The sequence below is a fragment of the Rattus rattus genome, chromosome 9, assembly GCF_011064425.1.
Source record: "Rattus rattus isolate New Zealand chromosome 9, Rrattus_CSIRO_v1, whole genome shotgun sequence".
Lineage (NCBI taxonomy): Eukaryota > Metazoa > Chordata > Mammalia > Rodentia > Muridae > Rattus > Rattus rattus.
This window is the reverse complement of record NC_046162.1, coordinates 57,460,228-58,036,943: the sequence shown is the minus strand read 5'-3', so window position 1 is coordinate 58,036,943 and position 576,716 is coordinate 57,460,228. Positions and strand designations below refer to the sequence as shown.

Genomic DNA, 576,716 nt, shown 5'->3' with positions numbered 1-576,716 from the left:
GAAAAACACTTTTAAATCTAAGGGCACAAAGTCTGTTTCTCTCCCACTTCCCTGAAGCTTCAACTTGCCCCCCACCTGTGTTAGGCTTCTGGCTACGGCCATCATTTCTAGCCCTAGGTTGGTTTTCTGCTCTAAGGACATTCATATCTACACCCCACCCCTATTGAGTACAGGTTTCAGAGGGCTCAGGGATGGTAAGATATCCTGAAAGTTAGAGCTGCCTATAATATAAATAAATATATTTTTTTTTTCTTTTAAGGAAAGGTTAAGAGGCCAAGGCAGGCAAGTTGTCAGGACTGGAGGCTCGCCCGCTCTACAGCCTCTCAGCTCCCACCCCGTCCCACTCTCTCCACAGAGAGCTCTCCACTTTCCTTTTTCTTCTGTTCTTCTCTTGACTTAACGTGAAAACAGGGTATATTTGAACAAACTGACTGTCCTAGGCAGGTGCTGCAGCTGGGCCTGTGTACCTTGCTCCAGTTCCTGATGGGACATTCTTGCACTTGGAGTTTACATTTTAATGGATATTAAAAAAAAAAAAAAAAAAACAACTGTGAGAGATGCCTGGGCCTGCAGACGTCCAGCTTCGCTCAAAGAGTGTGTGTTCTAGTGAACATTTTCATATATATTTATTGGTTATAGCCTGTTAAAATATTTTCTTTTTTTTTTGTATTATTTATCCCCCCCCTGCATTATGTATTTATATGAGGGACAGAAAAAGGAAAAAAATTGTACTTTTTTAGTATTTACTTGTGTTTCCTGTCATGTAAAACCAGCGATTTTAGTTTTTATTGTATTTCTAGACGAGAGCTGTAGATTTATGTTAAACTCGTACTTATGAGCAATTGTAATTAGTTCTAAAAGGCATGAACTCGGCTCCTAAATGTCACTGTATAGTCCTGAATTGGTAGAGATAAGAAGTTAATTCTCTCTTGGAACTTTCTTTGTTCTTCCGTAGTTATTTTTTTTTCCCTTAGTTAAAAGAGTTGTCTGTCAAAACAATCCTTGAATAAACTTTCTGTTATCAATTTTATCTTGTCCTGGTGGTCCAATTCAGGTTGCAGAAAAAAGGCTCTAATGGCCAAATGTCCCCTAGAACCAGGCCATTGGTGACACTTCCCAGCCTCTTTGCCCGTTGCTCAGGCCCCTGTCTCCCCTCGCCAGCTCTTCCTCCTGGTTTCAACTCAGTTTTTGACTTTCATAGCAGTCAAGCCCATTCTGCCAAGTTCTTCAGCTAAGGTTGAGGTAACCAGCTTGGAGGGGTGGGGGAGGGGAAGGAATCTTAGGCTAAGCCTGTTCGGTCTCTTTGCCTGTCTGTTTTTCTTAGTCATTGGCCCCCTTTGTCCCTGTGACCACCACCTCCATGCACCCCTCTGCTCACATCAAGCCAACCAAAAAATCTAGCTTATTACTGCTCCTTCCAGGCAACCTAAACTTCACCTTCTCTTCCGGAGCCACAAGGAGGCTGTCACGTGACTCGAAGCCCAACCACCATTGGGTCTAAAATGAAAACAAAGGAAAATGATTAATCTGGGGGAAAAAAACAATAACAAACCGAGGCCTAGACTTCTCAGGTCAAGCCTTTAAAACTAAAGTGAAATTCAATCATTAAATGAAGCCCAGGGCAGAGGAAGAGGAGGGCGGGTTAGATTTCTCCTGCCAGGGAAGAGAAGGGAGTGAGGGGGAAGCTGTAGAAACCAAGCATAAATAAAATGGTCCCCGGGCTAACGTGAGGCTCTGTTTCCACGATCCTTGGGAAAACTTCATTTCTTAGTCCTGGTTCCATAAAAGTTTTATCACATTGGAGCGAGGATGGAGAGGGTCTGTCAAAGATGAAATGTCACCACCGCATCCCAGTATCCGATAAGAGCGAGGAGACAGGGAGGCTGAAATATGGAGCTAATTCTCATTGAAAGAGAAGCGGTGGCTGCCTGCTGAAGAGTTACATAATTCTAATTGTAAGCGATGAACCCGCATGGCTTAATTAGGAGCAATATATTTGGTGGTAGTGGTGATATGGGGCTGGGGTGGGGTGTGGGGGATAAGAATCGTTCCAGGCCCCTCAGCCTTAGTGCGAGGGCTGATTTTCATTTTTATGTTGTATCCTGGCAGTCCAAGGTTAGTAATTACGGTCTTTATGCAACAATAAATAACAATAAAAAAACAACCTGAATAATACGCCCCTCCCCACCAAGTAGGATTTTTTTTTTTTTAAACTGGACTTGGCTCATCCAGGCAGCAGGCAATTTAGCATTGGGTCAGGCTATAAATTAAAGGCAGGGGAGTGTGCAAAGTTTGATTGGGATCAAATAACGCTCAAGGGTCTGTCTTTCCTTTTCTCTTCCTCTTCCCTGAATGATAGAACTACACAGAGGGTCATGTTTGGCTGTGAGGGAAGGGTGTATTGCTTGTCTATCTAGCTGGAGAAGAATCGAATAAGAGAGAATTTAGCTAGATATAAGAAAGGGGGTGCTGTGGCTTAAAGCTAGGGCTCTAAACAGAAATAGGACCTACCCTTCTGTTTCCAGATCCCAGGTTCTCATCTAAAGCCGTTAAAAGCGTGGATAAAAGTCTGTGCTGTAAGGCAGCAGACAGGGCAGGACGGATGTCTCTGGGAGGGAGGGTTCACTCGCCCCCTCCTTTAACACCCAAGTTTTCTACTGTTCACTAATCTAGCTGTAAAATCTGTCATCAAGGGTTAGAGAGCTGTATTTCCTACAGGACAGTCTGGGCTCTGGTTGCCTTTGAAGAGCCCTGGATCCTGCAGCCAGCTGGAGTGTCTGTTACAAAACTTGCGAAGGTGCCCAGGGTTGCCGCCAGGGAGAAGGCCCTCTCCCAGGCCTCACTCTACAGGATTCCCCTTCCAGACAGCTACTATTTGGACTCTCCTCTGCTAACCGCCACCCAGGAAAATATATGTATATATTTTTTTGTTTTGTTTTAGTTGAGGTCCACACCGCCCTCTCTGGCCCACTGGCCTAGTTAAGAGCAGTTTCCCAAGAGCCTGCCTCTTTCGGTCCTTGAAGCCAACATCTCCAGGTCCTCCACCCTCCCCCGCTTCCCGGCAAACTTCTCTGCTTTCTTTTCTTTTCTTTCTTTCTTTAAATACTCACCACCACCCACGCGGACGTTACACTGACAGAAAGTTTCTAGTTCCAGCTCTCCATTTCCCTGCTAAGCAGCCTTCTCCTCTAGGCTGGGCGACAGAGAGCGAAGATGGGGGAGGGGAGGACAGAGCCGTGGGAGTTCTCCGGGGCAAACTTTCCACCCAAGTTAGCGCCTTCCCTCTGTCCCCATTTCCCATCTGTTTCCTAGATCTCCCAGAATCACCTTTCTCTGTTGGCTCCCTCCTCCCTCAGGCCTTTTTAAGGGATGTGGAATTTAGGCTGTTCCCTCTGCTTTCCCGAAGAGCCAAATTCTTTGATGCAATCGGAGGGAGCTGTCAGGGGGCTAAGATTGATCGCCTCATGTCCTCTTGGTCCCTCTGACCCACTTATTTAAAAATCTTCCCCCAGGTCGACTTTTCATTTTCAGCTTTGAGGCCTAGTTTCCCACCGAATTTCTTGTGGCTCTGAGTTTTGCTTATTTGTTTTGTTTTTTGCCTCCTTCCTCTAGTAAATTACAATATTCTAAAGTCGAGCCTATGATAGAACACATTCAGTTTTCTTTCTCTTTGGGGGCCAAAACCAGAATATAATCTCAGTGGTGGCTATTATTTCCATCCCCACCCCAATATTTAGGAAATTTTTTTCTTACCGGGGGATTTAAAAAGTAACCCAAGGGCAAATGTAGAGGGAAAGTCCCTTTGTCCAGAGGGAGATTGTGAATTGACTTTAGCTTGAAAGTTAAGTGGATAGTTACCTTGGTGCCCCAGGGGATATAACTAGATACACCTTGAGGACTGTGACCACCTCTGTCAACTTAGACCTTTTTAGGCCCTCCGATTGTCAGGGTTGGGGTGTCACAATGTGAGTTTGGATGACCCCAACAGGAAGGAGGCAAGTGGACAGTAAGAATCAGTCCGTAAAGACTGAGCAGAGAATAGAACCCAGGGCACATAGCTGGGGAGGTAGGTCCATGCCCCAAAGTGCTCCTGGCATCGACCTCCCTGCTGTGCGCCAGCTGGTCCAGTTCTTAAGTGTGAACTGCCGATTTCAGAGGGGGGGGTGGGATGCTGCTGCTGGTTACTGCTGTCCTTCATGCGTTTCCTTTCTGATTTTCACCTTAATACTGGCCTTTCCCCAAGGTGTGGACACCTCTTTCTACTCCCACTTCTTCCCAAGTGAGCTTTTTGTTCTGTGTGTGTGTGTGTGTGTGTGTGTGTGTGTGTGTGTGTGTGTGTGTGTGTGTGGCGGTGGAGGTAAGAGGCTACTGGCGGCCACATAAAGAAAGCATATTAACCTACTCCATTTCTCCCTTAAATTTGATTGCTTCCCATCACCACACAGTCTCTGAAGGGAAGGAAAAGGTTCTTCTGGCTTTTCTGGGAAAAGAGAGCCATTGGGGAGAGTGTGGGTACTGAATGGGGGTAGAGGAGGAAGCCGTATGGTACCCAGGTCGTGGTCCTCTGGAGTTTTTGAATCAATTAAAGCAAATAATGCCTGTGTATTCCACCAGGCCCAGACGAGCGATTGGCGGAGACCGGTCCCGTGACCACGAATTCCCTGCAATTTCGTCGGAGTCCTGGGTTTAATAGAGAGAGTCCCCATACGCTTTTATTTATCAACAATATACAATTATACAGGCCTAAATTTAAAAAAAGAGAGAGAGAGCAAATCCCCCTTCCCCGCGAAATCGCTCCATTGCATAAACCTGGGGGGGGCGGGAGAGGGGGTCCCTCTGATCCTCCCTCCTGACGCCCCCCCCAGCAGGCCCCCTCCCCCACCATTGAAAGCCATGAATTTTGAATTTGAGAGGGAGATTGGGTTTATAAACAGCCAGCCATCGCTCGCCGAGTGTCTGACTTCCTTCCCCGCTGTCTTGGAGACATTTCAAACTTCATCAATCAAGGAGTCGACATTAATTCCTCCTCCTCCTCCTCCTCTGGAGCAAACCTTCCCCAGCCTCCAGCTCGGCGCCTCCACCCTTCAGAGACCAGGGAGCCAAAAGCCAGCCGGAGATGGGCCTGCTCTGCGGCCACCGCCGCCACTCCCCGTCGCCCCCCCAGCCCCCGAGTTCCCCTGGATGAAAGAGAAGAAATCCGCCAAGAAACCCAGCCAATCCGCCGCAGCCCCTTCTCCAGCCGCCTCCTCGGTTCGGGCCTCCGGGGTCGGATCACCATCAGGTGGGTTAGCGTGGTAGGGGCGGGGTGAGGGCAGTTGGAAGAGAAGGGGAGAATGTGAGGTGATGGGGAACCTGGTGGGGTTCCCAAGGTCGACGGATATGGGGTTAGGGAAGCAGAGTATCCTGCTGGGGTTCAGGCCTAGCCACTGCTAGCACCCTCCCCCCCACCAGAAGATTTTGGAAGCTGGTTAAGGGCGGGGAGGGTGCTTTTTCCTTATGTACTTAGAAGAAACCGATTCGATTGAGGTGTTTCCCTATTTTCTGTGTAGAGGAATGAAGTGTGCCTGGAATTGAATCTGGATCCTGGAAAAAATGCGAGCCTTCTAGCTCTCCTAAACCTAGGGGAGAAGAGGGAATTCAAAACCTAGGAAGGAAAGGGTTGAAGAACAATCTGTGATCCCTCTCCCCAGGTTGAGTTGGAAAGTTCCGAATTGAGGGGTCCATTGGGAGGACTGGGGGAGGGGGCTTTGAGGTTCTGGGAGCTAAAAGAAATTGCTCCCCGCCCCCTACGTGGCCCGTGGGCGGCTCTGAAGGCACCGACTTGACCCGGGCCCGGGTCTGCCTACGAGGAAGAGCGCTAAAAAAAAAAAACAAAAAAACCCAAAGACACAGAGGAAAGCCCTGTGGGGGTGGGGTAGGACTGAGTAGGACTGCTGATAGTCTTTTTAGCCGATGGAGTGCTCCTGGTCTCAGCTAAACCCAGGCTGCGTTGAGACCTCTCTGCTAACACAGGGGTGCTTTCCCCGCAGATGGTCCCGGACTGCCGGAGAGCGGCGGCGGCGGCTCCCGCAGACTGCGCACGGCCTATACCAACACGCAACTGCTGGAGCTGGAGAAGGAGTTCCACTTCAACAAGTACCTGTGCCGGCCGCGGCGGGTTGAGATCGCCGCCTTGCTGGACCTCACCGAAAGGCAGGTCAAAGTCTGGTTCCAGAACCGACGCATGAAACACAAGCGACAGACTCAGCATCGAGAGCCGCCCGATGGAGAGCCAGGCGGGCTGAGCGCCCAGGACGACGCGGGAGAGCCAGCCGAGGAGCCCACGGTCAGCCCCGGCGACGTGGCGTCACATCGGCTGAGGGAAGCCTGCTTTCTCCCAGCCGAGGCCGCGCAGGGACCCCGGGGCGCACCGCCGCCGCTGCCTCCTGCCACTGCCCTGGAGAGTGTGGGTGCGTCGAGCCCCGGCTGCACAATGCTCAGAGCCGGAGGCCTGCAGAGCGAGCCCCTGCCCGAAGACGCCTGCCCCGAGCGGCAGGATTCGCCTTTCCTGCCGGACCTCAACTTCTTCGCTGCAGACTCCTGTCTCCCGATGTCCGGAGGCCTTTCGCCCAGCCTGCAGGGCTCGCTGGACAGCCCCGTGCCCTTTTCTGAGGAAGAGCTGGACTTCTTCACCAGCACGCTCTGTGCCATCGACTTGCAGTTTCCCTAACTGTTTTCTATCTTTGGTCTTTTCCATCTGGTCCTCCTTGGCTGTTGGGGGCAAAAATCGAGCCTTCTCCACTCCTAGTCACATTTATGTGTTTTGTTAAAATCCAGGTATTAACGAATTAGTGTTTAATTCAGTCCTTTTCAATTTTTAAAACCACACAAAAAATTCCACTTGGTAAAACTCCTTCCAACGAAATCTCAGGAATAATTAAACTCTAGTGGGAGAGGGTTTTCTTACAAAGAAATAGAGGGACCTATTTTCCTCTTTTTTTTTAAGTTTTAGATTGTAGATTATTTATTAAAATTGTTTAATAATAGGAAAGGGGAAAGTATTTATTGTACATTATTTTCATAGAGTAAATAAATGTCTTTATAATACGAAAAACGAGTGTTTGTGTTGGGATCCAGCTCTTTTTGCCAAGTCTCTACGGCCAATCTTTGCTGTTCCAGGCCCCGCTTGAGGTTGGTTTGGCTCTGGCTCAGGAGACCCAAGCGAAGGCATGGTCCCATCTCCCAGACTGGCAAAGTCCGGGTGGTACAAAAGGGGCCCTGCTTGGTGGCTATTTCTCTGTCCACGACACCAGAGAGAGTTGTGAGTTTATGGAAGCTTGGTCATCCCCTCATCTGCCTCCAGTCCTGCTCTGATGTTCCTTGGGTCCCTGCTTGGAAATAAGTGTGGGATGGGTGGAAAAAACAAAAACAAAAACAAAACCACAGCGTTCTGGGGGAGAGAAGCGGGTCCAAGAAAATGTCTCAGAGGCCAGCTTTGAGCCCTGGCGCCTGCGCAGAGGGTTAAAGGAATTGAAGGAGGAATTCTCCAGTTTGCTTGCCTGCCGGCTTCAGGTGCAGAAGCCAGGCGACAATTCTGCAAGCTTGGGCCAAGGCCTGCGCCTTGCGCCCGGTGCTGCTGGGGGACTTCAGGTCGTTGAGGACTGAAGTGGGGCTTAGGAATTTCGTAGGGATGAAGGGAGGCCCGGGCATGGTAAGAAGCAAATGGCTTATAGGAGTAGCATGGCGAGCCGCAGGAGAGCGGGGAAACAGGGACGATGCTCAAAATGGCGCTGGGCCGGACGACTTGGAGCACTGGGCAAGCAACTGTGGCCGCCATGACAGCGGCTCCGGGACGTTCGCTCGGGTCCCGCTCCCGGCCCACCCCAACTCCCACTTACCCGAAGAAAAGGCAGTCTGGGAGCCTCCTACCAATTGTGGATTTTTTTTTATTTGACTTTTAAAAAAGGAGAGAGGGAGAGAGAGAGAGAGAGAGAGAGAGAGAAGAGAGACACAAGAGGAGAGTCCCTGTGTTGTGGGAGGGGAAGGCGGGCTTTTGGGTCCTGGGACCACTTCACCCAGTGTGACTTTTTGCTCTGGGTTTTGAAACCGCGCCAGAGCGCTTTCCAAATGCAAGCCCACCTGTCTTGACCAACAGCTTCATTTTCCATCTCAACACTTCTCCCCTCTTCTTGTCCCCCACAGCCCCCTTCCCAGCTCTGTAAACTCAGTAAAGGCGAGGCAGGGAACCTCTTCCCCATCTGCCTCTTGGTTTGTTCTCCGGGAACCAGGAGATTTAAGAGACCCTGGAAAGCCATCCATCCTTCTCAGGTTTATCTAATATTTCTCGGGCTCAGAAACAGATACCTACCTCCCGGCAGATGTTGCCTTTCTTTTTAAAAAAAGGCAGTTTATTTCCTAGGCCTCCCAGACTTTTCCCTCGGACTAGCTAAAGCCAACATAGGTGGTGACTTGGAGCTCTAGGCAAACCCACTGTATTTCTTTTTCCACGGGTCCCTCGGTGTGGGGAGTATACACGTTGTTCAGCTGGCATTTAATCCCTTAAACTGTCTTAATATAGAATTCACCTCATGCATTAAATAATCTTATGTCATGTTAAATTGCACTTATTTCTCTCATAAATAAATTAATATAGAACAATTAGATGTGTTATTATAATAATATCGTGTACCTTATTAGTTTATTTTCCTCTCATAAAATATATAGGTATGAAATAAATTCAATATATTAAAGTAATAATACACAGCTTATTGGCTCGTGTGTTTATTCCCCTCATAAATAAGTGAGTATATAATATATTAAAACCACACTATACATCTCATTGGGCTGTGTGTTTATTTCGCCGTAAAATATGTCCACAGGCAGTGTTTAACATCTTAAACATCACAGCACATCAGCCATCTCTGCACTAGCAAAATGAAAGAGACTTATCAGCCGGGGCTTTGATTTCTGTGGATAGCCAAACTAGATCATTTAGTCCAACTAAAAATGTTCTCGCAGATATACTAGGTTGCTACAAAGATCAAGAATACCGGAGAGATCTAACTAATTATCCACCTTCCAGCTGCTACTGCTTCTTCTTCTTCTTCTTCTTCTTCTTCTTCTTCTTCTTCTTCTTCTTCTTCTTCTTCTTCTTCTTCTTCTTCTTCTTCTTCTTCTTCTTCTTCCCTTCCTCCTCCTCCTTCTCCTCCTCCTCCTCCTCCTCCTCCTCCTCCTCCTCCTCCTCCTCCTCTTCTTCAGAACATCCTTTATCAATGCCAAAAGGCAGGGGCTGCAGAGGAGCTCCAGTCAGGGTTCCTGGTCTGTTCTACCCAGGGATCCCAGCGGTGTCATTTCTGTAGGTGCTGGGCTGCTCCGTGCCTCAGTAGTACCAGCATTACCTGAGCTAGTTAGAAATGCAGAATCTTAGGCCCCACTGCAGACCTACAGAACCTAAATCTGCAATTTAGCAGATTTCTAAATGATTTATAGGGTACATTAAAGTTTGAGAAGGACTGCTAGATTACATTGCTACCTTGCTTTCTGCTTTCCTCCACACTTAAGAATTTTTGAGAGTTGGGCTTGGCGGTATAGACCCATGATCCTAGCACTCAGAAGGTCAGAGGACTCCATAGTCTAGGCTGTCTCAAAAAAGAAAAAAGTTGGGCATGGTAGCACAGACCTGGAAACCCAGAGCTCAGAAGGCTGAGGCTAAGGGACAGCTGTGAGTTGGAGGTGAGACTGACTTACATAGACTTACATACATGGGCTTCTAGGCCAACATGGTCTACAGAATGAGAGTCTATCTCAGAAAACAAAAACAAAACAGGAAAAAAAACCTAAAAAGCAGGGGTGGGGTGGGGGTGGGGGTGAGATGGGGGTGGGGTGGGGCCTGGAAAGTTTAGTTGATTCAGCAGATGAGAGCTGCTGCCCCTGCAGAGGACCTGAGTTCAGTTCCAACACCCACACAGAAGCTCACAGCGATTTGTATTTCTAGTTCCAAAGGATCTGATCCTCCATTTCTGACCCCCCACAGGCATCGGGCACACATGTGGTACACAGACACACACTCAGGCATGCACACGACAATAAAGTCAGTAAATCTAAAACAAAACAAAAAGAAAAAGGAAAGAAAGACAAATTGTTGATCCATTTTATTTAGCTACTACTTTCCGATTACTCCACCCTCAGCTGTTCAGAGGACATAGATGCTTCACTACTGCTTGAGGCTATAGCAGACTTGCTTTTCCCTGTTAAAATGAAGGGGTGCAGCAAAAAGTTCACTCTAACTGCTTAGAATCACGTATTTCCTGTTCGATAGGGGAAAGTCACTTCCAATCCAAGAAATCAGGGCATCCATTTTAATGATCCAGGTGATTATTAAAGCAGAGTTGAAATTCCATTCCCAAGAAACACACAGCCCTCCTGTCTCTGCCCTTCTTCAAATTCACAAACTCCCCATCTTTGTTGATACCCCCAGAAGAGTATAAGATACTCTCCGACACTTTTCCAGAAGGAAGAGATACCCATCTTTGATTTCCTCTCAACTTCAAAATCAGGGGATCCCTGTCAATACGGAATTCTTCTCACTTAGCTCTGTTTCCTCCTTTAATCTCCAGGGCCATTCTGTCTGCTTTACCCCCAAGGTTTTGCAGATTACAGAGAAACAGGGAGAGCGAGAGTGGTTCCTAGGTAGGACAGTTGACCCCTCCAGCGGTGGCAGGCCTATTCCATCCTGACTGGGACAGGATTCCTCTTGGGTCAGAACCAACTGTGTGTAGCCTGTGGCCCAGACAGGTTATAAATTGGCTGTGGTTGGAGCAGGAAAGCCCAAGAGCTGCTGGTCAGTCTGCTATGCTCTTTGGTGACTCCTTGCAAGAAGAATGGCTCATTAATACTACAGTGAAAGCAAGAGACTATTAAACTGAGGAATTACTTGCAATCACGATAACCCAGAGTGATTTAACAAAAAAAAAAAAAAAAAAGTTAACTTAAGCCTGGGCAAGTCCCTTCCCCTTTCTGGATCTCAGTTTCTCTCTGTGAAATAAATGGAAGAGCTAAATGTTTCTACATTGGTTTATGGTAATCGGGTATGTATTAGTCTTCTCAGGTGCGGTTGTGAAATTTATTAAGGCTGGGGTCACATGCTCTAAAGTGACCCTGGATGTTTGACAGTGGCCTATCTTCTTCTTCTTCTTCTTCTTCTTCTTCTTCTTCTTCTTCTTCTTCTTCTTCTTCTTCTTCTTCTTCTTCTTCTTTTTTCTTTTTTTTCGGAGCTGGGGACCGAACCCATGGCCTTGCGCTTGCTAGGCAAGTGCTCTACCGCTGAGCTAAATCCCCAACCCCTACTTACATCTTTTTAACCAGCATGTCACTGGATACAGTGTTATGTACCAGGAGTCACATACTCCTTAAGTGTAAGTATTCTGAGAAGTCCTAACCAAGGGTTTCGGTGGCATCCACCCTTCACCATCTTTCTCAATATTTGACTGTGTTTGCTATTGTTTAGAGAGTCTAGACCGTTTCATTTGAAAAGAGCCACTGACATTCTTCTTTGACATATGGGATGGTAGACTTTTATCAGGTTTTTGGGTATCAGGACATAAGGCACACATTGAGTTTCCTAAACAGTCCTTGCTGAATCCCAATGTCCGCCATTCTTCCAGGCCTCTGACAAGTATCATGGGTCCTACTGCACAGCTTCCTAAAAGGTGCTGTCAATCAAATGCATGTTCCTGATTTGCTGAGGATGGCGTCTAGGGCCCCTACTTCATATTTTCTGTCTTCTGTGGCCACTGCAGTCCAGATTCCCCATTGGCCTCCCACTGGCCATGCCTGGCTCTTCATTCTCCTTGGTGAGGCTGGGATTCCAGTACTCTTCCCTCAGAGCATAGATTGACTAGGGAAAGAGTCAGTTCTATTGCAACCTACAGCTCCCATCACTACCATAGAGAAATCAATTTGGACAGTCATTCATCAGTTCTAAGTTTAGCTTGACCAAGCTGTAAATGTATCATCATCATCATCATCATCATCATCATCACCACCACCACTATCATCACCATCACTATCATCATCACCACCACCATCATCATCATCATCACCACCACCACCATCATCACCATCACTATCATCATCACCACCACCATCATCATCACCACCACCACCACCATCATCATCATTTTTGTGTGTGTGTGTGTGTGTGTGTGTGTGTGTGTGTGTGTGTGTGTAGACAGACATTATCTCTTGTGGGAGGTCAGAGTGAATTTTGTTGTTCTGGGGATTGAACTCGGGTCCTCAGGCTTTCAAGGAATGGGATTTTATCCACTGAGCTATTTCACCACCCCTTCATCAGTTTTAAAAGAATATTTATCTTTAGTGTGTACTCGTGCACGCAGGAGCCTGCAGGGATCAGAAGAGGTGGTTTTGCATCCCCTGAGACTGGACTTACAGATGGTTGGAAGCTGTCATGTGGACATTGGGAACTGACCCTAGTCCTTTGCAAGAACAAGTGCTCTTAACTGCCAAGCCATATCTCCATCTTCAATCATTTAAAACATATTTATGGGCCAGAGAGATGGCTCAGTGGTTAAGAGCACCGATGCTCTTCCAGAGGTCCTGAGTTCAATTCCCAGCAACCACATGGTGGCTCACGACCATCTGTAATGGGATCCGATGCCCTCTACTGGTGTGTCTGAAGACAGATACTGTGTACTCAGATACATAAAATAAAAAAAATAAATCTTAAAAAAATCTATCTATTATCCATTTATTATTTTAAGTGTGTAATGTGCACGGAGCAAATATGGTGGTCAAAAGGCAACTCATTAGTGTCAGACATTGGGCTTATATGGTCAGACTTAGCAGCAAGCACTTTACTCACTGAGCTACCTTGACAGTCCCCTGATCAAGTTTTGAAAAGCTTTCCAAAGTATATGTTTTGATCAAAAATATTACATCTCCCTGGGTGTGGCGCATGCTCTTACTTCTATCACTTGGGAGGCAGAAGCAGGCAGGTCTCTGAGCTGGAGGCCAGCCTGTTCCAAGACAGCCATGGCTACACAGGGACCTTCTCTCCCCCAAGTCAACTAAACCTATTTGTTTGTTTATAATATTTATTTTGAGACAAGGTCTCACTATATAGCCCTGGCTGTCCTGAAACTCACTAGGTAGACCAGGCTGGCCTTGACCTCAGAGATCTACCTGCCTCTGCATTTCAAGTGCTGAGATTAAAGGTGCGCACCACCATGCCTGGCCATTTCCTTAGTTTATTTTATCATGTTATTTGCACGTACGTTTTGCCTGCGTTCATGTCTGTGCACCATGTATGTGCCTAGTGCCCTCCAGAGGCCAGAAGAGGGCCTTGGATCCCCTGGAACAGAAGTTACAGATGGCTGTGAGCTGGTGCACAGGTGCTGGGAATTGAACCCAGGTTCTCTGGACGAACAGTCAGTGCTTGAACCCAAGGATCCGTCCTTCCAGCCACCATTTTCTTTTGTTATTAATATCAGCGTTCAAGTACTGTGATTTGAACCCGGTGTCGCGTGCACACCAGGCAAATGCTCTACAACTATGCTACAGTCTCAGCTGTGAATTAGCCTAATCAAGTAGAAAATTATTTTAATTCTTCTCCCCAAGTTAAGGTCTTCTTTCAGAACTGTCTCAATTGCTATTTGACCATCCCCCCCCCCCCCGGCCAAGTCGTTCACTCCAGATACAAGTTCAGCCTATATCCTCCCGAATTATCTCTACCCCTTAATTCTAATACAAATACCATTAAGAAAGAAACCACACCCTCTCTAGAATACTTCCATTAAATGTTTGAAAACTTGAGTATTTCTTTTCTGGGACTGGAAATATGGCTCAGGGGTTAAGAGCACTGGCAGCTCTTCCAAAGGACCTGGGTTCAAGTCCCAAGCACCCACACAGCAGCTCACGTGTCTGCAATTCCAGTTCCATCCTCACACAGACAGACATAGAGGCAGAACACTAATATAAATTTAAGGGGTTGGGGATTTAGCTCAGTGGTAGAGCGCTTGCCTAGCAAGCGCAAGGCCCTGGGTTCGGTCCCCAGCTCCGGAAAAAAAGAAAAAAATATATAAATTAAAAAAAAAAAAAGAATTTCTTTTCTAATACACAAACTCAAACCTTTCTGCTGCAATTTTTCATTTGAGTTCCTTATTAAGTGCTAGGTTTTAATTTTTCAAACAAAACCTAAAATAATACAAAGTGAAAATTGCTTTAGCTTAGAAGAAAACTGTCTGCCTAAATAGGCCCGACCCCCTCCGTTTTCAATGAAATTTGCATATGATACAATGCATATTATGTAATGTGTGGTGATATGTTACATAAAAGAACGTACACTATTCTCCTATCTCCTATTTCCATATTTTAATATGCTAGTCATATTAAAAAGCAGAAGACTGAACCGCACTATTTCAGAGTGTGCGTGTAATGTTATTATCTTACATCTCCGGAATTCTCTGTGGTTGATATTTTCTTGTTTGCTTTAATCCTACCAATACTGCAGCCGAGAAAGCCATATTAAACCCATTCTTCTTCTTTGAGGCTGAAACTTAGAGAAGTCAAGGAACTTGTCCTGAGCCCTAATATTAAAAAATGGCGGAACAAGGACTTGAACCCCAGTAATCCAGACGCAAAGTCTAGGACTCACGTCAGTGTAGCATTGTAATACCCATTGCCTGACGTCTCAACCTGATTCATGGTACTCGAATTAGCTCACACGCCGAGGAGTGACAGTCCATACTGCATCCCTTCACTCGCAGTGGGAAGATGCTTCTTCCCACAGCAGGAAAAAATGACAACCCCCACATAGTCTTCTTATTCCGAAGTGCCAGGCTTGGATGTTGACTTTTTTCCTCCCAACATTTAGGCTGGGGTGAACACACAGATATGCTTGAGGTCTCACGGTAGGATTCTTACACTGATTTTGCTAACTCCATTTCCTTCCCAGCCTAAGAAGCTCCTTCAACAAAAAGGACCAAAGTCCAAGATGTATACTTTAAATATATTCTTCAAGTGACACTGGCTCCCTTGTCTATGTTCCTTAGCTTTAGGGCCAGAGCCCTCAAAGAATTTTAGGACAGTCGTTATTAGGACTCACCAGTAAGGCTAGGGAGGTGAAGACTGGAAGATCAGGAGTTCAAGGCCTTCCTCAGCTACATAGGAAGCTCAAGGCCAACCTGGGCTACAGAAGAACCTGTCTTAAAACAACAGCCAAAAAGGATAATTTCGGATCTGCACACACCTGTATCCTATCTATGTCTAAGCACATCCCAAAGAGTAGGGAAGCAACTTTGTTTCGTTTTGGATTTTAGATCCACTTAGACCCTCAGAGGAATTTCAGTAGACCAGTTAGAAAAATTTAATCCCAGCATTCAGGAGGTAGAGGTGGAGGATATTTTATTTTGCTAGGCCAGCCTGATCTACAGAGTGAGTTCTAGGACAGCTAGGGCTACACAGAGAATCCTTGTCTTGAAAACAACCAACTAAACAAAACCCACAAAAAACAAAAACAAACCCTAGGAACAGGCTCAAACCCAAACAAGCCAACAAAAACAAATAAAAGAAATAAAAGAAAGGAAGGAAGAAAGAAAACTCTGTGTTCCACAGTACTTACTCTAGCCAGTGAAGCTATGAAGGAGAACTGGGAACCAGGGAGATTGAACTGCTAGGTTTCCAATCTTTTCTGTGGGAACTTCAAGAGCCAGCAGGAATTTTGCAAAGCTGTTTTTGTTTTGTTTTGTTTTGTTTTGTTTTCTGTTTCTTTGTTTGAGAGAAGCTCTTACTATGTTGTGGCCTTGGCTGGCTAAGAACTTACTGTGGCTGGCTTTGAACTCACAAAGATCCATCTGCCTCTGCCTTCCAAGTGCTGGGAGTAAAGACCTGCACCACCATGCTTGAAAAGTTTTAGCTTGCATGTTAACTAGAAAGAAGAATGCCAAGGCTGAACTAGACAGCATCTCAAACACATCTAGAGAACTGAGGTCTAGCCTGAGCCTCATCCCAGGCATCAAACAAACACAGCCATTGACTGTGACTTGAAGGACCTTTGTCCCAGCCTTTCTTCCTTTTTTCTTTCTGTCATTAATAACTGACATGGTATTGAGCTCCACTATTAGGAGGGGAAATGTACTTCTCCAACTCCCAGACAGACACATGCAGTTTATTAAACATTTTTGGAGTTGACTTCTTCCTTTACCCCAAATTGGTTCCTGATTCCGTTAAGGGATTGGCTGAGAAACTTCTCCCTGGGATGGGGGGACAAGGCCTAGCTCAGACTGAGGAAACAATGACCAGTCCCTAGACTCAAGGGTCTCATCCTTGGTGGAGAACATTTGAAACCAAGAGGAAATGCTTGGGAGAAACTGCAGTGTTTCCTACTCCCCGCCCCTGAGTATGAATGAAGCAGAAGAAACCTGCCTCCTCCCATCTCACCATCAAGTCTGAAGCTTCAGTTCTCTGCAGGCCACCCTTCCCATCTCCTTCTCCTTTCCTTTGTCTGCGTGCATCCCTTTGGCAAGTGCACATTCTCTACTTTCTACCCTCTCTTTGCACCTCTTGAGGAAGAAGTTGCTGGCTGCTTGGCTCTAAACCAGAGCAGATGAGGGGTGAAACCTGAAGGGGATGAGGCAGCAGCCCAGCAATTGCTTTGAGCTCTTTCTGCCAGAGGGCTGAGCAAGGCTCAGGGCTGCTGGAGAAAAGGAAGGCAGTGCCTCTGATGGTGCAGAGGGGAAAGAGGAGGAGCAGCTAGAGAGCCAGACAAGGATGGGGGTGGGGAGGTGGGGGAGGGGAGCCAGCAAGGTGAAGACACACAGAGATGGAGACAACTTTGGGGCTCTTGAAGGGAGTGGAATGCATGCCTGGCTTTTTCAGGATAAGGAAACCTGAGAGGTTTCAAGGGTTACCCCAGACCTGTCCCACCTGGTTTGGCTTCCTCCCCAGAGCGTCACTGTTTACTGAGATTCCTCCCTGAACTCTTGCCCTCCTGGACTTGCCCTAGCTCAGGCCCCAGGCCTGTGGCCCGGCAGACACCCTGACAAGTTACAAATGAGAGTGGGTGTTGGATTCTTGTCCTCAGAGTCTGGAGGAGGAGACATCAATGAGCCCTACCCAAGAGCTTCTCTTCTAACTCCAAACTGCCTGCTGCATTTCAGAGAGTGACCAAGGCTCTTCCTGTGTCCCCTCCCCTAACCTTATCCCAAGAGCAAGAAGGTAAAGTTCACCTCTAAGCCTTAGTTTAGAAGCTCTGCACCAATTCTCCCATTCTCTGAGCAAACTAAACTTCCTTTACCTAGTCTAGAACACTAGAAAATTCGGAAATGGACAATTCAGATCGTCTTCAAGACTTAACTGGCATTGGAGTTATGTATTTGAGTCTTGGAATTAAAAAAAAACTTTTAGGGAGACTAAAGATAACGGAGGGGTTTAGGGAGGAGGAAACCTGAGAAATGCAGAGTCTTTACTAGTTTTGAACACTTTTGAGAAGAGGATTAAAATTCCCTTCCTTCTCACCCCTCTGTAAATATCACCTGGTTCTGCTCATTGCTGCTCTCCGGAGAGAGACAGGGAGTTATTTAAGTCTGAGTGAGTGAGCCAGTTACAGCTATGGATGGCTAGAGAAAGGATAAATACATCTAGAGAGATGAGTTGATGGATAGGTAGGGAGTGAATATAAATATGGAGCGAGATGGACGAACGGAGAGATGAATTGAGACAGAGGGGATATAAAGGGAGGCTGAGGGAGAGAAATGGCTGTGCGAATGAGGGGAGAGCATTTATGCAGAGAGATGGAGAGAACAGGGCGTCCCTCATCTTCCCTCCACATTCCCTTTTCCCTCTCACGTTCCTTGAAATGCTGTTTTCCCCTCCTCTTGATTTGTAATGAATTCTTCTGGATTTGAGACCCTGACTCACACCCTGAGGTGTTTTTACAGCCCTTCTCCCTTCCTAGTCATCCTTTTGTCCCAAGATAACATACCTCACCAGGCTGTCCTAGCGCATCATCCCAAGACAAACTGGGAGAAAGAGACATGGAATGGGGGTTCTGGGCAAAGTAGGGAGTCTGGCTCTCCAAGCACTAGCCTTACAGCCTTGGGGTGGGGGTAGGCTTCTTTGAGGGGAGAAGAGAGTGAGGGGCAGCTGGGTTGAATTTGGCCAAATCTAATAATCCAGGAACCTATTGAAGGCCTTGGGGGTTGGGAGGGGAGTAAAGTCTTGAATATTCTTCCAACTTCTCCCCCCCCCACCTCTCCCTCTGGTCCCTTCTTTCCAAAAAGTCTTTGAAGAAAGATGTTTTTGACGCGTCCATGTCGCTCTCAGATGGATGGGCTCAGAGTGATTGAAGTGTCTTTGTCATGCTAATGCTTGGGGGGTGATGGATGGGCGCTGGAGCTGCCAAACTCTGGCCCGCTTAGCCCATTGGCCTGGGAGAGATCACATGTGCCCCCACCCCCCACTGCCTAGTCCCTTCCTAGGGGATCGCTAGCCGGGACAAGCAGGCCCGGGCCATGGACTCAAGCTTCAGCGCTGTGACATACTGCCGAAAGGTTGTAGGGCAAGAGGGTGTCTCCCCCAAACGGCCCGACCCTCCTTCGGCCTCTAATGGACTATAATAGAATGAATTCCTTTTTAGAGTACCCACTTTGCAATCGGGGACCCAGCGCCTACAGCGCCCCAACCTCTTTTCCCCCCAGCTCAGCTCCGGCCGTTGACAGCTACGCAGGGGAGAGCCGCTATGGTGGAGGGCTGCCCAGCTCAGCGCTCCAACAAAACTCGGGGTATCCTGTCCAGCAGCCGCCTTCATCCCTGGGGGTGTCCTTTCCCAGCCCCGCTCCCTCGGGGTACGCCCCAGCCGCCTGCAACCCCAGCTATGGGCCTTCTCAGTATTATTCTATGGGTCAGTCGGAAGGAGACGGAGGCTATTTTCATCCGTCGAGCTACGGAGCCCAGCTAGGGGGTTTGCCCGACAGCTATGGAGCGGGTGGAGTCGGCTCAGGGCCATATCCTCCACCGCAACCCCCTTACGGAACTGAGCAGACCGCAAACTTTGCATCAGCCTACGATCTCCTCTCTGAGGACAAGGAATCATCTTGCTCGTCAGAACCCAGCTCTCTCACTGCCCGGACCTTCGACTGGATGAAGGTCAAGAGAAACCCACCTAAGACAGGTAGGGCTCAGAGGAGTGACTTCCTCTCCTTGCCTCAGGCATACATACACAGAGGGGCCTGAGCCCGGGCTTCATTCATTCTTTCAGCTGCTTTTATTGGTAGGTAAGTACTTTCTGGGCTCAGGTCAGCAGAGATTTCGAGGCTACTTCCTTCCTAAGGAGGTCTCCGTAGTCTTGTGTGCGCGCCCACTTTGGAGCCAGTATTTCATGTTTCTGGTCTGAAGGTGAGTATGGGCGGGAGGATGATGGTTCTAGATCTCCTAGATGATGGAGGGTGTGAGAGAGAGATGCTACATAGGGTATTGCCGCATTGGGTAGAATGATGAATGAGGGTCCAGAGTGGACTGGGAGGAGTGGAGGGGAGGGAGAAAGAGGTGAGAGAACTGACGTGGCTTTTCTCCCTGCCCCGCCCCTAGCAAAGGTGTCCGAGCTGGGACTGGGCACTCCCGGCGGTCTCCGTACAAACTTCACCACACGCCAGCTGACGGAGCTGGAGAAGGAATTCCATTTCAACAAATACCTGAGCCGCGCCCGGAGGGTGGAGATCGCCGCTACCCTGGAGCTCAATGAAACACAGGTGAAGATCTGGTTCCAGAACCGGCGCATGAAGCAGAAGAAACGCGAGCGAGAGGGGGGCAGGGTGCCTGCAGGCCCTCCAGGTTGCCCCAAGGAAGCGGCTGGAGAGGCCTCCGACCAGTCTGCGTGCACCTCCCCAGAAGCCTCGCCCAGTTCCATCACCTCTTGAATTGAACTTCCTAAGTAACCCGGCTTCACACACTGGACCCAGTCCTCTCCTAGACTCTCCCAAACTTCACAGCCCTGGTGACCCTCCTCAAGGCCGAGGAACAAGTTTAGGAAACTGGGCAGAAGTGGGGAAATCTATTTTTTTCCCCTTCAGATCTAGAAGTGGAGGGGTGATTGATGGCTGGGGCGATCCTACAGGTCTTGGGACCTGGGGAGCACTCAAACCATCAGAGGTCGAAGGAAGGCCTTTTGGCTTTGATCTGGAGATTGCCTCAACACATCAGAGTAGGAGTCAGCCCGACCTTTTCTGGCTTCTCCTTTCCCGTCCAATTCGAGTTCAGTGCCTTTGAGCTTGGAGAGTTCTTCTTTAGCTTCTTACCCCAACTCTTCTTCCTAGGCCCGGGATAGAGAGAGCCCTTGGGATTTCCAGTGGAGGATGTGTTAGTGTGTAAACACATCGCCACCAACCCTTAACTGTAATCCTTAATCCAGCCAACACACCGCAGACCTTACAATAGCACCGACTGCCTTGTGACATACCAAAAAAAAAAAAAAAAAAAAAAAAAAAAACCCAAAAAAGCACCCCCCCCCCTAGTCCCAAGTAATCCCACAAGCCCTTTCCAGACATATTCCTATTGCACTAATGTGGCCCTCAGTGGCTGGCTCAGGAGATCCACCTTCCCACCCGCATCACTAAATCACCAAAGGGTTTTGGAACTTGGCACCACAGAGATTTCCGGAGCATCATCCTAAGGACTGCCTCCAGCAAGCCTCAACCACAAGGGGCGAGTACCCCTCCCCTCTCCCTATTTATTACCTCCGGAAAAGCGCCCCCCCCCGCCCCATTCTCCTTTCCATAAAACCACCCTACTCCTGGGGCTGTCTGGGGAGGTCCAGGAATGGCGACAGAATTCCCAGCAGCTTCGGACATTTCTCTGAACCTTGGAGACAGCAGAGAGGCCACTTGAGTTTCTGGAAACCCAAGCTCCAAGCAAGCCAGGTTCTCTTTGTATCTGTGACTACCTCATTGCAATAAAGTCTGTTCCCTCCCCCTTTTCTTTCTTCGTTTGCTTCTCAGTCTTGGGGTGGAGGAAGAGCTATGAACTCTACTTGGCCATTGACTGAGTTGGAAAGGCATTGCCAAGTCCCAGCCAAGGTAGAAGAGGATCCCCAGATCCCTAGTAATCCACTGGTCTTTTCAGAGAACTCAGAAACACATGATAGAAAATGGGGGAACCAGATGGTTCTGAGATGATCTTGAGGAAAGGGGTGGAAGAAAGGGAAAACAGATATCTGTTTGATGTCTGTGAAGGGAATTATGGGGGGAATGGCAGAGGGGACTCTACCTGCTTCCTTTCCCTCTATCTCGCCCCAGTTCCCCCCAGAAACTAAAGAGATCAGGCTTGGGACTGTGGGGTGTCGGTACCCCCATTCTTGCTCAGAGAGTCAGAAGATGGATCATTGGCACACATTAAACCCCAACTCCAGCCCTTCCATACAGAAATACTGGATTGAGTCAACTGCAATCCGCCAGCAGGTGATTTGGCTGGGGCTGAAGATACTGGGGGCATAGGGAGGAGTGGCCTTCGAAGAGATGTGTGGGGGATGTGGTGAGGAGGTGCCGGGAGGTGGATGGGGGAGGTGCTGGTGCTTTGGTGGACAGTGAGGGTGGACAGAGGCAGCGGAGGTACGCCAGGATCCTGAGCTGACCTTTTTACCTCTAAGCGCCTCTGGGTTTTCCAAACAAGCCTGTGGTGTGCCCAGGGGGCAACTATTGTCTCCCTGTTAGTACCACTAGCAAACCTTTAGTCCACAGAGGCAGGGGGCCCAGCCTCTGGAAGCTCCTCAGGGGTGGCAAACGGCCCACACTCCAGGATCCAGAGTACCATCGAAATGACATGGGACTCCAGGCTCTGGGCCTGGTCTATTGATTCTGGTGACTCAGAAATCCCCTAAGCGCCAGGGCCAGGACCATACTCCTGGGGTGCAGTGATGAGGAAGACAGGTCTTATCTGAACCTAGCTCCCCCCACTTTGTTTACTTTGTGACCTCTGAAAGGAAGCCAGGAAGTCCGAAAAGGGCTGAAACTCTTGTAAGCATTGCTAAGCATTTTTTTCCTCGTGAAATTGGTGCCATTAGGGGAGAGGCAACGTTATCAATAATTGCACAACTCAGCTGGAGAGGAAGAGAAGCATTCAAGAGGAAGGCCAGCTTTCCCAGAGGTTGCTTTCTTGCCCTGTCTTAAAAGGAAAAAAAAATCTATTAACTGCTTTTCTCCATTTAATTGAAATTGCCATCAAGCTTGGCTTCCCCAACGGGGTCACCTTGACAGGAGAGGACAGAGCAAGTATCTTTGAAACAAATTTCCCCTGGTTGAAGCCATTTAATACCAACTAGTCAAAGCCTCTGGCTTGGGGTATTTATGGAGCCTCCAACTGTTAGCCCCTATGGACAAGTGAGCAGAAAGAGGAAGGGACAGTGGTTAGGGCAAGGCTGCAGAGGATGGTGGAACTGAGTCTCTGACTTGATATGACAGGCCCCAGGGGAAGAGTGATTGAAGGGCCCTCCCAGTAAAAGCAGAAGCTGGAGCCTTTGGTTTTTGGTCATAGCAGGAGCCTCCAGGGAAGAGGTGTGGTGTATGTGTGTGTGTGTGTGTGTGTGTGTGTGTGTGTGTGTGTGTGTGATCAATTCTTCATTAACAAGAGACAGGCTCGAAATACTCCACAGTGGTCAAGAGCCTTCCATCTCCTTAGATACCCAGACTCCATTGCACTCTCCTATTTGAATCCCACTTCCAGCCCAAGGCCCTGGACTGGGTTTAGAAGGAGACTGTGTTTATTTGGAGAAAACAAAATAAAACAAAACAAACCATCATGGTGTAGTCTCCTCTCATAAATATCACTGCCTGGTAACCAGGCAAGCAAAAAGATGCTCCATTTGACTCAAATCCAAAATGGATGGCCAAGGCTTCAGTCATGGACTCCTCCACACCTCTCAGGCACCTTCCCCCTTCCCCGCCCCCACATGGGCACCATGTACCTCCACAACTTCACATACCAGAATAAAAATAAAAGTACCCAGTTTTCTAAGTGAATCCCCCCCCTCTAATCTTCTATCTAATTCGTGGGAGGGAGAATTCTTAGGGCTGCTTGAAAGTGTGTCACTGCTTCTAAGGAGCTCAACCCTCTGATCTCCAGCTACTGGGCTACGCCATCTCTGTTCTCAGCCCAAGTGTGAACGTCTCCTCTTTTTAGATGCCCCTTTCCTCAACATTTGCTCTCTCTATGTGAGGCCCTTTGATCTCCTGGGCAAGGGAGAAAGATTTTGAAAACCTTCAACCCGTTTTTGTAACTTGTAACCCCAGGATTCCTTTGCTGTGGACATTCCTTGTGGCCACACCCTTGGGTGTTTGTCCAGAGTCAGGACAGAGCAGAGGGAGTAGATAGAGAAGTTAAAAGATGATGAAGGTCAGGATGGTCTGGAAAGGAGGACCGAGGCATTGGGAAAATATCCGGGTTACTGACTGGGGAGTCAAACCCTGCTTCTTGCTAATATGTGGTCTTGGGCAATGGGTCTGTTTCTTGTATCCAGTCTCCTTGTCTACAAAGTGGGGCTAAGGTCAGCTCTAGCCTCATAGGACTGATGTAGAGAATAAACTAGTTAACGTGTAAAATGTCTCATAAATGTGTTAGAACAGCTATTATTGGGGCTGGAGAGATGGCTCAGCAGTTAGGAGCACTGACTGTTCTTCCAGAGGTCCTGAGTTCAAATCCCAGTAACCCCACGGTGGCTCACAACCACCGTAATGGGATCTGGTGTGCCTGAAGACAGCTACGTACTCATATACATAAAATAAATACATAATTTTAAAAAGAACAGCCATTATTAATAAAGGGTTATGTTTACTTCCCTTTCCATGGCCCTGGTACTGCAGGGAGTATCCTGAATCCGTTATCACCCCCCCGCTCAGTCTTATGTGATCCCTGGCAGGTGTACAGGGCCAACCACAGGTAGAAGAGGCATTGGTGGTTGAGAGCACCTGAAGTTATCTGACTGAGACTGCTCCTCCTCCTTTCCTTCCTTTTCCTTATTCCATCCTGACTACCCATCAAGGAGGTCCCCTCAGCTTCCCTCCCCACCCCCACTTGCATTAGGAGAAGATGGACAGGAAGTCTTTAACAGTCTGCCGTTTTTGTTCTGAAGACAGACGCTTTAAATTCTTGATTAGAGTGATGGAGAGAAAACATCCTGAGCTGTAACCTAGTTTTCGGTGTGGTCCGAATTCTACTGGCTGGGTGAGCTTGTGCCGGTCAGTTTCCGTGGGCTTCTAAGACCTTTATGTGGACACAGAAAGACATTTTCTATTATTCTCCTACATGGAGTTATTTATGGTCTTGGCATAACAGAAGCAGGCATCCTCTAGCCTTCACCCCTTCTACTGTACGAGCAGAGCCACTTGGCGCTCAAGCCGGGCTATAAAATAATCATGAATGAAAGGATACCGAGGAGTCCCACAGAACACTGCTCCACAGTGGAGGTAGCAGCGGAGGAGAGATGCTCTTGACAGTACAGCTTCATCGCATAACCCTGGGAGCGCATTCTCACTACAGGCCCTCAGTCTGGGCCTCCCTGTAGTTATATCAATTTTCCCCTGGCATCTTTTTTTTTTTTGGTTCTTTTTTTTCCGGAGCTGGGGACCGAACCCAGGGCCTTGCGCTTCCTAGGCAAGCGCTCTACCACTGAGCTAAATCCCAACCCCTTCCCCTGGCATCTTAATTCTGCCTCCAAGGCATTGGTTATCTAACCGATATGTCTGGGACACAACAGGAAATGGAGAATCTTTAATTCTTAGAACACCAGAAAGGGTCAAACAGCTACAAACTCCAGCTTAAAGGCTGACCCCCTCCCCCGAGGCCTTCATTCACTGTCATTGTCTTGGTTCAGATCTGAGAAGAAGGAATTTCAGAGGAGCTCAGGAGACCTGCATTTACTTTACAGAGGGCCTCATCTGTCACTTTGGAAAAGTCACCAAATTTCTCTGGGCCAACTTTTCTAGTATTTAATTATTTATTCCTTTGCCCCTTAACCAATTGTAGACAAGATAGATGTAAGAAGGATCCTGTTGAATCTAGTCTATTGGCTTAGTTAGAGCTGATTAAAATCACTTTCTGTTCTTCCTCCCTTAAGCACTCAAGATGGCTTGCCTGGGTCTGGATTGTTGAATGCCCTGCCCTACAGCCTTTTCTGCCTGGAGGGGAGTTGAGGAGGGAGGCAGCCCAGCTCATGCTTTCCGGCGCCCTCTGCTCCTGAGAGGCCAGACGCTCCCTTCAGTTTACTCTGGCTTGACAGCTCCATTTCAACCCCCACCTTGGAGATGAGGCAGCTCAATATTTACTCAGCCAGGAGAGCTCCTCAGAAGACTGGCCTCTCCAGTCAGCCCTGGCAGGCTTGCCTCGGTTGCCCCCACCCCCTTTCCTTCCTGGTTCATAGAGAGTTCAGCTCTGAAATGGCTTGCAGCCCCCAACTCCCCAGTCCTAGAGAACTGTCTGTCCAGGGGATTGCTAAAGCCAGAAGGGCAGGAGGGGCAGGTAGGGGGCAGGAAGGGCTGTGGTCTTGGGGTCATGCCCTGGTCTCTCGCTGGAGCAGCAGCGTGGGTTCCCTGGAGAACAGGATGTACTAAGAACACGACAGTCTTTGGGAAGAAAGAGCACATGGACTGCCTGGCTGGGTTGAGGAGATGATCTGGAACTTCAAAGGACTGTGTCTTTTGTTGTTGCTATTATAAACCATGCCATCCAGTAGAGAAACTTAGTAAACGGTGACAGCCCAGACTCTTCCAAATACACACACTCAAAAGTGCTAATACAAAGAAAGAAATGACCTGTATCTCGTAGCACACATGAAAACTTAGTTCTTATCGCTTCGTATTCTAGGATATGAGATCCTAAAAAGACAAATATTTCCATGTAGTTTTGGCATGATTAATTGTACACAGGCTCTGACACACATATATAGGCCAGACAAATTCCCAACTGAGCCTCATTGCCAGCCCTTGGTTTCTCTGAGGTCTTGCTCTGTGGTTCAGGCTAGCTAGCAGCTCGAAACCTGGGTGCTAGGACTGCAGGTGATGTGCCAGAGTCGGGGGTTTTGTCTGTTTTACTCATTGTTCAAGTTCTGGTCCTCAGAACAAGACCCGTGACATGAGCTCAGTAAACGTCTGTTTACTATAAACAAATACCAAAGCAAAATCTTTCCCTCTAGCAGATAGACATCCCCAAATGGTTCTTGAAATAATGCTGCCTTTAGATGTCTGGCTGGTATGCTAGCAGTGCCAGCATCAATGTTGCAACAGGAAGCTAATGAGAGTAGGGTCCGATGTGGAAATGCACTTGAGAGCTCTTCCATTCATTCCCACCTTACTGTTTAGGATTTCCTTGGCTTTAGCAAGTGTCAACCCAAGAAGAGATCCAACTTTGGAAATGGAAAGGTTCTGGATGTTTCCACTGATAAAAAAAAAAAAAATGGATAGAAAGGCTGCCCAGTAAGGAGACCCGAGAAAGATGCACCTGCCCCAGGCGAGCCCTCCACTTCTTTTCCATATCCCAACATCCCAGAGACTAGAGCTTTCATTTTCTCTTTTCTAAAAATTCCGTGGGTTTTCCTTTCCCGTACCAGTGCCATTAAAGAGACTCATTTGTTGGATAACAGATAGGAGCTGGTTCCTAGAAGCATTAAGCTATTAAACTCAATGCATAATGGATTTCAAGGGAAAAGAGAGCCGGCTCTAGGTCTGGTGTGAGAGGCCCGGTTTCCATGGCTGGGAACTTCTGGGAACTGCTGGTTTCCTCTTGCTTCTTCCTGCTGTGGATTTACACACAAGGATCGTGATGCCACAGAAATGGATTCCAGGCTGACGTCGGAAAAAAGGGGAAACGCATGAAGAAACCCCGCTCCAGGTCAAGGGTTCCCTAGGGCAAACGGAGCGAGCTTTGAGAAGTCAGGGATGGGTTGAATGATACTGTGAAGAGTTCTCTGATTCCCATTTTGAAACCAGCCTGATACTTCTGCCAGGAACCGTCGGTTTTTGAGATGAGGAACCTGAAGAGGCAGGGTGCTTTGGGGACAGAAAGCTTTCCAGGGCTATGCTCCTGGAAACATGGGCTGACAGAGGTCTAGGACCTAGGTATAGTCCTTGCTGGCCCGTTCAACCCTCCACCGTTTTTGGTATTATTATTTATTCTTAGTCTTTGTCATAACCAATATTGCGATCTCCACACGGCACTTGGCAGCAGAGATCCTCTCCAGTTTCGGAAGGTGACTAGAAAGGGTCAGAGGAAACCAGAAGGCAATGGGGGGTGGGTGGGAGGGGTTGGGGTAAGGAGTGGGGGGTAGGGAGGTGGGGTAGTAAAAGCCAGGATCTAACACAGGGTCTCTATTCAGAACATTTAAATTCAGGGATTTGGGTGCTTTGGAAGTGGAGAAAAGCTGAAGTGACTTTGAAAGGGATTTGTGTCTGTAGGATCCCACCTGCTGAGGGGGACACTTCAAAACTAATTGTAAACCCATTGAACTCCACACCTTGACACATTGCCTCTGGCAGGTCAGCCTTCCTCACCGGTCAGTGGTTACCTATCTGAAAACAAACTGACCTTGTACACAGCTTTGCAGATATGCCTTCCACAACATCAAAGAAAGCAGATTAGAAGACTAGTATCACGCCTGTTGATTGTTCTCTCCCACCCTTGGTAGAGTATTTTGATTATGTGATCTAAAAGGAAACTTCAGACAAGTCTAAGTGGAAAACAATAGTTGTAGGCATAGTAGTGAGATTTTGTTTAAAGAGAGTCCCTTAACCTAATCTATTTTTGTAATGTTCTCACAGGGGAAGTGAGAAGGAATAGAATTAAGGTACCTTCCCTTGGGGATTGGAGAGATGATTGAGCGGTTTAGAGCATTGGGTATTCTTCTAGAGGACCAGGGTTCAATTCCCAGGACTCACATGGTAGCTTAAAACTGTTCTAGGGGGTCTGACACCTACACAGGACACACACGTAGGCAAAACCCCAATGCTCAAAAAAAAAAAAAAAAATAGAGAAAAATTTAAAAAAAAGATACCTTCACCCGAAAAAAAGAAAAGAAAAGAAAAAAAAAAAGATACCTTCCCTTGGTCATCTCTGTGTGATTCAATACTTGGGAGAAAAGCAAAAATGAAGAGAAAGGAACCATTTGTCTGCATATTCTCCCAGAACATAAACACTCTAGCTTGCTGCCATTCCCTTGATTTTGACTGGGGCATTTTTGGACCTACTGTTCAGTAATACCTAAGGCACTCCTGCTTGAGTAGGAAAAAAAGCAAAAACAAAAACGAAAACCCAGTTTGACTTTGTCTCTTGAATTTGACCATAAAGAACAAAATAGAAAAAAAAGAAAAGAAAAAAATAGAGAGTTCCCACATTTAGTAGTGTCTAATCCTAACTCTAACTTTGAGGTTCTCGATATCCTAACCTATGTCAAAGACTCTAAGGACTCCAGGGCTCGAGGGACTGCTCGGTTGTTAAAAGAGTGCCGTTGCCCTTGCAGAGGACTTGGGCTCAGTTTTCAGCACCCACATGGCAGCTCACAACCATCTAATTCCAATTCCAGGGAATCCAGCATGGTGGTCTGGCTTTGTAGGCAGCTGGCAGTCCTGTGGTAGAGATACATAGAGGTAAAGCACCCATATTCATAAAATAAAAACAAACCTGTAAAAAAAAAGTGTAAGGATTTCTAATGTGGAATTGGGACTACAACTCAGCAGAGAGCTTGTCTTGTGAGGCTTTGGATTTCATCCCCAGCACCATATACACAAGGAATAGCACCTACCTGGAATCCTAGCCACTCTGGAGGTAGAGGAAGGAAGATCACAAGTTCAAGGCCAGCCTGGTCTAGTAAGAGCTAGGACAGCCAGATCTTTACAGTGAGACTGTCTCCGAAGCAGAGGGGGTGGGGAGTTGAATGTGCATTAAATAAATCTTCTAAACTCAGTCTTAGAGTTCTTCGCAAAATCTCTCTTTTATAAAAGCTCCATTTTGGGTTGGGGATTTAGCTCAGTGGTATAGCGCTTGCCTAGCAAGCGCGAGGCCCTGAGTTCGGTCCCCAGCTCTGAAAAATAGAAAAAGAAAAAAAAAATAAAAGCTCCATTTTATTCAAGAAATAATTTTTAGTTTTTTTTAAATATTTATTTTAGTTATGGGAGACCAGAAAAAAAAATCAGAGCAAATCTCTTTATAGCTCTTATTAATTCTTCTGTTTCTCAAGCCCTCTTAAATGCAAGTCTCTGGATCAAAGCAGGGTCCCCCATTTGGATTTTAGTTAAGGAGGGCAAGCCTCCTGTCCTTTGCATAGGGTGTACCAAATTCCTCTCTTAGGAAACAAGAGAGTACCTGCTTCTCTCTTTTTAATTCCCTTCCCAGGTCTTTAGATTCAATTCTCAGTATTATTTTTGATGACAAGTAAATGTTTACCTAGTCACTGAGAAATAGCTCAGATTCTTGTCACAGGTCCCAAGGAACTCTCAGGTCAACTGAGGCAGGATTCCGGACTCAGGTGATCTTCCTACGCTCACCAAGGATCTAGACTCAGTTCCTCTGGAGTCTCTTCCCTTTTCCCATTCCATCCCAGAGTGGTGAGTGGTTTGTTGGGGCACGGAGTCCTCTCCCAGATCTGAGGCTGTGTTGCTGGGAGTGGAGACAGGGGTCAGAAAAGCTCACAGGTCCCAAGACTCTGAATATCAGGTTGTTTTTTGTTTTTTTTCTCCTACAATAGATGTACCTGTTGAGAAAGGATATTTCCCTGTACACACACACACACACACACACACACACACACACACACACACCCCACTTCTAGAGGCACATACACACCGTTTTATAAGCACTTGTCCCACATTACTGCCCTCCCCCCATCTCCAAGCTTCCTCGAGGAGTCTGCTTTTTTTACAAAAATGTAAACAGAAGAGTGGCAAATTACTTCAAAATCTGCTCCCAATAATAGAGAAAAGGTTTTGTTGTTGTTGTTTTGTTTTAATGCTCTTTGGCAGGCACGGAGAAAAACTTACCTAGAGAAAAAGATACCGAGCCCAGATTGTCCTTGCCTTTGGGAATCTCCTTTCAGGTCCCAACAAGATCTGTGTTTCTGTTTTTGAACTTGTTTGAAACTTGCTATCTGGTTGAGAAGACATGATCTGTAGCCACCTCCTGACTGCTAGTATTTTGAAAGAATGTCATAACATCTGGCTTCTGCTTTTGGCAAAAAAGTATCTTGTTGATTACCTAGGAGAGAATGGAGAGAGGAGAGGGAGAAAAGGAAAGGGGAGGGGACGAACAGGAGGGGAGGGGAAGGGAGGGGGGAAGGAAAGGGGAGGGGGAGGAGGAGGGGGAGGGGGAGGGGGAGGGAGGGAGGGAGGGGAGAGGAGAGGAGAGAGAGAGAGAGAGAGAGAGAGAGAGAGAGAGAGAGAGAGATATTATGAATAGTTCTTTGTGTTGTGTGGGTGTTTGCCTTCTGGGGGCTTGTACTTGGCCTAACTTCTTCAGGGCTTTCTGGAGCTGATGAAGTAATTTGTACCTCTTTCCCCACAAGCTACTCTTCCAATATTTGAAGACATTTCTCCTGTTGGTCTCCAGAGCTTTCTTTAAATTCTTAAAAATTTTAATTTATCATTTTATATATGAGTATTTTTGCCTGTATGTGTCTCTAGTCACCACATGCATGCTTAATGTCCACAGGGGCCAGAGGAGGGCGTGGCTTCCTAGAACTGAAGTTACAGAGAGTTGTGACCTGCTATGTGGGTGCTGAGAGTCAAGAGTAGAACCCGTGTGCTCTTGATGAGCAGCTAGTGCTCTTAACCATTGAGCCACCTCTCTACTCCTACCCCCAAAGTTTTTCTTTTCCTCTCTTTCTCTCTCTCTCCCTTCCTCCCCCTTCCTTCCTTCCTCTCTTTCTTTCTCCTTTCTTTCTGTTTTTTGTTTTTGTTTTGAGTCAGGGTCTCTTTATGTCCTGTGAACTTACTACATATAGCAGGCTGGCCTGGAACTTAGTGATCCACCTGCCTCAGTCTCCTGAGTGCTGGAACTAAAGGTATGTGCCCTCAGGCCAGCTTCCAGAGCTTTCTGTCTCAAGAGTAATATACATTTCTTCTACCTCCATTTATTCATCCTGAGACCTAACTTCCAGATCCTTCTCCATCCTGCCCTCTCTTCCTTAGTTAATATTTCCCACTCAGTGAAGCATCTGGAAGCAGACGTAAAATATGAAGTGTGAGAAACAAATTGGAAAGTAGAGTGGGAAGATATATATATATGTATATATGTGTGTATGTGTATATATGTGAATGTACAATATATATGTGTGTGTATGTTTATATTTATGTGTGTTATATGTGTGTATGTATATATGTGTGTGTATGTGTGTGTGTATATATGTGTCTGTATATATATATATGTGTGTGTGTATATATATATGTGTGTGTGTGTGTGTGTGTGTGTGTGTGTGTGTGTGTGTGTGTGTGTGTATCCTTTGATCTGGGCATTGTATTTCTCTTGACAGAGGCAGGATAGCCTAGGCAGGGAAGGGCTAAGGGGCAGGCTGGTGATGAGAAATGGGAGGAGTTCTCCTGCAAATCATGTCCATCCACTTGACCTCTAGGGCTACCTCAGCGACTGATACTGTCCTTAATCCATACAAATCCCCGAGCTCAGGATGGGAGCTGCCAGGTCAGCAGTTGTTTTTCACGGGGAACAAAATATCTGCTGAGCAGTTTGTGTAAACCGTGAGAGGGAAAGATGGGCAGGTGCTAAGGAACAACGAAGCAGAGAGCTGAGAAGAATCTTCCTTGTTATCCGGGGGTGAGTGAGGGGTGGGATAGCAGCACAGGTGACCCAGCTGGGGCAGCCCTTCAGTTCCACTCTCCTTCATCACTGATGGCCAGGTAATTCTACTTCTCCCCTGACACTTTGCCCTGACCTCCCTCTTTGGTGATAGCTGTTATCATTTGTGTTATCATTGTTGATGCTATTGACATTTATGGAGCACTTTGCTGTTAGCTCTTAGTCCTCGTCACACGTCTGGGAGGTTAGTGTGGCCATTATTCTCGCTCTATACATGAAAAGCCCGAGGCACAGAGAAAATGAGTAGCGCGCCCAAGATCACATATCTGAAAAGCAACATATCATTTTCTCTGTCTGCCTCTGGTCCTCAAGTGTTTACATAAATTCACACGGAATACACAATGCGTTCAGGATGGCAGTTTCTCTTCCCACTTCCTACTCTGGACTACACCCACAGCCATCAGACCACCATGTGTCTCAGGGTCTCAGGTCACTCTTTTTCCTTTCTAAGTAGACTTCCCAAATAGCCAAGAGCTGCAATCTCGCCCAGGGACTAGCCCTCTCTAGATTACACATAGAGACTGAGAATTTCTTCAAATTGAATCCAAGTCACATATTTGGTGATTCATAGATTTTGTGAAACCATTGTTCGATCATAGTTTGGGGTTGATGGTCAGGGGAGGTTTGCTGTAGAGATCTTGTTATTGGAATGGTCTTCTTCTCCACATTAGGAAGGTTGTAGACACTTTGAATATGACTGATCTTGAAGCTGAAGGTCTCATATTTGTATATTTTATTTTTAGTGAGCCAAAGAAAATGGTAAGAAGTTTAAAGTGTATCTGTGGCTCAGGGATAGAGTAGTTGCCCAAAATGGGAGATATGATCTTGGTTTGATCCACAGACAGAGATAGAGACAGAGACACAGAGAAACAGAGAGAGACAGAGACACAGAGAGACACACAGAGAGAACAAAAAAGTAGGAAGTCTCCTAAAATTATCAAAATTATTTTTTGCTTGTATTTTTTTCCTTCTTTTTTGAGCAGGATCTTATGTGGCCTAGGCTGGCTTCGAACTCTCTATGTAACCAAAGATTACCTTGAATTCCTGACCTCCCTGCTTCTACCTCCCAAGTGCTAGCATTGCAGATGCCACCACCCCTGGCTTAATGTGGTATGAGGGATCAAAATTAGGGCCTGTGGCACAGAAGGCAAGGAAGCAGTCTATCTACCCAACTACAGTCCAAGCCTGCTTTAATTTATTTTCCTGACTACTTAAAATTCACGAAACCTGCCCACTTTATCCTTTAATGAGCACATACTGTCCCAACTTCTCTTTCCAAATTCTCCCTGTGGGCAAGGGGATGATGTGATGTCCCTGGTAGGGGCAAGCATGAAACAGGCATGGATAAGAAGTAGAGGTTTTCGGGCTGGAGAGATGGCTCAGTGGTTAAGAGCATTGACTGCTCTTCCAGAGGTCCTGAGTTCAATTCCCAGCAACCACATGGTGGCTCACAACCATCTGTAATGGGATCTGATGCCTGCCTGCTCAAATATATAAAATAAATAAATCTAAAAAAAAAAAAAAAAAAAAAAAAAAAAAAAAAGTAGAGGTTTTCACTCCCAGGCTGGATCCCAGAGCACTGACCAGTTGCCTGCTCTCTAATGATTCGAAAGGGACACACACACACACACACACACACACACACACAGACAGAGACAGAGAGAGACAGAGACAGAGAGAGACAGAGAGACAGAGAGACAGAATCAGAGAGAGACACACAGAGAGGACAATCTCTCTGTGTCTCAACCTTCTTTTATCTCTTTACCCCTTCCTCCCACTGCTGGAGATCCATGTGATGGTAGATATTCAAGCCTGAGCTTCGAAGGCTTTGGGGTGTAAGCAGATCAAACCCCCAAATCTTTAACTTCCCCCTGTGATCTGCAGAGCCAAGCACCAGGCAGATGGAGGGCAGAAACCCAGGGACCACAGCGACTTCCATCTGATAACTTAGCACAGGTCCTGGGGCCAAGAAGAGTGGCCCTGACAGCAAAATTAACATGTGGGGGAATCTGGGGGAGATCCAAAGGGAGAGGAGAGATTCATAGCCAGATAAGAGCAGTAGATCACTTGGGTCTGGCATCTGTTCTCCTGCTTTATGCAAATGTTGCTTTAGCCCCAAAGAAGCCACATTCTGGGCCCAGCTTGCTGTTTATTTAAAAATACGCCAACCTTGCAATCCGTCTAGAAAGCTCTGAAGGGGCTCTTGATAAGGGCATCACAGCAGAGCCCAGCAGCCAGGCAGTAAATCCTGAATATGCAGAAACATTAAAAAAAAGAAAAGATCAGATGTTGTAAAGAATTTTGCTGTCTGTAGATAAGGAGATGACCACAGGGAACGCCTGGGTAGGTCCCTCAGAGAGAGTCTATTTATTTTCTCTTTGTGGTTTACCTTTTGCTCTCCAGATGAGCTAGGCACACGCTCAAGAGGGGGAAAGCAAGGGTAAGCTCTGGTTTTAAGCCCACCCCGTTCATAGCAACAAGGCCTCTCTGCACCCCTTTCTCTGAATGAGCAATGTGACAAGCTCCTTTCTTATCGTTTCAGCGTTTTGGAAACAGACGGCACAGAGGCTTGGTGCGTGCCGGGGTAAAAGGCTGTCACACGGGGTACACACCTGAATGAGAGAGACATATTCGAGAAAGAGCAGATGACATTTCCAACATCACTAGAGATTCCAGCCGTCAGCTGAGCCTCTATCAGGGCTTTTGCCGGCTCCAGTAAGAAGTGTCAAACAGATTAGATAGTTTATAGGAAGGCAAGAGCCGGGCGTCTTACCAAACTTTTTTTTTTTTCATACATTGGAGCCTGCCTGGAGACAGGGTGGAATGATAGGTCTTGATAAGTTTCACAAGCTAAGGGACTCCAAGACCTCCACAGTTCACTTACTTTGCCAATAGTCACTTGGCCCCCTGACCAAAGAGAGTATCAATTTGTTTAGAGAATCACGGGGAAAAAAATCATTAAACGGCACCGAGAATGTTAAAGGGGTGGGGTGGGATTTAAAGCGAGTTCCCTTAAGGCCAAGTTTAAGCTTTGTAAGTCTCCTCTGCTCTCGAGCTTCCCCCTCCTGTCTCCAGCCCTGCCTGTAGGCTATAGAAACACCACTGGCTACTTGGAAGGAAGAAGCCCAGCGAGGCAGGCAAGCCGAGGGGATATTGTTGTATCTGGGACTCTATGCACTTTGGGTTATGGGCCTTCCCCCACGTCTAAGAGTCTATGTGGCTGCTTTACATACATCTGTGCATACATCTCTCTCACTGAACAATGCACCTAGCAGCCTCAGACCCCACCTGCACTAGGCTGCACAGATACTCCTTCCTCTCTTAATGGTGGGATAACTTTCCCTTCCCTTCGGCAATTCTTAAATCTACGTTTTGTTCAGTCAGCTACCCCTTATATCCAAGAATGAGATCCAGAAAAGTGGATCCAGTTTGATTAGTTTTGGGTGCAAACTATGTCCTCAGTTACAGATAGTGTCGCACTACCATGTAGGTGGGGTGCTGGGAATTGAACCTGGGTCCTCTGGAAGAGCAGCCAGTGCTCTTGGCTGCTCCAACTCCCATTTGCCACTTTGTGCCGATGTATAACTGGGCATGCATAAATTGAAGTCAGATGCATTATGGGAAAGAGTATCCTCAGTAGAAAAACGTGTTGGTGACTTAATTTGTCAATCAAAACAGGGAACCACCCAAATTATACCCTTAGCAACCAGCCCCTCCTTCCTCTAGACCTCAGAAAAAGAGACCACAGGCAGCAATTAACCTGGGGGGCCCTTGAGTATTTTCATGCACGTGAGCACAAGAGCTGTCTACGTCTAATACACTTTTGAGAAATGTCATAACAGCCAAGCCTTTTAAAGGTATGTAACAGGGAAGGTTGGATGGATTTAAAGTGGTCAAGAAATCTGAAAACTGGCTGGTCATGGTGGCACAAGCCTTCAGTCTCAGCACTTGTGAGGAAGAGGAGGCAGGCAGATCTTTGTGAGTTCAAGGCCAGCCTGGTCTACAGAGTGACTTCCAGGACAGCTGGACTGTGTAGAGAGACCCTCTTTCAACTCCCAGCCCAACTTTCAAAAAGAAATCCGAAAACTAAAACTGGGAAGAGAGCAATGTGTCTGCAAGTTCGCTTAAAAATGTAAGGGTACCTGGAAGGACAAACAAACAAACAAACAAACCAACCCTATAAATACTTAGTGCTTTCAGGAGGTCAGCAGCTTAATGATGAAGATACTGGATTTTAGACAGATTCTGAAAATAGGAAGAAGAGAAGGCTGTGTTCGTTTATCTCTACCTTCCTCCCCATCCAACTCCTTCTCTCTCCACCTTGGCTCCTCCCTCTCTCTTCCCCTTAGGGGTCCTGGTTTCTTGAGTTTTCTTGCAATCCACTGGGTTCACTTGCCCTGGATGCTTGCCCTTCTGAAATCCAGCATTCTATCTTCGACCTTTAATAAGCCGTTCCTCTTGCCTGAACGATTTTCTATCCAGTCCATGTCTAGAAAAACTTCTATTTTATCTTCTGAGTTGCAGTTCCGATGTTCCTTCCGTGAGAAGCTTTCCCCGCCATCCCCAGAGCAAACACAGGCCCCTTTCCTCCCACAATGGCACACATCCCGTCGCTTTTTATCAAGTATTTATCCACCTATTTATTTTTGTATCTTTAATACCTAGGAAGATATATATCCTGTAAATATTTATGAAGTTATTGAAAAGATAAATGAATGAATAGGAGAGGAAAGCTTGGGCCAATCCAACACTTGGTGAAGATAGTGCTATATTAATAGCTGACAGATGCAGCAAATCTATTCAAGTTTTGGTTTTCTCACCTTCCTCGTATAAAATAAAGATCTCCAAGATTTAAATAACAGTGCTAAGTATATTAAGGGAGACATTTGTCTCAATAACGTTAATCTATAGCACTGTGTCCACATATTTTAACAGCGTTTTAGAGCATGCTGAAGGACCGTAAAGATCATCTGGCCCAGTCTCTTGTTCATGACTCAGACAGTGTTTCCATCCAGTGGTTGGCCAGCCTCTGATTATAACCTACCTATCACTGGAGACAGGAGTCCCAGGACTTCTGAGACAGCCAACTTTCTCTGACTGGTCTTCCTTACTTAAAGCTAAATTTATTTTACTGAAACATTTAACCTTTGCTCCCGGTGCTGCCCAGCTATGATAAAGTGTTCATGATGGCTTCCCTCGCTCCAGTCTTTGCCCCTCCAAGTGAAATATCCATATCCTCATATACCCACATATACCCAGAGTATATGCTCATCATAGACTCTGGCTATGAGGGTCACCCAGGACTCTGAGCATTATCCTCTGGGAACAGCCAGAATAGAATCCAAGAGTCATTATGTTTTTTTTCCCCCTTATTTTTCTAATCCTACCAGCTACTTGTTGAACACTTACTGTACACTAACCTTTTATTTCCTTGTGTCAGAGTCACGTGTATCCCTGGCTGGCCTCGAACTCACTATATAGCTCGAACTTCTGATCTTCCAACCTTTCCCTCCAGAGTGCTAGGATTATAGGTGTGTGTGTGTGTGTGTGTGTGTGTGTGTGTGTGTGTGTGTTTCTAGGTCCCGGGTAAGCACTCTATCAATTGAACTCTACAGAGGCTTTTGCTTCAAGTACATATTTTGTTGAGACAGGGTTTCCCTGTGTAGCCTTGGCTGTCCTGGAATCCACTCTGTAGACCAGGCTAGCCTCCAATTCAGAGATCCTCCTGCCTCTGCCTCCTTGAGTGCTGGGATCAAAGGCATGTGTCATCATTCCTTGGACTTGTTTTAAGTTTTTTATATAGATATATTTTATCATTTGTTTTTTTTATAATGCTCTGAAACAAAGTATAGTTTTCAATTCTACATCTATATTTCCATTGCTAACATAGCCTATAGTTACTTTTCAGTATTTTGTTGACTTTTTTGCAACTGTATCCAGAGCCCAGAGTTGACCAACATTAGTATCTTTTTGCCTAGTGTTAGTATCTTTTTTTGTTTGTTTGTTTGTTTTTTAAAGCAGGAGATGGTTTATACTCAGGTCCAACCTGGGTAGTGTAAATCATATAATGATTTGAAAATTTTATTATGACACTTTTTTTTTCTGGAAAGGAAAACATTTATTTTAGTGTTTAAACATCATTCCCCGCACTTTTGAAAATGACCATCCCCATTCTGCCCCCTCTCCCAAACTTTCCCAGTGAGACAGATTCTGACCAAGGGAAGGATGGTTGTTATTATGACACTTTAAAAATACTGTGGAAACATTCAAAGCACATCACAATAAATGTGATGTTCACAATGAACACAATTGCCCAAATCCAGCTGTTGCTTTTCCCAGTTCGGCTTCCTGTGGCAATTTTAATCTTTATTTCTCCATCCGGGCTTTTCAAAATAAAAGTACTCCTCTTTTTTCTTTTAAAAGAAACCCACTTTTTCATTGAAGTTTTTAAACATTGAAGTTGTGCCTGAATGTATGGCTATATTTCATGTGTGTGCTTGGTGTCTGTGGAGCCCAGAGGAGGACTTTAGATCCCTGCACTGATGGCTGTCAATCACCATGTGAGTACTGGGGACTAAGCCCAAGTTCTCTGCAAGGGCAGCAAGTGCTCTGACCCATTAGGCCATCTCCACAGCCTCAGTTTTCCATAGAAGCACACACACACCTGCAATCCTAGCACTCTGGAGGGAAAGATCGGAAGATCAGAAGTTCAAGACCGTCTTCTGCTACACAGTGAGTCCATGCCAGCCTGATACACATGGCTCTGACACAGGAAATAAAAAGTTAGAGTGCAGTAATATTTCACCAAGTGGCTGGCATCATTAGAAGAAACCCCCGCGTTCATTTGGATAACTCTTGTGTATCCTCTGAGACCCAGGTCAGTTGTTGTTTTCCTGGGCTCCCTCTGAGTTAGGAGCCCTTGCCCTGTACTTCTAAAGTTTAGGCAGGAGCTGGAGAGATGGCTCAGTGGTTAAGAGACTGACTGCTCTTTCAGAGGTCCTGAGTTCAAATCCAAGCACCCACATGGGGGCTCACAACCATCTGTAATGGAATCTGATGCCCTCTTCTGGTGTGTCTGAAGACAGCTACAGTGTACTTATATATAATAAATAAAAACTTAAAAAAAATAAAGTTTAGGCACACATTTATGTAGCCATGACTTTTATTCCACAGTGTGCTGACTGTTGGGGGGAGGTGTAGGGGTGAGCACAGCTGCCTTCCAAAGTGGTCTGATGACCATATGCCAGACCATCTTGTTAGTCCTTATGATCCTAGTGCTTGGTATAGTGTTCATCTTATAGATGCCTATTGAATTATCAGATGTTATATGTAGCTACACAGTCTTCTTTTTAAAGATTTATTTATTTAATGTATATGAGAACACTGTAGCTGTCTTCAGACATACCAGAAGAGGGCATCGGGTCCCATTACAGATGGTTGTGAGTCATCATGTGGTTGCTGGGAACTGAACTCAGGACCTGTGGAAGAGCAGTCAGTGCTCTTAACCGCTGAACCACCTCTCCAGTCCTATAATCTTCAAATAATGCAGACATGCATTATTTCATTCAACCATTCAAGAATAGAACAGAGGACGGAGGATGTACTTCAGTTGGTGAACTGGTCGCCTACCGTGCATGAGAACATGGGTGTGATCCCCTAGTATAACGATTTCTTTCTAATGCTAAGACCCTGTAATACAGTTCCTCAGGCTGTGGTAACCCCCAACCATAAAATCACTTCATTGCTATTTCATACCTGTAATTTTGCTGCTGCTATGAGTTGTAATGTAATCTGATATGTAGGATATCTGATATGTGACTCTCAAAAGGATCAAGACCTGTGGGTTGGGAACTGCTGCCCTGGTATCTCATAAAACCAGATCTAAGAGTTCATATCTGTGATACCAACACTCAGATGGTAGCAGGAGGATCAGAAGTTCAAGGTCGTCCTCAGCTGTATAGAGTTGGAGGCCGTCTGGGATACATAAATTGCTGAGTCAGAGAAATAAATAAATAAAGGAAGCAGGTAAGGTTAGCTGAATGTGGCGTTACCTGCTTGTAATCCCAGTACTCTGGGTAAGATGGGGAGTTTTGGAGTTCAAGGTTTCTTTGGCTACATAGCAAGTTCTATGGCAGCCTGGGATACTTGAAAGTCTATCATAAAACAAAAAAATAGAAAAACAGAAAATACATAGGTGTGTGTACACACACACATTTTATATATATATACACACACATACATATGCATATACATACTTATGCACACATATATACACACATATATACATATAAACTACACACACATTTATAAAAATCTCTATACTATGGAGAAAAAAAAGTAAATTCCAGGAGATGAAATGACTTCCCAAGGTTACTCAGTAACTGTTGAAGTTAGGAATTTAATTCAGGGACTTTCACATCTAGTTTCTTGCTCTCTCTCAGTATAGGCTAATGTTGAAGTAGCCAGAGGCTACTGTTGCCTGGAGGAAACATATTTAGAGTAGCCAGCACTGTTTTCAAAGAGCCGAAGGAAGGTTACAGGTGGTTCTCAGAAAGGGCTTCCATTCATTCTGTCTGGCTTCTATGAGAGAAACTAGGAAGTTAATGGCTAAGTAGTTTTCAACAGCTGAAAGCTGTCCTAAATTGAATTGGGCTTGTGAACGAGTTCCTTATTACTGGAGGAGTTAAGACATAAGCGGACGATGCCAGCAATACAACAGGGAGATTTTTGGGCAAAGTCATGGCTTCAATTAGTTCCTCCATGATCCATGTGTTAAGGGTTGGCCTCAAAAGGTATTAATAGGAGAAAGGTGAATGTAGAGGGTGGGGACTAGTGGCGATATTCCAGCTACTTTGAAAGGAATTATGGGATTACTTTCTGTAGAGTACTTCTGTCACAAGCTTGAACTGAATCCCCCAAGGCAGTAAGCCAGAATAAGACTGTATTTGTCAGTGAAGCATCACAGGCTCTCAGGGCAATAGTAGTAGCTCACGTCTGGAAGCTCAGTGGTGGAGAGGCAGACCCATAACAATAAGATCATAAATAAGACAATAGAAATAGGGGTTGGGGATTTAGCTCAGCGGTAGAGCGCTTGCCTACTGAGTTCAGTCCCCAGCTCCAAAAAAAAAAAAGACAATAGAAATAAGCCCTACTGGGTGCTCTCACTTTTAATCCCAGCACTCAGAAGGCAGAGGCAGGCAGATCTCTGTGAGTCTGAGACCAGCCTGGTCTACAGAGTGAGTTCTAAGATAGTCAGGAAACCCCTAAAAAAAAAAAAAAAAAAAAAGCCAACCCCCCCTAAACAAAAAACAATCCCTACCCCTCTAAAACAAAACAAAAAAAATCTTGAAAGAAAGGTAATTCTCTCAGAAATTTTTATTTACTTGTTTATTTTGTATCGGTGGTAACTTAGACCAGATGATCCTGAGATGATTCTAAGGTTCCTTTTGTTGGTTAAATAGGTAGGTATTTGGTTTCTTTGTTGTTGTTGTTGTTGTTGTTGTTGTTGTTTGTTTACTTGCTTTTTCCAGTGCTGGGGAATCAAACCCAGGGCCTTGCACAAACCCTCTACCACTGAGATACACTTCCGTTTTTCTAAGAGTGAGTTCTTCGGAATCTTCTACCTCAGCCTGTGAGCCCTTGCACACTTCACAAAACCTCCATACACCATAGACGGGCATCATCACTTCCTTGTAGAGAAGTGGGTAGTACTTACTCTTAGAAGCAGCTAAAAGGAAATAATCGGAAAGTATAAGACCCAAAGACTAGAGTCTGCCAGAAACCATGTTCCTTCCAAAGATACTTAGAAGTGCCACGCTAAGAAAGCCCTCATTTGAACTGGAAACAGAAAGTCAAGATTCCCCAACACTCACAGTATCCTCAAAGGGAGTAAGGAACATTCTCACGCCCGGGAGGCCGGCCAGGCAGTGGAACCTCCATCCTCAGGCTGCTTTCTCCTGGAAGCGCTTTGGAAACCAGGCCTTGGATTGTTTCTGGGCAAAAGGAAAAGCCTAGGATTCTGAAGTGTCAGAGTGGAAACCCAATTCTTAGGACATAACTGTCAGCTGTCCTCTGTACTCTGACACCATGAAGTCAAAGGCGTCCAGGAGATCTGGATCCCCGACTGCCGAGAGCAGCCCCGAGCCCCTGAGAAGAAGGGATATTAAGGGACACTGATGCGTGCACAGTGAGGATTTAATAATCCTGACGCACATTGTGTCAGCCCTCCCGTGAACCTTGACCTCGTTTTCAAGTCCCTAGCCTTCATGTTCATTAAAAAATTGGATCACCTGACCTGAGCCCTAGAGCAGCTGACAGGGCCTCGGTCCTTTCATTTCTGCTCCCATCCTGATGCGCTCTAAGGGATACAAAGCAGCCGGGGCCCAGGGGAGAGCAAATCACAGCCTGGAGAAATCCATCTGCGACGGGGACCTCTGCATGGAGCTGCGACATGGGGAAAGGACAGATGGAAATGGGAAGTTTTGTCCTGCTGAGCAAGAAAATATTGTTTTCGCGGGCCGCCAGGAGGCAGAGGTTGGGGTAAGGATGCAATTCGGAGAGATGAGGAAGACAAAGCAACTCTCCTGCTGCCGCCCAAAATAACGCGGAGGTCAACCTGTGGAGCGCGAATTGCCCTGTGCTCCCCTCTCTCAGCGTTGGAGTCTGTGTCTAATATGTACCTCCAAATGCTTTTTGAAAGGGTGACATGGCTTGTGTTCACAACAGATTCTTTTTCAAAATGCAATTTTGAGGTCTTGCCTACCGACTCTGTGACTCTCCGTTTCTTAATGGAGACAGAGGCCTGGAGACTCCCGACATGGTATGACATTTTCTGGACCTTGACACTGAACAAAGATGTGTGTGATGAGAGGGGACTTTTCTGGGTCTAACAGGGTGTAGAGATTGAGGGCCCAGGGATTGCTCACTTACAGGATAAATCATTCTCTGGCCCAATCGCCTTTGCTGACCGCACTGGCAAAGGGACCAGCCTAAGACTGGAAAAAAACAAAACAGTTGGTTTTTGCATTCCTTAGCATTTAGCAACTACAAATCATGTCCTTGAGCACACGCCGGGCACCGCACACGCTGAGAGATGGGGCCTACACTGGTGTTTACACAGAACTTCCTGTTTGAGTGCCTAACACTGACATCTCACTTCCTCCACAGCCTGTGGCCTACCTGTAATTAGTCTTATCATGATCATCTTCATTCTAGAGATGGAGAAACTGAGAATCTAAAGAGTTAAGTAGCCAGGTACAGTAGCCAGGGTCTCACTGCCTAGTTCTGTCTGGTCTGCACTAGCAATGTAGACCAGGCTGGCCTTGAACTCACAGAGATCTGCCCACCTCTGCCTACTGAGTGCTGGGATTAAAAGTGTGTACCACGCAGCCGGGTTTACTTTATGCTCTTTTCATGTATACGTATATACATATGTGTGTGTCTATGTGAGTATATACACTGCACATGTAGGTGTCCATGGAGGTCAAGGAAAGCGTGTTGGAACCATGGAAGCTGGGGTTACAGGTGTTCATGAGCCATCCTATGTGGGTGGGAACTGACTTCATACATACTCTTTTTTTTTTTTTAAAGACTTATTTAATGTATATGGATACACTGTAGCTGTCTTCAGACACACCAGAAGAGGGCATCAGACTTTATTTCAGATGGTTGTGAGCCACCATGTGGTTGCTGGGAATTGCACGCAGGACCTCAGGAAGAGCAGTCAGTGCGCTTAACTGCTGATCCATCTCTCCAGCCTCTCATTTATTCTTTTATTCATGCATTAATTTATAACATTTTAAAAGATATAGTGAAATTAAAAAATTTTGTGTGTGTGTGTGTGTGTGCATGCACCTGAGTATGTGCACGTGAACCACATGTGTGCAGAAACTCTTGAAGGTTAGAAGGTTCCCTTGACCTTGAGTAACAGACAGTTTTCAGTCATTGTGTGAATGCTGGAAACTGAGCCTGGGTCCTCGGCAAGAGCAGCAGTGTTCTTAACTGAGCCATCTCTCTAGTCCTTACTTTGAAAATTTCTAACATAAAAGGTTTTAAAAATCCAACCTATGTCCTGAGCTGAAATTCTAACTCTTTAAAAGTTTTTTTTTTTAAATAATCAAATTTTATTACGTTTTAATTATTTGGTGTGTTTGTGTGCTGTCTTAGTCAGGGTTTGTATTCCTGCACACAACATTATGACCAAGAAGCAAGTTGGGGAGGAAAGGGCTTATTCAGCTTACACTTCCCCATTGCTGTTCATCACCAAAGGAAGTCAGGACAGGAACTCACACAAGGCAGGAACCTGGAGGCAGGAGCTGATGCAGAGGCCATGGAGGGGTGCTGCTTACTGGCTTGCTCAGCTGGCTTTCTTATAGAACCTAGGACCACCAGCTCAGGAATGGCACCACCCATCATGGACTGGGCCCTTCCACCTTGATCACTAATTGAGAAGATGCCTTACAGCTGGGTCTCATGGAGGCATTTCCTCAAGGGAGGCTCCTTTCTCTGTGACAACTCCAGCTTGTGTCAAGTTGACACACAGAACCAGCCAGTACAATTCACGCCTTGTCAACTTGACACACAAACACATCACTATTAAGCCTCAGCCCTTACTTTCTTATTCATCCCCAACATCTAAATAACTTTAACAGTCCCACAGTCTTTACAAATTCTGACATATTAAAATTTCGATCTCTTTTTAAATATTCAATCTTTTTAGAAATTCCAAGTCTTTTTACAATTCAAAGTCTCTCAACTGTGGACTCCACTAAAATACGTTCTTACTTTAAGAGGGGAAAAACATATCAGGGCACCGTCACAATCAAAAGCAAAATCAAATTCTACTGTCCAATATCTGGGATCCACTTACGCGCTTCTGGGCTCCTCCACGGGCCTGGGGTCTTTCTCCAGCTCTGCCCTTTGTAGTGCACACCTCATCTTCTCGGCTCCAGCTGCCTGTACTCCACTGCTGCTGCTGCTCATCTCGTGGTACTGGCGTCTCCAAAACTGCTGTCTTCTGCTGCAACCGGACTGCATTTTCACTAAGAGCCTCGCATAAGCTCTTTCCATGGTGCTAAGCCTCAACTTCCCTGTATGACCCCATCAGTCCTGGGCCTTCAACCACCACTAAGGCTGCACCTTCACCAATGGCCTTTCCTGGCCTCTCACAGTGCCAAGCATCATCTGCTTCTCCTTCATGCTTCAAAGCCAGCATCACCTGGGCGACTCAACACATCACCAAATCTGGCCGCCAACCTGAGGTACAACCGTGTCTGCCTCGGGACACACCTTCTCTGTGCTCTCAGGAAACACTTCCCAGAAGATTCCACCTTAGCGATGATGGTCTCTTCTTAGTCATTGCTAATTTTTATTTTTTATTTTTTTTTAGCTCCAGCTGACCAGCATCAATTGTCCCGGTAATGCAAAGGGTTTGCTTTAGTAGTTCTGGTATCTTGTTAATCACAGCTGATCCTTCAGCCCCAGCTAACCAAAACCACAAGCAAAACAGCAAGGGCCCTGATAAGAGTCTTTAATCTTCCCTCTGGAATGTCACAAGCCAGGCCTCTGCCTTCTGCACTGTTCTCAACATTATCTTCCAAGCTCCTACAGAACATCCCACACAGCTCTTAACACCCCATGGCTCTTCTAGCTCAGAGTTCCACAGTCCTCACAAAAACATGGCCAGTCTGTCACAGGAATACCAGACTCTGGTACCAATTTGTCTTTGTCAGGATTTGTATTCCTGCACAAAACATCACGACCAAGAAACAAGTTGGGGAGGAAAGGGTTTTATTCAGCTTACACTCCCACATTGCTGTTCATCACCAAAGGAAGTCAGGACTGGAACTCACACAGGGCAGGAACCTGGAGACAGGAGCTGATACAGAGGCCATGGCTGGTGAGGTGCTGTCACTGGCTTGTTTCCCCCGACTTGCTCAGCTTGTTTTCTTATAGAACCCGGGACTACCAGCCCAGGGAAGGCACCACCCATAATGGGCCCTTCCACCTTGATCACTAATTGAGAAGATGCCTTACAGCTGGGTCTCATGGAGGTGTTTCCTCAAGGGAGGCTCCTTTCTCTGTGATAACTCCAGCTTGTGTCAAGCTGACACACAAAACCAGCCGGTACATATGCATTCATACATACGGAGTTGGTACTCAACTTTCATCCTGTGGGTCCTAGGGATCGAACTCAGGTGGTCAGGCTTGGCAGTGGGCACCTTTGTCTCCTGAACTATTTTGTCAGCTTTGAAAGCTTTCTTACATAAAGCTTGTGTTCAAAGTTTGGTATTGGGAATTGAACCAGCCAAATAAGTGCTCTACCCACTGAGACACACCCCAAACCGGTCTCCAAGCCTTATCGTTTTATTTATATAGTTATTCGTTTATTATTTTATTTTATATGTGCATATTTTGCCTGCATTTCTTTCTCTTTTTCTTTCTTTTTTTTTTTTTTAAGAATTATTTATTTCAGGTATAGGAAACATTGTAGCTGTCTTTAGACACACCAGAAGAGGGGCATAGCATAGAATCCCATTACAGATGGTTGTGAGCCACCATGTGGTCGCTGGGAATTGAACTCAGGACCTCTGGAAGAGCAGCCAGTGCTATTAACCGCTGAGCCATCTCTCCAGCCCTCTTTCTTTCTTTTTAAAAGATTTATTTTATGTATGTGAGTACACTGTCACTGTCTTCAGACACAACAGAAGAAGGCACTGGATCCCATTACAGATGTTTGTGAGCCACCATGTGGTTGCTGGGAATTGAACTCAGGACCTCTGGAAGAGCAGTCAGGGCTCTTAACTGCTGAGCCATCTCTCCAGCCTCCCCTCCAACCCCCTGCATGCATTTCTATGCACCATGTGCAGGGCTTGGTGCCAGTGGAAGTCTAAAAAGAGCATCAGATCCCCTATAAGTGGAGTTGAAGTTGATTATGAACCATGATGTGGGTGCTGGGAATTGAACCCAGTTCCTCTGCAGGAGCCACAAGTGCTCTTAACCACTTAGCTGTCTCTCCAGCCCTCCAAGCTTTATCTTCATGGTCAAGATCTGATTACTCTCCTTCTCATTAAGAACTATTCTTACTTTATATGCACGAGTGTTTGGCCTGTGCATGTGCACGCAGCGCCCTTGGAGGTCAGGAAAGGGCATTGGATCCCCTGGGATAGAGGTACAGAGGGTTGCAAGTCACCATGTGGGTGCTGGGACTGAACCTGCAGCCAGTGCTCTCAGCCACGGAGCCATCTCACTAGCTCTCGTAACTCATTACTCTAGTGGCCCTGCTCACTGAGTGTTTACAGTGTCAAGGACTCTAACAAGTGCCATTGTCACACATCTGATCATGCAATCCTTAGAAAGGACAAGATAAAAAGGGAACTCCGACATTCTAGTGTCACGCCCTTAGTAAATACCAGAGCTGAGGCTTGAACTCAAGGCCCAGGAGCTCCCGTAAGTCTCTGCTGCCTTCCAACATTTGTCCATCTCTCGGAGGCAATACTGCTTTGCAATGGACGTGCATTCTCTTATCTCCGGAAGAACTTGGAACTAGAGACGCCATTCTCAACCTTGCTGGAAAGCTAAAGATTTATAAACAGAAAAGCTCTTTCCCGCTGCCAGGCCGGACTGCCTCCACCTCCCTGAGGGGATTCGAGCACTTAGCTTTGTTTTGTGACTTCAGGTTGATGAAATTGGCATCTCTCTTCCATCCGAGCACAGGGGTCATGGTTATTTTTCTTGCAAGAGAAACCTCTGTTGAAGAAAAGGGTCGTGCGTAGAGAGCAGGTGCAGAATCAGGAGGGAAGAATCTCCTTGGAGAGGGAGTTAGACTCCAATCCTCTTCATGGATTTACATCGAGGTCCTGTCTTGGCCCCTAACTGGGCAAGGATGTGCCTACCTCACCTCCAGCCCTGTCTGGTTTTAGCCAAGTCCAGGCCTCTCTAGGGTCAGTTTTCTCAAGCCGGTGGGAAGAGCCCGGGGCTGTTATCTGCTGTGGAATCAAATATTTAGCTGGCGAACTTTTCAGAGTGCTTCAGAGACACAGGGAACTGTTTAGATATCAGATTCTCTCCTGCCAGGTCCAGCGAGCCCCCTGTTGACAAACGGCTGCGTTTCCTCAAGCATCTTTCCCTGGCAGCAAGCTATCTCTCCAGTACCCTTTAACTCTCTGTCCAGCTGAGAGGCCCCAGGCCTGCAGGAGCTGTTCCTCTAATCCCCATCTCACCCTCTAGCTGCTGCAGTGGGCGGTGGAAGGTTGTTTACAGAAGATGAAGGCTCGTTGCCTCGCACCTGGTTTCTGTCTGGCCCGCGCTGATGGGGATGAAGGATACTTCATTTATCTCAGCCTCTCTTCTCAGGCAGCTCCTGCTGTCGTGGCAAGCTTGGGCCAGTGTTTCAGTCCCTGATAAGCAGCTTTCTGAGGAACTGGGGAGAGCCACTTACAGGCTTCACATACCTTTCTCCCGACCTTTCTTGGAGCTGCCCACCCCCCATCTCAGTTGCCAGGGGCAACAGGGCTGGGTGGAGCTGGGGCAGAGGGACTGTGAGGGTTGACAAAAGAGGCCAAGTGGGCCCTGGATTCCAGGTATTTGGCCGGCTAGGCTTTCTGCTCTTTCTCTGTTTACAGAGTTTTGGAAGTAGTGACCGAAATAACCCATCTGCCCCCTTTTTCCTCCAAGGAACTAAGAGAGAAAGGACATTTTCAGGGCTGAGGACATTAGAGCTAATCTCATTTTATAATGAAGGGAACAGACAGCGAAGGGACAGTCCTTCTGGGCTAGACATAGGCCTCTGAAAGGGTGGAGTCCCTCCCCTAAAAGCCCGGAGAAAGAAGTGATCGGAGCTAACTTTTACGAGGTGCTTAGCATGGACCCAAGCCCCGTGCTGAGCACTTGATCTTACTTAATCCCAAGAGGTAAATACTCTCATTACATCCATTTAACATACAAGGAAGCGGAGGCTTAGAGAGATTAGGTAAACAGCTAATAACAAGGAGAGGGGAGATTTAAACACAGATAGCTTGGCTCCAGAATCCCAAGTCCACAGCAGCCTGCAGTTGCAGACAGGCCACAGGCGACACAGTCCGAGGGTGCCCACCAGCGTGTTGCTCAGACAGCGTGGGTGGTGTCAAATTGTCTCTGGGTTGTCACTTGCGCTGACCCCCACATCAGGTCCTGTGGTTTGGAGAGATCCGGGATCCGGGTTCAGGCACTTTCTCCTCTTCGGTCCTCAAGGGGCCAACAAATACGTAGTTAGTGTAAGGGATCATTGCCTTCTGAGTAGGGCTTCCTAAACCAGCTGCTTCTGAAAGTTCTTAATGACCGAGTTAGCATCCTCACTGGAGAGAGCCGGCAAACTCCCAAACAGTGCTGCACCACCCCGGGGACAGCCTCACCTTTCCCAGGTCTTTGCCCCTGTACCCTTTGAGCCTGGCTGTCTCCTGGCCAAATCCTCAATCCTCTCTGCCGTGACTCTACTTGCTATTCTGGGTGCACGCACTGGTGTCTGGTTTCTCTGTTACGGAGAAAGAGGATTACAGGCTCTCAGATACCAGCGAGAAAGTTCTTAGGAATATTGGTGTTTCTAGTTTCTCTTGGTGATAATCTTGACTCTTGAGCATGGAGGTACTGGGAAAGGGAAGCAGATATTGTAGAGCAAGCAGGATTTCCCCATCCCCCTGCCCCCGACAAACCAAAGACGCTGAACTTGGAATTCCCTGGGCCCTAGCAGATTTGGAGGGTTTTAAAGAGCCACACTTCCATTAAAGCAACCATTTCCTTGACCTGGGTAAATGCATTTACTGTCTTTTACCTCCCTTGGGAAATGCAATGGCCACTTGGAAGCAAATTTCAATAGCAGGACATGTCAATGGTGCTCTTTGGTACAGGAGAAGTCGGTCATCTCAGTTTTTTGGATTTATGGCATATAGTTGAGGCTGAGTGTGTAGCTTAGTGGTAGAGCGCTTGCTTTTCATTTTTAGCTTATGCTGTAGGATGTTTTAGCACTTGTTGTAGGATGGTTCTCAAGAGCTGGGCTACAGAGTGCAATGGTATCACATGATACACCTTGGCTCTCAGCCGTGCCTGCTGGGGATCTAAGGACTGAGCCTTGCTAGCTCAGGAAGGGCTAGTCTAGGACTCAGAATGTTTGTGTTTTGTTCTCGAGTTTTCTCCCAAGCTCTTGGGGAATATTAAGGAAGAGGCTTTGGACTGGGTATAGTTGCACGTGCTTGTAGGAGACATAGGCTCAGGAGTGCAAGGTCAGCTTCTGCTTCAGATGGGTTTGAGGCCAGCCTGGCTGCTTCATGAGATCCTAGCTTTAAAACCAAGCAACCAACACCAGCTTTGCATTCTGGGCTTCTTCTTATGAACCATGGAAGTTTATCCCATAGCGCATCCTGAGACTGTGCCATGGACAAAGGCAATTTAATACAAGTGCCTTGGCTTCCATTAAAGCCAAGAGCAGTCTCTGTCCTCCACCTCCTTTACTGGAGCAGTCAAATGGCTGTGGGGAAGACTCACTGTACCCAAGGACACAGGGCCTCGAGCTTCTTTCCAGCAATCGCAGCTCTTATCTGACCCCTTGAGGACAGGCAGTTAGAGACCAGAGGAGATTGAAGAGGAGGAAGGGAGGGGACTCATGGTTTCAGAACCTTCCAACCTGACGCCACCGGGACTGGGCTGGTGACAGGCCCTGACTCAGTGCTCAGAGCAGCTGGCTCTGTGGACAAGAAGCAGATAAACCGCACCAGGCCTCTTAATGAAGCCAGCGCCAGCCTCAGATAAACTGTCGCCACTCATTCGTCCCGGCCCTTCCTCCTTTAGGCCAGACTCCCCTCTGTTTCAACGGGTTTGGAATAGAGCTGGAGTCCCCAGCCCAGCTGCTTTCCAGAGACATTTTGGAGGGAAATAGGCTCTAAGACTCTGGTTATAACCTTGTTTGCTTTTCTTCAATTCTTTTTTATTTATTTATTTATTTATTTTTGTATATATGATGAGTACATTGTAGCTGTCTTCAGACACACCATAAGAGGACCTTGATCCCATTACAGATGACTGTGAGCTACCATGTGGTTGCTGGGGATTGAACTCAGGACCTCTGGAAGAGCAGTCAATGCTCTTAACCACTGAGCCATCTCTCCAGCCCCCTTTTCTTTAATTCTTGTTAAACGTAACCCTATAGGTTAAGAGAAGGCAGAAACTAACAAGTGTTTTTAAATGCAGGTAAAAAACCACAGGGATAATGTCAACCTAAAAACAGGGTCTTTCTTGCTTTTGTTTTTTTTTTGAAACAGGGCTTCACTATATGGCCTTGGTTGGCCCGGAATTTGCAGTGCAAACCAGGCTGGTCTCGAACTCAGAGATCCACCTGCTTCTACCTTCGAGTGCTGGGATGCAAGGCGTGTGTGCCACCAGGCCTGCTGCTTTCTTGCTTTTATTATAATTGTGACATTTTCTATATAACTCAGCAAGTGCCTCAGTTGTACCCCATTTCGTCCCTTGGAAGCTTAGGCCTGCAGGGGCTAAGAACAGGATCGCCTCGCTGTAACTGGACTGAGCAGAGTGAAGCTCATTTCTTTCAGACAACATGGGACTAGGAAAGCCCCGAGTCACACAAATATTAACTAGTTGATACTCTTGAGGGTGTGAGTAAGCAGGCCCCTTTTATTAGGGAAGTAGAGAAATGTTTCCTGCAGGCACCTGGAAGAACAGGGAAGCTGTTTGTCGTCATGTGTGACGTCAGTATCCAGAGAAGGGATGAAATGTTCTCAGAGGTATCTTTGTACAATTTGGATGAAGTCCAGTTTAGCCTCATCTGGTCCAGTCTTGGGATTTCGTGGGTGAACATTGTGGTGCTTGCCTTTAATCCCAGAACTCTTGACCATTGAATTATCTCTTTGCCCGTATCAGAAATTCATGGCTTCTAATATGGATTCTGGAGATCTGAAATTTACCCCTATGTCCATTTAGCCATCTCCTCCAGCCCCCTTTTATTTCACCTTTTGACCAAACTTCTGAGTTCGGATGGATTAATAACTTCTAATGATTTCACCAGAGTGTGGTGTGACCAGGCCATAGAGGTCCTAGTTCTCATCAATTAGTAGGGCTCTGAGGGGATTCTGAATGCATTTTCAATATTTACATAGTCTGCACTGTATATTAGTCCATCTTTTCTTTCTTTTTTCCTCCTCTTTTCTTTTCTTTCTTTTTTCCTTCTCTTTTCTTTTCTTTCTTTCTTTTCTTTCTTTTTTTTTCTTTTGGAGACAAGGTCTGTCTACATAGCTCTGGCTATCCTGAAACTCGCTCTGTAGACCAGGTTGGCCTTGAACTCATAGAGATCCACCTGCCTCTACCTCCCAAGTGCTAAGATTAAGGGGTGTGCCATCATAGGCATCTATTCCACCCATCCTATCTGACTAACAAGTGGTTTGTACTCTTCTACTCAAAGCACAATCCCTGGCCTGTCCTCAGAAGCATTGGCAGGGAGCATGTTAGATATGCAGAATCTCAGGCCCACCCAGATGTACTGACTGGGAATCTCCAGGGTGCGCTCTCTCTCTCTCTCTCTTTCTCTCTCTCTCTCTCTCTCTCTCTCTCTCTCTCTCTCAGTCACACACACACACACACACACACACACACACACACACACACAGAGAGAGAGAGAGAGAGAGACAGAGACAGAGAGACAGAGACAGGGAGAGACAGAGACAGAGAGATTGAGAGAGACAGAGACAGAGAGACAGAGACAGAGAGACAGAGACAGAGAGACAGAGACAGAGAGATTGAGAGAGACAGAGACAGAGAGACAGAGACAGAGAGATTGAGAGAGACAGAGACAGAGAGACAGAGACAGAGAGATTGAGAGAGACAGAGACAGAGACAGAGAGATTGAGAGAGTGAGTACTGGCCCACACTACAGTATCTCATGCCAGGCAGAGCGAGTGTTATTTTCATGCCATGTTAATGGAAGCTGAGACTCAGCGGTCAGATGCTCGTCCATTTGTTCCCTTCTAAGTGGAGGAATTGAACCAAGCCTTTAGACCTGAGATCCCAAGCTCTGTGGACTCTACTCTGATTCAGAAGGCAAGATAAGCAGCCACGCCAAAGAGTTCTCCTGAGAGAGGATCCCTTTATGTTTCTGCCTCTTTCTCATGGTGGGCCATATGGGATGCTCTTTGAAAAGGGTTTGGCTTGGCCTTCAGTCCTTTTGTCCCCTGCTAACTAACAGCATCTCTAACCATGGCCAACCAGTTCACAGGCACAGGCTGCAGGCAGTAATTGCTGGAACCCGTCGCCGGGCCTGGCATTCAGCAGACGCCTTAACAAATATTTGTTGAGCCAAATAGAATCACCTGGCATTCACTCAAGCTCTTCGCTGTTGTTTTCCAAGGGCAGGCTGGTAAAGAGGCATGATGGGTTAGGAAACTTGAAGTACAGGGCCTCACGGGAAGAGTAGTGATACCTTCTTCCCGACCCCAGATTTTCAGAGTAGATTCTAGTGTCTGCGTCTCTCTGTTCTCTGCACAGGCCTCAGCCAGGAGCTGCAGAATTCTGCACGGAGACGGTGAGCATGGCGTGTACAAGCTCACACTGGAAAACAGGCTTTGCTACACGTTCTCTGGCCGGAAGCACACAGACTGTGGGAAAAGTCGAGAACGTTGCCTGAGCCCAGTCTGAAGGCAGAGGTCAGCGGGGAGAGGTTGCTTGATGACAGTCACTTGGGTTCGTCTGTAAATGCTGTTCAGAGTCTGAGGGCCGCCCACCCCCACCCCGAGGTTGTTGACAATGGAAAACCCCCCGAAGTGAACCAGACAGGGATTTTAGAACATCTTAAAGGAACACATGAGCGCTGAACAGGAAACGCCTTGGTTTCTTTGCTCGCTTCCCCGAGAGAGCAGAAATGAAGGAAAGCTCCGTGAGGTGGGTTGAATTATTATGCTGCACGAAGTTTTCTGAAGATCTGGGCTATGAAGATGGATCCCATTAGTAAATGTGACAGCTATTCCATGCCTCCCTGCATTTTAGCACCGCACACCGGAGCGCAAATGAAAGGAGTACACTACCTTTTAGAAGGAAACTATCAATCCTTACGCTCTCCAAACAGCTACAGATTTTTTTTTTTCCTCCCCTTCCCTACCTGGGTAGGGCCGTGTAGCCTGATCCCACGGATTCACATCCAGCCTTTGTGTCTGGAGAAATCTGGAGCCCTCGGGCAGAATCCTGTCATTTCTGTCATCTCTGCGTACGTCAGCTCCCAGGCCTCAGAGTGAGTCCCACATGCAGCAAGACGCGACGAGGCCTTTGATCATAGGGAGAGTGGAGAGACTTGGTTCATCCTCGTCCAACTTCCTTAGAAGCCACACGGTGACTCACGGTGTCTGTTTTCCCACTGATCTTGGGGGGCGGGGCTCAGCAAACAGGAAATGGGTGGAAATGAAGCCTCCATCTGTGGTCACTCTGTTCAGCTCGTTTCAGAACAAGAATGGTTTCCCTACCGGAATGGTAGGTACAGCCTTGGGATGTTCTAAGAGCAAGAGCAGAAGGAAAAACGGTGCCAGTGGGCACTCACGTATAATTTTGGCATCAAGGGGTTGTTTTCCAGAAGGTACACACCTATTCCTACTTCCTTCCATTTAGACGGTTTGCCTCGTAGCATTGTTGGGATTACACTTTTCCCCAGCTCTTCTGTTCGCTAGTGCGTTTCTTGGTCCAACATGGATAGATCACTGCACTGGGAGGGTGCTCCAGCCACCTCCTCCGTGACAGTCCAGTGTGCCCTTCGCAGATTCTGTCCCTGAACGCCCCGCACTTTAGTGCGTTTACCTGTTCCGTTTTCATGTGTCTCTCTTTAAAAGACGGTAGACACCCCCAGGGGAAGATTCTTAACCAGAATTCACTCTCGTCTTAAGCATCTAACTAGCGTGTATAGCACATTCCACCCACACTGACAAAATGGGACGGTCAGAAGGAACGAGAAGACAAAGACAAGTCAATCAGAGAGATCCAGGTCCTGCAAACCAAAAACAAACCAAAAGCCAAGCTCCGCCTCCCAGCCCCAGAAGAGCCATATTCTCCAGCATTGCCCGAGTCTGCAATAGAAGGCTAAAATGATGCTGGCTTTGGAGGTTTGACCTTGTCGGTATTGACGTCGCTACCTCTCACTGTCACCACGATGCTGTTAATAATGTCACAAAGGAATTTGTCAGGGCCGAGGACAGCCGATGACACGCTGTCGTTTTGAGTATGACATCACTCACTTCTCAATGATAGAGCATCACTTAGGAGCGAGGGCAACGATACATTTTCTACACTCCATTTGTGAAACCACTAACGCCCTGCTCGATGCTTGAATTTTACACACCTTTTCTTTTCCTGTATGTGTGCCGCGTGCATTTGCGTGTCTATATGGGTAAGCGTGTGGGTATGTTTCTGTATATATGTATGTGTGGGTGCACCTGCACTTGTACTTGTGTGTGTAGGTCAGAGGTCAATATTGGACATCCTCAGCTGTTGCTCTCCACCATTTTTTGAGACTGGGTCTCTCACTTAATTTGGAGGTCATCAACTTGACTAGTCGTCTGGGCAGTAGACTCGGGAGACATCCACCTGTCTCCATCCCCCAGGGCTGGGGTTACAGATGCTGTTTTCTGTGTCTGGCTTCTGTGTGGGTGCTGAGGTTCTGAACTCAGGTCCTCAGGCTTGCCCTGCAGGCACTTTGCTCACTAAGCTCTCTGCCCAGCCCGTGCAAGCATTAAAGACAAACTGCTTGGTCGGGGTGTATTTGACAAACAAAAGGCTTTAAGTGCGGGGGGTTGGGGATTTAGCTCAGTGGTAGAGCGCTTGCCTAGCAAACGCAAGGTCCTGGGTTCGGTCCCCAGCTCCGAAAAAAAGAAAAAAGAAAAAAAAAAAAAGCTTTAGGTGTTTAAGGTACATGGCTCGATGAGTTGAAGTGAGGTATTCACCTGTGAGATCATAGGTTCAATCAACGCCACAAACACAGCCACATCTCCGAAACACTATACGCCTTCTAGGGCACAACTTAGATTGGCAGTGGTGAAACTATCCTAGAAGGTAGGCTGCCTTCTCTTCTGTATCCTAGACCACAGAATGCCTTTAGGTATCCCCCAGATGGGTGCGGACTCACAATCCCTTTCCTTCGTTTCCCCACTGTTGGGATTACAAACCTGGGTCGCCGGGCCTGGCATGTCCCCCTTGTTGAAGATGAGAAACCAAAGACCAGAGACAGAACAAGCACACATGCCCACTGTAAGGGGAGCTAAGATTTGAATGCAACTTTCCTAATTCACAGTCAAAGACCTAGAAACCATACCGTGGCCCCTGAGGTCTATTCTGCACCCTTTAGCCACAGCTCCGCCTCCCAGGAAACAGTCTGCCTGGAAAGGTGCCTGATCCAGAGTTCGCTGTTCTGCCGGGGTGGTGCCTCTGCAGTCTGTCTGTTTTGCAAGCTTCAAGCCTAAGACTCGCTGCCAGTCTAAGTCATTGCCCTCCCTGCGAAGTGGACAGAGCTATTCCAGGCCTAGGTAGGAGAGATGGGTTGCCCTCTGGTTCTTTGCTCTTTCAGATGGACAAGGAGTTCCAAACTCCCTCTGAGAAGCGCCATCACAGAGTGTGCTTTCCAATGGGAAAAGACGTGGGTTCTTCCATCCCAGCCCCAGGAGACACGCAGACAGGCATAGGAGGGGAAAGGACGGTTCCTTGTACTATAAATATTTCTCCAGCGTCTCCCGTAAATCTCCAGCCGTGTCAGCGAGGCAGTGGGAAAGAGTTAGAGCCGATTAGAGACCATATTCTCCCAGAGGAGGGCAGGCCTGCCCATCAACCCATGCCCACTGGGCCTTGGGACCACCTCGGGAGGAAGCTATTCCTGACAGCTTTCTAGGCAGCTGCTGGGCACTGAGTCCTGGGCGCCGAGAGCTTAGAGAAGGACAGACACTAAGTTCCCCTTTGCCCCCTGCCCTTTGTGGCGCGGGCTCCTGGGTCGTCCAGGCTGTGCCCTCTTCTGAGGTGAATGGGGGGACCGGCAGGGCACAGAGGGAGAACTGAGACGTGACACAAGCAAACTGCCCGGGCCGGTGGGTGATTTATGAAGTGCTGAAAAGCATCTTCGAAGCTGTCATTTATCTTACAGCTCTCAGCCTAAATAAACACAGAATCCGCCTAATTATAGTTACAGTAGAAACACAACACCGAACCACCTCGTCGTCACTGCCAGCTCCTCTCCTGCGCAGCTCCGCCCCTGGTGCGAGCCCCACATCAGCCCACAGCTGCACCCTAGCGGCTGCCGCTGCTGCGCGCCAAAAGCTCCAGGTTCCCAGCCACTGGCTTGGCTCTGATTCTTGCCAGACTCTTCCTTGATTCCATGCTATGTGGCTACAGCAGGGTGGAGAAACTCTAAGCCTGGATTCTCTTTCCCTGTCCTAGGAGTTTTCTTGGGTTGTGGGACTCTGCCCGGCACAGGGTCTTCTGCAAGAACAAATAAACTCTTTCTTTGTGGTTGATCTGGAAAGACATTCCGGGTGTCACTTAGGTTAGAGAAAAGACACTCTTTCATTGCTTGGTGACTTTGTGTTCTCCCTATAAGGGAAGAAGTCTCCTCCAGCTTTATGGTCGGTCCCCCTTTCGCTAGTCCTGTTCCTGGATTTGAACTTGGAATCACCCTCCTCCCCTCGTTTGTGCATATTGGAGGCCTCTTTCCTGGAGACTCACTTCTATGCTGGACTTCAAAGCAGCGAGGTAAATGCTTAAAAACAAAACAACAACAACAAAACAAAACAAACGAAACCTAGGACATTGATGGTCTAGGGCGGTCCTGAATGAAATGTTTATTTAGACAAATGCTCCAATTCAGTCCTTGTCCTGGAGAGATGGGACCATAGGGCCAGGACTGTGTGTGTGGTGCAGTGAAAGAACCCACTAGTTTTTTTTTTTTTTTTTTTTTTTTTTGTTTTTTTTTTCGGAGCTGGGGACCGAACCCAGGGCCTTGCGCTTCCTAGGTAAGCGCTCTACCGCTGAGCTAAATCCCCAGCCCCTCCCACTAGTTTTTAATACCCAGAAAAACAAAACAAAACAAAACAGTCCTTCAAACTCTGCAAAAACCGCTTCCCCAAAAAAACGAGGGTTTTAGAGCCCAAGGCAGTGCATTGGACAGCTCATGACGTCATCCTCAGAGTGTTGGCTTACACATGTGGGCATATACATTACCCAGGGCGGATAACTCGCTCCTAATTTACTGCTGTCCTTTTCTCTGCGTGGAGGATCTTGTTCCTGTCGACAAATTTGCGGATCTAGTAACAAAGTAACAGAAGGATTCATAGGGCAGGTGTAATCTGAGCTGACCCCTGGGGAACGTGGGCTGTAGAGGAGGGTATAAATAATTATTGCCACCCACAAGTTGAGCGAGAATGCAGGGAAGGCCTTGAGAGAGAGAAAGCAGGCCCAAGAGAGGAAGCACAACTCCTTACTGAGAGCCCAGGCTGGGAACTCTCATAATTCGGAGCATGGAAACCCTCTATGGTTAAGCCACACCCCGACACCCATTTTAAATCCCTGTTTTGGTTCCTCTCAAAGGAACCAAATGTCCCCAAGGAAACTACAGCAGAGAATACAGTGGCCCCATCCGACTGTCCAGGGGCTTGGACATCTTGACATGAGTTTTGACTTGACATCAGCAGCCTTCCTCTTAGTCTGTGAGTCTTTCTCCTCTTGAAAGAGCAGAATTTCCCTTCCTCAAAATCCATCCCATTCTCTTAATCCTACTCAAAGAATGGCTGGGCTTTCCCTGGGTTCTCAGAGGAGTGTAAGAAAGGAGAGATCCATTTTTTTACTAGTTCCGCTACTGCTTATCCATTAAAGTAAGATAAAAATACCTGTTCCCTGCCCAGTTCCCAGAACACCAATTCAAATGAATGAGGATGTAAAAGCTCACGGTAAGAAAATCTCTCCCCAGGTAGTTCCAGACGAAAGAACAGCTCTTTAGCACTTCCAGTGAGTGAGACAATGAGGGCTCTCCTTAGAGCTGGCTGGAGTAATCTCTACATTTTTTAAGATTTCCTTTTAAATAAAAAGGAGGCCTCACTGCTCAGTATGGTTGAGTGACTTTCCTGAAGACACACGGTAAATCACTCTCAAAGATTTGATTCTTTATCTAATCACAAGTAAGTTCTAAGACTATCTGGTTTGCCTTATTAACCCTTGGGAGACTAAAGACAGAACAAAAGCACACTTAAAAATAGCGTATCTAGGGCTGGGGAGATGGCACAGTGGGTAAGGCACTTCTCACGCAAGTGCAAGGACATGAGTTCAAATCCCCAGAGTCCAAGTAGAGTATGGTAGCTTGGGAGTTTGTAATCCTAGTGCTTCTGTAGGGAGTCGAGAAGGGTAGGAGGATCAAATACCTGTGAGTTATTATAGTCACAGGGAAACAAACAAACAAACAAAAAAAGAGGCCCTGTCTCAAGCAAGGAAGGTGAGGACTGATGCTTGAGGCTCTCTCTCCTCTGGCTTCCACTAGAAGAGGTGAAGGAAGACAGGTAGGAGGAGGAAGAAAAGATAAACCTACAAGCCAATAAGAAGCTTTTTTTTTCTTTTCTTTTTTTAGGAGCTGGGGACCAAACCCAGGGCCTTGCGCTTGCTAGGCAAGCGCTCTACCACTGAGCTAAATCCCCAACCCCCAATAAGAAGCTTTTTAAATAGATGTTTTAATAGGAAAGGAAGGGGCTGGAGAGGTTAAGAGCACTGGCTGTTCTTCCATAGGCTCTGGGTTCAATACCCAATACCCACATGGCAACTCACAACCATGGGTCACTGTAGTTCCTGGGGATCCAACACCTTCACACCAACATCTTCCATGAAGGCAAAACACCAATAAACAAACTATTTAAACAACAAAGAGAGGGGAGGGAAACTCGCTGTTCTATTTCCGTGGTTCTGTGGGTCTTTCTGTCTTTCCTGTTTTTCTCTCTCCAATTTTCTCCCAGCCTCGAATCTTCTTTGTCTTTCTGCTTCATAGGCATCCAGTCAGCAGCTTTATCCCCAGGAGGCTTTGCCTTTTCTGTTTGGTTTTCTGCCAGTCTTTTCCTGATGGTCTCAGGGTCTCCCTGGCTCCCACTTCCTCAGTTGACCGTGTGTAGAGATTGATAGCTTATCAGTCCACAACAAGGAGACATCGAGATAGCAGGCTCGGAAGCCAGCAACCCCAGAGCATCTTGGGAAATAGCCTGTCCCAAAGAAGAGCCTCTCCCCATTTCACTGCCCCCACCCCCCCAGGAAATGGTCACCCATAGACCTTATGGCTTCTTCCTGATCCTACAGTAAGAGGACACTGGGTTAGACCATGTGCTCCTGTCTTTTGTATGTTCAGTGCCAAGTGGTTCAAGCCTTGGCTTGATCTTTATTGTGCTGTGCAACATTAGAGAAGTCACCTGGTCTCTGGGATTCTTTTCCTTAGCCAGGTAGGATCCATCCAGAGTGAACCTTTTATGTACTTGACCTCAAGTTCAGAGTACTGGTGTATCCTGTCTGAAGAGTGGGAACTAATTGCTCTTTCCAGTAATTTCTCACAAGGCATGACCTCATGCTTCCTTCTTTATCACCCCAAGGATCAGACAGGAAGATTTTCTTCAAGGCAAGAGTTCACTCATGTGGAACCTTCCTTGTTTCCATTCAGAGAGACCCAGACTGTGCACGCTTGTTACTCAACAACTTAGGACCGATGACTACTCACCCTCTCAATGAGCAGAATCTCTTCTATTTCCACACGGCAATAAAAGCGAGGAATTCCTTCTCAAGCTTTAGCCTCAGCCAGTGACTCTCAGCTTCCTTTGCCTTCACCTACCCTGAGAGCAGGGAACCTTTGGTGTTGCCTAGAGACATTTCAATGGTCACAACTGGAATGCCATAGATAACTAGTGGGTTGAAGCCAGGAGTGTTGCTAAAAACCTTCTATAGACACGTTAGGATACACTGAATGGCCTTGGTATCAAAGACTTATCTGACAGGGAACATCACCAACGCCATCTTTGAGAAACTTCGATTTAACAAATGTCATCAAGAAAGGCCTTTGATAAAGTGTTGAGGGCTCATAGAATATGAGGGTGTATGGGCTTCTTCTTGCCTTGCAAGTTCCCGAATGTTAGGGAAAGTGTTAGGAGAGATCTTACCAAATACAAGAGCTAGGCTTTACCCCATGCTGAGGATTTGGGGTACAAAGAGAGTCATACAGAAATGAGATACATTAGGTGTGTGTATGGGAGTGCGTGCCCTGTAATCTCAGCACCTGGGCTTAAGGCCATCCTCAGCTACACAGTGAGCTTGAGTCCAACCTGGGCTACACGAGGCCCTATCTCAAAATACATACCAGGCATAGTGGCACAAACCTTTAATTTCAGCATTCAGGAGGCAGAGGCAGGCAGATCTCTGAGCTTGAGTGCAGACTGGTCTACAAAGTAAGTTCCAGGATAGCCGGGGCTACACGGAGAAACCCTGTCTCAAAAGCAAACAAACAAAATAGTTAGGATAACAGAGAAATAATATAGTAAATCAATGTTTAGACATTCAGTGTGCATTTTAAATTAATTTAAAAATTTAAGCGTATGGGCGGTTTGCCTGCCTTTGTTTACCACTTGGGTGTACTCCCCAGAGACGTCAGAAGAGGGCGCTGAACCACCTGGAAGAGGAGTTGTGAGCCACAACGTGGGTGCTGAGAATGAAGCCTTGGCTCTTTGGAAGGGCAGCCAGTGCTCTTAACCACTGAACCATCTCTCGGGTCTCCAGAGGAGGAAAACTTGATGCATGCTGCAACATGGATCAAACTCGGTCCAAGTGGTTATGAGTTAGCGTGCAGGTCCTGGGAACTGAACTCAGGTCCTTTGCAAGAGCGATAAGGGCTTTTAATTACTGAGCCATCACTCCAACTCGACTAATCCAAAACTTAACTGTTTACTCCACCTGAAGTGGATGAAGTCTCTCCATGCTGCCTTCTCTCACCCACTCTGCCCATTCTGTCCATTCTGGCCACTCTGCCACTGCGCCCTGAGATCTCACATATTTTGAAGTCAGGAAAGTCCCAGGCAAAGCTTGTAGTCCAGGGCTTGGACTTCCCTTCTCTGTAGCTGGCCCAGGAACCAGTCAGATGTCAGAGTCCCAGTTGCTGCTGTTAACTTAGTGAAAGAGACGCTCCCTCCTCTGGGCTGCGTGTGGTTCCTTCATCTGCAATGCAGCAGGTTTGTCCTACATGGCTTCTAAGACTTCCTCTTCTGTCCTGACCCTGCAAATTTTTGAACTCTTTAGCCTCTTAATTCCTCTGCCTCTTTATGGTCTCATGCGGTTTAGTAAAACCTGCCGCAGGCAGGCATTCATTTGCTTTTCCACTTGGACCAAAATGGAAGGTAACAAGTCTTTAATTTAAGAATGTCTTTCATTTTAGCGAGCGAAGAAGCTTGTTAAATGGTCACAGCGGATCTTGGGGGAGGGAGAGGTTGTCTGCCCCAGCTTCTGATGCAAATGCACAATGCCCACCTTTTATGTGTGGCTCAAGAATGAACCTACGGGGCTGGAGAGATGGCTCAGTGGTTAAGAACACTGACCGCTCTTTCAGAGGTCCTGAGTTCAATTCCCAGCAACCACATGGTGGCTCACAACCATCTGTAACAGATTCTGGCGTATCTCAAGACAGCTACAATGTACTCGTATACATTAAATAAATTTTTTTTAAAAAAAAGAATGAACCTACCACGTAGGAAATCTCCTCTCTTTTCAAGGACTTTGCATAGTTGGTCGGTAGAAATGCTAGCTGCCTGGCTGGCCTTAGAGAAATAAGTTTCATCTTGGATACAGATGAGGTCATCAAGATTCCTGGTCTGAGCTGGAGTCTGGAATTTGGCAGGAAGGCTCCAAGGGCAGCTGTTTGTGGTTTTGGTTTTCTCCCTCTTGAAGAAACTCTGAGCAGATGATCATCTGTTCAGTACCACGTGTTTCCTTGTGAGGGAGAGGCACAGCCTAGCTCGGCTTGAGTGGAGTGGGTAGGGATTTGGCAGGGAGAGTGGGGGCGATGCCTTTCAGGAGATGGAAGAATCCAGTCTGTCTAAGATCACTTCCTCCACCCTGCCTTTTTGTCTTTGAGAAGCCTCAACTCTTCACTCATATTTATTCTTGGGTTTTAAAAAAATTTCGTTGGAAGATTTCGCAAAACTACTGTTTTGCGACCGAGGGAATATTTTACTGTGAAGGAGCTTTTTATATGGGTTCCACACAACTGGGACCTTCAACATCGACATCATTCTTTAAGCAGCTGGGGGTTGGGGTACAGTTGACTGGGGCTGATGACAGCTGTGAGAGACTTCTGCCACATTCCTGGCAAGGCAGCTCTAGAATCTGGGGCAGGACAGGATATGGTGGGGCAAGGGCCACTTCCAACGCATAAGGGAAGGCCGCAGGACAATACAGGCATCTTTGCCTGGGGGAACTCAGAGAGCCTTGCCAGTCAGTACCGCATTGAACTGGAGGCACCAAGAGTTGGGAGTCAGAGGCTGTTTGTGTTTTCCAGAGGCGTCTGTGTCCACTGGGAGGAAATCGGTGCTCCTCCGTGCCAGAGAACAAACTAAAGGCAAGGGAAAGTAAGGGCACAACAGGGAGATCCAGGATGCTTCAGATATACAGAAGGAGCGAAGAATTAGAAAAAGATACGTACACAGAGGTTTTGATAGGGGAAGACAGTAATTCTGGAGTGTCAAAGGTGAGGGGGGACATCGAGTCCTGGCCCAGCCTTCTCAACTTCCGGCTGGATAGATCAAGAGCTTTGACTTTCTAAAGTCAGCACCAAAAGTGAAGCTAAAGCCTTGTTTTTATTTTATGTTGTTTGAGTGTTTTGAATTGGCTGCTCTTCCAGAGAAGATGGGTGTGGTTCCCAACGCCCACATGGTGGCTCCTAGCCTTCTGTAACTCCAGCTCCAGGGATCTAGCGCCCTCTTCTGGCCTCTGTAGCATCAGGCATGAAATTGATGCACATACACACAGGTAGGCAAACACCCAGACATGTAAAATAATAAGCAAATAAACAAATCTTCGAAGAGCGTGCTACTGAGCACTTGGCAGGTGGATGGACGCCACTCATTCCACACTGTTACTGACTCGGTTTCCTCTTAGCAACTGCGCATGCGCCTGCTGCCTTCAGACCGGAAAAGGTGGAGAGTCCTTGGCTCTCCATACTCCGTGGGAGATATGAAGGAGTCCTTGCCTGTAGGAACCAAGCACTTCTCTATTCTTTGTCCAGTATTTTCTGAGGGAGGCTGAGAACCACTGGACTGAAGTAAGAATTAAGGTTAATGTTAGAATTTACATTCAGGGTGGACTAGGGCCAGGACTGGCTCGGGTTTAGGCTAGGTTTAACATTGGTACTTTCCTTCGGTTTAGGCAATTGTTCTGCTGAGATGAATGCACTGCACAAATCCTCCACAATGGCTTCCAGGCCTAAGTGGGAACCATGGGATTAGGAGGCAGCCAGACCTCTGTGTGACTCAAGCCGTTTCTTTTAAGTACCAAGACTCCCCTGGGGAGCTTCCAGCCGAGCCTGTAAGGATTTTGTTGCTGTCTTATCTTGTTATTGCTGTTAAAAACAGGGTCTTATGCATCGCTAGCTGGCCCCAAACTTACCACCGTGTGGCTGAGGAGGGCATCATTCTCTTGCCTCCACCTCCCAAGTGCTGGAATGACACATACGCCTGGCTGTGGAGTGACTCTTAGATGCCCTTCAAGTCTTAGAAGGGTAGGGGTGTAAGAATTCGGATTTGTTCCTTATGTCTTCTATGAGACCTAAACTTTGGTGAAAACCAGCTGCCTTAGGAAACCAGTGCATGCTGGGAACTCTCCTAGGAAATCAATCAGGTATAAGGAAGCACACCTGGAAGGTGTCCCTCAGACAGTGGTAAGATGACTTTGGCCACAGGGGGATGCTGGCGCTGGTTCCAGGACCTCACACCCCTCCCCTCGCCCTTCCTCTCACTGTTCTGTATGTGTGCAACTGCAGACACATCCTCTCCTTGCCTTAGTTTTCCCATCTGCAGGTCATAGAAAAGAAGAAAGACCCCTACCGGAAGCCCTCTATGCACCCTCAGTTCAGTTCTCTCCACTCACTCGTTTGCTGAGTGTTCATGAAGGAAGACGCTGGGCCAACTCGAAATATTTATATTATTCTTTGATTCCAGAGGGAAGGCTGGCATAGAGCGGCATCACTGGCACTGCACCCATCTGCCCACGTCAGAGGACACAGGAGGGATGGCAGTGTCAAAGGCAGATGCAACTGAGAGGGAGCCATGCTTCACCAGCTTGTCACTGTGTCATTAGGGTGCTCCTGTGGGAACGGAGAGCAGAGGCAGGAGGCAGGAGACGTGGGAGGGAGAGCGGGAGGAGGAGGGAGGAAGGGAGAGAAATGGAAGAGACGAAGGGGTTCGTGCCAGTGCCGCATCCATCCCTGTCATGAGGAGAGCTCTATCAAACCAAGGCCAGGCCTATAAATCAGGCCATAATTAGTTGCAAAGAGAAAGCTTTAACATCCTCATCAAATTGATTAATACATCTTGCAGCCCAGGACAGGCTAGCTCTGCCTCGAAAGCTCGCCCAGCCAGGTGGGAATGGAGTTGGGAAAGGGGTCAGTCCTAACTGGGGAGGCACAGAGCCAGCTGAGATGTGTCCCTCTGCTTATCCACGGGAAGGATGCTCTGACAAGAGGCAGGTGGGGCAGGCTCTTAGACCAGGATCTGGAGTCTGGAGAATCAAATGGCTGTATTGGCTTTCCCAGAATTAGCCCAAATATGATTGGCAAGTTATTTTCCTCATCTGTGTCTCAGTTTCCCTATCTGTAAAAGGGGCACATTCACTGAAAATTAAAAAGACACTTAGGGGTCCTATTATAATATCTATGGGCATAGGGGACACATTTGTCAGGGTGGGGAGTCATGGCCAAGACTCTATACAGATTCAGCACGTCTCTCTTGCCCCCCATCAAGGCAACACAGAACGCTTGGCTCTGTAAACAGCACAGAGCTTGAACTTCTAGGATGGGTTTAGATCTCACCATAGTTTAATGAGCTGTATGACTTTGTTCATAATCCCCCGCCTCTCTGAGACTTGGCTTCTCTAATAAGGAACGTTTTCAACATCCAGTCAGGTAATAGGTATGAACGGTCCTTTACAAATCTAAGGCATTGTTGAAATACAAAGCGTGTTCTAGGCCATTGCACAAACACCTGCTGCTGACTGCCTCTGAACCAGCTTCTTGGCAAAAACAAACAAAATATGCTCGTCTAAGGGTGGGCCCCATTGTTTGAAGGATCCTTCGTCCTCTACAGATTGGGCCTGGCTGCTTCCTGTTTTATTCATTTCCTACGTGTGTGAGTGTTTTCCTGCGTGTGGCTCTGTGTCCCATAGTATCTGTGTGGTGTTGACAGAGGCCAGAAAGGGTATGAGATCCCCTGGAACTGGAACCACAGACGACTGGGAGCTGCTGTGTAGGTTCTGGGAACTGAATCAGAGTCCTCTGCAAGAGCAGCCAGTGTTTGTAAACTGCTGAGCCGTCTCTCCAGGCCCAGCCCTTCTTAACTACTTAGTATAAACGAACGTTTTTTTCTAGGGGGTGATGTTGGGTTACGTGTAGTAGTGAATTTAATGGGATGCATGTAATGACATTGTCCAAGACTCCACTCTTGCTTTCTTCTGGAACGATTGGAGAGTTTTCTTTACTACTGGAGGGGGGCAGGGATAGGAGAAAGTTCTTTGTAGCGGAAACTTTGTAAGTGGAAGTGTATCCTAGGATTTTTACAGGCATGCGTGCACGCCCCCGTTCCCTAATACTGACTCAGAGGCTTTATTATTGTTATGAACGCTTATGACCTTAAGCTAGACTTGCTCCCCAACTAGCTCTTAACCCCCTTATCCTGTTTACACTATGTCTGCCACAAGGCTAGTTACCTCTCCTTAGCTTCATATATCCGACTTCCTTCTAGTCCAGGTGGCAAGTCCTCCCTGCTGACTCTCCCAGAGTTCCTATCTACCCAGGACTCCCACCTCTGCTCTCCTCCCCTGCTGAAGGCCGTCCAGCTCTTTATTGGCAGGGGATGCTTCTCCACAGTGCATAAGACATTATCCCTCGTAAAAATGATGGGACCCTTAAGGAATAAGAATGTTTTGTCCATGGTTTTTATTTTGCTCGAGACCCAGAACATGATCTGTCATCTAGCACTTGCAGGCAAAGGCCTCCCTCGTGACGATGGTGGAAAAGCAAGACGAGGGGCCCTTGGATGACAGTAGAGGGGAGAGGCCTCTGCCTCCCTGGAATGCAGATTGTTTGGTGAGAGAAAGTGAGCTATTAAGCCACTGAGTGTTAGGATATCTTTACTAGAAGGGTTGACTTATTCAATGACGTAGAGTTGGTGATTAAAAAAGGCCATTTCAGTAGAAGCGTAAGCACCAGGGTGAGGTGAGAGAGAGAGGCCCTCAGATGGAAAGACAAAGCAGAGGCCAGAGCGTGAGTGTGTGAGCCTCTCAGAGAAGACTCAACAGAAAGGGGGATGTGTCAAGACTCCTCAATCGAGAGCCACTTAGAGGAGCTTAATCTATCGTTCCAACTGATTATTTATTTGCAGTGAGTGTCCTTCAAGAGGCCAGAAGGTTTTGACTCATGTGTCCCTCTCTAGGCCAGCCACAGCCCGTGACAAATGTTTAAGATGTTCTCTAGTTTTGAATGCTTATTTTAGTTTACTTTAATGTGTCTTGAGATCAGATTTCACCCCGGAGCCCATGTCGGCCTGTAACTCATACTTATCCATACCAACCTCTAACTTGTGGCAATCCTCCTGCCTCAGCCTCCGAAGTGCTAAGATGACAGACATGAGACATTATATCTGGTGACACTATTCAGAAACAAAACAAAACAAAAGATGTTAACAGGTCCAAGTATTTATCTTGGACTCGAAGGCTGGGTCTGCATTGAACTTAGAATCACTGTCTCAGTAATTTTCTGAGGAAATTCCCCATCTATACGCAGACGTGTCTCCTCCAGAGCATACGATTCATTCTCTTTTGCCTGTACCCTCACGGCAAAAATGATGTACAAAGCCTTGTTCTAGTCCTAAAGAAAGTAAAGGGGAAGAAGAATGAACTAGAATGAAAAATGAATCGGTCTGGAGAAATGGACTGGCACAAGTCCCCAAATGACTTGTCTTGAGTCCCAGGAAGAGGAGACATTGGTAAGGCGTGGATTCTGCTTCCCTGGGCTTCTGGTTCCCAGGAAAACTGACCCACTGTGGGTGACCCATTAGCTTCCTCGTCAGTTCTTGATCTTTCTTCAGAAGTTTCATAGAGTCCACTGCCTTTAAGAAGCCCCTGCCAGTCAGCCTCTACCTGGAATGCAGTCCTGGGAAGACTCAGAGTTGCTCTTCAAAATGTTTAGCCCAGCAGATGGTTTGGAATGTGAGCAGCTGAAATGCTTTCTTTGAAAAGCCAAGAGCTAAGGGAGTCTGGCAGCCAAGGGATGAGGTGGGGGTGGGGTGGGGTAGGGTAGGGGGAGGACTGACAACGATGACCATGAAGCATCTACATTCTGCCAAGTAGCCGTAGGTGGGGAGCCAGAGTGGAGAGGGGAGGTGGCCTTATTTTGTTTTATCACTGGCCCGGATCTTGGACCAGAGCTGGGAGGAAAGCATCAGTTGTAGACGCCCCCACCTCATCTCACAGCTCACCAAATATTACGGCCTCGCCCATAAAAACCGGAGTCCTAAGCTGCCAGGAGTGTTAAACTCAAGGAGCTGTGACCAGAAACAAGCGGGTTCCCGGGAGGTATCTGGGAGGCTGCAACAGGGCCAGCGGCTCCCACTAGACCCTCCTGGCTCTGAGGTGGTGGCTGAGACGGAGCAGCACTCCTGCCTCTGTCCTCGTGCTCTCCCCAGCAAGAGCGCTTAGAGGAGTCCTGCAACTCCTTACCGGGAGCCGGGCTGCCTCTGAGCTGGAAATAAATGCCTTCAAGCCACATAAATCAATGGAAATTAGTAGGAGTCAAAGTAAAGACCCATCCTTCACCACTCGGATGTTTGAGCCAAGGTTCTTCTTGGTGATTTAGAGCTGTATAATTGAGTGATCCGATCTCGCTCGCCTTCCCCCCCTCCCCCACCCCCTCTCTTTTCCAGACAAAATTCTCTCCTGTGAGGCAGGTTCCCACTGGCCTTTAGCTCCTCTGGCTGGAGCAGGTGTGCTCACCTGTCAGCTTGGCACCCTGATGGATCTCTGTGCTCTCTTGGTTGGCCTCCTCCTTGCCTGCCCCTTAATGAATAGTCCGCCCCAGGCTAGGTATGAGTCATGAGCAGGAGATATCATTCTTCATTGCCGCACTCTCCTGTCCTTGCAGAAGTGGCAAGGCACGGCTGCTCGGGCCCCACCCAAATGTCAGATCATCTTGGAATGCAGGCTGAAGTGAACCTTTGACCTCTGAACGCTGAACTCTGGAGAAGATAGATAATGGCATGAAGATTTCCCAGCTCCACAACCTCTGCCAGACTGACAACGCAGTCTACCCGTTGAGTGATGTGCGAGGCAGGACCCAGAGAAATTAGGAGCTTGTGTTCACATCAAAGCACACTCAACATACATGCTTCCTGGACAGCCAGGGCTACACAGTGAAACTCTGTCTCAAAAAAACCAACCAACCAACCAACCAACCAACCAATCAAAGAAAACACACACTCACACACACACACATGCACACACATGCGCGCGCATGCACAACTCGTGGGTTATGGTGGCTTATGGCTCTAATGCCAGCATTAGGGAGGCAGAGGCAGGCAGACCTCTGTGAGTTTGAGGCCAGCCTGCTGCTCTACAGAGTGAGTTTCAAGCCAGGGCTACATAGTGGGACTGTCCATAACAAACGAAACCAAACAAACAAACAAACTCAAGTGCTGGGGGCACAACTCAGCAGTAGAATGCTCACCTTGTGTACTCATGATAGCTTTATGTTCATTCGTCATGAGCTAGAGTTATTTGAAAGGGGGAAACCTCAACTGAGAGAACGCCTCCATAAGATCTGGCTGCAGGACATTTTTAAATGAGGGAGGGCCCAGCCCATTGTGGATGGCGCCATCCTTGGGCTGGTGGTCCTGTGTTCTATAAGAAAGCAGGGTTAAACAATGAGGCCAGGATGGGCAAGCCGGTAACCAGCATTCCTCCATGGCCTCTGCATCAGCTCCCGCCTATACATTCCCTCCCTGTTTGAGTTCTTGTCCTGATTTCCTTTGATGATGAACAGTAATATGTGTAAGCCAAATCTTTTCCTCTCCAAGTGGCTTTGGTCATAGAATTTCATCACAGCAGAGTAACCCTAACTAGTAAATCTAAGAGTAAACCTGACTGAGATACCTTGTTGGGTTTGATTCCAAGCAAAACACAAGCACATGCACACACACATGCACACACACACACCTCTACACAGATACGAGACCCAGAGGGACAACATGGAATAGGGACATTAGAGTAAAATTTAGGGTTAGAGAGACACAGTTTCAAATGCATCTTTGTCACTTACCATTTATATAAACTTGGATAAATTTCTTCAGCTCTTCGAGCCTTGGTTTCTACTTTAATATTATTTGAAATTAAGACAACGATTGCTATATTCTCAAAGAGGTCTAGAGAAGGTTAAAGGATGTAATTGGTGTTTTCTGGCATGTAGTTTCTAGAATGCAGTTTGTGCTTACAACATGGCACCTTCCTGCTTCTCCAGTCTTGTTCGTGTATAATAGGCCCTACCATGGGTCTCCCAATCTCTAGCATCTAGCTCAGCCTGCTAAAGGCTCTGAGTGACTGATAGGCAGAGAGAATGGGCTTATAGAAGAGGAGGAGGAAGAGGAGAAGAAGAGGAGGGGGAGGAGGAGGAGGAAAAGAAAAAGAACAACAAGAAAAAGAAGAGGAGGAGGAAAAAGAGAAGGAAGAAGTAAAAAGGAGAGGAGAGGAAGAAGAAGAGAAAGAAGATGACTAGAGCACACCTACTCTGAAGGAGGGAGAGACACAACTATGTGGTAAAGTGCTACCAAGTCCAAGCCCAGCCTTAGCCACTTACAGGTTCTGATTCTGGGAAACTCCTTGGGCCTTGTTACCCTTCAACACACCATGGTTTTAATTATAATTCTTGCCACAGGGTGGCTCTGAGATTCAAAGGAACTAATGGATGAGAACCCCGTTAGCAAACCACCGTATATGCATGAGGAAGTAGTAACTGTGGGTGGAGTTCCTCTTAGGAAGGGAATTCTGCTTAGAAAACTGGGTGGCTATGTGCTTACCATAAGAACAATGTCACTAACACTTTAGAGCCGGTGGGGGGGGGGATTGCTTGGCATGAGAGAGGAGGAGGAAGAGGGAGGGGAGAGGGAGAAGGGAGGCGGGAGAGAAGAGACAGGAAAGAGGAGGTGACAAAATAGAGGAGCCAGGAGTAAGGCCAGTGAATCCCTCTGCTGTTGGATGACCTGTGGGGATTTTAAGAATGTTGTCCACTATGCCCATGAAAACTGAGGGGTTTTGTTTGTTTGTTTGTTTGTTTATAATAATACAAATTTCTTGCTTCCATACCCTTACACCCTTATAACATCTTTGGGCCTATCCCATGCTCGGGCCTATGTCATTCTTGAGTATGCCACTTCAGATATTTTTGGAGAGCACTGCCCTTGTAATTTGGTGATTGGCAAATATTCTTTCATTTATTCTCTTCATAACTTTCCACAGTTGAAGTGGTGAATTAGAAAGCTTAGATACTAGGCTTAAGGTTTCATAAGTATCTGGTGTAGGAGGGAGTTCAGTCAGGTCTAGCTCTAGACTCCATATTGTGTCACCACATCTGGGCCTTCATTTTTGAGACTTGAAGGATCTCAAACCTTCCTGGCCTCTGGTTTTCTCTCTTTAAGAAGTGTCTGATTGCTTCTCTCTTTGATTTTGATAGATGAATGGAAGTAGTCATTGTACTGGCTGGTTTTGTGTGTCAACTTGACAAAAGCTGGAGTTATCACAGGGAAAGGAGCCTCCCTTGAGGAAATGCCTCCATGAGATCCAGCTGTAAGGCATTTTCTCAATTAGTGATCAAGGGGGGAGGGCCCAGCCCATGATGGGTGGTGCCGTCCCTGGGCTGGTGGTCCTGGGTTCTATAAGAGAGCAAGCTGAGCAAACCAGGGGAGCAAGCCAGTGAGTAGCATCCCTCCATGGCCTCTGCATCAGCTCCTGACTCCCAAGTTCCTGCCCAGCGCAAGTTTCTGTCTACATCTTGATCTGAAGGCAGGCAGAAGACTGTCTTCCCCAGGCAGCCAGGGGAAGGCGCTCTTCTGCACTGGGCAGACCCTGAGCATAGAACCTCAAAGCCCACCTACACAGTGACACACTTCCAACAAGGCCGCACCTCCTAAAAGTGCCACTTCCCATGGGCCAAGCATAGTCATTACACCACAGGGTTTGCCCCATTTGCTGCACAGCCTGGTTTGAGTTTAATCTCTGGAGCCCACCTGGTGCATAGAGAGAATCACCTCATGTAGAAGTGAGCGTGTGTGCATTTCCTACAACCGGCCAACTCTGGGGTTTGGAGATGGCAGAATGCTTGCTGCACACGTATGAGGACCGAATTCAATCTCCAGCACCCACATAAAAATGTGAGGTGTGGGGCTGACAAGATGGTTCAGTGGTTAAACTGAGTCTTCTCCTGTCCTCTAATCTCTCTCTCCTCTTTCTTTTTTTTTAAAAAATTCATAATTCATTTTTAAAATTCATATTACATCCCAATCACAGCCCCCTCCTTCCTCTCCTCCCAGTTCCACCCCTACAAATCTCTCCCCCTATTGCCCTTTCCCTCTCTCCTCAGAGAAGAGGACCCCCCCCACCCCCGGGTACCACCCTATCCCAGGACATTCAATCCCAGTGGGACCAAGCACCTCCTCTCCCACTGGGGCCCAACCAGGCAGTCCAGGTAGGGGAAGGGGCTGCAATGGCAGGCAACAGAGTCAGAGACAGCCTTCGCTTCAATCTTTAGGGGGCCCACGTGAAGACCAAGCTGCATATCTGCTACAAATATGGGGGGGGGAGCTTAGGTCCAGCCCCTGTGTGTTCTTAGGTTGGTGATTAAGTCTTTGTGAGCCTCATGGTCCCAAGTTAGTTGACTCTGCAGGTTTTCCTGTGGTATCCTTGACCCTTCTGGCTTGCTTAATCCTGCTCCCCCCATCTTTCTTCCTTTCTCTCTCTTAAAGATTTATTTCATTATTTTATGTGTGTGAGTGTTTTGCCTACATGTATGTATATGTGCACCACATGCAGGCCTGGTGCCCGACGTCAGAAGAAGACATCAGATCCTCTGACAGACTCCCTGGGGCTAGAGTTACAGATGGTTGTGAGCCACAGTGTGGGTGCTGGGAATTGAACTCATGTCCTCAAGAGGAACAAATGTTCTTACTCTCCGGGCTACTCTGTAGTATTCATTTTAAAATACAATTTACTTAGTTTTAACTTTCACAATTTTAGGTTTTTTAAAAAAAAAACAACTGTTTTTGAAAAACTCTGGTACATTTAACATTTCATACCCAGGAGTTAAAATGTGACAGTTGCCAGCTACCCTTAGCGACCCACAGTTGCCCAGGCAGACAGACAGGCTGCAGCCTAGAAGCCGAGGCTGCTGGAGAAGGTGCCAAATGTCTCTTTGATATATATATTTTTTGCTATTCCAGAAACAAGAATTGCACAAGATACAGCACAGCGAACTGAAAATGATTATTTATTTCAGTCTCAAAGATTCCTAAACTGGAAATGCCCACAGAGGCCGGTTCCCTAACCAGAATCAAAAGCTGTGGCTGGTTTTCAGGACATGACATTAGTCAGGAGCATGTTGGGAAATGGGTGGCAGACTTGAACAGAGTCTGAGAAGAGGTTTCTATTATTATTATTATTTTTTGAGACAGGGTTTTACTGCGCGACCCCTGACTGGCCTGCGACTGGCTTTGTAAATGAAACTGGTCTTGACCTCCCAGAAGTCCATCTGTGCCCCATCCCCCTCCACCTCTCGAGAGCTGGGACTAAAGGCATGCACCACCATGCCTGACTGAGAAAAGTTTAATAAAGTCATATTTACAAAACTACAGGCAGGGATCAGAGAAGTCCCTAGAGAAGGAGGAACCAGCCAGAGTGGGAACCACTGTCATTCCAGGCCTGAAGGAAGCAGAAGGCCCCAGGGAACAGGGCTGCCCCCCAAGAGCTGTGGCCTTTAGTTACAGAACCCAGACTTCGTCAGCCTGAGGCTTAGCACAGCATGATGATGCCACCTAAAAGATCTGAGGCTGGGGTCCCTGTGGCCTAGTGCCTGCCAGGGTCCTTCTTCACGTTATAAACGTACTCTCCATCTCTTCCCCAGAAACTTCAGGTAAAGTCATTCTCTGTTTTTAGAGACAGGGTCTCACTGCAGCTGGCTTAGAACTCACTCTGTAGACCAGGCTGGACTTGAGTTTACAGAGGTCCGCCTGCCTTTGCCTCCCAATGTTGAGATTGAAGGCATTCATCACCACGCTTGGCTACTCCCTTCCGATCTTTGGAGACCGATCTTGGGATCGCCTGGCCTGGAACTTGCTGTGTAATGAACCTTCTGAGGAAATACACAAGGCAGTGAGTTCGTCCATTTATTTAATCTTAAGAGTGGATTGATTGGTGTAGAAGGACAGAGAGGGGCTCTGGAAGGACAGAGATATTATCCAGCCCATTGTGAGTAGTAACTTCCTTCGCAGCATCAAAGGTAACTTTTGCACTTGTGAGATGTCTGGGAGAATAAAGGTACCACGCCTGACCTTGGATGGTAGGAGAGAACCAATTCTTGCAAGTTGCCATCTGACGTCCACGTTCATTTGTTGTGGCATGTATGCAAGCTACATTTTAATAAAGGTAATTTCCTCTTCCCTCTTTCCTGTCCGTCTGTCCTTCCTTACCCAAACATTTCTTTTCCTCCTTCCCTCTGCCCTCCCCTCTCTCTGTCCCTCCTTTCCTCCCTCTCTTTTTTTCTTTCTCTTTTTCTTTTTATCTCTCTTTGTGTTTCACTATTTTGTGTAGTTTAACTCCTAGGCTTCAGCAAAGCTCCTGTCTCTGACTTCCAAGCTCTGGGATTACAAGCACAGCAAGCACCATGTCTAGTTACAATGTAACTTCTGATTGAGCAAATCTACTCTCTGGGCGGAGGCCTCGGAACCAGGTAAATAGAGCCCCTTGGCTAAGAACTACGGTCTGGGTAACACGGTCCTACCCGGAACTGACTATTCCAAGCTCCAGGAGAAGCAGGGTTATAAGCAAAAGCAAAAGTCCTGGTCTTTGCCTTTCACTTCCTGATTCCTATTCTTTTCCTGTTACCAAAATGCATTTCCTGTGCAACCCAACCGCAACAAGCCGGAATTCAGTCCTCTGACGCCCCCTCCCCTATCTCAAAGCCAAGGTGAGCTTGTGGAAGATCTGCACTTGGAGCCAGGTCTCTCCAGCAGCAGAAATCCTTATGGAATATTCCTAACCCCTAGCCTCGTCTGCATTTGTCTCGCCCTGGTTTCCTTATTCTCATTTCTAAGTCCAGGATGCTGGAGGAAACCAATTCTCTCCCAAAAGAAAAATGTTGCCAGCTAAGCCATAGGATGCCCCTGAGCTCTGGCTACAACTGAAGCTCCCTCCCCATTGCTAACACCTCTTGCCAATCGTTTGGAAGGCATGTCTGGGAACAGCTCACCGCTCTAAGACACATCACATAAGAAATGCGTATATAGAAGTGATGGTCACAAGGATAAAGGTCACTTCTAGACAGACAGAAGCTAGACAGGCCCCATTCTGGTTAGTAGGAGCCCTCACTCAGCTTGTGCCAGGAAACAGGTTAACTTAAGCCTTTACTCCTCATAGACTAGACTGAGACGCTAGAGACGTGGGAAGGAAACCTGAGGCAGAAGGGAAGCAGCTGTGGTCTTTCCCCCTGGCTCCTTGGTCCATTGCCGGACATGATAAGAAAATCCGACCCTAGGAACATCCCCACTAATTCTGCACCTGACCCTGGTGTGAACCAGTGAGTAGCTGTGTGTGCGATGTTTGTGCATTGGGGAGCGAATGCTCACAGGAAGATGAATCAAGAAGGCTTATATCGTTCCTTTTCTAGGACCAAAAGAATCCGAGAGATGAGTTCTGAAATACTAGCCACTAGGCCTTCAGAGGCTTCTCTCAGTGCCTTGGAACCTCAGTGCCTGTGTTCACTACTCATAGAATGGGGAGTTTCTTGTGCACGTTTAGGAAGCAGGGGCAGGGTTAGCTGAGAATCCCCTGGTGGTGGTTTGCACAAAACAGGCCTCTAAAGTCCAAGAGGTCCCTTTAAAAGACAAATGTTCCATGGTCAGGGGACAGTCCCTCCTCCTTTTCCTGAGAGAAAGCTGAAGCTACCTGAGTCTCTGGATTCCTAGTTGATAAGGTCCCATCCCATAGCACTCACAGTGCCTCAATGGGCACTTTACAGCTTTTGAAGGACTCTTCAAATACATAATCACACTTAATTTTTTACAACAGATCTGTGAGATACAACGAGGCAGGTGTATTACCCCTTTACAAAGAAGAAACAAAGTTGAGGGGCTGGAGAGATGGTTCAGTGGTTAAGAGCACTGGCTGCTCTTCCAGAGGACCTGGGTTCAATTACCAGCAACCACATGGCAGCTTACAACTGTCTTAACTCCAGTTCCAGGGGATACAACATTCTCATACAGACATACATGCAGGCAAAAGACCAACGCACATAAAAAATAAAAAGGAATCATTTAAAAAACAAAGAAGTTGAATGGAGTTAAATAACTTGCCTTACCTCAGAAGAGTCTTGGGCAAAGCAGACAGGACTGGAGTTCAGGTCCCTGACACAGTGCTATTTTCTGTGTCTGCCTTCCTCTTCAGATATTTGTAGCAGCTAATTTTTCTGTCTGTATCTATGTGACATTATTATTATTATTATTATTATTATTATTATTATTATTTTCTGATTTTTGTCTCCATAAGATCTAGAGAGATGACTCAGTAGTTAAGAGCTCTGGCTGCAGGCTGGAGAGATGGCTCAGTGGTTAAGAGCACTGACTGCTCTTCCTGAGGTCCTGAGTTCAATTCCCAGCAACCACATGGTGGTTCACAACCATCTGTAATGGGATCCGATGCCCTCTTCTGGTGTGTAAAGACGGCTACAGTGTACTCACATGAATAAAATAAATTAAAAAAAAAAAAAAGCTCTAGTTGCGCTTACAAAGGACCGTGGTTCAAATCTTAGCACCCACAGAATGGCTCACAACCATCTGTTACTCTAGTTTCAGGGGGTTCTGATGTCTTCTTCTGGCCTCCCAGGGTAACAGGCATGCACACGGCACACATGTATACACACAGGCAAAATTCACATGTGAATTATATATATATATATATATATATATATATATATATATATATATATCCCCTGATGGACATATATCCACAGAACACAGACTTGGTCTCTTTTATTTACGATTATTACGATTATTACCTCAACTACTTTAACAATGCCTGACACATGCTTTGTGCTTAATAAATTAAGCTGAATGAGCGAATGAAGGAATCAGAACTCGTGCTACCGGGAGGTGGGGCTCGAACTTGGGTTTCTTGACATCTCCCGAAATAGTTACACAACAGGGTGGTAAATGTAAGTGGGAAGGGAAGAAAAAGACCTAACATCCGCTGACTGCGAAGATTCAGGAAGCCACCACCTGCAAGGTAATACGTTCCAAGGAAAAGGGCCTCTAACGCTGCTCCCAGAACTCTCAGGACTGGCTCTATCCTTAGGCCTTCTTGTTACCTTCGACTGCCCCTCAGCCTCAGGGTGAAGACATTTGCCCAGAAGTCCAGCCTGTGTCACTTTGATTTAGGATGAAGGCCCTCCAGAGTCTCAGAACAATGCCTGTATCTCCTTGTGTTCCTCCTGCCACCAGAAATCATTAAATGGTTTGTCTGTCTTGGCAGCCTCCACCCAACGGTTCCCCATGTGTGTGTTGCTTTCTTCAATTTTCCCCTCTACAAAATCTGGTCATGTTTAATAACAATAAATCAGAGAGGAGATTGCAGCCTGGAAGAAAAGTCTGGGGCAGCCAGTGTTTCCACATCTGGGGCCCATTCGGGTCGAAGTGATGACAATGTCTAATAAATGTTAATGGAGAGCCTCCTCAGATTCATGCAGTCCAGCCGTAATTTACCCTGTCTCCATGCCAGATGACCTTTTGAACATCCAGAACACACCCATCATAGCACCAGCCACAGACCTGGATTACTTCCTGCATACGAAGTGGAAGCAAACAGGCTATGGCATTACATATGCATTTCTCCATTTCCCCTGCCCTGAGTTTTTTCTTCAAAGCCTTGCAAAGCCTTCGGGGGGCCCCTTCTCCCACACCCAAGTGGTTAGAGGCGAGGAGTCGGGGTGAGGGATGCTACTCTGTGCTTCTGAGGAGGTCTCCCTTGCATCAATCCTAAAAGAGACAGCTGGGTATCCAAACCGTCTCCTCTCTTGGCTCCCAAGAGCCTCTGTGGACCCCCCTTGCCCTTGGCCGGTCCCCAGCCACACCACCCACACCCGCCTTCTAACTCAGCAGTCCGAAAGGCTGGCTCTGGGCTTTGGTTTTTCCTTGCGTACAGATGTTGTCTCCATCCGCGTACAGTCGTCTTGCGGTCTGCAGGTTCTCACCTTCGCTTCCCTCTAAAGATGCTGACCCAAGTTAATAACTGGTGCTGGACACTTGAGTTAGATTCTCATCAGCATTGAACGGTCTACTTGTCTGCATTAACACCATTGCCCCTCTTGAACAGGACTGGCCTCTGTTCTAACGTCCATATCTTGTGTCTTCATCCCCGTCCTCCTCTATTCTACGTTCCTCCTCCTCTGCACTGAGGAGCAAACCCCAGGCCTTGTGAGGGCCAGGCAAGTGCTCTGTCACCGAGCTACACCCTCAGTCTTAAAGTATATACATCGAGGCAGGCCCTCACTGTTTAACTTGGCTGGATTGGAACTCCCTGTGTAGACCAGGTTGGCCCTGGACTCAGGAAGATCCGTCTGCCTTTGTGTCTCAATGCTAGGATTAAAGGCACAGGCCACCACTGCCACTAGATTTCCTGCTCTTTCAATACAGAAGCACGAATCTCAGAACTGCCTTGACCCGCCCCTATCACCCCCTTCCCTTCCCATCAAGAGGTATGATTATTGATTTTTTTTCTTTTTTTCTTTTTCTTTTTTTCGGAGCTGGGGACCGAACCCAGGGCCTTGCGCTTGCTAGGCAAGTGCTCTACCGCTGAGCTAAATCCCCAACCCCGATTATTGATTTTCTATCAATCTACTTTTACCTCCCTTCACCACCCTACAGTTGAGGCCCTTTCCCCGTCAGTTTGAATTTGCCTTCCAGCTGGGCTCTCTCTGTTAACCCAACCTTGATCACAGCAATCATATACACCATCCTGAGATGCTGCCTCACCCCAATCTCCAACCTTACCTGCCGTATACCCAAGGCTGGCCTGCACGATGATACACACATTGTCTTAGTTGTTTTTCTACTGCTCTGAAGAGTCAGCAGGACAAAGCATTTACTTGGGGGCTTGCTTATAGTTTCAGAGGGCGAGTCCGTGACCATCATGGCTAGGAGCATGGCAGCAGTCTGGCAGGCACAAGAGCAGCAGCTGAGAGCTCACATTGGATTGGAAAGTTGGAGGGAGAGAGGAGGAGACTGGGTCTGGTGTGGAATTTTGAAGCCTCAAAGCCCACCCTCAATGACACACATCCTTCAACAAGGCCACACTTCCTTATCCTTCCCAAAATACTTCCACCAGCTAGGGACCAAGTATTCCAATATGTGATCTTATAGTGGCTATTCTCATTCAAACCACCATATATATAAATAAGTATGTATACTTTGTTTTTTTAAAAATGATTTATTTCATGTATATGAGTACATTGTAGCTGTCTTCAAACACACCAGAAGAGAGCATCAGATCCCCATTACAGATGGTTGTGAGCCACCATGTGGTTGCTGGGAATTGAACTCAGGACCTCTGGAAGAACAGTCAGTGCTCTTAGCCACTGAGCCATCGTTTCCAGCCCCATATACATACTTTTGTTTTATGTATATGGGTATTTTGCCTGTATGTACATCTGTGTACCATATGTCTGTCTGGTGCCCTCAAAGGCCAGAAGAAGGTATCAGGAAACTTAGAATTGGAGTTATGAATGGTTGTGAGCTGCCATGTAGATGCTGGGAATTGAACTTGAGTCCTCTAGAAGAGCAGCAAGTACTCTTAATTAGTGATCCATCTAACGGGCCCCTGCTGTTTTGATACAGGATCTTACATACGTAGTCCAAGCTGAACTGGAACTTGCTATGTAATTGGAGAGGGCCTGGCCCTGAGATACTGTTTTGCTTCTGTTTTTTATCTTAGGGTTTTCAGTGCTGCAATGAAACACTGTGACCAAAAAGCAAGTTGGGGAGGAAAGGGTTTATTTGGCTTACGAGTCAGAACAGGAACTCAAACAGGCCAGTATCCTAGAGGCAGGAGCTGATGCAGAGGCTGTGGAGGGTGCTGCCTACCGGCTTGCTCCCCCTGGCTTGCTCAGCCTGCTTTCTTATAGAATCCAAGACCAACAGCCCAGGAATAGAACCATCCACCATGGGCTGGGGCCTCCCCACTTGATCACTAACTGAGAAAATGCCTTACAGCTGAGTCTCATGGCAGTATTTCCTCAATTGAGACTCCATCCTCTCTGATGACTCTGGCTTGTGTCAAGTTGATACAAACCAGCCAGTACATTTTTATTCGTTTGTCTTAAGACAGGGTCTTCCTGTGTATTCCTGGCTAGCCTGGAACTTACTAAGTTCACCAGGCTGGCCTTGAACTCACAGAGATCTGCTGAGACGCTGGCTTCGTCATGTCCCTCCCTTGGACAGAAGTCTTGAACGGCCTCTCACTGACATTCTTATCCAGTGTTTTTCTCCTAATTAGGTATCACTTCTGTGAATTGTAATGAGTGCTGCACATGTGTGCCCACCCAAATCCAGACATTGAAATGCTCGCCCCTAGGGTGACAGTGTTAGAAGGCAGAGCCTTTGCGAGGTGATTTGGTTTTGAGGACAGCCTTTCTGAATGCTTTCAGTGCCCTTAGGAAAGAGGCTCCAGGAAGCTAAGGCATCCTTTCCACCGTGTGAGCATGCAGTTAGGAGGTAGGAGCATGCCATCTAGGAGGAAGCAAACCTTCCTCAGACACTGACTTTTCAGGCACTTGGTCTTGAACATTTCTGCTTATCAGTCACCAAATCAGCAGTGTGCAGTTGCAGATGGCGAATGGACTTCTGAGATCCAGTGAGCTGAGATCACCCAGGGCGCAGGCTGGATGTGCATAGTGTCAAGCCCATCCCCTCACCTGGGTTACTGATATACTCATCACTCACTTCTTTAGCATTAGCTGTGAGCAAAACAATGACCCAGAGATGAGTGACAGTTGTCCCACTGGAAACATTTTCCTAGTGGGCAAGACGGATGGACAGACAGACAGACCAACAGACAGACAAAACGTTTTCTGTGACTTTGAGGCCTGGTCTACGAATCAAGTTCCAGGACAGCCAGGGTTACACAGAGAAGCCCTGTCTTTGAGCTACCCCACAGAGAGAGAGAGAGAGAGGGAGAAAGAGAGAGAGAGAGAGAGAGAGAGAGAGAGAGAGAGAGAGAGAGAGAGTATAAGAGCAGAAAACGAGAAACAATGGAACTCTATAGTACTGGAATCAGGTTTTCAACTCTAATCTTATCTCTTACTAGTTCTCTCTTTTCTTTAAACTTTAATAAACAACGTGTATGCATGTGTGGTGAGGCCGGCTGGTGTCAGATCCCCTGGAGGTGGAGTTACAGGTGATCGTGAGCCATCTGGTGTGGGTGCTGGGAACCAAAACTGCCATCTCCATGGCCCCAAGGGCTTGCTGCTTTTCCAGTTGTATCGGAACCCACATTTTAACAGTTCCAAAGGGACCTATTAGCACTAATGACACTTTGTAAACAAACGGTTCTCTGAGAGCACCTCTATTCTATTGCTTCAAATAGATATCAAACAAATCTGGGATATTTCTTGACCATTTCCTTTTTAAAAGGACATTTGAGACAGATTTAACACAGTGTGGCCTCTAATTCCCTATGCAGCAGCAGATAACCTTGGACTTCATATCCTGTCTCTACCTCCACGTGCAGTATGCACCGCTGTACCAGGCTTTATGTGTTGCTGGGAATCGAACCCAGGGTTTTGTGTGTGCCAAGCAAGCATTGTACCAATTGAGTTATAGCCTCCACGACTCTCAGATGTTTAGAATTAAGCATCCTATCTAGTGACCCTTCCCATTTAGATCACAGATCCAATAATGTAGGTTAGGTGTTCGTCACCTTCAGTGCAAGAAGACTGAGTGACGCGCATCCGGAACTCTCAGAGGCTTACGACATAGCTCTTGCTCGCACATTTGTGGACTGGTTGCAGTAGAATTCTTGGCACATTGTGGATCTTCTCTGTGACTACTCCATGTAGTCTCTCATTCTGGGACTCAGGATGAAAAGGCAGGGGCAGGCCCTTCTTGCAGCAAAGAGTAGAATGGCAAAATGCCAAGCCAAGCCAAGCCTTCAGAGTTGAAAACCTCTCTGCTCACATTTCATTGGTTGGAGGAAGTCACATGACCGGGCCCCTCGTCAGTGGCGCGCTGACAAATTTACTTCTCCCATGGAGGGACATAGTATCGAATGAATGCTTGCGGAACAACCCGTTGCAGCACAGAGAGCTTATGGAGTTTCCTTCACAAGCGGCCTTTACACATAGAAGAGGTTGTTATCTATCTGGGTTCCTCTGGGTACCATATCACCTGAAGGAGGACCAGAAGACATGACTTCTTAAAGATCCCTGTTTTGGTACAAGGGCCATGTAATTTGTGTTTGATATCTGCTTGCCACCGAAGTCCCTTTTTCCTTTTCCACCAGAGCTGTGCCAGGGGGGTGATTTCCTAGCTAGGGCTTAATATCAGAGTCTCTGTGCGATTGTATACAAGTGACAGTCACACAGCCAACGTAAATACGGAAGAGGCTCGGATACCATCCGGGAACGGTATTCCTGTCATCGGAACAGCTTTGTCCGCCACCGCAGTGCAGTTAACTCCGGAATGAAATTGAAAAGCTAACTGACGGTCAGAGGGGACCTGGAAGAGTCTCATTTGTAACAGAGGCAGGCAGGGCACAGCGAAACGTGAGACAACGAACAGGTTTTGCCACGGGCTAGATAAATGTGAATGCCCTTAGATTTGAATGCAGTCAGATGGAGAAATGCCAGGTCCACGGGTGAATTCACGCCTCAGTTGTTTGGATTCTAAGATTTCATGAACGACAACCTCTCTCTCTCTCTCTCTCTCTCTCTCTCTCTCTCTCTCTCTCTCTCTCTCTCTCTCTCTCTCACACACACACACACACCCGAAGTAATAACTTCCCCATCTGTCTACTCCAGGGTATTCCCACTACTCCCACCCCATACCCCACAAGTATCTTCCTTCAAGAACTCTTTAGGCCGATATCATTTAAAGTGGAGTCCCCAGACCAGGGTGGCTGGTCTCAGGTGATAGAAACTATTGAGAAATACATAGCTTCCTCTCCACCCTTGCTGAACCCAGATAGCAGATGATGAGATGAGAAGCAATTGTCCCTGGGTAACTTTGTATCAGTCCTTCAGCGGACCCATTATGCACATACACTACAGTTGGAGAACGTTGCAATTCTGACTCAGTGGACCACGGGGCAGAGCCTGTGACCTGTATCTCAGAAGGCGTTAGGAACCCAGTCACATACGCAGGCAAAATGGTGGTCCCCAGTTCGAAACCTAACAGTGCTGTTCGAGTTAGGATTGATGTCTTAGAGGAGGGCAAGTCATTGAGGGTGGGATTCAGTGACCGTGGGACCTCAGTCAACGGCCACTAGGTTTTGTGTTTTGTTTTTCAAGCATATTTTGGTCAGGGAGTGGGCCTGATGACCATGAACTCACAAGGTCTCAGCAGGAAGATTAAAGGGAGGGCAAGAAGTGGAGTGAAAAGCAGGGTGGGAGTAGACCTGGGTTCTAATGCTAGTTCTTGCTCTGTCAGGAAGACTGTGTTAAGACGCAGTCCCTTGTTTCTCTGTCACGTATAAATTTAAGATGACAGTTATGCAATCTCTTGACATGCTGGCCCCTTTTAAAATTAAATAACATTATACTTTCTTTAGCAGCGATTTTCTCTCCAAGTGAGTAAGGGAGTCTTAGCAACATGGGGACCCTAAACTGCGTAACTGAGGGCCCATGAGCTGAGTACTCATGGTCCCTTGTGAACTATGGGTGGAATTAGTTCTAATTCTTCCCGGCCATGACACACCTCTCAGGCTGTTGCGCTGAGGATTCCAGATCTGAATCAGGTCTCGAGGGCTCAAAATCTTTGCTTCTCACTTGCTAATTGTTTAAAATTTGACTTTGGGCAAGTTATTCTCCTGAAGCTGTAATTTTTTATTTACTAAAAAGAAAATGACAATAAAACCTGTCTGATAAGGTTACTGGGGACTTTAAAAGATTCAGTATATGTCAAGTGCCTATGACAGCGTCTGGCGCTCTGGATCAATTTCCCGGCTGGTACCTGGAGGAGGCTCAACCTCAGATACTGTACCAGAGGACAGATGGCAAATCTCCCTCTCTCCTGTAGGTGGCGCCTCTCTGTGTTGAGCTGACTACCTGCAAGTCTCAGCAAATCGAGAAGTTTCATTACATCTCTTGCTCTGTGTAAGATTGCTACAGCCAGACTCCTAGAGTCTTCCGAAGCTTGTGCCCAGGATAGCCGGTCTTTGGGACACCGACTTCCTAAAATGACGTGACATCCCATCCCTGCTTCCAAGTACGTGCCACCCAGGAGGACTGGCCCTGGGAGGGTTCCCCAACCAGCCCTTGAGGTAGGGAGTTTCCTTTCTGCTAGGTTAAAATGACAAATTGGTACATGAGCGGTTAATGAAAGATGCTGGAAACGTCCGTGGAGATCAGAAAAATCGCCTCTCCGAGCTGACAGCCAGGCCATCTGCATTCCCGCGTTTCTATTAATTCCTTAACAATAAACGACAGGAGCGCCTAGAGGGTTAACAACTTAATTTAATCTCTGAGATTCCTTCCTGGAGCACTGAGAATTAGAAAGGCATTTTACTAAACGTTATCCACACACCTGATTTTTCCCCACTTGACGTGCTGGATGTGTCTTTTGGACCGCTCCTCCTCGTCTGCACTCAGAGACTCAGAATACTTCCCACGAGTCCCCTTTGGACTCACTGAACCCCGAGACTAGACTCCTAGTTTCTCCGGGCTTCTTACTTGCAGTTCCTCTAAATGTTGGTTTAGGTTATTTCCCTGGGGCCTTTCTTTCTTTTTTTTTTTTTTTTTTTTTTCCCTGGAGCTGGGGACCAACCCAGGGCCTTGCGCCTAGGCAAGCACTCTACCACTGAGCTAAATCCCCAAGTGTGGGCCTTTCTCTATAGGGAGGTGAGTAGCATTTCCCAAACCAGAACAACAAGAATTTTTAACTTTTTTTTTAGTGTGTGTGTGTGTGTGTGTGTGTTTGCGCGTGTGTGCATGTGGGCGTGCATGACATGGCATCCATGTGGGGGCCACATCCTCATGGGCCCAGTTCTCGGCTTCTACCTTTACATGGGTTCTGGGGATGGGACTCAGGTCACTAGTTTTCTATCAGATGAGGTATGTGGCCATCAAATCAGGTTTTGGGTCCCTAGCCAAGCATGAAATACTATTTGGAGACATTATTTCTAATGCCAATCCTTTCCTCTGAAGAAGAGCAAGGCTTGCAAATGTTTAGGAACTTGTAAGATTGTCTGTCTGTCCAGCTAATGTCAAAGCCTCAAATAGAATTCAGGCCTCCTCACGCCTGCACAAACACTTGTTCCACAGTAGGGTCGGCAGACAAGTTTGTCTTCCGCCTTGTATCTTTCATGATATAACTTCATTAGAGGCTGGCGGGTAGGGGCTGCCTAGGTTGCTCCCTGGCTTAGTAGGAAAGGTCTCAGGGACCATGCATGCTTTCCAGGCCTAGGGAAAGAGCAAAGGTATTTGCTGTCCTTGCATTTTTCTGTGGGGTTTCTTTTGGGTTAGGCATTTAAAGACTCTATTAAAATGGAAATGTTATCTTGGAGGAGTAATGCATTAAGCCATTATCTGTCATTAACACCTTGGCAAGAACGCATTTAACATTAGTCTGCTTGTTACCGGCAGCTCCCTTAGGGAATGGGAACTCTGGCCTGGATAGAGGCCTAGGAAAGGGTCTCGCCCTGGAAAAGTGCAACATTTGTAGAGAAGGAGCAAAAGGGGTCGGGTATTTCTGTCTTTGCACTTTATAGAGCATTCTAGAATCAGTCACTGTAATCTGCCCCTAACAGATGTATACTCGTAATCTGGCTTCTTGTATAAATTGTTGTTTTATTTTTTTTATTCATTTATTTCATTTTTATTTTATGTATTATTTATTCATTTATTCATTTTTTTAAAAAAATACATCAAAGTTCTGAGAGGCACAAGAGAATCCTTCAAGCCTCAACAAACATTACATATAAAGTAAGGTGTCTAGGTTCTATTTTGATTTATTAATTCAAAACTAGTACAAGACCAAGCTCTCTCTTTTTTCTTTTGTTTTGTTTTTATTTTTTTGAGCTGTCAGTTTTGTTGCTTTGCCATTGCCATATTTGATGGATTTTTTTTTTGTCTCAATTTTTTTCCTGAATTATTTTATGGACAGTCTTCCTCTGTAGCCTGGGCTGACCTGGAAACTCATGATCTTTTCTGCCTCAGCTCCCAAGAGAAGGAGTCACAGGTATGTAGTACCACATCAAATTAAAGTCACGTCTCTTCTTTTGTTGTTTTTGAAACAGGGTTTCTTTGTGCAACCTCAGCTGTCCTAGAACTCAATCTGTACACCAGGCTGGCCTTGAACTCACAGAGATCTTCCCGCCTCTGCTTCCTGAGTACTGGGATTGAAGGCTTGCGCCATCTCCTTCCCACCCCCCACCCCCCACCCCCACCCCCCACCACCCCACCCCACCCCTCGGCTTGAAATCACTTCTTATGCAATTTCGTTCGTAGAGATAGAAGAAGAAATAGTAACCTCAAGCTTACTCATCCTTTGACTAGAAGGGCCACCCAGTTTATCTCGTAACTCCTCGGTGGCTGGAACGGAGTCACGTGACCACTTTTAGTTGCAATCGAGCCTCGTATTTTCAGTCTCTGCAAGAGATGTATCTGACAGGCAGTAAGCGCATCTGATAAGACCCATCTGCTCCTTTACACACTGCTTCCTTCCTCTGCTAGAGTCGTTTCCTTTATATCTGTGGTTCGAGCTCCTGAGACCACATCCTCCCATCGGGGCAGGAAATATAGATGAAGATCAGGGCCATTGAGATGTGTTAACTTGGACTGTGACCATAAATGTCTTTCCAAACAGCAGTCTGTTTGCCTGGGCTCTAATTTCTCCCACCTCATCTCGTCAACTAACCTCCAGGTGTATCAGCCGCCATCATAGCCCTGACTGAACAAGAATGGACTGACCATCCATTCGGCAGCATCCGTCTTCACCTCCCACGTCTCCAGACTGCAGGTGTTTGCTTGGGCTTGTCATCTACAGAGTGCTCTGGTGACCCAGCGTCCCTCTGCTGCCGGGAGAGTGGAGGCTGGGAAGCTGGAGTCCAGCCAGAGAGCTGAATACTGGGGGAAAACCCAACCCTCTTGGCATTGAGGGTCTGCTACACAAAGAAACCGTTAGTTCAATTAATTGCACCAGGATTAGTTCCTGGCAAATTTGGCCTCAGCAAAAATAGCCTTTGGCTAATGGGTTAATTAATACTCTTAATACATAAAGAGTTCCTATAGCTCCAGAAGAAATGTGGAGAGAGCATAAGTCCTTGCAAAAAGGAAATGGAGAAGACATAACACAAATAAAAATTAAAATATATAGGGTTCGGGATTTAGCTCAGTGGTAAAGTGCTTGCCTAGCAAGCCCAAGGCCCTGGGTTCGGTCCCCAGTTCTGAAAAAAAGAAAAGAAAAGAAATTAAAATATATGAAGACAGATATATAAAAGATAGAGGCATCTTTTAAAAGCTCATTCTTACCAAAACCAAGTATTAATTAAAACAATATACTGATTCTGTCAAGTTGGTAAGATTACAGGAGATTCTGAAAAATAATGTCTAATGAATTTGAGAAGATTGATTAGTACTTGGTAGCCTTCTTGCTCTTATAGTTTATGTTAGGCTTGTTTTGCCTGTGTGTATGTCTGTGCCCATACATAACCTGTAACCTGTGTGCCTGGTGTCCATAGAGACGATAAGAGGGGGTGAGAACCCCTGGAACTAGACTTACAGATGGTTGTGAGCCACCCTGTGGGTGCTGGGAATTGAATGCAAGTTCTCTGGAGGAGCCGCCAGTGCTGCCCTGATGCCGTTGATTCTTTTTGGCTTTTCAAGAGAGCGTTTCTCTGTGTAGCCCTGACCCTCCTGGAACTGAGTAGACCAAGCTGGCCTTGAACTCAGAGATCCCTCTTCCTCTGCCTGCTGAGAGCTGGGATCAAAGGCATGTGGCAGCCATCACTTCTAACCTAGGAGACATCTCTCCAGCCCTCACCATCTCGACATATCTTCGATGATTTTTCAATATTGCAGGGGTTGAGCTGTAAAATTCTATATTCCCCGGCTTCCATGTAGCCAGGATTTTAACCTTGAGATTTGACAACACTGATGCTGTCCAGAAGCCATAGCCTCGGCCTTTATATTCTGAGCTCTGTGGCCAACAGTGGGCTCCACAAGAACTCCCAGGCTGATTTGGAGTCGTTGGAAGCAAGGGTCATGCCTATCAGCCTAAGGAGATGAAACTTTATTTCATCTCTAGTTTTGGCTTCATGGCTTTGAGCAACAGTCGCCTGGGGCTCTGAGCCTCAGCGTCCTCATCCGATAAAATGATTCCTCTGATGAATTCTTTTATCTCTAACAGATTAGATCCATGCTAAGCAAACACATCACTGACTCCTCTTTAGGGGAGCCTGTCACCAGGGAACTCCAAATTCTTGAGGCAGACCGAAGTTCATCTCTTTGACTGGACCATGGTGGAGACCACACACTCAGGGTAGGTGTTCTTGCTGCTGCTGCTGCTGCTGCTGCTGCTGCTGCTGCTGCTTTGCTTTTGTGTTAGGGATGGAGCCCAAGGCCCTGTACGTGATAAGCATTCTACCATGGAGCGGTAGAGCATCATTCTTGGCCCTTGGTGTTAGTATCTAAATGCTTTGCAATTTAAACTCTAGGATTCTAATATATGCCAGTGGGTGACATTGCTTAAAAAGTCCTCAGATAGAAGCCTTTAAATTTCCCCTGCCCGCCGTTTCCCAACTCCCACGTACTTCCGATGCCCACCTAATATGTTCGCTATTAAAAATACGGCCCTATTAGGCCAAGAAACTGTTTCTCGTTCAAGAGAAAAGCTATTGTTAAAAGAATCACATCATTGTATTAACCCTGGCTGACCTCATTATTACGCACAAGGTTAGCTTCCTAGAGATGATCAGTGTGGAGAAAGAGCAGATCTGGAGAAGAAAGGCCGCTTAGGACTGACAGGATTTGACTGGAAAAGAGTGGCCAAGAAGGATAAGACTAGCTGAGGTGCACCCACTGGTAAACTGGAAGCAGCATTCATTCATTCATTCATTCATTCATTCATTCATTCATTCAGTCCAGTCAGTCAGTCAGTCAGTCAGTCAATCAGTCAAGCAAGCAACAAGCATTTATCAAGCCTATGTAGTTCAATCTTTTACCTCAATGACCAAACTGGCAGCTTCTCCCTAGTACTGCAGGAATCATGTAAATCTTTTTTTTTTTTTTTTTTTTTTGGTTCTTTTTTTTCGGAGCTGGGGACCGAACCCAGGGCCTTGCGCTTCCTAGGTAAGCGCTCTACCACTGAGCTAAATCCCCAGCCCCGTAAATCTTTTTTTAATGATGGCCCTGGCCTTCCTCATGCTCCCATTCAAGTCTTTTGTGATTTTGGCCATGGCCCATGCTCAGAATATTCAGAGCAGGAAACCTGAGCACGTCACACAGCAGCTTCTAAGATTCCTTAGCCACATCACCAAATGACGGTGTGTTTTGAAGGAGAATAGGCTTTTGTGATGTTCATTCCCCGTGTGTGCGCGGCATGGAATGCAGGGTATAAAAACTTACTTCTCAGACCCATGGGATGCTGCAGATGGGACCGGCTTTGCTGTCACAGCCTTATTGCTATAAAGTCTTTGATGTCTGAGGTTTCTCCCACAAATGGGAACAGAGACACCCTGACTAAATCAGGGATGGGGACACGGGCCACTCACCCTATTGTCCCCTTGTCCTATCCCTGAAGTAGTTCTGAGCCCCCCTTAGGAATGCCAACTCTTCTAGGAACATAAATAAATTTGAGTACTGCTGATCCCATATCTTTTTGTAAAACTCGGCACTTCATATGCCAATTGATTTAGCTGTCTTAGTTTTCTTTTTTAAATCATAGGTTTCTTGAGGGCAGGAACTTTTTTGGTTAAATAAAAAAAATTTATTTTATTTTTTTTTTAGTGAACTTTCTCTTCCTATGAGTGTTCAAGGCCTTGTTAAAATCCTCCTGTTATTGCCAGAAATGATCAGGGACTTTAATTATATATAAACATCCTTTATTGAATCTTTGAAAACTGACTTCACAGAACTGCGGAATCCTCAGCTTGAAGGGGCCTTGGAGAACATGTGCTTCAACACTCTAATTTTCTGGAACTGGAAGCCAGGGCCCAGATAAGTGATTAGGTTGATGTCATGTACTAAGTTAATGGTGGCACTGGGACAATACTGCTGGAACCCGCTTCCCGGTTTAGGGCTGTTATAACTTCAAGCGAGAGGCTACACTTACGCTGCTAGAATATTATGGATTTATATTTCTGAGAACACACTCGACTACCCATAAATCTCTTTGTCTCGCTCCCATCATTAGATGAGAATTGTTATCAGAATACAGGACCTCTATTTTATTAGCTGTAGCTTTTTAACTTATAAAATTAAAAGGTACTGGCATGAAGAGGTGTCCACCATACATTAAATGAAATACAATCATTTTTCACGTAAAGCTTTGGGTAATTTCCTGTGGGTTAGTGGGGCATATTTTTCTATGGTCACTCTTAACTTGATTATCTCATGGTCAGTGGAGTCCTTCATGATGTGATAACCACGTGTCATTCATAAGAGCGATGCTAACAGTTCACCTCAGAGCTTGAAGAGTTTAAAGTGTACGTTTTCCCCGTCCTCTAAAAATACAGTGTACTATCACACAATATATATACACCACCACCCGTCTACTCAGTCCTTTATTGACAGGATTAAAGATGTCTCCAACTTCTCGAAAACCGCAGTGACGTTCCCCACACACTCTCCCCTCTGAATCCCTGTGCTCACTTCTGTGAGATGAGTTCCTAAAAGTGCAATTTCTGGGTCAAATTTTGAGCTAATCTGTAACATTCTTCTTCAATTTTTTTTTCCTGCTGCTAGGACTAAAATAAATAAACTCTAACATCTGTATATAGTATATTGTACTAAGGTTTTTATATGAATGAGGTTATTTAAACTTAAACAATGATTTATTTTTATTATAAGTGCATGGATGTTTTACCGTGTGTGTGTGTGTGTGTGTGTGTGTGTGTGTGTGCGTGTGCGTGTGTGCGTGCACGCTCACATTTATTTGTGTGATGCTCTTCCTGGAAGCTGGAAGAGAAAGTTGGATCTTCTGGGACTGGAGTTACAGCCAGTTGTGAGCCACTATGTGGGAACTGGAGTTACAACCAGTTGTGAGTTGTGAGCCACTATGTGGGTGCTGGGAACTGAACTTGGGTCCTCTACTAGAGCTGCAAGTGCTCTTAACCATAGAACCATCTCTCTAACTCCCTTTAAAACAAACGAACAACCTTTTAAGCTATTAGATGAGTTCTTCGGTGGGCAAGTTGGGATTTAGATAAGTTAATGTGTTTGTTCAAGTCCTATGGCTAGGGAAGGTGGAGAGAGTTTTCTCCTTCATTCCAGTTAAGAGTCCCAGGTAAAGGGGTTGGAGAAATGGTTCATAGGTTAAAAGCACTTGCTTCTCAGCAGAGGATCCAGGTTTGATTTCACCACTCACAACCTTAAACTCCAGCTCCAGAGATCCAAGGCCCTGTACTGGCCTGCGTGGTACCATGAATATGCCTGTGTGTGGTGTGCATAAACTCCTGCAGCTTCATATATATCCTTGAAGATATAGATATATACATATCTATATGTATATGTACATGCGCACATGTATACATACATATGTACACACACACACACACATATATGTGTGTGTGTGTGTGTGTGTGTGTGTGTCTTTTGAGACAGGGTTTCTCTGTGTAGCACTAGCTGTCCTGGAATTCATCTATAGACCAGGCTGATCTTGAACTCATAGATCCTCTTGCCCCTGCCTCCCGAGTACTAGGATCAAAGGTGTGCATCGCCATGGCCTGGCTTTTTTTTTTTTTTTTTTTTTAGAAATCTAGACGTTTTTTAAAGTCCCCAGTTAAAACACAGAAGTAAACTTCTTAGGAAAGGCTGAGATCAAAACTACGGGTACTCTAGGCTAGACCGTGGCTGAGCAAAACCATCGGGGCCTTGCCCTGATGTTTGCTGGAAAGAGCATCTGCTTTCTATCTGGAGCCAGTTGGATGCCCACAGGTCCTTCTTTCTCTCGCGGCTTCCAAGGGAAAACAGGTGTCCCATATTTTGAGATGGGATACCTTTGTTAAGAAAGAGGTGGACAGGACCCAGTTCATATCCATGATACAGATGTGGGCCTTTCAGAGCAGTTAAACCAGGTTGAAGAGTCGAAGCAGAAGGCACTCTTTGCTCCTGGAGACAGAGATGCTGTCCTGGTGTGCGTTCAGTTCTGCCCTCAGGAGCCATTTCCGGTACGGAATGTGTTGGGGGAGTGGCCGGTGATAAGCAATATTTTCCTGGAGCATAATCCTTCTCCCTTTCCTCATACCAAAGCCCTGTCCCTGCACATGTGTTTAAACTTTTTGAAATAATCACCAGTGCTTTAGCAAACACCACGTCTTATTTGCTATGAGTATGGAGGGACCCGAGGACCGGAAGTTAAAGAATGCACACTTCTCTGCAGAAAGTCATGGGGGACTTGGGATCCGGCTTCATCCTTTGCTACCCAACCCTTCCCAATGGTAGGCTCCTGGGAGCTGGTGTGTGCAGGCGTAGGGTTAACAAACGCCTGGCGTGTCACACTATTGCCATGGGCTGGTGGCTCCAAAGGGCCCCCTGAAAGCTTTGGGACCTGGGTTATGTTTGGTTTCAGTCTTGTGAGACCTCATTTCTAGACCTCGTATTATGTTAGTGGGACCCAGAGAGATTTATTTTCGTGACCTTTCCGGATGTGGAATCCGAGCCAGGGGGAGGGCGAAAATCAGCTCCGAAGCGGTTAATTTTACTAGCTCCTAAATTGATAAGCGGCGGGACGTCAGTCTGAAATGAACTCGCCTTGTTCGACGGGGTTCTAAGACAGCGGAACTCAATCAGCAGCGGGCCGCACGGTTCAAGGCTGCAATTCATCCCGCCGTGCCTCTGAAAAATGGGAGGTGACAGTTCATTTTGCCAGTGACAGTCTGTCGGTCTCGCTCGCTGCTTCTCCTGTCGATTGCCTGGCTGAGGTGAAGCTCAGCTTCGAGACACCCTCGTTTGGTATTCCACTCAGCTGAGCAGGACAGTCCCGGGACCCAAGGTGTGCAAATCTTTCCGCCGCACAGCTCATCTCCCTGCCTTCTCCGAAGCTCTGAACCGCTCATGCCTGATCGTGGGTCCCAGGAGCCACCTTCCCACTTCCTGTACTTTGTTTGTCCCTCTAACTTCCACTTCCGGCGAGCTAGGCCGCCCTCTCTGGGACTCATTTCCAACAGAGGTTTGTGGACGAGGAGAAAGAAAGGCATAGGGGCAGAGATGACTGTGTAGATGGCGGTCCTAGGTTGGAGCCCAGAGCCTTGAGCACGCCCAGCAAGCCTTCAACCTCAAGCCCTACAGCTTCAGGGTTTGAGAACAGCCCTCAAGATACAAGAGCAGAGGGAGATAGCAGGGAGGAATGACACAATGTTTATACTTAATCCCCAGCTGCCCCAATTACTTTCTATTTTTTTAAAAACAACACACTTGGAATTATGCATGTGTTTTTATTAAAGTTCTTTACTTTAATCAATTTGAACAGGAGTGCCCTCATTGTTAGGAAGTATTTCTAAAGTTTTCAGGGGAAAAAAAGGAGCCGCCTGTAATTTATTCTTGAAAGGTCCAGGAAAATATATAGGACAGAAAATGATAAATAGGCCAGAAGTTAATGATTGATGGATCTAAGTTAGTGATCTATAAGAGGCTTATGTATTATAGAAACCTTTCTGTAAGTTTGAAATTATTTAAAAAATTAAAAAAAATATGAACAGATTGACCTTGCCTGATTCATGAGGCAGCGTCTCAATAAACACTTTTAAAATTGCTTATTTCTATGACTGGAGAGGTGGTTCAGCAGTTAGGAGCACTGGTTGCTTTTCCAGAGGGCCTGAGTTCTAGTCCTAGCATCCATCTGGATGATGTTATCTTCTGGAATTTGTAAGCACCAGACATGTGAGTGGTGAACAGACTTACATGCAGGTAAAACACCCATACACATAAAATAAAATAAAATAAAATAAAATAATTTTTATTTTTTAACTCTCTCTCTCTCTCTCTCAATTTTCCGTCTACCTCATTCACGAGGCAGGGTCTCAATCAAACCCAGAGCTTCAGATATGGCTAGTCTCTTTAGTCACCTTGCTCTGGGGATCCCCTGTCTCTATTGTCCCAGGCTAGAATCACAGACATGTTGCCATGCCCACTTGGTATTTATGTGGGTTCTGGGTATTCCAACTCCTCAGTCCAATAAGCATTTATTAGACACCCCTATGTATATTGGGGATAAAATGATAACTAATAGGGGGCTGGAGAGATGGCTCAGAGGTTAAGAGCACTGGTTGCTTTTCCAGAGGTCCTGAGTTCAATTCCCAGCAACCACATGGTGGCTCACAACCATCTGTAATGGGATCCAATGCCCTCTTCTGGTGTGTGTGAAGACAGCTACAGTGTGCTCACATACATAAAATAAATAATTCTTTAAAAGATGATAGCCGATACAGGGATGATCTTACAGCTGGGGAAGACAAGTGATAGGCAGATGTGCAGTTACAGATGGGCTCTGAGTTTGATTGACAGGCGCTAACCACAGTGTGAACACACGGGAGGGATAAAGCTCAGTTCTGGCAGTCAAGGCTTGCTGTCACAGGAAATGATGTTTTAAGTTGTGACTCGAAGAGAGTGAGTGGTGGTCAGCTAAGTGAAGGGCAGGGGGAAAGGGTTGCAGATGGAGGGGACATTCCGTGAAAAACAAGAGTGGGATGCAACTTGTTTGAGAAAATAAGACCTTTGTTACTTGAAAGGACACAGAGACCTGGGCATGGGTCACACACCTTTAATCCCAGCTCTGAGGAGCCCGAGGCGGGAAGATCTCTGTCCATCTAAGGCCAGTCATATCAAGCTCCCGACCAATCAGCGATAAACAGTGAGGTCCTGTCAAAGAAGGAAAGAAGAGAAAAGAAAAGACAGAGTCAGGGACCAGGAAGAGGGAGGGACTAGGGAGGCAAGTAGCTCTAGTGTCATGGTAGAGGTGGTGATGGTGGTGGGGACGGTGGGGGCCATGATGGCTGTAGCTTAGATTTTTTAAAACCTATTTTGATGGTGGTGATGGTGATGGTGATGGTGGTGGTGATGGTGATGGTGGTGGTGGTGATGGTGATGGTGGTGGTGATTCTAATGGTGGTGGTGGTGATTGTGATGGTGGTGGTGATGGTGATGGTGGTGATGGTGGTGGTGGTGGTGATGGTGGTGATGGTGGTGGTAATGGTGGTGGTGATGGTGGTTATGGTGGTGGTGGTGGTGAGGTGATGGTGATGGTGATGGTGGTGGTGATGGTGATGGTGGTGGTGGTGATGGTGATGGTGGTGATGTAGTGGTAATGGTGATGGTGGTAATGGTGATGGTAATGGTGGTAGTGATGGTGGTGGTGATGGTGGTGGTAATGGTAGAAGTGTGTTTACCATGTTGAGGATTTAGGGAAGTAGATAAAGCTGTTGGTAGATGAGGGACATTAAATAGGTTTTTAATTATTATTTTAATATGTGTACAGGTAGTGCAGGTATGCATGTGTGCACATGTGACATATGCACGCGAGTGTAGATGTCTGCAGAGGCCAGAGGTGTTGAGTTACAGAAGTTTGTGAGCAACCTGATATGGAGGCTGGGAATTGAACTCGGGTCCTCTGGAAGAGCAGTCAGTGCTCTTACCTCCTGAGCCATCTCTATATTAGCCATTCTACTTAGAAAGAGAGCCTTGGGTGCAGGGTGCAAGAAGGGTTTGTAAGTATACTAGCTACTTTTTATGTCGCTGTGCCCAAATACATGACCAGAACCAAACATGACCAAAAAACAAACAAGCAAAACCTCCAAAGACGAATCAGGGTTTATTGGCTCACAGTTCACCATGGCGGCAAAGTCATGGCGGTATGGTCTGTGGTTCCAACCAGGGCACAGAGAAGGGGGAGTGAATGCCAGTGCTCGGCTGGAGTTCTCCAATTTTCCCTTTCCACTTGTTATCCCCTCTGGGACCCTAGCCCACGGGATGGTGTTGTCTACACTCATGCTGGGTCTTAAATATCTCTAGGAACACCTTTAAGGATATTTAATATTCTAGCACGAATGCCTCTTAATCTAATCAAACTGACAATCAAGTTAATGATTACAATGGGACGTAAGATGAGAAGGGTGTGAGGCAAGAGATGGTGGTGGCTTGGACCAGGATGGTGACACTGGTGCTGGGTGGTAACAGAGAGTTTGGAAATTCCTTAGCAAGTAGCACTGGATGAAGGAGAAAGAGGAATGGCGAACAGCCCAGGTTTTCCAGATTGGGCTGTTGGGTTACCCGTGACACTGACTTTGGGAAGCTATAAGAAGAAGAAAGGCATGGTCAAGAACGAGGTTAAATTTTATTTCCGTGGAATCTGGGTCCTCCCATACACCCCGACATTGTTGTAAACAGTATAACACTGTATGTGGCAGAATTCCATAAACATTAACGCCAAGCCTCGACTGCAGAGGTTCTCAACCTGTGGGTCTTGACCCCTTCAGGGTTCGCACATCAGATATCCTGTACAACAGATTTACATTCCAATTCCTAACAGCAGCACAACTACAGTTATTAAGTAGCAACAAAATCGTTTTATGGCTGGGGGGTCACCACAGCACGAAGAGTTGCATTAAAGGGTCGCAGCATCAGGAAGGCTGAGCAGCACAGCTCTACTGATCGGAGTAAAATCACAGGTGCAAGAATGGGATCTGCAGAGGGGCCAGACTCAGTGGCAAAATGAGAGTGGAAGGCAGCGTGTGGCTCTTCCTAGGTCCTCCTAACCCTGCCACTTTGCAGTGGAATCTCTCCATCAGGTAAACAGGACCACACCTCAGTGGCGGTATGGCAAGAAGAGACTCTATAAAACTGGGCTGAGAACCAACAGGCTCCAAATGGGTCAGCAGAGGCAGGAGAATCTGTGCAGTAGCCCTGGAAACCTCAGAAAGACACGAGGAAGGACTAAGATAATTGCCCTTGGCAGATGAGGGCTTTCGACCCGGTGGACTTAAGTAAATTGTTAAGTGATCTTGCCTGAGAGACAAGGGAGACCACATTAAAACTTTTATTAGCACAAAGAAAAGCTGCCCAGGAAGCCCAGGACTTGGCCAGGAATTGTGTATGGTTAGCCAAAGATGGGGCGATTGCAGAGGACAATGAGCAGAAGAGCTGCTAGGTAAAACCAGACGGGAGGCTGTGAGAGATGGCTCGGTCAGGGTCAGTGAAGCTCTCGCCTTGCTAGCATGAGTTCTCGAGTTTGATATCCAGCATGTTTGCAAAAAAGCCAGGTGTGGTGGTGTGCCTGTGGGTCCATCTTTGGGGAGAATCGGGAAAATCCCTAGCCCTTGGTGGCAACAAATTTTGTCAAATTGTGAGCTATATGTTCCATGCAAGACCCTGTCTTAAAAAATAAGAGAGAGTAATTGAGGAAGATGCTTGCTGTGAACCTCTGACCTCCATATCTCTCTCTCTCTCTCTCTCTCTCTCTCTCTCTCTCTCTCTCTCTCTCTCTCACACACACACACACACACACACACACACATGCTTTGCTTCCTTACCAATCCTTTTTGTTTCCCATCTTTCCTTGGTGCCCAGTTCTTCGATGAATTTTAACGTTCATCTGGGCCTGAATTCTCCTGGGTAATACTCAGTGTCTTATCAAAATGTACCTGCCTGTGTCCTATATCAGTTCCCCAGGACAGTGACTAATCTGATAAACTGACAGGTACTAATGGGGTAAGGACTGTGAATACTCTGACACGTTGGACCTCCAGGTAATTCATGTCTTATTTATTTATGAATTCTTACCTTCTGACACGGTTTCTGGCACACGCCGAGTATTCGGTTAATGTCTGCTGAACTGAAATAGATGGCGTATTCTCCTTTTCACTCAGACTTTGGGAGACAATACCTTACTCAGAGTTAAGGCTTGTAGACTGGATGGGCCTTGGTCTGCACCCAATGGATCCCCAATGGAAAGAAACTCCATTTAGTGCTAAACATCTCTGAGCATTCAGTTAAAACGGAAGCTCTTAATTAGGTAAATATTCCTGTCTTTAAAGAGAGTTTGTGCAGGTCATGTGACCCACTACAGCCAGAATACGTTTGCCAGCAGCAAACCACTGAACTGAGAAGTATTGTTGACATGGGGTGGAACAACAATGTCAAGGACCCAGGACTAAGCCACTACCCAAAGACTATCAGAGCCACCTCAGGAGTGGCTAGTAAGAGCACCAGTGGAAAAGCCCTGTCCCTAAGACTGAACCCCCCTAGGTGAGGCTCAGAAGGAGGGGAGGTTTAACAATCAAAATCAATCAAGTTAATAAAGAAAAACGGAAAAAAATAAAAAATAAAATACTACATTCTTTAGCAATAAGAAACAAAAATAAAATTGTCTGGTTTCAAAATCAGAAGACGTTTTGGAAGTAAGTAAGTATTGTTGCAGTGCATGTCAAGGCTGCCAATGATCACCAAGGCTTTACAGTTTGTAAGCTTGCGTTCAATACGGAGATGAGAACTTGCAGCAACTACCAGGTTGAACTTTTAAAAAAAAATACGTTTATTGGCAGGGTGTTGTTGTTGCACGATTTAATCCCAACACTTGGGAGACAGAGGCAGGTGGATCTCTTGAGTTCGAGGCCAGCCTGCTCTATAGAGTAAGTTCCAGGACAGCCAAGGCTACAAAGAGAAAGGTGTTGGTGTTGGAGAGTTGGCTCAATGGTCATGAACACTAACTTCTCTTGTAGAAGATCTGGGTTCAGTTCCTGGCCCCCACATGGTGGCTCATAATTCCCTAAAACTCAGGTTCTAGGGAATCAGCTCCAACTTTCTTATGTGCCAGACATACACACGGTGCACACATGTGCATGCAGGCAAAATATTCGTGCATATAAAAATACATCGACACATATTAATTTTGTTTTCTACGGATGGGTGTTTTGCCTGCACGTGCTTCCTGCACGCATGTCTGCACCGCCTGCAGGCAGTGCCTGGACGGGCCAGAAGAAGATGGCGTATCTTCTGGAATTGGAGCTACAGACACTTGTGAACCATCTGAGATGGGTGTTGGGAACTGAATCCCAGGCCTCCGGAAGAACATCCAGTGCCCTAAACCCCAGAGCCATCTCTCCAGCCCCCAGGTTGTACACTTTTTGAGAGGACTGGGTTGTCTGTACATGTTTGTGTCCTGGTGTTCTGAACATAATATTGGTTCGATAAATGCTGGAAGAATGAGGAAGGGAGAGAGGGAGGGAAGAAGGGGGGAGGGAGGGAAGAAGGGGGGAAGGAGGAAGGAAGGGACGGGGGATGCTACACTAGTATTTTTGGTTCTCTTTCTGACTACAGAAACACTCTGGACCCTTTCGGAATTTGGCTAATAAAAATTCCAAGGAACAGAAATGTTTTGTTCTGTTCTGTTTTCCTTTTCTTGCAAGAGACTGATGAGCCCACCGAGGACTAAACCTATATGTAACCTTGACTGCAAATGGCAGAATTGGCCTTCCTCGGGCTGTTCTATTAGCTAGAGTGTTAACATCTTGGGTTGACATGAATAAAACATAGCTGGCTGCCTCTTCCTCCTTTTAAAAACACTAGAAAGAGCTTCGCTGCTTCTAGTCTGGAGTCTGCACTAGCCCCTGGGACTTGGACACACTCGTGCTTGCCGTGATGTTCAGTCGGAGCAAGGAGAGCATGCACTGTTTACAAGACACACATTACTCCGTGTATAATTAAACACTTAAAGGTCTGGGATCTTTCCACTTGTGGAGATTCTGGAATCCTGGCACGTTACAGCTCGTTTCTTCATTTGCGGTTTAGGAATTGGGTCCTTTACTACTAAAGACAACCAAATAGCCTGTCTTGGATGGTTTGATTACTCAGCAAGCAGGAGATGCACTGCCAGGCTAGGTGTTCCTACAAACACCATTATTTTTGACTTCATGATTCCATGCCAGACATCAATCAATAAGAATTCTGAACAATTAGGCTCGCCTCCCCTCTCTGGCCCACAAGAAAGAGGATGTACGGGCATACAGGTGGCACAGCAGCAGTCGAATGGAAGCTCACAGCGTTGTCGCTGTTTTCTTTCCGAGAACTTTCTTTTCCTTTGTCAGTCGGCAGCCACAGGAAGCGGTAAAGCTATTATCTACAGGGTCAGCCAAATCACCGGTTCCCGATGCTCATGTTCAGTCCTCACTTCTGAATCTTCCCCACTTCCCTTCTACTTCAGTTTGAGGTTCACGGGCACACAGGGGGTAACTTAGCACTTAGCTGAGCTGGTCCCTGATGCCCTGCAGCACCTCCATTGGTTTGCAACAATCTAAGCGTGACATTTCTCTAGTCTGGACCTCGGGTTTTCTCTTCTGGGGCTTCTCAAATTCCTTCCAGATCTGAAACTATGAGTTTCTGTAAAGGAGTCTGATAGTGCCAACTGGGAAGGAAAACATGTCCTCTAACCCTATGGATCTCTTCCTAGCTCATACTGCTGTGCATGTGTGCATGCATGTGTGTGGGTGCATGTATGTGTAGTGTATGTGTGTGAATGTATGTGTAGTGTAAGTGTGTGCATGTATGTGTAGTGTGCATGTATGTGTGGTGCATGGGTGTGCATGTGTGCATGTATATGTACTCCATGTGCAGTATGTGTAGTGTATGTGTGTGCATGTATGTGTAGTGTGCATGTATGTGTAGTGCATGTGTGTGCATGTGTGCATGTATGTGCACTCTATGCACATTATGTGTAGTGTATGCATGTGCATGTATGTGTAGTATATGTTTGTGTGCATGTATGTGCAATGTATATGTGTCAGTGCATGTGTGCATGTGTGCATGCATGTGTGTATGTGTGTGTTTCTCAGAGTACTTCAGTGAAAGACTGAGAGAAGCGGGTTGGCTGTCACTGAGTTCTGCCAGCATCTCACATGATGTGGAAATGGAATCGGGATGCCAACCTTCAACTGGAGGGAAACTCTTTGCTGAGCCCACATGGGGTTTAGGGTAAGAGGTTGTAGAATTCTCCTTAGACGCTGCTTAGACCTTGGTATCTCATTAGTTTAGTGGAAAACTCCTGTTACCTATTTTGGACAGCACAAAGTCTTATCTTGGTCTTGTTTGCAAGGAGAGGGGTGAGGAAGGCTCACTGAAGTCCCTTAGCTCCACCCCTGTGCTCCCTGATTGACAGTACTGGCACCAGTAATATCGAAAGTTCACTTCTGGGTCCAGGGCTCCAGCAGGGGTAGCAGAAGTCTCTTGCTAAGCATGGTTGGGTACTGTCTTCTCCTGGGACTGCTGAGGTCGTCCACCTTCCCTGCCTCAGGGCATCTTCTCCCTTACACTGAAGAAGTTGAAAGCTGAAGGTTTCAGCCTCACCGAGGTGTCAGAGGAAGACTGAAAATCTTGGCCCATCTTTTGAGTCCTTGGTCTGGCTTTTGTATTGTGATCGCTTCTCATTTAAGAGACAGCCCCACCTCCTGAGGGTGAGTAGGAATGCCAGGTGTTGCTATGACTGCTGTTCCAATCCTGAACAACATTTTATATCCTGTAGCCTGCTCAGGCAGTGTAGAAATCAGCTCTGGGGCAGGGGGATTGCCATATGCAGAACGGCCGTGGTGAGGACAGCAGGTTGTCTGTCAACGTATAAAACCTACGTCTGGCCTGGACCACAGAGATTCCACTGGAGGAGAAATTAAACCTGTCTCACACACCAATCCCAGTGCTCTGATTACATTTACAGAGGTCGTGGCCTGCATTCTGTCACCATGGAAACCTCTCAGGCTGCCATGGTGTTGTCTCTGTGTGTGTGGTTGATATTTAAAGGCGAAGTCCGGGCATTTGCTCTCCTCCATCAGCCTGTGTGAGATGAGATGAAGAAACACGTCTCTGAGAGGCAGGTCCGCAGTGGAGACCAGTTCGTAGGGAGGAGGGAAGATCGGGGAGTGGGTGTAGATGCCGGATGAGCAGGCTAGGGCTGCAACCAGGAAGGACTCTAATTTTGTAGGAATGTAAACGTCTTTTCCCAAGCACGTGGACCCTCATGTTGAGCAGAGCCCCGTTCTCTCCGATTCCCTTTCTAATTTGCGAGCTCACGTCAGAGGAACCAGATGGAGCTGGGGAAGCTCCATTTGCCTGAATGCCCTTGGTGGTTTTCGCTTTGCACATCTGGTGGCAGCGTGAATTGTACTGATAACAATACCACTGATGAAGGATTCCCCAGTTCTTCCAAAGACCCCACAGCACTGTCCTGGAAAACGCTACCAGGGGAGTGACTTATCAGAGGTCCCAGGTGCTGGAAGAGTAAATAACACCTGATTCAACAGAGGGAGAGAAGAACGCAAGTGCTGACTGGGCTCGTGACCATCAATTTTTTCCCCTTTAGTCTGAAGACAATTATTTCCACACCATTGAATGGAGTGTAGATAACACAGACACCTTAATAGGCCGGGAGCGGAGGCTGTTTAGAGGAGATTTTAAGCACCGTGAGCATAAATGAACGTGAATATTTTGCAATATGCATCTTACCCCTTGTCATTAAGTGGATGGTCTCCATGATGGGACGCCATAGTCTTTGATTGGAATATTGAGTTTGGGAAAAGGAAACTCTGCATCAATAGACTCGCGATGCGGAATATCACGCGTTACTCAATAAGACATGTCATTGTGTTGATAGCCTGTAGGCTAAAAAGTACAGCAGCCTCTCCAAACAGCCTGAAGACCTTTTCTTCAGGGGTTTACAGTGGCTCCCTGAGGCTTTTCAAAGGCATCGGGGTAGAAACTGTTACCTTGAAATTACAGCTTTAGCAAATGAAGTGGGACTGCTTCTAATCCCCCAAACTATAAGGACCTTTCCTTGTTCTCTTTAAAATTTTCCCTCTGTATTTTCATCCATCTCAGTTTCCTCTTTTCATAAGCCTTGTACTTAAACCATTGCACACCCCTGCCATGCCCCTCCCCTTCTCCCATTCCATACTCTTTGTAGATCTTAGCCCTGCCAGCAGCCCTACACTCATGGGAGATAATCTGCCTTCCGACTGGTTCTCTATAGAGTGTATTTGTGGTGGAAGCACGGTTTCTGCCACAGTGAGGGAAAAGGGAAGCTAATATCACATGCCTTCCGAATCAGGGGCTTCTCTTGGGAGGGTACCACCTGTGTTCCAAAATAGATGGGGGCAGAGAGGGAGTCTCTGGAGGTGGGCAGGAAAATATCATCACTCTGGTTCATTAGGACCAGACACTAAGAAAGCCACATTTGCAGCATCTCCTTAAAAGCAAGTTTATGTCATAAGGAGAAAAACTCTCATCTCTGGGGACTGGCATCATCCACATATCTTGTGGAATCCTCAGATATTCTTTAGTGGGGAATTAAAGTCAAGGGAGAGACTATGGATGGTTTGGCTAACACTGAGGAAGCAACTTCCATGATATAGGCATAAACTAACTCTCTCTCTCTCTCTCTCTCTCTCTCTCTCTCTCTCTCTGTCTCTCTCTCTCTCTGTGTCTGTGTGTGTGTGTGTGTCTGTGTGTGTGTGTCTGTGTGTGTATGTCTCTGTGTGTGTGTCTGCGTGTGTGTGTGTGTGTGTGTGTTTGTGTGTACATGCATATGCCTACTGAACCTTTATAACAACTTTGAGACACTGTCTTTATTGTCATGAAGCACAGGGAAAAAAATAGCAATTTCTTCAAGAGCCAGATTTGAGGACAAGGCCATCTGTAATAGAGACAGTTTATTTACTTTTGTTTTTTGAGACAAGATCTCACTATGTAGTCCTGACTGGCCTAAAACTTGTTATGTAACCCAGGCTGGCCTTGAACTCACAGAGAACCACCTGTCTGTGCTTCTTTTTTTTTTTTTTTTTGAATTCTTTTTTTGGAACCACCTGTCTAGGCAAGCACTCTACCACTGGAGCCAAATCCCCAACCCCTGTCTGTGCTTGAGCCCTGAGATGGAAGGTGTGTGTCACCACACCCCAAAGGACAGATTCTTAAGGAAGGAAAATCACTCCTGCGAATAGCAGTGGGCTGGACTGCTGAGAGAAAGCCCCAACGGCTGAAGGAGGAAGATCTGGGACAGGAAAGGAGAAGGCAGAGCTGGGAGGGCTGCAAGCCAGAAGGGAGCCTTTTTATTTTGCTTTAACAGATAGAAAGATGGAGGAGAAGAGAAAATGCTGAGACTGGAGATGTGGATGTGGGAGAGGGTGGTGTCAGGAACTCCCGTGGAGGAGTGAGAGGAGGAGAGGCAGGTGTTTCTTTAGAAGGAAAGATGCAGTAGGAGAAACCTGATGTCACACACTATTGTGTGTAATGTCATCCTGAACCAGGCTCAGTAGGGCAAAGGGAATCTGCCTGGTGTGCTTGTGCTGAGATCCTCTACCTCGGCTGTTTCCTCTCTGCTTCTCATTACATTTGCAGATATGGAGACCCTGGTCAGAAAACCCCAGTTGTTCCAGAGCGCCAGAAATTCTTACCGGGTTCTAAATAACCACTTTCTCACACGTTGGATTTCATTTTCCAGATCCTGAATTCTATGACCTGAGGTAAACTGAAGAAGAAGAAAGGGAACGAATTTAGGAAATAATTTAAAAAAAAATCTGGAGGGAGGGGAGGTTGAGACAGTGTTTCTTTGTACAGCCCTGGCTATACTGGGAATTCGCTTTGTAGACCAGGCTGGACTTGACCTCACAAAAGATCCACCTGTCTCTGCTTCCTGAGTGCTGGGTTTAAGGTGTGCACTACAACCACATGGCTAAAAATCTTTTAAAATAACAAATGAAATGAAGAGGGGGGAGGGAGGGAGGGAGGGAGGGAGGAGAGAGAGAGAGAGAGAGAGAGAGAGAGAGAGAGAGAGAGAGAGAGAGAGCGAGCTTCAGGAATACCGCTATTTCTCTGTTCTTTCCAGTGCTTTAATTGTTTAACCCACAGAGAAACGATTGCCTCTTTTTATCTCATTTTCCAAAGAAATATCCTGCAAATATCCACCCCACAACTATGGCCTTGGCTCAATCTGCCTGTCATGTGGATCAAGCGCTTAGACTGCACAGCTCCTCAGGAGCAAAAGCCTCATCTGGCAGAGGCTGTCACATTCTGAGTCCCTCCAAACCCCTCTTCAGCTTCCCAGGAGAGCCAATCAAAGATAGAAAGTGTCAGAGTCAGCAACTTCTTTGAACCCCTAGTCCTGTGCTGGGCTCATGGGTGCCCCGGTGAGGGGGGGGATGTCTACTGTGGTCCTGGGGCTGGGGAAAGGAGAGTTCAAGAGAGGAGAGTGAAGCAGTGAAAAGAAAGACAAAGAATAAAAGGTTACTATTTAAATGGACACATAGTCTGCACATTCCAGAACTATCCCAGGTTGTAACTATTTCTCTTAGTATCGTTCTGATCCATCACCAGATACCAGTACCAGGATCCTAATGCCAGAATAGCTTCTGAATGGGGGCCCCTGGCTAAAGCACCGAGTCTGATGCTCATCTTGACTTTGATCCCCTTAAAGATTCTTTTATCTCTCTCTCTCTCTCTCTCTCTCTCTCTCTCTCTCTCTCTCTCTCTCTTTGTGTGTGTGTGTGTGTGTGTGTGTGTGTGTGTGTGTGTGTGTGTGTGTGTGTACTTAGTATACATATAGGTAGAGGTCAGAGCCAAAGGCCAACCTTGGCTGTCATTCCTCTTTGAGACAGAATGTCTCACTAAGACCTGGGGTTCAGTGATAGGCCAGTCTTGATATCCATCAAGCCTTAGGACTTGCTTGCCCCACCTCCCCGGCTCTGGGAATTACAAGTACATCCCATTATGCTCACCCAGCTTCTTGGGTGAGTACTAGAGATCTAACTCAAGTCCTCACACATATGCTGGAGGCACTCGATAGGCTAAGCAATCACTCTTTTCTTCCTTTATTTCTTTTGAGATCCTTTCTCACAGTATAGGCCTGGTTGGCCTGGTACTAACCGTGCAGACTTTGTTGGCCTTGAGCTTCTGACAATCCTCTTGCTTTAGCTTTCTGACTGTTGGGATTACGGCGTGTACCACCACATTCAGGTCTCCTGAATTTTAATCGTCCCTCATATATTCTTTGCCTGGACCTCAATGAGAACCTGTTACGGGAATCTTTTCTGATATGTTGTGTTGCCTACGTGCCATCCTTGCTGTTTCAAATAGCAGAGAATTTATGGGTGTGACCTGGAAAGGGACATTATTGAAGGTGCACGTTTTTGGGGGTTCGCTAATTCGCTATAGCAAGGCTCCTGGCAGGTGGTGGAAGCCCTGTGCGCTAAGGCCCCAGATATGATGGAAGTGATGTGCTATGCCGGCGTCTTTGCCTTCCCTCTGCCTTCGAGGTAGCATGATGCGTGTTGGTTTCTGGGGCCTTGAAACAGGCGAACGGTGAGCCCAGGTTTTGGCACCGACTTTGCACATCATCTCTCCCTTCCACATCCCTTAATGAAGTGTGCAACTCTTGTCCTCATTAAGCCCCAGCATTGTCAATAAAAGAGTCAATAAACCTGGTTGATGCGGCTGGGATGGAAAGGTTGAGATGTGGCTTCGGCACATCCACAGGGCAGGCGTCAGCTCTGCCGTGTGTCATGACCCAGTGTTTGGGGATCGATAACAGGCTGAGGATAAAGCCTCAGATGCCGCCCTGCAGTCTCCTCCCCAGACCCGCCAAGCCCAGCGTGGGGCAGTGCCAGCCGGCTCCGGCTTTGCTTGTGATTGTTACCGACACCATGACGTTTTAGGTGCCAGATGTTCTTGTTTCTCCCTGATTGAGCCCTTTGGACGCCCCATGGATGAATACTAAGCGCCCACCTGGCAAGAGGATGTCCAGACAGCATCTCCAAGTAGCCCAGAGGCCAACACGGCTTCCACTCTCTGCATCTTCTGTCTGCTAACAGCATGTGAGGAGTCTCAGTGGACAGGGCATGCGTATTCTGCCTGCTGTGTGGCTGGACTCCATTTCTGACTGTTGGGCTCTCTCTAGATACCCTTATCTTATCTAATTACAAGGAATTTTAGATTAATTTCACGGCCTCTGTTCCCTAGGACCTCTTATCTGCGGGGGCCTTGTATTTTTTTTTTCCACCTTGTCATTCTTTTGTTGTTTGCCTTTAAGGGGTGATGGCTAGAAGGGGAAGATGTTGGGATTGGGGTGGGGGAGGGGAGGAGGGGGAAGGCAGACAGATCTGGACGCTGCCTGTGTGTGGAGACAGCTGGCTGCTTTCTTCCATGACAGCCACATGGTAGGTACCCAGCCACACAGAACAGGACCTGGGCAGGGACTCGCTGGCAACCTCTCTAGATCTCTTTGATATTTCCGACAGAGCAGTAAAGGACTCTTGACTATCACCATTTTTTTTTTTTTTTTTTTTTGCTTTGCCTCTCTCCACCTCCTGCAAGACTCCTCCATGTCGTTTCCATGGCTACCCCCAATCAGATTTGGCTTCCTGCGAAATTGGATTTCAAAGGAGGACAGGGCTTCAAAGGAATTTGTCCATTTAACAGAATGTCATTAGGAGTGAGGCTGACTGCTGAACCGGGGTCCTCGGATGATTAAGGAGGGGCAGCACTCATGTGTGGAGGCAGGCTTCTGTCTGCAATGAGGAACCTTGATGCAACATGACAATAGCGTATTGGAAACTGCCAGTCACCAGCACACATCACCTGACTTACACCTCCCTCTACCTCCGTCTCTCCCATCCCAGGCATCCACAGGGGAAGAAATGCAAGAAATGTGTCTACCCAGTGCAGTTTCGCTTCTCCCTAGGTGGCAGGAAGCCTGGGGTTCTGCCCTTTGTCAAACAACTCCTGAGCACCTACCCTATGTGACCATGCTGACCTTAAATACGAGGGTGGGGCACTCTGGGCTCTCCTCAGATCCTAGAAACCTTCTGCCTTTTACTGAAGAAAGAGGGAGGGGCTGTCCTTTTTTCCCCCATTGCTGGAAGAGAAATGGAGGAAGTTTTGTGCACTATAGAGGGAAGCCTATACCCTCTCCTTTGGAAGAACGGTTTTATGTTTACAAAAAGAAGAGAGTGTCAGACCCACATGGCCTCCATGTTTAAACATGCATGCACCCCAAGTGATTCTCAAGCAGCTTCGGTTTTATCAGGGGGACAGCAAGGTAGGGAAAAATGTCCCCGGAGGCAGCCTACACCCATCCAGAGCCTGGAAGAGGCAGCCCAAGCCCATCCCTATAGATTCACCCAGTAAGGAACAAGCAGCACCATGGAGTCGGATTCCCTGGCGACCCCTGACAGGTTCTATCCCTTTGGATCAACTTGTTGCAATTTATAGGTGGATCATGAGGTCCTGAAACCAAGACCACTCCTTCTCGGGTGTCAGGATATGATAAACGCCACTGAAGCCCTTAAAAGGGAGGGCCCCTAACCTTGAGGCCACAGCTTCATGGGTTGTGTGCACGCACCTATTCCAGGAGATCCATCCGTCTGCCTTGGGCCCTTCTGAACGGCCTCTTCTCTTAGCTCTGCCTTCTTCTACATAATAAACAGATCGTTTGCCTCCCTCCTGTCATGTGCTCCGCGTCCTTCCTACCTATCCTTAGAATAGAATCCAGGAGAGAGAGAGAGAGAGAGAGAGAGAGAGAGAGAGAGAGAGAGAGAGAGAGAGAGAGAGAGAGAGAGAGAGGTAGTTGGTAGAGGTGAAGAGATGCAGAGGCCACATAATTATAGATCATTTTCCACCTACGAAGCCTTCCCACCCTTTTAAAACCCGGTCTGGTATTTAGCTCCCCTTTAAGTACCTGCGCACCCACGGGTGCTCCCATCCTTCCCTTGCGTTCATGCTCTTTCTTATTTCATCCATGCCGCTGCTCTCCGTTCTTCACGGCCCCGTTGACAAGCGGTTGACAAAAATAACAAAGGGTTCCATGTACCACAGCCCAAGTTCGTGGTGTGGTAGCGTCTTTCACTTACTACAACCCAAACTTGGGCACTGACTGGCTGTACTTTGAGGGGGAAAGGGCACAGCCCTGTGATCTTGTCGAGCACTTTCTTCCTTCCTGTGCTCCGAGAAAGAGCTGTTTCCCACCTTCTCACAGCCTTTCACCTCCAGAGGGAAGGACATTCCCTCCGTGTCTCTCTCTGTGTATTGCATCTGATGCTGAGTCTCTCAAATGTTGAGAATCTGTATTGTCGCTGGGACTCCAGATTTTAATTTTTAACCAGCATGGCTTTCCCTGACGGTGAGCTGGATAGGACCAAGTCCTTTCTTGAATTCTGCCTCTGCCCCCCAGTTTAGGAACAACCATGGCCTTTTAAACCTACCGCCCCAAGGTCAAATTGCTCAGGGCTTAGATGTTCCGCCAAGATTTAGCCACCAAAGCTCTTTGGAGTCTAGCAATCTTTTGGTGCGGGGCTCAAAGGGCCACGCCTTTGACCTTGCATGCCACCTCGGTGCCATCAGTGCACCTGCGACCCGGTCCGGCTCCCGCCGCCCGCTGCGCGCGCCGCTTCCTGAGCGCGCGGCCGGCGGCTCCGCCCTACGCTGGGCCCCCAGGCGCAGCCGAGGTACAGGTGCCCGGGGTGCAGCTCGCCTCCTTCTGCCCGCCGCCGTCAAAACAGGCCTCGTGTCCCTTGTCCCTCCTTCTGCTGTGGCCACCCTCTCGCCGTGCCAAATGCAGGCCATCGCCCTCCCGGAGGAGATCTGTTGGCTCCTGGAAGGTAACTCCTGGCTCAGTGCCAGACCTCTGTCCTGACCCTCCCCTCTGGGAGGGCCTTTCAGTGCTGGGCTGAAGGCAAGAAAGGAGACACCAAGGCATCAGCCCTACAGCCCTATAATCTAAGTTCCAGGCTCCCAGAGTCCTCAATCCTCCTCTTGTCCCCAAAGCCAGCCTCTTTGCCATTGTCCCACCTCAGGGTCCCCACTACTCCCTTGAGTTACACATTTTCCGTCCCTTCTAGGCATCTATATCACTTCTAGGTTTCTGGGGTCTTGCAGGCCAGTTCATGGCCTCCCCTGACACCTTGCTTGGTCTTGAACCTGTCTCCTGGGAAATCCCTGAGGTCTGTAGCAGGTTAGTTCTCACTCTCCCCAGTCCTGACTCCTCACCTCGCGGAAGACCCACGCTTTTCTGGGTAGGTGTCTCCTAGGCACACAGTAGGGATCTGTGGAGATATATGGGTCTTTGGGCCAAACCTGGTGGTTAGGGGACTTCTTGTAAGTGTGGTAAGCCAAGGAGTCCTTTACTAGTCTGAAGACTGGTGGTGGTGGGGGGGAGCGGCTGTCATCTATCCTAGGGAAGCCTCAGAGTATGATGTTCCTAACCTTCCTGAAGTGTCTTGTTGTGATAGCTTCACCTTCAAAACAGTCCTTTAGAGTTAAAGTCACACTTTGCAACACTTAGCATACATTCCTGATACTCCAAAGAACTTTCCTGATGGACAGTATCTTGTGCTTGGCTCACAAGGTGAAAATTCATTTTACTCCTATGACTGACCTTCCTGGAAGGACAGAGGTCTGGAATCTGCAGTTGCATAGGGGTCTCAAGAGGAAACTGCTCAGAATTAAGCCTTTTGGCATCCAGGCGACATATCTGACACATAGTTAACAGATGGCCTGCCTTGGGCAGGTCATGATTTTGGCAAGCTGTATTCTTTCCAGTTTCTCTCCATTTAATTGGTTTTATATCTCCATTACCTTGTTATCTTGGTATAAATGCCTTCTAATCAAGGATTTGGCCAGTGCATTTGGATTCTGTCTGTGGCACTGTTTCTATTCTGGATTGCTTCTCTGTAAGAGCTGGAAGCTAGGTGTTTCTTTTGAGGCAATGTTTCAAAAAATGTATTCTTAGAAAAGCGTTTTGTTTACTTACTTTTGGAGTGTGTGGGTGTGGGTGTGCATGGCCACAGCGGGTTTGTGGAGTTCAGATGGCAGCTGTTGAGAATTGGGGCTCACCTTCCATCCTCCAGTGATGGGCATCGAACTCAGGTCTTCAGGCTTGGTGGTAAGCACCTTTACCCACCACTGTCCTCCCTTGTGCTTAGTTAGATGTCCTACCACTGAGCTACATTCTCTAAATTACCTAAAGTCCACTCAGTGTGTAAACCAAGGAACTGTAGAAATAACAAGTTATTTGGAAGATAGAAGAAGTCACCAGACAGCTAAAGAGATTTAACCAGCGCTGGTTTGGTAGTAGATACATAAAGGAAGGTCGTGGTTTTCTTTGGTTTTAGGGAAGGAACTGCAGCCACAAGTTGTATTTAAAGCCGGCGTCTCTCTGTTGGTGTCAGTCATTTTATGAGAAGAAACCCATTTTACAAGCTTATTAAATGATACCTCAGTTTGGTGCACAGCGTCGATAGAAAACCCCTCTTATTTTTGGAGACTCGCGTGCGACACGATCCCTCCCCTCCTTCGATGTTTTTGACATGCAGTTCCTTATTGTTCAAAACTGACACTTTGGTAAACAACTCATTTTTGCACCTGCCACCTTCCCTTAGCTCAGATTATTTTCTTGTTAGCCGACTGTTTTTAATTGAAGTCTTCAGATCTCCTTCTAAAGCAGAACCTTTGTTTGCTGACAGGCAGAGCCGGCTATGAATGGAGATTAATTGCATGTCACATATTTCTGTATCAAACTTGCTGTGTCTTAACAATCTCTGATAGTGCTCCGGTCTTCAGAAGATATGGGGGAGTCTGAGGTTACATTGTGAGGAGCGTCGCTGGCTAATGATTTCTTTAAAGTCACCCCTCCCCTTTAAGTTTGTAATTGTGCTCTTGGATCTGAAGTGGGGGAGATGTGAAGTGGGATATAACCAACGATTCTATTGAAGAGTGGTTTAAAAGTATGTTCTCGAAAGATTTGTGTGATGAGAGCAACCTATTGGTTATAGGTTTTTATTTTTAATGGAATGTGGTCTCTAGTGTAAACCAGCAAAATGATTCACTGTTACAAATTTTGAGTATTAGGAATCCAAAATGGCCGTCGGTTTGTTGTCTGTGGTTCACTGTTAAGAATTAGGAAATACATAGGTCCTTGATCTCTGTGTAGTCGCTCGGTGGGAGGGAGTCACAGGATGTGAGAGCTGTGACTGTTGCTACCGCACAGCATGGGGCTGGAGTTTCCACAATGAATTACTGCTTTCATAAACCAAGTCATAAGCATTTGCACAGTGATTTAATGCTGGCCATCACAGCCATAACTTAAACATTTATCTATTTGTAACAATAGAAGCATAAAATGACAGGGACATTTTTTGATATAGTGTTTGTGCTTTAAAAAAATAAAATATGCACAATACTGTGCCAGGTTCATACCGAGATTTTTGCAATAATGAGGGTCTGGAATTAATCTTAAGTATAAAAATTTCAACATTTGAAGATGTCTCATTTGACATGGAAGTCCCACTTCTAGGAACATGTTATAGAAATTAAAGACCAGGAATATATGTTTATATAAGTTTATCCCAGATGTCCATGAGGTGGGAAAAGCGGGTGATGGTCAATTGGATCATGGGATATCCATCTTAGTTTACATAAAGAACGCAGGAGATCTGTGTGTCTGTCTGACATCTGTCTATCTTGGCTTACAAAGTGTCCATGGCATGTTTTTAGGCCGAAAGAGGCAAAATACACAATAGTACATATAATGGCCCATTTCTATTTCAAAACGAAAGGCCAAAATAAAAAAGTGCCACCCACCATATAGGTTTGTGTAAGCCTCATAAGTGCCCCACACTCTCAACAGTGTCCTTTTAAGGACAGAGAGACGTGTAGGGGTTCGTGATTTTTATTACATTTATCTTCAATTGGTTAAATTGTGCAAAGGTCATGTATTACTTCTTGAGTCAAGAAAGAATAGTCAGATAGGTTTAAAAAACAAAACAAAACAGACGAATGGAAGCCCAGACGTTAAAGGGCCATTAACTTCAGGTGTGATGGTTTTTCCTGTTTAGCCGTGGGAAGTTGTGTAGAAGCTTACATTAAAACAGAACAAACCAAAACACTGTCTCTGTTGTTATTTTGGCAAAGGGTAAGGTGAGGAGAAGCTTCTAGCATCCCAGGAAGCAGCCTCTTCCATCGGCTCCGTGAACTCCCGCGCAGGGACAGAAAGTGGTCCCATATCAGTGAATAAGGCACGGTGTAGATAAGGAACGGAGGGCATCCTCCGCTTTACTGAAAGAACAGGAAATATTCAGGTCTGTTTTTAGGTAGTCAGGCTTCAGATGTAGACGTTTTCTTTTTGTGCCTTTGTTGATTGATAACGATGCTGAAAACAAGAACAATGGGCTGGCGGCTTGTAATCTCTGTTGCACGGACACAGTCTCCTCTTCCTGGTCCTTCTAGCGCCACCCTCCCTTGTGTGGGTCTCTGTCTCTAACTCTTTTTAAGTTAAGAACCAAAGAGGAAAGTGTGAAGGGGGTGCAGCAGATAGATAGGAAACCTGCTGACTTCACCCTGATAGCTGAGAGATCCAGCTGCCTACCCAGGGCCGCCTTGGGGCTTGGAAGATGGACTGAAGCTCAAACGTCACTGCCTGGCTCCCTAGCACCCGCCCTCATACCCTCCTAATGGTTGCTTACATTTAACTTTTAGCAGCTGCCCTTGGTGGTGGTGCACACCTTTGATCCTAGCACTCGAGAGGCAGGGGCAGGCGGCTCTCGTGTGAGCTCAAGGCCAGCCTGAGTTCCAGGACAGCCAGGGCTACATAGAGAAACCTGTCTCAAACAAAACAAAAAACGACAACCAAACCCTTCAGCCATTTCCTTCTAGGTAGTTCTCCAGACCTTAGATAGTTCTCCAAAGTGGTAGACCTAGATGAAAGGATAAAACTTCTTTCTGTTTCTCTAGACAGCAAAGATTCTTTTAAACCCTCTAACTTGTAAATATCTTTGATCAATTCTTTTAAAACAGGAATTGAGAACAACCCTCCCCCATTTCTTCAATTACTGGTCTTGGAACGACCACTTAAATTCTTCTAAATTCAGTGTTGTTTGGTGACCGTCTGCTGTTTAAAGCCATTTCTGACTGGGATAGTCTGGGTTGCCTTGTGACTGCCACGTCTGATTAATTCGCTTATATGAAGCTGGGGACTGAGCCCACGGCCTCATGCATGCTCGTCTAAGATCTCTCTCTGAGCCAGACTCCAGTCTGCTTTGCACTTGATGTTTTGCCATTTATAACCTTCTTGGTGAAGCTGAGACCTTTTGCTATTCTGTTGGTTGGATCTGTGGCTTTGGTGTTTCTGGAACATTAGATAATTGAGTATTTTGGAGCCATGTGTAAAAGCAGGTATAAGAGTCATCTTTGGGATGGAGATGTGGCTCACTGGTATAGCGTGTAGACCTTGGTTCGATTCCCAGTACTCTGTGTGTGTGTGTGTGTGTGTGTGTGTGTGTGTACAGGGAGAGACAGAGAGACCGAGAGAGACAGCAATAGTATATAGCTGGGGTGAAAGGGTTTTTTTTCTGTCCACCATGTGGATGGGTTCCAGTGACTGAACTTACATCCTGAGCCCTGGTCACAAGCACCTTTGCGCCATCTCGACAGTCCAGAGCAGCTGTCTTGATAAACAAATTCCTAGGCTCTGAGGCACGGCTTTGTGGTGTGCATTTGGCTGCTCTGCCTTTTTTGTTTAACGTTTGATGCTGGTGGTCTTGCTGACGGGTGGGTTACTGCTCTCCTGAATCTCGAGTGGTAAAATGTGAGTTTTAATGTTATTTTTTTTTCTGACAATAAAAGTGGTAACTTGATGCTCCAGGAATGGAGGATGCCGGGGTTTGAGGTGGGGGTGGGTGAGTGGGGGAGCATCTTCTCAGAGGCAAAGGGGAGGAGGTATGGGGTCTTTACTCTGGGAGGGGGGACTGGGAAGGGAGGCAACATTTGAGTAAATAAATAAAATAATTTAATAAAAAAATAAAGATTGAAAACAGTGATAATTTTTGTAATTGAAACCAGAAATCAGAGTATGTCACCCATTGTCAACAACTGTTAAATTTCCATGTATTTCTTTTGCTAGAGATATAACATTTCTATACGCAAATATCGAGGTGAACATTAGGAAATAGTCTTATTTTATTGCGACCCTGGCAGGCCTTGGACTCACTACGTACAGGAGGCTGGCCTCCCGCTCACAGAGATCTACCTGCTTTTGTCTCTGTCTCCCCGGTGCTGGGACTAAAGGCGGCGTGAACCTCACCTGGCTCCATGATCTGTTGATTTAAAATTAACCCTAGGAGCAAGGTGGCAGTTCTGCCTCATTTCCTCTTAAGTCTTCAATGATAGTTCTTTCTCTGTTCTTCGTTTGTCGTTGGTGTTTGTTTTGGTTTTGTTTTCCCGAGAGACAGGGTTTCTTTGTATATACTATCTGTCCAGGAACTTGCTCTGTAGACTAGGCTGGCCTTGAACTCACAGAGGTCCCCCAGCCTTTGCCTTTCGAGTGCTGGGATCAAAGGCGTGGGCAGCCACTATGCGCCGCACTAACGTTTTTTTAAAGCTAAAGTGACCGTGCTTAGTGTATGCTGTGTACTTACCACTCAGAACACAGAACAACACAGCCTTAGAGGTAGATGACACCCACCAAGGACAGGAGCCCAAGAGAAAAGAGTGGATAGGAAAGGTCAGGGATTATGGAGGAGAGGAAAGCAAACCAAAAAGGTAGGAAGTGGCTTCCAGGGCCCCACCCCAGCCATGGCTGATGGGGCTGAACACAGGTAGGGATTTATGTGTATTGTGAGTGAGCACCCGTGTAGCCTTCCCACCTTGTCATACCTAGCAAACCACACCAGCCAAATCAAAGCAGTGTCCACCAGGACACGCTGGAAATACTGGATTCCAGGCTACTGGAACTCTATACATTTAAGTAAAATCTCATTACTGTCCCTTTAAGTCACACATTACTGATCCATAAAAGAACCAGACTGGTAGTGGTGTAGCTTCTGCAAGTCTCATGATGGCCTTTGGTAGAGACAGAAGCCTCCATTGCTGTTTCCTTGTTACAGGTGAGTGGGGAGTCACGAGACCACTGGGAGTTTGGCAATCACCTTAAATACCCCAGTGTATCCAATCTCTAAAATCTTAGTGTTTCATTTCCCCACCCCTCCATTGGCAGTCTTCATGAACACTTTGTCTTGTCTATTTATGGACCAATTAGATGAAAGTACCATAATTGGGAAAAATGACTTGACAGTTCTCTGGGTCGCCCTGGCTGTCCTGGAACTCGCTCTGTAGACCAGGCTGATCTTGAACTCAGAGATCCAGCTGCCTCTGCTTCCTGGAGTATTGGACTTAATGGCATGTGCCACCACCACCCTGTAGCATTCATTTTGTTAAGAGCTTGTTATAAAACTTAATCTAAGGGGCCTTGGGGAGGTGGCCCAGCAGTTAAGAGCACAAACTGCTCTTCCTAGAGGTCCTGAGTTCAATTCCCAGCAACCACATTGTGCCTCACAACCATCTGTAAAGGGATCTGATGCCCTTTTCTGCTGTGTCTGAAGACAGCGACAGTGTACTCCTAGCGTAAAGTAAATAATAAGTTAAGTAAAACAATATTAAACATTTGACTTGACAACTAATTATCTCTTTCTTTATTGAGGGAAGGTCTCACTACATAGCCTTGGCTAGCTGAGAAGTTGCTATGTAGACCAGGCTGGCCAAGTTACAGAGATCCACCTGCCCCTGACTCCTCTGTCATTGTTCAGCACACACTGACCTTTTGTTAAGAAGTAAAACTTGACAATAAGGCTAAGGTCCCATCTCTCAGCCTTGTTTTTACTTCCAGAAAATCGCCTGTGCACAATGGAGACGCTGTCAAGAGTACAGAGGTTGTAGTTAGTGTGACCTGAGGGTTTCTGCCTGATGACCCTAAAGGCATGGAGCGTTTATGTTTTTAATTCTCCTTCTGGTTCCTTTAGGATAAAACAATGAAAATACACGCGCGTGCGCACACACACACACACACCACACTCCAAATGGTAAGGAGGGAGACTCAGCTGATTAATTCATGTATAAAGTTAAAGACTGGGCTGATGAGAGGACTCAGTGGGTAAAAGTGCTTGCTGCCCAAGCCTGACGACCTGAGTTTCATGCCCAGAACTGATGGTGGTTGAAGGAAAGAACCAGCTCCTGAAAGATATCCTGTGGGTCTCTCTCTCTCTCTCTCTCTCTCTCTCTCTCTCTCTCTCTCTCTCTCACACACACACACACACACACACACACACACACACACTGCATGCACACCCTCCTCCCAATACCACAAACAACAATAGACAAATAAAGCTGAAAGGTCAAATGTTCCTCCATGTTGTGTAAATCGCATGTAATGAATTATCTCTGAGTTAATTTTGTAGTGTTTATAATAATGACATTAATGAAGACATGAGGCAGATGATGCTCTTAGGCCCTGCTTCGGCACAGTGACTTTGGGAAATTATTTGGAATTTAATGCAGTCCTTCCCAATAGCCAGTAATTCCACTCCTGGAAATTTACCCATGAAAAATGAGTATTTAGCCCCATAGCAGGATCATCCTGTCTTAGTCACTGGTCTACTGCTGTGAAGAGACACCATGACCAAGGCAACTCTTACAAGAGAAATCATTTAACCGGGGGATTGCTTACAGTTCCAGAGGTTTGGACCATAACCGACATGGCAGGAAACATGGAGTCATGCAGGCAGGGGCTGGAACAGTAGCTGAGAGCTACATCCTGATCTGTAGGCAGAAGGGGCTGGGAAGGGAGGGATGGAGGGAGAGGGAAAGAGAGAGAGAGAGAAAGAGAGAGAGAGAGAGAGAGAGAGAGAGAGAGAGAGAGAGAGCAAGCGCATGTGCACACATGCCTGGACTCCATGATGTGGGCTTAGAAAACTCAAAGCCCAGCCCCATTGACAGACTTCCTCCAGCAGAGCCACACCTCCTAACTCTTCTAATCCTTTCAAATAGTGCCACTGCCTGGTGACGAAGCATTCAAACACACGATCCTACGGAAGTCACTTTCATTCAAGCCACCACAGGTCCAGAGCTCATCATCTGGAAGTAAGAGAACGGATGCTGAGCAGTGGATTCAAACGATGGGATACTACGTAGCACAAAGTGCTAAGTCTACACACAAGTGTAAATAAATCTCAAAACACTCTGTTGAGGAGAGTCACATGAGAGTTTGAAGTTTTAGAATCTATTAGGACAGAAGTCAGAATGAGGATTGGCTTTGAGGAGGGGCACTGATTGTTAGGGAAGATTCTAGGTGGGTAGAAGCTTTTTCTAGGCTGATCTGGGTGGTGGCCGCACAGGTGTATCTATGTGAAAAATCAGTGCACTTACACTGGTGTGTTACACAAGTGCCTTGGCAAGTCCTGGCAATAAGGGGGAGGCCCTTTGTCTGACGTCAGCACTGGGGTAAGCACCACCACCACCACCACCACCACAATCAGTGTATCTCATGTGTATAAATTATAAATCAAAACTACTGGAAAGAAAGGAGGAAAAATACAAGGATAGAACAGTGGGAGAAATGGAAGGAGGAAAGATGAATTTATAATAATGAAGAAACATGTACACCAAAAAGTCATCAGAAAAAAAGATTTTGATAGAAGCATGATTCTAAGTTTATTAAAATTCAGTTAGGAGGCTGGGGAGATGGCTCAGTGGCCCACTTGCCATGTAAGGCTGGCGATCAACTGGATTTGATCCTAGCGACTCATATTAAAAAAAAAAAAAAGCCTGATGCAGCTGTTCACATCTGTAACTCCAGCCCTCCTACAGTGAGACAGGGGGCAGAGATAGGAGAATCGCCCGGAACCTCAGGGATAGCTGGCAGTTAATACAGAGCATGGTAGAAACAAGAGAGGCCCTTCCTCAACAAGGTAAAAGGTTGAATTACGGGCCTGGGGATGGAGCTCAGTGTTAGAACAAGGGTCTGGCAAATAAAACCACCAGAAAAAAAGAACAAAAAAATTAAGTAACAAAATAGTTGCATATATTTCTAAAGTGTTGTGTGTGTGTGTGTGTGTGTCTGTCTGTCTGTCTGTCGTATATGTATGTAAGTGTAAGTACTCACAGAGGCCAGAAGAGTGGGCTAGATCCCATGGAACTGAGTCCTAGGCAGTTGGGAGCCATCTGACGTGGGCGCTGAGAACTGAACTTGGATCCTCTGTAAGAGCAGCTGGAACTCTTAACTGCTGAGCCATCTCTCGAGTTGCAGTCAAATATTTTCTCTGGCTATTTAGGCCTCCCATCATGCTTCCCACGCTTGAGTTATAACGTGCAGTATAGTTCAAGTAATCATAAATCTACTAGAGAGTATGTATGATTTAACGCCGTATTTTCCCATTAACAGACTAATACTAGAATGCCAACAGTGTTAGCAGGAACATCCTGGATGAGCACGTTACAGGCGTGCGGTGTGCACACCACATGGATGTACCTGCAGAGGCAGAAGGAAGATGTTGTGTGTCCTGCGTCAATTTCAATCTAAATCCTTTGAGGTTGAGAGTCTCTCACTGAACATGGAGATGGGCTGGAGGCAGGAAGCTCCAGTAATCCACTCGTTCTCCTCTTCCTTGTCGTACTGCTGGTGTCACAGATGTGCATGGCCATGCCAGACTTCACTTCACGTTCTTTCTTTTTTTCCTATCATTGCTGGGATTTGAACTCATAACCCCATGCTTGTGCAGTAAGCACTCTTACCCACTGAGCCATCTCTCTGCTCCCTGAGATGAGAATTTATATGTTTCTTTTTTTTATTTTATTTTATTTTATTGTTTTTTAACTTGAGTATTAATTTATATGTTTCATAAATTACTCTATCAAAGTCATTGGTCTTCAGAAAGACTTGCTGTTTGGATGCTAAGGCTGTCCTGTCCCTGAGCTCAGTCTGTCCCGTCTCCCATAGAGGAGTTGAACAGTGAGGTTAGACAGTGGGACTGAAAGACTCCAGCTCCCAACAGCCGTCTGTTATAATCATCTAGCCAATTGTGCAGCACCGACAAACCAGAAAAGCAAGCAATGAGCTCGGAAACACAAGGGAAATAAATATGAACAAATGTTGCAGAAATTATAAGACTTCTGTAGGGTGTAATGGCTTATAACATGACAAAAATTAGATCTATGACGGCCGCGTCAGTACGTTAAGATCCTCAGATGACGGTGAGATTAAAACGTATCTTATCTTTTCCTATACTTAAAATGATTAAAAACTGCTTAAGTACTATACTTAATGAAATTAGTTAAAAATATCATCTTAATAGCTAGCTCTAGAATCTCTCTTAGGAAATGAGCTGTCATTGTTGGGGAAATAACATCATCATTATTCCTATTAATATTATTACCACCATCATCATCATCGTTATTAGAGACAGTGTCTCACTATGTAGACCAGGCTGGCCTCGAACTCACGGTGGTCCCTGCCTGAATGCTGGGATTAAAGGTGTGAGCCTCTACCCCACCCTGGCACCCCTCCTGTTGGAAAAACACTTCTGTTGCACGTGGGGCGTTGTTGAGGGCTGAAACAACCAAATGATCAGACAGTAACTACCAGCAAGGAGAAAGGTCTTTTGATTTTTGTCCTGTATAAAGGGAGAAACTGTAAGAAGGCTTGGAACTAAATCAAATGGAGGACTAGGGGGTGTGTACACTCTGCTGACGGGGTGCAGGGTGCTTAGGAATGAGGAAACCCTTTGAATGGCTGCTATGTAAATCCCCCTCACTTCCCCCATACCGCCAGTATCTCCAGTCAGTGATGTCTTCTTCTATCACAGGCAATAGTGGGAATAGTGTTTTGGGGAAACTGAGGAAGAAGATAGGCCCAAACCAGGATTTCTTAACCTCAGAAATTACTGACAGTTTGAGCTGGAAAACTTCCCCGTTGGGGTTGTCATGTGTATTCCAGAAATCCAGCAGCCTTCTTCCCTTCTACTCAAATAGATGCCAGTAGTGGTCTCCCCAGTGGTGTCAACCAAAAGTCCCCAGCTGTTCTAAGCCTTGATAAGCAGGGCAGAGAGGGTGTAGAAGCACGGAACCTGTAAGGTGCGAGAACCCGGCTCCTTAAGAATGACCCGGAGCCTGAGGAGAGCTGTGGGCTTCCCCTGGAGGATGGTCTCACTCCCCCAGGAGGAGTTCAGAGGTCTGCTTAGTTCCAATGTCTAAACTGTTTTCAGAACGAAGTTCAAATAACCCAAATACACCCTGCCCTGTCCTGCCCCGCCCCGCCCTGTCCCGCCCCGCCCCGCCCCGCCCCCAGCCTCCTCGCCTCGTGAAAATCTGCAGATCTGTCTTTGCTTGTCTTGCTGGCCCATTCTTGCTTTTCAAGGGGGGAGACTTGTGAGGGCTCCTTTAAGGTCCTTTAGAGGCCATCTGTCCTTTTGGAGTCCATTGAATTCCATGAGAACTTTGCAGGGACGGGGAGAAGTTGGCCCCACCTTTTTATCGTCACCTAGGTCATGAATATTTTACACCTCTATAGCTTCCCAAACAGTTTTCCTACTCTCATATCTCAGTTGAAACTTTGCTTTGTAGAATCTTTGAGGTGGCATTTACAAAATCCCCTATTCTGTTCTTGTATGACTTAAGCTTGTATGAGGAGATGGGCTCTGCTAACCTCGCTATAGATTTGTTTCATGCACGTATTTATATATGCCTAAAATAGTATCTTCTAATCAATTCTAAGTTTTAAAAAATGAAGCTAGTTTTGTTCGTTACGTATTTTCTATACGGTAGGAAAGATGGAGAGCTCAGATTACTATTATTATTTAATATCATTAAAGTTTTAATTATCAGGTTTTTATATGATGTTTAATACATTCGACATATTGTTTTAATCCATTTCCAGAAATCCACTGTTTAATCTTCACGTGCTTTTATGAGACTGGCATTATTAATGTCATCCCAAGTGGATGGATGAGGAAACGGAGATCTAAGCTCAAATAGGCAGTAAGAAAATGGCTGTCAAAACTGGATTGTGGACAAAATGGACACAGGGTACAGCACATTACACACGGGGCCCACGAGAAAATACTAAAATTAAGAAAGGCATACTCGCAGCGTTAGAGGCTATGCCTCCTTCTGAACTAGCGCAAATGCTGAGAAATGTTCTCCCCGAAGTTACGGATTGCATACACGAGGCAGAGCATCACGGATCAGTGAGTGATGGGAACCACATGGAAACCGGATATAAAACTGGACTGAGCATATCGGGGGCCAATACATATCAGACATGCACCCCAGCATCACACGATGAACCATGTAGAGCATGGTCAACCTCCCAGGGACCACTGTGGACAACGGAAGGAAAAGGACTATCTCTCCCTCCGAGCCATCAACGGCCAATAGCTCCTCAGCCGGGGGGTGGAGCCCTGTGAGCACCTCCTCCATGCAGGGTGGGGTTTGATCGGCTTGATCTGCAGGCGGCCATAACTGCTGTAGTTTGTGGTACATCGCTGTTTCGTAGTTCTTCTCTCCAACCTTGGGCTATTAAAACCTTTCTGCTAAACCTTGAAATCTTCTTCCTCCTGCCCGTCTCTGGAGTGTTAGGATTAGAGATGCGTGTCACCACACTCAATTTACAGTGCTGGGGACCAAACCCAGTGCTTCACCGGGTTAGGCAAGCCCTCTACCAACTGAGCCACGCCCCCCGCCTACAGAAATCTTCAGTTTCATTTCTTTTGAGGTAGGACCTCCTATAGACCAGACTGGTCCCGCTATATAGTTGAGGCTTACCTGGGACTCCTCATCCTCCGGTCTCTACCCCCCAAGTTCTAGGCACCACCACTGCCAGCTTGATTTATTTTATTTTAACTTAAATCTAAATAGCCACATGTAGTTAGTGGCCACTGCATTAGACGGCACAGTTTAAATGTCTGAGACAAAATAAATAAATAAAGCGTTCAAGGGGGGGAGGAACCCATGATACAAAAAGTAAAGAATTAGCAAGGGAGGCAGGGAAATATTACTATAGCTAGGATTTTGAAACCATATAAATGCACAGATGTCAAAATCTTGAAGTATAACATACATAATGAAACACTGATAATTCTCTTGGTCTGATATCTCCACACTGACAGAAAGATACCCACTCACCAGTGTTGCTAAAAGGAGGGACAGGACCCCATTCCTCTTTTGAGTCATAAGGGAGAAGCCGTGAGCAGACTGCGGGTGAAGTGCGTGAGTCCTGAGCCCCTGGGAGGCAGGCTGAACCACAGTTCCTAATTGTCTTAGGCTGTCTGCGCTGCTCTAATGGAATGCCACAAGCAGGGTAATTTATGAGCAGCAAATGTTTATTTTCCATAGTTTTACAGACTAGGATGTTGGAGACCAAGACACTGGCAGATTTAATGTCTGGTGAGGGTCTACTTGGTGTTTTAAAGTGGACACTTTCTGTGTCCTTACAGGGTAGACCGGACAAGTCAGTACCCTGGGGCCTCTCTTTTTTATAAAGATTCTATCAGGATCTCCATCCAGAGGTCCCACCTTTTAATAGTACCGTATTGCTGACTCTTGTTTCAGTGGGTGGATGTGGGGGAGACATGGCCATTTGGATTATAGTGGAGACCTAAGCAAATGGTCACAGTCAACAGCAAGTGAAAAGCCGGAAGCAGAAATACAGCACACAAACACTGTCCTCACAGTGTGCCCTGGCTAATAAAGTAGGTAAGGGGAATAGAGACCAAAAGACCTGGAGGTGTGGTGATTAGTGGAAGAGCCTGGGGGATGGGGAAAGGGCAGAGACAGGGGCGAGAGCGTTGAATGATGGGTAAAAATCAGCCGAGGGTTGTTGAAGTAAAACACAGATTAACTTAGTACAACCAGAGAAGTTGGGCATTTCTGTGGTCATGCCCAGCCAGGATAGCCATTTACACTTAAATGGTTTGTGCAGATACTCTGGGGACTTCTTCACCCAAAAGAAGCCTGGACCACTAGCCAGTATTCAAGCCCATAGAATTAGTTAGATTAATGAATTAAAATTAACATTTTTAACCTATGTTGATCCTTTCACCCACAGACCAAAACAAATAAACAACAACAACAACAAACCCTCAAATATTTTCTTGGGTATAATGCCAGTTACAGGCAGACATTTATCCATTATTCTTAGAAATGCAAGTTCTGCTTTAGTAGTTCAAATACTTTCCCACAACATCCCCTCTAGGAACACTTTTATTGGTATGTGGTTGGTGGAATTGTTTTCAACAGCGCTGGGTCATTCATCTTGCCTCCAAATAAAAGGTTGATGGAAGCAAACTTCCGAGTTCTAGAGACATACATCAACAGAAAGCATTTGCAACTGTTAGCCACACTGACTAGAGGACTATTTCCCCCCCAGTGAGGCGGGAGCGTTCCAGAGAAATCAGAAAGAAGCCGCATTTATCTTTCAGTCATTAGAAAAAAAAATGTGACCCTTAAGATGGCATTTTCCAAATAAACAAAATGGTAACCTTGCAAAGGGACAAGGTCAGGGAGTTTGAGAAACCATCAGAGGCTCTCACGGGCCATGAACCAGGAGGTCCTGGCCAGGCGGCCTCTCTGCTGTAGTGGTATTTGCAGGACACCATGACCCTATTGAGTTTCCAGTGCTGTACATGCCTTCTTGTCCCTTAATCTATTTTTTTTCCTTGCTCTGACTTCCTTGTACAGATGTCTGGAACCTAAGGGCATTTTTGTTTTCCAGCAGGTGTGAATTTAACTGACAACACACACCTTTATGAAAGCTGTGCTTACTTTTTAAAATGCAAGATTTAAAGTTATCATGTGTTACTTTTAGTATGAAATACTATGTATTTATAAGTGTGCCTTCTAGATAAACATTGTGTCCCCATCCCATCCCGTCCCATCACCTCCCCTCCTTTGGCTTTCCAAGTTTAAATCTTCTCATTCTCTGTAACTCACCTGGGCTCCAGAGAGTTTTGTGAATGGTAGCTTGTATCATAATTCTATTTGTGTATCCGAGTATCTAGCTTTTTCTAGATCCATCTTGCTCATTGGATACACGAGGAAGACTAGGTACATTTGGGCGCAGTGTTTATGGCAGGTGACTGGCATCTTTTCCGTGTGATGGACCACATGAGGCTTGCATGGTATTTATTGCTCACTCCCTAGCTGAGGGTAACTGTGGGCAAACACCCTCATCCTCCTTTTTGACACTGAATTTTCCTACTACAGGGACCCCAAGGCATCCTGATTCGATAAAACATGATGTCTTCAGAGAAAGAGGATTTGTGTTTTTGAGTGCCAAGTATCATATCCAGCCAAGACGGTTAAAAAATACTAATTATACAAATTACGTTTCCCCCTCCCCTCAGCCTCTTAGTTCCAGATAATAATTAGAGACTACTTATTATTCATAAACACTTAGGCCATAAGCTTTGGCTCATTCTCTGACTAGCTCTTAACTTATTTAACCATTTAAACTATTCTATGGCTACCACTTGGTTAGCTACCTCTCATTAATCCCAGCCCGCTTTTTCCTTTGAGTCTCCTCAGCGTTCCCCTGAGTTCATCTGCTTGCTGGTTTTTGTCAGTCTCCCTGTGGCTTGTCTTTTAGGTCCGTCCCCTGTCTCACCTTTCTCGGCTCTGCCTGTGTCTCTTTTCTAATCTTTATTTCCCAGAATCCTCCCTCTTCCTGCCAGTGTCCCACCTCCTATTTCCTGCCTCAGCTCATTGGCCCTTAGCTTTTTTATTGACAGGTGATGTTTATAAGAGAGTCTACACAGGATCTTGCGTACATACCGCACAAGCCTTCTGACCCTGAGTTACATTCCTCCCAAAGAACTCTGATTAGCAAACGGATTGTCTACTTAATGGAAAAACCTACCAACAGGATGGAGACCAGAAAGAGGCGAGGCACTACAGAGTGGCTTGAAATCTCTTTCCCCGTCTGGTGTCTACAAGAAGGCTTGCTAAGGCTCCTTTGGGTTCTCCCCATTAGAAGTTCCACTTGCTCAGCTGAAGAGCGAAAAGTAGGCCTGCTAATTCCTTTCCTCGATGTCTTCATCGAGTTTTGGTATCAGGATTTTGCAGGATCTTTCACAACATCAAGTACACAAACCCAAATGTAGTCTGTCCTTCTGACTTCATGCTTGCTGGACCCTATACTTTATCTGGAAAGCGTGGGTGTGTACCTGTAGAGTGGATCTAAACATCCAGTGAGAGAAAGGGAAGAGGTTGTCTTTGTGTCTTTTGATTCGTCTGAATAGATGCTGACCATCTATTTCTTTTTACGTAAAGAAATAAGCGCTTGATTTCTCAAGTACCGGGGGACAGGCCTTTCAAATAATTTATGTGAAGGAAAATTACAACAGGACATGGCTTAGGAATCAACTCGCCCACAGCGACCTCAGTGGGACATAATTATAATCCGCTGGTATGTTTCAGCATGTGGAAGATGTGGGCATTTTACTTAGAAGAATTTAGTAAAGATATTTGTTGATTATATCTTAATGAAGCTGGGTTGGGGAAGAATTTACTAGGGAAACTCAGTGTGTGTGTGTGTGTGTGTGTGTGTGTGTGTGTGTGTGTGTGTGTATTCAAATGGGCATGTATGTGTGTAAACACTTAGCACATCACATAAGATTTCTATATCATCATCATCATCATCACCGCCACCACCATCATCATCATCATCACATTGCTGGGGATTGAACCCAGGCCAAAGCATGGTAAGTAACTGTCCTACCACTGACTACATCCCCAGCCCCTTTTATATTTTTATTTTGAGACAGGGCATCACTGCATCATGAAGGCTGGCCTTCTACTTCCTATCCTCTTGCCTCAACTTCCCCAGTAACTGGGATCACAGGCCTATGCCACCAGATCCAAAGATGAGATCGCCTTTGCAGCCCACTTCCTGCCCATGGGAGTCTTTCCCTGTGAGGGGCTGACTCTGTGAAAGCCGGCAAGGTTCTCCACCTGTGAATAAAGCAAGGGTGAGGAGCGAAGAGGAACATGTACCCAAACCATGAGCGCCTAGGGTTTCATGCTGATTTTCATTTTACAGTTTTTCTTCTGACTCTGAAACACATAGCTTAGGAACACATCTAGACATGTAAGTAATATGAAGGAGACTGAGGGAAATTGCTATTTTACCCCTGGTGATGACCCCTGCTAATGTTTCAATGCTTATCTCAATGCCTGACTGACATGTGGGAAGCACGCTAAAAATGAGTGAATTGAACCCAATATTTTAATTTAATTTTTTTTTTTTTGGTTCTTTTTTTCGGAGCTGGGGACCGAACCCAGGGCCTTGTGCTTCCTAAGCAAGCGCTCTACCACTGAGCTAAATCCCCAACCCCTTAATTTAATTTTTAAAGTTAATTAAAAATTTAAATGTGTGTGTGTGTGTGTGTGTGTGTGTGTGTGTGTGTGTGTGTGTGTGTGTGTGTAGAAAACTTGCTGGAGTTGATTCTCTCCTTCCACCATAAGGGACCTAGGAACCTTTTTTCAACCTGTCTTGCTAGCACTAGTTTGGTTTGTTTGTTTTTGTTTTTGTTTTTTAACCATTCAGACTTAAAACATTCAGATTATGTGGTTCACTGCTTTTACTAATTGAATTTCTGTAGAAATTTTAGGTTTATGTAAGTATTGAGCAGCCGAGTCCCCCCAACCCTTTCCTCCAGTTCCCTGTAATTAGGACGTCCTACACCAGTCCCGTACAGTGTTACTTAGCGTTCTCTGGAGGGGCAGAGCCAATACAATGGATCTATTTCTATTAAAGGGGGACTTATTAGGATGGTTTACTCCCTATGGTCTGCTTAGTCCAACAACAGACTTTGCCTACCGAAGGGCTGAGAATCCAGTCGTTGTTCGGTTCATGAAGCGGGATAGCTCAGCTGGTCAAGAAGTAGGTTCTAGTACAGCAAAGGACTCCTTCAGCTGCTGGATCCGTGAACTTACCAGTGGGCGTGAAGGTGAGAAGGCAAAACCCAAAAGCTTCCTTCTTCCATGTCCCTTTACGTGGGTCTCCACAGAAGGTGTGGCTCAGATAGGGTGGGTCTTTTAAGCTCAAATGATCCTAATTTAGTGTAGGTCTGCCCACTGCAAACTATGAGATCAAGATGATCCCTCGGGAATGTCTAACTGCTTGCATTTCAGTTGATTCCAGATGTGGTCAAGTTGCAAACCAAGCTTAGCCAACACTGGTGCTTTGCATCACAGTGCCGTCCAAAATCCACGGTTCGTTCAGCTCCCAGAGTTTTCCTTAATGCCCTTTTCTGTCTCAGGATTCCATCCAGGATACTGTCAGGTCTTCTTGGGCTCCGCTCAGCTGTGGCCATCTCCCACACTCCCCTTTGTTTTTGATAAATGTATTCCTTTTGAGGAGTGCTAGTCAGGTATACAGCAGAATGACCCTTTGTTAGAATGTGTCCGAATGTGTCTAGTGTTCCTCTCCTGATTAGACTGGGGTTACAGGTTTGAGGGAGGGCCATCACAGAAGTATCATTTTCACCACCTTGCATCAAGGGTCCACACTGTCAGTGTGATTTATGATAGTTGATGTTGAACCATGAACACCTGGCTGGTGTCAAGTTTCCCACTATGGACTCGCTCTGTTTCCCTTTCCAAGCTGCAGCCTTCGGGGGGAAGAAAGTGGCTGCGTGCAGCCCACACCCTAGGATCGCCAGGTTATGTTTCCTTTATTTGGGGGTAGAATATCTACCCCCATGCTTTTGAATTCTACACTAGAGAGCTGTCTCTTGTTTCCCACCTGTTAGCTTGTTTGATTACTTATATTATTTACAGCCTTAAGATGTTTATACTTTGGTTTATCATTCAAGATTATTTTGTTGTTTGGAAAAAAGCATTTTTTTTTTGAGACGGGATCTTACCTTGTATCCCTGACTGGCTTGAATTCTATTTCTATCATACATGTGAGCATGTACTCATATATGCAATGTACACACACATACACACACAGATAGAAAGAGGGGGGGGAGAGGGAGAGAGAGAGAGAGAGAGAATGAGAACTATAATAATGAAACCCGAAACCAAAATGTTGGTAGCAAGCTGTGGGTGGATGCTCATTTAACTGATTCCTCGTTTCAAAAGCTGCTTACGTCAGCACCTTTCCTTCCTTCTTTCCCTTCCTTCTTTTCTCTTTCCTCCTTCTTTTCTCCCTCCCACCCTCCCTTCCTTTCTCTCCATCCATCTGTAGAACGGTTGGGTTATGTTGACAGTCTATTTTTGAGATCTCCCAGCCTAAGTGATGTTCGTTGAATATGCATACTAGAGTCATCTGATAAGAAGGAACCTCAATTGAGAACTTGCCTCCATAAGATTCTGCTACATAGTGATTGGTGGGGAAGAGCCCAGCCCACTGTGGGTGAGGCTGTCCCTGGGCTGGTGGTCCTGGGATCTATAAGAAATTAGGCTAAGCAATCCATGAGGAGCAAGCTAGTAAGCAGCATCCCTCCGTGACCTCTGCCTCAGCCCCTGCCTTCTGGTTCCTGCCCTGTTTGAGTTCCTGTCCTAATTTCCTTCAATGACGAGCAGTGATATGGAAGATAAGGCAAAGAAATCCTTTCTTGTCAAATTGCTTTTGGTCATGGTGTTTCATCACAGCAGTAGTGGCCCTGACTAAGTCATAGACATTAAGGATGAAGTCTCTGTGCTGTAGAGCCCTGTTGGTTTTGACAACTGCGTATGTCATGTATGCCGCTCGACAGGGTCAGGCACTAAAGCAGCGATGCCTTCACCTTGTCTGCCTCACCCACTCCTGTGAACCTTTGACAACCATGGATTTATTTTAAATTATTTATTTGTGTGTGTGTGTGTGCGTGTGTGTGTGTGTAGGCACATATATGGAGGCCGGAGGACAACTTTTGGGAGTCAGTTCGATTGCAAGACTTGGTGGCAGGTTCTTGCTGGACTCCATCCATTCTTTGTTTCTTTCTTTTTTTTAAAAAGATGTTTTCTTCTTTTTTATATTTTCTTTAGATTTATTTATTTACTATGTATACAGTGTTCTGCCTGGATGTATGCCAGCACACCAGAAGAGGGCATCAGATCTCATTATAGATGGTTGTGAGACACCATGTGGTTACTGGGATTTGAACTCACAACCTCTGGAAGAGCAGTCAGTGCTCTTAACCTCTGAGTCATCTCTCCAGCCCCATTCATTTCTTTTCAATACCAAATAGGATGCCATTGTATAGCTGTGTCATTATATGTTGATCCGAATTAAGGGACATCTTGGTTGCTTCCAGTCTTTGGCAGTTATGAATAAAATTTCTAAAGACATTTCACATATATTAATGTGTGTGTGTGTGTGTGTGTGTGTGTGTGTGTGTGTGTGTGTGTGTGTGTTGGGTCTGGGGGTGGAGGAAGAAAAGCCAGGCTTACTATATTTTTCTATTATTCTCCACCTTTTTTTTTTTGAGACAGGATATTTCACTGAACTTGGAGTTCCTGAATTGGCTAGACTAGCTCGGCAGCAAACTCCCAGGATTCACCCGTCTCTGCCCCTTACTCTATGGGGTTACAGGCTGCAGTGTTGTGCCTAGATTTTTCTTGGGTGCTGGACACCAGGTCCTCATGTTTGAACCGTAAGCCCTGAGCCATCTCTCCAGCTTCTATTCTAAGATTACATATTGACTTAATGGGGCTGAGGTTATGGCTTCACAGTAGCGCACTCAGGTTCCTTGGTTCCTCACCGCACCAAAGGGAGGGAAAAGGTGGTGGGATGGGCTGTTTTGTAAAGGTCAGTTGGCATCAAGTGCTTAGAAGCTCAGTTACTGGACTCTTACTGTTTTGTGAGCGTCATGTCTCCCAGTGACGTGGCCCTTTGGTTGATTTGAAATAGCCTTCTATCGCTGGTATTTCCCATCTGGAGGTTTGCTTTGCCTGACGTTAGCACAGCAGTTCTGTTCTCCTTACGCTTTCTGCTTGTATCCTCTAGGGTTCCTCCTCTTCTATAGTCAGCCTTTCTGTGCTTTTATGTTCACGCGCATTTCTTGTAGACAGCATCTAATCACGTCTAGGGTTTTTTATGTTCTATATTTTTATCCATCCTTTGAGGAATCTCATAATCCACGCAATATATTTTGATCAGATTCAGTTCCCGCTTCCAGCCTCTCTCTGATCCCCACTACCTTCCAATTCAATGTCACATCCTCTTAACCCACAGAGTCCATTCATGCTAACCATACACTCATAGGTGTGGGGCCATCCACTGGATCCTACCAGGAGCCACACCCCCAAAGAAAATGGACTCTTCCTTCCCCAGGAACCAGGGGTGGTTGTTGGTCTGCCCCTCCCCATCCAGGCTGGAATATTGGCAGGCTTGGTCTTGGGCAGCTGTTGTGAGCTCCTGAGGACAAAGGCCCTGTCATGGTCATGTTCAGAAGACACTGTTTCACCCCATGGCTCTTGCAGTCTTTCTCTCCTCTTTTCTACAATGTTTCCTGAGCGTTGAGGGGAGGGTGGTGTGATACCAACGTCCATTTTCCTTCTGGGCAGTCCAGAGACATCCGTTCTCTGAGCTTTGACCGGTTGTGAGTCTCTGCATTAACTGATGTCTGTATTTTTTAAAAAAAGCTTCTCTGATGAGGTCTGAGGGCTGCAGTCATCTCTGGGTGTAGAGATACATTTACAAGGATGTGTGTATTTAGTAAAATTAGAGTGGGCTCACCCTTGGGCCTGTGATGTTCCTTAGCCATGGGTTTTTTGGCTCTATTTTTATACCAGGCATGAGTTTCCTTCTAGGACGCAGGCCTTACATCCAATTAAGATGTGGTTGAGGGGGCTGGCAAGATGGCTCAGTGGTTTAGAGCACCAACTGCTCTTCCAGAGGTCCTGAATTCAAATCCCAGCACCCACATGGTGGCTCACAACCATCTGTAATGGGATCTGATGCTGTCCTCTGGTGTGTCTGAAGACAGCTACAGTGTATATATATAATAAATAAATAAATCTTTAAAAACGTGTTAACATATCAAGATAATACATTAAAAAAAAAAAGACGTGGTTGATTGCTCCAAACTCCGGGATCAAAGTGTGTGATGTCTTTGGCAGTAGGGTCTTACCATCAAGTTCTGGGGAGTAACCATGAGCTGTAGCAACAGGCTGCATAGTTTTGAAAGTCTTCGGGACGCCCTCAAGCCCCACCCCATCATCACCCAACTGCTTGATGGGAGATAATCCACACTTGGCACTGGACTTTTTATCTCATAACCTATTACTTCTGGAAGGCACATCACCCCCGCCATGTAGGATAACACCATATTCCCTCTTCATCCCTCCCTCTCTTACCCCCACCTTGCGCATGCGTGCGTACGTATTTTAAAGGAAGCTTTAAAAAAATTGGTTTTCATAGGGCTTTCCACCAAGCATCCTGAGTATTAGTTTTCTCTCTCTGCTTTTACATTGGATTCAGTAGCTCCTTTTCTCTATAACTATTGTATCCGATGGACTTAGATATTTTGTTGTTTTCCAGTTACAATATTTTTTTTTAGTCACGCTTGCCTGTAAAGTCTTGATCAAACGCTTTCTAGCATTCGTTTGACTTTCTTTTAAATGAATTTATTTTGGAAACTGGGACCCCTGACCTGGCTTCCGATGGTAGCTCCTGTGGAGTCTACCTTGTGGTTTAACATCCCGGTCCTTTCAGAGTGGTTTAAGGTCCCAGTCCTTTTAACGTTGGCTAGCTAACAGGGTTCCAATTACTGCTGCCTCTGTGCTACTGTGATACTATGTTTCCGAGACACATTTTTGCTTGTGCCTCTATAATAAACTGTGCAGTGCACTGTCGTAACCTGTGCACGAAACTGCCCATTGTCTTCTGTGAAAATTAAGCATGACAATGTTTCGAACGGACCCATATTTTCAGCACCGCGGCACCCCTGGAGGGCTGCTTGTCTCTGGGGTCACTCATCTTCAGTGAGGCGAGCTCCCACTGGGTTTCCTTTCATGCAGTTTCCCTGGCAAAACAGTTTTCAGTTTTCATTGATCTCAAAATTGTCTTTATTCTGCCTTCGTCTTTTGATGGCCGCTGTCACTGGATATAGCATTTGAAGTTGACCAGGCTTTCTCCCCCTCCCTTTCAGGACTTTAAGGTGTCATTCCAGTGCCTTCTTACCGCCATTATTTCTGATAAAAATTCAAGCCTCATTCTTAGCATTGCTCTATTCTACGTGATGGGTCATTTTCTCTGGCTGCTTTGAAAATTTTCTCTTTATCTTTGCTTTTCAGCAGTTTGACTGTAATGTGCCTAGATTTTCTTTTTTTTGTACTGTCCCATTCTGAGGTTTGAACCCAGGGTCTTATGTATGCTAAACACACTTTCTTCCACTGAGCCATACACCGGCCTGGAAATTTACTTTTTTTTTTTTGTTACTAACTGTCTTCTTGAAATTTTAAAATTTATTTGTAGTGCTCATTTTTGAAAATAGCCTTTTAAAGGGGGTAAATGCAAATAAAAAATCAGAAGTACTGGAAACCAACTTTATAAAGTTTCTCAGTATAGAGTTGGAGAGACAGTTCAGTGTTTAAGAACATAAACTGCTCTCACAAAGGACTGAGTTCCAGCAACGGCCTTGGGTGGCTCACAGCCACCTGTGCCTCCAGCCATGGCACACATGTGCCCTTGTATACATGCACCCATGCACACGATTCAAAATAATTTAAAAATATTGTTTCTTATATATAATTATTTTTCTTTCTGTGTAACAAGTTCTGGCTGTCCTGGACTCACTTTGTAGATCAGGCTGGCCTCGAACTCACAGAGATCTGCTTGCTTCTGCCTCCCAAGTGTTAGGATTAAAGGCATGTGTCACCACACCCAGCCAATGAAACTATTTTAAAATATTTCTTTGTCTCTTAAAATTCTTCTTTCTTATCCAATCTCCCACCCCCTCTCTTTGCAACAAGGTCTCCTAGTGTCCAGGAGTTTGCCAGGTAGGCTAGCCCTGAGATAGTAGTAGTGAGTAGTGAGTAGTGGGTAGTGAGTCCCGGAGATCGTTTTGGTTTTACATCCCCAGCACTGGGCCTACAAGGACAGGCCATCGCATTCAGCTCTTTTACATTGACTCTGGGGCTCAAACTCAGCTCTTTGTGTTTGTGTGACAAACATTTTACCAACTGAACTATCTCCCACGCCTTGCAAACTTATTCTTAAAAAATTATTTTAAGTTGTATTTTAAATAGAATTTCCTTAACTTTATTTTTGAATTTGTCTTGGCTGATACAGTTGAAGTGGCTCAGGGATAGAATACTTGCTCCGCATGTGCAAGATTCCACGTATAGAAAACAACTTCTGTATCCAAAAATCAATGTCAAAATACAGTTGATTGGGCTGGAGAGATGGCTCAGCGGTTAAGAGCACCGACTGCTCTTCCAGAGGTCCTGAGTTCAATTCCCAGCAACCACATGGTGGCTCACGACCACCTGGAATGAGATCTGATACCCTCTTCTGGTGTATCTGAAGACAGCTACAGTGTACTTATATATAATAAATGAATAAATCTTAAAAAAAATACAGTTGATTTTCGGACACTGGCTCTATACCTTATAAATGCGTTGGCCTCGTGTTGATGCTAATGGGTTTTAAGTGAACCTTAGAGTTTTCTGCATCTAAGATCACACCAGATGCAAGTAGAGATAGTTTTACTTTATTCTTCCTGATCTGGATGTTTAAACTTTATTTTCTTGTCTAATTGCTTGGGTTAGTATCGCTAAGTCAATTCTATCAGTGGTGACAGCCCCATTGTTGCTCTCGGTCCCTAGAACAGATAGAGAAGCATCCAGTCTTTCACAATTAAGCATGAGGTTATCTGTGGGATTTTAGAGATCATTTTATTTGTCGTGTTGGGTCCCAGACTTACTTGGAAGTCTATGTGGGTGAACTACGCCTCCAGCCCCTTGTAGCTCGGTTTACGTCAGAGCCGTTTCTCAGGCTGAGGGAAACTTTCATTCTTTTCCTAGTCATATTGAGTGTTTTTATCACAAGGCACTGCTGGATTTTGTCAAATGCTTCTCCCATAGCTCTTGAGATGATTGTGTGGTTTCTTTTTTTTTTCCTTTTTTTTTTTTTTGCCCTTCTATTAACATGATGTACGGCATTAATGGCACGTCAATGCTGCTTGCTTTTCTTCCTGTTAATTTGACTTCCCATTTTCATGTTCCTTAGCATTCAGAGCCCCCTGGAGGAGCCCATTAGATGATGTCTACAGTCGATGTGATGCAGGGCTTAGATGCTGATGGTGATTCTTTATGAAAATTTCAATCTCCTGGGCTTTGTATCTCCTCCGAAGTCCTGGTGATGGTTACCTAGCCCTGACTTGTTTAGTATTAATGAATAGCACGAGGGTAAAGCAAACGTTTTGGGGTTCTTACATAGCCCAGCTGTGTAAGTGCTTTACATTATTCTGGTGGGCCATGTGGTGCCGTTTCACATTATGAATATGTTTTTTTTGGGGGGGGCGGAGACTTTTAACTGTCATTTACATGCTTTTTAGGGAAGATAAACATATTATGAAGAATGAAGTATGCAGCTCATATTTCTGATGCTTGTGATTGCTGTCAATGAATTTTCATCTTCGAAAATCTGTACACCTCCAAATTACTTCGTTCACCATAACGAGATTTGTTCCGTAGTCCGTGCTTCTATCACGGTCAGATTTTATAGTGCACATTCGAATTAATTGCAGCCCCCCTCTCAGATGCATTTCTCTTTTCCGTGAGGCCCCCTCACTTGGCTGCCATGCCATTTTCATCGCTGATGTGTCCGATAATTAATGCTCCTCCTCCGAACGCCTGCCCTTTCTCGTTTTCTGATTTTGCAGTTGAGCTCTATTTTTTTTATTTCGGCAGCAATTACCAGGACTTCTCTTCTACTCTTCTTGGTCCGTGACCTTCTGTGACTTATTTATAACATTTCCATGTTTGTGAAATTGACAATCTGTCCTCTGCCCCTCAGCGACCATTGAGGATGTAAGCGAGGCTTTAAAAACGGCTTCGGAAACAGTTATCTCTTGTGGATAATGTATGCACCAGCCGTCTAAATTCATCGCAAGGCCTCGGACTGTTAGGACTTGTCATTCACAGAGACACGTGAAGTCTTGGTGATTCTCTATTCTGGCGAGCTACGCCTAATAGACCGTTATTAAGTATATGATTCATTTAGTCCATTAATGTTCACTTGTTCAGCCACAGACCTTTACAGGAGAAACAATATTCATTTCCTAATCTTTCAGATTCCCTTCTCTCCTCCGTTGATCACCTTTTCTTTTCCTCTAGATGCTGAAGACTTTCTGGCGGAAGGCTTGCAGAACGAGAACCTTAGTCCTGGGGCACAGGATCAGAGGGACCACATTCTCCGGGGTTTCCAGCAAATCAAATCCAGGTTCGTATCAGCCAGCTTCACTGTGCTTTTTCAGTTAAAAAAAAAAAAACAAAAACAAAACCCTCTACCAGAGTATAAGTTCATGACAGCAGCTTGCACTGGCCACAGGTTTTCATAATTGGCAGAAATTTATGGATTGATTTAGCGGTGGGTAAGGCTACTGGAGGGTACCAACGTGACCACCTTTTAGTAATTATCTTAAAACAACCAGGCCGATTTGGGTTTTGGGTGTTAGCCTTTATCGAACACGTTTGTGACTAACAGTGGCAGAAGCACAATGGTGAGACAGAGACGTTTATGCCTGTTCAGGTAACATGGTTTCAACGCTGACTTTACTTTCGTATCCCCTTCTGCAATGGATAGGTTACAATCAGGCCTGGGTGGTCGATTGATTCCTTGACAGTACCAGCATGCGTTGGCCCCACACTGGGTAGGAACATTGTGCTCGTTAAGTTTCTAAAATAAGGAGCTCAGACCTCCTTGGTACAGTTTAGAATCTGAGCAGCTGATAGCTACTGGGAGGCTACACGTCCTTAGGGGAAGAAGAAATCGCATTCCCTCTACAATCCGTTTCCTGATGGACTTTTCATAAGGGTGTCAACGGAGCAAGCGAGCGAGGAGCGAGCGTAAGGCACAGTCCTGCGCTCCTCTGTCCTTTGCCACCTGGGTGCTGCTCTGAATCAGCATTTGATTGGAGCAGTCTTAGAGGGAGTCTCCAGGCACAGGGCTGGATCTAATTTGCATGGCCAATCTTAGCTTTTACTTTCAAAACTGGCAGAAAGTTCTCAGACACAGGGAGTTCTCTCCTTTAGAAGGGCACAGCCAGAACCTACTCCCTGCAGGAACGTGAGAGACCCTCACGAGGTGCCCTGCTGGATCTTAATCGACCTTTCCTGCTGGTTAATTAAGCATCACTTTTACTCAGCGACTGGGGACTGTGTAATTATCAGCCTGGGTTGCCCTGAATAATTGAAACAAGCAGAATGCTGAAGATGGGCACTTTCTTCTACCTCTTTTTTTCTTTTTAAAAGTGGGAATATCTAATTTTTGGTAGGCTGTGAAGTGTTGAAATCACACTCATGAATAGTGTTACCTTGTTAATAGATTAAGTTTAGACTTAGTTATGCACAGGGAGGCTTGGCTAATGAATGGCCCATAGATTTTCTTTATTTTCATGAGTTGGCTTTTGTATTACCATAAGGATCATCAAAGGGCTGGAGAGATGGCTCAGGGGTTAAGAGCACTGACTGCTCTTCCAGGAGTCCTGAGTTCAAATCCCAGCAACCACATGGTGGCTCACAACCATCTATAATGGGATCCGATGCCCTCTTCTGGTGTGTCTGAAGACAGCGACAGTGTACTTATATATGATAAATAAATACATCTTTTAGAAAAATCATAAAAAAGTGAAATTTCAAATTCTATTTCAGAGAAAGAGGGAAGCCCTGAATATGACAGGGAGTATAGTTGTTCTGTTGATGTAAAATATGTGATGTGGGAAGCAAATGTGATTTTGTCGATCTGTATAGACAAATATGCATATATTTTCATATTTCTATCACAGCATTAGGGCTTAGAGATCTAAGTTCCAACATTAAGTGGGCAGATTACTTCTTTTTTATGTGTATTTTATGTGTATGTGTATTTTGCCTGCATGTATGTTTCTGCACCACATGCTTGCCTGGTGTTTACAGCAGTCAGAAAAAGTCGTTGGGTCCCCTGGAACTGGAGTTACAGACAGCCATGAGCTGTTATGTGAATGCTGGGAACCAAACCAGGGTCTTCTGGAAGGACAGCCAGTGCTCTCAGCCTTCTCTCCAGGCCCCTCGCATATCTCCTCAATCGTCTTTTGAAACACACACACACACACACACACACACACACACACACACACACACACACATACACACACACACACAGCCTCACCCCCATGCAATAAAGAAGGCTTCCAAAGAAGATTCCATGTGGTTCGTGGGTTAGACATTTGACAATAACCAGTGGGCACTTTAGAGAGCATCACTGATGAGGGCTTTCTGTTCATCGATTTGATGCTAGAAAGATGATGCTTTATTCAGGATTTCATAATTATCCGATGGCTGAGGAAGTGAGGACCCAGAGGCTATGTACCACACAAGAAAAGGGAGAAAGGAGGCTTTCTTCTAAGCAGATCTTGGGGGTCGCCTTCCACCCACCTCTTCAATCACAGTGTTGCTACTGAAATCCTTGTTCCCCTCAATCTTCGTCAGCCATCTTGCCTCTATTATCCCGTTTGTGCCTGGCCAATATTAGGTACCTCTATGTGTTGATACCAAGTGGTTTCAAGGTACTGAAAATTTGCAAACGTGCCAGCATTTACTGGTATGGCGTGACGGTTGGATCTACTCCCCCACCCCAAGATAAGATGTGAAGAACAATTCAGAAATCATCAAATTTGAGAGTTCGTTCTACGTGAGGAGTTTTGGAGCAATGGAAGAATTACTGGGGGCCATTTCAAATGTTTCATCTTTAGCCACAGTAAAGCAGTAACGCTTTCGAGATCTGGCAAATTGGGGTGTGTCTGCGTATTACACGTATTCACACATATTCCCACTCTGTAGCTGGTTTCGTGGCTTACGTTCCTTGATTCTTTCGTCATGTTGCACCACTGGGGAACAAGAAGGGTGAAGGGAAATAAAAATGGCCCTGCCTGAGCCTTGGTAAACCCCAAGGCCTTGGTCCGAGGCTTTAATGGCTGGCTCAGATTCAGTGGTATATGCCATGGTTGCGGAATTGTTTGAATTGGAGCGTCTGATTCTATCACTACTGGTGGGGTGTGCCGTTTGCCCCCTTCCTGTTGTCCATGATTGCTGACCACTGAAAGTGATGGTTGTGTTGACTCTGCAGTGTCCCTGATAGACTCATCACTATATCACTGTCAATATCATAGGCTCCCCGCCTCCCGGCCATCCTCATAAATATATCAGTATCAATATCACAGCTGTAGGCTCATTTCTCAGACTTACAAACAACGCTGGAATAAGACTCCTCTATCTGCATTAATACTTGAAAGTGTGCAGAGGAAGGATCGCATTCCTTACATAGGGAAAAACGAGTACCAATGGCAGTGTCTGTGATTCCTGGGAGGTAAAGCTCCGCTGTGGTGTATGATGCCCTGAGCTACGCCTTTCGCGGTTGTCTGTCAAACAGCCTCCTCTTCCCTTCAAGACTAAAAGCTTCCACATTCCGAGTCCAGGTTCTTACTGAGCTCTAGCCGTGTGCTTGGGACGGAAGCCAGCCGAGGCTCTTCCTTCTGGTGGTGGTCGTTGCAGGATTAGCTCCAGATGTGAGACACGGGGATGAAACAGACATGAACCACGTTCAGAAACTCGATGACGTACTACGCATTTGGAGAAACAGTAGGGCATTTCTTCTGCGTTTGATCCAGCGGAGACCATATGCCAGCAATAATACACCGAGAGTGAAGGCAGGGATTAAAGAAACAGATTTTTATCATTGAGAAAGAGATAAATCCTCTCGATGGCCCTTTTTGGGACTCCTCACTTACACGCTCACTGTTGGGAGTGAAGGCCAGAGCCAATGGACACAGACAGGGTATATTGTTTCCTTCTGTGAAACTTAATAATTCCAAAGGGGTTCCAACAGGAGACAAGTGGATTTATAAGATGTTTAAATGGAAGAAAAATAAATAAATAACTTCGTGTAACAGGTTTATGGCCCAAATTCTGCAAAACCCAGGACATTTAAAACACAGACAGGAAACACATCTGTTAACAGGTTTCATTGTGGGTGGCGAGCCCTGTACTCTGCATGAAGCGGGATACACTATTCTCAAAAATCTTGTAAAAAGAATTTTGATTTTCTTCAGGAATTTTAGTGGGTTTTTTTTGTTTGTTTTATTTTTGTTTTTGGGTTTTTTTTCTTTTGCTTAATATGAATGTAGTTTGAAAATCAGATTAAATCTGACAATATCTATGATTCTGACGTCTTTGTGTCATAAAAAGAATCACATGTTATTCTGGTAAAACTCTTGAAAGCGAGCACGGGTTTAAAGCAGTACACCATGAATATCATTACCATTGACTGCATAGTTTTAATATACTTAAGTATTTGTTGCTGAGCCTATAAACTCCCCAAACAAAACACATTTAAATGAAGGGTTTTTTGTTTCTAATCTAGGAAACTAATGTTTAATGTGCTATTTGGACAATTGTGCATTCTCGAGTTTAAAGATGTGCTTACATCTATCTTCCTTCTCTTTAATTCTGGGGTGTGTGTGTGTGTGTGTGTGTGTGTGTGTGTGTGTGTGTGTGTGTGTGTGTGTTTTACCTGTGTGTATATCTATGTACCACTATGTACAGAGGTCAAAAGAGGGCATCAGATCCCCTGGAACTGGAGTTACAAAGGGTTGTGAGTTGCCACGTGGGTGCTGGAAATCGATCCTGGATCCTCTGGAAGAGTAGCCAGTGCTCTTAGCCCCTGAGCCATTTCTCTGGTCCCTGATTCTGTTGTTTATCATGGGGTCTGCGTGCCAATGAAGAAAGACATGAGCACCAGATGCTCGTATGATCTGTTTAAGTTTAACTAGCTCTGAAAGGCTCAGTCCCTCCCTCCCTCCCTCCCTCCCTCTCCCTCCCTCCCTCTCCCTCCCCTCCCTCCCTCCCTCTCCCTCTCAGAAAAACAAAACCAAAAAGCATAAACAAAAACAGAGGAAAACCCCAACCAAAACAAACATACCTACCTCTAGATACAAAAGAGAATCTCTCCCCTTTTCATTCCTACTCTTCTATTTAGAAGGGAAGGGGGTAAGGGAGAAGCGACCTGGTGAGGTGGCTCAGTGGGTAAAAGTGCTTTGCCCCAAGTCTGACAACTTACGTTCGGTCCCTAGGAACCCACATGATGGAAGGAGAGGGCTGACTCTCAAATGTTGTCGCAAGGCCCGTACGTGCGTGGCCCATGACAAACGCTCACACGAAGTAAAGATATATGTAAATAACTAATTCTAAAACCAACAGAAAGAAAGGAAGGAAGACTGAAGGAGGGCTGAGGTCGTAACTTAGTGACGGTGGTGCACTGGCCTAGCTCTCATGAGGCCCTGGATTCTATCACAAACACCACGGTTAGACACACAAAACGAAAAACCTACAGGGACGTCGGGCTCTCTCTCAACTGATTGGTTGGCTGTGCGATGCAGTGCGAGATTTTGGGGGACTTTGCTTCTGTGCGCTGAGGGCTTCCTGCTGCTCTCACAGGAGGAAGGGAGATGCTGCAAGGGAGACGCAGTCAGCTCCGCCTTTCACTGGTTTCTTGGCTTAAATTGGAGGAGGTTTATCTGATGACCTATGTTCTTGTATGGAGAGCTTCTGTCCTTTCAGAGCAACTGTGATGGGCACCGTTCTCATTTTAATTTTATACTAATGTTTATCTTATTCATTCCTTCATTTGGGGGAGGCATTTGAGGCCAGCTCCAGGACTAAATCACCCCATTTCCATTTCTTTTCTCTTACATGAGGCTGCTGGAATGGGATCAGTGAGTAGATTTCCCCTTTGGGCTTTTCATAAGATAAATATTTTATGTGAGTAATTCAGAGATGTAATAATATTTTCATATTTGTCATGCTAAGTAACAAGATTTGAATAGTTTAGATGGTGAAATTTGTTTCTTTTTTAATTATCTCATTTATTTGTGTGTGTGTGTGTGTATGTGTGTGTGTGTGTGTGTGTGTGTGTGTGTGTGTGTGTGTGTGTGTGTGTGTACATGTGGAGGTCAGAGGACAGTCTGTGGAGTAGGTTCTTCCTACCATGTGTCTCCCAGGGATCAATCTCAAATGATCAGACTTGTTTTGTTTTGCATTTCAAGACAGGGTTTCTCTGTGTAGCCCTGGCTGTCCTGGAGCTCACTTTGTGGACCAGGCTGTCCTCAAACTCACAGAGATCCGCCTGCTTCTTCTGCCTTCCGAGTGCTGGGATTAAAGGTGTTTGTCACCACCACCTGGCCAGACTTGTTTTCTTTGTTTCTTTCTTTAAAAAAAAAATGCCGTCCGTCTGTCTGTCTGTCTGTCTGTCTGTCTATCTCTATCTATCTATCTATCTATCTATCTATCTATCTATCTATCTATCTACCTATCCACCCACCCACCTACCTATCTTAAGGTTGGAACCTTTGCATGTTATTTGTGGTCATAGGGCCACGCTAATCATATTTCAGTTTTACTATATGTGCTACTGAGCAGGTCCATAATGCTGTTGTTTTTATCATTATTTAGCAGCGGGGTCATATGTAGCCCAGGCTGACCCTAAAGTTGCTATATACTTGAGGATAACTTTGAACTTCTGATCCTTCTTCGTCTACCTCCCAAGTGCTAGGTTTTCAGGCAGAAGCCACAATGCCTGGCTTCATGCAGTGCTAGGATTTCCTGCATGAGCAGCTGAACCACACTCTCACCCAGATCCAAGGCTTTCTTTTCAAACGTTCAATTGGAAAGACAGAAAAATGTTTTCCTAGACAGTATTTTTATAGGTCATAAAGAGTCCTTTGCAGCTCTGAATAAAACCCTGTAGTAAAACTGTTCTTATAATCTTTTAATTTTATGTCTTTAAGATCTTAGGTTGAAGTTCAGGGAAATACACTTTTAGTTTTTCCCAGCACTGAGCTCCTTAAATAGGAAAATGTGTTCTATCAAGAATTAAGGGGGTTGGGGATTTAGCTCAGTGGTAGAGCGCTTGCCTAGCGGGCACAAGGCCCTGGGTTTGGTCCCCAGCTCTGAAAAAAAAAATAAAGTAGGGGAAGAGGTAGGGGAAGGACTGAAGGAACTGAAGGGGTTTACAACCCCATAGGAAGAACAATATCCACTAACTTGACCTCCTAAAGCTCCCAGGGACTAAACCACCAACCAGCAAGTACACATGGAGCGACCCATGGCTCCAGCTGCATATGTAGCAGAGGCTGGCCTTGTTGGGCATCAATGGGAAGGGAGGCCCTTGGTCCTGTGGAGGCTTGATACCCCAACATAAGGGGACGATAGAGTGGTGAGGTAGGAGTGGGTGGGTGGGGGAGCACCTTCTTAGAGGCAAAGGAAAGGGGAGATGGGATGAGGGGGTTACAGAGGGGAAACTGGGAAGGGAAACAACATTTGAACTGTAAATAAATAAAATAACATGAAAGTAATACAAGGACTTGTGAAGAGACAGGGGTTCAGTGGGAAGGAGAGGATAATGGTGGTAGTGAGGAGGAGATATGATCAGAGTAAATACATGTATAAAATCATGAAATGAAGAAAAGATAAGAAGGTTCTGGGTGAGTGGAGCATGCCTACAACCCAAGTCCTAGGGAGGCAGAGGCAGACAGATAGCCACAGTTGGAGGCCAGCGTTGGCCCCATAGTGATTCCCTGATCACCTAGGATTCGGCCATGTATGCCTCGTAGTCTCAGCTCCTCTCAGGAAGCTGAGGCAGGAGGATAACTTGAGCACAGGTGTTCGAGGCCTACTTGGTCAACATCATGAAACCTCGTCTCAAAAAGAGAAAGATGGAGGAGAGGGAGAGGAAGAAGTAGGAGGGAGGGGTGGAATCTTGCTCGCGCCCATCAGTGGCTTAAGCCATTAGACTCTCTTCGGAAGCCGAATGCCACCTTTTAGCTAATGACTCAGGTCCCTGCGATTTGCTTCCGTCCTCGTACCATCCCAGTCTTCATTGTCACCCAGGGGACAGCCCTGTTATCTCTTTCGTGTGGATCGGTCTTTGTCTCGGAAAACCCTCAGCGTCAAATGTTTAATGCACGAGGCTTTCCTATTGTCTGTATGTGGAGATGGGCGATCCGTACATTGTGTGAAAAGATCATTTGTATGAAGGTGCCGTCTTCACTGCAGAACCGTTTGCTTTGCCTGTGATTTAAGTCTCATTAGGTCCCCAGCTAGTCTTTTGTCCCAGAGCTATGTTGTGTTTCTTTTCTGCTTATCAAAGGCCAGTGGGGTATGTCTGTCTCTCTCTCTCTCTCTCTCTCTCTCTCTCTCTCTCTCCTGTTCTCTCTCTCTGTTCTTGTGGGTTTCCAGGAACCTTGTGGCTCAGAGCCTTCCTGGTTGTGGTTTTCTGTAATTTGCACGCTTCCCTTATTTCTGGTACAGACCCACCCTGGAACTGCTTTCTGTGTTGCAGTGAAATTGGAGCCGTGGTCAGGGAAGCACAAGAGCTCAGGGTCAACTGACAGGAGCCAGGCTCTTTGTTCTGATAGAAATAACCTTGGCGGAATCTCTCGAAGGTTCGGATGATGATCTTAGCTTCCTTTCTAGATTGCCTGTTGGAATCTACACACACACACACACACACACACACACACACACACACACACACACACACACACACACACGTGTTTCGAAAATGCAAGGATTATTATTGGAAAAATAAAATGTTGATTGTGTTCAAAAAACAATGCAAGCATTGCTAGCCAAACCTGGAAACCTCGATTTGATTTCTTGTATGTCATCAAGATTTCCCCCCCCCCAGTTTGAAAAATGATTCAGGAAACTTCATTTCTTGGGATTTCATTTGGTCTCATGATTCTATTTAAAATGAGTTGAGCCCAACATGGGGTTTTATCCGTGCACCATGCGAATCATTTCTTCTTTGTGGATCTGTTCTCCCACTGCGAAGCCTCATCTCGTCTCCTGAAGTGCAGCCCTAGCACGGTTGATAATGAACCCTGGTCCTTATCATGCTCAGCAAAGGGCTCAGAGAAGACTGGAAAAATCAATCCCACAGGAACCTCTGCATGCCCATATCCATATTTAACCCCCGTGCATTTAAAATGGAAATGAGCTATCTCGGGGCTTCAGTTCTTTGATTTACACAAGATGTCACCACCTCCTTGGCAACAGGGATGTTTTACAGACCAACCGCTGACCTATTTGGGAAGATCTCATGTCGTTTCTTCGTATTTCTTTCAAAATGCTCGGCACTGTCCTGAGATAGCTTTGATTTTCCAGGCTTCAAAGGGTGCCCCTTCCAGAGCCAAACTTCTGAAGAGGAAAAGAAATACCAGTTTTGGAGAACAGACAATAAAGGAACAGCTACCCCTGTCTGCAGTTGGTTCAGTCAGGCGATTAATAGGGAGTTTACAAGGCAGTGGTAGTAGGGTCTTGCAAAGCAAGGACACTCCAATATGATGCTAGTGTTACATGCTGTGGAGTCTGTACATGGAGTGGCCCAGTCAGCCCAGCTTCTACTAGTTTTGCTGGGAACACACTGTGGCCAGTGCAGGATGAATAATTACACTTTTAGCTCAAGTTCCCCCTTGACTTTCTGAGCCTTGTGAAGGTTTTTACTATAATTTACCAAAAAAAAAAAATACCCCAAATCCATTTGTGCTCACATGCCCTCCAATTAGCTATTTCTCTAATTAACTAAGTGACTCATTTGTGAATCCTGCCCTCAGCACAAGGCCCGTTTTCTATCTTGTGAATTGGGACTTATTGTATCTACCGAGCGCTTTGGTTGATGAGAAAACAGATGCCCAAGACATTACTCAAAGTAGCAGAATTAATAAAAGATTAAGATGCAGAATTCAGGATGTCTAATTGGTTAATTTATTCAGCGAAATCATTAAAAATGAAATGGCATCTTTCAAAAGATTATTGGTTCAAGAGAATTATTGACAATTGCTGAAGTCTAGCTAATTATAGTCATATGAAGTGTTTGTGGAGGGAACTGTACTACTACGGTGCTTATGCCAATGTAACATGGGCGGATGGATGGATACTATGTAACCAAGCAAAGATAACCAGCTATGAATCATGACTTTAGGTTCTGACTAGATACAGGACTTCTTTCAACTTTCATGCATATTTGAAAGGTTTTTTTTTAACATAATATTATAAAAATATACTGTTGGCTTGCCTTGGCAATTTAGAAGCCATTGGCTTTGCCCACTGTGGTCTTGGAAAATCCCAGACTTCCCTAATTTGAAATGTAATCACACATATTTGAGGTTTTTAAGAGTGATGGTTTTCTAGGAGGAACCTTATTATTTTTGGTTGATCTGGAGCTCAGGGGTAATCTTCTATCTCGTTATTACTGAGATAAGTAACAGGAAGGAGCTAACTCCTCAACTTCTTTAAAACTTCTAGGCCACGAATTATTGAGAGCTGAAATTCAATTCAAACATTCTGCCCAGGAGATCTCGAAATTTTGATTTTTTTTTAAAGGAAAGGCAATTTCTGACTTTTCTCATAAATTTGATAAAAGGAAAGCTAATATGAGATTGGTAGTCCAGTAGGAAATAGAAGTCAATTTTACATTTTTTAAATCATTTTATAGTATTAAAAATGACAGAGGTCAGAAACAAAGCCCTTATTCTTTTATTGAACTAGAATTGAAAGTGGCAGAAAATCATTTTGGCCCCAAGTGCAGTAAATGTTATCACTAAAACATGTTCGGGGGATATTAGGACAGTCTCTCAAGCACCAGAGACGAGGGTTCACAAAACAAAAACCGACTCTTTTTCTGTCCTTATCTTGAAGTTATTAGATGTACAGGAGATGAAAGTATCCTGTTTCTAAGAGGACAGGGGATGGAGTCTGCATTGAGAGCCCATAATGTCTCCATTCGAGAGAAGCAGAATGGAGCAAATGGGCATCTCAGCAGCCGCAGCGGGCGTCTCTGCAGGGAGTTCTCCGGCATGAGGGCTCCTGAGCCACACCCAGGGCCGTGGGGTCCAGGACCAGAGAATCACCGTGTTGTGAGATACTGGTGAAAGTGCGAGGAATGGAAGTGATACTGTTCATCGAAAGAACGTTTGGGGGAGCTGGAGAGATGGCTCAGTAACTAAGAGCACTGGCTGCTCCTACAGATGACCTGGGTTCGATTCCCAGTACCACACAGTTCACACCAGCCTTTCACTCCAGTTCCAGGAGATCTGACACCCTCTTCTGGCATAGATGCACACGTAAGCAAAATACCCACACACATAAAATTAAATAGAAATATTTAAAAAAAAAAGAGTCAGAAGATTCTATTTAACAAGGAGATTAAACAGGGGCTGCCAGCAGTTACTTTGTCCTGAGAACCTGGTAGGAGCGAGATCTGAGAAGTCCATCTGGGAAAAACCAATCATTTTGTCGAGTGCGGTGTGATTATGCTTCCGGATTTTGTGTAAATGAAGCAGGTTGGCAGGCATATGTTTGCTGATCCAAAATATGATTAAAATTCAGAATAAGTGTGACTCTTGTGAAATTAAGTTTTCAGGTTCCAGCCAGTGTTCTGTTCGGCCATATGGTACAGCCAGGATTAATTGCTGTTCCCAGTCTCTTATTCTCTTACTGAATACTTAGGTGCCCCGTGTGAAACCCTAGCGAGCCCACAGATGCACTTAATCACACGAGATAGCTGTCTGACAAGTTTGGGAAGTGTGTGTAGCTAACAGTTGCTAAGAAGAAACTTCTACTGCATTCTTGTTTCCCTTCTGCACCATGAACTCCCACTCTCTGCTCTTACACATACGCACACACGCACGCACGCACACATACTTAAAGTTAGGAAACAGATAGGTAGATAGAAAGTTTAGAGAGAGATGGGTGAAAGTGTGTGAGAACAGTGTCACTAGAAGAGAGGAAGCAAGGAGTAGCCTTTGCTCTTGGCTCATTTTAGCTCTTTGCTTCTCCCGGAACCCTGGCAATGCAGAGTCTCAGGCTCCTGGCCAGCAGAGCCACTGAGAGTCAGAATCTCATTTAATGACTTTTATTCTAATTAAGTCTATGATGAAAAAGCTGTAAGATTCTCGTCTGTATCTTCGAGTCCCATGGGAACATACACACCAGCCACTCCCTTCTCCGTGACGGTCGCTGGCTCGATACCTCTGGCTGCCTCCCCTGTTCAGCTTTGTCCCACCTTGTCTCCGCCACCTCTTCTGTTTTCTTGGTGGCTGTCTGACGAGTTCTCCACTGCGCCCTCTAGAACCCATGCCCTTTCTAACTGGTCTCCGCTGGATCCCCAGCCTCTTTTCTCCATCCATGTCTGGGTAATATGCAGCTCTCCTGCACGACAGGTCTCTGCTCTTTGGAGCTGTGTCCTGGAGGCTTTGTAATACTTTGCCCCCTGTCACATTTAGCATCCAGAGTCCATCCTCACAAGGTCTGAGAACTTAAGTGACTTTTTTTGTTTGTTTGTTTTCGTGTTTGTTTTTTGTCTTTTTTCTTTCTTCTTTTGTATTTTCTAGACAGGGTTTCTCCGGGTAGCCTTGACTATCTTGGAAATCTCTCTGTAGGACCAGGCTGGCCTTGAACTCAGATATCTGCCTGCCTCTGCCTCCCGAGTTCTGGAGAGTAAAACTGTGCACAGCTGACTCTGTCGACAACCCCTCCCCCCACCCCGAGTTATTTGTTTGGTTTGGTTTTTTGAGACAGAGTCTTAGTGCATAGCTCTGGCTGACTTGCAACTCGCTGTGTAGACCAGGCCAGCCATAAACCAACAGAGATGACTACTTCTGCTCCCCAGGTACTGAGATCAACAGCATGCACCATGATGCCCGGCCTTGGACTGAAGTATTAGCCTGCTGTGTTGTGGTTACTCAGCTCCTGCCACTGCCCTTCCCTCCCTTTTGCGCAAGGTGGGGCAGTTTATGCTCCTCTACTTATCTCTCTGAACCTCACACAAATGTGCTCAACTCCGCCCTCAGGTTAAAAACCTCAGGTTAAAAAGCCACCCCCTCCTTAGCCACTGTCTTATCTCCTGTCCTGAGTGGGTAGACATCTTGGACTCTAGACCCTTCCCTTCTGGTTTCCTCTTCTCTGGTCCATCCTCAGTTGGTTATCGTCCTTGAACATCTTCTGCTCCAATGAAGTTACTTTCCCTATGCTCCAGTTACTCCAGTTGCCACATCCGGATGATACTGCCAGTGTTTGTCTTCTTTGGTCTTTCAAGTATCTTACAGCTTGGACTACTTCCCCTTTCTCAGAAGCCTAAGACCCTCGTCCCCCTGTGGAGTCTCCCTTCCCCTCATGGTATCTATGCTCTTCCTTTGGGCTCTTGCTTAAGCTCGTTTTCCCACTCCTCCCTCCTCAGATTCTCTTTTTTTCCCCAGGGTTGTTTCTTCCCTGGATGCCCAGTTGTAGAACAGTTCAGTCGCAGGCAGCATAGGCGTGTTTCATGGAACCTCAGACTTCCCAATGCTGTGAGAGACGAAGCTGGTTCCCTCTCCACAGCCAGCCTCCATTCTTCCAACCAAGGGATGAGGCGTGATGTCAGCCATTTTGCTTTGGTTGTCCTAGGGTTTCTAGGCAACATAGGTTGGGCGATGGAATGTAAGGTAAAGACTCCTGCTAGTCTGCCTCAGGAAAGGCCTACACATGAGAGATAAACCACGTGGACACCTAGCATCGATCTGCAGATACTGGGCAGGCAGGAAGAGCTGGCCCAGCATGTGCTCTAGAACCAGCCTCTAGACATTCTATTTTGTGGGAAATATGAACCTCTATTTACACTTCTAAACATTTGTCAGTTGGGTTTTCTGTACCTGTTGCTGGAAGATTCCTAACTTTGGAGTGTCCAAGACTGACCTGGTTGTAATCCAATTACCTATGAGTCTTCTCTGTTGTCCCTGTGTTAGACTTTTAGAGCCCTGTGACTCACTCCTTAATACACACACCCCCCTCTCTCCCTTTCTCTCCCCCTCTCTCTCTCCCTCTCTCTCTCTCCCTCTCTCTCTCCCTCTCGGTCCCTTACCCAAAACGCCTCCCGACTTTCACCCTCAATATTTGTATCCCTTCTGTTACTGGCAAACCATTAACCTTCACAAGATGGACTCAAGTATTAGATATAGTCTAATCTCTCTCTCCCTCCCTCCTTTCCTCTCTTCCTTTCTTCCTTCCTTGCTCTCTTTCTGAGACAGGATCCCACTCTGCAGATGAGGCTGGTCTCCAGTTCATAGATACCCACCTCCTTCTGTCTCTAGAGTATTGGGATTAAAATGTGCACCACTGTGAGGTCACCATAACCTTCTGTCGCTCTCTTCCTCCACTCAGTAGAGTCTTAGTTTATTCCCATTTGTTTTGTTCCTCTGTTTTGTTAAAAGAGCTAACGTTTCCACAGTGGTGCCATAAGAGAGTCACTGATACTGACTAATGGCACGTAAGTGAGAAAATAGGTTGAAAAATATGTTATATCTCACAGTGAAAAATCTCTTAAACAAACAAACAACAAATAAAGAGACCAGAATGTCCATGAGAGTGATTTCTGACCAGTAGAGTTTAATGGTTTTTTTGTTTGTTTGTTTGTTTGTTTGTATTCTCTGACTCTCTAAAGTAAATATTTATTTAATAACGAGATAGCAATGTTAAAGTCCTTCGCATTTTTATAAAGGGCAGAGAGGGAAGCCCTGGAAGGACTTCGATTCCCAGGTGGGATGAGGGCTTGTCCCGAGGCGGAAGGAGCTGGGTAAAAGGAACATGGAGCCTTAGCTCTGCAGCTTGGCCCGGTCACTCTGTGTAAACAAGCAGTCTGTATCTGGAGGTGTTTCATGCTATGCTTCAAAACACAGCCACAAGAAGGAAATTAACTTTGAGTCATGTGAAATGCCGTCCTTTGAATAGTCTGTGATGATCGTTCTAAAATGTGTTGGGGATCTTTTTTTTTTTTTTTTAAAGTAAAGGAAGTTCACTGTCAAGGGCTGGCATGAAATGAGGTATCACTGACAGAGCAACTTCCGCTTTTGAGCTGTTATCCCTTTGAGCTAACCCAGGATGAATTCTTCATTAGAAGGGGATTAGCAGCACTCTCCCAGCCTATTTAGCAAGGCATTTGTATTTGTCCAACCACTTTCCCGAGCGCTGGTGTTTGAGTAAACCGTTCACTTCCTTCTTCTCAAAACATCAGTCACCGTGATTGATTTTTATGTTGGTCATAAAGAGAAATGGAATCAACTAAAAGCAGGCCGAAGATTACAGGGTGGAAGTGGTTAATTTACTTAACAATATGTATTGGTTGTTTGTTTACGTTGGGCCTGATGCCGGGTGATCAAGACGGTGTCTCATGAAACATCCTTGCTTTCCAAGCAGCTCTTGGGCCAGCAAGTGACCAGAGTCATGACAGATGCTCCTGTTTGCAGATGCCTCTCTTACAAGGCCCTTATGTTCGGTCTGAATTTATTTCGTGTGTGGAGTTTTGTCACCTAGAGAGTCATTGATGTTTTACATCCTCTTTTTTTTTTGGAGCTGGGGACTGAACCCAGGGCCTTGCACTTGCTAGGCAAGCGCTACACCGTTGAGCTAAATCCCCAACCCTACATCCTCTTTTAAAGTGCGCACGCATTCATCGAGAAAGTTCAGAAATTTTGTGTTGTTCAGTTCTCCAGCTCTGTCCAACGATTTCCTCCTAACTTTATTATTATTATTATTATTATTTTATTTTTCCCTGAAATGAGCAAATCCTGTAGCCATCACAGTACTGAGAATAAGTGACTGATGGCTGCCTACCCCAGCAGGGGACATCCACATCACCACTTTCAAGACTTAGGAATGTGGAAGAAGAGGGAGGAGTGGGAAGAATGTGGAAGCTGGAAGGTGGGGGTGGGGTGGGCATTGTTTTAGTCGGTGTCTACTGCCGTGATGAGACAACACGACCACAGCAACCCTTATCAAGGACGGCATTTAACCAGAGTTTGCTTAAAGTTTAAAGCTGGGAATATGGCTGTATGCAGGCAGAAATAGTACTAGAGAAGTAGATGAGAGTTCTACATCCATATCTGCAGGGAGCAGGAAGAGAAAGTTACTGAGGCCTGGATGGAGCTTATGAAATCCCAAAGCTCACCTCCCAGTGACATACCTCCTCCAACAAGGCCACACCTCCTCTAGTGAGACCACGCCCACTCAAGCAAGGCCACACCTACTGCAATGAGAGGCCATAATTCCTCCAACAAGGCCACACCTCCTCCAACAAGGCCACACCTCCTTCAGCAAGGCCACACCTAATCCCTCTCAAATAGTACCGCTCCCTGATAACCAAGCATTTAAATATATGACCAAGCCTATGGGAGCCATTCTTTTTCAAACCACAGCACAGGCATGACATGATCATTATATACGTGGACTCGTAGTAACTGTGGTTGCCTGCACGGGTCCTGTACATGACTGGGTCCGTCATCAGTCATCATTCAGCCACGGATGGGAGGGACTTGTGGGGAACTTTTGGCAGTGGACGGTTGCTGTATGAGGGGGTCAGCGTCTTTGGTGATGTCGCCACTGGTGAGTTGTTTATTCTTCGTACTGCAGTGGTTGTCTCCTTATGCATCCCTTCCCATGGGGCCGAATTTAAACCCCGTGGGTCGCAAAACAAAAAAGATGTAATAGTGGGGAGGGGACTTGTTTGGGTCAGATATTGGTAGGGACTGGAGGGGAAGAAGGGGATGAACATGACCAGAATTTATTGTATACATGTATGAAATTATCAATCAATCAATCAGTCAATTAATTAATTAAAAAGAGGCCTAGAAAGAAACATGGCCTGGAGCCTGGGAAATGAAATACTTGAAGACTGAAGAGGCAGGTTTGTGACATTTCTCCATATTTTACGCCTTATATTTCATTTAAAAAATATATATATATATATATTTATTTATTTATTATGTATACCAGATATCATTATAGATGGTTGTAAGCCACTTTGTGGTTGCTGGGACTTGAACTCAGGACCTCTGGAAGAGCAGTCAGTGCTCTTAACTACTGAACGATCTCTCCAGTCCCTTATATTTCATTTTTTACAAAAAAATTTTTAAAATGTACTTTTCATTGTGTGTATTTGTGTGCACCTCTGTGTGGGTGAGTGCAGGTACCCACAGAGGCCAGAGATGTCGTCTGTGAGCTGCCTCACATGGGTGCTGGGATTCAAACTCAGGTCCTGTACAAGAGGAGTCAGTGCTCTCAATCTCTGAGCCATCTCTCTATTTCATTTTTTACTATGCTACAAGGAATGTTCCCAAATCCTAGAAGAATGAAGAAAAGAGAAAACTCAGTGGCCTTAAGTGTGTTGAATCACACTTCAGAGCAGCATGCAGTGGGCATTAGGTGTACGGAGGCTCAGAACAACACCACGGGATCCACGTCCTCAGAAAGAGTGAATACGGCGGGGGCTGTCCCTGTCTGCAGAGGAAGAGCAAACTCACAGCTCGCACTAATGCACCAGGCCTGGGTCTACTGTCCACCAATTAACTTCTTTATTTAGCCCTTCCAGCAGGCGTGCGTGGTGGACACTTTTAGACTCTCCATTTAGCAGATGAGAAAACTGAACTTCAGAGAAGCAACTCCTGGGGTCAGGGCTGCCCAGCATGAGATTCTGCAGTTGGGCATTTAATTCTGGTTGTGTCCAGCCTTTATGAGACTCAGTTACCTCATAAAAAAGCGTAATGAACTGGCGCTATTCAATCGCTCCTGAAAAGTACAGGTTACCAAATCTTATATATCACTTGTGTGCAGTGTCAACATTAAAATGACTAATACCAGTTTATTCATTTATAGGCCCAGCAAAAGTTTGCTGAGCATATTACTACGGAGAGAGTGTTTTTGTGCCGAACACAAAACAGGCCTTTTGGGGCAAGAGAAACTCAACTCTGTAAGACTCTAACTTGATATGCACCTATGCTATGCACACAAGGTGTCTAGCACAACCCAGCAGTAGATCCTCAACAAATAATTCCAAGAAACCCGGTTGGAAAGACAAAAACGCACGTGAAAGTAACTAAAATTCAGGGTGCACTGAAGCAAAGAGTTTAGAAAGGGAACAGACAGGAAGTTCTGGAACGGCTCAGAGAAGGAGCTGGCTTCCTGTCAGAGGGCTGGAGAAAGCTGGTAGCAGTGAGCTGGCGTCCCAGGCTGGCCGTGGTGAAAGGCATTGGTTTTTTTTTTTTTTTGGAGAGATGCATTGCACACGGAAGTAACGCATGCCGAGACACAGAGGACGTAGAGTCTGTCTTGGAATCAGAGCATCACTGGAAATGTGGCTGAGAAGACAGATGAACCCACTCATGGAGAGTTTGTGTGGACCTGAGGGATAAAGCGGGGCAGGGGGAGGGGCGTGCTGAGGAAGGACGCTTTGTAAAGCTTTGGTCAGTGTTTGGGAATTGAGGGCCCTGGGAGGCAGGAGATGGAAAGAGAAGAAAGCCAAAGGATTTCTGAGTTTCTGTGTCCAGAAATTGAGGGAAATCTCCTTTGCTACTCTCTTTGTCGCTTTCCTGCTTTAATGGGGTGTGTAAAACACAGTTTATGTCACACACAGCATTTTATATGTAACGCACAGCAGCGTCTGGTGACCTCTGTGTCTTTAGGCAGAAACAGTCTAATGGCCGACGCCGTGCCTCAGCTTTTGATTGGCTGGTAGGCTGCAGACTGTTGCCTATGCTTTTGCTGTGTTGCCGAAATTGGCTAGATTTTTTAATCTGGCCCTGACAACTTACTACCGTCCACTCTTTTGTTTCATGAGGCAAAGTCCAAGCACCTAGAAACGAACCTTTGGAATATATTGCTTATTTGTGAACTGGGATGACCTGTTTAAAATTTACTTAGCAGCCAGGCAATGGTAGAGCATGCTTGTAATCCCAGTATAGGGAGGCAGAGGGAGGTGGGTCTCTTGAGGCCAGTCTGGTCTACAGAGAGAGTTCCAGGACCACCAGGGCTGACTCAGTCTTTAAAAAAAAACCCAAAAAGTAAATAAATAAAAATAATGATGACGATAAAATTTTCTTAGCAGGCAATAATTGACGTGTGTGTGTGTGTGTGTGTGTGTGTGTGTGTGTGTGTGTGTGTGTGTGTTGCTTGCCACAGCACATGTTTGTAGGTTAGAGGCTAACCAGAGGAGACTTAGCTGAATCTAACTTGGGTAGACTCTCATCTTGTACCATATTTTTGAAGAGTCTCTCCTTGTTTGCCACAGTACATACCAGGCTGGCTGGTCCACAAGATTCTGGGGATCCCTCTGTCTCCACTTCCCATCTCACTGTAGGACGGACCACAGGTGTGCACTACTGCATGTGCTGGGATCACAGGTGTGCACTACTGCATGTGCTGGGATCATAAGTGTGCACTACTGCATGTGCTGGGATCATAGGTGTGCACTATTGCATGTGCTGGGATCACAGATGTGCACTACTGTGTTTGGCTTCCTGTGGGTTCCAGAGACCCAAACTCTGATCCTCATGTTTCCACAGCAAGCACTTTACTCACTGAATCATCCCCCCAGTTCTCAGCTGAATCTTAGCAATGAAAGGGAAGGAATGAAGAGAGGCTTTATCTCAAGCAGTGGCTGGCTAGGATGGTGAGAAAGGCCTCTCCATGTGACTGGGGATAATTGTTAGGGCCTGGGGCAGCATTCCAACCTTTTGGGGTAAGGAATTGAGGGTGTGTTTATACACTGACCTTTGTGTTCACGGTGTTATGGCAGTGTCTCAGGACACTTCTGATAGCAGATCACCTCTTCAAGGCAGGGCAGATCAGGAAGGTCTGAGATTGACCGGTTGGTTGTGGTTGACCACCAGGGGCCTCTGGCCTGGATTGATACAGCCACAAACCCAGTCATGCTCATTGGTCAAAGTCTGTACCACTCTTTATGACTCAGAGAATTGAGACTTGACGCTCTAGCTCCTATTGCAAAGGAATCAATAGGAAAGAATGAGGAGGTAGTGTAGTCTAAGTAAGGAAAGCAGCGAGGGACAAACGAGGGTGAAGACAAACCTGTAAGTAGGCTGAGGCAAATGGAGAAAAACTATGAGAAATCACTTTAAAATGATTTCGGAAGAGGGGTTGGGGATTTAGCTCAGTGGTAGAGCACTTGCCTAGCAAGGGCAAGGCCTTGGGTTCAGTCCCCAGCTCCGGAAAAAAAAAAAAAAGAAAAGAAAATGATTTCAGAAAGGTTGTCTGTCCATTTCTGTTCTTGTCCCCCTTCCCCACCTCCAAAAGAATCGTGTACAGAAGAATAGGGGTTTAATGAAAGTTTTAGCAAGGCTTTGGTGACTGATAAAAGCCTGCTTCTACAGTCTCCTTTTGTCTGTCTGTTCAGATTTTTGTGAACTAGAAGGGAGGGAAATGCTATTACGTCTTTAATTAGAAGTCTGGTGTTATTTTTCACTTAATCTGTGTCTGTAGTTTTAGCATTTGTATTAAATCATTTTCTTCATGAAGGCTTTTAGTGAGGAAACAAATCGATTGTATTTGTATATTGGATACTTGGCACTCTGATGTGTATTCCGTCGTGTCTTTTGAAGCATACTTTGGCTGGTCATCTTGTGGTTAGTCTTTGAAGCCAGACTTTGGAAACAACAAAATCCTTTTTGTTTGGATTGAGGTATCTATCTATCTATCTATCTATCTATCTATCTATCCATCCATCCATCCATCCATCCATCCATCTGTTGTGATTAACAAAAAGCAGGGGACCGGTTCCCATGCATATGCTCTGAGCTTCTCTCCTGGTCTCCTTCTGTCCTAGGTGGTTGCTTTCTCGATAATTCCAGCTCTGTCGGGCCACAGGAACTAGCGCTAATTTATCTCAGCAGCTCCACGCTGGCCCCTCTGGTACTCTCTAACCTAGGCGGTTCGGGAGCCATTCCAGCGTGCACCTTGCCATGTTACTTTACTTTCACTCACAGTTCTCTTGGCCAATTGTTACCACGCCAGGCTCACACATCCCACCCAATTCCGTGGTGGGCTTGGTGCATCCCACCATCGCACCTTCTCTTGAACTCAATTCAGTCACCACATGAAAGAACACACCACACAATGACCTCTGGTCCAATGGATAACATATAATTTGCCCATCTAGACAGCATAAAATCCTGCACACAGCCATCCCTTAAAAATATTCATAACAATCTGTATCTATGTGCAGAGAACATCTGCCGCCATTCTCCCAGCTCCTTCTCCTCTTTCTAAAACTTTTCTCCTGCTCATCCTTCCTTCTTGTCCAATGACAGGCCTCCTTCTATCCTGTGCCTGCCTTCCTGCATAAAGACATTAACCTACATCCTACATCTATCTATCTATCTATCTATCTATCTATCTATCTATCTATTTATCTACCTATCTATCTAATTTATGAGACAGAGTCTTAGAATAGGGTCCAAGCTGGTCTTGAACTTGTAACCCTCTGACCTAAACTTCCCAGTGCTAGGACTCCTTTATACCTAGCCACCTGATAAAGATTTAATTTAGCAAAGCTGTCTTTTCATTTTAGCTTCCTCCTCCTGTCCCTCCCCTTCCCGCATCTCTCGCCTTGGTGTGTAACTTAAGGAAAAATGAAGGCACCCCCACATTTGTCTTATTTGGAATAAATCTATGCAGTAGCCTAGTCTGTGGCATGGTGCGGGGTGCCTGCCTCTCTGCCTCTCTCTCTCTGAGCTGTACTGTACAGCTTCTCGGAGCTCCGAGAGCTCTCACTGTTTCTGATTTAGCAGGCGTTTATTGAACACAAGCGCTTTGCTACTCCCTCTCTCAGCTCAAGGACATAGTCGGTGAGGTTATAATGCAGCGGGAGAGCACACAGGTGCGCTGTGGGAGCGGCTGACCCAGGAGACTGAGCTGAATCTTAAAGCACCAGCTAGCATTTGCAGGGGAAGCAAAAGCATCAAGGAAAAGTCATGACGGTAGCAACACGTGATAGCAGGAACAGGAGTGCAGGACTTTGTTCTCTGAGAGCTGGGATGAGGCACTGAAGGATCTGAAGCAAGAGCCTTTAGGTCATTAGAGTAGCAACCGTGCTCATGACGTGAACAGCTGACGTTGATTAAAGCCTTCCAGGTGCCGGGTCTGACGATCAGTTCTTTATGAGGAGCGCCTCTGGTAATTCTCAAGAATTATATGAAACAGGAGTGATTTTTATTTCTTAAAGATAAGGAAACGGAGTCTGTATCTCAGGCCTCACCCTTAAAAGCTAGAGCTGGGATTTCAGGCTAGACCTTCTGTGAAGCCTTGGCACGTGACTGTTGGTTGCTATGTTACCCGGTCCATCAGCACTGGAGATACAGCATCAGAGGGAGCAAGATGATGGCAGATGGACCAGTTAGCATCCAACTGGACTTCCTGGTGCATTCGGAGGATGGATAGATTCGGTGTCTGCAGAGGTGGGCTAAAAGGGTAATAAGGAAGTAGGCTTGGGGGTCGATGGGACAGACAAACCAATAGACAAAGAGGGAGAAGGGATTTTTAGTTCTAGTTGGGTGGACAGTGATACGGAACATCGAGATAGAGGGCAGGGCAGCGGGAGAGATTTGGAGACTTCTAGAACAAAGGGCGGTTATTCTTCACGGACAAGGCTAGCCTCACAGTCTCTCCTGCTTCTGAATGTTCTAACTAACATCAAACGTTAGCAAGAATGGACAGTCTCCGGCCATTGGTTCCTTTCCCAGGTGGCCTGAACGATGTGGCTCTCCAGTCTTCTTGTCCATCTCGTCCTTTTATCTCTCAAGCCGATAGAAGCCCTAACCTTGATAGATTTCAGCTTCCCAACCTCTCTGCTCCTGTACTTAGGCAGCTAATTGGGGCCAGAGAAAAAATGACGCAATCCAGTTGCCACCACGGTAAATCCTCCAACCACAGATGAGCACTTAAGGACGCAGGCGATTCCTCACAGGCCCCAGGTCAGCAATGGCTTCCGTTTCCCTCAGTGACCACCACCAGCCCCTTCCAGCCTCATCGTGGCACCCCTCACCAAAGGAAACGGGCTTTGTGTTGGAGCTCACCCAGTATCCTGCCCCGCCCCCGCTCCTCGAACATACCTGCTAAGCTGGTCTCTGCCATCTGCTCTACTGACAGGCCTGGTTTCTCTCTCTAGCCTGGGCCTGGCCTCTCTGTGACCTGCCTTTCCCTATCCTGTCAGGCTGCTGCTTTTTGTCTGATCTCAAACCTTCCCTCAGCATTCTTTATCTGCAAAATGACAGGTTCTGGCATTATCCAGGCCTGGGCTCTTCTGGGTCCCTGGTTTTTGTTTTTTTGTTTTTATCATTTTGGCGTTCTGGATCTGTCACACAACTGGCACATAGTTTGACTCTTAGACACAGTGGTGTGTGTGTGTGTGTGTGTGTGTGTGTGTGTGTGTGTGTGTGTCCCTCACAAAATTCCTGGCACATAGAAGACATTTATTAACCGCATGGTTATGGAAAGAATGAACTCAGCGTTCATAACCTAAGACAGAGTGAGAGCCACATGTGGATTGCCTAGAGGAGTCGCAAAAACTTGAAGTTGGAATTTTTTTGTGTGTAATGGTTGCCGTCAGGCAAATAGTAACAGGGCCCTGTTCAAACAAGAAAAATGCTAGGAAGCATTGTTTCCTAGCATGCTAGGAAGAAGTGTTTGCACCTAAAGACTTGAAGCCATTTTCATAGAAAAGGTTTCATTTGCAAACAAACAGCCCATTTTTAAACCTGGCTCCCGGTTCTGCACAAGATGAGGTAAGGTGGCTACAGAGTGTGGAGTTGTAAATTCCTGAGGTGGGGGGCACTGTGGATGGCTTGGTGGTTAAAAGCATACACTGCTCTTCCAGAGGTCCACAGCTGGATTCCAAGCACCCACATCAGGTGGCTCACAGACACCTCTACCTCCTACTCTAGGGGGAGCCACCTCTTTTGGCCTCCATGATGAGCAGGGGAGCTCCCTAAGCAGGGAAGTCAGTAAGTCCACTCCTGTAGTGCAGGACAGCTCCTGCTTACATCACTTCCCCATCTGTGAAGTGAGGGCTAAGTTAAATGGTCTTGAAGGTCCTCACACCTGTAAAATCCAGTGAGTTTGGGGCTGGCATCTCAAGGTCCTACAAGGTTTATTTTTCACAGCAAGGTGTCCAGGCAGTTGGCAGAAATAAAGTCTCCAACCGGCGACGATGACAAAACTCACAGAGATAAAGTTTAAAATGTGACAGTCAGCTGGAGCATGGCATGTGTACCCACCCCTTGTTGTTCTAGTACCCAGGCTTGGAACCAGGGAGGCATCTTAGACTTTTCTCTGCCATCCGCCTGTAGTCTGTCTTTAATCAATCTCCTGCCTTTTTACTCTTTCTCAACTAGCTTCATACCTGCTCCAAGCTCCTCAGCTTGCAAAGCACATTGAACATCCCTGACAGAAATCACCTTAACAGACAGCATCTCACCCTGAAGGACAAGCAAACAACAGTTACTGCTTTTAGTGATTCTGTTTTCTCTTTAAGGAGAAGGGAAAAAAATAAATTCTGGCCTGATGTTGTCTTTAATTTTGCCACATTGTATCCAGTTAGCATTAGGGGGTAAGGGGGGGGTTCTTTTGTTACTTCAGTGAGTTAAATTTCTCTTACATGCATGATGTCTCTTATGTGCATGGAGGATGGGGATTGTGAGGGCAAATGAATGAGGTTTCCTTGTAAGGAATTAGTCCCAGACAGAACTCAGGTTGTCATGTCTGTCCAGCAAGTGCCTTTACCCACTAAGCCATCTTGCCAAACCCACACACCTCCCCCTCAGTAGTATTTGATTGACCTGCCAGTGACTGCATGTAGCAAAAGTTTACAGGTGACTAGTGGGAAACAGAGTGTTATTTAACTTCTTTTTTATTTTCTAGGAATGGTATTAAAATTGGTAGGTTCAGAGGGAGCCATATTGTCAGTATCTGATAATATCACTTGTTTGTTTATTAAGTGGGAGTTTAAATGTGACCATGGTCTTTTGTAAATAGGAGACCATTATGTTGTTGTCTGGGGTGTGGAGTGGAAATTTATGGTTGTGTCATGTGATGTAGACTCACGTGGTGTCTTGCTAAGGCAAGACTGATGGGAAGACATGTGATATTTGGAGAGAGTATAAATAGGACTCAACAGACAGTGATGGGGCCCTTGCTTGGCTAACTCTGCAACGCTTTGTTTGTCTGGAGTCTTTGCTGATCTTTGATTAGTTGAGAAAGGCACGGCAGAGAACGTCCCCTGGCATCCTGGCTGGTCCTGGTTGTTTTTGATGACTTAGATTCCAGAGGAAGCCTGGAGGTTTCTGCTGGATTGTGCCTCTGCTGCTGATTAGTGTTTGGTATCCTGACAGTAATGAACTGGACCGCTGGTATCCTGACAACAGAGACTGGAGTCCACCCCTGCCCCCCAACCAAACTACTTCTAAACAGGTCCACATCTCCTTGTTTACTATCTTTTCTCTCCTACCTTTAAATGTTGGTCAAAGTGGGGGGGGGGATCAAAGCATTTAAAAAACTTATTAAAAATAGTTTTTTTAAAAGAACTAAGCCTCTAGGGGTGAATTTCTAATACTTATACATATAGACTCAGAAGTAAATAAATATTACTCTTCACAAAAGAACACAGGACCTTCTTACAACAGGTCTTTCTGTTGGTTGAATTAGATGCATGATGTCTATTGTTACCACATTACTTGCTATTCAATATTCCAAGTTGTCATCTCTCCATATCTTTTGGGTAAGATTCAGATTTCCTTACAGGTAGGGACAAACTCTTGCACTTTCACTGTCACTGAAGAAACTAGGGCAGACAGCACATGATCTCCCCACCACAGGCCTTGCTTTGGCTGTTTGTCTAAGGCTGGTATCCAGATCCCAGGCCTCTGATGGCTCCGTCAGGTAATTCCACTGGCTCCCGGATGTCAGTGGCCACATCACCCTCTGCCACTTGCTCGCTCTGCAGTGGTTGAGGGACACTGGCAGTATAAAGAGAACTCAAAGCTCAAAGGGCGCTTTTCCAAGTGAGGTTAAGGAAACACCTTGGATGTTCGGACTTAAGCGCTGTTCAGCAAAACTCTTTCCTTGGGCATGAACCTAGTCTTTACCACATGGCTCATTGTTCAAGATCAATTGCAAGGGGCTTTGTTAGTCTTATCAACTCGCCATTGACGCACTGCCCAACTAGACGTCAGTTTGGATCCTAAGAGTCCATCCCTAATACCAGAACAATACTTCAGCTAGCATTAGTCTTTGTGGTCTGTGTCGATACGGGCATCAGGCAGAAGAGACGCTTACGTGAAGCACGAGAGCAACTCTGGACAACGCGTTTCTCAAAGAGCCTACACATTCAGAAAGGCCTGGTGCTTCCTCACAAGAATGAAACTCAAATATGAGCATCATGAAGTCATTAATAAAGATTCGAGCAGGCAGATGACTTATCAAGGCGGGGAAGGCACGATAGGCCTTACATCAAGTCATAGGTAAAATAACATTTTTTAATGCTTCGGTTGCAAAAGACTAATCATCTAGATGTTTTAAATTTGTGGCATCCCATATGTTGACCTTTCTGGATTGCTAGTTTTATAATGCCAGTATAGTCCTGTTTGCGTCTAACACAATGCAGCTCATCATTTGAAAAATTTATTTGATATTTTTATGTGTGTGTGTGTGTGTGTGTGTGTGTGTGTGTAGGCAGGTACATGCCACTGACAACTTTCTGGAGTTAATTCTTGTCTTCTGCCTTGCTTTTGTGACAGGGCCTCTTGTTTCTCTAGCTGGGCTGCATATCCAAGCCTAGGCTGCTTGAGAACATCCTGAATTCTCCTGCCTCCACCTCCTCCCATCTCACTGTAGGCACGCCAGGTTACAGACACGCGTGTCCACATCCAGTGGCTTCCAGGCTTGCACAGCAAAGGCTTTCCATGCCAACCCACTCCTTTGCCACTTTAGCATTTTGATGGCTGCAGGGAGATGCGGGAGTCTCTGATACAGCTGAGGTCTCCGGAGTTTGCTCCAAGGCGAGAGAGAACCTATTCTATTTTTCATCAGTGTTAGGGAGTTTATGAGTCCCCTGAAGACCAACTGCGGACTCTGAATACCGGCGATCTAACCATCCTGTAACATTAACATATCCCTCCAACCCCTCTCCCTGACCCCTACCCCCTTACAGAGCAGTTGTAACTTCCCCCTAAACTCTGGATTTGCTTTTACATCGTAACTTCTAAAAAAGCAGCAGATGCGAAATTCCAGCGCTTAGGCTCCAGAACACTTAGCACTGGATACAAATCTCGCTTCTGTCACTTAAAGGCTCAGACATCTCAGTCACATGTTTGGCTTCCTGAGTCTTGTTTGCATCTGTAACACGGAGATAACAGATGCTGGGGAGGAAGCTCAGTGGGCACCAGTGCTTGCTCTACAGACCGGCAGACCTGGGCTTGGCTGCCTGCATCCCAAGAGCTAGATGCTGTAATGCCAGAACTCCTACAGGAAGATGGGGCACAGAGACAGGAATTGCTTGGAAGCTTGAGGGCCACCTAGTCTGGAGTCTGCATCAGAGTGGAAAAAAAAGAGACCTGCTTTCAATCAAAGGGGGAAGGTAAGAGCTGGCTCCCAAGACTTCTGCTGACCTCCCCATCCATGTCTGAGGACACATATCATTGAGGAGGGAAACAGGGGAGGGAGAGATAGCTTTAAAATGAGAAGTTAATAGTATACTGACTTCTCAAGGTTACTCTAAAGATTAAATAAAATATGTGAAGTGTACGCCTAGCATAATGTTTAGCCTACGTTAAGTACTGAGTCTGTACGCTATTTTATTATAATTAGAAAATGGAATTATTTTTCCTTCTGAGGTAGTTTCAACAATATTAGGGCACTTAGAGTTGTTTGTCTCCCTCTTGCAACAGGATCTGGCTAATTACCCGGTCAAGAGATGAAAGCTCGCGGTAGTTTTTCTCCATAACCACGTTTATTGCTTGGCTGTGTGGTCAAGAATCTGACCGCTTCTCCTCGACCCAAACTAATGGTTCTGAGTCAATTGCTTCATTTTCAGCAGAGATCGAGTAATGCATCCTGTGAATTAAGGTGGCAATTTAGAAGAACGTATTTACAGTTTCTTATTAAAATGTTTGTTTAGAAGTGAATTGCCTTGCTGGGTACACACCTGTAATCCCACACAGGCAAGAGGATTCCATAGGTTCAAGATTAGCCAAGCCTGAGGAATATAGTGAATTGTAGGTCAGCCTGGGCTGTACACACACACACACACACACACACACAGAGAGAGAGAGAGAGGCAGAGACAGAGACAGAGACAGAGACAGAGACAGAGACACAGAGAGAGACAGATAGGCAAAGACAGACAGACAGACAGACATACACAGAGAGAGACAGACAGACGCATAGACACACAGACATACACATACACACAGAGGCAGGTGACAGAAGAAGGAGTCTGGGTCTGTGCACCATTTGCATATCTGATACCAGCAGTGGCCAAAGGAGGGTGTTGACTCCCTGGGACTGGAGTTACAGATGGTTGTGAGTTACCATGTGGATGCTAGGAATTGATCCTGGGTCTTTTGGAAGAGCAACCTACGCTCTTCACTGTCGAGCCATCTCTCCGGCCCCAAACCATGCATGTAATTCAATTTTTTTTGCATGCAAAATGAAAAGATTATTCTGCAGGCCAGCCGAATGTGAAGACAGGGTTGCTCGTCCTGAATGTGAAAATGATCACCATCAGTGTGGGACAGCGTTGTCTTTCTGCTCACGCTGTTTGCGCCCTTTTTTTTTTCCTCCAGTTCCAAATTCCATTTGCATGGACCTGCTGAGGCTGAGTGTGGATATTGCGGAAGAGTGATGGCTTCCCTTTCCTATAGAAGCTGAAGGTTCAGAGAGAAGATTAAAGAAGTGTTTGTTATCTCTCTGCACAGGCCTGATAGGAAATTCTCAGAGGGTTTTGGGCTAGACATAAACTCCGCGTGCGCGTGCATTTATGTGCTGTTCCTCCTGTCCCCTCCTTTATATCTTGGTTTAAAACATTTAGCTCCAGATTGGCTGTACTCTCCGGCTTAAAGGGAATTGTTTCCAGAGCAGAGTGTAAGAACTGGAAGACGATGTCAGCTGGGTTTAACTAAATGCTTCCCGGAGAGCGCAGAACTCTCCGGACTGCAATGCAGACCAACTACAGGATATGTGTAACAAGACAAGATGAAGACCTTAACCGTGTCCAGCAGATGATAGGCTGGGGCCCTTTCTTGAGGGTTGACAGTGCTGGTATTTTATAGTTTCCTTTTAGAAGTGCTCCCTGGGCCTGGGGTACAGTTCAGCTGGTAGAGTGTCTGCCGAGCATGAACGAAGGCCCTAGGTTTGCGCAGCATAGGACTTGGTATGGTAGTACACACCAGCAATTCTATCACCCTGGAAACAGAGGCAGGGGGATAGATCAGTAGTTCAAGGTCATCTTCAGCTACCTAGGGAGTTTGAGGCTACCCTGGGTCAGACTCAAAAGCAAAACAAAATAAAAAAACAAAATGTCCTCTGTGGGAAGTACATGTGTTTTTGCTGGGTTTGCTCCTGTTTTTTAAAGCAAAACCTTCTTACTGTATGAATAATATTTGGAGAAGGAAGAGAGGAAGAAAAGACAGGCCAGCAAAGAAAAGAAGCAATGTTCACTCCCACCAAGTTCAACACATGTGTTTCACTAAATGTTTTTTAAAGTAATAATACTGCATACATTTAAAGTATACAGGCTGATGGTTTGATACGAACATATGGTTGGTGACGTCAGTTAGCACGCCCACCGCCTCCCACCCACGGGTACTTTTTTCTATCATGAGACGGCGTCAGACCTATGCTCTTGGCAACTTACAGTTCTATAATAGAGTTTTGTTAAGCTGAGTCCCCACTGCGCGTTAATTAGACCCTTGTAACCTATGCACCTTTTTTTGGGGGGGGGGTTGGTTTTGTAGTTACTCTTGTTTAAGATTTTAAATTATTGTTTTATTAGTGTACAGACATGAGTATTTTGTTGCCTCATGGGCAGGTCTAATGGCTGTGAGGTCAGAAGAGGGCATTGGATTCCCTGGGATGGAAATTACAGACAGTCGTGAGCTGCCACGTGGGTGCTGGGAATTGAATCAGAGTCCTCTGGAAGAGCAGCCAGGGCTCTTACCTGCTGAGACATCTCAACCCTTGTTGTTGTTGTTGTTGTTAAGACAGGGTCTTGCTATGTAGCTGAACTGACCTCAAACTTAGGATCCTTCTTGGTCCCCTGGAATTGGTGTCATAGGTCTATGTAAATATATGTAACAATACCTTGCCAAACTCACACTTTTTTTTTTTTTTTTTTTTGGTTTTTTTTTTTCTGAGCTGGGGACCGAACCCAGGGCCTTGCGGTTCCTAGGCAAAACTCACACATTTTTAATCACTGGAAGTTTGACAAAGATGTTTAATTACGGTATTGTCAAAGATAAAGTTGCTATTTAATGTCACCTATGTAAGGCGGCTTCCTCATTAGTTCCTGTTAAGTGGGCTGTTTCTCAGCAAAGGACTTTCTTACAGTAATTACCATGGGAGACACAGATTCCCAAGTCTCTGTCTTCTCGACTAACAGGAGAAACCAGGAAACCTGGACATGCGAGAGGAGGGAACTGAAAACAGATGGTGGAGTGGGGATAATGGGAGAAGGAGGCATCAAAAAAGGCTGAGCTCCCTAATAACATGTTGTAATTATTTAACAATTTACTGGGAGTCAACCTTTTAAACAAAACACTGTTGCTTTGTTTCCCCCAACCTCTCTGATTTGTAAGAGTAATATTTATTAGCAAAGGCCCTGCTATTGTTGTCAGTAACATTTTGGAAAGAGGTGTGTGTGTGTGTGTGTGTGTGTGTGTATGTGTGTGTGTGTGTGTGTAAGTGTATGAGTAGGTGTGTGTAGGTATATAAGAATGTGTGAGAGTGTGTGTGTGTGTGTGTGTGTTTACACCATTCTTTTTCATTTTATTTTATGTGGGTGGCTGTTTTGCCTGCACGTTTGTCTGTGTGTGTTTAACAACATGTTTCGTTGTTATTGTTTTGTTTTGTTTTTTAATGTGTATGGGTGTTTTGTCTGCGTGTCTGTCCGTCTGTCTATGTTTGAAGAGCACACCTGATCCTGACAGAGGTCAGAATGAGACCCATTTCAACTTGGAGTTGAATATAGATGCTTCCGAGCCACCATGTGGGTGCTGTAAACCCGGGGTCCTATGGAAGATTGGTCAGCGCTGTTACCTGCGCAGCCGTCACCGGCCCCCTCATTTCTTTTAGTGCTTCATTAGGTGAGCAGTGGGAAGAACCAGGCGCTAGAGCAATGCTTCCCGAGAGCAGCCGAAGCCAGAGAGGTGCTCGCCTGCCTGACGGTTTGCTCGGTTGGTTGTGGCTCTGATGTGTGTCTGGAATGTCCCCCACAGTCTCACGTGTCCTAGCACTGGGGAGGTCACAGACCTTTTCAGAGGTCTGCTGGTGGAAGTAAGGTGCTGGGGGGCCAATCCTTGGATGATGGCAGCCCTGGCCATTTATCCTGAGCTCTCTGCGACCTTGGAGACGCCATCCTCCTTTGTGCTCGCGCGTGCTGCTTGGTTCAGTCGTCCTTCACCAGGGTGGTCTGTATTCCCTCACATTGTAAGCCAAAAGCAACGTTTCCTTCCTTTAATGGCTTCTTGTTATATGTTCGGTCACGGTGCTGAGAAAAGTATGTAAGCCAACTGTTTCACAGGAAGGCCAGACATTTGTGCAGTTGTCAGCCGCACTGTGCTAGGCAGAGACTCACCCACCTGACAGTTACACCCAGCTGAACTAAATGTCTGCCAGTCCTAGTGTGAGTGTGCCTTACACTAGAGGACACCCTTCCCTCACAGATGCCGAGGCCTCCTGCCCCCCACCTCTGCCTTCCCACCCACCCCCACCTTCTACCACCCCACCTTCCTTCGTCCTCTCTCTAACCCGTCATTCCATTTTCCCTTTCACCTGATGATCAGATCAGACTGGGTCTGGGAAAAGCAAACACGAGCTTTCTGCTTGGGTTTGCCCTCTCTAATAATGTCCCTCAAAGTAGCCTCCCCTCCCCCCCCCCCCCGCTGATCTCTCGATGCTTCCGTTTTCAGGAGTGGTGGAGAAGTTGTCTAGCTCTGAGGCTGATCTTCCTAATGTAGCCAAACCTAACTTTAGTCGTGCTGATCCTGGAAGACATCATTGCCACCCAAGTATGGCCTTTCCCTGAACCTTCTGTGGTTACGGATGCTGTCGATTTGATTAAGAATTCGATTAAAAACGTTCCCTTTTCCTCCTAGAAAGGCTCAGATGCAGATTCCCAAGAGGCCGAGATGAGAGTAGAAAAATACCCATCCTACTTCGTGGCATGGAAGTCTCTATGTCTGTTCTAAGAGTTAAGGCATAGTTACTCTGAGCTGATGGAGTAGGCCGGGAAAGGGGAAGACGGGAGAGGAGCAAGCGTTTGAACGCTGCACTCTAACAGGAAGAAACGGGACAGGAGACGGAGAGGTTGAAGGGTTGAGGGGAGGGTGTGCTTCACTTCACAGACTGATGGGAAGGGCCAAGCTGAGAGGAAGGGCGGCCATCCCCTAGAGGAAAATCAATACGGAATAAGCCTCCTGTGAAGGCAGTAAATACGCTTTTGTGGGCAACCATCATAAGTGACACTGTTTCTGTTGGAGGAAAAATGTCCGTCAGGTGCCACAGAAGTGATTTACAAGTGTTCCTTTCCATCATGGCTGTTCACTACTTAAGACCTCAAGGGTTATCGGTTCGGCCAACCATTTCACATGAGAGGGTAGCAGAAAGTACTGTGGATTGTGTGGGCCTGTTCCATTTCTTGGCTCCTCGGCTACCAATGTGAGACGACTTTGATTTTACCTTCCAGGCCTCACCCGTATGCTCTAGGAGTGAACGCAGCTGAGGATGTGTCCTTGGTCCTGGGGTTTGGGTCGTTGTAACTACAGGAGTACTGCCGGGGTTTGCTGCCTACGCCGGTGGTGTTTATGGTGCTGTGAGCCACAGGACAGGGGTCTCAGTAAAGAACAATCTTGCTCAAACTGTGGGCTACCATGAGCCTCCCTCCCAGGGTCATCCCCAGTTTTTGTTTTGTTTTCATGTATTTTTAACGTTTACTGGCGTTTTGCCTGCATCTATAGCTACATGAAGGTGTCAGAAGCCCTGAAACTGGAGTTACGGACATGTGTGAGCTGGGAATTGAACCCTGGTCCTCTGGAAGAGCAGCCCGTGCTTTTAACCACTGAGCCATCCCTCCAGCCCCCATCCTCAATTTTGAAAAGACCCTTGGCTTGGTTGTTGCAGTACACTGATGTGGCTTTTAAGCCTTTACTAATCTTGGAAACATCAAGGGCAACTTGCTTCCCTTAAAACAAAGGCGAGCCGGGGTTGCTGGCAGACGGTTTAGCAAGCTTTTTTTGGATTCGTTCTACAGACCTGGTATATTAAGCAGATTTGAGATGTTGCAGTTTGACTGATCTCTGCTCTTCCCCTCTTGTATTTTAGGTACTGTTGGGATTTTCAGCCCCAAGGTGAGTACTCCTTCGCCATAAGTCGTTTTATATTAGGGATGTGTCCACGATTTATTTCACTGTGTCTCGTAAGTCTCTCCACAGAGCATGACTAGCCTTTTCTGAGCAAAGTCAGTGGAGTGTTTAATTAACCTTCACCCCACTGGGCCCCCCTGCCCTGCTCTTTCAGCAACCAGAGGCGCCTTGCTTGGCTGCTGGATTATTTTACAGGAGCAGAGCGATAGTATGCCTTTATTCCTTGAGTTGTGCTAGATACCAACAGGATCCTGCAACATTCAAATAGAGCAGTGGCCAAGTCCATAATAAAACCCTTGGGTGGGTTCCAACTCGGCTAATCCTTCATTTGCCCCAGAAATAAATTCTAGGGCGTTCTCTCCTCCGTCACCGTGCCCTTCCACACAGGCTGCCTGGCAGCAGAGAAATGTCAGAACTGAAGCCATGTTGGAATTCCCACTAGAACAGCGCTCTCACATTTTAATACGAGGCTCCCAGCCGCCTCGAAGCTTCTAATTGCTTCCCGACCATTGTTTTCCTGCCTTTCCGTGATGAACCCAGCATCTGGCGCGATTCTAAGAAGCACGCCAGACAGCTGTGTGCGAAATTAAAAATAAAGGATGAGATTAGGACACATTTGTAAAAGGTTCAAAGTTGGGATGTTTTTGAAACTTTGAATACTCGGAGCGGGTGAGCGCAGCTCTGCTCGCTGTCCTCCTCGCTGTGAGGGTTCAGGATGGCGGCTGTGGCAGCCAGTGTCCTGAGGTTTCCTTCTCTCAGGTTAGGAGACACAGAGATTTTCACATCTTCAGAGAGTGCAGAGTTTTTCATCACACTTATGGAATGAACACATTATGAATTGTCTGACTCCACAACCTTTAAACCCCAGAACATTTCCAGGACCACTTACTGTCTTACCAGCTCCGTGTAAACTAGGGGCTCTCTCTCTCTCTCTCTCTCTCTCTCTCTGGTCTCTCTGTCTCTCTGTCTCTGTCTCTGTCTCTGTGTGTGTGTGTGTGTGTGTGTGTGTGTGTGTGTGTGTGTGTGTGTGTGTAAGCTTTGGGTGTCTTCCTTAACTGATCTCTGTTTTTTTTTAACCGAGGCAGGGTCTCCTATTGAATGCACTCCATAGGCCAGGTTGGCCTCAAAACTTACAGAACTTTCTCTGCCTCCCAAGTTCTGGAACTAAAGATGTGTGCCACCATACCCAACAAAAGCCAGATTTAATAAATATAAAGATCATGTTTTAAAAGTTTTTTAAAAGATTTATTTTATATATCTGAGTACACTGTAGCTGTCTTCAGACACACCAGAAGGGAGGCATCAGATCCCATTACAGATGGTTGTGAGCCACCATGTGGGTGCTGGGAATTGAACTCAGGATCTCTGGAAGAGCAGTCGGTGCTCTTAACCGCTGAGCCATCTCTCCAGTCCAGGTTTTGTTTTGTTTTGTTTTTTGTTTTTGTTTTTTTAAATTCGTGTTAGTTAAAGGCAGTCTCCCGTGTAATCAGACTGCACTGAGACCCTAGATGGAGCTACTGTAGGGAATGATGTGTCCTTGTAGTGCATCAGTCAGTTTGGTAGAATGTGAAACACATTCAGAGACCCTCCCTCTACTTCAGGGTTTAACAAGTGTTCGACAAAACCCACAGTGGGCAGGGCATGGTGGCAAAGTGTTGGAAATGGACAGAACAGTGAGGGCAGAAGTAATTTCCTAAGGAGAAGCATGGTATAGAAATGAGAGAAGAAAACAATTTTGGAGCTCGGCATAGGAGAGGCTCAAGGGCTAAACACAGGGCACATCTCCCCCGAGTCTTAGGAGAGGGCTACTTCAGTCACATCTGACGCACAAGGACAATGGCGGGGATGCTGTTTGATTAGTTCTTAACTGGTGTGATGGGTGGGAATAATAACCTGTCTATTCACAGTACTACCTGGGCAGGATGAAAAGAACAGGGGAATGCAAGAGGCTGGCAGACATCTCGTTTGTTTGTCTTTGAGCCTGGCTGTGTAGACCACTGTGTAGACCAGGCTAGCCTCAGACTCAGAGATCTGCCTGTTTCCGCCTCCCAAGTGCTAAGGTCAAAGGCGTGTGTGTGACCATGACCAACACTTAGGAAAACTTAGAAAGCCCTAGAAGACTGGGTAATATTGGGATGATTCCAGTGTGAGAAAAAACAGATGTGATGATCTCATTCTTTACATTGTCTAAAAGAATTGTCAGTAAAACTTCTTAAGAAATCACTTGAATAAAAGTCTTACTCTGTAGTCAGGCTGGATCTGAAGTAAATGCGTAGCCCAGGGTGGCCTGAAACTTGCCATTTTTCTGCCTCAGCATCCTCAGGGCTGAGATTACGGGTGTGCACTGCTGTGGTCAGCCTGTTTATAATAATGACACTAAAATGTCCCATATATTTTTACCCTCCCCTTGTTGGCCCACTGTCATCTTCCTCAGGGACTAATCTGTGGGTGACAAACTCCTCAGGAGCCACTGCACACATGTCTTCTCACCCCGGATAGGGAGACCATGACAGACGAAAGTACCAGTACCACCAAAGTCTCACTTGGTGACCAATGGTTTTTATTGGGGTCACTTATAGGAATGTGGGTATGGAGCAGAAATGACTCATAGACAGCTGCTTCACCAAAACCCACCCTAGCGGGGGGGGGGGGCAGAAGGGGGCAGCTCACAAAGCTAGGAGCCTGGAGCACACTGCACAGCCTGCAGGCAGCTCAGCAGGTGGGAGAGTGTCCTTTCCAGGTGTTTCAGTTGGTCTAAACCACTTCCGGGCAGCATGCCTGGGATGAATCATCTTTGCACCCTGGTTTGTCTGAGAGTCTTGTTTGCAAGCTTGGCTGGTTTCCTCTGGGAGGGAGAGGCCTAGTGAATTTGATCGGTTTCAGGGAGTTCCTGAAACTATTCTGAGTTACTTTATGGAGCTTCCCTGAAGGTAGCATGTTTCGTTCTCAGAGGAAGTTGGTTTTTTGCATAAGATCATCTAAGAAGAAAATAGAACCTAAGAATTTAATGTAGAGGAAACATAAATGGAACAGTTCCTTTTTGTACTTTAAAAAAAATCTATTCATTTAATCCATTCATTCTTCTATCTAATCCATCTATCTATCTCCCACACACGTGCGCGCGCGCGCACACACACACACACACACACACACACACACACACACACACACACACACACACCGTGGTGGAGGTCACCCTGTAGGAATTGGTTCTCTCCTTACACCATGTAGGTTTGGTGGTTTGAACTCAGGTCATCAGGCTTGGCAGCGAGTTTCTTACCTGCTGAGGCATCTCAACCACCTAGAAAACTTCTCTTGATGAGGTTAAATATAACTCAGGGACATGAAACGTTTTAGTACTTCAGATAATCGCAATAATATGAGTCTAGCTTACTTTGAACACTACTCGTCTCCCTCCTGCCACTCTGTGTCTCCCTCCTCTTCCTCTCCCTCTTCTTTTCCCTCCTCCTCTTCCTCTTCTCACTACCCCTCCTCCTGTCTCTGTTCTTCTCCTCCCCTCCCTCCTCCTCCTTTCCCTTCTTGTTCTTCCTTTCACCATCGTTGTCACTGTTGTATGTGTGATGCTGCAGATTGAGTCCAGGGCCTTGTACATGTCACAGAGAACTACACACCCAGCCAAAATAAAGGAATAAACAAAAAATCAGCAGCAACAACAAAAAGCATTTTATAAATTTCCTCTAGTTACAAAGTAGAGCCGTGAGGAGTTTACCCGGGAACTGTTCACATGGTAGCCATCTGAATCTAAAAGATGACATTGATTGGCTGTCTTAAGTAACAATCTGCTTTGACCTTCAAACTCGATGATCATGGTCAAACTCGATGGTCATCTTCAGTCGTGGCACAACCCAATTTCCTTCATTTTGTTTTGCTCTCTCTTTTTATAAGGAGTTCATTATTGACAGTTTTAATGCAATAAATCAAATTTTCATGTAGAAGGTATACTGTATATAATTCAAAATTTATTGTCACAAAAATATTTTTCAAACATTAGCTGAATTTTCCTATCAGGGACCTAGAGTCTAAAACAAATGTCACAATACTTAAATAAAAAATTCGGGCAAATTTGTGACTATTTATTATAGTCACATTTAATGTATTTGCTATTTATTTGTTTTCTTTGTTTCTTTTTCTGTTCAAAGTCTAGGGTGGCCTTGAACCCACTATGCAATGCAGTACAACCTTGAGTTCATGATCCTCCTGCCTCCACCTCCCAAATACTAGGATTCTGGCATATGCCACCATGCCTGTCTCCAAAACTTATAATTTCATGCCATCATCACTCATTGCTATTTTGGCCGTTTGTAGAAATGGGCTGCGAAGTTTCTTCCCAGCTTGACCGTTCATTGGTGAGTCATAGCAGTGCTGAGATCCCCGAGAAAATTACCTAGTTATTTTGTATTTAAAGATTCATTTTACTTTTTGACTTACACGTGCATGTATGCATGCACACATACATGTGAGCGCCCGTGGAGGCCAGAGAGCGTGTCAGACATCCTGGAGCTGGAATCATAGGCAGCTATGAGTCGTCCAACTTGGTTGCTGGAATTGAACTCAGGTCCTCAGAAAGAAGCAGCAAGGGCCCTTTATCCCTGGACATCCATCTCTCCTGCCCCTCTAGGACATTTTTACACCAACCTAAGTCTACTTAGTAAAAATTTAAAAAAAAATGGCATGTCGAAATGCCAAGTCTCTATGTCGAAGTCGTTGATTCCTAAGAATATCGTTGACAAAACAAATAAATCGAAATGAAAAAAGAAAATACTATTATAAAGCCACATGGAAAAGACCAGAACCAAAGCAACACTAACAAGACTGAAGCCACAGCGACTGTAGAAGAAGAAGGTTTAAGTGGCTTGTCCATCAGTGTGTGAGTTTTACCTTCATCCAGGTCAGACAAACTGAAACTGAGAGTGATATCTGTGAGAGAATTGGGGATTTGAACATGAATTATTTTAATATTATTTCAAAACTGCTTTTACAGGCTTAGCGGTTTAGAGCATCAGCTGCTCTTATCCCAGAGGTTTGAGATTTGATTCTGAGAACCCAAATAACAGCTCATAACTACAACTCCAGTCCAGGGGAAACTACACCCTCTCCTGGCCTCCACTTGCACTGGGCCATACACATATGCACATGGTACACGGGCACACATGCAGGCAAAAATACCCATACATAACCAATAAAATAAAGTAGCATTTTCAAACTAATCTAATTTTTAAAAAAATATTTATTTATTCATTATTATGTGTGTGAATTGGGGCATGTGTATGCCAAAGCACATGTGGAGGTCAGAGAACAACTCTCTCTCTATAGGTCTACTTTTATATAGGTCCGTGTGTGTGTGTGTGTGTGTGTGTGTGTGTGTGTGTGTGTGTGTGTGTGTGTGTTCACACGTCAAACTCAAATCACCAGATTCGCCCAGCAAGCACCTTTACCCACTGAGCTGTCTTGCCAGCCCCTTCTTTGTCTGTGTCTGCTCAAATTTATAATCTTTAGGCTGAGGATGTACAGTGCTTGCCTAGTACTGGGTTTGGTCCCCAGAACTGCCGACAGGAATTGTGTTCAGGTTTATTAAAAAGTAAAGCTTATTTTATTTCTACCAGGAGGCCCAGTAGATTATGGCATACGCCCATGTAACTAGATGCAGAAACACACAAGCAACGAGCCGTCCTCTATATTTTATTTCAAGTTGAGGCTTTAAGTGGGAAGAACATGGGTTCGAAGCAGATTTGAATTGGAATCGCAGGTCTTCAGAAAAGCTCTGTGAGACTTGGCAAGGCCCTTTAACCTCGAGACGCATCCGACTGGTCTTCCAGTCTCACCATTATGGGCTTCACTGTCATTATGAGTTCTAATAACACAATAACCCAAGAGCAGTGCCTGCCACGAAGTAGCGAGCAGGGCTTTAAAGAGACAACAAGGATTATTATATATATATTGAAGTAAAGCCGGGCATGAAGATTAATAATAAAGATTAATAATAAATGCTTCTTCTCTTTCCATAAAACTCACCCACCCCAGCTGAGCCCTACCCTGGGACCCTGTAAGCACACGGTTGCCTCTGTGAGGTTTACGTCCTAGGGCGAGAGAACACAGTTCTTGCTGCTAAGCCTAGCGTGTTCAGCTGACGGGCTTATTGCTCATATGACATCTGAAAGCATGTTGAATGAGACCACGATGTAGCTTCTTACCCCGACGGCCACGTGATTTCAAACGTGTAGTTCTGATAACTACAAGAAGCAGAGCGGAAAACAGCGAGGAAACGCCATCTTTACATGGAGGGGTTGGGGGGTAGGATTACCTTTGAAGTCTTAGAGAAGTGTTGTTGAATTAATGGAGTGCACAGTGACTCTTCTAAGTTCTATTTATGAAAATACTCTTTGCCTTCATGCCAAGGGGCTTTAAGCACGGTCTTAAGGAGGATTTACACAAAGAAACGCAGTCCAAATTTATGATGTGTTTGCAAATGTAAGAAAAAGTCCGCATTTACAGTATTTGTAATTTATTGGCGAGTGTCTTTCTACCGCTCTCCCCGGAATGCTGGCGTTCTATAAACACGGGCACTGGGTCCAGACGTGGACTGTCCTAACCCAGGCTCCTTTTTTTTAAAAGGGGACTCTTCTAGAATGTTTTCCGTGTCTCTCAGGGGATTAATGAGGGAATACGCTCAGGACTAATGCCCCTGCCTTTGGCTTTGACCCAACCTTTTAGCATCAACAGGCTTGACAGGAGACTTTATGCTTTGACTTCTTTCGGGCGCTCCCCCGCCTTTCCTTATTAGCTGCATTTTTAACACATTAATCTGTAGGGAGCGGATACACACACAAGCTGGCTTTGAAGTTAGGACCTGACTTTGATACCTTTTCAAATATTTTCCTTTCTTTGGCCTCTACTGTTCAGGTTTCCGAGTGGAATCATTCCCTTTGAAATTAGTAGACTAATTGTTTGGCGATTGACTCACTATCCAAGAGAACCAGATTTTTCTAAAACAGTGAAGATATTTGTCTGTACGTGGACAGAGAAACCAAATGTGTGCCTGGTGCCCAGAGAGGACAGAAGAGGATATTAGATCCCCTTATGTAACTAAGTCACAGACTGTAATGAGCCACCATGTGGGTGCTGAGAATTGAACCTGGGTCCTCTGGGAGAGCATCATGTGCTCATAACTGCTGAGCCATCGCTCCAGTCCCATCCTTTTCCTTTTTTTTTTTTTTTTTTTTTTTTTTTTTTTTCCTTTTGAGTTCGATACTTTCCAAGATTTTTATGTTCCTTCTAAATGTGGATTGTGGGGTATAAAATATTGAGACAAAAAAAATCCCCCCAAAACAACCAAACAAAAACGTAGCTTGACACTGGAAAGATGGCTTGGCTGTTAAGAGCACTTTTTGCCCTTGCAGAGGACCCAGGTTTGGTTTCCAATAAGCCCATCAGGAGGCTCACAACTAGGGTGGCTGAAGTGTCACTAACAGAGGAAAAGGACATTTATGTTATGGGCAAGGAGATTTATATGATGCATAAAATCAAACTTCCAGTTACTGCTGACTCTACTGAGGTCAAGAGGGGAAAAACCAATCTTGTGAACCCTCTTTGCCTTTGTCAGCTGATCTGAATGTAATACACACTTGCCAGCCTGGAAAGGTTACTGATCGTAATTCATCTCTAAAAAGATGTTTTCTGGCCAGATGTAGTGTTACACACCTGCAGTCCCGATGCTTGGGAGGCTGAGGCAGGAGATCAAATGTTCTAAGCCAGATGGGGCTATATGATGGGATTGTGTCTCTGTCCGTCCATCCATCTATCTATCCATCTATCCATCCATCCATCTGTTCATCCACCCATCCATCCATCTGTCTGTCCATCCATCCATTTATCCAGCCGCCCATCCATCTGTTCATCCATCCATCCACCCACCCATCCGTCCATCCGTCTGTCCGTCCATCCATCCATTTATCCACCCACCCATCCATCTGTTCATCCATCCATCCATCCATCCATCCATCCATCCATCCATCCATCCATCCGTCCGTCCAAAAATACCTTCCTATACTTAGAAGTTTTAAATTCCATAGCTGTCTGTCTGTCTGTCTATCTATCGTGTGTGTGTGTGTGTGTGTGTGTGTGTGTGTGTGTGTGTGTATTCATGGAGAGGTTAAAGGATAACTTGTGGGAATCTGTTCTTTCCTTCCTTGTGGATCCCAAGAAATCAAATTCAAACTATCAGGCTTGGTGGCAAATGTCTTTGCCTGGTCTATTAAAATATATTTAATTATTTTTTAGTATAGAAGATATGTGGAGTTTACAAGATAAAATGGAATACAGTCATGGAGTAAGAATGGGCAACAGCCAGAGAGAGACAATTGTTCAACCCAACCCTTTTAGTTAAGCTTTACATTATTATTAATATATTTTTCCACATCAGGCCTCCCTTTCCTTCCCTGTCTCCAAGCCAGCAGTTTTCAATCTGTGGATCGTGACCCCCTTCTGAATGAACAACACTTTCACAAGGGTCATCTAAGACCATTGGAAACACAGATATTTCCATTCCTAAGAGTAGCAATATTACAGTTACAAAGTAGCAACGAAACCAGTTTATGGTTGGCGTCACCACAACACGAGGAACTGTATTAAAGGGTCACAGCATTAGGAAAGTTGAGAATCAGTGCTCCAGACCCTCCCATACACCCTCCCCCCTTGCTCTTTTTCAAGCTCATGGTGTCCTTTTTCATCAGTTGTTACATGCATACATGTATATCCATATGTATCCCTGAACATAACCATCTCAGTCTGTACAATGTTACTCATGTGTATGTTTCAGGGCTGACCATTTGGTGCTGATAACCAACTGGTGTACTCCTCCCTGGAGAGGACCATTTCTCCTGGTCTCAGCATTCCTTAGTCCCCTGCAGTTCTTCGTGTAGGGTTGAGGCCTTATATTATTTTTTAAAGTCTCTCGAGTAGATGGGCTCCTGTGGGGTACTTTCCTAGCTATATGATTGACAGCCCATTTGGATTAACTCTTAAGGGATGGGGATATCTTTTCCTTTACCACAAAGCCTCTGGCTCTGGGATAACCTCTGACCCTTAAGATTTACATAGTTGTGCTAATGGTGCTTCAGTAAAAAGGATAAGGGAACGTTCTCTATGGAACTTCTGGTTCTGGAGACTTAACACTGAGGTGACAATGCTGTCTGTGAGAGGACTGGCTTGTTAAGGACTGACTGCACATGTATGCTGTTGTACACATGAGCAGGAATCTCTGATCTAGGCGGTGGCATGGGAGGTGGGATCGGGTCGGTTTTCCCTTACAGCCTTGATGGTAACCGGAGGTCTGCGTTAGTCACACAGGTAACTCACCTCTCTACGGTGTGCCAAAGGCTGCTTCTCATTTCCAGGCTCCTGACTCTTACCCCACACTCCAGCCCTCACTGTACAGCATTTCATCTTTATTGCTTGGGCTTAGATCCAGCAGTAGCTTAAGGAAAATAGTATCTCATTTTTTTTAAAAAAGTGATTAACTAATTTATTATTTATGTACATGTATATGAGCCCGTATCAATTTATACGCCTATGCAGGAGCCCGCGGGAGCCAGAAGGGGATGTATGACTGGAGTTACGGGAAGTTGTAAGCCACCATGTGGGTGCTGGGAACCAACACAGGAACAACAAGTGCCATCTCTCTAACCCATCTCAGTCTTCTCAAGCAAAAGACACTGGAATCGAACTAGCCAGATAGTTCCAAGAAATGTCTTAAGCCTTGGAGCCAGGATTACAAAAAACATCGCTAACAAAATGTGGGCTGCTATGTCTTTAATGAGTTTCCCACGAGGATGTTTAAAGCATGGCAGTTTCCAGGAAGAGAAATGCCAGATTCCAAGCTCCTCTTAGGTATGGGCCATCTGAGCTTGTCTTCTGTGTTGCAGGGTCAAAACGCCCACAATTCAACATAATGTACGGAAAAATGCTTCAAAAATTCAGCATAGTGACCGGGCTAAGCCCGAACTAGTCATATTACAGTTTGTGAGCGTGAAATCCTGGCACAAAATGATATTTTAAAAGCCATCCCAACAATGAAGAACAATGCATTTGAGTTGTGAGTGAGGCTACTTCCTTCCTGACCACACGTGGCTTTGCCAGTTCCTGTCTCCGTGTGGAGAGGAACTGCTTCTGTCACCACGAGTAACAATGATTTTTATTTCAATTGCCATCATGAACTCGAGTTGTTGGCTGTCATTCAGTATCCTTCGCCTTTGATCGATGACCATGATTTATAAAGCACGGAGCCTGGAGCCGGTGGGTTAGGGTGGGAGCTTTAGAATCAGATAGGGTGGGGTCACTTCCGGTCACTGCTGAACTTGGGAGGTTTGTCAAGTTGATCTTTGGGATAATGACACGTCCCAAGGTTCTACATGAAGAGCCTAGACCAGAGCCTGTATAAAGTTCAGAACGCAGCAAATTGTTCCATTTACTATTGGAGCTGACTGTCTCCTGCAAATCAAAACATTGAAATGAAGTTTAATAGCTTACAGTAGGAATGAAGGACAGAGAATAGAATGGTCCAAAGAAAGCAACCTCAAACCAGGGATTTTGGGTTACATCGGTTGCCTAGCGGCGGAATGATCAATGCATTTGTCTTACAGCACGTTTATCTGTTTGCCGCCAAATGCAGGTTTGCACAGGTTTTTAAAACTTCTGTCAAGATCTCATTAGTAGTGAAAATATTCCCACTCAGCAGGTTCCATTCTGGTACCCGCGAGAACAACAGTGGCCTGTGGGATGTGTTAGCGTAAAGCCGGAACAGCCGATGACAGCCTGGAGTTTGCTTCATGAAGTGTGTGGTGTCACATACACCTGTTGTGTCTGTTGCTGCCAGCCCTCCAGTTTGTTAACGTCCAAGAGCTGTGCCCTTATCCAAAACCTAAGCAGGGTTAAAGATGTCAGCATTTTCCAGAAGTGACAGGGGCAGGAGCAGAAGAGTTCGTACTGTGTGTGTCTGTCTGTCTCTGTCTCTGTCTCTGTCTCTGTCTCTGTCTCTATCTCTGTGTGTGCTTTTCCATCTGTGTCTGTGTGTCTGTCTTTGTCAACTCTCTGTTTCTATCTGTCTGTCTCTCTATTATGTCTGTCTCCAGTTCTTTCTTTCCCTTTTTAAAGGAGCTGCTTTGATGCTGCGCGCTGCAGCTCACCCTACTGGCTAAAACGAGAAACTGCACCACAAAGGACCATTTTCTTAAAAAGCGGGGGAGGGGTTACTTCGGAAGGGCCATCGTCATAGCTACTGACTTCCTTGGGGTTTTCTGCTGACCGGTTTGGTTCATTTGAGAGCGTTATTAATCTGCTCTGTCCTTCGGATTGCTGGATTCACAGGTGTTTTGTAATGATCGTTCCACGAGTGTCAATTTGCTTCCGTGTCTTATTATTTACCCCACTCTAACAACGCTCTTCCTAGCGTGGCGGTGTAATTGGACAGCAGTATTCCGAAGATAGAGAACTAGCACTCAGAGCTTAAGCTCAGGCTCCTTGTGTGTGGAAGACCCAGTTGAAACAACTTTTAAAAAGAATAATAAATGGAAGATTTCCACAGCTGGACGGCTCTCATTCATTCTGCAGATCTAACGACATTTGATGCTATTACACTCACCGCCAGGGCCTTGGAGGCGAGGGGTGAGGGTGGCGAAGAATAGTTATACATCGAGTTATGGATAGGCAGAGGAGGAGGGAGAAGATGGGCAAGAAGTCAGACTGTAGAGAACAGAGAAGGATCAGAGACCTTCACTGTACGCGGATTGATCGCAAGAACCAACCACGCAAGTCCAAACTGATATTTAGGAGTCGGCGAAGCCTCACAGATGTTCTGTGGGAAGCACCATACATTTTCTAATGCGTGACTTTGTGCAAAATGGTATGTAACTTATATGGCAAGCATTGACAGAGAACCCCTCTGCCCCTGGCGTTGGAGTCACAGGTGTGCGCGGTAATCACATGCGGGTAACAAGGTACACACCTGGTCACATCTGTATCCCGCACGTTTCGTCAGACCCAGAGGCTTGGGTGAATGGATACAATAAGGAAGGATGTGCTACCATTTTGATGGCACTACCAGAGTTCAGCTTTGGGAACTGCATTAGTGTCAAATTGGTCTGTGAAGAGCTGGCCATATTAATGCTACCAAGCATGAACGCTAACTGGATTTGGATCAGGAAACTTTATTTATAGCGTTTTAGTGAGGATTTATTAGTTTAAAGAGGGAGCCACATGCCTCGTGGGTTCTTAAATATCAAATGGAGCAGGAAGTCCTCGTTCTCTTTTAATGCCGGTAGCAGTAACAGCAAAAAACAACAACAACAAAAAAAACCCACTAAAAATTACAATTTCATACTAGTTTCTATTTCTGTATATTATCCAAAGACATGCAAAAAAAAAAAAAAAAGTCATAGCCAAGCCCAGGACATTTTTTTTTTTTTCCGGAGCTGAGGACTGAACCCAGGGCCTTGAGCTTGCTAGGCAAGCGCTCTACCACTGAGCTAAATCCCCAACCCCACCCAGGACATTTTTAACCATGTGACACATAGTCGCTTACAGGTGACAAACAGACTTTACGACAGCACACTCACAATTAATTGGAAGAGAGACAAACGGCAGAGACTTCTACTGACACGAGAAAAACTAACGCGCCTTTATATGTTGAGCAGAAAATGTGTCTTTATGTTTTGTGTTATTTGTTCTTGCACTTCATTGCGTTTTCTAAACTTCAACCTGGTTTGTTTGTTTGTTTGCTTGTTTTTTGTCTCTTTTTCATCTCTTCGGTAAAATTGTCACCATTCTCTGCCTGTGTCCCCAGACAGCACCTGCAAGCTCAGAACCAGACTGGGTTGTCAAAAGAGTTACAAGGGGAGCATCATGATTCATTTTTCCCCCGATTCTATTTGGAATTGAATTAGTAGACAAAAGTTTTTAGCGGCTTAATTCACTTCTCCATAAAGTTTATGGAGCAGCAACAGCTGGTTGAATCCAAAGCAGCAAAAGCCAATGTCTAGTGGCCAAGCTATTGTTTCTGAATTAAGGGGGGGGGCTCATTAGCCTGTAATGAAAACACAGAATAAAAACAAACACAGAAACCCCGATGAAACCTTGCACCTGACACGAGGCTGTTTTATCTTTCTGCTCCAACCTCAGAAATCCCCCACTTACCACTCTTCGAAGCATGAATAAAATCGAGCCTGACTCTCAGAAAAGAACAACAGAGAAACCCCCCTCACGATGGGCCCCTCAGCACAGGTGCCCAGTGGAGAACCTGTCACTGAGCATACCAAGGATCAGATGGAGCGCCCAATTCTTATGACACTTAGAATCGAGGAACAAATTACCAGCTAATGGCAGGTGAACCCCTGGATAGAGTTCCTCTAGATCTTGTTTAGAAATACAAAAGAAAAAAAAAAGCTGAAGGTGGCGGAGGTGATTAATGGAGATATAGTGTGTTAGAATATATATCTGTAGAGAAATATATTGATTCCGAGGGAGTCGCAGCAGGAAGTGTGTCTCCAGTGGCAGAGGGGCTTGCCTGTGAGAAAGCCACTCTTAAGCAGATGGAGTTCAAAGCCCTAATTGTTCAGCTGCTGAGTGGAAATGTCTGTCACTGTAGCTTGTGATCATTTATGTCTGATCCCACTGGATCCTAGTTGGAACGGGGACTGCGAGAGCTGCCGACAAGTTCAGAGAACCCGAGTGCCTACGCTTTAAGGAAAAACTATGCCTTTTTAACTTAAGCCACTCCAAAATGACCACAGTAATCGTCAGTTCTCTAAAACTTTTCACCCATGCATCTCAACCAGTTGCAATCATTTTAATTACACTGGAGCGTCTATTTGACGAAGTGCAATAGGCTCGGTCGCAAGGGAGGTGGGCCACTGGGTACAAGAGTGAAAACACTTGGGACATCATTGTGGAGAACTAATCGAGTTTTAGTCTAAGGCATAGTTCTCAATGCTTTTCTCACTGGCAGCTGTGCTGATGCAGGCTCTGTGGGAAGTGTTGGGTTTAATCCTTCCTTGCTGCCTGTGTAGACAGGGGCACAGGCTGGCTCTGAACACAGTGGAGTTGCTTAAAGGCCACCTGTGCAACTCTTCCGAAACCACTGTGATCACACGGCAGTGACTGTGCGTTTGAAGTGAGTAAACCAAGTGGCAACTCCTGGCGGGTGTCGAGGGTGAGAGTTTTAGAGAAGGCGGCTGTGAATCCGATCTGTGTGCTGGACTGGATCTTGGAACCCAAAGGAAGGCGGCAACGAAAAATTCCACCAAGTACAAAGGTCGAATGTACCCATATTTGATGGTTTGGTGGGTAGATTTCACTCATGGGAGGAGCTGGTACGGAGGAAAACTGGATGAAGGCTGTATACAAGCTACGTCGTATCTCCACAACACTTTTATAAAACTTATTTCAGGGGGCTGGAGAGAAGGCTCAGCGGTTAAGAGCACCAACTGCTCTTCCAGAGGTCCTGAGTTCAAATCCCAGCAACCACATGGTGGCTCACAACCATCTGTATTGGAATCTGATGGCCTCTCCTCCTGTCTGAAAACAACAATGTACTCACATACATAAGATAAATAAATAAATCTTTAAAAAAAAAAAACCAAACTTATTTTAAAGATGGACACGGGGCCTTTAGTCCCAGCACTCAGGAAGCAAGGGTAGGAGAATCTTTGGGAACTGGAGGCCAGCCTGGTCTACCCAGGCAAGTTCCAGGATAGCCAGGGCTACACAGAAAAACCCTGTCTCAAGAACAAAGCAAAGCAAAACAAAAAACAAAACAAAAAAAAAAACAAAAAAAAAAACCAACCAAAAAAAAAAAAAAAAACAAAAACAAAACAAAACCCAAATACACAAAAAGAAAATCACCAGAAAACAATTTATTTTTAAAATTAAAAAAAAAAAAGCAAACAAGTTTTACAAATACAAAACCAAACCTAAAACTGCCCCCTTGATCGTCCCAACGCTTTAGAGGTCAGACTGGAGAGGAATGGGTTCTTCCTCTTGGCGGTTCCATCAGGGATTCAAAGCAAGCAGAGAACTGGATCTAGAACGATGGTTGAGCAAAAGCTGGTCAGCGTATCCTAAAAAAAAATGTTAAATTTTGCTTGCAGCATATACTGTTTTGAGAAAGGTTTTTCGATTGGCTTCCGAAATGAAAACTTTTATGGCTGCAGCTTGACTTACAGGTCTCCAGACAGGAAACTCATTTACATCCTTGTTGATAATGTGATTTCAGCAGCCCTGCCACGAAGTAAAATTTGAGTGTTTTAACCCTCTGTCCAGTATTGGAGGTTTTTATTGGGTAGCAGCCGCGCGCGGGGATGCTTCCCTGCTCAAAACTTGAGAAGCATTTTGTCTGGCTTTAGCTAGTCACCGCTGTGTCAGGTAAAAGAACTCTTCCCCCTCTGATGCACTCGGCAGTTTATTTTAAAGTCCTACGCATGCAGATGTTCCGGCCAGTCGAGGGCATCTGCCTACCGCTGAGCATTCGAAGACGAGTCTGGTTTGTGGAAAGAGAAGGCCGCAGTCAGTTTTTTTAAAAATCATTTTTTATCTCCTCCCTAGCCTTGTCGTTTAATTGTAGGAAATAAACCTTTAAAGCCGGGCAATCCAGATTCTTCGCAGGTTGTTTAGTTTCAATGCTCCCTGGTTGGAATCCTGGGCCAAAAACCACTACAGTGTTTACTGAGATTAGCATCGGAGATTTCCTTTGGAAATTAGTATCGGAGAGAATATTAAATTCAGTTGAAAAATCCCGTTTTCATGTTTGTGAAATGAACCAAGCAGCTGTTGGTGTCTTCTCACCAGCAGGCCTGTACCTCTGTTTGGGGGATTTTTTTTTTTAAGGAAAACAATCTGCAATGCTTTCATTTTCTTCTGGTTTCTGAGCGAGCAGACATCCTCTGCCTGAACCTTTTAAAGTATCGTAATAGCATTGGCCACTTCTACGAAATACAATTCAACAAAGGCCGAAAAAAAACACCCAAAAGAGATTAGCGATGTTTTAATTGCATAATTCAGTATTGTGTATACATTACCTTTTATCAAAGTCATTTTTGCAGAACAAATATTACCTTCCCCCGGCTTTCGGAGTCCCTGAGAGAGCTTTCTTTCAGGCTGTAAACCAGAATTACAAGAGCGAACTTTATTAAGGTTGCAAAACAAGTAGTGATTTAAGTAGGAACAGAATCCAGCCTGGGTTCTCCGTTTACGGCTCTGGTTTTTCGGGGTGGGAGGGAGTATTGACCTTGCTACATTGTATTAGGTAGAGAAGATTAGCCCCCCCCCCCCCGGTGTCCTTCCTTCCATTTCATTTAGAAATGGAAGGAGAAAGAGGCCTTAGGGGTAAAGGTTGTAATTCACGGAGATGTGGAATTTATGAAAACAAATTTATACAGCAAGGCTTTCATTTTAAATGTGACAGAGAAATTACTCTTGTGTGGCGAAAGGTCTTCCCACTCGGAGCTACCAGTTGCTTAGTGCTAGAGGGAGGTGGTGGTGTAGAAGATTTCGTTCACACTTAAGTTGGTTCTTCAAGTTGTTTCTCTGCCTCTTCTAGTGGGACTGGGCATGGCCATCACGTAAGGGACGGTGCCATCTTGGCGAGCGCCGGGAAGACACCTGTAAACGTGCTTGTCAAGATGTCCAGTGGATGACCCAATTTTCCTTCTCAACCCTCAGGAGACGACCTTGGCCAAGACGGCTCTGATGAAAATCTGAGTGGGACACACGGCCCAGCCCTCGCATCAGAGGCATCCTTTTGGTCAGATTATCAGGAGGAGGGTGAGTGTCATCTCTCTGGCTGTGACGGCCTTTCCTGTGGCCCTCTCTGCCTCTTGTCATGTTGTTCCCAGCAATGGCTTTTTCCGTGTCGGCGATCACTGGTTTGCAAAGAGCAGCTACTGGCTTCATCGTGGTGCTCAGCCCCTTGGGTAATTCAATGTTCCCACAAGTTAACGTATTTAGAGAAACACTGGTTCCATGGGGGAGACCTCATTATTGATCTTCGTCTGAAACAGCAGCTCATAAAGCATGAGGACATTTTAAGACCACAGGGCCCAGTTACTCCAGCCTTTCAGATCCTTTGGCTTCACTGAGATGCATGGGCATTGGGTTCCATGCTTACGAAAATTGGGTTATTAGCGTATTGTGAGGTATCTGAGACCTTTAGGCCTGTTTACTACATTATCTCACCTATGCTCACACACCTCGGACTGCAACTGGTTTTATTCAAGAGAAAGGCAAACGAACTCAATGCAGATCTCCCCATGACATTATTTGAATTCTTGTACATTGGAGGACTTAAAGAATTTCTTTGTGATAACCTTTTTTTAAAAAAAAAAAATGTAACAGTAGGCAACGTGTAATGCAAAAAGATCCCTGAATTTCAGATCTATTAGGATAGAGATTACGGGCTGGTGGCTGCCAGCTTCTGGTGCAGGCTTAGATTTCCCAGGGGCGGGAGGTTGCTGGGCTCTCCTGGCATCCGGCCACAGGAGCAGGAGGTTTGAGCATCTCTGTGTGCACAGTGTTCTTATCAAACTCTCTCATGCCTTTCCAGTGGGAGGAAAGGCTGAAGATGTTCCTGAACCAAATAGTAAATTGGAAACTTATTATCCTCAGGGGCTGGGAATAAAGTTGGTAAATTGTTCCTTGTTTCTCTTTATGGATTCGTACTCTTCTGTTCCTTTTTTTTTTTTTTCCTTCTAAATTCCAAGAAGGCACGGTCCCTCTTTTTCTCTCTCTTTACCTGTTTGTTACTTGCTCTTTCTTTCAGCCGGTTCGGACGAGTCTTATATTTCTCTTTCGTTAAATTGATGACTTCCACCTCGGAGTAATGGACCGAGTTGCCCAGGAGTATTTTGCCTTGCTCAAGCTTCTCCCGGTAGTAGCGTGAGGCGGTGCCCACACGTTCAAAGCTGAAAGGGTCCACTCTGCTTGCGGGCGTCGTACTAGAAACACTGGGCTGGAAGCTTAATAATTACCTTGGTAGCTGACTAATAATTGTAGAAAATTAACAGTGCAAAACGTGAAGAAACTAACCTTTCATTTGGTTTTGATTAATCTAATGCTTGACAGAATCAGAACAATGGTGTCTCGTTAATTCATAGGTCACCTGCTTGGTATTTCCAGCTTTCCAAAATACAGCTGAGAATACAAGAAGTAAGCCAGCAAGACCTCGGGGCAGAAATAGATGTCGATGAATTCCGAGTTGATGCTTGGCTTTCTTATTCTTAGGAGTGGCTCTGAGGCCCTCACTGGGGGAAACCCTTTCTTTCCTTTCCTTAGGAATTTGTATTGCAGTGTTTCGGTTTCTCGGGCCACAGTAAAGCTTCAGATTAGAAGAAGGGATGCTGTGAGCTGGGTGTGGTGGCGCACGCCCGTAGGGAGGGTCTTGAGTTCCAGGCCAACCTGGGCTATAGCAAGACCCTGCTTGAGGAAAAAAATGAGGAAGAGGAAGTAAAGGAGGAAGAGGAGAAGGGGAGGAAGGGAGAAGAAGGGGAGAAGGGGAGGAAGAAGAGGAAGAAGAGGAAGAGTCTGGGAACGGCATCAGCTAGAACTTGACCCCGAAGGTAAGAATCAGAAGCTAATGTAAACCATGAAAACCAGAACCCGGAAGCTGGGCTGTAGCTCAGTGTAGAATACTTGCCTCACAAACACAAGGCCTGTTTTGATCCCTAAGACAGCAAAATAGCAACACACGAACAAACAAAACAAAAACATGCAAAAGAGAGTTCCTAAAATAAATAGAACAAAGACACAAAAAGGTAAGATCCTTAAGTAAAATTGGTACAGACATTCGTAAAACTAAACCATAGCAACCTGGGACTTACTCGTGTCCTAGAAAGACTCCTCGAATCCCCCTACCCAACCCCAGCCCCATCCTAGAGAGAGACTGCTCATATCACACCCCACCCCGTGGCCTAGAGAGACATTGCTCACATCCTTGTAGATGAATCAAAATGCTGAGAGCTGGCGTGTACTGAACACTTTCTGTCCTGAGAACACTTTGTGTCCTGAGCACCTCTGCTACACTGCTTAACCCTCACCACGGCCATGAGAGGTAGATGTAAGCCTTACATTCACCCTACAGATGAAACCCTGAGTCCTGGCAGAGGTAACTTACCCCATCCCACCACCGCGGCCGTGATTTGAACCTGTTGTGTTGGTTCTAGTTCAGTTGCTAACCGCGATACTCTTGTAACTCCTGCCCCACCTGGCTTATCCCTAAAGACGGATCCGCCTTGCAGATATTTTGGCTCAGATTATGTGAGCAGTGCACTTAATGCTTAAAAAATCATAAGCAACCGGGGGAGGAGGGGACGGCTCACTTGGTAAAGTCTACGCTGTGCAAGCATTAGGACCTGACTTTAGATGCCCAGCATCTACATCAGGGTGCAGCCCACACCTGTAACTCCAGTGGTCAGAGGCAGGGGAGAGGGGAAACCAGGAAGATCCCTGGGGTACTCTCTGGCCATCCTGTCTTTCTAAATCAGTGGGCTCCAGGTTCACTGAGAGACCCTGGCTCGAAGAATAAGGCGCAGAAGCAACTGAGAAAAACACTTGACTTCCGCATGAATTCGCATCCGGTGATGCAAGCAAGTGTTCAACTGAGTGTACGTGTGCTCACACACACATACACACGAACACATGCACAAGCACACGCCCTATATAAACACAACTATTTTTTTGTTAAAACTAGTCGAATTTTAAAAGTTTGTGTCGGTGGGCCTGGGATTACAGTAGATAGAAGAGCACTGCTTAGCTCGTGTGTATGAGACCACGCTTTGCATCCAGAGCACTGGAAATCAAGATCATGCTAAAAGAAGTACACCTACATGCGGAACATTCCAAGGTGTTCCGAAAGAGAGGCTGAGAGGGCTCAGCAGTGAAGAGTGCTTGCTGCTCTTCCTGAGGACCCAAGTTTAGTCCTCAGCACCCATGTTGGGTGGCTAAACCACTGCCTGTAATTCCAGCTCCAGAATAAAATTAAATGCTAAGTAAGAGTTTCCCAAAAGAGAGGTTAATTATATTAGCAATATTATGTTCTTCCAAGAGTTTTTGGTCCTTCATGGCTGTGCATGAAAGGTAAAGCCATCCCCCAAGTGACATAGTTAACGGCAGAGATAGGGACAGATGCGTGAGTCTGTGTTAGAAACTTTACTGTAGCCTCACACCATGTTTGCATTCGTGCCAACCACTGAATGTAGAACAGAACAAGAGCTCTTGATGGGTAACAATCAAGATGGATGCCGCCCTCCTCTGCGAGTGAAAGATAGGTACAGTTCCTGTGAAATTGGGGGGTGGGGGGCTATAGAGAGGGTGGAAGTTGGGGTAAACGTTTAGCTTCTGCTTCATTAACGTTCAACGTTACAGAGATGCTAACGCATTGCGCCGTGTATCTAACAAGACCTACTTAGACATTCCAAGGCGCCACGGGAAGGATAAGCAATGTAACGGCCGACCAGGCTCCAGTCCTCGTGTCTCACCGCCTCACTGGGAGACACATGGTCACTAAATAGACAAACAGACGCAAAGGCAGTGCCCCCGTTGACTGGCCAGACAGCACCAGCCATACTTTAGGAAGGAAATAGGTTTGACTTGCTCTGAAGTGACATTCATTTTAAGCTTCTGGAATTTTATCTGTACCAGAAGCCATCAAAATGTTTAGCTTTGTTTTCTTCCACCCCTCGAGTCAGGACAGCATTCTTAACTTAGAATTATTAAAGGGCACGTAGCCTGACTGGCTGCCCACAGCTGTACTGATAAGCAGGAACCATGACGCATGGCGTGTTTGGTTCATGCCTTTGTGGAGACTACAGAGTCCTGGGAGAGCATGGGAGTTTACCCAGGTGCATAGAGAGAGAGAGAGAGAGAGAGAGAGAGAGAGAGAGAGAGAGAGAGAGAGAGAGAGAGACAGAGAGAGAGAGAGAGAGAGAGAGAGAGAGAGAGACAGAGAGAGACAGAGAGAGAGAGAGACAGACAGAGACAGAGAGAGAGAGACAGACAGAGACAGAGAGACAAACAGACAGGGACGGAGATAGACAGAGAAAGGGGAAAGGGAGGGAGGGAGGGAGAAAGGAGGGAGGGAGGAATGAAGGAAGGAAGGGAAAGGAGATAGAGACCCCAAAGTTATAGACTAAACCAAGCATAGAGTTGAGAGTGCTTTGCTACCTGATTACAATTCTGCTTTCCTGTGTGAATGCCCAGAACCCCGGCAGGCTGCATCCTGTGGCGAGACACTCACAGAGCGCAGCTCTGCCACTGGAATGAGGACTTGCTAACAGGGACTGACGTTTAGATTTCTGAACTAAAAGCATAGCTTCTTCCATTGGGAAGGGAAGAAACATTGCATACAGCATCTAAGCAAAACGGGAAGAAGGCAACAGTGGGTACGGTAACGGAACACAAAGCAATCACCCGAGAGCCCCGGATCTCATTTATTTTAGTGTCTAAAATGCAGTGGATTCGAATGCATCAATAAACCGTCCTCATTAGGATAAGGGAGAAATGCCTTCGACACTCTTTCAAGGATGGGTGAGGGAAACACTTAGGCTATCAACAGGGCACAGTGACTCCTTCTGGAAGAAAGAAAAAATTAAATTGTTTTAACAGAAATGTAAAACCCTGCAATAGTGAGTTCTTTACGCCATATGATTGTATTCTAATTAAAGGAAGAGGTTGGACAGATTTATCTATAAAGAACTGAGGATGTATTTAGTTTATTAGGTCAGAGAAAGTTCTTAATGTCTTTGCTGAGTGAGATCCAGGTTGGAAATGGAAGCTCTGCAACATTGTTGCAGACCAGTGAGAACCACAAAGACTTACTGATGATATCACTACGTGCTTGATCTGTAAGAAACTGCAAAGTTGGAGTTGGGGATTTAGCTCAGTGGTAGAGCGCTTGCCTAGCAAGCTCAAGGCCCTGGGTTCAGTTCAGTCCTCAGCTCCGGAAAAAACATAAAACAAAAAACAAAAAACAAAGAAACTGCAAAGTTGTTCAAGTAGCAATGGTGGGAGCTTTCAACCCCATGTTTTGTTTGAAAAGTACATTTGAGGGTTGGGTATTTAGCTCAGTGGTAGAGCGCTTGCCTAGGAAGCGCAAGGCCCTGGGTTTGGTCCCCAGCTCCGAAAAAAAGAACCAAAAAAAAAGAAAAAACCAAAACAAAAGAAAAGCACATTTGGAAGTATAAAGAATGTTCTGGAATTGGATTTATCAGTGTTGCTCTCGGCATTTCTTAGTTTTAAATTCCCCCGCTTTCATCTCCGATCCGAATGCAAGTCACGGCAGGATTTATGGCTGTGAACAACAGGCCCAGGGATTCAGAGACTTTGCCAGGTTCTGTTCTCAGCCTTAGAAGTAAAAAGAGATGTAAACAACAATGAACTCAGTTTTGTTGGTTATTGTGGGTATCATCATCATCATCACCACCACCACCATCATCATCACCATCACCACCACCACCACTACCATCACCACCATCATCATCCCACAGTGCTGGGCATCAAACCTCAGATTTTTGGCCAGAATTCTACCATGGAGTTAGCTTTCTAGCACTTTTTGTTTTTCAATTATGAAAGAAGACATCAGAACTGAATGTATTTCAAATTATTTTGGTATTGTGAAGCGAAAATAAAGGTTTAGAACTGGGTATGATGGCACTCATCTGTAATCACAGTGTCCAGGAGAGAGAGGCAGGGGATCAGAAGTTAACCACGTAGGGGCTTTGAGGACAGCCTGGGCTACATGAGGTCTTGCTTTAAAAACAGATGGTGACCTTTGCCCACCCACCATGTGGATGTATTGCTGCAAAGAAGAAAAGTGAAGTTTTAACGTATTGTATGTAGGTGAGAGTCAAGTTTGTGCCACGGTTTGCTGTGCAGAAGAGAGTCTTGGGAGGTGGTAAGGATTCTTCAGCTCGGTTAGTTCTTAAGCCAGCTCAGAGGGAGAAGCAGGGAGGACCGTTACCTTCATTTTACAGGTAAAGAAGTGAGGTTTAGAGAAGACCAGGGATTTGGCCGTGGACGACAGACACATTGAGATCACGTAGGGGTTGGGATCATGTGGCTACCTGTCCTTTGGGTTTTCCCATCTATTCTCCTAACTGCTTTATCCCGTTCATGTAATGTTAACTCATGAATGGAAATACCCAGGGCTCAAATGTAACCCGTGACTACTGCTTTACGAGCACGCCACAGAATTCAGCATGTAGTGCCACATTACAGTTCATAGTTCCATTCTGTATTTTGTAATTTCCTTTATAAAATTAGCTTTTAAATGTATACGTTCATTTAGAAGCATCTGTGATACTTTCGTCATATATTTTAAATATATATTTTATTTTAATCCCATATATAATGAGGATTATATATATCCCACATATATGGAATGTATATGTATATGTATATATAAACATATATATGTGATATATATGTATGTATGTGTGTGTATGTATGTGTGTATGTATGTATGTATGTATGTATGTATGTATGTATGTATGTGTGTGTGTTTGGGAGGGGGACTGGTGTGTGCTATGAGTGCAGTTGCCCACGGAGGGCAGAAGAGGGCGTTGGATCCTCTGCAGCCTGAGTCCCTGGCAGTTGTGAGGTACCAGACAGGGATGCTGGAAACTGAACACAGGTCCCCAGTGAGATCGGTTCATCTCTCAACCACCGAGCCACCTCTCCGGACACTTTGTTCTGGTTTTTATTTTAACTGTTCTGTTGTGGGTTCTAGGATTTTTTTTAAAAAAAACCCCTCTGTCTCTGATTGAATTCTCATTTTCTTTCCTTCTGGTCTTGAGATCACAGCCTGTATTGTTTTGATCCGACTTTCTGCGAACCGCAGCGGGGTTTGCTCCTCAGGTCTTGGTTAAACATACTCTTCCCAGGTTTTCCTGTACAAACCATATTCTTGGCTCTTCTGTGGCCTCAGTTTTCTTTTATCTGCCGAGCAGGTTGTGCTAAGATCTCTCATCCCAGCTGTAGGCCATTCCATTGTCTGTTTTGTTTTACATCCTCAAAGTTACAGTTCTATAAAGAACTCTAATCGTCAGAGCCAATTTCCTCCTAACGAGCTCTGAAATCCAACCTTCCAAACGTCTACCCTCCTGTCTCCGTGTACGAACTCCCACTTGCTAAGCCAAGTCTGCCATCTTGGTCGGCAAGAGCCGCACCTGCCCCCCGAGGCTCTGTACTCAGGGTGTGTGAAGAATGCCCTCCCCACGAGCCGCTCTCACGTCTCCACAGTTGTGAGTATTTAAGGACCCGTTTTCGTGTGGAAACGATACGGGCTCACTGAGTAAACATCAAGCACTCTATAAGGTTTACTGAGGTATGCGGATTAATGATGCAGGGATTCGAGTCAAATGACCTCATCGATCAGGATAAATCTTAGCTTAAGTCTCTCCGTAACTCGGGAGGAGCATGTGCGTAGAGATACTTTACTTGAAATGTTAGAAGCCAATCACAGAGTCTGTCACTGCTTCCCCAGTGCCAATAACACTCAATCCCTCAGCACGCACAGCTCCTTGGTAGACAGAAAGGAATAATAGGCGGAGAGAGTGAACTGTTCCCTTTCTCTTGTGTGTGTGTGTGTGTGTGTGTGTGTGTGTGTGTGTGTGTGTGTGTGTGTGTGTGTGTGAATTAGTCAACTGTGTGAACATATTTAGAGTTTTTAGGTGGTTTTTTTGTTGTTGTTCTATAATATGAAGATAGGGAGAGGGCTCAACATAGGCTCTCCCCTACATGTCTGTAAATAAATCCACACGCGTGCATACCTACGCGCAAACATTTGTCACACTTTCGTCTTATTCTCCAGACAACTGCGTTCATCTTGATTGTTAGCTAGAAGATGTCTTTCTTTTGAGGCTCTTGCTGGGGGGGGGGCGGCACATAAAAGTCATTTACATCACTGTGATCTGGGGACCCAAGAACGCACTCTCTAGTAAAGTCCACCCCCGTCTGATGGCCATGGTGGATTTCTGAACACGTCTCTTAGTGGCTTCAGGTGAATCCCGATTTCAGATCACTGAGAGACATTAAGGACCCAGTGTTGAGTTAACTGTGATAAGGGTAAGTGAGCTGTCATTCAGGATCGTAGTGGCCTTCCTCATGAAGACAAATGCCTTATTGGATCTAAGGCATCACGTCGTTTGTGTAGTCTGGTATAAATCACAGATGAAGATGACAAACGGGGCTTCAAATCTGACAGTAATTTATATAACGTGAACAAATGATTACCACGGATTATACATGTTTCGTGAAGAATTAAAAAACAATAACAATTATCTGTCTATGAACAACCCATTTTTCATTCTTTACCCTGGCATGTCTGGCGACGGGCGCATGTTTAAACTCTAACCTTCTTCAGTACCCTTTAAACACTCTCACGCATGTCGGTTCTGGGCTGTCCTCCACGGTGCTGCTTTTACTGGAACACAAAACACATGGGAAGCTTGCTAACGTAACCCAAGCTTCTACACGAAATGATGGTAGTTTAGATTCTGAAGATGCTCGGCAATCACCTGGCGAAGTGTTATCTCACCAAAGAGGAGACCTAGGGAGTGAAGGTCCTCAGAGTCCTAAGGAGTGAAGGTCCTCAGTCCCATTGCAAGTGACAGGGTCAGTGTCACACTGCAGTGACGCCTGTGGGGAGAGCCTGTTGGTGTTCACCCATGTAGATTCCCCCTCACCTGTGGAACTTCCTCCTCTGTGTACAATCCCAGCATGCTTTGCAGGGTGATACTCGAAAACTCTTACAAACCTAGTCCTGGCTCTTAAGTTATTTTTCTGAAGTTTCAGTGAAATTCTTCAGACATGCACATCTTCCATGTAGATGTTCACAACCTTTTCTCAAAATGACTCGGGCTGGTCTATTTTACAAGCATCCCCAAATGTCCCAACCTATGCTATCACATCTGTAGGTAAAGTACAACGAGTTCCTGAATTGATTCGGCATTGGACCGTGAGTTATCTTTTGAGGCCCTCGGTTCACTTCGTAGATTTTAATATACTACCGATGAAGGGTTTGTTATCGAATACCTCTATCACCAAGCACCCTTATTCAGACACGGGCTTAGCACACGGGCTCTAAAAGGGAAGTAAGATGCGAGTCCTTGGAGGGAGCCAGTCACCTCGCCAAAGAGAGGAGCTTTGAATTTCCCTACCACGCAGCATGCCTCACGGTCAAGTGTTGCCGATGCGGGTCAGACTCCACAGGGAGCACCAGTCGTTTGGCCCCGCAGTGTTTTGGGAGACATTGAAAGGAATATTTGACTTCTGGCCAAAGTGGTTTTGGAAGTCTTTTCCAGAAAGGTCAAACATTTATTGGGCTTTTCCTCCAATTAACGGGAGAACAGTCACAACGTTCTTAAGTGCGAGGGGCCGATTTTCCAAGAGTGGCTTGGCAGAAGAGACTGTTTACATAATGCCTGGAGTAATTTTTGTTTCTCTCCAAATTCTAAACTCATCAACAAGTAACAAGTTTAATAGCGATCACTTCCTCGTACAGTAACTGTTAAGGACGCCGGTGTGGTCACTTGGGTGGTGGCGGACTCACAGGGTTTTGGCTGCTACTGCGTGGTGCTGTGCTTGCGGGCGTCGACACCAGTCAGAAGCAGGGAGCGCTTACGTCTCTACAGGCCGCTGACTGCAAGTCCCATTCACCGCCTAATTGTCTTGTTCAGAGTCTATGAACGCAATGTGGCTCAACGTGGCGTTTGCTTTGCAGAGACGGTCTCGCCACCCCAGGGTTGGTTATTGCGCCCATGGCAACCATGTTTAGAATTCGAAAGCCCTCGGTACCACCTTAACGACTAGACCGTCCTTCCTCAAGCTCCACATTGGCCGTCTTTACTTCCAAGTCTAATATTCACATACATTTAGAAAAATTTAGTTTAAGCACAAATGACTCCCTCAGGCCATACATACACACATGCACGCACACACACACACACTCACACACACACACAAACACATACACACACATATGTCTCTTCATACTTTGGCAGTCTTTACTTCTCTGTTAGCCATAAATTCTTTTGACCTAAAGTTCAATTAGTAAAAACAGAAATTCTTCGGGTTGGGCATATAGCTCAGGGACAGAGCTTTTGCCTAGAGTGTACAAGGCCCTGAGTTTGCTCTCTATGACAGTGGGGGAGAATGAGAAAGAGACAGACAGACACAGAAGAGAGACACAGACAGGCAGATACACACACAGAGATGGAGAGACAGACAGAGATGGAGAGACACAGACAGACAGACAGACAGACAGACAGACAGGTTGACTAGTACTGAAGCTCTGCTTAGACCAGGATATTATGGTGGACTGAGCAAAGATGGTTGGATTCCCAAACTCTGGTCCCTATCTGCCCTCACCTGCCTTTCAGATTCGATATCCGCCCCCCCCTTTTACTGTTGTACCCTAAGGGTCTTGAGGCCAGACACTAGCAAGAAAGAAAGATTAGGCAGAATAGGACCTCTGGCTTGTAAAATATTGGGGTTTTCAGGGGTAAATTGTTTATTCAGGGGACATTTTCACTTATAGAAGCCTTTATACAATTTGCAGGAGGTTTTTAAAAAAATAAACTGTTAGCCCATAACTTACAGGGCACAGCGTATTTTCATAGAATGGCCTGGAATGTAGGCGCAATTTTATCCTTATGTCATTTCACAACGGAGCCTTGGATTTTATTCTACCAGCACAGGGTTAACTGCTGTCCTGAGCTCGCCCCCCTGCAGACAGTCACTGTCATCCCAGAAAGACATTCTCAAACACCCAGCAGCAGAGTGAGACCTAGAGACTGTCAGAGCTCAGGGTGGGAAGTGTCTGGGTCATCTAACATAGCCCATCTAATGAATTCACATCATTCTTGCTAATATCTCACTTAATTAACAATCAAATATAGCGATTACAGTTTGGGCCCTTCCTTCCCAGGACATCCTTCCCGCCCAACTATTATTAGTAATTTATCCTTCATGTCTTACCTAAACTTTCCCTTCCTTGGTTTCAGGCCATTGCTCTTTTCCATACCATCTTCCGAGACTGAATAATTCCCCTAATTCATTTATAGTGTTACCTTTAGAAGGTATTAAAGACGGCGAACATTTATCCCCAGAGTCTTCCCTTTTCCAAACTGCATAAATTTCAGTTCTAGTAGTCCTTACCTTCCTCTGCCCTGTCATACCCTCCAGTCACTCTGTATTTATCACATGCCTTGATATTTTCCATTCCGAGGGGATCACCTCACCGAGAGAGCTGCCTTTCGGAGAGGGGAGGGCTGAAGAATAAAATCTTACATTAAGCCCTAGAAGCCCGAGCGTCGTTTTGATGTTGGCGCTGGCGATCATCTGGAGAGCACACTCGTGCAGCGTGTGCTGTGGCATATGCTGGGATATATGTATACTTTAATGCCTTAATGTATTATGGCCTGTTGTAATTGAATGTCTATAAAGTAGCAGTTAAAGGATTTTATAGACCTTGGAAAGGATCGGAATTCTCTAGCGCCCTCTTGTGGCGAAAACACAACAGCGCTCTGCGCATTCTTGGATTTTTGTTTTGCGGGATTTTAGTGCAGGGGGGGTGACTATGATTTTTTTTTTTAAGTTTTCAACACTGAACATGAGACATGAATTAGATAATTAAAGATTTCACGCACGTGCATGCATATTAATATTTAAAATATTTCTTTCTGGAGAAATTATTTTCTCGTGAATGCTTTGAACCTCAAAGGTAAGTACTTCCTTAGAGCCGTCATTTCCATGTTTTCTATTACATAAGTTATGGGGAGACATACAGAACCAACTATAATTATAAGAATTTTATATTCTTCAGTGATACATGAGGGAAGGCTTGGATACGACTTTTTGGTATTTTTTTTTTCCCATGCCAATTTTAAAGGGAAGCGGCTAGCATTCCTAATGTATACCATTTAATTCTATCTACATTTCTCTCTCGTATAAAGTTTATCATTTCGAGGTTATGATTGTCATATGCTTTTCTCAACCCACACATTTCAAACGTTTATAAATCCTTAGTAAACCGCAGACAGCTCAAGGGCAGGTATATATTTCTATGAGCAACATAAAATTCTATTTGTTTCAGAAAACACCACCGCAAGTCGCCATACCTTGGATTGCTCGAGCTCTAGAGAAAGCACCAGTGACAACTTGCTAGATTAAAAGCGAATGCTGTCTTTGGGTTCCTTCGCTCTGTGGCACTTGATAAAGCCCTTTCTGGGGACTTGCAGAAACTTGAGAAGTGGCGAAGTCAAGTTCCCTTTGTGCTCAGTCCACTTTGTGATGAACCCCTGTCACGTGGGATCCCACGTGACAGCTCTGGAGGACACACTTGGTCATATCAAGTACTGGCCTGCTCTCCAGGAGAGAATATTGACTCGTCCACAAGGGAGCGGACAGAGAAGGATGGCTCAGGCATAGCAGGGTGGAGGGGGTTGGTCACGGGCAATATGAGGGGGAACATTTTGACTAATTTTTCTTTTTCATCCCCCACCAAGAGACGATAATTATTTTTCAAAGCATAGAAATCAATTCTCCTTTATTAACTAATGAGCTTCTCCTTTGAGATACATGGACACAAATCTAACTTTGATTACTTGGATTTTTGTGCCCTTTTGGTTTGGGTTTTGGACTGGTATTTCCTTTGAGCACAGGAAAATAAAACCGAACAAGCCTATCAAAGAGTCACTAATAGACAAACATTTGTGACTGTTCATAGTAATAATCTCATTTTCATACTTGGAAAAACACGAATTTGATATTACATTTTGAGGTTTATCAATAATCGGTCAGTTGGCCTTCTTTACCCTGGCTCTGTGATCAATGTCAAGTGTCCTGGTTCCTCCTGGGGCCTGGTTGTTTTTCTTGTAAAGGCAGCATTTCCTGTGAGACATTTGAATTGTAGCTTTATACAGTTTTGTATAAACCTTGAATAGTCCTACCTGAGCAGAGAGGCAAACAGCAGCCTCTCTTTACACCTGTGGCATTTGCTCTGTGTTCATATTGACCCATTTGGTCACCCAGAATGGTCACTGCTCTTACGTATTTCCTGGCTTCTGGTCACATATAGGTATTTCCGCAATGCTTTCTGAAGTAGAGCCTGTCCTTTCTTCCAGAAAAGAGTCTTTCTAGAGTACTTATTTTCTTAAGCAGAATTTATTAAGCACTTTAAGGGTTTACCTTGTTTCATTTAGCATTAAAATCAGGAAGAGCAGAGCTGCGATGATCCGTTTCTTGGAGAATCGTAAGGAGTAACAGTGTATCACAGAAACTGTTGGCAAATGGTTGCCTCACACAGCTATGAGGAGGTGTCCGGGTGGATCGAGGTGTGGTGGCCAAAACTGACAGAGATTGTCCTAGGGGACTATCCGAGCTCTTGCTATGCATCTTACTCTAAATAATCGTTGTGTGCTCTAACATAGCACTGAAACAAAGCTAGGCAGCCGGTCTGTCTCACCCATCTTCTCAGTCTCTCTGTTTGGGCAGATGCCCTCCACCTATAAACCCAGAGATCTTTCTGAGTGAGGAACAGTGGGAAAACTCCAGAAGCTTCTTGTGTAGACTCGTTCGTGCCTCTTCCAAAATAATAGATTTATTTAGATTTGATGGTATTCTGTCTTAAGTGTTTCCCCCTTAATTTGAATCCATTAAAATTCTCTTACTTGTTTGAGGATGAGGTACATTAAGGACCCTGCACAGGGGGTGGGGGGGAATCTCTTCCTAGAGCGTTTGCATTTGCTTCTTGAATAAAAATTCAAGTTGCAGTGTAATTTCTGAACTGTAAACATATTGATTCGTTCACATGTATTTTATTAAGCAGTAAGAGACATGCATCTAGCTACATAGCGTCTTCTGAAACATCTTCTAAACATTTCCGTTGTGAAGAGCTAGCTTGGTCTAACCTGTCTCGTTTTTGGAAGAGAAAAGTATATGCAAGACTAATGACTTCGCCTCTCAGATTCAAAAGAATTTACAGCAGATGGGGGGACGTGGACATTAACTCCAGTTCAGTTAGAACTCGGCTGCCCCCACTAGACAGGTCTGGTCAATCTAAATGGGTACCAACTTGTGAGGACGCATCACCTAGGAACACTCAGGGGGCTTCAATTTATATTCACACTGTCTGTCCTCGGCCATTTTTTTCTGCTTCCTGTATTCTGACTTCCTTCCTTAAATTCTTACACTTCGCCTTTGCTTTTAAGAAATTAAATCAGAAACACAGCCAGACCTGTACCAGTGGTGACTTAGTCATTCCTGGTATCTGGGTGTGGAATAGTGACCTGCTCTATAGTTCAGTGGTGATGGCTCCGGTGGGAGATCCTGCACACCGCCGTGACCCCCGAGGCTAGCCCGGGCAACAACCCAGAGAAAAAGTTACACAACTTTAACTTTACTTTTCCCGTGTAGACTAGGCAAGAAATTGACTTCTGTCTGACTTAGAATGTTCTCCAGCCTTTCGCCCAAGCTATGCCTCATAATAATTCTTAACATCTCATGTTTTTCAGTCTCAGTGATCTAAGAGTATGCCAGGCATGGTTTTCAATATATGGCAAAATCATAAAATTAAGAAAAGATCCTGTGAAAATTTTGCACACTCTGCTAAATGAATTATTGAAATTCCAATAAAGATTTTTTTTAACCTAAAATGCTGCCTGGGTTTTATTTTCCCCTCAGTCCTTTCAGCTCTCATAAACGTCTCCACGAAGGCTATATCTGTAGAGTTAGAAAAGGATGCATCCTGGACTATTTACCCGATCAGTAAGATTTTTAAAATGTGGCATCTTGATGTGAGCTATTGACCGAGGTAGGCTGGCAGTTTTACTGGCCAGGAAGATGCAGCCAGTCTGCCGTAAATCCATGCGGTAAAAAATCCCTGAGAAATTTTTGATTAAGAAACTTTTACTATCCTTTTAAAATGAAATATACTGGTCATTTTTTTCAATGATAAAGGCAGGTATTTCGTGTTATTGTCTGCATCTGAGCTGCTGGGATCTATTTTAATAAGTTTGTTAGGCAAGAGTTCCTAGACTTCTGAGATGCCAGCTTGAACAATCAAAGTTGAACAAGTCCAGGGAGCATGTAAAGAAGTATAATAAAAGCCAACCTGGTCAGCAGAAGTAAGAATAAAATCTTACCTCTGAAGGCACACACACACACACACACACACACACACACACACACACACACACATACACACACACTGTTATTAGCCTTTTACAAATGTTATCAGTGAGTAAAGCTGTAGTAATATAAAAAATGTTAAAATTAAAGAGATGTGTTTTAAGTGAGAAGCCATGTTTGACATGTACTTTAAAACAGTGGTAAAGCTAAAAACAGGATATGGCATTTAACTACGTTTACATTTCATTTACACAATTACATTTCTACCTGAGGGTCAGTTACAAAGGTGACTTGTTTAGGACATCATGTAAGTGACGTGCTTATCATAATTGGATTTGAAAAGATGAAGTTAGGAATACTGTTTGATCTAGAAGTCCTCGATTAGAGTCTATGATTGGGGGACTGGGGTTTGCTCAGTAGTACATGTTCAATGTGCTCCAGGTCCTGGGTTCAAACCCAGTCCCCGAAACAAGAAGTTGGTCACTGATGAGGAGAGTCTGCAGAGAGTGATAACCGCTCTGTCAAGCCACATGCTCAGTGTACGTAGTTATGTCCACCAGGAACATTTTATTAAGAAGCACTATTAAGAAGCAGCCCATGAACGCCCATTCTTCTCAAACATTTGCACAAACGCCATATTTAATATTCCTAGAAAATTTCAAGTCTTATATATAATTATATATAATTAAAATTATAATATAAAGTTTATATTAAACTTTTTGACTTAATGAGGTCAGAGGGCATAGGTTCAAAACAGACTCACGTCTCAAACTGATTTCCAGTTCCTCTCGAGAAAGTTCTGTGTCTATATACTCTACCAAGTTAAATGCCATTTTTTAAAAAAGAAATCCACCTAACAGTAACAAAACCTGCTTCTTTTAACTTCCTGGGTCCTGCTTTCTTCTCGAGGATTTCAGGAGAAGCAGCAGAAACAGCCAGCATCATTCCTCACCCAGATAATGCCTTCTCCTCAGTTAATAGCTCCTTGTTCATCAAGGAAATGAATGTGTGCAGAGGTGACATGTTCCTCACCCACCGCTCTTTGTTCTAGGCTCCCCCAGACAGATCACGTCAGCCTCAGCTCTGACAAATATCCCCCCAAACTTTAACACTATGTTAAGTTGAGTTATGAGGTTTTAAGGATACACTTCTGGGCTGAAAGTTGATTGTCTCCGAGAGAGAAGAGAATTGTGCTCAGTGATAACGGAGTCCTTGCTACAGGATCATCCTGAGTATTGAACTCACTGTTGCCTTTATTCGTTTCTCTCTCTCTCTCTCTCTCTCTCTCTCTCTCTCTCTCTCTCTCTCACTCTTTCTCTTTCTGGATGTTTTGGTTTGTTTTCCTGGGGAATTACTGGCTACTAAATTGGGTGACTCACCTCTCTACCCCTTCCCCCAAGATCTCTCAGAAAGACCTACCCAGTCCTAGCAGTGGACGAATCGAGACAGCTCAATCCAGTAGTGCAATCTCGTGAAGTGTGCCCAGCTGGGGTGTGCCTACAACTAGCGCAAGGGGAGCTCCCCTCTTACTTGTATGAATGTAGATATGGACGTAGAAAAGGGTCCAAGCTACAGGGTGTTTCTCCTCTCCTTTCCCAGCCTTCTAACACTCCATACACATATTTAATTACTGGTGGTGGGTTTTACATGCTCATGGTGTGTGTGTGTGTGTGTGTGTGTGTGTGTGTGTGTGTGTGTGTGTGTGTGTGTGTGTACAGATGTGTATGCATACACCAATGTGTGCCTCTCTCTCTCTCTCTCTCTCTCTCTCTCTCTCTCTCTCTCTCTCTCTCTCAAGTTGTGATTTTTGAATTATGCTCTGACGGTGGAAATTTCCAACTTGCTGTCCTGGCAAAATTTTAAGCTGCGGTCTTTGTTGGGGACAGTGATGGTGACAGTTTTTTATGCCAATCTCTGCAGATGCATTCTGGTATATGACTCCATAAATGCCTTCATAGTAGTAAAAACTACCGCGGAATGGTAAATTAAAGCCTGCCTGATGAATTGTGAGCACTCCATTTTTCCCTCCGCATCATATAAATTTAAGAGAACTATTATAAATGGAACCGATAATACCGCAGAGAAAAACTTTAGTTTGGTGCATCCCAGAGACAGTCTACAGCCCTACTTAGGAAGAAATGTTTAAACAAATGCATTGAAACCCACTACAAAAGATTTATTAACCCAACCCTTCACTATCAGTCAGAGCAGCCACTTAGCACGCAGCTTTCCTGCATGCGTGGTGCTCTGGAAGGTGAATTAGGAGTGCCCACTGTCTGTAATGTATTTATTGGATGCCCACGTGTGCAGCACACGGTGACTTTACAGACATGACGTGTAAGCACCACTATGTACAATGTAGGCGTGTGAAGCCATAGTACTAATGGGGAAGTGAGAGCTTGACTTGTCCAAGGCGTTCAGCTAAGAATGCAGGAGAGGCAGAATATTCGACCTGCCTCTTTAGTTCTGAAGTCTATATTATTCCAGTGCACCACCCTGCCTTACAGAAAGGGGATTACAGTTCTTGGTTTCCCCTCCAGACACTGTGCGTTCTGCTAAGAGGAACACAGATATCCGGGTGCACCTTGAGAAAGCAGTAGCCTGTTAGTGGGGTGGCCATTAATGAAGCATTTGCCCATTGCAGACACTGTACTGGGTGCTGAGGCTCCCCGCCCACCCATACCCCAGCCCCTGTCTCCTTCTGGTCTGATATAGCCCAGGGTTCATGTCACACCTCCTGTGTAGTCAAGGGTGAACTTGAACTTCAGCTCCTCCTACATCCAGCTCCAGATGTCGGAATTGCGGGCTCGCACCGCCCACTGCTAACTGATGCAGTGCTGGGAATCGAATCCACAGCCTCCCACACACCAGGCAAGCACTTGACCGGCCGAGCTGAGACAATTCCTTTTCTCCACTTTTTAAGTCCTGTATTCAAAATGGCCTCTCATCTCAAAGCTTGTTCTTCTTTCACCATAGTACATTGTCTCTCCACATTGCAGAGAGAGGGGAAGGGCGCTCTAGATCCGTGCTGTGTGGTAGAACCTTCTGAGGAGATGGAAGGGTCCCGCACTATTTGAGGTGTCTTTGGCGAGCAGCCATCCCGGGGTAAAGCTGTCGAGCTTATGGCTGGCGAGGCAGATGAACAACAAAGCCATCCAATTGATCTTAAACTTTAAATATATTTTTTAAAAGCTCCAAGTAGATAGCGGCCTCACCCTGGAGAGCGTAACCTTAGGGAGATGACTGTTATTTGAGTAGCAAGTACAAGAGGACTTTTGACCGTCTCTCTATTTCAGGAGCTGCCCGAGAACGGGACAACATGAAAGCTCAGTGGACAAGGGTGTGAGGGAAGAAAGTCCGAGCCATCGGCTTTGATTGAGGAGTCAGGGGCGCGGGCTAGGTAAGCAGGCAGGAGGGCCCTCAAGTAAATTTATGGGAGGAACCCAGAGCAAACAGGATGTGGGGCAGAGGGATGTGACCTGGCAAAGGGCTTTGAGGAATAGCATTAGAGTCCATAATTAATGGATTTGCACAGATTCAAAGGTAAATAAAAATCAGCATCTTTCTGATTCACCCTCTGTAAATCACGACTCGACGTTTTGACAGGTAGCTTTGGCGTAAGTTGTCTAAACGGCACCGTGATGTGTGTGGCGCGTCCTATTCAAGAGCTCACAGAGTGAGAGGTTTAGGGTTGTACTTTCCCAGAATAGGCGTGTCGACTATTCCCCTGGAAATGCTCCGTGAGTCTCACAGTTCATCTCCTTGCTTCCAGGCAGTGCCATGTCTAATCTTTCTCCAGAGATAGATTCTCCAACACATTAAAATATTTTTTCATTACAGAAGTATTTAAGCCTCTGCTAATGAGGACCGCTGTCACTAATTCATACACTTTATAGCACTTCACAGTTTAAAAGTCTTGTTCGAAGGCATCACCCCATTTAACCCGCACCACCATCTCACGAGAGGACTGGCATCTTCGTTTCACGGGTGAGATCGCCAAGCCCGAGCCCCATCTGCGTACACATCCTCCATGCAGAAAGGCCTGGAACCTAGACCAGGGGCAGATGGTCACAGGGTCTGCCATCTTGATTATGTGCTCAGCATGGCGGCTGGCTTTTGGTTCCGATGTCACTGGGGACGTTCACAGCGAATTTTGCTACCTTTGTGGGTGTGCACCCATTCTCCAGATTGGGAAGCCAAGGCCAAAAACTTATCAAGCTTCTAAGTTCAACTACTGAGTTGAAAGAAAGACAGAATGGGTTGACCCTCCTGGAGGATGCATTTAGTGAAAGGCAGACAGAGCAGCGATTCTCGGCAAACACCCAGATCCCCACACAGACAGGCTGCATGAAAAGGGAAGACATGGAGGACAAGTGTCAAGTTGATGAGATTTTTTTTTCTTCACAATATGTCCATTATTGGCCAAGCGAGAGAGAGAGAGAGAGAGAGAGAGAGAGAGAGAGAGAGAGAGAGAGAGAGAGAGAGAACAAAATTAAGGTACAGATGTATGGAAACCCCATCTAAATTGTGATTTGTTTTCTGTTCTGTCCTTTGTTTTTTTGGGGGGGGGTTTGAAATGTGTGCCTTTCTATACTGGAAAAAATATTTTCTATTTCGTAGTATTCAGTGATTGCTTTGGGGAAAAAAAAAAAACCTAAACATTAAGAAAGAGCGGTATTTGCTCTCTGGTTCCTAAACCCAGCATCTCTTCTAAACGACCACAGACTGTTTGCCCATTCAGGTTTCTTTTTGTTTTGTTTTGAAACAGAGTCTCAAGTACTTTAAACTTTATGTAGCAAAGGCCAGCCTTGGAGTTCTGAGCCCCTTTCCTCCACCTCCCAAGAGCTAAGACTGTAGACATAGGCTACCACACCATGTTCATATGGTGCTGGGGACTGAACACAGCAGGGCTTCATGTACACTAGCTGGGCCAGCACCCCCCAGCTGAGCCACACCCTATCCCCTCTCAGATGAGCCACACCCAACCCCCCCAGCCGAGCCATACCCAACCCCACAGCTGAGCCACACCCAACTCCCCCCCCAGCCGAGCCACACCCAACCCCACAGCTGAGAGCCACACCTGGGCCCCCCTCAGCTGAGTCTTTCTCATTAGATCTGAGCAGTCTATAAAGCTTGGCAGTGCTCAGATTTCCAGTGCTGTGGTCACTGAAAAAAATGATCTAGAAAAAAATAGCAGAGGCAAATGTTTCTGATGACCTGCTCGGAATGCTAATCTATAGTCAACGTTAAAATGAAGACACACACTTAAAGATCTTTAAGATTTACACACGGGCTGGACTGGTAGAGCACCCCTTTACTGCCAGCTCTCAGGAGGCAGAGGCAGGCGGATCTCTATGGGTCCGAAGCCATGCTGGTCTCTAGGTTATCCAGTGCTGCATGTTGAGATTCTGTCTTGCATCGAAAGCGAGCACCTGAACTGGAAATGAGAGTGGTAGAGTGTTTTAATTCTGCCTAGATAAGCCACTTAAACACTGAAGTGAAGCAAAGAGAACTAAGTTGGGGGGGGGGTGTCAGAACAGCAGGGGTGCTCGGTCTGCAAAGCCAGGGGACACATTTCCAGCCCGGCAGACCTTCTGTTCCTAGTTCATTTCTGAAGCTCTGGAAGGTGGGAGAGCGGGGGCCGTTTGACCCATAGAGCCTCCATAGGCAAGGTAGTTTCTTTTTGTATGTATGATCTCTAGTCCCTTAGTTTTGAATGAACTAACTCTTCAGAGTTTCCAGGCTAATAAGGAACAGGAAGATTTTGACATATACTTTAATTAGTTTGGCACGGACTAAAACAAACAAAGGTATCTCCCTTTGTTATCAGAGGAGCTCTAGCAGGGAAGAAAGATGTAGGAGAAAGGCTGCGCCTCACCAAGCTGTTTATAATAAAGGTTACAGTATTGGCAACCTCGGGAAGGTGGCAAGTGGTACACTGTTAATAGGATATAACCATGTGCAAGTTCCTATGTCCCGTCCTTGCTGATAACACAGAGTGCTATGGTGTTTTTATGCAACAATGATGCACACCGCATGTGTTTGAGTATATTAATGAATGATTTCTTTTGCAAAATGAAAGCTACTTCCAGCAGTGACTTTCTGGGTTATAAAAGGCAAAGCTTCCCCCTTCCTCTTTCCCTCCCTCTCTCCCTACCTCTCCCCCTCCCCCTTCCCAAGGACTCTGAAATAGAAAGGTCAAAGTTGAGAAAGATATGACTTGTATCATTTTAGCCTTCTTAACTATTACTAACAAATGCCTCTCTCAGGTTAGAGATGAGCCTTGATTTACAGTGATAGAATCGTGTTCCAATAGAACTATTACCAACTGAAAAAAAAAAATCACACATTAAGAATCTGTTTACTATCCCGAGTGTAGCAAACACAGCATGATATGGAGCACTGTTGAGTGCGGGGTGCGGGTATGGACGCGGGTCAGCCTTTGTGATCAGTGTGGCAGACTGAGGGTTGCAGCTTGCTGGAGGTGGCTCAGTGGGCAAGCATGAGGATCTGAGATTGGATCCCCAGCCCCCACATAAAACCTGCTGGGCAGTGTCTCTGTAACTCAGCTGGGGCATGGGACAAAGTTAGGTGAATAGCAGGGCTCACCATTCAGCCAATCCCCCTGCATCAGTGAGAGACCCTGAATCCAAGTAAGGCAGAGATTAATAGAGGAAGAAAAATGATAGGAGGGGCAAGCCATGGGCCAGCATACCTATGCACATGCATTTACACATGTGTGTAAACTATACAAAGTGCGCGCGGGCACACACAAACGTTTTAAAAAGCAAAAAAGAAAACAGTTTAAAAGTTATACTATATGAGTTTAACCCAGAGGAAACAAATAAAAATTTTAAATTCTGAATGTGGGAACTGGAGCAATGGCTGCTCTTCCAGGGGACCTGGGTTCAATTCCCATCATCCACGTGGTGGATCACAACTGTCTGTTAACTGCAGTCTCAAAGCATATGGTGCCCTCTTCTGGTCACTGACGGTACTGCAGGCACACGGTACACAGACAAATGCAGGCAAAATACTCATATACATAATATTTTTGGAATGTGCATAATTTTTATATTGATAAAGACAGAGAATTGTAAATTGAGCCATCACATATAATGGTTCTTATGTATACTTGAATAGTCCTGGATACTTCTTATTTTTGTTTAATACCACGGGTTGTGTATAGGTTATATTAAGAATTCAAGTCCAGGCTGGAGCAATGTCACAGACGTTGAGAGCGTTCCTTGCCCTTGCAGAGGACCTGGATTTGATTCCCACCACACAGTCAGGCATCTCACAACAGCCTGTATTTCCAGCTTGAGGTGAATCTAGTGCCCTCTTCTGAACTCTCACGGGCTCTTGCACTCACACGTCCACCGACCCCCAACCCCAAATACACACAGTTAAAATAAAATCTTTTTTAAATATTGAAATTTAAAGTCAAGTCATTTTCTTTGGAAACAGTTTGGAAGTGTCCAACACTGGCCTGTGCGGGTTATCTGGCAAACATTAGTCAGTGCCTAAAACGTATCCCGGCACAGGCACGCCGGAGCAATGGCAGCGCTAAGACATGATCCTTGCCTCTGAGAAGCATGCGGGACAGTTGGGAAGACAGCATGTAAGTTGGCTACTGAGTCATAGCTTTCAAAGTGAGCTGAATAAATGCTGCTGTGAGTGCGTGGTGAGCAACTGTGCTGGAGGGGGACCCGAGAACCTGAGGATGCTCTGATTTACTTCTTAAAGGAGAGGTGGATGGAGACCTGCTGGTGGGCCCGGGTTGCATCGTGCTCAGCGTTAGGCAGAAAGCACATGAAGTGTCTTATATCGCTTTCCCAGGCAGAAACGGGAGACAATGTAGCAAGATCACAAATGCGAATGTCCTTTAGACTTCATAAGTTGCTTCTTCGTGAAGTGTTTTGAGATGTGTGTGTGTGTGTGTGTGTGTGTGTGTGTGTGTGTGCATGCATGTGTGTGTGCACGCCTACCTGTAGGTGCACACAGAGGCCGGAAGTCCTAGGAACCTGACTTTGGTCTGCCGGAACAGCAGGTTCTTTGGAAACAGCTGCCGAGCCATCTCCCCAGAGCCAGGACATATGAGAGTGACTGTGCCCGACGATTTGAAGGGTGTGCACTTCAAGCATGCTTACGAAACAACCAAAACAAACAATAAAATGGCAGAAGGAAAATCAGCTAAGGCACTGCCACACAGGGAAACATTTAAAACCACTACGAGTGCTGTTTAGAAGAATGGCCCTTTAAATTTACAGAAGGGAGGGGGGGAGGGAGAGGGTGTGAGGGAGGGAGAGGGTGTGAGAGTTTGTGTAGCGTGTTACTGTGTAGTCTGGAACTCATAATCCTCCTGCCTCCACCTCCAGCGCTAGGATTTCAGGCATATGCCGTCACCCTCTTCCTGTTCCCTCTATTGGGTATAAATAGGTTATCAGAGAACACACATGGTGAACAACGCGTTTTGAAATATACATCTCTGTGTGCATACAAAGAATGCGTATTGCCAAAATATTTTGGCGTATTCTCGTTTCACGTATGGGTATCCCACGTTTGTATTATCTTGTGATTCAGAAACTGAAAGCTGTGTCTTCCGGGGTTCCCGAAAATGTGCACATCTTCGGAATCAGAAGTTTGGGTTCCAGGGATCTGTTCTAAGGAAATAAGCTAATAAGGCTCCCAGAGCATCAGGTGACCGGCTGAGCCGAACTGCTTAATTACGTGCGATTGGTTTAATGAATTACAGTGCGGCCTCGTGATGGAATACCCTGCAGCCATTAAAAACCAGGTTGTCAGTGGAGGAACCATTACTGTCATCGGAGAACGTTTGTGATCTATGAAAGGCGGGTTGCAGAACAGCACAGAGCAGGACGGCCACGATGTTCATGGGCTGGGGTTTTCAGACTGTGTTCTGGGCGGGGCTTCATGGGTTCTAGGATTATGGAGGGGTTTTTTTTGTTTGTTTGTTTGTTTTTGGTTTTTTTTGTTTTTTTTTAGTGCTTTTCTGCATTTTCTAAGTTTGATGTTTTCAGTGTATTGATTTAAAAAAAAAAAAAAACAAGAAGCCACATTGGTCATAGGACAGGGTGACTCCAGGCCTTTCTTTAATCCCAGAATGCAAGGAGATAGGATCGGCAGATCCTGTGTGTTTAAAGCCACCCCGGACTACCAAGCAGGCTCAGGGCCAGGCAGGAATATACAGGGAGACCCTGTCTTTTCTTTCTTTCTTTTTTTTTTTTTTCCTCCGGGGCTGGGGACCGAACCCAGGACCTTGTGCTTCCTAGGCAAGCGCTCTACCACTGAGCCAAATCCCCAACCCCTTTGGTTTGTTTTTTTTTTTTTTTTTTTTTTTTTTCCGGTAGACTTAACAAACAAGCAAACAGCAAAATGCAGAGGGGGGCGTCATGGGTAGCTTTCTGTTTTAGATGAGTGTGCCACAAGTCGAGGCAGGAAGTCTCGACTGCCGTCTGCACGGGAGGGCCCACATGGCCTGAGGACCCATAAGAGCAGACGACAGGCTCAGGGCGTGCTTAGCAAAGATCAAGATAATACACCAGCTTGCTAGACAGGCTTCCCGGTCCTGTCTGTGAATCAGAGAGGGAGGTGAGAATTTGCCCCTGGTCAGGGTTGCCCACAGATTTCTCCTTTGTTATCTGTCTTTCGGGTGGGCCCTTATGTCTGCCCCTGTAGTTGTTTGTTTGCTTGTCGTTCTGAAGATTGGTCCCAGGGCTTTGAGCTCTACCCCTGAGCTCCACTCCCAGACATTATGAGGTCTTTCTCCAAGGTAACGATGAGGTCTGATTCAACTTCATGTTCCCCCTCTTTGAGCCACCAGCATCGTCCTCTGGCCTCCACATACACACATGCACAACACACATGTACCCACATACTCATGTGCACTCACACACGTGCACACAGGATATAAAAATGAATAAGTGAATGAATGAATGAATGAATGAAGTCAATGATTTGGTGATTTCTATGATAAAGCCTTGAATTCTTTGCCTTATTAGTCCCAAGCCATTAAACTAATGTCTTCAAGGATCACTTTCTAATCACCTAAGAGGAAAACTAATCTCTTTCTCCCTCAGTTTAGTGTCCAGAAGCCACTAAGTATAATGTGGATTCTGTGAATAAAATATTTCACATGCGTTTTCAGCACTGAAAAATATGTTAACTCTGCTGGTTTACCCGTCATTTCTCCAAGTCTCTTGATGCTGTTTCCTGAGATACTCTTGCAGTTTACCCCAGTTAACTTGGTTTATTTTTTTCTTATTTCTGGCTTTGTTTTTTCATCACCTGAAAACTTTACTTTTCCACTGTCCCTCTTCTCCACTGTCCTGACAGGCTCTGCCAAGGGTTTCCCAGCATCCCAGCATACCAGCATCCCAGCATACCAGCATACCAGCCACCCAGCATCCCAGCATCCCAGCATCCCAGCATCCCAGCCACCCAGCCACCCAGCATCCCAGCATCCCAGCATCCCAGCATCCCAGCATCCCAGCATCCCAGCATCCCAGCATCCCAGCCACCCAGCATCCTAGCATCCCAGCATCCCAGCATCCCAGCATCCCAGCATCCTAGCATCCCAGCATCCCAGCATCCCAGCATCCCAGCATCCCAGCATCCCAGCCACCCAGCATCCCAGCATCCCAGCATCCCAGCATCCCAGCATCCCCATCCCAGCATCCCAGCATCCCAGCATCCCAGCATCCCAGCATCCCAGCATCCCAGCATCCCAGCATCCCAGCATCTGTTCTCCCATGTTTCTCACATACTGAGCCCTGATTCTGTGTAGAGCTTAAAACAGTTTCTTCTGAGACAAACTTACACAAAGGTGGCCACAAAGTCCAGGTCTGGGCTTCCAAGTGTCAGGTGACATCACCAGAGAAATCATACTTCAAAAAATAAGAAAGCTACAGAGAAGCTCAAAAGGCTTCCTTGGGTGGAGTGTGGCTTGCATGTGACTGGACTGTGAGCAACAGGTGGGAGCAGTAGACGGCGCTGTGACAGGTGGGGATGGGTTGTGACGACTGACCTTTACTGTGTAGATGGTAGGCGACTGGATTCCTTTGTTTTTGGTCATTGATTGGCATGTTCAGGTCTACGATTTGGGTTGAAGATGGGCCTAGAAACTATCATGAGAGCTATTGCCATGGTATCCGTGAACAATGGTAGGGCCTCCTCTTAGAGAGAGAAAGAGAGAGAGAGAGAGAGAGAGAGAGAGAGAGAGAGAGAGAGAGAGAGAGAGAGAGAGAGAGAGAGAGTGTTTCACCAGAGGATAAGCTAGATGCTGACAACCGTCTTGGCTCACTATTCCTAAAGATCCTTTAAAGTGGGGCATCTCCGTCCTCAGCGAGTTACATATTTATATTTAGGAGCCTAAACCATCAACCCAGATGGTGTCTTGAGGGACCATCCTCGGCCTTTCAGGGGACAGAAAACCGACCCATGAAGAGCTGTTTCTGTGCTCCATCTGGATTATTAATGACCTAAGTGCCTGGCTTTTTCTCCTCCACATTCTGCCGTGGTTGGCCGGATGACCTCATAGCATCATGAGGAAAGACGAGCAAACCAAGAACTTCTGGAACTTCATAAGCCAAGGTCTCACCCTGTGGACGTCGGCCTCGGTGCAGGTGGCTGTGCCTGAGACCCACCGATCCACAAGGAAGAGAAAGAGGTGGACGGCTTCTACAATCACTGTCCTCCCTCCCTCCCTGGCCGGAATGATAACAGCTAATGAGAGTTTTGACATCTCTGTGAATTTCACTCATTATCCCCCCTTTACCTGCTGTTATTACTGATAACAAGAAATGGGTTGTTTTTTTTTCCAACGAAGGCTTCCGTTATTTTCAATCCGCGTGTCTCCTTTACCTTTGTAAGATTTTTAAGAGAGCCTTAGTATATTTCTAGACTGCAGCAATTATAATAATTCTGAAGAGTTACACAATTCAGGCCAGATAACCAAACATTCTCGGTTTGCTGAACAATTAGGCGTTTACTGGGTTATACGTTTCCATGGCAACCTTGTTTCTAGCATAGTAAACACGTTGACTTCCGAGAGGGCTCCCTTGTTTACAAAATACCAGTTTAATTTAAAGATAATATTATTGATTTATTGTAGCTTCCAGAATTGACTTAGAGGCTTCCTAAAGTACACAAAGAACCAATAAGTTCATTTATTTACACTTTGGGGTTTTCTGGTGACATGCTCTTGAATTATTTCCTGGTTATTTGTGGTTCGCGAGAGACTGTTTCTTGCTGTAATAGACACCACTGATAGGAAGTGTGTGCTCTTTTCCTTTTGGCTTTATTATTGCTCCTGGGTTGTCGTGTGTCTCCTCAGTAGAATACCCCGGCTGTTTTGTGCCTCCGTGTTGGTTTTTTTTTCTGTCTGTTGATTACTAGAATAACCACCGTCATTTGGATCCTAAGACACTGTTGAGAGCTGTGGAGTTCCTAACAGTGAGACAGCCTTTGGGTCGTTGGAAGTGAACCCTGAAAGGGCACTGCGGGACCCTAGCCATGAGGTGAGACTTCCTGTTCTACCTCACACTCCTGCTATGGCAGACTCACAGCAATGGAAGGCAGCTGACCTTGGATTGAACCCCCTAACACTGTGAGCCTAGGTTCTCTCCCTCTCAGAGGGCAAGTGTACCCCTGTATGAATGAGCATTCGTGGCGTGAGTACAGCCATGAGAAGGATGCTGGTGCTTCAAACTCATGGGACTGGCAAACTCATGGTCCGAACCTGGATGCTGACTGAATGTTGGCCAGTAGCTAAAATTAGAATGTGTAAAACATACTGACTACAGCCCCCTTCACCCCAATCCAGGGTCATAGCCCCCACATTGGTAACCCAACACCTTATTCATGTTGTATACAATAGACCTAGAGAGGATCCAGGTTGCTGGTTTGTCCTCCTATGAGTAAACTCCCACCCAGATCCAATTTTAAGTGACTCATGTCTTTTTTTTTTTAATTTTTAAAGATTCATCTATTTCATTATTTTATGCACATGAGCATTTTGTCTGCATGCATGTATGGTGTACCATGTATGTGCCCACAGAGGCAAGAAGAGGGCTTTGGGTGCCTGGGACTGGAATTACAGACAGTTGTGAGCCAGTGTGTGGGTGCTGGGAATTGAACCCTGGTCCTCTGCCAGAGCCAGCAAATGCTCTTTCCAGTGAAGCAAGTCTCCAGCCATGCCTGTCACTCTCAGATAGGTTTCCAGGACCCAGTCACACAGGATGTGACACCTCTCCCCCTTCTGACTTGTATGTAACAGCCTCACCCTCCAAAGTTAGCCTAGAATTCACTATGGAGTCCAGGCTGGTTTCTAACCTAGAGCGATCCTTCTACTTCAGCTTCCCAAATCCTGGAAGTGAGGCGTGAGCTGCTGTGCCTCACTGACCTTTTCTCTTTATAACCAGATTGTCTCCTTCATTTGTTATAGCATCGGAAGCCAACTGAGCACAAGAACCATGGGGTTATTGGTTCATCTCGCAGGCGATTTCCGTAGAAAGGATATTTTAGCTTTCTTACCACACCATCCAGATGTTCATTAAAAGTGCAGAATCATCCCAGAATCAGTATTTGTAATTTTAATGTTGTTATCCCAATGAAGCCAGGGGAGAGCATTTGATTTCCAGCACCCACATGCTGTCTCACACACACTGTCCACAGTACACCGGGAGAGACGGTTGGCTTCTGCAAGCTCCTCATCATGTGCCGGGTAGGGAAGAGGCTGCCCTATTCTTTCAGACTAGACTAGGTGTGATTCTCAAGCAGTCTGCTCCAGGGGAGTGGGAAGCACTTATCGGATAAGGGGACATCTCCCTCTGCGGGTAAGAGGACCTTGAAATTTGTGGCTGAGGTACTTCTGCCCTAGACATATGTCCCCCAGGAACCAAAATGTGCTGAGGTACGGCTCTGACAAGCTGCCTTCGTCACTTTGGTCTGTTTCTTTTATTTTGCTCTCTCTGAGAACCATCAAGAGCAGGCCCCCACTATGAATACTTACTCCTTCATTCAAACGTTAAAGGTTTGGGTTTTGGGGGGCCAGTGAGATGGCTAGGTGACTGAAGGTGCTTGCCACCAAACCTGACAGCCTAAGTTCAGGCTCCGGGGTTCACACAATGTAGGGAGAGGACTAACTCTCACAAGTTGTCCTCTGAGCTCGGGGCGTTTGTGCGCTGTGGTGCCCCACCCCCCAAATAAATAAACAAATGAATAAATAAATAAATGTAATTTTAAAACTTTAAAAAGTAAATATTTTTGAATTTTTTCCACCTTAAAATGTCATTGACATTAAATTCAGAGCGCTCATTACTTTATCTCGAAACTAATAGTTTAAACCTTAATTTCAGGGCTGAGGATGTAGCTCGGTGGTAGAACTCTTGGCTTGCTGTGTGAGGCCCTAATGCTGCCAGTAAGAAATTAAGTTTAAAAATTTAAATCTTGGGGCTGGGGATTTAGCTCAGTGGTAGAGCGCTTACCTAGGAAGCGCAAGGCCCTGGGTTCGGTCCCCAACTCCGAAAAAAAGAACCAAAAAAAAAAAAAATTTAAATCTTAATATTTAAAGAAGTAAGGATTTTTGTAAGAGCAGTCGCCAGGGCAAATCCAGCCCTTTGTGCTATACCTTCAGGAACAGGATACGAGCAGTGGTGACAGCAAATTGTGTAAGTGGTTTAGTGTGTCAGAAAAGCCAACTGAATGAAGATAGCAGCTTGATGTCATTTTAACCTCTTCAGTGGGCCACCCAGCATGAAATCAGCCTCGGCTTTGGGTAGAAGAGAATTGCCATCTGAGGTTAAACAGAAGCGATGCGCTTGATACAGTGTTGCCCCATTAGGTGTGTTATTGGGTTTGAGTTGGAGAGAGTGTAGATCTTCTCTCGGAAACATCTGTTCACTGTCAGGGCAGCTTGGCAGAAGGGATGGACCAGTGGTCTGTTTCAACATGGCTGCTCCCATATAAGAAATACAGAACCACGCGGGTCCTGCCCCTCTGGAAATACAGTGTTGTATTTAAAATCTAGAACCACTGTCTTTGATGCTTATCTTACGTTTCCTGTTGCCATGGCCTCTTTTATAGCATTATGCTTTCTAAGCGCTCTTTCTCTTCTCTCTCTCTCTCTCTCTCTCTCTCTCTCTCTCTCTCTCTCTCTAGCTCTGTCTCTGTGTCTCTGTATCTGCCTCTCTCTGTGTCTCTGAGTCTCTGTGTCTGTCTGTCTCTGTGTCTCTCTGTCTGTCTGTCTTTCTTTCTGTGTATATTGCTCGAGATCACACTTGGATTTTGAGTACCCTGGCTAAGTGTTCTGCCACTGAACTGTTCTATTTTATTGACGCTCGTATTTGAAGTTATTTCCCCCCAGACCTGTTGGCTGCTGCACACCACCCCACCTGAATCCACTTCGCTCTCAAATCACTTCACTTTCTACCTGTATACCACTCTTGTTGCTTTCCTGGTTTCTTTTTTTTTTTTTTTTTTTTTTGGTTCTTTTTTTTTTTTTTTTTGGTTTTTTTTTTCCGGAGCTGGGGATCAGAACAGGGCTTTGTGCTTCCTAGGCAAGCGCTCTACCACTGAGCTAAATCCCCAACCCCTGGTTTTCTTTTCTTAACTTCTAAGATACTTTCTAAGTGAATGTCTCATGAGAGTTTAATTTTTATTCTGTCATTAGATTTTAATATCTAACAAAACACCTAAGAATCCTGAAAAAAAAAACTAGATTCCTTTTTAAATTTTGGAGATTTTGTTTCTTCTTGTCTATGCATGTGGGTGTTCGGCCTGCCTGTGTAGCACTCTGAGTAGTGCCCACAGAAGCCAGGAGAGGGCGTCAGATCCACGGGATTTGAGTTAAAGATGGTTGTGAGTCACCTGTGGGTGCTGTCAATCATCCCTGCCCTGTGGCTAGATTCTTACATGAGTTATTCAGAGATCTGAAGTTCTTGAATTCATTTCCTTCTGTTGACGGACACAGATTTTCAGATGCAGAAATACTAAAGGGGTTGTCCATTATCCCTTTTTCAAGTTTTAATTTTTGGTGTGTGAAAATTATTCATATCTATCTACACACACACGAATTTCTTTTAAAAAGATTTTAAAATGGACATTTTATATGATCAGTATAGTAGTCTGAGTATAGAATTATGCTGAATCAAACTTTGCACACTTTTATTTTCCCATCTCTAAAATTGCTCACGTTGCATATTGATTTCTTAATCAAGTTCATACTATATATGTATATATACATATATGTATACTTTATATATGTATATATTTATATCTGTGTCTATTAATATAATATATTAATAGAATATAATAAATATGAAACAATATATAAATATATAAAATATGCATATATATAAATTATTATGTAGACACTGTGTTTGTTCCACTTCTTTGGGAGAACCGACTTCTGAAGAAGGGACGGGGGTTAGTGTAACGTGTTTAGTCTCTTTTGTGTTCATGCCTTTATCATCCCAACATTGAGACAGTTTCTCTCTCTATGGTCACATGAGGAATTGGCCATTTCTCATAACTTTGTTTCCAGGGGGAGTCCTTTTTCTTCATTCAGCCTTGTCAACCGATGACTGCCCATGAGCATCCGTCTGAGTGTAGAATCAGGGCTCATCAGTCAGTGTGGCTCCGAGGGGCTAGCATCCTGCATGAGTAGGCCAGCCCTAGTTTGTCATGGCCAGGATGTCCTGTCAGCTGTGCCTGTGGTCCAGGGCTGGGGCACCTGCTGCATGCTGGATACAGTGGAGGAGAAGAGAAAAGATCAGAGTAGAATTTCTCCCATAAAGGCTAGTAAGGGAGATATGCAAATGAGCATGATCGGAAAGAAACAATGACAGGCTGTGAGGGAGATGTTGGAAGTATTAGGAAAGTTGAGAGAAATAGAGAAAGCTGCACTCTAGCTGTCTCTGGTGGATAGTGCCTCTCGGAGTGGAGCTCTCATCATGGGTGTCCACTCAAGGTTCATCTTCCAGAGAACAAGTAGACTGTGGTCACTTTAAATAGTCTCCGTTCCTCATGTATCATTGGAGGTCCTAACAATGTCCCAGACCTGAGATTTAGCTGTTAAAAGTGCAAAGGTGAAAACCGACCAAACACTCGATTCAGAGAGCTGAAATTAGCATGGAGTTTCGTGGCTGAGGTTAAATAAGTGAAACAAGGTGTCGGGAAGTAAGGTTGAAGAAATAAAGGGACTAAACCATCGAGCATCTTTTTTAAGCCATTGTAGGGTTTTTCTGATTTGTTTTGAATACTGTAGGAAGCAACTATAGTGGGCGACTGGCATGCTGCATTTTATGTTTCTAAAAGATTTCTCTAATTGTTATTGTTATTGATTTATAGAACTCACCTTTATGGAAGGTTAGGGGTAACAGAGGGGAATCAGACACCCAAGTGAAGCATCCTGGGTGATCCAGGACACATGACAATATGTATGTAGAACCTATGGGTGTGGGAGAACAGTACAGGTCACTATAATAATAATGGATTGTTAGTAGTATGCACACAACAGATATATAATCATATACATGATTTGTCAATTTGTAAATCATACATATGATATGTCAGTTTCTATATGCATGTGTGAGAGACTCTAATGAAGAATTTGTAATTGAAGTGACCCTTCTTTAAGAGTTTGAGAATGATCGTGCTCTGTAGGAAGTGATAGTGGCTGTTGGCTGGCTTTTCTTTGGAAATTATAATAATTATTTTTGTGCTTTTATTTCTTTTCTTATCACTAGGTAGCAGTGGCTTTTCTTGACATAAAAATGAGTGTGCACAGGCAAGCACACGTGCACATTTGCATATAATTTCAGAGGTCCTCAGATACCATATTGGGAATCTCTACTGTGGAAGATTATTTCACAGTTCCAGCCCCGGGGATATATGGGTTTATTTTTTGGGTTTTGCTGTTGTTGTTGTTTATTTTTAACTGAATACATTATAGGGTTTCTATACGTTTGTATCCATGCCAAAATCATTATATGAATACATATTTCCAATTGACACCCCAGTCCCGAAATCTAGGATTGCAAGGGAGAAAAGTTTCTTTCAGTTAAATTTGCTCTCCCTCGATTTGTCACTAAACTATCTCGAGGCTCAGAATAAATGATGTCAAGGGCTGAATCTCTCTCAGAGATTGGACACTCTACCCCATTTCTCCACGTCCCACTATATTAATATATGTGGAGAAAAGTCCTTATGGTAACCAAACAAGAATGAGAAGCATCGTTTCAAAGTCAATGATGTACTTTTAACAGGGACACCCCCCCCACCCTGGGCCATCTGGCTGTGGGTCTCCATCCTCCCTTCCTTCTTGATCGCATCTCAGGCCCTTAGGAGCAGAGACCTTGCATTCTCAAGCCTTCTTCAGAAGTCCCTAAGTTGGTTCTGTACTTTCCCAAGTGAAAGAACAGAACCGGTTTGGATGCCTTCCTTTAGAACTCCAGCTAATGGTCCTGGATCACGGGGCTCGATCCTGCTTATTTTGGGATGCCTAGGCGTAAGATGTCTTCACAGGATGAATAGCCACAGATGATGTCACAGTCTTCCACCCTTCTTAAACGCTTACCTCAGCACACACGGATAAATTCCTACCTTAGCAAGTTCAGCCATACACCTCTTTCCCCCTTTTACATTTGCTTGGGACCTCGGATTAAAAGTCCATTCAAAATTATCTGGCAAAAATAGAACTCAGCAGAGTGGTGATCAGATGAAAAATTACTTTTTTTAAAAAAAAAAATGTCTAATTTTTGAATAGGAGAAACGGTTCCAACAAGAACAGGTAATTTGATGTCACACATGTGTCACCCTTAGCCTATAAGAGACTTAATATTTGGAGAGGCAGCAGTGGTCTTAGGCAGAAATGACGAAAAGAAAATCAGCTCATTTCATCTGGGAGAGAACATGGAGTGTGTATTTTGAGGGAACTTAAAGAAGTCTGAAGAGTCTCTTCTCAAACGTTTTTGTGATTCATCTAACTTTTTTCAGTAGCTTAAGGCAAGATAATGGAAGCCCATTGTGATTTTTTTTTCTTCTTTTAAAAAAAAATTAACTCCAAGTAGAAACCCAAACCCCTTTTAAAGATCGGTTAAAGTGGTTATCGGCTCGGAGATTGTGCTTAAGTCACGCATTTTATTTTGAAGAATGTGTTCTCTGACTTAAGCTTTCTTAGTAAAGTTTTGGCTGGGGCTGTTATAATAAACTCAGGAAGCCGCCACTGCCCCAGCCGCTTTGCACAAATGCCCATCTGAAGAAAGAGACTCCCCTGTAGTCAAATTTGATTATACTGACTGTGGGCGCTGCCCGGGACCACTTCATCCTGGAAAGTTGGTAAAGTATTAGGGGAAAATTCTGAACTGTAGAAGATTGATCCTAAAACTCATCTCAGCGCCCTGAGGGAACTTTCTGGCCTCCTGTCTTTAATCACCTCAGATTTATTCCCAGAAAAGACAAGGGTGGAACAACTTTCTAATGCGAAGTCAGTCTTTAGGGTTTTGCTGCTGCTGCTGCTGTCGCTGCTGCTGTCCCTGTCGCTGTTGTTGTTGTTGTTGTTGTCATTGTTGTTTAAAAATGGCACTTTGAACGTGTCGTGCACAATGCATTGGAAGGTCTGTTGCCTAGCAACCTAGGGGGCATTGTTGAAGTTGAAGGGGAAAGACAGAACATGTTTTATGATAATTAGAATAAAAATTGAATATCAGAACTTCACGGGTCAGCTTCTGCTCACGCAGTTAGCTCTCACCTTGCAAAGGAAGGGATGTATCAGATAATTAGGTCAAATCAATGATTATATATCTTTAACTCAAGTGGAAGGGGCTGTAATTGTGATGAAATTTGTCTGAAGGGGAACGCATGGGGAATCTTGTCAAAGGTCACGAGTTCAAAGGGGAAACTAAGTTCAAGGTTCGGTTCCTGTTCACACACCCTCACCAGCAGTGCATAACAAGAGGCTAAAAGACCGAAATTTCTATAAACAAGTTAACTCATCTTCTGGAAGCGGAGTCTGTCTGCCTCAGTCACACCCCTTTAGTGACAGGGAATTAAAGCAGCTGTGCCTCCTCCTCACTGGGACATTTTCCCCTGTGTGGCCCTGTTCCTGTGTGTCAGTGTCTGATGCTTTGTTACTGGTCACATACAAGGCGTCCTGCCACACGGGATGCAAAGACACAGCCAGGACATCACAGGGCCACACGTCCTACTGCAGTGCCCTGACCTGGTTACAAGAGATGATCAGAAGCAAGCTGGAGTCAGAGGGAGACAGTTAGGAAAGCTACCTGAATATTTCTCTCTCTCTCTCTCTCTCTCTCTCTCTCTCTCTCTCTCTCTCTCTCTCTCTCTCTCTCAGTTTCCCCTTAAACTTGACAAAGTGGAACCAAAATTCACCCTTGTCTTGGACATTCTTGTGAAACAAAGGCTCCATTCTCCCTTTTAATGCTGTAGAACTTCCATAAAGGTTGGCTGTAAACTCTTGTGTGGGATTAAAAAAAAAGAAAGTCAGACAGACAGACAGAGGAAGAAAGAAAGAAATAAAGGAAGGAAGGAAGAATGAAGGAAAGAAAAAAGAAAGAAAGAAGATCTGCCCCCCTTCTTCTCTTTACCCTGGTGTAATTTTTAAAGGGGAAACAGTAAGAATGGTGGTACAGCATCCAGAGTGAAGGAGTCCTGGCGGAGGTGACAAGGCCCTTTAAACATGCTGGAGTTCCAAGAGTCATCTCAATACATTACATTCTGAAAACAGTCGTAGGAAGTATTCTGTGGGAGAAATACGTACTAGACAGAGTGCACAGTTGCTTTAAGGGAACCAAAAAGTTCTTGCAGCTGCTCAACCATTTCACTCCAGCACGTTTCAAACTGCAGTTCATGCAACGACGTTATTACTGGGCGCAAACCAAGGAGTGCAACTAGCAACAAAAGATGTTTTTCCACTCCACACTGGGGCTCGTGTGTGTGGACAGGTGACAACCCACGCCCCCAAGGACCCACCCGACCAAGCTGGGATAATGGCCCAGATACTGCTTTAATGTTAAGCGTGATTCATGAAGCACAATGTAGAGATATTTCAAATATAAACACGAACAATCAAACCCCGGTTGCTTCTGTCTTCCTCTGAAAGATTTTCAAAGAAATAAACTCCTGCTATAAAGCAGGACAAGAAGGCATTTGATGAAAGTCTGCCCATATTTTTGCTCATGAATTTCCTTGTATTTATCACGTCCACTGCTTGGATGGGCTTATTATCCTGGGGTTTCTTCACGAACAGCTCTGTCTTTCTGTCAGACTCTATGCGTTTTCTGTCTGTAAACTCTAAGGTACTTGCTGAATTTTAAAGAGAAAGGAGAAAGAAGACAAGGAAGGGGGAAGAAAACATCCTCTCTGATTCAGACTGTGATTGGTAAACTACTTTGGAATAAACATGAGGAGAGGAGACAGGTGCCTCCCGTAACTGAATGGGTTGGGAGGGAGGGCTAAGGGCCGGGGCAGTTCACACTTTGGTTAAACTCTTACAACTGAAAATTCCACCCCGGTAAAATCCAGAAGTTCAAGGAACAACATCGCCGTGATATTAACGACCTCCGGAGGGCATCTAGAGTTCAGAGTTCACCCTCTATTTACAACATACTCTGCGGCTGTCCCACCTCCTACGCCTCGCTTTAAAGGGGGGTGATTATTTAGGACATCGTGACAGTCAGCCCGGCTGATTTTTATACAGAAACAGAGACACTGGGAAATATAACAGTCGAGTATTAGGAGTGGATAAAACGGGGTGGTGGTGGTGGGGGGACCCAATCTTAGGAGAAGATATCCCCGAACAGTTCAAAGTTCACTCTTTGTTCACACAGAATGAAAAGTCTCCGGCTATCAGGTATTTAAACCCAAATCAGCAGTTCCATATCCGTAACCTGAGCCGGGTGTTCCTCCACCTAATGGCCACGCCGCTGTCATTTGCGGCGAGTCGGGTGACAATCGATTTGTACTCCGAGACGGGAACAGATGGGCTTTCATTGTGAGACTCCGCCTGTATGCAAATGTGAACGGAGTTTCACCCGATCCAGGGGTCTGACCTGACCGTGCACATGCATTTACTCAACGTGGCTCAGCCTGGGGGGGGCGGCGAAGGGGGAATAAAAAATGGCAATCGGATAGTACCAGCGGCAGGTCAAGTTTACCATCCGTCTTTCAGCGGGACCGAGATGGCAACACAGTTATTTAGTTTCAGTGTTGATGTGCGTTGCAATAAACTCCATCATTTCACCTGTTTATGAACCCGGCCTCGTATGAGATCTCTGTGAATTCAAACAAAGCTGGCGATCAACCCTCTTGTTTCCAGCAGAATTGGGGGTAGGGGGGTGGGTCGTGGACTTTAAAGATAAATAAAAATAAATAAATAAATAAATAAATAAATAAAGCAAGCATCCTTGTATTTCCCCACCCCCACCCCACCCCGTCTTCACGTGCATAAATCAATATTCCTCTCCTTCTGGCTCCTTTTATCCCTTACGCTGACTTTATTAATTTCTTATTTGGAGGAAACAAAATACATTCTCTTCCCCACCCCACCCCCAAAACGCTCTTCATTTCAAATGAAGAAATATGATTATTAATGTCAGAATAAACAGCCGGCATTTTAGATGTCAATTAACTGGGTTTTTTTTTCATGTACACAGCAATGTAGGTCTCTAATAAATCTTACAATTAAATGTGCAGCCCTTCATTAGAGTGGAAATATGAACAGCTGTAATCATACACGTTCTATGGACAGAGAGAAATCTGGTTCCGTTCGTAATTCTTCACGTCGGGAAAGAATGAGAGACTTGGAGCCATGATTACCTTCATAACTGTGGGCTTTTTAAACTTCCCATGTACAGGATAACAAGCCAGTGTCTCTGACTTGGGGGGTCTAACAGCAGTGATTTGCCTCTATTTTCTTCTCTCATGAAAGTAAATTTCTCTTGGGAAACATATAAGCCTTTGGCTAGAAAACCCATAGGACAAATACCCCCGAAGTGAGCCAAATAACGGATTGCTGCCCGCTTTGGCACAGCTGTTCATGGACGGGTTCTGTTAACTGATGCCTAGGACTGGCGTTAGTCATAGGGAGGGCGGGGGGAGTTGCTAGGACTATAAAGAAAGTTGAGACATTCCGCAAAAACTCCTTCTGGCAACAACAGCAAAACACAAAACAAAACACAGCTTCTAGCCACCCAGGAGCTTTGCCAGAATAGAAAGGGAGTCTTCTGAAGTTATGTGGGCACAAGTACAGGCAAAACCAAGATGAGAGTCCTTCAAAAGCAAGGTGCTAAGCTGTCTCTCCATACAGATGCCTCTCCACTTACTCTGACTTCACTGGGGCAGCATACAGAAGCGGTTCTCGAGAGTTAGGCTTGAAATAATTCCAAGGAGAAATGGTCAGGACCTGGGCTAGCATTCGTCTGCCAGGCACTCAGAGTAGCTGACAGGGATAATAAGGAGTGAGGAGTTGTATGACGAACATTAAAAACTGTCCTACTGTGCTCCGTGGCTATTGAACATTGATTCAATTACCTTGCATGGTCTCTGAATATGTATTTCAAAATCGATGGGAGGCTCTAAAATACCATGTATGTAGACATACATGTATATATACACGTACCAACACACATGTATTTATATCTCTGTCACCTAGATCTTTCCTTATACAAACAAAGGTTTATGTGAATGCAAGATTTCGTGCCCACATAAACCTTAGCTAGTGGTTGAATTATGAGAGGACAGTTTAAGTTAAGGAGATCATGTATACCTTTTGAAAATTTACTGCAGAATTGTCAAGGCAGTGCCTAACAGGGTATTCAAAATGTTTATTTACATTACAAGCAAGGAACTCCTATGCTTAAAGTTTAACACGAATCTTAACAAGTCATGTTCTGGCATGAGGAAGATTCCAGAGACTTAAAAAAAAAAAACAAAACGGGAAATGAAAATGTTTGCAATATAAATACTGTAGCCGAATTGTTGAAAACATTATATATAGCTATTTACTGAGAAGGTGCATTTTTCTAAGCTATTATCTGAAACAAACTTCAGATGTGGAAATCAGTTTCTTTTGTAAGTAATGCATTGAAAGAGAAGCCATGAATTGAGAGAAAATGCTTACATTTTATTTTATTTATTTTATTTTTTTTATTTTTTTGAGGAAGAAAAATCCCAGACACCATCAGTCAGTCTCTTGACGGCTTTCAGGCATCTAGAAAATGCTGCACTTCCTGTCCTTATGAAATCCACTAACGCTCTTTTAGCTTGAACAACTGTGACTCAAAAGTACTGGTAAACAAGAAGGGGCTGAGCTCGAGTCAGTATTCAACTGCTCATCTGGCTCTCGTGTGTCAAGAACTCTTGCAAGTGCTTTCTGTGTATTAACTCAGTCCGTCTAGGCGTAGATGAGCAGGCCCCATTTTTATCTCCGTCTTACAGATGGGGAAAATGTAGCTTTCCTCAAACGATGGCTCCCCTTGAGATCGGAGGATGGTACGTGTGAGAATTAGGGCCTCCTTTCTGGAAAGACCTTCTACATAATTAGATGAATGGTTCGTCGCTCCGTGCCCATTTTGGCTGTGGAAAGAGATGACGGTGTCTGTAAAAGCCCTATCTATGTACGAGCTGGGCAACCTGTCTGGGAGGCCAGAAGGAGGGAGCATGGCAGCTGAAGGAAGAAAGCAAAGGGTGGTTTGTGTTTGTGTATTTAGAGGTAGCTTTTGAAGTTTGTGTATTTAGAGGTAGCTGCGCTTGGCCCATGGTGCAATGCGGGACCCCTAGGACCGTGCCACAAATCGCCCCATGAAGAGGGTTATCAGAAGCAGAGTAACAGGGCGCATTCGTTTTAAATTTGACCTTGTTCCAGCTTACCGCCCTATTCCTAGTCAACAAAATGAGGTCCCTCTGGAGCACTTCGTTATTTTCCTTATTTATGCTAATGCTAGCTCGGCTGTACCTTTGGAAAGATGGCTGAAGAGAAATTAAGCAGAACTTCAGGGCCTTCTTCCTCCTCCTCTTTTTAAATAACCTTTCGGAACCATAAGTTAGTGTGCTAAAGACTGGCTTGCGAGCCATTGGGTTCAAAATGAAAAGCGCGGTACCAACAGCTCATAATTAGCTTCCTCACCCTGTCTGCCTGAAGCGCTCAGCAGAGGTGAGCGTTTGGACCCTGTCGGTCTGAGAGAAGGGGTGGGGGGAGCCACCTTGTGGCTGGAAGACGACCCAGCAGCCTCTCTGACCCTTGCTGTCTCTCAGTGGGGAGGGGAGGGGGATGAGAGTAGCAGCCAGTGATAAATCAGAAATATCAATCACTGAATATCTGCGGAAAGTGGTAAGAGTTATAAATAGAATCTATAACTACGATAACACAGCGGCTGTAGTTGTAAATATACATTATCCTCTTTAATATGACACCGGGTAGATTGAGAACCGAGAAATTATTAAGACCCCACCAAAAAAAAAAAAAAAATTGGAAGAAAGAATGAAAACATTTAAGTTAAAATTATGTTCATTTTGTAATTCAATAAAGAATTCCCAGAGACATATTTTTAAATTTAATGTCGTTTTCTATAGCACAGAAAAAGCCCCACAGACATCTGTTTGCATACATTGTGTGTCAGGCAACATCAGATTTGAATGGAATTTATCTAAATTTTATATGCATGGCTTGATGTAAATTGAAATAAATTGTACAGCATACTCTGCGTGGACATATTGGTTTTTCCATCGCGGCCTGAACTTTTGACCCCAGGGCCTGGGCCGGTCACACGTTGACCTGTCTGAACTCTGCTGGTAGATCCAAGTGTGGAAGGCCGGCCCTGCAACCATGGCAACTGTAAAGTAGGGTCCACGACTCCACTCTCCTTTTCTCTCTCTTTTCTCCACACTCCAAACAAAACAAAACAAATTAGTATATTCTCGCGCAGTCAGTGAGCGTAATCTCAGAGTACTTCTGCCAAGATGGGTTTTGCCCCGAACCTAAGCTCTGAGCATAGCTTTCTTAGCTGGCTTGTCAGATGTTAATGAAAGTTGGGAATGAAAGTCTTTATAAAAGTTAATGGAAAAGACCCCTTCCTGGGACACATTCATGTGCTTGTCTCCCATTAAAATAAAATATACTTCGTGGGCTCATATGTTAGGCTACAGTGTTTCTATAGGTATTGCCATGCATACAGATGAAAATTATACTTGCGTGGGGTTTTGACATGATCCTTCCTAGGTAGGTTTATTTATTTTTTTAACGATGATTTATTTATTTCCCTTTTATGTGCATTGGTGTTTGGCCTGCATGTATGTCCATGGGAGGACCTCGAATGGAACTGGATTACAGACAGTTGTGAGTTGCCATGTGGGTGCTGGGAATTGAACTCGGGTCCTCTGGAGGAAGAGCCATTGCTCTTAACCACTGGGCCATCTCTCCCGCCCTCCTAGGTAGATTTAAATTTAAAAAAAAAAATGATTGGGTGAGTTCTCACTCATATCCCACGTCACACTGGACATTCTGCGGTACCATAAGCTAATCTGTCTGAAACAGTAAGCATGGGGCTTGCCTTCCGATTAGGCGATGTAGACGCTAGTTTGATTAGGACGTATGGATGCCTCTGATTTGCTTGACTTTTGTTAGCTTATATTAACTGCACGAAGCACTGGGTTGAATTATGATATTCCCATACTAGCTTGTGCTACAGTTTGATCATCCCTTCCCCTCCCGTTTCCCATTTGATAACTGTCTCTTGCCCTCCCCTCCCTTCCACATCTCCAGATGTCCCCCTTCCCTTTACGTTCATGCCCCTTCCTCACCCCTAAATCCCACGTTCCTAGAACTTACCATGTCTCAATCATGGTGGCCGTCCACAGGTATTACTTGTCCATTTCCACGGGCTCTATCTGTGGCTGTTCATTTATTTGTGCAAGAAACATTTGTTAAAGGTTTACCAGGGAGGCTCCAACTCCATAAATTGAGGTAGCCACAACAGAAAGACATGCGACTGGTCTTAAGGAGACACAATTTTTACAAGATAGGACCCTTGGTGGAAAAGGAGGGGGCTATTAGGCAGCCGCGACAAATGTGTGAGAGACTGACATTGTATACAAGCTGACCAAGAAACATGACTTCGAGGGGTATCTGATTGGCCTTGAGTTTAATGAGAAGGACCTCTTACGAACAGAGCCTTGGGAAAGGCGGCCAGTGCACAGGCAATGCAGATTTAAGAGGTTTCAAAGAATAAACAAAACCGTGGACGGTACTGGTAACGTGTAAGGGTTAAATGTGTCGGGGGTGACAGGATAGATGGGGATATGGCGTGGCAGGGACTGCCGAGACTTTCAAGTGATCGTGGGACAATCTGATCTTTCTAGGGTTGAGTGTTGTCTTTTTAAAAGGGAAGGATGAAGAAAATCTTAATTTGTACAAGTTTGAGGTAGAAACCTGAAACTCCAGTATTCCACAAATTGCCTTTGGGCAGCTCCAGCCAGCTGTTTTGACAGAGCCCAGGGGAATGAGGTTCCTATTTAGAGTGGCCATAAAGCTGTTTAAAAACAGCAACAGCGGGCTGGAGAGATGGATCAGCGGTTAAGAGCACTGGCTGCTCTTCCAGAGATCCTGAGTTCAATTCCCAGCAACCACATGGTGGCTCACAACCATCTGTAATGGGATCTGATGCCCTCTTCTGGTGTGTCTGAAGACAGCTACAGTATACTCATGTAAATAAAAATTAAAAAACAAACAAACAAAAAAAAAGACAGCAACAGGTATCTTCAAGAAGGGTTTCCTTTGTCAGGAGATATTGAAGAGATTTTTTTAAAAAAAAAAAAACAGCACAACGTGGGCAAGGCAAACCAGGAAATGTTCAGAGTCTCCTCGATCAAGCCTATGGCATTATCTCTAGACTGGGGTCTCTGTGTGTACAATAATAGGAAGACCTAACTTGTACTAGACTCTTACCCTCTATAGAACGTGTCCTTTTGAGAGAAACGTGGAGTGTGGGATGCACGGGTTGAGACAGGGTCTCACTATGCAGCCCATGATTGTCTTTGAACTCAGAAGCTTCCCTCAGGAACCCAGAAAAGGCCAGGGTCACAGATACGTGTCATGTAAAGCCCTGCTCCCAGACACTAATGTTCTGTGTGCTTTTTAAAATTCTCACAACACCCTCATTGTTTCCCCTAGAACTCTGAAACCGAGACATAACCTTCCTGAGGGTCGCAGTCAGGGTTCAGCAACATTTAAACAAAGAACCATGTAGTGAGTCTATTTTAGGTTCTGGGGCTCAAAGAGGTCCCCCAAACTGGCAACTTTACAGTGAGGCCACAGCAGTGCAGAAGTGACCCTAGACACCATATAATGAAGGAATATAGCCATGTTTCCCTAGAACTTGAGTAGTCACAGAAATATGAATCCTGTTCCACTTTAACGTGTCATGAGATAGCACCCCCCAACACAGCTGAAAATACAAAAGATACTCTAAGTCTGTCATATCTACAAAAAATGGGGTAGGTCATAATTTGTCAACTTTCGCATAACACTATGGTGCTTCTCAGTGGACAAAGTAAGAATTGAGCTGGATGGTTTCAGAGTCCTGCACTTGGGAGGAGGAGGCAGGAGGATTCAGAGTTCAAGGCCAGCCTTAGCTACCTGAGGTCCTACCTCAAAAAATAAACTAGTGAGGTGTCTGTCTGTCTAGCTCCAGAAGTAGCCATATTGGAGTCAGAATTGTTCAGGTGGTGGTGGAGGGGATCGAAAGCTTCTTGGGAAAACTTAATTCCATCAGTGTCTCCAGAAGGGACATTTACACTCTCCTGGAAGATGAAGAGCCACCATGTTTAATTGGAGTGTTCAGGAAGATCTGATACCTCCTTTAATGTGGGCACTTTGCAATGGCGGCCATCCCTGTTGGGTTCTAATCCTGATATCCAGCCTTCAAATGGACTTGAGCTCCATTCTAGAAATGGAGATGTCTGTCTTCTGCCCAGTTTTGCACTATCAAGAACAATTTCTGCATTGACTTCCAAGGATGAAGATAAGAACTTCTCACCACTCTCCGAAGCCTTTGCTCTTTTCTTCTTGCGTTTCTGTTGCGTGGTGTGTGTGTGTGTGTGTGTGTGTGTGTGTGTGTGTGTGTAAGTGTGCGTGCATGGATGCACGTGTGTACCCATGCATGTGGAGGTCAGGGGCTGATATAGGGTGTCTTCCTTGACTGCTGTCCACCTAATATATTGGGTTGTCTCTCTTGAATCCCTTGTTGGCATTGCAAGAACTTAACCCACTGAACCATCTCATAACCCACAACGCTGAGGGTCTCTACCCTTCACTTATCTAGATTTTCTCCAGATGCTGTGGTAACTTGCAGAGAGACCCTCTGTAGAATGTCTTCATGCCTTTCCAATGCTAGGACTAGGAACCACACAGGTTTTGGACAGCGTTTCTTTTTCTGTATTTAAAAAGTGTATTTTCCCCAAACGTGCACATACAAACATGCACGTTTAAACCAGCGCATAAAATAAGTGTCCCTCGGGGGTCCCTATGCTTGGCTCTTAACTGCTTTGGGTGCATGGTTCTTGGATGAGACAACAGACCTGGCAAATCGACTTCCCCTTTAAACTCACATGAGACAGCTAAGTGTAACTTTAGAACTCCCCCTCGCCTCCCCTTCAGCTTTAAAACTCACAGCCATTGCAGGCTTTATCTCTGTTTCCCTGGTGTCTGCTGAAGTGATTAAAAAAAACAAGATACAAAAACTGTCACACCGTGTGATGTTCCTCTGTGTGATCCCCGGTTATATAACCTTGCCGTTCACATTCCAAAATGGTCCACCGAACATGCCTCACGGCTTCCTGAATGCTGCAAGTCTGATTTCTGGCTCTTGTGGGGCAGCCTCCCGCGTGGTCTAGGTACGAAACGTTCAGAAGAGTGAGTTCTCAGAAAAAATCATTAGAGTCAGATTTTGGAAGGTGCTTTTCCTCCCAAGCCTGCGTATTTCACAGACATCTCCTTACCCCCCAGCCAAGAAACTAAGATTAGCACCAAGCTTTTCATATAAGACGGTTCTAGAGCTGTAAAATTGGAGGCTCTTGGAAGAAAGTGGCCATTTCAATACCGGTCTCCTTTTGTGTAGACGCCAGTGGCTTACAGTATTTCCTCAGCAGCTCTGACCATAAAGCTGTGGCGAGACCTGATGAACAGCCTGCCCCGAGAGTAAAACGCCCATCTTTTTGTGTTTCTGAAACTCCAGGGCATTATTTGACCAATTAGATAGCTGTTTAGTTAAAAGATGATTTGTAAATTTGTGGGAGCAGTTGGAGTAAGGTGTGACCTAACCAAGAGTCTTTAAGGGAAAAGAAGTTTGTTTTTATCCACGGGGACAGAACTCAGGGCCCTCCCTGTGTGTGCTAGGCAAGCATTCTACTACTGAACTACATCCCCAGCCATGCAATGTATTCATGTGGATGAACATTTGTCTACATGCATATCTGTGCATCACATGTGTGTCCGGTGTGCCCACATGTGTGTGTGTGCACTCATGCACAGGTGTGTACGAGTATGTGGAGACCAGGGGTTGATGTTAGACATCTTTGAAAGCTTTGCACCGTACTCTTTGGTTCAGGATTCTCACTAAATATGGGGCTCATTGATTTGACTAGAGTGTCTGGCCAGAAAGGCTCAGCTTTTTACAACGGGTGCTGGGACTTGAACTCACATTCTTACACTGCATGGCAAACACTTTTAATGACCAAACCATCTCCTCCGCTCTGGCTCACTCTTGAAAAGAAAGAAGAAAAAAAAAAGACAAACTTCCTGTGATTTAATTTCCTCAAACCACTACCGCCCTTATGTTGAAACTGTTTGCCGTGGGATCCCCTCTAGACGGTAGCTCCTTGAGTGTTCAGCACGTGCCAGTCACCAGATGTGTGCTCCCACGGTGTTCATTAACCCGCGCTGTTGAAGCAAATAGTGAGAGAGAATGGGTTTTAGTTGAGTAATAGAATACAGAAACTCAGGGATTCCCTGAATATCGGGAGTGGTAAGGCTCATTCGAAAAGTCACGCCGTCTGAAAAGTCTTAAGTTACCAGTGTTGCTGGCTCTCTTGACCAGCAGCATCGTGGAGAGAACGGACAGGATACCCTCAGAGTGCGCATACGTGAAAGAGGTTGCATCGAGCCATGGCTGCTCCTCACTAAGAACCGCCGTGAAGCTGTGAGGAATGGCAGAAGGGACCTCCGCCTCCTGTTAGTGGAATATAATATAAGCAATATATATAATATAACCATAGCAATATAAGACACCCAAGGGCAACATAGCAGTAAAAAAGTGTCCCCCCATCCCATTGATTATTGTAAGCATTTAGAGTTGAAGTAAGGATATACGCTCTTCTATCCTCCATAGAAAGAATCAGATGTATTAAAGCCGTCATGTCGATTTATTGCTAGTGACTGGCCCGATTCCTGGATAGCATTTGGTATATATCATATCTTTGCTACCTGTAGAACTTCCTGGGAAAATACACAAGAAAGATAGATAGCATTGGGGGCAATGCAAGATGTCACGGTGTGTTTCTGTTCTGTTCACCGGGAAGCAGCTGTGTATCCGGGATTCTGCTGTTTTGAGCTGTCAATCTCTCCGTTGATCACTGTCCTGCCCCCACATCAGCTCTTTCCTGTTGGTGTCCTGTCATTTTAGCACAAACTTAGATCACATCATCATCATCATCATCATCATCCTGTCATTTTAGCACAAACTTAGAATACATCATCATCATCATCATTTAAAAAATAGTCTTGTCATTTGCAACTAAGGATGAAATATTTCCTGAGTTTATACATTCACTAGAAGAAACTACGTGGACCAGTGTGTGTGGGACCCTTCCTTCACTGGAAGAAGACCAGGAGTCATGAGGACCATAAGGAAAGTTGTAGAAATCTAAACTTAGAGGCCGGAAAGATAGCTCAGTGGTTAAGAGCACAGGCTGATCTTCCAGAGGACCCAGGTTTGATTCCCAGCACCCACATAGTGGCTCACAACCATCTGTAATTCCAGTTCTAGGGGCTCCTCCTTGGGCATTGGGCACTCATGTGGTGTAGACATTCATACAGGTAAATATATATATATATGTGGGTGTGTGTATATATATATGGGTGTATATATATGTATATGTATGTGTATGTATATATGTATATGTGTGTATATGTATATGTGTATATATATATATATATATATATATATATATATATATGAATCCAGCGTCAATTGAAATTCTCAAGAGTCTCTTCTGTGTACAAGGCATAAGGCTAGGTTTCTGAAGGAGGTCAGTAAGGGTTCATCCCTACACTGTACTTACAAGGTCCTGGGTGTGGGGCTGGTGGGGTGATGGGGGTAGAAGGGAAACAAGACAAGAAAGCCTTTTCTAGTAATTTTGGGAGCACATCAGTAGATTAGGAAAGGCCCAGGACTTCGTACAGAGTGAAGAACTAGAAACTGGGTATTCGAAAGCCCCCAAAATAGTTGGTTAATAAAAAGAAGGCCCCCAGGAAGCAAACAGGATCACAGTCCACGAGACTGCAGCGGTGAAACTCACGAGTGTGTGCACGTGATATACACTAATTAAAAAATGACTTTAAAAGAAAGGGAATGGGGCTGGGGATTTAGTCAGTGGTAGACCGCTTTGCCTAGCATAAACGAAGGCCCTGGGTTCGGGTCCCCAGCTCCAAAAAAAAAAAAAAAAAAAAAAAGAAAAAAAAAAAAAGAAAGGAACAGAAAGATGTTTTTGGTTTTGTTTCAGGAAAGAGTAGATCTGAGCTGTTTAAAGAGAAAAGATGGGGACTGAGGATGTAGCTCAGTTGATAGAGTGCTTTCCTGGCAGGCACAAAACCTTGCTTGATCCCCCAGAACCTCTTGAGTTGAATATAGTGCTGTGTGTCTGCAATTCCCGCATACAGGAGGTAGAGACAAGAAGTTCAGAAGTTCGAAGTCATCATCAGCTCCACAAGAAGATGGAGGCTAGCTTTAGAAACGGAAAGTGACCTTGTCTCATAATAAGGAGGAGGAGGAAGAAGAATGAGAACAGATGAGAGTGGAAGAAGGAGGAGGAGGAGAAGAAAAAGAAAGGAAAAAGGAGAAAGAAGAGGAGAAAAAGGAAGAGGAAGGGTTGAATGGGGTGGGGGGTAGAAATGAGTCATTCAGGGCCACTCAGGAATCAGTCCTGGAAAACAGGCAAGTCATTGACCCTTTAGGAAAAAGCAGCTAAATTTCAGGAGAAAGAAATGGTGCGAGGATACTTTAGCCAAAAGAAAGGGGAACACCAAATCCCAGGAGCAGAGAGCATGGAGTAGGACTGGTCCAAGGCTTAGGAAGAAGGTAAGCTTGGGGCAGCCCTAAAGAAATAAAACAGGGTTAGGACTTAACACTAAGCACCACTGATTAGGCAAAAAGGACTTAACACTAAGCACCACTGGAAACTCTCCCAATCTGTTCCTTCAACATCAAACATTAAATGGAGCACTCATGGAGGAAGAAAATGCTAGAAGACTCTGACCCATTCATTTTTGGCCCCGGCGCTCCTCTCTCTATCTCTCTCTCTCTCTCATCACATCTTTGCTCTGATGGAAGGTATAGCTTCCAGCCATGGACAAGCACCCACAGTTGCACGCTAAGCATCCCGAATCTTCGATTACTCTCCCTATTGACATCAAGTTCTGTCCTGAAGAGATAAGACAGTCACAGTCAGGGTAGACGTTTCTGCCTTCAATTGTTACTCACAGTTTACAAGTCAGCTTTCTCTTTCTCTTTCTCTTTCTCTTTCTCTTTCTCTTTCTCTTTCTCTTTCTCTTTCTCTTTCTCTTTCTCTTTCTCTTTCTTTCCACAATCCCCACAATTTCCCAGGGCCTCTCAGCCTCCTGACCCCGAGCCCTCACTCAACCATTCGGACCGTCTTAATCTTTGCCTCGAAGGTTTAGAGTAGCAGGTGCCTCTTGCTCTCTCACACTGTCAAATGCCAGTCCCTCTCCTCATCCACCTTCCCTGCATTGCACCCTGCTCTGTGGGTAGATCCTTAGACAATGCCCAGCTTGGACTGGCTCTATGCACTGCTCAGTGGTTAAGAGCACAGGCCATTCTTCCAGAGGACGAAGGTTTAATTCCAGGATCCTAACAATCTGTACCTCCGGCCCCAAGGGATCCAACACCCCTTCCAGGCCTCAGTGGTCACTGCACATACATGGTACCTAGACACGTATGAAGACAAAACATCCACAAACACGTTTTGAAAGAAGATGGTGGCAGGCCTGGGAAGGTGTTGGAGGCTAAAGTCGGAGCCTCTGGAATACATGGGGGACAACAGTATACAACTATCCTCTCAAAAGCTACAGTTTCAGGAGCTCGGGCTTATGGGTGTGAGGGTGTCCGTTTGTTTATCAGATTAGAAACCATGATCTGCTTACGTTTCGAATCTACCTTTTAAGTTACCTTATGTAGGTTTGAAACGCCTACCCTCCCTGGAGTCTTTGTCTTTACCCAAACCCAGCCCTGTGCCTTCTACCTCAGTGCCTTTTCCAGTCTCTCCGCCCACATACTCAAGCTTCAAAGCGCCACTCAAACTCCATCTTCTCTAAAGACTTCCTCAGCACCTGGCTGGCCCCATCCCACTCCCCTTCTCTCATAGCTGCTACCACCATTTGGCTTGTGTTATAGTACAGTGTATTCTGTTCTCCAATGGATTAGGACCTCCCAGCGGACAAGAATCAGGTCTTAATTTCACACACACACACACACACACACACACACACACACACACACACACACACACACACACACACACCAACACACCTCACAGGTTACAGTATATATTACATTTCCAAAAAATGTTTGTCAGATTCATCCAAAACCATGGTTGCGTGGTCTGGATTTCTAAATATTTATCCGTCACAGCCTGAAGAACCTTCGAAGCACCTTTAGTCACTAGCGCCCTCTTCTTCACAGTGGGTGTTAATGTGCTGCAGAGTGGCAGCCTCTCTCTCTTCCTCCTTCTGTGATACCGGAAGCTTCTCCCTCCCTTGGATGCCAGAAGGACTGAGGGGCGGAAAGCACTGTACCAGAGAGACCCAAGATGAATGCTTACTTCCCTCGATACTGTAGCCTATGAGAACAAAGGCAAGTGCTGGACCGTCCACTGGCACTGCAGAGACAAACGGAAGAGGCTGGCGCTCTAGGAGAGGGAGGGAGGCACCAGCAAGGGCGTGCACTGTGGTGTAGACTGCAAGCCAGGGCAGAGAAGGTGGCAGTGGAACCAAATCCACACTAAGATGTCGACCGCTGAGATATAGTTTCTGCAGAAATGTCAACAGTCTGGGATCTCCCGCGTGACGCGAAGAGCATCCCAGGGAGCCTTATGAATTAAAAATACAACAGCTTTGATGCCTTCCCTATCCAAAATCCTGCTTCTGATGGCTAAAATGTCCCTCCCCTGTCACATCACTCATTGATAAACACTTTATCAGATTCACCATTTTTGGGGAGTATTGCAAGGCCCACAATTTGCACCATTCGTCTCCTAGCATGTGCCCCAGCCCTCCTACCTACTTCCCTTCCCCCACTAACATGGAAGGCGAATTCGATTAGACCCAAGAGAAAGAGTCATTGCATTGGAAACTAGAAGAAAATGCCTCATCCCAGAGTGATTAAGCTTCTCACCATATAGGAGGTTTGGTTTTTTTTAAAAGAAAAAAAAAAAAAAACTCCTTCGCAAAGAAAACAGGATTCTGTGGAATAAATGAACACAGGATTTGCTGAATCACCGTGTAGCACCATGATGCTAATCCCCCAATTAGCTCCTCAGAAGTATAAAATTATGATTAAAATCACCAGGAGCCTTCATGTTTTATGATTTGACTCTTCTTATTTCATAGAATGAAAATAATATAAATATAAAAGTCTTCCTTCATAGCATAAATAAAAGTAGAATATCAAAATCTGAAACGGATCCTAGCTCTCCTTCTTGGGCTCCTGAGGGTAAATATAATAACCTACTCTCCTGGAATCATCCTGTGCCTGTCTGGAGTGTGGTGACCACTTCCGTTGTCCAGGCACAAGTGGCCCTGGTGAAGCCTGGGCTAGCCATGCTACCCAGACTCCTTTGCACGGTGCTCTGACTGGTTGCTTTCTGGTGGTGATTCTGACTTCTCCAGATGGTAAATGTGACAGAACTCCTCGAGCATCAGGTGACCAGTAACTAAGGACCACACGGAGGCTGGTCATGCCCAGTATGTGTTTAAAGTGGGCAGTGTCAAGAGAAACTTTAAAGGTGACAGCTGGGGACATCTTGAAGAATCTAGGGTATAGTGCATGAAGTGCCCTGAATTTGCTGCCCCAGCTTCTCCACTGAGAAAATGAAATTCTGGCTTATAAGCAGTGATTTCCAGGAAGGGGGTATAGCCAGCCTGCTGCAGGTGCCCGCTCCAGGGTGGAGCGCAGCAGGCAGAAGGGCTCTGGTGTAGAGAAGGAGGCCTGAAGGCCCTGAACTAAGACATCTGCATCCTTGAGACTTTCACCAGCTGTATTAGCCAGGTTACTTCATCTCTATCTGAGCTTAGGAGATAGGATTGGTAATTTCTAAAACTTTACCCTGCTCTCCCTTAATTAAACTTCCCTTTGCATTAGGGTTTTACCTCTCCAGACCCAAACTTTTCCTGTTTGCTCTTTAATAATGAAATGAATACTGACCGTGCTCTTTTTATTTATTTATTTTTTTGCAAGTGTATGTCTGTGTGGAGTGTGTGCACGCTTGTATTCATGTTCCCAGGTGGGTGGACATTCACGTTTTCGCTTTGTGCTAAACACACCACACACACACACACACACACACACACACACACACACACCACACACCACACACACCACACACACACACACACAACGCAACGCACACACGCACAACACACACGCGCACACACAACACACACACAACACACATGCACACACACAACACACAACACACACACACACACACACACACACACCACACACACACACACACACACACACACACACACACACACCCCACACACACACCACACACACACACACACCACACACACACACACCACACACACACACACCCCACACACACACACACACACACACACACACACACCACACACACACACACACCCCACACACACACACACACACACACACACACACCCCACACACACACACCACACACACACACACACACACACACACACACACACACACCCCACACACACCACACACACACAACACCCCACACACACACACACACACACACACACACAACACACACACACACACACACACACACACACACACACACACACAACACACACACACAGGTGGAGGTCCAATTGCTCCTCCTTCTTTTTATTTTTATTTATTTATTTTTATTTATTCCTTTTTATTGGGGCAGGACCTTTCACTGGATCTACAGCTCACTGACTCCCCTGAGCTAGCTAGCCCAGTAACTTGCTTTGGGAAGCTCCTGTCTCTGTCTCTTAAGTCCTGCTATTAGAGGCAACCACTGTGGCTGCCTAACATTTGTGTGGGTCACGGTGACGCTGACTCCAGTCTTGAATCAAGTGCTTTATCCTCTGGGCTCTCTCCCCAGCCTGCGACTGAACTTTTACGTCTCACTTGCAGATAGCCACCAGCACAGACACAGGTTTTTTGGGTTTGTTTGTTGCTTATTTGTTTGTTTGTTTGCTTGTTTGCTTGACTTGGGTTTCTCCTAGAAGTAGGACATTTTTTGTATATGGTTTTGATCATCGATGAAGCCCTAATTTTCATTGGCTGCTGCTGAAACCCTAATTTTCATTGGCTACCATCCTAAATGGGGCATAGGCCAGTGCAGTCAAGAGAGGCAGTTAAATGTCTAGTGAGGTGTCGGGAGTTTTGTGTTCCCTGTCTTGCCATTTGATCTTGCCCCATTTCTAACTAGAAACGATCATGTCTGTAACTAAGAGATAATTTATAGTGTTCTTTGAAATATGCCAGTAGAAGGCATGACATAAATAAATCGCAGTGTTAACTGCTCCATATTTTTAGCCCATCTCTTATGAAATCTCTTGAACATATGACAGATTTATTTACTTATATAAACTCAGTTTGTTTCTCTTAGCAAAATTTGTGTCATGATGAATACTTTAAGATAACTGTACATTTAACCAAGGATTAGAGATACTGATTTATACACTTATAAGACTTACAGACTTACAGAAGGAAGAATAACAAAACCACCGTCTAGCTGGGCCTGGCCACACAGGACTACAGTGACAGATGCTCAGGAAGGAGGCTGGGCCGGAAGGATTGCAAGTCCAAGGCCTGCCTGGGTGGCACAGACTACAGAGGGAGTTCAAGGTTAGCTTAGGCAACTTGGTGAGGCCCTGCAACCCTGCCTCAAAATGGAAAATACATAAGGGCTGAGAATGTGGCTTAATGGTAGGGCGCTGGCCTGCGAGGCTCAAGGTACAGGGTTCAATTCTCAATGCTGGAAACAAACAAACAAAACATGATACTGTGCTGGAGACATGGAGTCGGGTAAGTTTTAAAATTCTTAAGTGACTTTTTTTAGTCAGTCAATAGCAGAGCAGGTGTGTGTGTGTGTGTGTGTGTGTGTGTGTGTGTGTGTGTGTGTGCATATTTGTGTCTGTGTGTGCGTGTATGTCTGTATATGTGTGTATGTCTGTGTGCACATGTGTGTGTGTACACATATGTGTACGCCTGTGTGTGCATGTTTGTGTTGTGTGTGTGTGTGTGTGTGTGTGTGTGTGTGTGTGTAATGTAGGGATGTTTAAAGGTGAAGCTAAATAAATTGGGGGATTAATCAGCTCTCATAGACTTGGTGAAAGTCCTAGGGTCAATCCAGCTAGGTTACAGAACGGTTCCACCAGCAGACTTCGAAAAGGAAACGGCTTGAGTTACTTCAAGCCACTATGACCTTTTGTTTTTTTCTTAATTAAAGTTAACACAAGGCTAATGGTTACCTGCATTCTGAATGTTTTATAATAATATTTTATATTTTTCTCCAAAATATAACCAGGGAGCTACTGCTTTTTCTCAAAACTGGAAGGAAGCGAACACCAACCGACCCTGTCACTGTTGCATGCACGCGCGTGTAGGTGTCCCCAGATGCCCATCTAACTCCTTCCTCACAGCAGGGCTTGGACAGCAGCTCACTCCCTGATGGAGTAGCCCAAACGTCACTGAGCAGGGAATTCTTGTTAGACCAGAATATCGTGAACTTAACCTACGTCCGTGTATACTCACTGGCAGCATACGCGGTATTTTAAAAATCTCAACGTACTAAAATTGGGTAAAGATTTCTTTCTGTGCTTTTACGCTGGTTTGGGTGTTACTTGGTTTAGAACTTGGAAAGTATTCCTTTTCCAAACAACAACGTTGCTTCGTTTTCCTTTCTGTTTTCAGCTGCTTGCAACCCCTTTTTGAATACCGAGAAACAATGCAATTAATTTTCTCCAGCGCAATCATGCATAGATTTAATAAGCATCTGAGGGTAGGATCCATCTGTAAAAGACGCGCTGCGTGCTAAATTACTTCTCTTCTGTGCTTGGGTTTTTTTTTCTTTCTTTCCAAACCTTAATTAATTGAAGAAAAAAATGTTTATTAAAGTGGGAACGGGCTGGGTTCTGGCTCTCCGTCTCTGGTTCAAAAGTTCATGCAATTCCCCGAAGGCTCGTCTGAATGCCTGTGTCTCCCTCTCTCTGTCTTGCACTCTCCATTTCTGTGGCGGTGATGCTTGCCTGTTAAAGGTGCTATTGTGTTCCCCGGCTCTATTTTAATAATCGTAACTCCAGTGGATTTCTTCTGGATGTCTAGATGTGTCTATGGTATGTAGTAGATAAATAGTATAGACAGACACACAGACATGTCATTCACCCATATTTTTCCTATTGCTCTGAATTAAAAGAAAAGAACGGGCTTTCTTCCTGTGGCGTATTTAAATAGGATGTAGAGGGAGAAGGGGAAGTTTAATTCCACAGGTGGATCTGGGATAGGACAGTAAGCTAAGCCTTTATGCATACGTTTGAACTCAAAAGGAAAAAGTATGAACCCCAGCCAACTGGAGAACTATTTATCCGTAGACTAGGAAGTGACTCACTCTGAGGCAGACATTTCCTGCCTGCAGCAAACTTTCTACGACCAGAGTGGAAGACGACGATTTTCTCGTAGATGAAAACTCTGGTCAGGCATTCACCGAGGCTACCGTTCTCTTCCTACCACGTTTTCCCAGACTTTTGCTTCTTCCCTTTTTGCTATTTTCAACAAATTTTAGGTCCTTGTTAAAAGTGAAAAGGAGAGCGGAGACGTGATTTTCATTCAAATCATTTAATTCCCCCCCCGCCCCCAGAAGTAGGATTTGCCCCCCCCCAGTAGGATTTGTTTTCTTGTTTTACACAAAGTTTCACTGTCACTGTCCCTTCCGGAAGGTAGTCTGCAATGCTCTTGTCTGGGTTCCTGTTTTTCTCTCTGCCCAGCTTTTTCTGGCAAAATACAGTGAGCACAGGAGAGCCTCGGAGGGTATTCCCCAACTCTGTTTCGACATCTGTGGAATGCCTACCAAGATCCTAAAATCACGGTGGGGTCTGCTAGCCATTTTAATCTTTAAAAATATACATTGAAGTTGGCAGGGAGGTTTAAAAAAAAAAAAAGAGCAGTACAGAAATCCACTTTAGTTTGGAATAGGCACAGCCGTAATCACAGTGGAACTTTCCGTCAGGTACTCATAGCATCTCATACCCATGAGTGACACAGGAGCAAGCCATGGACACCACAGCATGAGCCTTCCACAAATTTCCTCTCAGAGGGAAGGGCTATAGCTACCGCGAGTTAGCATGTGCACCTTTGGGGTGCATTTGAAAGCCTGTGTATCAGATCTTACAGAGATGGGGTGCCGAAATACGGTCAGCAAGTTAAGAATTCTAACAGACGAAGTGGGAACTTGTAGCCCCAGGAAGACTTGGGAGGGTGTGGCCATGACTCTCTAAAAAGATGTTTGGGACTTCTGTGAAAATCCTGCCCTCAGCAGATGCTGCTCTCACAAATCGCATGCATGTAAACAACGTACCTTTGAAGGGAGGGTGTATGGGCCCTTTCTCCTACAATGCTTATGTCTCTGTTGTCGTAGATTGGCGTCCTTTGTGAGCTATTCAGTGACATTTCAGAACCATTTTGCTCTGCAGAAAACCCGCAGCTGTGTTTCTTTCGCTTTGACACCGTAGCACTTGCGCTCGAAATTGCTAGTTAGAAAAAAAAAATTGTTGAGGCCGGTGGCTGTAATCAGCGTGGTTGCTGTCTGTTTCCTCAGACTAATAGCAGAGCGATCTGAGTCTCAGAGTTCAAACAGAGGTTATCTTTCCCAGGTAGCATCTCGTCCAACGAGAATTTGATTTTTTTTCTATAGGACTTTACTCCATTAGATTAATGAAATTTCAATGAGAGCCTGGCGCCCCCTGAAGCTTTGTTAAGAAAACAAATGGTGATCCTGTAGGTGTGACAGCTCGCTCAGAGACTTACGAGAAGGTGAACACATCCCCACAATCCAGGCAGCCCGGAACATTGATCTCTATTTAAAGCACCAATCGGATTTTTGTTAATTATAAATGATTGATCTGCAGTTCCCCCCACCTCCTCTTCTGTGTGCGCTTTCCCCCCTCCCCCACTTCTAACTTCTTTGCATGCTGAGTACAGAGCTTTTCGTTAAAGACACAATCATAAAGAGAAGATTACAGCAGGGCCGGCAGTGACGCCCGTTGTGAATGTCACCATCTGAGCGTTCCCCGCTCGCTTGAGAGGTGGAAGGGAGCCCTCTTGTAGAGTCCAGACTGCCTCTGTGCTCCCAGTTTAGTCGGCTCGTTCTTAAAATAAAGGATTCGCTCTGATGGAAAGAAAGCCTTCAAATCTTCAGGCTACTGTCATGTAGACCCTCATTGTTAAAATCTGTCTTACAAGCCAAACCCCCGTTTAACTCTTGAGCCAGAGATCAGGCCAGGTAAATATCACCGTGTGATGTGTGGGGACAGGTCACCCCGTGTGGGACAGACAACAGGATAAGCAAAGGGAACCTCTCTCACCCCTACGTCTTCATCTGTAGACATTTAGATGATTAATCCCCCTTTTATCATCTTTGTAGAATAGTTACTTAGTAATGTTTACAAGTAATCTTGTACTAAAATAATACTGGCAAGCACGTATATTATTCTTTTTAATGAAAGTTTATTTATTGGGCTGGAGAGATGGCACAGTGCTTAAGAGCACTGACTGCTCTTCCAGAGGTCCTGAGTTCAAATCCCAGCAACCACATGGCAGCGATGTATGTGAAAAAAGAGCACTTATATACAAAATATATTTTTTTTAAAAAATGTTTATTTATTTAGTGTGTGTGGATGGGTGGGTGTGGGTGCGTGTGTGCTCGTGACACATACACATGCTACAGTGTGTAGTTAGAGGACAACTGTGGGTTCCAAGGGGTGGCACTCAGGTCATCGGACTTGGTGGGATGCACCACTAGGCTATCATGCCAGCCCAGGTGCCTTATCATTGGCCGTTGTTTACCACCTATAGTTCTGAAAGAACCCAGCTGGAAAAATGACCCCAGCTTCTTTGTAGACCTAATACCTGAGCATTAAAAGTATCCGGGTATTGAACACAAAAGCACACAGGCTCTCCTCGGCAGTTTATAAACATAAAACACAAATTGAGGATCATTGGCATGGCTTATGGCAAACTATTGGTAAAATCAGAACTTGAGATGAACAAGCCTTAGTGTGACTCTGGACTTCATTGACTTAACACTTATGACGCAAATGTTGACTCTGTGTGTGTGTGTGTGTGTGTGTGTGTGTGTGTGTGTGTGTGAGAGAGAGAGAGAGAGAGAGAGAGAGAGAGAGAGAGAGAGAGAGAGAGAGAGAGACAGAGAGAGACAGAGAGCAAGCCTGTCTTTCTCAAGTTTGAGCCTGTAAGTTTTAGGACATGGCTTTTCAAGTTAGAATAACAATCTTATCCCAGCATTCCTTTATTTTCAAATTGTCTAAATCAGACACAACAGGCACAGAAGAATTTTCTAGAACAGTACTGTGGAAGTGGTTTAGACTTCAAGGCAAAGTTCTATCAAATTCTTGAGACTAGGAGAATTGTAACCTCCTTGGATTGTCCCCAACATTTGTGTCTCTCTTTTGTGAATTATTATCCCAGTAAGCCATGTGATACACACTCAGGGCATTAAGCACAATTCCCCATCAAGGGCTGCAGTAACAAACAGGTGAGGGCCAAAGTGTGGCAGAAACTTCCTAGGAAGATATCACTGCCTCTTCCCGAACATGTCCGTCATCCGAGTATCAATCATTGCTCCTGACTCTACCCCAGGAAGACTAGGTTTGAAGTGAAATTTTTGTGAGGTAGTATTTATTCTCAGAACTTTATTCTCAAATCTGTTTCAGTTTTTTATCCTCAGAATTTTTAAGTATTTTCTCATTATTGCTTATTTTAATCTCAATTTAAAAAAGAAACAAGCAAAAACTGTTAAAGTGAATTTATAAAGATTCGTAATATTGACTTTAAAAGTCCCATCCCAGATTAGTCATGTGACTGTGACTTAAAAAAAAAAAAGACAGGCAGATACTAGAACGTCAGAATGACTGCTCATGTCAGTGACTAAACAGGTGACCAGTGACAACGTACAGGCCTGGGTTATCGTGGGAAACCACAAAGAACAGATCTTAAAATACTTTAATTTTATTCCTGGAGGGATTTTGTTTTGTTTTGAATAGGCTAACTAATGATTTTCATTAGAGTATTCGTAATTTATGTTATCTAAGTAAGGTTCTAAGGTTAAATAATTTAAAGACATAAACCCTTATCTGATACAAGAACGCTAATGAAGTGTATTAGATACTCGCCCTATTGCCGTGTGAAATGGATCTCCAAAGCTAACAACAGCTTTCTGTGGGAACACAAATCTCTATATAAATATCCAAATGCAGCAAGATGTTGCAAATTTTTAAAGATATGCCATAAAAATAGATTAGCGTTGGTAGGCAGTCCTGTTCGGCGGAATTACAAAGGGATATCATGGGATTGCCAATGACATTCACATAAATAAAAAATCAATTCTTAATGATGAGGCAGGCTTGTTTTAGCACATTACCCAGGTTAAATGGGAGCACACAAAGACATCAACTCCTATAAGACCAGAGGAATCATTGTATATTAATATGATTTAGGGAGCTACACACCTCGATGGAATAATTGTTATTATATCTATAGAGCCAGATGGTACTTGGTGTAAACAGCCATTGAGCACCTCCAACACAGTGCAGCAGGTGATCTCTGAGATGCTCCTGCATCCCGCTCACCCATCTTATCATCCGTATCTACGGGAGCGTTCGCAAAGCGCCTTGGGTACCAGTCCACAAATTCTTCAGAAGGGTCCTATTGTTCAACAGGAATGCAGAATATAGACCTTGCTTAGCAGGAGAATAGATGAGACCTCTACCTGAAGTGTGTGTGTGTGTGTGTGTGTGTGTGTGTGTGTGTGTGTTGTTATGGTGTATGTCTGTGTGCCTGTATATGTGTACGTATGCATGTACATGTGTGTGTATATGTATTATGTACATATGGATGGATGTATATAGGTATGCATTTTAACAAGGACAAGACCAGAGAGACTCATTCGTTTGCCAGCACCAGTTGCAAACAAGGATGCTTTCAGAAAAATTATTGAAAACTCCACTAACGGCCTCCAAATGAAGCCAAAAGGTATATTTAAAAAAAAATTGCGCTTCCAAACTTACAAGAATCTGAGTCCTGAACGAAATTGCCTTTTATTTCTTGTAAAATGTCCAGATTTTGCTTTGTGTATTTAAAATTGACTCTTAATAATACTAATTACCCATTGCCTGCATTTATTTAACAGATACTATTTAAAATCTACTCTGTCTTAGGCACTGGGGCGACATGGTGAGAAAATCCTGCGCCCTGAGGTTTACAGTTCCCAAGGGGACAATAAGCTATGCTGCACAATAGGATGCGATATATAAAATATTTGAAAAATGAAATAGAGAAGACAGGATATGCTAATATTCAGATTATGCTAATAAGAAGGCTTGTAATTTGCCTTCTCCCCAAATCCTGAAAGACACAAAACAGTTCACTTGGGAAGAACGGATGCAAACCAAAATAACTCTCTCCGGTCTGGTTCTTGTTAAAATACATACTCACACCCATAGGTGTGTATGTACCCAACATGTGTAGACATACATGCATACTATATACATACTACATTTATACAATAACATACTATATACAGACAGACAGACATACACAACCCACACTGTGAGGGACTGTCTTCACTGGTAGTGTGAGATTTTTGGCGACCCCTCCGATGACACGCCCATTCCTCAGACGCGTAGCCGAGGACCACCAGAATGAATATTCAGAGTAAGCTTGGGTGTCCTCGGCTTAAATTGAATTTAGTAATATCACATAGCTTTTTTTTTAAAAAACATAATTTGGTTTATTTCCTCTGATAATAGCATCAAAAAATGTCATCTTTAATTCCGAGTCGCTTTTAAAACTCTCCCTGCCCTGCCTTAAAGTCTATAATTCTTAGTCACATCAAGGACACAAAACGGGCAGTGAAAGACATTTGGTGAATTTAGAATGCCAATCCTAGGAAGACGATCCGGGTGAAGTGCACAAGGCTTCTCCAAAAATTCACGACCACATCCTTCATCCTCTCTCATCCCTAATAACGAAGTCCGTCCTAATGCTGGAAGCGTGTCCTCCTCCCAGGGTTCTGTGCCCAGCCAGACTCCCACATTTCCAGGTCAAGCCCAGCTCTTCCCCAGGCCTGCTTTCCCCTAGGACTACAGCTACTCCCTCAGGGAGACACAGCACGTGCCGCGAGAAACTGGTCTAGTTTAGGTGAGAAGTAAAATCCAGTGTGCAATATGGATTCACTCGAGTTTACTTTTAATTAAGTATTAATAAAAATATACGTGCTTTTTTGCTGTGCAGATTAAAATACCAGAAGCATGTATTCCAGAGTGTGCATAGCTCTAGGCTAAAACGTGCTGTAAGGGTCCAATTTATTCTCGTCTTTATATTTTGCTTTCTTCTGTAATCTAGTTGCATTCTTTTGGTGATCAAGAAGAACTCTGAGAATTATTTAGTTTTTAAACTAACAGGGGCCTAAAAATTGATTTTTTTTTTTAACTCAGCACAAAGTGTCCCAGCTAATAAGCAAGTGCAACTTCGTTTCGCCAATAACAGAGAGCCATGGGACTCAGCAGGGACCAGGCCAAAGTGACCTCGTGAAATTACCACTCTTGCCTGTTTCTCTTCATCATATGTAGGAAGTGGGGTCAATTTTTGATTCATTTATCCCCTCTTTTATTTCTAGAGCATGGAGTTTCTTCTTAAAAAGGAAAAAAAAAATCAAACAAGGGCATTTTATGTACCACTGTGCCAGCTATGCCAGATTTCAGAAGGAAACATGTCTCCTATGTCAGGCCGTAAACACGGCGACATTCGTAAAGATGGGTGCTTGTGGATATGCAGGGAAAGAGGAGGCCTGGAAACTCTTCTTCAAGCAGTCAACAATAGTTAGCCTATCAGGCTACTCCAGGGGATGAACATTCCTACCGTTTTAATTTTGAATATAGATTGTCTCGTGCTGATGGGAAGTATTGTTAATTTTAATAAAATTAACTTTATATTGTTATTTCGCCGCTTTATAATAATTTTACATGGTGCCCCGGGGAGGCCTCCCTTCCCCGTTGTCAGGTGTTACGTTCGCCGCTTCTCTGGCCTAGCAGCGTTCAGCTTCCCGTCTCCTGCCAACCGCCTGGAGCCAGCCCGCTCACGCTCTATTACAAACACCTCCGCTCCCCGACGCTCAACCAGTTTATATGCTTTTATATGTATATATCATTTTTGTATTTTCTCAAAATTATTGTTTCCTGCTCTTTCCCAGAATTCCTGCTGCTTGCCTTTAGGTAGACGCTGTAGCTGGCTGAGACACCTGGCAGTCTACCTCAAGCATTAAAACGCCTAAATTTATTTTCGGGTTCATAAGCAGCCTGTATTTTTACGCAGTTTCCGTTGGGTTTTTTTATTTATTTTTTTTTTTTTGGTGAGTTATAGCTTGATAACCCTATGAAAATATAACTTTTTTATGGAGAGTTAGTGCTGTTTAAAAATAAGTGGAAATTGCTGGTGACTGTCGCAGCTCACTGAATGTCACGCTGAGAGGAGCGGAATGCCACCACTGGATGCGACCCTTTGTCTGATCTCTCTCAGGCATTCATAGAAATCTGGTAGATTAACAGATAACTGTAAGAGGATTGGGTACTTGTCAAATTAAACACCACTCTTACTAAATACACGGTAACGAAGGACAGACTGAGTTCTTCCGAGTCTGTCCCCGCTTTTACTATACTTACTGCTTTGAATGGTCCAGTCACCTGCTTCTGTTGGTTGCCACGGCTGGCCTGGGGCTCCTCCGGTAGCCCAGTTCCTGTGGAACCTGCTGGAATCCTTCCTCCTTTGCTTCCCAAGTTCTGGGATTAGAGGTGTTCTCCACCCCCTCGTCTGGCCTGGTAACGTGCCGTGCTGCTGTTTAAGGTATAGGAACGTGCTGGACTAGTCTGGTTAACTGAATTGTAAACAAGTCAGCGTACACATTTAAAAATATTTCCTTTTCCGTGGGAGTTTGTAGATGGAGAGCTGTAAGCAAGCCGGTTTCCTAAGAGATTGTGTGTAAGCAGTTGACGTTTGATCGATAGGTGAGTGAAACCTATAACCGGAAGAGTAGTTAACTAGCCAATAACAAATAGGCTAGTTAGTCTAAATCTTCTTTAGTTTATACTCATAAAGTAGCTACGTTTCGTGAAGTGTCTATGTTTGTGCCTATGTGGATATATTTTTAAAGAAACTGCACCCCCATTTTTTTTCTTTCTTACCCCCTTTTTGGCGGGAGCTTTGTCTTGCTTCTCATCACCCTGTTCCACGTCATTTGACTTTGTGGCCCCTCCTTTATGCCTTCAGGTTTAATACTTTGTGTACAGCCTTTGGTTAGCAACTCAAAACAGTAAGGGACCATCTGGGGATGCTGCTGACCGGTCAGTGACAATGTGGTGACAAGTGGTAAAGAGTCATCCCCACGTTCTAGCTGGGACACTGGAACGTCTCGCTCACTGACTTGGTTGAAATGATTTAAGTTCTTTAGATGGACCGAGGGACAGCGGCTCAAAGCCTGGAATCCCCACATGGGAGAGGCCAACACAGGAGAACAGAAATCACAGGCCAGCCTGGGCTAAGCAGAACTTCAAACATGTGAAAGAAGGCATCACTTTCAGAAGAATTCCTGCTAGGGAGGGGAGAGGAGGAGGAGGAGGAGGGGAGGGGGGGGAGGGGAGGAGGGGGGGGAGGGGGGAGGGGGAGGGAGGAAGGAGGGGGAGGAGAGGAGGAGGAGGAGGAGAGAGAGAGAGAGAGAGAGAGAATGAATATGAATATGTGTGTGCTGCAGGGATGTTGTCCGTGGCTCCCTGACTTACCCAGTCACACACGTGACTTATATAGACACACCCAGTTCCTTGGAGGTTGGGATGAACTCATAGACCAAAGTTTCGCTTTTCTAGCCCAAATACGTAGGCCTCTTACCCATGCCGTTTCGAGAGCTCTATCAAGACTATCGAGTGGCAGTCTCATGAAGAAGTTTCTTGTAACAACTTAAGCAGGCTGTAGGGAAGACGTGGGGGAAGTGATTTGTGGAAGCTCCCTTAGGCCAGAATTAGAGGAAAAGAACCCACCATGTGCAGAATAATTTAATGGCTATTAACACGTTTCTGACTTTGTAGAGGAAAATTTGTTTGGAAAGACTTTATGAAAGTCCCTGAATGTGGGCAATTTGTTTTTTTTTTTTTTTTTTTTTTTTTTTTTTTTTCGGAGCTGGGGACCCGAAAGGGCCTTCTTTGTTAGCAAAGCGCTCTACCACTGAGCTAAATCCCCAACCCCGAATGTGGGCAATTTGAATGGTGTTTATAAATATTTTACCTGCCTTGGATAGATGATTAGATTTGTCCAATAACAATTCCAGAGTAGCTAATGCAGCCATATGAATATGAATATTTAGGGAGCACTTTTTCTTTATATAGTAAATATGCAATTAGTAATGTTTCTTTACTAGAGGTGTTCTTAATGGCATGTTGGCTTATAAAGAAAATTTAAAGTTAAGTTCCAGGAATGACATAATGAAATCTCCTGGGAATTTGTGGCTTAGGTATAATTATAAAACTGAAAATTTTATGTTTATAATTTATGCTTGCATAATGCCTTTCATCGGTAGCTATGGTAGTGCCCTCCAGGTTTCTCATTTCTTACAAGCCTGCTCCTCTACCATGCATGGCCTAACCAAAATCTCACACTCAGAAGCAACCTCTATTTTAGGTCAGAAAACAAAGACCCCGTACATGGCAAAGAAAGTGTTCTGTCACTTGTTTTCTTTCCCAACTCTTCGCTTACGCATTTCCTCCTTTCCCCAGACATCGAAGGAATTCCTCCGCCTGTTTTGAGGATTTTGTCCATGGAATACTGGGTTTTGAACTCTCACAGGAGAGGAAATTGCATCTCAGAGGTCAAGTAACTTTGGCAAAGTAGGCAGGTAATTTGTGTCTATCTTCAAAAGGAGATACTGAGAGACCAAAGAACAGACTAAGAAAAGCTATTTGGAATTCCTGGTCCCCTTTCGTTGCAATATTGCTCATTTCCACAAATGCTTTTTAAGAATGCAGTATTTGTTTGGGACTAAAAGGTCAGAAAGGACTCATGGGAAATGGCTTCCTTTTTGTCCACCTACACCCAGCATGCACAGAAAGAGGAGTTTACTCTGTGTGAGGAAGAGGAGGAGGAGGTGCGAACTCATCTTAGGGCTCTCCAGGCTGACAACCTCGGAAATAGCTCAGATACTTGGCTAAACTTCCTTCCTCGTCTGTAATACAGTCCTGACTGTAGAGCAAACACCCCAAATGAATATTTAGAGGTGCCTATGATTTGGAAAGCTTCGAGAATCTTTCCAAACCATAAAAAAAAAAATGGCCTTCTCTATGTGACAGAAGAGGCCTCGGACTCCCTGTGAAAGAACTCTCCAAATAATTGCCAAGTGGGCTAATCCCTACCTCCATGTCTTCTAATATGACTTCCATAAATCTCTGAGAATTTCTGTGTCACTGGAAACTACTGATCTGCTAAGCTGACTGGAGTGTAAGTAGGATTGTAGGAGAATTTTGTTGCATGGAAAACTAACCCTTAATGCTTTCTGTCTTATCTCTCCTGTCTGCCCCCAAATCCTTTGGCAGCCAGTACAAGCCAGATTCTTCCAGACTTGGCTGGAGTCCAGGGTTCCCTAGGATTTCCAACTCCTCAGGAGTGTTAACATCTCGGTAGTTGTCACTGAAAGTTATCTCATGTAAGAGGGGACTGACAGAGCACCTGTATCGCTTTCCAAGAAAGCAGTGAGTCCCTGAATACCAGGGAGTCTCCCCACAAATCGTGTTGGCTCTGCTGCTCAGAGTTATCTCTAAGCATGATGACAGAGTACTTCGGAACATAAGAGCACCCTGTGGACTCATAGCAGGGCTTCCCTCTCAAATCACCACCTTCAGAACTGGTAATACCCACAATAGACCCGGTGGACCTCCAAGTGCACTGGAAGGATGGCCATTTAAACAGTCCATGCCCGGATGGCAGAGACGTTCTCCTCCATGATCTGTGGGCCCCCCTTGAGAGTGTGTTTCAGTGCGTCTCAGATTCACCACGAAGTTTTAAGGCCTTTGCTATAGAATGCCTTAAAAGATATAGGTCCCCACAAATCATCTCTTATCTTCACCAGTGCTATTTATGGCCTACTTGTCAAGAACATTATCATAAAAGGATTAATCCTCATTAAAATAAAAATAATCACAAGTTCTTGCCAGAGTGGCTTTTTGTCAGCCGATCAGTAGGTCCCACAAGAAGAGTCTGTGGGGGCTGGAGAGATGGCTCAGCAGTCAAGAGTGGCACTTAGTGCTCTTGCGGAGAAGCCAGGATGGGTTACACAGCACTCCAGAGAAGCCAGGATGGGTTACCAGCACCCACCAGGATGGGTTACCAGCACCCACATTTGGGCAGCTCACAACTGCCTGAAACTCCAGTTCCAAGGGATCCGACCTTTTCTGGCCTCTGCGGGCACCAGCACATGCCTGGTGCATGTGCCCTCAGGTGCACACACATACAAATTAAGTAGACAAATGCATCTTTAGAAATAAAGTGAAGAGATGTTGTTAGGTTGTTTAGCAAGAAGGACCAAGAGTCCTGGGAGGACAGGGAGTAGTGTGGGGGGGAGAAGAGTCGGTTTCCGAGTGAGCTGCGTTAAGGCGGGGCCAAAGTTTTGCAAGTTACTAAGCTTGCATTTGGTATTCAGAATCCATCTCTAAAGGCGATAATAAGGTTCCTGTGAACGAAGAGGCCCCCTGTAGACTCAGCCTCAAGATCCCGAGCCAAGGAATGGCATCAAAGTAGGCTAAGCAGTCGTGATATTCGAAGACCAGCAGGCAAGTGCCTGGGCCATTCCTCAAGAAGGGAGGACCACAGGTGGGGAGGAGAGTCGCATCCCGAGGAAGGAGATTCTTCTGCTACCCTGGGGGAACGAGCTACATCCAAGGTATCCAGAGAGAAGGGCCCATTCCACAGACAGAGAGCACATCGTCTCTCTTCTTTTGTCCACCCTAAGGGAGGCATAGGGAAGCAACAACTGGCGCCCGGCCCCTAACACATCTGTGGAGGAATCACACCACCGTGAGAACGTCTCAGTCCCAACCCATCCCTGGATTGTAGATTAGAGTGCAGTATAGACCGTCGGCCAAGTCAGTAACTATTTCGTCTCCTTTGGATGGGTCTCATGGGTCAACCTGATGTATCTATCCGTAGATGACAGAGACTTCTATGAAACTCTAAGTGGAGCTTAAAGGGGTTAAAATATTTGGTCACAAACCGAGAGGAAATCGAGGTCTGATTTGGATGCGAGCCGTCTGATGCTAGAGTTTGTTGCAGCTTCCATCGCCCTGTAGGGCTGCCTTAATCAGAGGCACCTGTTACCTAGAATTAAGCATATGCTCTCTTAGGAAACCTGAAGTTGCCCGGCACCGTCCTCCCCGCACCCCACATCTTTTCTCTGTATTCTCTCTCTCTCTCCTCTGGGTTTCAAGACTCTCTTCTCTGTTCCCACCATTGCTCATTCTTGTTTGCAGGCTTCGCAGGCTACCTGAGATCTGGTTGCTCAGATTTTCCTTGTGGAGCGGCTCCAGAAGAACCCCTTGCTGCAAGTTTTGTCCCTTGTCATAGCTCGTGTGTTTATTGAGGGTCCAAACTGGAGTAGGACACCAGCCGACCCTGACTGCTCTTAAGGACTTTCACGGGCTAGTTTAGAAATCTGTGGGACACTCAAAATCCACGTCCATATGGCCCTGCAAACCAGGACAAATGTGTTATTTTTAGGTTTTCTCCCTGACCTTCCCACCATTGGCACCTTTAAAGCCGTACATGCTTCTGCAACTTTAAATTCTGGAACAACTTTTTCTCGTAGACATTGTTCTCCGTGTTCTTTATCACTATGATGCCAGCATAAATGTGGAAGATAAACTAGAATTTTCCAAGTCATCAGTCCATAAGCTAATATCTAGTGATATTTAGGTGGGTTTTTTTTTTTTCTGTCCAAATGTAAAGTCTCACCCATCAGTAGGTGATTTCCTATTATTTCTTATGAGAAATGTGTTGTTTCAATAGTAATGACTTCTGCTAGGTTAACATCCTAGAGAAGTTGTGGGTATCATGCTACTAGTTAGTACATGGAGCACCAGATAGCAGTCACGGCGCTACGGTTTTATTTTCTAAGCTCTCCCTTTAAAAATACCAAAATCTGAGGGTTTACTAGGAGGTGAATTCCTTCCCTCATTGTTTGGGAATACAAAGGCCTTCCTCTAAGGACCATTTTTAAAACATGCCACCTCCACCTCACAACGCATAGCATGTGGTGTATAGCCAGGCAGGCTACATAGAGAGGGCCACCGGCTCCGGACACAGTGTGAAAGACCAAAGGGTTGCAGTCACAATGGCAGAGGACTCTGTGGTTCCTGGCTGGGAACCAGGGGGCTGGAGGCTTTGAAACTTGGGCTCTTGGTCAAATAGTCTACGCCTGGTCACAGATCCTGGCTCGGGTGTTTAGAGAAAGTTTTATTTACAATAGCCCCAAACTGAATGCAGCCTAAGTACTTCCCAACTGGTGAGTGGATAAGCAAATTGTAGCACGGCCATTATAATGTAATGAAATGCTCTTCAACAATAAAGATGGCTAAATGCAGCAAAGCGGGTGGGTCGTAAAGGTTTTATGTTCATTGAAAAAAGCCAGACATAAACGGCGAGAGTCTATGCGACTTCATCTCTGACATCCTTAACGAGTCAAAACTAGAGAGCAAAGACTGATCAGTGGTCTCCAAAAATCAGCGATAGGGAGTGAACTGACCAAGAAAGCACAAAAGAACATGGAGGGCTGGCGGGGCTGTTGTACGGGTTAATCCGGTAATAACACTCTAGGTATGTGTCTGTGCTACGTGCACTCCTGGTACACTTCATTCTCCTGTGTAGTAAGAGCCGTTCTTGATGTAACTTATACATTAATATAAAAAAAAAATCAAGGGGTTGGGGATTTAGCAAGTGCAAGGCCCTGGGTTCGGTCCTCAGCTCTGGAAAAAAAAATCAAAACATAGTAAGTGCATTTCCAGAGCTGTTTTTCATGTGTCCGCCTTCTGTAGGTGAGGTGATCAACGCCCAGGTAAGACACATGGCTTTGTAAAACCAAGGGATGTGATGGCTTAGCCACACACCATGTCGGTCTCTATTAAGGCTGTGTTCTACCGATAAGCCATGTGTCATAGGGCCCAGGAGGGGAAGAAGAGCAAAGGGAATCTAGGGTGACGTTCGAAGACAAACTTCGAAGGAACTGTATACGTGGGAAAGAGTTCGGCAAAGCAGGAGCTGGCTCTGACAGAAAGGGAAGAGGGACCGGAGAACGCCGTCGCTGGCATCGGTGGGAAAGAAAGGGTCGAGTGACAGAGATGTCAACTACCTGTTTAGGTCCTGCAAGCCTCAAATGAACATGTTTACCCGTTTGCAGCACCCAAGTGGCTTCCGTTTCTCGGCAATGGAATAGCTCACACAATTAAGCTTTTAGGAAAAAAATCTTTTTTTTTTTTTTTTTGCCATTAAAAAAAAATCTGACAAATGTTCCACATGTATCATCTGGACACAGGTCACATTACCCAGATAATGAACTCTTTCATGTAAAATTTCCAGTAGATTTTAACATGCAAAGTCCTCCTCATATGTTATCCAGCATTGATCCGATTGGAGCTGTTAGTGTCTAGTGGATCAATGATCAGCAAACTAAAAAGTCACTTAGCGACTATGACACCCATGGCAGCGTTAGAATCTATTGTGTCAGGAATCCTTGTTTTATTAACTCTGTAATTACCTGTTCAGCTGAACCGGTGAATTTTATTACACATTTTCTTTCACCTGAACAAGACCTTTGCACTTCTCCCCATGCCCCGAGGATCCTCCATTTATTTTTTATTTTTTTATTTTTTTTTCTGCTCCACGTCTGTCTCTGGTGCCCTGTGGCTTAGCCGCCATCTGTTTAGGCAGGGCTGTGTGCAGGAAGGAGGGATTTAAGAATCCCACGGCCTTGCTTTAGAAACTAGTGAGTGGCAGCCCACTCCAGCACAGTGGCCTTAGTTTCAGGCTACATACACTTCATCTTCAGGAAGGTGAGGGAGAAGAAAGCCAGGAGTGTGACTGTCATGTTGGTGCACTCCCTAAACAAAAGCTTATATTGCACAGGCTGAGTTAAGAGCATGTTGAGATCTCTCCAATGCTGTGTCAACATGTCTAAAACTTTGGGGGTTCCCCCCCCCTTAAAATTGAACATTTTAGCCAGGTGGTAATGGCGTACACCTTTAATCCCAATGCTCTGGAGGCAGAGGCAAACAGAGCTCTGTGAATTTGAGGCCAGCCTGGTCTACAGAGTAAATTCCAGGACAGCCAGGGCTATGGAGAGAAACCCTGAACATTTTTTCCTTCCTTCCTTCCAACGTTCTCCTTTGACTTCCCCTCTCACCTGAGACCCAACACACGGTCACTCACCAAATCCTGTCAGTTCCTCTGTTAAATGCCTCCGTGGTGCGCTCGCCCCCGCATATCCTTTCTAGCCCAAGCCCAAGCCACTACCATTTCCTGTCTGCACGACTCAAGCCACATTGAGACACTCTTGACCAATACACTCTTGGCTGTTTTAAGATTTTTCAGTTTTTTTGAATCTCTGTGTATATGTCTATGAACACGTGCGTACCATGTGTACACATGCACCACACGTGTACAGCGCCCACAGAGGCCAGAAGGCATCAGATCCCCTAGAGCTGGAGTTGCCGACAGTTGGGAGCTGCCTCATGTGGGTGCTGGGAATTGAACCCGGGTCCCCTGGAAGAGCAGCCAATGCTCTTAACTGCTGAGTCATCTCTCCAGCCCCCTCTTAGCTCGGCAGGCTTGATGTCACTTTTGTCACCACTGCTCATGTCAATCTCCTTGTTTTCCTGTAATCATATACAGTTATAGATTTTAGCACAGCGTTCATCCGATCATTCGCCCGACATGAGACCATGCAAGCGAACAGGATCTGTGTCCTCTCGTGATGAGCTTAGTGTCTGTCGGGCCAGGGAGAGTGAAGGGGGAGTAGAAGCGGGAGGAAATGATTCTGAGAAGTGTAACAAGGGAGCAGAGAAGAGCAGCGATTGTTTTTTTTACTTGGTCTTTGAGAGAAAGCTCTGCGGTGGTGGTGATGTGTATTTCAGATCCGCAAAGACAAGGCATGGGGGAGAGATCTTAATTTTCATTTTCCATGCTAGAAGGTATTTTAGGAGTATAAAACAAAGCCAAAAGAAATCATCATCCTTCTTCAGAGTGTGTAGAGGGACGTAATAGCTCCCCAATTAGTTGAGACCACTTACGTAGTAGCCAGTGGCTACTAATAATCCGTCATACAATAGCCGAGCTGATGTAACAGACACACTTTTCTTACAGAATTTAGTTCTATTACCTTGACTAAAGTTCCCCACATTTTGAGAAGCTTGCCTAGTAAGATCCCTGCCTTAGTAACATTTCTATTGCCACGGATAAATACCATGACCAGGGCAATTTATTTTTTTAAAAAAAAAAAAAAGCATTCAACTTGGGGCTCAGAGTTCTGGGGGGCTATAGTTCACGTCCACCCTGGTGGGGAGCATGGTGTGAGGGTCCGTCTAGTTCAAGCCGTTCTGCCCAGGTTTTATAAACTAGCAAAGGCCCACACGAGATATGAACTTAAGCCTATTTTTTTCCAGATAGAACGTGAATGTTTAGCCTCCACTGACGGTCTACTTGAGAAATTCAACTAAATAAAAGTTTTTTTAAAAGCCTAGTCTCCTCGTTATGCTGTACTTTTCCAAAGGTTTGGAAAAATCCAGGTGGAAAAAAAATCTGATAGGTTTTGAGAAGTATAATTATGCAAATTCCCACCTAAAGTGGAATTATTAAAAGACAACGTTGTTTCCTTTTGTGCCCATAATGCTTCCCTCGAGATGGTTTACAGAAATATTGTCATCATAAAGAAAGTGTTCCCGGGAGCTGGGAAGACAGCTTGGTGGTTAAGAGCACTTGTTGCCGCTCTACAGAGGACCCAGGTTCAGTTCCCGGCAACCATATGGTGGCTCACAACCATCCGTAACTCCCATTTGAGGTGAGCTGAGGCCTTCTTTTCTTCTTCGCCAGGGATGCACATGATAGACAGACAGACAGACAGACAGGCAGGCAGACAGAACACTCATACACATAAAATATGATAAGTTTTACGAAAAATAAACTGGTCCCTAACCACCGCTATGATTCCCAGTGTTAGCAATGACAATCCGTGCCTACAGTCTGACACAGACCTCAGCACGCTGACTGTGTAAGGTACCTCCGTGTGTGGCGTTTTCATCCCCGTGTCTAAGGCGCGGAGAGAAGCATGGAACAGATACAATCTGTGCTTCTGAAAGAGACATTCGTCAATTAAGCTGAGTCGAATTGCTTGTAAGACCTTTGGCAGTAAGGATGATCCCACGGTAGTAAAGAGCCATGGGAACGCACCTCCCCCCTTCCTTCAGCTAAAGAATGAGAAAGTTAGCTGACCCCCGTGTAGCGCTCACCTAGAACTCCACAGACCGTTTCACTGGAAATGATTAGGGAAGCGCGATGTGTGGACGAGAGAAATTAAACTGAGAAATGTAAACCTGGAGTTAGGAGACCTCATCACTGCAGCTGCGGCTCCTCTCCTGCTCCCTAATTCCCTTTTAAAATGTGCTTACTGGCGTGAGCTCCAGAGATATGAAGATGAATAGGACTCGGCCCCTGTCTTCAAGGAACTAATAATCCGGGGGGGAAACAGATGCGGACAACTCAGCCTGATCATTGAGATCCATGGTGCTCTTAGCAAAGTGCTAAGCGGAAGAAAGAGTTAATGATGAATTCTGCTCAAGGCATCAGGGAAGACTTCATGGAGGAGGTGATGCCTAACTGGTTGTTGAAGTAAGGTTTAACCAAGAAAAAGAGAGCCTAAAAGAAAGGGTAGAGGAAAACAAAGGCAGGCTTATAAACCACATGGCATGGGGTTAGAGCAATGGCTCTGTGGTTAAGAGCACTTTCTGCTTTTCCAAAAGACCCTAGTTCAGTTCACAGCACCCACATCAGACGGCTCAAAATTACCTGTCACTCCAGCTCCCGGGGATCAGACACCCTTTTTTCTGGCCTCTGTGAGCACACATGTACACATAAACAAAAACAAAAAATAAAACTTTAAAACATACTTGACCTGTCAGACACTAGAGAGAGAGAGAGAATATAGTAGTTAGGGTCGTTGTCAAGAATATGTCTCTTCCTCCTGTCTTCAACCACTCCTGTGCCACCGCTATACTTTAGGTCTTATTGTGTAAGACAGTGGAACCAATCACACCATTGCTTGGTTGTGGTGGGCGTGTCTCTTTATGTGGTCCTCTGCAGTCGGCCCCTCTAAGTTCTTATCCAGTCTTGATCCCCTTGGTGGTATTGCTGTGGCATTGGCTGGAAACAGATGCTAGTGCCTCAGGTCCTTTTCTACCACCAGAGACTTCTTCGACCATCCTCAGTTTCTACAGGCCAACCATATGATCTGAGCTTAGCCAAACGGATATTCTCTCTTTGAAGACTGAACCTAGGCCAAACTTTACAAAGATTTGAAGACATTTATTGGTCATCCATGGGGCTAGTGGGAAGACTTGTTGGTTTTACTCTGAGATTTGTATGTGCGTGTCTTACTTTCCCTTCGCCCTTGAAGATCCTCTGAGTCCAACCTTGAGTCGCTTTCTGACTTGCAGCTAGAATGCTGTCCCAGACATGTCCAAAACCAAACGCGTCATCAAGTTCAAGGAGTTTGACAAGTCCAAATCTCAAATGAAATGCTTTTCAGAGATGGTGACTCCTTGTCTTAAAGTTGAGGATTAAGTAAGTCCCAGGAGATAAATCACCCGGGAAGACAAAAGAGGAAAGAAATAGGAAAGGACCAGAGATAGCGTCCTGGAGGATGCCGAGATCTGAAGAATCAGAAGAGAAAAACATATTTCCCTAAAGAGTATCAGAGTGCTAGGAGGAGAACCAAAGGAGGAAATAATCTTGAGAAGAGGCTCAGTCATATCAAATACCACAGACAGGTCAGCGAGAGCAAGGACTAAGTCATTGACCTCTCGGCCATTGAGATTGACAGCGAGTTGATGATTGGCTTACGTCGGGAGCATTAATTAGGACTAGCCTTGTAGCTGGGAGCTGGACTCCTATGGTTAAGGAAATAATGGGAGGTGACAAGCAGAGTTAGGGATATGGATTGTTTTAATTGGGAGTCTGGAGACGGGAAAGGCAGAAATATGGTCATCAGGGATTTGGGGTGAGAAGAAAGCTTTTTCACTCGTGACTAGAGGAAGCCTAAGCATTACCCAGCAGAAGGATTGGTGGAGAATGAAAGGCTGAAAACAAAAAGGAGGAGGAGGGAGAGACAAGCAGGAGAAGGAAGTGGTGAAGATTTTAACACAGTCTCATGGTTGACCTTGGAAAGGAGTAGAGAATGACCTTGGAAGGGAGTAGAGCATTTTCCTCTTTGGAAATAAGACTGAAAAGAAGTAGAAGATGAAGCAGATTGAAATCACCTGAGCTCTCCGTAAAGCTAGCCATCCCTCAAGCCTTCACTGCATGTAGTGAATCAAAACACTTAGCGTCCTCAGTGTTCACTGTTAGCACGCCAACCATTCTGGAAACCGGCGGCATTTATGTCTACTAAAACCCATGACTTAGAAATAGAAATAAGAGAAAAGAAGAGATGAGTTGAAATTCACAGGGGGTAAAAGTTGACAGAGCTCCTTTGGGATACAAGCAATGGAATCCAATAAAGACAGAGGGCCCCCGAGGGCTGCTGCAGACCTGGCTGGGGGGTTGGCTCGATGGGTAAAGTAGGTGCCACGCAAGCGTGAGGACCTGAGTTCTGATTTCTCTAGGACCCAACATGGTAGTGTTTACGTGTGTGTTGTGGGGAGACAGTTCAACTGGTATCGGTTTTGCTTTTTATCCACAAGGGCAGAGGCCATGTTGCTGTCTGTGTTGCGTTGACCCAAACGTAGAAATCAAGTGTTTGACCTCTGAGGCTGGCACAGCAAGGTGAATGCACTTCTAATGTGCATATTTATTTGTAATAACTTATTTCCCAAATTATACAGGGATATTGAGAGAAGGAGTTTTTACACGCGTCCTAGGCATCTGAAGAAACTTGGTTCTGAGTCCAGCGTTTCTTTTCGTGTGGCGCTCTCTCCTTTTGACATCTCAACTCCTTCCCTCTCTTCCCAGCCTGTGGACCACTCTAAACTCACATTAACTTTAAAAGCATTTCTAAAACTCACTTGTACAGAACTTGAATGGAGCCTTAACCGCTCTGGTGAAAAGTTGGAAACAGGCTAAGGGCCCATTGGTGGGAGATGTGCTCAACACTTACTGTGTGTCCAAACCACACACAGCTTATCACAAATCGGGGGAAAGCCATCTACATCTCCGGGTTAAAACAAAACCAAGACTCCAGCTTTTAGGAGACCTCCCCTAACACACGAATACAAGTCATGAGCCTGGGATAGCAGCACCTGGGAGGTTGAAGCAGGAGGATTGAAAGTTCAGTATCATTCTAGGCTTCAGGGTTGAAAGGGCGACACCAACCTGGGCTACATAACAAGTTCAAGGCAGTCTAGCAAGACCCTGATCTGAGGTGCTGATAATGTACCTCAGTTTACAGAGTGCTCTCCTAACATGCTTGAGGCCCTGGGTTCCAGCCCCAGCACCACAGAGACAGAGGTCAGTGTTCATGCTTGTTATCCCAACACTTGAAAATGAAGGCAGGAGAATCAGGAGTTCAAGGTCACGCTCAGCTATATGGCCATGTTTCGGTCAGCCTGAGCGACTTTTGACACTGTCTGGAAGAAAATTGTTTATTTTTATTTCGTTTGGCTAAAAGTAGGTTCATATATGTGATCACACACACACTTAGCCAAAAGAAATAAGAGACACAAATATTAAGCCTCTAGGAATGTTTTTATTTTTTATTTATTTATTTATTTATTTATTTTGTTCTTTTTTTCGGAGCTGGGGACCGAACCCAGGGCCTTGCGCTTCCTAGGCAAGCGCTCTACCACTGAGCTAAATCCCCAACCCCGGAATGTTTTTATTTATGTGCCCGAAGTGTTTGAAACTTTACCGTGTGCTGTTTTCATTTTAGGACTCAGAAAATATAATCAAGATTTTTAAAAAAAAATAATAATAAATTGTTTAATAATAGGAAGCATTCCAAATGGCCAGATTACTAACCTTCCTTCTGCATCAGATAAAAACTCGCTTCGTCTTCTCAATGGTGAAGATGCTCTCGGCTAGAAGTGAGGGGGAGCCAAGCTGACTCAATTAATTTGTGTCCTTTGTGACTGATTGGTACTTCCATGATCCTGCAAAACATAATTCCTCATCTCCTCAGAAGCGAATCTCTGAATGATGGCATTCAAGACTGGAAAAAAATGACAGAGCAAAACCATGTGGACAGTGTATGCCGGTGTCGTTCTGGACAAGAGTATGACCCTGTCACAGAGTAGCCCTGCAGCGGATACAGGTCCCTCTGTGTCGCTCAACAAATCTCTTACTACTTCTCTAGTGCTGTTAGGATCGAGCTCTCACGGCACACAGAAGTTACCATTTCACTTTAATGATATTTGTTTGTTTGTATGATTATATCTACCTTCAAATATCCTTTTCTCCAGAGATTTCTTAGGCATTCGGTTTAGTTCCAGTTTTGCAATGGCTTCCACATACTTAAATACAAGTTAGATTTACTTCGGTGCCTAGAGTGAGATGAGGATCAAAGTTGATTTTATTCTGAACCGCCACCTCTCTCGGGATTCCTTTAGTGACTTCCCTACACACACACACACACACACACACACACACACACACACACACACACACACACACGCGCGCGCGCGCGCGCTTGAGACTCTTTGTTCATTATATATGATTTTACTACAGAAGATCCATTCGTTTATGCTTTCGTGTAAACCCAAGTGTCTTGGGCCAGGATTACAAGGTCCTGGAACTCTACAGTGCTTCAGAAGTTTGTGTCAGCGACCACATTTCTCTCTCCAGAATTTCAAAATCCCATGCTTCTCTCTTAATTTTTTTTTCTTTGCAAATTGTAGAATTGATTTACGGAGTGCCTTAAAATTTTATATTGTGGTTTCAGTTTGCGTAGTAGTATTAAACACAACGATTAAGTTTATATCTCTCCATTTTGCCGCAACAATTTCTCTGTTTCCCTCTAAGTATTTTCATGGAGGTGATGAGCTGCTCAATGGTGGCAATAAAACACTCGATATGTGTGATGACTGCGTGAGGCAGCAGCCGCAAGTCAGAGACTGCTTTCGGGTGTTAGGAAATCACGCTGTTCCAGCCTTATCTAGCAACATACGTGGAATACGACGAGTTTTCTGTTGTCCTAAGCTTCTGCCCACTTTTGATTTCAGCCCCGTTCTTCTGAGCACTGCGTGCTATTGGTTAAATGATCAGGATGGATAGGCTTGGCATCTCCTTAGCCTTTTATAATTGGCTGCTTCTATTAGATGGGAGAGCTCATCCGATTTTCCTTTCTTGAAACTCCAAGGAACAGTGTCTGTCTTTGGGGGGATTTTAAGGTATCTGTTTTAATAAATATCTCAAACTTTAAAGTGGATTGTTGTGCTGGCTACCTGTATGATCTCAGGGAAGTTATTGGTATGCTCTGACTCCTAGCCTTTCCTATCTGTAAAACAGATATAATAGATAAAGTAAGTCACCTATTGGAAGGCTCTCCGTACTCACTAAGGAAATGGCATTCCGTCCCTCGTTCCCTCCCCTCCATTCATCTCCTGGCTTCTCTGTTGCTGGTTCTCTGAGCACTTTCTTCCCTAATTTCTTTTCCTAAGGGGGCTCCTAAATTTCTCCCCTGGCTTGGCTAAGTCTTAAGTAGACCAACTGGCAAAAAAATGAAGACATAGAAGAGATTCCATATGCGATCTAGTATTAAATTAATTGGCATTAAATTAATCACAAATCATTTTAATAGTGTCAAGTGAACTAAGCCAAAATGCCCCGTCCTTCCTTTAGGAAAATAAATGGGGTTTGGAACATTATCATTTCCTAAGTTATTAATGATTAATATAGGACAATAATTTGGGTGCTGACCTCAAAGACTTATGTATAGCGTGTCCATTAGTACCAGGTGGTGATCCTGAGTTTAAACGCTGATCATGTCACCTGAGAGCCAAAATCATTTGATTAAACAGGCATGTTCAACATTAAAGTGTGTGTGTTTAATTAAAATTGATTTTGGAACACTTCTCCAGCTATGGCTCCTTCTGCTCAACGTTATCTTTTTATTGTGAAAATGAAATAAAAATGGAGACGTCGTTTAGGTTTTATCGTCCACGGTGGGAAGTGCCTAGTTTTGATTTTTCTTTCTAAGGCCTAATAAGCAATATGACCACTGTGCGTCTTAATTTCATTTGGTCCCAGGGGAGGCTCGCCAGGAATCAAATCCCAATCTGGAAATTCATCGAAAGACTCTACAGACTGTGGAAGCATCCAAGGCCATCAGCTCAGGGAGGAGATCGGGGAACAGATCTGGGGAAAATCATTCTCTCATCTGCTCCACGGTCCATTTTTTTTTTGTTTTGTTTTGTTTTGTTTTTTGTTGTTGTTGTTTTTCAGTGACAAAATGGTTCTAGGTGCTAACTCTGTCACCTGCTCTTAAGAGCAACAAAATCATATGTGGCGTTTGTCTCTTCACAGAAGGTTCTGTGCATATTGGAATATTTTCACTTCATTCAGCCAAGAACTCTTTCTAGTAATCAGGTAGACACATCATTTTTTGTTTAAGGAAGGAAGGAAGATGGGAGGGAGGGAAGGAAGGGAAAGAAAGAAAGAAAGAGAGAGAGAGAGAGAGAGAGAGAGAGAGAGAGAGAGAGAGAGAGAGAGAGAATAGAATCTAGAAATTAATTTCCAGCCACAGACATGGTTTTGTGGGTTGGTGTTTTGTTTTGTTTTGTTTTGTTTTGTTTTGTTTTGTTTTGTTTTTTTGCTGCTTCAGTCCAATATTTACTGAGGGACACAGGATAATTAGTTACAGGGAACGATCACCGATCTGTTCTGACAGGTAAAGACTACCTTTACACACAAACACAAACCCTCTTGCCCGATTCAAATGTTCTCAGCCTTGAAATTCTAAATAGAAATAGGAATTGTGACAAAGTTGCTTCTCCCTCACAGTAATAAGCACAGACTCCCGCAGCTTATAAAAACTAATATTTTGTGTAAATACTTTGGGTGACTAACCTAGGTTGGTTTTCTCCTCTTCTCCTCTTCTCTTTCTCTCCTCTCTTTCCACCTCCTTCTCTTCCTTCCTTCCTCCTTCTTCTCCTCCTTCTCTTCTTCCTTCTCCTTCTCTTTTCCTTTTCTCCTTCTCTTCCTCCTCTTCTTCCCCCTCCTCTCCCTCCTCCTCTTCCTCCTCCTCCTCCTCCTTCCTGTTCTACCTAAAATACTGTCCAGCTCACCTTAGGGGTTACTATTCATGTGATGATATCAGACAAACCAAGTGTGAACAAGGAAGCGGAAACCCTGGTCAGGAAAAGACACGGGAATATGTCAGTGCAGGAACCAAACGTCCAGGTCCTAGTTTTCCATAAAGAGAAAAAATGGCTAAATGACCAAAAATAGGAGTTTGGTTTTGTTTTTATTTTAATGGAAACTCTCAGACAATCTCACAGAGAATGTGCAGTTGGAAAGAGTCTAATTTAAAAAAAGGAGTTTTGAACAGCTAGTGCAATGTCCCACTGGCCTCAAAGTTTGCCCTTGGGCAGGTGCAACTTCCTGTGTGCTTTTCTCTCTAGTTGAAGAGAAGAATAAAATGCTACACCGTGGGGCCTTCAGGCATACCTCTAGCCAACCTGGTGCCCGAGTAACCCACACTGTTGATGACAGCTACACCAGAAGAAAATAAAACGTGGGAGCCGTGTGTCGGGAATCATTTGACGTTCCGTGCTCTTCCTGAATGCACAGTTGCCGCATACCACTGTTTTGCGACTCTTACTAATAAAAGACCCCCTGTTTGCTAGACATAAAACTTGATGTTAGAGTCTTTGGGGCTTCTGTGTGAACTCACTTTCCAAATTAAAGCAAGCCACAGGTACTTTTTATCAGATTGGGATCCATTAAATCCCACTACAGGCAAATGTCGTGTGTGTGTGTGTGTGTGTGTGTGTGTGTGTGTGTGTGTGTTCATGTTTGTGAATATTGTTTGGAATACCTGGAGAGAAGAGCCACTTTTCACATCACTCACCAGAGCTGCCCCCCCACCCTCTCCTCCCAGTAGAGCCATGTTTTTTAGCAAGATTCCGATGGGAGACCTGCTTGTGAGAGTGGCATTTGCGATTCACACTCCAGGTCCCCATGCCAGCTTCAGAAAGCCAAGCAGATGTTTCCTCGATCCCTGCAGCACAGCTCTTCACCTATCCCAGGAGGAAAATCAGAAGAGGCTGGGACAAATGCAATTCCGTCAGTCACAGCCGCAGGAAAATGGAGAGTGTGTGTGTGTGTGTGTGTGTGTGTGTGTGTGTGTCTCTGTGTGTGTGTCTGTGTGTGTGTCTGTGTGTGTGTGTGTGTGTGTCTGTGTCTGTGTGTGTGTGTCTGTGTGTGTGTGTCTGTGTGTGTGTGTGTGTGTGTCTGTGTGTGTCTGTGTGTGTGTGTGTGTGTCTGTGTGTGTGTGTGTGTGTGTGTGTGTGTGTGTGTGTGTCTGTGTCTGTGTGTGTGTCTGTGTCTGTGTGTGTGTCTGTGTGTCCATGTGTCTGTGTGTGTGTCTGTGTGTATGTCTGTGTGTGTTGTCTGTGTGTGTCTGTGTGTGTGTGTGTGTGTGTCTGTGTGTGTCTGTGTGTCTGTGTCTATGTGTGTGTCTGTGTCTGTGTGTCTGTGTCTCTGTGTGTGTCTGTGTGTGCGTCTGTGTGTGTCTGTCTGTGTGTGTCTGTGCCTGTGTGTCTGTGTCTATGTGTGTGTCTGTGTCTCTGTGTGTGTCTGTGTCTCTGTGTGTGTCTGTGTGTGTGTCTGTGTGTGTGTGTGTGTCTGTGTGTGTGTGTGTGTGTCTGTGTGTGTGTCTGTGTCTGTGTGTGTGTGTGTGTGTGTGTGTTGTAGATTGGATTAAATGTGACTTTGAACTGGGCTTTATTTAAAGGTAGAATGATTGATTCATCGACAGGAAATTTTACCCTCCACCTAGAGCTTCTTTTCTTGCCCCTGCTTTTTTTTCTCAGCCTTGCCAGGCCGACTTTGGTGTCTCTGGAGGACAAGTCCCTGTGCTCTTTCAGTTTTGTTTCAGATCAATAGGTTGTTTGAGAGCGAGCTTAGCCCCTGGGTTGTTTGTCCAAGAACAATAAAATCTGAAGTTATTCCTTTAGCCACACACCCGAGCACATGCATACAAAAAGGAAGAAGGCAAATAAAATGTATTTGGCATTTCCTATGCCACAGTAACAGGATCAGGAAATTCTACTCACTAAGCGGGTTACAAAAACCTGGGTAACGCCTAGTACAAAACAATTTTGCATGGAGCCTGAGCTAACATTTGGTAAGACATTCTGCTGTAAGTTTTTTTCTTTTTCCTTTTCTTTCTTTCCTTCTTTCTTTCTTTCTTTCTCTTTTTCTTTCTTTTTGCATTGCTCAGTTTTAAGCAAGAAATTAAATGCTCCAGAAAATAAAAAAATATAAGCAATTTAAAGCAATTTCTGTTGCGTTTGGACATATATGAAATGCAACCTTGACTAATTGTGGTCTAGAGTCCAATTCTTAAGATGCATTTATTTTTTTAGTGAGTCTCTTTGCTTACACTGAAACCCTTCAGCCCCAGGCCCTAGGCTGGGGACGGCTACTGCTGACTGAGAAGACTCCCTGTGGGTGCAGGTCTCTGTCTCCCTTTCGGATACTCATTTGCTGCCCTTCGCTCGCTCTGTGCAAACGCAGAGTAGTGTCTGTGTTTCTCAAAAAGAATGCGTGTTAAAAAGAACTAATGGTCCCAGTGTCCATCAGGCTGGGCAGAGATGGAGGTCATCTGGCGGTCAAAACCAAATAATTTCAGCCTGCGCCTAAAGCCCCTGAAGCTGTTGACTCGGTGGAGCGAGTTCACCCGCCTCTTGTTGCTTCTGTATCCCCCGAAACCTGGGAGTTTTAATTTTGGCGACGAGAACGGACATATTTTCTCCCTGGCAACGGTGTGTGCACAGTGCTGGCCATTCAGCATTTGCTCAGGTTAGCTCAGCTGAAGTACACAACGGCACTCCTGGATCCAGGCCAGCCCCAAATAGACAAAAGGCTGCATTCTGCCTCCAGACTCTCCCAAAATATTGGAAGAGGCTGACTATCTATGCACGTTTGAGACGCATTGTTAGGCAGAAAATGTTTAACTTCTGCTCTTTTAAAGAGACCCCGTGTTCTTCTACAGGTACAGATTTTAAGTGACTTCCGGGTTTCCACATTCATACGGAACAGATGGGAATGGAAGTGGCTCCAGAGTGCTGACAGCTCCATTAAAAATCCTTTAAAATCCATACTCCATAAATTGGAACCACGCTTTGGATGTAGTCACAGCCCTTTCAGTACGCCCTGCGCCCTGCTTGTGAATAGCGCCACCTGCTGGCTGTTGGTGAAAGCTCGTTGCTGATGAACCAGTCTAAAAGTCAGTATTAGATACAATTTAAATGTTTTAAGTCAGTAGATCTCTGGAGACTTAACGGGTTTTTTTAAAAAAAAATCACTTAGCTTCATTATTTTAGAACATCTTTACTACGATTAATTTACAAAATTGTTTTTGTAGACACTAAAAGGAAAGCACAGGGAATATTGCCTAGGTTCTAAAGTATTCCTAAAATTGTACCAAACCTTGATTATCTTTTAGTTTTAACTTCTCATGCCCCTCTGGCAGGTTTCAAAGTCATGTCAGAAGTATCTAGATCTTCCAGTCTGGGTTTTATTTCTTCTGTTTCTTTTCTAGTGACTTTCTTAAAAAGTGCCTATGTGTCCTGAAATATCTAAACATGGGGAAAGGAAGAGGGCAGGAAGGCAGAGAGAGCCACCGCTGAATGGTGAAGTGTCAGCTTTAAGGATTACGTCTGTGATTGAGGGATTTACCACTCTTATTTTGGCATTGACTCATAAAACATATGTTCACAGAGTCTGTTTTATGGGCTTTTTAACAGGGTAAGAAATTTTAAGTGTTCAAAGAAAAGGAAAAAGCAAACCTTCCTGCTGCTAGATTGTAATATACATGGTTTCTTTAAATTGTTTCAGGCTTTGCCCTTCACACAAAAAATATACTATAATACTTTATAATAAAATAAACTAAAAACATAATGCCACCATTGTACACAGGGAATGTTAGACTTTCATGAATTAAAGTAATCCAAAATTGGGTTTCTAGGCCTGCAAAAATGTGCTTTTACTCTGAAGTTGTGTCGTTTGAGTTTTCTGTTATTCTTAAAACTCTAATCTGGTCCTATTTTAATGTGTGTCTTTAACCAGGCCCTTTTAACTCTTAGAAATGTGCTGGTTTGGTTAACTCTTAGAAACAGTGACTGGGGCTGTCCAGCGGGCACATAGGTCTCTCTGGCCCACCGGGATGAAAGGCTACACACCTCCACTCCTCTCCCTGTCTTCTCCATACAGAGTCACACCCCTGTTTTCTTGAGATGTCTCTAGCACCAGCAATCAGAAGCCTCAGGCCTTTGACAACAAGAAAGGAGCCCATGCTGACTCCTGGTTGGAGAGTCGTGGCCTGGGTGCTGAGGTTTGCACACTCTCTGGAGAAGAATAAAATTGAGCTTTTCTGAAGAGAAAAATAATGGCCCCCGGAGATTTTTCTCTACCTGGGGAGGTCCTGTGGAACTTCTCCAGTATTTTTTCGTTGCGTGTATATGGTAACGTGGCACACATCTGTAATCCCAGCATTCTATCTATCCTCTAGGGCAAGATGAACAACTGTGAGTTTCGTAGCCAGACTCAGTCTCCGAAACAAAACAAACAAGAAAGAGAAGGGAATAAGGAAGGAAACTTTCCCTTTAATTTAGATGTCTGGGCTCTGGGCAACTCCCATTTTGGAGCTTTATCTCCCCAGCCTGTGTTGCCCTATCACTTCTACTCCGCCTGACTCAGGGCACAAGTCAGCTGCGCACTTTAAAGGTCACTAGGACGATGACTAAGTTTCCTGTAGGCTCCGCCCTTCACCGGTAAACACAGCCTCTTCCGGGCTCCTCGGCTGTGGAACGCCCCCTACTGCCTCCAGGATGCTAATTCCTTGATGTACTCCCACCTGCAAGCCCAGTACCAAGGGGGTACAGCGGAACCACATTTCTTCTTACAAGGCACGTCTGGGTTACTACTCTCTTGGTCAGCAAAACAGAATCCCCACTGTCTGCAGCATTGAATTGTCACACATTGAGAGATGATTTTTTTTTTCGACTAATTCAGTTCCTTGCTCGAAGCATTCTCTCATTGGAGGATGTAGCATCCAAAATTGTCAAGTATGACAGCTGTCTTCCTGAATCTCCCAGACTCCAGGCTCATCTTCCAGATCCAAACACAGCTACTCTAATTCTATAATAATAATAGTTATAGTTATTATTATTATTATTATTATTATTATTATTATTATTATTACTTAGAATTTTAAAGTACATAAAAAAGGGGGTCTATTATTCCACACAGGGGCTTTGAAAGTCAATTTGGTCCTAGTAGCTGTCTTCTGGATTGAATCTTAAGAGAGGACTAGAAGAACATTCTAGACAAGAGAAAACAGCAACAGTAAGAATGTAGCGTTTCTTTTTACCAGGCTTCCTGCAGCCCTTGACTACTGTTGCCTTTGCTGTTGACTGCATGATTAACCAATCACGAAAGGGAGAAAGGCTACTTAGAGAAAAGCCTCATGGGGAATGCTTTGTTTGGCCTGCTCACCTTCCTTTCTTTGCCCGTGGCAGTTTGATATGTGCACTATAGCATGGCGTCCCTTCTTTTCCCCCTCCAAAGATCCTTCTTGTTTCTTCCCCTCCATACACACCGGCTCTCTCACACACCTCCAGAGTTTACTCCTGAGCACTTCGCCCTTTCTCCTAAGATGTCCACAAGTCGAATCAATCAGACTGAACCAGTAAGACAAGGTAATGACGTTGCCTGTCTTCACAGGTGAACTTGGAAACGGAATAAAAACCAACTGCTAACTCATTAACCTTGAGAGGCACATTGGGTGGTTTTGTTCTAATGTTTCCAGTGTTTGTTTAGAGTTGAACACACTTTAAATATGTCTCCGTGGTTTAATAGCCGCCTGAACACAATTTTTGATGGCCTCAATTGATTTCCTTTCATTAAAGACCAAATCTTAATGAATGCATTTGCCTTCCTCTCCAATTTACATTCAAACAGGAAATGTCCTAATGGCTTTGTAAAATAACCCGCTAACTTACTAGTTTTAAATTGAAGTGTTCTATGCTGTTGGTCTTACAGTTTCTCATTCACAACAAATACTTAAATCTTACTTTTAGCTTTCTGGAAAACAGTCAGTCTACTAACCTTTCTCTTTTCTTTTTTTTTTTTCTTTTTTTTTTTCTCTCCTTCTAATTTTGTCAACCATGCAGCGTGCGCTTTCCACTCTGGATGACTTCATTAAGAGATTGGTGGATTTGAGTCCCTAAAGACAAATATTTTAGTAGTTCTTAATGGTGATTCGCTATGGAAGGTTACATTTCCAGACATTATTTATTTTAGTATGCATGTAACTTGTTTTTAAGGAGGGCTTTCTTCCCCCCTGCCCCCCTTCCTTTTGCGTTTCCAACTGAGAAAAATCATCCAGAAATGTCTCCACTGCCACCTACTTGCGGTTTGGAAACTTACACGCGTCTGACTTTGCAAATAAACCCAATTTTTCCCCCCTGCCTTGAAAAGCAAGAGGACTGTGGAGAATACTGTAGGTGGCATTGTGGATTCTTCTCTTGTTTATGAAGGCATGGGTTTTGTGAGATTGCTGGAAAAACACCCATCTTATAGGATCTTTTCCTAACACTGGTGGAAACGGCTTTTTCTGTAAACTCGGTATGTCTTCCTCTGTGATAATCGTGTGGCTACGAATTATGCAGAGAACAGTCTAAGTGAGCGACCCATTCCTAAATGCCTCGCTCATATTTATATTAGGACCACGGTGCTGTAGTCATAACCCTTAATAACTTCTTATAGCGCATACTATATAATGCACCCGTGATTACGCCGTGCAAAGCTGTTACCCAGCACCTCGTGAGAGGCAGACATTTTAAAAAACAATGTATGTTCCTATTTAATCCAGGGAGATGAGTTATCAGACACTGTGTGTACTTGTAATTTCATAAATAATAATAAGGTGTGTGGAAATGGCTCTTTAATGCCCAGTGTTATTATGTAGAAAACGTGAACTGTTCTAATATAATAACAGATATGAGAATTTGGAGTTATTCTTTTCCTTCTCGTCATCACAGTGGCCACTCTTTGCCTAATGGTTTCGTTTTATTACGAATCCTCCGGCTGGAAGCTTAAAGGTTTGACATTGTTATGTGCCTTTTAATATGGGTTATTCTCCACTTTATTCAACCTACTAAAAGTATATTGCCCTGTCTCCGCGTATTTAACTGGAAATCCTAGCTTGATTCATCTGTGCGGCTCACTCTGCAGTATCTCCCATTTTAAAAAATTATGGGCAGCTAAGCATCTGCCTAAAATTTTAATTATCCCCCAAGCCTCATCTACCTCATCCTTCTCAATCTTCAAACAACAAGACGGAACTAGCCTCCATTTTTACAAATATTTCCGAAAGGGTTAGATAATCGTGGGGAATGTGGGAAACCATCAGGGTCACATTGTACGAGTGAGTACTTAGGAAAATACACATGATCAGCGATGAGTTATTCTTCATTCTTTCTCCTGAAAGGCAGAGCCAGGATCTGAAAAGAGCAGACTAGCCCTTTTCTAAAACCTCTCAATACTATCTAACTTCCCATCTACACAGTTCGTCCCTACGTGACATTTTAAAAGCAGCTGTAATTCCATGACTGTTTATGGTCAGTGGCTAGAGCAGAGGTGTCCGTGAGAAGGAAAACAATCCTTTGCCGTGTGTCCAGTAGCTGGCACACGGGCAGTGATATGTTCACACTCCTCTACGATCCTTAATGCCATCTGATTTCATTTGTATTCCACGTGCCCTTTTAAAGATATATATATATCTTATTAAATATATATATTAAATCTCATCTAGAGAAACTGCAAGTCATTCATTGCTGGCCCCCGTAATGTATATAAATCTTATCAGTGAGCAGCGCGTTACAAACTCCAGTGCCATTTACACTCCTTTGTTGCACAGTCATGCTTTAAGGGCGGCTTCCAGACGTGAAAATAAACTACGCTTGTTGAATCCACTTCATTCTGAAGTGGCTGGAATATCATTTGTCTTATACGGGCCATCCCCTCACAGGACGCAGAAGCCAGGTGAGTTCGCGTCGGGCTCGTAGACATCTGCGGACCAGGACAATACATAGCTTTATGTCCTATGCCTGCTCTGACAGATTTGATGGACGAGCCGAGCAGGATGTGTGGACGGCGATTTCCAATTGTTACTCAGGTGAACAAAGATCTTTGAAATGTTAGCACCGGAAGCGTGGTCGTGGGACAGCCCTGTTGGGAACCCTGATGATTTACTGTGTAAGAGCACCCCTTGAAGCAGCCAAGAACCCTGACAATAAAGCACTAGTGTGTACATTGACAGGGCTGTTTGCTGGCACGTGGTACAAGAAGGGGGGGGCAGAAGGTGACTGTGCTCTGCGAACTCCAATATGAGTCCCCTTCCTCATCCTTGTGTGTCATAGGCAGGGAGCGTATGAGCAACCTCAGAGGCCCCAACCATCAGCTCCTTTCTCTGTTTCTCAAGAAGGGGGGAAGCTACCCATGCACGACAGCTATTTTTTTTTAAAGGGCCATAATAAGTTATAGTTATAGGTCCTGGTAAGTTTTTTTTCCCATAGCGTTATTACCATTATTATCTTCTACGGCAGTAAAAATTGATCGTTGTTATGAGCAGTAGGAGAAACCCTCAGACACAGGCAGCGGGACTAAGCTTCCCATCTGCATAGCAGAAGGGAGGAAGGGAGAGGGAGAGAGAGGAAGGGGAAGAAGAGAGATGGAGGAAGGACAAAGAGGAGAGTGTGTTCGTTTTTTCCTTCCTAATGAGTCCCTAGCAAAATTCCTGAGCGTCCATGGACATACATCAAATATACCCTTCATAATAAAACTGTGCATAAGCTCTAAGTCGGAACTCTATAACCACCTGTCACCGGCCTGGACCATCTCTGACCCTGTCTGGATTGCTGTTCTAACTGTTACTCGGCAGATACCTCCATGTGTAAGATCTGTGTTTGAGAGCGAGTGCCTAAATGCCTTTTGGGTAGATATTTGGAAATGCAGGTAACTAGAAAAAAGAGAAACATTTTTGAGCCCCAGAATATGTCAACATAGATCACAGCAACTGGCTAACATAGGGTGCAGTAAGAGAAACCCCATGGCTTCAGGATGTCTATTCTAAGTGCATAGAGGTTCCCGGAGATGAATAGAGTCTGGGACTGAGCAAGCGTTTGAGAGAGTGGATACCTTAATCTACTTGGATGGTGTTAAAAAGTTTTTAAAGGTTTTTTTAAGGATAGAGAATTGTGAATCAGGAATCTGTAAGTTTCCCCAGTTTTGAACAAATGACAGTATTTTCCAGTCCATTGGTAATGTGACTTGCCTTCACATTTTGTAAGATCGCTATTTTCAGACACAATATTTTTAATTGACAAAATGCTAACATTTTTTTGTTGTTTTAGTTGTTTTTCAAGACAGGATTTCTCCATGTAACAGTCCTGGCTGTCTTGGAACTTGATTTGCAGGCCAGACTGACCTAAACACATAGAGGTCCTCCTGCCTATGCCTGGGGTTAATGGTGTTTGCCACCACGCCCAGCTCCTTATAGTGTGGGTTAATAACTTGAGATTACAAAAATAATGCCCTGTGGCTTTCCATATCTTCACTAGATATCAATTCTTCATTACCATCTCTCCACTTAGCTGAGTGGACTCATTAACACCCCAAAGCCTCTGACTTTACGGAGTATTTTGTGTCTTTCAAAATCACAAGAGCATTCAACAGTGTTTGGACAGAGTGACTGTGGTCCTGGCTCCATTCCGTCTTGAGATGTGGCCACTTTTCTCTCCATATTGAGACATATTTTACAGTCATGAATAATGTACGCCCACTTACCGTTTCTAGAAATATCTTTATTTATAAATCAGCCCTTTCCTTCCCCACCACCCATTGCCAAAGGAACCCTCAGAAGCTCGGTCCCCACGTTTAACCCCTTCCGTCATAGCATAGGCCTCTTTACCTTTACTTTCCTCAGCATCGATAAACACATCAGCCCTGAGCTGCTAGGAGTTGAAAGGTCCCCGTGGAGTACAGGGGAGTCCTCCACATGAAGCTTTGAGTACAGGCCTTGTAAGGAAGGCTGGGCTGCCCATGGAGGGTTCATGTTCTTTGCTGTCAGTGCAGACGTATGATGATGTGAGGTCACAGCCCAGAAGGAACACACACTGATAGAGAACCCTGAAAATATGTGTACATTTGATATTAAAAATCATCTTTTGGGCATGTGTTTCCATACTCCATTTCTATTGATCTATTTTCAACTATGAAGGTCAATTATATTGGAGTTTTTATTATTTTTATAATATTTGAGCACTTATGTAGTTTTTACAGAATTGGTTGACTTAAATACTCCTTTTTACTCTCTGTATCTCCTTCTTCTAGTTCTGTACATACATACATACATACATACATACACACATATATACATACACACACATACAAACATACATACACACATACACATATACATACACATACAGACATATACACATATACACACATATAGACACACACATATAGACACAGATACACACATGCATGCATACATATATACATATATACACACACATATATACAAACATACATATACACATATATATGATACATGCACACATAATTACATACACAGACATACAGACATATACAGATATTTACACATAGATACACATATACATACACAGACATACACAGACACATACATGTGTACATACATATATACATATATGCACATACATACAAACATACATGCACACATATATACATAATACATGCACACATAATTACATACACAGACATACAGACATATACAGATATTCACATGCATATACACATATACATATAAATGCAGACATACATGCATGAGTATATACATGTGCATACATACATATATACACACATATGTACATACATAAACACATACACATATGCACATACTCTCATAAGCTAAAGGATACATACTTCTACAGAGAGCATCACAGAAAGGGGAACATATGCATGGGATAACAAGCGAGGACGAAAGTCTGGTTGTTTTACAAACTTATTTATATCAATTTTAAGAATCCATCTTTGCGGGAGCTCTGCCCCTCTGCTCTGTTGCCTGCTGAGCTGAACAGGAAAGAGAAAGCAGAAGTAGCCAGGCACTGGTGATTTAGTAAATATTGCAGTGTCAGTTTTATTTCATTTATACAATTTATTTCATTGAGAAATATTGGGTAAAATAGATTTCCAAAACAAACGTTATGACTTATATTCTCCTGGGGTGGGCGGACTGCATTTCTCATGAGCTGAGGCTGCAGATCTCCTCCAAAGAAAAATGATGGGGGTTGACGCTACAAATCTGGGTGCATCTTGGGGTGTAGATTTGAGGTGGAGAGACCACAATGTTTGACTGATGAGGAACAGGTGTATAACAAAAACTATAAAGTCTACAGTCCAGATTTTACTCTAAGGAACATTTTAACATTTAAATTTTTAATTAGAAAACTAGTCTTTTTGCTAGATTACATGATCCTCCACTTTAAGGAAATAATGTTGAATTTAATAATTATGCGATGTTTTAAAGGAAAATCAAGTTTTTTAATGTATTCTTTTTCTATTAGACCATGTTCATCTTAATATGCCATATAGTTGCCTTTATAGATATATTTGATGAGTATCACTACATAAAACAAAGAATCCATTTGTGTAGCAAAAATAATTTTTAAAAAGTTGCCTGTACATAGCAGAGCAAAGTGGGAGCCCCAGGGAAAGTGGTGCAGGGCGCGTTTAATGAGTGCAAACGGATAGCTGCCGCCTGTGCTGTTAGACATAATTCTGATTTAACATCCAGTCATTTTGTCTGGCTTTAATTATAATTATATTCTGTTAATTAAAAACAAGCTCATGAAGAGGCTTCAGACTTCTTGTCATGTCTTCACCAAGGATGAAGCATTTCCACCGCCTCCCACCAGCTAGCTCCCTTGGACCTTCTGTGATGACGTCTGGCGTTTAGGAGGGGGACCAGCCTGTACGTGGGAGGAGCTTCTGATTCCTTTCCATGAGTACAGAGATTTCCAGGAAAAAAAAGAAGAAACCTCAATAGCTTACCCAAAGGAGGAGGAAAACAAACCCCAAGGCTTTAAGAAAGTTCGGGTATTTTGGACCATATTGAACATTTTCAGGCCATTGATCATGACGAAGTTTAGACTCTTGGCACCTAGAACCTACAGAAGTTAATAGTATTTCTGGGTGACAGAAGTAGAGGGGAATCCTTGTTGCTTTAAGAAGGATCAATACCGCATTTTTGTAACTTAGGACTGGCATCTAGTGGGTCTACGGCGATCCAAAATAATGAAACAGTGTTGCGAGCACACATACCACCAGGAAGCTCGCTGATAGAAAGAATGAAACAGTGTTGCGAGCACACATATCATCAGGAAGCTACCATACTGTCCAACTCGTGAAATAGCACGATTTTGATGTACTAAGGTATGGATATAAATAACCCTTGTGCTCATCTTTGGATAAGTGTATATAAGTACTTGGGGTTTGTGCCCCAGGGTCTATGCAGGTAAGATGCTTACACCGTGGATCGAGAGACTGGTTACTCACAAGTATTTATCTTTGCTTTCTGTGGAAGCCAAGAATTAGAGATTTAAATCAATATGTTCAATAGTGGCCTGGGGCAATTAATCATACCCAGCTTTTGTATAATCTATGCTACGTTGGGGGCTCAGACGTGACGTCAGTCTACACATTATGTATTTAGGAACTGAGGGGGGAAAGGAAAAGAAAACATTTCCAAAAAAAGAACTTCCTCTTACCAAAAGTTTTCCTAGTGTTATTTTTATAGCTGAGTGAGAGAGAATTTACAGGGAGCTGAAATCATTGGAGCTAATTAGTTGAATGGCCCTATTATTTATCCAGGGACACACAGTACAATAATTGCTATTGCAGGTTTGAAACATCTCAGGGATATTAATTCCAGAGCTCTCATGTCATCTCAGTACAGTAAAACTTCCTAATGGCACCCTGAAGGTGCATAATCTCATTTTAAAACTACTTTTTCTTCTTTTTTTCTGAAGGAACTGGCAGAATCTCCTTCCATAAAAGCTGGAAAAGGGGAAGAACTCATAATATTTCCCTCATAAGAAAGCAGTTATATTTTCTTATTATTTTTTTTTTACTGTATGACCTTTCCTACCCTCTGACGAGGGGTTTGCTGTGACAGTTTATCAAAAGTTTATCTGAACTCTGCCCCTTTACCTCCCTTTGGTGACAGCTAAAGCGTGTCTTGATTTCTCCAAGGGACATGGCAAAGGTGTAGGACAATGTTGGCTCTGGTCCCTTCCGTGGCTGTGTACGAGAGGACTCATTAGAGAACACAGCAGGTCCAGGTGAGGAGGGGAGAGATGAGGCTGTCAGCCATGCCTAGAAGAAGTCTCCTGTAGCCATCCTGACCCACACCTAATTTGGATCCCCTGGAAGAAAACAACCATTATATGATCTCTATAAAATCACACCAAGAAATGCCTCTTGCCTAGTTGTAGAGGGAAACGAAGCCGTTGCTTGTAAAACGGCTAGCACTGTCTTGAGTCAGGAGTAGTGTGAGATGTCTGACAAGCATCCCGCCCTCCTCTCTGCGAAACCATCCCAAGTTTTGCTTGTCTTCCTTGGCTATTTCATTATCAGTCCTGCTATGGCTTGGAAACCCAAGTCTGACTCTCTCAAAAATGAGTCCATGCAACATTTTAAGAGTTGTTTGCATAGGTGTCCCATTGAAAGCCAGAGGAGTCTTGTGGGATCATTTCACCCATGCCTCAGCCTCAGACATCTTTCTTTCTGTCCTGCCTTTGCAAATCTCCAGAGAAAGGTCCAGAGCCTCCCCTATGCTGAAAGCTAGGATATAGTTCATAATCTGAAACTTACTGTGCCTGTTACCATTCTCTCTGCCTGAGAAGCAACTGGAAGACCCGTGGTAGGGCTGGACCAAGAACCAGGATGATGCTACTCATTCTGTGGGTGCTAAAACCTTAGCAAGCTGGGACTGGTGGCACATCAGAGGCAGGTGGATGTCTGAGAGTTCGAGGCCAAGCCTGGTCTCCACAGTGAGTTACAGGGCAGCCAAGGCTATGTAGAGAGACCCTGTCTCAAAAACAAGCAAACAAAATAAAAATATAAATAAATAAAAATACTCTTAAGCAGCAGTTTGTGTCTGGTTTACAAGAGGTACAAGCAAATACAATTAATTCCAGCTATAGATACTGTCAAAATGGGGTATCGGCTCCAGCAATAAAGCTACTAAGATCTTCAGGGAAGCTGATATAATTAAGAAACTGTGTCTTAAACACAGCAGATAGATCAAAGTTCCTCTCTCATACCGGCTTGGTTATAGCCATCTTGGCCTGCGCGTACACACACACACACACACACACACACACACACACACACACACACTTGTGCTATCTCAGACCTTTGGCCATCTTTGTCCTGGTACTCCTTGAATTTCAGCTCCCCGTAAATTCTCCCTTATGTTCACTGTAGCATCTTGAATGGCAAGTGCGATTCACTGACGTCTTGACTAGAGCAAGATACTAAGTGAGATCCTGGTGCCGTTCTACTTTGCATTCCAGATAAGGATGGGGAGACTTTCCCAGAAGTCACTGGCTGCCTCTTTACAGGTACCCACAAACATTAAGAAAAGTAACGACTAGTTCACGACTTACAGGAAACCCAGGGCAGAAAGGTAGAAACCAGAAAAATCCTTTGGGTCTGTTATGGGGCCTCTCTTTCTCGCTGAAAACAAGACCATCTCTTTAGCTGACTTTTGGTCTTAAAACCACTGTGGAAAAACATAGGATTAAAATCAGAGATCCTGCCTCCTTGATCCACAACAACTAAACAGTTCAGTTCTCCAGGTCATGTTATACTCTCTCTCTCTCTCTCTCTCTCTCTCTCTCTCTCTCTCTCTCTCTCTCTCATATATTATTTACTCAAGAGTCCATACCAACCCTTTGGGGGCTGTTAGAATCTATTTTATAGTGTGTTGGTCACTGACCTGATAAGTCATAATCGTTCAGAAAGCATCATGAGTTTTATCAGGTAAGGGCAGCTGCTGGGCAGGCACTGGAAATCCGGGACCTTCAAATCTGTGCAATGACTGTTCTCTGGAAGAAATGCTCAGTGAGTGTGTTATACACGCACCGGCACACCGCCCCCTCATAAGCAGAATCTACCTCTGGACACTGGAGATTTCAAATTACCGAATGTTCATCAACTGGCAAAAAGAAAAAAAAATACAATGTTGCCCAATCCTGTGCACATTTGCCCTTCAGACTCCCTGAGCTGCTCCCTAGCTCGAGTTCTGTTTGTAAGGAAGGGGAATTGTTTTCGTTGTGTTTTGTGCATGTGGTGGTGAGGGTGGGGGTCAGGCAGTGCAATAAAATCTATAATATCTAATGTCCTCTAGAAAAGCCGAGCACCCGGAGAAGTTCATGTTTTAATCAATTTTATGGTTGGAATGCTTTTGAAAGCCATTATTTTGGAAAACCAAGAAAAATCCCAACCTAATGTGTTAAATCACTAAGACGTCTATGTCTCTTGCCCCAAGACAGACTTTTCAAAGTCATTAGAGATAAATAAAAACAATTCATTTCCAGGTGGTCCTCCTCTATATTAAAGCTTCCCTCCCTCTCCTCCTCCTCTTCATCTTCCTCCTCCTCCTCCCCATCCTCCCCTCCCTCCTCCTCTTCATCTTCCTCCTCCTCCTCCCCATCCTCCCCTCCCTCCTCCTCTTCCTTTTTTTTTGTTTTTGGTTAATCCAGCTCTATTTTTTTTTTTTTTTTTGGTTCTTTTTTTCGGAGCTGGGGACCCGAACCCAGGGCCTTGCGCTTCCTAGGTAAGCGCTCTACCACTGAGCTAAATCCCCAGCCCAATCCAGCTCTATTTAATTCTATTTTTTCCCCCTCATTCCTTTCAAGTTATAAACTTCTTACAACAAGGCTTTGCATAACAATGCTGGCAGACCCTTAACCATAGCCGTGCGAATGACGCTACTTTGCTTTAATTTGGCTTGATTTAAGTGAGACAAACGCAGACGGGAAGAGGGCATGCATTTGGAGGTGATTCCGTACTCGGTTTTAACCAACAGTCTTTATAAGCGTTCATTAAGAAACTCCACCAGGCATGTTTCCTGCTGCAGAATCGACTTTAACGGAAGAAATAAAGCTGCTAAGATTCCGTTTCCACTTTGTTTCTCGTAAAGACAGTCAGCATCCAACATAAACAACAATTTACACCCAGCATTTATTCTGGAAATTACAGTATCGTGCCGTTAACGCACACAGATAAATAATGTTTTATGGGATGCCGTGGAGCCCTTTCAGGGTAGCGGATGCTTAACCGAATTAAAGGATTTTCAGAACTCAGAGCTCTCATTCTAAGCAGGTTTAAACAGTTAATATTACGAAACACGAGCACAGAGGAGCTGGCCCAAATATATTTTTAATGCACACTTATTTTATTTCCTTGGCTTCCCATTTTGGTTTTATTGCCATTTGGCACCTTCCGTAGATACTAAGTCAACTTGTCTCCCAAACCCTCTCCCTGGGGACTTTGCCTGCTTTATGATGACATTCCTTAATCCACTTTTTAATCCCCTCTATGTCTGCAGGTGTGGAACTATCAGAAATGAAACTATAATTCCTGCTAGATGGGTTCTATCACAGAGCTGATTATAAAAAAAAATAAAGAATGATGATTTTAAATAAACAAGGCCTCAGGACGTTCGGTTCGACTGGTTCGCTTTAGGGAAAGGAGAGAGAGTTGGATAATATTCAAGCTGGCGTTTGACCTTTCAGTTGGGGAGAGGGATACATTTAAAAAGGAAGGAGGGGAAGATGATTCTCCCAAATGATCAGAGAGTATAACAGGTTAGGCTCCTGTTAATATAAAACACAAAATGCAGTCAGTAAAAGCAGACACAAACACGGAGGGGGAAAGAGGAGAGAAGCTAGGAGTCATTGTGCCGTGGAGAAGGGACGCTGCCCGGATATGCAGGTGCAGATCATGGGCTACAGCAAGTGGGCTTCCGAAGCGGATAGACGCCCGCTCGCCCCTGGATCTGTAACCAACCTGTGTCTTTACTCAGTAGTTTTCAAACTTACAATTTTTAAATACAACCTCAGGAAAGAAGGATGAAACTGTAGCCCCGTGTTTTCGGTGTGTTTTCTAACGAGGCGGGGTTTCCAATGCCATCACCAGATGGTTTAGCTGTGCTTAAGGTTAAGTTGGCATTTCTGTTCTAAATCACTTTTTTAGGCTTTTGAAACTTGACCTTTTAAATTCTAATGGGACCGACGCTAAGAGAGCCTGGACCAACTGAATGTGATTAAACATACATAAAGCCATTAAAAACTTGCCATGGGGGCCAGCCCAGTAGTCTAATTGAACTATTCTGCTTTGACAAGCGACTGTCTCCTGGAGGACCTTAGCGCATTTATATTCTCCGGGTTCAGTTTTACTGTCTAGGCCTGGGAAACGTTGCGGCTTGTTTCAGCTCTGTGATTTTCTTTTAACTCCTCTGCTGAACCCTTCTCTTTGTTGGAAATTTATCTTCAGCTCAGACCACCACTCCCAGAGCCGTCCCTTCCAGTGCCAACGTCAGGAAGTTCCTTCCCTCTAAGAGCGTGTGTTACCTGCAGCACTGTTGCCGGATTGATCGTGCGATGGGAGTTTTTTTTTTATTTTGCTGTCTGATTTTTTCGCGTGGGTGTTTTGCCTACCTGTATGGCCTGGCACCCAGGAGGCTAAAAGAGGGCATCCCTGGATCCTCTAAAACTGTAGTTACTAATGGTTATGAGCCACCATCTGGGTGCTTGAGGCTGAACCTTGATCCTCCACAAGAGCAGCCAGCGCTCTTAACTGCCTAGCATCTCTCTGGTCCCTCATTCGCGGTTTTGTATTATTATTGTATTGCTGTAATCACAAAGGCCTCGTGAGGCCAAGGATTATATCTTAAGCTTATTTCCTGTAGGGTGCTTTGGTTATTGTTGTTTCCTTCTCTACATTTACGTATTTATTGTGTGTGTGTGTGTGTGTGTGTGTGTGTGTGTGTGTGTGTGTGTACAGGATCATGTACAGCAATTACAGGGATCAATTCTCTTTTTCCACTATTTGGGTTCCAGAGATCAAACTCAGTTTGTCCAGCTTGGTAGCAAGCACCTTCCCCACGAAGTCATAAAGTCCTTAATGCACACTCCTTACAGAGAACGCACTCATTAATTACTTGATGAAGAAGGAGTACCACAATTACTTTTGGGTGTCAAGTTCTATGTAGCCCTGGTTATCCTGTAGCTCACACTGTAGATCGGGCTGTCCTCGAACTCACAGAGAGCCACCTGACTCTGCCTCCCAAGTGCTGGGATTAAAGGTGGGATTAAAGCCACCGTGCCCAGCTACAACTTTTAAAGTAAGAGGTCTGCTTGTTCCTGCTAGGCCACCATTCCTGTAAGAATAAATGGATAAAGATGGGCAGGGTGACCCATACCTGTCATCCCAACACTGGAGAGGCTGAGAGAGGAGAGCTGGGACTTCCAGGCTAGCTTCTGCTTCATAGAGTTCAGGGATAGGGTAAGGTACACAGCAAGATGCTATCTCAAAATGATGATGATGATGATGGTGGTGGTGGTGGTGGTGATGGTGGTGGTGATGGTGGTGGTGGTGATGGTGGTGGTGGTGGAGGTGGTGGTGGTGGTGGTGGTGGTGGTGGTGGTGGTGGTGGTGGTGGTGGTGGTGGTGGTGGTGGTGGTGGTGGAGGTGGTGGTGGTGGTGGTGGTGGTGGTGGTGGTGGAGGAGGTGGTGGTGGTAGTGGTGGAGGTGGTGGTTGGTGTGTAGTTTAGTTGACTGAGTGCTTGCTTATCATACACAATGCCTTTGGTTCAATCATCACCTCCACATAAACCATTACGGTGCTGCCTTCCTGTAATCTCGGGATTTAGGAGATGAAGGCAGGAGAATCAGGTTAAGGCCATCCTTAGCTAGACAATGAACTTGAGGCTGTTTAGGCTATAGGGGATCCTGTCTCAACAGAGAATATTAACACTACCGATAATAAATGGATTAAATGTTCATTGGCCCTCTTTGTTATGACTTCTTTGCCTTTTTTATTTTGTTATTGTTTTGTTTTGGATTTTTTTCCCCTTGATTGTTTGTATACCAAGCTGGCCTTGAACTCACAGAAATCCCCCTGCCTCTGCCTTCCAGATGCTAAGATTTAAGGCATGTGCCACAACACTCAGATTCTTTGACTTAATAGAAATGATACTTTTGATCATTTGGGTAACTTCTTATTGAATGGCCACTGTGAAGGAACAGGATACCTGAGGCCCCTGTCCTCATGGAATTTCGTGCCCTATAGGAAAGCTGACAATAAGGAATTAAGCCAGTAAATGACAATTATAGATCGTGATTAGCAGGAGAAAGCATTGTAACAGGTTTCTATCACTGGGGAAATTCATGAAGAGAGATTGTGGAAACAAAGTAGAACTATGCTGTAAAATCAGAGGACGGCTGCCATGTCCCGTGAGCACACTTCGTTCCTGAGTTTGTTGGGAAGGAAAGGAGATGACAGCACCTTCTGAAAAAGTAAAAACGACTCATATGGTACTGCTGGGTCTGTCTGTAGTCGGAAGAGCACGTGGGTAATGGTATTTGGGCAACTGTGAACCAATTACTAATCCTTTCACAGGGGAAAGAAAGAGGCGTCCCCTAAATGATGGGGCAAAGGAAATGAATGAATGGCTGAGGGGCCACACGTCAGAAACACTGGGCTTCACTGCAAAGTGAACAAGCAGCCTCAGCAAGTAGGGGGAGCGATAGAAAGCGGGATGAGGCGAAACACCTCTCGGACACAACATAGCTCGTGATTGGCTCGGGCTGTGGAACCTCAGAATCTTGAATGCCCATAAAGACACAACAGAAGACTTGTCCTCAGAATTGGCAATTTTCCACCACTTCCTTAGCCTCTGTACCTCTATTTTAACCACTTGCTGTGGCTAGAGAGTTCATACTTGTGTGGCGCTTAGTTAGTGGATCTCTAGTTGTGGTGTATACGGTTGTCCTTCCCAAGACAGTGAAGTTAATTGGAAGGCACTGTTTTAATCAGTGAAATACGCAGGCTGAGTGCCCAGAAACCTTTGTAAAGAAGGGGAGGTTGTGGGAGTGTACCGTACCTTCTCCAGGCTGTTCTAGAGGGCCATTTATTGATGGTTCAATTCAGATAGCTGGAAGACCTTTGAGCTGTGGGAAGTATGAGTTCACTGGGTGGGAAAGGTTAATGTCCTCATTGTTCACATTTGTGACTTAATTCAGCAAATATTTACCAAATGTTTCCTGGTTACAGGCTCTGCTCTAAGCACTCTGTCAAGTGTACGAGCTATAGTAGGAGAGACGCTAAGGTGAGTCTAAAGGACTCATACGGGAGGCTGTGTGCTAGGCTGTGGGTATCATCACAGCTCCGGGGAGGCCAGCCAGTGCAGATCAGGTGATGAGGAAGTTCAGAAGGCTGTGCGATTCAGTCAGTGGTTTTTACCCTGTTAGAGACTCACGCTGTAATCTGTGACAGCCTGGTGCTTTAGTGCAAATAGCCTTACCTCTGCAGGCCTAAGTAAAAGAAAAAAAGGGAGAAAGTACGTGTGTGTGTGTGTGTGTGTGTGTGTGTGTGTGTGTGTGTGCGCGTGCGTGTGCACCTGTGTATGCTTGTATATGCTTGTGTGTGCCTGTGCATGTGGGTGTGTGCACATGCTTGTGTGTGTGTGTGTGTATGCACATGTGTGTGTGTGTCTGTGTCTCTGTGTGTGTGTGTGTATGTGTGTGTGTGCACACATGTATGTATTGGCCTCCAGAGGTTGACATCGAGTACCTTACTCTCCTTTTTTGTGACAAGATTCCTCACTGAAGCTGGAGCCCACCAACTAAACCAGCTATCCCTACACCACCCAGGCTAGGATTACAGATGTGCGCTGCTGTGTCTAAATTTGTGCATGGGTGCCGGGGATCCAAACTCAGGTCCTCACGTTTGGGCAGAGCACTTTGCGAACTGAGCCATCTCCTGAACCAAGACCATTTGATCTTGAAGGTTCTTCCAGATCCTGAGCTGGAGAGATGGCTCAGTGGTTAAGAGCACTGACTCCTCTCCCAGAGGACCTGGGTTTGATTCCCAGAATCTCCACTGTGGCTCCTAACTGTCTGTAAATCCAGTTCCAGGGGCTCCCAACACACTCTTCTGGTCTCCCTGGGCCCTAAGCTCACATATGATACACTGACATGCACACAGACAAACACTCATACACACAAAATTATTTTACTTAAAAAAACAAAAACTAACAAAAAACAGCCAGGTTCCTTTAGCCCAGAAGCCCATGGTCCATAAAGATACTCCACAACGAAGCCTTGAAGGGTAAGATGGAGTAAAAAAGGTGTGCTAGGGGCTAGGGTATCCTTCCTACTGGCAGACAGAGGGGCTACAGCTAGGAACGGGGAGTTCCAGAGCAAAGGGGCTACATCTACAAAGTGACAGCATGGAGACATGCAAGGTGTGTGTGTCAGGGAACGCCAACCAGCTTGCAAGGGTGACTCTTGGAGGAGGAGGAGGAGGAGGGGAGGAGAGGAGGAGGAGGTGGAGGAGGAGGAGGAGGAGGAAGAGGAGGAAGAGAAGTGGGGGGGGGGGGAGGAAGCAGTGACGGAACTGAGAAGGAAAGCCACCCTAACTTTGCAGAATGCCAGTCTGAGGTCTGATGTTCAGCATAATTGGATCTCAAGAATATAATCAATGGCTTTGGCTTTCAGTAGCATTCAGATGACTTACTTGCCTAAGCCTTCTTCTAAGATGTACACAGCCCTGAGAGTGACCCAGACTTAGTGAGCTACGTGAGAAACAGGCTGTGACAGTAGCCATGTGGATAGGTGGGGACACGGAAGCACAGAGAGGTAACTGTCCCGAAGTCACGTGACTGGAAAATGTCAATCAGGGCTGGCAGTCAAACCTGTTGGTTATAATTACCATAGTAAACTTGGTTTTTAAAAATGATAGAGTAAAGTTGATAGTGTCTTTATTTTTTTTCTCTTTAAAGTCGCAAAGTATAGAACAGTGTTAAGAGAAATAAGCTAGACTCAGAAAGCCAAATATCAGATTTTTTGAGACAGGATTTCTCTGTGAAGTCCTGGCTGTCCTGAAACTCACTCTGTAGAGCAGATTGTCCTGGAACTCAGAGAGGTCCTCCTGCCTCTGCCTCCGAAGTGCTGTGATTAAAGCCACGTGCCATCACCACCACCCTGCAAATCTTTCTTATATTTATTGAGAACATGAAGAAGGGCCTATGCATGTTCTACAGAGTGTGGAGGTCAGAGGGCAGCCTGCAGGAGTTGGTTCTCTCCTTCCACTGTGTGAGTTCCAGACGTAGAACTTGGACCACTGGGTGGCAGAAGCCTTCACCTGCTGAGCCATCTCACCTGCCTGAGATTCTCTTAAAAGACGTGAAAGAAAAGGGAAGTCTTCGAGAAGACGGAGGGAGCCAACGTAGGCAGGGATCAGAGTAATGGGGTGACTATGATTAAATATAGACATGTACGGAGCGATCATAATACAACTCCTCATGTAATTAATATATGTGCCAACTAAAAGCTTTTTAAGTCTTTACAGTGACTGAAAGATTAAATAAACTAAAATAGCGCCCATCAATAACTGTCAAAACGTAACCAAGGCACTTTAATCCTGTCTGACCAAGAAACTTGTTTATAATCTGTAACGGCCTGCTGCTATCACTACTGTTTGAGAAGTCTTTGGAGTTTGGGGTCGGGACAGAGAAGGAAATAACACACTCGCATGGAAATGGCCTTACAGGACCCTGTGTGATAACAAAGTAAAACAAGTAAAAAGTAAAATTAAGTAATAACCGGCTCATGAGAATGCATTCATAGAGCCAGGCATAGCAAAACAAAGATACCTGTAATCTTAGCTCTCAGGCCACAGAGGCAGGAGAATCTTAAGTGAGGGGGCAGCCTAGGCTACATAGCAAGACCCTACCTCCATAAAATTATATTTATAAAAGCCCTGCTTTTAGAAAATCATTTAAAGCTGGGGCTTTAGCCCAGTGATAGAGTGTCTGCCTAGCAAGTACAAGGTCTGAAAAAAAATTACAAATGTTTTCAATACAAGCACTGGAAAAAATTAAAATAAAGATGCCAGTCATAACACTGTGTGCTTGTAGTTCTAGCACTTGCTTTGGAAATGGAAACAGGAGGGTCCTCGTGTAGTTGAGGTCAGTCTGGGCTACATAGTAAGTTCTGGTCTAGCCTGGTCTATGGACCACATGACAAGAGCCTACCTCAAAATTAATGGAACAAGAGCCGGTGAGATGGCCCAGTGGGTAAAGGTGCCCGCCCAGCAACCTGATTTTGATCCTGGAAACTCATGTGGGAGGAGAGAACAGCCGCCCCATAAGTAAATGAATACTAGGTACATGTGAAAATAGAATTAAAACTTAAAAATCAGAGTGTAGGTTAGGCTTTATGAAACACTAAAATTATTTTTGGAAAATGGTAAATACCTCTGAAATTCAAGAAGGACAGTTACTGTAGCTAACTGGGGGCTGCCTTCGCGGATTGTATCCTGTGAGGCTCTCAGAGGTGCCAATCATCCGTCCGGCAGGTGCTTTCACAAGAACAAAACTCTCTCCTAGAAGGAGTTGTCAGAAGGTCACACCTCCTTAGTGCCCAAATTCAGGAAGTGAAGGCTACACTCTTATTCCAGAACTGTGCTCTCATTCTTCCTATATGTGCTAAGGGTGCGGGATCCAGGGCCAAAGACAAGTGAGGGAACCCACGTACCCTTAGGGAAGCTCTAGAGCAGCGGTTCTCAACCTTCCTGCCGCTGTGACCCTTTAATACAGCGCCTCATGTTGTGGTGCCCCCCCGGCATAAAATTATTTTCATTGCTACTTCATAACTCTAGTTTTTCTGTTATGAATCATAGTGTAAACATCTGATATTCAGGATATCTAATGTGTGGCACACACACCCCCCAAGGGGTCACAACCCACAGGTTGAGAACCACCGCCCTAGAAGAAAGCACCAAAGCCCATAATGCTCTTCAGCTCTTTTACGGTGTTGGCACGTGTAATCTTAAACAAACGCCCTGACCCATGTTCCCTGGGGTCACATCTTCCTCTAAGTGCATCTTCCTGGCTGTGGCTAAGCCTTTGGGGTTCCCGAAGCTTCCTTCGGTACATACAACAGCAGCTTCCCTTCCTCCCATCCTCTTCTGCTGGCCGAAGCGAATGCTTGACAGGAAGTACACTTGCCCGGCCAGCGGAGTGAGAGGTATTTATGACCTGACAGGAAGCTGCAGCTCTGTGATGAAGCGGACTGGTGGCTGTTAGCAGGAGAAGGAAGTGTTTATGACCCATCTGCTGGTTTCAATAGGATAGACTGCCTTTATGGCGTCAGCCTCCCCCGTGACTTCCTTCCATTTGAGCAGTGATAGCTTATTTCAAGACGTTCCCACCCAACATGCGCTGCTGTCCCCTTTGTTTAGGGGGCGATGAGGAAGGAAAGACTTTGTTTCTGGAATGTGGGGATGGGGCAGCTTTTATGGTCGTGACTGGGGGCTGGAGAAAGGCTTGGTTGGAGCCGATTGTGTAGATCCAGGAAAACAGCCCGCATCCTGCTGCCACCTAACTGCTAACTACCAGGAGAGCACAGCCGCATTAATTCTGGCCGCTGTGGGTGGTTAGGCTAAGCATTACCTAACCCTGTTTTAGCTAGAGTGAGGCTGGCTCAACTTCTTGCCCAGTGGGGAGAAAAAAATAACTTCCACTTAGTTAATTCCTTGCTTCTTGCCTTTCATTTAGCTTTTACTCTTTCCTGCCTCTCAACTTTTTTCCTTCTACAGAAGGAGACCCTGAAAGCCAACAGAGGCTCAGATCAAAACTCTTGTACGTGTAACATAAGCAAAACTGTCCCATTCCTTATAGCACTCTGGGTTAGGAGTGTCTAGAGATGGCAGTTCATTTGTGAAAGTGACAAAAATTTAGGCGTTGTCTTACAACCCAACGCACCACGCCCACTCACTGCTGAAACCTGTCTTTTCTGGATATTAACGATTCTTCCATTTTACTGAAGAATGAGTCTCTTTCTTCGGTTGTATTTGTGCTTTCCCCTAGGCCCATTAGTACGGATGAAATTTTACATTAAATTGCTCAAATAATCAGCACAGTACACGTAAATCAGTCTTTAAATCCAGTGGCACTATTTGAGTGGATATCTTATAAATCTGTTCAGTGTGATCTCCCCTCCCCCTGCTGCAAAACCAGGTTTTCTTTCCTTTTAAAGATCCCATGTCTAAAACATGTTTGCTAAATTTCATTTCCTCCCCACCCCTCTCCCTTTTCTCTCTCTCTCTCTCTCTCTCCTCTCTCTCTCTCTCTCTCTCTCTCTCACACACACACACACACACACACAGAGAGAGAGAGAGAGAGAGAGAGAGAGAGAGAGAGAATGAGAGTTCATGAGTTTGTTTAGTTTATAGAATAGAAGGAGAAACTTTTGTTTGAGGCCAAATCACCCACACTGAGCTCATGTGTGTCCTTCAGACCCTATCTTCAGTCAGACAGTGGTGGCGCTCGCCTTTAATCCCAGCACTCGGGAGACAGAGGCAGGTGGATCTCTGTGTGTTTGAGGCCAGCCTGACCTGTGAAGTGAGCTTGTAAGGTCCTATCTTCCCTTTCCCCAGGGGTAGGGGGAAGTTGAAAGGTGAGAACAAGGTGACCCGGGCATCTCCAGAGAATTCCACAGGAATATTTTTAAATGGGAAACACTGCAGTTGAGTCGTATGAGTGAGTTACGCTTCTGTAACTGATTACCTAAGGACTGGGAGGTTATAGCGTACGACCAGCTGCACTTTTTGTACTGCTCAGGCAGAGGCAATTCTCAAAGTAGGACTCTCTGGTGGTCGTGTCCCCTTGAGGCTTAGCACTGACACTGCACTAAGAGCCTCGTGAGAACACAAATACCGGAATGCAAGAGCTGAGCCTCGATTTTCCCCACAGAGGTTTCTCTAATGCATATGCTAAGCTTGTTTCCCAAGCCTGTAGTGTTCAGTAGACCAGGGAGTCAGGTCCCATGTTTATCCAGTAAGTTCCCTGAGAATAGAGTGTGAGCCGATCCCACCTGCACCTTCCCGGGACTTTCTTTTGGGGCTACAAGTTATCAAGTGGTGTTTCTATTAACAAGGGCTCAGACCACAACATCAAATGATTCAAGCCATGTCACCTCCTGTCTCCAGAGCTAAGCCAGCTCCTAACCCTTCCTTACAGTGGTTAACTCCACGGAGCAGCTTTCTATCAGCAATAATAGCTTCAAGGTGGGATATAAAAAATGAAGAGTGTTTAAATTGTTAATAGGTTTCATGTTCTTGTCACTGTTGAAGGTTTGTTCCCTTTTATAAACTCATAGTTTTTGGTTGACATTGCTTTTATGCGAGCCATCAGCCGGTTGGTGATGGTGTTGCTATGTTAGACCATTACTGCCGGATTGTATTTGCAGTAAAGTAGGAGAATGGAGGCCGTAAATCTGCAACCGGAGATTTAGGGCCCTGCTACTCTGCAGTTTAGGCCCATGTGCTGGGGAGTCCATTCTCCTCCGGCAGAATTATACCCCCGCTAACATGCCTTCCCAGGCACCGATCACCTCGTTCATTCCCTGGGCTACCAAGGCACTTAATACAGCTAATTCAGTTAAAGAAGCCGGAGGGGTGAGGCAGATGAGCCACTCACTGAAAGCCAGATGCCAAGCAGGTTACTGATGCCTGGTTTGTTCCTTCCCCCCTGTGTGAAACTTCAAGGAGAAGCGGAGAGTATAAAACACAGAGGGGGAAAAAATAGCAGCAAAATGCTTCCAGGGCGTCTGGCACAGTTCTCTGCCAAGCAGGAAACGCTGGCTTCCCCCAACCCACTGACCCCTGTGGTCCTCAGGCCATTATCAGGAATATTCAGGAAGCACATTCTTTCAGAGTTCAGGATGTGTCGAGAGCCTCGAAGCCTTGACATTTTTGCAAAATGACTATCAGTGCGTGGAAGGCAATGGAGTCTGTTCTTTGGGGACAAGCAACTAAAGGTGAAGGAGAGAGAGAGAGAGAGAGAGAGAGAGAGAGAGAGAGAGAGAGAGAGAGAAACAACCTCTCCGTTTTTCGTTTTGTTTTCCTAGCCAATTGGTTTCGAAATAGAACCCACTGGAAAGCATCTCTTATTGCTGCGTTCAGAAATACCTCGGGAAGATGTCAATACTGACTGTATTTTAAACTGCTCCACTAATCACATGCTACTCCTGCTACCGGGTATCAGGCTGTGAAAAGAATTCTGGGCCTTTCCTCAGTAGGCCAGAGTCCTAAGTGCAATTTTAGATTTGTTTTGTTGTGCCTTGTGGGGCCTTCCCCAGAGAGGAGGGATGTTAAATATAGGCTCATCTGCGTCATCCGTCGGAGGCATCTGGGGCTGCTTTGGGTGTCAGCTGCGGTACAAATGTGCAAGATTTAACCACCCAACTATTGAGCCAGCCTTGGCCTATTAAGACTTCAGATGATCTGTTCATGAGCTGTCAGCCCAAATTGAGCTTGAAGCCTGCTGGAAAAGATCTAATTTTCATAATTATCCCGGGTCCTTCACACCCTCCTTCCCTTCAACACCACCCACCACCACACACGCACACAGAGGGGGTAAACTCGAATGTACAGACGCAGGCACAGAAGAGCTCTGTCCCTAAGGATTCATCAGGCCCATTGCCCGAAAATGCACCGAGTTCATCCAGGGGTCAGGCCAGGCTTTGACTTCCTGTCTGAGGAGCCCCATGTGTGGTGTTCCAGCATGGCTAGAGGCTAGCGATGACTAAGAAAGCTCTTCATATGCCTGCCTCCCACCAAGAAACGGGGTCCCTTATGATCCTAGACCCAGAGTGATTGGGGCACAGCAAACACGGTTTTAATATATAAAGTGGAACTAATGCCAGTAGAAACCGTACTTTACTGTCCTGTGACCTTGCGTTTATAAAAATAAAAATTAAAAAAAAAAAAAAGAGGACAGAGCCATTGTCTTTGAGGATGAAGAATTTTCAAGGCAACCTGATTTCGTCTCACAGTACTCTGGGGACTTTGGTCATTTAGTACTGGCTTAAGGCTATCTTTGAGCTCTACCTGACCCTGGTCTCCAAAGGAAACCATCCTCCTCTGTAGCTAGCTAAGTACCTGGAACCTGAAATGCAGGCCTGTGCAGAACGAGGGAGCTTTAGGATTTAACCCTTTGCGGGGTGGGAGGCCAGATAAACAGTACACGATGCACACGATGCAAGGATAAAGTCACACTGTGTCCTTCCGGCAATGCCATTCGGCCACACCACACAATAACCCACTTGGTTTCCGTGCATATACTGTCGATGCACCAAGGTTTTGAGATGACGGAGACTTGGGTTTCTAATCCAAACACCAGCTGACCGTATTTCTACAATGGCGGTCGATCATCTTCGCCCTCAAAGGACATTTCCTGCGACTCAGAGCTCTGCAGTTAGAATAAAGGGATTTACTTCCTGTCTCCACTGCTCTCTGCTTGCTTGCTTGCTTTCTTCTTCTTCTTCTTCTTTTTTTTTTTAATCCTGAGTCAAGACTGACTGAGTACATTACTCAAACCCTGGCTTCTCCCTGAAGTCTGTTGTTTACAGAGAGACATCCAGGTCCCAGGGGCTCACTCCCATAAAACCTTATTATCATATATTTCAAGGCATAAACTTCAGTTGTCAGCACAGGAGGATGGCTTCCAAAGCTCTGGCTGCCCTTTCCTTCTGTTTCTCTCTGGTTTCCTCCTCTTCTAGCTTCACCTTCCCCCCCCCTCTCCCCCCCCCATCTCGGGCAACATTCCGCTCCAAGCCGGCTCTCTTCTTATTCCACTAATTAGACAAGAAGTCCAGAGAGGCCATTATTAGATTCTAAGAATCTTCATCAGAGCCTGTTATGTCCTCAAACACAGCACAAACATTTTACTAACGGAGCCCACGGACACGTCAGCCGGTTCGGCCTTGGTCTTCACCATCCAGCCTTCCTTTTGTGCCGTGGGGTTACCAGCGAGAGCTCCTCGACAGCATATGCGTCTTTGTATTCATTCCCACCCCCATCCTAATTGCTGTTGGTGGGAGCAAAGGAGGGGGCAAGCGAGAAGCTTGATTTTCCTTGGTGGGGTATGTGACTATGTGTAAATGTCATACGTATTAATGTTACCAGTGAGCAGGATTCATGGGTGCCTGTTTTTTTTTTTCTTGTTTTGGGTCCAGAGCCAAGGATTATTTGTATGGACCGACGGTCTCCCTCCCACCCCACTTTTTTTTTCCAATGGAAGAATAATCTTGCATTATAATATAGTAACTGCAAAAGAAAGCCCTTTTCTATTTCATTCTTTTCTTTCTTAATTCACTGTCTAGTAGGTTTCTGATTGACTCACAGACCAATTAAAGTAAAATTTAATGGAAGAATAGATTAACTCCCCGAGGTGTCCCTCTCATCCATCACACTCTTATAGCAGGAGCTGTGAGGAAGCTCATAACTTCATGCTGTGAGTGTGATAATAAAGAGGGCACGGAGAGGATTCCGATTTACTGCCGGGCTGATGTTCGCCAGGACAGAATTTACTGCCCAATCCCCTTCCCCTTTTTATTCAGGAGGAGGTCAGTAGATCTGCCCTCGGCCTGGGTCTGAGATACCAAAGGGCAGATTGTCAGGTCAGGATTCTTCTCTTTAATTGGGGTGGGGGGTGGAGAGAGGAGATGGGGGGAGGGGACCTCATTGTCCAGGGTTGGATATTGTGTTCAATTCGCGTCTGTCTTCAGGTAACCGTGCTCATATTTTTTTAAAGGGTCCGTTTGATTTGTTCCCATTCAGTAGCAAAGAAATCCAGTAGTGAAGCCAGCCACGTCTGGTTCTGAGTCACTGAATCATTATCTTTTGTCTACAGCTTTTCTGGGTAACTAAAGATTTTCCTCTTCGTAGTCAGCGTTAATTCCTCTTGAACGTCTTTCAGTGGAAGATCTCACAGCACTTCGTGAGATCGTTCTAGGTCTTCTGAGAGCCCCAAAATGACCTCCTGGCCTTTGTAACACTTGCTGGCTAACTGTTTCTCTGACTCTTCTTCACAACAAGATGTGGCACTATGTAGAACCAGCGGACGGTGAGAAACCATGGTAGCTTTTGTATATTTAAATTGTTTCTTCCTGTAGCAAAACCTATTTTTTTTAGGCCTGACGTATTTCAACCTAGGTCAAGTTTTATAGTTATTTTGGATAATATTTTTTTTTAATTTGGGAAGATAGAATCTGTATTTTAAAATCATGTTCATCTGGCTGACCTTGAACTCAAAGTAAGTTGGTACCAAGCTCGTTCCGTTGGTTATTCTCATCGTCATGACAAAGTACCCCACAGAGCAGCAGCTTAATGGAGTTAACTGGATCACAGTTGCAAGGAGCCCCAGTCCATCGAGGTGGGGAAAGCATGGGAGAGGGACTGTATAACACTGGGAGGGTTTGACAGAACTCCTCACCTGTGAGTCAGGAAGCAGAGACCAAAGGCTAGGACCAGATATAGGTAGCCTTCAAGGACAGCTCCTAGTGACCCACCTCTGTCCGTGAGGAGCCATATTGCAAAGATTCTACAGTCTCCCCAAAACACCCCTGCCAACTGGGATCAAGCACACGACTTGTAGGGATATCTCCTACTCAATTCATAACCACTCCTGCCCCCTCCCTCATCATACCACTCAGCTTCCTGAGGAAAATCCTAAGAATAAGCCTAGCCTTCAAAGGCATGGGTCTGTGAACAACACTGGAGTCCTCCTCCCGCACATCCAAACTCAACGAGTTTACCTGTCATACACCTCTTGAGACTCTTGGCCCCAGTTCAGACTTCTTTCCCTGTCTTTGGTGGACTCTGGTGAGCACCCTCTAATGATCACCCCATGGTCATCCTCATCTTCCTACCCGCCACCCCCTCCATGCTCAGAATAGAATTAAACATATAAAGGTCGAACTTTATGATGTCATTGCTAGCGTATCTTATATAGTACACATTATATATTGAATATTGCATATTATATGTCATCTATTATATATTGTATTTTATCATAATTATATATTTATTTTATGTTTTATTTTGTATTTGTTACATATTACAAATTATTACATGTTACATGTTACATGTTTCATATGTGTGTGCCTATGCCCGTCTATTGTTTACGGCATAGCTCTAAATGCTGCAGCAGAGCATACATGTGACATGTCCTAGGGTGGTGATTATCTCTAAGTCTGGGGATCTACCAGATGACTGCCAGCCTTCAGCTTCGATAAGAACATTTTTAAGTCACTCTTACCCATCAACACTGTTTTGTTTTGTTTTTTTAAAGATTTATTTATTTATGTATAAGTACATTATAGCTGTCTTCAGACACACCAGAAGAGGGCATCAGATCTCATTACAGATGGTTGTGAGCCACCATGTGGTTGCTGGGATTCGAACTCAGGACCTCTGGAAGAGCAGTCAATGCTCTTAACCGCTGAGCCATCTCTCCAGCCCCCATCAACACTGTTTTTAAGAGAACTATTATAATGTCAGGAAAGAGGAAGAATATGAGTTCAGAATAGAGTACTTTGTAAAGTGTAACCATGCAACTTCCTGGAAAAGTTCTCCGTGTGATCCTGATATTTCTCATTTTCCTGCAGACCCGAGAAACCTTATCATGTTCTCTTATTTTATTTGAGAACAAGGAGCAATTAAGGCACAGCGAATATTTTTTTTTTAAGTAGGGTGTCACTAACTGGCCTGGAATTCACGATCCTCTTGCCTTGGTTTACAAATGCTTTTTCAATATATACGGTGAAGCGACTGCTGGCAAGTGGCTGGTCTTTGGAGTCATAAAAAACAGAATTTCAAGACAACCTTCAGATTTAAGAGGCAGGTCCTGGGCAGACTGCTAACCTCCACTAAAGGTGTGCTCTTACCTGTGAATAGAGACAAGAGTTAACCCTCTCCATGTCAACGGTTATCAGAGAGAACGCAGGTAAAGGAGCCGTCCAGTGGCTACCTTACAGTAAGCTATTATGGCTTCCCGGCCTCATTAGAATGGCTCACCTCCAAGTACCCTGGGGTTACAGATCTACAAAATGACTAATCAGGGGTGGAACGTACTCTCTCATGACTTCATAGACGCCTTCTGGCACCTTCCTACTCCTTCTTCAAAATCAACTCAGACATCACAGTCTCTATGGCATCTGCCCCATCCCCGTCCTGCAGACATTCTTCCACGGTCCCTCGGTGTCTATAGATTGCCAGACTCACCCCGGGCGCTCTGGATTTCTTCATTTAATTTCATGAAGTGATTAAACAACAATCTTATAGAGAGGTGTATATTAGGAGATGGATCCCTGTTTATTCATTAATGCAGTTAATACTTATTGAGAATGCGCCGTGGTGCAGAAGCCTCTGCATGGTGTATATTTTCAATAACAGTAACAGACATTGGGGAGGTGAGTAGCTACTCTCTTCTGTGCTATGAGAGACTCTGGTAGACACCTTAACGCAATGATAACCGAGATGACAATTTGTACCATAACCGTTTGTCAGTACCGTGCCTCATTCCTCTCTAGGCTGAGCACTTTTAAAAAATATATTTTTATATGTGCATGTATGTATGTATGTATGTATGTATGTATGTGCTCACCATGTGCATGCGAGTGTCTACAGAAGACAGAGGCCATTGGATCTCCTGGAATGGGAGTTACTGGTTGGTGGTTGTGACCCACCTAATGTGTGTGGTGGGAGCGAAAGCCAGGTCTTTTGCAAGAGCATAAGTACCTCTTAACCACTGAGCCATCTCTCTAGCCCATGGGCTGAGCTCTTCGAGGGCAGTTATCTTATTTATTTTCGTGTCTCGCGTACCTAAAAGTTTGAAGGTGTTCGGTGCGTGTTTGATAATCAAGAATGAAATAATGCTAGCAAATGAAAGAATATCCACAAGCAGCCTCGCTTTTAAACAGCCTTACTGATGTGCTGGAGAGATGGCCTGGAGGGTGAGGCACTTGCCGCTAACGAGGAGCAGAGTTTGAATCCTAGAACCCGCATTGAGCAGCTCAGAAATATCTATACCCCAGCTCCGAGGAGCCCATGCTCTGACCTGGCCTCCACAGACGCTCACACACCTGCATTTATGCTCACACATGCTTGCATAAGTAAATATTTTAAAGGAGTGTTGTTAGATCTACACGTGAGCATGCAGCTGTCCCTCGACTCTGAATGATGCCTTCATCCTGTGTCTGTGGAGCTGCCGCTCATTGTGCCCGCAGATGGATACAAAAGCCTGGGATGGATTCTCCCCTAAATCAAAAGGTCAACCTAAGCCATTTCTCAACAACTCAAGTGTGGTCCTTTGGGTGTCCATGTTGAAGGAAAGACATCTTCTAGTACTTGGGAGTATTCGGCTCTAGCTTCATGAGGAGTAAAGGAAAGGCAAGAGCTGTGGTGGCCGTCCCAGGAGACCTGCCTTCAGGTGATGTCACTCTGAAAGGACAACCACATCCCACACTGCAGAGTCTCAGTGTCCCAAGGTGGAGCTGGGAGGTGGACACCAACAGCCCCTGCTATTCCCAGACCTGCCGCATCCCCACAAGCTGCGTTTCATCTCTGACTGCGCTTGCCCACTTTAAAACATCCTGCTGAACAGCATCTTGAGTAATCTGTTGTCGGTTTGTCACGGTTAGTGTGATAACTGTGCAAGCTGAGAGGACTGCAGCCTAGAGCTTGGCGAGAGGTGTCCCTGCCCTGTGGGCTGCTCCCACGTGGGGTTTGTGAGCAGCACTGAGGGACTCCCGGGGGGAATGAAAGCTAACTTTAGAGAACGCTCAGACTTCATAGCTAGATGACAAGCTGAGACCATTTGTTACTTTATGGACCTCCAACTGCCATAATGCTCAGGAACGCATGACGCAGGGTTCCCTGAGTGCAGACGTCTTTGCTCCTTCTCCCTTTCTTTGCAAATCAGTGCCACCTCCCTGTCTTCCTCTTCTTTCGCTCTAAGGTGTCAATAATACTGGCGCTCTCCTGCACTTTCGTAGCTTGTCGCCCATGCTGTGTCTCCTATTCTTAGGGAACTCCTATTCATCCACCAAAACCCAGAAAGCCTTTGTCTCCTTTGCGAAGCCTTCATATGAAATTCGAGGAAAGCCTCACTCTTTCTTAAGCTGCTGTAGACGATGTATATCAAGAACAGTTCGAAACTTTAGAGAATCCTACCTTGATCAACCTTTCTAAATCTTTAAATAATTTTTAAAAGTTGTTTCTTTTTATGTATGTGTATGAATGTGTTTCTTGCATGCACGTATGTGTTCACCATGTGCATGTCTGGTGCCTGTGAAAGCCAGGCATCGTGTCTCCTGATACCGGAGTTGCAGGTGGTCGTGAGCCACTCAGTGTGGGTGCTGAGAATGGATTCCAGGTCCTCTGCAAGAGCAGGTGCCTCCAACCACTGAGCCATCTCTCCAGGGCCCCTTTAAACTTTTTTTTATTATTGCATTTATAATTTACTTCTATATGTATGTGGAGGGAGGCAAGTAAGCACCGTAGAGTCCATGCAAAGTCCAGAAGACAACTTCTGTAATCAGCTCTCTTATTCTGCCATGTGGGTCCCTGAGAGAACTCAGGTCATCAGGCTTGGCAGCAAGCACCCTTACCTGGTGAGCCACCATGCCACCACCCCTTCTTGAATCGTCATAAAGCAGTTCTAAGTAGATACAATCTCCCTCTAGTCAAGCATAAAACCAAACCAGAAGCCATTCAGATATTGCTCCCAATGCTTTATGGCAGACCATTAGAACATCCGGGGTTTAAATCGGGCCATGTCATTTCTGAACGGATACTCCCTGCTGTCTCGTGGCGCCAAGAGTCTCCCTTTATCGGTTTGTGTGAATGCAAACTTGTGCGAGCACACCCCTCGCTCCTCGATCACCAGTCGATTGTAGTATCCATTTAGCATCCCCACACACACAAGGAAATGGGGCCTTTTGAAAGTAAAATAAAGCTTTTTACCTATCTTAATGCTCCCAGGGCTCTCGGAACGTTGCATGCCACGTGACAGATGCTGAACCAATGCGTTTAGGATTGAACCGGATAAAATTTAAACCTAGATGAACTGAACACGGTCATCTTCAAAGGGCTGGAGAGCTGGCTTACGAGCACCAGCTGCTCCTCCAGAGGACCCAGGTTGGATTCCCGGCACCCACATGAGGGCTCACCATCATCTCTAACTCCAGTTCCAGGGGATCCGATACCCTCTTCCAGCCTCTTCCAGCACCAGGCACAAATATGGCGCCCGAACATACACGCAAGCAAACTACCCATAAGCATTAAAAAATAAATTTAAATAAAATATTCCTTGAATCTTAGGATCTCATGGTGCTGATGATATATGTTGGGCTTTGGATGACATTTCCTTTACTTTTTTTGTTTGTTTTTTAATTTTGTTTATTTTAATGTATGTGAGTATACCATCTCTCTTCAGACAAATGAAGAAGAAGAAGAAGGCATTGGATCCCATTACAGATGGTTGTGAGCCACCATGTGGTTGCTAGAATTTGAACTCAGGACCTCTGGAAGAGCAGTCAGTGCCCTTAACCACTGAGCCACCTCTCCAGCCCCAACATTTCCCTTACGTTAAGTGTCATGTGGTCCCACTCATCTGCATAGCCGTCCATTATCAAGATCTGTACCAATATCACCCAAAACCACTACCCCCTTCTCATGTACGTGTCACAGTCGCCAGCATCGTATGTTCTCGGGGACGACTTTCTCTAGTTCGTGTGGTGATCAATGCATGTGTTCAGTCTTTCAGGAATAATTAAAATAGTCTGTGGCTCTAATTAAAGTGGTATGGCTATATTTAAAGAAACCTATATATAAGAACAAGCTGAGTGCTGACACCGAGCTAATTGTGTTACCGTTAGTGGAGACAGCGGCGTGGTACCCACTGCCTTTCTAAATCCTCCTATCTGAATGTAGACAGTTAAATAACCAGCATTTGGGGCTCGTAAGAGGAATGGAACTAAAGCATAAATAAATAAAGCTGCCGGGGACGTGCAGAAAATTATCTGGATGCATTTGAATAAGAAGGCATGTTGTCATTGAATTGCCGGCTCTGGGTATGCTGCTTTTAAACACCTTCCACGGCCCAAAACCAATCTAAGAAATGACTTGGAACTCTGTCCTAGAAGGGAGGGTGAGCCAGACGGAAGGTCGGGCTCATACCTGGAAGTCTCTTCTGCCTGTTTTATACAGTTTGTAAAGACTACTTCATAGCATCACAGTCAGCTGTTCACATCACCAGCCGTTCTTACTTGACCTAGACATCTGGGAGTGCCCTCTTCCTTCTCACCCAAGCATCCAAACTTTTGCCGAACTAGGAAGAGCTGGTTCAGCGATGCCAAGCTTTCTGGTGCGGCCACCTTTCCGCTTATTTTCAACAGGAAGAGATAGCACTGTTTTCTCTTTTTAAAAAAAAAAGAAAGAAAGAAAAGAAAAAAATCAATCTCTTAAGACAGGATATCTCGTAACCCAGGCTGACTGTGGACTCGTTATGTAGCCAGGGATAGCTTGGAACTCCTGATCCTCCTGCCTCCGCCATGCAAATGCTGAGGTCATAGACGTGAAGCCCCGCACCCATTACCTTTCACTCTTGGTTTCCCTGTGATTTATTCATTTTATGTGTGTGTCTTATCTACGCATATATGTGTGTACCACACGTGTGACCGGTGCCCATGGAGATCAGAAGAGGGCACTGGGTCCCCTTGGACTGGAGTTAAGGATGGTGATGAGCCTTGTGTAGGTCTGAGCCACTGTGTGCGCTGGGAATCGAACCTGCATTCCCCTCAGGAGCAACAAATGCTCTTGAACACCGAACCGCCTCTCCAGCTCCCATTCTGTCTGAATAACAGCCTTCTTTATCTTCATCTCAGTTGAACGACCATCTTACATCGCAAAGCTGCTCCAGTTAATTCCCTGCAGCTGAGATGGGGTTCCTTTCACACGGGCTTCCCAGAACTTGTAATGTCCCCAGACTGAGGCATCGATCAGCCTCAGTTGCAGCCAAGTTCTCCCTAGAGGCTGAGTACATTTCTGCAAAACTTTCTCGGGATACACCAGACAAACCAAGAGTCTGTGGTCCCATGGTCAGGAATGGCAGAGTTGCATCCCTTAGACACCGTTCAGACAGTGACCTACACAAGAACACAGCAGTGGCTGTGGCTATCCACTGGGAATTTTACCTCCAATCATCTGTGAGCCTCAGAAAAGCAAGACCCAGAAATGGATCGATTTGGACGTGGAAACCATTGGTTGGGTGTTGTAGGCTGAAGTTCTGGAGTTCGTCATTATGCTGCAGAATCCTGAATGATGTTCTTAGAGCTCCCTCCACAGGCAGTGGCCCCATGGGAGACCTACTAACAGTCTTTTGTCAGGCACTATCAGCAGTATTGAGCCAACCTGAGCACCCGATTATTAATCCTTTTCTCCGGGTGACATGACAGCAATCGATGTCTGAACAAGCTATTGAAACTGTAGCGATCAAGTAGACTCCAGCTAATCCGATGGGAGACTCACTCAGAGCCTATGGGAAAAGCAGAGAGGCACCTTTCTAACTCCACGCTGTACCTATTTTCCATGCACTTTATGTAACCATATTCTGGGTAAAGGTTGACATTTACCCAGTCCTGTAAAATACACAGTGGAGCCCTTACCAATGACTCAAATCCATTCAGAGCACTTCCATGGCCATCTGCTGCCTCGGTAAATATAGAAGCTTTTTCATCATCGTGTAAACATGATGCAGTTCTTCTGGACCTACACTCAAAGATCTGAATTTTTAAGTGTGCACAGGACTGACCAGCAAAGGTAGCTTTCAAACTACATTCCGAAGAGTTTTAGGGCATTCTGAGAGAGTCTTAAGGGGACTGTAGGGTAGATAGGATAAACAGGTGCAAATGGGGAGACTAGAGCCCATTCTATTTTGTTTGTATTTACTCTCTCTCTCTCTCTCTCTCTCTCTCTCTCTCTCTGTGTGTGTGTGTGTGTGTGTGTGTGTGTGCGTGCGTGTGTGTGTGTGTGTGCAAGCACATGCATACATAGGCCTACGGAGGCCAGAAGAGGCATCCTACTCTGTGGAGCTGAAGCCACAGGCCATTGAGAGCCTTTGATCTAGGGACCTCTGAAAGAGCAGGTGCCGCTCTTAACTCTCTCCTCGCTGCTGGTTCTCCCTCCAGCTCATTCCTTCTTCCTTAGCAAGTCCGTCACGTTTGGCAGCTCAGCTTAGATGGCTGACTTAATGTCTCTGACTGTAAAATCTGTATCCGTGTTACTGGGTTCTGCGTGCCCGTTAAAATCCCTGAGAAAATCAACTTAGAGGAAGAAGTGAACTATTGTAGTTCATTGTCTCAGAACTCGGTCCTGACGTCAGGCTCTGTGACAAGTGCCTTCACCAGCAGAGAGGTATCACCGGCTCTCACCGTGGTTCTAACTATCCCCACACTGCTCAAAAGCTCAAGTCCAACGTCTCTTCTGACTCTCAGACTAAACTCTTGACTGTGAGCTTCTATAAGATAGAAGGGGTTTTTTTTAAAGTTATATTCTTTCCAGAAACAAAAGGGGATATGGGTCATAAGGATTGAGATTAGAGCACATAGGTTCAAACCCAGCAGGGCAAACATTGAATCCTGTGGCTCTATGTCCGGCATCCAGGGTATATGGTGGCACGATGTGAGCTCCAAAGGGCTTCTGCAGCCCACACCTATGGCCTTGTCAGCTGTGGCCCACATGGTCTCTCTCCTGAACTCTCTGTGGCTTTTCCCCAATTGATGTCCCTGCAGCAAAGTAAGACACCTCCAGCCCCCAGCCACTCCATGGGACTGGAGAATCAGAAACAGCATTAATGCTTTCTTGCCTATGCAGACTCTTTGCATAGCTGCTTTCCTCCAATGGGGCTAGCTGTCAGTTAGCGTTACTTTCTATGCCTAAGTTTTCCTGTTCTTCATTTAGGCCTCTCTCTGCAGCGTGCGTGTCTCTCACTATTTGTCTGTATGCAACTGCTATGACAACATCCTCCACCATATTATTTCTTTCTGAAATAATAGCCCAGTGACTGGACTAAGAAACAGTTCATATGAACGTGCTTCTCCAGCAAGGCTGTAATACAATATTTAAATGGGTCTGTGAATCTCCAGTACAACCCAGGAGTTCATTTTGAGATTTGGTAGACCAGATGGTCCTCTAGAGACGTGGTGAAGGTTGCCAGGTGAGGCAAAAGCAGCTGACCTGAAAACTACTACATACATGAACTTGAAAACAAGGAGACCCAAACCCCGCCTACTTCTCTACCCTTAACCTCCTGTATCACAGTTGCCTCCTGTGCCATGAGGATTACATGGAATAACATATATAAGACACCTTGTTAATCATGTCTTTTTAAATTTGCATTGTTATTTAATTATGTATATGTGTATGGGGGGGGTGTGTGTAGAGGGTGTTAGGTTCCTTGGAGCTGTACTAACAGGAAGCTGTAAGCCACTTGGTGTCAGTGCTGGGAACTGAACCATGGTCCTTTAGAAGAGCAGCAAGCCCTTAACCTCTTAGCCATCTCTAACCCCTCTAGTGTCTTTTTGTATGCAAGTACACTTCTAGTTTATATTTTATTTAACCTCTATTCTATTCTATTTTGGTGTATTTGTCTAATAAAACCTTTCCGGACTTTAATCATGAAGTAAGTTCAAGAAACAATCCCTTTGATTGTGCACACAGTATCATTGGTTTTCAGTTGGTCCATATAGGAGCTATCTTTGCTAGAGATGAACTTTCTTCCTCTCCTCATTCAAAGACTCTTAAGCAGTGGTTCTCAACCTGTGGGTCACAACCCCCATGGGGGTTCCACATCAGATACTGCAAATCAGATAGTTACATTACAATTCACAACAGTGGCAAATTTACAGTTACAAAGTAGCAACAGGAAAATTTGATGGTTGGGGGTCACCACAACACAAGGACCTAAGGGTATTAAGGGTCCAATTGTTAGGAAGGTTGAAAACCGCTGCTCCAAAAGAATCTACAAAAATAGACCTTGAAGCTGAGAACAAAGCCCAAAGCTCTGTGGGCCCAAGGAGACGTCCTGGAAGGCATTGGTGTAGCCAGCAAGTTCTAAGAAACAGGTTGCAACAAGAAAATTGACTGGTTTATTATTTTTAATTTAATGAATCTGGTTCCTGTAAAAATTGCAGGGTGGCTATTCCAGGAAGTACTCATCGTTTTTAGCTCTAGAGCAGACAGCCCAGTCAGTAGTGGCCATGGCTGGGCAAAGATGTCTGACCTGCACCCCACCCCGAAGGGGCACCGTTAGAAAGTGAGCATTTTTCAGCTCAGGATCTGGGCCTGGATGGTCTACCCTCTCCACGGGGAGATGATCATCAATGAGGTGAATTTTAGGGCTGGGTTGGTCACTTGTGCACTTTGCACTGGAACCTGGAACAAACCCAAGAGCTATTTCTCAGAGCACCCTGTCCAAGCCCACGACGGGAATGGTCTCTGGTCATTAACACTTGGTCCAGCCAGCCTAGAGGTGAAAGAGTTGCTGATTCGTTTCATTGCTCTGAAAAGCAGTGTTTAGGTTGGAATGTCTTGCTGGTGTTTACTGGGGAGGGTGACATTGGCGATCAGCAATCAGACAAGACACATAACCCAAGATAAAGAGAGTGGGATTGTCTCAAGTTGGATCTCTGAGCAAGTATTATAAATGCTTTGTGATGACAAAGCTAATTCTTCTAAACAGCTGGCACTCATCACTCTCTGCTTCATGTAATAAAAAAAAGTAAGTGTTCATACAAAAACGTCAGAACCTTAAGCTGAAAAGGAATGCTACCTCCTATTTTCTGGGTGCTTCTGATGGGCCTGGCTCTATACCAACTGTAAGGCATGAAGAAAATATCATCCACATCTTCTCTCAGTGACACTCACACAAGAACATGGCTGGAATGCACTGGTCCCTCCGTAGCACAGCAATGCTTGGGAGATGTAAAAGCCCCCCCTTTGATCAGACACAGGTATTCAGCTGTATTCCCTTGCCTGCCTGGAATAGGTTCCTCTATTAGAAACACACACATACTTACAAACACACATATACATACTCTCACACACACATTCACACACACAAACATTCTCACACATACATACACTCATACACACTCACACATACACTCACACATACACACTATTAGATACACACTCATACACACACATACACTCACACACACATTCACACACACAAACATTTTCACACATACATACACTCACACACTCACACATACACTCACACACTCACAAACACACTACTCATACTCACACTCACATACACTCACACTCACACATACTATTAGGTACACATACATACACTTACACACACATACACTCTCACACACACTCACACACACTACAGGTACACACACTCATACACACACATACACTCACACACTCTCACACACAGTCACATATTCACATACACATATACTCTCACACATATACACTCACACACTCACACACACACTGTCACATATTCACACACACACATACACTCTCACACACACTCACGCATACTATTAGGTACATACACCCACACATACACTCACAAACACACTCACTCATACATACTATTAGGTACACACTCTCATACATACACTCATACTCTCTCACACTCCATACACTCACATTAGGTTTCTCTCTCTCTCTCTCTCTCTCTCTCACACACACACACACACACACACACACACACACACACACACCCCCTGCCTCTCCCTTACCCCAAATCCATGGTGTCCTGTTCTTCCTCTGTTCTCTAAAATACCTGAAATCTGACCTTAAGCCTCATCTACAAGGCTTAACTGTGAGCTAAGTCACAAGGCATCCCATCTCTCTGCCTAGTTTCCTCATCTGTAAGATAAGAGACTACCTACCTCACAGGCTTGTTGTGAGACTTAGCTGCGTTGATACATGCAAAGCCCTGGCGTGTAAGTGGAGTGTAATTGATGTCTGTCAGGCTATTTTCTCAGTTATAACACAATACATAGTTCAATGCTTAAATTATGCTGACCTTTGCATGGTCCATGTTGGGCACCGTTTAGGAACCCTGAAGGCAGTGTCTGCACCTCCTCTAAAAGCAGGAACCAGCCTGTAGAAGAATCTAGGATTAGCTCTGGCCAGATGTCAGAAAACATTTAGGGCTATTCAAATGTCAGTACTCTCCATGGGAGGCTTATTAGCAACAAGAACGTGCCACGTTGGTCCTTGAGCTCGGCACAGTGCGTACACAGTAAGAGAGAGAAACACATTAGAAGTTTCTATAGTAAATTTAAAAGTCTCTCCCTCTCTCTCTCTCTCTCTCTCTCTCTCTCTCTCTCTCTCTCTCTCTCTCTCTCTCATACACACACACCTCACACACACCCCTTAGGTAATGCTGTTTCCTTCCATCATAACAGTCTTGAATAACATCAATGTCTTCCTATGCATAAGCCAGCAATTTAATTGCAGGTATTAAATATAGGTCATAATGTCTCAGCTACTCACTAATGACAGGCTATGCACAGGAACATGCTCTAAAATGCATGGAGGGATTTATAGCCCCAATAATTATCTTTGTTTAACCAACATTAATGTAGTGCTCCTGTGTGTCAGGCATACTTTTTTTTGGTTTTGAGGTAAGGTCTTATTGTGTAGCCCAGGCTAGCATATTAGAGGCTATGTAACCCATAGCAGCCTTAAGCTCTCAGTAGTCCTCCTGCCTCAGCTTCTCTAGTGCTGGCATTACAAGCACAAGGCACCATGCCGGGTATCGAGGGCAGTTCCAAACACTATTCCAAAGCAAACCATTTTATCCTGATAACAACCTTGTAAGATAAAGGCTACCATTTTGTCCATCCTCCAGAGGACACAAAAGAGACAGAAGTTGTGTGTCGTGCTCAAGCCTCCTAGCTGGTAGGTAGTGGCACCTAGATCCACGGTGGGCACGCTGGCTCAAGGGCCACTTCCACTGTACCAACCACTGGATTTCCTTCCTTCAGACCCCATGATTAGCATATAAGTAAGATGGTGGTGCACTCTTGTTTTTATTCAAATTTTCTTTCTCTTTTCCCTGTGGCATGTGAGTGGTGCACACAGGCAGGTGTGTGTTTAACATACATGTGCAGAGAGCAGAGCAGACCTCAGGTGTCTCCCTCTACTGTTCTCTGCCTTATTAAGACAAGGTCTCTCACTGAATCAGAGATTCATCCTTTAAGCAAGACAGTGAGCTCTTGGGGTCTACCTGTCTCCATCCCACCAATGCTAGGTTTGAGGCAGCAGGGTTTTGCTTACTGATTGGTCTCACCATGTAGTCCAGGCTAGCCCTGAATTATAATCTTCCCGTCTCCGCCTCCCAAGCGCTGGGATTACAGGTGTATGTCACCACACCGAGCTAAAACTTTGTGCATCCATCTCCAATCTGTAAATACCCTACATGCCAGTACTCTGCGTTGTATAGTGTTCTGAAATTTGGAACAAAGTGTTCCTGCTTGATTGGCAGTCATTAGTGGCTATAATGATGCATACAATGTAATTTCCCGGGGGCTGGAGAAATGGCTCAGTGGTTAAGAGCACTGACTGCTCTTCTAGAGGACCTGAGTTCAATTCCCAGCAACCACATGGTGGCTCATAACCATCTATAAAGGGATCTGATGCCCTCTTCTGGTGTTTCAGTGTCAGCACTTCATATATATTAAGTAAGCAAACAAATGTTTTTTTAAAAAATGGAAGGAAGGAAGGAAGGAAGGAAGGAAGGAAGGAAGGAAGGAAGGAAGGAAGGAAGGACGAAAGTGTTTCCCAGTCTTTCTCTTCTAAGCTGAAGCCTGGTGATGGGGGTCACAGGTGGAAACCAAGGACAGGACCTGAGAGTGTCAGGACTGTACCACATCAGACCCACTTATTCTGCACACCAAAATGCAGATGCAACAAAGGGACCCTCTTATCCCCACAGCCACTGCAGATACAGCACCAGGGCAAGAACACGGGACAGCAGCAGACAGGTGCAGCCAGCCGAGCAAACGCCCTGGCAGACTCCTCTTATACCTCGTCACCTCTCCAGCCACAGAAACTAACATGAGACTTAGAGGATCAGGCCAATCCTGGAAGACAGAGTAAGGGGATAGTCCCAAATCAAGTCAAGGCAGGCTTGGAAAACTAGCCTGTGCCAGAACTCAAAGCAAAGTCAGTAACCAACGCTAAGGAGAAAGACAAGGTCAAGCCAAGGGGAAGACGCACTGTAGGGTCCGGCAAGAACAGAGCCCAGGAGATGGAAGGAAATTCTGTAGCAAGGAGAAGTTAGGGCTGCAGTGCCCTGCTCTTTTCCAGCCACAGATATTGAAGACGGCCTCAGAGTGAGTTGTGGGGAGGGAGTTGCTCTCTTTTTAAAGACCCTTTGTTATTGTTTGAATAATGGACACCAGGCGGGCCATGAAGATTATACAGAATTCTTCTAGGAAGCTTAAAAAAAAAAACAGGATTATGAGCTGCTAGGACTCAGCTAAAGAGATCCGAGCTCAGTAAGCATCTTAGGATTTTAATTTATCTGCCAATGAAGACTGCAGGACTCAGACAATTCAGCCGGGAATTGAACCTGAGGTTCCAGGAAGTCTAGATATTTCAAACCTCCTACTTAGTCCATTAAGCTATCCCCTCCAAGAACATAATGTAGTTAAAGTAGACTTAGATATCTTTAGTACAGAGAGTGGATTTTATTTCCACTTTGGGAATTTCTGATCCATAGTAGGGGGAATAGAGATAAGACTCCCCTCCAGCAGTGCCTATAGACTGTACGTCAGTGTACAATGTCCCTTTCCTGATTTACTGTTAAGAAGAGAAAAATCATCTTGGGGGCAGAATAGATTAAAGAAGCATTTGCTAAATGCTTGGTATGGAACTCTTTTCCCTTATTCTTCCGAAAGACCTACTCCTGCCTCTCTCAATAAAGTAGGATGAGTTACACTTACTTAGGGAATCTGAAGAAAGATACAGGCTTCACACATCTGTCAGGTGGCCTGGTTTATTCGGGGGACAGTAAGAGAACATCCGGTACCATTACAGGCTGTCAGCCACAGCGAATGTTTACTAATAAGCCCAGCCATTAGGTTGGGTCAGTGATGGATGGTCTGTGTTTCCCCTGCCCTGGCCTGGCTCGTTCTCTGATACTCACTGACCACCAGCAGCTCTTGTACTGGTTGCCTTGTTAAGGGTCTCGCCAAGTGACATCCACTATACATCACCCTGGCTGTTACCCTGGATTATTTGGACAGCTCCTGGCATGATGAATGGTTGGGATTGATCTATCTTTTCTTGCGCATGTCGCCGGTCAGGGTTCTTTACCCATCTCTGTCTGAACTCTTCATCCTTAAAACAAGGAGCCTAATTACTGTTCTTCCAGATGTACACACCTTCTCCCTTCTGCTGTTTTAAAGAGTCTGCTTGTTTCAGGGCTCATAAAGAGAGAGATCGGGATGAGGCTCAGGACATAAGTGCATCAGGGTTACGACAGATGGGGAAGAGAAATAGCAGTCGGTCTCTCGCCGCCAGAAAAACATGGAAGGAAGGGAGGCATGCTTTCTTCCACGGGATCCAGGGCTTGGCAGTTTTCATTACTGAGGTCATGGGCCTTCCACATATTCCATGCAGCACAAATTAAATCTGAATGTTGTGGGTAACCCGAGCAACGCCTCCTGTTTGTGCAATTCCTGCCTCCCGAGGCATCTGCATTGTCTTGCCCGCCATATCTCAAGCATCGCCATATTTCTGTAAAAGATGCTTCATCATCTTGATTTCATAAAGGAAAAATAAAATGAGCGCAGAGGAGCTATCTGCCCAAATCCTCTTGATGAATCAATGTGCAGCAGAATCAATAACAAGACCTGGAATCTCTGGCTGCCTGCAATCCAGTGATTTTATTAAGCACCTACTGTGTTAGCAAGGGTTAGGGCTACAGAAAGCCTGTGTGTGTGTGTGTGTGTGTGTCTATGTGTGTGGTGTGTGTCTGTGTGGTGTGTGTGTGTGTCTGTGTGTGTGTGTGTGTGTGTGTGTGTGTGTGTGTGTGTGTGTGTGTGTGTGTGTGTGTGTGTGTGTGTGTCTGTGTGTCTGTGTGTGTGTGTGTGTCTGTGTGGTGTGTGTGTGTGTGTGTGTGTGTGTGTGTGTGTGTGTCTGTGTGTGTGTGTGTGTGTGTGTGTGTGTGTGTGTGTCTGTGTGGTGTGTGTCTGTGTGTCTGTGTATGTGTGGTGTGTGTGTGTGGTGTCTGTGTGTGTGTGTGTGTGTGTGTGTGTGTGTGTGTCTGTGTGTGTGTGTGTGTGTGTGTGTGTGTGTGTGTGTGTGTGTGTGTGTGTGTGTGTGTGTGTGTGTGTGTGTGTGTGTGTGTGTCTGTGTGTGTGTGTGTGTGTGTGTGTGTGTGTGTGTGTGTGTGTGTGTGTGTGTGTGTGTGTGTGTCTGTGTGGTGTGTGTGTGTGTGTGTGTGTGTGTGTGTGTGTGTGTGTGTCTGTGTGTGTGTGTATGTGTGTGTCTGTGTGTGTCTGTGTGTGTGTGTGTGTGTGTGTGTGTGTGTGTGTGTGTGTGTGTCTGTGTGGTGTGTGTGTGGTGTATGTGTGTGTGTATGTGTGTGTGTATGTGTGTGTATGTGTGTGTCTGTGTGTGTGTCTGTGTGTGTTGTGTGTGTCTGTGTGGTGTGTCTGTGTGGTGTGTGTGTGTGTATGTGTGTGTATGTGTGTGTCTGTGTGTGTGTGTGTGTGGTGTGTCTGTGTGTGTGTGTGTGTGTGTCTGTGTGTGTGTGTGTGTGTGTGTGTGTGTGTGTGTGTGTGTGTGTGTGTGTGTGTCTGTGTGTGTGTGTGTGTGTGTGTGTGTGTGTGTGTGTGTGTGTGTGTCTGTGTGTGTCTGTGTGTGTGTGTGTGTGTGTGTGTGTGTGTGTCTGTGTGTGTGTGTGTGTGTGTCTGTGTGTGTGTGTGTGTGGTGTGTGTGTGTGTGTGTGTGGTGTGTGTGTGTGGGGTGTATATGTGTGTGTGGTGTGTGTGTCTGTGTGGTGTGTGTCTGTGTGTGTGTGTGTGGTGTGTGTGTGTGTGTGTCTGTGTGTGTGTGTGTGTGTGTGTGTGTGTCTGTGTGTGTCTGTGTGTGTGTGTGTGTGTGTGTGTGTGTGTCTGTGTGTGTGGTGTGTGTGTGTGTGTGTGTGTGTGTGTGTGTGTGTGGTGGTGTGTGGTGTGTGTGCGGTGTGTGTATGTTTGTGGGTGGGGGTTTGTGTGTGTGTGTGGTGTGTGTGTGTGTGTGTGTGTGTGTGTGTGTGTGTGTGTGTGTGTGTGTGTGTGTGTGTGTGTGTGTGTGTGTGTCTGTGTGTGTGTGTGTGTGTGTCTGTGTGTGTCTGTGTGTGTGGTGTGTGTGTGTGTGTGTGTGTGTGTGTGTGTGTGTGTGGTGTGTGTGGTGTGTGTGTGGTGTGTGTGTGTGTGTGTGTGTGTGTGTGTGTGTGTGTGTGTGTGTGTGTGTGTGTGTGTGTGTGTGTGTGGTGTGTGCATGTGTGTGATGTGTGGGGCCATGGCTCATTCAGTCCTGTTTATGTCTAACTACTGAGGGAGAAGCATACTCTATTTTACTGTAGAGAATTCCCACTGAATGTTAAAGATACTAATACTGTCCCACTGTCCCAGGAAAGGCAAAAGTCACAGTCTTTGTTTGTCCCTATTATAAAATCCTCTTCACTGTAGTCCTTCTTGGGTTGGGTTGGGTTGGGTTGGGTTGGGTTGGGTTTGGGTTGGGTTGGGTTGGGTTGGGTTTGGGTTGGATTGGTTTGGTTTGGTTTGGTTTGGTTTGGTTTGGTTTGGTTTGGTTTTGAGACAGAGTCTCACCCTGTAAACCAGGCAGGCATGATCCTTAAGTCTCTGGCCGTCTCAAATCTTGAGATTAAAGGCAACGCCACCATTCCTGGCTTCCCTACAGTTCTTTAGGATTCTATCCAACTACGTTGAGACTCAGATTCAAAAACACTTACATAAAAGCAATCAATAGTTGTCCAAGGTGTTCCTGTACCCTTGGCAAAACCATTAAACATGTTTTAATTCCACGTTGTAGGCAGTGCTATTTGCATAAGTTGGGCCCTGTTGTATATGTTTTCAGTATAGACTTTCACTGAGAAGATTCCAGTCCCCTCCACAAACGGTCTCTGAATTAAGCAGATACCTTCACCCTTACCTGAAATGGTTAAATAAATAAAGAGAGAAATAAGAGTGGATATCACAGTAAACACCTTGGTTCACAGAAGGAAGTCCTCTCAGGCTGTGAAAAAAATCACCTCAAACTGGATTCCAAAAGATGGTCTCCAGATACTCCTGTCATGTATTCGTTTGAGACAGGCATGACAACTTGTGCCCGTAGGTAGCTTGGGCCACTGCTCAGAATGCTGAAGCAGGAAGACTGTTTGAACCCAGAAGTTGAGTCCATCTTGACCAGCATAATAAGACCCTCTCTCAGAACCTTAAATTAAGGAGCTGAAGAGATTGCTCAGAGGTTAAGAGCACTGGCTGCTCTCCCAAAGGTCCTGGGTTCAGTCCCCAGCACTCACATAGCAACTGACAGACAGCAGGTTGTAACTCTTGTTCCAGAGGATCCAGCACCCTCTTTTGCTCTCCAAGAGCATATGCAAACGTGTGATAATTGGAAATACCATGCAAGGAAAACACCAAGGCATATAAAATTAACTGTTTAAATAGCTGGGCACAGTACACACCTTTAATCCCAGCCCTTGAGAGGCAGAGGCATATAGCTCTCTGAATTCAAGGCTAGCCTGGTCTCCAAGCCAGCTGGGGCAAAACTTTCTCAAGAAAAAAAAAAGTTAAATTAAATCAAAACATATGTATGTGTTGTTGTTTAATATTGGTTCTTTTATGGCTACCTATAAAACAACGAGTAATCCATTGTTTTAAGAAAAAATATGGGAGAAAAATTTGAAAGCATTTTTAACCCATTCAGTAGGTATTTATACATTGTTGCAAAAATACCCGAGGTAGTCAGACATGCTGACACAGACCTGTGGTCTTGGTACTTAGCAGGTTAAGGCAGGAGTGCTGTAAGTTCAAGGCAAACCTGGATTCCAGAGTAAAATTTGTCTATCTTTTTAAAAATCCAAGGTTTAAAAACTAGTTAATTATTCTTGGTTAAGAATTATTAAGTCGGGGTTAGGGATTTAGCTCAGTGGTAGAGCCCTTGCCTAGGAAGCGCAAGGCCCTGGGTTCGGTCCCAAAAAAAAGAAAAAAAAAAGAATTATTAAGTCGTGCTGGAGAGACAGCTCAGTGGTTAAGAGCACTGGCTGCTCTTCCAGAGAACCTTGGTTCAAATCCCAGCACCCACATGGTGGCTCGCAAGTGTTTGAAACTCCAGTTGCAGGGGACCTGATACCTTCATACATGCAGGGGAAACACCCATGTACATAAAATAAAAGTAAAAAAATTATAAAAAAGAATTATTAGTCTCCTTAAAAAGTAGAATCAGTCACTTAATAAAAGAGTCGTGAAACAGGAATACCTTCTCATGTTCTTTCTCTGATGTCTGCCTAACAGACAGGAAGGTGAAACCACTGGAATTCAAAACTCAGCCTTCCATGTTTCTGGAACATCATGCCCGTGTCCTGGAGCACACATATGACTGCATTGCCTGGAAAAATCTCTAGGCTGTGTGGTCCCTTGGGAACACACATACCCAGCATAGGCTTCCAAGCTGTCTGCCACCCTCACCATCTGCCATCTCTCAGAATCTAGCTTGGGGTGGACTTGGTTTTGGGGTTTTCTTTTTTGTCACAGCCTATGGGAACCTCCTTTTGTGAAGCACAGGTATTTCTTGCCATACCTGGTCACATTCCTCTCTTGTATTCATTGAACCATTTCTGATGATCCTCTGGAGGTCATTGGACGGTCTCTATACCCACAGAGCATGCCTGCAGAGTTTGGAATGAATTTGAATGGCCCCACAGTTAACTGTGTGTCGCTGTGACTTCATAAAGACAGACCAAATTGACTGTGTGTCAGTGGTTAGCTATTTCCCCCCAATCTATGGGATAGTTCTACTCTTGACTGGTGGAAACCGGCAGTTGTTTCTGTCCCTATGCTAACTTCGTGGCCTAGCGTGTGGCGTGATCTGCACACACGTGGCATTGCCCTCTGCTCCAGTCTCGGCCATTCAGTCACAGGACCACAGGACAGCGACCTGCTTTGATCTGCAGTAGGATGTCAGGAAGAACTAGGAAGGTATCCAGTCTAAGGGCTCAGCTGTGTCAGTCAGAGACCCGCCTCAGAGCCGGCAACTGAGCACTGGTGCTCACGAAAGTCGCCCCAGAGATGTGAGAAGCCAGAGGCTGGAAGGCCTTAAATTTCCATGTGACTATTTTTATCTTGCATAGGCCTTTATGAGGCATAAATCTGCCTCGGAGTCTCCAGACTTTGGTTGCTATAATTCAGTCTCCACTTACCGAGCAAGAATCAGCAGTTTTCAGAATGCTCCGAAGCCACATAGGAATTGAGCTAAAAAGCCAGTAGCACTTTAACACTGAAAACCTTGACTCCAAACTATCTATCTTTCAGGAGGATATTCGGAGATGTATTAAAAATACTCTTCTACCCCGACACGATAGCGTGTGCCTGGAACCCCAGCCCTTGGGGGGCGGGGGGTTGCAGCCAGACCAAGAGTTCCAAGCAAAGCTGGGCTTCCTAGTGAAACCCTGTCTTGAAATGAAGAAACAGTTTAGAGATGTGTCCTAGTTTAGCTCATTATATTTCCGAGCCTAAAAGCAAACGTCAGATAAAACAAAGCAAATCTAGGGTAGTTCATTTAGATTTTTTTTTGAATGGTTTTTCTCAGAGGCAAGAAGAAGACAGTGTACAGAGGGAAAAGAATCAGTGAGGAAAGGGAGAAACTTCTAGAATCTTATCATCTAAAACTACTACTGGCCCATGGCATTGGTACATTCTTGGAATCCCTGCCCTTGGAAAGTGGAGGCAGGAGAATAAAAATTCAAGACCATCCTCAAGTTTGAGGTTAGCCTGAACCATGCAAGACCCTATTTCAGAACAAAAATAATTTTCAAATTATAAATAGATAATAGTAATTTAATATAAAGTATACACTATAAATAAAAATAATAAATTAATACTAATTTATATTTTTTAAAAACCTCTTTTGGCCATGCATATATATCTCTGTGAGTTTAAGAGCCAGTCTGATCTACGTAGCAAGAACTTCCAGGCCAGTTGAGATACACAGAGAAACTCTGCCTAAAAAATAAAAATAAAAATAATTAAAAAATCTGCCTCTCTTTTTCATGTTTGGTATGAATTTGCTCTTGATTCAGCTCACTCCCTAGAAACCTTTAGTGTTTCCTTCTCTCTTTTCTAACTACATGTGTGTGTACATGTTCTTGTGTGCGTGCCCATGTGCTCATGAATACCAGTGCACTTATGTGAGCTCGTGTAGAGAACACAGGTTCATGTCGGGACCCCATGTGGGTTGGTTGGTTGGTTGGTTGGTTGGTTGGTTGGTTGGTTGGTTGGTTGGCTTGGTTTTGGTTTTCTAAGACAGGGTGTCTCTGTGTAGCTCTGGCTGTTCTGGAACTCATTTTGTAGACCAGGCTGGCCTGGAACTCAGAGATTCTCCAGCCTTTGTTTCCTGAGTGCCGGGATCAAAGGCGCACACCACTTCAGGTCTTCTCCTCAGTCACGCTCCACCTTATTTTTTGAGACAGGGTCTCTCATTGAACCTCACTTAATCAACAAAACAAGCAGGATCCCGGGATTCTTCTGCCTCTGTTCTAGCATCATTTCAACGTACAGAAGTTTGTGTGGTGCTGACTGTACCTACTGAAACATATCCTTCTACTTCTTTTTAAGGTTTCTTTCATACGAATGAGTGTTTTGCCTGCTTGTATGCCTGTGCACCATGTGTGTGCCTGTGTCCAAGGAGGCAGATATGGAGTATGTGCGTGTGTGTGTGTGTGTGTGTGTGTGCGCGAGCATGTACCGTGCACCAGATTGTACAAGTAAGTACTTGCATGCCTGAGAAGACCAAAGGAGGACAAGTGTCCTCTTCTATTCTTCCCCACCTTGTCTCCTTGATAGAGTGGGGAAAGGGGAGAGGGGTCTTGCTGAACCCAAAGCTTCCTGGTTTAGTTTGGTTTGGTCTGGTCTGGTCTGGTCTGGTCTGGTCTGGTCTGGTCTGGTCTGATCTGGTTTGGTTTTTCCTGGGCTGCCTGGCCAGTGAGCCCTGGTATTCTCCTGTCTCTATCCCAACCCTCAGATTGAGGTGGCAAGCATGTGAAACCACACCCAGGTTTTAAATGGAGGTCGTCATGCTCCTATAAAAGCACTTTCCCACTGAGCCAGCCCCCTTGTTTCTGTCTTGGGGACAGACTCTCACTATGTTTTTGAGATGGAATCTGGCCCAGGCTAGCCTAGAACCCAGGAACCTCTTGCTTCAACCCCCCCCCCGTGAAATTAGAAATATCACACCCAGTCATCAGCTGCTTGTCTTACTAGCCGTTCTAGTGCCACAGTTAAAAATTAACGTCCTGCTCTAGAAACCCTTTCTGATGTTCAGCTGAAATAGTTCCTGATTTAATTTAAATCCATGTCCTCTTGATACACACACAGAATGGCTAGTTTGCTCCCCGCTCCCCCAAATCCTTACTACAACACACCGTGAGTGGTTAAGCCAAACTGTTGCTTAGTCTTATAAGCTCCAGGCTGGAAAACACAAATTCCTTTGAAGAGTATTTATAATTGCTTCTCTGAAACTAAATTTTTTTTTCTAATTCTGTAGAAAATTTCACGTAGGGAGAAACTCTGCTTGCCTTTCCTAGTATTTCAGAAGTTGACGCACCCCAGTTACTAACAGTTTGCACGAAGAAGAATTTTGTGGGCTGTAATTGTAATAAATTACAGACGGAAAGATGCGCTAATCATAAATGTGTTCAGTTCTTTTTTTTTTTTTTTTTTTTGACGAAGTGAACACATGTAATCCCCATGTAGGCGCAGGGAGCGCCCACAAGCTTCTTCCAGAGCCTCTTCCCAATTCTTCTCTCCAAAGGTAACTGACTTCCCTCACCAGGCTAACTCTATCCGTCCATGACCCTCTTGTGCAGAACCACACTGTACGTACTTTCATACCCCTGGGTTCTTCCAGTGGGCATTCTGTGTATGAGAACCAGACATGGCCCTGCATACGACATTAGTTCTTATGTTCTCCGGCTACATGGTCCATGTGTCCATTGTATCTCTCCTATCCTACACAAACATTTGGGTTGTTCTGGCTTGGGGAGAAGAGGGGTTGCTGCGAACCCTGTCTTCCGGAGTCCACTGTGCTGGCCTTTCTGTTGGGCACTCATCCACTTAGGAGAGGGATGGCTGTGCCGCGAGGTCACCATATGTTTAGTTCTAACAGATTCTGCAGGTTTCAAAAGGGTTTCTCCTAACTGTGCCCCGTCAACAGGTGCCTACAAATTACATTTGTTCTCTCCTCCCCAACACTTGGTCTTGTCGGTTTTCCTTAATTGTAGCAATCCTGTTGGGTGACTATGGCGGTTTCTTCCACTGACGTAAACCCACGTGGAGTCGGTCTGGGAGATGGCTGTTTCCTACTGCCACTGTGTGTCTGCCACTGGGTCACAGGAACATGGCCCTGGAAGGAGCCGAGTGGCAACCACAGCCCTCGTTTGCATGACTCTGATCTGTTATCTGTGGCTGGTGGATTCCAGCCAGAGCAGACTGAGAGGCAGAAAAGCCAGATAACCTTTTCTTGTTCATTAAGGACCCACTTAGCTTGCTGCAGGGCTGGGCTACAGCAGAGAGCCTAGAAAGGCAGGTTGTGACTCTGCAGCTACCTAATGCTAATCCATCAATAATAGTTCTAAGGGAGAGGAAAACAGAGTTTAAATAACTGAGTGACGATATCCACACCAGATTCAGAACAGCCATACTTGGTTTTGCATACATACCTGACCGGGGCCACCCCCATTCTCCATAACATAAATTCAGGGTTTTCCTGGAAGCTGAAATTGAGGGGAGGAAGGTTAACTGTCTTGGGGTACTTGGAAAATACAAACCTGTAAGTGGTCACACCGGAAGCAGTTGGGCTGAGCCAGTACTGCGCTTGGGGCTGGATGTGGAAGTTGCCAAGTGAACTCTTCTCCCTTGTCCTCAAACCCTTAAGCTCAGTGGCCAGGTTTCCCTGTAGCAGTGAGAAGTAAAGAACACAGCTGGTTTTTCAAACCGAATGTCAAAGTCTTCGTACTTCCCGCTTTCGGTAGGCTTGCCTTCCTGACATGAAAGCAACGTTTTCAATAAACACAGAGAGACAAATACCACTCAAGCAGCCCGATGCTGCAGACGGGATTCTCTCCACTAGAAATCTGTCTGCTGCCCGCTTTGTCAAAAGGCAGGCGGGAAGGAAGGAAGGAAGGAAAGAAGGAAAGAAGGAAGGAACTGATGACTCCAGAGACTCGCAAATCAAACACATGCTATTAGATAAATACTAATAGGAAATTGGATTATATGCTTTTTTTTAAAAGGTTAATTTTTTTCCTCAGTCTTTCTCCCTGTGTTCATGCTAAAATGCTACGTACACATTTGCCTAATGCCTCGTGCTCTAGCTTCACCCCCTTCAAGGGGTTTCTGAACCCACAATCCCCCCCAACTGCTGGATTAGTATGGAAAAAAGGTGCAGTATTTCAAGCATCGTGCCAGGAGAAAAATAACAGGATAATGATTTTCTTTCCCAGTTCAGATATCAGAGGCCCCAGGTATTGATCGCCTGTGTCTTTTGCCTCCTGTCTTCTGATGAGACCACACTTTTGGCACAGAGTCCTAATAAAGCGTGCCCTCTCCAGTATGAGATCTCTGTAAACGTCACTCACAGGGCCCTTGTTTTCAAATCTCTGCGTTTTCATCCAGGCGGTACAGAAGCCCCTCACTGAGCTGGCGAGAAAGCAAACGGGGTTTGTGTTTCACATCCGCTGACACAAATTCCACTATTTTCGCTGAAGGAGGCTTACATTTCCAGCACAGGAGTACTCTCCATCCACCACGTCTGTGAGTTGCAAGTGACTGAAGCATCATGGGGCTTCTGATCACTAGAGGTTTTTTAAGATAGTTTTAGGGACTGGGGAGATGGCTCAGTGGACGGAGCTCTTAGAAAACAAATGTGAAGACCTGCGTTCAGACCTCCAGAACCCACATAAAGTCAGGCATTGTAGAGCAAGTCTGTCATCCCTGTATTATCCAGTATTCCTACAGCGAGATGGGGGCAAAGCCAGGAGAGTCCCCCAGCATTCAAAGGTCAGCTACTGTAGAGAATACAATAGCAAACAACGAAAAGAGCCTGCCTCAGACTGGAAGGATGTGAAGACTGACATTCAAGGTGTCCTCTGATGTGTACACAAACTATGGCACACATGTGTACATGCACACAAACACATGCAAATGCACACACACAAACTATGGCACACACATGTGCACATGCATGCGTGCGCGCACGTGTGTGCATACACACACACACACACACACACACACACACACACACACACACACACACCCCTATGGCAAACCCACTGTTATTGGATTGAGGCTTTCCAATAGTGTGACTCTTCACCTTTATAGATGAGAAGGGTTGTTGCTGGCCTGAGCATACGCCAAACAGGAGGCTGGGAGGTCATGGTTCGTTCCCCTAACAAAGCTCTACCCTCTAGTCCTGCCCGTGACCTGTAACACTCCTGCCGCCTCAGCGCTATGATCACAGTGGCCAGCCAGTGATTTGTGACTTTGTTTAAGGATACATATCGGTGTTAGTGTAGCTTGAGGCCACCAAACTCATTTCACTTGTGCCCTGCACCAAATTTGATCCCAAAGGTGTCAAGAGGGAGGATTAACACACCGCGACACTCATCACCTTCCCCCTCCTCGTGAAATCAGTTTATCTAAAAATATCCCATACAAAAGACCTGCAATCCAGGGCCGTACACAAAGCACTCACGAGCCTCTTGAAAAATGGAATGGGCACACCTATGGCTTTTCAGGATGTTCCCGTGCTGTGACCCCGCGTTTCACATAATGTCGCCCTCTTATTTATTTCCAATAGCTTCCTAATCAGTCAGCACTGGCGTCCTTTCTACAACCTCAGATCATGATGCAATAATCCGTTTTGGTGGCCTTATTGGCCTCGAAGGTAGTTTGAGCTGTTAAAATCTCTCTTTAACAAGTTTCTCTCTAATAAGAGTCGTTCCAGCAGGCTTCATCTCCCTCTTACCTTTCTCTAACCTTGTCTAGACAGACACAAAATCACAGGTCACAGGGATCCTAGCAACATCATCCAGCCTTAGCCTGAAAGCTCGTTTGGACACAGAATCACCTAAAGTCACTGATAATTTCTAGCTGATTGGGGCAGAAGAGAACTCCTGGAGCCTACATCAAATACAGCATACGACTACATTTTATGAAAGATGAAGATAACAGAGTGTTCTGGGGGTAACACTCTTCCTCCCGCTGGCTGCATTACTTATCCGATAGAAATAGAAAATGGGAGACAGATCAATATTTTATTTGTGCTCTCTATTTTGTCCCTACAACTCAGTTTCTACTTCTCCGGCTTGGTTTTTGCCACAGGGTGTCTCTGGACTGGCTGGATGGCTGTTTGCAGCGAGCATCGTTACATCTGGTCCTGTCTTGGGAACTGCCCACTAGAAATCCACTAATAAACTCCACTTCCATCCGTCTCTGGCCTTTTCCCTTCTGAGAGGCAGAAACAGCAGGGAAACTCACGACAAAGCAGATCATATATCCTCTTACATTCTCTCTCTACAGATAGGTAGACAGACAGACAGACAGACAGGTTTACTTTATGTGTGTGAGCGGTTTGTCTGCGCATATATTTTTGTGTCATGTGTATCCCTGATCTGATGGAGCTGGAGTTCCCTTGGGTGTCTGTGTGCATGCGCTGGTGATCTAACCTGGGTCTGCTGGAAAAGCAGCCAGTGTTCCTAACCACTGATCCATCTCTCCAGTCCAACTCTCTTGTTTTTTTGGCTTACTCTCTACCATGTCACCCTAGGAGGAAGGTAACTGTGATTTAAAGGGTCTGAAAATTACTCAGAAAGGCTGTGAAGGGGGGAAAAAATGGGATCCGGGTGAAAAAGTCAGTGGCACACACCTTCCTCAACATTGGCAAGAAAAGAAAAGTTTAAGTTCTGAAATATTTCAAGGAAAAGAATGAAATATGTGTTGAGAGGTTACCTGAGATATATTTTAGGGACCCCTGGCCCTCTGGCCCTCGTGTTCTCTCTGTATGTGAAATCCTGGAACTAGAATTTCTGCTTATTGTGTGAGACAGATTTTCAAAACTTAAATTTCCTAGGAAGTTTCTGTCAAAAGAAAGGTCAACAAAAAAAGGTCAATGCTTCTCTCTTCTCTCTTCTCTCTCTCTCTCTCTCTCTCTCTCTCTCTCTCTCTCTCTCTCTCTCTCTCCTCTCCTCCTCCTCCTCCTCCTCCTCCTCTTCCTCCTCTCCTCTCCTCTCCTCTCCCTCTGTCTCTGTCTCTGTCTCTCTCAGTCTCTGTCTCTCTTTGGTGAGACAGAGTTTTGCTATCTAGCCCAGGATAGCCTCAAAATCCTAGTCTTCCTATCTCAGCCTCCCTAGTGATCAGATTATAGGAATTCACCACTGCATCTACTAAGAAAGGTCAAGTTCTTCTACCTTAAAAATATTTACTCATGCTGGGCATGGTGACACACACCTTTAATCCCAGCACTTGAGAGGTAGAGGCAGGCAGATTTCCCTGAGTTCAAGGCCAGCCCAGTCTACAGAGTGGGATAGCCAGGGCTTGTTGCTCAAAGAAACCCTGTCTCCAAAAAAAAAAAGTTACTCATTTACTATGTATAAGACCCAAGGTTCTATCAACACCACAAACTAATCCTTTTTTACATATTTCAAAATACCAGATTGTACATGATAAGCATATACAATTTCATTCATTAATTTAAAATTAATTATAACAAAAAAAAAAAAAAGAACATCCACAGTCTAGAGAGATGGCTCAGGGGTTAAGAGCACCGTCTGCTTTTCCAGAGAACCTATGTTCAGTTCCCAGCACCTATATGATGACTCACAGCCATCTGTAACTGCAGCTCCAAGGAATCCAACACTCTCTCTGGCCTTTACATACATCAAGCATGCACATGGTACATAAACATACATGTAGCAAACACTCATACACATAAAAATGTCTTTAATTGTGTTAAAAGCATATCACAATATTCAGGCCTCTATAAGGAGCCTACCTAGATCTTAAGAGTTTGGGCTTATGTTGTTGTTGTTGTTGTTACTGTTGTTGTTGTTGATGTTGTTGTTGTTGAGTGTCATGTAGACCAGCCTAGTTTTGAACTGACTGTTTAGATGAGGGTAGCCTTGAACTCCTGATCCTCCTACCTCCACCTCCAAGTGCTGGGATTACAGGTGCACTCCACCACAATTAGTTTTATACAAAGTTGGAGCCCAACCCAGGACTTTGAGCAGGCCAGGCAAGCATCCTTACCAAGTAGGCTACATCCCCAGACTAGACCTTAACGCTTATCAGAAAATATGTCTTCTCTTATTTCTAGCCTGTAAGTGTCAGAGGTAACCAATGCCTCTCCTGCTGTCGCACACCACACGGGGTGCTGTCAAGGCAGTGTCTGAGTTGTACGCTCTCTGCTCAGGGTTTTACCATAAAGTTGTACTATTTTTTATACTTCAAACAAAACCAAGTCTTCACTCGTTCCGTTTCCTTCCGCCTAGCAAAGGTGAACTGACTCTTTGGAAGAATGTCAAAGGCCACTGGTCTGACAGCTCCGGACAAGTTATCAGGGCCCGTACCTCCAAGACCAGCATGAACCCTGACTTACTGTTAAGCACCCCTCTAGCTTTTCCTTCTGTGCCTGCAGCTCAAGATCAAACACATTCTCAAAGAAGTCATGGGTAGGATACACAGAACAGTCTGCTGGGAGCTGGAGGTCTGCGAAAGGAGGAATGGGGTTGAGAACGAAGGGCTAGTTAGCTCCCTGCCCCTCCTATCCAAGGGTAAGCTTACCCTGCACAGGAAAAGGAGGCAGGGAAGCTGGTGCGGCTGCCTCGTCTAAACCCTGATCTCATACTGCTTCCCTGTGGAGGATTCTCAGAACTGCAGCTTCTCTCTCTGGGGCCCTGCCTGTCACACCCATGCTGTGTGTGTGTGGTCTCTTGCCTGGGCCGATTTGACAGGTCTTCTCTCATATATAAGTAAATTTATATTTATATCTCACACTCACATACATACATACATACATATACACATACACGTACATATATATGTACATGCCTGGCCTGATCTGAAATGTCTTCTCATACATATACATGAATTGGTGGGGTGAAATATATATATACATATATATGTATATATATATTCTTTATTTTTTAAGACCAAAACCTAACAGTGTTCCTTTGGCTCTGCTTCCATGATGACACGTGCTAGCTTTCACTCTTAAAACTTCCAAATGAATTAACAGCATTGCCCCTATTCCCACGGATATTTTTCATAAGAACAAAACCAGTGTCCTAGCTAACATAAAAGATTCCCAGTCATCTTTTGTCAGAGTTGCCTCCCCAACTTCCACTCCTCCTGTATACCTTTGCAGAGCATTAGAGCCACAAGACACATTTTAGATGACTGACTCTTTTCTTGAGGACTGGGGGAGGGGTGTCTTTAGGACAGAGTAGGGGCCGGGAGTGGGTATCGCAGACCGAGGTTGAGATGCTTTGCGGTAAGAATGCAGTCTGAAGAGAACTGATACTTCTTAGGGGAGGTGGAAGAGAAGGCAGTGGATTCTTTGGGCGGGCCAGTGGTCTTACTCAGGAACATTCCGGAATCAGAAAATATACAGGAAGTCGACCACGTAATTCACATCCCATGCCAAACCTGCGAGCCCCCCTCTCCCACTCCTCTCCACCTCTTGTCAAGACTCCGGGGTGAAAGCTGTGAGCTGAGGGGGACAAGCCATCCGCAGAAGGGGGGGACTTACGATGAGAAATGAAAATATTTGGATTAGCCGTAATGCCGAGCCAGTGATATTTACAAATTATTAAGCTGTCATCCCCACGTGAAATGCCTTTCTTCCTGTATGAAATGCTAAGCTGTACTTTCAGTTTGTTTCAAACTGTCAGGGCCATTATTTGATGTTCCTTCCTGTTTGTTTATCCTCATTAAGATGTTGAATCAATCATTTTTGCTTTCTCTCTCCAACAGCAGGAGTTGGCTCAGAGTCAGGATGAGGGCCAGCCACCCACCCCCCACCCCCCGAGTGCCGTGCAGGTGCCTAGCCCGGTTTGTTCACAGAGGGATCAAAAACATATTTGTTCTCCAGGTTGTGTGGACAGACTGGCAGGTTTTGTTGATAAGAGATAAAAGCCAAGTCTTCACTCTTGGTGAGAAATGACATTTCTACCTGGAACAAGAAGACGCGGTGGATCTCATTCTGTTTCGGAGATTATTTTCCAGAGTAACACCCTGACAGCTCACGGTGGGGCGGAAACGCGGAGGTGGGGTTTGAAGTGGGAGCAGAACTCAGTGACTCAGAGCAAGCAGGAAATGGGAAATAAAGAACCCCGGACCTTATCCCGAGACAGATGTTAATGCCACTTTCTTGACCATTCTCAACGTGGCATTTCAGTATCCACAATGCTAAAGTTTACGTAATCCCCCAGGATGTGGTTGGTTGACTGTTGGAGAGACCAGTTGAGTGTCTCTTAATAGAGACACTGCTAGCCCGCTGACACTGTGTAAGGACTGCTGGGGGCGGTGGGTCCACACTCGGTACGGCCTTCCCCTGCTGTGATACCCACTTTCTCCTGCCTAGCCATCCTTTGGAGAAGTATTTTAGAGCAGCTAGCCAGGGTTAGAGAAGCGGTCAGCTAGACATAAAACAGAACTGTGCACACCAGCTGGCCTATCTAGGGATAAAACCTGCAACCTCGGTCTCATTAACACCAGGCCCTCTCCACCTGAGCTAACTGGCCCACACAATTTAATCAACCAGGCAAATGGGAGACACAGAAAGGGGAAACCAGTTCGTCGCATGATTTAAGAAGCTGGGAGACAAAGTAGTTTTACTTTTAAACCCAAACTACTCTAGGCGGGCATGGAGTGCTTAAACCTAGGGCTCGGTGGGCTGAGGCAGGAGGATGGCCACAAGTCTGAGTGCAGCCTGAACATAAAGCAAGGGTTTGGCCAGCCTGGGCTACACAGTGAGACCTTGTCTCAAAAATCTGGCGGGGGTGGGTATCGCAGCCAATCAAACAATTCACGAGAGTTTAACAAATTTCTCGTGTTTTAAATCACATGCTTTTTCTTTTTCAGAAAATGGGTTTCATGTAGCCCAGGCTGGCCTCACACCCAATATGTTGCTTAGACTGGCCTTCAGCTCCTGATCCCCCTGCCTTCAAGCCCCAAGTGCTAGGATTAGAGGTGGGTACCACCATGCCCCACTCTAGACCACAGGTTTCTGGAATAAAATTCTCCTAGTGTTACTCTAATACCTCTTACTGACTGCAAAGTTCTCTCGTCACCGGAAACCCCCGAGCTCCAGGAAGGTACAGCTTTCTGTTGGTCGGTCTCCCTTGCACTGATCTAAGCAGAAACTACGTGAGATTGGTAATACCATCTCTCCTAGTGGCGTGGTAAGCACCTGCCATTGTACCATCCTGCGAGCTATCCACTGTTCCACCCCTGATGGTAACACTCCAGTTGACTGCAGAGACCCAGGCAAGAAGGTCTTTGCTCCAGTCTTTCACTAGGCAAGGGGTGGCCTTCCGAATCATCCCAAAAAGAAACGTAACATTTCAAAAGGCAAACCAAACACTCCATTTATTTGAGGCCTCTGTTATGACTCTTGGGTCACAGATAATGACTCTGAACAAATGCTCGCTCCTCATTAATGGGAAACACGTTCCCCTAATCACCACGAATTACCCGACACCTGGAGTTATGGCGGCTTCTCAGTCCACACTCATTTGCTTCCTTTCTGGATGTCCTAAGTTCACAGTGACTGCCAACGCTTGCTTCAATGTGTCATGAGGTGACTGCAGCTGCTAGTGTACCCCTAGGGTGTATCCTCTCCTTCTGTACTTTAACGGCCTCACAGCACCCCTATCCCCTCCCTTCCTGGCAACTAGACTCAACCTGTGGAAGAGTGGAAGAGCAGTGTCTCAACCTCGAGGGTCACTCACGAGACGTGCGAGCACTTGGGGAGAGGGTTCTCTGTGTTCACACTTCCTTCTTCCTGATGGCTGGAGCCAGAGCCAGCTTAAACCATGAGGAAGATGTCGTGTGCTTTATAAAGATGGTGGGGAGGGGAGCTGGAGAGATGACTCAGCCATTAAGAGCACTCGTTCTTGCAGAGTATGGCTTTAGTTCCTGGCACCCACATGGTGGCTCACATCCATCTGTAACCTTAGTTGCATCCAGGGCATCCGGTGCCCTCTCCTCAACTCAGTAGCCACACAGCCATGTGCTTGGTACACATTTATACGTGGAGGCAAAACACTCAGACACATGAAATGGAGCTTTAAAGATTGTGGAGACCAAACAGAGATCGTCGCCCTCCATCCCCGTCGCCCTCCATTCCGTCTTGTTACACATGAGGGGAAATTATAACCTGTACCCACAGTTTTCCATAGAAATCCATCAAACCCGATAACAACTCCCTTTGGGGGCTAACCAAAGTGAAGCTAAGTGGGGTAAGGGTTGGAAAGGCGGCTACGAAGAAAGGGATGAGATGTGAAATGACTTCTCTGGCCATTTGAACAGATGCAGTAAGCCAGAGTTTGTTAATAATAATTTCCCTAGCATTCCTTAGCTGATACTCTGCAGAAGTCCTAGCATTCATGATTAATGTCATTTCTGCATGCCTTGGTAATGTTAGTCCTGGGCAGTTTGCACAAGTCGCCTCTGTCCTTTCCCAGGTCATCCTTGGTTATTACTTTCTCCGTGGTGCCTCACATGTCACTCACTGCATCGCCTGGTACACACGTTTCCAAGCCCTTTCACCTGTTCCTTCCACTAAGGTCCACCAGCCAGTCATCAGGTTGACAAGGACCTAAGAAACAAACTCCCTCTCAGGCTGCAGCTCTTAGCCCGAGGTGAGCCTCAGAGCCAAGTACAGAACTTCATACGAACACGCGTGCTGCTGCCTCCACACCAGCTGCTCCGTGTGCTTAAAAAAAGCTCGGCAGGAAATTCTGCTGTGTAGCCACAGTGAAGAACCACTGTTTTAAGGTGTTAACTGGCAGTGATTCTATGTTTCAGAACTAACACCCTCAGACGCCTCAAGGATGAGTCACTGGGACCTACTTCTCCGCCACCTATCTCTGCTCGGGGATCGACTGCATGATTCCAAGTGTCTATACCTTGTCCCTCAGAGAGATGCCTCCCTTTGGCTGTGATCTGGGATGTGGTGATTCGTTAAAACAATGTGGATGAGAATGCTTCTCTTAATACCCATCTCTCCCAGAGCATCTGTGGCCAACAGGGAACGTGGCTTCATCTGAGGGAATGGGCTCCTAATGGTGGAAATTCAGGAATTAAGGAAGTCAGTTGAGAATATATTTTGGAAGAGGGACCCTTTACCATTTCCTTCAGACACATCCCATTTAAGCACCCCAATTCTACTTGCAAAACAACAAAACCACCTGGGCCTGTTCAAGAAGATTTTGCAGGCTTCATGGCGGTGGGGGAGGAGGGGAAACAAAGACCATCTATCTCCTCCTCCTCTTCCCTTCCTCTCAGTCAGCCTCAGGCCTGCCATTTTACCATCCACCCCTGGTTCAGCCACAGCGAGTAGAGGGCGGGCGGGTGTAGAAAGGTGTACCACACCATTGAGTATGCGTCATACCTGGAGTGTGATCTTGGAAGCCAGAGCAAAGGGTCAGCGAGCAATCAATCCCCTGTTACAGCACGCGCAGCCGGGGCTGATCGATATTTTCGCACATCTGGCCATCTTTTACAGACTTGGGGTGATTAAGCCTCCACCACGTCTTATGTAATCCTTAATATTTCACTGGCTTTTCTTCTCAAGTGTGTAAGCCGTTTCTTTTTGCTTGCATTCTACCTGCCTCAATGTTATAAAAAGCAAAACAAAGACACCTCAAGGTAAGGGCCTCAGACATGGCTCAGAACTTAAAGAGCACCAGCTGCTCTTCCAGAGGTCCTGAGTTCAAATCCCAGCACCCACATGGGGGCTCACAAAACCTAATGTAACTCCAGTTCTCGAGGCTCTAACATCTTCTTCCATACTCTGCAGGAGTCAGGCGTGTACGTGGTACACAGATAAGCATGCAGGCAAAACACTCACATAAAAATAAAGATTTTCATGTTTTATGTGTAACTCAAATCAGAAGTTTAAAAGCTCCCTACAAATGCCAGTGCTCTACTCAGACATATGGAGCAATTTCTAAAACAGAGATTGTATTCGTGCAGAATTATTTCAGATCTGATAGCAAAGGGAGAGGAGAAGGTTGGGAGATCTGGGGAGATTAATTGAGAATGGACATTCCTTGTCTTCCTTGTCCATTCACCGACTAGAAGCCTCGAGAAGGTGAATTAAGTTCTCCATCAGGAGGGTGTTGCTAGCTGTGATGGGATACACCTATAACCCCAACACTTGGGAGTTCGACTCAGGAGGGTGGTGAATTCCAGGCTAGCCTGGGCTACCTAGTGAGACTCAAAACAGAGAGGAAAATGGAGACTGGGGAGATGACTCAGTCAATCAGGTGCCTTTTATGCAAACAAAAAGAACTGAGTTTGGATCCCCCACACCCATACCCGTGTAAAAGCCAGACAGTGGTGACTATGCATGTAACCCCCAATGAAGGGGAGGACAGGGGTGCAAAAAGGGGTAACAGAAGGATTCCTAGGTTTTACTGGCCAATCAACCTAGCCCAATCTATGTGCTTCAAGTTCAGTGAGAGACTCATCTCAAAACAAAAAAGAAAAGAAAAGAAAAGAAAAGAAAAGGTGGGTCAGTAAAGAAAGATACTGTGCTAGCCCGTTTTATGTCAACTTGGTATAAGCTAAGTGGTTTACAACCTGTGGGTTGTAACCCCCATAGCATCCTTCACATATCAGATATCCTGCACATCAGATATTTACATTGGGATTTAGGTAGCAAAATTACAGCTACGAAGTAGCAACAAAATAATTCTATGGTTGGGGGTCACCACAACATGAGGAGCTGTATTAAAGGGTCTCGGCCTTAGGAAGGTTGAGCACCACTGAGCTAAAGTCTTCAGAGAGGAGGAAGCCGCAGTTGAGAAAACACAACACACCCCATTAGAGGGCTGTAGGCAAGCCCACAGGGCATTTTCTTAATTAGTGATTGATGGGCCAGCCCATGGTGGATCGTATCATCCCTGGATTTGTGGTCCTGGGCTCTATAAGAAAGCAGGCTGAGCAAGCCGTAGGGAGCAAGTCAGTAAGCAGCATCCCTCCATGGTGCTCTGCATCAGCTCCTGCCTCCAGGTTCCTGCCCTGCTTGTGTTTCTGTCCTGACTTCCTTCAGTGACAGACTATGGATGTGGGAACATAAGACAAACAAGCCCTTACCACACACATACAACTTTGTTATAGCAATAGTCACCCTAAGGCGACACCCAGTGCCAGCCCCTGCCCTCCATAAGCATGTGCATGCAGCATGCACACACACACACACACACACACACACTCACACACACACACAACACACGTAAAACATACAACACACAGGCACGCATGCAGAAAAATGACACTTTTCTTATTACTGGTGACTGTTCTCAGTACCAAGGTAAAGGAAGGGATTAAACGTATCAGAACAATTAAGGGTCCATCGTCTTGTCTTGTTTTTCAGTCTTGCAGAAAGAATCCAAGGGATGACAAGGCAAATTCTAAGACTAGGAGATAATCTGATGTGGAACCCTGGCATCCAGACATCCGCCCCTCAATTCTGACCCTTAGCCCCTCGGTTCTTCAACTTCCCCTGTTGAATAGAATCAAAGAACTATCTTTTGTTCTTGCCTGTGTCAAACACACACGGGCACAGTGGTGTGTCCAGAAGCATTTTTTTTTATAACCATCACAGATTGATAGGGCCACGCGTAAGGTTCCGTGATGAATGCTGTCTCGGACCTTTCGGGGTTTGAACTGCTCCCTCGGATCGGGCAGAGAGAAGAGAAGCAGAGGCAGTGGACACAAAGTGCAGTCTCCGATAACTGTTCATTTTCTTTCCAAAGTTGCAAGACGCTGTTGGAGCCTCTTACCTTGTTTTATATACAAATCGGGGTCCCTGCGGGCCTGTGAGCGGCTCCCCCAATCCAGGAGAAAACAGAGTTAGCAGCCCAGCCCTTGGGGACATCATTTAATATTTCCAGCATTTCACACGAGCTTCTGACGCTCAGGTCTTCCGGGGGGGAGCTGATTTATACCTGCGGCTGTCAGACAGTGTAAAGGTGAAGTCGGGCATAGACATCCTTCATCCCTTCCCGAATGCTCACAGGTCCCCTGGGCAAGGTGGAATCAAAGCTTCTCAAATGGTGGAGGTCACAGATGTGACACCATCAGAAGTAAGAGCCCACGGCCTCCTCCTCCACTTCGAGTGGCTCTGGCGCCCGTATATCTCCGTGCTGTCGCTGTTTCTACTTGAAAAATTACATACCCTTAGTTTTGTTTTCCCCCGTTTCCTGTTCTTAAAGCCCGATTTCCACCCCTAATCTAAAGCGTAATATATGTCAAAAATAATGGTTATCTGTGGCTGATTATCTTTTTAAAAGGCAAAAGATCTTAGCGGAAATGCAGGACAACAGGTGTCTTGTTTTATGGCCTCGTACCTCTGTCAATTCAGATCATGTGTGTGCTTGCTGTCTTTGCCCCGATCTGGAATTATCTTTCCGGGACATCTGAGACGTTCTTTGCTCTCTGGCACAACCCCTCCCACGTGGTAGGTTCCAAATAAATTTTCCTTGATTTGATCTGATCCACAGGTGCTTTTCCTGATTCCTGTTATGCCCAGCAATACAATAACATTCTGAACATTAGAACTCACACTTACACCCCTGGGTTTCTGACCTCAAAGGACTCCTTTTTATTACTTGTGAAATACGGCAGCCCTCCCATGGAGAGAGGCCTCCTGTTTTCACAGTCCTCTTGCCATGTAGGAAAGACTTAAGCAAATTAGACCTATGATACCAAGTACAGTGTTAGAAGAGCAAACAAGTCTTAAAATTGCACGCAGGCTGCCGCTTATTAAAGGGTTATTTAAACGGTGCCTCTCTCAGGCAGATCTTCGTGAGCGCGCTTTCAATAACATTGTCCTTTCCTTGTGCTGCCCTGGATGTCTTCTTCCTTTCATGGTCTCCTTCCCCACTTACTAAGCTTAGGAATCTTCTGTAACCAGCCACTCAGAACGGACATCCTTATATAAATATGTAGATGGCATGGCTTTGCTATAAAAAAAAATAGCTGTAAAGTTTTTAATCTTTGAGTTATTTTGCATTGTGTAAATGATGTAAGGACATCCTTTAGGGTTGGGTTTTTCCTTGCGTGCATTGTTTTCTTTAATTTGTGTGTATGTGTATGTGTGTGGGCTCACGCTACAAGGCATGTATGGGACTCAGAGGACAGTTTGCAGGAATCAGTTCTCTCCCCTCACCATGTGTGTGGGTCCCGGGGATTTGATCTCAGGCCATCAAATGAGGAACAAAACACCTTTACCCTCCTTAGCCGTCTTCCTGGCCCAGTAGGAAGTGCATTTCGTTTCACCTGCCTGTGTCTGTGCAGTGCCTGCAGAGGCCAGAAGATGACATCACATGCCCTAGAACGGGACTGACAGGTGGTTGAGAGCTGCCAGGTGAGAACCGAACCTGGGTCCTTCGTGAGAACAGCAAGTTCTCTTAGCTGCTAAACTATCTCTCCAGCCCTGCCCCCGTATATGTTTTTGGTTTTTTTTTTTTTTAATAAATAAATAACACCATAAGCAGCCCCCTCCCGGCCCTGGAGCCCCCTCCCCCTCTGAAGGAATGACTTTCTATTCTTCCCTCCATTTTTTTCATCTATACTGCTACATGGCTTCTGTATTTCTAGATGATATTATGCAGCTGTTTTCTTAAAATTCCCGACGTTATCTACAGTTTTGAAACATGGCAAAGGAGAATGTAGCACTCCCACCCCCGACTTAACCTCACTTTTTCCGTCGTCTTCCCAGACTGACGATATCAGAATTGGTTTTCAGTTGGTTGGTTGGCTTGGTTTGGTTTCAAGACTTCTGAAGTTGGAGGCCAGCCTGGTCTACAGAGCGAGTTCCAGTACAGCCAGGGCTACACAGAGAGACCCTGTCTCAAAAAGAAATTTTTTTTTTAAATTTGCTTGTTTGTTTGTTTCTGGTTTTTCTGGCGTTGACAAGTGCTTTGGTCTTTTCCTTTGGCTACTTTTCAAAGTTCCTATCCATAATTCTCACCAATCTTTGTAATGGAAGCATAATATTCTCCTGCCTCCCGTTTTCTTTAAGGTCAGACAGATCAGATGGATCTCTCGTTTCCATTTTGTTCTCGGAGTTATGTCCCTGAGACAGCCCTGCCCTGCCCATTGGAGGCTGCCTGCTGTCGCTCGGTCACCTCCTTTGATCTCTTACCTTAGTCCTAGAGGCTGGATCCAGCCTAACTTCCTTCCACGGTGTGCTCCCTTGGTCTCTGGAGACTGTGTGTATGAAACCCCTGGCTTCTACATTCATACTTGATGGGAATTTTCTCCTAGAGTTTGGAAAGTGTCTTCATTGCCTCTAGCCGCCAGTGGCGTTGGGCATGCTGTTCTTGTTAATGGTTCTTGTGTGTATCCTGTTTGTCTCTCTGGTTCAGGAGTTCGTGTCACGCTCTCCTATCTGCTATGATCTGAAACTTCACTCATGGACGTCTCTTTCACTGAAAAACCTTTGTCCTTCATTTTCAGAGGCCTTACTGTTTCTTTGGTATTTCTTCCCCTCTGTTTTCTGTTTTACTTAATCAGTTCTATTTTCCTTTCCTTTGCCCAATATGAGACTTCTTCAGCTTCGCCTTCCAACTGACTGACGTATTTGTTTTTGACTCTAGCCGCCATTAACATAATTTCCAACTGTCTCTCCTTGGTCTCTAATTGCCCCATATTAAGCATCCTTCTTAATGGTTAGAGTCTCTCTTCCTCCCTCTGGAAATGATGGCTTATTTGTTTGCTTTTTAAATTCTCTTTTCTGTACCCTAAATTAACCATTTCCTCTTTTTTCTTTTGTTTTGTTGCACATTTTAGTCTTTCCTTTTGCACTAGAAACCTCTCTATGGATCTCTGGTGATCTTACACAGCCTCTCCTATTTCAGACTGAGTCGCCTGTCCCATGGGAGAAGGGACCCGTGTTTAATAGACCTTCACTTGGAGTCTAAAGCTTTGAACAACAGGGGCACCCAGCCACCTTTGCTTAGAGCTGGGTCCCCCCACCCACCCACCCACAAAAGAATCAACTAAATTTCTAGTGCTGCCATTTTGCATAATTTGCATAATTACCAAGGATCTTGAAGTCTCAAGGCAAAGGGAAGCCAGGAGCCTCAGTGTTTGGAGCACAGGTTGTTTACTGAACTCGCCCACACTTAGTATGGCTTCTCACTCTCCACTGGACTGTATGTCGTAAGGTCTGAGATCCTCAGGAAGCAAACTTTCTGTGTTGGAATCAGAAAAGGATCTTTAGGAGACTAGGGGGATGGTGTACTGGAGTCAGAAAGCTTGACTTTGCTTCTCCCTTCAACATCAGTGCCTTTCTTACCTTGGATGAGTCAAGCTGGCTCACCTAGATATCTGAGCATTAGTTTCTCCATCTGTAAAATGGGCGTCTGGGTTGTTTGCCCTGTGCTAGCTGGGGGACCTAGGATGGCTCTGCCCCAGAGTTCTTCCTGGGTGCTCTTATGGAAAACCAAGAGTGAGTGAGATGACATTGGGAAAGATTTCCCTTGGAGGTGTCGCTGGCTCCTTAAATCATGCTGTAGTTTAGCAGTTTGTCTCACAGAAACTGTGCTGTGGTCATTGGGATTGGCCGCAGAGCCTATGCCAGAGGCTCACTGGCCTCTCCTTTCATGAGCGCTACACACTTGGCCCACGAGAAATCCAGCAGTTTGAGTCTTACTGCAGGGAGTAGTCCGAATCTCTGCCATGTCTCTGGTCCCGTCTCAGAAGCTGAATCCCTGGTTAACTCCTGGGCTTGATGAGTCACTTACCAGTATCAGCAAGAAGCAGAGGTTAGGGTAGGGTTTTGTGGTGGTGGTAGTGGTGTTGGTGTTGTTGTTGTTGTTGTTGTTGTTGTTGTTGTTGTTGTTGTTGTTTAGTGACATTTGGGGCTGGAGAGATGGCTCAGTAGTTAGGAACACGTACTAGTTTGGTTCTCAAGACCCAGGTGCAGTGTGGCACACAACCCCTGTAACCCCAGCTCCAGGGGATCCAGTGCCCTCTTTTGGCCTCTGTGGGTACTGCCTTCACATACACAAAGCCACATAGACACATCCATAATTTTTCATAAATTTAAAATCATGAAATTTAGATTGAGAAATCTAGACTGGAACCATTCTTCATCTTGACTTGTCTAAGGCAAAGTCTCACCACTGTAGTTCAGACTGGCCTCAAACTTGCAATTCTCCTGCCTCAGCCTTCCAAGCGCTGAGATTACAGGTGAGCACACCGCCCCCAGCTCTTCATGTGAACCTCAGGCTATAGCTACGGCTATACCGTTCTACATTAAGTCAAGTGTTTGTGTGACAAAGCACAGCAAAAAAGTATTTTGGAGCTTTTAAAAACATGGATTTATGTTTGAGTTTTTCTTTCCCACTGTATGTATGGTGTTTGAGTTTCAACTGCTGGAAGCTGGGTTAGGGAAGCCTCTCTGTCCCCGTCAGAAACAAGAAGGTGCCAGAGACGGGGGTACCTCACAAACTCCACACTGTTACCCACCTGTCAAGGACCGCTATCATCATCCCAGGACTATTGTAACTATCTGACAGGGAAATCTGAATTCTGTGCTGTCTTTCCTGCCAGCTTTGTAACTTTGTAACACCCAGGCAGTTCCACAATTACAGCCTGCTTTTCCAGAAAGACACTTTAGTTGTTTTTTTTTTTTCATGCCAAAACAAATGACTCCTGAACCAATCTACCTTGGCCATCCAATATGTGCTGCCTCTTTTGTTCCCGAACAACCATACAGGTAATAAACCTGTATGCCCCTGTGACAGAGAAAATGTTGGAAGGAAATGGATTTCCATCTCAGATTTCTAAGGTGCTCTACCAAACAATAGCAGGGGAAAAATTATTCAGCTAAATGCCCCTGACACGAGCTGGCATCTAATATGCCGCCCACCTCACCGGGCATTATTACTTACAGACCTGCCTGTGAGACGGGCTGCTGGGAAGAGCCACTCTGCCTTTGTCAGACATACATTTTAACGCGTTTTTAAATAAACTTATATAGCGAGGCCAAGCTGCACGTCTTTTAAACTTTGTTCTTCCATCCGTCTATACCAAGTGCCGTGCAGCAAAATGGATGTGCCTTCAGCTTCCCATGGTCCTGGAAAATGAACCAGTCCACTTAACAATAAATGGTGGTTGCCTCAAACACACATGACTGGTCTAGTGAAGAAGGAAAGAAAGTTGAGCTTAATGAAGTCCAGGGTCTGTGTCCCTGCTCACAGACAGGAAAGGACAAGTGTTTTATAACTGTTTATTGGAGTTAATGGTAATAAATTCCTCACGTGTCATGCACTAACTTTAATGTTTTCATTGCTTGGTGATTTAGGTTTCCCTTTTCACATTGTAAATCACGCTGTCCCAGAGAACAGGGCAGGTCGAGTGCCTGCTGTAACGTCCATAATGTTCAGTGGGGAGAGGAGGCTAGTTCACTCTCCCACGCGGCCTGACAAAAAGATGCTTCACCTCATCTTGATTCACTGCTTACTAAACAAGCAATAAAGACAGATGAATGAACGAACGACAGACAGATAGACAGACAGACTTAGCTGCGTAACAGAACAAGGCAGAACTTTGTTTGGATCACAGGTTCTCAACCCGTGGATCTTAACTCCCAAAAGATCAGCAGCGAATGCAAATATTTACATTGCAATTTATAACAGTAGCCAAATTACAGTTATGAAGTAGCAATAAAAGTAATTTTAGGGTTGGGGAGTCACCACCATGAGAGGAAATGTATCAAAGAGTCGCAACATTAAGAAGGTTGAGAAACACTGGTTTCCATCCTAAGGAAAGGACACATCTCTGTGGAAACTTTCCAACTGTCTTTATTCCTGAATTTTGGGGGTTTCCCCCTTTGGGTCCCACTGCCCAATTTGCTGATTTCAAGCCCTTAGCTAGTGAGCTAAGCAAACAGGCTTTGAGATTTCACATTTTTTATTCTGCCATTACAGATTGGGCGATTCAGTTGGAAACTTTGGGGTCTAGAAACATCACCCTGATCCTCTCTTCCTGATTCTTTTTCCTGGCCGAGCTCAACTTTGGGCTCCCATGAGCTTTGCCAGAGGAATGGAGAAAGGTTTCACGTCTCCCATTTGTAAGTTTAATAAACAGGGAGATGCTTTTTGCCCTAAAGGTTCACCTTCAGAGCTGACCCTGAACCTGTACCGCTGCACCAAAAACCCTCAAGATGGCTGCCCGGGAGGTCTGGCTGGGGAGCAGCCTTGGTCCAGGAGATGATACACACCAGGTCAAAACCCATTGCAAACAACATTGCTTCCCCATGGAGCCTTTCCTGATGGGGTGTGAGAGCTCTCGTTAGATCACCCACCCTGAAATACCCCTAGAGAATCACGATAATTAGTTCCTGACTCTTCTCTATTTTCTGCTTTGTTTGCTTTAAAAAGTTTTCTCAATGCCAGGATCTGAAGATATCCGAGTGTCTTTCACTGGAGAGACGTGGGGAAGGCAAAAATCATTGTCCTTCGATTCCTTCTCGAAAGGTTTTATTTTGAAAGGGAGAGATACTCCGGCAGTGTCATGATGACCACTGTCAACACTGTGAGTGCTGGCATTCACCTAGAATGCTTGTGCACAGGATGTACCTGAGGGAGTTCAAGGAAAAGGAAAAGGAAAAGCTGCTTCGCAGGGCACAAGTAAAAGAACAAGATTAGGGTACATCATGAAAGGCCAGGTCCTTGGCCACTCGAAACATCCAGCCCTGAAGTAGCTATTACACCGATTTTCTCAAGACTGATCATCCATTCACCTGTCAACTTATCCACCCTTGGATTTGTCCTCACTGAATTTTAGTTTCCTCTGAATACCATCCCGTGGTACTTTCCTGAAGACAGGCCATGTCCGAGAAGAGTTCTGCTACCCCAGTCAGGCCCTGAAAGAGAACTCATAGACTTCCTGGGACTGGAGAGAAGGCGCAGTAGTCGAGTGGGTACTGCATTTGGGGGACCCACAAATTTGATTCCCAGCACCCATGTCAGGTGTTCATGGACTCCTGTAACTCCAGAGCTCAGATGCCTCTGCCCTGCAGGGACACCTGCACTCGCACACACATAACCACAACCAGGCAGACAGACAGACAGACAGACAGACACAGACAGACACACACACACACACACACACACACACACACACACACACACCTTAAAATCTTTTTATAAAAGAAATATACCTACACCAGTCAGTGGTAGCACATGCTTTGATCCCAGCACTTGGGAGGCAGAGGCAGGCAGGTCTCTGAGTTCGAGGCCAGCCTGGTCTACAGAGGAAGTTTCAGGACAGCCAGGGCCGCACAGAGAAACCCTGCCTCAAAACACAGCATCACTTTTCCCCTCCTGAAGCCCTCTGAATGTCTGTATATTTTTCCCCAGATTCCCTCTGCCTCTTTGTGACTTCTGTCCCTACTTCTTCTCTGTCCCTTTGGAAGTGTCCTTTCTTTTCCTTTTTTTTTTTTTTAACTTCCCTGTTTCACATTACCAACCCTAAATTAAAGTAGTAAATATACAGCAGAACAAAAATTACTACTTGTAGCTTGAAAATGATTTATCTACCAAATATTCACCCCATATTGCCTTCTTAGAACCAAGAGTCCCTTTGGACAAGAAGGGGTTTCGGTTCACGTTAGCAGAAATGTATCCTACTGTGTGTATGCCAGAGCCCTGGGGACATGGAGAGGAGCAGGTGTGTAAAGAATGACTTCACTGCCCTCTCTCAAAGGGACCACATTTCCTGATGGCAGCTTTTCTTCAGGCGTCAAGAAATTAAATAACACTGTTTCCTGCGTGTGCTCTAGAGAAGGATCCTTCTCAGTCTTACAGCTAACTAGAGTACGCCTTACAATGAGTCTGGAATACGTACATGGTCAAGTTCCTCCTCCAACAGCCTTCCCTTCCGTACCTAGAGAGTTGTCGCAAAAACCCCAGCAAGTCCTCCCTTAGCACTGGACTCTTGGTCACACCGCCCCGTTTTCCTCTAGGTGCTAACCCTTCATCCACATCCTTCCCAGCAGTGTCAGCTCTCTTCCCTTGAATGAGAGATCTGTGTTCGCCCTCCTCCCTGGTGCCTGCTGTCTTGGCCTACAGCTATATTCTTCCTCCCAGGAATAGTACATACCTTTTCTGTATCCTGTTCAAGACCTATGACAGACTCCGAGTGTAACTCAGGTCTCACATAAAACTAAGCAAAAAAATGTAATCACAGAGAATGTCCCAGTGAAGTTCGTAGTCCCTGGAAGCCTAGACTGTCATATAAAACCTCACTACAGAAAATTATATTAGAGCCGGAATAGACGCATGACCCTGCATGGAGAAAACGGAGGAAGGTGTTCAGGCTTACATTTGAGTTGGATCTTTAGAAAATGGGAGCAGAGAAAAAAAATGCCAAACAGCCAAAGCAGTATAATCAAAGGCTCGGCAATGTGAGCTGCCTGGCACACGCCTGAAGGTGGAAATTGTTATTCATCAGACCCAAAGTGCTGGGCAGTGAGAGGTTCAGAGATGAAACGGGTGGGCTGTATACAGCCGAGTGTTGTGTGGAATTTGTGAGCGGAGCTGTTTGCATTTCGTAGGCAGCGGAGAATCCTGGACGGCTTGAGATAAGGAATGTGACATGACTAGACTAGATCCAAGTTTTAGATGACTTCTGGCCATGATGTGTTAAACAGGAAGTGGGCCGGTTAAGTGGGGAGTTCAGAGCCACAAGAAGCAGTGCGTGCCTGTGATCCCAGCACTTGATCAGAAGCAGGAGGATCTCAAGTTCAGGGCTGGCCTGAGGAAGTAACAGTAGACCTGGGTAAAACACTTTTCTTTGTGTTTCCTTTTCTGCGTTTGTGGGGTTTTTTGCCTTTGCATTTGGTTGGCTGTTTGTGTTTGGTGGTGGTGGTGGTGGTGGTGGTGGTGGTGGTGGTGGTGGTGGTGGTGGTGGTGGTGGTGTGGTTGATGATGTTGTTATGGAGGATTTTACAGGTTTTGTGCTGGGACTCGAACCCAAGGTATCACGCCTGTCAAGCACATGCTCTACCGAGGAGGTGTATACCAATACTCCCTGTTCTCACAGTTCAGTTGTGGAATATAGAAATGTGTTTGGAAATGAAATTTTGTCATCTCTTATTAAAGATATGTTCTCAAGTGCAGTTGTGGTACACACCTTTAGACGCAGCATCAAGAGGCAGAGGTAGGCAGAGCTTCATGAATTCAAGGCCAGCCTGGTCTACAAAGTGATTTTCAGGACAGCCAAGGCTACATAGAGAAACCCTGTCTCAAAAAATAGATAGATAGATAGATAGATAGATAGATAGATAGATAGATAGATAGATAGATAGAGGTTGGGGATTTAGCTCAGTGGTAGAGCACTTGCCTAGCAAGCTCAAGGCCCTGGGTTCAGTCCCCAACTCCAGAAAAAAGAAAAAGAAAAAGGAAGATAGATAGATAGACAGACAGATGGACGAACAGACAGACAGACAGACAGACAGATAGATAGATAGACAGATGATGGATGGATAGATAGATAGACAGACAGATGATGGATGGATAGATAGATAGACAGACAGATGATGGATGGATAGATGGATGGAGAGAGAGAGAGAAAGAGAGAGAGAGAGGCTCTACAGTGATGTGTGCATGATGGTGCCTAGCCTCAGGATGAGGTGAAAATATACTACAAGATTTGTGAAAAGCCAACCAGACATTTCTAACTCCCCTCTTCCTCCTCCTTAGAATGACAAGGCATTTGGAGGATTGCAGGATGGACCCCTACTTTATACACTGTTGCCACTTACTGGGGCTTGACTACTAGAGAGACTTCAGGTCATGCGATTCCGTGCTAACAGTTACTTCCTTACAGCTAGGACACCAAACAGAAGAACTTAAGGGAGTAAAGCTTACTTGAGCTCACAGTCTCAGAAGCTTTAGAACATCATAGCAGGGAAGGCATGGCCGAGTCATGGTAGTGAGAGCATTCAACTGGGTAGAGGAAGAAGCAGGAAACCAAGCCAAAACCAGAGTTGGGCTACCACTCCCAAAGGCCCACCCTGGAGACCTAGATTGGCCATCCAGACCCCCTTTTCTAAAGGTTCCACAATCTCCCCCCCCCAACAGCGCCACCATCTGGAAGTCAAGTGTATGAACCCACAAGACCATTTCAAAGTCAAACCATAACACAAACTGCATTATAGACACCAGAGCATTCTTGGTCTAGATGGCATGGATCCTACGGCCATAACGCATGTCTACTGACATCCACGTATTCAACTCTCTTCCATGGATCAACTGCAGTTCTGAGGGAACCCATTTTCCCCCCCAGGGAAATAAAGTGCTTTGGAGATCTTCAACAGCATCAATTATGAAAGCACAGATTTGTTTAGTGACTACAGACTGCAGCATAACTGAGATAAATCATGGCTCCCTTTAATTGACTCTCCTTAGAAAGCAGATCAGAATGCAAATGAGTCACATCATTCTAGAGAAACTCTAAATCTGTTCTTATCCTAAAATGATTCAGAATCCATGTCTTTCAACTAATCAGAGTGCGTCAGGATACCGTGAATGACAAGCAGCAGTTATATTAAGTTACCCATTCTTTAAGATGAACTCCTTGTGGGCTGGAGAGATGGCTCAGGGGTTAAGAGCACTGACTGCTCTTCCAGAGGTCCTGAGTTCAAATCCCAGCAACCACATGGTGGCTCACAACCCTCTGTAATGAGATCTGATTGATGCCCTTTTCCTGTGCGTCTGAAAACATCAACAGTGTACTTACATAAAATAAATAAATCTTTAAAAAAAAAAAAGCTTTCTTAAAAAAGATGAAGCACTTGCACCTGCTGGATGAAGCTGATTACTGCCCGTCAGCCTTGGTATATCGAGGTTACCACACCCGGAGGTAGAAGGCCTCTGTCCTAAGGTGTGAGAGAAGGGCCTCTCCAGAGACCACAGATCTCTTCTGTGTTTCTCCTTGAGAAAGTTCTCCACCCTCTGAATATTCATCATTTCTGCAGAGCACCTCGGATCTTCTCACTGTTGGTAGAATGTTCTGCAGATCGGAACTCGATGTGTATGTTTGGCTCAATGATCTTTTTAAAACCAAAAGCTTTTCCAAGAGTAAACTGTGCCCACGACCCTAGCATGTTCCTCTGCTGTAATGAGATGTCCTTCTGCAGGTGGCTTACAGCCAGCAAGAAAACCTCCAGACCTTCGTGACCACATGCAGCTTTTTTGAGCACTCCATGTTGCTTCCTCTAATAATATCCCTCAAAGCTTGGTTTGTGTGCCCTGTTACTGGATCTGAGACATGTTTTCTTCCCTATGTCTCTTGACTTATTGAATTACACACAACTAAAAAGCAAAACAACCTTACGGATCATCAGAGTATGAGTAAATAAGAAGTACAGGACCTTAAGGGTTCATGGTGACACACACCTCTAATCTCAGCATTCAGAAGACTGAGGCAGGAGGATCACAAGGACTAGGTCAGCTTTCCCTTTATCACAAGACTGTGTCTCAAAAAAAAAAATCCTGAATTTTTCATTTCACTGCTGTGTCTAAATGCAATGCCTTGCTTGGCTTTTTCTGCAGTGGAGATGAACTTAATTGGCTGTTACAGTGGTTTGAATAGGAATGACCTCCATAGACTCAGGTGTTTGAATGCTTAGCCCATAGGGAGTAGCACTATTAGGAGGTGGGGTCTTGTTAGAGGAAGTGTGTCATTATGGAGGCAGGGCTTTGAGGTCTTATATGCTCACGCTGGGACTAGTGTCACACTTAGATAAGATGTAGAGTCCTCAGTTCCTTCTCCAGCCCCATGTCTGCTGTGTGCCGCCATGCTTCCCCACCATGATGATAATGGACTAAACCTCTGAACTGTAAGCCAGCCCCAGTGAAATCTTTTCCTTTATAAGAGTTGCCATGGTCATGGTGTCTCTTCTCGGCAAGAAAACCCTTAGACAGTTGTCCCGAGTTCACCCCCAGCCTTTCGTCAGCACTGTGCTTTTTCTCCACAAACACATTCATTCAGCTTAAAGCTCTCCATCGAGCGGTTTCTCTGTCTTTGACCCCTTTACAGCCTAAGTCGATTGATAATGATTTAGACTTTTTCAGCTTTCATGTGTTTATCTAAATCTCTTAATGAGCAGAGCACAATGACAGAAAAGTGTGATGGGCTGAGTGCAAGTCCAAGTGCCTAGCTGTGGGAGCACAGAAGGTAAAACATTACGTGAGTGTACCCGAGAGCCATTTCTCTGCATCAGAAGATGCACAGTCCCTGAAGACACCACAGACAGACTACCATCGGCTTGTTCCCAAAACTTGAGAATGAGTGGGAAAGTTAACCCAGAAACACAAGAGACTAAGGACAAGTAGAACTGGTCTTACTAAAGAAGGCAACAGGGGCTGGAGAGATGGCTCCATGGAGTATTGGCTCTTCATCCAGAAGATCTGTGTGTAGTTCCCAGCAGCTCACTCTTGCCTGTAACTCCATGTCCAGGGGTCTGGCCACTACGTGTGTGTTCGAGCGTGTATGTGTACATTTATACACACACACACACACATACACACACATAGATTTTAGTTTAATATTTTTAAAGGAAATTGTGACCTTGCACAGCTCAGCAGACAGACAGATGCCTTCAGTTAGTGACTTGGAATGAAGAGGGAACCTGACCATTCCCAGTCTTCAAACACCAGATCTCCAGCCTCCTCCTGCCAGATTCCCCCTTACCTGAAAACCACTCCACCACCCACCACCCTGTAGCTTTAGGGTTGAGTGGATTTGGTTTCTTCTCAAGGCAGCTGAACTTGAGTTAAAAGGAAGAAGAATGGTAAGAGACGTCAATAACAAGTTGGGGGGAAACTAAGGGGGGAGTAAAAAAATGCATTTTTTTTTTCAAAACTCTTGGTCTTCTCAGGTCGAGTTAGCAAGAGAGACCAAAGCTGTGGTAGGAGTTAGCAGGCACCTGGTTTGTTCTACAAGGGCTGCACCGTTTTCGTAGGGGGATCAGGTGGCCTCCTGCGCCATTAGCCTTGTGCCGTGTGTTACCAGCTGACTTCTCCAATTCTCTTTTCTCAGTGGGCTAGAACACAGCTGGTTAAATAGGCCGTGACACACATAAGCTCCCATGTCTGCTTTATTGACTGCTTTATGGAAATGTATCACACTCCAAAGGGTCCTCATTGTTGTTGCCACGAGGAGCTGACTGAAGAGCCGCGTTTAGCGCTGAGAGATGGAGTCCTGCCCTGTCATTTTTTTGTCTATGGCAGAGTTGGTTTCCGGGTGGAATGCGAGGGTTTAAAAGGATCGGGATGAAGAGAGAAGGATGTCTGAGAATTTCTTTTATCTTCATTTGTCGTGGGAGTTGGGCGGCCATCACTTCTGAGTAAAACACTCCTCCGTTGATCTTATCTTTATGGCCAAACATCCTTTAGCTAAGTGAATCTTTCCCCTTATGTGGGTTGCTCAAAGAGATTCGGTTAAGTGTAGTCGTGGTGAGAGATTATGACATTAATGCAATTCTGTTTTGTGCTGATAGAACGTGATACATGCGCAGGTTGATACGAGAGAACCATTTGTCCCTAGTAAATTGAGACAGTTTCTAGGTCTCTTTTCCTCGTGATGGTGGTAACTTCTATTCAAGTAACAGACAAAGAAAGTGTCTCTTTTTACAATTTTAGCTATGGTTTTGGCTTTTAAATAACAACTTGCACAGTTATGGTTGCTCCCTATCTTCCCAGCATCCTGGAAAACATCTACATACTCTCTATAAGGCCCGGAGCCATTTGTTGGACAGTGGGGGGGAGGACTCAGTTGTAGAAGTCTCCCGCCTCACCTCCCATACTGTGCCTACCCATAAGCCTTCTTCAACTGCCACGTTTTAGTCAAGACCCTGAAGGTCACCAAAATAGGAGACAGTGAAAGCAACAGAATGGCTCCCATCTTTCTTGCATAGATTCAGCCGACGGTCAGCGAGCTGATGTGCTCCAGCCCTTTGAGGAGAACAACTAACACGGAACTCACAGCAGCGCCTGTCTAGTCCATCAAACAGAGAATGATTGTGCTTGGTTATCTATTTTTTTTTTTCATGAGCATTTTTAATTTCTTCTAAAATCCCATTTTCCCCCCACGGTGCATCAGGGAAACTTACGTGAGATATTTCACAAATACAAAAAAACCCTCCAATGTGTAAGAAAGCAACATAACGCGTCTAACTGTTTACATACAAAAGCACAGTGTATAAAAACCATCCCCAGGCCAGATTGCTCGTCGGGATCTTGTTGGGGAAGAACCAAGTGGGAAATTCAGTGCCCAGATTTTAGCAAGCTGAGTTGACTCTGGGGAAGAGGAGGTGGGGAGGGCACCATCCCCGCAGGCCTAGAATTAGAGACTCGGGAGTTCAGACGTCTCTGTGCATCCCGCCTTTGTTTTCCTGGTGGTGGTGGTCTTGGGTTTCACTTGGTGGGGAGAGAAAAGCCTCATGCTGATAATGTACTGAAAGTAAATGAAATTAAATAAGCGAAGCGTGCTCGTCACTACTTCCTCCCCCCTGGGTAATTCAATTCAAGCTCTGTCTGCGATGGCAACTCACAGGGGCTGTCTCTGTCACCCCGCTGGGGCCCGGAGTCTTAGCATCTAAATAAAAGTTTCACTCAAGCATTTTTTATGCTCCTGCCGGCAGGATCAGTGAGCTGGTGTGGGTACATTAATGTAATATTCATACGCACAGACTCTCCCCGCACACAAGGCGATGTCTTTCCATTTTCATAATTATAAATGTTCCACAAAAATGGCATTTAGATTTGCATTTTAAAAAAAAGGTTTGAATTCCAATAAGACTCTTAACATGTCTTTTATGATTCAGACTTTTAGCAAGAAACTCTCTACATTTAGCAAGACCTTTAAAAAGAAGAAACTTGTGGAGAGAGATAGCTTGGGGCATCCCATCTCTCTCAGTCCCTGTGCCTTTCATTTGAATTTGAGGCCTCCAGGAGCAATTTTTTGAACAGTGTTTCAGAGAAGAACCTTCTTCAGACCGCTTTCCCTGTATTTGTTCCTCACCTCACTGGACCTCCCATCTGCAGGGCGATCACGTGACCCCCACCCCCAGGGCGATCACGTGGCCCCATCTGTAGGGTGGTCACGTGACCTCCCACCTGTTGGTCAGTCATGTGACTTCCCACCGTAGAAGGCTCACATGACCACCACCTGCAGAAGGATCTCCACTGGTTCTCCGTGTTTTCAGGGGAGCTAGAATTTCAGACTGGTGGGAGTAAAAACAGAAAAACTTTAAAAATGAACTCCCATTTGTTGGGGTTCATCTCAGACATGTACCCCAAGACCCATCTGAAAGAATTTATGCCAAACACAGAGTTTACTCACCGTAAAAAACGCACAAATGAAAACAGCTGCTGGGCGTGGCCAGCCTGGTATGCCATACTTCAAGTTCCAGACCAGCCAGGGCAACATGGTGAGATCCTGTGTCAGAAACCAAAAGAGGAGCAGAGAGGGAGGGACTAAGGGGGAGGGGGCGGGAAGAAAAGATAAGATTCTATGTGCGAGGAAGTTAGCAAGAAGACGATTGGATAAAAACAAACAAACAAAAAGCAATCACATAAAGTCAAACGAAGACTCCTGCTTTACTGTTTTTTTTTTTTCGGGTGCGTGTGTTCATGCACATGTGCACTTGGGTATGATGCGCATGTGTACACGTGAGTGCAGTTACCTGTGAAGGCCAGAGGCATCAAATCTTCCCTGGATCTGAAGTTACAGGCAGCTGAAGGCTACTGAGCATGGGTTCTGGGAAGCAAAAGAGCAGCACCTGCCATCTCTCTGACCTCTCTGATCTATGCTTTTGTGCGCTCGTGCCTCTGTGTGTGTGTGTGTGTGTGTGTGTGTGTGTGTGTGTGTGTGTGTGTGTGTGTTTTAAGGGTTTTCTTTATTTTTATTTTGGATTTTGGGTCAGTATGAGGTCAGATCACTTTAGGGAATTGGAACTGGTCCTCAGGGACTCTGAACATTCTAGACAAACGCATCCAGCCCAAGGTCCTGCTGTCTTTATGAGGGACAAAAGTTGTCTGTTCCACTGAACTGTAGTTCTAAAATCTAGGCCTGAAAAAGCAAAAACTTTATTTTATTTGTTTTTGAAAACAAAGAAGCAAATAAGTTTCCACTGAACTGAGAAAATTTGATTTGTTTAAACAAAGAAGCAAATACTGAACTGAGTGAATAAAATTGACTGATTGGCAGGAAAAATTCTTTTACCCTTATGTTCGAAGATACACACGGGTGCCCACTTGATTCATTTATGGTCATGCCTTATTTTGAAGTGCGTGTTTGGTTTGATTGTTTTTTGGTTTTTTGGGAGTTTTGTTTTAATTACGTGCATGTGTGTTGGGGCGGGGGAGGTGTATGGGTGTGAGTACCCACAGAGGCTGAAAATGGCGTCAACCCTTGGAGCTGGAGTTACAGGGGACTTGGAGCTGCCTAAAGTAGGTGCTGGGAGTTGAGGGGCGGGGTCGTTTGTTTGTGTTTGTGTTTTATTTGTTGTTGGGTTTTGGTTGATTGGTTGATTGGTTGGTTGGTTGGCTGGCTGTTGTTGTTGTTTTTGGAGTTTGGGGCTTGGGATTATTTTATTTTATTTTATTGAGACAGATCACACTATGTAACCCTGGCTGGCCTCAAACCTGCTGGATAGAACATGATAACCTTGAACTCACAGAGTTCACCTGCTAATGCCTCCTAAGTGCTAAGATTAAAGTCATGCTTGCCTGGATTGCCTTTTTTTCATAACTTTTTAAAAAATAACTTTTGTTTGTTTGGTGGGTTTTGTTTTGTTTTTTTAAGCAAGGGTTTGTTTTTTCTTTTAAGACAACATTTCCCTGTGTAGCCCTGGCTGTCTAGAGCTCGCTCTGTAGACCAGACTGGCCTCCAACTCAGAGATCCACCTGCCTCTGCCTCTAGAGTGCTCAGATTAAAGGTGTGCACCATCACTGGAGAAGTAACATTTCTTTGATTATAATACAATTATGATATTTCTCCATTCCTTTTCCGGCCTCCAAACCCTCCCACATTCCCATCCCTGCTCCCTTTCAAGTTCATGGCCTCTTTCTTCATTAACTGTGATTACATGCACGTATGTCTATACATATGTAATCTTAAATGTAACCTGTTCAGTCCGTATAATGTATTTGCGTGTATGTTTTCAGAACTGACAGTTGGCACTGGACAACCAATTGATGTTCTCTTCCCTAGGGAAGGTTACTCCTTACACTCCCGACGTCCCCCAGTTCCCTAAAGTTCTTTGTATAAAGCGGAGGCCTCGTGGACCTTTCCCTGTCTGGTTTAGCTTCAGTGTCACTTCTTCAGCTCACATTTGGGCGAGACTTTACCTGTTCAGCCTCTGACATTACTAGGAGACACAATCTCACCGCGAAGTCCTTGTTCCTCTGACTCTTAAAAAATTTCCGCCCCTTCTTCTGCAATGTCTCCTAAGTTTCAGGCACAGAAGTGTTTTGTAGATGTAGCCACTGGGACTGGGCTGCACAGCTCTAAATTTTTACTGGTGGTGTGTTGTGTTAGATATTTAATCTCAGTCGGGGGTTTCTACCCCACGTTTAATCATTCCGTTCCCAGATAAAAGACCACACAACTTTTATATTTATAAGCCAGGCAGACATCTACCCTCTAAACTGTTATCTCTACTTCCCTATCCATAACCCTGACTCATATCTTACCATGATCCGTCTGGGCCGCTCTTAACTCCAGTTGGTCAGCCCTCATGGCCATGTTTTCAGGACTCACCTACCCCGAGGCACCTTCTCCTCTCTACCTACTTCTCTATTTCCCTGTGGTCTCTTCTCAGACTCCAAGCCTGGGAACCGAAACCCCACTTATCTCTCTTCTGCCCAGCAATAGGCTGTCTGAATCTTTATTCCACCAAGAGTTTTAAGTGGAGGAGCAAGGTCACATGGCTTTACTTTGTGTTTGTGCAGATTATCTCCTCCCTGGAGGCCAGCAGGCCTGGGGTGGAGGTGTATTTAGCATTACACTACATAGCAACAGACCAAACCTCAACAATTGTGCTTTTCTGTAGTGATCTCTGCCTGTTGCAAAGAAACGTTTCCTGACTAAGGAGTAAAGACTCCACTTATCTGTGGCATAAGGACAAATACTTAGACACTGTCATTAGGGGTTGTGTTGGTTTAGTGAATTAAAGGTTGTAAATTCTCCTCCAATAAGCATGGCTTTACCAGTACTGAGTAGTTAGCTCTAGTACTGGGAATGAGTTCATTGTTGAACAGATGTTGAAAACCTCTGGTTACTGCCAGGGCAATGTGCCAGTGTTGCACTTATAAGGCCGCACTGGTCCTCAGTGTGGTTCGTAGGCCTGAGAGCCAGATAGGGCTGCCGGTTGACTCTCTCCTTCGGGAGTTTGCATGGTATCATCATAACCTTTTAAGAAGTAGTATTTTTATTTATTCTTTGAAAATTGTACAAATGTAGACAATGTGTTTTGAATTGTTTGCTCTATAAATTTTGAAGTAAAACATTCGGGTCGAAGAACTAAAATATGAATAGTAAGCGTCTGTTACCCTCTCTTCTCCATTGGTCCTAAGTCAGAAAGGTAAAGTTGAGATCAGTGATAGCACTTCAGAGAAAGGCACTTGCAGAGTCTGACAACCTGAGTTCAATCCCCAGAACCCCATGTGGTAGGAGAGAACTGACTAAACACACACATACACATATGCATGCTGCACACACACATGCATGCACATACACACACACACATGCACGTGCACACATAGACACATGATAAAATAAATGTAACTTTAAACATGTTTCAAGAAATGTGAGGTTGGGCTGGGGTTGTGGCTTAGCGGTAGAACATACGCCAGAGAAGAAAGGAGAAGGCAGAAGACAGGAGGGGGGGGAGAGGAGGGACATGCTGAGTTATGGTTTTCTGGACTTTAGGGGAGCTAGTCGCAGTGGTTCATGTGTATCACCTCAACGTTCAGGGCGTGAAGACAGGAGGATTACAGGACCAGGGCAGCTGGAACTGCTGTTCTCTTTTGTTTTATTATTGAGAAGTAACTTCTCTCCTTAATCTTTTGCCCCTCCTTTCTGTGAAGCAAGTGTATAAGCCCCAGGCAGGAAGATGAATTAGGAGTTTGGCGTCTCAATAAATTTGTACCTAAGGAAACTATTAAAAGCCAAGAATGTCACTGTCCTGCAGTTAAAGGTTGATGTCAGCCCCAAGGTCTCCTTTTTTTTTTTTTTTTGCTAAAGTTTCTACGATTCTTAGACATACACACACACACACACACACACACACATGTTCTTAGACACACACATTGCCCATTCTTTGAAAAATCTGGGTTGGAGAGATGGCTTAGTGGTTAAGAGCACAAACTGCTCTTCCAGAGGTCCTGAGTTCAATTCCCAGCAACCACATGATGGCTCACAACCATTTGTAATGAGATCTGATGCCCTCTTCTGGTGTGTCTGAAGACAGCAACAGTGTACTTATTTTATATAATAAATAAATCTTTAAAAAAGAAAAAGAAAAACCTGAGATCTGGTGGCTATTGCCAAATTCACTTTTCATAACCGATCTTCGTGAACTTCACAATATTTACATTCCCCAAAGTAGCCGTCCAAATGAAACAGGCTGTGGTGGTTTTCTCAGTAGGTTAAGTGCTTTCTGTGTGCACATGAGGACCAGAGTTTGGGTCCCTAGCACCCACATAAAATCTGGACAAGGTATACTAGTCTATTAGCCCAGCTCTGGGGTATGGACACAGATTCCCCAGAATTCACCAGCATAGCCTTGAGCTGAGCTCCAGGTTTAATAAGAGACTCTGCCTCAAAAAATGGGGTATGGAGCAAACGACAGAGGAAGACACACACACACTCACACACACACACACACACACACTCACACACACACACTCACACACCCTAAGACCCACATGCACACAAACGCAAATATACACTGACAGCTGCAACGAAGCCCGCAGGTGGGTGTGTGTTCATCGTCCCCTTTGAAATGACTGCACGCACCGTGGCGTGTATCACTCGCTGAAGCTTGTCCTCCTTGCTCTTCATCCGACTTTTGATTATCTCAGCGTGGATTACTCAATTTACAGCTTATATCCACCGCAAATTCCTAATTCCCCGGGGTCCTTTTTGGCCAATCAGCACACATTTAGGCTACGTCCTCTTGCCGCAAGTTAATGTATGTTTAGTCATTTTAAGCAATATTAGCATTAGATATAATTAGGAAGAAAATTAACTTTTTCCCCTAATCATATAGAAAATGTTGTATTCCGTGCTGCATTTAAACAATTACCCTTCTGTACTCCATCATTACTGTGACTAATCTAAATAAAGTAGCTTAAATGGAAATTCTATCAGGTTTAAACAAAGCATTTTACTGCTGTTCCTTTTAGGAATAGACGACATCATCAGAGGGGCTCAAGAGCTGGATAACGTCATCAAGCAAGGATACTTGGAGAAGAAAAGCAAAGGTATTCATCAGACCTGTGAAAAGCAGAACATCTCAGGAGAAGAGGGAGGGAGGGAAGGAGAGAAGACAGGAGGAGATGTTGCTAGAGGATAGGATGTCTTCCTGGGGCCCAGTACTGTGCTGGATCCATATAAGGCAAAAGCCAGGATAGGAAGGAAGTGGTATTAGTGTATGTCAACCAAAGAGAGAAAGCTCAAATCTTCAGCAAACTGTGGGCTTCACTGGAATTGGTTCTGGCCAGTTTGGGTGGCAGACACCTCTAATCCTAGCACTCTGGAAGCAAAGACAGGTGGATCTGTGTGAGATGGATGGATGGATGGATGGATGGATGGATGGATGGATGGATGATGGATCCCTGTCCTCATGTCTCAATGTCAAACTGTAGCAGAAGGAAGGAAACACACACACCTTTGATCCCAGCACTTGGGAGGCAGAGACAGGTAGATCTATTGGTTCAAAGCCAGCCTGGTCCACAGAGTGAGTTCTAGGACAGCCAGGGCTACACAGAGAAACCTTGTCTCAAAAAAGAAAAAAAAAAGATACTGTTTTTGTCAAGATGTAGTCTTTCCAAGTGTGAAGCAGCCAGATTCCAAATTTCAGAGATGCCCAACTCAACCCTTTCAGCCATTCCATTACAATAGATACTACAGAGGCCAGAATCCCTGTTTTAATGCTCAATATTAAATTCGCTAAGGCGAATTTACCACAGATGCTCAAAAAGAAGAAGAAAAAGAAAGCCCTTCTCTTGGCCATGGCCTGGAGGACCTGGAGTATTATTTCTGTTTAGAGAAAGCAACAGTGGGTATAGTACTGCATGCCTATAACCCCAACACTAGAGAGGCTCAGACAAGATGGCAGCCATGCCTATAACCCCAACACTAGAGAGGCTCAGACAAGATGGCAGCCATGCCTATAACCCCAACACTAGAGAGGCTCAGACAAGATGGCAGTCATGAGTTTCAGGCCAGCCTGGATTACCCAGTGAGAGACTCTAGTCTCCAAAAAGAAACAAACAAAGATATCATAGGAAGTTTGGAAAATGCAGGGTAAGATTTGATCCTAAAGGAGGGAAAGTGAGCTAGATAAAAAGACATCCAGGAAAGCACAGAGAAGCAGCCTTAGGAAGAGCCTGGGCCTATGATGGAGTTCATCCTCGCCACTCAGTCAATATGGGATAACCTGTGGGAGTGGAAAGGAGGGTTTTACAGTCCATTAACCCAGGAAATAAAACAATAACCCACTCGACTGTGTTGTTGGATTTTACAGACTCTTGGGCGATTCTAGTTACCTGAATTTATGTCTCTTCTCACTCCTCTGTGTAGATCATAGCTTCTTTGGGTCGGAGTGGCAGAAGCGATGGTGTGTTATCAGCAGAGGGCTCTTCCTCTACTATGCTAATGAGAAAAGTAAGTGTGCTCCATTTACACAGCGGCATCTCACTCCCGGATACAAGCACTTCGTAAATCCTCAAGCACTTAGGTCTCTAGACAACGGTCCTTAACTAACACCTATAGTGAGACATGCTTAGGAAAGAAATAGGCTTGGGTAACTAATACCTTGCCCACTGCTGATAACACAGGCCAATTTAGCATTTTTTTTCCTCCTTAAACACTAAGTGTGGTCAACATATCAAAAGGTTATAGTCTATTGTGACTCATTCCACATTATCGAATGGTTTTTAGCAGTCATTGAAAAAATAAATATATGAAAGAAAGGCTTGGAAAGTGGTTCAGTGGACAAAGTGTTGCATAAGCACGAGGACTTGAGTTCAAACCTCCAGAACCCGTGTAAAACTAAAGGCGATAACATAGCTCTGTAACCCAGAACTTTTACAGCTGGAGAGATGGCTCAGCCGTTAAGAGCACTAGCTACTCTTCCAGAGGTCCTGAGTTCAATTCCCAGCAACCACCTGGTGGCTCACAACCATCTGTAATAGGATCTAATGCCCTCTTCTGGTGTGTCTGAAGACAGCAACATGAATATAAATATACGCATACAAATAAATAATCTGGGGGGGAGGGAGAAATTACAATGAGATGGGAGGCAAACACAGGAGACTCCCCCCAGAACTCTTAAACTAACTAGGCTGACATACACAGCAGCAAGAGAAAAACCACACCTCAGGCAGAGGGAAGACAAGAAGGAACATCAAAGGCTGTGCTCTGACTTCTGTGTGTGTACGCCATGGCATGCATACCCCCTAAACACACATGCATACATGCACAAGTGAGAGCACATATGCACACAAAGATATTAAAACAAGACATACAACAGCAAGCAAAAAAAAAAAGCATGAAGATGCCGGGCATGGTAGCACACTCCTGCAATCCCAACACTTAGAAAGCTGAGGCAAGAGGATCACAAATTCAAGGCTTGCCTGAGCTACATCGTAAGACTCTGTCTCCAAAGCCAAGAATTGGAGATGTAGCCCAGTGGCAGGGCACTTGCCTGGTTGGTGTACACAAGGCACTGGATCCAATCCCAAGCCACACACAAAATAATACAGTAATATAATAATAATAATAATTCTGAGAAAGATTTAAGTGATATTAACAATGGCCCAGAAATAGAACCTTAGGGTTCAAACTCTCTAAGAGTACGTTCATGACTGTTGGGAAACAGTGGTCCAGTAGACATCCCTAGAGCCATGGAATGTTGAAATCTAAATGGTGGTTGTACCCAAGAGACACTCTTCAGCCAGATGACAGCAGCGGCAACCAAGCGTTGACTAAGAGGCAGTTTCTTAATGAGCCACTACATGCTATGCCTAGAAGGCCTGTCATGTCGAACACACTTCCTCAGTTCCTGAGAAGAGAGGATTTAAACAGAATTGGAGGGAACCACAAATAAATACAAGTTAAAAGTTACTATAATAAATGAATGCTGTCTTAGGGTTCTGTTGCTGTGTAGAGACACCATGACCAAGGCATTCAATGGGGCCTGGCTTACAGTTTGAGAGATTTAGTCCATTATCATCATGGCAGGAAGCATGGCAGTGTGCAGGCAGACATGGTGCTGGAGAAGGGGCTACGTCTTAATCCATAGGCAGCAGAAATGAATGCCACACTAGGCCTAGCTTGAGCATATATGAGACCTCAAAGCTGTCCCACACAGTGACACACTTCCCTTAAACAAGGCCACACCCACTACTATAAGGCCACACCTCCTAATGGCGCCATTCCCTATGGACCAAGCATTCAAACACTTGAGTCTATGGGACCATTCTTATTCAAACTGCCACAAAGACCAACTCCCTGTGAGAGGATACCCTTCCACAGATGGGATCAAGAGGAAAAGGAGGTAAGTGTTCGAAGGGGCTCCCTTGGGCTTTCCCACCTTCATGCAGAGACCAGTGGTAGCTCTACTAAGAAGGCCTCTTCTTTGCCCTCCAGCGTGTATTGGTTTCCCTTGCTTCCTTTCTAAACTGTATTCTCCGAGCCTAGAGAACAGCCTCCCTGCACCTTTGATACAACCTGGGCAGAAAGAGCTGCAGTTTTGCTAGTGATCTGGAACCTTTAGGATTTGCCCCTGGCTTGTGGCACTTGCCTTGCTCTACCACTCCTCCCGCTACAGTGGCACTGATTTTATCTTGTGGCCATCTTGGATCCCTCGGAGTCTTTCCCGTTGGAGCTGACCGCAGCATGCTCAGAAAACTGAGCAACAAACGTTCCTTGTCCTTCTAACCCCCAGCCCAGTTGCAAGTCCAGCAAATACCAGTTCTGCCCTAAGTTCTAGACCTTGGCTAGTGGTCCAGCTCAATTAGTAGATGCTTGCCTGGCGTGCATGCCTAGCAAGCCCCGGATTTGATCCTCAGCCCTACCTAAAACCAGCGTGATGGTGCATGCCTGTGACCTCAGCACTCAGAAAGTAGAATCTGGAAGGCCAGGGGTTCAAGGCCATCCTCAGCTATGTAGGGAGTTAAAGCCTAGCCTGGGCTATGAGACTGTGCTAGCTAATTAATTAATTAGCAAATTAGTTTAATTCTGGACCTACAAGGCCAACAGCCATTCTATTCTTCCAACTACTGTGCTCTCTGGACCACTGTAAAACTATTCATCCTTTCCCTTGTGTTTAAATAGGTGAGGGGGCAGGGGGCTGGAGAAAGGGCTCAGCCGTTAAAGAGCACTTACTGCTCTTGCAGAGGACCCTAGTTCCTGGCACCCATGTGGTATACCATAGCCGTCTGTAACTCCAGTTCTGAGATATCTGACATCCTCTTCTGGCCTCTGAAGGCACATGACATGCCCATGGTACACATATATACACAGGAAAGCAGACCACCCATACACACAAAATAAAACACAAATGAGTCTTCAAAAGACAACGATGGTGAGTGTTGGCGTCTCCAGGTACAAAGCTGTACGTGTTCATTCAGAACTCAGGTCTTACGGTGAGGGAGGAGGCGGGAGCGAGAGAGCGAGAGGCTCGGAGACTTTTATTGACCATTTTGCTGTCAGGGTGAAATAAAATCTGGTGACCAAAGAAACAACAAAACATTTTAGTGGCCAGTAAGAACAAGGAGGGGTACTTTAACAAAAAAGATTCTGGTGTCAGAATGCGACTGTTGCATGGCTCCCCTCTCGACACTTACTCCTTATTGTGCCCAGGACATTTTCTCCGTAGGTATAGTGTTTGTGTGTTTCTTTTAGCTCAACCAGGTAAAAATAGAGCCTTTCCCGTCTCTCTCCCTCCCTCCCATGCTCCCTCCTCATCCTCCTCTCTCCATCTCCACCCTTCTTCCCTCCCTCCAGACCTCCTTCAAATAGCCCTCCTTCTCCCTCTCCATCCTCTCTCTTCCCTCCCTCCCTCTTCCTCCTCTCCACCCCCCCACACACACACACCAACCTCACCCCCCACCTCCCATCTCAGTTTGTCCTCTATTTTCTCTCATTATCATCCAAAGGCATCTGAGGCCCCGGGTTCAATCTTCAGCACTAAACTAGGTAAGGGAAAGATTCAATATGAATTCACTCCACTTGACAGAGGGCACCCTCATCCCCCAGACCCTGCCATTGCTGCCCTCTGTCTGAGCTACAAAATCAGACGCAACCTCTCTCAGGGAAACAGGGAAGAATCCAGTGTTGTAGTTCGTTTTTGGATGAAAGTGACAGCAACGTGGTGTCTCCTTTGCTTCATTTGGGGTCTCTCTGTCACCTTCCTCATCCTCTCAAGATACCAACACTACTCAGTACTTTCCAGTCTATCTCTAGGAAGAAGATACAACGCTACATTTGAATTATTCTTCCTCTAGCATAAATTCCCACCTGACCGTCAGGGGATGGGGCGAGCATTTGAGGTAGGGTGTGGAAGGAGATCCAGGGCTTGAGAATACCTAGCTGTGCTTCCCTAATAACCCTTCTTAGACAATCGTGGTTCCCCGACAATGCGACAGCTGTTCGGTGCTTTTTATTTCCCTTCCCAGAAAAGATGCCTTCCCTTAACTATTGTGTCCCTCTGGAGACTCAGGGAGCTTTGCTGTTTTGCAGGCAAGCAGCCCAAGGGAACCTTCCTCATTAAGGGATACAACGTCCGGATGGCCCCTCACCTGCGGAAAGACTCCAAGAAAGAGTCCTGCTTTGAACTGACCTCCCAGGATAGGCGCAGCTATGAGGTAAGACCTCACAATCCTCGAAAGCCTGGCATTTTCCTTGCTGCTGCATGTGAGGCACGGTGGCCGGTGCTATGATGGGTTCCACCCTCTGTGCTACCCGATCATTCCTCCCCACTGGCCGTCCTGCTCCTTCCTTCGCTATGCAATGCCTTCTCCTCTGTCTGTTGCTATGCTCTTCCTAGATACAACCTTTACTTGTCTTTTTTGTCTTCACCCCTCTCCTGTCTTCCCAGTCTCATCATCCCACAGGTGAGATTCTTGTTTATTGCAACCCACAGTCCAGTTCTTCACACACACACACACACAGAGAGAGAGAGAGAGAGAGAGAGAGAGAGAGAGAGAGAGAGAGAGAGAGAGAGAGAGAGAGGTGGATTGATTTCTCAGCTACAGTCCTTATTCTGTCTGGTCCAACTGGTCATCCTGATGTCCTTCCACGAAATCCAAAATAAGCTTTAACTACAGAGTGAAAATTTTCCCCATGTTCGCATTGTGCAACAGATGTATGAGCTCAACCTGTTTCTAAGTTGTTTTTACTATTAAACTATAATATTTATCCAGATAAAATATATATCCAGGTAAGAGTTTTATGTGAGAAGTTCAAACCAGTGTCCCTAGAAACACTGTATAGAACTGTGTGGTTTTCAGATACTCTGAGTATGCTGGAGAGACGAATCAGATGGAAACCTGAGTCCAAACCCACAACCCACGTAACAAGCAGGGTCCCGTGCACAGCTTATCTGTCCATTGGGGAGAGACCTAAGGATGGGTGGGGCTCGCTGAGTGCCAGCTCGGCCAAAAGGCAGGAGCTCAAGGTTCAAGGAGAGACTCTGCCTCAAAGGGGTAGTGAGAGGGGAAAGCACCGATACCCTCCCCGGCCTCTGTACGTACACAAAGAATACATATACTTGCGTGTGTGTGTGTGTGTGTGTGTGTGTGTGTGTGTGTGTGCGTACGTGCACAGATAGAGAGAGAGAGAAAGAGAATAACAGTAAAGCATAAACATATATTTCTTACGTACCATGAACCTTTATCAAACCCTAATGACCACAGAATTAAAATGTTCTTTCATTCCAAGTTGATTCATTTTTAATATTACAAAGGGTTAGTGCTTGACTGCTCTGTTTGGGGAATCAGAATGTGGTCTGTTTTGATGCCTATCTCTGGCCCATTGAATCCGAACCATCCCTCTGGGCTATGGAGCCTTCCTTTGGCCCTTTCTTCCTCTCCTTATTTAATCCCACAGTAGCTAAGTCCCTGTCACTTCACCCAGCGGGCTACTTAAACAGCTTCCTAATTAGTCTCCAGTCTCCAGACACCCCCATTCAAACTCTTCCCAGCCACAGCTACTGAAAGAAGCACCCAGTCTTTGGTGGAACCAGCAGTGGCTTCCTGTTAAGTCTCAGAGCTTTCCTGCCGGGCCTCTGCTCCCTGAAGGTGTTTGTTCTTCAGCCCACCTGACCTGCTTAAAGCCTTCGCAGCTGATGTTCTCCTGCTCACGTGGTTCACGTGGTTGAGCGGTTCAGCTCCTTCCACCAACTCTCCCAAAGTCCAGCGTGTGTGTGTGTGTGTGTGTGCGCGCGCGCGCACACACACACACACACACACACACACAGCCTGCTCTAAACAGCAGTAATTGTTCCCAGCCTTTGTTCAACATCCTGTTGCAGAGGGGATCTAGTTCAGCAGGAGAGAACTAGAAAGACAAATCCAGAACTGAAAAACAAATCCCTGGGCTGGAGAGATGGCTCAGTGGTTAAGAGCACTGACTGCTCTTCCAGAGGTCCTGAGTTCAATTCCCAGCAACCATGACATAGTGGCTCACAACCATCTGTAATGGGGTCCGATGACTTCTTTCTGGTGCTTCTGAAGACAGCTACATTGTGCTCATATACACAAAATAAATAAAATCTTTAAAAAAGAAAAAAGGGGTTGGGGATTTAGCTCAGTGGTAGAGTGCTTGCCTAGGAAGCGCAAGGCCCTGGGTTCGGTCCCGGCTCCGGAAAAAAAAAAAAAAAAAGAGGAAAGAAAGAAAAGAGAAAGAAATCCCCTTGCTGCCGAAGGCACCTCCCTTGTAGTATTCCGATCTCGCTCCTATGCCGGTTGGCTTCCCTTTCTATAAACCTTTCTCCAACAAATCTTTGATGAGGAAGTAATCAAGGGAGTGGGTACACACGGACATCAACATTTGGACGTAAAGAGCTGTTCTCTCTGGCGCGACATTGCTGAAGGCGCAGTGCGGCTGTGTGAGATGTTTTGGTGTTTTTCTGAACGGTAAGAACCCTGAGCTAGCTCAAGCTCGATTCTGAAACTCAGAAACTTGGAACCTCTTCTTCTGGAACTCGGACTCCTTCGAGTCTATCTAGCAGGGCACTTTAATGATGGGTACATTAATCCTCTTGTTTCTCTCTAGTTCACAGCTTTTAGTCCAGCTGAAGCCAGAGACTGGGTGGATCAAATAAGTTTCTTGTTAAAAGGTAAGAGGCATCACTTCAAAATTATATGCTATGTGAGTGGGCTTGCATGTGAAGTTGTGTTTTGAGAATTTAAGCTAAAGATTTCCGGGTGTATTTTTTTTTTCCTGGCTCTCTACTCTCACCGACCCCACGTGGCCTTTAAATATGACAACAAATGACTTCCTGTACGAATGAAAAGATGAAGCAGTCATCCACCTGAAAGTCACCTCTGATGTCATAGCTTACCCACTGACACGATGTGGACAAGCCACCAATCATCTTTCGGGAATTGTTCAGGAAGCTGTTTAGCTCAAGTCCCTGTCCTCCCCCACCCCACCCCGCCCCACCCCTTTTATCCTGGAAAGGTGACTCATAATAGCCACCATTTAATTGAGATCCAAGTCCTTCCTCTCTCTCTCTCTCTCTCTTTTTTTTCCTTTTGTTTAAAAGTTGAGTTTTAAACTCACCTAGGTGGCCGTCAGGGACACTGGACATTAAAAATAAATGGTCGTTTCCCAAGCCACAGTAAAATGTCCCTTGCCTTGGGATGGCGAGAGCCCCGCCTGAAGAGATTAAACGTCTGTTCTTAGAGTACCCTCTGCTGGCCAGCCTGCAGGCCTGGTGCAGCGACCAGGAAACCTTCTCCCTGAGAGTGGCCAAGCAGGTAGCTTTGGCCTAAAAGGACCTTCATACAGCATCATAGCAGGACCCTGCCTCACTAAGACACGAGAACCCCAGCTCCGTACATGGCCCATGTCTCATGGAGAAACACATCCACCTAAAAACACCAAGCTTTCTCATCACGGTTTATTATTCTGCTTTAAGATTTTATGGTGGATAAAAAGGAGAAAGCGCCCCAGCCTTAATTACAAGAATTGCCTCTCTTACTCAGTTATACCTCTGCTTTCACAAAAAACAAACTACTGCGTGCACCAACAGCATCGCGTATAATAGGCTGGAACTAGGCAGACACAGCGTTGATGGCGAGGCTACAGGGTACACTCTCATCTAGGTGCCTAGGATTTATGCGTGTAATATACCCCTAAGTGTGTGAACCTCAATAAAACTCAAAGCAGCTTTATTGAGCTGTACCCTGTGGTACTTTCAGAATCTCACATTGAAGAAATTATTCATTCCATTTTATTTTAAAACAAACAAAATAATAACATATGGTTTAAGCCCGCAAATGTGCCTTTGATCCTTCCGTCCTATGAAGTCGCCAGAATTCAGATGAAATTTGTTGGGAAATCTTTATTAAAAGCCTAATCAAGCCAAACAGTTTTATTGTGTTTCTAAATGAACCGCTCCTGTCTCCCCATCCTTCCCTTCCCCAGAGGATGCTCAGTGTGCTCACTGGGTCCTGCAGAGGCCCCTCGGTGGGGGTTTCCAGGAGCAGGCTGAAGGCAGAGAACCAGCTTCCCAGCCCCCTTCCAGAATTGAAACCAATCTCCCGTCCCTGCCCTGGTGCTCGCCAGTGCTGTAATGGCTGAACGCCCTCTCCTCAGTGACCCACTTTAAGGTCAGCCAGGCCGTAAAAGGACTGTGCTGGTTAGCCATTCCGTTCGTTCACACCACTGTTATGTCTTTCCATGCCCCTATTTCTTTTCTTCTGCTGCTCTTTCCCATTTTTTTTTCTCTTCCCTCTCCACAAACAAATATGTCTGAATTCCACAGTGAGACCATCGGGAGATGAGCGTCTGAGAGCTCAGCCTCCACCATATTGCCCTGTCTCTGTCACCGTAGCCAACTTGGAGCCATCATTCACCCATCCGGTTTTCTGCTTGGCGAGCAGAGCATGGCGCCCAGGCAGTGCCTCGTCTGGCCTCTTTTCTTCCCTTCACCTTGCGTTTTCGTTCACACACCCATACTTTTCAGGGCTGCTTCATCCTGACCACGTTTTATGGCCGGGGAGGATTTATGTTGGTGGGTTAAACCTGATGAAGTGCTGGGCTGGCCTTTTCTGTAGATTTCCTGCCACCGAGGCCCGCATTAGAAATAACAGCCCTTAACCTAGTGTTTCATTTTCTCCTGACATGTTTTATTCTCCTCCCTCCTCCTCCCTCACATCCTCCTTTCTCAGCCTTTTTTCCCCTATCTTTACTCATTCTTATCTTTGCTCCGACGGCAGATCTTAGCTCCTTGACCATTCCCTTCGAAGAGGAGGAGGAGGAGGAGGAAGAGGAAGAGAAAGAACAGGAAGAAACGTACAATGACATTGATGGCTTTGACTCCGCAAGGTCCGGTTCCCAGGGCAGAGCCATGGCCTTGCCTGAGCCTCTGGACAAAGAGGAGGACGTTTACGAAGTCCTACCAGGTGAGATACTTCACCTTCCAGCTACCCGCTTCCCGCTACTCTACTCGCAAAACCTCTTGACCTGGTAGAAGAGTGAAACAGCCCAAAAGTTATCCCCATCTAAACTCCATTGTCTGAAGGAGATGGCGTAGGAAGCCCAGTGGCTCTGCCGTGTTCTGGGAACAAGATGAAATCCTTTCGTTCAGCTGTACCACGTGACATGACGCCATTTGTTCTTGCGCCAAGAAGGTTAAAGGCTAGAGACCACTCCCTCTGGCTTTCATTGGCTTACTGTGAGTTTGGGGCTACGTTCTCAGAACTCTCTAGCCCCGGCTTATTTTCTGTAGCAAACGGCTAAGGCCAAAACATTGTCTCAAACGTACAGAGGATTTCCAAAGTCTGGATCGTGCAGATGTCAACAAACCATTTTAGTGGTACAGTAAAACTCTGTAGAGCACACCTCATTATCGCCCAGAGTCAAATCTCATCCCCTAAGAATAAACCTACCCTGCTTCCCCTCTCCCCCTCCTAGGGTAGGCTGACTCTGGAGCCCTCTCCTTCAGAAAGCGGGCTCACTAGCATCTCAGAAAACGCACAGTCATCACTGCTCCCGTGGAGCCACTTCTGGTGGGGATCCAGCAGCTGGTGAACAGTGCAGAGCACAGTGGGGGTCAGACTAGAAAACCAAAGCCTGAGCCTTTTAATTGCGAGGTATTTAGACAATGGGAGAGCTGAATCTTCAAGTCCATTCAGGAAGCGCTCCTGTGGAAATTTGCCAGGAGTTTAGTACTCTGCTAAGAAATTCAAATTAAGCCAAAATTTATAGCAATTTAAACCTGAATCCCAGGTGAACCTGGGAGCTAAGGTGAATCTAACACTTAGCCCCCCCCCCCCAAGACAGGGCCCCTTGCTAAAAGCATCATTAGTAAATAATTTTGTCTCAAGGCTCCCTAAGAGGAGGGCCCAGCCCTCTTAAGTAGGCAGCATTCCCTGTTTGTCTCTTGCCTGAGAGAGAAGCCACGTCATTGTTCTTTGAGTTAAGTTGCACGTCTGTGTCCACACAGCCCCACCAAGGAGAGTTCACTCCTTCCCCCCTTTCCTCCAGCCTCTGCCAGACTCCATATCTCCAGCCTTTTTGTTGTTGTTGTTGTTGTTGTTGTTGTTGTGTTGTGTTTTATTATGCAAATGATATCTTGGTTGAGGTTGAGCCATTTCTTGTGTCTGAAGTTAAAAAAAAAATGATAATTTCCTCAGCAAGTCATCGTCGTTAATGAAGTTTTACAAAAACAGATACAACCAAAGGAAAATAAAATTTCACAGGTGATAAATTTTTCCAATTTCCCTGGCAGAATTCGATAGGATTGTTAAATTAAGAGTGAAGGTGTCTGTTAGGAAGCAACGAGCAGTGATGGGTAATTTTATAGAGTGGAAAATTGAATCAAATTGCTACATTAAAACAGAGCTCCTCTGAGAATCTTCCTCCACAGCCTGTGCCATTGCAACAGCAGGGTGCAGAAACGGATCTAATTCACCACACTCCCTAAAAGGAGATGCACTCCCCAGCTTGGCCAGAATCTTCCTAGAGAGCTCACCCCAGCCCAGGTTCAGGGGAAGATCCAGGTGAGGTTCCGCCTTAGGTCCCAACAGTTGGAAGAGTGCTCTGGGGACATCTCCCCAAACCGTTCTGTCTTCTGGGGTACAAAGAAAAGGTGTGCAATGCCCAGAGAAGCCAGGGAGGATGAAGCTGACGCTCAGGGATGGCAAGGGAAGGGAAACAGACCTCAGAAAACAGGACTGGTTTGAAGCCATCCATCCCCTTACTCTGGGTCAGAAGCAAGGAATGTACCACTAGCCTCTGAGTGACCAACTTTATCCTGAGCCCTAAACTCCTGCACACAGCTGAAGTCTCGGGAACTCCTCCAAACCTCCCACTGCTCGTATACAAGAGTGGACCCAAGGGCAGGGAGCTTAGTCAGCCTTCTCACACATATTCTTCGATCCACAGAAATTGAAGACGCCACACTCTAGAGAAGGTGGGATCTCTTTCTGCAGGTTAGAGGGACGCCAGCTACCTTGCCTGTGCATCCAATGCACAAAAGCCGCTATCCACCAGGGTTCTACAGACAGCATGGGGCGGGGAGGCATATAGGCATTTCATTGTCATGTGACTATCCCTAGCACCCCACCATTGGTGCTTCTGAAATTGCCCTGTGCATTTTGCATATGCCACACCACAGTCCTAAAGAAATGGAGATGGAATGTGAGGGGCCCAGCATGCCCTGTCCCCTCCCAAGGCCCCTGCATGCCAGCCACAACCGCATGAGGGACAGCAAGGTACAACAGGCACAAGGCTGGCTGTAATTCAGAGTGGATCTGTACTACCACCTGCCAGCTGGGGGTACTGGAGCAAGCTCCCTGCCCTGTCTGATTGTCCACTTGTAAAAGTGACAACGAGGTAGCTTCCTAGAGGGATTTGGGGAGGAGCCTGAGAGTGATGCGTGTGCACTTAGCACAGGCAGAGAAGCGCTCCACACACGACGGTAACGTGAGCCTGGTTCTGTTTAATAGGAAGTATTACTTCCTCAAAGAGTTGGGGGATGGCTAGGTCCCACCCTCACCAGCCAGACCCAAGACTCCAGTCAGGCACTTGCGGCTCTGTGTGTATGAAGCAGATGTGAACTTGAAGATCCTGAACAGATGGATATGGAGAACACCTTCTGCTCAGACCCTCTTATTTTTTTTTTTTTTTTAACCAAGAGGCCAGGTGCGGGGTGTAGGGACAGCCAATAGTAACGCTAGATTGTGCAAGCACCGCACACTCACCAGTGGTCAGATGGCGTCCATTTCATTCTAAGAGGTGAACATGCTTTGAGAAGGATGTTTAGTGTTGGCAAGTGGGATGGCCCTGCCCTCTGGGGTAGGGCCTATGGGAGTCCTCGCTGTCCTGTAGGGAAAGCCGTGGAAGTGAGGCTTCCCTTCCCAAGTGTAATATAAATGGGCATCTAAAAAACTGAGAGGAATATGCAGGATATACCAAGTCAATTAAAAAGTTTTCCTAACCAAAATAATATATGGGTAGTCATGTTAAATGTGTGACGTCACATTAGTCATAGGCTAATTAGCATTTGCTCTATGGCTAGCACTCTTGTCCCCAGGAAAGAAACCAGAGCACTCAAGGTTTTCAGCCAGACCACAGGGGAAAAAAAAGTGTTTGTCAGGGCTAGAGAAGTGGCTCAGCAGTTAAGGACACTGGCCGCCCTTCTAGAGGTCCTGAGTTCAACCCCCTGTTCCCACAGAGTGGCTCACAACAGTCTATAATAGTATTTGATGACCTCTTCTGGTTTAGAGATAGACATGCATGCAGACAAAGCACCCATATCCATAAAATATATAAATAAAAAGAGACGGATTTGGCGGGGGAGGTGTATGGGATGGGGGTGGGGGTGGAGAGATAGCTCAGAGGTTAAGAACACTGCTGCTTTTCCAGAAGTCTAAGTTTAGTTCCCAGCAGCCACTTGGTCGCTCACAACCATCTAGAATGAGATCTGGTGCCCTCTTCTGGCCTTCAGACACACATGCAGGCAGAATGCTGTATACATAATGACTAAATCTATTTAAAACAAAAAACAAAAACAAAAAACAAACTTAGTCCTGGAAAATGTGGCTTCAAAGTTGGTATCCACTGGAATTCTGAGATTCCTGTTGAAGGTATGGGGGCCCTTGAGCTTTAGAACTTCATCTGTAGTGGATTAAACTTCAGAGAATGGCCTAAATGAAGTATGAAGGCCAGACGTTAAAATAGGAGGCTCTGGAGCTGGAGAGATGGCTCAGTGGTTAAGGGCACTTGCTGCTCTTCCAGAGGACCAGGGTTCAGTTCCCAGCAACCAAATTGGACAGCTCACAACCCTAGCTCCAGTTCCAGAGATCTTGAAACCCTCTTCTGGTCACCACAGGAACCTGTACATACTATACACATCACACACACACACACACACACACACACACACACACACACTCACACACATGCACACACACACAGATTAAAATTAAAACAAATTTTTTTTTAAGATTTATTTATTTATTGTATATAAGTACACTGTAGCTGTCTTCAGACACACCAGAAGAGGGCATCGGTTCCCATTACAGATGGTTGTGAGCCACCATGTGGTTGCTGGGATTTGAACTCAGGACCTCTGGAAGAGCAGTTGGTGCTCTCAACCACTGAGCCATCACTCCAGCCCCAAAACAAATCTTTTTAAATAAACAAATTTTTCTAAACAGTTTCTTATCTTCCTTGAAGTCATTCTGCAGATGAGCTCAGGCCCAGATCCACAATTCAGAATTCCACATAAGGCCATCTTTTATCAGGTCCTGCATTGTCTGGGGCCTCAAAAGCTAGACGCCAGTAAGAGAGAGCCACCGGAGAGCAGTAACTGGGGCCTTGAAGTAGCTATAATGACATCAGGATCCTGCTGAAGTCTCTAGAGATTCCAAAAAACAGAAAGCCAAAAAACAACAGCAAATTGGAAGAGATGAATCGGTCTTTCTGGAAATGTCTGTGAAGACACCCACCCTGCCCCTTAGGGTTACTACAGACCCAGAAACCAAATTGCTTTATAATAAAGCGTATAACTAGGTTTCTTTTTTTTTTTTAATTAGAATCTAATGGAACATTCTGTAGGATTATCTTTCCTCCTGTATCGCTGTCCCGACACACAGCAAGAAGGAACAGTGACAGTTAAAGATCGAAAGAAAGAAAAATACAAAACAAACCCAAGCCCAAAACACATCAGTGCGGTCCCCAGACTCTTTTAGTCTCTTGGCCTCTTTTCTTCCTCATCCCTGCTTGCTCTATCTATCTTACCTACCTGCCTGCCTGCCTGTCTGTCTGTCTGTCTGCCTGTCTACCTGTCAGTCTGTCTGTTACCTCACACTCAGAGTAACAGCCATGGGGCCGGCTGGAGCCATGCTGTTTCTTCTCCCTAGCACGGCCCTCTAGTCTGTGCCTGTGAAGCACTGCACGTTCTGCTCAGCTGTGTCCTCGGACGTGACACCCTCTCAGATGCCACTGAGTAAGCTCAGCTTCTGACCACGCTGATTTGTATTCTTGTCTTTCTTCCCAGTCAGTAGGCACTCGGTTGTTATTTGTAGAATTAAATTCTGTGCTTTCCAAATGTTGGTATTAGCACAGACGGAGTGCTCAGCCATACCACAGATAGGATGGAGGGATTGTGAGGTTACAGTTGAGATTACCCAATACACGGCAGAGAATAAATGTGTTCTTAGCCTCCATATGTTTTATGGTTGTCTAGAGAGCAGCAGTAGCACACGGGGACTATGCCTTGTCTGGGGATGCCAGGGAGTGGTCGTTCCCATTCTTCTGAACGGTCCCTTTACACACGAGTCTCCCTGTATTTCTCTTGCGTCTGTCGCCAGAGCACCTTGACATCTGGCTTCACATTGATACACTGGGCATTTTCTTAAAGCTGTTGTCACGCCTTCCCCTCCTTTTGACGGAATCTTTTCCTCTCCTGTTATTCTTTCTGGTATCAGTGCAGCAAACGTCAGGAGTGGGTGCCAGGGCCGCACTTCAGAAAGGACTCAGGTGTCAGAAGCAGCTAGCACCTCGCTGTCCCTCCTAGGTGGACTCAGTGTCCTGTTCCTCTCAGCCTCTCATTAGCGTCCCTGACACTGTGCCAAGAATGTTGATTGAAATCGACTCTCCGGATACTGGTGCTCATTTGTGATGCCCCGTGGTTCCCTCACATGTTCACACAGTTAACGGAATCTTCTTCGACTGTTTTCCCAACTGAGATGAGATATTTGGGGATCAAGTGGAGCATTTAATGTAATAAGTGGGCAGTAATCTTCAGAGGTTAATTTGTTTAAGGCCTGTGTGAGATTGGGGTCCCATATGCCCCGTTAGGAGCCGGGAACATTATAATCTATTACTGTTTAAAGTTGAGGTAGCACATAAATTTTAATTCTCTCTTAAATGAAGATGTATTTCCATGGACGTAATGCTAAAACGCCTAATAATGCTCTTATAAAGAAATCCAATGAGCTCTTTAACCTAAAGAAATGTTTTCTTTATCAAAATGGTCTTCTAAAATGAAAGCATCAGGCCAACGAGATGCCTCAGTAGGTAAAGACGCTTGTCATGTGACCCACGTGGTAGAAGGAGAGAAGCAACTCTCCCAAGTTATCCTCTGACCGCTGACATACACCCTGATAAATGTGAGCACATACACACACACACACACACACACACACTTAATAAGTAAAAATAAGGCTTCTTTGTACAGAGTAACAAAAATAAGAAATTTAGCTCCCTAACCACCCACCCGTCTTTTTAAACAGAAAGCCTTTTTTTTTTTTTTAAATCCCAGTTACATGATAATTGTCTTGACTTTGGACCTTGTGAGACACCAGTTTGGTTTCACAGAAGGGTCCAAAAGCAATTGTATCAGACCCTCTCACTCTAAGACAGAACCGAGAGCAGTGCTCGTCGTTAACTGCTGTAGAGGGGGCTTCTTCTACTGTGCGACCCCAACCTCAGTCCTCCACTGTGTGAAGAAGGGACCCCATCCTCAGTCCTGCAGCAAACCCGAGACACAGCCCACACCCAGCAGTAAGAAGGCTTCTTAATGGAAGGCCAGTTTCAGCCACCAGAGGACAAGGCAGACAGAACGGAAGTGGGGACCTGAGTTTCCCGTTCACACCTATTCCTTCAGGGCCTGGTCACTGTGGCGAGTCATACCCAGACCTAACGGCCAGCATTTTCCTTTCTCTCTAGGTGACTCCAAAGTGACAATAGTAATCAGAGAGTGGTTTGTTTCTGAGACTGAACAATGCCCATTTCTATTTTTCCCATTTTTTTTTTTTTTTTTTTTTTTTGTCGTGACTGGATTAAGTGCTATTGCCTGAAAGGATAAAGGAATCAGGTTTTGGTTTTCATTTTTATCATTGCAAATACATTTACATTCCCCCCTTTTTTACAAATGCAAAGAGCAGGCAGGCCACTTTCAATAATTTATTTTAAAATCAATGCTAATGAGGTTATGTCTCGTCAGCGGCCGAGTTTTACAATAAAGTCTGATTTATTTAGAAAAGATCTTTGGTGTAGCTTCCCATCTAATGGCTGTGGGAAGGAGGTGGGGGAGCAGGCACGGTGACCCTCCAACTTCGGATCCAATTTGTAATTCACAGCGGAGATCTGACCCAATTTACATTGATTAGACTTGGGAGGAAGAGACAGCTGCACACGGACAGCAGAGGTAGGATGAACGCTCTCTGCAAAAGTGCCTAAGCGCAGCACATTATTGGTCCTAGTGATTGAGCTGTCTGATACCAGGAAAAGAGCCACTTGCCATCCAGACTATTGGGCATCTCTACAAGGAGGATGCACTAGCTCACACTGTAATATCCTCAGTCCTGCAAGACTGGGCCCACAGCGGAGAGGGAGAGCATCATAGCAGCAGAAGGGAGCCGAGGAGGACAGATAGAAAGACGGGGTGAAAAGAACGGGATTGCTTCCATGTACCCTGTTCCCTACGTTTGACATCACGCCTCCATTACCTCTCCTCTTTGTTCCTGAAGGTGGGGTGGGGAGCAGTACAAGCAGTGACAGGGAAAGCCTACTGCTGGACCTTACACAGAAATAAGAATCCTTCAAAGGGCTGAAGAGTTGCCTCAGAAGTTAGCGCTGGCTGCTTCTCCAGAGGACCAGAGTTCAAGTCCCAGCACCCACATGGCAGCTCACAAATGTCTTTAACTCCAGTCCAAGGGGACCCAACGTCCTCTTCTGCAAGCCCCGGGCACGTATGTGGTACACATACATGTATTCATACATGTATTCATACATACACATAAGTAAGCAATTTTTTTAAAACAAGATTTCTTCAAAGGGCTCCTTTCCCACAGGAGTGTAGGACAGGCATATGAACATGCGTATCTTTAATCTTGGTAACTGGTGAGTTGCCTTTCCAGAATGCTAAACTCTTCATTTTTATTTTTTCTGAAGAATGGTATCACTTTTATAAACATAAAATCAGGGGGTAGTTACTGTTTCTTTGAGACAGGGTCTTACACACAAGCCCAGGCTGGACTAGGACCCACCTGCCTCTGCCTTCTAAGTGGGATCAGAGGTGAACGCTGCTACCACAACCCATTCTGAATTCAGGTATTTTTTTCCCCCGGAGCTGGGGATTGAACTCAGGGCCTTGCGCTTGCTAGGCAAGTGCTCTACCACTAAGCTAAATCCCCAACCCTGAATTCAGGTATTTTTAATGCTCTGTAGTAGCCTGGCATGTTCTGTGCTGTTTCTTCTATCCTTTGAGTTTAGGATTGACTTTCTCTAATCTGACATTTTTAAAAAGGCTAGAGAGAGGCTGTCCTTTGGCCGTCTCCTCAAAGATTCCACCTGTGGAGAAACGAGGCCAGTGTGTGAAATAAAACCTAGGAAGAGGAAGTCAAATGTGCACAGGAAAAACTGAGTAATGGACTCTCAAAACATGGCTCGCTGTGTCCTATCCTCTGTCTGTCTCTCTGTCTAGGCTGTGTGTCTGTGTGTCTAAAAGAAAAGGAGATAAAAAGACCAGTGAACCTATTTCTGCCCCATATTTATATATACAGGCACTATAATTCTATCTCCTAAAGTAGGATTATTAAATGTGGCTCTAATCTCGTACTTTCTTAATAAAGACCCAGTTCCTATTATATCATGTAGTACGAAGCCTGAGATGAAACAGGTTAATGAGGGTAAGAAACCGATCACCACGTGACTTTGGTCATATAAACACTTGACTGGAGTTAGACACCAGCATTGACTTAGAACCCATTGGGAATCCACAGCAATTAATTAAAAGACCATTCCATCTGCCCTCAGGAGCCTATACTCTAATGAACAAGGCAGGCTGGATAAAACAGCAAAAGAATAAAAATAAAAATAACTACAGGCCCCAAGTACTAGGAACATAAAACTATGTTCATGACCAGCCTCCGATACAGCTGAACAAGAATGGGTGTGTTAAAGACTAATTAATCACAGAAGGCTTAAAACCCACTTCCAATCACACACACACACACACACACACACACACACACACACACACTGGATGACTAAAACCAAAGAAGATGCCTGCCTAGAGATAATAAATTCAAGCGAGAATTCCACAAAGAGAGAAGTAAGGCTTGAGAAAAAGAATCGGGTCTAAGGAAAAGCCTCTTGGTGAGCCGATGGGAATTGGATTGGAAGTTGCACCCAGGCAGGAACCTGAGTATGCTCGTCTGTTGGCATATTCCTGCGCCTAGTGCAGCCCCCTGGATACAATATGTGCTTCAAAATGTTTCAAAACCAGCAATAAAAAGAATGGGGAGGACGACCCGTTTGGAGGTGAGAGATAATTGAAAAGAGGGAAAAAAAGAAGAAAGCATTAACTAAACTTCCCTTAAAGGAGTTTCCTAACTAGACATGGTAGCACGGGCCTCTAATCCCAGCTCTTGAGAGGCTAAAGTAGGGGAATCATGAGTTCAAAGCCAGCCTGGGCTCCATAGCAAGACCCTGATTTGAAACACGAGAAAAAAGAAGGGGTCAGTGAGCTCAGAGAAAGGTGACCCCCTCAAAAGAAAGAGCACGGAGACCGGCACCCCCGACACAGGGATGGTAATCCTAACCGTTTGTCCCCTCAGATGAAGATGATCTAGAAGCGGACGTACGTGGCGCTCATCAGCGACGAGGTATAAGACACGGTCGCACAACACTGGGTGGAACAATGGGACTTCCGGTTTGAGAACGCACTGTCTTTACTAGTCCTGGTACATGACCCCAAAAGCCCAAAATGTAGTGACTGGATAGAGAAGTGCCTTAACTTTAAAAGCAGACACCCAATCACTTTAACTGATGTCCCAGCCTAGCCAAGATTTGTCTTCAGAAGGTGGGAAGCCAAACCAGATATTTATTTTTTTCCTATCAGTATTTCTTAAATCAGTGCAGTGAAAATGGAATTGTCTCATCGGAGATCAGAGGATTGAGAATGGAAATGTCTCCTCTCTGAGAGGCTGGGAGATTGCGAGTCGAGAGGGGAATAGAAATGTGTCAGATCTGAAAAGTGAGCCTTGGGGTGAAGGATAGAACGACGGGGGAATGCTGACCTCCGATGGGCTGGTTTGATTCCAGGCACATTTGGAAATGAATATGTAACAGGTTTGTTGAATACAAAATTACATCGTATTCATCCCGGACTGTTAGCCGTGCTTCAGGCTCTTAGAGAGCCCATCTCTCCTAAGGTCCAATGCCCTTGGGAGTCTCCTTAAGTGGACCAAGGACTCACTCCTTCATTGTCAGTGAAGGAGTGTTGCATGTTGCTTGGGCCACCTCAAGGACATTCATTCTATCCGCAGAGTCGGATTCAAGGGTGATTTAGATATGCGCAGATTTTTTTTTCTTAGTCTATGAAATTCGTAAGCTTAGGAGTTCTTTACCGGTTTCCTTCCCTGCTCTCAGCTTCTCTGGCCCTTTGCTCGTTCTCCTCTTACCTCCCTCCCTTCTGACTTTTCTTCTTACTCATAGTCATCTAGAAAACCCTCTCTTCCCTTTCCAGTTGCTGCAGGAAATAAGCGAGTGCCTGCGTGCGTTCGCGCGCGCATGTGCATGTGCGTGTGCGTGCCTGCGTGCGCGCGCGCGTGCCTGCGTGCGTGCCTGCGTGCGTAAGAGAACGATCTCCGGTCTTGGTCCTAGCCTTCTGCTTTGTGTGGAGCAGTTAGGGTCTCTTTGTTGTTTTGGCCCTACGCTGTTTGCCTGGCCTGCTGGCTCATGACGTGCTACCCAGGAGTCTCTTGTCTCCCATCTTGCCATGGACGCACTGGAATCACAGGACATGTGTAACCTCTCCTGGCATTTAGATGGAATCACTCTGATGATTAAAACCTAGGTCTTCATACTGGCTAGACAAGTGCTTTTCCCCACTGAGCTGTCTTCCACATCCCTGCAGGAGATGACTCTTAAAGGGTTAGTGAAGGACTCAGGTTTGCAAAGATCCAACTTCTCCCTGGGAGGAGGGAGCACAGTCAGAGGCCATGATACCAAAGCAGAAGGGAAAGCACTGGGATGCGTAAGCTTCGGCGACATTAGCTCCTAATGATTAGTCCAGGGCATTAAGTCCTCTAAAACCGCATTTCTGAAGTTTTGGTTGTGAGCCTTATCCTCTAATGACTGAGCTCTCTCTCCAGCCCTGAAACCTAACTTCTGTTGTTTTCTACTTACCATACAGAATCCCAACCGAAAATCTGTCCTGACCTAGCAGGTCCCAAATAAGGCTTTTCTCTACCAACTTCTATCACCAGCATAGGAAGAAACACCCTCAACATGGACACCTTGGGTGGGATAGCTAGAAGCTTCCTGTGGCCAACACTGAATTAAACTCCATTCTGGAAGTGTCAGTGCCCAGGCAAAGTCCAGCTTTCCCTCCCAGACTTCTCCCTCCCTGCGTCCCCCTCCCCCCACCTCCCACTCAGGTTCTATCTGGGAGGTAAAAGGAGATTTATTTTTTTAGCTATCCCAACAGGTGTAATTCAATTAAGAATTTTTTAAAGAAGTCTTTTGTTCCTCACACATTCTGCCTCCCAAATAGGTATGGTTAACATAAGGCTAGCTCTAAATATGTTTCCGAGGCTTGTACTTCCCACCAGTTATAATGATTGGTGACTCGCTGATTAAAAAACAGGAGGGCTTTCCGCTCTCTCTGCAGAATCTGAGGCAGTGGTTTTTATTATTTGTGGTTACTTATTTATTTATTGAATTTATATAGTGCCTTTCCTCCAAAGGAGTCATAGAAACTGCAAACACACATGTAACTTCCCAATGTCATCTCTTGGTTTTATAACAACAAAACACAGAGATCTGGGGGGAAGGGCCAACAGCCTGAATGAAGGCATTTAAAAGGCTGGGACAGAGCAAATGCTTAGGTCACAGGTGAGCTATGTACATTCGTGGCTTCTAGTTTTTCTCAGGTGTTATGTGTTTGTGAGGAAAAGGGCCTGTCCCAATTGCCTTTCCCCCTAAGGTGCTGTGCCTGACGAGTCTGAGGACTTCTCTACCCCCACAGACCTTGTCACTTGATGCCGCACTTTCGCTGACAGAGCTGCTAACATTTTTCAAGCCCACCTCCAGATCTTATCCGAAAAGGGAGAGAGGAACAGAATTCAGTTTATCCTTATTGAGTGTTAATGACCCTGTAAGATGCAATTTCTTTTATTTTATTCTGTTACCTAGAAAATCTATCACAGCCTTGTAGTATTGATTGCCCAATCTATAAAGAGCTCTCTTTACAGCGTGACTGTTAGTAACATGGTTACTTTAATGAGTGACTCTTCAACACCTCAGATTTTCTCTAAATTCCAGCTTGGCAGTCCCACAGTGAATCTAACACTGAAGGTCTTTAGTGGTGAGATCATATTTTCCTGCTTTGCTGGGAGAAACTTCTGGGTAGCCCAAAGCAAGATTCACTGTGGGCTGTTTGTATAAAATTTTCCTTTGCTTGGATGTGCCGTGCTGTAGAGACAAATCACTGTAGACTCAAAGTCTCTGGCCAAAGAAAGTCTTGGAATGGAGCGCTCTGTCTCTCTGTCTCTTTGTCTCTCTGTCTCCCCTTCTGTCTGTCTCTCTATCTCTCTCTGTCTCTGTCTCTCTCTGTGTATGTGTGTGTGTGCATGTCTTTGTGTGTGTATCTCTCTGTCCTGTCTGTCTCTGTGTGTCTCTCTCTGTATATCTCTGTGTGTCTTTGTCTCTCTTGTGTATCTCTCTGCCTGTCCGTCTCTGTGTGTCTCTCTCTGTATATCTCTGTATGTCTTTGTCTCTCTTGTGTATCTCTCTGCCTGTCTGTCTCTGTGTGTCTCTCTCTGTATATCTCTGTGTGTCTTTGTCTCTCTTGTGTATCTCTCTGCCTGTCTGTCTTGTCTGTCTCTCTCTCTCTCTCTCTCTCTCTCTCTCTCTCTCTCTCTCTCTCGTGTCTCTGTGTCTTTGTGTGTGTGTTTCTCTGTCTGTCCTTCTGTCCGTGTGTGTCTCTCTGTGTCTCTGTGTGTCTCTGTCTTTCTGTCTCTCTCTCTGATTGTGGGCAAACCAGGCTTGGTCTTATAAACATCGAGTCATGTCAGAAGAGCAGAAGAGTAGTCTTTCACAGGCCTGGAGACCCTCTGCTGGCCCACTGTGGTGCCCGCTGACAGAAAACGTCTACACCAAGCAAAAGGGAGGACATGGGCTCCTGTAGCTCTTTGTCCTCTGCTTTTCCAGGATGAACCCTGAGTTGAGCATCACCTGCTAACATTTTAACCCAATGAAAGGAACCGATGAGGTGAGAATCAGGACCTGTGATTATCCTCCATACATAAATCATACTTACAAAATTAAGGGGCAGAGTAATTTCATAACTCAAGATGAAATGGGCTTGAACATAAGCAAATGGTATGGAAAATGAGTAAAAAATATTCTCCCTGCTCTGGTGTCACAGTGAGTGACACCTGGCAAATTTCTTCATATTTCTGAAATTGTTAATAAGGTAGCGGTGGGTGTCTGCTCTGAGTGTGCTAAACATGGCAGCCCCTCCTGGCTCGGCTTAGACTAGAGCGTTCCAAGCCACTGTTTACAGAGTTGGTCCAACTCTCACTGGGCCCAACTGGTAAGTTTGTTTTCAAGGCTTTGTCTGGTGTCCCTAATTTAAACAGCTGTGCCTAATGCCAGACCTCATTGACACGGCCCCTTTGCTCATCAAGAAAATGTAAACACCACACTGACCTGCCTTTAGCCTCTTTTCCCTGGTCACAGCTTGAACTCTGAAGCTACCCAATGCCCCGCAACAACTGAGCTCTAGGAGAAGTCATCCTGTGTTGTCCCTGAAGAGCAGGAAAACTACATAGGTGTTGCAGCCCCATTACTGGGTGCTTCCATTGACTCTGTCACCAGTAATAGCAGCCTGGACTCCATAAAGGGAAAAATGCCAACCCTGGTCACAAAGAGCCAGGTGTGGATTGACGTATGGTTCTTAATAACCACCTGGAGAAGAGAAAGCCAGTCTGCCTGTCCCTCTTCTTTGTGACACTTTGCTCACTTGAGGCTTAGCCCCCCTCATGTGGGATTAGACAGAATAAGACACTCCCACCCCACCCCACCCCCATCTTCTCTAGAAACACTCCTTCCCGGCTCTGCTAGCAATTTAAATGCAGTGATCATAGCCATTAGCTCCCCTATCATTGTAATTGTTGTTAATTGTTATAACTGTTTTAGTTATTAGTGTTGTCATTATTGCTCTAGGTCCTCTGTCTGTTTTATGCTGAATATATTAGAGCTTTTGCTTTTGAATTACCAGGCTTTTATTTAGTGCAGTTACTTTTTTTTTTTTTTTGAAAGAGAGAGAGAGACGTTGAGAAATGCTGGCATTAAGCTTTTATTCTTTTGTCTTTCATCCCAAATGGACAGACTAGAAAAAAAAATAATTAGATGGAATAATGTCCTCAAAATGAGAATGAGGATGTTTTGAATTAATTAACTGGTCAGAAGATTGCATCATTTCTGACTTAGGCACTTGCCAGTGTGGTGGAAACCTAACTGAGCCAAAAATCTCGTCCGGAGAGACAAGCCTTGTTCTCAGGCTCCTAGCTCCTTTCATTGCCCTGTAGGAACCAGCATCTGCCCTCATTCTCCTGTATGAGGCTAGACAAGGCTGGTTTAGGGCACAGCTGAAACCCATAGTACAGTCCTGCAGACCTTCAGGCCCTTCCTGAGGCCAAGCGTCAGGAATGGAGCTTACTCAGCCTCACCTCCTCCCACCTTCTAGATCTTCCGGTGCCGCTCAGCAGGTCAGGCTTTTGTAGACAGCTGAAGCTTCAGAGGGCCTGACCGCTGAGACTCTGCTAAGTTCCCTCTTACATATACATCCTCTGTCTCCTCATAGTCCTGAATACTGGTATAATAGCTCTGGTCCACAGCTCCTCCCCAGCTGGAGGGTAGCCTTGGGAGCAGGAACTGTGGAATCCCCAGTATCTAGCACAGTCCCAGTGTTATGCACAAGCCTGATGAATGCCGAGGAATGAATGCATGAAGGTGTCTGTACACATAGCATAAGTGAGAATCTCATAAGTTAAACAAGGGTCTTGTACTATGGGAGTCCAACCTTATCCAGCTAAAGAGTGACTCCCCCATTGATCTCCTTAGAACCAAAATACTCTGTGGACAGCAGGCTGACTGTGCTCCCCAGTTTTATCTCTTATCATTCTGTTTAGCTTCTCAGAGCTGTTTGTCATGGTCCTTAATCTTGGGCTGGGCTGTCTCCCGGGTTCCTGAACACCAAAGACCTTTCTGTAGCCTATGTGTCTTAGAAGGCTCATGTCTACGGTTGATTAAATCTGTCTCCCTGTCTCCTTGCACCCCAGCTTCCTGAGTTTTTTTGTTTGTTTGTTTGTTTGTTTTGTTTTGTTTTCAGTTTTTTTTTGTTTTTATTTTTGTTTTTGTTTTTTTGAGACAAAGTCTCTCTCACAATATAGCCCAGGCTAGTCTTGAACCAACCTTGTGAGTCCTGTTGGCCTCAAACTCAACACAATTGCTCCTGCCTGAGCCTTCTGATTGCTGGAATTATAGGTGTGAACCACTGTGCCTGGTGTGTAATGTCTCTAGCTTAGGTCTTTCCCCAGGTGGTCTCCTCCACTATTATCAAGTTGTGGTGGGAATCTCATATGTATTTATATGATGATTTATAAACTCCCTTACAACTGAGGTACCTTGGGATCTGTCTTACACCCAAGCACACTGTGGGGATCAGAAGCTCAAAGTGACTATGCCCTAGGCCAGAGAATGCCAGGGTAGTTCTGCCGGTCTTCCCACAAGTCTTAAGTAGGCAAGTTGGGGCTCTGAAATCTGTTTTTATTTTAAAAAATTATTTTTCTCTGCCATCTACAAATCCACAAAGAATATTGATGTCAAGTGGCTTCTCATTCCTAAATCTAGTCAAACTCTCGGAATGATTTATAAACTCCCTTAGCACTGAGAATGTATAACATAGCCTCTGAGGAAACCACCATCACTTTTTAAGGTTGATATTTCTCTATCATTTCCTGCACTGATGTCCCCCCCCAAAAAATATATGCTTTCTCTTTTCAACAGTTAGCATTTTTCTCCTGATTATTTTTCTTCCCAACACGTTCCTCTGTCTATGGAGGGAGGTTTTCTTGGCAGTTACTTCGTATGCTGCCCTCTATTGTCTGCTGCAGAGACGGACAATTCTGTGTACAGAAAACACGCCCCAGTCTCTGTGGTTGACATTTTTATTTCTGTTTGCAATCTGCTCTTACCCAAATGAGCCAGTCTCTCCTCTGCTCTTGTACACTTTAAGATGCCTATAATAAGAGTCATTTACAAAGACATACAGGGATCTGTTCCACTGTGCCCCTGTTATTTGAATTATTCATAAGTTAGGAAACAAACTGGGGAAGGAACAAGCACAGCCAGGTCCTCTGCAGTGCCCCACTGACCGTTTGCACCCCATTTGTTCCCATCAAGAGCAGCCTTGGAACCATGGGTGCCAGTGAGAGAATCCAAACAAATTCAGACCAAGTAGGAATCGTGAGACAGAGTCCCCAGAAATCACACAAATGTTTTTCCGCTCCATTTTTCAAGACAGAGTGTCACAGTGAAACCCAGGCTGGCTTAGAATTCATGATCCTCCTGCATCAGCCTCCTAGCTTAAAGTCACACAGGTTTTTAACTACATCTCAGGACTTCTGAGTCCCACGGATCAAATCTCACCTTTGGCAGGTGCTTGGCTCACTGGTCTAGTATGGAATATTCTAAGAAACTCCAAGTGTCCCTGGTCCGGTGGGCATTAGCTCTCCCGCCATTCAAACCCCCACATGCTCGCCCACTGTGGACGATGGTGTTTAACCTTTCCGGGTAGAAGAGGATCAATACAAATTCTTCATTGTTAAGAATCGATGGCTGTCCTGTGGCATCACTGCCATCTAGTCTGGCTGAGGAGCCCAGTAAATCTCTCCTGTGCTTTCTAAAGCTTGGTTTGGTGTCTTCGGTTGCTTTCATTTTTAATGCAGATCAGTTTGGTTTCTGTTCCCCGGGGGCTTGCAGATAAATCTTGGCAGACATGTTCAGGGTCTACAAATGAGATGCTGGAAAGGGGCCAGCCCACCCAGAATTTAGTTGTAATGGATGAGACACCCCCATGGCTCCACTTAAAGACTGGGCTATTCGTTTCAGTACTTATTGGTGACTCCCTCATAAGGTACCTGGGATAAAGCTCCTGGGTAACGGAAGGGGCCCAAAATGTGAGGCACGATGCAGAAGAATGCTGGCTGACTCAGCCTCTCTTATGGACAGGCAGAAGGGTCCGTTCTTTCAGATGCATAAAGAAGAAATGCATTCTGGTGTTTGGATGCCCTGGATCAAGAAATCTAGTGGGAAACATCTTTTTGCTGCTTGTTTGCAAACCAACTGAGAAATTATGTGCCTGATTTTCTTCTATTAATAAATACATCTATTACCGTATTGATGAGTAACATTCCTACTAGGGATGATCTGTAAATATTTTATGTGAGTTAACAATCTCATCCTCCCATAGTCCTTTGCTCTGAGTGTTTGTCATCTGGGGCCCCCTGAATCCAGAGTTCCCTGGAGGCTGTATCAGAACCCGGGTTTCCATTTGCAGCCAAACTGATTCCTTTTATCTTTGCTTCCTCTTCTCTTTGATCAGTGGACTATGCCGATTATTACCAGGGCCTCTGGGATTGCCATGGTGACCAGCCAGATGAACTGTCCTTCCAACGGGGTGACCTCATCCGCATTCTGAGCAAGGTAAAGACGTAGAGTATAGGGCTTGGGCCCAAAGCTACGTTTTCGCTCCTGTTAGTATACTTACCGTAACCAGAATAATATCACGTTATTGCACCTCTCTCTCTGCGTATTGCATGGCTCTCCTTACACACAGATCAAAATCCCCTTTAATGTATAATTGTTTGGGAAACATTTTAATTAAGAATTGAAGCCCAGGAATCATGTTTCCACATTTAAAGATACACTGAAGCAAATTTAAATGTATATAATAAAATAGATTCAATACTAAAATTATGCCAGCCAAAATTAGCTGTTTTCTGAGAACTTATAATATATAAAGGTCACACTATGTGCATAATTTATTACCATATAGTACTATTGAAAACATCCTGGCTAGGCACACTAGATCTTTATTTCATTTATAGATAAATGAGACAATGATATAATTACCTGTGGGAGGAGGAGTCAGAACCTATTAGCTCAATTGGTTTGAGCCAGTGCTGATAAGGCCAAACCCACTGAGTCCAACCGCACACAGCCCAGCACACAGCCCAGCACACAGCCCAGCACACAGCCCAGCTAACTTTATTCTCGTCTTCAAGCAGAAGCTGGCCCTGGACTCAGCTAACGCATGCTGTTGTTGATCAGAAAGCAACAGGGCTTTTTTTTTTTTTTTTTTTTTTAAGGGATACATTGTTGCCTGTCTATCATAAAAGAACTTTCTGGAGTCTCAGGCTACAGTTTGAGGGAATTTTTCATCATCATCCTGTAACCAAAAAGGACCACACATATTATACAGCCAGACTAAGGCGACATATTTTATTCCTAAGAGAATTTATCACAGAGGCCACTCTCTATGCGGACCATCAATAGCTACAAATACAGTTCTGAAATAGGGATGATTGGCTCTTTAATTGACGAGTATGTGAACACCATGGAGGAGAAGGGAAAACCTGCTGTGTTATGAACGTCACATTCGCTGTTTCCCTTTATTCTATGACTGGCACTACTTATACCAAGGGTCTGTTTATGCTTGAGATGTGCTGTGAGCTCCTTTACAAAAGACCAAGGGGTAGGCGAAGTAGCTCAGGGGATAAAGGTACTTGCTGCCAAGACTCAAGATCTGGGTTCAGTCCCAGAGATGATGTGGAAGGAGAGGACTGACTCCTGAAAGTTGTCCTCTGACCGCCACAGGTGCATTGTGGCGTAGACACACACACAGTAAATTAGTGAATAAAAATGCAATAAATAAATAAAACGTAATAGAATACAAGATGTAAAATGATGAAATAAAATGTAATAGAAAAGAAACAGGCCAAGTCTGTCTGCGGATGTCTTCCAGTGGGTCCAGTGAACCAGATCCCTTTAAACAGTAACTAAACCCAGACCTGGCCCTTTGCAGGAAGTTAAGAGTCGTTGTAGGCCCTGCTGCATGAGATCTCGACGTTCTAGAGATTTCTCCCGCGACCCTAACTCAGCACCACCCTACTACAATTTTGGTGCAGCTCCAGTACACCAAGAATAAATTGGAAGGAAAGAAGGGAGTGGACATTGGCCTGATTGGTATTTCAAATGCCCGAAAGCAAGGTTTGCCGTGTAATAGAATTTGTGTACATTACCGTGCTGGCATTACGGGGTAATCGAGTTATCCACTCAGGTGTGACCAGGCCTCTGTTTGCCCAGAGCCTGCAGGTGAACAAATTAACTGTTTACATTGTCTAGAGGTGCCTGTAGCAGGAGGGGGGAGTGCAAAGCCAGACTGGCGGCTGGCCTTCTCTCCGTCATGATTATTTTGTTTGTTTTACATGTCTTTTGCCTTTGTTAATGGCTTCTCACTGGGGGTCCCTTCCCTCCAGTTAGATCTAAGGGGCTGTGCAGTGACCTGTCCCGCAATATAGAGTGGCGTGTGGTTACCATGGCTGTGGTATTTCTGAGAGATGCCTAAGAACGTTAGGCCGGTCTTTTAAAATCAACCTCTGTTCCCCTCCTCCATTACTACATGCTAATGCATCAGAGTTTAATTCGGGCGAAAATGCCTCGTTGCCTTAATTCTATCAGCTTCTTTCTCCACTGTTCCGGAAGGTTCTCAGTCTATCAGTATCGCTGCCCCCTGAGCTACACCAGGTGCCTCCCTTCCCTATATTGCTAATCCCTGAAAATCAAGAGGAGGAAATGAGAAGGTTGTAGTTCAAGGAGCAGTCCTTTTGCAAGCTTCACTCTGGTTAACGTGGGCTCGGGGAGCGTCTGGGATTGGATTTACTTTGATTCTATTACCTAACTCGATCAGAGCCCTTGTACAAAAAAGGAACCTTAAAAGACCTCCCTTCCTATTTACTTGTCTCAAAAAAAAAAAAAAAAAAATGAACCCATTCTGATACCATCTAGAAGTTCAACCATTCCCTGCTTTCTGGAATTGTCTCTCAGGTTCATCCTACCTCAGCCCCAGCTGGCTTCCTTTGCTGGAATGAGCCTGCCTTTCATTCCTGGAGCAAGAGAACAAACTGACCCACACCGAGTTTAGTCCAAGAAAATGGCGTCTGGTGTAACTCCACATTTCTTCCCTCCGAAGGCCAGTGGCCACTTGGCTGAGCAAGGAAGGCCTCTGCCTAGAAACCTGCAGAATGTTTCCCTGCGGGATGCACGACAGCTGTAAAGCTCAGCCCCACGGACTCGTTTCCTCACCTGTAAAATGAGGGAGTTGTTTCTCCCACCCCAGATACTTCCATTCTAAGCACAGAGAGCCCGGGGTTGCAAAGCTGCTGGAGTCCACCCGGCACTCTGTCGCAGCTTTAAATTACTTGCTCCATTTGAACCACAGGCATTCCAGCCGCCACCTGTTTTGTCTTCACCCCCACAGATACAACTGGTTTACCCCTCTCAAAGTAAAACTCACAGTGCTAAGGGTCAAATCCAGGGCCTTGTGCTCGCTACCAAGTTAAAGCCATAGGGAACACTGTGCTGGGCGTGGTAAGACTCCGGAGGCAGAGGCATGCTGATCTCTGTGATTTTGAGACCAGCCTGGTCTACATTTTGAGTTCCAGGACAGCTAGGACTACATAATAAAGAGACCCTGTCCCGGAGAATATAGGAGGGGAAAAAAGAAAAGAAAGAAGAGGCTGCAAGGAGAGTCTGGAAGAAGGAGACTTGAGGCAGGGAAGTGAGATGAGCGGATAGGAAGGGGAAGATGTCAGCTTCTAACCCCGGACTCCTGCTGCTCCCTGCTGGGGTTGGGACGTTTGTTTGTTTGCTTGCTTGTTTTTTCGTTTTATTTAACATGTATTAGTATTTTGTCTGTACTTATGTCTGTATCCTCAGAGGCCAGAAGAGGGCTTTGAACCCCCTGAGGCTGGGGTTACCTAAGGTTGTAAGTCACCATGTGGGTGCTGGAAATTGAAAGTGGATCCTCTCAAATGGTAGGCAATGTTCTTAACCATTGACCCATCTCTCCCGCCCTGTAACACACACACACAAACACACACTCATTCACTCACTCACACACACACACAAACACACACACACACACACACATACACACACACAAACACACACACACTCACTCACACACCACACACACACTCATTCACTCACACACACACACACAAACACACACCACACACACACACACACACACACCACACACACACATGATATATGTGATATACATGGTACATGATTTATAGATAAGTAGATATACAGACAGACAGACAGACAGATGAAGAAATGCACTCCATAGTTATCCAAACAGCCTACCACCTGTCCTGTTCTCAGGTAGGTTATTTGTGTAACCTTGGAAAAAGTCACTTAAACTTTCTAGGCTTTAATGTCCTTATCTGTAAAAAGTAAGATAGTTTCCATCCATAGGGTTTCGATCAGAGAATGTATGTGAAGGCGAATGCAGCCCATAAGTAATGACAACTCCTATATTCTTCTTTCTAACACTGACACTACATTAAAGCAGCCTTTCGTGTTGGGCATTTCCTGTGATTTCAATAAGTCATTGACACAAGAGAGCAAAATGAGGGCCAGCAAGATGGCTCTGCGGGTGAAGAAACCTGCCACCAAGCCTGCCCCTTAAGTTCTGTCCCTGGGACCCACATGGCAGAAAGAAAGAACCAGCTTCCAGCAGTTGTCCCCTGTGCTCCACACGCTCACCTGTTGGCACATGCACACACACACACAAGCTGTGGCACTCACACGTACACACATGTATAAATGAAACTAATTCCTTTATTTTTATGAGAAAAGTGGTTCATCCACCAAGAACTCCTCAGAAGCTCCATCCGTTGAAGCACAAAGTAAAGTTCTCTCGCGTAGATAAGAACACTCACTACCCAGGGAAAGAGGCCTACGTGGAGATCCACGGTGTCTTTGTGGTTTAGAAATATCATCACTGACACCAGAGAGTCTCCAAACGTCTCTTCCAGAAGAGGCCCGGGCCATGTACCCATCTCATGAGCAGTAACAAGGACACGGCCGGCAGAGAGCCCTCCCGCTGACGGCCCCTCAGCACATCCAGACGTTCCCAGGCCCCATGCAGCTTCATGCCCACTTAACTTGCTGACTTCTAATTTGGACCTTAAAATATATTAGAGAAAGATTTTAATAACGAAGCGGATGTGAACATCCTGCGGATGCTCCTGCACTCCTTTTGGGCCCAGAGGTTTCTGAACGGCTTTTTTCTGGTAAGAGTCTCCCTTCCTCCCCCTGGAGGAGCCACAGCAGGACGTTTAGCGCTTTGCAGTGACTCCAGATTGTGGCGCTGGTGCAGGTCTCCTCATACGTAACAGATCACTCCTGAGAGCCTGCCTCTCGTAAATTACTTCCCACGATGCCGGCGACCACCGCAGAATTCAAGTTTGCACAGAGCAGAGAAGAGGTGTTTGAGAGGCCTGTTCACTCACCTGCATTTTAATTTCCTTTTCAATCTTGTCCCAATTAATTTCACAGAATTAATCTCACAGAAGCAAACTCGGCGGCACTGAGGCTGTGTGGTTTTAGTGTGGCGGTCGCTCTGCCTGAACATGAAATAGGAGCTAATATAAAAATCCATCTGCTGTGTTTGAAATACACACCGGCTGCCGCTCGGTCCTGTCTGACATTCCAAGCATCAACAGCAGGGGGGAAAGTGATTTGGGGGTTAGTGGCCATCAGTACCTGGCAGGGATTCAACAACAGGTGTACTCCAAAAATCCATTCTGTCTGAACACCACGCATGACAGGGCAGGTGCTGAATCACTCTCGGCGCGATGACACCCTGCCCTGGCTTAGCTCCTTGTATCCGAGGGCTGCAAGGCCTTCTGGAATCCAGCAGCACTGTGGCCGCTCAAAGGATAAGTAAGACGCCTCTATTTGGAGAAGAGAAGTCACAAGTTTCCTTTTGGGGAAGTGACCTGACCTTCCAGCCAGCAAGGTCTTTCCCGTAGAAAACATTCCTCCTAAATAACATAACTGCTTCCCTTGTCTGAGATACCACCCAACTGAATGGCCACTGGGAAAAGATCAGCCTCCAGTTCCAGACGTGTTTATGGCAGTAACACGAGCCAGCCAGCAAATAGAAAGGGGAACTTTGTAGGATATGGAGCCAGACATCTTTAATCCCTGCACACTGAGGCAGAAGCAGGCAGATCTCTGTTGAGTCAGAAGCAGCCTGACCGAGCATAGTCAAGTTCTGGGCCAGCCAGGGACATAGAGAGAGAGACTGTCTCAAAATATTCAGTTAACTGGAGAGAAGAAACACCCACCCCTCACCCCGTGAACAGGTAAACTGAGCCAGAAGGCTGCATCTCCTGACCTTGGGTTATGCCCTTCACCGATGGGTGTCCGAGGCCTCTAAGGCCTTATGCACGGTCTTATTTCCTTGGAAATCAGCATTGGAGCAACAAGTTAGGCATTCCTTAGGATTGACGCTCAGGTGATGGCTTAACCAGGACAAGAAGGTCTCTTCATGGGTCCAACATGCCAGTCTTGGGGCTGACATCTTAGCTGGTGGAAACAGTCTACCATGAGGCACTCCGTGTGGGTAGATGGACTTTATATGAACAAGGATAGATTCATTTTGTCACCTGGGATGGAACAGCTGTTTCTGGCTCCAGCCACCTGAGTGCAACAGGACCTGGCCAGGCACACCTGCGCTGTGTTAACACAGTGCCTGTTGTAATGGGATTTTAAAAACCCAGGAGATTTCCCCCCTTACCTCCTCAAAGGACTACGTAAGAATATAGACCTTTCTCTTTCCCTGAGCCCTTCCTTCCTTTCTAAAAAAATCTGTATATTATTTGAGAGAGAGAGAGAGAGAGAGAGAGAGAGAGCCTGTAACAGTACTTCTTCTTTTACGTGTGTTTAGTTGAACGTGACAACACAGCTCATAAAAACCACTAAGTTAATCCCTTCTTTGATTGCTTTAAAGGAAGGATTTATTTATTTATTTATTTATTTATTTATTTATTTTTAATTTCAGGGCTCTGAGGGAAAGGAGGTGTTTGGTGACATCTAGTGTCCATTTAGGACTTCCTCAGGCATCGTACCCTCTGCCTGACTGAGTGGGGGGATGGGCTAAGGTTATTCAGGAGGTAATTTGGGAGTGGTAAGTGGGGAAATATAGGCCTGGGGCACAGACTGCCCAAACAGTGTGATGAAACTGATCAATGCCTGTCAAAGAACTATTATTCACCTCTGACCTAACCAAAAGGGTAGGCAGGGGTAGACCATCAGAGGATATCTTTTCTTATTTATAATGGTACGGGGAGGAAACGCAGAAGGTGTCCCCGCCACCCCATTTCATGTTAACAAGCAGGTCAACACCGTGCTGTGATGAGGAAGATGATGATGGTGGTGGTATTTTCTCTCATTAATAATCCCTATGGGAGGCTGGAGTTAGGAGGATGCGAATGGGATTTGGGGTCAGCTGGAAGGCAACGGTCATACACCGGTCAAATTCAGTAGAGGCCATTCCTTTCCCCCAGACAGGAACCAATCGTCTAGAACAAACCCTGGCAGCCACATTCCTTCCAGGTAATTTTTATAAATGAGGGGGTACCCATTCCAAGAGAGGACAAAAGGGAGAGGGTGTTTGTGTGCACGCATATGCATGCACACAAGCCTGAGAGCAAGGGGCCCAACTGCATGACAACCCTGTCCCATTGAATCGTGGCTCTTTATTATAAAAAAAAAAAACCTTAGAGGAGAGAGAGAGAGAGTACAACTGTGTTTTTCTCTTTAATCTCCTTATTTCTAAGCTGTTGTCCTAGGCAGGATCTTTCACTTTCAAAACAAACACACACACACACACACACACACACACACACACCCCAGAGTGAGGTAGAAAGTCCCACACCAGATGTTTACACAGAACCACAGAAGCCATGAAGGGGTTAGGTTAACGCTCAGAATCACCCGATGCTTTACAAACTCCAGCGTTTAAAAAAAAAAAAAAAAAAAAAGCCGGCCATTTATTTCGCAGTGAATTTATAACAAATGCTGTTAAAGGCTTCGTCTTTTGACAGAGGTAATAATAAATTCACTGTTAAAGACGGTAGTTTAATTCCTTACACCTCCAATACTGCACAGAGTAAACCATATTCATCACCGAGTAATTTTTTACCACATAAATCTTTAAAACTAACCGGCGAAGGCTGTTGAGACTGAAATATTGTGAATTTATTAGATATGCCCATGTAGTATTGGATTCAGAGGTTTCCATTCGAATATATTACAGGGAAAATTTGTGTCTTTAACTGTGACATTCCTTCCGTTCCCTGCCGCCAGTCCTCTAGCAGGCAACTCCTCCAGAGTGAGCTCCACGTCTAATAGACAGAGATTTAGTAATAAACTCCTCGCTAATCTGCCAGAGAGGCTGGATGACATTTCAGCGGCGTGCCCTATTTAAAAGGAGTCACAAAAGCTTTGTTTCCGTGTAATTACGTTCTCAGAAGGAACTAAGCCTCCCTCAGCCTCTCCGGCTAGGGTTTCTAGATAGCGTACAGATTCAGCACTCCAACCAAACTTGCAAAATCCTGGAGCATATTAGAGTCTCATTGCAAACACACAGAGCAGTAATTTCCATCGAAGTTGGAAGATTCATCATGGGAGGCCAGGGGCAACCATGAGAATACAGAAAGTGAGAGGTTGCTGAGATCCACGGACATGAGATATTTAATACTAATTAAAAGATCGTATTGATCCTCTGACCAGAAATAATAGACGATGTCTTTGGAGAACTTGCTATTCTAAAATTTCTCACATGACAGGACATATTAAATGACAATTAAATCCTCAGATTTGAGATTAAAAAAAAATCCCTTTGCCCTACTGTATTTTGAGCGAGACTCTGAACTGATAAATGAGAAAATTCCAAACTTTTCTCATAATTTACCAATTAAGCAAAGTTTGAACCATAACAAATTGGTGGTATCCGATTATATCTCCAGTCCATTTAGAGGATGGTAATACACTTAAACTTAAAAGTCTTTTTTTAATTTAGAGATGAACTTTTTTTTTTTTTTGCATAAAGATACAGGAGTTTCTCTGTCCTTACAAATACACTGTGTTTGGGAGGAGTTCCAAATCCAGAAACTTCCACGGAGCTTTCATGCACTTTGCGATTTCTTTTTCAAGAAAAAATGAAACCAAATGGATTCCTAACCACTCAACAAAGGAGATTCTCCTGCAGTTCAAGACTGCAGCCCATCGGGATAATTGTTAAAAGACAGAACTCGACTGCAAAGATAAACGTAATACCAGCAATTAATATTCAGCATTTCACATTCTAGTCAAGAGGATGTGTTTCTCTTTGTGATGTGGCTCATAAGCTGAGAGCCAGATTCCTTTCCTGCATGAGGATTAAGGGGGTGGGGGGGAATAGAACAACAACAATCCTCCCCCATCTGTAAATGAATGAACATCTTGGTTTTATAGCTATTTGCTTTGTAAAACTGAGAACTGAAACAAAAATTACTGGATGCCTAAGTAACACTTTAATTCGGAATTCATTTACGCCGTAGCTATGGAGTTGTCACAAACCATAATGCAGTATTTAATTAAAATAACAGAAGTGCATCTAGATATGTCCTGGGGTAGCTATCACCAAATTATAGTCTGTGCCATCAGTATTTTAGTTATGAAATGGCAGATTCTAAGGTGCAACCGGGCTGAAGCGAGAGCGTAAACATTTTAAACTTGCATTTTTAGAAAGGTCCTTTTTTTTATTTTTTTTCCTGATGCATCTTTAGTTTTTTTTCTCCTGTGGGGTGTGTGTGTGTGTGCGTGTGTGTGTGTGTCTGTGTGTAGTCGGGGGTGCCTTCTGGGCTTGTCTTTTCTGTAGATAAAGATCTCTCTTTCTAACTCTTGCTTTTCAACTATTGACCTCCCGAGTCTTCTGGCTGTGAAATCCTGTCTGTTGTCATGGAAAGGCTTTCGGGGCTCGCAGGAACCACAGCAAGCATCTTAGGCAGACCTTGGACATGGATTCCAGGAGGGTAGGCTCTCTGGCGTTCCCACCGTCTTCCTTACACCCTTTCCATCCATAAATGTTCCCATGCTCGCCTGCTCTACCTTGTGGATGCTCGCCGCAGATGCCTTTCCTTTTCATAAACGCATAGCATCTATCTTGCACGCACCCGCCATCTATCTCCATGTTCACATCGGCTGTCCCATCCACCTCCTTGTCTGCAGAATTATGTTCAGCAAGGTCCCGATTTATAGGAAATAATGACAATGGAAGGGGCCGGGAAAGATCTTCGAAACATTCAAATTGTTATTTCTCACTGCACTTTACACAAACAGAGCATCTGTAAACACCAAGAGAAGGTGTCGGCTGGCCTCTAAAAAGCTAAGCTTCCAGAATGCCCTGACCAAGTCCGTCTCTGTCTGCATTGCTTGTCTCTGCTCCAAGTCTCCTGCTCTTGGAGGCCCCCGCCATCTGACCTTTTTAAAATGGTAATTGATACCCCGCTATTGTTGTCTTTCTATCTGATTCTTATTTATCCCGCTTATAATGGCGTGCTTGTCACCACTTACGCTCTGTATGATAATCCTAAAGACAGTAACGCAGAAACAGCCGTGGCAGTCACCTTCTTAAGGAAAAAAAAGGGGGGTAGGAGTCTGAAGACATTCTGAGAATGGTCTCACAGCCCAGTCCTCCAGCTAGGGTCTCCTGGAAGGAGGATTTCTTCCACACTTGTAATTATTTTAGCCCCTTTCACAGGTCACATAAAAAGTTAATTTCAATCGCTGCTAATTTCCGTCCAACAAGAGCACGGTACTTTAAACCACCCAAAATAATTGGATTCAAAACAAATTTAGGAAATTGAGTGTGTTAGAAAGCAAATAAAAATATCCTTTTGGTAGGGAGGAGGGGTGAAAGTAGTAAAAATGGCCTTTTCCCCCTCTCTCCCTTCTTTCCCCTTCGAAACTTTGCCATTAAAGTTGCACCTACAGCTAGAAGTTTGTCCGTGAAAAATGGTCATTTTGTTTCTCTGCTCAAAGAATGTTATTAAAATGCTAATTTAAAAGAAAAAGGAGTTAAATATCTAGCGATGGTGCATTCTAATTGCAGCCATAATGAGCTCTCTAAATGTGCATGCCCCTGACACACACCAAGCATAAACAGCAGTAAACAGATCATTAGTACCCGCGTTCATTTATTCTGGCGACCTTACCATGACCCCACCGAGGGTAGGGTGAAAAGCAGGTGGATCTGGCTGTGACACCCCCTAGAGGGATCCAGGAAATGAAGCTATAAGCTGTTGTCATGGAAACGCCTATGTGTGCAGATGATGTAACACACCGACAGGCTGTAGGGCCCCCGCAACTGGGACGTTCGCCTTTTCCTCGCCGGAACAATCTTGAGGATTAAATTATTCATTTCTTTAATTCACAAAGCAAAAGGAATCCTAATTTTCTTGGTGATGTGCAACTCCCTCGCATTCATCTAGGGTCTAAAACACAGTGACTTGTCCCCTCTTTCTCCGAACCCCCATTCTAGCCCCACATAGCTGAACGTGTCGAGATCAGGTGTGGAAATGGCGCGGTAATCCAGCACTCAGTATCTGTACTTAAAGGAGAGAAAACCTAAGGGCTTATGCCCAAATTAAAAAAATATAAAGTGTCTTTTCCTGATGAGGGCACAGTGGACAGGGATTAAACGGATCCTGCTTTGTTGGGAAGCAGCAGCAGAGTTAGCCCTGAGAACCACCAAGCCCAAATCCAGTGCCATGAGAACGGAGAGCCACAGCCCCTAATGAGCACCTCACCCTAGCAAGGTACAAACGCAGGCAGCTGCTCGCCCCTCCCACGCCCAACCGAGAGAATGGAGATTAATAAATATAATTCTTTAGAGAATGATTCCGCTCTGTCCTACCCTGTTTTGCACCAAACAACTTCAATAACCTTACAGCAACAATAGAATAACTTTTCTTCTTCTTTTTTTTTTTTTTTTTTTCTTTTTTAAAGGAAGCAGGAAAGACGATCTCTGGAAATTATTTTAAAATAAAAAATCTCCCAGCCTGTGCCTCCCTCCCCACCCCCCTCCCCATTGCACTTTAGATGAACCTGTGATATTGTAGCAATGGCCCTTGAAGTGCAGTGGGGAGGTGATTTAGGAGAATATTAAAGGCAATGTGGAGATTCAAGGCGCCTCTCTCAGGGAGATCTGGAGAAATACGCAGCACAGATGGGCCGAGCAGATTAAACATTTCCGTCACATTGTTTCCAAATTGTGTTGCGGTGCCTGAGGCTGGTACTGCGGTCAGAGCAAAACAGAGTGGTGGAGCTGGGAGCTGCACAGTTTATGGAATACATATTAATATGCCCGTCTCACATGGTATCACAATTCTATCAGCTCTGAAATGGTGCTGCCTCCATTGTTCCTGGATTCTGCACTCGGCACCTTGTTCCCTCCCATCTGTAAATGTTTACCTTGCCTTTCCCCTCTCTTCTGTAGGTGAAGTGTAAGTTGCCTGCCACATTCCTGTCTCTTTACAAACCTGCTTCACTTTACCCCTCCCGGCATGATTTTTCTGTTGCCTCTGCTTGTACCGGCACACACGTTTCCATCACCAACAGCATCTGGTGTGCACAGACCCTGCACACCTCCCTGGCCTTGACTCCACCACACTCATGAGTTCATTCACATCCTCTTCAGGACGTGAGCTTCCCACTTGAAGCTGAATGTTCCCTCTCTCTCAAGTGCTCCCAGGCCCTCCATGTGGATCGCACAGTCTCCTCAGAGCACTCCATTCTTAAGCTGGCCTGGGCTCTGTAGACTTGTCCTTGTGAGCCCCCAACAGCTTTTGCTGACCCACCTTCTAATGCTTCCCCCCCCCTTTTTTTATAACACCTATCTCCTCAGACAAGCAGGTCCATCAATCATCAGGATAGCAAGTTCCCTGAAACGTAACAATAAATAAAACTGGCTCAATTGGAGCAAATTTAATGACTCATTTGTGTTATGATCTATAGACCAAAATTCTGAATAATGGAAAAAGAGAAAATGATCGCCAAGAACCTTCACCACAGTACAAAATAGCCTGGAGAGGCCACCAAATGACTCAAGGTTTTAGCTAAGTGCTAGTCTCCGGCCCTTTCCAGTGTCACAAAACCACCAAGCTAACTAGCCAACCATTTCCTTATCCCTTCAGGAAAAATCTCTTCACAGAATGGTTTGTGCTGAAAAATAGGTCTGTCTGTCTTTGGTAAACCATTCTTCTTCCCAGATTTCTGCTTCCAGCAGATGGGACTTTGCTAAGCTAAACCCTCAAGTTCTCTTAAAGCTTAGTCTATCTCAAAGAAAATTCCCAAAGCTGAATTTTTAGGAGTGCGGAATTTGTAGGCCAATCTGGAATATGTGTGTGTGTGTGTGTGTGTGTGTGTGTGTGTGTGTGTGTGTGTGTTGTTTTGATCTTGGATTATACAATCTACTCTGCTTAGGAATTCAAATTCCACATCTTTACTAATGATAATATATGGTAAATGAGCTCTATTAGGAGAAGTAAGCAATCATAAGCCAATACTTCCATGATTGATTGGCTTTTCCCACACATATATCAAGCGCTTATTGATCTTTTGCGTCTGAGGCTGATGGAGTGTTCTCTTCAAGAGGGATCCTCTTACTCACCACAATGATACGGTGAGCTTTGTCAGGGACTCCTGTTGCACAGGAACTTAGAGACCATTTTGATGTGCAAAAGGAATGTTCCCCTTAGGAACTCACCCCAGGCCCCCATAACAGAGCCTTCTCAACGGAACTAAGCTTGTGTCAAAGGCTAGCTCCAAATGTCACTGAAAGCCATGAGAGCCTTTTAAGTCAAAGTGTAAATGCTGGTCCCTAGGACAGGCAAATGGCTGGGTCAGGAAGGGAAAGATACAGACTACAGAGAAGGACCCATCCCTAGAAAACCCAGCAAGCGAGGAGCGAGGATTCTTGTTTGATGTTAATTATATTTTTTGTAATAAAGTAGTATATGTCTATAATAGGACAAAGTCCAGCCCTAGGCCACGAAATCCACTGTCTTCCTCTAGAGTGCTAGTCTGTAGACTGGGGAGGGTCCATAAACCCTCTGAGGATCGAATGAAGACTCCAGGCATGGGACCCACATATCCGTCCACCCAACATTGTGTGCCAATTTCAACAGTTCCAAAAGTCTTCCCCATCCTTCCATAGACAGGTTAAGGGTCCACAGATTCCAGTGCAAGACTTAAAGCCTTAAGAGGCCGTGAGCTCCTTCTGTTGGAACAGCCTAGGATTCACTGAGCCTAGAAATTGAATTCTCATCCCAAGACAGGATGGTCATTCCAGGTCATGTCTGTGCTACTCCAGGGGGGCCATCGAAGAGCTTATACAAATAGGAACCAGCAGGGAGGAGAGAAATTAAAATGTAGCAATCATGGAGTAGGGGTATTTAATCTCTTTTAAGGCTTATGATAGGCTCCTGCTGGTCTTCCGCCTGATATCCCCTGACACCTACTGACTGGGTATTTACAGCACCACACAGGGGCTCAGGGCCCTGTGACAGGAGGAACACCGAGGAGACCTATCATAGTCTTGAAACCATAAACAGCAATAGGAAGCCACTGGAGGCAGAGTCAAGCTGTGTGGCATGCCTGTTGTTGATGACCATACTGCTTTTCGGTTATAGAATCGGCTGTTGTTTTTATAGCAGCTTTAGAGGGTTGGTTTGTCGTTGTTGTTGTTGTTGTTGTTGTTGTTGTTGTTGTTGTTTTGGTTTTGGTTTCCTTGTTGATTGAGATCAGCAGCATAAATCCTTTTAGGGCTGTGTGCCGTTCCCTATAAACACATCTGATTGTGGGTGACAGCACTGTGACAATCTCAGGTTCCTTCAAGCTGTCATTCACCCAAGCCAATCATTTCTCTATCCTGACAATGGAGTCCAAACACCAACTCTCGTTTTCAAAACCTCTTCACTGGGAGTAGAAGGGGATCAAGGAGATTTGACAAGGCTCAGGTTGAGAGAAACAGATGTTTGATCATAAGTGGGGGGAAAAAAAGCAACGTCATATTTACTTCTTCCAGACGAAGATGTAGTATAAAGCGAGACATGTGAAGGGTTTTGTTGTGGGGTCTTGGGTTTTGTTGAAGGGTTGGTTTGGTTGGTTTGGTTTTGTGGGGGGGTTGGTTTTGTGGTTTTTTTTTTAATCTAGAACATATTCAGGTAATAATTCTGTACCATCAAGAAGACCATTAAAGTCTCACCTCTATCCTTCAGAGTGTACGGAGTCATGGAGTGGAGAACTCGTAGTTCAATGCCCCAATGCTATACACATGTATAGGTGTGTGTCCCCAGTTTGGAGGCAGAGACACCCCTGCACTGAAGAAGACTGCAGTTCTCCTGGGAGCCTCATAGCGCTCTTCCGATTTTTCCAAACAGCCGGGCCAAGAAAAGTTCAGATTTTATGGGAAAAACATTGATCCCAGAAATTCAGTTCAGTTCGATCCTAAAATCTAAAACCCAAGAATCAGCAACTTAATAAAAAAGAGCAGTAAATTAGCACCCCTAGACAGCAGCAGAGTTCATTCAGAGCTAGGGTCTGCCTGGCTGAGCCAGTCTCCTCTCCATTTTAATAGTTTAATAAAAATTAGCATAATTAACGAACATCTGTATGATCCAGAGTGGTGCAATTTGGCACTTGGAAACGAGAGCTTAAACATGATTGCTGTGAGTTTAATGTTGTTTTAATTCTTTTTGGCACTGTGCAGTGAAATAAACGTTTGGTGGTGATAGTTCTCGGCCGCATCTCATTTGCATTTTTCTCCCTTTGATTATGAGCAATTGTGGACTCCCCGGCAATTCATCAAAGTAGAAATTGTTTTAAAATACCTCGTGGTGCTCAGACTGGGCTGGAGCAATGCGTGGGGGGTGGTAGTGGGAGAGAGGGCTAGAAATTTCCATTCATGCTTTAAACACAGCCCTGCAGCCCTTTTGCGGTATCCAGCCAGGGGACGAAATCTGGAGAAGACAGTGAGATCCCAGGACCTGTAGGTGCTTTGATTAAGCTCCCGGGCTTCCACAGCAGGACACATATGGTCTCTGAGACTATGCTACCCTCTTCTCTTCTGCCGGATCTTTTGTTTTGAAGGGCAGAGAGCTGCTCTCAACTCATTTCTGTTCTTACCACTGTGCTGAGGCCACTGCATCTGCGGTCGGCAGGTCAGCACTCCCCTCCAGCAAGAGCAACCTGACTGGGAGCCGGGCCTTGGCAGGTGCCCTGCTGAGCTCATCTGCTTCCAGCCTGCACCCTCTATGAGTTGGCAGAGAGTACATTTCCAAGGCTTGGTTCCCTCCTCCTGACATCACAGTCAAAGGAGTCTGCAAAGTGTGAGTCCAAAGCCAGGGGTCCATCTCAGCAAATCCCTGCAGGGCTTTATGGGAAGCCATGCACACCTCACCGACACAAACCTTAACTTGAGTGAGTTGACTTCAGTCCGGCCCCGGCAACGTCATGCTCACCCTCCACCTTGGAGAAAGCAAAACAGCTAAGACGAGTTTTTATGAGTTGGTGTGAAAGAGGAAGTCCGAGGGCTACAGCAAGGCCTGCAGATGTAGACATTCCTGCAGCTGGATGCTCATGGGTCAGCAAACCTAAGACAGAAGGAGGAGTGGAGATGCAATTCTGACCATGGCGTCACTCGCGTAAAGCAGAGCTTTGAAATGTCCTGTCCGACCCAGACCGAGGAATCCTAAGGGTGTCTCATATACAGACACACTAAGGAGGGAGGTTGCCTGGCGAGAGGAAGAAATGAGGAATAGTGGTACAAAGAATGGCAGACAGACGCATTCAGTTACATAAGATGACATTCTTATTCTTCTTCTTGTTTGGGTTTTTTTTCTTTTTGCCTGTGTATGTGGGTGTGTAACTGTTCACATGGATATATATATATGTATGTATATGTATGTATATATATGTGTATATATGTATGTATGTATATATATATGTATATGCGCACACATGCATGCGTGTGTGTATGTGTGCATATGTGTAGAGGCCTGAAGTAGATATTAAGTGTCTTTCTCCTTCTGCGTGTTTGTTTTTTCGTTTGGTTTGGTGTGTTTCTTTGTATTTAGTGCCAGGTCTCCATGTAGCCTGGCTGTGTTCCACCGGGCTGGCCTTGAACTCACGAAGCTCCATCTGCCTCTTCTTCCCGAGTGCTGGGACCAAAGGTGTGTGCCACCACAGCCTGGGTATCTTTCTTTGGTTCTTTTTTTTTTTTTTTTGGAGCTGGGGATCGAACCCAGGGCCTTGCGCTTCCCAGGTAAGCGCCCTACCGCTGAGCTAAATCCCCAGCCCAAGAGGATAGATTTTTTTTTTTTAAATGCTTGTTTGGAGAGTTAATCTTTTTTTTTTTTTTTTTTTTTTTTTTTTTTTTTTGGTTCTTTTTTTTGAGCTGGGGACCAACCCAGGGCCTTGTGCTTCCTAGGTGGCGCTCTACCACTGAGCTAAATCCCCAGCCTGGGTATCTTTCTTGATTGATTTCTACCTTACACATTGAGGCAGGGTCTCTCCCTTGAACCGACACCTTGCCAGTCGTACTGCCCTAGCTGGCCTTCCGCTTCTGCCTCCCGTATGCTGGGATGCCCAGCAGGCTGCCGTGCCCACCTGGCACTTATATGGATGCTGAAGATTGGAACTCGGGTCTTCATATTTGAAAGAGAGGCACTTCACCTACTGAACCATCTTCCTAGCCTCTATTTTGTTGAGTTTGGGGTGGATTCATGTGTATATGTGTTTGGACTGGGGAGGGGATGGTTTTAGGTTTGTTTTGTTAAGCTTTTGTTTTGTTTTGTTTTGTTTTGTTGTTGTTATTTTGTTTCGCTTTTGGGGTGTTTTTGTTGTTGTTTTGTTTTGTTTTTTAGATTTTTGTTTTGTTGTTTTGTTGTTGTTGTTTGAGACAGGGTTTCACTTTGTAACCCAGGGTGGCCTTGAACTCACAACAACCTTTACTTCAGCCTCTACAATGCTAGGATTACAGGTATGAGCTATCACACTCAGCTCCTTTCAGGACCTTTTAAAATTTGGTCTTGGGGCTGGGCAGATGGCTGAGCGTTGGCACGGTTGAGAGCATCTCCTGTTCTTACAGAGGATCCAAGTTTGGTTCCCAGTACCCACACGTGGCAGCTTCCAACTGCTTGTAACTCCAGCTCCAAGGGATTCAACACCCTCTTCTGGTTTCCATAAGCACATGTGCATAGAGAGATACATAGATGATGGAATGATAGATAGATGATTGGTAGATAGATGGATGGATAGATAAATAGATAGATAGATAGATAGATAGATAGATAGATAGATAGATAGATAGATAGATGGGTAGATAGGATAGATATCATAGATATGATAGGTTGATATGATATGATTTATTTGATAATCACAGTCTTCGTGAGTTCCAAGCTAACTTGAACTAACAAGTGAGAAAGGCTCTGCTCCAAAAGGAATCAAAGTCCTTAAAGGATTAGTTCAGTAGTCACTGTCTCGTGTCTGTGGCATCTGAGACTTGGCAGGTAGGAAGCCATTTGGGGCCAGTCTCCAAAGGCAGTAGTTGGTCTCTTCCTGCCACAACCAGTTCAGTCACTGGGGGAGTATCTAGGAGTTGGTTTTAGATGCAGTCTGCTCAATTCAGAGTGTGAATTCTTACTGCCCCTTCATTTCACCATGGCCTCACTTAAAATGCACTCCTGTGGACCCACTCTGTGCTTACTGCTGAGGGCTCAACAAACAAAGCCAACAAAAGCCTGTGTTCAAAATGTATCTGTCCTAGTTAGCATTAACTGTGAATTCGACATAGTCTACGGTCATCTGGGGGGAGAAGGAGTCTGAATTTAATAATTTTCTTTATCATATTGGTCTGTGGTCATGTCTGTGACAGATTGTCTTCAAGGGCTTTTTCTTTATGTGTCAGAGCGATTTGCCTGCATATGTCTGTGTACCATGCTGGGTGTCTGGCGCATGCACAGGTCAAAATGGGGAATTGGATCACCCTCCTGAGCCACCATGTAGATCCTAGGAATTGAATCTGGGTCTTCTGGAAGAACATCCAGTGCTCTTAACCACTGATCCATCTCCCCATCCCTGCCTTGAGGGATCTCCATCGGCAGTGGTCATGGGCCACGAGCAAGCCAATCGGTGAGCAGCATTCCTCCAAAGTTGCAGCCTTAAGTTCCTATCCTGGCTTCTCTCAATCATGGAGTGTACTATGGAAATATAATACAAAATTAAACCCTTTGATACTTGTCTTAGTTGCCATTACATTGCTAAGAAGAGACACCATGACCAGGGCCACTTTTATTTTAAAAAAGAAAAAGAAGGGGTTGGGGATGTTGGCTAAGTGGGAAAGCCGCTTGCCTAGCAAGCCCAAGGCCCTGGGGTCAGCCCCCAACACCAAAAAAAAAAAAAAAAAAAAAAAAAAAAAAAAAAAAAAAAAAAAAAAAAAAGAAGTGAGTCCCACACAGGCAGCACGAGAGAGCCTGTGGACTGTGGAAGTAGCCTAGGAGAGCTCTGTCCTACTGAGGGACGTGAGTGACAACACCAAGGACAGGGTCACAAGGAGCATCACCCACCTTTCAAGAAACCGGCAAGATGAAGGGGTGCTGTGGTAGAGGATTGTGTTGGTGTCCATGGTCTGTACTGACACGGGAGACAACGCTGAGGTCTGAGGCACGCGCTGATGCCGGAGACCATGTGGAAGTCCGTGATCCATGCTCCCACTGATTATTAAAGGCAAGAAAGCTACCTTTGCAGCGGTCTCTGCAAAATGATGATTTCAGACTCACAGTTGAGAAAAGGCTTTTGTAACAGCCCCTACCACTACCCCTCTCTGTGTCCCTCCCCTCCCAGAAAGTAATGGTCTAGACAGGAAGCCATCGGAGGAAAAAAATCTCTTAGAAACCATGATAAGGGTGCTGAAGTGTAGCTCTCCACAACTGAGGCTTTTGCCAGGGGTGCAGGTGGGGAACGACACGGTTTTCTTTAAGGGGCTGGCCACTGGAATTTGACAGTATATAGAAAACACAATAGGACTTGTGTTTGGGGGGGTTGGAGGGTTTTGGGGGGGGTCACAAGGATGGGAGGCTGACCTAGGTAGACTGGGAAGTCAGTGTGATCAAGATACATTATGTGGGGTTGGGGATTTAGCTCAGTGGTAGAGCGCTTGCCTAGCAAACGCAAGGCCCTGGGTTCGATCCCCAGCTCCGAAAAAAAGAAAAAAGAGAAGAAAAAAAAAGATACATTATGTGAAATTTCCAAATAATAAAAATATTATTTTTGAAAAAAAAAAAGAAGTTGGCAAGATCCAGGCATTGTGGTACACCACCTCTAATCCCAGTACTCAGGAGGCAGAGGCAGGTAGATCTCTGAGAGTTCGAGGCCACCATGGTCTACTGAGTGAGTTCAAGTACTCCAAGAGCTATGTAGAGAGACCCTGTGTCAAAAAAAAAAAAAGGTATCAAGGGTAGTGAGAACATACACACACACACACACACACACACACACACACACACACACACACACACTTAAAAATAAAATTTTTTAAGCTGTTGGGTTCAACAGTGGTGTCAAGTATGCAAATCAAGTGTGCTCCTTTTTTCTCGTTATGCTCTAGAGATGAGGTGATCTTATGTTCTAGAGATGAGATGATCTTATGTTCTAGAGATGAGGTGATCTTATGCTCTAGAGATGAGATGATCTCATATTCTAGAGATGATCTTATGTTCAAGAGATGATCTCATGTTCTAGAGATGATCTTAGGAAGTGTGTTCGCAGTTCTTTCTGGCAGCCAACAAAGAAACCAGCCACTGACTCTTCCACCACTGACTCTCCCACCACTGTCTCTGTGTAAGGTTTACAGAAGTGTTTATCCAACAACCACCATCTTCTTTTCCCTTTTCAGGAGTACAACATGTACGGCTGGTGGGTAGGAGAACTGAACAGCATCATTGGGATTGTTCCAAAGGACTACCTCACCACCGCCTTTGAAATGGAAGGAAGATGAAGCCCAGGTATCAGCATCGGCATCTGAGAGCTGCCCTTAATTTAGTGGAGTTTGTCGGCCATGACTTTGCCGTCTGTGAGGTCATCAGCGAAGCAGCCTTTTCTTCCTCTCCAAAAGTGATGTTAATAATTCAGGCGAAGGGGGGTGGATGTGAACAATAACATGTGTGATATTCTCGAAGATTAAAATATAATAATAAAGTTAAGAAGGAAATGAGAGCAGACAGGGGTAGTGCACGACTTTTGTCCCAGCACTCGAGAGGCAGAGGCGGGCCTCTGAGTTTGAGGCCAGCCTGGTCTACAGAGAGAGTTCCAAGATAGCTAGGAACAGAAAGAAATCCTGTCTTTAAAAAGGAAGGAAGGAAGAAAGGAAGGAAAGAAAGAACAAGGAAATAGGAAAAAAAGAAAAGCAAAGCAAACAGGTGGGCTAGAGATATTAGAGATGTGGCTCAGTGCGTTGGTGGACTGCACATCTGGCATGCTTGAAGCCTACTCTCACCCCCAGCACCACAGAAAACTGGACATGCTGGTGCACGCCTATAACCCAAGCCCTCGGGAGGTAGAACAGGAGAGTCAGAAGTTCAAGGTTACCCTCGGCTACATAGCAAATTCTAAGTCAGCCTGGGCTACATGAGACCCAGGGTTAGGGGGAAGAGTGTGGAATTGTGTTTTCCTAAGTTTAGGGACTAGGTCACTTAGCACTGAACTCAACTAAAAGTGGCAGAAAACTCAAAATAACAGTGACTTGATCAACAAATTAATGTTGCTCCTTTGTGAAATCCAGAAGCAAATGGCCAGAGGTATTCGGGCTCTGTGAAGCTTCTCCTTGTGCCCCACTGTGTATGACCAATATTTCCCAGGCTGGCCAAGATAGATGCCTCAGCTCTGCTTCCTGTGTTGCCATCCTAGTCAGTGGGAAAGATAAGGGCATCAGAAGGGCAGACACACCTCTCTGAGGACACTTCATGTGCTTTGTACACAACGCTTCTGCTCCTAGACTACCTGCCAGAACTTGACCATAGAAATACATCAGGTTGCAAAAATCTTTGTTCTAAGTAAGCTTGTGTCCAGCCTCAGAAGGGGGTGTCTCACTACTAAAGGTGCAGGCATGGTGGCATATGTCTGCGCTCCCAGCACTGGGCAAGCGGGAGCAGGAAGATCACGACTTCAAAGGCCAGCACAGTCTATCCCGTCGTATAAAGGGGGATAGAAGGGGCTGGAGAGCCAGCTGGCGTTTAAGAACATGTACTGATCTTCCAGGGAACCCGGGTTTGATTTCCGGGACCCATCTTTAGTGATCTAACATGTTGGTTAGTACCCAGCAGTCTCTAAAGAAGACATAGCACTCTGCTTGGTTAGCAGAGAGGAAGACAGGCTGGAGAGACGGCTCAGCGTTTATGAGCGCTGGTTGCTCTTCCAGAGGACCAGGGTTCCATTCCCAGCACCCACATGGCAGCTCACGACCCCAGTTCCAGGAGAATCAATGCCCTCTTCTGACTTCTGTGGATACTGCGTGTACGTGACGCACAGATGCACATATGGGCCAAACACCCATACACATAAAATTCCATTTTTTTTAAGAAGTTGGAGAGCAACTCAGAAAAAACAGCCAACATTGATCTCTGGCCCCCACATATATACACATATGTACATGAATCCCAGCACATACATGTGCATATACCTACACCATCACGTTCGTAACACTACACACCACACCCATAGAAATTTTCAGTCTTTTATGAGGATTCCTAGGAATATAATCAAATTAACTTTTAATAGCTACTGGGGAGGCTGAGGTAGGAGGATCATGAGACCTTGGGCTGCATATCAAGACCCACAATATATAGAGAGATGTAACTTTTAAGTAATAAAGAATATGCATTAAGCTTTATGAGCAAGAACACCATAGGTAGGTTGTTTTGATTTTTTTTTTTTAAAGATTTACTTATTTTATGTATGAGTGCACTGTTGCTTTCTTCATATACACCAGAAGAGGGCATCAGATCCCATTACGGATGGTTGTGAGCCACCATGTGGTTGCTGGGAATTGAACTCAGGACCTCTGGAAGAGCAGTCAGTGCTCTTAACCACTGAGTCATCTCTCCAGCCCCTGATTTTCTTTTAGGATAGTGTATGTGTCTGTATGTGTTCCTGGGAACTGAATCTAGGACTCTCTGCATACTAGTCCAGTGCTCTGTCACTGAGCTAGCTAGCCCCCATCTGGTGTTTTAAAGTAGCAAAAATGCTCGGGTAGCAATGGGAGCCACTTTGATGGTGAGTGGGTTTAAATGGGTAAGGGGGCATTCATGACTAGCTTGACATCAGCATCTCCTTCTTCTGACTGAAAATGGGGTCAGCCTTTATTGTAGGGTGTGGACCACCATCAATGTGACAGTGATAGGATCTGTCCATGGAGTCTTCCCACCCAGGCCCCTCTCTAGTCTGCGGCAGCTGAGTGAGCTCCTTCAGGAACACGCATAAGACAGACCTTGCTCTCTGGTGCTCGTGTGCGATCACAAAGCCCCAGCTCCGGCCTGTTGCTCCAGCTTTGACTTCATGACTTCCCTAAAGAGAACTGTTTACCGGTCATGGGTACAGAGAGGTTGGGATGTTTCTGCCAAGTCTGAACAAAACCTTTTTTTTCACTTTGTCATTTATTTAAAGCGTAGCTCCTCATTCCCGTTAAACCTAACAATTCCTCTTCTAGGACTCTATCCTACAGCTGTCCTTCGCACGAGTGCCAACTGGTACAGACACGAGCGCAGGAAAGGGTTAGAGACAAACAATGTCCGAGAAAACAGGCAAGAGATTGTAGGGCACCAGGGATTCGGACTGCAGTAAAAGCAATGTACCAGGAATGCCGGTACAAAATAAGTTTCAAGATATATCCGTAGGGTCAGCAATGCACCGCAAGCCAACCATGCCTTCTTGCAGCAGTGGAGGGCAGGCCAACCATACCTTCTTGTAGAAAAGAGGAGTGGAAAGCTGTTGTTTATGGCGCGTGCCTGTAATCCCAGAACTCAGGAGGACTGCCCTGGGTCTAAACCAGCCTCAGATATGGACTGAGTAACAGGGCAGCTGGGTTACAGAGTGAGACCTTGTCTCAAAAGACCACGCAGGGTAGATTTACAGAGCTATTTGCTTATATGTGTGTGAAATACTTCTGGAAGGAGAAAGAACAGAATCAGTCACCTCTGAGAACAGAAAAAAAAACCCACACGACTGAGACAGGGTAATGGGGAAAGGGTTTACTCCCATTTGTAGATCTATCTTTTAAACTTTTTATTTTTATGATTTTTTTTAATCATGGGGGTCATGGACACGAGTGTGGGTGCCAGTGGAGGCCAGAAGAGGGCACTGGGTCCCCTGAAACTGGATTAGTGAATGGCTGTAAGTCACCATGTGAGAGCTGGGAACCGAGCTCAGGCCTTCTGTAAGAGCAGGAAGTGTCCTTGACCACTGAGCCATTTCTCCAGATTTCTCTCCACCTCTGTTTTTGTTGTTGTTGTGGGTTTGTTTTTGTTTTGTTTTGTTTTTTGAGACGTGGTCTTGTATATCCTAAGCTGGCTTCAAGCTTGCTATGTAAGTGAGGATGGCACTGAACTTCTGATCCTCCCGCCTCTGCCTCCTGAGTACTGGAGTAAGGGATGTGCACCACCATACCCAGCTGGTGCCATGCTGGCGGCTGAATCCGGGGCTTCTCCTGTACTAGGCGATCACTCTGGCAGTTGAACTGCATCGTACCCATGCTTCTATATTCTGAGTCGTAAAGAGAAAATGTACGTTTTTCATCCTTCAGGGGACATATTCTTCTCTCAATCCTACTTTGAGGAAGAAACAGACCATCGGAAATTCCCACTCCCTGCCGGGGCCATGGATTCTTCTCTTCGCTGAATGGAGCCAAAACTCTGCTGCTTCCTGTGACTTTAAGCCACTAATAGACAAGTAGGAAGAGGACAGGTCATCATACATGTTCCTCAAGCAGCCAGCTTCTAGCTTATCACCCCTCCCATGTCCTCACACCCATAAGCCTTTTCCACAAGCCTGCTACGAAGAAGACAGCAAGGAAGGAAATCGTGGGAGGAAGAAGTTACTGGTGGGCTGCGACTTGCAAAGCACAAATAAAGTTTGGATTTGTTTCTTTGCCTTGTACGATGGGGCTGAATTCCTTTCTGACATAACATCAAGGGCCGGCAGGGCGATGGTTCGGTGGGTAAGAGCACCTGTTGCTTACCCTGATGACCTGAGTTCAGTCCCCAGGACCCACACTGTAGAAGGAGAGAACAAGTCGTCCTCTGGCCTCCACGCATGTACGGTGGCACACGTATGCCCACACACATGAATAAATAAAACTAATATGAAAATGTTAAGTTTTAATAGTATCAGAATGTCAGTGCTAGGTATGTCACTGCTAGGAATGTCACTGCTAATGTCACCATCTGCAAGGTGGGAAGGGACAGTCAGAGCGAAAGAGAAAGCCCAGACAGGGAAAAGAGATTTTGACTGTCTTTCAGGACAGTCATCTCTAGGACCCAGGACAGCTAATGGTCAGTTCCTCAGACTGCCTTCGGTTGGCTACTTGGTCGTTTGTTCCTCTGGGATGAATCTCTGTGACACAGACGGAAGCAATGCCTGGAAATCAGCACATTGGAGAGCGCCTCTGTGGGCACTGTGGTCTTCAGTGACGGAGATCCAGATGGGCTTAGGACATGAGGGGTTCTCTCATACAGAGTCCTGCTCCCTCAACAGTCACCTGCACCTAGTTCTGCACATTGGCGAAGCAACACAACAGTCGCTGGGAGCACAAACCCCAGAGCTAGACAACCTGGGGATAAATCTCATTTTCCCTCGCATGTTGGCATTTGGTGCCTCTGTTTCTTCTGTGAAGAAGGGGTCCTCTTGCTCCTCTCCTCTCCTCTTCCTCCCCCCTCTCCCTCTCTCCCTCTCTCTCTCTCTCTCTCCCCAGGTTACTGGGTAATTAGGGAGATGGAGGGGCTTGTCAAGTTCTCTGTAGTTGCAGACGTACCTGGCACGTGGTAACCGCTCAGTAAGGACTAGCTGCTGTTGCCAGGCTCTCCATGAGAAAGTTTGCAAGACAAGTGCTATAGAAATTGTATATCAAAAGTGCGCATTCAGAGCAGCCCTGCATTGGCAGAGGCCTTGCTCACCTCTGTCAGGGACATAGTGTACGCAAATGCTCATCTCGTATCACCGCAGGGGAGAATGCAGGCAGCACACAGGGACGGCGGTAGAGTCCAAGTTTTCCTAAGTGAAAAAAAGAAACCCTTATGCTAATTCCTCATTTCCAGACCCAGAGATTTAAAAAAAAATGGAAACAAGTCTGTGCGCGTGGATAAAGAGGTAAGAAGAGTGGAATAGTTTGGGTCTAGGGGATGTCACTGGAGAAGTATCTATAACAACCCCAATTACCCAGGGTGCTGGAAGGGGAGAGAACCACTAGGTGGCAGTATATGAGCAGGTGAACCAGAGAGAGCCAACTGCCTACTGCTTTAGGAACCTTTGCACCAATCCCAACCAGCAGGTAAGAACAATGGGTATTGTTCAGTGTTTACTGCAAAGGCTATGCCTACCTGACCTTCCTTGGGGAAACCCCAAAGAATTCCACTCTGGAAGACTGGGTGGGAAGAACATGACTGTAGCACTACCCTTTGAGTCAGACACCAGAAAGGGGGATTCCCCTGCTCCAGGAAAGAGGGTAAAAGTGGGGAGTTGAAAAGGGAAAGAGGATGAGAAGACTCCATCACTCCCTGCACTGGGCCATGCTCTTAATCATGTGGTCATTGCTTCTGGCATTTAAAACATAGTCCCTTAGTAAGGTGATGCCCTCTGCACCTGAAGACCTAAGGAAACCATCACTTGCCTAACTGCAAATGTCTCTCAAAGTTCTGTGCACCACAGGGAGGTGACCGTACTCAGACCTCAAGCCTTTCTAGCAGTAAACTTTAGGAGAGAAAGGAAGAAACAAACAAACGAGATTATCCCTAAAAGATATAAAGGGGCGACTTGGACATCTGTCCTCAACAGGGCATGGTATGCAGCACTCTGGAGGCAGAGTCAGAGACTCATTACATAGTTATGGGCCATCCTGGTCTGCATGGTGAGTTCTGGGCCAGTCTAGCAAAGAGGAACTGTTCTGACCCTGACATTTGAGGAAAGGCGAGAATCAAGTTTGGCTTTATCCACAGGCTGGAGGGTATTTTCTTTTGGAAGAAAATCCTGAAGGAGACTTGATTTAATTTTTGTTTTTTTCAAGGGAGAGTTGTTTCATTTTTGTGGGTTCTTTCCCCCACTGAGAAAATTTAGATTAAGGAAAAGAGGGGACAAATGCTCAAGGGTAAGAAGGGCTCCCAGGAGGGAATACCCTAAAGAAAGGGGAACCTCAGGGGAAACAAACTCCTACAGATGGTTGAAAACTAAGCCTCTCACAGCAAACTACTCCCCAGTCAGCCTGAGGCCTCAGCCAACCAACTGCCTAATCAGACGTCCGTTTCAGTGTTTGACTCCACTAACCAAGTCCCCCACCTCGCTGCCTGCCACTAACTAGATAACTGGGACATGGAGCCACTGAACTGGTGGCAGTACACGTAGAATGGTTTCTTAACCAGTTGTTCCGGTGAGTGAAACAGGAGAGAAACAGAAGGGCTTTCCTCCCTTGATATTATGTTAAGAAAAAAATACCCTGAGACCCTAAATTTAGAAGGCGACTGAATCTTTATTTTACAGTTTCTTTTGTTGTTGTTGGGCTTTGTGACAGGATCTCACACAGCTGAGGCTGGCCTCGAGCTCACTGTGCAGACAAAGATGAACTGAAAGTCTTGCCTCCGTGTCCGGAGTGCTCAGATTACCAGTGTGCACCACTGCGCTCACCCTACAGGCAATCTCTTCCTCAGAATTTACCAACCCCCACCCTCACTGGAGCGAGAGCGTTGGTCCGCATTGCTCAGGATGTTATGAAAGCACTAAATACTCTCGAAATGTTTAAACATAGCCAACCTGAACTACAAAGTGTGAGCCTAACTAGAAGCGGGGGTGGGGGTGGGCAGTAACAAGAAAAAAAGAAGGGAAAGTTCTTTGCGTATTGAGAACAAAACTCAGATGCCAGGGACATGAATACTTTCATCTTTGGCCAAAAAAAAAAAAAAAAAAAAAGTCCCATCCCAGCCGTGTGTGGCGCCATCCTCCTCCCCCCTCCTCCTCCCCCACACCAGGCTGCCAGGAGCAGTTCTGGAAGGATGAATCTCCATGTTGAGTAGTACGAATCTGTCAACTCCCAGAGCAGCATTAAAAGTCTGGGGGCTGACTTCAGGAAAACTGGCCTCTACTCAGAGGCTCATCAGCCAGCACAGCCCAGGGCTCACTCATCTTCCCGTGTGTAGGATTACACCTCGCTCCGCCCGCCCAGACACCGGGTTTCCCACTGGAACTTACAAAGAGTTTAAAAAAAAAAAAAAAAATTTCTCTTTTCCAAGGGATCTCAATTATGTGGCCCACTTCTCGATTAAAATCTGGTCAGGACACACGCTGCCAAAAATTGATAACCATCTCCGAGATTGCATCGTTGACTCTCTTCCATCTTAAAATTATATTTATTCGGGGAAAGTGAGGTCACAGAGCACGTGTGGAGGTCAGAGGACGGCTCACTGGTGTCTGTTCTCTCTTCCCACCGTGTGGGTCCTGAGAATTGAACTCAGCAGGTTAGGCTGGGCCACCACACTAGCCCACACCTCCTTCTAAGGTGTAACCCTTTTGGCACAAAAATGCTAAATATGTAAATGGAGGGGAAACATTGTTGGAGAGGTACAATAGGGTGGCCTTCCAGCTTCATAATTGAGACCGTTTTCTGGTGGGTTTGAGACAGTCTCACCGAGAAGCCCAGGCAGACCTCAAACTTGAGATCCTCCTGCCTCTGCCTCCCAAGAGCCAGAATTACAGACCACTTTGCTTCATCCCTATTTTGAGACAAAATCTAAGCTGCCCAAGAGGTCCTTGAATTTATGGTCCTTCTATCTCTGCTTCCAGAATAGCTGGGGTTACATATGTATGCCCAGGTCCAAACTAAGACACTTTGGAAAGTGAAGGGGCTAGTGTTTACTGGGATGTGTGTGCACAATAAAAAATAAGGCAAAATGAGCTGGGAGCCAGGCACTAGAGCGATGACCCAGCTCTCCTGGCACGAGGCCTGCCAATGTCCCTTCTAATGAAGTCCTTTCTCCTGCAGGATGGTTTCTCAGTAAACTTGCCAACGAGGCCTCCTTTTCCTGATGGCCAGGCTGTTCAGAGACTGCTGTCTCTGGCACGGGGCTCTGGTGGAGCTGGCCCACGGTCAGCAGCTGTGTGTCCCCTTCCCTCCTGGGGTCCCATTACAAGCCTCCACATTTCCACCTGGCCACGTGCCACTGAAGGAAAACCGTCTGCGGCACCAGGCAACAGTAGAGCACTTCCTTGCCTCCTGTGACCGGAGCGCGTTCCAAGAGGTTTCTAGTGCTGCTCCTCAAAGAGGGCATCTGCTTCCCAGCGCAGACGCTCTCCACCTGATGGTGAGCAGCCATCGCTGAACAGAAAGCAGGCTGCAAATGTTTCCCTTTCTCCATTGGCCATTTGGCCTCCCTGTTCTGTGAGTTCTGAGGTAGCAGGCACACACCATCGCCCCCAGGGCTGGCACCCTCCCTGAAGGCACCTGGCACTTGGACACTTGGGTCATTTCTTCCACATCTCTAAGTTCAGGGTGGCAGAGTAATGTTTCTCCACCTTGGCATGCTGGATCAGACATTTTTGTTTTGTTGAACCTGGTTGTGTAGCGCGGGCTAAAGACACACTCCCTATGTTGCTGAAGATGGGACTTTTTAACCCTTGTCTTGCCTCGCAGGCACATGCCATTGCCACCCCATTTACACAGAGCTGGAGCCTGTACCCCAGGACTTCCTACATTAGGCGATCCCTGTACCAAGCTACGTCCCCTTGTTTTTCTTAGAAATGGGATTTCAGTCTGTAGTCCAGACTGCTCTGGGATTCGGGACATAGCCCAGGATGGCCTCATACCCACGGCAATCCTGCTTCAACCCCCTAAGTGTGGGGCTGAGGGAGCCACATCCGGCCACTGGTCAGAGAATTCTGTGGTTGAGGCCCCCAGAGGACATTCAACAGCATCCCCGGTCATCGCTATCACCTCACTCCCTGCCACCCCCAACCCCTCACACACCCTCACTTATGACCCCCAAAAATGCCTCCGGACACCACCAAACATCTCAGCAGTGAAATTCCACTCAGCCCCACCCACGTTTGAGGAAAATCTCAAAGCCAAGCCCTGCCCTCTCCGAGTGGTTCACGGGAGGGTTGGGGAGACACAGCATGGAGGCCCACAGGTGCTTCGGGACTGAGGTACCACGAAGGCTGCTCCTGCCCCACGCTGAACTCATCAGCCGTGCACTGCTGCACAGTCACACTGGAAAAATGGCCAGAGTCTGAGTGACCAGGGCCACCCCAAAGGGTTCAGCACTACAGGCCTGCCAATCTGGTTACTTCTCTCTCTTCCATGGCAGGAGTTGGGAAGGGTAGCCCTGAACACTTGACTGGGACTGGAACACTGCTCAGAGCAAGAGGCAGAGGCCCAGAAGCATTTTTAATGCAGCTCAAAGGATCATAAACCCCTGGATCCTTTCGAATCCCCCTGAACTCGCTGAGACTGGTGCTGCACGTGACACCGTGACACTTGGGGTTGCTGACTGCAGCCCCCTGACAGAAGAGGGGATTCAGGACGGGCTTGTTGTCTCGTGGTTGTGATTTTCCTAGTCGTCACTGTTAGTTTAGAGGAAAGTTTTCCCACACAAAGTGACTCCCAGGAGCTCTGTCAAGAACCAAAACACAAAGCAAAGAAAAAAATACAAACAAACAAAAAACAAAACAAAACAAACAAAAAACCACAACCAAAATCCACCTCCCTCTCAGGAGGCCCAGAGACAGGATGAGAGTCTGGTGCCTTTGTTGTGTTTGCCTGCGCAGGCCACACCAGAGGGCCAGCGCCTGCTGCAATGCCAGCCAGAGCCCTGTCGATGCTGCCTCCCCTGGGCACTGAAGCTGAGGCACCTGGAAGGGTTATTAGCAGGATTGGAACTCATCCCTCTGCTGGGACTAGATCATAATTACAGTAATTTTCTAACAGAGCTCGGCAGTAGGACTGTTTAATCAGCATCCGACTCCCCGGTGCTCTCAGCCCTCATCACTCAAGGAGAGGAGTGGGATGGCTCTTAAAGAGACAGTGCCCGCCTTTCAGCATCCTGAACAGATGTGCCCTAATTGGTAGAATATATCTAAGTCTTGTAGCTTACAGCGGGCAGGTTGCACTGCCTCCGACAGACTGCGTGGGGCTCTCGCTATTCTAGGCCTTTGCCTGAGGGTCTCAGGTCAGGCTGCTGGTGGGCCAGGATTCTCCTAACATAGCCACTGAGGGAAGACACATGCAAGCTTATTTACGGGAGGAACCGACACGCTGGCCCCTTTGGATCGATGGAATGAGAGAAAAAGAGGTTAGCGAAAAGGCGGGAGACTTGCACTTCTATAGTTAGTTTCCCATAGTCCGAACATCATGGAAGCTCTCAAGAGGAAAACCCCTTTCCAGTGATCTCTTCTCACCATGCTGCCTGCCCTGTTATACTCACCCCGTACTGTGTGACGTGCTGGCCATCCTAGCACCACTGTACTAGGGAGGCAGACTCGTCTGCCTGAAGTGGAAGGAAGCTTCCTTAGTTTTTGGTTGCTGAGTCGGAAGCACGGGCTCTTGCTAGCCTTTCAAGTGGAGGTTGCCTGTGACGGAGCAGTTGATGGTAGGGGAGATCTGAGGTCGTCAGCTTTCACTACATCTAGTCACAGCCAAGTCAGGGCTGTCTCTCTCTCCAGACACCATGTCCCCTATGTTGTTAGGACTGGCTCTGCGGGAAGGGTCAACACACACTTGGTCTCTGCAGCCATTTCCAAAACAGTTCCTTTAGAGCGGAGCTGAGGGGAGTGGGGAGGATGAAGGGCAGCTTTTGAAGTGAGCTGAGGAAACCTTTTAGGAAGTATGGTGGTAAAGAGACTAGGAAGCAGGGTGTTTATGCATAGTCCAAAGGGTTCCATGAAGCCCTTCTACAGAAATGACTCCCTTCTGGCAGAGGCTGCCCTCAAGGTTCAGGGCTGCTGCCCGCTGCCCTCACTTGAAGAGGAAGAGGCTCTGACTTCCCAGAGCCTCAGCAGCCTGTTCCTCTTCATCCACAAAGGGCAGGTTCCCCAATTCCTGCAGCCTTGGTGAGACAGACCGGGCTGCTCAGATCCCATTTCTACATTTGACAAACCCTTGCATCTCGTGACCCATTTGGAGTCCCCCTGCATTGTTAAGAACACTAAGCAAGAGTTGTGGTATACAAACGAATTCACGCACAGAGCTAATCTCGTCCAGTAGGAGACAGAGCCTCTGAGCAAAGCTATCAGAGGTAGGAGGCATCCAGGACCCCTCGAGGTGAGGAGAGGGGTAGCTAAGGCCTTAGCCAGCAAACCAAGGATTGCGTGAGTTTGTTTACTATTGTTTACTGTTGTTCACTTTCCTACTATAGTCCAGGATGACCTGAAATAGCCTCTGTAGCCCAGGCTAGCCTACAGCACCCTCTGTAGCCCAAGCTGGCTTTAAACTCACAGCAATCCTCTCGCCTCAGCTCTCACATGCTGGAATTCACCCTAGTACTATAGGCCTCAGAAAGTACCTCCTACAAAGATCAGACGCAGTGGGTAGAGGAACGACACGGACAGCCTCCAGGTCCTGGTCAGCCATTTAAAAACTGCCTTTTACAAGTCTCACTCAGCCCGGCTTCCTCAGGGAGAAATGGAGTATGTCATTTACCTACCCTGCTGACTCTGATCAAATCAAACAACTTATATCAAACTATTTTGACACCAGAACTTTCCTTCCTTCAAATCCCCACCTGCCCCTGAAATAACCTTCCTCTCAGTCCTCATGAGTCTCCTACTGACAGACAGCATAGATTAGGGAGCTGACTAGACTTGGGTCACAGAAGTAGCTGTGACTAAAGCTGGCACCAAACTTGCCTCAGAGCTCAGATCAAAATGAGGAGTACTTTGATTCCTCCACACAACTCAGTGGGCCACTCCCCACAGCTAGCGACTCATCTCTCACACAGAAGCATCCAGCTGCAGTGGCTAGACTTCCACACACACTGGACAGAGAAAAATGCGAAAGGACTTCGGCGTTGCCGGGATGAAAAGAAATTTTCATCGATGCTAGCTGTTTTTCTGGTACATGGGCCCATGCTATTAGGAAAGCTCTCTCCTTCGGACATCTTCCCCAGCCAATACCTAACTCAGCACAAGACTGTGATGAGAAGGCACCCGGCCTCACATTAACTGAGGTGCTGTTGTATGCACTGCTGCTAATGGATCGTTAAAAAGCTGGGAGTCTGAGAAACCACAGCCATGTCTGAAGAGTGCTTGCTGGCCCCAGCAGCCCGGCCTGCTGGCAGAGCGGGCTGCCTAATACCAACTCCAGGAAGACGGGGGAACAGAAGAAGGCCAACGCAGCTTGCTGGTTTTTGGCTGAGTAGGGAATTGACACAGACCACCTCCGGCTCCTGTCTGGAAGTTTTGAGATCAGAGAGCTTCAGGCACAGCTGGGTTCACAGCTGCACCATTTGGAGCATTGGACTCATTAATATTCATGAGCCATCCCCACCAATCGGCAGAGTGGATGCCATTAGCCTAGCATCTGTCGGGTTTTGCGAGGGTTGTGTATGGAGTTTTTTCCCCCTTTGAAATGAACTTCTTTTGACATTTTGGATTTGCCTCTGTGGGTTTTCTATCCTCGCTTCGCTCTGATGCATCATAGAAAGGGAAGGCCCAGGGGAGGCGGCAGGAAGGAGGGATGAACAGCAGCCAGGGTTTTGCATCTGCCTGTTGACAAACTTTATTTCTCTTTTAGCACCTGGCACCTCAGACAGGCTTCCAAGATGGAGGCAGCATCAGGTAAATTATACCTAACAAGGTTCATGCCCAGATCTGTGAGAAGAGCTGCATCCTAGCTCTCTGGAAAACCGTCTCTCCTGCAGTGGTGAACTTGAGTCACACACATAATGCAGGAGAATTCCAGTGCACAGGTCTACAGTGTTATTTCCACGTTGATAAATTCATGATTTATGAAAGTAACTCCTGCCAGCTCTCACTCCCTCCTTCCCTGCTACAGCTTGTTAGACACAAATTGCAACAACAGTCTTAAATACTTGCATTTTATTTCAGGCCAAAGCCCCTCGACTCTGAACTAAATGCCAGGCCAGTCCCACAATGCGGGCCAGTAGTGCCACAGCTGAGGTGGACCGCACAGCTGGAGTGGATGGCCAGAGTGAGACACACACAAATCTAAGGGCAGAGCAGTGGCAAGGTGAGCCCGGCACTCAGCCCGCCCTAGCACTCCAGCTAGCAGCCCCTGCTCTCCGCAGAGCCTATTCAGCCGCAGGAGACAGGAGCCGCACTGTCTGCAGGACAGCTTAGGGCTCCTTACCTCCATCCCCTGCCCTCACTTCCGGGCCAAAACAAAGCCTGTGGCCCCACTGGACTGAACTTTCGGCTTCCAAGGAATGCAGCCGTAGGCCCTGGCAGTCAAAGCTCTAGGGCCATGGAGTTATTAAGAAAGGAAGGAAAGGATCTGAAAAAGGGAGCCCACTTCAATCCTGCAGAAACACCAGCTCTACTTTATAAGCAGAAGATGGGCAGCCCAGACTGCCCAAGCAACGCCTCCGACCTGTTCCTTTCCCTCTGGCTGTGCCAGCCATGCCTGGATAGGCTTTAACTGCCTACAACTCTCAGGCCCCACTCAACCTGGCGAGGTCTTGGAAGATGCTGGAAACCCCAGAAAATAGTCACATCGTGGCCACAAGGCAAGGAGGTAGGGACTACATCTTCGCTACCTTGTCCACACAAGGAGGCAAGCAAGAGGTCAGCCTCCCACAACCAAAATCTCCAGGGGCTACAGCAAAAACTGAAGCCTGCCAAGAAGGGAATAGAACGATAGGAACTGTCTGTTGGGACAATGTCCAACATGGCAGCTAAAGATCTACCACGAAGGGGTTCTCCACCATTCACCATTCGCCTGTGGCAGTTCTCTTTAAACAAACACCTGAAGAAACTCACCTCCTGGGAAAGTAAATACAGTTCTATTTAAAACCAACAGCTTCTGGGCCCTGCACCTAACTCACAAACAAACACCAGTGTGGTGTTTGTTCCCATGGAGGAGCTGTAGCAGGCAGCCAGAACCTCTGCATGACAAACCTGCGCAGATTTGAATGGAAGATGCTCAACGACCCGACTTCCCCTATACCTGCCCTGTCCTCAACCCCACCTGAATGTGACCCTGGCGGCATCTTCTCCACCACCCAGGAGAACAGAGAACAGCCACAGCTCACTTTCCCCACACTGTGTCTAGCTGACCAGGATCCAAAGGCACAGCAGGGTCCCCTGCCACAGCCCTTCTTGCAGGCTGGGACCCAGAGAGCCCCTCATCTGGTCTTGCCGGATCACAGCAGGCTGGCGAGGAGCTGGGTGGCAGCATGGGGCTGTCTAAGGATGGGCCTTCAGAGTCGATCACTGGAGCCCAGGTTTCTACGTGGTCCTTCTCTTCACTGAGAGGTGGTGAAGGGGAATTCCTCCTTCCTGATCTTGGAAGAAAGCAGCAACTGGGAAGAAAAGAGAGAGGGAAGGAAAGATGGGCGTGACTGGATGATAAAAATGGAAAGACGGGTATAGATAGACAGACAGACCCCATGTCCATTCACTGATGTATTCAGCCATAAAAACCAATGAAGGGGGGTTGGGGATTTGGCTCAGTGGTAGAGCGCTTGCCTAGGAAGCGCAAGGTCCTGGGTTCAATCCTCAGCCCCCCAAAAAAAAAAAAAAAAAAAAAAAAAACCAATGAAGTATGGAGAGACACACGCTGCAGCCGATCGAGTGCCTCAGTGGGTGGAAGGCCCCTGCTGCCAAGCCTGATGACTTGCTTCAGTCCCCAGAATACACAGGGCAGGAAGAGAGAACTGTCCTCGGACCTCCACATATGCCACGGCTACACACATGCAAGCATACACACTCTAACAAAATAAACTAAAAGCGATTTTAAAAAATATTTAAAGCAGCAGGTGGTGGTGGCCCATACCTTTAATCCCAGCATTCAGGAGGCAGAGGCAGGCAGATGTCTAAATTCAAGGCGAGGCTAGGCTAGAGCGAGTTCCAGGACAGCCATGGTTACACAGAGAAACCCTGCCTTGAAACACAGACAGCAGCTGTAAAGCATTACGCCCAATACACAAAAGCGCCCCCATAAGGCTCTGTGTCTGCAGTGTCCAGGGCAGGCAGATCCCGACAGAAAGTAGACTATGGTTACTAGGGACAACGGAGAGCCGTCGCTCACGGATGTGTTTCTTCATTTAGAGTAGGTACATGGTCTGGGAGCTGGAGATGTGGCTTGATGGTAAAACACAAACACAAGTGAAGCCCTAGGCTTCATTTCCACCCAGAACCACAGTAAGTAATTAATTAATTAATTTGAAAAGAGCCTGCCATGGTGGTGCACACCTCTAATCCCAGCACTCAGGAGGCAGGCAGATTCCTGTCAGTTTGAAACCAGCCCGGTCTACACAGCAAGTGGCCTACATGGTGAGGAGGTCTATACTGCTGGGGCTACACAATGAGACCCTGTCAAGGAAGGAAAGAAGGGGAAGGAGGGAGGGAAGGAGGAGTGTTCTAACATTGACAGAGTGTTATTTAGACACCTGGAATGCCTGAGCTCAAGTCTGAGGCAGAAAGATCACCATAAAAGGAAGCCTGGGATACAGTGAGCTCCAGGCCAGTATGGGCCACAGAGTAAGAATCTGCCTTAAACAAAAACAAAAAAGTCAGCCAAGGAGGCTCTTCCCCTTCCTTCTCCCTAGGTTTCAACAGGACCTCTAGTTTGCCATTCAAGAAAGAGAACCATGGGCTGGAGAGGTGGCTCAGCGGTTAGGAGCACTGACTGCTCTTCCAGAGGTCCTGAGTTCAATTCCCAGCAACCACATGGTGGCTCACAACCATCCGTAATGGGATCTGATGCCCTCTTCTGGTGTGTCTGAAGACAGCTACAGTGTACTTACATATAATAAATGAATAAATCTTTAAAAAAAAAAAAAGAGAGAGAGAGAACCATGCCTTTCCATGGTACCAACGCTGTGACGTTACTCCCCCAACATGCGGGCACCCCAGTGGGTGTCAGTCACCGGGCACAGCGACCCCAGCCCTGAGTACCGAACAGCTCCTACCTGTTAGGTTGGTCTCCTTTAGCCAGGTGAGAGGTGCTCTGCCTCTCCTCCTGGGCCCAGCCACAGTTGGACATAGCATAGGAAAGAATGGCGTCAGACACCGTCATGGTGCCCCGGCCCTGGACACAGGCTTCGATCTCGGGCACTGAGAGCTGGCTTTGGAGGAAGAGATGTAACTGACTGTCGGACAGGAGAACCACGCTCTGCAGGACCCTGCAGCAAAGAGCAGACAGCACAGGGCACGTGGGATGCGGCCGTCTCCTGCTCCACCCCGCCCCACCCCAGCTGGGCTTTGGCTTCATGGAGCACTGGCCATGGGAGGGCACAGGGGAAAATGCCACCAGAACATGGCTGCAGGAGCAAGGCAAGGTTGCATCCAGCCTTCCTGTGGCCCCCGCCTCCACAATGGTGGGCTGTGCTAATGTCCACTCACTTTTCCAGGAAATGCTGGAGACCTTGACGTCGCTTCTCAATGAACTCATCAGAGCTGCCAAAGAAAGTGGACTTCCCGGGAAGTTCTGGTACAGGCCTGTGGAGTCGCAGTGCAGCACCCAGGTAAATGAAACATCACCCAACCCCACCCAAAAGATCCTGAGAAAGAGGGCCAGTCAATACAGTTGGCTTCTACTAAGGGCTTGACAGAGTTAGCACTGCCCTATGGCATTAAATGTCCACAAACATGGCATTTAGTCCTCCTAAAAGCTCCAGGAGAGAGCTATTAGTGTCCTCCTTGTAGAAAACCAGAAAGGGGACATGAAACTCCAGTGTCACAAAACAAAGCCAGCACCCAGGTCTATGATTCCAAACTTATGCTGCTACAGCACTGCAACTAGTATGTCCACTTCCCACATCACAGCACTGCACCTAGTATGCCCACTTTCCACATCACAGCACTGCACCTAGTATGCCCACTTTCCACATCACAGCACTGCACCTAGTATGCCCACTTTCCACATCACAGCACTGTACCTAGTATGCCCACTTCCCACGTCACAGCACTGCACCTAGTAAGCCCACTTCCCACATCACTTGCTTTTTCTCTTTTTTATTGAAGGTTCGGGGGGAGCTCTTGATATCTTAGGTACTCACAGAGGCCAGAAGAGAAAATGAGATCCCCTGGGACTGTGATCACAGGCAGTTGTGAGCACTCTGACGTGGGTTGCCAAACCCAGGTCTTCTGCAAGAGCAGCAAGTGCTCCTAAGCCTAGAACTTGCAGTAATCCTCCGGTCTCTGCTTCCTAGGTGGGAGGATTTCAAGCCTGCTCCACTACACCCAGCTCTCCTGCTTTGCTCTGCACGGGTGTGGGGGAGCATGTGCGTACACATACGTGTGGAAGCCCAGGGCTGAGAGAGGGTGTCTTACTCGATCACCCTCACTTCTTTGCTGGAATAGTCTCTCCCTGCACCCAGAACCCCTCCGTTAGCTAGCCTCACTGGCCATCAGGCCCCTAGGGTCCCCGTCTCTGTCTCTCAGCACTAGGAATACAGGCTTTTCCCATGGGTGCTAAGGACCTGAGCTCAGCTCATGCCTTCCAACACCATTTACCCAACATGCACCTCCCTCGCACCAGCTCCAGACAGTAATGTATGCTGGGTCCTTTCATTTGAGTTAGAACTACTTCAAGTCAGACATACTGCCACGCGCCTATAATTTCCACTGCTGCGCAAGCTCAGGCAAGAACATGGGGCATCTGAGGCCAGGCTGGGGCTTCACACATAGGCTCTATCTCAGAAAGCAAAACCAAACCAAACCAAACCAAACTAAACCAAGCTAAACCAAGCTAAACCAAACCAAAGAGTACTCCAGCCCCAGAATTTTCTAAAAATGAGGTGAGTTGTGGCAAGTTACTGTTACACTCTCTCAGCTTCTGTTACAAAGCACAAAGACCATCTTTTTAAATTGTTATGTGGGAGGAGGAGTCTGTGTATGTACACTTCTTTTTTCCTGTTCATACAGTTCTGCTAGGCCACATGACGTGAACGGAGGGAGGATTGCTGGCTTCTTCTCACTGACTTACAACACCTGAGTTCAAGCATTTCTCAAGCTCTTCAGCGTGGCATGTTCTAAGTTCTTTTCCCTCAAAACTCCCAGCTCCCTTAGTCACCCCCAGAATCCCTTCAGAACTAAGAAGGCACAAGAGCAAACTCACACCAAGCCCGCGTTCCTCTGTAGCTGCTTCCTCAGCCACACAAACTCACGGTAGCGCCGTCGCACACAGGAGGTCTTGGCAGTAAAGGCCTTGCTGTTCGTCTATGGGAACACGGGAGAAAGTCCAGAGAGTTTAAATGGGAAAAGCCTCAGTCCCACATGAGTTCACCACCACCACCACCACCCTCGTTGTGGGGACAGATTATCACGCTGTCAGGTCCCAGACCAAGATGCTGCCAGGCACCCTGAAAGCAAATGTTTCCACTCGAGCCCTCCCTCTCCCCACCCTTCCTTGAGAATCTTCTGTCTCAGGCTGTTGGGAACACCCACAAATCATTTCTACCTCAGCCCGGCCCCCAGCCCTGCAGCTGACCCATTACAGAAGCCTGACTCACATGGAGGAATATCTTATAATCCACGTAAGAATTCCAGGAGCCCTCATTCTGCACCCGGGGGTCCTGAACTCGCACGGTGATCACCTCCTGCAGGTTAGAAAAAAAGATACCCCAACTTCAGTCCAGCCACACAGAAGGAACACGATTTGGTTTTGGCTTTAGAGTCCGGGCTGGCAGGAAGTCACTAGGTAGGCTACCTGCCTTCACCATGTCGCACGTCTGCCTCCTCGGTGTTCAGATCAATGAGGCACCACACCCAGGAAGCAAGGCAGCTCCAATCACCCAGTAGTATCCAGTTCCTTAGTACCAACCTTCAGTCACTTCTCCATTCATTCAACAAGCATTTCCTGAGCATCAGTGCATGTCGGGCACTGTGCTAAGATAAACATTCATAGACAAGGAATGAAACTCCCTGTTCTCCAGAATTTTATAGTGCAGGCCTGTAATCCTACCTTGGAAGGCTGAGGCAGGAGCATCAAAAGTTCAAGGCCTTACCTGAGGAACTGGGTGATAATCAATCAATCAATCAATCAATCAATAATGAGCTATGGACAGTGGCTCCCTCCTGTAATCCCAACACTCAGGGAGAGGCAGGAGGACTGCCATCAAGGTGAGGGTCAGCCAGGTCCACTTAGCAAACTCTAGGCCAAACGGGACTATACAGAGAGACTCTCTCAATCAATAAAAAGAGAGCTAGGAAGAGAAACGTATGGCTCACTCTCGAGCTGAGCACCCACAAGGCCCCGAGTTTAATGTGCACGGGGAAACAGTAAACAAATAAGAACAAAGTACAATGATAAACGTGTACGAAATGTCCTAATGAGCCCCATGTCTTGGGTGATAACCAAAAACTTCATTTTAAAAGGGCTTACAACATTCTAGGACATTCTAACCAATGGGAGAGTTAGTAAAACTGGAGGCTCGCTTCTCAGCACACACACCCGCTACTTCTTTCCTTCTCCTGGCTTTAATTTGAAACACCAAGAGTATTAACAGGGAAAAAGCACCGCAGACTATGCTCTGCCATCTGTGTCCCCTCCCCCTAAGTGGCCTCCGACACTGACCCACCTGGAGACCCCGCTTACCTCCAGCTCTTGGTTCTCCAACATCCTACACCAAAAGCCCATCGGAAGAGAACATCTGGGGAGGAGCAGAGGACATGGGAGGACGCACAGTTAGCATGTCCGTACTGGGTTCTCTCAGAGCAAAACCCCCAAAAGTTTTTCACAGATGTCCCTTGGGGAAATCCAGGTAGGTAACTTTCCCCTCAACCCCAATTATGTGTAAAACCTGAAAGAGGAAGGGGGAAAACCCCATATTAGCTAAAAACCCGGGGGAATTTGCCTCCATCCAGACTACTACTAAAGGTGGACACTCTAAAGGCCACCTCAGTCTAGAGCTCCTGGGGACATGAGGAGAGTGTGTTGTGGCCAGAGAGGCAGGTGGGTTCCATTGTAAACTTTTGCTGGAGGACTGCGGCTTAGCAGTCTTCTGAACTCAGCTTTGAAAAGGAGCCTACCAGCGCCCCCTCCTGGTTGTTTAGAGACAACTAATTCCTTACAATTACCAATCTCTCTTTGTCTGGCTAACCAAAGTCACCTCCATTCAGGTGAGTGGTCCTAGGAGCACCCAACTGAAGAGTCCAGTTACAGTTTACCACCTTCTCTTACCAGCTCCCCAGAAATGGAGCCAACTGTTATAATCAATTCCCATCCTGACACGCCCGCCATCCGGTGTGCACCTCTGCCTGAGCACCCCACAGCTTCTCGGGTCAACTCAGGATGCGTTCTGCTCCTTTGTAAAGATTCATTAAAGCCTAAGCCACTGATTTCCCCCAGTGTGGCAGTTTATGTGTACAGCGACATCGCCCACTCCAACAAGGGGACCATGAAGGCTGTAGCACAGGGTTACTGGATTCCAAAGGGGCCCATGATGTCACCTTCTGTTAAAATACAGCACTAATCTTGTTACTCCTAGAACCACTCCAACAGCATCCACCCTGCCTGCCGCCTCCACCCCCTTCCTCTCTCTTAAGAGCAGAACAATAAGGTTTAATTTCCCTTTCCAATTTACCTTGAAATGAAAACTGACTTCAGCCAATATGTACTGCCAACAAACGATCCCGGCTGGCTCCTGGGAAAACGAGACCATCTCTAAGCTCTCCCTCTCCTCCTCCCATGCCCATTCGCACACCCACTCGCTTTTACAGTCCCACAATTAATTTTAAACACATTCTCTTATTAGTTCTGCCTTACCATTAGAAGAGTGCGTAATGAGCTTCCGTCTATTTTATGTTTTGCTAACATAGGGCTAATGTTTCAAAGGAAGGGGAACTCGTTTATAGCATGAAATTAGCAGAGCAAACAGCTTTCGCAATTCTTTCCAACATCCCAGAAGGTGTCTCTACAGACAGACCCCACGCACAGGGACAAAGCTCCACTCGGCAGATTGACAAAACTGAGCTAGGCTGTGGAGCAAACCTGGAGGTTTTGTGATGTCGGCACCATAATAAACAGCATTCTTGCTGACGATCTGACTTTTCCTCCGGAACAGTCGCCACCTCCAAGAGCCCCTAAACTGAAATGCAGGGGACCTCAATCCCCCAATAACCCAATACGACAGTCCAGATGAAATAGACAAAGATCTGTGACCAAAGCCAACAGACTTTCTGTGAATAATTAACCTGATGGGATCCCCCCTCTTCTCTTTTTAGGCACTTGCTGACCGCCAGCAGAAGAACAGAAAGTTAGGTATTCTGAAGTGGTTTTTGGTTTGGGTTGGTTTGTGTTTGTAGTACAACAGAAAAGATGACAAGAAAGAAGGTCATCTATGCACTTAGAGGACGTCATCAGACATTTGGTCTAAAGAAGAGTTTGTTAGGGGCCTGCAGCACCCCCATGTGGAAGTTTTTCTCCTTTATTTTGGAGCTACTGTCATACAGAAACGAATAACCATAAACTGGCTTTTAAGGCGCTCCAAGCCTCCTGTGACTCTGGAGGTTCAAAGGGCACTGAGGAGTTTCTGGTTGTCAATGTCCTTAAAAGGCTGACACTGCAAAAACCAGACTCCATTTCTAACAACCACTGCTCCCAGTTGACATCCTTCCTAAAAAGAGCACTCTTCGGAAGAAAACGGAGCTCAGTTCCAGTCCTGGAGAAGCATCGAGTTCTGAACTTCAACTCTATGACCTGTCCGAAGAGGCGGACCTGTGTACCCATAAAGGAAGGACAGAATCAAGTAACCTCCAAAGGTTAGGAAGCTTGCTCAATGCTAACTACATTTCCGCGGCCTTTTCCATCCTGCCTCAAGTGTTCTTTGCTTCCCTCAACAATACTGGCACCAACAGTCCTGGGGAAGGGCCAGAACTTTTGGGAATGTACAAGTTTGACGCATTGTAAAGCTCGCAACTGCTAATTCAGGGGAGCAATTCAAAGCCTTCTCATTTTCTCTCCCACTTAAACTACTTCAAGGGACACGTTAAAAACACATCAGGCTGTAAAAACGATTGCACCAAGGAGACCTTTCTTGCTCACTCTTGAGCCTCTGGTGTTACAGCGACTCAAAAACCTCGCCTTTCTAAATACCCCACGGGTGTTCGAAGAGACTCTTCCGCCTGACAACCTGGCCTGTCCATCAAACAGCTGTTTCACCTTTCAGTCGGTAACCCTACTCCTTTCAGCTGAAAGTAATAAAGGCGAGCATAATTTCCAGTATCTGCGAAAAGTATCTCCCATTTCCTTCCACTCCCGGCCACTTGGGTAGACATCCCTAAATTCTGACTCCGGCCACTCCTTTCCATTCTTTAGCAAACTTAGATGGAAACCAGCCAAAATGGTCCTTCTCTTTTCCCGGCTAAACTCGGAACGGAAAGACACCTTCTAATTTCAAAGTATATTGAAAAGCCAGGCTTCCTTTCTTCTTGGGTCCCAGCAAGCCCTCACTTTCACACCGGGCGGTAAGAAGCACCTTCCCTAGCGTGTCAACCGAGGCCATCACTTAAATGTCACCACTACTGCTCAAGCCGACAGCCCATTCCCCAGCAGCACCTACGAGCCGCGGCCCCGCCCACGCCCCCTCACCTGAGAGCAGCAGCAGCGGCTCTCTATAGCGACACCACCAGCACCGAACCATATAGCCAGATGCAGATTCCGGCTTCTCCTTCCGGGTGAGTCGCCGGCGCCCCAGTGCACGACGGGAGGCGGCTCCCGACGGGCCAATCCTGAGTGTCCAGGACGCCCCACCCCTGAAGACCAAGGCTCTCAGTGGTGATCGCCGGTCAGCGGAGAATCACCGCCCCGCCCAGGCCTCAGCTGAAATCCACATCTTTCCGGAAATCGCTTGGGGCGTAGGAGGCTCAAGGACCGAGACCCCGTGAAGTCCACTCGGGTGCCGCGTTCCGCCCACCGCCGTCAGGCGGGCCAATCAACGCTTAGGAAGTCTTTAAAGGCCGGCGAAAGCATCTTGGGATCCTAAGTATCTCCTGGGTGTTACAGAGTAATTAGAGTGGGAGGTTTCTCGCGTTCCAGAAGCCTTAGACGATCTCGATAGTCCAGGTTTGAATCTCGGAGATTGCAGTTCCCCATCTGAAATGTCAAGGGCACTGCCAGTTTAATTTGGAAAAGCCACGGATTATCCCAGCAAAAAACACACGAAGTTGACAACTCAAACAGTTGTCAAACCCAAAGCAGGACCATGCAGTTAGTAAACAAGAAAAAGCCGGTGAAAATGCTAATTATAGAGATATCTAAATTCCTCTTAAGCCAATGGAAATGGCTCATGCCCGGAATCCTAACACTTGGAAAGTTGAAGACAAAGTGAGTTCCAGGATACAGACTAAAGCTGTCTGAAGATACAAACGAAAAGCCTCTCTGATCTGTTAAAAAGTTAATTTTACATCTGTAATCCCAGCACTTGGAAGCAGAGGCAGGAACTGAAGGCCAATGCCAACTACATTAGTTTCAGGCTAGTTTGGGGTGCTTAAGACTATTTCAAAAACAGCAAAACAGCTGTAGAAATGACTTGAAAAGATGAATTCAGCACCCACAAATTCACGCCGCTCACAAATTCCTGCAACTCCAACTTCAATGGATCCGAGGCATACACACACCAAAAATGAATATTTATTTCTTTTTATTTTGCGTAGCTGAGTATTTTGCCTATAAGTATGGGTGTGTATCATAGATCTACCTGAAACCCTTAGGGGACAGATGAGGGCCTTAGATCTCCTAGGACTGGAGTTACAAGTGATTAGGACCATTGTGTGGGTGCTGAGAACTGAACTCTGCCCCTATACAAGGGCAAAAGGTGCTCTTAACCTCAAAGTCATTTCTCAATCCCAACTTCCCTTAAAAACTTATGAGCACTACTAAGAATGTGGGTAACAGGTAAACACAGCACTACACTGACTGTGGCCTTGAGCTACTCCCAAAGCATAATGGTAGTTACCTATCCAGACGGATATTAGTCCTGTAACTCAAAACAGAACTTCTCAGACCTTTGATCTCAGGATCCCTTTAAACAAACATTTGAAATCATAAGGACATCTTATAGTATTGGGAAATGTAGGACAGTCATTGACTTAGAAATAAAAATTGAGAGACTGAGGCAGGAGAGACAGCACATCAGTTAAGAGCACTTGTTCTTGCAGAAGACCTGGGTTCAGTTCCCAGAACACATATGAGGGCTCTCATCCACTGTTCTGATACCCTCATCTAGCCTCTAGGGGCACTACACTCATGAGGAGTACTACTTAACGTGCAAGCAAGACATTCATAGGCAGTCATAAAATTAAACCCCAAAGATATTTTGTTAAAATATTTTATCTATATTTTCAAAGACAAAACAGCAAGAGGAACAGCTCTGCGTTACGATTTTGTAAATCTCTTTAGTATCTGGCTTAGGAGACAGCTGGATTCTTTTTTTTTTTTTCTTTTTTTTTTTTTTTAGAGCTGAGGACAGCAACCCAGGAGGGCCTTGCGCACGATTTTAAACAAGTGCTCTACCACTGAGCTAAATCCTGGCCCCAACAGCTGGATTCTTTTTTCATTTTTTTTTCATGCTCTATTGTTTTGGCAGATGAAGAAGGGCCTTGAATGCTATGGGAAAGGGGGTATTTTTTAGTTTTCTCCTGCAGCTGGGATACCCTCTCCATCTCTGTCTCTGATTTCTTTTTTTTTTTTTTTAAATTTATTTTTAAGATTTTATTTTATTGTATGAGTACACTATAGCTGCCTTCAGACACACCAGAAGAGGGCATCAGATCTCATTACAGATGGTTGTGAGCCACCATGTGGTTGCTGGGATTTGAACTCAGGATCTCAGGAAGAGCAGTCAGTGCTCTTAACCGCTGAGCCATCTTTCCAGCCCCCTGTCTCTGCTTTCATTTTGAGATAGTCTTGTTATCCAGCTTGGGCTGGCCCAGAACTATGTAGATCAGGGTTACCTCAAATGCAAAATGCACAGTGCTCCTACCTCAGCCTTGCAAGTGCTGGCTATACAGGTGCACTATCATATCATGCCCAGCTGACAAGTGCTGATTTCTTTGTAAAGGCGATGTATGTGTGTGTGTGTGTGTGTGTGTGTGTGTGTGTGTGTGTGTGTGTGTGTGTACTACTTGCTTATGCAGGTACCTATGGGGGCCAGAAGAGGATTGTTGAGGGGTTGGTTACGTTGCTATGTATTGTAATGCTAAATTGTATTCCAGAAGGTCTAGACTTCTTGTCGCTTTAAACAAGCTTTGTTGTGCAAACCTTGTTCCAAACTATTGTTGCAAACCAAACTATTGGTTAAATAAAATTGACTACAGCCGATTACTGGAGGGATTAGAAGTGGGTGGGGTTTGAGTTACCAGGTTGGGAGGGAGAAGAGAAAGGAGAGAGGAGAGACCAGGTAGAGGAAGAGGGAAAGGGGAGGAGAAAGCCGCCAGGAGGGGAGATGTACCACGAACACGTAGCCAGGAAAAAACAGCAAGTATCTGGAGTACACCGCTAGGGAAGTAGCCAGGTCAACAGTTAAAAGACTAGATTAGGGGTTACCCCCCAGTAATTGTAATAAAATAGCCATCGTCTGAGTCTCATTATTTGTAAACTATTCGGAGATAAGCTTAAAGTGGCTGTACTACAGAGGATGTCAGATTCCCCGGCAACTTGAGTTACTCATTCAAATGCAAATATTGGGGACCAAACCCTGGTCCTGTAAGAGCATCACACACTTTTTTTTTTTCCTTCTTTTTTTCAGCGCTGGGGACTGAACGCAGGGCCTTGCGTTTGCTAGGCAAGCGCTCTACCACTGAGCTAAATCCCCAAACCCCGCATCAGACACTCTTAAACACTGAGCTATACTGCAAGCTCCCACCAAGTGTTGGTTCTTTAAAAGTTGGGTGCAAAGCAGAATCTGAAACTGTATCCAAAACATCAGCCCAAAAGTCAGATGTGGTGGTAGGCCATGCTCGAAATCACAGCGCTTCTCCAGAAGCTGCACCGCCAAGACTGCCTCACCTTTGAAGCCAGCATGGGCTACACAGTGAGTTCTAGCACAGCCTGACTCACAGTGTGATAGCCTGTCTTACTGTGATAGCCTATCTGGTTCCCACGCTGATGTATTTCACTAGTCTTATTTATTTTATGTACGAGTGCTCTATCTGCATGCACACCTGCAGGCCAGAAGAGGGCATCAGATCCCATTACAGATGGTTGTGAGCCACCATCTGGTTGCTGGGAATTGAACTCATGACCTCTGGAAGAGCAGCCAGTGCTCTTAACCTCTGAGCCACCTCTCTAGACCTGAATTTAAAATAATCACATGAGGGGTTAGTGAGAGTAGTGAGAGAGCTCATTGGCTAAGTGCATTTACCACTAAGCCCGATGACCTGAGTTACAAGGGGAAGGAGAGAACTAATTCCCACAAGTTGTCCTCTTAACTTCACAGGTACATACACTACACACACATGGGGTGAGGAGAGAATACACACACACACACACACACACACACACACACACACACACATATATATAAAATAGATGGATAGACAGACAGACAGACATGCCCACTGAGGTCAGAAGAGAGTATTGAATCCCCTGGGGCTAGAGTTACAAATTATTTTCAGCCACCCAACATAGGCACTGGAAACCAAACTCAGGTCCTTTGCAAGAGCAACAAATGCTCTTAACCACTGAGACATCTCCCCAATTACATTTTTAAAAAAACCTTTTAAAATCATGTTAATATCATCACTGATCTCATCAGGAACTTGTCAGACTCACTATGGTAGATGCCACATTTCCAAAGGTAAAATTTTTGCTTGAAAGAAATTTTCTGGGCTGGAGAGATGGCTCAGCGGTTAAGAGCACCCGGCTACTCTTCCAGAGATCCTGAGTTCAATTCCCAGCAACCACATGGTGGCTCACAACCATCTATAAAGGGATCCGATGCCCTCTTCTGTCGGCGCCAGCACCGACACGGTACCGAGAATCGGGCGAAAGCCTATGGGATGAAAGAAACACGCGCACACACACACACACAGGTTATCGTGTCAAGCCAGGAGAGGAAGAGAGGAAGGGGGTGGGGGGGAAGAGTGGAAGAGAGAAAGTCTCCTGTAGCTTTATTCACTACTTATATACCCAAGTCTCCAAGTGGGAAACCCTGGCTGGTGACTACCTGGCTTCGGTAACAAAAGACCGACTAGGAGACCTGAATTAATTAGGGAGAAATCCGAGAAGACCAGCCTAAATCTCAAGGATAAAGGCTGAGGAAGCAAAAGGCAGAAGTAAATTGACCACCACCCAGGTGTGGTCCAGGTGTGTCGGTTCCACATGCATCAGCCGGGCTCAGCAGAAGTCATGCAGTGGAGACACCTACTTGGTCTTTTCTTCCTGTGCCATAATACATGGGAGAGGCCTCTGTTCAACAATCTAAACTGTGGCCATGCAGTTACAAAGCGACCAGGCCCAAATCCAATATGGCTCACTACACTCTTCTGGTGTATCTGAAGACAGCTACAGTGTACTTATATATAATAAATGAATAAATCTTAAAAAAAAATTCTCATTGGTAATACTACTTCCATTTTCCTTTGCATGGCCAACTCTGAGCTCAAATAACTGATTAATCATCTCTTTTCCCTTGTCCTTTTTCTTTAAGTTAGGGTTTTATTACATAGCTCAGACTTCCCTGGAATTCATAATTCTCCTGCCTCAGCCTCCTAAATGCTGGCATTATATGAGTGTGCCAACCTGCCTAGGAAGTTTTATCTGTTAACATGTTAGGGCCAACTGGAACAATCCACACTCAAAACTACTCAAAGCATATTGGGCACCAGTACCCTGTCACAGAGGTTTCATACAGGTCCCCATCAGAAGGCAGAGATGCTAAAAGTACCTCCAGACTTTGTGTATAAAATATATTTAAGGTCTGGAGAGATGGCCCAGTGGTTAAGAGCATTAGCTACTCTTCCAGAGGACCAAGGTTCAAACTCTAGCACCACATTGAAACTCACAATTTTTTCTCTATTTTATTGGGTTCTATTTATCTACCACCCCTCCAACCCTTATTCCACCCTAATCCCTTCCAACCCCCAACACTAGGTTGGGGAGAAAAATGGTGAGAAGGAAAGGTGGTGTAGACCTCTTAGATCACTTCCTGCTGATTAGAGGCCTTGGCTTCCTTGGGGCAAGCCCAATCTTCATCATCGGGAGATCTCCAACTTCTGTCTCTTTGTTCATTACCTCTTGACAAACCACAACAATGAACAGAAGCAACAGCCACCGCAGGCCCTCTCGGGACTCTCCCATTTATACCTTTTCCGGAGTCCCCAGAATTAAACTCTCTACAGATAGCAAAAGTCACACCTGTGCACGAAGCAAATCACAGTCACCTGCTATGAAGCAGCCTCTCCTCCCACACAGGGATTAAAACAAAACTGGATAACATAACTGGGTTTTTTAAGAAACCAAAATTCTCCTGGCTGGAGAGATGGCTTAGCAGTTAAGAGCACTGACTGCTCCCAGAGGTCCTGAGTTCAAATCCCAGCAACCACATGGTGCTCACAACTATCTATAACGGTATCTGATGCCCTTTTCTGGTGTGTCTGAAGACAGTTACAGTGTACTCACATACATAAATAAATAATTCTTTAATTCTTAGAAAGAAAGAAAGAAAGAAAGAAAGAAAGAAAGAAAGAAAGAAAGAAAGAGAAGAGAAAGAAAGAAAGAAAACCAAAATTCTCAGTACAACTCCCTCCACTTCCAGGGGACCTGACAAAACACCAATGTACATTTTTAAAAAAGCTAGACCTACTGGCACATGCGTATAAGTCTTAGAACTGGCTGAACATGAGTTCTAAAGTCAAAAAGACCCCACAACTTAAAAAAGAAAGGAAAAGACCAGAATAGTCAAAGTCAGAGGCAAATGGTTTAAAAGTGCATATTTTAGTCAAACTCTACCAGGAAATCAATGTGAAAATCAAACAAACCAGAGAAGATTAGAGAGAAGAAATGTCTCTTAAGTGAATTATGTTTTATAAGACAGCACCAAAATAAACCCCAAAATGAATAAATCTTTAACAATTGAATTTCAGGTAGCTAGCCAAACTGGGGCTGGTGGCTCGAAGCCAATTCTTTAGAGGATGAGACCAGAGGATCAGGAATTCGAGATTATTGAATGGGAAAAATAAAGGGAAAGGAAGAGGACCCGACCTACTCCTACCTGTGGTGGAAGAGAAAGTTTATTGTAGCTAAAAGGGAGAAGACAGCCAGAGGCAGAGACATCCAGGAAAGTTAGAGTAAGCATGCCCCTGAGCCGTGGGGGTGGGGGTGGGGAGGGTAGTCAGACCAAGAGGCCAGGACAGTAAAGGATAGAGGAAAAGACCCAGTAAACAAAACGGATTATATAAGAGGGAAGACAGGAAGGACTGCCCAGCCCCTGGGCTAGAGAGGTTTAGGGTAGTAAGTGGGGTACAGCAGCCGAGAGGGACCGTGTAACAGGTAGGGTCTGAGGAGTGCTGGAAGATCATGATAGCCAGTGTCTGCTTTACTATGTTGTAATACCTCAGCCATTAGTCCCGGGTTTGAGACCTAACAGGTATCTTGGCTATACTAAGTCTGAAGCTTACCCAGGCTATATGAGACCCTGTCTCAAAATTAAAAGACCCGACACACAAGAGGCAAGGGCAGACACATTTCTGTGAGTTCTGGACCACCCTGGTCTACCTAGTGACTGAAAAGCATTGACTGAATTGGCTGTCCCCCAACCTGCCACTCCTCCAACTGACAAGTCACGTGACTGTCCTGAATTGGGTTTTTCTAGGGCAGAGGTCAGGCTCGACCTTGTGAAGGGACAGCTGTAGACTCAGGTCTGTCTGCAGGATGCTCAGCGTGACCCTCTGCTAAGTGCAGTGTCTTCCAGCACAAATTCCTCAGACCCCAGAAACCCTGCTCCTCGGTTTAGTCAAGAACTTGAGGCTTCCCAAACCACTTTTTAAGAACCAGTGAATACTCAAGAGAAATAATCTGAAGGCTGAACAAAAGCTTCTCTAGAACATATACATATGCATACCTATAATATACAGTCTTCTACTTGTCATGGAGTTCTCTTTCTCAAGGTTTAAATATTTTATATTATTTTATATACATTGGCTTACAATAAAACAGCATACAGAAAGAGAGTGGGAGGGAGAACGGATGGAAGGAAGGAAGGATGGAAGGAAGGAAGGAAGGAAGGAAGGAAGGAAGGAAGGAAGGAAGGAAGGCAGGCAGGCAAGCAGGCAAGCAAGCACAGGCTGCTCTCCCAGAGGATCCAGGCTCCATTCCCAGGACCCTCAGGGCAGCTCGCAGCCATCAGTTAGAGGGAGGGAGGGAGAGAGAGAGAGAGAGAGAGAGAGAGAGAGAGAGAGAGAGAGAGAGAGAGAGAGAGAGAGATTGTATTCAAGTGAAACAAAGAATTCCCAGCACCAGAGTGGAGAGAAATGTTTTAAAAGTTCTATACTTTCTCACTCTTTAAATTACATCTTAGAAAAAGCTATCTAAGCTGCAATGGTGATGGCACAGGTCTTTCATCTCAGTTCTCGGAAGTAGAGGCAAGTGGATATCTGAATTGGAGGCTAGCCTGGTCTACAGAGTGAATTCCAGGATAGTCAAGATAGATATATATAAACTAGTATTTGCTGGCATTATTGTCCTGTCTGCAGAAGTGCTGTAAATTAAGTCTATAATAAGTTTCATTTTTTTTTTTTTTAAATGGTTACACAGACGTTAGGCAGTTTGCCCACGGTTACACTGTGGGCAAAGAGCAGAGACAGGCTTTGTCTGGACTCCTTCTTTTTTTTTTTTTTGGTTCTTTTTTCCAGAGTTGGGGACTGAACCCAGGGCCTTGCGCTTCCTAGGCAAGCACTCTACCACTGAGCTAAATCCCCAACCCCTGGACTCCCTTCTTATTTTTGCAAAGTCACATTTTCTTTACTCTTCCCCACACTTCTTGTGATTTGTTTCTTTGTTGTTTTCCTGAGTTCTCACTCCATCCTCCTCCAAGGCCCTCGGGTCTCAGGCCTTTGTGTGCTGGGATTGCAGGCTGTGCACCGTGCACAACAACTCATTGCTACTTTGAGGGGAGTGGGGGAAGTAAGCCAATTTAATTCCAAACACCTGTCCACTTTCCACCCCACCCCCATCCTGGTTCCCACCCCATCCCCCCCTGGTCTCCTATAGTCCTGGCTGCCCGGACCTCACAATGTGGACCATCTTCCTGCTTCTGCCTCCAGAGTGCTGGGATTACAAACCATCATATCCAATCTCTTAACAATTTTCAAAACGGATATTGTTAAACAGAAATCTTAGGGTTGTAAATTTGACCGTTGCTCCTGGCAGACTCTCAGATTAGCAAAAACCACCAATGCTTCACTACGTAGAAGCCAAAGGTAGGTTTTGGCACCCTGAATTTCTTTCTTTTTTATTTTATGTGCGTTGGTGTTGTACCTACACGTATGTCTGCGGGAGGGTGTCCAATGCCCTGGAACTAGTTACATGTTAGCAGGCATGAAGGTGCTGCTGGGGTCCTCTGGAAGACCAAAGCCAGTGCATTTACTTGGAGAGTGGAATTCAGGTTATGTGGGGATGGGGAATGGCAGCATTTGGTGCAGACAGGCACACGATTTGATAATTAGAAATGCAATATATTTGGGATACTAATTCCTACCGCCAATCAAGAACATGATGGGAGTGGCTGGAGTGGAGCTGCCAGTCAAATCTCTAACCCCTAGACAAAAGGCTGAAGGGCCTACTTAACAAATCAAAGCCGACCCAGCCACCAGGTTCTTCCTGCATTCCTCAGTTCCCATCTGTTACCCCAGAACCCTTTAGACTGGGGGCTGGGCTGCCCTTCCCCCAGAGTCTCTACCCTATGTAATCCAGCCATTTTGGTTACTTCTGCCATTTTTAATCTTTTGCCATCTGGAACTAACCAGATGTCTCTACCTTTGGCTGTGCTCTTTCTTTTTTAAAATAAGATTTATTATTTATTTTATAAATGTGAGTACACTGTCCCTGTCTTCGGACACACCAGTAGAGGGCATCAGATCCCATTACAGATGGTTGTGAGCCACCATGTGGTTGCTGGGAATTGAGCTCAGGACCTCTGGGAGATCAGTCAGTGCTCTTAACCACTGAGCCATCTCTCCAGTCCCCTACGCTCTTCTTTTTTTATCTATAATAATCTTTCTCATCCACCACACCTAGGAGCAGTAATATCCTTTCCTTTATATTTCTTTTTTAAATTCATCTGGTGCTGAAACCCAGTGTTCAAACCCTGAGACAAATGGTTGAGACTGTTAACTCAGCAGTTAGGGAGCTGAAGCACCGTGCAGCGTTCACGGCCAAGGATTTTATGTAGAAGACCCCGACTTAAAAATAATCAAAAAAGGGGTTGGGGATTTAGCTCAGTGGTAGAGCGCTCGCCTAGCAAGCGCAAGGCCCTGGGTTCGGTTCCCAGCTCCGAAAAAAAAGAAAAAGAAAAAAAAAAATCAAAAAAGTAACTTACCCGGGCATGGTAGCGCAGCCCTCTAATCCCAGCACTTGGGAAGCAGAGGCAGCTGGATCTCTGGAGTTCAAGGCCAGCCTGGTCTCCAGATTGAGTTTCAAGACAGTCGGAAAGCTGTCAAGACAGAGAAAGCCTGTCTGTAGGGAAAGGGGCTGCTTTACCTGGGCTGCAGAAGCTGAGGGTAGGTTCCTAGCCTCACAGTGTTTGCTTGTTACATACAAGGGTCCAGATTCAAGAATAAGAAGGTGAAAAAAAAAGAAACCAGGATTCCTGGCAGTGGAGTAGGACCTCAATAATAATGTCTTGAGCTTGAAGAATAGCTCAGTAGTAAAGAGTTGTGTGCCTGAGTGTATGTGTGCGTAGCTGAGATCTGAAGGAGTTGGGTTCTCTGGAACTGGAGTTACAGGAGGTTGTGAACCACATGGGTGCTGGAAACAGAACTCTGATCTGAGCAGCAAGAGCCTTAACTTTTAAACCACCTCTCCAGGACTATAAAGTGCCCTTATCATATACAAGGCACTGGATTTGATGCCCAACACCAATGCAAGATAGAACAAAACTAAGGTTGTTTTTTTTTAAAGATTTATTTATTTATTATATATAAGTACACTGCAGCTGTCTTCAGACACACCAGAAGAGGGCATCAGATCCCATTACGGATGGTTGTGAGCCACCATGTGGTTGCTGGGAATTGAACTCAGGACCTCTGGAAGAACAGTCAGTGCTCTTAACCTCCGAGCCATCTCTCCAGCTCCTCAAAGCTAACAGTTTTATTAGTATTGTCATTATTTTTTTTAAAGGTTTATTTATTTTATGTATACACTGTAACTAGCTTCATACATACCAGAAGAGGGCGTCCGATCCTATGACAGATGGTTGTGAGCCACCATGTGGTTGCTGGGAATTGAACTCAGGACCTCTGGAAGAGCAGTCAGTGCTGTTAACCACTGAGCCATCTCTCCAGCCCCTAGTATTGTCACTATTAAAGTTACCCAGAATGCATGGGTTGCCGCCTGGTTTTGGAGGCTTGACCCAAGTATTTTCAGGAAGAATCAGACTCTTTTGACTGATTTTTGTATGACATTGTGAAGCTAATCTCTCTTTTTCTTTTGTCTTAAGTTTTTTTGAACAGGAAAGTTGTCCTTGTTTTGTTTTTTTGAGACATGCTCTCATTCTGTAACCTAGGCTGGCCTGGTACTCCTTACATAGCCTAAGCCTCTCTTAAACTCACAACAATCCTCCTGCCTTAATCCTGAGTACTAGTACAAGATGCCTTGGAAAATTTGATCAGTTCTATTATCTGTTGGACATCTCATATATTCACTTAAACCGACTATCAATGAATTTTTACCAATAAATACTGAGAGTCAAAGCATGACCGTATGAATGCTAGCAATAAGCACAGGACTTTACTAAGTATGGCGGATACAAGGAGTCTTCTGTCCTTACTGGAGTTCCCAGCCGAACAATTAGCAGCAGCAACCTACCTGAATCACAACTAGTGCACTTGTTAAAGAATGACAGTCGTGGCTTTTGCTTAGTTCTGTTTCTCTAGTTTGATAAAGTTTGTTCATGGAGATGAAGAAATCCCCATGAAAGTCACCCACTGGCAAGGACAATAAAGGGAAAGTTTTGCATGTGGTGGCACATGTCTGTAATCTCAGCATTTGGGAAGTGGAAGCAGGAAGATCAGGCGTCTAAGTGCTTCCTTGAGACCCTGTCCACTCAACAAAAACAACTAAAGTGAAACAAGAAAAAAGGAGGGGGAGAGAAAAAAAAGAAAATTCAGAAAGTGGCGATGGTGTCTACCTAGAGGTTTAACTTTCTGAACGGAATACTGATTCAAACTGTGAGGTAGGGGGTTGGGATTTAGCTCAGTGGTAGAGCACTTGCCTAGCAAGCGCAAGGCCCTGGGTTCGGTCCCCAGCTCCAAAAAAAAAGAAAAAAGAAAAAAAAAACCAAAAAACTGTGAGGTAGGAACCTCTTCTAGGTGGCAATAATAGATAAGCTTGCTGGACATTATTGAAGGTGGAGATTTGATAAATCTCAGGTAACGAATATGATAAGATTTTTCTTTTAAGTGCAGAGTGACCAAACATCAACGTGTTAGTTTCCAAACCCCCGTGTCCTAATTTTGTAGACTGAGCAAGGAGTACTAGCATGCCCCTGAAATCCAGCACTCTGGCGTTTGAAGCAATTGAAAGGCCACAACTTCCGAAGCCAGCTGGGCTACGTACCCTGTTATTAAACAAACAAACCCCACCATTACCCAGTAATTTTCTAGGCTGTAGAGTTATGTGTTCAAAACAACAGTCGACTTCGCCTTTCCAGAAAGTTAAAAAAAAGAAACTACAAAGAAAACTCTACAACTCCTGAAAGTGGAGGTGGGCGGCGCGGGATTCGCGGCACTCTGGGATTTGTAGTTTCGGGCCGACTCTGAATCCCAAGTTGCCCTGCGGCGGGTCGTCGCGTCTGCGCAGTGCAGGCGGCGGGCCGCGCAGAGTGAGAACCTCTTTTGTTCGGCTGAGGGGAGGGCCGTTGGCCGGGCCTGCGGTACGCCGCTTCATCAGGACGACCGACTTGAGGCCACACGGCTGTTTGCTCCTCTGGGTGCTACTCCCTGGGACCGCCTGACGCAACGCGCGAGAAGCGCGACACCGATTCCTCTCGGACTGTCGGGCGCTGCTACGAGGTGAAGAGGCGGGCTGGAAGCGGGAGGGGGAGCGACGGCGGGAGGCCGCGGGCGAGCGCGGGCCGCTAACGGAAGAGTGGAGACAGGAGTTGGGGACGCGGCCCAGCGCCCGACCGGTCGGTTTCCCGCGCAGAGCTCGCGGGCTGCGGGAGCGTGGAGAGGGCGGGGCAGTGAATCCAGAGTCCGGGCGCGGAGTGGTTCCTGAGGAGCGGAGCCATCGGAGGGTTAGCTTTTCAAGAACTAGACGAGGAGCGTTTGACCCGGCTCAGCAACTCTGGAGTTGGGCGGGAGAAGGAAGAAAACTTTGGGACGTCCATAAGGAGACAGGCATGGTACTTTGGGTGTGCGTGGCAAGGATCACGACTTCGTACACTAAAGGTTTAGAAGTGTAACCTGAGAGAGTGGACACGGTGGCAATCGCGGGCAATCCCCTTAGCCCTTGGAGGAAAGAAAAAGAAACCTGAGGATATTGGGTTCAATTGCCATTATCAGAGAAATTTCTCTTGCCAGAGTTACGAAAAAGTAATTTCCAGTAAAATTGGACGTGGGCTGCTCCGGGTGTGCTAACGGGGAAGAGATTTGTTGAACCTGTCTTGGGGTGAAGGGTCAGACATTTTCTTGACCTTGTCTAAAAGTGGAGTTGCTGGGGTAAGTAGGGTAGAAGTCTAAAGTGTCCATGTCAAATGTGGAAGAAAAAAGGGGTACTTGGGGTGTGTAGCTTAGTTGGTAGAATGTTTGCCTTCCCTGCCTCAAACCCCTGGATTCAATCCCCAGTACCCCATAAATTGGGCTGGGTGTGATGGCCTGTAATCTTAGTACTTGGGAGCTGGAAACCGGTGGATCAGAAATTTAAGGCCTTCCTTGGCTACCAGAGGAGTCAAGGGTGAAAAGGCCACTTTCTGCCTTTAATAGGTCTTCATTGTGAGTAGGGAGGCTGTATGAGGCAAGACTCATCAGATAAAAAAGGTTCTTGCTGTGTAAGCCTCAATTTAACTCTTAGGATCCAGGTAAAGGTGGAAAGAAAGAGTTGACTTCACAAAATTGTCCTCTGATTGACAAGTGGGGTATGGCAGGGACCAAAGAAAGCAGGTCCTGCATGCCCACAGGCATCGAAAATATTTTTATACTGAAACACAGTATATGAAATATGGAACTCATTTCGGTATGTGGTACTGAGGACCTTGCACACATGCAAGTTGTCTACCACTGAGTTATGTTTCAGTGCCATAAAAAGTCTTAAAAATTATATACTAGTTATATATATTATATACTAGTTACACTAGAATATAGAATGTCCTCTCCAGTTTTGTGTTAATCAAAAGATCTAAGGCTTTCTGATAGAGTTATGACTATAATCAGGATATTAGTGCCTGTGCTCTTCCTTGGATGCTCTTTAGGCATATATGGGAAGTGGTGGGTTGAAAAGAGCCCAGTTATCTGTGAGTACAGCCAGCATTTGGGGGGTAGAGGCAGGAGCAGCAGGAGTTCAAGGCCTAGGGAAAAGAGTCATATGTTCCTTAAAAGATTTGGGCAGTGAAAGCATTTCTAATTTTCTATCTAGTCACTTTTTTTAAAATTTTTTTTTATTTTATGTATATGAGTACACTGTCCCTGTCTGCAGACACACCAGCAGAGAGCATCAGATCTCATTACAGATGGTTGTGAGCCTCTATATGGTTGCTGGGAATTGAACTCAGGACCTCTGGGAGAACAGTCAGTGCTCTTAATTGCTGAGCCATCTCTTCAGCCTCCCTTAGTTTTGAAAAGTGGGGGCGGGTGTGCCATGACATACTTATGGAGATCAGGAACAACTTAGGGGGTGGGGGTCATTCTCTTCTGTAACACTTGTTCTGGTGATTGAACTCAGGTCATTAGGGTTGTGGGACCTTTACCTGTTGAATCAGCCTGATACCCCCATTTTCCAACTTTGAGGACTGGACCTAGAAGAAGTTGGTATGTTTGGATTTTATCATCTTTTTTTTTTTTTAAATTCATTATATATAAGTACACTGTAGCTGAAGAGGGCATCAGATCTCATAACAGATGGTTGTGAGCCACCATGTGGTTGCTGGGATTTGAACTCAGGACCTCTGAAAGAGCAGTCAGTGCTTTTAACCACTGAGCCATCTCTCTCTACAGCCCCTGAACTGAGATAGGTATGCACCATCATACCTAGCTGACAGTTTCAATTTTTTAAAGATTTATTTGTTACATATTAATTACACTGTCTATGTCCTCAGACACACCAGAAAAGGGCATCAGATCTCATTACAGATGGCTGTGAGCCACCATGTGGTTGCTGGGATTTGAACTCAGGACCTCTGGAAGGGTAGTCAGTGCTCTTAGCCGCTGAACCATCTCTCCAGCCCCGACAGTTTCATTTTTAATGTGTATGTGTTTTTACTTTTTGCAGTGTTGGTGTGGAATTCAGGGCCTCTTACATGTTAGGCAAGCACTGAGCTGCATTCCAGTTTGGCAAGCTTTCTGCTGATGAGCTACACTCCTAGCCCAAATTTGGGAAAGTGTGTTGTGCTGGTTTGGGGGTTTTTTGTTTTTGTTTTTCTGTGGTGGTAGTGCACTGGATTGAACCCCAAAACCCATGTGCTATGCCACTGAGCTGTACTCTGGCCTTCTTAATGTCTTTTGTGTAAAGTGGTGTAAAATAAAGTTTTGTGTATAATTTCACAGGTGGGTATGTGGCATGTGTCTATAATATGTCACTGAAGGAGAGACAGTAGAGGCTATTGCCTGGAGTTTGAAGACAGTCTAGTTTATATAAGGTATAATAAAATCCATGCTACCCTGGACCAGAGATTGAGACCTGGGCTGAAGAATTTAAAAAAACAAAACAAAAAAACCAGGCTAGACCTTTGAGATGACTTGATAAATAAAGGCACTTCCCACCAAGTCTGACAACCTGTTTGGTCCCAAGACTGACATAGTGACTGGAGGGAATTGACTTATGTAAGTTGTCCTCTGTCCCTGTCTCCCTGCTACAAACACTGAATAGAGGTGGTTGCAGAAGAAAGATAGTCACATGCTTGAGACCAACCCAGGCTACAGAGTTGAGATCCTGGCACAGAAAAGCAGCATGGTGTGTTGTGTGTGTGCAAGGCTCTGGATTTAATCTGCAGCAACCAATTCTGCACCCCCATCTAGACTCCAAAAAGACACAAAAACCAAATTATTATTCATGCTAGATGTGTGTGTGTGTGTGTGTATGTTTCATTGAGATTTTGCATCTGAAATAGAGTGGCATTTGATTTTCATGTACACTTGCCAAATAAGGCCCTGAGCCAGGTCCCCAACTCTGAAAAAAAAAGGGAAAAAAAAAAAAAAAAAAAAATAAAGAGTGGCAGGGGTTGGGGATTTAGCTCAGTGGTGCAGCACTTGCCTAGGAAGCGCCAAGGCCCTGGGTTGGTCCCCAGCTCTGAAAAAAAAAAAAAAAGAGTGGCACTTGTACCATAAATGCCTTCACTTTAGTTTTATTATTGACATGTTTGTCAATTACTATAGAAAAGACACCTTGGCTTGTCTTTGTTTTCTGTTCAGGGTTTATTGATCAGATTGGTCATTCCCTAAAAGTCTTGCAGCTTTGTATTTTTTTTAAAGATTTATTTATTTTATGTATATGAGCGCACTGTAGCTGTCTTCAGACACACCAGAAGAGGGCATCAGATCCCATTACAGATGGTTGTGCGCCACCATGTGGTTGCTGGGAATTGAACTTAGGACCTCTGGAAGAGCAGTCAGTGCTCTTACCCGCTGAGTCATCTCTCCAGCCTGCAGCTTTGTATTTTTATGATTTGCACAGGACTCAGAATTCCAATTTCCTGTCTGAGGGGAAATAGTAACAATGCTTTGGGGATTTCAAGGAAAGAATTTGGTTAGATCGAGTTAGCTTTATGAGGGAAGTACCATGTAAAGTAGGTCTTGAAGAAAAGGTAGGGTTTTGACAGATGAATACAATAGGGAAGTGGGTTCTTAAAACTTTAGGGAAGGCATTCTAAGGAGTGACATTTAAACTAAAAAATAGCTGCGTGGGGTAGCTCATCCCCGTAATTTCAACACTCAGGAGGCCAAGGCAAGGATTGTAAGGGTTTGAGCTCAGCCTAGGTAGGCTACAGTGAAACCCTATCTGGAAAAAGAATAGCCAGGCATTGCAATGTTTACTTGTCATTTTGGTACTTAGTAGGCTGTGGCAAGAGAATTCCTGAGGCTATGTTATAGATTGAGTTCTAGTTAGCCTAGGTTGAAGACCCTGCCTAAACATCTAAAAATAATGTGTTGGGAGGTATTTATCTAAAATAAAATAGGTGTGTGTTGCCAGGATATTTGATCACATTGTGAGCCCCCAAGATTTGTGTTATTTCCTGGAAAAACTGTTTTTAGTTGTGGTGTGGCTCAGCCCTAGCACACACATGTATCATCCAAGAACTCTCTGCTTGGATACTGTAGACAGGATTAAATAAAGTCATTCATAGGGGAAGAAGCTGAGCAGGTGACCAGTTGACAGCAAGTGAATATGAGATTAAGAAAAAAACACATGAGAGTAAGGGGGAGTTAGAATGGATAGAAAGACGTACTAGAAGTAGGTGAGTCTACGTTGAGGGGATTCATTCTGGGAAGTCAGGCTGAGTAAGGTCAGCAGATGCTTTCCCTGTTTCTGAGCTAGCAAGCTTTCACTCCCAGCAGGGTAAAATCAAACAATCGAGATTTTGTTTATAAACAATAGGTGTGAATGTCTATAATTCCCAGCATTTGAGAAGCTCTGGCAGAAGCAGTTCAAAGTCAGTCTGCTATATAGTGAACCAACCACTGGCTCTAAGACAAAGTGTGAAAAGAGGCAGGGAGAAGGGAGTGGTAGTAGTTGTGGTTATTGGAAATATGTATCTAATACCTTAAGTCTGAAGTCACCACCTCTCAAATTTGTTATAGAACTTTACAGTGTAGATCCCCAGACTGAGTTCATACTTATGTAGTAAGTCTTCAGATTCTTTCTTTCTTTCTTTCTTTCTTTCTTTCTTTCTTTCTTTCTTTCTTTCTTTCTCCCTTCCTTCCTTCCTTCCTTTCTTTCTTTCTTTCTTTCTTTCTTTCTTTCTTTCTTTCTTTCTTTCTTTCTTTCTTTCTTTAATGTATATGAGTGCACTATAGCTGCCTTCAGACACACCAGAAGAGGGCATCAGATCCCATTACAGATAGTTGTAAGCTACCATGTGGGTGCTGGGAATTGGACTCAGGACCTCTGGAAAAGCAGTCAGTGCTCTTAACCGCTGAGCCGTCTCCTCAGCCCTTCAGATTCTTTCTGTAATTATTTTGTTGAAAGTTTTCTATTCCGTCCAAGATTTTGCTTCCTTACCTCTGTTATAGGTTTTCCCCACTGGATAATATTTGCATTTACTACACCAGTTTTGTTATTTCAGTTTCCTGCTTGTGACGGTGTTTTGTTTTGTTTTTTCTTTTCTTTTTTTTTTTTGGAGCTGGGGACCGAACCCAGGGCCTTTCACTTGCTAGGCAAGCGCTCTACCACTGAGCTAAATCCCCAACCCCCCCCCTTTTTTTTTTAATCACAAGAAGCCTTGCACTGGAAATTTGTTAATTTAGGGTGCTATGCTAGGATTTGAAGCTATAGCCTTTTGCTGTCTGGCAACTATCACAGGCCTGAATGCACTATAGGCTTATGGGATGTGTGCTTTTGGCTTATAGTTATTCTTGTGGCAGTCTTTATCTCTAGTTTCTTGTAGGTAGCTAGGTGAGTTGGTTGGTTTTTATGTATTTCTTAAATTTATTATTTTATGTGTACATGTATAATTGGCACGTATAGGAGCCTGTTGAGGCCAGAAGAGGGAGTCGAGTGAGAGCCCCTGAATTGGAGTTAACAGATGAGTTTGTGAGCTGTCATGTGGGCGCTTTACCCAGGTCCTCTCTGTAAGAGCAGCCAGTCCTCTTATTGCTCAGCTATCTCTTCAGCCCCCTGGTGGGCTGGTTTTGAGACAGGAAGTTTATTGCAGGCTTGCCTCAGATTTACTTCCTTAGTCTCCTGACTGCTAGAATTACAGCCATAGTGCACTACTTCTGAGATGTCTATATTCTGGAGCCACTATTGATCAAGGCCTGCTTGTACATTTCAACATTTTTCTTGTGCAAAAGTAAAGTTTTTAAATTAAAATTCATTTATTTTATGTATATGAGTACACTGTAGCTGTCTTGAGACACACCAGAAGAGGGCATCAGATTTCATTACAGATAGTTGTGAGCAACCAAGTGGTTGCTGGGATTTGAACGCAGGACCTCTGGAAGAGCAGTCAGTGCTCTTAACCACTGAGCCATCTCTCCAGCCCCAAAAGTGAATTTTTTTTTTCTTTTTCTTTTTTCTTTTTTCAGAGCTGAGGACTGAATCCAGGGCCTTGCGCTTGCTAGGCAAGTGTTCTACCACTGAGCTAAATCCCCAACCCCCAAAAGTGAATTCTTTTTTTTTTTTTTTTTTTTTTTTTTTTTTTTTCGGAGCTGGGGACCGAACCCAGGGCCTTGCGCTCCCTAGGCAAGCGCTCTACCACTGAGCTAAATCCCCAACCCCAAAAAGTGAATTCTTAATGCACTGATTTTCAGATAACTATCCTTCAGTTAAAGACACTGTATAATGAAGAATTAGGACTTGGATGCAGCAGAATTTCAAACAAGTTAGCCCTGGCTGCCCTGGAACTCACTCTGTAGATAGACCAGGCTGGTCTTGAACTCAGAGATCTGCCTGACTCTGCCGCCTGAGTTCTGGGATTAAAGGTTTGTACCACCACACCCTGCTAAGGCTTAAACTCTTAACCAATACTGGGGTTGGAGAGATGGTTCAGCAGTTAAGAAGTCTTGTCCTTATGTGGGATTGGTTCCCAGCGCAGTTCAGAGGTGGCTCACAACCAAATGTAAATCCAGCTCCAGGAGATCCTTTTCCTGGTCTCCACAGGCATACCCACCTAGAGATCCTAATTAACAAAACAAAACCCAACTCCCTGCTGGAGAGATGCCAATAGTTAAGAGCACTGGCTGTACTCCCAGAAGACCTGGGTTCAACTTCTAGCACTCGCAAGGTGGCTTATACCATGTCTGTAACCACACTTCTGGGAATACAATGCCCTCTTTTGGCCTCCTCAGGTACTGCAACATAGCTCCTGCCTGTTGTTTAAATTCCAAGGGGGGCGGGGGGAAGCCAGGGCAGGAAAAGAAATTTTCTGTAAATTTGGATCTAGGCTGGTCTACAAAGAGAAGTTCAGGCCAGAAATACATAAGATCCCGGCTAAAACAAAACACAAGAACTATCTCCATCAAAATTTCTAATCTTTCTGTTTTCTGACCCCTCAAAACAACTTTATGCTTCTAAATAGTAATATAAATTTATAACTCAGATTTTTTCACTGTCATGGGACAGGTATAAAATTAGTTTTTATACCTCCAGAAGTACTGCTTGCTAGCTCTCAGTCAGAATCCAAGAGTTCCACATATACAATAACTATTTGTGTAGTATTTATACTGCAGATATAACAGGTAAACTAGAGATGATTTAAAATACACAGGATACTATTAGTAGGTTCCATGCATATTCTGTTTTCTGAGACCTATCTGCCAGTTTTATTCCGTAGTAGTCACTGGATGATAACAGTGTCCTGTTTTCAGATAATTATCCCTGGACGCAGCTGAAAAAACAGCTCTTAACTGCAGAACACCTCTCCAACCCAGTATTGGTTGTTATGCAAAAAGAGCCTGTACTTCACTTGTTAAAGAGTTCAGGCACCAGGGCTGGAGAGACAGCACAGTGGTTTTTTTTTTTTTTTTTCGAGAAAGGGTCTCTCTGTAGTCTTGACCTCACAGAGATCTTCCTGCCTCTGCCTCCCAAGTGCTAAGATTTATTTCTATTATTTGTAATTATATGTAGGTATGTGTCTGTATGTACATATGTCCGCAACCAGAGGCCTACCGCTTGGAACTAGAGTTAACATTTGTGAGCCTAACTCGGTCCCCTGTAAGCAGCAGCAAATGCTCCTACCTACTGATTAATCTCTCCAGGCCCTAGAATTAGATTTCTCAAGCTGTACAGAAGCAGGTGTCCTAGAAGTTCATAAGTAGCCCTCACTGTGTCTGACCAGAGTTCAGCCTTGGGCCTTGGGTGTAATTTCTCAGATGCCTTCTGCCTTGTTTTTTGTTTTTTGTTGTTTTTAGGTACTTTCCCTCGTGCTCACTTAGTGGGCCAGGCTGCCCAGCAAGCCCTAGGGATTGACCTGTGTCTCTCCCTTGCCCTGAAGTTAGAAGCACACGTCCCAGAGTTGGAAGGATTCTGGAGAGCCAAGTCAGGCCCTAATGGGTACATGATAAGAACTTTACCAAAATGAAGGTGCCTACTCTCCCCAGCTTATGTTTTCTGTGCTAACAACTAAAAGCTACGTTTACACTGGCTTCATAGTTACACCTTTTCTATTTCTTTAGTTTATACTATCTTCAGAGGCAAAACAAAATGCTTAATTTTGTGTCTGATACACATATATACACAAAATAAATCAGTAAATTACAGTATACACGTATTAGTGCTAAGTGTAGTACACAGTCATAATCCCACCTATGTGGAAGCAAAGGCAGGAGGGTTGCAATTCTAAAAGAGCTGGGCTAGTACTGAAATGAGAAAAGCAAGCATTATTTCTCATGTAAGTAGTGTGTCAGTCAGGGTTCTCTAGACTCACAAAATTTATGGACTGTGTCTATCTAGTAAGTGAATTTATCATAACGACTTACGGTTTGAAGACCAGCTAACCCAACAGCGGGCAGCTGTGCATGGGAAGTCCAAGAACGCAGTGGTTGCTCAGTCCCATGAGGCTCGTTGTGTAAGCCGGTCCTCTATATAAGCTGGAATCTTGAAGTAGGTTCCAACAGATGTGCTGACAAGTAAGCAGGTGAGGAAGAGTGAGCCTTCCTTCTTCCCTTGTCCTTATATAGGCCTCCAGCAGAAGGCATGGCTCAGATTAAAGGTTTGTACCACAACGCCTGGATTTGGAATTTGTTCTTTACCAGGCTGGCCTTGAACTCAGGGATCTGCTTGCCTTGGTCTCCTGAGATTAAAGGTGTGTGCTACCTTGCCTGGGACTAAGCTTTTCATCACAAGTAGTAAGTTTTATTTATTGTGTTTATGCATGTAGAAGTGAGAGACCAGATCATGGTTATAGACTCCATCTTAGAGAATCTGACCTAAGGTTGAATGCAAGTTAACTAACAAACTGGCACGTAGCACCACTTTCCAGGTTACTCCCCAACAAATCTGTACCTCCAAAGTTACAAGCCAGCCCTTGGCACCTCACTGCCTAACAACCATCAATCAGGAGGAAAGCAAAGGTTAAGTTTATGGTTTGGCTCCCAGCACCAGCCAATTATGTTAAAGGCCATAATGCCCCTCCCCCCCCAATCAGATGTGTACCAGGCTGGAAGCCCTATGCTTGTTTGCTTGCCTCTAAATGCTTGCCTGAAACTGCACTCAGGGTTCCACCTTCCTGTTGGCAGGGAGCTCAAGCTTGTAATAGAGAGACCCTAATGCAATTGCTTTAGAACTGGCTCCTTGGTCTTTTGGGGTTCCCATCACAACAGAAGTACATATACATGCTGGTACATGGGTGAAGGTCTGTCTGGAGTTGGTTCTCTCCTGCCACCTTGTGGGTTCTGAAGATGGGATGCAGGTCTTCAAGTCTGGAACCCTCTTCTGTATAACTGGCCCTGGGAAAGTTGGTGAAAAAAATAACTTTTTTTTTTTTCTTAACCTGCTACTTTGTATTTCGTAAAGTTTTTGTTTTGGTTTGGTTTGGTTTGGTTTGGTTTGGTTTTTTTCATCTTTATTAACTTGGGTATTTCTTATTTATGTTTCGATTGTTACTCCCTTTCCCGGTTTCCGGGCCAACATTCCCCTAACCCCTCCCCCACCCCTTCTCTATGGGTGTTCCCCTCCCCATCGTGCCCCCATTACCGCCCCCCCCAACAATCACGTTCACTGGGGTTCAGTCTTAGCAGGACCAAGGGCTTCCCCTTCCACTGGTGCCCTTACTAGGCTATTCATTGCTACCTATGAGGTTGGAGCCCAGGGTCAGTCCATGTATAGTCTTTGGGTAGTGGCTTAGTCCTGGAAGCTCTGGTTGGTTGGCACTGTTGTTCATAACTGTTCTTTCTTAAAAGAACTACATTTATACAGTTCTTGGGTTCATTTGAGATATTAAGCAAATGTGATGACTTAAAATCATTATTTTTTAAGCTACATGGTGTGGTGCACACTTGTACTGTAGAGGTGCCGTTTAGCACTACACATTACCCTCTGCTTCACGTTTTGTTTTCTGAACAGGGTTTTTCTGTGTGGTTGGCTGGTAACTTTAAGGCTTCAGACCTTAATAAAACAAAACAAGAAACAACACACCTTTAATCCTAGCACCCAGGATGTAGAGGCAGGAGGATCTCTGAGTTCAAAGCCAGTGTACAGGGCGAGTTCCAGAAGAGCCAGGGCTACATAGAGAAACCCTGTCTCAGAAAATAAAACAACAAACAAACAAATAAATGGGAAAAATTACAACATCAGAATTGAATGAACTAAAGGTAAGAGATTTAAGGAACTAGACATTTTATACTAGAAAAAAATTTGTGTATTTTATGGGTTTCCTGATACGGTATTATACACACAAAGATAAACTTTAACTCTTGACCTTCCTGCTAAGATCATAGGCACGTGTACACCACCATGCCCAGTTTTTAGGGGTCAGATGCATGGTTTCATTCATGTGAAGTAAGCATTCTACCAACTGAGTTATTACATCCCAGTCATATTTGGGATTTTTTAAAAAGATTTATTTATTTATTGTATATAAGTACACTGTAGCTATCTTCAGACACACCAGAAGAGGGCATCAGATCCCATTACAGATGGTTGTGAGCCACCGTGTGGACCTCTGGAAGGGCAGTCAGTGCTCTTAACCCCTGAGCCATCTCTCTAGCACCATATTTGGGATTTTTTTCATAAGCAAAACCATCTTCTAAATCCCAACACAAAAGAACAAGTTGTTCTACCCATATATAATTCCCTATATATCCTTCGTCTGTCTGTCTTTCTGTCTTGACGCATGTTTTAGAAAGGAATAAACTGAGGACCTGCAAAGTAAAGCACATGCCATGCAAGCCAGGTGGCCTTGAGATTTTTATATGGAATTCATGTGAAGGCAGGAGAGGATCAACTCTACAAAAGTTGTTCTGACTCAAAAGAGGGGGAGAAAAAAGATAAACTATAGTATATCCATGATAGCTACCTTTCCCTTGACCCCTGTTTATTTTCTTTCTTTTTCGTGTAGAATAGAGTTTATTCAGAGCATGGGGAGGGGAATCAAGAGGGTAGTAGAGAAGTAGAGGCTGGCCATGAGCATGTATTGGGGGGAAGGGGGGAAGATAAGAGCAAGAGACCAAGAGCCCCTGTTTATTTTCTAAGTTAATGTACCTGAGTACACTTTGCTATCTTCAGACACACCAGAAAAGGGCATCAGATTCCATTACAGATGGTTGTGAGTTACCACGTGCATCCTGGGAATTGAACTGAGGATCTCTGGAAGAGCAGTCAGTGTTCTTAACCCCTGAACCATCTTTTTTGCCCCATTCTAATGCTTTTTATAAGCAGTCCTCAATCTAAATTAATTATTAAGCAAACTAGGTTGAATAAGAGTGATTTATGGGCTTAGCTATAACTTGTGCCTAGCATTCTCCAAACCCTAGGTTCAATTCCTAGTACCACTAAAGGGAGACAGTGTGAGTTGGCTGGAGATGTAGCACGGTTGGTAGCGTGCTCATTGCCTTTTGTGCACATTGCATAAAGCCCTGTGTTCAGTCGTTTAGCACTACAGAAACTGGATGTGACATACACTATAACCCTAGCACTCAGAGAGGTAGAGATCAGGAGGACCTGAAGTTGCTCAGCTAAGCCCAAGATCCACATGCAGCTGACTCCCATAAATTGTCTCCTGATGTCCTTGACTCAGTACACACACAGTAAAAGACTGTTTTGAGCTGTGAACTTATGACTGTTCAAATGGAGTGAAAAATAAAGGGACTTTTTTTTAAGCTGGACAAGGTAGCACACATCTGTAATCCCAGTACCTGAAAGGTAGAAACTGGGGCCAGAAAGATGGCTCAGTGGTTAAGAGCACTGACTGCTCTTCCAGAGGTCCTGAGTTCAATCCCAGCAAACACATGGTGGCTCACAACCATCTGTAATGGGATCTGATGCCCTCTTCTGGTGTGCCTGAGGACAGTGACAGTGTATGCATATACATAAATAAATCTTTATTAAGGGGTTAGAAACCAGATTAGAAGTTCAAATTCAGCCTGGGCTATCTATGTGAGACCCTCTCTCCAAAAAGAGAGTCAGGTAATTAAATACATGTAACTGTGACTCAACACAATATTTTAGGTACTATATATTGTGGCAAGGGATATTAGGAGTTAATATAAACTAGACTTAGTATAAAAGTTGTAAATGGATATATTCAGAAATTCTTTTCACACATTGTGGTATACACCTATAATTCCATCACTAAGAAAGCTGAGGACAGCTTAGGTTTCATAATAAGTCCTTGTCCAAAGGGAAAGAACAGAAAAGACAATAATTTGCTATGAGATTAATAATTGTGACTTATCCCTAGCAAATATTACAACGTGGTTGTGAATTGGAGGTGAGTAGAGCATTGGAAGCAGTGTACATCACCTGTGATCTCCCTGGGTCCCTCACCATCCAATGCTTAACCTAACAGTACCTGTGCCTGATGCCCTTTTTATTTCCTTTCATTGTTTAGCAGTGTCACCCTTCACACCAGAAAGCTGGCGGGTACTATGGGGAAAAAGCAAAACAAAAAGAAAGTGGAGGAGGTACTAGAAGAAGAGGAAGAGGAATATGTGGTGGAAAAAGTTCTCGATCGGCGAGTTGTCAAGGGCAAGGTGGAATATCTTCTAAAGTGGAAAGGTTTCTCAGAGTAAGTTTCACTGACACAGATAAATTTGGTCACTATGAGAAATCATATGACATGCTTACTAGCAGTTCTGTGGTGGGTTTGCCTACCTTGTTTTAGTCCTGACCTCCACATCTCATAGTCTACTGAAGAAGGACCTACACACAGACTATTATATGACTGAATTTCTTGTTTTGTTTATTGGGGTGGGGAGGTGCCATGTAAGTCCTGGGATGGAACTCAGGTCTTCAGCCTTGGCCAATAGCTCCTTCTCCCATTTAAGTGTCTTACTGGCCTAAGACAGTGGTTTCTGAGGACGTCTTTATATAGGACAGTCTACTTTTGCAAAGTAGTCTTTTCTTGAAGAACGCAAGTTTCTAAGCCTTTGGTCTCTACCTTCCCCTACTAGGAATGCTCTTCATCTTGAATGAAAGTCTAGTTATTGGTTATTAACTCTTCCAAGACTAGCTCTTTCCCCGGTATAAAAATACTGATCCGAATGGAAAGTCTAACTTGCTGTGCTTGCTGGTTTCAGTGAGGACAACACTTGGGAGCCAGAAGAGAATCTGGACTGCCCTGACCTTATTGCTGAGTTTCTACAGTCACAGAAAACAGCTCATGAGACGGATAAATCAGAGGGAGGCAAGCGCAAAGCTGATTCTGATTCTGAAGATAAAGGAGAAGAAAGCAAACCAAAGAAGAAGAAAGAAGAGGTAAGGCTAGAACCAGGGCTTGTCACCAGCCAGAGGCCGGGAATCCTAGTTTGGTTCTACCTCCTCTCCTGTCCTCACCTTCACTTCCTTTTCCTTTTTAATTTTATTTTCATTCATTCATTCACTTATTTATGATAAGGTCTTGCATAGCCGCCTCAGCTGGCCTATAATTCAGTGTGTATCCCAGGCCTGCCTTAAACTAGTGGCAATCCTCCTTTCTTAGCCTTCTAAGTTTTGAGACAACAGGTCTGACTGTTGAGATCACTGGTGTGAGCTACTATGCAGGACTCTCTTCCTTTGAATCTCAGAAGTCATGTCCTCTCTGTCTCTTCAGAAATAAGCTAATGTTTTAAAGGGATTTGAGGGTTAACCCTGTATACACCTGTAATCGTGGCATTCAGGAAGAAGAGGGAGGCAAGATTGGGGAAGAGGCCTGGGTTGTAGAGACCTTATCTCAACAAAACATAACAAAGTGAAAAAGGATTTGAGACTTCCTCTTAGGAGGTGATCTTACTTTTTATCCATGGTGCAGAAATAATAACATGTAACAGTTATTGGAGACTTAGAGTGTAACTGGATACATTTCCTGTCAATAGACAGTTTTTTTGGTGTTTTGATCATAAAATATTTAAGGTAGTCTATCCTGGTCTACAGTGTGAGTTCCAGGAGAGCCAGGACTACACACAGAAAAACTGTTTTGCCTCAGTATCTTAAGTAACTTACCTTTGTGAAGCTTGGGGTGTATATCTTGTTCATGCTGGAAGGACTCATGTGCTTCAAACTTCTGACACATGGTGTGGGTAACAGAGGAGTCCCTGAGTAAATGTTGGCTTACATTTCTTAAAGATAAATAACTCCATTCAGGATATAGTTCTATGTCAATAAAGGCTCTACCCATCTGGTTTTTACAGTCAGAAAAGCCACGAGGCTTTGCCCGGGGTCTGGAGCCAGAGCGGATTATTGGAGCTACTGACTCCAGTGGAGAGCTCATGTTCCTGATGAAATGGTGAGTCTCCCAGTGGCTCTGTGTGGTTGTTTTTTTCCTTCTCCCTATCTGTTCTATGCCAGAGGAAAAGAGCTGGACCTTCGAAATTCCAGTCGCCCAGGTGTGAAATCTTTAAGATGACATAGTCCTTCGATAGTGACACTCGGCCTGACTACCAACCTGGACTCATGAGTTACAGGTAGGGGCCCTTAGGATTTTCAGATTTTCACCTTTTTTTTTTTGTTTTGTTTTGTTTTGTTTTTTTGGTTAGGTGGGAGAGGCTATGGAGAGGAATCACATTTCAGTTCTGTTACGTAAAGAAAAAATTCCTGAAATGTGATTGAATCACCCTCCTCCTTCTCCACCTCCTTAGTAAAGATCAGGCTGGCCCCATAAACAATATTCTGTTCATGTTTGAGGGTTAGAAAAGAATTTATAGAATTGATTTTGAAGATTCCAAATTTACAGAAGGAGCCAGCAGGGGTCAGCAAGGCCTCGTGACTGTTTACTGTTCCTGAGCATAATGTGAGGCTGTTTCTTTCTGCTGTGTATGTGAGTGGTAACAACTCTGACACTCACCCCGTCTGTTAGCGCTGTTGAGTGTCGTCTGCTGAGCATGCTTGTGCTTGCTGTGGTCTAACCTGCCGGCGGACGGTGGGAGGTTTCTAAGACTAGTGTGCAGCGCAGTCCACTAGGGGATGGGGAACTTTGATCTGCCTTACGATCTCCTGGCACCACTGTCCTATTTGCTGTCCATTGCTGACCAGAGCCTAGTTATGGAGCACTCAGCGACAGTACTTTCCAACAGTTTGATGAACAGGCGTTCAAGTCAGCACAAGTAATCCTCTTTGTTTTTTGTTTTGAGACAGTTTTACTCTAGCCTAGGCTTGCTTTGAACTCAATCTTCCTGCCCCAAACTCTGTGTTGAGATCACAGGGAACTGTCACCATTCTGGATTAGGAAGAGTAAATGTTAAGCCATTACCAGTTAAAATAGGATTCTCAAGGCTTTGTCCTTTGATTGGTCTAGAAATTTCACTGAAATTGATATCTGTGGTAGTTTTTCCTACATGATGCCCGAAAAGGTTTAATTAACTTCAATACAGTGAAGGCCTGAAGACACAGGTCACAATTAACTATTACTTATTTTCTTCCTGTGTGTGCCCTCAGTATTTATTGAATCTGACCCTCATTTAGCTTACTTCCTGTAACTTATAGGAGAAAAGAAAAACTGAGTAATAGGATGTATTATGTAGCCTAGCTAGTACACACTTGCCCTGCATATATAACAAGTGTAAGTTAAAGACGTATCTTCTTAGTATGTAGGGCTGCATCCTTGGGCAGGTGCGATTCTAGACACAGAATCCAGCACTTAGATAAAACAGAAATATCACCAGTTGAAGGCAGCCTGGCCTAGAGTGCCATGAAGTCCTAAAAGCATAAACACACAGAAGAGACAGTCATAACCCATGTCATTTTAGCACTAGAGACAACTTGGAATATAGACTAAGACTTTGCCTCAACAAAACAGAAAGACAAAGAGGGAGGGAGGTGGGGAAGAGCATAGGGGATTGCATTCTCTAATTGTGGCAGACTCACTACCGTATCTAAAGGTTAAGATTTGGTTATTGGGGACTGGAAAAATGGCTCAGCGGTTAAGAACACTACCTGCTCTTCCAGAGGTCCTGAGTTCAATCCCAGCAACCACATGGTGGCTCACAACCATCTATATTAGGATCTAATGTCATCTTCTGACATGTAGGTACACATGCAGATAGAGCACTCATATACACAAAATACAATTTTTAAATTAAAAAAATGTTAGGGGGTTGGGGATTTAGCTCAGTGGTAGAGCGCTTGCCTAGGAAGCGCAAGGCCCTGGGTTTGGTCCCCAGCTCCGAAAAAAAGGACCAAAAAAAAAAAAAAAGTTAGATGTTGAGCTAGGGGGTGTGACTCAGATGGAAAGGGTTTGATCCCTAGCCCTGCAAAATAACAAAACAAACCCAAACCTTCATGATAAAGATGTGGTTACTGATAGAGGTCTTGCCTAGCATGTACAAGGCTCATGGTTTGAACTTCAGCACCCACTCCCTCACCCTCAAAAGATTGAGTGTTGATTGTAAAACCCAAGTTTTTTCTTTTTTTCTTTTTTTTTTTTTTTTTTTTTTTTTTGGAGCTGGGGACCGAACCCCGGGCCTTTTGTTTTTTAGGCAATCCCCCTTCCCCTCAGCTAAATCCCCAACCCCAAAACCCAAGTTTTTAAAAGTCACACATGGCTAGGTGTGGTAGTTGCACACCTTTGATCCCGATTCTTAGAGGCAGAGTCAAATAGTTGTCAGTGAGTTTGAGGCTAGCTGGTCTCCAAAACAACATAGAGCTGCAGATTTCAACCTGTGGGTCATGACCCCTTTGAGGGCCAAATGACCCTTCACAGGAGTCATGTATTAGATATCCTGAGTATTGGATGTTTATGTTATAATTCATAACTGTAGAAAAATTACATTTATGATGTAGCAATGGAATTTTTGGTTAGGAGTCAGCACAAGATGAGAACTGTATGAAGGGTTGCAGCATTAAGAAGGTAGAGAACCACTGACACAGACTGATACATGTATGCTCATGGGTCTGTGTATCTGTAGAACAATACACATGGCTCTGGCTTCTATTTCTAGTACCACATACATGCACATTAAAAAAAAATGTGGGGCTGGAGAGATGGCTCAGTGGTTAAGAGCACTGACTGCTCTTCCAGAGGTCCTGAGTTCAAATCCCAACAACCACACGGTGGCTCACAACCATCTGTAATGGGATCTGATGCCCTCTTCTGGTGTGACTAAAGCACACCACAGTGTACTCATATACATAAAATATAATAATTCTTAAAAAAAAAAATGGGCTGGAAAGATGGCTCAGCAGTTAACTGGCTTCTCTTCTAAAAGACTCAGGGTCAGTTCCCTGTGCCTACATTGTAGTTCACTACCTTGTAGAACTGTAGTTCCAGGGAATCTTAACATCAGACACACATTTGTATACATATGTATAGGCAAAAGACGTACACATAAAATTTTTTTAATTTGCTGCATGGTTTTCCAGGAAAGTGGTAATACCTGTCCATTGCTGAAAATAGAAAATATTTCTATGTAGTGAAAAGACTTAAACTTACTCCAGAATCTTTCAGTTAAAATAGGGCAGTGTGTTAGATACTTCATAAGTACATTTCCAGCCATCTTGGTGTGGTTTCTTATAGAGGCTTAATCATATGGGCTTATTCTGTGGTTCTCTGTGGCTCTAAACCCTTGTTCATGGTCACATTTGGGAGGTTTGTGGTGGGGCCTTGTCACATTCTGTCCTGCCCCACGCTGCTGCCTCTGTCTGGGACGGACCCAGTGAGCTGAAGATGAATGGATAGAGCTTCCTCCTAGTTAACTCCCTATAATGTATATTATTCCCAGATTTTAATCTTGTCTACCTTCTGAAATTCTAATTGGGGGGAGGGGCTTTTTAAAGAAATAGTTGAGTCAGATGACCTACCTTTTGACAACGTTTCTTAGAAAAGATTTTTGTTAGTTTTGTTTTGTTTCAGTTTTTGAGGCAGGGTTTCTCTGTATAGCCCTGGCCATCCTGGAGTTCACTTCGTAGACCAGGCTGGCCTCACACTCACAGCAACCTGCCCTTGGGGGGAGATTTTTAACAGAGGAATATCTTTGTATGATGTGATAATACATATCTAGTAAATGCTGCTTGTACCCTGTTTCCTAATTTGTTTATGGAATTTAGCCTTTAAAGCCCCATTCCCTGGGTGGTCCAAAACATGAGACCACAATGGCTGACTTCAAAGTTTCTTTGTGCTTTGTTCTGCAGGAAAAACTCTGATGAGGCTGACCTGGTCCCTGCCAAGGAAGCCAATGTCAAGTGCCCACAGGTTGTCATATCCTTCTATGAGGAAAGGCTAACGTGGCATTCCTACCCCTCAGAGGATGATGACAAAAAAGACGACAAGAATTAGCCCTGTTGAGTACCAGCCCCTGTCACCTCTGACTGTGGGTTTCCAGGGGGAGGGAAGGAGTTGTACTTGTCTTGACACCATAGAGGTGGCTTGAGAAGATGTCCTTTGAAGAGCCAGCATAGTTTCTGTGTCCTGCAGCAGCCCAAGTGCTTTAAATTGTTCAAGCTGTATAGTTTGCACACCCATCCCAGTGGAGGGGAAAGGGTAAGTGTTTCAAGGCAACCTGTTCTGCGCTTTACTAAGGAAGGAACAGGCCTTCCATGAAGGACAGAACCTGCAGAACTGGGATGTGGGAAAGCAAAGATACTGTCGATCTTCAAAGAGCATCTCCACAACCCACTGCCTTCTTCCCAATAGTGTTAACTGCATTTTTACAGCCTAGCATGTGTGTAGTTTTTTGGCTATTACTGGTATATTAATTGGGGGTGGGAGGGTTGGGGCAGGGAGGAAGGGAGATGGGTAGAATCATTTTGATTAAAATTTGGAGCCTGATTGGGGAAATGGTGAAACAGTAGAACAGATAACTAATTAATTGGTTCTATGTCCAGTACAGTTTGCCTTTTCAAAAGGTTGTCATTGTCATCATAAATAAGGACTATGAGAGCCTGTTTTTGTTTTTTTTCTGTTAATCCTAAAACCTACAGCCAAGGTGCTCCCAACCTGAGCTCAAAGTGGCCCACAAAGGACAAAGCCAGTTCTGAGTTACCAAAGCTGCCATTTGATGATGGAAACTGACTGGAGAGGGAAAGTTTATTGGAGAGTATTAGAGGCAGACCACTCTGCCTCAGAGGTGCTAATTCTTGAAATTGGAGAAAACCTTTTCCAATTACAAAGTTATAAATATATCAGTTTGTCCGTCTAAGCCATTGGCTCAAGTATTGCAGGAGGGCCTATGGGAGATGGAAGAGGGGAGCCTCTGCTCTGGGGGCAAAATCTTGGAGCCCTCTCGCTTTTTTCTTTTTCTTTTTTTTTTTTTTTTTTTTTTTTTTTTTTTTTTTTTTTTTTTTTTTTTTTTCAGCTTTGAACCCTGAAACTGCTTGTGGCAGGTTCAGTTACTGACAGCACAAATTCCATTGAGTCTATTCAAGGATTGAATGACTTCACAAGCCCTGGTCTCAGGAGATTAACTTTCATATTGGGGTAGTGGTTCACTTGAGAATACAAAATCTTCAGATTAACTGATGTCCAAAATACTGTCTTGAATCATGAGATCCATCAATTTTTAGTATTGTCTAGACCTGCAAATAGAATTACATTGTAAAATCTTTTTCAGCATGTGTTAAGATGTATGTGAAATTTTTTGTTTAAGTGTAAACTTCATACCATACTGTCAGTTTTTGTCTTAATAAAATTATAGATTTCTAACTCTTGATTTCTGTCCTTTTTTTCCCCCAACCAGGTCTTCCAGTGTTGCCCAGTCTGGCCTAGAACTTTGAATCCTCTGCCTCCCTTCAGTATCGGAAGTACAGGGCTGCGTGCCACTGCAGCAGGCATCATTTCCTTACCAGAAGCCCCTCTTGCCTCAGTTCAACTTCTTAAGGTGGCCTCCACAGCTTCGTGACTGTAGGTAGACACTGTAGACTTAAAGCCTGGTACTCTAATCTTTAAAATGGTCTCAGTTTATTAATGTAGCAAATACTTGAGCATTTGCTGCACATATTGTTAGGAACTGGCATATCATTCAGTATTTCATATTGCTGGGAAATTATTTACTGATAACACTTCCAAATATAGTTATCTGAAAACATGTTTTATGAAGTAGCTTAATCAGTTGGATGGCATTAGCAGATGCTATCACCAAAAAGTTTTAGGAATTGGCACTGTGTTTTAAACACTGGGTTGAATGTCATCTGTCTTTTTGGGAGGGGGTAGATTTTGAGACAGGGTTTTTCTGTGTAGCTCTGGCTGTCCTGGAACTCACCTTGTAGACCAGGCAGGTCTTGAACTCAAAGATCCACCTACCTCTACCTCCACAGAGTGCTGGGACCATAGAATTCTGGAGCCCAAATAAGAACAGATCACTATATGTGTTTTGCCGGTGTGCGTGTCTATGCACCACTTGTTTGTCCAATGTCTGTGGAGACCAGAAGAGAGCGTAGGATATCCCGGAACTAGAGTTACCAGCTGTTGTAACCCACTTAATGTGGGTACCTAGGAGTCAAACTAGATCCTCTGGAAGAACAGCCTGTGTTCTTAATCACTGCGCCAGCTCTGAAGCCCTTGCTGCTTTTGGCTTTGTTTTGGTTTACTACATTAGTGTGTACATAGGTGTTAAAGTCAGAGGAAGCTTTGTGGAGTTGGGTTCTGGGAACCACGCTCAGATTGATCGCTATGCTTCATGTGCCAAGCCATCTAACCCAGGCTAGCCTGAAACTTACTGTGTAGCTTAGAATGGAGCTGCCCTCAGACACACCAGAAGAGGGCATCAGATCCCATTATAGATGGCTGTGAGCCACCAAGTGGTTGCTGGGAATTGAACTCAGGGCCTCTGGAAGAGCAGTTGGTGCTCTGAGCCATCTCTCCAGCCCCCTCCCTTTTTTATGTATATGTGAGTGCAGGTGACTGAGGCCTTACATTGCCCTCGGAGCTGTAGTTGCAGGTAGTGTTTGAGCTACCTGAGTGCTTGGAGCTGGTTTGGGTTCTCTGCACGAGTAGTGTAGGTTCATTTTGCTTGTTTATTTCTATAGGAATATTTTTGGGTCCATGAATGTATCACATGCCTACAGAGGTCAGAAGAGGACATTGAATCTAACTGGAGGTCCAGGTGGTTGTGAGCTGCCATGTGGGTGCTAGGAATTGAACCTGACTCTTCTGGCTGTGCTCTGACTGCTGAACCCTCTCAAGCCCCAACTCCCATCCCCCACCCCCAGCTTGTCACTGTGTCGTTAGTTTTAGGGTCTGTTGAGGAAGGGTCTCACTCTGTAGCCTAGCCCAGGCTAGCCTTGAACACTTTATCTCCCCTCAGATCTTTACATTTTTCTTAAGATGTGTTTCTCCTCTATGTATATAAGTGGTTTTGTCTGTGTGTATGTTTGTATACCAAGCGCATGCCTGGTGTCCACAGAAGTCAGAAGGCATCAGCTCTCCCTCCCACTGGAGTCGATATTGTATGTGTGCTGGGAACAGAATCCCAGTCCTCTGTAAGAGCAACAAGTGCTCTTAGTCACTGAACCATCTCTCAAGCCCCAATTCTCGGTACTTTACAAAAGGGGGAAGCAGAGTCTTAGACTGAGACCCTGAGTTCAGTGAGAAGAGAGTAATTCCATTCAGATAAATGTGTAGATGGTTTTTCAAAGTTTCCTGGTGGGAGTTTTGGGGAGATGAGTAAAGGCAAGCTAGGAAAGCTTACTCACCTGTCCACGAAGTCTTCACAGAGGTCTCCGTCACTGCAGTTGGAGCAACAGGCTGTAACAAGTTTGGCTGAAGCAGCTGCAGGCATCCTGTCCTACCTTTGGGTGCACTAAACTGAGACAACAGCCTCAATTCAGCTATTGAGTTCTACTTTTAAACCTTGGAACCAACTTTACAGGCATCTGTAGCATTCTTGACCCGTGGGGTAACCTTGTCATGGTCTAGAGAAATGGCTCCGTGGTTAAGAATACATTGCTGATGAAACTCCAAGTTCAGTTCTCAGCACCAAAGATGAGGTGGCTCAAAACCTGTAATTACAGTTCCAGGGGGTCCAACCTCCATTTTACTTATGCTGGCACCTGCACTCAGGTGTCACACTCTTTCTTTTGAATAATCTTAAAGGTGACAGTAGCACGTGCATTTAATCCTAACACTTGGTGGTCAGAGATAGGAAGATCACTCACTGTAAGTTATCTGACCAGCCTGGCCTGCATAGGGACTTTCAGACCAGCTATGTACACAGTGACTGACTGACACTGGTACACACAGTAGGCTGTCAGGGAAGACACTAGAACTGTGCATGTGGATGAGTTCACTGACAATTTTCCTTAGCCTGTCTTGAGGCAAGGTCTCTTTTATGTAGCCCACGCTGGCCTTCAACTCAACACACCTAAGTGCCGAGATTACTGACAATTTTTCTAAAGACCAATGAGTACATTTCCAGATATAAAGTTTAAGAGTAAAATTGTCTTAAGTGATTGTTGTAGCTATGCATGCAAAATTGCTAACCATAAATAGGTACGACAAATCTTAAGTGGTCTTTATCAGGAAATACTCAATTTTTTTTTCTTCAGGCAGTACAAGTTGGAGAGATGGCTTAGCAGTTAAGAGTGCTTGTTCTTCTTACAGAAGACTGGAATTCAATTCCTAGCACCCATCTCCCTCCAAACATAATCATCTGTAACTCTTGACTCCAGGGAATTGATGTCCTCTTCTGGTCTCCACAGGCAGCCCAACAAGTATGCAAACACACAGACACAAATGATGGTGGCTTCCATGAAATCTCACCATTATAGACTTAGAAAAGGACTTTGGTTAAACGTGATAGCAGGGTTGTTTGCCTGTTCTGCATTGAACCTAAGGCCTGTGCATTCTAGCCAAGTGTTCTCCCAACTTTCCAGCTGAGTTTTCACCAGCCTTTTTTTTTTCTTTCTAGATAGGATCTAAGTCACCCAGGTTAGCACTGAACTTTGATCATGTGTTGGCCTACCAGGTTCTGGGATTACAAGTGTGGGCCAACACGTAAGACTTAACATGTTGGGGCTGGAGAGATGGCTCAGCAGTTAAGAGCACTGACTGCTCTTCCAGAGGTCCTGAGTTCAAATCCCAGCAAACCACATAGTGGCTCACAACCATCTGTAATGGGATCTGATGCCCTCTTCTGGTGTGTCTGGACAGCTACAGTGTACTCACATAAATAAAAAAAAAAATCTTAAAAAAAAAAAAAAAAAAAAAGACTTAACATGTTGGTGCCTTGTAACTGTCAGCCTGTTAGAATCCTGCTCTTCCCGACTTCAGTCGAATTCGTTTAATGTTAAGTGGACTGGCTATACAGTGACTACAGAAACACTTGGGAGTTTTTGTGTGCATGTTTGTACATGTGTAGGGTGTGCACGTGTCCACTTTATTTTAATGGAGGCAGGGTCTCTTGCTGAGGTAGCCAGCCTGCCCACTTGGTTTTTATGTGGGTTCTGGAGGTCCAAACACTAGCCTGAAGCTAGAGCTTCATCCTCTGAGCCAGCTTTCCAGCCTTTCAGTATTTCTGTCACTGACCCCCAAGTACTTGGGATTTGCAAAGGTGCTTCAGTTTGCATTGAAAAATCACCAATTCAGGGAGGTTTTTTTCAAGACTTGGTTTCTCTGTAACAGTCCTAGCGCTGAAACTAACCCTGTAGACCAGGTTGTCCTTGACCTCGGAGATCTGTCTGCCTCTGCTTCCCGAATGCTGGGAATACAGGCATGGGCTGGCAACTGACTTTAAGCCATCTCCTAAGAGTTCACTAGGTACCTGAGGATATTCTTGAAGCTGATCCTCCGTCCTCTACCTCCCAAGTTCTGGCTTTCCAAGCCCATGTCACCAGCTTTGTCATGGGTGTTAGGAGAGCAGGTCCTCATGTTCGTGAGGCAAGTTCTTCACTAAAAAACCATTTCCCCGGGTTGGGGATTTAGCTCAGTGGTACAGCACAAAGGCCCTGGGTTCAGTCCCCAGCTCCGGAAAAAAAAAAAAAAAAAAAAAACATTTCCCCAATCCTTGGTTTGTTTTGTTAGAGGGGCATGCACATGCCCTGACACATGAGGTCAGAGAACTTGCAGGAGTGGGTAGTCGCCACCTCAGATCATCAGGCCTACAAATGTCCTCACTCATCTTGCCAGTCAGGATTTTTGTTTTGTTTTTTTTGTCTATGTAGCCCTGGCTATCCCTGCCTCTGCCTCCCGAGTTTTAAAGGTTTGTTCCTGGTCTTTTTTTTTTTTTTTTTTTTTTTTTTTTAAGACAGGACCTCCTTGCTATATGGGATTTTCTAGCCTGAAACTTTCCATATACCTCAAGCTGGCCTACTAATGGCAGTCCTGCCTCAGCTTGCCAGGTCCCCTAACTACCAGCAAGATCCATCACACATGGCTTTCAAGGAAAGTCTTAGGTTCTACAGTTTAGTTATGTTAGCTTGGCTGTTTTGAGATGGGGCAGGGACTAACTTCTAGTCTTCTGCCTCCCCTCCTCCATGTCCGGGGACTAGAGGACTGCCCTAGACACGGCTCACGCAGGGATTCTGTCATGTTGGACTCCACTAACAGCACATCCCCAGCTGCTTCTGCTCATTTGATGTTAACCTTGAACAATTTGTCTAGCACACCTTAATAGTCTCTTGTGACATCATGAATCTGCAAAGAGGACATTGTTGCTATAAAATAATTTGCAGCTAGAATTCTCAAATACACACCTAGCCTGTGTGGATGCCCTTGAACTCAATAGTCCTGCCTCAACCTCCCGAGTGCTGGAATTGCAGGTGTCACCCCATCTAGGTTTCCTTCAAATTTGAAATTCACTAGTCACTGAAGATACTTTATAAAGAAATGTATCATTAAACGATTTCAATTAAGCGAGCACATTATTCTTAGAACAGTGGTTCTCAAGCTTCCTAACCTAGTACTGCAGCCCTTTAAAATGTTTTGGTTGTGACCCCCAACCATAAAACTATTCTCATTGCTATTTCATAAATTTTAACTTTGTTCCTGTTATGAATCTATGACTAACAATGTAAATATGTGTTTCCCAATGGCCTTGGGCAACCCATGTGAAAGCATCATTCTACCCTCCCCCAACCAAAGAGGTGACCCACGGGTCGAGAACAACTCTTAGACCAGTGTGGATAGTCCAGCCTGGTACACAGGTAGGCTGAAGAGTGTGTATTTTATCACTGACAGAAGGACCTAGCTGCACACAACTATCAGGTTGGTGTTGCAGACAGTAAATCTGACAGGAGCTTAAGGTGCCAAGATGTCACGTCAGGTCTATACCACTGGAAGGTTCTGCAAGGCACTACATCTTTATCCAGTTGCTTTAAAGTTCTCCGTCTCCTTTAATCAGTCACGGTCCTGTAAATTTCCTGCTAATAGAAGCAAATGAAATAAAACCACCCTGCAGAAAAGGAAAAGCACACGTGCCCTCTCCCCACAGGGACAGCCAAAGCAACCCCAAGACCCTTGTTCATTTTGTTAGGCAGTAAATCAAGCCCAAAATACTTTTAGACTTTGAGACTATGCTGATAATTTTTCTTGTATGTTTTCAAACTTACAAGCGCTGGGATTAAAGTTGTGCACCCAAATGAATTTCTTCCACTTATTTTTGAAACAGGGTCATTCATGCTTTACAGCCCTGGCTATCTAAAACTTGCTGTGTATGTAAACCAGGCTGGGCTCAAGCTTACAAAGATCTCTACCTGCCTCTGCCTCCCAAGTGCATGAAGTGGTCTTCACCACCTTGCATGGCCCAAAATGCATTTTTAATTTGTAGTTAACCAAGGCCAGCCTTGTTTTTTGTTTAGTCTAAGGTCAAGCTGGTCAACTTTGAAGCCTGGCACTGGAACAACAGTCCATTGTTCCAGTTGCTAATTACTACTTCAGCCCCTATCTGAGGATTGAAACACAAGGTGCCTGGCAGTGGTGGTACAGGCCTTTAATCCCAGCAATTGGGAGGCAAAGGCAAGCAGATCTGAGTTCGAGGCCAGCCTCGGGTAGAGTTCTACAAGAGTCAGGGCTACCCAGAGAAACCCTGTCTCAAAAAGACAAAGACAAAAACAAACCAAAAAACAAAAACAGTGATTGTGTGGGGACTAGGAAAGTTACTGTTGATAAAGTACTTGCCTACAGACTGGAGTGATGGCTCAATGGTTAAGAACACTGATTGTGGGCTGGAGAGATGGCTCAGCGGGTAAGAGCACTGACTGCTCTTCCAGAGGTCCTGAGTTCAATTCCTAGCAACCACATGGTGGCTCACAACCATCTGGAATGGGATCCAATGCTCTCTTCTGGTGCGTCTGAGGACAGAAGACTGTGTACTCACATACATAATAAGATAAATAAAAATCTTTAAAAAAAAGGGGGGGTGGGGATTTAGCTCAGTGGTAGAGCGCTTGTCTAACAAGTGCAAGGCCCTGGATTTGGTCCCCAGCTCCTAAAAAAAGAAAAAAAAAGTGCTTGCCTGCTATGTACAAAGGCTTGAGTTGAAGCACTAAATAAATCAGGCAGGAGACAGAAGGATCAGAAATTCAAGGTTATCCTTGGCTATGGAGGAAATCTTAGGTTAGCTTGGGCTACCTGAATTTGGAGGAGTGGTGTAGAAATGGATAAAACAGGTCAAAGTGCTTGCTTGCTCTTCTAGAAGGCCTAAGTTCAATACCCAGCACCCCACTGGATATTTTCAAAACTGTGACTCCAGGGCATCAGAACCCCTCCTCTGGTTTCCATGGGTACCTGCACTCTCACAAATAAAAATGAATTTTTAAAAAGGCGTGGTGGCATATACCTATATGCCCAGTACTCAGGAGGCTATCGGGATAGCCCAGAGTCTGAAATCAGCCTGGGTTAAATAAATACCTATACAAAAAGAAAAATAATAGAATACATTTTATTTATTCATTTATTTTGGCTTTTCAGGGCAGATAGCCTTGGCTATCCTGGAACTTTGTAGACCAGCCTGGCCTAGGATATATGGCCTCTTCCTCCCAAGTGCTAGAACTAAGGGCGTGCACCACTACACCCAGCTAGTAAATTTTATTCAAAACAAAAACATTTTTTAGTTAGGACGACCTGGTAAGATGGCACAGCAGAACACCGACTGCTCTTCCAGAGGTCCTGAGTTCAATTCCCAGCAACCACATGGTGGCTCACAACATCTGTAATGGGATCTGATGCCCTCTCTGGGAGGCAGGTGTTCACGAAGACAGAATATTCCTACATCTAACAAAAAAATTACATAAATAAATAAATCTTGCTGGGCAATGGTGGTGCATACCTTTAACCCCAGCACTCGGGAGGCAGAGGCAGATAGATCCCCGAGTTTGAGGTCAGTCTGGTCTACAAAGCAAGTTCTAGGATAGCCAGGGCTACATAGAGAAAACTTGTCTGGAAAAAAAAAAAACAACCCAAATTTTTTTTACAGCCAGGTATGGTGGTATACACTTTCCTTAATCCCAATATTCAGGAGACAGAGGCAGCCACATAGTGAGTTACAAGCCAGTCAGAACTACATAGTAAGATGTCAAAGCCAAATAAATAAAAACACTTTTTTAGCAAGCTCTGTGTTATCATTCTAGAGACAAATCGTACACTAGGCTTTTTTTTTTTTTAAAAACAAAACAAAACAATGCAGGCAGACAGCTTTCAAAGGAGCTCTACAAAGACAAGGGCTAGAACTCAACTCATTGTCTCACACGGACCCCACTGTTAAATACTCAACAGCGAAGTTCAAACCCACAGGCTTTGTGCAATGTGCGAGGGAAGAAAAGGGTTAAGGGTGCTGGCTCCTCATGGTATATTGACGAAATGACAGGTCAGCGTGGAGGGACTCCTCACTTAACCACAGGGATCAATAACAGGGAAAGCAGACTTAACCGCTGCTTGACAGTAGGACATAAAGATTACGCGAGAACATTTCCACACCTGATCAGGTAACATATACCTCGAATCCTGGAACTTAAGGGACTAAGGCAGGAGGTGGGGGCCATCCTGCTACATAGCAAGATCTGTGGCTGGAGAGGTGTCTCAGGTTAAGAGCACTTGCTGTTAGCTAGGTCCAAGGTGGCACATGCCTTTAATCTCAGCACTGGAAGGCAGAAACATGGAAGACCTGAGTTCAGGAGGAGTCCTACACAGCAAGTTCTTAAGAGTCAGGGGCTACGGGGTTGGGGATTTAGCTCACAGAGCTTGCTTGCCACCAAGCCAGGGCCCTGGGTTGGTCCCCAGCTCCGAAAAAAAAAAAAAAAAAAAAAAGAGTCAGGGCTACACAGAGAAACCCTGCCTTGAAAAACCAAAACAACAAAAAATTAGAATTTGCTGCTGTACTGGAGGATTTGTGTTTGATCCACATGGTTCCTTAACCCCTCTAAGGGATTCAGTGCCTGTCCTGGCCTTTGTGGGCACCAGCACACAATGTGGTACACAGACCTACATGTAGACAGAACAAAAAAACTGCAATAATTTGAATGTGTCCTTGCCTGGCGGGTTGTAGCGGCAGCCCCAGACTAATAACTGTATGTGGGTCTTAACCAGTTCTCATTCTACAACCCAGGAGAACCTCAAATTTGGCCGCCAAACTACCTTAGCAGCCCGAGCAGGGGAGTATAGCTGTGCACCCGCCATTATTCACAGGGGTTAGTTTCTTTTCCCAGTACTGAAATAGACTCTGCTTCACTGGTGAGACTCATGTGGAAACCTTGGGTGAAGTTTAGGGACTGCTGGGCCGAGACAAAGGGCACTTTCTCCATGCCAGACCCAAGGTCCCGCTGCAGAAGTGTGTTGGTCAAAACTAAGGCTTGATTATCTGTAAGGTACCCCAGGCCTCTCCCTACTGTCTTAGGCGAGTGGGTTAATAGTAGCAGCCCTCTTAAAGGCCTAACTTCCGCAAGCCTAGAGGCAAAGACCAGCCCTTCCTACTAGAAAGAAGGTCCTTAGTTAAAGCAGTCAGTGTGAGTGCCCGACACATCTGGATGTCGGTAGAGTGTCAGCACTTCATGGTTAACAGGCCCCATTTTCAGAGCGACTCCAGTCCAGCGCTCTGTGCCTCCCCAGCAGGCAAAGCTGCTGGAGAAGTCACAGCGCTGTCAGTCAAGCTTTAAAACGACCGTGTCCTTTTGAGACGGCTCACCTGCTCAACCAGGAGGAAGTGCACAGCACCTGCATGGAGTCACTGAGATGTTCTTCTGTCAGTTTCCACCCACCTTCCCGGGGGAACTCTACCTCAACCACACAATGGCCAGTCTCCCACACACAGGGCCTGCTTCCTTGACTCTCATCCTGAATTCAAAAGGGGGTGAGGGGAGAGAAACTCCACTTAAGCTGAATCATCCATTTTATTTGATTTTATTTTGTTTGTCATGTGCTCACAGCATTTCTCTTTCTCTCCTCTCCCTGGCAGGTCACAGAGATAAATTAAAAATAAAATCTACAAGGAAAATAATTTATAAAAAGCACTCCCAGGCTCCACTTTCTATCCCTACTGCTCAGTTAGGAAACCCCTCCTCCCTGCACAGGGAGGAGGATCAGTGCTTCCCACCCCCTCACCCCTGCTAGTCTGGGGCAGGCAGTACTCCAGAGCTGATCAAGATTGGGGGGGGGCGGCAGTGGCAGTTTAGAAAAAAAAGGAAAAAAAAAAAAGACACTGTGGTCCGGGAACCATCTGGCTGTCTTGGCGTTGCCCCTCACTGCCTCCCCAGGGCTGTCCTCCAGGACCCCAGGCTGAACAGGCTGTGAAGAAGCTACCTGAAGCTGAAAGCCTAGGGGAGGGTCATCTCCTGCCCCTTGCATGCACTTCTCCTTTTCCTAGAAAGAAACCCAAAAAAGAAAGCAAGACCAGACCTCGGGACAGAGGAGAAAAATCCCAAGTGTTTACACAGTTAACACGGAGTCTTTATGGCAAAGAGAACATTTAGCAGCTTTGAATATGGGGGCATCTCCTTTTTACTCAACACAAGCATCCTAGGGCCCTGTAAGTGTAACAGGGCACACGCCCTAAAAAAATCAAAGCGCAAAAAATTCTAAGAGGACTAGGTTCTGCTGCTGGGGTTTATAGGCTTTTGTTTCCCCAGTGAGGAGCCCAGGTGTTAGTAGGCAGAGGGGCCTGAGGGAAGAGTCACTTCCCAGTGTTGTGCTGAACAGTGCCTGGATGTCACTGGGGCCTCTCCTCCACACCATCGCCTTCCCTGTTTAGACCCTGCAGAGGAAGCTGTAGGCCAAGTTCCAGATACCGCCAGAATAGCACCCCACTCCAGAGCTGGAGGCAGCCAGTGAGGGTGGGTACCACGAAAGGGAAGAGAATGGAAGAGGACAGCATTTCCATGCAGGCTCTCTGAGGACAGTGGGAGCCTCAGCTCTGGGATGGCTAGGGAGGAGGTGGCCGTGGTGGGGCAGTGAGTGACATGCTTGGTATTGGGGCTGCTGCAACACAGGCCTCATCATCACTTCCTACAGCTCTGCCCTCCTTGGGCCTAACCATGGAGGCACTGGGCCCTACACGTTTCATTTTAGTAACTGAAATATTACAGGTGCCAGCCGAGAGTTTCTTCCTCTTCAGGGATGCAAGGGTTCAAGAAACAGCTAAAGAGCCCTTCGGTGGCCCCACCATGTGTGTTTCCACACCAGCCTTACCAACTCAACCCAGGCCCACTGGAGTCTCCTGCACACACTGCCTCGAGCACTGGCCAAAGCCCTCAACAGCCCCGCTGGTCTTTCTGACTGCTTTGATTTTAGGGATCCTTCCTTTTCTCCGTCCAGGACCGAGACTTCCCACTACTTTCTCTCCTTTCCCTCTGCCTGCCCCACTCCACACAGCTCTGCTTCCTCCAGCATGCCAACCACCTTCCCTCAGGAGAAAGGAAATGGGCTGGGGCCCCCATCACCCAAATAGTCTGGTCATCCCTGCCCACTCCCAGTGGGGCAGCTGAGCCAGACAGCGCCTGCGCCCGCCTCTTCGGTGCACTGACCCGCAGTCATCCCATCTGAGAAGATATATTGGATAAGAAGGCATTTAAGTCCCCAACATTAGGTCCAGGCCCAGCCCTTCTCCAGTTTCGGTCTTAGTGAGCGTCCACCCCCTGCCTCCCCAGGCTCACTTCCTCCGGTCCTTTGGCTTTCTCTCCTGTCGCCGGGCCTGCTGGTCAGCCATCGTGCGAGGAATGAGGAGGACACTGCCATCCCCAGCATACTGAAGGGCATACTGACTGGGTGAGTAGGGCCTCCCATTCTCATCCCGCAGCCGCCCAAACACCTCCTGGTATAAGCTTTGGACCTTCTGCTTCATCTGTCGCAGAGACCGCAGGAACTCTACCTTTTCTCGGAGCAATCGGGCCTTATCTCGCTGCAAGTCCTCCACATCACGTTCTAGGTTCAGGATGGTGTCCAACTTGCGCTTGCGGCAGTTCTGTGCAGCCATCTTGTTTTTGCCCCGGCGCCGGATATCCCTGATGAGGCTCAGCTGGGCCTCGCTCAGCTGGTATTTGGACAGCAGCTCATTGAATTCCTCTACAGGCAGGTTGATGATTTTGTCATTGGTAAATGGGATCTTCATGGCTCGGGCTCTGTGCTCATCTCTGCTCATCTGCTTGTCCAAGAAGTCAGCCTGCTTTTCCTTGCTACCTTTCTTGAGGGTGCTGGGTGGTGGTAGATCAGCAGAGTCAAGGGCACTGGGTGCCATATTGTACGTGTGATTGTGGCCCACATGCTCTAAGTAGGGAAGGCAAGAGAGCTGAGAAGGATCCTGATAGCTCATGCGGCAGAACTTGGAGTATTCTGGCTGGTAGCCCACTGCACCCTCAGCCTCTTCTAGATCTAGGGTCTCAGAGTCAGAGCTGTAACCAACAGCACCCTCCTCAGAGAAGGAAGAAGAGGCAGAGGAGGAAGCAGAAGAAGAAGAGGAAGAGGAAGAAGAGCTCCCTTCAGAGCTGCTCAGAGAGGAAGGGCTATGGCTGGAGTCCAGGGAGAGGCCAGAGTCAGAGTCGAACTCCTCCTCGAGCTGGGAGGCCTGCCCCGGGTTGAAGCCCTCCTCAATGGCCAGGTCCATCAGGCTGATCTCATCCAGCATGGCCTCGTCTAACAGGCCCCCAAGGGGATCAGGCAGCTCAGGGCCTGATGTATCATTGGCGGTGCCATTGAGCTGGGATGGAAAGAAAAGCCCTGCTAGGTTGGTAGAGCCAAAGGTGGAGTTGAGACTGGTGGAGTTGCTGGGGACGAGTGGAAGCAGTGTGGAGCTGCTGGCCACAGGCAGGCTCTCCACCTCGGGGCTGAAGAGGGAGAAGTCCTGACTGCAGCCCCCCAGGGAGGCCTGATGCAGGCTGACATTCTGATTGATAGGAGTGTTGGGAGCAAGGCTGTAGTTGGTGGTAAGAGGGTCTCCAGGAGGGGCACTGTACAGAATTTCACTTGCTGACGTATTCACTTCCATAGCCTGGAAGAGAGAATTGTACCGGCATTCAAAAGGAGCAGACTAACACCAGGTAGGTCCCTGAATGAAGAACAGCTCCCTGAGCAAAAACCCGGACAGTAAAGCCCCCAGCTTAGACCAATAGGTCTGCCTGCCACAGGGGAACCCTAACTATGGGTTTCAACCCACAGAGAACTGACCAGCTCCTGGGTGTACGGCTAGATTCCCTTATCTAGAAGTGAAATGGAGTAGACAAACTAAAATATCCAAACATAGTTCTGAAAACCCAAAGCTCACTGTGCGATCGATCACAAGCGCTTCTGACCTCCCACTGCCCATGTTTAACAACCGTGGGCTAAGGTAGCTCAGTGGTACAGCACGTGCCTAGCAGGTACCCTGGGCTCCATCCCCAGCCCTGCAAAACTAAATGGAACAGCAGGGTTACTAGATGACAGCAGGCCAGAGAAGATGCCATGGTTATAAAGCACTGTGAAGTGTTAGCAGCTGACTATCTGCTACAGGAAAAGAAGGTGCAACTCCACGACAGGCCCTGCTTTGGAAGGCTCCGTGTTGAGTTAGAACTCAATCCCACCCTGGAATCGTCCCTCAAGTGTCCCTACTTTGCTTAGCCAGAGCAAACTGTTATCCTCTCTTGGAGGGGCACGTAACTACAAGCTGGACCACCCTGCAGGCTGAGCTTTTCTGACAATCCTACCTGCATTTCCATGATGGACATGAGATCTTGCCACTGTTGTTCCAAGTCAAATGGTGATTCTGTCCCCGTCAGAAGAGGAGATAGAAGGCTGTTCTGAAGGACGGGGGACTCGCTCTCACCAGGCACTGCTTCTGTGATGCTGGGAACGCCCGCTGGGAACTAAGGCACAACACAGATTTGAACATGAGGGCACTGCCGTTTTTTCTCCTACTGACTGCCATCTGGCTCCCCTCCCTGACTTTCTCTGATTCACCCTCAGCAGCCAGGCTAAGCCAGAACCGAGTGCTGGCCCTGCAGCTAAGGGCTGTGTTGTACAGGTTGCTCAGTGGGCTCTCTGGTCCTCCTCACCTCAGTATTCTCTCTAAAGGGTAGGTAACCTCCAGCGCCTAAGATACTTTTGCAATGACAGGGCTGTCTGATCTTCCCCAACAGACACCTATGGCAACAGCAATTGTAAGTCTGACCAGCCCGGGCCCTGGCTACCTATAACCACTGTAAGTCTGACCGGCCTGGGCACTGGCTACCCATAACGACTGTAAGTCTGACCGGCCTGGGCTACCCATAACGACTGTAAGTCTGACCGGCCTGGGCCCTGGCTACCTATAACCACTGTAAGTCTGACCGGCCTGGGCCCTGGCTACCCATAACGACTGTAAGTCTGACCGGCCTGGGCCCTGGCTACCTATAACGACTGTAAGTCTGACCGGCCTGGGCCCTGGCTACCTATAACGACTGTAAGTCTGACCGGCCTGGGCCCTGGCTACCTATAACGACTATAAGTCTGACCGGCCTGGGCCCTGGCTACCTATAACGACTGTAAGTCTGACCGGCCTGGGCCCTGGCTACCCATAACGACTCTAAGTCTGACCGGCCTGGGCCCTGGCTACCTGTGACAGATACCGTTTTCCAGAACCACTGTAGGTTTGCAGTGTCCCAGCCACTCTGAATGGCAGACCTGAGTTCCCTATTCCCAGGACAACAGAAGGGATGGAGAAGTGTTCTAAGATGCACGACACCTTGCCTGTCTGCAGTATCTACTATCAAGACCCAGTGCTTCTGAGTCCATCACCCACTGTGCCTTTATAGACCCTAAGCCGAAATACAGTCAGGTCCACTGCAAAGACACAACTGGGGCCCAGAGCAAGTTCTTTGGAAGTGTTTCAGCATGGTGAGTCTGGGGAGCAGGGGGAGCAGGGAGAGCAGAGAGCGATGTCAGAGACGTGGAAGCAGCAGTACCTGTGCAGGGAAGCTCTCTCCAGTCTCTCCATCTACTAGCAGGTCTCGGGCCAGAGCTTCCGCGCCCTCGCCTGACCAGGTGTCCTCTCGCTCTCCTCCATCTTGTAGTTCCTTATCCACATCTTGCTCCTTCTGGCGATGACTGTAGTCAAAAACCTCACGCCCAGCCCCCAGATCAATATCCTGTCGCCAAAGGATGTCAATCAGATCTATATCCTGAAAGACAGACCAAGATGACTTTAGCTTTCAAGTAGCTCCCACCCCAGGGAAAGAGCTCCCAGTCCTACCCCTCAGAGGTCCCACCTACTGACATCCAGTTAGTCCTGGGTGGGGTCACACCCAGGCCTGTGCCTGTAGGCTTTCCTCCCGATTCCTCTGCACCAGCAGGGTATCATTCATTTCCAGGCTACCTTCCACCAAAACAAGGGCCATTACTGAAAACTACTAACATGTCTAGCATCACACAGGTCTTCAGGGTTAGAATGTGGGCCCGGGTGACACCCAGGCTAAAGGGCAAGGCTCTGTCACCTCTAAAAAGGAAGAGGAGGAAGCAAGAGACCCCTCTCATCTTGAGAGTATGAGACCCTGGAAACACAGACTGTCTGACATGGCAAGCAAGGGCAGACTGCCCTGTGGGATTGCTTAGCACTGACCAGGCTTGCATCAGCCTGTGGTGCCACTACATTTGCATAAAGGGGTGGGGTAGCCTGGAGAGGAAAATCCCTGCATTTCCAACCACCTGCTGCAACCAATGACAACCATGGGCTGTCTCCAGCCCTTCTCCAGCCATTCCCCCTTCAGTGGCTGACAGCTGGAGTAAGCTAGAACATGCACAACTATTAAAGGCCCAGCCTCACCTCATGATCCCTGACAGAATTCAACTGATCCTAGCAAGCTGCCTCAAACCCAAGGGAACCTCAGACAGTTAGATGATCCCCAGCACATACCCCACCCTTGCTGAGGCCAACCTCACTGTATCCCCTTACACCAGTGCTACCTCCACCCCTCCCATACCACACCCCAGCACTCACCAGCTCCCCATCAGTCAACCCACTCAAGGACATAACTCCCATCATTGCTGAGCTGACTGCAACCTTGGACATTAAAATGCCTCCTTTCACTTTGTTCTGTGGCTCCTAGACAGTTCCTGCACCAACTGCCACCCCCACTGACATCAGCACAGAACCCCAATAGAGCCATTTGAACTTCCTATATATACCCCTCCCTTTAGCAGTCTTCTCGGCAAACCTGAAGGGACCCTAAGTGTTGCCCTCCTTCCAGAAATTTAAAAGCACACACTTTCCACTTAAAAGTGTCTTTAGGTTAACCCCACCAGTCTATGGAAAAGCAGGGATGTAATCTTTCCTACCACCACCTAACTTATCCTAAGACCCCCCCCAAGACCTCCCACATGGACCTCTCCCTTGAGTCTCCCACCGTACACCAACCTGAACAGAAGCCCTGGACCCAGGAGTGGAGGGGGGCTGGGCCACCCGGTGACCAGCCAGCCAAGAGTTAAGGGGCCTGTCTTTGGCATGGCCCCCACCACTGTGAGAGCTGCGGTCCAGGCGGGTCATGGTCTGCGAGAGGAGCCCCAGAGCAGCCGGTGCCGGTAAGCCGGACAGGGGGCTGCAAGGAGCTCGTGGCTTGCAGGAAGCACACCAGGCTGGAAGGGTGGCCCCTTGGTAGCTCCGAGGGGCCCGAGGAAGGTGCCCCGCCCGTGCTGCTGCCTGGGCGGCCCAGCCCAGCCCCCTTCCTCCATCCTGGAGCAGCCCCCTCCCACCTCACAACCCCAGTTCCACTCAGGCGCCCAGCAGCCCCCACCCTGAGCTCACCGCAGAGGCTGCAGTGAGTCGGGACTCCCACCCCATGCTCAGCGCTCACGCTGCAGAGGAAAGCAACTCCCTCCTGAGCCTATCCTCCCGCTCCTCCCTCTCCCCCTCCCCACGCCCCCCAACCTTGTTACCTAGGCTGCCGCAAGGAGCCAATACCCTCCCCCTCCCATCCCGCAGGTCACTGCTGAGGCTGCAGAGAACCAATCCCCTCCCCCAGGTCAGCAGCTGGGGCTGCGGAAAGAGCCAATCCCCTCCCACTGTCGTTACCTAGGCTGCGCCGCGAGCCAATCTCCTCCCCCAAGTCTCCGCTGGAGATGCGGAAGGAGCCAATCCCCTCCCACCGCCTGTTACCTAGCTGCAGAAGGGAGCCAATCTCTGCACCAGGGCAGCTGGAGAAGCTGCCGCAAGGAACCGGCCCATCCCTGGGCCGCCTCCGTCTCCTTGAGGAGATGCACCCAGGGGCGGGCAGCCCCACCCAGCCCAGTCAATCAGCTGGGGTGGTGCAGTGAGAGTCCTGGGGGAAGGGGTGCCACTTTCCTCCCTCCTGTCGCATCTTGCTCTTCCAGCCCACTCCTGTGACTGGGCAGACACTCCTCCAGAAGCTTCACGGAGAAACTAAATTCTTTGCTGGGAAGTGGAAGGAGTTCGCCCATTCCTTAGGAAGGCTATGGCTAGTCCTCAAGGATAGGGATCACAAGCCAGGCTGGGCAGGAACCCAGGGCAACCCAAGCCAAAAAAAAAAAAAAAAAAAAAAGGCCCAGGAGCTTTGTCACCCTACAACAAGCCAGACCGGAGAGAGGAAAGGGGAAAGTCATTATTACATACATGAGGCATGTCAGCGCAGGCCAGGCCTATCCCCTACCAAAAAAAATAAATAAATAAATAAAAAAGGGAGGGGGACAATTCTAAAGCCAGATATCTGGGAGACAGGTGCTGAGCAACGTCCTGGCCGCAGATATGCCAGTTACCACTTTCATTTTAGCTTTTTAAAAGAACAATTTGAGGGAGGGGCTGGGGAGTCAAGAAGAGGAAAAAGAGACTATTTGGTGCCCAACTGACTAGCACCTCTCCTAGCAAGGGTGCCTGGGGATGGGAGTGGTGGAGAGGGAGGTAAAACAGGACAGAACTGGAATTTAAAATCCCACTTCTGCCTTCCTGGATTGCTTTCTCAAGGGAAATAGAAATTTCTCGTCACTACTACTCCCCCAGAGGCTAAGGTCAGGCCAGAGAGACAGTGTGTTCTCCCTTGGTTACAGCCTGCTTCTAACCCAGGAGGAGCTGTAAACAGGCCACCCCTTGCTCTGGGCAGGGTGCCAACCTGGAGGGGAATCCTATCCCTGACAAGGGCCTAAGCTATGGCTGCCCATCGAACAGGCCTGGCAGCAGGGAGCACTACCACCCCAGGGATAATACCGGCTCCAGCAGTGCCTGTCACATGCTCTGGACCTGGGTATTTTTATCTCTTGAGTTGCTGAGGAAATGTTGTTCTAGGCACATCATAAGCCTCCCTTCCCTCCTCCCCAGCCTGGGTCCCTCAAGCATGACCCACCCAGCTCCCCAAAGGGAGTGGTAAAGGCCTGGGTCAGAGAAAGCACAGCCTCCTTTATGGCCACGAGAAGGAAAGCAGATACCAAGTTCCATCCTATTTTGCCCCAACACACCCAGTTACGTCTAAGAAATTCTATATTCCCCCAAGCCCCCTGAAGGCCAGCATTAGTGCTAACCCTGCAGGGCTCTCAGGAGACCCACCCATGCCACTTGGGGCAGGAACAGGATTTCTTCCGACCTCTGGACTTCAGAAGCCCATTAAATGACAGAGTAAGGAGAAGCAGAAAATATGGCAAGCAACACTCCAAGAATCTTTAGACAAAGACACACAGTAGAACATGCCTGTAATCCCAGCATTTGGGAGAGGCAAAGCTAAGGCAGGAAGAACTTTTGCAAGTTCACGGTTACCTTGATCTAACCAAGATCCAGGCCAGCTAGACCATGTCAAAACTGTTAAAACTTTAAGACCAAAAGGCCTGTTAGGCAAAAACTGCTCGGGACCCCATGATCAGACACTCCCAGCCTCTCTCTCCCACAGACAGGTCCAGTAGAGCTGCTCTGAGTGCTTTCCTAGTCAAAACTACTAACAATTTGGGGTGAGGTAAACTTACAGCTAGGCTGCCCTGAGCTGTTTAATACAGTCAACAACCCACCAGGTGCCAGTAGCATCCTTCCCCACAGCTGTGACAAGAATCACTCCTAGATGAGGACCACGGATCTAATATAAGCCATCCTCTCTACCAGTCACTAATAATCTAGACAGCCGAGGTAATGAGTAGACTTAGCAGGAAGGGAGAGAAATGTGGCGAGACTGTGAGCAGGAGGGTGGGAGGAGCCAAGCTCTGCAGCAGGCACCTTTCACACCAGTCAGGCCAGCACAGAGCAGTGGGTGTTTAGGGAGCTCTAGGGCTGGTGGCAGGCCGAGGCTGTTTACTACTTAGAGAGTCAGTCAGGGCATCAGGGCATCAGTAGCTATTTGCATCACTAAAGGAAAGGAACTGCATCCCTCTCTATGCCCTCAAGTTTGCCAGCCCCAGTGCCAGGAGCTAAAGATCACCTCTACGCTCAGTTCAAGCTGAGCTGAGCACAGTACAGTTCTCTCTAGCTTCTAGTCTTTTCTGCTCTACTCCCTGCAGCAGGCCTTTAGCAAAGAATGGGAGCCTTGGCCCCACTGGCCAAGAATAACTACCAAAGTCTACCCCTTGGCTCAGGCCCAGGAGAGTTAAAGAGAGTTCACAACAACAAGCCTGACCTGGAGAACTTTAGGGACAGCATTCATGTTTTAGTGTGTGTGGGGATGGGTGGGGGAGTAAAAGTCAAGAGAGGCCACACAGCACGTGTCTTAGCAACAATATACACCCAATCAAAGCCCATCATAACATGGTCCTCTCCCCAACTAAAACCTCTAGCAGTCACACAGAAATCTAAAGAGTAAAAACCCTAGTATGTTCTAGGAACCACCCTGCCCTGACAGTACACTCAGAGGTGGGTCAATGGTTCAAAACATAAAACATTTTCCCAGCTCCTAACCCTGAAGTCAGACAATTCAGGCCATTCCTACCCAAGCAGTGCCAGGTCCAAACCTGAGCCCAACCTATTTAGTTCTTCAAAGGACTCGGTGCAGTCAACAATCCTTCAGAACCAGCCCATTCCTTCCCAATGCCCAGGTCCACCCACTGCCATTGGGCCACTAACCTCTTTGGTTAAGTCTCCACTGACAGGAGGGGCTACGGCCCCTAAGTCCTCCAAATCTTCACTGAATCCCTGCTCCGGTTCGCTTTCTCTCACCCCGTTGTCTGGGACTGTCACATCTTGGAGGCCACTGGAACTCTCGAGCGCAAGGCCTGAGTTGGGCTGGCTGCCAGAGACAGACCCCTCCGGGTCCCGGTGAACCAGCCAAGCATTTACCTCAGTAGTAGGCACCTGGAACCTATCCAGGGCCCTCACCTGACTAAGGAGCCTCCGGGCAGTGAAGTAATTGTCCAGGTCTATGCTCTTAGGGTGGATACCATAGCCGTCCAAGGTATTCCTCAGGTTGTGGAACTGGGTCTGGGTATAGGCAGAGCTGGGCCCCAGGATGATCTCCCGGAGAGGGGGGAGCTGTGAGGTCAGGTAAGTATCCACGTCCACCCGAACCCCAATCAGACTCAGCAGAATGGTGAACTGGAGAAGTCCTTCGGTTAAATATTTCTTCAGAGAAAGCATTGCTGAAGGACCAGAATATTTATGCTTTTTTGTTTTCAAATCTTCCACAAGACAAATCAAGGCCACCGCTCTGCTACTGCAGCCAGCAGGTTACCCTTCTCAGTGCGAGACCCTGCACTCCACCCGGCACAACACAGGGCTGAGCTTCCTGATGGCCCCAGAGGAAAGCACACCCAGTGGAGCCAAAGCCACATTCACTTTTCCCTTCTTGCCACCTCACCTCGCAAAGTCGAGCCGTTCCTAACCCAGTCCAGGCACTCAGGGCCCTCTCAACTTACTTCTCCACAGTCCATACACAGTCACTTTCCATTCACATTAGTTGTCCTCTATGGAGATCCACTGCGGGCTGCTCACATGAACAGCTGATGGATTTCTTTCTTCCCTTTTTTTTTTTTTCCTTCTCCTTCCTAAGGTCTATTTTCTTTGGCCAGAGCTACAGGTCTTTGTCTTGGGTCAGAGTGTCCCGCCTCCTCTGCACTTACCAGGGGGGTTTCCAGAGAACCCTGAAATGGGAATCACAGAGCAACAAGATAAGATTCCATACTCTTTACATCATGATCAGGGTAAGAACCCTCAGGGAGAAAGTAGGAAACACATTTAAAGGCTACTTTTACGTGAAAAAAACAAAACCAAACCTGTTACACCGACTATGAAGGAGAAGGTAGGAAATGAGCACTCCCAGTTCCTAAATATTAAACTTGCTATACTTTTTAAAAGGTCTTACTTGAAGAATCAGACTGTGCAAGGCATTCAAATTTATCTTTCACTTTGTCTAATTTACCAACACTCTTAATAGAACACATTACCCAGTTTCTAATTTTAGCACAAGAAGCCCATTTCCTATCCTTAAAAAAAAAAGTCGGTTTCCCATGTCATTGTCCCTTCCAACTTAAAGAGGAGGGAGAGAGGGAGAGATTACTGGGAGACTGTGGAAAATACATGGGAATGTTCAGGCCTCCATTTCACGTGCCTTTTTGTTATTCCAACTTTGAAATCTCATCTCCCTTTCCTAGCATTCTTTCGGTTTTGTTTTTTTTTTTTTTTGTTTTGTTTTGTTTTTAAATAAACACCAGTTTAATAGCATAGACAGTCACTCAGAGCATTGAAACGTGAAAATCAGGGGTTAGACCGCTTCAATAGTAAAAGTAAAAGAATGTACAGGGCAAGGATACAGATCAGGGGTGCCTGGTTAGAGGGCCTAGCTTCAATCCCCAGTACGGCAAAATAAAAGAATGCGGTGGGGTACAGGAGGGCAGCGGAAGATGGTGGGGCCATCATTCCTGCTCCGGCTGGAATTTGAATTCGAAAGTTTTATCTTTATTCACATGACCTTCTGAGTCCAAGCAGAAGGATATGGCCAAGTTCTCAATCTAAGTTGCCAAGTGGGGAGAAGGTAAATTTGCCTTTCCATTTCTGATTTCTACTTCTGAGCTTCCATTAAATTTATAAACTCCTCTGTTGTGACCTACTATCAACTTCGTTCTAAAGGTGAAGTGGGAGGTACACGTACGACACACACACCCACGAATACCCTCCTTCAGTTAAGTAAACATCCCTGCTTTTGAAACCCGCCCGTCCTCACGCAATTATTACTAAAACTTCCCAAGAGCCACTTAAGTTTGAGAGCAGACAAAGTTCTTCAAAGCCAAGAAAGCCAGAGAGAGCTCTAGCCCCAGTCCGGTCCCACCCTGCCATACCCGAGTCTGGCTGGGACCAAGCTGCCATGCCCACTCTCGGCGCCGCGGATGCAAGCTTTCTGGGACACCAAGCGACAAGTGCTACTTTCCTGGCCTTGACCCACCCTTAAAAGCGAGCCTCACCCCGCCCTCCGTTCCCGAGGCCCCACCCCACTCTCGAGCCCAGCCTCACCACGCCCTCCCATGTCCTCGGCCCTTCTCAGTCCAGCCCACCCAGGAACACGCTTTCTGGTCGGCCCCGCGTTTCTTTCCGATCATGTCTAGGGCCCGAGCTCGACCAGACCCGACTCGGCCTCCCGGGTCCCGCCTCCTGCCCCTCAACCACATCTCGCCGCCCCTTATCCTACAAGCTTCGGCCCTGTTGCGCCGCGGCTATCTAGTCAGGAAAAGGAATATATCAGGTACCCGCTGCTGAGGTCGCAGTATGCCGCTGCTGCTACAGCAGGCCCTCAGCCCAAGTCCCGGCTTCGCCACCACCGCCGCCGCCGCCACCTCCGGCCGGCCTGGAGCGCCCAGCCTCGGCTTCCCTCCCCGCCCCCTCCTTCCACTGCACTCGGAAACCCGCCCGCCACGGCCACCCCAGAAACAGTTGATCCAATCAGCTAGCCGAGACTATTGCCGTCACCGGATGTCACTTTGATTGACAGCAAAGAAAACCCAATAGCCGAGTGTGTCTCCGCCTCCTCGGCGCCGTCTTCCCGAGACCGACTTGGAGAGAAGTCCAATGAGTGTGCAGGCCCGCCCCTCGGTATCGACCCACCAATGAGTGAGGCGAAGGCCCTAGTGTCCCGCATCCTGAACCCCTCCGCTGCGGGTCGGAGGCGGGCGATGTTATAAGTTAGGTGATTCCAGCCCATTGTGTGCCTAGGAATGAGGTCTTTTAAGGCAGATAATGGAACATTGCCACCGGAGCCCGAGACTCCGTCCTTGAGGGTTCCCACGGTGACTTGCAAAAGTCCAGTGAGACCTGAGAGGGCCGAGGCGGAGCACGGAGCATGTGGCTCTAGTGGAGGCGACGTTCGTGTCGCCATCTTGGGTGCTGGCAACGGAAACCGGTACCCCGTCTACTGCCTTAGAACCTGGGGTAGTAACCTGGGTCGTCGGGCAGGAAGGGTGGCATCTTGTAGTCCAGGCAACAGTCAGATCCTGGAAGCTGCAGGGCAGACGGATTGTCAAGGCCGTAGCGGAATGTTGGTAGTGTGATAGGATAGTAACCATTTTTGCCATCAAAGAAACACCGGGAGGAGCCCCTCCCCTTTCTCTAACCTCATACACAGCTTAGTGTTTGCTTTTCAGGAACGTTCCTCCGTTGTTCCCCATACAACTATACTACCAAACCATTTTTTTTTTTTGTGACTCTCAACTACTAGTACGCTCTCAACGTCTTTTATTAGATTCCAAACTACAAAGCCTCTGAGAGATTCTTGTTTGGTAACCCTGGGGCAGGAGCCTGATAACGTTCTCTCGTGAGTAATTCTGATGCAGCTGGTCCGAAGACCACACTTAGGAAATCATTGTATTGGAATTTGAACTGTGTAGCTGTGGGACAGAAGTGAGGTGCCAACTGAATTCTTGTCTCCTTTTAAGAGGCCATAATCTAGTTGACAGTTCAATATTCATCGTCCTTGTGCAATTAAGGACAAGGCCAACTGATAATACAGCAGATAATTTCATACTGTGCGTGGAGAGTTAGCATGAATGTGGAGAGGTTCACAGAATGTAAAGTATTTTTCACAGATATGAATATGCACCAAGAGTTCAACTGATTCTTAAAAAATTATTACTCTACTATATAACTTATTAAGTGAAAAACAAATTATTTAACACTTTCAAAGCCTTTTTATCATCGATTTTAGTGTGTCCCAATAAATTACTAGAATATAAATTTTATGAAGACTAGGCATTTGTGTATTAATTGTTGGGTCTCCAAAACAACAGGCGTAGTGGCCCATACCTTTAATCCCAGAACTCTTGGGAGACAGATCTTTGTGAATTCAAGGGCAGTCTTGTCGACATAGAGTATTCCAGAACTGCCAGGGTTACATAGAGAGTTCTAGTGTTGGGTTTCAGACCCATAAACAAAACAGCTGAGGGGTTATTTAACTTACCTAAGCAGACCTGGCCTCCAGGTTCTCCCAGTATCCCTCAGTCCTTACCTGGCATACTCACCCCCTATCCTGGGCTGCCCTTACCCAACAGACTCTTCCCTATACAATCCAGACCTTTTGTTCTCTCAGCCCCTCCCTTCCTTTCTCTCCCTCTCTCTCTCTGCACAGCCTTTCTTTTTCTCTTCTCTCCTCCCCTCTGTCTCCCTCCCCCTGGCCTTGGGACCAGTGAACTCACCTGCCCCAAAGCAGTTTCCCAATAAACCTACTTATATAGACTCTGATCTGGCTTGAATTGGCTCATTTCACCGCTGGAGAAATAATTAATCATCCAGAACAGCCAGCACTACATAGAAAGTTCCAGAACAGCCAGGGCTACATAGATAGCCTGTCTCATAAAACAAAACAAGCAAACAGAAAGAGCATGGAAGCACAGTACTAAGATGTTAACTACAGAGAGAGAGAGAGAGAGAGAGAGAGAGAGAGAGAGAGAGAGAGAGAGAGTTAGAGTACTTACCCAGCATGCAAGAGGCCCGGGTTTAATCTGCTGCAATAAACAAAAGTTGTAACAATAGGAAGCAGGTCAAGCAGGTAGACCCTGTAATTCAAAGCTCCTGCAAAAATACAAGCACTTTGAGCAGCGTACTGTAGGTTGTTTTGTTTTTCTGAGACAGTTTCACCCTCCACAGCCCCAGGCTACCCTGGAATTTAGGGCAAGCCTCCTGCTTCTGCTTCCCGCTTCTGTTACAGGTGCATTTCACCACCCTCAGCTAGAATACATTCTCAACATAGTCAAGACTCAGGTGGGCTTACAGACATACTCGAAAATAAAAACAAACAACCAGAAAGGTTAATAATAATAATAATAATAATAATAATAATAATAATAATAATCAAGTCTCTGAGTTCCTCTTCTTAAAGGGGAGAAGAGGGTCAATTATGACAAGCTTTTGAAACTACCTTTGTTTTTTTGTATTGTTTTGTTTCTTGTTTCTTTTTTTTAAAACCTCAACCCCTCACTTGGGCTCACAAGATAATTAAAAGCAGAATGAAAGCCGGGAGCCTCTCCCTCCCTTTTCTATGGATCCTGTTTAGTAAGTCTCTTACTGTGGTTAAGCGCCCTGGTCCAGGCCCTAAACTGTGCTTCAGTCAGAAACCAATCAAATGGGGGAAAGTCTCAGTTAAAAGTCCTTGCTTTTCACCATTACTTGTGGTGGTTTGAATGAGATTCTTCCCCCTACCCTCATGGTTCTAGGCATCTGAGGACTCGTTGCCGTCTATTTGGAGATGCCTAGGAGGTGGGCCTTTCTGGAGGAAGTACATCACTGGGGTGGGCTTTGAGGTTTCAAAAGCCTTTCCATTTCAAAGTCGCTCGGTCTATTTCCTGTTTGCTGTTAGAGACATGAGCCCTCAGTTCTCAGCTTCCCGCTCTAGTTGCCTTGTTTGCCTGGTACCACACCTCCCTCCTGACATGGGAACAGACCTCTGAAACTGTAAGCCCCAAATCCTGCTATAAGTTGCCTTGGTCATAGTGAAATATCGCAGCAACAGAAATGGTAATTAATACACTCATCTCTCTGACACATCGGGACAGGTCCAAGAGCCTGGCTTGTGAGGGTTGTCAGAACTTAAGCTTTATTCTGGTAATAAGACCAAGAACTAATTTCCACACTCTGAAAGAGGACAACAAGAAAACAGATCATTTAGCCACTAAGTTATTGAGACCACGAAGTAAACACTGCTGTAAGTGAAAACAAGATGGAGGCACAGTTTGCAGACCGTCCAGGCGCGTGTCCTTGCATGCTGCAGCCCATCATGACCTATCACCCCTGTCCTGTGCAAAGCTCAAGGTCCTTCAACCAGGGGTGGAACACATCTCCTTCTCCTTGAGGTGGTCATTTCTCTGATCCCAACTGCCACTGAAGACTTAGTATCCAAACAAGAAGGAGGCAGTATGTGGCCGGGATGAGAGATCGGAGGTTCCCACGAGGTGATCTGCATGATCTGTGCAAAGCTTCAATATCCTGATGGTAGCGTTTCAGTTTGGGAAGATGGGTACCCTGGTCTCCCTAGAGGCCAGCAGGATGACTTCAACAAGCTGATACTCAGCACAAAAGTCCTCCCCAGCCAGAATGAGCCCCTCATTCACATCTTTGCCAAGTATCTAGCCATTTGGTCTCAGAAGGTTGTAAACAAAGTACCTTTTCTAGCCAGGACCCTGAAGGACAAAAGTGTGGAGATTCTGAGGCCGGAAGAGGATCCTATTGTGCCGGTGGGGGAACCTGGAGTCAGGGGCTCAATGGCACCAGATGGAAACTCAGCCACCTGGCGGGGTCTTTTGTTTCTTTTTGATTTTGAAACAGAGTTTCTCTGTGTAGCCTGGCAATCCTGCAGCTCTCTCTGTAGACCCAGCTTGAACTCACAAGAGATCCACCTGCCTCTGCCTCCTTAGTGCTGAGATCAAAGGCATGAGCCACCACTGCTTGGCCTGGTAGGATCTTGAAGATGCCTTCTCCTGTTTTCACATAGTCAGGAGCAGAAACTTTCTCTGGCTTTAGTCCTTGAAGCAAGAAACCATAGAAATGTCTCAGGCACTCTCTGACTGTGTGGCTGCTGTATCTAGGTGGTTGGCAAAACCAGCAGGTATGATTTGGGTGTTGGCAATGGTTCTTCTGTTTTCCACCACATATGTGACAACCACAAATCAATTGGTGGGGATTCTTGGCCCTCGGTGTGCATTTGCAACAGAAATAGTTCTATTTGTTTCATTAAAAATAAGTGTTTTTTTTTTTTTTTTTAGATTGAACAAGGACAACACTAATAGACAGGACAAAGAGGGTGGGGAAAGTCCAGGAGGCCTCAACCTTGCACAAAGAACTACAGGCAACCAAGGAATTCAGGGAGTGGAGAAAATGTCCTCCAGGGAAGAGCACAGCAATTGTGTATCCAGGTTAGTCCTGAAAATACACGTACGTGTAACTTTATATAGACCCAGCAGGTTATATTTAGGGATACGTTCATACATATATATACATTTGCATCATATATGAATATAACAGCAATAATTAAAAAAAAAAAAAAGAGGGACCATGAATTTGAAAAAGAGCAAGGAGTCCAAGGGAGGACTTGGAGGGAGAAAAGGGAAAGGAAAAGTGGTGTGATTACCATCTCAAAAGTAAAAGAGGAAAGGAAGTATATGTTCAAGTAACTATGTTTTAAAAGAAGAAACTGGAACCAGGCACGGTAGTCCACATCTCTAATTCCAGCATTTGATAGGTTGAGGCCTGAAGGTCAGTGGTTTAAGGACAGCCTCAAGTATCACAGAGAGAACTCACCCTGTTTCAAAATACCAGAAAGCAAAAGAAACAACGGCCAGAATGGCAGTTAGAGATAGCATTGTAAGATGTACTACACTGGTAAAGTGTCGTGTAGCATTTGAGTTCCCTGAGAAGATGGCTGTGAACGCTGAGATGCTCATCTCCCCTTGTCTTAGGATTAGGGTGCCCTTCCTGGAATTCTGACAGGGAAGGAAGAGAACAGTGAAACAGCCCAAGAAGAACGCTGTGCCCCTAAGAGCTAGAAGGTAAACTGCTCCCTGCCAGCAGAGGTTATGATTGTCATGGAACAAAAGTTCCTGCAGCAGAGCATGGTGGTCCAAGATTTTAATCCTAGCACTCAGGAGGCAGAAGCAGGAAGACCTCTGTGTGAGGAAAGCTTGGTCTACATGGAGAGTTCTAGGTCAACCAGGGCTACAATGAGACCCTGCCCCTCTCACACACACAAAGAGGGTGGACAAGATGGTTCAGTGGGTAAAGCATTTGCCACCGGATGATGCAAGCCAGACAACCTGAGTTCCAGTCCCAGAGCCCTCATGAAAGTGAAGGAGAATGAAGCGGGAGGGAAGGGTTCCAGGAGAGTCGGAGGGAAAGAATTCAGGCTGGATATGATCAAAATACTACACACAGACAGACACACAGAGACATATACACACACAATCACACACACACACACGCACACACGCACACGCACACACACCACATCTTAGTTACGGTTTGAGGTTTTTTTGGATTTTTTGTTTTCTAAGACAGGGTTTCACTGTGTACCTCTAGTTGCTCTGTAGACCAGGCTGGCCTCAAACTCACAGAGATCCCCCTGTCTCTGCTTCCCAAGTGCCTAAAGGGATCAAAGGCATGCTCTGTAGAGTTTTTATTGCTGTGACGAGATACCATGACCAAAGCAACTTGGAGAAGAAACGGTTAATTTGGCTTATGCATCCCATGTCACTCTAAGTCCTTGAAGGAAGTCAGGACAGGAACTCAAACGCGGCAGGAACCTGAAGGCAGGAGCTGATGTCAAGGCCATGGAGGAGTGCTGCTTACTGGCTGGCTCCCCTTGGCTAGTCAGCCTGCTTTCTTATAGAACCCAGGATGACTAGCCTAAGGGTGACCCCACCCACAATGGGCTGGGCCCATCCATATCAATTACTAACTAAGAAAATGACCTTCAGGCTTTCGTACAACCTGATCTTACAGAGGCATTTCTCAACTAAGGCTCCCTCCTCTGATGACCCTAACTAGCTCAGTAGTTGTCAACCTGTGGGTCATGACCCCTTTAGTGGGTGGAACAACCCTGTCACAGGGGTTGCATACCAGATATCCTGTGTATAACATGTTTACATTAGGATAACAGTAGCAAATTACACTTATGTAGTAGCAAAGAAATAATCTTATGGTTGGGGGTCACCACAACAGGAGGAACTGTATTAAAGGGTTGCAGTATTAGAAAGGTTGAGAAGCACTGTTCTAGCTTGGGTCAAGTTGGCATAAAACTAGCCAGCACGATCACTGTGTGTGTGTGTGTGTGTGTGTGTGTGTGTGTGTGTGTGTGTGTGTGTGTATGAAAAAATAAATAAAAATAATTAAGAAAAATGATGAATGGCTGGGTAGCTGGGTAGTGGTGGTTAGTCCCAGCACCTGGGAGGCAGAGGCAGGCAGATCTCTGAGTTTAAAGCCAGCCTGGGGGCTGGAGAGATGACTCACTGGTTAAGAGCACCGACTGCTCTTCCAGAGGTCCTGAGTTCAATTCCCAGGGACCACATGATGGCTCACAACCATCTGTAATGGGATCCGATGCCCTCTTCTGGTGTGTCTGAAGACAGCTACAATGTACTCATATACAAAATAAATAAATCTTTAAAAAAAATAAATAAAGCCAGCCTGGTCTACAGAGCAAGTTCCAGGACAGGCAGAGCTATACAGAGATATCCTGTCTCAAAAAACAAAGAAAGAAAGAAAGAAAGAAAGAAAGAAAGAAAGAAAGAAAGAAAGAGAGGGAGGGAAGAAGGAAGAAAGGAAGGAGGAGAAGAAAAGAAAAGAAAAAAAGCAACAGACTTAGATGTAGATATTAACCACAAAGTAAATAAAAAGTCTGGATATATTTTAAAATCATAGAAGTGAACAGCGTCTAACTGAGTTTCAGTATTGTGTACCAGGAATTGAACTCAGGCTCTCCCACATGTTAGGTAACTACCAATGAGCTATATCTTTAACCTTCTTTCTCTTTGTTTTGAGACCTGGTCTCATTAAGTTGTCCACAGTGGCCTTGAACTCATTCTGCAGCCAATGTAGACCTTGAATTTGCAATCCTCCTGGCTCAGTCTTTCAAGCAGCACTACCAGGCTTCACTACATTTAAATACGAGACCATTTTTGTTTGTTTCTTTGGCTTCCTCAAAACATTTTTATTATGCTTATTTGTGTGCATGTATGTGTATGTGTATATGTATATGTGGCACACACACACATATGTGTGTACATGCATGCATGCATAAGAAGGTTTAGGAGTGGGTTTTCTCCTACCCTGTGGGTCCCAGGGATGAAAGAAACTCAGGTCATTAGGCTTGGCAGCCAGTGTTTTTACCTGCTAAGCCACATTGTGGCCTGTAATTTAATTAATTAATTAATTTTCAATAAGATCTTTACCTGTACCTTGAGCTAACCTAGAACAATCAAATCAGCAACCCCCCTGTTTCAGCTCTGAATGTAGGTTTTACTTTGTTGCTCGAACTTCTCCTGCAGAGCAGGTGACCCTCTGCCTCAGCCCCAAAGTAGCCACCACTGCCTTCTTCATTGTTGGCTCCCTTTTATCTTGTTTCTATTTACTTTGAGGCAGGATCTCTCTGTGCATCCCTGGTGATCCTGGAGCACTTCCTGCAGGGTACTCATGAGGATCTACCTGCCTCTGCCCCCCGGTCTATGAAACCACAGCTGGCCCTGTTTAGTCAATTTCAATAATTCCTAAGTATTATACATAGAATAGCAGTGATGAGCTTCCTCCTTCTCGTCCCTCTAAGGGTCCCAGGTGATGGGGTAATGGTGGGTGCCAAGAAGAGAGGCTTCCATTTGAGAAGGGTAAGAAAGTTGTGGGGAGATCTTCTGGATTTTCCTACCCTGTCCTGATCATTTTCTTTTTTTTCTTTTTTCTTTTTTTTTTTCTTTTTTTCGGAGCTGGGGACTGAATCCAGGGCCTTGCGCTAGCTAGGCAAGCGCTCTACCGCTGAGCTAAATCCCCAACCCCCTGATCATTTTCTTTTACAGCCTATGATGGTTTGTATATGCTCGAAGGAGGGGCCCTATTAGAAGGTGTGGCCCTGTTGGAGGAGGCGTGTCACTGCGAGTGCGGGCTTTAAGACCCTCATCCTAGTTGCCTGGAAGCTAGTCTTCCACTAGCAGCCTTCAGATAAGGATGTAGAACTCTCAGCTCCTCCTGCACCAGGCCTGCCTGGATGTTGCCATGCTCCCGCCTTGATGACAATGGACTGAACTTCTGAAACTGTAAGCCAGCCCCAGTTAAATGTTGTCCTTATAATGTTGCCTTTGTCATGGTGTCTGTTCACAGCAGTAAAACCCTGACTAAGACACAACCCAACTTCAGGCACACTGCATAAACGCGTACAATAATTATTTGTGTGTATGAGAGAGTCAGAGAGAGAAAGAAAGAGATCAGAAACTGTTGTGGAGTTAGATGATGTCAGATATGGCTGCAGCAGGCTGGGGACATAACTTAATGGTAGAACATGCACGTACTTTACCTGCTGAAGGCCCTGGATTTGATTCCCAACACTACCCCATAAAAGGAGAAAGTATTTCGAAACGGTTTGCTTCTCAGTAGCAAGGAAAGGCGGGGGCAGGGGAGGAGGAAAGCCCCCAAATTTGCTGAGATTCACCGGACGCAGACAATCTCAGTCTTAACAGCAGGCAACTTGGGCCTGGCAGAGTGCAGGCCTTAGGGTTATTTAATATGCAGTAGTTGGGAGGGCAGACCAAAAGCTAGTCTCCAGTCTCTGTCTAGAGTTCCAGATCAAGTCTGAGCAGGTGCAGTGGCTCTGTCTGGAACCTGCTGACTAACCTTGTAAAATCCAGGGCGCCGCGCTCTTCACCGAGGAAAGCACCGTCCTCACTCCCCAGCCCTCCTCCCTCTCTTTGCCTGGGACAGCTGTTAATAGGACAATTACCCAAGAAGCAAAAGAAAGATCCCATGCTGATGTGTCATCAGTCCCGGTATATCCATTAAATCAGACTGAGAAGAAGTCGGCTGGAAAAAGTGAGAGCATGCCCTTGCTCCCTAAGGGAGGGGCTGACAGCCATCAGAGAGCCTGTGGTAAGAAGAGCAGTGGGAAATGGGGTGAGAGCTGGCTGTAATTCGTGGGGATTTGGGTGGGGGGGTGTCACAAAAGAGGTAGCCAAGGGGCCATTGGATTGGCTCACCAGGTAAAGACATTTGCCACGTCCGATGATCTGAGTTTGGTCCCTGGGACTGACATGGAAAAAGAAGAAAACTGACTCCACAGAGTTGTCCTCTGACAACATGGGTGCTGTAATGTGTGTGTGCAACTGTGGGCACGCACACATGCAGGCACGCACACATGCACACACGCACAAAATAAATAAAAAATTAAAAAAGGGGTCTAAGGCATACACTGAAGTGCCCATGCTCCTAGGGATGCACACTGACCCTGCCACCTCTCCAATAGGACGAGCTGCTTCTGTAGGCACCTCTGCCCTCTGTCGTGACTGATGGATGATGAGTGAGGCCAGTCAGGAAGCCCTCAGAGAAAGGGCTGCGAGAGGGGAGAGTGACTGAATGGCTGGGTACAGTAGGGCACGCCCTTGGAGGCAGGGATCCCAGCTTCTGGAGCTGGAAGCCAGCAGATCTCTGTGAGTTCCAAGCCAGTTAGGACTACCTGCTGAGACCTTGTCTCAAAACAAAACAGAATTGTTTAGCTTGGTGTGGTGATGGTTCCCTATAATCCCAGGAGGATGAGGCAAGAGAATTGAGAGCAGGAGTCAAGACCAGGTTACATGGTGAGACACTGCATGTAAAAAAAAAAAGTCAGAACTCAGTTATATTGTGTGACTATGTTCTTGTTTTAATCCCAAGTGTGGGGTATGGGGCTGCTTCCGATTGTCCCTAGCAGCTGACTGTGATGTGTCTCGTGCTCTGGCAGGGGCGTGATTCTACGAGCTGAGGTTAGTTTATGTTTGGAACTCTGGGAGCTCTTTAGGGGGTATAAAAATGCCGGAGCCCCGAGAGGCTGTGGCAGCTGTTGCTTCCCCTGCTGCTGTGGTTTGTCTAGTGATCCGAGTGAAGAGAGAAGAAGAAATTGGATATCCTAACAGCAGCAAGGTTGGACTTGCCTCAAGGAGCTGAATGCCCCTAATCAGCAGGAAGTAGTCTAAAGAGATCTCCGCCCCTTTCCCTTCTAACCTTCTTTCTCGCCTACCTAGTTTCAGGGGGTTGGAAGGGATTGGGGTGGAGAAGGGTGTCAGATATAAGAACCCAGTAGAGTAGTCAAAAAGCTAAATACATGGTGGTGCATATCTTATAATCCTAGCATTCTGGAGCTGGAGGCAGGAAGATCTGGAGTTCAAGGCCAGCCTCCTTATATAGCAAGTGTGAGGAGGAGAATCTGAGGCTAACCTGGGATACATCAGAACTGTCTTTAAAAAAAAACAAATCCAGGGGTTGGGATTTGGCTCAGTGGTAGAGCGCTTGCCTAGGAAGCGCAAGGTCCTGGGTTCGGGTCCCCAGCCCGGGGAAAAAAAAAAAAAAAAAAAAGAAATTTGGGGGGTGGGTTTTAGGGGTGGGGGGGGGGGGGAAAAAAAAAAAAAAAAAAAAACGGCCCCCGCACCGAAAAAAAAAAAAAAAAAAAAAAAAAAAAAAAGAAAAAAAAAAAAAAAAAACCAAAAAAAAAAAAAAAAAAAAAAACAAAAAAAAAAAAAAACAAATCCATACATAGGAGTGTCTCTCTCCCTTTCTCCAACACTATGTAATCCAGGGGAATAGACCAGATGACTGCCTGGGATTGCTTTCCTATGGCCCTCCTGTGAGATTCTAGGGGTATAGCCTGTCAATGCTAAAATGTTAACGTGTCTTATGCAGGAAATCAATCGGTCTTCCAGCTACTTCAGATGTGTAGTGCATTTCCTTCTGTGGTAATCATCCTTCGAAAGTGTGCTCCCACCAACCTGTCAGAAGAGGCATACCTCCTCCACGTGCTGCCAGCTCTCTTCTGGATCCTGTTACTACAACGCTTCTCAACCTTGGCTGCACAAGAATCACCTAGGGATGGGTTAGGGATTTAGCTCAGTGGTAGAGCACTTGCCTAGCAAGCGCAAGGCCCTGGGTTCGGTCCCCAGCTCTGGAAAAAAAAAAAAGGAGCTCAGAAAAAGAGCAGGGCGCAGCTCCACCCAACGCTGATTAGATCCACTCCCCATCCCCCTTCAGAATTGAAAACCAGCCGTTTGTAACGATTTCCTCAGATGATCCTAATATGTAGACCGAGTAGAGAATAACTCACTAGCTTGGAACGAGAATCCAGGTAGGACAAAAACAAGGGCCATCCTAATGCCCAGACGAGGATGCATGCTCTTCTTGACCTCTACAATGAAAACACCTCATTGTTCATTCATATCTCTGTGTAGCATTTTTTGAAGCTGAGCTCAACTGTCCCATAGGTCTCCCAGAATTGCCTCAAACAAAATTGGGCAATGTTTGTTGTGTAGCTCTCGGCCTGATGTGTTGCAATCAGACAGGTGCATTGTGAGATGGGGAGAGAGGGTGGTTCAGATTTAGATGGGTTTAAAAATCCCAGCTTTGCCACTAATTGGACTAGCCTTAGCTAAGACAACAATTCTGATCGGCAAATCTTAAAACTCAGATTACAGCCAGGCAAGGGGGTGCCTAGCACTTGGGAGTTCAAGGCTAGACCGAGATGTACACTGAGCTCCAGACCAGCCACTGTCTCAGAACAAAGAAGTCAGGATTCGTATGTAAAGCCATTCATAAATGGGGCTGAGCTGAGTATAGGGCTTATTTATTTATTTTTTTAGACGGGATCTCATGTAGATGAGGATGGTCTCGAGCTTGCTAAGTAATCGAGGCTATTCCCGCCTCTGCCTCTCAGAGACTGGGATATAAACATGCACCACCAGGCCAGGCTTCCTTTTTTGGCCATTTCTCTCTCCCCACCCACTCTGCAGCTTTGTCTCAGAGAAAGCAGAGGCTCTGAAGGAGTGAGAGCTGTCTCCAGCATGGCCCCCACTGAACCCATCCTGCAGCTACAGCAGGGACATGTTCCCTCTCTGTCCAGCACAACACTGAGCAAGTCTCACCTTCCGAAACACACACCCCTCCCCCTTTTGACATTAGAGCAGGAAGGACTGTGGTTGGTGCTTGAGAGAGCTGTTTCTTCTTGTCACCCAGGAACAGATGCTGAAATCCCAGGACAGACAGCGCAGACAAGGCAGCAGCAGGGGGGTGAGTCAGAGGAAATCAGAATGATCTCCTCTCCAAGAACTGCCAAGGCCCACAGGAGAACCCCACTGGAAACGCCTGTCTCTTGGGGGTTCCAGAAGAAAAAGAAACGTCATGAGTGCAGCTGTGGCATGGGCTCTGAATTAGAGAGGTACAGCCCCCCAATATCACACAATTATACAATCCTGGAAGAAGCAGAGGAAAGAGAACCCCAAAGACTACACGTTGGTTTTGTCTTTAAGGATTTACTTTGGGGTTGGGGATTTAGCTCAGTGGTAGAGCGCTTGCCTAAAGGAAGGCCCTGGGTTCGGTCCCCAGCTCGAAAAAAAAAAGAAAAAAAAAAAAAAAAAAAAAAAGGATTTACTTTGATTTTTATTCATGTGTATATGTGTGTATGAATGTCACATGTGTGTAGTCCTTGTGGGGTCCAGAGAGAGGACTTTGGAGACCCTGCAGCTAGAGTTAGAGTTACAGGAGGCTGTAAGCTGCCTCACTTCCTTGATGTACATAAAACTCAGGTGCTCTGAAGGTGAAGCAAGTGCTTCCCCTCCCCCTCCCGCCTTCCCTCTTTCCCTGATTTTTCAAGACAGGATTTTTTGTATAGCCGTGGCTATCCATTTGTAGGTTAGGCTAGCCTCATACTCAGAGAGCACCATCTGCCTTTGTCTCCCAAAAACTGGGACTAAAGGCGTGCGTCACCACCTCCCAGCTTGAAGCAAGCTCTTTTAACTGGTGAACCATCTCTTCGGTGCTTGTTTTTATTCTATTTTTATTTTGTTGTTGTTTTGTGGGGTTTTGTTCTTGTCTTTTTAGGCAGGGTCACCACCGTTCCCAGCTGTCCTGGAATGCACTGTGTAGACCAGGCTAGCCTCAAACTAACAGAGATCTCACTGTCTCCACCTCTCAAGTGCTGGGATCAAGGGTCTGTGCCACCAAGCCTAGGCCTTGTTTTGCCTTTTGAGATAGAGTCTCCCTATGTATCCCAGGTTGTCCTCAAACTTGCAATCCTCCTGCCTTAGCTCTTCTCAGAAGCTAGGATTACAGGCATATACCTAGCTCTGCCCTATATTTTGTGAGGCAACCGTGTGCTTGTTCATATATGTGCAGACGCACATATGTGTAGGTCACAGGACAAACTCAGGTGTCATCTTCAAGAACCCTGCTCACCTGCCTGATACTGGGTCTCTTACTGGCCCGGAGCTCCCAATTAGACCAGAGTGGTTGGCCAGCAAGCCCTCGAGATTCTCATATGGCTGTCTCCCAAGGATGGCCACCCATGTTGGCACATGGCTCTGAAGACTGAACTCGGGTCTAAGGCTTGTGAAACAAGCTCTTTACTGACTATCTAGCCATAGAGCCTTCACTCTGGCCAGGCTACCAAGCTGATTATCTCTTGTTGCACCTGTATGCTTTTCCGGGTCCGGCTATGAACTGGAAGGTTCTCTTCCAGTGATAACATTGTGAATGACACTATCTAACATCATCTCCATTTGGGAGCCTGCCCGTCTACTTGGAAGCTCGCTAAAGATATACCTGTCAGGCCCAAAGTCCCCCTTCCCCAAAATGGCCGTACTACTGACATTGTCCTAAAAACAAGGACTGGTACTGGGTGAACAAGCGTAAAGGTTTCTGTTCACAAGAAAAAGTAGATCTGTTCACTGGGAACTTCCCTTGACCTTCCCCTAAAGGCCAGCTACCTTTGGTGGCAAAGGGTTCCTAGTTCCTAATCAGCTCAATCAGCTCAGATCCCTACCCTACTGGCTGTCGTATAAGATCTTCTCTCTGTTCAGCCATTTTGTTATTCTCTCCGTGCCACACCCCCACCCAAGAGATGGCCTTGACAGTTTGATCCCCAATAAACCTTTATTTCTGCTCATGAAGCAGTCTAGTTCCGTAGCTTCTCTGCTCCATCGCATACGGTAGCCACCACTGAGAGGAGGTTTGGAGAATCCCAGGGGTTCTGTTGAGCGCTTCAGTGGGGCTATCGTTGAAGAACATCTCACTTTTTGAAATGATGTTTTCTTTAGGTTATATATAGGGGTGTTTTGCCTACAGGCATGCTTGTGCACCACCTACTTCCAGTGCCCACAAAAAGCAGATGAGAGCACTGGAGATACAGACAGTTTGGTGAGCCGCCGCGTGGGTTCCAGGAACTGAACCCGGGTCTTCTGAAAGAGCAGCCAGTGCGCTTAACCACTGAGCCGTCTCTCCAGCCCCAGCATACATCGCTTAGGATGTCGAACACGATGGTTCTGAACTTGCTGACTCATCACTGGGATGTAAAGCGATCTCGGTGATTCCGAGACTGGCAGCAACAGGGGGAGCTCAAGGTTGTGTGGTTCCTGAGGTTCCTTCCAGCCTTCCTATTCCCAGTTCCCACTCCCTCCCTGCCTGGTGCCTTCCTCATGCCCTATAGGGCCACCCCAGCACCCTCAGGCTCCTATCTTCTGTCCAGGTCTTCTGTCCCTTCTTTGGAAGGTCAACCTGCTCCCAGTGTGGGTACCGTGTACCAAACGGAGGCTAGGAAATGACTCGAGGAACCTTCGGATGCTGTTCTTATGCAGATGAGCTCAAAAAATAGGACTGTTACAAAAAAATAATAATAATCCAATCTCTCCCACCCCCTCCTTAAATTATAAAATAACTTCTCTGTGTTTGGGGAGTAGTCAGCTGGCGTTCTCTCCAAACTTCTCGAACTGCTTCTGGGTGTGGGCGGCCTCGGTGACCTTGAGCACCCTGAACTGCTGTCTTCTTGCTCAGGGGCATCACCCACCGTGATGACGGAACCTATCTGCAGGCCCCCCGAAGCAGGGGACAGGCGCACAGATGTGTTCTTACAATGCTTTTCAAAGCAATTATAGTAGATGTAATAGAGTCCCTTTGGCTGATAATGGTCCTCTTCATCCTCAACTCATCACCACACTGGGTGGCCCCCTCATGTGGCAGAGATATTAGGAGTGTATGGGACATTTTGTTTTTCCTATATAGGTGCCCTCCATGGATTCTTTGAATATCTGGAAGCCTGCACTGATATTCTTGTAGTACGGAGGAGGAGCCTTGTTCTTATCAGTTTCCCCCAGCCAAACCCTCTTCTCGTTTGAAAGATCTCGGGAGGCTTTGGTCAAGCACGCTCAGCCCGAATGTCCACCGTCTTCCCTGCAGCCTGAGAAAAAGCCACATCAACTGTATAACATATCCAGCCAGCATGACCACCAATCTGACTTCTCATGATCTAGAATCCAGACGAAATGCCCAAAGACTGAGTCCCCACTGCACACACACACACACACACACACACACACACACACACACACACACACACGATGTACCACATACTAGACTAGACTCCCAATTACAACTCTGATGGCCTGCGAGGAAGACATAGTCACACCTTCACAGGAAGACTGAATCAGTGGATGGCTACCAGGGCGTCTTCCTGGCTCACTGTTACTTTGTCCTGTTCCTAGTTCAAATCCTACTTGTTTGCTTAGTTGGATTGTCGTTGTAACATTTATTTATTGTTTATATATTGTTTATTCATGTGTGCATGCCTCAGGCATGTCTTTAATCCCAATGTTTGCCCTTGGACCCCGGACAAGGAGCTGAGGTACACATCTTACATACCAAAGCAGACCTGGCCGCCGGGTTCTTCCAGCGTTCCTCAGTCCCTACCTGACATTCCCTGCCCCCAACCCTGAACTTTTCAGCCCAGAGGTTGAGCTGCCCTTCCCCCAGAGGTTTTTCCCTATATAGTCCAAACATATAGGGACTTTTTGTTCTCTCTCTCTCTCTCTCTCTCTTTCTCTCTCTCTCTCTCTCTCCTCCTCTCCTCCCTCCCCTCTCTCTCTCTCCCTCTCTTTCCCATCTCTCCCCCTCAGCCTCCCCCCCCCCCTCTATCTTTCTCTTTTCCTTTCTTCTCTCTCTGCGGGCATGCACCCTTTCTCTCCCTGCCCTCCATGGCCACTCCCCTGGCCTCAACCCTTGGGGCCAGTGAACTGGCCTGACAGCAGTTTCCTAATAAACCTGCCTTTAATAATATACTCTGGCTTGAATTGGCTCATTTCATCAGCAGAGAAATAACCAAGCCGTCAGATGGTGCTGAAATCCTGGGTTTGAATTGGTTCATTTCACCAGCGTAGAAATAACCTAACACCCAGTACTCAGGAAGAAGAGAAGGATCTCTCTGAGTTCGAGGCCAAGTTCCAGGATAGCAAGGGCTACACAGAGAAATCCCAATTTGAAGAACAAACAAAACAAAACAAACAAAACAAAACAAAACAAAAAGGAAAAAAGAAAAGAAACTTTGGGGCTGGAGAGTCAGCTTAGTGGTTAAGAGCACCGACTGCTCTTCCAGAGGTCCCAGCACCTACATGGCAGCTCACAACTATTAGAGTCATTTATGGGATGGGTTGTGCTCCACTCTATCCCACAGAGCTCCTGAATAAGACACAGAAACTTGGTATTATCCTTACAAGCTGTTTGCACTATGCTGGGCAGGTTCTGACTTATTCTGACCTACATCCCAGCCATCGGCTCTGCCTAACTTGCTGTTTGAGTCTCTCCCAGCTAACTCTGCTCCATGCGTGTCCTCAGGGAGAATTCCTCTTGGCCATGTGGGTCCATCCCACGTTCATGGATACCTCCTCCTCTCTGGAGACTCCTCACTCAATTCTAAGTCCCGCCTTCCTTTCCTTTGTGCCCAGCCATAAGCCCCAGCCATTTATCGACCAATCAGGGATTATTGGGGAACAGTCTTGACAGTACATAGGTTAATACAGTGCCCCAAGATCAGGTTACGATCCGGATAGGGGCACAAAACTCAGCTTCTGAATACATAGCATCTGTCTGTAACTCTTCTGACACTCTCGCACAGACAGACAGACATGTAGGCAAAACACCAATGCACATAAGGTAAAAATCGTTTATATATTTTAGGTCAGAGGACTAATTGGTTCTTGCTCCCACCATGTCCATTCTGAGGATTAAACTCAGGCCAGAAAAGAGAGCGTGGAAACAAACTCAGTGTGAGACCTAGCTAGTGAGATTGAGTGACCAGCAGAACTGCCTTTCGATGAGTCGTCATCATCACCATCACCATCATCATCATCATCATCACCATCATCATCACCACCACCATCACCATCATCATCATCACCACCATCATCACCATCACATCACCACCACCATCACCATCATCATCATCATCACCATCATCATCATCATCACCATCACCACCATCATCACCATTATCATTATTAATTGGACTTTTGAGACTGGTTTCTTTGTGTAGCCCTGACTGTTCTGGAACTCACTCTGTAGACCAAAATGACCTTGAACTGCCTTCCTCTGCCTCCCAAGTGCTGGATTAAAGGTATATACCTATACTATACCACACCCAGATGACGATGACGATGATGATGACGATGACGATGACGATGATGATGATGATTGAAACAGGCTCTCCCTATGCAGCCCTAGCTAGCCTAGAACTTGCTGTGTAGACCAAGCTGGCCTCAAACTCACAGAAGTACACCTGTTTCTGCTTCCCAAATGCTGGGATTAAAGGCATGCACCACCATACCCAGCAGAGTTTGTTTGTTTTTGCGTGGGCTAGCTTGTCCATGTGTGCCCCACATGTGTGAAATGCCTGTGGAAGTTAGAAGAGGTATCGGATCCCCAGGAACCTGAGTCACAGGTGGTTGTAAGCCACATGACGTGGGTGTGGGAACTGAACTCAGGTCTCCGGCAAGAGCATCGAATTCTCTTGACTAGGGAGCTGTCTCTCCAGTCCCCTTGATGAGGATATTTAAGAAGAAACTTTCAGGCACTAAAGTGGCTCAGTAGGTAAAGGCACTTGCCACCAAGCTGGACGACCTAAATCCAACCCCAGGACCCAGAAAGCAGAAGGGAATTGACACTCGTAGGCTGTCCTCTGACCTCCACACGAGCACACCCTCCCCCATCAATACGTAGTAAGCAAGTAAATAAGTAAATAAATAAATAAATAAGTGGATAAATAAAAGGATCAGTATGTGTAATTTAAAAAAAAAAAAAAAAAGGGCCGGAGAGACGGCTCATTGGTTAAGAGCACCAACTGCTCTTCCAGAGGTCCTGAGTTCAATTCCCAGCAACCACATGGCGGCTCACAACCATCTGTAACTCCAAGATTTGACACCCTTACTTAGACATGCATGCAGGTGACACACTGACGCACATGAAACTAAAAAAAGAAAAAGGCGTAAGTCGGAAAGAGAAAGGCTCGGTGTCTTTAAGTGGAAGGAAGTCTGGTGTGACTGCAGTGCTGTATACTGAGGCTCTCAAGGTCAGAATGGGGAAACCTGCCCTGTCCCAAGCCTGGGAACCCTCCCACTCAACTGCCTAGCCCAATCAGCGGCTTGAACAGGTCACATGAAGTCTGACTCTCTCAACGGGTATGTCCAAAAACACCTCCTTCCTAGACATGGTGGCTTTGACAAAAGCCATACAGTGAGAGCGCTTGTGTACGACATATCTGTCAGTGTTCTGAATGCCTGGCTGCCCAAGCACCGGTAACTACCTCACTCTATGTGTTGTACTCTGGCCGGGGTAGTCGCAGGCTCAGGCTGGATTTCAAGTGTGCTGTATCCTACTGGCCTCATCCACCTCTGGGCCTTGGAAAATGTCTGGGGGAGGTGAGAGTCCTACCATGGCTCACAACCATCAGATGTCCTCCTCTAGTGTGTCTGAAGACAGTGACAGTGTCCTCACATACATAAAATAAATACAATTCTAAAAAAGAGAGAGAGAAATCTCAAAAAATTAAAATAAAAAAGAGTTCTTTTAAAAAAAAAAAAGTGATGAACTATTGGTCCCAATGACACCTACTAGGGGGTCCTGAGGAAAAAGTGAACCTTACCTGAGATTCGGGCTGACCCAGGACAGCCACGTGGAGACCTCTGGGCACCAAAGCCACAGGCCCCCAACCTAGGCCAGAAGAGGCAGTAAGTGGGAAGAGAGGGGAGCTTCTGGTTCACCTGAGAGACCGGGAGGTGCAGAGAGAGGCCAGAGGGAAGAATCCGAGTGGGGAGATGAGGTTCTGCGGTGTGGGGGGTCTGGCGGAAAGCTCGTTCAGAGAGAGGGGACGCACACAGAGACCAGCCACGCAGGACTGGGCGGAGGGGCAGCGTCGCGGGGGGCGGGCACGGGGCGGGGCGGCGCTGTCAGTGCAGGCAGCGAGCGGAATGCAGCGGCCGGAGGCCTGGCCACGTCCGCACCCGGGGAGGGGGGCCTCGGCCGCCCAAGCCGGGGGCGCAGCGCCGCCCACCCGAGCCACGGAGCAGAGGGTACGGAGCACGGAGTGTGGGGTCCCGGGGCGGCAGGATGGTGGTTGGGGACAGCCGATTTGCCTCGGGCTCCTGAGCTGGGAACTTTGTGCCACTATTGCCCAGCCCGGGAGAGGCAGCCTGGGCCCGGGGAAGGGAGAAAAAGTTCGTCCTGGAGCGCACGGGCGAGGAGGCCTGAGTGGAGTGTCGTGGGACTGAAGTTCTGGGGAACTCGCTGCACTGATAGGAACTGACTTGGGTGGCGGGGAAGGGAGCGAGATTCTGGCGGGACGAGGGAGGAGTGGGAGTGGCGAGGTGGTCTGGTTGGGCTCCTTTACTCCAGGGTGATGGCCGCGCGCATCTGGAAGTGGGGGTCAGCTGGACACAAGGAGGCTCGGCGCCGCTGTTCCCCGGGCCCAGGTTCTGTGATACACTCCGACTCGGGCTCTGGAGCAGTCAGTGCATGACAGAACTTGGGCCCGGTAGGACTTTCTGCACCCAGCGGACTCAGCGCCCACTCCTCGGACCTGCAGTGGAACATCTGTCTGGGAGCGGGAGTGGGCACCGGAAATGGTCCATGTGGCACAGGGTTGGGCTGGAACCAGCCGTGGATTGGGGGATAGCTGGCTCTACGGAGCCCAAGACACGGTGTCTACTTTGAGTCAGGGGTTCCTTTCTCGTGTCAGTTTCAGGAACCTTCTCTCTACACCATCAAGGCTGTCTTCATCCTAGATAATGATGGACGAAGGCTGCTGGCCAAGGTAACCCCTCCCCATAGGAACCCTGAAGACAGTGCCATTTGTCCAAGACAAGCGGTCCCCTCCCAGCCCATTTAACTCCTCCTATAGGAGAAACTCTGCGTTCTGGATAGCAGAGCAGCCCAGCCTAGATTCTCTAGAAATCACTTTGTCTGCCCTGTGCCTTATCAGTCTAACAGTGAGGGGCTGGGTGGGGTGAGTGAGATCTCCTCTGTTTCTTACTCATATTCCCTGACATGTCTTCTCCTTGTCCTTGCTCTGGCCAGCTGCATCCTGGGCCTGGGAAGCTTCACCAAAGGGGTTCAGTGGATAGTTGAGCCTGAAACCTAGGAATCTGAGTCCCTAAACTGTAGACAAAGTGACCTGTGTGCCTTTGTACTTCAACTAGGTAAACAATTAGGACTTAGCATAATGATGTAGTATGGGATTGGGGAGACCATCTAGTCCCACCCTCTAACTTCAGGGATGTAGAAAATGAAGTCTAGGGTGCTAAGTAGGTTGCCTGAGGTCACAGGGTTAGTTCCATAAGTGACTCTTGGATTCAGGGTTTAGATTTGAGGCTCCAGATAGTTTTCCTTGGATTTCCATTCAGTTATCCAGTATCCATCCTACACGGCCTGGGTGAGATGAGCTAAAACCATTTGAAGCTAAGTTTCAGGGTAGACCAGATGGCTCAGTGGGTAAGGCTGCCATATTTGATGGTTTGAGTTGGTTCCTGGATTCACGTAGTTGAAGGAGGGAACAGATTCCTCAGGTTGTCCTTTGACCTCCATCCTTGCCCCCCTACAAACCCGCACACAATAAATAAATGTTAAAAAGGGAAAAGAAAAGACTGTAGAAAGAAAAAAAATGCCCTAAATTTCTGCCACTTTGAAGGCCAGGCAATGGTGCTTGCTTTTAATCCCAGCATTCAGGAGACAGGGGCAGGTGAATCTCTGTGAATTTGAGGCCAGCCTGGGATACATAATAAGACCTGTTTCAAAAGCAAACACAAAAATTCAATAATAAATAAATAAAGTTCCCACCACAATATAATTATCTGTAACAGAAATTTAGCAACACTTTGGTTTTTTAATTATTTATTTTTTATGTATATGAGTACACTGTCACTGTCTTCAGACACACCAGAGAGGGCATCGAATCCCATTACAGATGGTTGTGATCCACCATGAGGTTGCTGGGATTTGAACTTAGGACCTCTGGAAGAACAGTCAGTGCTCTTAACCGCTGAGCCATCTCTCCAGCCCCCAAATACTTTTGTTTTGTTTTGTTTTGTTTTGTTTTGTTTGTTTTGTTTTGTTTTGTTTTGTTTTGCTTTGTTTTGTTTTGTTGTAGACCGGTTGGCCACAAACTAACAAACTTGTCCCTTGAGTGCTGAGATCACTGGCAAGCCCCTACTTTTGTTTTGCGCGCGTGCGTGCGTGCGTGCGTGCGTGCGTGCGTGCGTGCGTGCGTGCGTGCGTGCGTGTGTGTGTGTGTGTGTGTGTGTGTGTATAGCCTGCCTCTGCCTTCCAAGTGCTGGGGTTGAAAGATGCCACCACAACCAGCCCCTGATTAATTTTGTTTGCTTGTTTTTTGTTTCTTTGTTTGGTTGGTTTTTTGTTTTGTTTTGTTTTTATCAGGGGCTTACTTTATAAGCAAAGTTGGCCTGGAACTTACTATGTAGCCCAAGTTAGCCTGGAAATCACAGTGATCCTACCTCAGCCTCCCAAGTGCTGAGATTACATGTGTGAACCATACTTTTTTTTTTCTTTTAAACAGTGTCTCATTTAGTCAAGGTTGGCCCAGAATTCCTGATCTTCCTGCTTCTTCCTTCCAAGTGTTGGGATTCCAGGCATGTGACACCACACCTAGCTCTAACATCTAAATTATTTATTAAATACGTTAAAGCTTTTTCAGACTCGATAACATTCAAATGAACTTGTTCACCGTGGTAGGAGATGGCAGAGAGACTTGCCTGCAGAATTACTACAGAATGCAAAGTTCACATGCAGAAAATTGAGCTGACCGAACCTTGCTTCAGCCAATGGGCAGAGGTGGACGAGCATTGCCAAAGCCTCTGAGGCCTCCTTCTAGAAGGTCCCATCTTTGTTATATATAAGAAATTGAAGATAAGGGGCTGAGAGATGGCTCGGCAGTTAAGAGCATTGACTGTTTTTCCAGAGGTCCTGAGTTCAAATCCCAGCAACCACACGGTGGCTCACAACCATCTGTAATGGGATCTGATGCCCTCTTCTGGTGTGTCTGAAGACACACTACAGCTATTTATTTATATAGAGTAAATAAATCTTTAAAAAAAAAAAAAAAGAAATTGAAGATAAAGCAGTAGTGTAATCCCAGCACTCAGGAGGCAGAGGCAGGTGGATCTCTGTGAGGTCAAGGCTAGCCTGGTCTACAGAGCGAGCTCCAAGACAGTCAGGCTACACAAAGAAATCATGAATGAAAACAAACAAATTCACGATAGCCTATTCTACACAACAGGGTGGCACAGTGGGACCCTGTCTCAAAAATAAAATACTTGAGGTAACAGTGGCCCAAGAATGTAGGTTAGTGGCAAAGTACTTACTTGCCTAACATGTATAAGGTCCTGGGTTCCATTTCCAGCTCTTCAAGGAAGAAAGATAGCAGGGAAGGAGGGAGGGAGGGAGGGAGGAAAGGAGGGAAGGAAATGAGTTGGGAAAGAGAAGACAAGCTGGATACAAATCAAAGTTACAACACTCTTTTAGCATATGTGAAGTCCTTGTTTGCAACCCCAGCACAGCCGGAAGGAAGGAAACACAGGAGGAAAGGAGATGGGACGGAGGGAAGAAGAGAAGAAGAAAAGCGAAGAGGGAGGGAGATATCCAGGGAGGTTCCAAAGGCAGCCTCCAGATTTCTCTACTTTCATTTTCCTTGTTTATGGGGAGTATGGAGTGCCGGAGGGAGGTGACAAGGAGGTCCAGCCTCGCTAGCCCCTGACATACCCTGCTAGTCCGCCCCCTCCCAAGGCAGAAGCCAGCTCCGTGCGATGGAGATTGCCTTTCTTCTCTTTCTCACAGTATTATGACGACACATTTCCCTCCATGAAGGAGCAGATGGTTTTCGAGAAAAATGTTTTCAACAAGACCAGCCGCACCGAAAGTAAGGCCCACCCATCCCCCACCAAAGCTCTCCGATGACTGACCAGCGGGGTCTGTCGTCTTCTCCATCTGGACACATCTGTCCTCCTTGGCCTTCCACACCCACAAGTCATTGCCTTCTTCTCTGAGGCTCTTTGTCTCTCCTCCCCAGCTGCGTTTTGATCCCTCCTTTCAATCCTCCCAGAACCTTTGCTTCGCGTCACAATCATCCACTCATCTGCACTCCTCCTCTCAGCTGAGGAGGCGGACCGTGCGCCCCCTACACATACTTGGATCTGGTCCCGGGGCATTGCATGGATGGAGGGGTGGGGAGGTCAGCCTTAGGCTGGGTTTGTTGACTCTTCAACAGGAGGTCTCTTCTCAAGACAGCACATGGACTGGGGCAAAGGACACGGAGCAGACTCCCGGTAGTGGTGGTCTGGCCAGAGTTCCTTGAGAAAGGAAGTAGGAAACAAAGGGAGAGGCCTGGGGAAGCAGAGACCAGGCTAGCCCTAGGCTGGGGTTAGGGTATGCTGATCTGAGAGCCTTCCCCCTTCCAGGTGAAATCGCATTTTTGGCGGGCATGACTATTGTCTACAAGAGCAGTATTGACATCTTCCTGTATGTGGTGGGATCGTCCTCTGAGAATGAGGTGAATTTCAGAGATTGGGTGACAAGAAGGGTCTGTCCTGGGCTGGAGGTGGGTTTTGAAGGCTCACTGTTGGTACTAGCTGTGGATCTGGGGGTAGAAGGACAGCCAGAGTGGGTCTCTCTGCAATCACACACATCCATAATGTTCCTTAGGTCCCTTGGGAACCAGAAATGAAATCATCCATAGGGAGCTGTTGCTTCCTACTAAGCATATTTAGGGAAGGAGACACCCAGGGGAACACTCCAGTGTCCTCCAGTCCAAGCCTAGTCACCCCTCTCAAATCAAAGAGTAGCTAACCTCCAGCCAAGCCCTCTCTGACAAGCGAGTCCCTCCCATCTGGCCCACACAGGGAGCTCAGAGGCCCACTTTGGACCTCTCAGCTTCAGCTCTCGTCCTCCCACACCCTCCTCCTCAGCTGATGCTCATGTCTGTGCTGGCCTGCCTATTTGACTCTCTGAGCCACATCTTAAGGTAAGTGAGATCCTCTGCACCCCAGGGCCCCAGCCCTGGCCCTTTTCCTTTGTCCCAGAGGCCAGGCTCTTCTGCCCTGCTGTCCTCCTGGAATCCCTGAAGTCTTAGAACCAGAATGACTTCCTCCAAGGCCCCTGACTTCCATGCTGCTCCCGACAGAGCCATGCACAATGTATGATCAGATATCGAATCTCAAGACACTGGCTTGCCTGAGGCCACAAGTATCCGTATCAACAGAAGTTCCAAACACAAGGAGAGGAAGGTCTTGTTGCATAGCCCACACTGGCCTCCCCTCAGTCCTCCTCAGTCTCCTGAGTGCTGGAATTACGGGTGTGTACCACCATGCCCCATTGTAACAGTATTTTAAACTTTAAACTCAGAGTTGGTTTTTCCGGAATCCCCAGTTACTGATACCTACCTCAGGAACATGGCCTACACAAACCAACCTAATACACAAAACAACCTAAGATGACCCTAGCCTGCTCTGTGCCCAGGTGACCCTGGCACCTCTCTGCTCCCACTGCCTTTTATCTTCCTGTCTAGGCCTTGTTGGTAAGGGGTGTGTGTGTGTGTGTGTGTGTGTGTGTGTGTGTGTGTGTGTGTGTGTGTGTGTGAGAGAGAGAGAGAGAGAGAGAGAGAGAGAGAGAGAGAGAGAGGAGCTGCCTCGTTTAGAGGGGTCATGGTTCCTCTTGGCCTCCAGAAAGCTTAGGCTCTTGTGTCTGCCCTCAGGAAGAACGTGGAGAAACGCTGGTTGATGGAGAACATGGACGGAGCCTTCTTGGTGCTGGATGAAATTGTTGATGGAGGGTGAGGAGGGGATTGGGAGAAGGGATGTTGGGGATAGTAAAAATGACCTTTGTGGGCTCAGTGCTGGGAGCCTCCTGGCCCAACTCTTTGGTAGACTCATCCTCCTTTCTCCTACATATTCTTACTAGGGCCACAACTTTATTCCTACCTACTCGAGAGGACAGAGGGTGAAATCATTATTAGCCAAAGTTGAGTCAAATGGGAGAGTAGCCTGAGAGCCACCTACCGTGGGCAGCCGAATAGGTGGAGTTTGGAGAAATCCAGGTTGATCTCCAGTGCTGAGGAGGAATACAGACACCTCAGAGACCTCGGAGAGTCTCCAACACTGGCAGGATACATGACATTGACTTCCTGCGAGTCTACTTTCCCTGTCACTAAAGTAGGGAAGGAAGGAAACTCTTGGGATGGTGAGAGTCCTACAAAATGATGTGTGTAAAGCCCATGGTTCTCATTGGTATTTTGAGGGCTTTTTTCCCCTTTCTCCTTGGTAAATATCACCTCTCATTAGTCTGCTAGCAGACTCCTAGGCGATTGGGAGCCTTTATGAGAAGAGTTGGTTTGTAGAATCCCTTGAAAGAGGGGGCAATAATCAGGGAAGAGAAAAGTTCTGACTTGGTAACAGAACTTCGTGAGTGTCTTTCCCTCACCTGGCCTTCTTGCCTCAGCCCCAGAGGCACAGGGACGATAACATCTTTGGACAGGGAAATAGAAGCTCAGAGATTCTAGTAATTTATGGAAGAGCACACAGCAAGGGAATTAGCAGGGCCAAGATCTAAAACCATGTATGTGAGATGTTTCAGAGGCTGTGTTCTTTCCATGGTACCATACGGCCCAACCTGAGAACAAGGGCCTCTGGGAGGTGGGGTTCTGTGAATGCCTCACTCCTCCTTCTGTTTGTATTAACTGCCTGCTACTGCTTGAGGTTGTACCGATGGCTGGATTCTAAACGTGAGGAAAACCTGGTCCCTCCCTCAAGCAGCATCCTCTCATCTCCCCTGGGCCTCCCTGATCCCACTCAGTTCAAGTTTTTGTTTTGGTTTGTTTTGTTTACTTATTTTTACCTTTGATCACTTTGTGTGCCCCCGCATGATTGTGGAGGTCAGAGGACAACTGGTCAAGCCGGTTCTTTTCTTCCACCATGTGGAAGCTCTGGGGATTGATCCTGGCTTGTTAGGTTGGTCGCAAGCACCTTTAACGGTTGTGGCGTCTCACAAGACCCTCGGTTAAGCATTCGTCCAAAGATGGTCATGGAGAGGACCATGGTATAGAGTGTAGAAGGAGCAGAGCTGAGAGTCCCCAGGGAAGGGACAGATGTGACCCCAGGACTATCTCTGAGAAGGCCCCTGGAGGAGAGACACTGCAGCGTATATTAAAGAACTAAAAGTGGAGGCTGCGTCTGGCTCCCGCTCTCACAGCCATTGCAGTACATTGAGCTCCATAGAGACAGCGCCGGGGCAAGCGAGAGCCGGACGGGCACTGGGCGACTCTGTGCCTCGCGGAGGAAAATCAACTAAACATGGGCAAAGGAGATCCTAAGAAGCCGAGAGGCAAAATGTCCTCATATGCATTCTTTGTGCAAACCTGCCGGGAGGAGCACAAGAAGAAGCACCCGGATGCTTCTGTCAACTTCTCAGAGTTCTCCAAGAAGTGCTCAGAGAGGTGGAAGACTATGTCTACTAAAGAAAAGGGAAATTTGAAGATATGGCAAAAGGCTGACAAGGCCAAGTTATGAAAGAGAAATGAAAACCTACATTTACCCACCCCCCATCAAAGGGGAGACCAAAAAGAAGTTCAAGGACCCCAGTGCACTGAAGAGGCCTCCTTCGGCCTTCTTCTTGTTCTGTTCTGAGTACCGCCCAAAAATCAAAGGCGAGCATCCTGGCTTATCCATTGGTGATGTTGTGAAGAAACTAGGAGAGATGTGGAACAACACTGCTGCGGATGACAAGCAGCCCTATGAAAAGAAGGCCGCCAAGCTGAAGGAGAAGTATGAGAAGGATATTGCTGCCTACAGAGCTAAAGGAAAACCTGATGCAGCGAAAAAGGGGGTGGTCAAGGCTGAGAAGAGCAAGAAAAAGAAGGAAGAGGAAGATGACGAGGAGGATGAAGAGGATGAGGAAGAGGAGGAAGAAGAGGAAGACGAAGATGAAGAAGAAGATGATGATGATGAATAAGTTGGTTCTAGCGCAGTTTTTTTTCTTGTCTATAAAGCATTTAACCCCCCTGTACACAACTCACTCCTTTTAAAGAAAAAATTGAAATGTAAGGCTGTGTAAGATTTGTTTTAAACTGTACAGTGTCTTTTTTTGTATAGTTAACACACTACCAAATGTGTCTTTAGCTAGCCCTGTCCTGGTGGTATTTTCAATAGCCACTAACCTTGCCTGGTACAGTCTGGGGGTTGTAAATTGGCATGGAAATTAAAGCAGGTTCTTGTTGGTGCACAGCACAAATTAGTTATATATGGGGACAGTAGTTTGGTTTTTGGTTTTTCTTTTTTTTTGTTTTTTTTTTTTTTGTTTTTTTTTTTTTTCTTTTGGTTTTTTTTTTTTCCCCCATCTTCAGTTGTCTCTGATGCAGCTTATACGAAGGTAATTGTTGTTCTGTTAACTGAATACCACTCTGTAATTGCAAAAAAATGGCGGCTGTTTTGTTGACATTCTGAATGCTTCTAAGTAAATACAATTTTTTTTATTAAAAAAAAAAAAAAAAAAAAGAACTAAAAGTGGCTTGTCGGAGGGCGATCCCATCACCAGCTCACCCCCAAATTTTCTCTTATCTTGTAGTGTGATTCTGGAGAGTGACCCCCAGCAAGTGATCCAGAAAGTGAATTTTAGGGTAAGCCTTTCTGTACCCCACCCCCATCTTTCCCTGTCTTCTCTACTCTTGCCCTTCCTGGGCACCAGGCTGTCAGGGCTCAGCTGGTGGGGGCCCAGCTACTCAGACATCTAAGAGGAAAGTTTCCAGTTCATTCTCTGTAAAAACAAAGCAAATCAGCCCCTCCCCACTCTCTAATGAGAACCTTGGATGGAGGAGTAACTGAGCCCTCAAAATGACTCCAGGGGACAGCCTCGGGGCATGGTCTGTGCTGGGGCTGTGGATGCACTCTTCCGGTTTGTCCTGTCTGCAGTCTGCATGACACCTTTCCCCTACTTAGGATCCTTTAACCCTTCATGCAAACACAAGGGTCCCAGCTTGGTTAAGGATGCCGTTCAGTGGTAGATCACTTGGCTAGCATGTGAGAGACCCTGGGTTTAATCCCCAGCAATGGAGGATGGGGTACTGGGGACCCTGGCCTTCACAGTCTCTAATTCGACACCTCCTTTCTGCTCTGACTTTTGCTTTGTGACTCCCCTTTCCCACAGACTGATGACAGTGGCCTAACAGAACAGAGCGTGGCCCAGGTAAGCCTCATGCATCTGCTTTGCCAGAAACAGGCCAAAGGGCATGGAGAACCCAGTGCCCTGGGGGAGAGAGTCAGAGTTAGGAAGCCAGGTGTGGGACAAGGGATGAACCCGTGACTCTTAGGGCCAGCTGCTGGAGGCCGCCGAGGGGGACTGGGAGGTGACAGATGGGTGGGCAAATTACCGCCTGCTTACATCATTCCTACCCTAAACTCGCTACCTGATGATGCCTGCGTTACTCATTACCCAAAGCAATATGGCGGCTCGGATCCCTCATGTTCCCTCCACCCTGGACAGAGAATCCATGTGGGGCCATGCTGGGGTAGTTAAGGGCCCCTCACCTGATCATAAGACCTGTATTCATCACTTCTGCCTTTGTAGCTTGGCTGTTAAAAAGAAGCGAACCGGGGCTGGGGATTTAGCTCAGGGGGAGAGCACTTACCTAGGAAGCGCAAGGCCCTGGGTTCGGTCCCCAGCCCCGAAAAAAAGAACAAAAAAAAAAAAAAAAAAAGAAGCGAACCACACAGCCCTATCTGGGATGCATGCAGAATGTGGCAGTGCAATGTGTGTGTGTGTGTGTGTGTGTGTGTGTGTGTGTGTGTGTGTGTGTGTGTGTGTGTGTGTGTGTGTGTGTGTGTGTGTGTTATTGTCGGCAGATTGGGTCCCCAGCTTCACACACTTCCTGATAGTCAAGCCTAGTGGTTTGACCTCAGCTCTGTCCATCTGCAGGTCTCTCTGCTCAGACTTGCTCTGTTCCCAAGAAGCTTTGTTCCCTGGCATAAGCTAGTCCTAATGGGGTACCCCTACAAAGATGGCCCACACCTATAGTCTCAGCTGAGGCTGGATGACCTCAAGTTCAAGGCCAGCCTGAGCTACACAGTGAGTTTCCGTCTAACCAGGGAGGTAGCATGAGACTTTATATAAAATACAATACAATAAAATAAAATAAAATAAAATAGCAAAAAATAAACCAAGGTGTGTGCACAGTAGCATACACCTGTAATCTCAGCACTTGGGAGGGAGACAGGAGGATTAGTAGTTCAAAGTCATATCAAGTTTGAGGCCAGAATGATCTATGTGAGAGCCTGTCTTAAAAAAAAAAAAAAAAAAAAAGGCAATAAATGGTCCATTGAGATGTCTCAGCACGTAAAGGCGCCTGCCTCGGGATCTGATGAGCTGCGTTTGGCCGCTGGGATAACAGCGAGATGAGAGAACTGACCCCCCCAAAGTGTTTACTGACCCCCACATAAACGCACAAAAGTAAATACATGAAACAAATATTAAACCTTTTTTAAAAATTTATTTATTATATATAAGTACACTGTAGCTGTGTTCAGACACACCAGAAGAGGGCATCAGATCCCATTACAGATGGTTGTGAGCCACCATGTGGTTGCTGGGATTTGAACTCAGGACCTCTGGAAGAGCAGTCAGTGCTCTTAAGCACTGAGCCATCACTCCAGCCCAATGTTAGACATTTTAAAAGGGGGATGTTGGTGAACAGAGCAGAGAAGAACAGCTGGGGAGAGCTCAGTGTGGCTTGGTGGTTAAGAGCACTGGCTGCTCTTGCGAGGACCGAATTCAATTCCAAGCTCACAACCATCTGTAACTCTAGTTCTAGGGAGTCTGGGGCCACGCCTAAAAGTTAAAGAGAGGAGAAAAGCGCAGCTGGGAAGGGAAACTAAAGCCTGGGTGTGGTTCCTAGCATTTCACGGTGTGGTGCTCCTGAGGCAGTGCTTCAGGTTGGGCAGCTGGAGGATCAAAGAGCACGACTGTTCAAAAACAAGTCAGGCAGTGGTGGTGCACTTTACTTCCCGCACTCGGGAGGCAGAGGCGGGCAGATCTCTGTGAGTTGAGGTCAGCCTGGTCTACAGAGCGAGTTCCAGGACAACAGGACTATACAAAGGAACCCTGTCTTTAAAAAACAAAAAACAGGGCTGGAGAGATGGCTCAGCGGTTAAGAGCACCCGACTACTCTTCCAGAGGTCATGAGTTCAATTCCCAGCAACCACATGGTGGCTCACAACCATCTGTAAAGAGATCTGATGCCCTCTGCTGGTGTGTCTGAAGACAGCTACAGCGTACTTAATATATAATATATGAATAAATCTTTAAAAAAAAAAAAACCCAAAAACAAACACAAACAAACAAAGCTAAACACCACCACCACCACCAACAACAACAATAACAACAAACCCACCTGGGATTCACTTGAGTCATCCTAAACTTTTACTTTACCAACAGAAATTGAATAGCAATTTTCTCAGTGTCTCTAGGGCTCAGAAGAATAGAACCTACCTTGTAGAGTCATATTAATTAGATGATTCGCAAGATGGCTCAGTGGATAAGGGCCACGCTGCCAAGCCTGAGGCTATAAGATGGATATTCAACCCCAGGAGTAAAGGCATGGCCTACCACACTGGGCTTACAAGTTGTCTTCTTGCCTCCATGTGTGCACCATGGCATTCACACTCTACACACACACACACTAAATAAATAAATGTAAAATATTTTTGCTTAAAGAACTAGATGGTATAAATGGTTCTATGATTTATTCTATGATAAGAGCCTAAAAGTTGGGGCTGGAGAGATGACTCAGAGGTTAAGAGCACTGCCTGCTCTTCCAGAGGTCATGAGTTCAATTCCCAGCAACCACATGGTGGCTCACAACCATCTGTAATGAGATCTGATGCCCTCTTCTGGCCTGCACGTGTACATGCAGGTGGAACGCTGTATACATAATAAATCTTTAAAAAAAAAAAAAAAAGCCTAAAAGTTAAGTTGTACATACTCAGGAAACAACTCCTATTTTTCTAAATGAGCAGAGAATAAAGACTACTAGGGTCTTGTTTGTAGCCCAGGCTGGCCTCGAAGTCATTATCCTCCTGCCTCATACTCCCAGGAGATTATAGGCAACAAGTCTGAGTGTTAGTGGAGATCTTAAATAAGCACGAAGGTTATAGTAGGAACACAAAATGGAATGCGGAGAAAGGACTTCCCTAGGAGAGATTCAGGAACTTCGCTGTTCCCAGCAAGGAGGGAGATACACAGTGTGGGGTGGACAATTTGGGGGAGGCTTAATGCACAGAGAGGCAGTCTGAGTGTCCCGTGGTCCCTGATGTGTTCGCATCATGTGTGCACAGTGGCACAGGTATGGGCACACGCTGGGCTGAGATGGTTTTTCTTGGCAGTAGGGGCAGATACACCTGACAGCTTTGCCACATCAGCAAATGGGATAGGGTGCTGAGAACACACCCCGATCAAAGCCACGGGTTTGTTAAGGTGTCAAGTATCTGAGCACAGGCGTGGTTGAGCCTGGATCGAGTCTCTGCCTGTTTGATGGCGCGGTGAGGAGGCACTACTGTGGCCTGATATGGCTTGGGGGACGCAGGGGCCGCCGCCTCACCCACAGTTGTGAGGTAGCCAGCTAGGGTTTGGAAGCAGCCCTCTGGACCGGCCCTATCCTCCAAAGCCTCGGCTCATTTAAACTGAGAAGAGGCAAGCTGCTGCCACCTAGTGGCCGGGGCTCGGGAGGCGCCCTGGTCGACCTCCAATAAAGCATCACTGATATTTTTCAAATATTTCTCACAACATCTCTCACCTCAGGTTCTTCAGTCAGCCAAGGAACAAATTAAGTGGTCGTTACTGAAATGAAGACCTTGGAGTCAAGGCTCCTTTCCCAGAGAACCTTTGCCGGTCCCTGCGTAAGCCCCAAGATGTCAAGAGGCAAGAGAGACCACCCTGCCTTCTCAGGCCTCTCTCAGAACTGATCCCTGAGGCCTCATGCCAGGGATTCTGAGACCCAAAAGCTTGGCCCCAGTTCTGTCATCCTTGCTCAGCGTCCTGGCCTGCCCCTGGGGCCATGGGAACCAGCAAAACTGCCTCCCCTTGGACCTCTGACATCTCAGTCCTAAGTCCTAGGACTTAATAAACTTCCAATTTTTCCCCAAAGACTGCCTTTCTTGACTTTGGAGTGAGTGTGTGTGTGTGTGTGTGTGTGTGTGTGTGTGTGTGTGTGTGTGCGTTACCTGTGAATGGCGTTGGAGTAGGTTAAGGGAAAGGGATGTATTTAACACAAGGAGGGGTGCAACACTGATAGCCTGGTGTTTCCATGCTTGGTTGAACGGTTAAAGACGATGGTGAGGCATGGTAACAGTGACAGGAATAATATTCTTCCAGGAAAAAGGGGAGCGAAGGTGGCTTCCCGGTTTTGTGTGTGCAGTACCCACAGGGAGGCTCCGCTAGGATTCCTTGAGTCATTTTTTCCATTTCTAGCCTCCAGAAAGGAAGGGAGTCAGGCTAACTTTGACAAACCGAGGAACTGTTTAGCTATTTTTCTTGGCGTGCCTGGGACCGCGGAATTCTTATTTTGGCTCAGGTCCTGGGCAGTAGAGCCCTATAATTTGCTGGCTATCTGGGGGCGAGGAGGCACCGAGTGGTGCCCACTGCGAGTGTGGGCAGAGCATCCGCGTATCTACGAAGCTGCGAAGGATGGGAGTAGGGGGAGGGATGGACAGGGGTAGCCAGAGAGGCGACCATCGGAGGAGATTCATGGCGACAAACCTCAAGGATGGAGATGAATAAACTTTCTGAGCATCCCGATCCCCGCTTCCTATCCTAGTCCCAGTCTCTGAACTTTCCCCCGGTTTTTCTGTGACCCGTACGCTTTCGGCGTCTCCACGCCGCGGACTCTTTTACAGCAGCGTGGGGTGTCATCTTCTTGGATACCTTGAAGTTTTCAGCAGCTGGCTCCCACGCTCCGCCCCGCCCCGCCCCCGCCCGGCCCCGGCCCCGCCCCTCACAGAAGCGTCGCGAAGCAGGAAGCTCCGCCCCCGCACCGCATCCATGGTCCTACAGCGCCACCTGGAGGATGCTACGGGCACGCCTCCGGGTCCTAGGCCTTAATTAACTCCGCCCCTGAGATGGAACCGACCCTCTTCCGGGTGTTTCTCCCTGATCTCTGACACCAGCGCCTGTGCGTTGCCTTAGCAACCATCACGCGTGACTTCCCGCGACTTCTCTCTCAACTCAGAGCTTTTTGGTAGCCGCTGTAATAAAATAGTGGTGAGCCTTGGATCTTAATAAAAGCCTATCCCCGTCGTTGCCATTTCCAGACCGTGAGCGTGGGAGACCAGCCTAGGTTGCGTGAGACACTACCTAAAAACAAAACAAAACAGACCAGATATTTATACCGAATTTGACTACGTCTGTAATTAGAGAACTTGGCGAAGATACGGGGATGCAAATCTACTCATTGTAAACGCTTACTAGAGTCGCTTTTCCAGAGTCGCTGTGCATGCAGCCCACAGTTGCAAAAAGAAAACCCTGGGAGAGAGGGAAGAGGGCACAATAAAATTGTGGAATTAGAGGGCCAGTGTGGTGATGGGAAGTTCTTTGGAAATACTGCTCAAATATTCGGCCACCCGTAGAGCTTGGCTCCATCCATGTTCCCTAGGATGGCGCCAAGGCCTGGAGGAGTAAACTGCTTCCTGGCAACCCGGCCTGACCTGGCTTGGTCCTGCAATTTCAGTTGTGCGAGGACGGGAATGGGAAGCACCAGGCAGAAGCTAGGAGCTTCACCAAGAGCTGACTCACTCAACTCTTTGAACTATAGGCTGCTGTCTGCTTTTTATTAAGGAGTACACCGAGGCCCTAAAAGTCTCACGTATGTGTGGCAGGCAGCTTCTGCTCTGCAGACAGTGACCTCCTCATTATCCTACAATATCTGAATTCCTTACTCACACTTGGTCCCAGAGGGTGTGGGACATAAACGCCTATAATCTCGTCTCTTGAGAGGTAGAAGCTGGAGAATCAGAAATTTAAGGTCATTTTCTAACTGTACTGTGTTTGAGACCAGCCTGGGCTACAGATGAGTAAGAATGACAAGAAAGTGTCCCTTAGCTTGCTATGGCTAAAGGCTACCCTGATCCCATAGGAAGGGGGTTAGCAAAGCAGCGGTTGGAGAAAGGGGAGATGACGGATAGCGCAGAGAGGACCCCAAGTCTGCAGGTGCTGTCTTCTGGCTACCGTGTCTCCCGACCACCTCTCGCTTTCTGCATACAGCTGGGGCGGCCTAGACAGCAGGCCTGGCTGACAGCCCGGCACCTTGGCCGCTGCACCAGCTTCCCCAGATGATAGCCTCATCAGCCCGACTACTGGACGAAGCCTGAGGGATTCGGGAAGGGCGTCCGCGGTTCCGTGCCAGGGCTTGCCTTACTCCTAGCATCTTTCCTTGTCTTGCCCCTCGGTACCGTAAGGGGAGACCCAGCAGCTTCTGAGCATGTTCGGGAAAGGAGCTTTAGGGCCACCCTTTTTCCTGCAACTGAATTAGCACCGGGTCAGAAATTGTGACCTCAGGAACGTAGGCTCACCTAGCCAGAGGACACAGGAGGAAGTACAAACTCAAAAACACACACACACACACACACACACACACACACACACACACACACACACACACACACACACACACACACACACACACACACACTGTGGTCCTCCTGCCTTCCTCCAATTGGCTGGCAGAAAGGTGGGGCATGTGGGATTGGTTCTCACCCGGACACTGATGGATGGCTCCGGGTGACTGCACCATTGCGGGTTGTCAGGAGGAGTGGGCGGGGACTCCAGTGCTCTTCTCAAGGCCTCACTGATTGGTGGAGCCAGCCAGGCCTGGAGAGAGGGATGAGCAAAGCAATCCGCCCAAAGGTCCGAGTTTGCTTTCAACCTCTCTGAAACTCACCGAGAAGCATGATGTGCTTTCTGGAGGCTGACAGGAAGGGAGCCACGAATTCGATGCTATTCTGGACTACATAGCAAGACAGTATCTGTCTCGAAATAAATAAACCAGAAACTCTTACTATATCGTGGAGAGGAATTAGTTCTGAGATCTTAGTGGGGTAGAGCTCCTGTAATGGGGATCCTGGCGACGGAAATAGTTTGCTGGGCACAACTCGGCTTCTCTTTCCTCCCAACCTTGGGTCAGCGTAATCACATATTTAGGTGTTTGTGATGAGCCAGGCCCTGGGAGAAACTAGGGACAGCAGTGGGGTTGGAATGGAGAGGCCAAAGAAGGGATTAGATCTGAGGGCTATGTCAAGGTATAAATAGCCTTTGAAATTCAAACCCCCGAGCTGGAGAGATGGCTCAGCGGTTAAGAGCACTGACTGCTCTTCCAGAGGTCCCGAGTTCAGTTCCCACCAACCACATGGTGGCTCACAGCCATCTGTAATGGGATCCGATGCCCTCTTCTGGCATGCATTCAAATATGCACTCATATACATACATAAATCTTTAAAAACTTGCCAGGCACGGTGCTGCATGCCTTTAGTTCCAGCACTCGGAGGCAGAGGCAGGTGGATCTCTATGAATTTGAGGCCACTCTGGTCTACAAAGCGAGTCCAGGATGGCCAGGGCTACACAGAGAAACCCTGTCTTGAAAAACAAACAAACAAAAATCTTTTACAATGAATTTATTAACTGGCTGTTCTGAGCTGGACACTTACTGAATGTCAATGGGGGCTTCTTTATTTATATCCATTTATTATTATTATTATTATTATTATTATTATTATTACTATTATGTCGGTTTTTTTTTCTCAAGAAAAACAGGATCAACAGAAGACTCTCAAACAGCCGAAGAACTCAGTGGCTCGGCGTTCCAACCTAGATCGAGTGCTATAGAGAGATGTATAGATACGCTGCGACATCCACTTGAAGGTGCCTTAAAACTGGGCGCGTAACCTAGGATGACCCTGAAGTTCTGATCCATTGTGTCCACCTCCCAAGTGCTGGGATTATAGGTGTGAGCATGCTGTTTATTCGGGGGTAAGGCTCGAACCTGGGGATTTGTGTATGCTAAGCAAGCATTCTGCCAGCTGACCTGCATCTCCAGCCTGGTGAATTTATATACACTAGAATTCATTCCTTTAAGTCCATGCTTTAAAACACATATTCAATACACGGTTATTAGGTGTTAGGTGCAGATAAATTCATGTATAGCCATGCTTTAAAACTGTTTCTCGGGGTTGGGGATTTGGCTCAGTGGTAGAGCGCTTGCCTAGGAAGCGCAAGGTCCTGGGTTCGGTCCCCAGCCCTGAAAAAAAAAAAAAGAAAAAAAAAGAAAAAAGAAAAAAAAAAAAGTGGGAACGAATGAAAAAATAAGACAACTGAAAAAAAAAATGGAATAAATTTTAAAAAAAAAAAAAAAAAAAAGCTCAAAAAAAAAGCGCTTACCTAAAAAAAAGGCCCTGGGTTCGAAGCTCCGAAAAAAAAAAAAAATAAAAAAAAAAAAAAAATCCCAGCACTTATGAAGTAGACATAGGGCTAGTCTGGTCTACAAAGTGGGTTCAAAGTCAAAGAAATCCTGTCTCGGGGGAAAAAAGGGGGGGAAAGTCTGCTTTTATTTGTTTGTTTGTTTGTTTTTGTTTTAAATTCTGTGAGTTCCAAGCTAGTCCGGTCTGCAGAGAAGTGGAGGTAGGAAGATCAGGAATTCAAGACCAGCTTCAGCTACATAACAAGTAAGATAAAACAGCACCCTCCAGGTTTTTGTTTTTGTTTTTGCCAGTCTTAGCCACCAGACGGCTTGCAGTAATCAAGTCTATTCTGAAAACCTGAAGACTGTGAATATTCTGAAGACTTGGTGGTTTCTTGTTTGTTTGTTTGTTTGTTTTATATGAGCACACTGCCCCTGTCTTCAGACACACCAAAAGAGTGCATCAGATCCCATTACAGATGGTTGTGAGCCACCATGTGGTTGCTGGGAATTGAACTCAGGACCTCTGGAAAAGCAGTCAGTGCTCTTAACCATTGAGCCATCTCTCCAGCCCTCAACTTGGTGTTTTTGAGTGAATGAAACACAGTTTCAGTCAATCACTCCAAAGGGACCTTGTCACTGATGATGATCTGGACATGTTAAATTCTGGAAAGTATCTTTAAAACAATAAACTCAAAAACCTGGTATGAAGGTGCACGTCTATAATTTCAGCACTTGGGAGGCAGAGACAGGTTGAATCATTGTGAATTAGAGGCTAGCCTGGTCTACAGAGCGAGTTCTGGAACAGCCAGAGCTGCATAGTGAGACCCTGTTTCAAAACAAAGCAAAAAATAAATTCACCTATATCTTTATATTTAGTGCTCCTTGATCACCCCTATCGCACCACTCTGAAAAGAGGCACGCATGCGCACATGCGCGCATGCGCGCAGACACATCCCCCCCCCTAAAGGAAACCGGAGCAAGAGGGAAAATCTGATTATATCTGGCTAGCATGGTTTCTCTTCATCTGAACCCAGGATTTAACTTGAAAGTATCAGGGCTTGGGGCTGAAACTCAGTCAGATACTGTGCATAGCACATGTAAGGCTTTTGTACACTCTCAGCATAGAAAAATCTCTTGACATCCCAAAAGGATGCTCCTGCTTCCAGAAGCAGCCTCTTAGTGAATGTGAGGGAGCCTTGGTGGGTGTGTTAGGAACGCACGAGGTAGTTAATTGATTGGTAGAGACTTGCGACAACTGTTTCTCAACCTCCGTGAGCTAGAGGACCCCTCATCTACCACTCTAAGGATACTCTCCAAGGCTGGATGCCTGGCAGGCTCCTGGAACGTCCCCTTCCAGAAGGTGGTAAGGAAACCTAAGAATGTGGAACTTGGGGAAGTAGACAGTATAAAGACAGAAATCGCAAACCGTCTCCGTGGGCCTGCGAGATGGCTCAGTGAATGGAAGGGCTTGTGGAGCAGGCTGTACGACATGAGTTCCATGTTCAGAACCCACAGAGGAAGGAGAAAGCTGACTCTCGAAGATTGTCCTCTGATCTCCGCATAGACGCCAAGACATCTTCATGACTGGGTGTGCACACACTAATAAAGATAATAATAATAACAGAAATAATAGTACTCCCCTCCCCCCCAATCCCCACCTCATTTTAGTGTTTCGGGAATGGAAGTCAGAAAATGAAGCCCTCAGGTTTGCCCAGAAGGTGGCGCTGTAAGACAAGCACCATTTACAGCCTCCTTAGCCTGGCTGTGATCAAGCATCAGGCCTAAAGGACATTTCTCTGGGCAGGGGCGGAGCATTGGGGCCCATTCCTGGAGATGGCCTAGAAACCCCAGGTAAATACTACACCACGGCTATGACCCTCAGAACCTGGCACAGCCGTGTGCAGAACAAACGACCTGATGATATAAAGAACTCAAGAAAACCAGACCTTCCTCTCCAGCTCTGGAGATCCGACTCCTGAGCGGTGGCAGGTTGGAGCAGTAGCCAAGGAATTCCCACACTCAATAAAGTTTATACTGCAAAGCAGGAAAGGTGCTTTAGAGATGCCGCCTGGAGAACAAGCCTGGGGCTTTCAGGAGATGAAAGTGAAGCCTGAAGCCTGACTCCTCCGATGTCACACAGCTCACAAGGAGCTGAGCTCCCACAGGGATGAGAGTGTGGGGGGCTACCACCTTTCTCTCACTTGATTTTTGAGACAATCTCCCTACATAGTCCAGGCTGTTTTTGAACTCACAATCCCCCCTGTCTCCACTTCCTCAGTGCTGATGATTACAGCAATATGCTAGCTGTTTGCCCTTTTCTTTCTTTCTAAAAAAGATTTATTTATGTATGTGAGTACACTGTCAGACACACCAGAAGAGCGCATTGGATCCCATTACAGATGGTTGTGAGCCACCATGTGGTTGCTGGGAATTGAAGTCAGGACCTCTGGAAGAGCAGTCAGTGCTCTTAACCACTGAGCCATCTCTCCAGCCTGGCTTGCCCTTTTCTATCCCACGGGGTTTTTTTGTTTGTTTGTTTTGTTTTGTTTTGTTTTGGGGCCTCAGAACCTACAATTCATAAGTGGCATTTCCTTGACAACGAATGACATCCTAGGCATTTAAAATGGTAGCAGAATTCCTAATAAATAAACAAATAAATAAATAAATAATTCCAATTTATGTTTCATTTTTCTTCTTAGAGAGAGATGAGGGGTGCACTCACTGGTAGAAAGTTTATCCGACATGCACGAAGTCCCAGGTTTAATTTCCTGTACAGACAATTCTGCAACTGTCAAGATTCGAGGACATTGAAACTGGGTTTGTAGACCAGGCTGGCCTTGAACTCCTAGGTAACCTAGGATGCCCTAGTTCTGACCCTCTGCATCCAGATTACAGGAGTGCGCAGCACCCCCTGCTTACAGGGGCCAGGGACTGAATTCAGGGGTTTGTGCATGTTGAGCAAGCATTCTGCCAGTTGATCTGCATCTCCAGACGTGTGATTTTTGTTGTTTTGTTTTTTGTTTGTTTGCTTTCCAAGACAGGGTCTCTCTGTGTAGCCTTGGCTGTCCTGGAACTCACTCTGTAGACCAAGCAGGCCGCAAAGTCAGAGATCCTCCTGCCTCTGCCTCCGGAGTGCTGGGATCAAATGTGCGTGTCACCACCGCTGACTCATTCATGTGGGTGTGCATTAGAATTCATTCCCGTCAAGTCCTTCCTTCTAAGCTTTAAAGTAAGTATTCAACGCTTAGATATTAATAGGTGATCTATTAGATATTCCATACAGATCCATTCACGTGTAGATATTTCGTGCAGTCGTTGTTCACCTCCAGTCCGATAATTGCCTGTTTTCTCTCCTGGGTGTGAACTCACAGCCTTGTGTGTGGTAGGCAAGCATTCTACAGCTGAGCTACATCTGTCGCTTTTAGTGGCAAGGTTAACGTCTTCCGCTGTGTGGAATAGAGTAATAGAGGATTACTATGTCTTAGATTTGTTATATGTGTTTAAGTGTTTGCCTCTATGCATGTATGTATGTATGTATGTATGTATGTATGTATGTATGTATGTATGAATGTATGTGTACTGTGTGTGTTCCTGGTGCCTCTGGAAGCCAGAAGAAGGTGTTAGATGCCCTGGAACTGGAGTTACAGATGCTTGTGGGCCACCCCTGTGTAGGTGTTACCTGGAGTCCTCGGCAAGAACAAGTGTTTTTAAACTACCAAGTCATCTCTGTAGCACCTCACACGATGTTTGGAGATGAGATCTCTTACTAAACTTGAAGGCCACTATCTCAGTCACACTGCCGGCCCTGGCGTGCCCAGGATCCGCCTGTCTCCACTCTTCCTGTGGAGCCCCTGAGTCGCTGATGCACTTGGCTCTTTTACATGGGTTCTAGGACTCCGTCCTCAAACCCTCAGGCTTAACACCGAAGTGTTAATTACCCACAGAGCCATCGCCCCTGGCCTTAATAGCCTCGCTCCTTAATAAGGAAATGAAAGTGGTAGTGCAGGTGGGATGGGGGTGTGTGTGTGGCGGGGGGTGGGGGGGGGGGGGGTGGGGGGGGTGGGGGGTGGGGGGTGGGGGGGGGGTGGGGGGTGGGAGGGGTGGGGGTGGGGGTGGGATGGGGTTGGGGGTGGGATCAAGAGTTCAATACTGCTGATGCTGCTACTGCTCCTTCTTCTTCATCCTCTTCCTCCTTCTCTTCCTCCCCTCTTCCTCTTCTTTCTCTTCATCCTCTTCCTCTTCTTCCTATCCCCCCTCCTCCTCTCCCCTCCCTCCTCATCTTCTTCCTCCTCCTCTTCCTCCCCCTCTCCCTCCCCCTCTCCCTCCTCCTCTCCCTCCTTCTCTCCCTCCTCCTCTCCCTCCTCTTCTTCATCCTCTTCCTCCTACTCCTCCTCTTCCTCCTTCCACTTTTCCTTCCAGGAAATGGTGGCTGACACTGGTGCAACAGGAGGGTCTGGAAGACACCATGTTAGGGTTGGGGCGGGATTAGGAGGCTTCCGTAATGGTCTTAGAGGCAGAGGTGTGGTCGAGGCCGCAGGGCTCGTGGTGGTGGTGGTGAAACTGAAGACAAGGAGTGGATCCCCGTCACCAACTTGGGTCTCCTGGTTAAGGACATGAAGATCAAGCCCTGGAGGAGTTCTACCTGTTCTCCCTGCCCATTAAGGCGTCTGAGATTGTTGACTTTTTCCTGAGTGCCTCTCTAAAGGATGAGGTTATGAAGATCCTGCCCGTGCAGACACACACAGACTCGGACTGGACAGCGAGCAGGGTCAAGGCTTTCGTCGCCATCAGGGACTACAATGGTCACGTTGGTGTTGGTGTTAAGCGCTCTGAGGAGGTGGCCACTGCCGTCTGGGGGCCGTCATCACAGTCAAGCTTTCTATCCTCCCTGTGTGGAGATTGGCAAGCCCCACGCTATTCCATGCGAGGGGACAGGCCGCTGTGGCTCGGTGCTTGTGTGTCTCATCCCTGCCCGCAGAGGCACTGACATTGTCTCTGTTCCTGTGCCCAAGAAGCTACTGATGATGGCCAGTATAGATGACATCAGCCAGGGGCTCCACTGCCACCCTGGGCAACTTTGCCAAGGCCACCTTTGATACCATCTCCAAGACCTACAGCTACTTGGCGACCTCTGGAAAGAGACTGTGCTCACCAAGTCTCCTTATCAGGAACTCGCCGACCATCTTGTGAAAACCCACACCAGAGTCTCTGTTCAGAGGACCCAGGCTCCAGCTGTGGCTACGACATAGCCACATAGGGGTTTTTATACCAGAAAAATAAATGAATTAAGTCTGTTCAAAAACAAGTTCAATGTCATCTTCAACTACAAATAGAGTTTAAGACAAGCCCGGGCTTTGTGAGACCTTGCCTCAAAAGAGCAAACCATGATGATGATGAAGATGAGGATGGTGGTGGTAGTGGTGATGGTGGTGATGATGATGATGGTAGTTATGGTGATGATGATAATGTTGATTGATGATGATAGAGATGATGATGGTGATGGTGGTGATGGAGATAATGGTGATGATGGTGGTGATTATTATGATGATTAATTATGATGATGGTAACAATTGATGGATATAGAGATGATGATGTTGATGATGATGATGGTGATGGTGCCAATAAAATAGTAAACAAGTGCTCTTTTCTACCATTTTTCTCAAAGGACAATATATGCATAAAAAGAAAAATACCCCACAAAATTCTAATACAACCTATTTACAAATATATAATTTACAATTTGTGTTTGTCCAGACTATTCTATCTCCTTTCCCTATGTAACTTTCTTTACCCCCAGCCCCCACCTCTGTGAGATAGACAGATGCCGTCATCCATGCTTGACTGGCAGGATTTTCTGTTCTCTGCTCCTGGGACCAGATACAATGTGTCAGGAATCTACCCGTGGGCTTCCCCATGGAGAAGGTGTGCCTTTAATTAGGCACTGCCCTGACCCCACCAGTGCACTCAGAATGTTTCCTAAGGCCAGCCAGACCTGTCTTGCTAAAATGGGGACTAAAATGGTTGGAATTAGAGTAACGGGGAGTCGGAGGTATGAGCAGAGGAAGGAGATGGGGAACCAGCAGAGCAGAAATTTTGGGGGCGGTATTGAGATCAATCCAAAGGTGCGTACATGCGGTGGTTCACATCTCTAATCAGGGCAGGAGGGTTGGCCTAAGTTCAAGGCCAAGCCGACTTCCAAACCAGAGAGGACAGATCTCAGCTGCAGATGGAGATCCTAACAATTAATTCGTTAATAATCAATCGGAGAGTACAAGAATCTTAAAAATCCCTGCAGCCCACTGCCCTTGCCCTGACTAGGAGGATCAGGATTCAGGCTCTCTGCCTTTGTGAGACGAAGTAGCAATTATTTACACAGCCTGGAGAGCCTCGCTGGAATGCTAGCCCAGGCCTCTTAGTTTCCAGAGCCTGAAGGTGCTGTGTCTCCATCCTGCAAACTAAAACAAAGGGGGAAATAAATCAAGTATGGATCTTTAACTCCAGATCCCTCTTTGCTGGGGGGTGGGGGCGTTTGGAGACTCCCTTAAGCTCTGTGTGAATAAACTGGGGGTTGGGGGAGCTCAGGTGCAGCGGGTGTGAGAGACAAAGGGGCCTAGAGGAAAAGATTAGCGGGAAGATGGGAGAACCAGCGTTTGCGCTCAGTGCTCGGACAAGCAGCCCACCAAGATGGGTCTCAGGGGATGCTCAGCTTGAGGCTCAGGCCCGAGGCAGCCACAAGGAGGAGGGAATTAGGAAGTCTCACGGCAAATGGTCTTAAGGGATCAATTTGTAGGAGCGGGAGGCCCAGAGACTGCCTGAATGTAAGCTGCTTAGGGCTCTAGGTCACAAGAGAAACGAAGAAGGGCTATCCCGGATGAAAGCGTTTTTTTCTCTTCCTCTTCCTGACTCTCTTCCTTCCACTCTCCTTAAACCCACTGCAGCCCTGAGGCAGCTGGGATCGACAGACACTGGAGACCGTTCTGTGTACAAGGGAAATGGGGGAGCCTTGAAACGGTAGAACCTGAGAGGTCTCCGTGTACAGGGCAAATAAGGGCAGCCTGAAAACCGCTGAATCTGGGGAGATAGAACTGCCTGGTGAGAGAGCAAGGGGGTTCTGGAAACCGCCGAATCCGAAGAGGCCAATTTGTGTACCAGGGAAATATAGGGGAACCTGGAAACAGCAGGATCTGGGGAGACAGTTCGTGTACAGGGTGGGGGTGGGTAGAGAGAGAGCGTGTGTGTGTGTGTGTGAGAAGCCTGAAAACGGTTGAATCTGGGGAGATGGACTCCTATGCAGGAGGAACTAGGGGAGGCTGGAAACAGCGCGATCTGGGGAGACGATGCGGCAGTGTACAGTAGAAACCGATGTGACTTGGAAACCGGATTCTCCCCGGGATGACACTGAATGTGATTGTGTGATTTAGGGGGCTGTGGGAGCCTGGGGCGCAGAGACATTCTCAGGTACCGGAATAGAGTCGCCTGGGAGGAGGGGCTTTATGGAAATTCCCCTGCTTGTTAGTTTTGAGGTAGATCCCTTCACATCCTCTTCCTGCAGACAGACCAGGGTAAGGGGGGAACTTTCCAATGAGGACCCAAAGTTTTGCACCCGCAGAAAGACGAGAGCTTTTGTGGGCAGTCGCTGCCCTAGTTCTGAAATAAGCGGAGGCTGTAATTCCCCAGGGAAGCCAGCTAAGGAGCTGGGAAAATGGGCGGGGGATGGTGGTGAGGAGGAGGGAGCCCTGTCTCCAACCCTTCTCTGATGGGGACAGGCCTCTTTCTGCGTGTCCAGTGACCGGCTTGACCTCTCCCCTCAGTGATTCCCTTCTGACTGACAGACAAAGACAGAGCTGCAGACAATCGACTCAAGAAGGCCCCACAAAAAGTTCTCTCCCCGCTCACCAACCCCTGGGAAGAGGCCCCAGGCCAGCTAGGGCCAGAGCTGTCACTCGGGTGGAGATGTCTTCAGGTGACAGGCCTTCAGGGGACAGGGGTGACTAGGAGCTTGGAAAGGCCTGAGATTTTTGGGATTCTGTCTGTGCCTCTTGGAAACCAGAACTGTCGAGCCAGCCGCCTCCAAGGGAAGAAAGGGGGCGGTCCAGCAGCCATCAGAGCAGCAGCAGCTAGGCAGACCCTACTGTTTGGAGCTATGGGGTCTAAAGCCAGCTAGAGTACCTCTCTGGGTTTCAGTTTGTGGCCAATAACATGGAGGATCATTCTAGATCTCGAAGGACCCTTGGTAGACTCTGGGGAACAGGCAAGCATTGGGAGGAGGCTGGCTTTGGGCACACAGTGGGAGTTTTAAAAGCATCGATGTTTTTCCTGGGTCAAAAATCCACTAGAACATGCATATTTCTGCTTTAAATCACTCCAAGGGGGGGGCCCTTCCCTTTAAGCAAAACTATTTTTTCCGTCTTCAACCACCTTAGGCTTCCTGGTTTGTGATTTAGGGTGAGACCTGAGGTCTGTGCTTGGAATCTCTCCTCCCTGCTGTCTTTCACATCTGTGCAGTTCACACACACACACCCCACACCCTGCAGGCTCCTTGGAGCTGCCTTGCCCATGGCTTCTTTTTTATTTATTTATTTTGCCCCCATGTCTCCTGAAACCAGGAATGTTTGGAAAGGAGAATTATGTTTTTTTGTTGTTGTTGTTGTTGTTTTTTGTTTTTTTCTTTTTTTTCAGAGCTGGGGACGGAACCCAGGGCCTTGCGCTTGCTAGGCAAGCGCTCTACCACTGAACTAAATCCCCAACCCCGGAGAATTATGTTTGAGGTCTTGCAGCTAAACCTCAGAGCTTCAAGGAGAGAGGACTGTCTTTCCCAATAGAAAGACTTCTAGGCACCTTAAATCCCTAAACAGTGTTGGCCCTCATTCCCTCAAGCTTGGAATGGTTTGCTGGGCACTACTTGCAAGGTAACCTGAGGGGAGTATACCAGAGACCCCCTTCTTAAAGGAGCCAAGCTCAGCCTGGGAGTACTGAGGTCATAGCGTGTGGGATTATGGACAAGGTCCCAAGAACCACTGGATTAAAGCAGACCAGGTCTGCAAGGTTTGAATGCACTTCCCTTCCTCCTCTTAGACTGTTGTTTTTTTTTTTTTTTTTTTTTTTTTTTTGAGGGGAGGGCCGTGTCATAATTTGTAGTTCAGGATGGCCTGGCACTTACTGACTAGCCTTGAACTTGCCTGGGTCTCCAAAGTTCCCAGCTTACCTTCCAAGCCACTGGCCTTGACCTTCTCCCTAGTCTGAAATACCACAAGGGTCCCAGCTAGGTCTGGTTCTCTAAATGACCCAGAAACCATGTGTTTTGCCCCCAACCCTCAACCCCATTTCCAGCACCTTCAAAACCAAAATGGCAGAGGCTTGCCTGTGTGCCTGCCTAGAGCGGTGCTTCTCAACCCTCCTAAGGCTGCAACCCTTTAGTTCCTTCATTATCTTGTCGTGACGCTCAACCATAAAATTATTTTTGTCGCTACTTCATAACTGTAATTTTGCCACTGTTATGAATTGTCATGTACATATCTGATATGCAGGATATCTAATATGAGACCCCAGTAAATGGATCGCTACACCCCTAAAAGTGTCGGGACCTACAGGATGAGACCCTCTGGCTTAAAGGCAAGGCTAGCTACCGCAGCCTGACTTACTGCTCCCCAGGGACCTTAGGGAATTTGCTTTTACATAACCCAGAAACTGGAACCTTCAGGGACAGTGTTGGAAGCTGGGTGCTGGAGACCCAGTCCTACCTAAGATGGCTAAGGGAGTCGGGGAGCGGAACTATTTCCACATTTCCTGTCATTCCTAAACAGAGGAGTGAGCGCAGGACACTTCGAGCTCTCCGCTTTAACACTTGCTGGGATGCAGCCGCCGCGCTTAATGAGTTCCGAGACGATGGTGCGGGGGGTGGGGCGGGGGTGGGGGGTTAAGGGATAGTGGGCTGGGCAGAGGAGGGGAGGGGGAGGGGAACTGATTAGAATCCCGGCCGTATGGCGAACGTTGCAGAGATGGAGGTAATCACTGAGCGGGCGAGACAGCGTGCTCGGCGACAGCAGGCGGCCCGGCCGTCGCCATGGCAACCGCGGCCTCCGGGGCGCGAGGCTCAGCGCAACTCCGCGTCCGCGGTGGAACATCTGCTTTGCGCCCGGCTGCTGGGATCTGGGGGGGGAGCGCGGGCTCGGTGGCTCCCCCCCACCCTGCGCAAAAGAAACAAATTAGGCCAACTGTCCAATGAGGGGCCGCAAATGTATTTATTAATGCGAGGGAAAGGTTGTTCCGGAGCGCAGTTTGATTAATGTTTGAGTCTTCAGCTTGTCAGTCTGGTTTTTGTCTCCTGCAAAGGGGGGTTGGGGGGGATAGGGAGCTGGGGGGTTGGGGACTGGTAGGGGAGTGGGGAGGAGAGAGACAACAAAGCAGGAGGGGATGTTAATAGCCAAATAGGCTCTTTTTCATGTTTCCCTCCGCCTGCCACCCTTGATGGATGGCTCAGACAGACTCTGGAGAGCATTAGGGAGTCGGGAGCCCCTTCAGAGCGATGGGAGAATGGAGGAGACAGGGCTGCAGGAGCCAGGCTGGGGTCTTTGCGGAGGGAAGTCTTGGAGGGTTGCAAGAGAATGACCCCAGGAAACGGGCAACTCCTGGGGAGACCACAGAAAACCAGCACTAACTGTCCCCTCAGCTCTGCACTGTCCTCTGGGCCTTGAAGACAGGCACTAGAGTCGGAGGATGCCAGTGCATCCACCTCCGAATCCCAGGCAGGCCGGAGAGGCTTTCAGCCTGCCTGCTTAAGACAGTCTTTCCCTTGAAATTTACATCTCTTTCCTCCTCCCGTCTTTCCAGTCAATCCCTCTGTGGCAGCGTTCCCGTCTTTGACGCTGGCTCCCCCTGCCTCCTTTCTCCTTGTCTCTGCTGTTATTACTTTCCTCCATCTCCTCCACCCCAGCTGAGTGACATCAGCTGCCTGTGCTGGGGGGCCTGCCTTGCCGAGGTGCTGTCTGTGGAGCCTGAACCCATCCGATCTTCTGACGCCACAGAGACGCCAAGGTTCCCCACTGCAACCCTAACTCCATCCAGTTTTTGAGAACATGCAACCCTTTTCTCCTTCCCCGTCAGAATGTTTCTCGGCCCTGGCCAGCTAGGTACCTAGACGATGAAAATTTACAGATTTCTGGCCAGGCGGGTGACTCAGAAACACAGGAGAATCTCCAATACCCTTGGCTGCTCGAGTAGGTGCTGCTTCTTCACACCCCATGTACCCAAAATAAAGTGGAGAGGAGAAGGAGCTCTTTAAAGCCAAACACAAGTACTAACACGACTTTGCAGCTCATGCTTCCTGACTGCTCAAGGAAGGATTGCATCCACGCACACAACGAGGGAGAGTGAAGTTATTAAACGCTAAAGAGCTTAAGCCTCGCTTCCTGCGTGTGCTTTACATTGACTTCCATCAGCACCACTGTGGCTGTAAGGTCTGGGGGATTACCCTGTGCAAATGTGACCGCAGCAGGGTGAGTGAGAGCCATGGAGGTCAGGAGTGAGTAGCTGGAGGTCGGCAGGGAAAGGGTGTACTCTGTTTCAGCCTTTGTTTTCTCATCAGTAAAATGGGCCTGCAGTAAATGGTAATTTAGTTCATCCTGTGGCAGAAGGGATGCATGGGACATTCCACATGAAACTAACAGCCTGAGGCCCTCCTGCTCTGGCTGTAGGAGTTCTTGGACACTGGCAATGTATGGTCACAGCCAACTGTGACCGCCGTAGGCTTTTTAGTCCCTTCCTTTACACCTCCCATCCTACCTCATCCCCTTCTCTCATTCATTTCCGTAGGGTTTCATGTACCCTAGGCTGACCTCAAATTCTCTACGGAGAACCTCAAACTCCTGAGTCTCCTTGTCTCTACTTTCAAAGCACAGGGATTGCAAACGCAGGCTGCTATGGCAGTCTTTGCATCAACAACGACAACCAAGAGGGGGTGCTTCAAACACTTCACGTGGGGCCAGCGAAACGACAGCTCAATGGGCCAGCGAAACGGCTCAGTGGGTAAAGGTGCTTGCCACCAAGTCTTACCATCTGAGGTTGATCTCTAGATCACATATGGTAGAAGGGGAAAACTAACTCTTGGAGTTCTGCTCTGACCTCCACACACTCCCCAGGGCACACGTGAATGAAACGTTTTGAGAAGCCTACAGATCATTCAAGGATCTGGTGGGCTTGGGGCCAGATGAACAGTATAGGCATAGATACTCCTAACACTGAGCTCCAAGGAAGGAGCTTCAGGACTGCAAGCTAGATCACCCCCTAAGAAGAGCCACGGAGTCCAGGATATCTGGAAGCGGGGGTGGGTGGGCATGGAGTGGGATGCAGACCTGTATAATGTAGGTGAGGATGTCCCACAGAGGCAGGGGATCCCCACAGAAAGAGTATTTGTCTGGGTCTATAGTGGGAACTTGAAGGGAGTTAATGCATAGAAAAGACACTTGAAAAACCCCATGTCCCTGTTGGCTCCCCTACCCTGTGCCCATGTGTGTTTGTGTATGTTTGAAACAGGCCTTTTTTGGGGGGTGGGGAGTGTCTCTCTATGTAGCCCTGGCTGTCCTAGAACTTAGAGATCTGCCTGTCTCTGCCTCTCCAGTGCTGGGATTAAAGGCATGCAGCTCTATGCCCAGCTCCGTTTCCTTCTTCCTTTCTTCTTTAGGGGAAGATTAATCTAGTGGTACTAGGGTGATATAGAGGATACATTAATAAGGGGGAGACTGGAGGTCAGGAACCAGCAAAGGAAGGCCTGAGTCAAGAAAGCAAATAAAGACTGACTACAAAATAGAGAAGAGTCTGGTGACGGAGGGGACATTAGGGAGACGGGAGAGGCACTGAGCTCTAAGACTTTGACTTTAGCTATAGGGAGGAAATCCACAGAAACAGTGCTCTGTCGACCTCCCTCTGCTCAGGCTGGAGTCCAGGCTGCCTGAGCTCAGCAGATCACTGCAGAGCTGAGGAATGAGTTTATTGTGGGTTCATATTTTCTGCATGTCCGTTATGATAGGAAGTCAATGGGATCCGTCTTCCATCAGTCTGACCTGTGTTTCGAGATGTTGGGAATTGGTCACCTTGTGTATCTTCCTTTGTCCACCTGCCTCCCCATGACTGATCTCAGAGGTTAAGGGTTCATCTCGTGGTGAATATAAATGGCCCTTTTTAGGGGGCGCTTAAGGCTGAGCTTCACTGGTCTAACACTCTAACGAATGAGCCGAGAAGAATGTGCCCATCACACAGGTCCTGTCCTCTGGGACCTGAAACCCTCAGACGGTGTGCAGTTGGACTATCGAATAATGAGAGAATTTTATAAGCAAACACCCAGAGCCATTTCTCTCTTTGAGGATATTCACTTCAAAGCATCTCCCCAGGAGGCTGCAACTTGTTCCAAACGCTTCTGTGGCTCAGAACACGTGGCAAGGTTCCGTGGGAATCATTGTCAGTCTGTGGCAGATTTGCTTTGCTCTCCTCGGAGACTCCAACTCTGCCTCGTTGGAAAGCGAGATGGTTTTATTGCTGCTACCTTTCAGAAAACAAGCTTCCATACTGCTCTTAACCATGGCAAAATGGTGAAAGGAAATCATGGCTGGGCACAGAGGGGCCTGTAGGAGGCCACCGTTGAGTAGGAGGGGTGTCTCAGCCCAGGAATTCAAAGCCAGCCTGAGAAAAGGGGCAAGACCTTGTCAATCAAAAAACCAAACAAAAGCCAGATTCACAGGGCTTCCCTTTGCTTTCATTCCTTTCCCCCTCTTTCCCTCCATTCCTTACTTTTTCCTCCTCTCTCTCCTCCTTCTTTTTGAGACAGGGTCTCACTGTATAGCCCTGGCTGTCCTGGAGTTCTCCACATAGACGAGGCTGGCCTTGAACTCACAGAGATCCACGTGCCTCTGCCTCCCAAATACTGGAATTTATAGGCTTGTATTTTTCAAAACCTACTATACTAAAGGTTCTTAAATGCTTCAACCTCCCTTATAGGCCATCAACCAAAGGTAGGGCAGGAAGATGGCTAATAGGACATGGAGGACGTGGGCCTGTTTAGAAGTAGTTCTCTGGGGTGATTCCAGTTCTCACTGTCAGCCATCCAGTCCACTCAAATCAGCATCAGTGGCTCAACCCAGAAGAATCCGAGAGGTTCCACTGACCAGCATAAGTCTGCTGAAGCAGAAAGAGATAGCCAGAACAGCTCCAGAAGTTCTTTGGTTTGTTTCCCTCTGTGAGGTCACGACCAAGATCAGAGAAGAAAGCAAATTGAACCAATGCCACAGCATCCTCAGCCAAGACCAGCGTTAGCGAAGCCCAATGGAGACCAGCAAAAAGCAACAAGGTGAACCAATGCCAGGGCGTGGTCCACTGTCTGTTGGGTTATACCTACCCTCTCTCCAAACATCACAAGTCCCCTCCAGCAAAACATCACATGCCCTTCCACCAGGCAGCCTCCAGAAATTACCACGAGCCTATTCTCAACAAATCCTCGATGTGCATGCTTCAGCAAAGCGCTCTTATAAAAGACAGCTCCGGGGTTGGGGATTTAGCTCAGTGGTAGAGCACTTGCCTAGCGAGTACAAGGCCCTGGGGACATCACAAGACACAACTAAGTCTCTAGTGAAACCGGAATTTCCCACTTCAGGGATTAAAGCATGTGTCACCACACCCATCTTCTCTTTCTTTTTTGAGACCAAGTCTCAGGCTAGCCCAGGTTAGCCTCATACTTGTGATGGTCTTCCTCAGTCTTCCAACAGTTATGTTATTGGCCTGAACCACCAAGCTCAGCCCTCTCTACCTGGTTATATTGGTGCACAGCTGTGACTCCAATCCTTGGGGGACTGGGGTGAGATAATTGAGAATCTGAAGCCATCTTGGGCTATATAGTGAGATCCTGGGAACAACGAACTAGATTCTGGTTTAGTGAGAGCCTTTCTCAAGGCATTAAGGTCGAGATGGATAGAGGAAGACTCCTCCATTGGCACACGCGCGCGCGCGCGCGCACACACACACACACACACACACACACACACACAAACAGAAAGAATAACAAGCAGTCAACTGCAGTCTCTATTCTATTTGCTTAAAAAAAAAAAAAGGACTGGGTCTATCTATATAGCCCAGGCTAGCCTAGAAATCCCCACCCTACCTTTCTGTTCTCTCAAACGCTTGTTAGGAACACAGGCATGAGTCAGCACTGCAGCCAGCTTTAGACTATTTGAAGGAGGCTCACTGAAATGATTCTTTCCAGATAGGTCTCTCAGGAGTCACTGTGCTCTTTGACCCTTAAGCAGGAAAGCTTGAAGAAGACGCCTCTTCGTGTCTGTGGTCACAGTTCTGGGAGGTTAGCATGCTGGATGACAGGAGGCTGGGAATGTTTGCAGACGTCTTACCGTGGAGTGCGGGCGGCTGTGTCAATGTTCCCCTGGATTGAAATATAGGAAATGTCAGGGAACTACAGGTCAAGGTGCACACTAATGAGTCGGGAGTGGCGGCAGGGCGGAGCCAGGAGAATCCCTGTGAGTTTGGGGCTAGCCTGGTTTACATGTCAAGTTCTAGGACAACCAGGGGGCTATGGAGTGAGACCCGTAAAGTTGTGTGCTCATCAGCTAAAGAGTTAATTCAGGGGGGGTTGGAGAGAGAGATGGCTCAGAGGTTAAGAGCACCGACTGCTCTTCCAGAGGTCCTGAGTTCAATTCCTGGCAACCACATGGTGGCTCACAACCATCTGTAGTGGAAGACAGCAACAGTGTACTTATATAAATTAAATAAATAAATCTTTTTTTAAAAGAGGGGGGGGAGAGAGAATTAATTCAGTATAGATGGGGAAGGAGTTTACGTAGTTGTCTATCCTCCAAGGCTGCTATAATTTGGAAGATAAAAATTAATTAATTAAAAAAAAATACAATACAATCTCCAGGGTTGGCAAGAGGACTCAGGGTGAAGGCACTTTTTTTCAAAACTGAGTCCAATCTCTAGAACCCATGTGGTGGAAGGAGGGAACTGTAAGCTGTCCTCTGGTTTCCACAAGAGAGCTATGGTATATGCACCCCCCCCATATACACACATACATACCAAAAGCATACATATATACACATGCATGCCACATGCATTCATATGCATATACACACAAACACATACATACATACATACACACATACATGCATATATACATGTAATTTTAAAAGAAAAACATTCTGGACTAGTTTGAGGCCACCCTGGGCTACATAAGAATTGGAGGGTAACCTGGGCTATAGTCTGAAAAATGGAAAGGGGTTACTTTACCAGGTAATAAGTATTGAGAAAGGACATTGTCAGGTTTACCATAATAAGAACCCTTACAACAAAACCCTCCTTGCTTAGCTGCGCCTGGTGAGCTCTGAAATTCTATATCATCATGCCTCTGTTTAGAAAAGAGAGCCACCCACAGGTTCATTACCCTGTGGGCTGCATTATAGCAAGTTTACAGAAACTGCCCACAAACCCGCTGAGTGTGCCCATCTTGGGACATCTGGACAGAAGCCACCTCATTCTCCATTTCCTGCTTTCCTACCCAGTCTCGTTACCAGTCTCTCATCTGCCCTTAGCTGATCTCTGCTCAGGACTTTTTTGAGACAGAATATATAGTTGGCGCTGGCCTTGAACTTCATGGGAACTGGAGGATGACCTTTGAACTTCTGACCCTCCCGCTTCCACTCCTGAGCGCTAGAAGTACACGCATGTGCTAGCATGCCTGGTTTATATGGCACTGAGGAATCAAAGCCAGGTCTGCATACACGTGAGGTAAAAGCACTCTACCAACTGAGACACCACGCCCCCCTTAAAACAAACAAATAAACAAAAAAACAAGGTCTCCGTCTGAGGCTTAGGCTGGCCTAGAACTCACTGTAAAGCCCAAGCTAGCCTCAAACTCATGACAATCCTCCTCCTTCGGCCTTACAAATGCTGGGATTACAGTCATGAGTCACCCCATCCGGTTAGTCTGCCTAGAACTTTCCATGTGTGTTTTCAGGACAGGACTTCCTGGACATTGCAGAAAATTGAGCCTGTCCATCCCCCGCTGAGGCCAGCTTTGTTTGTCATTTACTTCTGGAGCATAATCCTTGCATTTGGAAAAGTAAAATGGAGGGCTGGAGAGGTGGCTCGGTGGTTAAGAGCACTTGTCGCTCTTGCAGCGGACTTGGGGTTCAGTTCCTAGCATCCACATGGTGGCTCACGAACATCTGGAACTCCAGCTGCAGAGTATACACACCCTCTTATGACCTCCTGGAGTACCAGACATGCACATGGTACTCACACAAAGCACGCATACGAGGCAAAGCACTCTTAGGCACGTAAGATTTAAAAACAAAACAAAAAAACAAAGGAAGAGAAAAAAAAGTGAACTTTTCTGAGCAAAGTACCAGAGCCTTGCTGAGACGGCAGGAAACAGTGCTAGGATGGGGGTGGGGGTGGGGGACAGTGAGGTTTAGGTCCCAAGATGCACAGTACAACTTTACAACAAAGATGTCTGAAAAAGGAGTGAAGGCCCAAGACACCCCATTCCCCTGTGGGTCTTCCCTGGGTCTTTCCTGTTTTAACCACGGGAAGAATGATTAGGCAGCCAAGGACATCGGGGGGAAGCAGATGCGTTTTTATCTGACTGGGGTCTCCCTGAGACTACCTAGCTGACCTGGGGTCTCCATCATGTCCCTACCTGTCCACAAGACGGATCAAGTTGCCCTTCTCGCTGGCCTTCCCACTCCGTTCCAGGGGAAGGTTGCTAGGATAATTATGGCCGGCTTGTTTCTTTCTCTCCCTCCTTATTCCTCTGAGTCCTAGGATTTCCCCCACCCTCCTGCCCCGGTCCACACCATGAGGAACTAGAATCCGGAAGGCTCCATTGAGGAGAAATTGTAAGGTTAAATTCTCAGAAGTCATCCTTCTTTTTTGTCCCTATCTGGCCACCATCTTCCCAGTGTTAAGTAGGCGCCTATTGCTTTGCCCTTCACTTAGCAGCACCTTTCCCCTAAGTGCTCAGGTTCCTTTAGCATCTACACAGTTTCTCTCCTCAAAACAAAGTCTCTCTCCAGTGTCGGGGTGGGCCTGCGGTGTTGTGCTGTTTTGCTTTGGGTATAAGATGTTGAGCTAGGGTCTTACACATTCTAGGCAGGTGCTGTATTCCTGAGCTACACCCAGCCTTCTTTTTACATTTATTTGTTTGTTTGTTTATAGACAAAGTCTTATTATGCATCCTCTGATCGTCTTGGGACTCATTCTGTAGACCAGGGTGGCCTTGAACTCACAGAAATCCACCTGTGTCTTCCAGTGCTAGGACGAAAGGTGGGCACTACCGTACCTGGCCTTATAAAAGAGTTTTACTTGTTTGCCCAGGCTTGAAGTGAACTTTCAACCCTGCTGCCTTAGCCTCTGGAGCAGTTGGGATGATAGACCTGTACCACCAGGCCTGACAGCCAACCCGAGTTTCAAACTTGGTTCTGTCAGCTATAAACTCTAGGATCTTAGGCAAGCTGCAAAAACATCTCAAGCATCAGTCATGGGACCTGTGAAACTATGTCCCTAGCACAGATTTCTTTTCTACTTATTTATTTTCAGGCAGGGTCTCACTATGTAGCCCGGTCTTGCCTCAAACTGAAAATCTCCCTGCCTCAGTCTCTGAGGTGCCCGCTAGGATTACAGCAGGCACCATCACGCCTGGTGTTTACTCAACAGAATTTTTAAAAAAATTAACAAAATAATGTACACAAAAGTTGTTAGCCAGTGACCTGTAAAGTGGATGTTTGAACTATGACAACGGTGACCCCAGAGGTCATAGTTGTCTGTGTGGAACAGAGAGAGTGAGGGAGACAGAGTTGGGGCTCTCGAGCCAGAAAGAGAAGGCAGGCAAGTGCTGAAAGGGATAGCTTGACTGAGAAAGACCGGAAGGAGGCAAAGGAAGGAGAAAGGAGGGCCGACAGGAACTAGACAGAGGCTGGAAGAGGAGGAGAAACATGGAAAGTGCAGAATGTGGCAAAGCAGGGGAAAGGATGGACAGACAGACGGCAGATGGGACGGGAGGACAGAACAACAAAGGGCAGGGAGAAGTTCCAGCTGGTGTGAAACAGACAAGTGTCGGCAGAGGGGACAGAAGGGAGCCAAGAACCTGAAGGGGAGGTGCTGGTGTCAAAAATACGATGAGGAAGCAGGCACGGGACAGACAGACTGGAAGCGATCGGGGGAGAGTGAAAGACAGACAGACGGACAGATGGCAGGGACAAGAGGGTGCCCTGGGTTGCCTGCATTCTGCTGTGTTTACTAGCTAATTGAGTTAAATTGTTGTCAGAGATGTAATTAAAGGGTAGAGAGAGCTCTCTGGCAGGCCCGAAACAGATGGAGGGGCTTTAATTGGTAATTAAATTCCTCCCTGGCAGCTGAGGAAGGAGCTGCGCTTCAGCCTCACAAGGCCACGGGTGGCCTCCCCCCACTCCAGGCCCCTCTCGGGGGCCCTTTGGGGAGGGGGCTCTGCTCTGCTCACCAGCAGCCTGGCAGGCAGGGCAGCTTGGTAACTGCAGGGGGGTAGATGCCAAGCAGGCCTTCCTCCCTGGCTGTGGCTGGCTCAGCTCCCAGGGGCTAAGCCAAGCACACCTGCCCCGTGCCCGTCCCTTTCCAACCTTCTCGCTGCCACACATCAAACTAGCGTCGGCGAGTGAATTCCTACAAAGCTGCTATTGCTTCTGGCGCGTGTGGGTGTCTCAGGAAGAATCATGGGGTACTGACCATGTAGACTACTGGGTCAAGCAGGGATTCACACAGACCCAGCATCTGCCCCACCCCTTCCAGGATTCATGTGTACAAATTCCATCCGGTTTGGTCTGTCAGTGACTATCTGACCCTTATCCCGTCTTTTCCTTCCACTACATAGGTAGGACAAGAATGGGGTCAGCAGCCTAGATGGACAGATCGTCTGGTTAGACTGATCAACTCTCTACCCAAATGTTAGACTTGTTTCTTTGGAGAAGCACCCCTGGGAAGGAGAGCAGATATCTCAGAAAAGCACACCTCCTTAAACATGTTCAAAGAGAGAAATAAGCAAAAGGATGGGCCGGTAAGACAGCTCAGGAGGAGTCTGGGGAGATGGCTCAATGGTTAAGAGCACTGACTGCTCTTCCAGAGGTCCTGAGTTCAATTCCCAGCAACCACATGGTGGCTCACAACCATCTTTAGTGGAATTCGAGACCCTCTTCTGGTGTGTCTGAAGACAGCTACAGTGTACTCACGTTCATAAAATAAATGAATCTTTTTTTTTTTAAAGACAGCTCAGGAGGAAAGACTGCTGAGTCTGATTCCTCAACCATGTGGTGGGAGAAGAACTCCTGCAAATGATCCTCTCACTTCCACGCACATGCACGCATGCACACGTGCACAAACACGCATGCACACACATGCACATGCACACACTCATGCACATACACATGTGCAACACGCACACTCATACATGGGCACACATGCACACAATGTACACACGCATATACACATACACACATATGTACACACACATGCACACACATGCAGGCATGCACAAGCACGCACAAAATCTAGAGTGAAAGAAAGGAAGTAAGGAAAGAAGGGAGGAAAAGAGAGAGAGAAAGGGAGAGAGGGAGAGAGAGATTTTTTTTTTCAAAACTGAAAGAAAAGTTAGGCAGGAAAAAAAAAAATCCCGGCAGACACTGCATCCTCCTGTAGCGGCTGACTCAGCAGTGAGAGCGGAACTTACACAGCCAAGCTCAGCACAGCGGAGGAGCCAAGGCTTGTCCTCTCTCTGTCCGTCACACCATTGTCTTGCTCTGGGCTTGGTGAGGCCCAGAGTCAGGAAAGGGTCCTAGAGGCTTCTGGAGAGTGCAATAGAGCTGTGGACACACAGGATAGGAAGGCTTATGCGACAGTGCCAGAGCCAGGGCTTCACTCACTTTTGATGGTTGTCCTGCTCTTCTGCCTAGCGTCCCACTCATGCCAGTCTACCAGGAATTACGCTCCCCACCGTGACAGTGCTTTCTTGGATTAACCTTTTGCCTATCCCCGGGGCATAGCCAAGTCATCACGCTGTTGTTTCTTTCCACATTTCTTATTTATTTGTTTACTGTGTGTTATGAGTGTTTTGCCTGCATGTATGTATGTGCACCGTGTGCATGGAGGCCAGAAGAGAACCCCAGATACCTTAGACAGGAGTTAGACACTTGCGAGCCACTGTGTGAGTGTTGAGAATGGAAGCTGGGTCTTCTGCAAGACCAGCAACTGGTCTAATCACTGAGCCATCTCTCCAACTCAGTTCTTTAGGATGCTACCTTCGTCCAATCTCTCCAAACCCCGATATCCATCAACCCAACAATTCCCATTCCAATATCCTTCACCTCGACATCCTCTATGAAAATATCCCTCCCATCCTCAAGTTCCTCCCATTCCAATTGCTTCATTCCAACATCCCCCGTGCCAATATTCCATCTCCAAATCCCCCCATTCCCAACATTCTCCATTCCAATATCCACCCCATGCCAACATCCTCTATCCCAACATTCCCCCACTCTAACATGCTCTCCCATCAAATCCCCACATCCTCCTCCTCCCTTCATGCCCTCATCAAAATCCCACTGTTACAGACTGGGCTATCTGACTCGCAGTAAGACTTAACAGATCGAGGATAGTGTCCATTTCAATCCTTGCCACACCGGTCAATTCCTGCACCCACATGGAGGCTCACAACCATCTGTCTGTACTACAGTCTCAGAGGATCCACCCTCTTCTGACCTCCCTGGGTACCATATACCCAAGGGCTACACAAACAGACATGGAGGCAAAGCACTACACCCATACAATAGATAAGCAATAAATGTTTAGGAGGAGTTCCCACGCTTGCATTTTGGGGTCTGTCCAGGAAGCACCCTGTTTCAATCAAAACAGGGTCCTGACAAGGGGCATGCTAGCTAGGGTTTAACTGCTGCCGTTCCCGGGGTAGACATAGATAAGCCGTCATGTGGTCTTTGCCCATTTTTGCCGTGAGATACACTCCCAACAAAGGTCATTTCCAGCTGTGGTCAAGTCCTCTCCATTAATATAAGGCAAAGCTGGGTATGTAGATCAATAATAAAGTACTTTTATAACAAGCACATACTTGAGGCTCTGGGTTCCCATCCCTAGTGAGTGAGACACACACACACACCCACACATACCCCTATACACAGATACATACACACACAGATACACACAGACATACACCTATACACAGATACACACAGACACACACTTATACACAGATACACACAGACACACACCTATACACAGATACATACACACAGATATACACAGACACACACAGATGCACACACACAGAGACATACAGACACACACACAGAGATATACACAGACATACATACAGAGATGCACACAGACACACACATACACAGACACACAGACATACAGACACACACACACAGAGAGAGAGAGAGAGAGAGAGAGAGAGAGAGAGAGAGAGAGAGAGAGAGAGAGAGAGAGAGAAGAAAGGGCAAACAGAAAAACAGAACTGGAAGGGTAGCTAAAGGCTGTTCAGCCTCACTAGACCCATGTTTTTTTTTTTTTTTTTTTTTTTTTTGGGGGCGGGGACCCAACCCAGGGCCTTGCCCTTGCTGGGCAAGCTCTACCACTGAGCTAAATCCCCAACCCTAGACCCATGTTTCAAAGCTCATGACCCCCAGCCATACACACAACACAATCCGGCACAGTCTGTCTCAGGCAGCCTGAGGGGAGAGGGACGCCATTGCAGGAGACTACAAAGCAGGAGCTCCAGGGGTGACCTGGAGTGGCCAGGGTTGAAGCAAGGAGTCCCCAAGATTGTGCCACCAAGTCTCAGAACATCTTACTCTTTCCATATTTCATTTAGGCATTTCTCTAGCGTATGTGCATGTTCCATGAGCACCACAGGATAACTTTGGGGAGTTGGTTCTTTTCTCCTCCATGTAGGTTTTAGAGATAGAATTCAGGCCGACTGTCATGGCGGTAAGTAAGTAGCCTGTTGAGTTATTGCATTGGCCTGACTCCTTACTCTCTTTGGGTTTTTACAGACTTACCTATTTTTACTTTGTGTGTATGAGTGTTTGCCCGTGTGGTGTCAGATCCTGTGTAACTAGAGCTACAGATGGTTGGGAGCGGTGTGGGAGTGTTGGGAACAGGACCTGTAAACACCAAGGGGTTCTTAACTACTGAGGTCTCTTCAGGACCTGACTTCTTAGTCTTTAAACAAAAAGGAGTTCTTTCTCTGGGTGTGGTGGCACATGTCTTTCATCCCAGCACTCAGGAGACAGAAGAGGCAGGCAGATCTCTCCAGTTCAAGGACAGCCTGGTCTACATAGTAAGGTCTAGGACAGCCAGGGCTACCCAGAGAAACCCTGCCTCAGAAAACAAAAACAACAAAAATTTCAATTAAAAAAACTCTTTTAGAGTTTTATTCTGGGACTGGGCCTTTCATTCTTGTTTTAGAGAGGCAGAGGCAGCCTGGTCTACACAGTGAGTCCTAGGACAGCTAGGGTAACACACTGAGACCTCTCCCTCCACCCCCAAACACGATCTTGCTTATGCTTGGCCACTGAGGTACATTTCTAGCCCCTTTGTATTTTGAGGCAGTATGATTAAGTTGCCCACTCAGTCTAGCTCTGAACTTACTGATACATGCTGTATTTCCAGGCAGGTCTTGAATTTGTCATCCTCCTGCCTCAGGTTTTGGGATAGCTAGGATTGTAGGCCTGGGCCAATGTGCCTGGTTCTTCTTATTCTTCATGGGCAACTCCCCAAACTTAAAAAATAAAAGACGATATTTTCTTTCTTGTCGACTTTTATTTAGTGTCATTAATCATACCAAAAAAATGTACATTTATTTACTTTGTATGTGTGCACATGCATACAGACATGCGTGTGCATGCATATCACAGTATGTGAGTAGAAGGAGTCAGAGGACAACTTTCAGGAGTTGGTTCTCTTCTGTTGTGTGGGTCCTGGGGCTTGAACTCAGGTTGCCAGATTTGGTAGCAGTCTCCTTCACTGACTGAGCCAGTTCTTCAGTCCCTTTAAATCAAAACCAAAACCCTCCAAATGTCATAATCTTGTTCTTACGAATGAACAAAACTCAACTGTGAACTCATGCTGTATTTCCTTTAGCCACTCCTCCTGGGCTTCTAGTCTGTGACTTGGCTATTGGGATTAGCGATACAGCAACCACAGGCGGGCCAGTGTGTCTGCTGTAGGCCGACTTACATTTCTTCATGTGCCTGGAAGTGGTATCACTGGATCACGTGGTGGTTCTATTTTTCGTACTTCGTTGGAACCTCCATACCGATTTCCACCGTGCCTATATTAACTTATGTTCCACCAGCAGCAAACAAGGCTTTTCGACTAGTCTCAGTTCCATCTCATCCAAGCCTAGGAGGAACCTGGAAACACAGTTGCTCTTTTCTTAAGTCTGTCCCCCACACCTACCCACAGCCCTGGGTGATCCCCACACCTACCCACAGCCTGGGTGATCTCCGTATGTGTGCTGAGGGGGCCCGGGAGCAGCCAACACCTTCAGACAACTGATCACTTCAACAACTGCTGAATTTTCTAGAGTAAGGGGCAAGGCGGGGTGTGTGTGGGGGTGCAGTGCTAAGGGAAGACTGGCTCTGTTAGAGACCCGGATTCTGGTTCTGGCCCAGCTACTCACTAGTGAATGTCTCTCTTTGGCCTCAGTTTCCTCAAATGCTGGACTGATGGTGTGTGTGTGTGTGTGTGTGTGTGTGTGTGTGTGTAATATGTGTATGTACACACTTATGGAAGCCAGAGGTTGATGTTAGATATCTTTTTTTTTTTTTTTGGTTCTTTTTTTCGGAGCTGGGGACCGAACCCAGGGCCTTGCGCTTCCTAGGTAAGCGCTCTACCACTGAGCTAAATCCCCAGCCCCGATCCTGATGTTAGATATCTTCATCACTCTGAGAGACAAGCTTTCATTAGAGAACTTGTTCATAGAGAACTCGTTCATAGAGCTCACTAGGTAGACCCGGCTGACCTCAAACTCACAGATCCACCAGCCTCTGCCTACTGAGTGCAGGGTTAGAGCCATGTGACATGTGACCAGGCCCGGTTCTTGCCTCGCCCTCTTTTAAATCATAGTTTTAGATTAGCTTTTTATTGTTTTTTGATTATTAACACATGATATATCTGTGTGTAGGTATGTGCATGTCCAGAAGAGGCTATGGGATCTCTTGGAACTAGAGTTACAGATAGTCGTGACTACCCAACATCGGTGCAAAAGCCAGAAGACAGCCTCTTAGAACAGATTCAGGAACGCAGTCCTCTTTCGACATAAGGTTACTCACTGGCCTGGAGTTCACCAGTTAGATTAGACTGACAAGCCAGCCTCAGAGAGCCTCCTGTCTCCATCCTCCTGGAGGTGGGATTACGAGTGAACATCACTACACCCGACGTGGGTTCTGAGGACCAAATCCATATCTTCATGTTTGTGAGGCAAACACTTTACCAGCTGAGCCATTCCCAGCGTCTGTCTGTGTATCTGTCTGTCACTCACTCTAAGTCAGTGTCTAGCTATGTATCTCAGGCTGGCCTACAGTTCAATACGTCATCCAAGCTGGCGTGGAATTCATGATTCTGCCGTCTTGGGCTCCTCAGTGCTATGATTACAGGCCTGTGCCACCGTGCCTGGCCCCTGCTTTTAAAACTGCAGCTAGGCATGAAGCAGACACTTGTAATCCTAGCAGTTGGGAGGCAGAAGCAGAGGTTTAAGTATCCGAGGCCAGGGGTTGGGGATTTAGCTCAGTGGTAGAGCGCTTGCCTAGCAAGTGCAAGGCCCTGGGTTCAGTCCCCAGCTCCGGAAAAAAAAAAAAAAAAAAAAAAGAATCTGAGGCCAATTTTGGCCACGTAGTACATTTGGGGGCAACCTGGGCTACATAACCCTCTGTCTCAAAAACCAAAAAAGGAAGGGAAAACAAACAAAAATCCAAACCAACATGAGTGGGCACGGTGGTATTTTCTTTTAAAGCCAGCCCTGGGGAGGCAGAGGCAGGTGGATCTCTGTGAGCTCAAGGCCAGCCTGGTTTACATAGTGAATTCCAGGCCAGTCAGGGGCTACATAGTGAGACCCTATCTCAAAAAATAAATAATAAAGTGTATATATAGATACGTGTATATCTATATATCATTCATATATACTTTTCCATACACACACACACACTTTATTATTTATATATATGAAAAAATACAATTTCAATAACCATCCTGAGGAAAACTGTGAGGAGCTCGTCAATGGCCTTTGTTTCTCAGCCCTCACTCTTTCTCTCCCTTCTTCAGGCACCTTGTCCTTTCACCTCTGAAGATGTCCCCCATCTGACAGACAATGCCTCCCCCATCAGTCTGGCTCCCTCCCTCCAATGTCTCTGCATGTGCTCAGGAGCCATGGAGTCTCCCAGGATGCACATGGGGCTGCCCCGGCCAGGCAGCTGGTCTGTTTCCTCATGATCCTTTGTGAGCCATCCCCCGGAGCCCTGGTAACCACACCCAGGAGATGGAATGAAAGGGGAGGGGTCAACTTGTTTTCTAGCTCTTGTCCATCTCATCCCAGCCTGGCTTGCCGGGACAGGGGATTGGTGACAAAGGAGTCCTTCACCTCCGAGCCTTCGGGTCTCCTTTCCACAGGAAGAAAATGGGTTACACTCAACGAGAGCCTGTTATTGCCACCCTGGGCTGGCCGCCGCTGCTGCCTGATAGAGCCCAGCCCTCCCCCGCCAGATCTCATTAAGGGGTCGCTGCTTATGCTTCCCCGCCGCCCCCCATCCATCTTTGGCCTCAGATGACAGACTGAGCCCGGGGGCTGATGTCCAGCAGGTGACAGGGTTAATGGCAGAGGTCAGAGGCCAGCAAACTCACAGTGGTGGGAGGGCAGTCCAGGGACACCCTGGGTCCATTCCAGTTGGGCAGCCCCTCAAATTACAGCACCTGGGGGAGGGGTGAACCCCAGACCCTCTCTATCCCCAGGGAAGGAAGGTAGGCCAGACCGACCATCTTGGGAGCAGATGGTGGAAGACTGTGCTAGCCCAGGACGAGGACTGAAGAAAAGCTGGAAAGAAGGAGTCCTTGTGTTTGTTTGAGCTCAGTGAACCTATTAGATCTCCACATGGTCTTTGGGAAGGAACACCTATATTATCGATGTGTAGAAAGCCAGCCTTGTGTCTGGAGATGAGTACCCGTGACCATTCGGTCTGTCCTCCTCACTCGCAGCTAGATACCTAGCCTAGTGGCCCAGCACTGAGGTTACAAGAAGTTTCTAGAATCCACAATGTAGAGTCAAGTCTAATTCAGCTGTGTGACTCCAGGTGTGTTACTGAACCACTCTGAGAAGATCTTCTCCATCTCCAATTTGCTTAGTTCTTAGCTCCTAGGAAGGTAACATGGTATGGTGACACATGGAGAACACGGCACCGGGACACAGTGGAGATGCCTTTAGTAGCAGCCTTCTTCCCATCCTCCATGATCTCTGTCCCAGGCCCAGTCCTTCCCCAGGCATTCTTCTGGGCTTCCCTCCCTGGGCCTCTTTCCTACCCAGGACCCCTGGGGGTCTGCTCTGTTCACTCCCAGGGATTTGCTGAGTGCTGCCTGGTGGTGGGGAGAGGTTGTCCTGGTTCCCAGAATGGAGGCCCACCATGGCAAGGCGTAGTCCCTTAGATCCTCTGAAGCCTGGGGAGGGGAAGGGGAGGTGCAGCCCTGGATCCCTGACCTAAGGAGCTTCGCACACCCAAGCACTGTGGGAGGAGGGCTTAGGAACAATGGGTGTGAATGGCTAGCTCCAATGCTGGCCAACTGGCAGGCCAGCGGGCAAGGAGGGGTGAGAGTCCTCCTTTCCTTTAGCTCCTAGCCTTCTCCCTAGCCCTCACCCCTAACTGAAAGTGGGAGCTGGCCAAGACCAGGGGGACCCAGGATGTTCAAAGTTTTGTGTGGAAAGGGTGCTATTAGGCAGCCTCTGGAACTGAAGTTGTCTAGAGCCCTACCAGTCAGTGTGTGTGTGTGTGTGTGTGTGTGTGTGTGTGTGTGTGTGTGTGTGTGTCCGGGGTTACTGGGAACCCCTCCTCAGTTCAGTTTTAGGGGTCCCTTCAAAAGCACCCCCATTTCAGGATGGACTCAGGAACCATGAGCATCGCTGTGCCCTCCTCCTCATCCTGGATGGAGAGGCTCCCCCAGGGTGTTGATCACCTTCATTAGGTCCTCAGTCTTGCGAGGATAATGCATGGCCTGGTGGGGTAGGGGAGGAGGCCCCGCTGGTAGGGGAGCCAGGAGGCAGGACAGGAAGCCTGCAAGCCTGTCTCTGAGCAGAATACCAAGTAGCCCACTGATCACCCTCAGCCTGGACCAGGCAAGGCACAGGGGCCTTCAGTCCCTGACCTCTGTTGATCCTGGGTCCTCTCCTGCTAGCTTACCTATTCCAACTCTCCGCCGCTCTCACCTTTTCAAGCTGTCAGCTCTGTGTGGTGCCAGGGACTTAGGAGCAGGAAACAGCAGCATCCCTCCTAACAGAGGGCCAGAGGCCCTGCTTTAATGCTGCTGCTGCTGCTACTGCCACTGCCACCACCTCAGAACACAGCACGATCCAGCAAGATCAGAACCAGCCGCGTCCTTGGGAAGACCCAGAACAGCAGGACACCTGGCCCTTCTCTCTAACCACAACTGCCACATGAAAGAAAGTGTACATCTATTTTTTGTTTGTTTGTTTGTTTGTTTGTTTATAAAACAAGGTCTAATCAGAGAGCCCAGGCTGGCCTTGAACTCACAAGCCTTGTTTCAGCCTTTTCAATGCTAGGATCACAGACGTGTTTGCCTCTATGCCCAACTGAATGAATTCTTTAATATTTTTCAGTTAAAATTTAAGCTAATATACAAAGCAATGGGTTCTGTCGTGATATTTTTATACACTTGAATCGTTGAAAGCATTTTTATGTGGTGCTGAAGGAGGGAACCCAAGACCCAATGCTTTTTTTTTTTTTTAAAGATTTTATTATTTTATGTATATAAGTACACTGTCTCTGTCTTCAGACACACCAGAAGAGGCAATTGGATCTCATTACAGATGGTTGTGAGCCACCATGTGGTTGCTGGCATTTGAACTCAGGACCTCTGGAAGAGCAGTTGGTGCTCTTAACCCCTGAGCCATCTCTCCAGTCCCGACCCAGTGCTTTTTTTTTTTTAGATTTTTTTTTTTTTTTTTGGTTCTTTTTTTTCGGAGCTGGGGATCGAACCCAGGGCCTTGCACTTCCTAGGCAAGCGCTCTACCACTGAGCTAAATCCCCAACCCCGACCCAGTGCTTTTTAAGCAGGCACCCTACCACCAAGCTAAATGCACCTGAAAGCCTTTAGTTTTTTTTTTTTTTTTAAGATTTATTTATTTATTATATATGTACACTGTAGCTTTTCAGATACACCAGAAGAGGCATCGGACCCTGACCACCCTGGGAATTGAACTCATGACCTCTGGAAGAGCCCTGCTCTTAACCCTGAGCCAAAGCCTTTAGTTTTTTGAGATAGGGTCTCATGACAGCTCAGGGTGGTCTTGAACTCCAGATCCTGCCCCTACCTCCTAAGTACTGGGATAAGTACTGGGATTAGAGGAGTCTGCCACCACACCCATTTAAGTAATTTTCTTAATTGCTCAGAATCTGAGTACCCTAAACAAGTATTAAATTAGCATCATATACAGCGGTCATCTTGTATGACGGAGGGGCTGGAGAGACGGCTAAGTTTAGAGGATGCGCTGCTCTTACAGAAAGACCTGGGTTCAGTTCCCAGCACCCATGTCAGGTAGCTCAAAACTGCCTGTAACTCCAGCTCCAGGAGATCCAGGGCCCTCTTCTGGGCTCCATGAGCACCCAGACACACATGGCACACCTCAGACACACATACACCTGAATAAAAAATAAAAATAAATAAATCTCTTTTTTTAATCCATAAAAGTTGGACAGAGTAGTTCAGTTCATAATCCAAGCTTTTTGAAGTGTGAGAAGCTCTAGTGCTGTGCTGTTTGTAGAGAAATCAGAGTCTATGGATATAGATAGATAGATAGATGGATAGATAGATAGATATGGGTATATAGATAGATAGATAGATATAGATATAGATACAGATAGATATATGGATATATTCGGCATGGAGTCTAATACATTATAAGAGATTTAAAATGATCAAAGGAAAAGGAAAAATGTTCTATTTTGAGGGCTGAAAAGATGACTTAGTAGTTAAAATCAAATCCCGCTATTCTGTTTTTTTTTTTGGTTTTTTTTTGTTTTTTTTCCGGAGCTGGGGACCGAACCCAGGGCCTTGCGCTTGCTAGGCAATCGCTCTACCACTGAGCTAAATCCCCAACCCCACTTCCCGCTCTTCTGGAGAACAGAGATTTTGTTCCCAATACCAAACTGAGTGGCTCACAACTACCTGTGTAACGCAAGCTCCAGAGGATCTGACACTGTGTTCTGGTCCCCAAGGAAACCCACATACTTATGGTATGGCACACGCATGCACGCACCACGCACCACGCACACGTACACACATACACAATTAAAGGGAAATGCAAAGGTTAGATTCTTTAAAAAATTCTATTTCTGGTAAGATAGGCTATCAGGTAAGGTCATCCGCCGTTCTAAGCCTGATAGCCTGAGTTTAACCCTAGGAACCCGCATGGTGGAAGGAAAGAACCAACTCTCACTAGTTGCCCTCTGACCCTCTCACTCTCCGTCTCACACACACACACACACACACACACACACACACACACACACGAATGCTCAGAGAAGATCTTTAGCATTTTTCTGTTTCACAGTGAAATTTAGGAAAACAAGGAGACCCGCGAGATCCTAGAGTTTAAGACATGGAAGAGGAGTCTCCCAGGAGCTCCGTCCAGGCTGCTTCTCACCACCAGACTGCACGGGAAGGGCCCTTTTTCTCCTGCTCCTTAACTCAGTTCTGCCCCCCATATTCTTTGTGCTCCCAGCTGGGGACATGGGTGCCCATCTGGGGCTCTGCATCCTGTCTGTGGATGAGAGTTTGATTCTTTCCTCTGCAGGAGTATGGAGAGTGGGGACTAGGATTCCTCGGAGCTGGGGACCGAACCCAGGGCCTTGCGCTTCCTAGGCAAGCGCTCTACCACTGAGCTAAATCCCCAACCCCGGGGACTAGGATTCAAGGCCCATGATTCGCTGGTGATCAGCTTCAGAGGACAAGGACAGTAATAGCTGTGCACTAGAAGCAAACACGTGCTGCTCACGTAAAGCACAGGCTGGTTGTATCGTTGGCTGTTGTCGTTTTCTCACGTCAGGAGCAAAGAGAGCCAGAGAGGAGAAGGTTAAATTATCCCTTGAGATGATGTCAGTAATAAGTGGGGCAAGTTAGAAGCACTATTAGCATTGCCTACCAGCCCACCTCTGACCTTTCCGACCCATCTTTTGCCTGGTCCTGTTTTGCACTGGGCCAATACCTCCTGGGCCAACTGTGTTCATCGTTAAGAGCCTCAGTCTACAGGGACAGAATGGGTGATTTCCCATCCTCCAAACAAGAGTGGTTGTGTGTTATTTCTTATGCAAAATCGGAACACGTGCACGGCAGGGGAGCAAGAAGGATTCATGGGGACAAAGGTTTGGAATATTTGGAACGAGCGCTGTTCTGGAAGTCAGATCCACAGAGGCGTGATGAGAAATCAATACAACGGCTGACCCTTGAGTGGCAGGGCCGGTGGACAGGTTCTTTTCTGAGTGTTTTCCCAGGCGGGAGCTGTGGAGCCTCTCACTGTAGGCAGTAGGTACTCTTACTCTTAGTTGCTTCTAACCTGAGGAGAGCCACACTCACAGCCAGGAGTGAGGAGCCCGAGGTGTGGTCGGTCCAGGCTGGCTGGCTGCTGGTCTCTGTTTCCACCCACTGGATGGCCTGGAATACGCTTCTCTAGGGAAGGAACCTTATCTGTAAAGAATGTCCTGGCCTGAGCGCGAAGGTCAGCGTTCCTTCCTGGGGGCGGGGGAAATGGCTCAGGAGGTGAAGGTAGAGCCCCGCCCTATGCACACCCACACAACCACACCATGCACACACACACCCCCACACACCCACCATGCACACCATGCACACCCACACACCCGCATGCGCGCGCGCGCACACACACACACACACACACACGCACGCACACAGATAAAATAACTGAAAATGCTTTTTTTTAAAAAAAACTATGGTTACATGTGTGTCTGTCTGTCTGTCTGACTGTGCACATGAGTGCTGGTGCCCGTGAAGAGCAGAGGTGTGGATTCTCCCTGGAGCTAGAGTTAAGGCAGTTGGGAGCTGCCTGGTGTAGGTAATAGAAATTGAACTCAGGCCTTCTGGGAGAGCACTCAGTACTCTTAACTATTGAGCTGTCTTTTCAGGCCAAAATGTTTTGGGTGTTGGTTTTGGTTTCCCTAAAGAACTCGTTCCTAACTGACTGGGGCACCTGGGGGTGACTCTCTGAGAGGTGAGCACTGTGAGGATCTGGCTGGGACATTGACACACTACCATGGGCGGCTCTCATGCCCACTTCCAGGTGAGCATGCCCATGCAGCGGGAGGTGTCTCAAGCCAGGTATTGGTCACAGGGATGCAGGACGTCCAGGTGTTTTCACTGCAAACGAAATTAGACCCCTCGTTTGAAAGACTCCTAGAGAGATTCTCAGCAGGAGACCCTACCCAAGGTCATGGGCATAAACCTGCTCTTTCTTAGGGAGCCCAGGCTGGGTTCAAACTTGTTAAGTAGCCTAGGGTGATGTCGATTTGAACTTCTGATCCTCCTGCCTCCTCCTCCCAAGTGCTGGGATTACAAGCGTGTGCCACTATGCCCAGCTATTTTAACATTTTTATCTTAAAATATTTCTCCATTAAAATATACATTGCCGGGGGGAGGAGGGCTGGAGAGATGGCTCAGTGGTTAAGAGCACTGGCTACTCTTCCAGAGGTCCTGAGTTCAATTCCCAGCAACCACATGGTGGCTCACAACCATCTGTAATGGGATCTGATGCCCTCTTCTGGTGTGTCTGAGATCAGCCACCATGTACTCATGTACATAATATATATTCCCTATGTCTGTAGCCTCCACAGCAAATGTTAGTTGTGTGGGAGTTTGGTTTTTAGCTGGTGGAGGCTTCAGAAGGTGCTGGATTGGATTGTGGGCTCCTTTTCTTTTCCAAGTCCCTACATTTCTCTCCTTTTCTCTTCTTTTTTTCTCCAGCCTCGAAAGCAATCGAAGCCCAGCTTCAAAGGCAGGGCTGCCTATGCAAACCCCACCACCCTTTATAGCTTCTCCGCTTCCCTGCCAAGACTTTATGAAGATTCTCATAGCTCAGGCTTTAACTAGACCAAGCTCCCGTACAGGAGTTTAACCACTTCTAAGTTGCCTGGACTCCGAAGTGTGGAATTCTGGGCCCTGAGACCCAGCCTGAGAGAGACAGAGACAGGGGAGGCACAAGGAGTCATTTAATTCTACATTAAAAGAGAAGGTCCCCTCCCCCCCGACATTCCTCCCCCTCCTTCCCCGCCCCAACTCCCTTCCAATCACATCAGAGACCCCAGAGGGGGCTTGACCTCTGTCCTCCGGGGAGGTCAGCTGGAGTGACCCTGCCTGTGTGTAGGATCCCGTGAGAGAGGCCCAGCTGCAGGCCCTGGAGGGCTAAAGCACACCCGGAAACGGGCTGGGGTCACCGAGGGCGGCCTAGGCAGAGGGAGGGGCTCCCCTGGCCCTTTGTGAGCAGAGGAACAGGCGGAGATTAGTTCCACAGGCAGTGCCTGTGTCTCCAGAGAAAAGGGCTATTATGGACCGGCTAAAAATACAGGGCGCAACCCACCCCACCTCCCCTTTTATTGCCATGGAGATGAGGGGTGGGCGCTGGGTGGTAGAGAGCCAAAAGAAGTGAAAGAAAGGCAGGTGAGGCAGGGGAGGAGATGGGAGGGAGGGGTGGGAGCCAGCAGGAGGCGGGGCAGGGAGAGAAGCAGGAGAGTCCAGCCTCGCGCCCTTCTCAACTGGAGTAGCTGGTGGGGGTCCCCAAGTTTACCCCCTCTCCCCTCCACATCCTGCCTGCTGGGTCAGACACTGCCCGGGGCCTGTGAGGGCGAAGAATGGTTTGTTCACCACTCTGTAGCGAGGCCCCGTGACCTTTGAGATGAAGGGTCTGACTCTCTGGGATTAAACGGCAAAATGGCTACATGGAGGACAGCTGGTGACCAGCTGTTAGGCTTCACCCGGCTCCTAGATACACCAAGTGTCCCAAATCATTGACTCTTCAAGGCGTTTGACCCCCACCCATCTTCTAGGTACCCACAAATACTCATACGATATCAGCCTAAATTCCACTTACCTGTGCTTTCCTGAGGCACCTCTGGTTGTCAGAGAGGGTCCTTCTATGAGGTGGAAACATGTCTCCCGGGCTGTTACATGAACCCCCTGCACAGTGGGCCCTAACGTGAAAACGACCAAAGTGGGTTGGGGATTTGGCTCAGTGGTAACGTTTGCCTAGGAAAAGGCCTGGGTTGGGTCCCCAGCTCGAAAAAAAGAATTAAAAAAAAAAAAAAAAAAAAAAAAAAACGACCAAAGTTTGACAGTTCTTGAAATGAAGGATTTGGGGGGAAAAAGCTACTGGGAAGACCATTGTTGGGGGTGAGGAGTCGTAGTCCACAGCTGAGAAAATATCTAAAGGTTGTAAAAGTTCTGGAGAGGGAAGTGATTGTGGCCATAGTCACATATGGCCTGAACACTGGGTGGGCCACAGGTAAGGCATCTGAAGATGCCAGGATCCTGGGCTCTGCTTCAGTGTGAACATAGAAGGTCCTGGACAGGGACTCCATGCATTGCACCAACTGGATATTCAGGTAAGTGTACAGTCCGACCAACAGGGACTTGACAGAGGATCATGGCTGCTCTGTGGTTCTGAGCCTCAGTAACCTAGCTGTGAGGTAGGGAAGCCTCAGTGGCCTCAACTGGGATGCTCTTGGAAGGACAGCCTGGCTAGCTAGCATCTAGCTCCTTCCTCTTATTGGGGGTAGAAGAGCAGGGGATTTATCCTAAGAGATGGTGACTCTCGGGCTGACAATGAGGGTGTCCTGGTCTGGAGGCATTCAAGAATTCATAAGTGATGGCGGTCTCCTACTAGCAAGAGGACAGACTCTTGCCTGCTCTCTGGGAAGCCCACATAGTCTGAGGGAAGTCTGAGGTCTCCATCAGACTTTGCGGCAAGGCGTGTCAAGCTGGCACGCAGAAAGTAGAAGAGGAAAAGGTAGCAAACATAAACGTGGAGAACACTCAGACCTTCCTCCTCGTTTCTTCCCTGGGTCCCACTGTCTGGAGAGGCCCCGGAGGCAGGCTCCTTGGGCAGAAGAGGTATGGTGTTTTGTAAGAGGCAGAGATGAGTCGGTCCTTGTGGGTGTAGGGCCAGCGACATCCTGTGCATGGCGCTTCAGAGCTCCAGTGGCAGCAGGTGTCGGGGGAGGCCTTCTAGAGGTGCCCGGGCTGTCAAGAAAAGCAGGCGTCTCTGCTGTTTGCTCCTTCTCATTTAACACGGAGGCTTCTGCCCAAATGCTAGTGTCCGGATTGTATTTATGACTGTTTTAAGAAGGAGTGACAGAGCCTTTTAATATCCCTGACAGCCCGGGATGTTTTAATAGATGGTGGAACTGGGGGTTCTGGAGTTAAGAAAGGAGAGAGGAGCGGCCGAGGGAGCTGTCAGGCCTGGTTTCTATGACAGACCCACTGATCGACTGGACGACAAAATAAAATACGGGGCCGCGTCTCTCCTCGGGCCCGTCAGACTGACAGACAGTCCGTCACCGCTGCATATCATCTTTCACCTCCTAATCACTCAGGCTTAGAGGAAACCTGTGTTTAACAAGGAGTCCCTACAGTATTTTCTCCTCAAACGCTACCTTAAAGGCAGGCTTCCCTTTCAAACAGCCCCTGACCCTAAGCGCTAGTGAGCACTTTTGATTTTCTTTTTTCTTTTTCTTTTTTTAATTTCAAACAGGTCGCTCTTCTGTAGAGAGCCTTGACTCAGTGCGAGTGTTGAACCTAGGGCCTCTCCTCTGGCCTGTTGGGCAAGTGTTCTACATAGAGCTGAACTGCAGCCCCAACCCTTCAGGGGAGCTGTTCGTGGGAGCTGATAGGGACTGGACAGGACGGCTAGATGTTCTGAAAAGGCACAGTGGAAAGCGAGAACCGTCGCAGAGCGGCGAGGACACCATTGAGCTGACAGCCCCTGAAGAGTGATGTCACATGTTTTATGTTATGCACAACCTACATCAAAACGGAAGCCCCCTCCCCCCCATGGAATAAATAACAGATATTTGGTGCCTTCACTCCCTCTCAGTGTGTGCATCTGGCCATGTGTGCCTACGACCTGTGTACCCTGTAGCAAGGCCCTCCCAGGGCCTCTCCAGAGACACATTCATATTCTCTGCCCACTGCCAGCCCCCTACCCCCACCCCCCACTCTCTTGGTTAACCCCTCCCTGGTTAATAGGTCTCAAGGATGGCTTTAGAGTCATGTCTAGGCCTCTTTCCAGACCCAGGTTTGGAACTGGTCTTTTGCCCCACTCCCAGCAAACTTTTAAAGGTCAGGAGTTAGGGATTCTCTTAGCAACTACTACTACTACTACTACTACTACTACTACTACTACTACTACTACTACTATACTATATCTTCTTCTTCTTCTTTTTTTTTTTTTTTTTTTTTTTTTTTTCGGAGCTGGGGACCGAACCAGGGCCTTCGCTAGGCAAGCGCTCTACCACTGAGCTAAATCCCCAACCCTCCTCCTCCTCCTCCCCCTCCACCTCCTCCTCCTCCTCCTTCTCCTCCTCCTCCTCCTCCTCCTTCTTCTTTTTTTTTCCTTTTCCTCTTCCTCCTTTTCCTCTTCTTCCTCTTTTTCTTTTTCTTTTTTTTAAAATTTTGGCAATTTTTACTAGAGGCAAAGAATTCCAGTAAGCCCAGTGGCCCTCGGCTGTTCTTTTTTTGAGTATATGAAACAGACTTCAAAGAATATTTAAGTTCTTCCTTCTGGTGAGGAAAGGGGGTTTGGCGAGGCCTGCCCTCCTCATGCCTGCCTTGCAAGGCAACTTGAGCTCAGGGGCAAGCTCACGCCCCTCACCTCAGACACAAGCAACTGGGGAAGAGACCCCATCCACTGGCACCAGCGCAGGGCTCTGCATTCAAATCCTCTGCCAGGAGAGAGTTAAGGGCTTGAGTTTAATTTGCCCGTTAATCACAGTTAAAAGAAGTAATGAGCGTCTCCCCAAAGCCTGGGTGTTTCTCTGCAGATTAAGCAGCAATTTGCATAGCTCCTTTATTCATTCCCACCTTCCCCTGTGGGGCGGGCGGCATGTCCTTTCAGACACAGCCAAGCGCAGCCGGCGGCGGGATCAGTTTGACAAATGGCTTTGCTGTGCGCCATGGTTTGGGCAAGAGGAAGGGAGGGGGGAGACTGAGAGGAGAGGGCAGCTCCAGACAGTAATGGATAGCTGGGGCATTAAATAGTGCAGAACTTTTTATTAGACACACAGGAGAAGTTTAAATATTCAAACTGGTTTTCTTTGGAGCCTGGGGAAGGAGAGGAGGGTGGCTAAGGCAGAGTTTACTCAGGGCCAGTCTATTCAGAGGCTCGACCCTGTCACCAGAGAGGAAGGGCATCTGGAGGACACAGGCAGAATCTGGGTCAGCTGGTATTCCTGGGCTCGGCAGTCCTGCTGCAGCTTTGACACTCCCTCCTGCTGAGCTGGGCTCTGCCAGGCAGGATGGCAACATGAAGACAGCTTGGGGCCTGACACCCCAGAGCACAGGGCAGTCGGGCCAAAGCCCAGTGTGTGGGTGGCGTTCACGAGGCCCAGCTGTGCGGGCAGAACTGGGCCTGTAACGAACCAGCATTGCCAGGGGAACAAGCAATAGTCTTTTGCTCTCCTCAAATAGGGAGAGGGGTGGAGAGTCAGGCCCTGAAGGTTCACAGAGGATGTTCTCCCTTCCCTCCTGGTGATGAGAGCTGTCTAGTTGGTTTGTTTGTATTTGTTTGGTTGGGTGGCTTGTGTGTTTTCCGAGGGTTGTCAGGGGCGTTGAGACAGGACTTCACTCTATAGTCTAAGCTGGCAATGAGTGTTTTATTTACTTTTGCTGGTGCTGAGGATGGAGCACATTAGGTAAAAACTCCATCCATGACTGAGCTATATCCCTCCCCCACTGTCAGCCCTTCCCCTTCTTGTTTTTTTTTTAACAAGTTCTTCATATGTGAATCCTGACTGGCCTGAAACTCAGAGATCTCTGCCTCTGCCTCTGCCTCTGCCTCTGCCTCTGCCTCTGCCTCTGCCTCTGCCTCTGCCTCTGCCTCTGCCTCTGCCTCTGCCTCTGCCTCTGCCTCTGCCTCTGCCTCTGCCTCTGGAATGCAGGGAAGGATGGCAGTACCTCCGAGGCTGTGCCTCTCCCACACTCCTAACTCCTGGAGACAAGGTCTCCTTCTGTAGTCTGGGTTGTCCTTGAACTCACAATCCATCCGTCTGGGACATCAGAATATGAGGTTATCCACCTGTGATCCCAGACCATGGGAAGCTGAGGCAGGGAAGTCTAAAGAGGGCAACAGGGCAAAATGAGGGCATAGTAACAGAAGAGGTGAGCTTCAGAGGGAAAAACCAACAGACTGGGAGAGACAGGGAATCCATAGATGGAGTATGGATGTGGATAATGGGTTTAGGTGGGACACACTAGAATATCATAGAAACACAAGACCAGGACCAGACACAAGTTTCCAGCTTCAGCCTAAGACAGTGGTTCTCAACCTGTGGGCTGCGATTCCTTTGTGGGGATTGAATGGCCTTTCCATAGGGATCCCATGTCAGTATTAGATATTTACATTATGGTTCACAACAGTATGGAAATTACAGCTATGACGTGGCAACAAAAATAATTGTTATGGTTTGGGGGGTGAGAACCACTGCTCTGGGGTATTTCCACCCTATGCCACTCTTACACGCTTGACATTTGGGTCTCAGGTCACACAAGCAGCAAGAACAGGGCAGTCAGGCCAAAGCCACCGGGTGACCCAGAGCCCACAGCTACAATGCATTACTTCCACTACTGTTATTATGGTTTTGTTTTTTGAGACAGGGTCTGGAGTAGCCCAGGCTGATCTCGTACTTTCTCATAGCCAAGGACGCCAGTGATTACCTTGCACTTCCAATCCTCCTGCCTCCACCTCCTCAGTGCCACCCACATATGATTGGCATGTGCTGCTGTATCCAGTTCATGGGATTTTGGGAGCTTAGATGGAGCCCAGGCTCTTCTGCACATAGGCAATGGCTGTATCATAGAGCTGTCCCCAGTGTCGTCCCACTGTGTATTAAATATTCTTGTACCAGTGTGGGGAAGAGAATAAATAAGCGGTGGTCAAAAGAGGAAATAGACACTAGCAACAAGACAGAGAGGAGCACATGAAAAGGCAGAGAGAGCCATAGCAACATCTGGGGTGTCGGCTCAGTGCATGTGGGTGTCAGGGCCACAGTCCCGGGCCCTCCCCCCACAGCCGGGTGTGCTTCTCTTTTGTCCTGGACTCTAGGCTGCCACTCTAGAGTGAGTGAGGAGTGAGCTTGTGTTTGGTCTGAATAAGGCAGATCGTTCCAGTCCTGCCCTGGTAGAGGGAACAAGTGGGTTCTACCTGTGCAGGATCCACACGGCCCTGATGAGCCCTCAGTGGGCCCCTGGGGGTGAGGGGTGCATACATTGGGCTGGCGGAGCTGATGAACAATCCTTAGCAGGTCCACTTAGCCCACGTTCACCGTCAGCCAGCAGGTAGCCGTGCAAAGGATGCTGGACAAGGGAGTCCTGTTTCCTTACAAGAATCAGGGAGATGGGGTTAGGCAGAGAGCTAGCAGGAAAGAAGTCAACATCAATCCATGCTAAGCCCTAGGCCATAGACTCACATCAAACTGAGAGGAGACAGCTGAGGATGTAACTTGGCCTGAGGCCTCTCTCTTTCCCTGAATGGCTTTTTACAACGTTGACAGCTGGCTGCTGGGAACCTGGTCTTCAATTCTGCAAGGAGCCCTTGTTCCTCCCTTCCAAGAAGACTGGTCAGGCCAGAAAGAAGAGCCCTTTGCGGTGCCCTGGTGTTAGGCAGACACTGAGAGCACAGTGCTGTTTAGCTCATTAACCCTTAGGTCATCGCTGTGGCACTGAGGGGAGAGGAACAGGGACCAAAATGTTCCAGCATGAAGTTAAAGGGGTTCAGGAGCTGACCCCAGAATCGGTTGGAACTGCTCTCATAGCCCACACCAGGTGGGCTTCAGTGTCTCTGGTGAGGCCCAGAGGGGCGGCCCACAAGGTGGTGGAGCCAAAGGAAAAGCAAGCTGAAGGGTTTGAAGAACCACCACAGTACGATCAGTAAGGGGGCCTGAAGGAAACGGTCTACCTCAGCCCAGACGTCAGGGAGAGCTTATGAAACAGGCCCAGCCCCCGTGAGAACACCATCCAAACCCCTCTGCTTGCCACAGTGTTCTCATCTGCTGAAAGGCCCTTTGACCTACACTGCTTCCCTTCCTGGAGATCTAGAATCTCAGAAAATACCATTTGCCCCCTGGTGGGAGGTCAGGTGTTCATGTCTGGAAGGAACAGGAGCCTCTAAGGCCAAATCCAGCCTGGCAGGATCACATGATGCTCTGGGCTTCTCCCCGCAGCCTGGGCCTTGTATGCAGTAGTCTGTAACAGCTGGTGACTAGGCAGGGACATTAGACTGGGCAAGGGTAGCAGGCCTCGGGGAGCTGATAGCTGATGCATGAGGCTAGCCAGGCGACCCTTGGAGAAGATGACCAGTTGGGGAGGGAAGTGGCTGGGATATGCTCAAACTTCAGGAGGGGAACCAAGAGGAGCAGACAGCTGCCCAGGCCTCAGGGTGACTGCAGACAGAATACAGCCCAGCCACACACCCCGAGGTCCTTCTAGCTTTAGGACGGTCTTCTGACACCAGTATCTTCTCTCAGCTCTTAGGCCTCTTACTTGATTCCTCCAAAAGGAGGTGACCAGGCAGAGACTGGGGGGAAGCGGTGGGCTGACATTAATCGATAGGAGTGTCTCTGAGCAGTTCATGTGGCCTTATCTCTCTCTCCTTTGGATAGCGTGTGTCCGCCGGAGTCCGCGGGGTCGGTGATTAATAGGGGCCATCACTCACTGTCCTGGACGGCTGAGAGGCAGTGGGGAGGGGTGGCCCTCCCCAGAACTGAGATAACAAGCAGCAGGAATAATGAGTGGTGTCACTCCACTTTTCATTTTGATGGAAAGTCATTACGGGAGTCAACGCTGGCGACAAAGAGCCATGAATCAACTGCTCTGCTATGAAATTAAAATCGAATTGCTGGCCACCCCCAGCCCCTATCCTTCCTGGGAAATAGGGATGGGTAGGTGGCTTGGGAGAGGGGTGCTATCCTGGGGTGGGTTCTACCCAATCCCGGAGCAGGCAGTTACGGGCAGGAAGTGGACAGGCAGCTAGTAAAGGTGATAACTCCTGTCTCCACCTTGTCTATCAGACCCTGCCTCCCCAAACCACATCTCCCCTCTGACTGGACGGACGGTAAGCTGTGATTGAGAGGAAAAATACAACTCTGCAGGGTCCAAGAGCGCTAGCTGACTGCTCCCCCTGGGCTGTTGGCTGGGGCAGCATGAGCCAGGTTATAGGAGGGGGCAAGGCTGCACTGGCCAGCCCCAAACCACCTGCTGAACCATTTATAAATGCTTATGGGGTCTGGTACGATCAAAGCAAGGAGGACAAGCCTCTAAGCTGGGGCTCTACAATTGCTCAAGGCCTCCTAAGAATCCAGGAGAACATGTGCCTAGCTCAACTTCAGGCAGGCTCAGCGAGGTGGTCAAGTAACCACCAACAATGAAGAGAGTCACTTCCTTTTTTTTATTAAGCCTTCCTTGATAACCAGAAGAAGCAACTGTGCCTTAGGCTGAGAGCCACAGAGCCACTCAGACTTCTTGCAGAGGTCACAGTGAATGCTGGTGCCACCACTCAGGTGGCCCTTCCTTGTGGCTCTGCCTCCAGGTCTGCTGGCTTCTTGCTGGTGAGGCCCAGCAATACCAGCCTGGGCTGTCCCACCCCCCACCAGGAAGCTGGGTGGAGGACGCAGAGGGAGCACGTCACACAGAGGTCCCCATCAGGTTCACAGGACGGCCATTGTATCTCTTGGAGATGTCAGCTTCAATCTGAGAGAAAGAGAGCAGAGTGGGCAGGGAGTGAACAGGCAGGCACAGGGCCTCGGCCTGTGGAATGGACGGGCAGGCTCCTAGCCAAGTCTCACCAGCTTCTGCAGCTCTCTAGTCTTCTCCAGCAGCAGGTCCAGCTTGGGCTCCAGCGCTGCCTGCTCCTGAAGCGCCTCCTGCTGCTTCTCCACCATCAGGTCCTTCTTCAGAGCCAACAGCTGGGACTGCTTCAGCTTCTGCTGGAGGAGCTCTGTCACCCGGTCCACATACCTGTGCGGAGTATGCTGTGAGGCTGTTTGCGCGTGACTGCTGGACCAGACGAGGCTCGGGAAACTAATTCCCTCTTTGGCCTCCCCTCCCCTCATGGGCTTCAGTCCTTTTTCTGGTAAGGAATATAAGCCACGCCAGATTCCTACCTACCTAAGAAGCAGGTTTTGTCTACAGACATCAATCGACCCTATCCCGTGCTATTCCCAGGAGAAAGCCCATGTACACAGGAAGGAGGAATCCCGGAACAGGGAGAAGAAAGGGGAGAGCTCCACTCAAGACGGAGAAACGCAGGATCGGGAAAAGCTGACCTTGGCGAGGCCAGAATCATAAACAGGTGCTGCATCCGGAGACTGGTGAGCTGGCCAATCAGATGCTGCAGTGTGGACACCAGGCTGAGCATCTTCTCCTTGGTCTGGCCCTGAAGGATGGCAGGAGCCAGCTGGAACTGGCTCACGGACAGGATGTCAGCCTCCTCACTCATCTCTACTGCTCTCTGAGACAAGAAGATCTCAAGCTGAGGAGGGAAATGGAGTTGGTTCAAACCATGAAAGGAACTCGGAAGCTGAGCTCCCCACATGAAGAGCTAGGCTAGGCTCCAGAGGAGAAACCATGTCTCCCGTGCCCACCTCCACTGCTGGAGACCCTGCGTGCGCCTGCAGCACGGGCGCCTCCCCGAGAGCACCTCTGGCACAGACACCTACAGCATGGAGCAGGCAGCCGCCCCGCTGGTCCTCTAGTTCCCATGCTGACCGGTGCTTACTTAGCCCCAGCTCTCTCTCCTTTCCCCCGGCCTATGGGGACACACTAAAATTCCTAGGGCAGGGACTAATTTTCTCTCCAAGGGAGGAATGAGAGTGGTTGAGAGCTCTGGATTAAGAAAAGTCTAGAAAGAACACAAATAGTAGCCACATCTCTAAGATGCAGTCCTCATGAGTAAGTTCACCTTGGGCTGGTTAAAAGGCCTGACGCCAAGCCTGAGAACTTAGGTTTGATCCTCAAAACCCACATGGTGAAAGGCGAGAAGCCACAAGAATGACATCTACAGTTGTCCCAATTTGATCTCTATCTGTGTGCTCGGTACACATGTGCATATGTGCACACACTCCCCTCACGGCTACACGATATCTCTTCAAGGGGAAACTGGAGGAGACCTGATGGGCACAGGGTTTCAGGAGGCTGGCCGCCATGTGGCTAAGGCTGACCTGAGTTTCGACCTTCCAGTTACTCGTGTACAGCACTGGGAATCAGGGTCGGGGCTTCCTGAACGCTAGGCAGACCCTCCCAACTGCACTACACGCCAGCCTTGTGCCCTGATGATCCCGGTTACCATGTGATGTCGGGCTCGCTTTCTTGCCTGCCCTTCCTGCTGGAATATAAGCCCCACTGAGGCAAGACCTCTGAACGTCTGAGTCACTGCTCCATCTCTACTGCCCAAGATGGCGCCAGGACTTTGGAGATGTCTCATAACTATGAGAACATGGGGGTGGGGTGGGGTGGGGGGTGGGGGAGGGAATCCTAACTTGAAAAACTCTGCTCCGGGGCACTGAAATTAGTCAGTGCCCTTCACATCAGCAGGAAGGGATTACAAGAGACGTCACATCTTCCAGAAGGCAGTACCTCCATGAGCTCATCGATGAACTGATTCCGAGTCTCAGGGTATTCAAGGAGAGTCAGAGCGTCTGAGCCCCGAGCAACACCCTCTGGAGCTGTCAGGAAGAGAGGCAGAGTCATGACGATGGGTCTGAGAAGCCTGGGGAATACTATGGACAGATGGAAAAACTCTTCTCAGCCCTACCCAAGGGGAAGCTGCCCTTTCTCTCTGTTCATGTCTCTCAGTCCTACTCAGGTCTGGCCTGTAAACGCCCAGGCAGAGCCAGAGGCAGCTGGTAGCAAGGGAGGTAAAATGTCATCCTGCACTGCCCTCTAGTGACACAAGTGGCTGCTACAGCCTCTCAGAAGGCTTGGGAGAGGGTGGAGGTCCATGTCAAACCTGGAGCCCAACTGATCCTCAACAATCTACCAAAATGACTGGCCCACATTCAGTCTCTAAAACATATGGGAACTGGTGGATAGGCCTCTAATCCCAACACTGGGACTGGGTTTGAGGCCAGCCTGGTCTACACAGAGAGGTTCAGGCCAGCCAGCGCTACAGTGATACTGTCTCAAGTTAAACAAAAAGAGAGCTGAGAGTTTCTAGACTATTTAGCCACCTCCTCTCCATCCCCTCCGTTCACACCCCAAACAAGATGCACTTTAACTTTTTGAGATAGGATCTCACATGTTGTTTAAATTCACTGTAGCTAAGGTGACCTTGAACTTGGGCTTCTCCATTCTCCAGGGCTGTAGGGGACGGGACACCTACCCTCCGTTCCTGTCTCCAGCACGGTGATCTCCGAAGCAACAGCATCGTCACCCCAGTCTATCTTGTCAGCCCCAGCATCCTGAAGAACAGCAAAGGCTCAGTGAGGTTGGGAACGTCTCCCCAGCACAGGGAGCCCGGGCAGACTAGGGCCCCTGAAGGGTTCAATGACTGCACATCCAGGGGGGCAGGGTCTACAGCTCTGATGCAGTGGCAAGCACGGTGGCGGCTTTGGTGATCCCGTCCTCCCTCCTGACTGGTGAGGTGCCCCATTCATACATCCCAAGTCCCGGCGGAAAAGAGCCTATGCTGACACCTCACCTCTGTGGTTCTGCTTCCCTCGGGATGCACCTGGCCTTACAACTGTGAACTGTCCCTCACACAGATGTCTTTCTAAGGCTGAGGCAGCACCACTCAGAGAGAAAGGTCTAACCTTGGACTCTGACTCCAGGGAGATACCCCAGTCTATCCCAGGGGTCTCAGCAGAGATGATGTTTCCAGAGTCGGAAACAGCCTCCACGCCAAAGTCGCCCCAGTCGATCTAGAAAGCAAAGAAGACGTTAGTGCAAACAAGGCGGGCAGAGAAAGGAAGGGAGTTTGCCTTTCTTAGGTCTCAGCGCTACGCAGTCATGCAGTCGATGGCACAGATCTCCAAGCTCCCACAAGAAAGGAGCACTTCACAGAAGGACTCCCCAGGTCAACAGGAGCCAGTGGACTGAGGTGTCTACCATTTGTCTGCACTCTGGTCTCAAGAAAGCCAGGAAAATAAAGGGCCTTTGGGTCCTCCGACCCCAGACTTGCATGGCTTCCCTCACTCTCCGCTGTGGGAAGTCAGGTCAGGGTTTGGGCTCTGTGAGGATGGAAACAGTTCCCACTCAGCCCCTCAAAGGCCCTGTCTTACCTCGTCTTCTTGCACCTGCTCAGGAGGGTCCTCCAGCTGTGGTCGCTCCACCACAGAGGGCTCTGTCCCTGTCCTCCACTCATACACCGTGGAGTTTCCCTTCTTCTGCACGTACCGCAGCATGGGCAGCACCTGCTCTGTGGGGCTTCAACAGGGCATTGACTGAGCCTCCCACGGCCGCTTGGGAAGCCAGCACAGGCTCCACTAACCACATGGTCCAAGGAGCACATCCCCCCTGGTCAGAGTGTGTCGACACAGGCGGCATGCCGAGTGGGAACAACGCATGTGGAGAGGACCCAGAGGGACCACAGAAAGCACTCAGGGGCCGTAGTCCTCCTTACCTGTCACATACAAACTCCACACAGGCCTGGTACAGGTCGATGGCTTCCCCCAGGGACTGAGCTCCCGCTCCTATCTCAGCCAGCTGACTCGGCAGGTCCTTCACCAGGGCCAGAAGCTCTCGTCGGACATTGTCTCCCTAGATTGAGAGACAAGGGAAGGGTTTGGTTACACATGGTGGGAGATGGAACCTATCAAGTCAAACAAAACATCCAACGACTACAGAAAAGTGAGGCAGACCCAGACCCGGCACAATCCAACCGAGAAAGAAGCCCGCCAGCGGAGTCCCTGGAAGAGAGCCAGTTCTAGAGACCGTCCCGCGTGATGAGGCGCCTGCTCACCGTGATGCCGTACTGTTTGCAGGAGTGGTAAAACTGCTCTCGCATCTCAGCAGCCCCAGCCTGGCCCTCCTCCTCCTTGCGGCTGTAGTCTTGCTGCAGTTGCTGGCACTTGGCAATCTGCTTCTTCAGAGAGGGGATCTCATAGTTGACATTCCGAACCAGGAGGCTAGAGAGTTCCACTAAGGAGGGCCCAGGAAATTTACTGTAGGACACCCTTGCCCTAAGGCACACACAGATGCCCTAGCCTCACCATTCCAAGCTGTGGGGCCTAAGACAAGTTGTGTCCCCTCTCTGCTTCAATCCTTAGCTGCCAGACAGGGCCTACAGTGTTTATTGTGTGGATGCACATAGAACAAAATCCAGAGTGCTTGGTATATATTCACGTCACAATATTTACTCTTCAGAGTCACGATCCAACCACATTAGTTGCTCCCTCTCAGGCTCCCAGTATTGCCTCCAGGATGACCCGCACATTGGAGAGAGTGGGGCAGTACACACTACCTCCCTGAGAGAGAGAGAGACAGGCCAGATGCCTGCTCAGAAGGGCACACGAAGGCTCACTTTTCCTGCCTGATTCTCCCTCTTGTGTAGCACTTGCAGAACTGTGTTCCACACCTACAATCAGGCAACATCTGCGGCACACCCCACTTCCTTCCAAGCTCCCCACGAGCTCTTGTTTCAGAACCACAGCAGCGGGCTCTCCCACGGATGCTTGGCCCCTTGAGGGTGACTTTACCTAAATAGGTGTTGTCCTTCTCATACAGGCTTATGATCTCCTGCCAATCCTGAGAAGAAGAGAGGAAATCAGCCAGAGGATCATCCACGGCTCCCTCCCAGCCAATCCCTGCAGAGAAGGCTGCCCCAGGCATCCTAGCAGACTGAACACTAACTCCTCGCCTTCCTCCAGCTTTAATCTTGGCTGGACCACCCACGTGATTATGAGACTGTGATACCCAACAGTGACCCCCAAAGGTCAGGACACGGAAGCCCAGAGGACAGGTCCACCTTAGTATAATTTTAGGGACAAAGAAAGATCAGGCATCTTGACCTGTTCACCAGTGATACTAGAGAGGCCGTGGATGTCCCCACCTGCACCCCAGTCCTTGGCCATACTCACCTTCATCCGCTGTGAAGAGTAACGGCCAAAAATATTTTTGGTGGAAGCCTCGGTACCTTTAAGAAGGTCCACTATTCTTAGGCAGTGGAAGTAATGGATGTCTAGAAAGCAAAAAAGGGGACTCTCAGAATCCCACCGCCCTTCCTCTCCTCCTCTGACTACTATGGGTGGCTGACCCCTGTACTCTGCCGCCAGTTACTTTAGCGTGGATTCAGAAACCAGCATCTATGACCCAGAAAAAAAAACTCTCGCTCTGGGGTCCACCCTGGAGGCTCAACAAGGGAATGTCTCCCGGAAGGAGGGGGCTCCAAATCACTCACAGGAACCAGAGAGCAGCTGGGCAATCTCTTGGCTCTCTGGCATGTCCTGGATGGCGGTGTTGATCTTTTCCCGGATGGTCAGCACCAGGCTTTGCCATTTTAAGTTGCAGTGTCTTCTGTCCACCAGCCAATCTGCATGAGAACCAGCAGGTCACCACAGTCCGCCATACCACTAACTCCCCACTGGGAATTCACCAGTTCAAGTGTCGGCCTACTGGATATTGAACAAAAGTCTTTGTATTGGCTGAGGTATCAGAGAGAGAGAGTGAGAGAGAGAGAGAGAGAGAGAGAGAGAGAGAGAGAGAGAGGGAGGAATGGAAAGAGAGGAAGAGACAGACAGACTCAGAGAGATGCTTGGGCTAAACAGTCTCTGGCGCCCCAACTTTATCCCAGGTATGAGTTTTACAGAGCAACCGCCTTAACACAGGGATAAAGAAAAACTTTAAATTGGTCCTGACATGAAAGTGCCACTTTTGACCATTCTAAATTCTCCATAATATTTTCGCTTCTTGTGTAATTATATCTTTCTTGTTGACAGAGGTGCTGCTCAACTTCCATTTCCTCGGGGCTGGGATTAACCACGACAATGGAAAACACAAGGTGGTTATGCCAAGTACCGGATGAACGAACAACTGTAAAGCCCCTAACGTAACACTACCTCGCCCCGAAGGCTGGATGGTGCCGATGGCCTATTGGGTTTTTGGTTTTTTTTTGGTTTTTTTTTTTTTTTTTTTGAGACAGGGTTTCTCTGTGTAGCCCTGGCTGTCCTCCTGGAACTCACTATATAGATCAGGTTGCCCTCAATCTCATGGAAAGCCTCTGCCTCCCTGGTACTGGGTTGAAGGAGTACACCACCACTGCCTGGCCCAGTCATTGGTCTGTTTTTAACTCTGAAGTACCACTCTGCCACATGACCACACTGTAGCTTATGTGTTTTGAGGGCTAACAGCTATGATCATTTCCTAAGGAGAGAAACCAAGGTTTTATGGTTAGATGGTCCTGGGGTCTAATTATCAAGTTCTTAAAGACATTTTTAATTAAAAACTTAATTATATTGTTTAGTTATTCGTTGTGCACATATGTGTGTGTGTACCCATGTGCCACGGCTCACAAGTGGAGATCAGACGACAACTTCCGAGAGCCAGTTCTCTCCTTCCATCACGGGGTCCTGATCCAGAACTCAGGTCATCAGGTTTGACGGTAAAAACATTTACCTACTGTGCAGCCATCTTGCTGGCTTTCAGTTTCTATCTCTCTGTGCCTCCGTTTCCCCACACATAGGATGATGTGCTATGCACCGTGCCTCGTGTACCACAGTGACTCAATAAACCTCAGTGATTTCGTTTTGAAAAGGACAAGTATAAAAGTGGCAGGGGATGTGGAACAAATGCTCAGTGCCTGGTGTCCCGCTGTTTCCTCTGAGGACTTGAGGAGGACAAGCTCCCATACTAGGGTAAACACAGCGGGTGTCCACACACTGGGTGCCCGTCAAAGGACCGAAAGCCCCCTCTCAATTTCAAAGGTGGCCTTGTTGACAAGTCTGTCAACTGGTCAACTTATCTCAAACAACTATAGTGTCAGAAATTGTCTCTGATGAGTTCCTCTCAAGTGGTCAGAAAGGAAGACAGCCCACGTCAGAATTCCTACAAGGGGCTAAGGTCCGCAAACACCCTCTCAAGGATGTGATTAACAGTGGACTGGCAAATCTGTAAACATTTCGAGTGCCAGGGGCTGTGCACATGTCCAGAAGTGACAGATTAAGGGATGTAAACCAGATGCAGAGACAACCTGGCCACTAAAGGATCTTCTTGTCTCTCTGTCTTTTTCTTTTCAGACAGGGTCTCTCCATGTAGTCCTGGCTGCCCTGGAGCTTGCTATGTAGACCAGGCTGGCTCTGCCTCCTGAGTGCTAGGACTAAAGGCTTTTTGGGGGGTGAATTCGGGGTAAGTGTTCATTGTTAGCAAATACATAGCTTGGTACTTGCTATGTAAACCAGGCTGTCTTGAGAACTGCCCAATCCTCCTGCCTCAGTTGTCTCCCAAGTATTATGGTTACCAGCATGAGCTACCATGGCTGGCATAAAAAGTCTGTATCTGAGTTTGAGGGCCCTTTTCTCCCTATATCCAAAGAGAGATAGAAATTTATTAAATAAGTGGGAAGGGTTTACCCACCCAAAATAATGCAAAAAGCATGAAGACAGAACCAAACAGACTTAAGTTCCAAACGGATCAGCCATTTGGTAATTGTCCATCTTTAACACTATCCACTTGTCCTGTGTTCCTGAATACGATTTGATACTACGTTATAAATGTTAAAAGTAGAAAATATGGAGCCAGTACAGACTTTCCATGCTTCCTTCCTTGCAGAGCAAACAGGTCGCTAGAGTAAGGCATCTCAACCAGAACTTTGACAGCTCCTAGCTGCTAGTGACAGGGGGCAACTAGCAGACCTCCCCCGACAGCCGAACGCGCGGGGGCGCCCTCTCCTACCGAGCAGCTTGCTGGTCTGGATGTCGATGGGCACGTGCTGATGGTCCTGGTGGGAAATACAACCGGGAGGGAGGCGTGAACGCAGGCAGGCGATGTGCCTCGCGCGCGCTCATTCCACGAACCCAACCGCCACCCTTCAGGGGCAGAGCGCCCGACTGAGGACCGGAGGGCTTCAAAAGGCAGGACAGGAGTCCCATAACAGACCCAGTTTCTCCAGCCCTGGTCCCCACACCTGCATCCTTTTTCCACTTCCGCTTCCGGCCAAAGACCCCGGCCCGGCCCAGCACCAATCCTGAGCCGGCGTGCCTGAGCCTCAATTCAGAAACAAACCGGCCTCCTTCAGCCACGTCGCCGTCTTCAGCGGAGCCAATCCAAGCCTACGCCCCGCCCCTCTGCCTAAAGCCCCGCCCACCAAGAGGTTCTGATTGGCTGAGCACCGGAGGGGCGGGAGAATAGGGAGTAGCCAATGGGAGATGAGAGGCGGGTTCGGGCTAGGTGATCTCCAGGAAGAGTGTTGCGCTTGCGCGATGGCAGTAGGGGGCGCCCAAGAGCCGGTATAGTCCGCTTTCTCCGCTGTCAAGCGCGGATTCCTCTGTTAGAGAACGAACTCGTCCGCAGACAGGTCCTAGCGCCCTCCAGATGGCGTTTGAAAGTAGTTAAAACAATACTTTCTTCCCACCTTTTTCTCCCTTTACCACATATAGAACGTTGTGGGTCTCTTGAGGCTCTTGACACATTTTGTCCTCCCATTGGACGATCGGGAAAGGGAAGGGAGAGGGAAGTAACACTCGCATTGATTATTAGAGGAAAAGTTGCAGAGGGAAGGACGATACCTGGAAAGGGTGTTCCTGATGGAAGAGACTGAACAAACTTTAAGGCCACAGGTGGTTCAGGGACAGGACAGGGAGACTGGCAAAATATACATGGTCCAACTTAAAGTGAAATGCAAGGTTCCTTGTTTACGACAGATTTCAAGAGGACACTATGCCGCAGGTCTCTGGCCTATGACTGATCTCAGGTCCACCTCTATGCAGTTAAATGTTTAAGGCAGTGACCCGGGAGAAGGCTGTAAAAATATAAGAATCATAACAAAGAGGGCCTCATTAAAGAGCTTGGACTTCACCCCTGCAGACATCGAGGAACCAGTGAAGGGTTTGGTACAAGGAAGGACATACATATATTGGTTAGAAGAACCGGCTAACGGGTGATAAGACTGGGGACAGAGCAACCAGGAGCCTGTAAGGCAGAGGTTGGGGCCTCTAGTCAGAAGCTGTAGGGAGAAGATAAGCAGAATTTGAAAGACATTTAGGAGGGAAATGGACAGGGGTTGGTAATGGATTGGCCCAATGCCTGAGGAGGCCTCAAAGATGACACTCAAGCTAGGCAGTGGTGGCCCACACCTTTAGTCCCAGCACTGGAGGCAGAGGCAGTTAAACCTCTGAGTTCAAATTCAGCCTGGTCTACAAAGCTAGTTCCAGCAAAGCCAGACCTACACAGAGAAACCCTGTCTCTAAAAACAAAACAAAACACACACACACACACACACACACACACACACACACACACACACGTGCGCGCCACTTAAGTGTTGAGTGGGAGTGCCCCCGCCTGAGACAGCGACACTGGATGTGGACCATGTGCTGGAGAAGAAGGGCTTTGAACTTGTGGAGTTGGCAATGCTGGGAAACCGTCAAATGGAGAGTGTGTAGAAGGTACTTGGGTCTGTATTTAGACTGCAGACAGGCTGGAAAGAATGACAGCTTGGAAAGTCACACACTGAGTTGTCCTGGGTCAGTGGCAGCTCCATTTAAGGGAGGCCTTCAGATTTGAGCGAGATGTTGAAAGGCTGAAGGAAGAGGGTGAGAGAAAGTCATAATCCCAGGGACCCTGCAGGTCTGGGTAAGGCATTTCTAAATGCTGTCTTCCTTCTTCATTTACCTTCCAACGCAACACAATACCCAGGGCTTGGTAGATTTTGGACTGCCTGGTGTGCTGCTGTAGTGGGAAGACCTAGATTCTGGCCCTGTGAGATTTTGGACGGTTTCCACACTTCTCCAATAGCCATGGTTCTTTCAAGGTGGAGATAATGCCATCCTATCTCAGGGTGCTTCTATTTAGGGGCTTAAATAAATAAACACAGAAAGGTACAGAGCTCAGGTAAGGATGGAGCTCAGTTGGTAGAGTGCTTGCCTGTGTGCGTGAACCCCTGGGTTCTGTCCCTAGCACCACATAGGTGTGGTGGCAGATTGGTAATCCCAGCATGTGGAAGATAGAGGCAGGAGGCTCAGATATTCAAGGTCGTCTGGGAACACATAGTGATTTTGAGGCTATCCTAGGATACATCAATTCAGTCTCAGAAGCAGAAAGAAAAGAAAAGAATTAGGGGGCTGGAGAGATGGCTCAGTAGTTAAGAGCACTGGCTGCTCTCGCAGAAGCCCTGGGTTCAGGTCTTAGCACCCAAGCATCTACATGGCCACTCGCAGCTGTAACTGGATCTGTAACTCCAGATCCAGGGGGAATCTAACACACTTACACACAGGCAAAACATTCATACACATAAAATAAAAATAATAAAAATGTTAAATGTTCAGAACACTATAGAGTTGACAACATATTGCAGATACGTGATCTCACAGTTTGTGAACTATACATATATATAAAATATTATATGTAGTCATTACTATTATAAAATACACAGGCATCCCTGGAAACAGTCCACAGGGAGGAACTGAGGGCCTCTTCAGGGCTCTCCTGGGAACCTGGCTCCCATCTCAGGGTGCTGACTCAAGCAAATGGAATGGCTCGAACTCCCCTATGATTAAACAAACACTGGGTTCCAATAATGTGCTGCAAGTTCCCTGGGACATCCCAAGAGGTCTGGCGCTGCCACACCCTCCAAGGGTATCTCTCCTCCTTGAACAGACAGCGGAGCACAGCAGGGTCTGTGCGGGCCTGTAGACCCAGCCCTCGTGAGTCATGAGTCTGGGAAACAGAGACCACCAGCTCTTCACACCCACCCACAGCTCCCACGCTGACTCATGAAGAACTCGAGGATCTCTGATAACAGTTCTGCCCAACCACTGACCCGGGAGAGACTGGCCCAGAGAACACAGGCAGGTGGCATTTTGGTGGCCTCCTGAATGTTTCCAAGGTCATGAGGCACTCGAGGCCTAAGGGTAGACTTAGGACCAGGTTGTCCAAGTTATTAACTCTGCCAGCTTTGGGAGGTTGGTGGAGGGAGGACTTTGCTCGTGGAACTCTCAGCGAGGAGAGGCTACAGGAAGTTTCTGCTCATGTACCCCTAAAGTCTCTGCTCATCTAGAAGAGGGGATGGTGAGAAGGGCCAGTCAGGCTTTGCAATGTGGAAGGACAGAGCCCCACAGAGCAGGTGCCCTGCCCTCTGTTACTGTTAGCTTGTTTATTAAGTGATAACCACCTGCCAGTGTAGAGCCGATGGTTTTATAAGCTGTATCTAATTTGATCCATAAAACAACTCACGGACAGGGCGGAGTCTATTAGTAGCTAAGTTAAAGGTGAGGGAGCCAAAGCTTAGATGATTACTCGTCCACCATCAACACACCTGGTCCTGGGGAGGCTGGAATTCAAACCCAGGTCATGTCAAGTCTCCTTAGCGTCCACTCTTGCTCTCCGTGTGACACACTGGTGCCCATCCTTTGCCTGCCCTGCTGGTTTAGCTGCAGGGGCCCTCTCCGTGCCCTCCATTTGCCTTCAGAATGATTTTCACTTTCTCCCTGGTTGCTTCGTCAGACTCGGTGCTGTCACCTTGAAATCCCTTCTGACTTACAAGGTTCTTCCTTACCACACCCGGTTTTGGACCAGTGCCCACGGCTTATCTTGAAAAAAAATCTGTAAAATGAGGCTTTACTTTTGACATCCAAATGACATTTATGGTCTGCAAACTGGTGTGTGTGAGTGTGTGTGTGTGTGTGTGTGTGTGTGTGTGTGTGTGTGACTGAGTGTGAGTGTGTGTGCGAGTGTGAATGATGGGGAAGAGAGAGGGAAACAGAGGGAAGAAAAGAGAGAAAAAGGAAGAGAAAGGGGGAGAGAGAGGAGAAAGGAAAGAGAGGAAGAAAGAGAGAGGGGAGAGAGAGAATATAAATGAATGAATGAATGAATGAATGAATGAATGAATGAATGAATCTTCTTGGAAGCTCTGGAAACTTAGTAGCCCTAAGTCTGGGCATCTTGCTGTCTGGGGTGTTATCTTCACGTTGTTGCTGTTTTCAGTTTAGCCCTCAGCTGACCTATGAGCACCGGTGGGAAGGTTACAGACTTGTTCATCTCGGTAGCCTGCCAGGCAGTGATAGTTGCTCAGAGAAGAAGGGAGGATGAACAAGGGTGTGCTGTTTACACAGAGGTTTTAATGGCGGTTGTGATTCATGTTCTAGGGGAAAGGACTTCAAGGTCCCCAGCTCCCTTTCCCTCCCCTTTGTAGGTCAGGATACGGAGCCAACTCCCTCCTGAGCCTCTTAGGAGTCAGAGAGTGGGGAATTGGGAAGAAATTTGGGATGGTTAGCTTCCCAGGTTAGCACGGGTTCACAAGGGCCACACAGAGTCAGTCAGCTGAGTTGTCCTTAGGGCTTCTACTGTACCCTGAATGTCTTGGTTGGCTGTGCCTTCCATGCCTGAGTGGCTTCATGAACTTGGCCCTGTCTACCTCCTCTCAACTACACCACTGTGTTTATTTCTGCACCTTCATTGTGACAGGGGAGTGAATATAGTCTGCTGAGAGGAAGAAAAGTCACTAAGCCACCTGACCATCAGCCTCCGTTCTCACGCAGCCCACATCTGCTAAGGACCACTGCTGAGGCCTTCAACACGAGACACAGTTCTAGCCCTGGAAAAAATACGGTGTTCTGTGTGATGGGCCTGCCACACTCTATAACTTAGGAATCCACCCTTGGGCTGTGTCCATTTATCAAAGGGGCTTAAGTAATCCCAGACGGACCAAGTGTGGAGCATGCTCAGAGCACAAGGGGAGTAGAAATCTGAACTATCACCCAGAGAAACAGAGGGAAATGATGTTGGAAAAGGTTGTAAAGATAGGTCATGAAGAGGAGCCTCAGGCCAACAGTTGGGCTGAAATTGAATCCTGTGAACACGAGACTCCACCCAGTAAACAGCAGGTCCTAAGGACTGTAGAAAGTCCAAAAGATCTAACAATCTGTAAATGGGTTTCCTCTCCTCCTCTTCCTTCTTTTCCTCCTCCTCCTCCTCTGCCTCTTCCTCCTCCTCTTCCTCTTCCACCACTACCTCCTCCTCTTCACCTCCTCCTCCTCTCCCTCCTCCTCTTCCTCTTCTTCCACCACCTCCTCCTCCACACCCACCCCCTGCCCACGAATACAAGTGCAGACTTTCTACATCAAGGATCACTTCTACGCACATGAAGCCCAAATGTCCAGAAAATACCTATGTGAGACGTCCAACCTTACAAGAAACCAGGTGTACTGTTTTTTTAAGTGGTAATACAGCAGATTACAACAGATGCTGGAAATCATGGTATCAGTCCAGCTGGTTCGTGGGAGACAAGCTGTCCTGTGCCTCCCTTGCCTCTGGCAGTGGCCTGTGGGCCTTGCTCCTGGCCTTGAGGTGATGTCCTCCTTAGCCTGCGTGGTAGACCTTCGTGTGCCTCTGAGTCTATTTTCCCACAAGGACCCGAGGCTTTGGATTCAGGGCTTATCGGTGTGACTGCATCTTAACTAAATACATCTGAGAAAGACAATTTTCAAACAGGGTTGTATTCTGGGGTTTAAGGTGGACAAGAATGTTGGGACAGTCATCAATATAGCACACCAGGGAACTCGAATACAAGAGACACAAAGATACTATTCACTTCTATGGTCTTGGAAAGCAGCCATGTCTGTGACACAGACTGTACTCTTCAGAAGCAAGTGGCCTTTTTCAGGGGTGCAAGAGTGTTTCCGGGGATCGTTTTCTATAGGAGGGAGCAGACAGAAACAGGAGTGAGCAGAGGGAAATTCTTTACTCTTTCTTTCTTTCTTTCTTTCTTTCTTTCTTTCTTTCTTTCTTTCTTCCTTCCTTTCTTTCTTTCTTTCTTTCTTTCTTCCTTTCTTTCTTTCTTTCTTTCTTTCTTTGCCTTTTGAAACATGGTCTCAAGTAGTCTACCTGGGCTGATCTCAAACCTTGTACACTTATGCATCTGTTTTGTTTGCTTGGTTGGTTGGTTTAGTTTAGATTTTTTGTTTTTGGTTTGGTTTGGTTTGGTTTGGTTTTGATTTTTCAAGACAGGGTTTCTCTGTGTAGCCCTGACTGTCCTGGAACTCACTCTATAGACTAGGCTGGTCTCGAACGCATACAGTGTCCTCGGAGGCTAGAAGAGGGTGTCTGACCCTCTGGATGTGGAGTTACAATTCATTGTAAGCTGCTTGTGGGTGTGGGGGACCAAACCTGGCTCCTTTTGGAGAGCAACCAGTGTTCTTAACCTCTGAGCTATCTCTCTAGACTTTGAGTGTGATTTTTTTCCCCCCTCTTTTGGGACAAGGTTTTGCTATATAAAGATCCACCTGCCTCTGCCTTCTAAGTGTGGTGATTAAGAGTGTAACCAACAGTGCTGGCCCTGAGGTGATTCTCGAAGTCCTGATTTTCTACTTCCCAAGCATTTGAATTACAGACATTCACTACTGTTACTGACTGGATCTTGTGGTTTTTGTTGTTGTTGTTTTGTTTGTTTGTTTGAGACAGGATCTTGTCATGTAGACCACACTTAACTAGCTTCAAACACTCAACAGTGTTTCCTCAGCCTTCTGAATACTAGAACTGTGTGTGTGCCTCTAGGCACTGTGGTAGGGACTGCCAGTCTGACAAACCAACTGGGCTGCAGGTGGAGACGGGGGGGGGAGCTCAGGGGTGAGTTATCCCTCAGAGCGCCCTTTGTGGGGATGAAATAACTAATTTTTTTCCCCTATAGACACAAATGTTCCCAGAAGAACATGGCCTCTGAACTGATGCTTCCTGTGGCCTAGGAGATCCCAAAGGAGTCTTAACTGGTTGCCAGCTGCTAGCCACCTTCCCAGGCTTGTCAGCAAATCTCTCCTTGGTGGAGGACCTCAAGGCACAGTGTCTGCCACAGGTTGGAAAATGCAGAGTTAGCCTGCAGAATGAAAGATGGGGCACACCGAGAAGTGAATCCAAAGATGTCTACATCCACCCCCTGCAGCATGCTATAGTGATGTTATTTGGAAAGAGACATCTTTGCTGATGTGTTTACACTGACGACCTTGAGATAAGGAGATAATTGGGGCTCACCGGGGTGAGCCCTAAGGGCTGTGCTGAGTGTTCTCTAAAGAGCAAGGCAGAGGGAGCTGAGCCAGAAAGAGTGGCATGATGGGCAGAGTGGCACAAGCCCATAACCCTAGCACGAGGCAGGGGGATGCCTAGACCAGCTTCAACTACATAGTGAGACTCTGTCGAGTGAAGGAGGCAGTATGAGTCAGAGTGGTCACAGGCCAGGCTAGCTGAGTGTCACTAAAGCTGGTGGATGCTGGGAGCAGAGCTCGCTGGGAGGATCATGATCCTGCCAAGTCCTTGATGTGGCCCTCTGGAACTGGTTTTGGACTTCTGACCTCCCATATCTATAGGGGAATCTATTTATGATGGGACATGCAGATAAGTTTGGGGTGACCTCATTGTGACCGCCATAGATGATAGATACTAGGAGTAACAATTGGGCAACATGTAGGTGGGAGTCAGGCTGGTGTGGCACAAGCTTGTAATCCTGGCAACTCGGGACTGAAATGAGTTCAAGTCTCGAGTTCAAGTCTCACCTGGGCTACTAAGAGAGTTACAATCAGCCTGTTCAATTTAGTGAGAATATATATATATATATATATATATATATATATATGTTCCCAGTAACAGAATCTACCTGTGAGGTGTTGAGAGGACACAAATTCCCATTTGGGAAGTGTAGGTCATCTGGAAGAGCACCCAAGCCTCCTGCATCGCCATAGGAGAAAGGAACCTGTTGCCCATATTGTAACTCCACTGCCCACCTCAGACCAGAAGGCAGCAGATGCTATCCCTGCCCTGCCTCCCAGCTGCCCTAGGTGTGGCCCATCAGAAATTGATCTTTGTTCTCTGTGCTTGTGACATGGGCCAAGCTAAGTAACCTCAAGATCTGGTCTCTTCCGCCTTCCTCTGTTGGTCATGTGGGCCAGGCCCTGCACTCTCTCAGAAGCTCCAGTTCCCTAGGAAAAGAGGGGTAACACAGTTCCCCTCTTCTTTCTCTTTTATAAAATATCCCTAGAACCAATTTCTGTTGCCTGGACAGAGCTCAGGAAAATGTCTGACGAGGCTAGATTTGATATCTAATGGGTGTTCATT

The 576,716-nt window shown here is 46.2% G+C and overlaps 9 protein-coding genes and 1 pseudogene across 17 annotated transcripts in view; 7 read left to right on the top strand and 3 right to left on the bottom strand.

The window, feature by feature from the left end:
• Positions 1 to 1,030, top strand: part of Hoxb3 (homeobox B3) — a 6,833-nt gene extending 5,803 nt beyond the window's left edge. For both annotated transcript variants that reach the window (XM_032911638.1, XM_032911637.1), the window contains exon 3: positions 1 to 1,030. This exon is cut by the window's left edge. The gene's annotated coding sequence lies outside the window, so the exon portion shown is untranslated.
• Positions 1,031 to 4,893: 3,863 nt separating this feature from the next.
• Hoxb2 (homeobox B2) lies at positions 4,894 to 7,088 on the top strand. The gene is made up of 2 exons (XM_032912487.1): positions 4,894 to 5,281; positions 6,030 to 7,088. The coding sequence occupies exons 1-2, from the start codon at positions 4,894 to 4,896 to the stop codon at positions 6,707 to 6,709; spliced, it is 1,068 nt and encodes a 355-aa protein (XP_032768378.1). The 3' UTR covers positions 6,710 to 7,088.
• An 11,512-nt stretch (positions 7,089 to 18,600) lies between these two features.
• Hoxb1 (homeobox B1) lies at positions 18,601 to 19,986 on the top strand. The gene is made up of 2 exons (XM_032913885.1): positions 18,601 to 19,165; positions 19,582 to 19,986. The coding sequence occupies exons 1-2, from the start codon at positions 18,601 to 18,603 to the stop codon at positions 19,908 to 19,910; spliced, it is 894 nt and encodes a 297-aa protein (XP_032769776.1). The 3' UTR covers positions 19,911 to 19,986.
• Positions 19,987 to 110,260: 90,274 nt separating this feature from the next.
• Skap1 (src kinase associated phosphoprotein 1) lies at positions 110,261 to 406,846 on the top strand. The gene is made up of 13 exons (XM_032912818.1): positions 110,261 to 110,397; positions 136,889 to 136,994; positions 170,215 to 170,240; positions 186,984 to 187,085; positions 353,938 to 354,015; positions 355,337 to 355,420; positions 359,501 to 359,625; positions 362,036 to 362,099; positions 364,207 to 364,392; positions 374,062 to 374,109; positions 382,119 to 382,219; positions 402,594 to 402,702; positions 406,494 to 406,846. The coding sequence occupies exons 1-12, from the start codon at positions 110,352 to 110,354 to the stop codon at positions 402,693 to 402,695; spliced, it is 1,068 nt and encodes a 355-aa protein (XP_032768709.1). The 5' UTR covers positions 110,261 to 110,351; the 3' UTR covers positions 402,696 to 402,702; positions 406,494 to 406,846.
• An 8,790-nt stretch (positions 406,847 to 415,636) lies between these two features.
• Snx11 (sorting nexin 11) lies at positions 415,637 to 425,754 on the bottom strand. Of its 4 annotated transcripts, none has more exons than XM_032913017.1 (8): positions 425,658 to 425,754; positions 423,652 to 423,711; positions 422,664 to 422,868; positions 421,579 to 421,665; positions 421,185 to 421,285; positions 419,468 to 419,563; positions 419,035 to 419,247; positions 415,637 to 417,423 (listed from the first exon to the last, which is right to left on the bottom strand). In XM_032913017.1, the coding sequence occupies exons 3-8, from the start codon at positions 422,703 to 422,705 to the stop codon at positions 417,150 to 417,152; spliced, it is 813 nt and encodes a 270-aa protein (XP_032768908.1). In that variant the 5' UTR covers positions 422,706 to 422,868; positions 423,652 to 423,711; positions 425,658 to 425,754; the 3' UTR covers positions 415,637 to 417,149. The 4 variants fall into 4 exon arrangements, with proteins under 4 accessions (XP_032768908.1, XP_032768907.1, XP_032768909.1 ...); XM_032913016.1 differs by having other exon boundaries at positions 422,664 to 422,718; XM_032913018.1 differs by lacking the exon at positions 423,652 to 423,711 and having other exon boundaries at positions 425,658 to 425,748.
• A 12,325-nt stretch (positions 425,755 to 438,079) lies between these two features.
• On the top strand, positions 438,080 to 458,361 carry Cbx1 (chromobox 1). Of its 2 annotated transcripts, none has more exons than XM_032912777.1 (5): positions 438,080 to 438,295; positions 451,141 to 451,317; positions 451,829 to 452,006; positions 452,918 to 453,012; positions 456,852 to 458,361. In XM_032912777.1, the coding sequence occupies exons 2-5, from the start codon at positions 451,178 to 451,180 to the stop codon at positions 456,994 to 456,996; spliced, it is 558 nt and encodes a 185-aa protein (XP_032768668.1). In that variant the 5' UTR covers positions 438,080 to 438,295; positions 451,141 to 451,177; the 3' UTR covers positions 456,997 to 458,361. The 2 variants fall into 2 exon arrangements, with proteins under 2 accessions (XP_032768668.1, XP_032768667.1); XM_032912776.1 differs by having other exon boundaries at positions 452,894 to 453,012.
• A 9,608-nt stretch (positions 458,362 to 467,969) lies between these two features.
• Nfe2l1 (nuclear factor, erythroid 2 like 1) lies at positions 467,970 to 480,811 on the bottom strand. 3 transcript variants are annotated; one of them, XM_032911936.1, is made up of 5 exons: positions 480,682 to 480,811; positions 478,070 to 479,082; positions 472,992 to 473,207; positions 471,756 to 471,914; positions 467,970 to 471,064 (listed from the first exon to the last, which is right to left on the bottom strand). In XM_032911936.1, the coding sequence occupies exons 2-5, from the start codon at positions 478,577 to 478,579 to the stop codon at positions 469,730 to 469,732; spliced, it is 2,220 nt and encodes a 739-aa protein (XP_032767827.1). In that variant the 5' UTR covers positions 478,580 to 479,082; positions 480,682 to 480,811; the 3' UTR covers positions 467,970 to 469,729. The 3 variants fall into 3 exon arrangements, with proteins under 3 accessions (XP_032767827.1, XP_032767828.1, XP_032767829.1); XM_032911937.1 differs by lacking the exon at positions 480,682 to 480,811 and adding an exon at positions 480,277 to 480,382; XM_032911938.1 differs by lacking the exons at positions 478,070 to 479,082; positions 480,682 to 480,811 and adding an exon at positions 474,440 to 474,695.
• Positions 480,812 to 500,396: 19,585 nt separating this feature from the next.
• Copz2 (COPI coat complex subunit zeta 2) lies at positions 500,397 to 513,637 on the top strand. The gene is made up of 9 exons (XM_032913737.1): positions 500,397 to 500,517; positions 501,183 to 501,257; positions 504,293 to 504,374; positions 504,913 to 505,004; positions 505,420 to 505,475; positions 506,205 to 506,282; positions 509,069 to 509,120; positions 509,648 to 509,686; positions 513,293 to 513,637. The coding sequence occupies exons 1-9, from the start codon at positions 500,416 to 500,418 to the stop codon at positions 513,338 to 513,340; spliced, it is 624 nt and encodes a 207-aa protein (XP_032769628.1). The 5' UTR covers positions 500,397 to 500,415; the 3' UTR covers positions 513,341 to 513,637.
• Positions 507,674 to 508,490, top strand: LOC116909961 (annotated as a pseudogene). Its single transcript, XR_004389116.1, has one exon. The product of XR_004389116.1 is annotated as a high mobility group protein B1-like (transcript).
• A 46,257-nt stretch (positions 513,638 to 559,894) lies between the features above and the next one.
• Cdk5rap3 (CDK5 regulatory subunit associated protein 3) lies at positions 559,895 to 568,718 on the bottom strand. Its single transcript, XM_032913304.1, has 14 exons — positions 568,585 to 568,718; positions 568,353 to 568,398; positions 565,864 to 565,995; positions 565,544 to 565,644; positions 565,163 to 565,211; positions 564,427 to 564,605; positions 564,088 to 564,224; positions 563,747 to 563,891; positions 563,279 to 563,386; positions 562,849 to 562,927; positions 562,104 to 562,192; positions 560,795 to 561,000; positions 560,315 to 560,486; positions 559,895 to 560,219 (listed from the first exon to the last, which is right to left on the bottom strand). The coding sequence occupies exons 1-14, from the start codon at positions 568,588 to 568,590 to the stop codon at positions 560,154 to 560,156; spliced, it is 1,515 nt and encodes a 504-aa protein (XP_032769195.1). The 5' UTR covers positions 568,591 to 568,718; the 3' UTR covers positions 559,895 to 560,153.
• Between the last annotated feature and the right edge of the window lie 7,998 nt (positions 568,719 to 576,716).

Coding starts and splice junctions, on each gene's coding strand:
- Copz2 (XM_032913737.1), top strand. CDS start 500,416: ATGCAGCGGCCGGAGGCCTGGCCACGTCCGCACCCGGGGAGGGGGGCC. Junction 500,518..501,182: donor CCCGAGCCACGGAGCAGAGG/GTACGGAGCACG, acceptor TTCTCGTGTCAG/TTTCAGGAACCTTCTCTCTA. Junction 509,121..509,647: donor TCCAGAAAGTGAATTTTAGG/GTAAGCCTTTCT, acceptor CCTTTCCCACAG/ACTGATGACAGTGGCCTAAC.
- Snx11 (XM_032913017.1), bottom strand. CDS start 422,705: ATGGGCTTTTGGTGTAGGATGTTGGAGAACCAAGAGCTGGAG. Junction 419,248..419,467: donor CTCCAGCATTTCCTGGAAAA/GTGAGTGGACAT, acceptor TCTTTGCTGCAG/GGTCCTGCAGAGCGTGGTTC. Junction 417,424..419,034: donor AAAGGAGACCAACCTAACAG/GTAGGAGCTGTT, acceptor TTTTCTTCCCAG/TTGCTGCTTTCTTCCAAGAT.
- Nfe2l1 (XM_032911936.1), bottom strand. CDS start 478,579: ATGCTTTCTCTGAAGAAATATTTAACCGAAGGACTTCTCCAGTTCACC. Junction 471,915..472,991: donor GAGAGAGCTTCCCTGCACAG/GTACTGCTGCTT, acceptor GTTGTGCCTTAG/TTCCCAGCGGGCGTTCCCAG. Junction 471,065..471,755: donor TGTCCATCATGGAAATGCAG/GTAGGATTGTCA, acceptor TCTCTCTTCCAG/GCTATGGAAGTGAATACGTC.
- Hoxb1 (XM_032913885.1), top strand. CDS start 18,601: ATGGACTATAATAGAATGAATTCCTTTTTAGAGTACCCACTTTGCAAT. Junction 19,166..19,581: donor GAGAAACCCACCTAAGACAG/GTAGGGCTCAGA, acceptor CCCCGCCCCTAG/CAAAGGTGTCCGAGCTGGGA.
- Cdk5rap3 (XM_032913304.1), bottom strand. Junction 565,645..565,863: donor CCAGCTGCTCTCTGGTTCCT/GTGAGTGATTTG, acceptor TTTGCTTTCTAG/ACATCCATTACTTCCACTGC. Junction 565,212..565,543: donor ACTCTTCACAGCGGATGAAG/GTGAGTATGGCC, acceptor TCTTCTTCTCAG/GATTGGCAGGAGATCATAAG.
- Skap1 (XM_032912818.1), top strand. CDS start 110,352: ATGCAGGCCATCGCCCTCCCGGAGGAGATCTGTTGGCTCCTGGAAG. Junction 110,398..136,888: donor GATCTGTTGGCTCCTGGAAG/GTAACTCCTGGC, acceptor CTTTTCCTCTAG/ATGCTGAAGACTTTCTGGCG. Junction 382,220..402,593: donor TCATCCGCATTCTGAGCAAG/GTAAAGACGTAG, acceptor TTCCCTTTTCAG/GAGTACAACATGTACGGCTG.
- Cbx1 (XM_032912776.1), top strand. CDS start 451,178: ATGGGGAAAAAGCAAAACAAAAAGAAAGTGGAGGAGGTACTAGAAGAA. Junction 451,318..451,828: donor AAGTGGAAAGGTTTCTCAGA/GTAAGTTTCACT, acceptor TGCTGGTTTCAG/TGAGGACAACACTTGGGAGC. Junction 453,013..456,851: donor CTCATGTTCCTGATGAAATG/GTGAGTCTCCCA, acceptor TTTGTTCTGCAG/GAAAAACTCTGATGAGGCTG.
- Hoxb2 (XM_032912487.1), top strand. CDS start 4,894: ATGAATTTTGAATTTGAGAGGGAGATTGGGTTTATAAACAGCCAGCCA. Junction 5,282..6,029: donor CGGGGTCGGATCACCATCAG/GTGGGTTAGCGT, acceptor CTTTCCCCGCAG/ATGGTCCCGGACTGCCGGAG.